This window comes from Rhipicephalus microplus, chromosome 1, assembly GCF_043290135.1.
Source record: "Rhipicephalus microplus isolate Deutch F79 chromosome 1, USDA_Rmic, whole genome shotgun sequence".
Taxonomy (NCBI): Eukaryota; Metazoa; Arthropoda; class Arachnida; order Ixodida; family Ixodidae; genus Rhipicephalus; species Rhipicephalus microplus.
In genome coordinates, this window is record NC_134700.1 from 82,253,361 (window position 1) to 82,830,076 (window position 576,716).

Consider the following 576,716-nt stretch of genomic DNA (forward strand, 5'->3'; position numbering starts at 1 on the left):
CAATCCCTCGATTGCCAGCGGGTGAGTTTACGGTAGGGTGGCGCCATCATCTGCTGGGCCAGTCTTTGGCTCTCAAGGATATGTCGCGGTAGCGTAGGTGTGAAGTAATCCGTCCCGGTCGGTATGTCCGTGGCTCGCAAAGTTAATGCTCAAGCCATGGCATTCGTGATGCGATCCGGTCCAGGCACAGTGTTCTTTTTGAAAGGTTGCGTTGCAATGTCCACTTCTGCGAGTGATATTGATTCATCAAGGGCAGGGTTTGACAGACGAATATAGGGTGTTATAGTTGTCCGTGTGGATTTTTCGCCCATGTACGTGTCTTGGAGTTCGCGAACAAGGTCGGCGTCTGTGCCTACGTAGTCATTAGGTATACGCTTCAGGGCTAGCGTGCTTTATCTTTGTGTGGTACCAGGAGTAAGCATATTACGAAGCATTTCCCAAGTTCTTTTCGTGCTTGAATTTCCCCAAAAAGAGTCGCACAGGCTCCTCCAGTTAGAAGTACACAGTTCTTGTGAGTACGCATTGGCTGCCTCCGTGATTTGTGCTATGAGCTTTCTGAGCTTTCGGTTGTGCCGCTGCCTCTTTCATCTTTTTATGAGGCTGCGTCTTGCCTCTCATAGGTGGAGGAGATGGCTGTCAATGGCCTGGTTTTGCGGTATTGTTCTGAATCGTTTAGTTGCTTGATCTGCTGCCTCCTGTATATAAGTCACTCAGTCTTTTATTGTGTTGAGGGCCTGAGTACCAGTTCGGCACTCCCTAAATTTCCTCTAATCTGTGAGACATGCAGTACCAGTCGGTTGTCTTATGTTTGCCGTTTGTGCGGAGATGCTGAGGATGTAATCATTGCTTCCCCGTGTTTCGTGTAGGTTTGTCCAAATTACTCCTCGTTCATTGCTTACAAAACTTAGTTTAGGGGCGGTGTCTCTGGCTACGCTGTTTCCCAGTCTTGTGGGAGAGTCTCGTTGCATGACGAGCACTAAATCAGGAGCCTGCGTTCCCTTCATCGAGTTGATTTCTTTGATTACATCCCTTTTGTAGCCCCACTTTGTATGCCAGACATTGAAATTCCCAAGAAATAGGACTCTGTCATCTCGTTTCGCGCTGTTTATAGCATGGCAGATAATTGGTGTGAAGTCCGCCATCCGATCTCGAGGTGAACTATAGCCATTCGTGACAATGTTTTTCGGGTGACCTCTTTTCATAGGCCATACTGTTGATACTTGATGTGCTATGTCAACCCCTGGTACAGTTTCAACGCTAACAACGAGATCCTTCAAAACCAAAATAGCCGTCCCCCTGTTGTTTGGGTTTGTGTTAAGTGTGTATCTCAATACTGAGCGTTTTAGTGTCCCTGCTTCTTGCAAGCATATAAAATCAGGTGCAATTGCGGCGGATTGCACAAACTGTGTTAGCGAAGATTCTTTGCTGCGCAAGGAGCGGCAGTTCCACTGCCATAACTCGACATTTTCTTGGTCGCGTGTGATTGGTCTAGCCATCATAAAGGCTCTCAGTTGTATCCGTGTCAGTCGTTGCAGACACTTTAGGACAGCGGCCTCCAGGGCTTGAGCTTCCCCGTTTCCTTGGTTTTTTTTTCACTCCTTTGATGGATTCGTCGACATAATTGTTAAGATTGCCCAGCTCTACAAATAGAACTGGCAGTTGGGTTTCTATGTCTTGCAGCTGTCCCTATACACTGTGCGGCTGCAAAGTAGCTGGTTGTGTTGCGCTGGGTTCCATTTGCGTCTGTTGATTTTGTGTGCTCTGGTCAATTGTTCTAATAGCCAAAAGTTGTTTGCGTGCTGCTTCCTTTGTCTGTAGTGCCACAAAGTTAGATTGAAGTAGCTTAATTTCTGCGATTATTCTTTTATATTCCTTGTGTTATGTGATTGGTGTGGTCGTGTGAGATGCGGCATCAGCCCAGCTTACCGGCGTAGTGGCAGGTGGAGTTTGCTGCTGCTGCCCCAGAGGTCTAGCGCTGGCATGACTGGGAGTCTGTGATTCGCTGCTTTCTGCCTCATGTGGTTTGTTGCTCATTTCTGCGACCTTGACCTGGATGTTGGTTTGCATGGAGGTGGAGACTTGGAGGCGGTGCGCTGCGTTTCCCTCGTGGCGTGTCCGATGCTGTATCGGCTCGTCGACCGTGGTTTTCTGTCGTCTCGATGCTCCGACATCTCTTCTTCTGATGAAAACCAGCGTAACCACTTACGCTTAGCACTGGGTGCATGCTGTTACGAAGCCGAGACGCCAACACGGTCCCGAAGGCGCCACTCCTCCAAACTCCACCACCAAGTTCACCAGCCGTTTGGTAGCGTAGGTTTCTAAGCTCGCGACTGCTTCTGCGCAGAGCTGATAGACGAGTGGACGAGATGACGGTGAGTTAAGACAAGGTTTATGTACAGCATAGAAATAGAGGCGTTACTAATTCGGCACTGGGGCTGACAGCTTAGGGACTCGAAGAGCCGAGATGTCTTCTCTGACACATACGTCTACTCCTGGCGACGCGCCCCAGGGATGTTTTCAAGACACTGGGGGGATTCTTCAAGACACTGGGGGGATGCAGCGGTCGCACTACAGAAAAGTTAAAGGTGGTCACGTAGGCCTGTAGTCCTCAAGAAGCACAAGACAGCTTTGACTGCTTTTTGTGCCGACAAAAGGTGAGGATGGTCTTCCAGTAGCATCTGCATGGAGAGTGGACCATCGTCCGATTGTCGCGATGCGTCCGAAAGCTTCTGTCTTTCAGAGGCAAATCGAGGGCAATGGCATATCAGATGCTCAATGTCTTCTTTGGTGCTGCAGACGTCGCATTCCAAATTATCGGTCAATTTGATGAGGGTTGTATATGTTTTTGTGAAGGCAACCCCCAATCAAAGGCGCCAAAAAAGCGAAGCTTCACGTCGAGGAAGTCCGGATGTAGGTCGAAGTTCCAGTCGAGGGTTTATTTGGTAGAGTCTCGCATGTTTTTGTTTGGGGTGTTCCACTCCAGCAGACACAGACTACGTGCCGGGTGACGAAGTTACTTTGCAGCGTCCGTCCTTGACAAAGGAATCGGAACGGTGTGCTCTTTTTGTGAGATGTGCGAGCCACGTTGTCTGCGGAATCATTGCCACTGATCCCACAATAGCCAGGTAGCCACTGAAACCTGACCTCGTGGCCTGTTTCTGTGACATGGTGAAGAAGCTTGGCAACCTCGTAAGTTGACTGGTCATGGCAACCTCGTCGAAGGACTGACTACATGCTCTGTAGGGCTGGTTTCGAGTCAGAAAACACAGCCCATTTACTCGGTCTCTGGGATATCATGTACTCTAAGGCGCCACACAACGCCTCGAGTTCTGCCGCCGTAGACGTAGTGACGTATGACAGCTTGATTTGCAGAGTGATTCCTTTAGCTGGAATCACCACAGCACCGCCAGAACCAGACGCTATGGTTGAAACATCGGTGTATATGTGCACGTGATTATTGCACATTTCATGCATAAGGTGCAAGCTCAATTTTTTTAGGGCTGATGAAGGCAAATTTGATTTTTTTCTGTATTCCTAGAACTGTAACGCGGACTTGCAGAAGTGTCAGGCACCACGGAGGATACACCAGTTTCTCAGCAGGCATAAAACCTGACGTCAACGACCCTAGATGTGCACAGACAATTGCACTAAATTTCGTGCAGGGCCTCTCAGTAGCGAGGGCTGCCGAGTAATGGGAAGGATTCCCATAGCATGCTGCCTGAGCTACGTACGCACCGTATCAATGGTGATGTGCGTCATGATCGAGTGGTCCAGTGCAATGGCAATAGCTTCAGCTGTCGATGCGCAGCGGGGTAAACCAGGGCACATCCTAAGCGCCTGGGCTTGGATATTTTGAATTGTGCACAGGTTCATTTTGCACGTGTTAGATATAACAGGTAGGCTGTACCGCGGGAATCCAATAAATAATACCTTGTACAGCTGTAACATAGACTCGACAGACATTCTCCAACTTTTCCCGGCAAGAAACCTGAACAAGGGACAGATGGCGGTCAGCCGCTTTTTCACGTAGTTTACGTGTAAGGTCCAAAGCAGGTTTCGGTCGATTACGACTCCCAAGAACCCGTGAATCGGGCTGAATGACATCAACTGCCTGTTAATTGATATGCCATAAGCGGACACTGGTTTTCTGGTGAAATCCACGACTGCACACTTTCTATTTGCAATTTCGTCTCCTTGTTTGCGTAGGATGTGCGATGTCAGTGATGCGGCCATCGAAGTCGAGCGCGAAGTTGAAGTCGAGTCACACCTGATGTCCACACACAGATGTCATCAGCATAAATGAAAAGTCGTACTCTGCTTGGTTGCTTGCCAACTAGTCCAATGAGTGTTAAGTTGAACAGCGTCGGGCTTAGCACTCCGCCTTGCGGGACTCCTCGGCTACAGTAATACTCGGGTGTCGGGCTATTCTCTGTCTGCACGTGAAATTATCTTTTATGTGGGTAGCTCTTAACCCACGTATACATCTTGCCTCCGAGTCCCACTCCTTCTAATACGCTGAGAATGGCTTCGTGGGTGACATTGTCGTATTCCCCTTTAACGTCAAGAAACAGAGCAGCAGATAACCGTTTGCAGGCCTTCTGGTGATCTACATAAGTCGCCAAGTGAACACATTGTCATTTGATGAGCGGCCAGATCTGAACCCGGACATGGCTTCCGGATATATTTCGGTGAACTCTAAGTACCATTCCAGACGCGTTAAAATCATCCTTTAAATAACTTTTCCCACACAGCTCGCGAGAGCGATTGGGCGGTAAGAGGAAATGTCCAAAGGTGACAAGCCGGTTTTGAGAAGTAAAATCAGGCGACTTCACTTCCATTCCTGTGGAACCATGCCAGTTTGCCAGGAGTCGTTGTACAGCAGTGAGAGCGCCTTCCGAGCTTTATCTCCTAGGTGACACAGACGCGCTAAGTGATGCCGTCGGGTCCTGGCGCTGAAGAACGCCTACACAAAGCAAGCGCAGCCTTTAGTTCCTCCACTGAAAACGAAGTTTCCATTCAGAGATCACGTGAGGGTACAGAAAAATCGGGCGTCTTCGTCCCAGTTGAATTCGCCTCGCAGGCAATCCTTCGACAGAAAGAATCTGCGACATCAATCTCTTCGTAGCGTAGTGAAGTGCCAGAGATTTTAATGGGTAGCGCTGAGCAATGGTTATACGAAGACCCCGGGCAGTTCTCCAGATTAGTGACAGAGGCTTTCTGGGATCCAGATACTCGCAAAAAGATACCCAGCGCTGCTTGTCCAACTTCTCTATGTGACGCTGTATTTTTTTGTGTGCGTCTGGCCACTCTTAGATCATCAAGTGACTTCGTGCATCTATAACGTGGTTCTGCACGACGGCGAATCACTCGGAGTTTCTCGAGATCAATGTCCATATCAGCGCAAGATGAGCTCACCAGAAGCGAGCGCGTGGTGGACTGTAGGGCACTCTTCATTGCGTCCTCTAGGTTGAAGGGTGAGCCACCAACATAGTCTTCCATGATTAACTTGTATTTTCGCCAATCGGTGCACTGAACGGCTCTGGAGAACTTGAGATTTGGAAAGCCGTCAATCTTCAGGTATGTTGGGATGTGGTCACTACTCCTTGTTTCCAAATCCGAAAACTTGTACACTGTGCTGGTGAACGATCGTGAGACGAAAGTGAGGTCCAGACAACTGCTATAGGCCGATCCGCGCTGATAAGTAGGGCTGCCGTCTATCACGAGGATAAGTTCACAATCAGAAGCAAAATACACTTACTATCTACCTCTAGTGTTCACCATGGAGCTTCCCCATAAGTAGTGGTGGGCATTGAAGTCGCGAATTATCATCCATGGCTGGAGAGTTGAATTCAAAATCCCGCGCAAGCACTCACGGTCTAGACGACATGATGGAGGTAAGTAGGCTCCGATGATTGTGAATGTGGTCTTCTTGTTTTTTAGTGTTGGGCAAACGTATTCGTTTTCTTCGTCAGGAGGTACAGAGTGCTGAACATTAGTTAAGCCTCGCCGTATGAACACAACGACCTTGCGGCGCTCTCCGTGGGTAGAAGACATAAAGCACTCATATTAAGACATTCTGATGTGAGCTGACAGGTTCGGTTCACAAATCACAATTATAGAGAACTGGTTCGTGAATACATATTTCGGGAACTCGGGCATACGTGCCCTAAATCCTCTGGCATTCCACTGAAGGACGGATGCGTTCTTGACCTACTCTTGAAAGGATAACATGTCGTGAGCCATAGATTTACCTTATAGCTGTAAGCACAGGACTCTAAGTGTCCAGCACCCGGGTGCGCTCTGGACTGACGGGGTGTTCATGTTGCTTAGGAGCATGCGAATTGCGCTCATAACGGTCGGCAACATGGTAATGACCTGGCAATCCTCAGTTGTCTTTTCATGAGTGGTTCGTGATGGCATTGAGGTCGGTGGGATTTAGATGCACCTAAGCAGGCTGTGAAACAGGCTGTGTTTGTGGAAGTGATGGCCACTCTTCACGAGGTGGGAGTCTTGACCCTGATTTTGTTTTCGGGGTATCCGTCTTCGCAGAGCTTGATGATGGGGGGCCACTTGTTCTTGCTTGAGATGACGTGTCTCTATCGGCAGGTGTCACGTTTCGTGATGATCTTCTGTGGTGACGCCGACGCCAGCTGACAGTAGCAGCGGCTTCTCTGTGCATTGAATTGTCACGCACCTTGCGTCTCAGCCCCTCGCGTTCATTTCGTACTCACGGGCAATCTTTAGACGACGCTTTATGAGCGCCGTTGCAGTTGGAGCATTTGAACGCAGTTGCGTGGCAGGTGCCTTCTGAATGAGGTTCGGCACACCGCGGGCAGACGACATTGCTAGTACATACTCATTTTACATGTCCCATCTTGAAACATCTGTAGCATTCTAGGGGCGTCGGTATGTATGGACGGACCTGGTGGCGAACGTGGCCAACTTTGACGTGTGGGGGAAGACTGTGTCCCTCAAAAACAATCTTCAGGCAACGTGACTGACCAAGCTTTGCGATATGCTTGATGAGGATGTCGTCTGTAGTTGGCTTTATCAAGATTGGAAAATTGACAGCGGGAATGAAATGTCCACGTCATAAATGACGCCAACACTTCCCTTAGAGTCAGTGGGGATCACTGATTTAACTGTGACTCTGTCGATTTCCGAGATGTTCTGTAGGCTTTGCAGCGCACTACGGTGTAGAACATCAACTGCCAGAATATTCTTCCGTGAGTTCGTCCTGACGTCTTTAATCTATTTTGGAGCGAGTCCTTCGAGGTATGCAGAGAGGACTTGCCTGTTAAGCCGCTGTAGGTTGGCTGAAGGGTCCACAGCCATGAAGAGTATAGTGTGTGGCCAACGCTACGCGGTAGCCTGCACGGTGGATAAACTCGCCGTCGACGATGTTCATAGCAGTCTCTTTTTTGCCTTGCGGCTCATGACGACTGTGTAGTCGTCATCCGATGACTCGAAGCCGTCGGAGTAGAGCTCCGTTGCCTGGCTGTCTGTGCCACTTGAGGTGGTCCCACCTTTCCTAGGCGCTGCCAGGACAGACTTAGCGGTTGTATATATATATATATATATATATATATATATATGGCTTACTGGATAAACCTTGGGCATATAAAATGGTCGCTAACCTCTAAGTGCTCAATTCTTGACCACTACGATGCCAGAAAGCGCATGAAAACAGAAAAATTTGAATATTAAGAGCTTTCTGGCTGACATAAAACTTAATTTGCTGAACAGGAAGCGACCTAAACAAAGAAGAATGCAAAATCCGACAATTTGTTTACGTAGTTCACACACCCATTTTATTATCTAACTAATTTCATGCACCTACAGGGCAGTGTCGAATATTATAAATGTTTTTAGTGTCGAAATTAAAAGAACGAAATCACTGCGTGGTAGCTGGTAACATGCAAAAATGACCCGATTGTACATTAGTTTTGTAGGCCGTCTTGTTTTTTTCCGCTAAAGTGGTGCTGTGCCGCTTCATTTGGACATGCCATTTTGACTGGTGTCGAATGTACAAAAGGGATGTCTCTTTGGCAAAGAGCAGCACAGCACACATGCCAGGAAAGCTGCACAAATCTTCAGTAATATATCAGTGCATATGCACCTCACATATTTCTTGATGCATATTGTGCTGACCATGTAAGCTATTTACGCTTTAAGGAGTTGCCGAGTGCATAAACATGCATATGCTCATGTATTGTCGGAATTGCCCAGCCTAACTCGGTTGATTCTAACAAGTGGAGTATAGATTACTTGACATACTTCATTATTGCTTCCGTTGGTTTCACACATTATGAACCAGTTCATTCATTTCATAGGGGCCATGAAGCGCACACATGTACAGACCAGTCTGCCTGTCTTATGAATAGTGTTTCAGTGTGCACTTTCAAAAATTCTTTTCAATAAACTACAAAAAACTACAGAGTATGTGAAGGGCACACTAATTATCTGGTCAGCATAAGTTCACTATTGGACCTTTAATTTGTTAAGAGTGGAGGTTACTTAATTAGTGGCCATGTAAAAGGCAACAAATCGTCCATGGTGACCAATTCAAAATATATGCACTTTTGTGAAAGAATGAATCAATGATCTTTATTGCACTCATATCTTATACAAAATAAGCACAAACTCTATGGTCCCATAGCCAAAGGCTAGTGCGGGTCCCATTGAAAGTATACATAGGTGAAACTGTAATAGTTCTACCTAAAAATAAACAGAAGTAAACAATTCAAACTTGGTATACAAGAAGTAATGTTTATCTGCTAACAACAGTCGCATGAGTTCGATTTGAACATAGAAAAAAGGGAAAGTACATAACTTGTAGTAAACACAAATATTTGGTGATTAGTGGCGTCAGAACTAAAGAATGATACTTGTACTTGCAAGTATCAATAGTAGTTCTATTATATGGCTTAATATAGAGAACAAGGGTATTGAAAGATCTTTCAAAGAAAACACTAAGCACATAAAGGGCAATATATATACATAATGAAAAATTACAACCTAAAGTATCAGTCAACTCAAGCAGAGAAAATTGCTTCAAAGTAGTATTTTTTCAATGTTCTGGAAAAGTTCTAAGTATTCTTTATATAACGCGGTATGCCATTCCAAATTTTCACTCCGGTATATTGTCGTAGACGTTTGCTATAGGCGTTTTTTATGGGGGAGGGGGGTATATTGAAGTTGTTAAAAGTTTGGTTCCTCGTTTGGCGTCGGGGAATACACAGTAATGAAATTGGGAATGGTTCAATGTTCCTAACGACACTGTTAATACATGTAGTTAATTTTAGTTCCCGCACAAAATCAAATGCAAGAAGCTTGCTAGGAAGCTATGCTTATTCGCAGCACGTAATGAAGAAGCTAGTTACATACCACAGCAACAAGTTTTCAGCTTACTAGAGGGAATAGCGCGTTTATTTCGAATTCACTATCGCAGTTATTGCAACATGTGAACACAAGACGTTGCGTTTCGTAAAGACTTCTGGTGCCCCTAATTCGTAAATTTTGAGTTTTGAAGAAAAGTACTTTTTTTCTTTTTTTTAGAAATTCTTTAGGGTTTTTGGTGATGCCCTGGTTTAGCTATTGCATGCACGTACACACCTCTCTTTTGAGTACATGAGAGCATGAAACTTCTGAAACAATGTAACTTCGCCAAGCGGAACTTCGGAGGGGCACTGGTCCCTGCGCAGCACATGTGCTCGGAATGTTTAGTAGTTGGATTTTTGCAGCCAGCCTCACACCACATTGTTGTTTTGTGGTGAAAAAATTATTACATTGAAGGTCACATGTGCATTCACTAGCTAGAAGGAGCGGTACTTCACAAAGTTTAACAATGTGCGTAGCAGAATTATGCGGCTGTGCTGCTGCCTGTTACATGCATGTGGCCCCAACTGGGTGCAAACGAAGGTTCACCTTGGCAGCGCCGGCCCTCTAAGAACTCAAAAAGAGCGAAGTGATCAGAGGTCTTACACTGATATTGGCGGAGGCGAAACAAAAAATAGCTTGTTTATTGTGAGTGATGTTACCACGCCTGGTTAGCTGCACTGAAAAGTTTAAAACTAAACAAGAGCGAACACTGCGCTACGTGCATCTGTGCGATACAGTACGATGAACACGTCTGCAAGCATTATCTTTATCTCGAGGGAGCCTACATGCTGATGAAAAAGTCTCTTCAGTTGTGCGTGCCTCGAACGGCTTCAAAAGAGCAGCATCGAAAGAGGTCTTGCATCGGCAAAGACAGCATGAAATAAGAGATCATTTGTTCATTATAAGTAACATGCGAGTGATGTTATCACCCAGGCCTGCTACACTGAAACTTACGTAACTAGTCAACAAAATGGTCATCGGGCACCACTGAGAACCTACACTACTGTATGTGTTGGGCTTTGCTATCTAACGGTTCCATACAAAGCAGACAACTAAGGGGACGGCTTCAGTCCACAGTGTGTTTACTGAAGGCGCCCGGCATCCTCTTCGTGACACAGTATCTGCTTCACTCACTAGTTAAAAGTGAGTAAGAGCATTGAATGATGGTTATACTCGAAATTTCAAGCGTACTTGCAAATGAAAGGGGAAGCGACTGAGCTGGGAAACGGCCACCAATGGACACTTACGCACATTAATCTTGTATTACCCCTTTAATAGGACAGTTTGTTTTTTATGTTCCCCTCCCCTGTTGCAAGGTGCCCTCGCATGGTATGCAGTAGCAAAGAGCATCTAAGAAAGCAAAAATCTCATACCTGTACAAAAAGGCATTTACCTTTATGCTTGCGTAGGTAACACTCTTTATTGATTATTAAAAACAAAATGACACGTGTTAGAACACATATAGTACGGGGCATATTTGGCAACTAATTGGCAATGAATTGCATTGTACTTTTGGAAGATGACCTGCCACACTCCACGCACAGAGATTACTGACTTTACTTTTGCTAATCATCATCATACTGAATCTGCATGGCAAAGACCTCTCTCAAGATCCGCCAATAAACCCAGTCATGTGCTTTGTGCTGCCTTTTTATACCTCCGGACAGTTTAGTATCATCGGCGCTTCTAACTACCTGTCTCCCCTTCGTGCATTTCCCTTCTCTAGGAATCCAGTCAGTTACCTTTAATCACCATTGGTTACCCTGCCTACGTGCTCATAGTATTGCAAAAATGCTTTTCCAACTTTTGTTGGAGTTGTGATAGCTTGGCATAATACATGTACTCAGAGTTGAATGATCGGTTGTCTTAGTACATATTACGTGTACTCCGGCAATTCTCAGAGTTGAATGATCAATCCAGTGATCAAAGATATCTTACTTCCAGGATGTATAATGCATGGCCATTTTCATATAAAACAGAGGGAGAGACTGAGATGCTGACTCATTTATCTCTTTATTGCTATGGTTTTTTTCAACAGTGAAAACTGCTATGAGCTCAAAACAACAGCTGATTGTGACGCTGTTGACTGCCACAGCTTCCATTGCACATCACAGCTAGCGCACAAAACAAGAAAAAAAGTCACGGCTTGAGCTGGAATCCAGGCACTCTGCATGGCAGTAGAGTACTTTACCATAGAGGCACCATAGCTGGATAATTTGACAAAATACCCTTGCATGGCAGAAGAGCAGAATCACACCCACCATTACACAATGTGAATTGAGAAATAATTGGTGGTTTAAAGGTTCCTATCCATAGAATATCTCAGCCATACTTTTTTATCCTCATACTCAACAGCCACATTTTCTTATAGATAAGTCTTGTTAACTTTTCACTGCATAAAATTATGATATAAGGGGGTTTATTGAATAAAACCAACTGCCTGGTTCAAGAGCCGTCAGTCACTGTCACGAGCTCAGCTCCTCGTCGTAGTCTTCTTTCAGGTGCTCCAACTAGATACTGTCTCTCTCCCTCTTTCCCACTACATTTGCCCCGGTGGTGAAGAGGATCCATCGTGGTGACTCAACGCGAAGCAAGCACAAGGGGATCATAGTAAGGTTTTAAGCGGCTGATGTAGTCTGTCTCATGACCACGGCATCGTCTGTCCTCGGCAGGTGTGACTGGTTCGACGACGTAGTTGACCGGTGACGTGCATTGAATGATGCGGTACGGACCATTGTACTTAGGTGCAAACTTTCGGGAAAGGCCGGAGTACTGGAATGGAACCGAAAGCCATACAAATAAGCATACGGGGAAGCTGTGAGCAAGCTTGTCTTGGTCGAGTCGTTCTTTTTGGAGACCTTGTGCGACGGACGTAAATGAACGCGCTAATTAACGGCACTCTTCGGCACACTGAACAAGTTCGGAGGCTGGGCGGTATTCTGAAGCATCTGGGCGGTAAGTAAGTATCGTGTCAAGCATAGAAGAGGGCTCACGTTCGCACAGTAGAAAAAAGGTGAAAACCCAGTAGTTGCTTGCGTGGCCGTATTATACGCATACGTCACGAAAGGGAGCACCAAGTCCTAATTATAATGGTCGGAGGATGTGTACATAGAGAGCAAATCACCGAGCGTGCGGTTAAAGCGCTCGGTCAAACCGTTTGTCTGTGGGTGATAGCTTGTAGTGGTGCGATGAATAATTTTGCACTCACTGAGAAGCTCCTGGACGACTTGCGATAGAAACGCACGCCCACGGTCGCTAAACAGCTGACATGGCACGCCATGGCGAAGGACAAAGCTACGCAAGATGAACTGAACAAGGCGACATCGCGAGCAGCAGCGGCTGGCAAAGCGGCGGTTTCAGCGTAACGGGTTAGGTGGTCAATGGCCACAATAATCCAGCAATTTCCCGCAGGAGTACAAGGTAGTGGGCCGTAGACGTCGATGCCAATTCTATCAAACGGCTGAGCTGGACACGGCAATGGTTGCGATTCGCCAGAGGCATGACAAGTTGTTTTCCATCGCTGACACTCAGTGCAGGAGCGTACGAACTTGCGAACGTACGAGTACATTCCACGCCAGAAAAATCGCTGACGAAGCCGGTCGTATGTTTTCAAAACGCCAGCGTGCGCGTTTTGACGGTCTGCGTGGAAGTACGCGCACAAGTTGAGCGCGAATGACGAGGTATAACAAGAAGCCATTTCCTACCATCCGGCTGATAGTTGCGACGGTACAACATGGAATCCCATATTGCATAATGGGGAATTTGCCGACGTAGTGCACGAGGTAGACGCTGGCGTGGTGTCACCGAAGACGAGGAGAGAACGTCGATGAGCGAGGCTATCCAAGGGTCCTTGCGTCGTTCCGAAGGCATGTCAGCGGTATCGATGTTGCCGATGGTAGCTTCGGCGAAGGAAACAGGTGCAACGGCTAAAGGAAGGGGCGAACGAGAAAGAGCATCTGCGTCGGTGTGCTTGCGAACCGAGCGGTAAATGACGTGAATATCAAATTCCTGTAAACGTAGCACCCAACGTCCAAGCCGGCCCGACGGATCCTTCAATGAAGCGAGCCAACAGAGAGAATGGTGATCTGTAACTACATCGAATCGGCGTCCATATAAGTAAGGACGAAATTTTTGTAATGCCCAAACGATGGCCAAACATTCCTTTTTGAAAACCGAGTATTTTTGCTGTGCCTTGGTTAGGGTGCGACTGGCATACGCAACTACATAGTCCGAGAAGCCAGGTTTGCGTTCAGCAAGGACAGCGCCAAGCCCTATGCCACTGGCATCCGTGTGCACCTCGGTTGGAGCAGTAAGGTCGAAGTGGCGTAAAATAGCTTGGGAAGTAAGGAGGTGGCGTAATGTTACAAAAGCATCATCGCATGCTGGCGACCAATCAGAGAGGTGTCCATCGCCAGAGATCAGCTGTGTCAGTGGTGTGATTATCGAAGCAAAGTTCTTCACAAAGCGGCAAAAGTACGAGCATAGTCCGACAAAGCTGCGATGTGCTTTCACAGTCGTAGGCTTCGGGAACTCTGTGAAAGCACGAAGCTTCTATGGGTCTGGGAGGACGCCCTGTTTTGAGACAACGTGACCAAGTATTGTGAGCTTCCACGCTCCAAAGTGGCACTTTTTGATGTTTAGTTAAAGGCCTGCGCTCGTGAAACAGCTCAAGACTTCGCTGAGATGTTGGAGATGGCTGTCGAAATCAGGGCAGAAAACAACGACATCATCCAAGTAGCATAGGCATGTCTTCCATTTTAGCCCACGCAAGACGCTATGCATCATCCTTTCGAATGTTTCTGGTGCATTACAAAGGCCGAAGGGCATTACATTAAATTTGTATAGCCCATCGGGCGTCACAAAAACAGTTTTTGGACAATCTGATGGTGCCATGGGGACCCGCCAATAACCGGACCGTAGGTCTAGTGATGAGAAGAATTCAGCGCCTTGCAAGCAGTCCAGGGCATCATCTATGCGCGGCAAAGGGTATACGTCTTTAATCGTGACTTTGTTTAAACAGCGGTAATCAATGCAAACGTGAATCGAGCCGTCTTTTTTCCTCACAAGTACCACAGGTGAAGACCAGGGACTGCTGGACGGCCGAATGACGCCACGTTGAAGCATTTCGGCCACTTTCTCGGTGAATACACGACGCTCAACAGGAGATGCACGGTAGGGACGCTGTCGCAGAGGCGCTTGGGAGCCGGTGTTAATGTGATGGACAACGGTGTGCGTTTGGCCTAAGGACGTCTGCTGGCAATCAAACGAGCCACGAAACTGTTGAAGAAGTTCTAGAAGTTTTTCGCGGGGTGGTTCTTCAAGTTCGCCATCAATTGAGGAGCCAAACAAATTTTTGTTTTCGTGGACAATTAAATGGGCAGATGGCGTCAATGCATTAAGCTGCAAATCACTTTCACCATCAAGGTCGAAGATTGAGGAAACGTCTAAGTCTTGGAATGTTCCAATACATTCTCCGCGATGCAAGGTTGTGGGAGACGGCAAGGAATTTGTGACAAATAAATTGGTAGCGCCCGCCGTAATATGTAGAACTGCAAACGGCAACGCGAGGCTCTTGCGACTTTAGAATGTTTGGGAAGGCGTAAACAACACTACAGGCTTAGACACATCGGCACAAGATACGGGAACAAAGGATGCACTAGTCGGTGGTATGTCGATGTTGTCAGCGACAAACAGCTTGTTCAATGGAAATTCCGGAGACGAGACACACAACGCAGAGAAGGCCACTTCAGCACGAGCACAGTCGATAACCACATGATTACGAGACAGAAAATCCCAGCCGAGGATTACATCTTGAGAACACGCCTGTAGCAAAAGAAATTCAACGGTATACAAAACATCTTGGATGAGAACGCGGGCGGTAAAGGTAGCTGATGGTAGAATATAGTGAGCACTGGCAGTACGGAGAAACAACCCCTTTGGCGTCGTGGTAACCTTCCGAAGCAGGCGGCAAAGTTTTAAATCAATTACTGAAACGGCAGCACAAGTGTCCACAAGGGCAAAGCTACGGTAACCATCCACAAAAACGTCCATGAGGTTTGTCGGAGAAATGCGAGGACCTGATTCTTTCGACGACGACGCAGTTTGTGCCTCCGGGACTGCGGCATTTAGTTTTACGCGTCTCAAGGGCAGGGTCGACGGCGCATAGGTGACAGGGAGCGACGTCGGGGAGATGGAAATCGGTGACTGACTGAGGGAGGGCGGTCGGGTGAAGAGGATCTTTGTTGACGTGCCGTGTTGTTAAAGCGCCGAGAGTCGTGCGACGATCTTTGCATGTTGTCGCTCTGAGCGAGAGGGCGGCGGCGGCACAAACGAGCCACATGTCCTGCGTAACCGCAAGAATAGCAAATCGGGCGGTTGTCTGCGGTGCGCTATGGATGAGGAAACGCTGCAATCGGCCGTCTGAACGGAACAGGGATCGGTGAGGTAGCGTAAGTGGGCTGTCGAGGTGCTCTGGCTGCAACGACTTGCGCATACGTCAAGGGTGCGGCCTCCAGAGGTAATGAACGAGCGAAAGGCAAAGCTTCCGCTACCTCATCTTGTATGACGTGCCTTATGTCCGGGGCCAAAGGATGCGTTTGTGCTGGCTCGGGCACGTTCGATGAAATGGAGAGCTGCCGAGCGACCTCCTCACACACGAACTGCTTTATGCGAGCCAACATGTCGTTCTGGTTTCCGAGAGTCAAGGCCGCGATCGAATCACGTTGTTCCAGAGAGCGCCGTGTTTGGGCGCGTTGCTTGCGCAATTCGTCAAAACTCTGGCACAAGCTGACGAGTTCGGCATTGGTTTGTGGGTCCTTGGCTAACAACATTTGAAATGCGTCATCACATATGCCCTTGAGGATTTGTTCGATTTTGTCGGCTTCGAGCATCGCTGGGTTTACCCGCTTGCGCAAGTCAACAACGTCTTCAATGTAGCTGGTAAAGGTGTCTCCTGGCTGCTGAGCGCGCTCACGAAGTCATTGTTCTGTGCAGAGTTTTCGCACAGCAGCGCGGTTGAAGACTTGCGAAAAGGAGGTCTTGAATGAATCCCAGCTGGCAATGTTGGCTTCGTGATTGCGCAACCAGAGGCTAGCGACGCCGGACAAGTAAAAGCTTACATAGGTCAGCTTAGCCGCATCGTCACTACAATGATTCCCCACTACAATGATTATTGATGTAATGGACCCCTAGAAACTCTACTTAATTGCAGTTGGCACCCCAAATGAACTTACAATATGCTGTATGAAGGCCACTACTACAGCTCACGCTGTGACTGCTGTGTTTTCTAAACAAGGCTGGTGTTTTTCCTCTTGTACTCCTTTTCTCAGCACTGCAGGGGGCGCATATAACTGTCTGAAGTCATTTTTTACGTAGTGCACTCTTTTCAGTATAGCTGTTGCTGTCCTCCAAAACTAGTTTGTATTGAAAGACATATTGCTTCTCATTTAATTACACTGTTTTGTCTCCGATACTTGCGAAAGTTCCTCTTATGCAGCTCTTTTTGTAAATCCATGCAAGCATTAGTAAACAGGTGCTTTAATATCCTTCTTGTATCATTTAGAAGGGAATTGAAGGCCCAGAATTGTCTGACAACACATTCCGAAGGACCGAATGCAGACTGCAGGAAACAAAGAAGAAAGGATGTGTGGCAACCATGCACCTTAAAATGTTTGAAGATTTTCCTGATTTCAAAGCAAGTAAATATGCTTTTCTGTATTATTAGCAACCACTATTTCATCAGTACTTGATCCCCAAAAATAAATGTCACATTCCTACTCACTAGGAATTCAATTTGGAAACACCTAATTATCAATGTAAAAGAAATACAAATGCTCCTGAGGCCCGAATCTACTGAATGATACCAACAAGTAATCTTGTAAACATACTTAGTAAATACATTATTTGCTCAGAAAACACGTGCACTGTTGAAGAAAAATTCATCCAGGTTGGGTGTGAAAAGCTAGTTTCAACACTGTCAGTCTATCAGCACAGCTAGCTAAAAGACAGGCAAATTACAAGGGCAGATTGATAATTCAATGCACAGTTAAACTCAACATGGCATGAATGCAGTTATATATGTACGTAAGCAGCGAGTGGGTGCAACGTCTCATTGTGGTACACTATGAATATATATTCATTTGTAATGTGTTTTGGCTTACGTGATGCCATACATCTATTTCACAGTTCATTACCACTGAGACAACTTCTAAGCGGAAGCTGAATCAATTGAAGGCAGCTCAGCTGACGAGACTCTCCAAAGCCCTTTCTTCGAAACTACCTGTGCAGTTGGAGAAAATATTATTTTTCACCATGACCAGAATGCCCTTTCACTCGGAACATGATTTTTCAGGCATTATTAGCTTTGGCCAGACTGTTGATCTAAATGTTAGCCAAAGAATGAAGAATCTAGTGCATGAAGGCATTACATCAGTGCAAGAGGTTGAAAAATACAAGATATAATGTTCATCATGTGCTTTTTACTGGGAGAAAGCCTCCTCCCACAAGTTGTCGTGAATTTTACCCTACAAATAGAGACCTGGAGAACCACATTCAGCTCGCACATAAAGAAGAGAGGTGCAGTGATCTCGACCAAGAAAATGTCGTTCAGTTCACTGAGGAGCTTCAGAAACAGAGCCCGCGTGATCACTTCTTTGTGCATCCATACAAAGAAGGCTATAGTTCACCTTGCCGCGCCAATGAAGATGCTGAGAAATGAGTGTCTGTGCAATGTGGAAGCACCTTTATTTTCTGCAACCAGTCGTGCTTCATGAGTGAGCTTTTAGATAAATGGCTGCAGTGTAGTCCATACAAAGAAGGCTATAGTTCACCTTGCAGCGCCAATGAAGATGTTGAGAAATGAGTGTCTGTGCAATGTGGAATCACCTTTATTTTCTGCAACCAGTCGTGCTTCATGAGTGAGCTTTTAGATAAGTATGGCTGCAGTGTAGTCTGTTTAGATGCTACAAATGAAACTACCAGTTATGCCCTACCACTTTTTTTCTTGTAGTGATGACGCTAATGTCTTTCATGATAGTTGGTGCATTTTTGGTGAAATTTGAAACCACTGACTGAAAAAGTGAAGCTCGTCAAGTAATCAAGTCATGGAGCAAGAACCTGACCCCCGAATATTTCATAGTGGACTACTTTCAAGCAGAGATAGGTGCTATTAGGTGAATTTTTTTTCACGACGAAATTCAATTCTGCAACTTTCACCGTGAGCAAGCATGAGAGCGCTGGGTTCGTTACAAAGAAAATGGAGTAAAAAGTAGGAATCAGGTGCAGTCTCCTACACGGCATTTGGCCCATGCCACATGTGCTGAAGAATTCGAAGCTTCGTACAAGTCTCAGACAGTCAACAAAACCATTGATTTCCGGAATACATGATCACGCATTGGATGTTTGTATCAGATATGTAGGTGAAATTCCACCGGTAGCAATTGGCAGTTGTGCTTACCAAAAATAATGGCACAGAATCACAGAACAAGCTCCTGATGAAGTTTTACTTACATGGTGGACACGGCAGGAGGAGTTTGAATGGACTCATTACTGTTTTACTTACAGTTTTTCCCTCACCAACAGCAGAAGCTTGCCAGGATATTATTTTGTGGTGTGCATCATACAGGCGGTATCATGAACGTATCCCACAATATCTTCACAACAGGCCGCCAGCTGCGGTCAAGCACCTAAATAGCAGGCTTGAAACAGCACTCAGTTATTGCAAGGAATATGTATCCAGAACAGATAAACACAGTGCATTCAAAGTGAAGTACAGCGTCCCTGGTGTACGGCACACTGATGACTTTAACCATTCATATTGTGCGTGTCAAGACTTCGCACAGAGCAAGCTGCCGGGCAAGCATTTTTGTGCAATATTTAATCACAATGAGGACTTCAGATTTAATTCTTTCTCAAAAAGTTACAAATTGGGGCTACTTTTAACCACACATTCTAGTCAGGTGTCTACTGAAGCCGATTCTAGCAGCCAAATGCAAAGCTCAGAAATGCAAACAGACTACAGTCCTTGTGGGACCTTCCCCAAAAGAAGGTCACGTAACTTAGCCAAGCTGAAGCACTCCATTCGAGAGGCTGCAGAAAAAGTAAAAGGGCTGGTAGTATATTGCACAAATTAGAAAAAATTTGACAAGGCTCAATGGCACCTTCTTTTGTCCCAAAAGCTGCTACCAGAGTGTGCTAATACATCTGGTGGCATTGTATGGCGGGGCTTACCAACTAAAGTCTGCTCAGGAGAAAAGAGAGCTTCCGAGGTCATCATTTCGCCTTTCTGCTATTAAGAAAGCTAAACGCACTGTATTGGAACACTGGAAATCACGCGGCAGAGTGGGTGGTAAAGCAGACGGAAGTCGAAACAGCCTAAATGTTGCTCCTTCATTATAAAATGGCTTTCGTGTGCACCTTCAGCTGTTTCATATTTTGTCAGAAAATACACCCACAGTGAGCAAGTAGAGGCAGATGCTGATTTCAATATTAAACTGCTGGACAAAATAACATGCTAATGGCCAAGTACTCATTACTGCGGGCTTGCAGCTCTATTCAAAGAATAATAGATGTAGGTGCAAAGGTTGGTCTTATTACACGCACCCTGTGTAGAATACATGAGCATGCATTGTATTGCAAACAATTGTACAGCCTAGCGTCTAATACTGAACTCTAAAAAAATGGAAGGAAAAGGTTAAATTTAGAAGGAGCCATAAAAAACACATTCATCCCAATCCTTAGACAACTGAAAGCATAGACATCTGAATAGCCTGAGAGTGAAGTACAGGAGGCACAGTCAGATATGATGCAGTGTAGTACTTCCATTTCACTTTAGTGGTATTTCCTTAAGACCTTGATGCCTCTGTCAGTCGATTTGCGTCACTACTACCCAGGATACATTTTTTTCTTTTTGCTTCTCTGTACATAAGTCAAAACCTTTGCTGTGTCAGTAACTTCAAGCCAGTGTCGCATTTTATTTTACATGATTGTTTGAGAAGTCCTTAAATAGTTGTGCACAAGCATATCCTTAAATAAATTACAGAAGCCAACAAGCATTTTTATGCAGAAAATGATGCGCTAGATAGAAAAAGACATCACAAAAAAGGAACAGTAAACAGATTTGTGCTCGATTTGCTTAAAGGGGCCCTGTGACACATTTGGGAGCACGTCATTTAGCACTGTAACGCGTGTAGCGTTGGTTACTGAGATGAATGCAACAAGAATTATCAATATTGGTGCACGGAAAGTAAAGTTATGAGTCCTCAAAGTTCAAAACTCGAGCAGACGACGACGAGAAGCGTTCTCTTTCGCCTTTTACTCATCTGTTCACGTGAAAGACCGCTTCCAATCACAGCGTCCGTCTCATAAAGACATACCGGAATCATCACTTCATGGGGGCCTTCACACAATACTTTGCTACTGCTCTTCTTGACGGTGTTTAGACGATGGCGTTCCAGACACTGCGATCAGACTCAACTCCGTCTTTAAGGTATAAGGCAAAATTACTTCTTTATTTAACTGCGTTCGGAAGCGCTCTGCTGTCACTTGAGCGTCCCCGCGTCCCTCGCTCGCGCTCTTCTTCTTTCTCGTTTCCTTGTCCCAGCCCAGAACGTGAAAATTATTCAACATTCCCGGCCGCGCAAAGTTAAACACATAGTTCCAGTGCGTACAGTCTCTGTATCGGCCTGATCACAAGGTGACCGCCTTGCAACTTGATCTTGCAAGAACGACTGAGACTGTCTGCACTTCGGTACACTTCCGTGACCCTAGCAAGCTTCCATAGCTGGCGTGGAGTGTTGTCCGCATGCACGAGAACGTGGCCCCTTGCTTCAATGCTGTATTTGATTTCGTGTCGGCAAAGTGTGCAGATCGTAATTGCAACAGGTATTCTTTTTGCCAACGCTTCCAAAAACTTCCAACCAGCAGCTTCCTGTAGTTGTGTCTGCGTATGGCGTCTGATCGTTTGGAATTACTGTTGACTTCGTCAGCGGTCGCATACGGTATAGAAGTCAATATTCGTCCAAGGAGAAGTTCGGCTGGCGTCAAAGTGCAAGGTTCTCCTGCATCTGCCTCGATGAAAGTCAGAGGCCTAGAGTTTACAACTGCTTCGACCTGACCTCCGCCAGCACTGTCGATATTTCTTCGTAGTTCTGACGAGCTTTGCCGATAATTTTTGGCAGCGGAAGCTTCACTGATCGTACAAGGCGCTCCCACCATCCACCCCACCAAGGAGCATTTGATGCTATAAACTTCCAGAAAATGCTGTTGGTGCTGAGTTTACCAGCGACGTCCTCTTCAGAGAACATTCGGTTTAGCCGCTTTATGTCTGCCGATGTCTTGTAAAAGCTTCGTGCGTTGTCAGAATAGATCACCCTAGGTAATCCTCTCCGAGCTGCAAATCGTCGTAGGCACAGCAGGAAAGCCTCGGATGTCATTTCCGAGACAAGCTCGAGATGCACGGCTCTAGATACGGCGCACGTAAAAAATGCAACGTAGCACTTCGTGTCCCCTTTCTCCGTGTGTGCATACAGAGGGCCCGTGAAGTCAACTCCTACAACTTCGAACGGGTTCGTTGGTGTCACTCGATGACTTGTTAACGGAGCAGTCTCAGCAGTTCCTGGGCCCGCACTGAAACGCTTGCATATATTGCAGCCATGCAGCACTCTTTTTACCAAAGAGCGAGCTCGACAAATCCAGTAGCGTTCCCGAAGCTGCGTAAGTGTATCTCTAACTCCTCCATGTAAGACTTGAAGATGGGCTCTGTTTGCCAAAAGTGTCGAAAAGTGGTGACTAGACGGCATTATGATTGGGTGCTTGACATCTTGTGTGGAATGCATGAGGGATAAACGGCCTCCAACCTGAAGAATTCCGTCTTTGTCTGTGTAAGGGCGTAGTTCAGCGATTCAAGATGTAGACTCGACTGGTTGGCTGTTGGTCAAAGTGGTGAGTTCTTCAAGAAAGCTTTGCTCTTGTGTACATCTTATCCAATACTGTTCAGCGTTCAGGATTTCTGTTGCCCCGAGATGTCCTGTATGATTACTTCTTTTTCTGCATCGGTTAGTAAATCTGAAAATCCACGCAGTGACTCTGAGTAGCTGTTGAAGCCTGCTGTACCGTTGAATATCAATTATCGGAACTGGGAAGCGTGTCATTAGTGCGACGTGGACTGTTGTAACTTCACCTTGGGTGGCTTCCGCTACGTCTAGTTCACAGAACTGTAGGGGCCATTCAGACATCGGTTTAGTTAGCCACTCGGGACCATGCCACCATTTCGAGCTGCACATCAGTCTTTCAAGCGTCGCGCCACGTGTGAGTAGGTCAGCCGGGTTGTCCGTTCCAGGACAGTATCTCCACTTTGATGGATCTGTAGTGCACCTAATTTCATTGACTCTGTTGGCTATGAACTGTTTCCACTTTTTGACGTCACCTTTTATCCATGACAACACAATGGCGGAATCTGTCCACATCGTGTAATCAACTTGAACATTCCTCAAAGCCCTTTTCACGTATGCCAACATTCTTGAGCTGATCAAGGCAGCCAGCAGCTTCAATCGCGGCAGCGTCGTCTCCTTAATGGGTGCTACACGGGACTTCGCAATCAACAGTATCGGCTTCTCAGGTCTTGATACGACGTATATCGCTGTTCCGTATGCCGCTGGACTGGCATCGCAGAAAACATGTACTTGAAGCACATTGGTCTTCCTTGCTCCGCCGCACAGATAGCGAGGAACGACGACGTCTTGCAGTTGCGGCAGCTGGATGACCCAATCATTTCATTCTTTTTGCAGGTCATTGGATAGGACTTCATCCCAGCCAATTCCTCGTATCCACAGTCTCTGAAACAATATTCGTATGGCAATAGTATATGGTCCTACAAATCCCAACGGGTCAAATATTCTTGATGCTGACTGCAAGACAAATTGTTTTGTACCCGTCTGTGCTGTCAAAAACCGGAGTAGGCTTTCAACCGTAAAGTTGAATTCATCCTTTGCAGGATTCCAAACCAAACGCAGGACCTTGACCGACGTCTCGTGAAGAAGGACCATCTCATTACTAGTAGATTCCACTGAATTTTCAAGCGTGCGCATCAAATTTGCTAAATTTGTTGTCCATTTTCGCAATGTCATGCCGGCAGATTTCATTATTGTGCGCGCTTTTCGGCATAGTTTAGCGGCTTCCTCTTCTATGTCGGCACCAGTGACTAAGTAATCCACGTAAAACTACTCGGCAAGAGTTTGCGCTGTTTGTGCCATGACAGCCGGTGTTCTTTTCACGTGGTATAGAGTAGTAGCTGTGAGCAAAAATGGGCTACATGTAGCTCCAAAAGGCACTCGTGTCATCCTCCACTCTTGCAGCTTGCTTTTGGATAAATCTCCTTCTGCAAACCAGAGAAAGTGGAAAGCATCTCTGTCGTCCTCCCGAAACGCAATTTGAAGGAATGCCTTTTCTATGTCCGCGATAACTGCCACCGGGTGCGTTCTGAAGCGTAGCAGAATTTGCACGAGGTCTTGGTATAAGTTGTCACCCTATTGAAGGCAGTCATTAAGGGACTTGCATCCTTTGGCATGTGACGAAGCGTCAAACACCACTCTCATTTTCGTCGTCAGTGCTTGTTCACGCATGACTTCCTTGTGCGGCATGTAATATAATTTCGTCATCTCTGCAGGTACGTCACTGACTACTTCGGCGTGTCCTGCCCTCAAGTACTCCTTTATGGTACGGTCATACGTTTCGAGCAGTCCTTTTCTGGAGTTGAGACGGTTGACAAGCTTGTCCAGTCGAGTAACGGCTACTTGCATGTTGCTTGCAAGCTCGAAATTATCCTTCCAAGGAAGGGTCACTTCATATCTTCCGTTTTTGAAGCTAATCGTTTGCCAAAATGCCTCATGGTGTCGCTCATTTCAGGTGGCTTGTTTATCCCGTCCGTAATTCCTATGTTTTCAAGTTCCCAAAAGGAGTGCATTATCTCGTCGGAATTGGTAGCTTGGGCTTTTAGCACGCACACCATCATTTGTGAAGTAGTTGGTCGGGACACCAAGTGCGATGTGCTTCCCTGGAAGGTCCATCCAAGCTTGGCATTCAGTGCCATCAATGATTCGCTGCCTTCGCACCGTGAAACTTCGCCGATCAACACTTTCCACATCTGATCGAACCCGATAAGTACGCTGATGCCACTCTTAGTTGTGATAGATGGATGTTGGAGCTCATCGGTAACATCGTTTCCCAGCTTCTTGAAAGACGCAACGAAGGTTACGTCCATTGCAGTCTCTGCGATGTCTTGGGCAGATGCTTGGGATCTCTATTGCAGTTAAGACTATTTCCGCGTCGGAAAACTGGCTTCGCAGTCGTAGTTCCACAAAGCGACGCCTCTTGGCCTCTTGGTTCGATGTATTTGCGAAAGTATTGAAGGCTATTCGAGTTGCTCCCACGCTTTTCAGCTTGAAGTGCTTGGACAGATCTTCAGTTACGAAAGTCCTCTGACTGCCACCATCAAAAACGCCTCGTATGTAGTGGCAGGTGTCATCATTCATGGTCCATGCTCTGAAAGTCTGAAGAAAAACGGAAGTGGTACAGTCTTCCTTGACGGTTCTTCTTCCAAGTGATGAACAGACTGTCGTAGTTTTTTCGTAGTTCTTCTTAGCATAGCCTGACTTTCGCGAACACCTATCGGGATCGCACATGCTTGTAGCGTGTCGAGCTTGGCATCTGGAGCAGGAAATCTTCTTTTTGCAGTCCCGTGCCCGATGTCCTTTGGTGGTGCAGCGGAAACACCTTTTGTAGTTGGAGAACAGTTCCTTCTTCTGTGTCAGTGACAAGTCAGCTGTGCATGCTTCCGATTCGTGATGGCTGGACGAGCAGAATACGCAGTAGTCCTTTTTTTCTCGTACCGAGTTGCTGCGAAGCACAGATGACGTCGGTTTCCCACGCCGAGAGTACGTCGGCTGACTGGCCACGGGGAGTGTTCCATGTTCTCGTCCTTTGGCATCCTTAAAATCACTCTTCTCCAGGCTTTCCGGCTCGATACACAGGAAGTTGAGCACACGGTCCAGTCCCATGGGTGTAGCTTCAGCTCTCGAGTCATATGCCAACTGGACGGCACATGATCGATGATACTGCACGACTATATCCCGTGGAAGAGCACGCAATAGGATGTCGCGGAGCATTGACGAAAATGACGACTTGTGCACACCCAAAGTCTGTAAGCCTCGGATATTCACGAGAACTTGGTCGTACAAGCTGCGTAGCGCTTTGGTGTCAGTCGATGAACGGACAAGGCTTAACATCCGTAGCTTGGCAAAATATTCTTGCTCCAGGCGCGTCTTGTGCCCAAATCGCTTCTGTAGCATTTTGATGGCGTCACTGTAGCAACTTTCCGTCGTCGGAAGGCCCGCAATTACTGATGCAGCGTCTCCTTTAAGATACAGTCGCAGGTAATGAAACTTCTCTGTGGCAGTGATGCGATTGTTACTATGAACAATTTAATAAAATTGTTCCCAAAATTCAGTCCACTTGCATAGGTCTCCAAACAAAGGAGCTATTGTCAGTTTAGGCAATTTAACTTCAGTTCTGTCTGATGGTGCTACGACTGTCTGGGCAACTGTTTCTTGAGTTCCGGTCGATGTCCTTAGCATGCGATCTTTCTTGCTGAGAACCTCAGCGAGAATGCGCGTAGCAACGTCCTCGTATTGTAAGACAGCGTTATACTCGACCTCGAACTCCTCGTCAGGTATATGCTGCTCAATCTCGTTGTTCAAGTTTTTAAGCTCTTCGTTATTAGCCTTCAGCCTCTCATATATGGAGTTGAGCTGGTCATAGGAGGCAGAGTAGTTAGCGAGGAGCTCACTTGCCTCGTTTATAATCCTCGTGTTCTGTGCTCGCCGCGACGTCCGCTTCTACTTCAGTCGCTCCATGCCGCTGCTGTTGACTGGTAGCCGTCCGTAGGGTCCTGGTTTTCAATCCCGGTTCTTCGGCACCAATGTTTAGACGACGGCGTTCCAGACACTGCGATCAGACTCAACTCCGTCTTTAAGGTATAAGGCAAAATTACTTGTTTATTTATCTGCGTTCGGAAGCGCTCTGCTGTCACTTGAGCGTCCCCGCGTCCCTCGCTCGCGCTCTTCTTCTTTCTCGTTTCCTTGTCCCAGCCCAGAACGTGAAAATTAATCAACAACGGCATTGTTAGCATGGTTACTACGAACCACGTGGATCGGGTAGCAGACTCTTCCGCAGTCCAACTGTGTAAGATTCACACATACGCTCTGGGCGGGGTCACTTCTCGGCTTGCTTCCAAAAGGCGTTCTACGACAATTCCAGCGTCCACCGCCTGTCAGATTTTTGGATTGCTGAAAGTGCGGCATGTGTTTCCATCATTAGTTGCTGCTGTACCATAGCCTGGTTCGCAGGCTAAATGTTGTGTTTTTTTGTTCGGAAAATACATCATTTAGAAAAAGAACAATTGCTTTCTGAGAAATTGTAAAAAAAGTTCTTTTTTCTGTTTTAACATTGAATCGTATGACCTAGCCACCAGCATATGAATATTGCACGCTATTTGCCGCGTCAAGCCTATAAAAAGCGAACGTGGTCTTTGTCGTCACGTCACATGACATGATGTCGCTTCCCATAGCGAAAATAGCCAATGTGTGTCACCTCAGTCGGAAATCAAAGTAGTTTGTCCCGTGAGGTAAATTTATAACTGCGTAGGTTTCGGCATTGCCATTTGAGGAACGATATTGGTGTGTTCCACAGCACCAGAAGAACCGATGAAAAATGCATGCTCCAATAGTGTTGCAGGGCCCCTTTAGGTGTTCCTTCTTTGTGGTGTCCTTTTCTAATTCAGCGCAATTTTTCCTGCATAGAATGAACCAACTAGCTCCACAGGACGTTTTGATCAGTGCCAAAATAAATATGTGCCACATCATGTTGTAACATGCAACAGTATGTTTTATAGTGCTACCAGCAGTCCAGTGAGTACACCTAAACATCGGTGTAGAACTAACCTTTCGGACATCACTATATTTGAAAAGGTTGAAGATATGATCCTTCTATTTGGATCCTTCTATTTGGCCTAGTATATGTAATTTTTGTATTGAACTGACAGGTCATTGTTGAGGGTGTGAAATCTTTGGTCTTTTGTGTATTATTTGGGTGTGCCCTGTATAGATGTTTTTATTGGTAGCATAGACTATAATGCCCCAACTGAAATACAAATTAACAATTGCAATTATTGAAATTTTATAAATTGCACCTTATAGACGACTTATCATTTCCTGCAAAAAATTTGCATAGACAAACTTTTCCTTCCTCCATGAAAATAAATTGAAGTACACAACGGCTGCGTCTTTCGTTACGACAGTTCAACATGTGGCAACAATGCCACAATGCGGTCTACCTAACTGCTCGATTTGAACACCCTTTCTTGAGATGTCTTTGTCGGAAACTTATAAGTGTGATAAGTTTTTTTAGAGTGACACGAAAAAAGTAAAACTTTTCAGTGTCCTTGAACCACATGGTCTCCCCTTCTTGCATTTCACCTTGCAACAAATCTGGTGATCAGTGCTAATGCCAGGCAACTTTCGAGAGGAGCTGCCGAGATCAATCAGTACAGTGAGCACTAGGATATCAAATAGGTGTCAGCATTCATTCATCTGAAGCCATTACTTCATCGCCAAAGATACTACAACAATTGTTATTGCTTATGGTCTAAATTACCTTAATTTCTCCAAATACTTCTGAGTGTTTATTGATTATAAGTGCATTGGAAAACATTTAGGTGGCCGGTATAGGTAGCGTCGTTGTAGTGAAAGATTCAAGTATAATGTTGACAAATAGCTACAGCCCGATCAGGCACAAGTGACAGCTGCATTCTCGGTGAGATCAGGAGAAAAAGCACTGCTAAAACGCCTGTAGCATTTAGCAGTCATGATGCAAGGTGACTACCTGAATTTACGGTGCTTATTATTACATCTTGCTGCAGCAGAAATGCTATAGCACAGTTAACCATTGCAGGGACCCTTTATGTGCATCTCTTCGCAACCAACTAAGAAAACGTAATTGGTGCACTCCACTTCATTAATAGCCGAAAACGCGACACAATTATGCTATCACAAAGCAGTCACTCCATGAGCTTAGTGTACATTTGTTTGGAGGTCTTATATATAGTAACTGGCGATGCCTTATACAAACGAAGTATATATTAGCACACAAATTATGTGTGAATAGTGTTACATAAAACCATTTTACTGTTTGTGTCCACTGTGAAACTGCTTTGGTAGGTGGCCGTCCGTTGTAGATGCTGCGCAGAATGTAGTTGTACACATGTGTCAGTTTGCCCCTTCTTATTTGGTGAACATCTGAAAACACATGCTTGTAATAAAATAAAGTGTTCATGAACCACCATGTGCTTTTGTGTGAAATAAGTCTTACTGCTTTCGGCAGGGCTGTGTTCTAGTCAGGCATAGGTTTCAGCATAATTGCTGTACTAGCCTTACCGTTGGGCCTAAGCGTGCTCACTGCACGGGAACTTAGTCTCCTATGCCCATCGTTATCTCGTTAGAGGTTGTGGCAACATCAAAAACATTGCTGTATTATAGAACATCATGAATTGCAAATGAGTACCAAGATTTTTTGTTGCTGTTGTCATAGAAATATTCGTGTTTAGCTAACGCCATTAAAGAGGCTTTATAAATGCTGTTCATATAGTCGAACTCTTATATAAGATACACTCAAATAAGAGACAAAGTGGCATAAGAGAAACCAGTGTGCCTAGTTTGAAATAAGGGTGATAAGAAAATTCGCATGATTCTTCAATCGCTTCCCAGTGCATGTCTCTTATACAGGTGCTCAACGAGTCCCATGGCCCGAATTAAGGGTGCCCTAGGGGCCTGCCCCACCCTTCTTGAAATTTGAATGGAGGGGTGTGTTCTTCCGAACATGAAAAATGAAAATACTGGTTTTAAAGGCCCTCAGCAGGCGGGCCACCCATTAAAATTTCTGGCAACGGGCCTGCATTCAATTGTACAAGCTCTTGCGTACATCATTATGAAATCTGCAGGTTGCCCCGTAATGCATGAAAGTGTCTCGACAAGCTTTTCACAGGAATGGAACTACCTCTTTACATCCGTATAGTATAAAAACACACAGGTGGGGAAAATGAACATGCGCTGCATGATGAACCATTTGTGTTCCGGCAAAAATACGTGAACTGTCGGGAACTTCTCTACAGCGAACTAGCTCGGGCTGACCTCTCTGCCTTCTAATAAATTCTCACTACTACTCTGAGGTGAAATGTTTCAGAGAACTGAGGGGTGTGGTGTTTGCGAAAGACGTAAGAAGCACCGGCAGCACCACCGTACGAAAAAGACCTTTATTGTACGCAACACATCGAATATATACATAAAAGACAGACGCGCCCCCTGGGGGTGAAAGAACACAAAGTAAAAACCGAAACTGAATATAACATACTCCCTCCCTTATATGTAGTGATTAGTTGTTAGTAAGTGTTAACAAGAACCACCTATGCATGCACTGTACATTTTACACGCTGTATACACATACATATTTACACTACATACACACTGTGCTATACACACAGGCAACTAGTGGGTCTGATAGTCCTTGAGCCAGACCGGTGGCCGGCGCTCTCGGGACGGCCGATGGGGATGCTGCACGGCCGGAGATGGTAATGAGCTTGTAGAGCTCTGTAGTACGCCAGGAGACCGCGATTGCGGCCCAGGAGAAGGCGGCTGCAGCATGGCAGGCTCCGGTACAGGCAGCTGCGGATCAGGAGCAGGCGACTGCGGTACGGCAGACTGCAGTACGCCAGGAGGCGGCGGCTGCGACCCGGGAGAAGGTGGCGGCGGCAGGGCAGGCTGCGGCCCTTGAACCGGAAGCTCTGACTTAGGTAGCTCCGAACGTTGGTATGGTGGACTCGTGCCCCTCTCAGGAACCCGGGAAAGCTTGGAGGCGTTTCATGTGCGGCCGTCTGCAAGTCGGAAAGAGGCAGGTCTCCTCTTCCCCAACACCTCAGTTGGCGAGGAAAAAGAGCGTTCCCCCTTGAAGCGAACGGACGACTTCTTGATACGAACGAAATCATCCACAGCTATCTTTGGCTCCTTAGCAGCTCTTTTGCGGTCTGTGTACTCCTTACTGCTTTGCTGTTGAAGCCGGACCCTTTGGCGCAGTCGCGCCAGTTCCTTTGCTGGGTCTTTTGCAAACGCTGGTGCCGAAAACCCTACAACATCCAATATGGTTGAGGGCATTCGCCCATGCAGCAGAACTGCTGGGGCAACTCCAGTGGTAGCCTGTGGAGTACAGCGGTAAATAGAGAGGTAGTCCGTAACTGCTTGTCGGATAGGTCTCCTTTCGAGGAGTGAAACCTGGATGAAGTTCTTCAGAGTTCGATTGAACCTCTCGACTTGCCCATTCGCCTGGGGGTAATATACAGACAAATGAGACAGCTTGATGGCTCGGTTTTGAAAAAAGGTTACAAATTCACGTGAAGTGAACTGCGGCCCATTGTCGCAAACAATCTCTTCCGGGTATCCTTCACGGGCAAAAACACTGGTTAAGAAGTCTTTCACGGTGCTTATGGCCACTTCGCTGCAGAAATATATCTCTGGCCATTCGGAATGGTAATCGACCAGTGTTATAGCAAATTGGCTATTGTGAGGTGCATGTTCCAATGGGCCAACAATGTCTAGGCCCAGTTTCTGCCATTGCCTTTCAGGCCAGTCAATAGGCTGCAATGGCGCTGCCAATGTTTTGGCAGACTAATCTGCCTCCAGGCAGATGTGACAGTTTTTCACGGCAGATTCAGCTTGCTTATCTATTCGTGGCCACCAGAATAGCTCACGAAGTCGCGCCTGTGTGCGCGTGATGCCCGGATGTGCCTCGTGGGCAACGGCGATGAACTGAGCCGTGAGTGAGGACGGAACAACGAGGCGTTCTGCGCGCAGTAGAAGGTCATCAACAACAGAAAGTTCTTAGCGCACAGAGTAGAAAGGTTTTGCTTCCTCTGGTATGGACTTTTGTGGTGGCCAAGAACCAAGCACGAAAGACTTGACCGTTTGCAGACAACCATCGTTGAGGACGGCTTGCTTGAATTCTTCCTTCGTCACGCAAGCCGACTAGACCAACGACACAATTTTTTCATCCTTGGCCAGCTGTGCCTGCGCGGCAGGAGCTGGCAGCCGAGAAAGAGAATCTGCCACCGTGTTTGTGGATCCCTTGCAATACTCGACAGTGAAATTGTAGCATAGGAGTCGCGCATTCCAGCGTGCGATTCGAAGTGGCCTTCTGCCACGTCCTTGCGAAGACAGCAACGATACCAACGCCTGATGGTCCGTTCGAATCTTGAAATGGCGACCCCAAAGGTAAGTGTGCCATCGTTCGCACGCCCAAATGCATGCCAACACTTCGCGTTCGCCGACCGAGTACTTTCTTTCCGCTGGTGACAAGGTACGAGACACGAAAGCCACTGTGCGGAGCTCATGGCCATTTTGCTGCTGCAGAACGGCTCCCAGCCCACAGTCAGAAGCGTCGGTCGACAGGATGACTGGAAGTGATGGATCGAACATGTGGAGAACTGTACTTTAAGAAAGCATTTCCTTGACCCTCCGGAAACTGCTGTCTGCTTCGGCTGACCAGATGAATGGCTCATTCTTGCGAAGCAGAACGCGCATAGGCTCGACCACCTGGGCCAAGCGGGGAACAAACTTGGAATAGTATTCTACAAGACCCAGGAATGAACGGAGGGCAGCAACATCTGTTGGCACTGGAGTGTTAACTACCGAGTCTACTTTCTTTGGAAGCGGCGAGATACCTTGTGCAGTGACCTTATGCCTTAGGAAAGAAAGTTCTGGAACGTCGAAGACCCATTTGTCGTTCAATTCCAGGCCTGCGAACTTGATTTTCTGCAAGACCTTTGTTAGGTTCAAAAGATGTTCTTCTGCACTTTTCCCAAAGACTATCACGTCATCAATGTAGAACAACACACCAGGGCAGCCATCCAGAATTGTGGCCATCATCTTCTGAAATGCCGCTGGGGCAGAAGCTAACCCAAAGCAAACTCTCTTGAACCGAAAAAGTCCTTCATGCGTGATGAAGGCTGTCAGGTCTCTGCTGTCAGGGTGCAAAAGAACCTGATGGTAGGCAGAAGCCAAGTCAAGTTTTGAGAAGTGTGTCGCGCCTACCAAGGCATGAAGGAGTTCCTCTGTATGAGGCAACGGGAAGCTGTCTGGTACAATAGCCTTGTTAGGCTCCCGAAGGTCAACACAAATTCTGATGGTGCCATCTTTCTTGTCAACGACAACAGTTGGCGAAACCAATTCAGAAGCATCGATGCGTTCGATGATGTCAAGACTCAGCAACCTGTGAAGTTCATTTGACACTGGTTCCCGAAGTGAATATGGAAGACGGCGCAGCTTCAAAGATACCGGCTGAACGCCTTGCCGAATCTTGACACGATGCGTGAACCGCTTAGCAAGACCCAACTCGGGACTGAAAACTGAACCGAAGTCGTGTTCCAAGGCTGGCGGAAGGTTTGCTTGCCTGGGTTGCTCTATTGACTGCATCGGAATGTGACAAGGTGTCGGGTCATTAACACGCGGTGGCGGGGCAACGGACGTGTGCAGGCACTCAAGGGTGGAGCCCTGTATTCGAAGATTTAGGGCCTTAATGCCGTCAAGGCCTATCACACAAGTTCCTTGGCGAACGATGTAGAAAAGAAGTGGTGCAGAGCGCCCTTTAAACTGACCGTCTGCCTGGAAACAGCCTAGCACGGAAATTGGGCGCTTCGAATAGTCAAACAAAGTGACATGCGGAGCTGGGAGGAGCAAACCGCTTTGAAAATGTTGGTGAAATTCTTGCTCTGATAGAATTGAAACAGACGACCCTGAGTCAACAAGGAATGACAACTTGACATCCGCTACGCGTACTTGTATGTAAATTGCGCTGCGAGCGGGATGCTGCACAGTCAAAACTTTCTCAGAACTTCCCCCTGACAAAGCATCGTCATCGATGCCAACTTCACGAATCCTGCCTTGCATTTGACGCTTGCGGTTGCATACTTTCTGAAAGTTGCCTTTGATACCGCAAAACAAACACTTCTTTCCCTGCGCAGGGAACTGTGACGCTGATGCGCGGTGATTCCGCGAGCCGCATCGGAAACAGTGTGGTGAAATGGACCGGCTATCGCCGTCTCGCCGAGGGTGGCGGGGCCCCTGCGGCGCACGCGAACCGCTAGCGCTTGGAGAGTTTTGCTGAAAATGCGCTTTTGGCTGGAAATTGAATTTTCGCGAAGAATGCAAATACTGGGAACGACGCCATACAGAAACAGGCTCGACCGAAGCAGAAAATTCCTTCAGCTCTTCAGCTGCTTGCTCAAACTGAAGAGCGATCCGTACTGCGCTCTCGAACGAAAGGGAGGAACCCTCGAGCAGCAACCGTTCACGTACGCGATTGGAAACAACGCCGGCTACAAATCGGTCCCGCAGAGCATCATCTTGTGAAACAAATGAACAATGCGAAACGAGCTCCCGTAAAGCAGCAACAAAGTCATGAACGGACTCGCCTGCGTGTTGGCTGCGGCGGTGGAAACGATGATGCTCGACGACGACGTTACACGACGTGGAAAACTGCTGCCGTAAGGCGCTGAGTGCAGCCTCGTACTCGTCAGTAGCGCCCGCGGGAGGCTTCTCTTGTACTTCCGGTGCTGCGGCGCTTCCTGGTGCTGCGGCATTTGACCCTGCAGGTAAAGTCCGGTAAACACGCTGCCCTTCCGCCCCCAAACAATGCAGAAGAATGGGCTTGCGTCGCGCTGGTGGGAACTCAGCTGCTCCGGACGCTAGAAGGTAGACTGTTAAGGTCTGCTCCCACTCGTCCCATGGAAGTGACGGCCGGCCGGGCGTCGGGAGGAATGGCTGCGGCGGAGCAAGGCCGGAGAAACTCATGGCGGGGCGGACACGGACGACACTCGATGCTGAAGGTAGCTTGACGTGTTTATCCCATCCTCGTCGCCAATGTGGTGTTTGCGAAAGACGTAAGAAGCACCGGCAGCACCACCGTACAAAAAAGACCTTTATTGTACGCAACACATCGAATATATACATAAAAGACCGACGCGCCCCCTGGGGGTGAAAGAACACAAAGTAAAAACCGAAACTGAATATAACAAGGGGCTTAACTTCCTTGGTTGCAAACATGAAAGGGCACACACAACCCCACAGAATACCTGTCTCAAGTGGTGGTTTCAGTATGTGAACTAGTTTGTGACTACATGCTCATACCATTTTTAAAGATCACTGAATGCATGTAATACCTGCTGAAACTCGCTGAATGAGGGCAAGTATGTGACGTCAACTTCAGCAGCTGGCTTTTCTTTCTCAGCAGGGAATTATCCGTCCATTTGGACAGATGTTTCAGCAGCTGGCTTTTTTTAGCGGGAAAGATTCATTCATTAGAACAGGTGTTGAGCCACCGAGAGGCCTGAAACCTCTGGGAGCTGTGGCACTGAAGCAACAACGATTGAAGCTGCTACTGCAGCTCATGTGATGAAGCACCACACTGTGTCTGCGCTGCAGATTCTGTGGTGAAGGCAGCTGCTGTTTGTAAATTGGCAGAAACGAGCACCTTCAGGGTCATGTTCATCTGTGTAGCTGAGATGGTTATGAAACACTCAAATAAACAAAACTTCTTCCATTGGTGTCATGCCCAATCTTTCACCATCATGCATTGCCTCCTGCTAGTTTTCTTTGTTTAGGAGGAGCTGAGGTGTGAATCCTGTAACTGAACAGCTACTGTACAATTTACGCCTCATGCGTGCATTTTTAAATATTTAGGTCACCTTACCAACGGACCGGCATTCCACTGTCTTCCGAGTTGCCACTGTACTCGGGGTTACCTTGCGCACATTCTTTTGTGTGGTTGTCAAGATATGAGATGGTGAAAATAAACATATTATGTTACACCTGCACTTTTGATAAACTATATTTTATACATCGCACTGTCCTTGTGGTCATGTAGTATTAAAATCACTTCATATAATATAGCTTGTGTATGTTTTGTACAACAACAATACGCTTAGGAATATTATAATTCTGCTGGTTTTTATGATAACTTCCCTGGTGCCAAGTTATGTTTTAAAGAACACCAAATCTTTTCTCATCTGGGAGCTGAGAGCTCTGGAAATCAAGTTGCCTTATCCAGCATCAGCTAGTTGCACAGTGTGTGGCAGCATAAAAAGGTGTTACTGAGTTATCTTCCATAATATGCGCCAATGCTATTAAACAACTATAAATTCCACTTGAACGTTTGTGGAGTGCCAATGTACACAAACAGAGCAAGACTAACTGGCTAGCAGCAGAAGGTACGAAGATTGTGCCACACTCTCCGACATTTTTCTGGGGCAGTGTTTGATGCTGAAAAGAGCAGCAATTTCTTTTACCACAGTCGGAATGGATGACAATGGTATTAAGGGTTGTCTTTGCATTTCCATTAACACATTTTAAGTGCAACAATTGCATATAGGTAGCATGAATTATTTTATGTGTGTGTACTAAAACATGTTGTCGAAAAATCTTGTGTAATACTCAAAGAGGCTGGACAGTTTATTGTATTGGTATAAAAACTACTTTGGCATTTTTTCACATCTCGGATTGAATAAGCACATTACTCTGCATGCAGTTCAACTAATTAGCAGTTCCTTTTTTGATGAGCTGCCAAGTTCTTGTTAGATGTGAAGCCAACATTTCATTGCACTGCTGTGATTTGGTATCATGCATTATGACGTAAACAGATGGAGTAGTGCAGTTATACAATTCTTTTGTTAATAGACACTGTGGTGCAAAAATTTCTCGGCTTCTTTGTTTTCCCGCATGATAAGCCACAACGTAAAGCTGCATGCTTATAATCGGCCCCGCAAGCAGCCATAAGCTTCTTGGATGAATTTTCCCAAGCACAGTCGAAGAATTAAACCACCCGTCAATCAGTACGCTTTCTATTGCAAGGCTGCTTTTACAAATACATAAAAGTGCACTCACACCAGCAAATAAATGAACAAATAAAACATATGAGCCACAGTTGAAGCCTAAGCATCAACGCACTTTAGACGCCGGCACTGCAAGACGGTTTGTTAGCGCGCCCTGCTATTGCTATTCGGCATGAATAAAACACGAGTAATCGGACCGTGGCCTATCAACGCCGTCAAACACGTGTTACACTATTGCGGGGCTTTCTTTGAGCTGATCATGTATAACATGAATGCCGCACATTTGAACCTGCATTTTACAGCTGGCCCTACGAAGTATCATCATCATCATCATCATCATCATCATCATCAGCCTGATTAAGTTCACTGCAGGACAAATGTCTCTCCCATGTTCCGCAAGTTAAGCCGGTCATGTGCTAGCTGCTGACAATTTATACCTGCAAACTTCTTCATCTCATCTGCCCACCTAACCTTCTGTCTCCCCCTAACCCGCTTCCCTTCTCTGGGAATCCAGTTAGTTACCCTTAATGACCAGCGGTTATCCTGTCTACGCGCTACATGCCCGGCCCATGTCCATTTCGTCTTCTTTATTTCAACTATGATATCCTTAACCCCCGTTTGTCCCCTAATCCCGTCTGCTCTCTTCTTATCTCTTAAGGTTACACCTACCATTTTTCTTTCCATTGCTCGCTGCGTCATCCTCAATTTAAGCTAAACCCTCTTTGTAAGTCTCCAGGTTTCTGCTCCGTAGCTAAGTACCGGCAAGATACAGATGTTATATACCTTCCTCTTGACGGATAGTGGCAATCTACCTGTCATAATTTGAGAGTGCTTGCCGAATGTGCTCCACCCCATTCTTATTCTTCTAGTTACTTCAATCTCGTGGTTAGGCTCTGCGGTTATTACCTGCCCTAAGTAGACATAGTCTTTTACAACTTCAAGTGCACTATTACCTATCTCGAAGCGCTGCTCCTTTCCGAGGTTGTTGTACATTACTTTCATTTTCTGCAGATTAATTTTAAGGCCCGCCTTTCTGCTCTCCTTGTCTAACTCCGTAATCATGAGTTGCAATTCGTCCCCTGAGTTACTCAGCAATGCAATGTCATCGGCGAAGCGCAATTTACTAAGGTATTCTCTATTAACTCTTATCCCTAACTGTTCCTATTCTAGGCTTCTAAAAACCTCCTGTAAGCACGCGGTAAATAGCATTGGGGAGATTGTGTCCCCCTGCCTTACACCCTTCTTGATTGGTATTCGGTTGCTTTCTTTATGAAGCACTATGGTAGCAGTTGATCCCCTGTAGATTTCTTCCAGAATGTTTATATATACTTCATCTACGCCCTCATTCCGCAGTGTCTGCATGATGGCTGATATTTCTACTGAATCAAACGCCTTCTCGTAATCTATGAAGGCTATGTATAGTGGTTGGTTATACTCTGAGCATTTCTCTATTACCTGATTGATAGTATGAATGTGGTCAATTGTTTAGTAGCCTGTTCGAAATCCTGCTTCTTCCTTTGGTTGATTGAATTCTAATGTTTTCTTTACTCTGTTAGCAATTACTATGAAGTATACCCTTGTACAAAAAGGCAGCCTTGCATTTTATAATCAGTTTTGGAAATCGCGAACCGGCAAAAGTCTTTCAGCGTGTATATAATTATTGTGAAGTGGGCCACATTACATTGAAGAGACACAGTCATTATAGTTAAAATTAACGTGGTTACAAAGTATTTTCTGAACGCACCCGTGCGAACCGCGCTTTCAGTGCGTGTCGCACGATCCGGATCGACCGTGAACTTACCTTTTTACCAGGAAGGAACAAAAACGGCAGTGCGTCAGATTTGAGGGGATGCCTCTTCACATCGCCGCACAAGCAAGGAATTGCGTTCGTAGTCTTTTAGCTTTAAGTGGCGACCTCATACGCGTAAATCCCGCCGCCGATCTTATAAGGGCAATCCAATGCACAGCAGCCACTCGGTGCGCCTGTTGTTCTTTCCCTGGCGCACAGTGTCGCCCCTTCACTTGTCACCAACCAACGAATTTGCAGTCCACATCGTGTCAAAGGTGATTCATGGTGTCGCCAGTGTATAGGTGTTCTGTGGTGCCACAACAACCGCGTGATGCCCACTCGTTGCGCCGCTCACATGGAGCGTGTTGGCACAAGGTGTGGGATCCAAGCAGACAACGTTCGCCCTGTGCCGGAAGTTCCGAAGCTTAGTTGTAAACTGCGATCGTCTTCTCTTTCTTTGTAAAAAAAATTAAGAAAATAAATCGTAATATGTTGTACAAATTACGAACAACGTTTGTTTCCTGTTTATTATAAAAAAATGCCTGTGCTGAATGTTCCACAGCCATTCTGATCGCCTGAAAACGATGACGTAAATAGGGCAGATCGTGTCGCTTCTTGTGTGGGTGGTTGAAAACGCGTTTGGCTGAGTCGCAGCGATCTGCAGCGATCTCTAGCGATTCGCCGCTTTAAATCTTTGCAATAAATTACACAGTTTATGCAGAGAGCTCAAATCGGTCTCTCAATTACCGTTGGGACTTGGTCTACCAGCCGAATGTGCTAGTAAAACCGCCAAAACTGTTTCAGGGTCTCTTGAACACACAACCCAATGATGCTCCCTCAAAAGCTGTTATGTCGCACCGAAATCTGCTGCCTTCAAAATATGCACCACATGTGATTTCCGACATACCACTCGGGACGATCCCTAAGCTGATCGTGCTACTTTAGATCCCAGCGTTAACAAAAAAGTTCAAAATACTCCCTGGTGGACTTAAACATTTCACTTTGTTGTATATTGACTATATGTACATACATACAGTGCACATTTTGCAGATGGCTCAGTCACGCAGAGCACCTCAGCAGAAGCTTTCACTGTGCCTCACATGGGAATCACTTAATACTTCAAAATAGCAAACCAAACATCCGATACTGTTGCTGAGCTGACCGGCGTCGGACAGGCTGCGTGCTACATTTTACTGCAGAGTCCAGCAAAATGGGCATTATTTTGCGACTCCAAGCCGGCACTTCAGCTAATTAGAAACTACATGAAGCAGGACACTGCACACAGTTCTCCGGTGTATGGCATAATGAATAAGTTGAATAAGACATATCAATCCAGACATACCATTGCATTGCAATGGATTCCCAGTCATTGTGGCATAACTGGCAATGAACAAGCTGATGTAAAAGCGAAAATGTAACACACTAACGACGAAGTCATAATTCACTTTTCCTGATATGACATCAACGCCTTGCTGTCTAAAAGTATGAAGACATCTATGCAACGACTGAGAAATGATGTGGATTATCGCCACGAGCACACTTATAGGCTTGACTCTTGTTGTTGTTTTTTTCGCCTTCCGTTACGAGTAAGGGGAAGCCAGGACACGCTGCTACGTATGCTGGGGCTGGGTGTTGCATACACGTGACGACGCTTATGCAAGACTGGGCAGGAGGAAAATCCTAAATTCAATTCTTGTCACATGCCAAATGTCACATGCCAATTCTTGCCACATGCCAATCACCTCCTGTGCGCTTAAGATATTGTCTTTCGACTGCGCAAGGAAGGCGCAGTTGAAAGACAATCTCTTAAGCGCCTCACATATTACCTAGGGTGCCAACCTTTTCCAAAAAAGAAGCCTTTGGGTGCCTGGGAACGTGTGGATCATGCCCTACGCAGCTTAAAACAGCCTGCTCACATTTCTAAGAAAGGCAGGTTTGGATTGCTATCTTTAAAACATCTACTAGAGTAGAGACCTGTGTACATTTCCTATACTCCGAACGAGATATTGAGCGTGGTGACTCGTCGTGCTATCTCATTATCACCCCTCATCATGGCCTCCTTTTTCTCTTTCTTTTCCTTACCCCCGTGAAGGGTAGCAGGCTAGAAACCCACTTTTCAAGCCAACCTTTTCTCCTTCTGCTGACTAAACACCTTCGTCTGCTTCTTCATTGTCACAAGACAATAAAAAATTGCACAAAATTCCTGGTTAGTGTGTAGCGAATGCCAGCTTATCCAAAGAATGACGAAGGATAGCGTAGTCAATGTTGAGCTACAACACAAAAATTATGATTATTTATGACGTAGTTTCATTTCTGACTGATTATGCTGTATAATAACTAAAGCCACACGAGCCCTTCTACAATGTTTAAGGGCAACATCACTGTAAACCACCTGTGAAACCTGCACTGTGTGAGCGGTGTGTGTGCTATGTGCAATGTGTATCTCCTCTTCCACACTTTCTCTCTCTTTTTATCTCTAATTTCCCTCTCCCCCGTATAGGGCAGCTAACTGAACTTAGTCTAAGTTACCTCCCCACCTTTCTGATATTCTTTTTCTCTCTTGAGAAATGTTATTTGTTTCACATTTCTGCGAACATAACGTCAGATCTTGGAATCGATTCTGCGTCATGAATGAGAAAATTGTTAATGCGACGGAACTCAACGTTTGCTCAATATGACTTGTCTGGCTTTTTGACCAAAACAAGGAAAGAATCGTAAGGCGACTTCATCTGTTCGATTTTGCCCACCCTTAGCATATCGGCCACTTCTTTCTCGACGAATTTTTGAGGTAAAGGGATTTTGTTAAAGGGTATTGCGACGTAATCAAATCTTCAGTTGTCGTTAGTTTAAGACGACACTGTAACGAATTCGTATTTCCTGGGACATCTGAGAAAATATTCTGGTAGTTTTCAAAGAGATATTGCACTTCAACAAGTTGGTTTGAACTGAGAGCAACAGATTTCCGAATGCTCGCAATCCCGGAAGTCTCCACCGTGATACTTGGAAGGGCATTATCGGTCACGTCTTCTACCACAACGAACGATGGCACCTCTGCAGGTAAGTTCGGTAGGCGCTCCTGTTATTTTTTAGCATGTTTATATGAAGGAGTTTTTTTTTGCGCGTACGATGTCAATCTAGCAGTCAAAGTCGTTCCTCTGTGCTGTGACTTCAAAAGGTTCCTTCCAGTACATAGGAAGTTTGTTGTGGTTTGTTGGAAGAAGATCCAAGGCTCCATCACCCACCATGAGATGGCAGTGACGATTCTTTCTGTCGTAATACCTTTTTATGAAGACGCTGAACCTTTTCAAGTACTCTGAGCGCCACCTGTGAGGTTCGAGACAGGCGTTCTTTGAGTTCGAGGACGTAACCATACACAGTTAGGTATCCTCATCGATCTCGTCTTTAGTCCAGAGTTCTTTAGGTAATGTCAATGGACCCCGTACTTGCTGGCCGTATATTAGCTCGAAAGACAAAAAACCAAGACTTGGTTGTGGAACCTCTGTGTATGAAAACAGCAGAGGAGCTATGTATCAATCTCATGGCTTTGGTTTTTCCTGGCAAAGCTTACGGAGCATCTTTTTGATAGTTACGTTAAACTGTTACACCAATTCCTTGCACATGGGAAGGTACAGAGTCGAACTCAGTAGTTTGATCCGAAGTGTAGGCTGTTTACCTCTCTCGTTAACACCGAGGTAGAGCATGCCGCCTGATCACAGAAAATTTTTTTCGGAAATCCTACACGTGAGAGCATTTTTTCTCGCTCTTGGGCGACACTCGCTGAATCAACAGCCGGCAACGGTATCACGCTAAGACACCGAGTGGCAAAAGCCCCCAGAGTGACGATATACTTGTTACTTTTTTGGAAGGTTTAATAAATATAATAAAACGGCAAAATAAAAAAGAATGCGTAATTCTAGGGCTTATTTTAACGCCATAGAGAGCTAACAGTTTTTTTCTGGGTAAGCCACTCCAAAACATTACCGATAAAGTGGCGTCGAATGCAAGTTCTCGCGTTTCTTAGCTGCAGATCATCTGTAATGGTTTTCGTAAGCAGAAAAGAAAACTTAGCCTATCTTTATTGTGCCTTAATGCCCTCGCAAAGAAATTTGACAGCTCATCAGTACATCGGTTTTTTCTTTGCACAATGACAAACAGCGCTCACCAGCGAAAACACAGCAACAACTGCGGCACAGCGGCTTTTGCCTACCACGTGAAACCATACACTCGATGACAGCGCCACTGCATTTTCATGAAGTACGTCTGGAGGTATTCGTCTATGCGCTACCTTTGGGGCTTCGAAGAGAGCAAAATCGGTGAAACTCTCCAGAAACTGGCTCTTTTCGCCACCCAAGCAGCCAGGAAACCACGCTGGCCGGCGCGCAAAAATCAGTTCGAAACCGATTTTTCTGCCACGCGGAAGCGGATACGGATTCACTGCGCTAGATAAAACCACGTGATATACCTAGACGGCCACAGATTCAACATGGCGGAAAAGGCGTCGGCAGTGGCCCACATCGACTCAAGTTGCAAACTACCCATGCAGCACGACGATGCTCGACGTCTTCAACAAGGACGCCTTCATGGAGAGCTTGGTTTGGATTACTATCACTGAGAACTCTAGAATTTATAATGGAGAACTCCACTGGTAGATCCGGAGTGGCTGCCGAAATCCCGAAGTGAGCACTCATTTTGCGCCTTGCCAGATTTGCGAGTGGAATGTGAATGCCTCGCGTGATGTCACTCCGGAAGCTGTTTACGTAGAGGGTCTAACTTGCCTTAATAAAGCTAAGCTACCGCGCCTTCAAAAGAAAAAGAAAAAACACAGGGACATATTCACCCGCAAAGTATGTAAAAATGAGTAGTGATGCCTTCATCTGTTAACTACTCAGCCGCAGCCAGTAGCCGAGTGGCCACGCCGCAAGTCAAAATCAACAAGATCTGCAACACCTTCAGGCGCGAAACATTCGTTTACTTGTCGAAAAGCGTACCTACAAACTCATAACTATAAGTTACACGGAGTGCAAATGTTCCTACCCTAATTGAATGCGCTTCAACCGGGCATCTGACTGATATGTACTCCTTTTTTCTCATGAGTTCAATATAGTGTAAACAAGAGATATGCTCCTTTTTGCTGATAAGCTCAGCTTAGAGTAAACAACATTTTTTTTCATTAGGCTCCGTAGCTCAAAACTTTCCCACTAACTGACGCAGAGTGTCTGACATCTGTTTAGTAGATATAAATTGAAGGTTGACATATAGATCAAGCCTCTTGTGTACGACGGTCATATAGCTGATTATCACGTTTGTTTTCGAGTGATCTGTCGTAACGTGAACCGATTCGTATACATGGTGGTGCACCGGCCGTTATCGACTAACTTACTTCGGTTAGTTCTGTTTTTCTAGTGGCAAATTCTTACGCGCCTCATCAAACAGAGGAATTAACCACCAGCGACCCACGCCATCAACTACGAATGCTGCAAAACATTATTACGTGAAGACATCTCAGATCGATAAAATTTGTGACGGCATCGTGTCGTCATTCAGCGTGTGTCACATAATGGTGTCATTCCCTGACAGTCACTTTGCGTTACCTCCATGGACTAATCACAATGTTCGTGTAAAACCTGGTGACATGCACAAACCTTGCAGTGCCTTCGGTCATTGGGGCTGTGCAAAACCACATTAGGTACAGAAAGCTTTCGGAAGGGAGAAGAGGAGGGTCAAGGTATCGGATGAAGACAAATATGAACATGGCTTTGGACGTCCAGTCGTTTCAGGCGGATAGGATACCCTGTGTGTGTGTGTGTTTTTTTCGTGTGTTTTACTTTCACGGTCATTTCTCCAAAATTTAGAGGAGTCATAAATCTTGAGAGTGGTGCTACTGATTATCAGGTTATCAAGCTCTGGTGGAGAATAATCATCAGACCACGCATCGTCAGAATTATTTCTGGCCGAACAAAGTGAACTCGTGCTCCAAACACCATATTGTCAGTACTAGTCTTCATGCCAGTCTTAAGCATGTCAATTTAGGAATGTCAATCTTACCAAGTGAACGAGACTCGAGAGTTATGCGAGTTAATTTTTACCTTTGGTACCACGACGTTCCGCTTTGCACAAAAATGCTTCAAACAGCAGACCACAGAACACTGTAATTTTAGCAAACCAATTGCATGAAGTAAAAGGAGTCACAGCTTTACCACAAAGGCGAAGCAATGAACGCAAACGCAGCACATTGGAAGGCCACGCGCAACATGGCCAGCAGATAGAAACGTGCCCCGCGTTTCTGACGCACAAATAACCTACGAAGCGTACTCTCACATGTTTGATGTCTTCAATGTAACGTCGTTGGAGACATCAAACATGTCATCTGTGAGTGTACGAAATACGCATCAGAGAGACAGCCTCTGAAGGTGGGCTTAAAATGCAATAGGACACAAATTTAGAGTTAAAAAACATTCTAAGCCCATGGCAGAACACCTCCAGTGCGTTAGACTCTACAAAAGCGCTACTGACATTCTTACGGGCCACAGGCTTGAACGGAACGTTGTAAATTGGGCAGTGCATGTGAGAGACTTTATGGGTTATGTGACTTTTATGCGTGTACGTAACTGTATGTGTTTTGTGTTTATCGCTGTCATCACATAGCAACTGGAGTAGCCTGTAAGGTGAAAAAACCAAGCAAACCTCTCCAGCTTCCCATAAATAATTCTCTCTCTCTCTCTCTCTCTCTCTCAGGTACAGTTGAACGCGATTAGCATCTCGGTTCTTACTTCGCTGTGTTTAAAAACGCGTTCTTTTTAGAAATGGAGTCTGTGCAATGATTTCAGTGACCTTTGTGGGCCTGGTAACTACAACATAATTGTTCCAGCGAAAGCCGAAGGCCAGCAAAGACATACGATCCTCCTCACCACGAGATAAGGGTATAGACGGTTTCGATGTTTGTAAACAAACTGGCTCACGCCAAGCGGCCTACGCCAGCAGACTTCCGGTGCAGCACTTCCGGCAATGCTTTTTCAGTAGTTCTGGCGGTGTTTTCGTGGTGTGTTTCAGTTTGCTGCTCTGTTATTTCTGGTGCATTCCTTAGAATGTGCTTGCAGCAACGTCTTGCGGCTACATGAAGGGGCTCGACGTATTCATGGCAGGTGCAGGCTACTATACTGTAGGTAACACTGCTCGCGTGGCTGATGGGTGCCGCGCAAAATATCCGTCGTGGCGTACCGATCAGCGCAGCTCCCTGCTCCGTGTTACCTCTGATTGTGGTCACGCCTACAAAAATAGTTAATGCATACACTGCAGGAGAACTTTGTCAGCGAACTTAATTTGGCTAGTTGGTTCTGTATGGGAATGATATGGATGCGCTTTGAAGATGCGGACCGGATATTGACAGCGCACACCTCCTTTTTTCCTGTCCGTGTCTTCAAAGCGCACCCACATTGTCGACATGCAGAAGAGTTGTTCGATTCATTGTGAAGTTGTTCAATTCAGCTTTTAGACTAGAACTGGAAACCTTCTTCCTGTTGAACCCCGAACATATTTGTGTTTCCATCTAAGCATACAACCTAAAAACAAAATGAACGCTTATTTCTGCGCTTGTGTCACATTAGGCACTTTTTAAAAAGATCAGCAGCGATCGGAATCGCTCGCGATCCGAAGTGTTCATGTGACTGAGAAATTATAAAATGTATTGATGTGATGACGTCAATGGCCGCTGCAGGTTCACACTAACTATTATCGTTTACTCACGAGTGAGCTATTCATTAACCAAACTTTCATGTTAAACCTACCTAAATTTACAGTCCATGTTCACATCCAAAATATACATTAGTTAGAATGCAGCGATGTTCATTAGTGACAAAAAGACAGGCGATGAGTCATTTTCTCGCACATATGAGAGACCACTCGCCAGCGTCGCTTTCAAAAAAGATCAAATGCTACGTCAATGAAACGTGAACACCGTGGCGTACGCTGTGTGGCAATTCTTGTTAAGCGCAAGTGCTTTGTGTTTTGTGTTGTTCCGAACAATGCACATAATTTATATCGCTCAATCTATAAAATAACACCTTTGCGATGCATTTTCTGCGTTAGCTTTCACGTTTTGCGGCCCATTTCATGCGTCAGTACAGTTATGCGCCACGGGTGTATAAGACAACAATGACTGCATGATGTGTTTCCAGTAACCGGGTGCCTTCGACTAGTCCAACGTCTGAGTATCGCCTCTGTGCCATCAGTCTGCGCTGATCTTTACATTGCCTTTGGTGAAGTGCAGAACAAACCTTTGCGCTCTTAGAGGGAATCCCGTTTTCTCGCGTGATCGCTACAATGCAGGCACTCTTTCTCTTGTCATCGGTCAGAAAACAGAACGTTTTGACTAGCATATAAAATAATTTAGGCACGTACACTTTATCTTCGCTTGACACAGCTGTGCTCAAGTTGCCAGCGCTTCAAGGAATAATTTCATTCGTATAAAAATTCGGAACACAACCAGCTGCGGCCTTCAACAAACACTAAAACCACGCAAACACAAGCAAAACCTGGAAGCTTCCAAGGGTGGTTTTCCGGTGAACGCACAATGTTGCTAGAGATCGGCAGGTTCCGGTGAAACCATCTATAGTGCCGTGAATATAGGCACTATAATAAGGGTGTGCGAGTGAGCGTCGACACCCTGCTCACCATGGGGCAAAGTGCGCGAGGGATATGAGAGCGCGCGCCGCCGCTTGGTGACGATGTGGCTACGCGCGCTCATTGCGCCATCTTGGTGGTAATGCTGAAAACACGATAGTCGTCCCCTCGCCCTACCGGATTGCCCGTCACCAGCAGTATGTAGTCGCTTGAACGTTGAAGAACGTGCTGCTTGGTGGCTCAGTGGTTAAAGCCTCGCACTGGTGAGACAGTCCGCTCTGGTGAGAGGGCTCGCGCAGGTGAGACAGTTTGGAACGCGTTCAGAACGGGCCGAACGGCTATCGAACATCGTACCGCATCATACGTTTTCCTGGTTATCTTTGCCATCTGCAGCTTATTCTATTTTACAGCGCGTTTACATTCGTCATTCAAAATGAAACCAAATTGGGTGCATTTGCTCATGATGGGTGCGCGCAGAATGCGTTCTTCGAATGGGCGCGTGAGTGTGCATGATTTCCATGACAAAACAGGTAAAAAATATGCAAAATTCCTGCTCCAGAGCTACCGAATGCGTTGCCTGGGTTGTGAGCCGCTACAGTATAGTGTTGAAACGATGCAATAATAAATCCTGTCCATATTACCGCAACGTTGGCTAATAGCGGCCAAAATATCGGGCGCGTAGCAGACGCCCGGCACTTCGGGGGTGTGGTTCTTTGGAAGAGACATGGCACAGTACTTTGTAGGGGTGGTGTAGGGAGCGATTATTATGCGAAGCACGAATGAGGAAAGTTGATATGTGGCTTTAAAATGAGCAAAATAATATGATCTGGACGTAAATTATGCGGCACATAACTTCCATGCCGTGATTATCATGTTTCGAAGTGTCATCTACCTTCATCGCCTACCAAATGTTTTTTATGAGAAGCTAGTGAAGTGGCCGTGAGCGCACAATCAGTGTAGCATGTAGTCATATTTACATGACACGCATACTGTTGCGAAGCGTGCCTCCGACGACGTTACAAAGGGCGCCACGAATCTCGCCGCTACAATCACTGTTTCGAAAGACGGCGACGCCAACACGGTCCCGAAGGCGCCACTGCTTCGAACTCCACCGGGAAGGTCACCAGCCGTTTGGTAGCGAAGGTTTCTCAGCTCGCGACTGCTTCTGCGCAGAGCTGATAGACGAGCGGACGAGACGACGGTGAGTTAAACAAGGTTTATGTACAGCCCATATACAGAGGCGTTACAAACTCGGCACTGGAGCCGACAGCTTAGAGACCCCAAGAGCCGAGCTCTCCTCTCTAACACATAGGTCTGCTCTCAAATAGGTCTGCTAACACATAGCTCAACTCTCTATCACATAGCTCTCTTCTCTGATACACAGCTCAACTCTCTATCACATAGCTCTCTTCTCTGACACACATGTCTGCTCTCCAACAAGTCTGCTGCTCGCGACGCACCGCAGGGCTTCTTTTATATGCACTGGTTGGATTCTTTGAATAACCAAATGTCGAACCAGAAGTGCCACTGGTCGTGAGGTCAGACTCCTCCAATGGGGTCGCCGCTGGGCCGCGTCATTCTTTTTCATCGAATCTGGAGAGGCTGCGCTGCAGGTGGCTGCACCCAAGGACGAGTGACGTCGCCAGGCATTGCGTCAGACCCGCCAGACAGGAAGGCGCCGGTTGCTTGCTCGACGGGCTCACTGGCTTAGGTGACTCACTGCACGTGCGCAGCAGAAAGGCGCCGTCACGTGATGACGCCGTTAAGTTGTTCATCGCGTCAGGCGGGCTCGCGTGCTGGCCTTGACACAGATTTCTTTTTTCCGAGGCATGGACGTTCGCTGCGGACTCGCAGGCATAACAGCACCCCCGCCGCCAGACAATGCGCCGAAAAGACGAGCTGCTTCCACGTGGCTCAGATGTCAGGCGCGCTCGTTCGCCAGGTCCCTCCAGGTTTGCCTCCAGGGCCATGGGGAGAATGCAGCTCCAGACTCCATTCCGGGAACACATTCCATTCTTGAGGACGGATCCCAGCTCCACTGGCTTGTCGCCACAACTTGTCGACCAGCTTCGCTCGTCTCATCTGACGATCTTTGGTTTCAGCACTTGTCGATGGTTCTGCAACTTGTCAAGAACGGCGGTCCGACAGCAGACAACACAGGACACAAGCTAGTGCCCTCGGTCACCCGACAGAACACCAAAGAAAGTATAGTACAACATATACCTAGCTACGTGTCTATCGGAATATCGTTCCCTCTACATCAAGAGGCACATGTGGGACACAAGACTCTTAAAATGAGAACTCAAGTTTTTTACACGTACAACAACGAAACGAAATAGAATAGAGCATAAAATTGGCTCCTTGAGCTCATTCTGGACGAGAGCGCTCAGCTAAGGCCGTGATGAGGACAAAATTTTGCCCCGAATCACCAGCGAGAAACGAAAAGGTGGAGAAAGTACTAACCAAAACGCACCGCTCAATGCGTCTGCATTAGGGTTTAGCTTTTTTTTGTTAGCGAACGTCAAAATTGTGCTGTTGGAGCATCATGCTCCATCTCAGTAACCAGCCACTTTTAGGCGACGATACCTATGTGGTACTAAGGGCTGCTCGTACTTGCGACGTTGCACATCTGTGTAACTACAATAGGGGAGTCCAGATTTCTCATAAAAAGGAACATTCCTTCTCAGCTCCTTCTTCCGGACTTTACTTAACCTAGGCTCTAGGTTCAATTGCTCCCAGATTACCTCCGATCCCCTTTCGATTACATCACTAGAACTCCAAATTTCTGCTCCCTCTTCCTCTGATGCATTCAACAGCAGATTTACGGCCGCTTGACGTTGAACGTATGGTTTCCTCAAGTTACTTTGGTAAATTTTCTTCGGCCGCCTTCCTAATTTCACTTCATAATTCGTATCGGAAAGCTTCGATATTACTTTGGCGGGCCCTTCCCAATGAACCTCAAGCTTGTTCTTTTTGGACGGCTGCAGCAGCATTACCTGACTTCCTACTTCAAAAGCACGCTTCTTCGCCGATTTGTCGTAGTACTCCTTCGACAACACTTGTGCAGCTTTCATGTGGCTTTCCACTAGCGCTTTATTCGAGAGGTCCTCACGCTGCTCTCGAATGAGCGTTTCTCGATCAACCCTCGAAAGCTTACTCCTACTTTCCGCTACAGGCGAGAACGTTGCAGCCCTCTCGCTCTGATTCAATGGCGCCATGTCGTCTCCCACGGCTACGGAAACCGCGCCGGTCGCTTCGGCGACGGGCCGCTCGAGTGACTGCTCACATGACTCACGCGGAAAATTTCCTCTCTGAGGTTCCGTCGACCCGCCGACAAGGTCACTTGAGAGTTCACCGCATTGAACAAGATCAAGCTCCTGCGAAAGCTTCCGCACTTGCGATCGCGAGAGGGCCATGTACGCTAAGTTGGGGAAAAACAATTTACCTTGTTCTTTGAGAAGCTGCTCTGAGTTGTTAGAGAAAAGATAATAAAAATGATCGGGAAGCGCGGCTGACACAGCCGCTTCGTTGCGAAGCTTACCGTACGGGCCTTCACTGACAACCGTAGCGATTGGTAAGCAAGCACTCTGCTCCTCGGCGACTTGCATAATCCACGCGCATTCTCCTGTAAAGTCATCCGGAGACACCAATGAAGGATGGACAACGTCCATGGTTGCCACTGAGTCTCTAAGTGCTCGACACGTTTTCCCAATCACCCTAATTTCTTGGAGATACGGCTCTAACAACCACATGTTCTTTTCCGATTCTCAAATTGTTGCAAAAGCGAACTATTGCTTACAGTTTATCGCGATGTGCCCTTTCTTTTTGCAGTTGTAGCAGATTAGTGGCTTCCATGATTCAAACGCCCGTGTAGTATCAGTGCGTTGTTTAGGAACCTCATTCGATTTCTCCGCTTTCGTTTGCCCTTCCCCTACAGTGTCCTTCGTAAGAGACGGGTCCTTCTTGAAATTACGGTGCGGAGCGGGTTTCCGTTGATCAGGTTTCTTTGAAAAGCCGTCTTTCCTTTCATCTTTTTCAACGCACACTGCCCTGCTATGCAACTTTCGGCGAGTATGATACTCCTCAGCTAACTCTGCTGCCTTGTTTAGCTGTACTTCACCAAGTTTGTCCTGCAGCCAAAGTTTGACACCCTCCTCGATGCAGCCGTAGAATTGCTCCAATGCAACGCATTCCACCACTTTATCGCGGTCGTCATAAACACCTTCGCCCTTGAGCCATTCAATTAAATCGGCTTTAAGACGAAACTCGAACTCAACGTGTGACTCATTCCCCTTTTTAGCATACCGGAACCTTTGCCTGAAAGCCTCGGGTGACAACTTATAACATCTCAAGAGCACTTCCTTAACCACGTCATAGCTCTCAAACGCTTCCCTAGACAAGCAAGTTATCGCGTCGGACACTTCGCCGGGAAGAAGAGCTAACAGGTTCTGCGCCCAAAGAGACTGCTCCAAAGCATTTCGCTCACAGACGTGTTCAAACTTGACGAGATACTTCGCCATGTCCTCTCCTACTACGAACGGTGGCAATTAGTCCCGAATTCTATAACCGCTGACCTGAATAGTCGGAGAAGCTACGGGCGGCTGTGAACACTGTAAGATTGCCAATTCTATTCGTTTCAACTCGAGGTGCTCCTGTCTCTCGGCCTCCTCGCGCTCGCGACGTTCGCGCCTTTCAGCTTCTTCACGTTCGCGAACTTCTCACCTTTCAGCTTCTTCACGTTCGCGAGCTTCTCGCCTTTCAGCCTCCTCGTGGCGTGCTGTGATATCCTCCCAAGCCTCATCGACTTCCTTAACTGAAACTCCTTCATTCCTCATGATCTCAAGGATCACTTGCTTTCGTTTCGCACGGCCCAAAGTAATGCCGAGTTCCTCACAAATTTCGATGAGTTCCTTCACTTCAAGGTTCTCAATCGTTCACACTAGCCTCTTGCTGTTTGTGCTGTTTGCCCCTGTTAAGAATTTACTTACCGTACCCACTATAACTCAACTAGCAAGACGCGCAAGCAATTTTTAACACTCCCGTGTTTACACCCTCCGCATTACCTTTGGTTTCGAAGCGCTTCGACTTTGCTTGAAACGGTGAAAGCTCACTCTAATGCTTCACACAGCCCTTCTCTAAACTACAATAACCTGTGCTAGAGTACTCTGGTTAACTGAGGGGAAAACATCAGGCACTCACCGCATTGATGTCGGTGACGTCGGCCGATCCCGCAGCTGCCAACCACTCTTGCGAAGCGCGCCTCCGACGACGTTACGAAGGGCGCCACGAATCTCACCGCTACAACCACTGTTTCAAAAGACGGCGACGCCAACCTGGTCCCGAAGGCGCCACTGCTTCGAACTCTGACGGGAAGGTCACCAGCCGTTTGGTAGCGAAGGTTTCTCAGCTCGCGACTGCTTCTGCGCAGAGCTGATAGACGAGCGGACGAGACGACGGTGAGTTAAACAAGGCTTATGTACAGCATATATACAGACGCGTTACGAATTCGGCACTGGGACCGACAGCTTAGAGACCCGAAGAGCCGAGCTCTCCTCTCTAACACATAGGTCTGCTCTCAAATGGGTCTGCTAACACATAGCTCAACTCTCTATCACACAGCTCTCTTCTCTGACACACAGCTCAACTCTCTATCACATAGCTCTCTTCTCTGACATACATGTCTGCTCTCCAACAGATCTGCTGCTCGCGACGCGCCGCAGGGCTTCTTTTATATGCACCGGGTGGATTCTTTGAATAACCAAATGTCCAACCAGAAGCGCCGCTGGTCGTGAGGTCAGACTCCTCCAATGTGGTCACCGCGGGACCGCGTCATTCTTTCTCATCAAATCTGGAGAGGCTGCGCTGCAGGTGGCTGCACCCAAGGACGAGTGACGTCGCCAGGCATTGCAACAGACCCGCCAGACAGGAAGGCACCGGTTGCTTGCTCGACGGGCTCACTGGCTTAGGTGACTCACTGCACGTGCGCAGCAAAAAGGCGCCGTCACGGGATGACGCCGTTAAGTTGTTCATCGCGTCATGCGGGCTCGCGTGCTGGCCTTGACAGAGATTTCCTTTTTCCGAGGCACGGACGTTCGCTGCGGACTCGCAGGCATAACAATACCATGAATGTCATATTTTAACGTGTCATTTACCTTCATCGTTTATTCAAGTCACCTGGTGCCAAATTTAGTACATGTGGAGCTAGCAAAACAGCCGCGAGCACGCTATGAGCATAGCATGTAATCATGTATCACATGACACGCATATCATGATTATCATGCGTGGACGTGTCGTTTACTTTTGTCGTCCATTCACGTCAACTGATACCAAACTTGGTATATATGAAGCTAGCGAAACGACCGCGAGCGCACCATGAGCGAGGCTTGTAGCCACGACTAGTCATAACAAGAAAACCATGACATGCAAGTCATGATCTCTGTGACCTATGTTCGTTATACAGTCAAGTCATATCATAGCAGTTTTACAAAATGTCACATGAACGAAACCACCTCAAGAGTAGCAAGACCAGGAAATGTAAATCATGACGTTCAGGACACACATGTCGTGATTTTGATGCTATTACTAGCCAATTATTCTCGTCATACAGTCATGTTGTGCCATACCAGATTTGGTAATATTGCTACGTAGCTGACGTATCAGCGGGGAGAAGACGACAACGAGGAAGTGGTCTGTCGGTTGTGCGTGCTGCTTCCATCCTAATCGACGCCATACGCATCATTTTGAATACAGATTTTAAATAGACACACCTCGCGTCATTTTTACGTAACATCTTTGTGGTGGACGTGCTGGGTACTTCCCCGTCTTCATCACGAAGCTCCGCAACGGCCGCATCATCATAGGTCCAACCATGTCACAGGTTGAACAACCATCGTCTTCGCCACCTGCCCCTACCGTGACTTCTACATACGTCGTTCTACCTCCTGCTCGTGGTCCCGGTGTATTTTCCGGTCAGGATGACGTTGACGTCGACAAATGGATAAATTGGTACGAACGGGTGAGCGCAAGCTATAGGTGGGACCCGACTCTTATGGTTGCCAATGTGCTTTTTTACCTCGATGGCCCACCGCGAGTGTGGTTCGAGACGCACGAAGCGGAGATTACGAGCTGGCACTCCTTTAAAGAAAAAATCCGCGACCTTTTTGGCGACACCGTTGGGTGGCAGATCGCAGCGCGGAATCAACTGGCGGCCCGTGCACAGACGTCGACGGAGTCGTACGTCGCGTACATTCACGACGTCATCGCCCTATGCCGCCAGATTGACGAGCACATGAGTGAGTCGGAGAAAGTGGCCCATGTGCTGAAAGGCATAGCAGACGACGCATTTAATCTACTAGTTTACAACAACGTTGCCACCGTCGACGCCATCATTAAAGAGTGCCGGCGGTTCGAAGAAGCCAAGAGCCGCCGTATTACTCAGCGATTCACCCGGCTGCCCAACACGGCTGCGACCTCATCGTGTGAAGCCGCCCGCCAGTCCCCCACGTATGAAAACGTCACACACATTGTTCGTCGGGAAATCGAAGCCGCCTGTCCGGCTCCTCTTCGGCCACCCGTTTTCGCAACGCCCGCCTCTGACCAACAACAGCCGTCAGTGGCGTTAATACAAGCTGTGGTGAGGCAGGAGTTTGCGAACCTCGGACTTCCATCAGCATGTCCCCTGACTCGCCCTGAAGTCCCATCCTACTCCCGAGGACACGCTCGCCGTTCACCTCCAACAATGCCCTTCCGTAACCCTTCGGAATGGCGAACACCCGACGACCGGCCTATTTGTTTTTTCTGCCACCAGCCTGGGCACGTTTCTTGCTATTGCCGCCGACGTTGGTCAAACCAACCACGTCAGACTTTCTCTACCTCGGCGCTCATGCATCCGACGACCCCTCGACGTTCAGTCACCACACCCTTCAATTTCTATTCGTCGTCATCTTACGAGCCTTCCAATGACGCCCCTTTGCCCGGTCGCCGCTACCCTGACGCCCCTTCGTTCGGTCGCCGCAGCTGACGCTCCCCGTCGCCGCTACGTCGCCAATCCCGCTCGCCGCCACCTCGGCGCTTTTCCTCGGCAAGCTTCTCTGGACGACCGCAGCAAGAAAACTAGATATTGCAGCTTATAGAGGTAAAGCTGCAATACCAATGACGGCCGCAAATCCTCTACTGACGCTTCCCACGCACCATAGCCTGCTTGAAGTACAAGTCGACCATGTTCCTGTGACCACCCTCATTGACACAGGTGCGCACTTGTCTATTATGAGCGCTTCTCTACGCTGCCGCTTACAAAAGATTATGAAGCCATCTACGACGCAGGCAATACGTGTTGCCGATGGCGGTACTGTACCAGTAATCGGAATGTGCACTGCTCGTGTCAGCATTGCCGGTCGTCACGCCGTGGTCCTTTTTGCCGTGCTAGCCTGCTGCCCTCATGACCTCATACTTGGCCTTGATTTCCTTTCGGCACACTCGGCCTTAATTGACTGTTCGTCTGGCACCCTCAGCCTTGATCTACCAATCTTTGCCGACTACTCTGCAAAGCCCACCAGCTGCTTGAGGCCAACCACTTTCGTTCGCCTGCCAACTTGAGCCGTCACGTACGTTTCTTTGTCATCAACCCCTCCCGTTCCTGACGGTGATATCGTTACGCCAATTACTGACGTTCAGCTGACGCGCAGTGTTACTGTGCCCTATACCATCGCGACCATAGCGGGTAGCTGTGTGTTACTTCCACTCCTTAACTTTGGTTTCACCCCTCAAGTGTTGCTCTGCCAGATGTCTCTAGCCCAGCTAACTGCCATAACAGAGGACGATGTCAGTGTTGTCGCTGTATCTGCTCTTGATCGAAGCGCAGTCTCACGGTCACCCAGCTCAGACGATGGTATTTTTCGAAACATGATTGGATCGGAGCTGTCGCCTCACCAGGCCGACGCTCTCTGCCAAGTTTTGGCCTCATACAGTGACATTTGCGACACCGACGATCGTCCCTTGGCCATACTAAAATTGTCACTCACCGAATCAACACTGGTGACTCTGCGCCCATTCACCGTCGGCCGTACCGCGTGTCAGCGTCCGAGCGAGAAGTGATTCAGAAAGAAGTGGCCAAAATGCTGACGAAAAACGTAATCGAACCATCAACGAGCCCTTGGGCATCTCCCGTGGTATTAGTAAAAAAGAAAGACGGCTCATGGGGTTTCTGAGTTGATTATCGCCACCTCAACAAAATTACAAAAAAGACGTGTACCCCTACCACGCATTGACAATGCCCTCGATTGCCTCTATGGCGCCACCTTCTTTTCATCTCTCGACCTCCGATCTGGCTACTGGCAAATTGCTGTAGATGACATGGACCGAGAAAAGACCGCCTTCGTTACCCCTGACGGTCTTTACCAATTCAAGGTCATGCCATTCGGGCTCTGCAACGCTCCAGCGACCTTCGAGAGAATGATGGACACGCTCCTACAAGGATTTATATGCTCGACATGTTTGTGTTACCTGGACGACGTGATCATTTTCTCACCTACCTTTGCAACCCACCTTGAACGCCTTTCGACCATACTATCCATATTTCGACGGGCCGGCCTGCAGCCCAATTCCTCCAAGTGCCACTTTGGTCTTCGTCAGATTACCGAATTGGGTCACGGCCGGCGTACGGCCAGACCCGCCGAAAGTACGCGCTGTAACAAACTTCCCAGTCCCACGCTATGTCGAAGATGTTCGCAGTTTTGTGGGCCTCTGCTCCTACTTTCGCCGGTTCGTGAAAAACTTCGCAGCACTCGCACGGCCACTCACCGACCTTCTCAAACAAGACGTCCCATTTTGTTGGGGCCCTCCTCAAGCTGACGCCTTCTCTCAGCTGACCACCGCTCTAACGACACCTCTTATTCTTGCACATTTCGACCCCGATGCTCCTACAGAAGTGCGAACAGACGCGAGTGGTCACGGAATTGGTGCAGTTTTGACGCAAATTCAGTGGGGCAACGACCGTGTAATCGCGTACGCAAGCCGTCTGCTTTCTAAGTCTGAACGCAATTATTCTATAACAGAACGGGAATGTCTCGCTCTTGTTTGGGCGGTTTCGAAATTCCGTACTTACTTGTATGGCCACCCTTTCCGTGTCATCACAGATCATCACGCGCTGTGTTGGCTTTCTTCTCTGAAGGACCCCACTGGACGGCTTGGTCGTTGGGCATTACGCCTACAGAAGTATTCCTACTCGGTTGCTTATAAGTCTGGACGTCTCCATCTGGACGCCGATTGCCTATCTCGCTACCCTGTTGATCAGCCCGACGAACCAGACATCGAGCCAAGCCTCAGCGTCATGTCAATGTCCCAGTTTCTTCGGCTTGGTGATGAACAACGTCGTGATGCTTCTCTGCGACAACTTATTGACCGTCTCGAATCTGCTCCGAACGACACGTCACTTCGCATGTACGTCCTCCTGAATGGCATGCTGCACCGTCGTAGCCTCCAGCCAGATGGCCCTGAGCTCCTTCTTGTCGTGCCGAAAACTTTGCATTCAACCGTGCTGCACGAGTTTCGCCATGAACCAACTGCTGGTCATCTGGGTGTATCTCGGACGTACGACCGCGTGCGTCGCCGCTTCATTTGGCGCGGTCTCGCCCGGTCCGCTTGCCGTTAGGTGTCCTCCTGCGATAAACGTAGGAAGCGACCTACTGCGCCCCCGGCTGGACTTCTTAAACCGATCTCCATCCCAACCTAACCTTTCTTCCGTGTTGGTATAGATATTCTCGGTCCTTTTCCCGAGTCGAAATCGGGCAACAAGTGGGTCGCCGTTGCTATAGACTACGCGACTAGGTATGCCATCACTCGAGTGCTCCCCACCAGCACCGCTACTGACGTTACGGACTTTTTGCTCCACGACGTCATCCTACACCATGGCGCTCCTCGCCAATTACTCACCGATCGCGGCCGCGCATTTTTGTCCCGTGTAATCGACAATCTTCTGCGCTCTTCCTCAACGCACCACAAGCTGACCACTTCCTACCATCCCTAAACAAATGGCCTTACCAAATGGCTAAATCGGACCCTCACGGACATGCTCGCGATGTATGTGTCCTCCAACCACTATGACTGGGACCTGGCGCTGCCTCACGTGACCTTTGCGTACAATTCTTCGCGCCACGACACTACTAATTATTCACCCTTTTATTTGCTTTATGGCCGTGATCCGACGTTACCACTCGACACCCTACTTCCAACCACTACAACGCCGTCAACCGAATATGCACGCGACGCTATTGCTCGTGCCAACCACGCACGTCAGATCGCCCGCTCTAGACTTTCGGCTTCGCAAGCCACCCAGAAAGCCATCTACGACAGCCGGCATGCTGACGTTCACTTCTCACCTGGTTCTCTTGTTCTCCTGTGGTGCCCAGTTCGTCGAGTTGGCTTATCAGAGGAGTTATTGTCTCGCTACACGGGTCCTTACCGTATCATCCGCCAGGTAACCGACGTCACCTATGAGATCATTCCTGTATCTGAGACCATAAGCCTGCCTGCAACCACACCCAGTGATGTTGTGCACGTCAGCAGGCTGAAACCTTACCACCTGCCTACTGAAGACCGTAGTTAATGTGCACCGAGACGGCGCTTTTACCGCCGGGGGGGGGGGGGGTAATGTTACGTAGCTGACGTATCAGCGGGGAGAAGACGACAACGAGGAAGTGGTCTGTCGGTTGTGCGTGCTGCTTTCATCTTAATCGACGCCATACGCATCATTTTGAATATAGATTTTAAGTAGACGCATCTCGTGTCATTTTTACGTAACAATATTATTATTATTGAGAGGGGCAGGAGAGCTAAAAGTCGTCGGCGGATATATAGATAGGATAGATGAATCATACACATACATACACACATACATACATACATACATACATACATACATACATACATACATACATACATACATACATACATACATACATACATACATACATACATACATACATACATACATACATACATACATGCATACATACATACATACATACATACATACATACATACATACATACATACATACATACATACATACATACATACATACATACATACATACATACATACATACATACATACATACATACATACATACATACATACATGCATACATACGCTCTAAATCGCCGAAGTTCGCTAGGAAATGTTTCGCATTTAAAAGAAGGAGATAGGAAAGTTGGGAGCCGGTCGAGAAAGTCCACTGGTCCCGAACTTCAGCACTTCCGCGCAGGAGTTCACTGCGAAAGGCCCTCACTCCTCCCATGTATCCGCGAATAACGCGGCATTTTGGGCACTCCCCTATTCTAGGTCACTCTACCAAAACTCTACTGACACCTCTCCTTCAGATTAGAGGTGTGCGCCGAGACGTCGGTTCACCGCCGCCATTAATGTGTTTTCTCGGCATGCCATTTATGTACGATTAAATTTTTCTAGTAAAGCTGCCTTTCTTCGGCAGTCTATTCTGTCACCAGTAAATCGGTGGTCCTTCCTTAACATTGCCCTCTAGCAAATGCATGGCAATAGGTTCGCCTGCTGGTTACAGTGAAATAAATGGACCAGAAAAACTTGTTCAGTGCTCCTACGACCCGCCGCGGTGGTCTAGTGGCTAAGGTACTCGGCTTCTGACCCGCAGGTCGCGGGATCGAATCCCGGCTCCGGCGGCTGCATTTCTGATGAAGGCGGAAATGTGGTAGGCCCGTGTGCTCAGATTCGGGTTCATGTTAAAGAACTCCAGGTGGTCGAAATTATCGGAGCCCTCCACTACAGCGTCTCTCATAATCATATGGTGGTTTTGGGACGTTAAATCCCACATATCAATCAATCAGTGCCCCTACACTGCAAAAAAATTACTCCGAGGTCGGAGTAAAACACTTGTCCTTTAGCGCCACCCCTCCCCCATTCGAAGGAATTTTCGCTAAAGACATCCAAAGAAAAATGTTTGCTGCGGCTCGCCGGAGGAATTGCGTGCTGAACCCGAAGTACTTTTAACATATATTTCACTGCGGCTTACCACAGCTATTGCATAGTTCCACCGGTCGGTTATTACTCGCGTTTTCCTCCGACTAGCCGGAGTAGATACGTGGCACCTCTGGAGAATTTTTCGTGGGTTTTTCACTTCGACTATCAGGAGCTTTTGTGGAGTATTTTACGAATGTTCTTACTTCGTCCGGACAGAATTTCAGTGAGGTGGATGAGTACTTCTTAAAGTGTATGCTCCGCTGTTTATTGTATGCCGATCGTTTGAGGCTTTGGTTAGAACAAGGAAGTCCCAATTCCCATGCAAGCACGGCAGAGTTACTGTCTATTCTTCTCCACAGAGCTCTAGCAGAGAAGATTCAAGAAAACACTTGAGTTCTTATTCTTTGATTTATTCAAAACCAGCTGCCATTTCTGGATTACCCAGCATTTGGGAAAAAGGGTCAAGAAAAAACAAGCATGCTAAAAGCGACCAAAACCAAAACCCAATAAAACATATCCCATGAAATCAACAGTGCTCAAGTTCGAAGCGCAGCGCTTCAAAATGAAGCTCGTAATGCTGCAAAACGATGCACAACAAACGAAGAGAGCGCGGCCACCGAGAACAACTCTTCAACTCTTCAACAGGCTTGCGCTACATGCTTCCTGCGTAATTTAGCAAAAAAAGTCATTATACAATTAGAACAGCAAATCATGTGAGAGGAACGAAAACTGAGAACACTGAAGTCATGGACGTTCAATAAATCTTACACAGTCTGTGAGTCTATGAGAAGAAACAACATTTAAAACTGACACACAATAAATATATATATATATATATATATATATATATATATATATATATATATATATATATATATATATATATATATATATATATATATATATATATATATATATATATATATATTATAAGGGCGTTTATTGAATAAAACCAACTGCCTGGTTCAAGAGGCCTCAGTTACTATCACGAGCTCAGCTCTTCGTCGTAGTCGTCTTTCAGGTGCTCTAACTAGATACTGTCTCTCTCCCTCTTTCCCACTACATTTGCCCCGGTGGTGAAGAGGAGCCATCCTGGCGACTCAAGGCGAAGCAAGCACAAGGGGATCATAGTAAGGTTTTAAGCGGCTGATGTAGTCTGTCTCATGACCACGGCATCGTCTGTCCTCGGCAGGTATCACTGGTTCGACGACGTAGTTGACCGATGACGTGCATTGAATGATGCGGTACGAACCATTGTACTTGGGTGCAAACTTTCGGGAGAGGCCGGGGTACTGGAATTGAACCTAAAGCAAAACAAATAAGCCTACGGGGAAGCTGTGAGCAAGCTTGTCTTGGTCGAGTCGTTCTTTTTGGAGACCTTGTGCGACGGACGTAAATGAACGCGCTAATTGGCGGCACTCTTCGGCACACTGAACAAGTTCGGAGGCTGGGCGGTATTCTGAAGCATCTGGGTGGTAAGTAAGTATCGTGTCAAGCGTAGAAGAGGGCTCACGTTCGTACAGTAGAAAAAAGGTGAAAACCCAGTAGTTGCTTGCGTAGCCGTATTATACGCATACGTCACGAAAGGGAGCACCAAGTCCCAATTAGAATGGTCGGAGGATATGTACATAGAAAGCATATCACCGAGCGTGCAGTTAAAGCGTTCTGTCAAACCGTTTGTCTGTGGGTGATAGCTTGCAGTGGTGCGATGAATATTATTGCACTCACTGAGAAGCTCCTGGACGACTTGCGATAGAAACGCACGCCCACGGTCGCTAAGCAGCTCACGTGGCGCGCCATGGCGAAGGACAAAGCTACGCAAGATGAACAAGGCAACATCACGAGCAGCAGCGGCTGGCAAAGCAGCGGTTTCAGCGTAACGGGTTAGGTGGTCAACGGCCACAATAATCCAGAGATTTCCCGCACGGGTACAAGGTAGTGGGCCGAAAAGGTCGATGCCGATTCTATCAAACAGCCGAGCTGCAGACGGCAATGGTTGTAATTCGCCAGAGGCATCACAAGTTGTTTTCCGTCGCTGACACTCAGTGCAGGAGCGTATGTACTTGCGAACGTACGAGTACATTCCACGCCAGAAAAATTGCTGACGAAGCCGGTCGTATGTTTTCAAAACGCCAGCGTGCGCGTTTTGAGGCTCTGCGTGGAAGTACGCGCAAATGTTGGAGCGCAAATGGCGAGGTATAAAAAAAGCCATTTCCTCCCATACAGCTGATAGTTGCGACGGTACAACATGGCATCCCGTATTGCATAATGGGGAATTGGCCGACGTTGTGCACGAGGTAGACGCTGGCGTGGTGTCACCGAAGACGAGGAGAGAACGTCGACGAGCGAGGCTATCCAAAGGTCCTAGCGTTGTTCCGAAGGCATGTCGGCGGTATCGATGCTGCCGATGGTAGCTTCAGCGAAGGAAACAGGTGAAACGGCTGAAGAAAGGGGCGAACGAGAAAGAGCATCTGCGTCGGTGTGCTTGCGGCCTGAGCGGTAAATGACGTGAATATCAAATTCCTGTAAACGTAGTGCTCAACGTCCAAGCCGGCCCGAAGGATCCTTCAATGAAGCGAGCCAACAGAGTGAATGCTGATCTGTAACTACATCGAATGGGCGTCAAAGTAAGTAAGGACGAAATTTTTTTTAATGCCAAACAATGGCCAAATATTCCTTTCCAGAAACCGTGTATTTGTGCTCTGCCTTGGTTATGGTGCGACTGGCATACGCAACTACATACTCCGAGAAGCCAGGTTTGCGTTAAGCAAGGACACCGCCAAGCCCTATGCCACTGGCATCCGTGTGCACCTCGGTTGGAGCAGTAAGGTCGAAGTGGCGTAAAATGGGTGGTGAAGTAAGGAGATGGCGTAATGTTGCAAAAGCATCATCGCATGCTGGCGACCAATCATAGAGGTGTCCATCGCCAGAGATCAGCTGTGTCAGTGGTGCGATTATCGAAGCAAAGTTCTTCACAAAGCGGCGAAAGTAAGAGCATAGTCTGACAAAGCTGCGAAGTGCTTTCACAGTCGTAGGCTTCGGCAACTTAGAGGCAGCACGAAGCTTCTCTGGGTCTGGGAGGACGCCCTGTTTTGAGACAACGTGACCAAGTATTGTGAGCATCCACGCTCCAAAGTGGCACTTTTTGATGTTTAGTTGAAGGCCTGCGCTCGTGAAACAGCTCAAGACTTCGCTGAGATGTTGGAGATGGCTGTCGAAATCAGGGCAGAAAACAACGACATCATCCAAGTAGCATAGGCATGTCTTCCATTTTAGCCCACGCAAGACGCTATGCATCATCCTTTCGAATGTGTCTGGTGCATTACAAAGGCCGAAGGGCATTACATTAAATTTGTATAGCCCATCGGGCGTCACAAAAACAGTTTTTGGACAATCTGATGGTGCCATGGGGACCTGCCAATAACCGGACCGTAGGTCTAGTAATGAGAAGAATTCAGCGCCTTGAAAGCAGTCCAGGGCATCATCGATGCGCGGCAAAGGGTATACGTCTATAATCGTGACTTTGTTTAAACGGCGGTAATCGACGCAAAAGCGAATCAAGCCATCTTTTTTCCTCACGTGTACCACAGGTGAAGACCAGGGACTACTGGACGGCCGAATGACGCCACGTTGAAGCATTTCGGCCACTTGCTCGGTGATTACACGCCGCTCCACAGGAGATGCACGGTAGGGACGCTGTCGCAGAGGTGCTTGGGAGCCGGTGTTAATTTGATGCACAACGGTGTGCGTTCGGCTTAAGGACATCTGCTGGCAATTGAACGAGCCGCGAAACTGGTGGAGAAGTTCTAGAAGCTTTTCGCGGTGTGGTTTTTCAAGTTCGCCATCAATTGAGGGGCCGAACAATTCATTATTTTCGTGGACAATTAAATGGGCAGATGGCGTCAATGCATTAAGCTGCAAATCACTTTCACCATCAAGGGCGAAGATGGAGGAAACGTCTAAGTCTTGGAATGTTCCAATACATTCTCCGCGACGCAAGGTTGCGGGAGACGCCAAGGGATTTGTGACAAACAAAGTGGTAGCGCCCGCTGAATTATCTAGAACTGCAAACGGCGACACGAGGCTCTTGCGACTTTGAAATGTTTGGGAAGGCGTCAACAACACTGCAGGCTTAGACACATCGGCACAAGATACAGGAATAAAGGCTGCGCTAGTCGGTGGTATGTCGATGTCGTCAGCGACAAACAGCTTGTTCAACGGAAATTCCGGAGACGAGGCACACAACGCAGAGAAGGCCACTTCAGCACGAGCACAGTCGATAATCGCATGATTACGAGACAAAAAAATCCTAGCCGAGGATGACATTATGAGAACACGCCTGTAGCACAAGAAATTCAATGGTATACAAAACATTTTGGATGAGAACGCGTGCGGTACAAGCTGATGGTCGAATATGGTGAGCATTGGCAGTATGGAGGGACAACCCCTTTGGCGTCGTGGTAACCTTCCGAAGCAGGCGGCAAAGTTTTAAATCAATTACTGAAACGGCAGCACAAGTGTCCACAAGGGCAAAGCTACGGTAACCATCCACAAAAACGTCCATGAGGTTTGTCGGAGAAATGCGAGGACCTGATTCTTTCGACAACGACGCAGTTTGTGCCTCCGGGACTGCGGCATTTAGTTTTACGCGTCTCAAGGGCAGGGTCGACGGCGCATAGGTGACAGGGAGCGACGTCGGGGAGATGGAAATCGGTGACTGACTGAGGGAGGGCGGTCGGGTGAAGAGGATCTTTGTTGACGTGCCGTGTTGTTAAAGCGCCGAGAGTCGTGCGACGATCTTTGCATGTTGTCGCTCTGAGCGAGAGGGCGGCGGCGGCACAAACGAGCCACATGTCCTGCGTAACCGCAAGAATAGCAAATCGGGCGGTTGTCTGCGGTGCGCTATGGATGAGGAAACGCTGCAATCGGCCGTCTGAACGGAACAGGGATCGGTGAGGTAGCGTAAGTGGGCTGTCGAGGTGCTCTGGCTGCAACGACTTGCGCATACGTCAAGGGTGCGGCCTCCAGAGGTAATGAACGAGCGAAAGGCAAAGCTTCCGCTACCTCATCTTGTATGATGTGCCTTATGGCCGGGGCCAGATTATCTGGGGCCAAAGGATGCGTTTGTGCTGGCTCGGGCACGTTCGATGAAATGGAGAGCTGCCGAGCGACCTCCTCACACACTAACTGCTTTATGCGAGCCAACATGTCGTTCTGGTCTCCGAGAGTCAAGGCCGCGATGGAATCACGTTGTTCCAGAGAGCGCCGTGTTTGGGCGCGTTGCTTGCGCAATTCGTCAAAACTTTGGCACAAGCTGTAGAGTTCGGCAATGGTTTGTGGGTCCTTGGCTAACAACATTTGAAATGCGTCATCGCATATGTCCTTGAGGATTTGTTTGATTTCGTCGGCTTCGAGCATCGCTTGGTTTACCCGCTTGCACAAGTTAACAACGTCTTCAATGTAGCTGGTAAAGGTCTCTCCTAGCTGTTGAGCGCACTCACGAAGTCGTTGTTCTGCGCGGAGTTTTCGCACAGCAGGGCGGTCGAAGACTTGCGAAAAGGAGGCCTTGAATGAATTCCAGCTGGCAATGTCGGCTTCGTGATTGCGCAACCAGAGACTAGCGACGCCGGATAAGTGAAAGCTTACAAAGGTCAGCTTAGCCTCATCGTCCCACTCGTTCGCTGCGCTCGCCTTGTGGTAAGTAGCAAGCCACTCCTCACCGTCTTGGCCGTCAGTGCCGCTGAAGATCGGTGGGTCTCGCAGTGGCCACACGCCGGGACATGTAGATGCGGGAACTTGCGAGGTACCTTGGGTGGAAGGTTCTTCCGGCATTGCTGGCACTGCAGGTAAGGTGCGACTTCGTAGTTCCAGCTTCGAAGACTAGCCAGCACATCCACCAGATTATAAGGGGGTTTATTGAACAAAACCAACTGCCTGGTTCAAGAGGCGTCAGTCACTGTCACGAGCTCAGAACTTCGTCGTAGTCGTCTTTCAGGTGCTCCAACTAGATAATGTCTCTCTCCCTCTTCCCCACTACAATATATATATATATATATATATATATATATATATATATATATATATATATATATATATATATATATATATATATATATATATATATATATATATATATATGCTATAATGCCAAGGAAAGTATAGGGAAAGTTATTAGGCCAATTGTAATGTAAATGAGAAGAAAGAAAAGTGGGTGAAAAGATAACTTGCCATGGGCAGGATCCGAACCTGCAACCTTTGAATAACGAGTTCGATGCTCTACCACTAAGCTACCACGACAGCCATCCCCACAGCCACTTTATTGGGTATCGATGTCAATTTAAACGTGGGAGTGTCAATCAGCGCCACTAGTAGCCATGGCGGCGAGTGTGGTACACTCTTTATGAGCCTGTTTGGCGTCACGTAGCACATGAACTTATTACTCATTGGCAGCTTTTAAATTGACATAGATATCCAATAAAGTGGCTGGGGGATGGCTATCGTGGTAGCTCAGTGGTAGAGCATCAAACGCGTTTTTCGAAAGTCGCAGGTTTGAATCCTGCCCACGGAAAGTTATCTTTTCACCCACTTTTCTTTCTTCTCATTTACATTACAATTGGCCTAATAACTTGCCCTATACGTTCCTTGGCATTATTGTCTGTTAGATCTCATTATTATTGTGTGAAACACGAAAAACGAGCCCTTATGATACACTTGTTTACTTGTTTTCCTTAAATATATATATATATATTGTCACGGGGTCGTGACGCGGCCGAAGACAGGAAACTTCGTGTTGGTATTTAACTGTTTATTTGGGCGAACCTGTTCCCGGTAAAGGGAAAGTTTAATTACAGCAGCAGTCTTGCGCAGATAGCAGTCTCGGACTGATAGCGGCGAGCGCAGCGTCGGCCTTCGATCAACAACTGACAAGCGGCGAAGCGCGTCGGCATTTATACTCTTGCCGTCGAATGTTCTAGCGTTATCGCTGGCGGTGGCGTAGCTTCCAGAACAATCTGTACCGTTCGCACAGTGGGCGTGATCTTATCGAAATCATCTACTACAGTCCGGAACCTTCTAGAAAACTGCAGGCGCGGTTTGCGCTGAGAATCGTGTGGTGTTTTAGGACGATAACAAAAACTTGGGAAATGGAACGTGGCATTGCCCCCCTTTGAAAAAAAGGCATCGTCCCGATGCTTTAACTAAAGATGAAAGTACAATAATAATGCAAGAAAGTACAATGAATAAATTCCGATACAACAATAATACAAAAAAACACTGGTTCAGTTTGTTAACGCGCATGAAACGGCTTGAGGCGCGCGACATGTACGACTTCAGGTCGCGATCGGCGTCGTTGAGAGTTCGTGATGCCGTCGGGGACAACCTCGTAATCAAGTGGGCCGAGACGTCGAACCACCCTGTAAGGTCCGAAGTACCGTCGCAGAAGCTTTCACTTAGACCACGTCGGCGTATCGGCGTCCACACCCAAACACGTTCACCGGGCTGGTATTCCACGAAGCGTCGTCGAAGGTTGTAACGGTGGCTGTCGGTCGTCTGTTGATTTTTGATACGGAGACGCGCAAGTTGTCGGGCTTCTTCGGCGCGTTGAAGGTACTCGCTCACATCGAGGTTTTCTTCGTCGGTGACGTTGGGTAACATGGCATCGAGCGTCGTTGCCGGGCTCCTTCCGTAGACCAATTTGTATGGAGATATCTGCGTCGTCTCCTGCACCGCCGTGTTGTATGCGAAGGTCACATACGGAAGAATGGCGTCCCACGTCTTGTGTTCGACATCGACGTACATTGACAGCATGTCGGCGATCGTCTTGTTAAGCCGCTCGGTGAGGCCGTTGGTCTGTGGGTGGTACGCTGTCGTCCGGCGGTGGTTTGTTTGGCTGTATGCCAAGATCGCTTGAGTTAAGTCGGCAGTGAATGCCGTTCCTCTGTCGGTGATAAGGACTTCCGGGGCGCCGTGACGTAGGACGATATTTTCGACGAAGAACTTAGCTACCTCAGATGCACTGCTTTTTGGCAGGGCTTTTGTCTCGGCGTAGCGGGTGAGGTAGTCGGTAGCTACCACGATCCACTTGTTTCCGAAAGCCGACGTCGGGAACGGCCCCAGTAGGTCCATACCAATCTGCTGGAAAGGTCGGCAAGCTGGATCAATTGGCTGCAGAAGTCCCGCTGTCCTTCTCGGCGGTGTCTTGCGTCGCTGACAGTCCCGGCATGTTCTCACATAACGAGTGACGTCGGTGGTAAGACGTGGCCAGTAGTACCTTTCTTGTATCCTCGCGAGCGTGCGAGAAACACCGAGGTGCCCTGCCGTCGGATCGTCGTGCAGGGCCTGCAGGAGTTCTGGTCGCAGAGCTGAAGGCACCACAAGGAGGTACTTAGCTCGAAGGGGTGAAAAGTTTTTCTTTTGTAGAAGACCGTTTCGTAGAAAGAACGACGCAAGTGCGCGCTTGAATACCTTCGGGACTTCGGCGGTCCGGCCTTCGAGGTATTCTATTAGGGCCTTAAGTTCCGGGTCGGCCCTCTGTCGCTCAGCGAAGTCGTCGGTAGTTATCGTTCCTAAGAAGTAGTCGTCATCCGGGTCGTCGGGTAGCGGTTGGTCTACAGGCGCAAGAGAGAGACAGTCGGCGTCGGAGTGTTTTTTGCCGGACTTGTAAATGACAGTAATGTCATATTCTTGAAGTCTCAGGCTCCATCGTGCGAGGCGACCTGAAGGGTCCTTCAAGGTGGCTAGCCAACACAATGCGTGGTGATCGCTCACAACTTTGAAGGGCCTGCCGTAGAGGTAGGGGCGAAATTTTGACGTAGCCCAGATGATGGCGAGGCACTCCTTTTCTGTTGTGGAATAATTTGCTTCTGCTTTGGATAGCGATCGGCTGGCGTAACTAATAACCCTTTCAAGTCCGCCAGCCTTCTGCACAAGAACGGCGCCAAGACCTACGCTGCTTGCGTCAGTATGTATTTCTGTCTCGGCGAATTCGTCGAAATGGGCAAGTAACGGAGGCGTCTGGAGGCGATGTTTAAGCTCCTGGAAAGCGTGTTCCTGCGGCGTTTCCCACTTAAACTCCACGTCGGCCTTGGTAAGGTTAGTGAGAGGATCGGCGATGCGGGCGAAGTTTTTCACGAACCGCCTATAATAGGCACACAGGCCCAGAAATCGGCGCACGGCTTTCTTGTCAGTGGGCGGCGGGAAGTCGGCGATGGCGGCTGTTTTCCGTGGATCGGGATGAACTCCAGACTTGCTGATAACGTGCCCCAGAAACAAGAGCTCCTCATACGCGAATCTGCACTTTTCTGGCTTTGGTGTGAGTCCGGAAGTCTTGATGGCTTGAAGTACAGCTTCAAGGCGCCGAAGATGCTCGTCGAAACTCGAGGAAAACACGACGACGTCGTCCAAGTACACAAGGCAAGTCTGCCACTTCAATCCTGCCAGTACTGTATCCATAGCGCGTTGAAAGGTTGCAGGCGCTGAGCAAAGGCCGAAGGGCATCACCTTAAACTCGAAAAGGCCGTCCGGTGTTATAAACGCCGTCTTCTCTCGGTCTCTTTCGTCGACTTCAATTTGCCAATAGCCAGTCTTGAGGTCCATTGACGAAAAGTACTTGGCGTTATGGAGCCGATCAAGTGCGTCATCTATTCGTGGGAGAGGATACACGTCCTTTATTGTGATTTTGTTCAGGCGGCGATAATCGACGCAGAAACGTAGGGTCCCATCCTTTTTCTTCACTAACACCACGGGGGATGCCCATGGACTCTTGGACGGCTGGATAATGTCATCCCGCAGCATTTCATCAACTTGTCTCTTCATGGCCTCACGTTCTCGCGTCGAAACCCTGTACGGACTCTGACGGAGTGGTCTGGCATTTTCTTCGGTTAAGATGCGATGTTTCGTGATTGGGGTCTGCCGAATTTTCGATGACGACGAAAAGCAATCTTCGTATTGCAGGAGCAGGGCCTTGAGCTGTTCTTGCTTATCGTTCGGAAGTCTGGGATTGACGTCGAAAGCTATGGGAGGAGCTTGGTTCCTCTGAGCAAGTTCCGCAGAATCGGCGAGGGCGAAAGCACTAGTGGCTTCGACAATTTCCTCGATGTATGCGACCGTTGTTCCTTTGTTCACATGTTTGTACTCATTGCTGAAATTCGTGAGCATAACCGTTGCTTTGCCTCCCCGCAGCTCTGCAATTCCTCTTGCGACGCAAATATTTCGGGTGACCAACAGATGCTGACTGCCTTCAACGACGCCTTCCAAGTCAGGTGATTTAGGAGCGTCGACTGAAATAATGACGTTTGAGCGAGGTGGAATGGTGACTTGTTCTTCCAGCACATTCAAGACATGGCGTCCTGACGGCGTGCGCGGCGGTAGTGCTTCTTCTGTGGATAACGTTATCGACTTTGTTTTTAGGTTGATGACAGCACCATGGAGGCATAAGAAGTCCATGCCAAGGATGACATCTCTCGAGCAACGCTGTAGGACTACGAAGTCTGTAGGATAAATACGGCCGTTAATGGTGACTCTCGCTGTGCAAATTCCTGCAGGCGTTACGAGATGACCTCCGGCTGTGCGGATTTCAGGGCCTTTCCAAGCTGTCCTAACTTTCTTTAACTTCGCGGTGAACGACCCACTGATGACAGAATAGTCGGCTCCAGTATCGACGAGAGCGGTCACACTGTGGCCGTCGATAAGAACGTCGAGGTCGCTAGTTCGCCGTCTCGCATTACAGTTAGGGCGTGGCGTCGGGTCACGGCTGCGTCGGCTTGTTCCGCTGCTTCCCTGTTGCGTCGTCAGGCCACCTTCGGTAAGTGAGCTTTCGCCGTCAGGGGTTCGCCTGTTTGGCGTTGTGTTCGGAAAGCTCCGTCGCGGCGTCGTCGTCGTCGGAGGATCTTCGGTAGTTCGTCGCACGGCAACCGCACCTCCATCGGTTGCTGCCCTTAGTTTCCCGGATACGGGCTAGGAGACCGGCCCCGCGTTGGGCCAGAGTACTGCCGGAGGTGCGGTGACATGCGGCGGCTGGGCGACGGCGAACGGGAAGGACTTCGTGGTGTCCATTGAGTTCCTGCCAGGTAGTCGGCGATGTCACGTGGCCGATCTCCTGGCTGCGGACGCGGTGCATTGACGGCGAAGCCACGCAGTCCCATCTGTCGGTACTGGCAACGGCGGTATGTGTGCCCGGCCTCGCCGCAGTGGTAGCAGAGCGGGCGGTTGTCAGGTGCACGCCAAACGTCCGTTTTCCTCGGTGCACTGCGCTGGCCTGCTGGGGAACCGTAGGACGTCGGTGGTGGTGGTGGCGGCGGTGGCGTCTGGCGACGGAAGTGCGACGGGGCGGCGTTTTGGCGTGGACGGGGAGGAGCGTTGTGGCGCACTGCAGCGGCGTAGCTCATAGTTGCTGGCTCGGGCGGCGGTGTTTCGGGAATTCGAAGCGATTGCCGGACTTCTTCTCGCACGATGTCGGCGATCGAATCCACTTGAGGCTGCGCCGAAGGCAACAGTTTGCGCAGCTCTTTCCGCACGATCGCTCGGATCGTTTCCCGCAGGTCGTCGGAGTCACTGGCTTGAGCCGCAGCGCATTCTGGAGTCAGGCGACGATTATACTGTCTGGTGCGCATTTCCAGCGTTTTTTCGATGGTGGTCGCCTCGGATACAAATTCTTGGACGGTGTTCGGTGGATTCCTCATTAGTCCCGCGAAGAGCTCCTGTTTGACCCCTCGCATGAGGAAACGAACTTTCTTTTCCTCAGGCATTTCTGGGTCAGCGTGACGGAATAGGCGGGTCATCTCCTCTGTGAAAATTCCAACCTTTTCATTTGGTAGCTGAACCCGGGTCTCGAGTAGAGCAGCGGCCCTCTCTTTGCGAGCGACGCTCGCGAACGTTTGCAGAAATGCGCCGCAGAAGACATCCCACGTTCGGAGCGTGGACTCCCGATTCTCTAGCCAGGTCCTTGCGGTGTCTTCCAGGTAAAAGTACACACGTCGGAGCTTTTCTTCGTTGTCCCAGTGGTTGAGGGCGGCCACACGGTCGTATGTTTCTAGCCAGGTTTCCGGGTCTTCAAACGGTGAGCCATGGAACGTTGGCGGTTCCCTGGGTTGATAAATGACGATCGCGGGCTGGGACGCTCCGGTTGTCATTGTCGCTGCCGTCGAGGTCATGGTCTTGGTCTTCCGCACCTTGTCTGGTAGAAGGCCGTACTCCGGTGGGAGACCTTGCTGTCGGCGGCTCGTTCGCTGCTCTTGGTTGGCGTCGGTATCTTCTTCCCGACGGGGGCTGGGTTCACGGCTTGACGGGGGCGTCCGGTACATGAACGAAGCAGCACCTCCACCAGATGTCACGGGGTCGTGACGCGGCCGAAGACAGGAAACTTCGTGTTGGTATTTAACTGTTTATTTGGGCGAACCTGTTCCCGGTAAAGGGAAAGTCTAATTACAGCAGCAGTCTTGCGCAGATAGCAGTCTCGGACTGATAGCGGCGAGCGCAGTGTCGGCCTTCGATCAACAACTGACAAGCGGCGAAGCGCGTCGGCATTTATACTCTTGCCGTCGAATGTTCTAGCGTTATCGCTGGCGGTGGCGTAGCTTCCAGAACAATCTGTACCGTTCGCACAGTGGGCGTGATCTTATCGAAATGATCTACTACAGTCCGGAACCTTCTAGAAAACTGCAGGCGCGGTTTGCGCTGAGAATCGTGTGGTGTTTTGGGACGATAACAAAAACTTGGGAAATGGAACGTGGCAATATATATATGTATATATATATTTATATGGGATATGGCACAACGGGAGCGTTGTCATCAAGGATAAATATATTTATTTCCCAACAGTTTCGGGAGGGGACCTCCCTTCATCAGGGGAACTCATCCCCTGATGAAGGGAGGTCCCCTCCCGAAACTGTTGGGAAATTAATATATTTATCCTTGTTGACAACGCTCCCGTTGTGCCATATTCCATACCTTCACGAAGACTAACTGGCCCATTGAATTATTACTCCCACTATATATATATATATATATATATATATATATATATATATATATATATATATATATATATATATATATATATATATATATATATATTTATATTTATATATATATATATATATATATATATATATATATATATATATATATATGTATATATATATATATATATTATGGTTGCATGACGATCGAATCTATCTATATACTCCGTTTCAAATGGTATGCTTGAATAAATGGTGTGAAAAGTCGGTATTGAAAAAAAATGGGAGATCCCACATATCGTGGGAACCGATAATATGCGAAGCACGAATGAGAAATGTTGATATGTCACTTTAAAATCGGCAGAACGTTACCAGGTGGAGGCAAACTATGCTATACATGACTTCCGTGTCATCATTATCGTGTTTGCATGTGTCGTTTACCTTTGTCATCTATTCACGTCACGTGATACCAAACTTAGTATATGTGGAGCTAGCGAAACGGTCGCGAGCACGCTATGAGCGTGGTATGTTATCATGTTCTTACATGAGACGCGTGTCCATATTATCATGTTTGCATCAGTCATATATTTTGTCATGCATTGACGTCACGTAACACCAAATTTGGTATATGTGGAGCTAGCAAAACGGCCGCGAGCGCATCATGAATGACCCAATATCCTCCAATGTAGCGTTGACGCGCGCGCACGCTGGGCACAGCGACGCTTCGTAAGCAAAACGCGAGCACTCTATAGTCTGACGCCAGGCGTGACCAGCATCCGTCGGCACGGCCCGATGGCAACCAGCGTGAAATGTGACATGCAGCATTTCGCGCCGATGCGTCACCAAGACAACACTGCGTCTCCCTCTTTTCGTGACGAAACGACGCCGGACGCGCTGAAACGCGCCTGCGTCAAAGCAACGCAGCGCGGCGCGCGCATGCCAGTATAGCGGCGCCTGGCATGGCAACGCTGGTGTGACGCGACGAAATGAACGCCGGTGAGCACGCGCACCGCGTCACGTCAAAATATATTGGTGGCTTGACTGTGGCATGTAGTCATGTTCTCACATGACACGCATCTCACGATTATGATGTTGATACCAGTCACATACCTTCATCATTAATTGACGTCTCGTAATACACAATTTGGCATATGTGAACCTAGCAAAACGGCTGTGAGCGCATCATTAGTGTGGCCTGTAGTCATGTTGTTACATGAGACGCATGTCATGATTTTCATTTCGCTTGTGTTCGCCATGCAATATTTTCATACCATGCCAGTTTTGCAACGTGATATGTGAGCGAAACTTCCGCAAGAGGTGCAGGACCATGAAATGTAAATCATGGCATTCTTGGTATACATGTCATGACTTTCATGTTATCACTAGTCAAATATGTTTGACTAGTGATATGGTATGGCATACAGTCATGTTATGCCATACCAAGTTTGGTATTGATACCATTATTGAAACGGCTAGGAGAGCTAAATGACGTAGGCGGCTAGATAGATAGATAGATAGATAGATAGATAGATAGATAGATAGATAGATAGATAGATAGATAGATAGATAGATAGATAGATAGATAGATAGATAGATAGATAGATAGATAGATAGATAGATAGATAGATAGATAGATAGATAGATAGATAGATAGATAGATAGATAGATAGATAGATAGATAGATAGATACGCGCAAAGTAGCTGAAGTTCGCCAAGAAATGCTACGCATTCAAATATCGCCAGGCCTGCGCGAACGGCGCAGCACAGTCACAGGGAAAGCTAGAAGAGTGGTATTTAAGAGCTTTTCAAAACACTCATTGGGTAACTACTGCAAGCACACTTGCTTGATACCCACTAGGGATTATTTATAAAATTTTCGGTTAGTAAGCCGGCATTCGCTATGCTATTTTTCGTCATTCTTCTCAGAAGTGTGGTATCCGCTACACACTTACGAAGTATTTCGTGCCAATTGTTCATGCAGTGGCTGATGACAATGAGGAATTATGCCAAAAGTGGGTATGTGCCACTGGTAATATGTGATCAAAAACAAGCTTTTGTAATGATTTGGAGCATTGGATGACCCACTTGTTATGTTATTCGCATTGTGTGATGACTGGTCGTTTTTTCGCCGTTTTAAAATGCTTTATAATTATGTCGTATTACCACGATTGCTTTCCTGACATCGTCTGCCTTGGGCAAGTTTGCCAACAAGTCACAAGCATCGGCGTAGCTCATTGCACTTCTGGCGCTCGACTAGACCAGACGAGGGGTGGCTCGCTCCTTGCTTGGTGAACAAACGGCCGACGCTAACCGGGATGTAAGTGTTTCGTTTCCTCCACGGGACTACCGCTTTTTACTGGTGACTTTATCGACTGGAAAAGGCATGAATTTTTCTATTTTATCCACGGATACCCTTCGAAGAGGCTTTATCGCATCGGAGATTTTCGGAAACCTCTTCAAGAAGACGGCATGCTCAAGGCTGTCACAGAGAAAAAAGCGGGAGATCAACAGAAATGCGGTGGCCACCGTGGCTGTGACCTGCCGGAGGATAGCGCAGCGCCGACAAAGCATCCAAGGACGGAAGCTACCTTGTCAAACGAGAGGGCATCGACTGCAAGCACCAACGCCACGAGCGTCCGTTGCCCAATGCCGGTAGTCACAAAGGCAATGTCTCTGCAATGCAATCTGCAATGTCTCGATTGGCGTCCTCGTCGCCTGCGCGCGGCGAACGGCGCAGAAAGTGAGCGTTCTGGCCCTGAGCCTGGATGCTCACTGATGGTGTTAAGCTAATCGTGTAAGTCTGTTCACACTTGTTGAAAACGATGTGTCTAACTAAACTGATTCGCGTAGGCATGCTTAAGGTGGTGGTTCCCCTCCCTTCTTCTCGCAATAGTTCGAAAGATGACACCAAACGCACCATACAAGACACGCGCCAGGTAACGCACTTTTCTCACTTTTTGCTAGCGTGGATGAGTGCTCAACGTTGCCTAGCGCGTGTCTTGTATATCGCGCGAGGCGGCGGAAATCGGCCGATGAAAACCAAGCAGCACAAACGCAGACGGCACTTTCACCTACAATCCACCAACTGTGGCCGTCGTTTCAACGACACGACGAAAGGTGCCCCAGTGACAGCTGGCGTCGTTCACGAACCGGTGTCTATCACGAAAGTGTAAACAAACACACACGTACGCACGTACATACGCAAACGCACACTCTCTCTGTCTCTCTGACTCACTCATGTCCATGTAATAACGATTGAACATGACATCAACCAAACGTTTTGAAGCGTTTGAGTGCACTGGCATCACCGCTAACCTTCTTTTAAATTCGAAGCATTTCTTAGCGAACGTCAGCGACTTTGAGCGAATCTATCTATCTATCTATCTATCTATCTATGTATATATCTATCTATCTAACCAGCCGCCGACGACATTTAGCTCTCCGGACCGTTTCGATAATGGTATCGATACGAAACTTGGCAAGGCATAACATAACTGTACGAAGAAAATATTTCACTAGTCATAAACATGAAAATTAGGATATGTATGTCGTGAATGTCATGATTTACATTTCATGGTTCTGCAGCTCTTGCGGTGGTTTTGTTCACATGACTTGTTGCAAAACTGGTATGGTATGACATGATTGCATGGCGAACACAAGTGACAGACCGTAACGTGAAAATTATGACATGAATATCAAGTAAGTCATGACTACATGCCACGCTCATGATGTGCTCGCGGCCGTTTCACTAGCTTGGTATATACCGAATATGGTATTACGTGACGTTATTAGATGACGAAGGTATGTGACTCCTGAAAACATGATAATCATGAAATGCGTGTCATGTAACGACATGACTACATGTCACGCTCTAGACGCGCTTGCGGCCGTTTCGCTAGCGTCACATATACCAATTTCGGTACTACGGTAGGTGAATGAATGGAGAAGGTATGTGACTGGTGCAAACATGACAAATATGAGATGCGTGTCATGTAACAACATGATTACATGTCACGCTCATGATGCGCTGGCAGCCGTATTGCTAGCTTCCCTTATACCAAATTTGGTATTACGGAATGTGAATGGATAACGAAGGTATTAGACGTGGGCAAACACGATAAACATGAGATGCGTGTCATGTAACAATGGGACTACATGCTGCGCTCATGATGCGCTCGCGGCCATTTCACTAGCTTCACATGTACCAAATTCGGTATAACGTGACGAGAATGGCCAACATGGGTAAATGATATCCAAACATGATAATCACGACATGTGTGTCATGTAACAACATGACTACATGCCACACTCATTGATGCGCTCACGGCCGTTTCGCTATCTTCACATATGCCAAATTTGGTAATACGTGAAGTCAATGGATGACGAAGATATGTGACTGGTGCAAACATGATAATCATGAGATGCGTGTCATGTGAGAACATGTCTGGTGACATTGCCAGATGTTGACAGCGGAGGCACGGCTGTATCAGCGGTACGCTCGGAGGAGGCTGGGCTTACCGACAGGGCATCAGCTGTCGTTGGTGTCGAGTGCTGGGCGGGACGCTGCGTCGCGGAGGTGCAGGCGCGGCACCGCGCCGCTTTGTACTTTTGAAGGGGCCTGGAGGGCCAACCAGGGGTCAGACCGGGGCCCGGATGGCGTTGGCGTGTCCCGGAAGTCTTCTAGAAGGAATAGTGAGCTTGTCCAGACATGGGTATGGCCCGGTCACGGGCCAAGAACACGTGAAAGCGGAGCACTGTATGCAGCGAGCCAAACGAAATGGCGCCACTTGGTGGTCCCTCTTGTGTATGTACACACTCAGCATGGTACACTCGCTCTAGTGCATATTGCTTGCTCAAGTGCCCAGCTGTGCAAACAAATATTTCCTTCTAGTTGACTTTCCAAGCATATCGTAAGCTTTGCTGTTGAGATCAACACAATTAAGATTTCGGAAACACTTACTCAAAGAGCCGCCAAGTCACCTGTATGCAGTTGCGTCTTGATGAATCGACATCTTGTTGGTAGAAGCGCAAACCACGGGTCACTTGTTGACCCAACACTTGGTAGGCGTAGGGGACGCGCATCTTCTCCAAGTTGTTGGGATTGAGGTGTGCCTGGCGTATGCCATCTATCACGCGAAGTGTCACAATATTTCCATCCATCGCGTAAACGTCTTTGACAGCGTCCAAGGAGACCCGAAACATAAATCATAGGTAATTGAAACTCCTTCTATTGAAGTGACGGGGACGCTCCAATCATTTGGTAAAACCCAGAACCTTTTAAACATTATGAGGAAGTAATTTTATGGCTCTTCAATTTAATGAGGCGACAAATAAATACTATCAGGTCATCGTTATTGACAACAATCTAATCCTGCGTATGTGAAAATTTGCTAAGGGCTCTGACATGAAGCCTCCTCTAATGTCGCCCGGACATAAATAACCGTGTCCGCGCGAGGTAGCAATGACGGCGTAATTCACTATGCAAGCACGCGGTAACGAATGAAGTAACTGTGTGAGCAGGGACTGATCCAGCCACTCATAATACGGGAAGGGGGGGTCACATAAAGCAACACAAGAAAGGGGGGCATGGACATGAGTGTTTTTGTAATTGCTAGCAGAAAAACCTCTTCATTGCACAAATTCTGCCAATGTGTGCTCACAGTGCTTTCACTCATATGTCCTAATTGATGACATGAGGTGGGCTATTAGCACTAAATTGAGAGGGGGGAGGGCCGACAGAGATTTTTTTTTGGGGGGGGGGGGGGGCAATTGCTTCTACTTTCCCCAGCTCTGGATCCGCCTCTGAAGCAGATGCACAAGGTTGGAAGGAGATGGTTATTGCCATGACATCATGAAACCGACCATCGCCGCACGCTTCATACGGTACGTAAAAGCTCCAATACCGAGTCTAATACTCAATGCCTGTAGGTGGCGCACGGCTTCGTAAAATGAAAGCTAACGTGGTAAGAAGTGTAGACTTTTTCACTGATGGTTGCCTGGGCATTTTCATAGTCCCCTTTGTGGGCTGTTGTAACCTGTTGACTCCCCCCCCCCCCCAAAAAAGAAAAAAAGTGACTGCTGAGCTTGAGACGTCGGATTTCGTGCTCCCATGCAACAGCCCAGAAAAGACGGGATCCTCCTCTCCGTTAAAAATAAAAAAGTATGTATACGTTACACTGTCGTAGCGTTAGCACGCATGCTCAAACAACTGACTGCCTCTACAAAAAAATCCTCTGGTAAATTAAATTCGTTAGTTGATTCTGGAACTTAAGAAGCGTTGAAAATCTTGTTTTGTGTATGTTCCGATCACGTTTCCCCGTTTATTTTCCCTAGCAGTAGTGTATGGGTTCTATCTTAAATTGACATTTACTCAATCAACCAACCGAACACGAGGTATACATTTCACGAAGAATTGTATCCCCATAACATCAACGCAAAAATGGTAGGAAAGCATTCGTGCCAATTCTATAACAAATACACAACAATAAAACAACAGACAAAAAAGAATAAAGGGGAGCTGCAATACCTACCAGATCGTCAGGAGTGTTGAAGTCGTGGAGGAACAAGTTGTTGCGAAGACACTTTATGAAATGCAGAAAGTCGGAAAGGAAGTGTACGTAGCGACAGCTGTCTTTAGGATGCCTTATTCTACACTGAATGTTTTGAGACCTTGCTTCAATTCCCAGTACCTTTCACATCTTCTGGTTCCTTGTTGTACCATCGCAAGTGACAAAGTCCACAAAAAGACCTGCATCTTCTGCAAGCAATACAGCCTCCACCAGAATTTTCGCAAGAAGCTCTCTTTTAACGTTTCCGTGTGTTGCGAACACTGCTAGGACTTGGGTCCACTTGCCTGTGAAAGGTGTAAACATAATCACAATGCCATGGTCCCATGGCTCACATCTATCTTTTAGTTTTAAATTGGTCTAGATCAAAGAAACCTTCAATAGTGGTGGCGGATTTGGCTGACAAAAGTTCGAATAGTTTCAATTCGTCAATTAGCAGCCCCCTGTGTCACTTAAAGACGGCTATCAACCTCATCTTTTTTTAGAGCACTCAGAACCCTTGTGCAGAAACCAGACCTGGTCTTGTACGAGTTCAGATATTTTCTCAACGTGTCTTCACTTAGTAGGACCACGGCCGGGCTAGAGAGGGAGCGGCGCACGCTTTCATACGGCCTCCGCTGCGGCGGCGAAAACAAAGGGCAGGAGTCTCGACGCACAGTTCCACCACTCTCCGCACGGGGGCTACGCGAACCAACCCTTGCCTGGCACTTGCGCGCTTGCATTTGCAGGCTGCTTTCGATGCGCGTGCGGGCTGTTTTCGCAGCGTTTGTGATTCTGTAATTTAACAGCAATCACATTGTCTTACTTTTTTTCGGTCTGAGGGAGGCTGTAGGCGTGAGTTTTCAGAAATGCATCGCAGTGCGCTGCATCTTGTTCAACATAGTAAAGTGAATTCAGTGTATATGCCTTGACCGGTACCGTGATGGTGTTCTGTTGTGTCCCGTACTGCAAATCACGTGCCGGGAAAACGCTGAAGGTTTCGTTCCACCAGTTCCCTGTGGATCAAGAACTGTGGCCAAAGTAGCAGCGGAACATTTCAAGGCAGAACCTCGTAATAAACGACAAGTCGCCATCGACTGTCGTATGCAGCAGGCACTTCCGTCAGGTCGATTACGCTCCTGACTGCAGGATAAGAAAGCTGCTTCCCGGAGCCGTGCCAACTGTCTTTGAAGATTATCCCGCATACTTTGCGCCAAGTGCGAAGAAGTCCCGGAAAGAACCAGCGAACGACAATCTTTGCCCCCTCGCAAACCAACTAAGCGGAAACGGGATGATCACATTATTCGACAAAATAGCAAACACCTGTTACGCACGCATGTTCTCGAAGTTCTACAGCTGCTCGTAGAACCGCGTCCGGACGTACCTCTGCTGAATTGCCCCGAAAGTGTTGACAATAGTTACCGAAGAGGGTCAGCAAGTTTGATTGCTGACAAATTATTCAGGATACTTTTAGTGAATCACTCCACTCGTGTCACCGACGACAATGAAAAGCGCATGAACTATACACAAAAGCCGTCGAAGAAGCACTTCTGACTGTGAAGCTTCTCCAGCTCGAACAACGTTTCTTTTGTGCAAGACTGTTTTGTCACGCTGAAGATGATTTTTTTCTGGGGCTCGAACTGGGAAACACCATTATTTATGTGTTCAAATGGTGCAATTCTTCTTTTTCCTGTTTACTTCAATGTATTGCAAACTATTTAGGGGTCCCCGCCGCGGTGGTCTAGTGGCTAAGGTACTCGGCTGCTGACCCGCAGGTCGCGGGTTCGATTCCCGGCTGTGGCGGCTGCATTTCCGATGGAGGCGGAGATATTGTAGGCCCGTGGGCTAAAATTTGGTTGCACGTTAAAGAAACCCAGGCGGTCGAAATTTCCGGAGCCCTCCACTACGGCGTCTCTCATAATCATACGGTGGTTTCGGGACGTTAAACCCCACATATCAATCAATCAACTCTTTAGGGGTAATTACCGAATGTTTACTTGCTAGCTTCTGACAAGCTCCTGTGCTGTTGTTCATATTACTGTAATATCTCTCTCCAAATAAACTCGTTTCCAGTTTGCGTGGTGCCTTTGATGACATTTGATAGGTTGATGACAACCTATGACAATTAGAGTACGCCGCTAAGTACTTCAACCTGCATATGAAACCGAAACATTGGAACTATCCAAGGCGAATCAATCGCGCTGCGCTGAGAGCAAAATTTTGCAGCAATTCTGTTTGTTGCACCCGATGGCGGGCACCCACGACAGCGGTGTACTTATTATTTCAGTTAAGAAAAGAGGGAAGGGGCAGGGAGGGCAGCATTAAAGACCAAAAAGTAGACAAAAATGTAACCACACAATAAAAAACGCCAAGGCTTGTAATTTATTCGCGATACACTAATAATTTAGGACGATTCCACGTTCTGTCAACTTTCGTAATTATTTCATAAATTTTTTAGAGAAATTGCAAAATGGCTCATGGTCACTTTGGGACTATATATCAAAGTCGCGTTTGGCTGGTGCGTGTAGTGATCGACACAAATAATCAGCCGAAGATCAGAAACCATTATTCGGTGATGGGCATGGAGTCTTCGTTTGGCTCTTCCTAGCTGGCCCCTTTTAACTTCCTTCTGCGTGCACCAGTAGTGGTGATTGTAGTGAAAAATAAAGAAAAGGAGAGCAGAACCCGCGCGTGGAGTGAAAGACTAGCGCGTTCGCATGGTTGGCCCGCAGCGTCAGCTCCTAGCAGCGGCCGCAGGCAGGAACTAGGCCTCTTGCGAAGGCCGTATGACAGCAGGCGCAGCTCTCTCTCTAGCCTGGCCGTGGTAGTACTAAGCTTCTCGTGTATTTGTAAAGCTTTAGACTTTTCATCTTCATGAGTAGACCCTCTATTATCCAATTCTGAGTGAATTTTCATCCCCTGGTACTCGCTCGCTTGGGAGCACAGAGGAAATGTAGTGCTGCTTCTCTTTGCTTTGGAGGCATGTAACCAATACTTTCTTCAAAAGTGCCTTTTTTTACAGCCTTTTTCTGCTTCACCACATCTCTTAGTTTTGATTTCAAGTTTGACATCTGTACAAGCAGTCGACAATTTTGCTGTCTCCTGTTTTTTGTTTGGCGACAACTGGCTCACTTCGCAGAAGTGGCACCAGTAGCAGGAGTGGCACCAGTAGCAGCAGTTGTACGCATCACCTTGCATTTTTTTCTAATCAAGGACAGGCTTGCCTTGGCGCATGGTCGGCATTTTACACCTGCACAGTTAAAAAAAAGGTCTGACTGCATGTTAACGCACCACAGACAGACACATGCACATGCGTGCACACACAGATGCCTACCCACAAACACTTGCATTAACGCACGCGCACATATGCACACACACACTCTCATTCATCAAGCTTTCTCGATTTGAGAGGACTAATAGGAAGAACATTAACACACAGTAATGTTAACTTGTGATACATTTTCGTGATATCAATTATATACATGAAATGTAAACTTCTGCGATCTTTTTTTATACTTCTCTAAGGGAAACATCCCTGCCCGTTAGCAATTAAAACATGCAAATGAAAATAAGATGTACATAATAATGCAGTTTCGCTACTTATATTTTGGCAGCTCGTTCAAAATTATCATACATTTCATCAAACCACCCTTCTCCTATACGCTTTAGTTTAAGCTCAGTCCGTATCGGTGAAGTATATAGACCTTACTTACCTACGTCAGGTACCACACCTTCACAGCATCTGCTGTAAAATGCTTCTCTATCGCATCTGAAGTTCCGTCCACAGGCAAATGTCTTTAGTGGGCCATCATTAGGTTCATTTTTCCTTATGGCACCAGGGCATATAGAAGCTACGTTGATTTTGTTCATGTGTGCCTCTGCTTGAGATAGACCCCGCTTTTCGTCGTAAGGACTGCTGTTTAGATTTGTTCGGCAGAAGGGGCCGTCTCCTTCTTGTTTCAGACATATAACTTCGTCATGGGATATTTCTGAAGTCGGTATTAGTGTGGAGGTGACATAGAAGACACCATCAAAATACGAGAACATAAGGGCTGTCCATCTGGAGGTTGATGGCATCGTCAGAGTAAGAAGGGCTCATCTTCCTTCATTTGTGTTACCGCCTTGTGTCTCCGAATTGCAGTTCATCACGGCATGCGCTGCCGACTTCACTCACTTTTCATGCCTCTCTGTGAAGGCTCGCAGCGCTGGTGGACCTTTTTTCTCTTCGCACTTGGCCGTTGATGGCCTGGGGGCATCTCGTTTGGCCTGTTGAGGATTTGTCGTATCATGCGTCTCCTGGTCACCCCCGTCGGGACGATGTTGTCCGCTGAGTATAGCAGGCACTGCTCCAACTCAAGCTTTGACCGGTCACGGGGCAACCTGACTTCTCTGCCGCCTATAATGTGCACGAACTCTCGAAGCACATGTCGCGGCTCAAAATGTGCCTCGCAGACCACACTTGAACTTTTTATGTGCCTTCTTGGCAAGCGTAAGTTGTATTCCCATTTCTCTTTCTGGATCAGACATGTTGGAACGGCAAATAGTGAACACTTCGTGCCTTCAGTCAATCCTCTGTAGGGAACCCCGCAGCCGGGCCCACAGCAGTTGCCCTGCCGCGTTGGTTTCATTTGCCAAAAGGTGTAACAGGACGTGAGACCCTCAATTGTACAGAGAGGTCCACATTTCAAGTGGAACACGCGTGTCGTCTGCTCGGCTCCACCGCTGGCCCACTGCAGCAGCTAGGAAGTTTCGAGCACGAGCACTGTGGACGGCGCTTTTTTATCATCTGCCACAAAAATTAAAACACGTTCACCTGACTATTTCCGCACAAATCGTGATCGCCTTAATTAATGTTACACGCCAATAGCTTTCGTTTTCAGTGTCAGGAGGAACACGGAAAGCTCAGTCAGAACATCGCTGCTTTACCAGTATTCAAACCTCCCGATTTCCTGCTGGCCGAAGATCGTTTACTGCCAGTTTTGTTTTTTAATTCGAGCCAGCGGGCGGCGATCGCAGGCGAGTGAAAGCACGCAGTCTCTCTCTTATTCACTAAAATCTCGGAAGCCATTCTAAGTTTTTGTTGAATTTCGTGTGGCGGCGCTGCAAATAAATGCACTCTGTCAAGTTTTTTTCTTGTTTACTTTATGTTTCGCGTAATTTTTGTAGCAATGTGTACCAACTGAAGCCAGAATTTTAAAAAAGCCAATGAATACACCTGTGCAAGTAAAATTAAGAAAAAAATCCAACGTCGACAGTTGCGAATCGAACCTGCATCCTTTGAGAAGGAAGCAAGCATTCTATCCCTCGACTACTTCGGTGGAGCTGCACGCGCTTCTTAAAAAGATGAAATGTTGCAGAATACCGATCGTAGCGCCACACGTGGATTGACTCTATTTGAGCTTCACTTTTAAAGGGACACTAAAGCCAACCATTAAGTCGACGTTGATTGTTTAAATGCGGTTCAGAAACCTTGTAGTGTTACTTCCGTGCCAAAGAGGGGCCTATTTTGAAATAAAATCACGTTTCAATGATCCGCATTGACTTAACGCGCTTCAAATTACCCGCCTCAAGAAGTGGAGCGACCGGACCATCTCACGTCCCTGTTGCCGTGCACAATGTTGCCCGGCTTTACTGCGCTAGTAGCAGCAGACCGAAAGCAGTGGGAGCCACAGCAGCAACAATGGCAATTGATCAATTTCCCGCCATTGACTTCGAGATGGCAGACGCTTTTGTTTCAACTGCGTCCCGCTAGATGGTACTACCTGTCCCGTGTAACCACGCGAAAATGGCATTTTGGAGCTACTCGCACCATTTCCCATAGTAACGTCCGGCGGTTCTTTTTTCCATGAATCAAATAGAAACGAACGAGCAGCATTTTATTCCGTCTATAGATGCACGAAAGGTTCTTTATTTAGTGCAGCTAAATCAATTACTAGTGAATAAATGTAGGTGGTTCGTCTCATGTCACCGGGATCATTCTGAAATGTCCTACTGTGGCGCTTGTTTTGTTGTGCATTTACTTTAATTTCTTGATAAGTAGGGCATTGTTGTTTATTATAATGCCGTTTTAGATGTTGTCATACATTAATTGAGCTTTCCCTCTGACATAAATTGTTATTTGACTTTAGTGTCCTTTTAATGCATTGGTGTTGTGGCCGTTCCAGGCACTCCCCTTGTTCTAGTACACTCTACCCAACTTTTACCCACAGAGGAGGGGTACAGGCAAAAAACAAAAGAAAGACAAAATTATTGCGAACAAGGTTCAGTAAGCAGCTGAAAAGGAAGCGTAATACATCAGGGCTGTATTAATGGGTCTTTTTAAAATATATTGAGGCTTCTCGGAATTTCATTTACCAGATAATGGAGCAGAACATATTATTAGAAAATCGGGTGGTAGTTTTCTAAACATTGCTTTCTTGGATATCCAGGAGCTTCTCAAACGAGTGCGTGAACAGGCGAATACCCCCCCCCCCCCCCCCCAATAAAGAAAGTCTGCACACACGCTACACTCTTACTGGCCAATGTGTTATGCTTGTGTGCGAGTAAAACTTTTATTTACGCAGCATGTCCTCACTGGTTACTTCTGCTGTGGGGCAACTGTGTAAATATAATAAGAATTGATATTCCTGAGTAACTTTTTTTTTAGAGCGAAAGGTATTATCAGATCAGGACACAAACACACGCGACGCCATAGTTGCTCGCCACCGCCGCCACCCGTAACCAGTATCGAACGAAACAAAAAACCCTCGGTAAAAAAACATTATTGACATAATAAGATTTTAACCCGGTTCCACTACGTGCCAGACCAGTATCATACCATTGAGCCACACCACTGTTTTTTTTTCTCTCGTGGTGTCTAATATAGTACTTCCGTAATAAATACAAAATCAAGGAAACAAAAGTACAACCAAGTGGCGACAATGAGCGCTCAAGTGTTGCTTATAAACACTCAATGGCTAACACAGTGTGAGTTTTCACATCAAAAGTTTTTGCGGTCCTGCATTCGTGTCTTCCACAAGCTATGCATACCCATCAGAAAAAACATAATATATGGCACTTTATCAGGCACTGCTGGTAAAAGATAGCGTATTGTGTGAAAAATTAATGAATGAACGTTTTCTGAGTGCTTGCTGAACGACATCCTAAAACAGTATCTTTGCAGCTGACAAAGCGATGTTCAATTGTTTCTGGCACATCACATAGACGGCGGTTAACAGACGTTTTCTTTTTAACCATGTGTTTACCGCCAATGTATCAGAGTGGAGTTTATATAGAAGAACGTTCTTGAATTCGGTGAAATATACAATTTGCGCACTCGCATCAACACATCGTGGCCTAGAAGATAGGAGTACAATGAGTGGTATGACGGAGGTATGACGGTATGAGTGGTATGACGGAGGTGCGAAGATCATACTTAGTCAATCCTCCCTCTCTAAGTGATTATGTAAAGGGAAGGAAAAGTGCCGCTCGTAACTGTACGTCTATCACTGGGATGACACCTTAACAGGTCGGCACAAGGGGAGTGGGGTGGGAATACAAGTGGATTGGAAGGGAAAAAAAGTAGAGTTTAAAAAAAGTTCGCATTTGATTCGTTTTCACCAGCGCGCGTCCGATTGATCACAACACACAACCATCCAGGAAGGCCACCACGAAGACCGGGAGCAGTAGATCCGCCGAGTTGGGAAAGGTGTGACGAGCCATGAGATGGGCTGCGGTCGCCAATGGGAGCAGACACGTCTCACATCGGCTCCGTCTTTTACGTTGTTCCACTGGGCATTTTCTCATGGTGCGACCATTTCCATCACACCATTCGATTCGTGATGTTGCCGAAAATTGACTTATAAGAAGTGACAAGGTGGGCGACGTTTTTTGACGTTATTGCCGGACCTCCCCGTTTACGTGCGGAGCGATCCATACCGAGGAGTAGGGCCCGTTAAGCGTAGCCGGCCCACGTTCCCCTCGGACATGACGGACTCCCGTATGGACGATGAGGCTTCCGAGGTATCCGAGAACGACGAGGAGGATTTCGGCGGGCAAGTTGCTGCCGTCCGACGATCCCGTGCTAAGAAGAGCAGCACAGCGGCCAACGCGATGCCATGCAACTCACAAGCGTCCAGTGGAGACGCCGCCACCAGCGGTGGCAGGAGAGCCGCAAACGCCACCGGCGCGTTCAAGAATCGTGTTGTCAAAGCCTCGAGGATGCCCCAGCTGCCCGAGGAGCATCCCAAGATTATAATCCGACCACGGGGAGGACTGAATTTGAGCAAAGTGAGCACCACGGTGATCGGAACTGCAGTGATTGAAACTTCCGGCCTGACAGCACAGCAAGCAAATGAAGACTTAGTGTGCCCCAACTTCACGCAAAATATCATCGTGGTTAGTACGTCTGAACCAGATAATGCAGCAAGGTATGTCAGAATCAAGTCCTTCAAGATCGTGGAAGCGGAATATGAAGTCAATGCGTACGAAACGGCTCCACACGCCACTTGCAAAGGTGTGATTAGACGAGTCGACATCAGGGACTCCCAGTCCGCCATAACGACAAATATCGTGCATGAGCGCAATACGCTAGCTTTGGCTGCAAAGCGTATCAAGACCGGGCTCAGTCACCGTCCTCTTCAGCGGACGGCGTGTGCCAAAGTTTGTGCATCACGGACCGACCTTGCTAAGATGCTACCTCTACAGGAAACAATTTGATGTGTGTTTCACTTGTGGTAGGGTAGGACACCACTCAGATGTGTGCCCAACGCTGGACTCTGTTCAGTGTCGAGCGTGTGGAGCCCTCAACCCGCCAGAGAACCACATCTGCACACCCACGTGCAAGGTTTGCGCCACCCCACCGGAGACAAAGCGGTTTCAAGTACCCTATGTGGTACGGGCCGCCGAAAGGAACGTGACCTAGTCGCGATCGGCCATGAAGGCGCCCATGGAGACGCCAAGCCTACACAAGAGCCCCAGAAACAGCTCACGCTCTCGGAGTTGCTCGTTATCCCGACGCCGCTCGCTACCCAGGAAGAACAGCCGCTCCAAGTCGAGAGGAGTGCTGGAGAGCTTAGAATTCGGAGTGCCTGGTGCCACGCCGGCTGCTGGGACCACTTGGGCCGATAAAGCAAAAAGTACCGTGACAGTCGCTGTTAGCATTGCTGCGCCAGCGGTGACTGACAGCAATGATGCCAGAATAGATCAATTAATTAGGGAGGTAAACTCTTTACGAAAGGCTAATGGAGAATCGACCTCAAAAATAAGACGCAGCCAGGCCCTGCAAGCATAGTTATAGTCAGGCCAGTAAGTAAAAATATTGAATCATGTGAGGGGAACTGCTCTCCTGCTCCTAAACAGAAAGCAGTTAGCCCCGAAAGTCATTCAGTTTTCTCAGTACTTACTGAACTGAAAGAGGTAATTAAAGAAATCAAAGAGACGACAGAAAGGACTAACTTTAGAGTGGACAAACTATGAAAATGGAGGTTGACGGCAGCAAAGAGATTCAAGAAACTTGAAATAAAAAATGACGACGACAAATTGTTGCCGTCAGACTCGGAAAGTCTAAATTCACTCTCTGTACCGTCAGGGAGTACTCCAAAAAGAACGATGGCGGTTAACAGCAAACTAAACTCATCGAATAATTATGGCTAGCACGCACAGCTTTCGTGTGTGGCAGTGGAATCGTCACGGATTTCTCAACAAAAAGGCATTGCTGCGCCAATTATTCAGGTGAATAGGGGACAAACCAAAAGTAATAATGATGCAGGAAACTTTATCGGACGAGGTCAAACTAACCGGCTACAAATCGGTATGTAGAAAAAACATTGCAGCAGAGGATTAGCAACGCTCGTTGACAGAAAGCTACCTTTTATCGAAAACGATACACCGCTAGGATCGACAAAAATTGAGTATACCTTAGTAGAAGTCGTACTTAAAGGCAGGGGGCAAGGGGCGCAGCCTCTTCTGCTTAAACATTTACAGCAGTTGCAGCGCCAGAACACAGAACTTCAGTACACTTTTCACCAAGGCACTCGCCATCGCCAAGAGCTCCTTGCTTATATTAGAAGGTGACTTGAATGCCCACTACCAGGCGTGGGGATATACTTAAAATTCAAAGAAAGGAATAGGGCTATGGGACCTCACCACAGATCTCGGACTGAGCCTGATCACCAATCCGGCTTTTCCCACCCGTTGTGGTACGTCCACGTGCGAGACTCTACACCAGACATCACTTTTGTGAAGAACTTAAACCAAGCTAGCTGGGAAAATTCAGGCACAGATCTAGGTAGCTACCACTATATCATACACATTAGTATAGGAATGCCGAAACAACAGACTAGAACCTTTCGGTGCACCGACTGGAACCTTTTTAGGAAAGCTAGAACAAAACAACTAGAGTTGGAACCCATAGAAACTGGCAGACAGTCCTTCCAGACCTGGATCAACCAGCTCGCAGAGGACCTGCAGGAGGCCACTAGAAATATTACGACGGAAGACAGCATTGAGACCATAAATAGTAAGCTCGCACATCTGATCGAGGCCAAGCAATCGATCCTGCAAAAATAGAAAACACAATGACTTAACCGAAAGCTCAGAAAAAAAGATAGCGTTGCTGAATAGACATATTGAGAGGCACTCAAAAACCCTCACAAAACAACAGTGGGATGAAGCTTGCAACTTGGCAGACGGTAGAGTCAAACGTGGGGGCAGTTGGAACCTCCTCAAATACCTATTGAACGAGAACGGAGCTAAGTCCAACGAGCGAACGGCCATTGCGAAACTACTACATCAGGCGAGCCAGTCCAGGACTCAAGAAGTAATCATGCAGGAGCTTGCGGAAAAATATCTCCCGCTGAAACAACCGGGGGATAGCGATGAACACATAGAGAACTCTGGGCCATCGTGCAAAGAAATGGGCCATGATTTCACTGAGGGTGAAGTGTTAGTTGCCCTCCATAGTTTTTTTAGCATATCGGCAGCCAGGCCCGACAGCATTACTCACAAACTGTTAATAAATCTGGACGATAACTCTATCATTTACTTGACGGATCACTTCACCGACTTATGGGAAAAAGGAGAATATCCGGAGGAATGGAAGCAAGCCAATACTATTCTCATACCCAAACCAGGTAAACCACTCAGCCTAGATAACATCTGTCCTATCTCACTTACGTCATGCCTAGGTAAAGCTATGGAACACATCATTCTCAACAGTCTCACGCGCTACGTCGAACAACATGACATACTCCCGTATAACATGATCGGTTTCCATCCCGGGCTGTCGACTCAGGACATCATGCCCCTGATCAAGCACCAGTTCATACAGGTTAGCGCAGTGCATACAAGAGCGCTCTTAGGTCTCGACGTCGAAAAAGCTTTTGACCGCATAGAGCATAAGGCCATCTTCGAGGTCCTATCCACGCTGGGTCTGGGCGAGAGGCTTTTCCGCATAGTCAAGTCGTTTCTTAGTGGTAGACAAGCAAGCCTCACACTAGGAGAACTAAAATCTAAGTTGGGGGCACTGGGCAACAGAGGCACCCCACGAGGAGCTGTGCTCTCACCCATGTTAAATAACTTAGCAATGACCAGAGTAGCGAGGGATTTGGAGCGGATAGAAGGTATACACTTCGCAATATATGCCGACGATATAACCATATGGAACCCAACAGAAACATAAGCCAAACGAAGACTAGACTTCAGGAGATTGTAGACATCGTGGAAAGCACTCTCGGCGAATCGGGGCTAAATTGTTCGGCGGCGAAGTCAGAACTTTTGGTTATAAAAAATCGAGGTAGGGGTCGAAGACCCAAGGGCTATCTATGTCCCAGGTGAGGAACCCAACATTATCTTGCGCTGTCAGGATGGAGTCGCGATCAAGCAGATCGAAAAAATTAAAGTTCTAGGTTTCTACATTAAAGCGGGAGGTAGCAACTTCACTGCCATTCAGCATATTTCCAAAAAAAACTGGCCAAGTACTCAGGCTTCTAAAGAGAATCACCAACCGACACAGGGGCCTTGGTGAGGACAGCACTCTATGGCTACTACACGCCTTCGCTCTCTGTCACTTCACCTACGTGGCAGCTCTCCTCCAATGGTCGCAGGCCGAGCTGAACAAGCTCAACACCATTCTCAGAAAGCTTGTCAAGGCTGCCTTAGGTATACCCAACAGTGCGTCGAACGAGAAACTCATAAGCTTAGGCGTGCACAATACTATGCAAAAAATGACTGAAGCGCAACAGATGGCACAGAAGAAAAGACTAACGAGGACACGTGTGGGTAGGCTGATACTCAGGGCAATCGGGTCAGTCCCCAATATATCGAAAAACCCGAAGGAGGTCGAGGTCAAACTGAATGCGAAGCTTAGAGACCTGATTACAACCACTCCCCTGCTGAGAAACATTCATCCGGAACACAATGTCAGCAGGCGAAGAGTGAGAGTGAAAGCTTTATTGAAAGAAATCGAACAGGTAGGACAAAAGGCGGCCGTCATGGACACAGCCTGGGTGAAAGGCCAAGAGGCCTACACGGCTGTGGTGTTCGTCAGCCAGGAAGAGGTATGGGATGCCCTGACTATACTCACTAATGATTCCAGGGTTGCAGAACAAGCCGCGATTGCTTTAGCTATCAAGAACAGAAAATGGTCACACGTCTATAGCGACTCCAAAGCAGCAATTACGAGCTTCGACAAGGGCTATGTCACTGGAACGGTGGTTAAACTTTCGAACAAAGTCGATTCTATCGATACGAAAATTCGATGGTTTTCTGCGCATATGGGACAAGTGGACGAAACTTGGGTCAACCTCAATGAGGTGACGAACGATCTGGCTCGAGGACTCGCTTGCCGAGCCGGCCAGACCCGATCCGACGCCCACTACCATTCCGGGGGCTATAACGATAATTTATTCACTTACAACAACACCACAAAAATTTTTTACTTGGGGCGTAGATAATTCCCACTGCCACACGCAACATTGAACAGGGCTCAGGCAGTCTTTCTACGTTTACTGCAAACCGGAACTTACCCACTCCGTATTTTCTACATAAAATTCTCCCTGACAGTGAAATTCAAGACAAGTGTGACGTGTGCGATGGCATCATTGGGATCAGACACATGCTAGCGGGCTGTCCCGTGACTCTCGCCAACCCCGAAGAACAATGGCTTTACTGGCAGACGATGGTGCAAAGTGCGTCTTATCAAAACCAACTACGGGCAGTTCAGATGGTCCACGATCACGCCACAAGGCTTAGCCTGACGGTACCGGCATGGACGCGGCCCACCTCGGTCTGAAAGGACCGGGCTTCAGGACACAAATAAAGTTTTGTGAATAAATGAATGACGAGCCGTGTAGGCGCGTTTGGTGACGGGAGAGTGCGAAGCGCTCACCATGGCTGGTAGCCGCTTCTCAGTAGAAATCAAGGCCCGTTGAACTAAAGGGGTCGATTTCGCTGGACCACGGTGCAATGAAAAAAAAACATAGACACACACGTCCGCGAAGTCAGAGGAGCTGGACGATCGCCGTGTCCACAAAGGAAGAAAAAAAAGGATGAAGACACAAACGTCCACGATGTCACAGGGCGTTCCACGAAGAACGCGATGAGCGCTCCAAGCTCGCGTTTGTAAACACTGGCATTCGTCCTTGGGAACAACAGTTCCTACTCGGTGAAAGTGGCAAGCCCCTGACGACGATACGCAGCGATGAGATGGCGGCGCTTATCGGTATAGGCACCGCACCGCAGAAGAACGTGCTCTAATGTCTCTGGCTGCGGGCAGCGGGAGCAGGACGGGCTTTTCTTACCCGATGGCCGATGCATTTTTTCCGCTGTCCTCGGCTGACCGATGCAGGAGCGGAGGAAGAAAGCATGCTCTCTCCTTCTCAATCTGATCGTCATACAGTACATTGCGCGATACTGTATACAGGTATTCTACACAAAAGCGAGCTTTAAGGAACTGAACTGCGAGGTAAACTTCCTGCTCGAATCCCCACAAACATGAGCATTCGGAGAAGTTTGATGAAACAGTTAGGTCTGGTAAGCAATCAACAAGTGTAACCTGTAAAAAGGAACAGAGAACAGGATAGGAATATGCCCGAAAAAATAAGAATCGTGACACTAATTGCCATAGATAAATGTGTTTTAATTTGAAACCACCCTCACTAAATGGCTTGAATATGCTGTCAAGATGCATGGGCTCAAAAGTCGAAGACCATATATGAAAGTAGCGAATATCCGATGAAAGCTTTGTAAATGAAGTCTTGCGCAATGGATAAGTTGCAATACATTGTAAAGCTTTGTTGTTAAGAAAATATTGCAAGCTTCAGCTCTCCCAAAGATTGAAAAAATACTTTAAAAGTATTTGCTCTTAAAATGTTTGTGCACTTAAAAATATTTGCAACATGTAGAACAATAGTATTGACCATGTACAAAGCTTTTCACATAGTTTGGTGCTTCGTCTGTACTTGTTTTCTTGAATATTTGTAATCTGTTTACATTTCTGTACGTTGTATCAAGCATTTACGTCACCTTAAATCCCAATGAAATCTCTTGTGTAGTTTTGTTCCTTTTCTTGAAAAATGTTTTTTGGATTTTGTGATTGCTTTATACAAATTGTATTCTGCTTGTATACTTTCTCCCGTTAGACCCCCTACTAGCCTGTGGCTATGGGTCTAATCAGTGTTGTGCATTTCATCAAATGTAATGAAAACAACCTCAATAAACTCTAAAAAAAAGCTGAGGGGGAACAAATGTCTGGGAGCAAATGCCCGAGCCTGTCGTTCAAGCTTAGGGACGCACTCCTTCCAATAATGCGCACTGAATCTACATGCATGCAATGGTACACCAAGGTATGTTGGAGGAGTTCTGTCCGATTAATCCCTGCAAAGTGTCGAAAATGTAGTGTCTACCATTGAAAAGTTTGGTAGTATCAGGAGCTCGTTTAAACGACTCTAAGAGTTTAGGACTGTGGTTTGGCTTGTAGAGTTGTCACACCAGTGCTTGGAACTCGTTTCTAAACTGGCCTTAGGCAGGCTTGATGTCGGGAGGGGAGGGAGGTATATTAAATAAACATAAGAGAAAAGTGAGCCCCGTAACTTTCTCTTAGGGGGAGGACACCTCAACAGTAGGTCAGGAGGAGTGAAGCAAAGGAAGGATTAAAAGAATAGCATTAAAAAGTAAAGAGATAGAGAGAGAGGAAGGAGAGAGCGAGGTGCAGGGATGGCGAACGACGGAAGTAAGAAGACAGGAAAGATTGACACGGTTGCAGGAGTCCAAGGACGAGACACCACTGGCGAGAGCTCTTGTCGGCGTCAGGATATTGCGTAGGGCAAGTCGAGTAGGTCAGAGCTACGCTGTCATCGGCGATCGGCGCCAGGAGATGACGTAGGGTCAGCCCAGTCCGCCAGAGCTACGCTGACGTCGGAGATCGCGAGGGCACAACCAGTCGGCATGAAATCCAATGAGCGAGTCCCTGATGTCGGGAAAGTAATCACGTTAATATCAGTAATAAAGTGTTTTATAACAAAGGAACAGCGAGGCGTCACACAATGTGAATTTTGTAACGACTGAGTCGTCCAATCCTCCAAGCCATCAGAAAACTTGGTCTCGATTACCTATTAACTGTGGCGCATACCCACTTCACGCATATTTCTTCATCCTCGTCAGCCACTGCATTAAACAATTGCACAAAATTTCCAACGAGTGTGTCGCAAATACCGCGTACGCTTCTTCAAAGAATGATGAAGGATAGCATAGTGAATGCTTGACTACTACACGAAATTTGTGATTAATTATGGCGCAATGAATACCGAGCAGCGCGCTTGTAGAATTCTAAAGTGTGTTTAGAGAAGATGCTGAAAGGCCGCTCTTGTAGTTTTCGCTGCGACTGTGCTGCGCGTTCCGTGCAGGCCTTGCGTTTTTTAACACGTTTAAAGCGCTAAGTGTCAAAGAAAAAATTAAAGCAGACGCCCAATAAAGTCGCTCCCACGTTCCCTCGCCTCCTAAGAATAATAAACACTTGCTTTAGTAGTTTTAACAAAACACACGGTCGCAAGTGCTCAGAGCATCATGACGCTACAAGGCAGGCACCGCCTCCTTCTGCCCTGAGCAATATGGCAGCCATGGCTTCGCTTATATGCAACGCGCCAACAGAAATAAAAAGTCAATAACAGGGCCGAACGACCATCCTGCCACCTGAATCAACAAGTTCACTTCAACACAGCATACTCTCTTTACGCACAGCAGCATCTCTTCTTAATGTGCAGACAGAAATATTACCGTGAAACACCCGAGGCTTCGAAACCTCCATGACCTACACGAACTCCTCCATGAATACAATCCAAGAGTGCTGTGTGTACACATTTAAAATGAACACACACAAACTTTCTACGTAACTATGTAGTCTTCCGAAAAGATAGCGATGATGTCATGCTATAACCCGGTGGTGTAGCTGTTATAGTTAGTCAATAGCATGGACGTAATTATCCCTTTAAACTTCACTCGAGGTGGAGGCTGTCCGAGCAGTTCTTCTAAACAAACTCGTCACCATCTGCTCTATGGACAATTGTTACGCCTGCGAGTCCACACCGTGTGTCAATGCCACTGCAAAGGCAATCTGTGTGAAGGCCAGCGGTCGAACCCGCCCTGACTTGATCAACTCAACGACGTCATCAAGCGGCGGTGCCGATCTGTCACGCAACGCGCAGTGAGCTCTCTCAGCCCATGAGCCCGTCGAAGCAGTCGGCGCCTTCCAGTCTGGTGAGTCTTACGCAATGCGTTGCGGCGTCACTCGTCCTTGGGTGCAACCACGCGCAGCGGCTCCGGATTTGATGAGCATGACGCGGCCCAGCGGCGGGCCCCATTGGAGGATTCTGACATCATGGCCAGCGGCGCTTCTGGTTGGACGTTGGTGACTCAAAGGATCCACCCGGTGCCCTGCGGCGCGTCGCCGGCAGTATACCTATGTGCCAGAAAAGCCTCCCGGTTGCTTCGAGCCTTTTTCGCTGCCGGCGTGGCCAGTGTTCGTGGCAACGGCGAGTTTCGTGGCGCCCTTCGTTACCTCATCGTCGGCGCGCTTCGTAACAGAGAGAGAAGCCGACGGATGCCTGCGGCAGAAGACATCTCGGCTCTTCGAGTCCCTAAGCTGTCGGCCCCAGTGCCGAATTTGTAACGCCTCTATTTCTATGCTGTAGAGAAACATTGCCTTAACTCGCCGTCGTATCGTCCGCTCGTCTATCAGCTCTGCGCAGAAACAGTCGCAAGCTGAGTAACACACGCTACCAAACAGTTGGTGACCTTGGTGGCGGAGTTCGGAGCAGTGGCGCCTTTGGGACCATGTTGGCGTCTCGCCTTCGTAACAGTGGTGGCAGCGGTGGAATCGGCCGGCGTCATTGACATCGATGCGGTGAGTGCCTGATGTTTTCCCCTCAGTTCACCAGACTACTCTAGCACAGGTAATAGTAGTTTAGAGAAGGGCTGTGTGAAGCACTGGTGAATGAGCTTTGATTGTTTCAAGCCAATTGAGAGCGCTTTGAAAGCAAAGTTAATGCGGAGGGTGTAAACACGGCAGTGTAAAAAATTGTTTGCGCGTCTTGCTAGCGGACTTATAGTGGGTACGGCAAGCAGACTCTTAACAGGGGCAAACAGCAAGAGGCTAGTGTGAACGATGGGTAACCTTAAACTGAAGGAACTCATCGAAATTTGTGAGGAACTCGGCATTACTAGGGCCGTGCGAAACGAAAGCAAGCGATCTTTGAGATCATGAAGCATGAAGGAGTGTCCGCTGAGGAAGTCGATGAGGCCTGGGTGGATATCAAAGCACACCGTGAGGAGGCTAAAAGGCGAGAAGTTCGCGAACACGAGCAAGCTGAAAGGCGAGAATGTCGCGAGCGTGAGGAGGCCCAGAGACAGGAGCACCTCGTGTTGAAACGAATAGAATTGGCAATACTACAGTGTTTGCAGGTGCCTAGCGTAGCTTCTGCGACAGTTCAGGTCAGCGGTTATAGAATTAGGGACCAACTGCCACCGTTCGTAGTAGGCGACGGCATGTCGAAGTATCTCGTCAAGTTTGAACACGTCTGTGAGCGAAATGCTTTGGAGCGGTCTCTTTGGGCGCAGAACCTGTTAGCTCTTCTTCCCGGTGAAGTTTCCGACGTGATAACGTGCTTGTCGAAGAAAGCGTTTGAGAGCTATGACGATGTTAAGGAAGTGCTTTCGAGACATTATAAGTTATCACCCGAGGCTTTCAGGCAAAGGTTCTAGTATGCTAATAAGGAAAATAAGTCACACATTGACTTCAAGTTTCGTCTTAAAGCCGATTTAATTGAATGGCTCAAGAGAGAAGGTGTTTATGACGATCGCTATTAAGTGGTAGAATGCATTGCATTGAATGCATTCTACCGCTGCATCGAGGAGGATGTCAAGCTTTGGCTGCAGGACAAGCTTGGCGAAGTACAGCTAAACAAGACAGCAGAGTTTGCTGAGACTATTACACTCACCGAAAGTTACATAGCAGGGCAGTGCGCGCTGAAAAGGATGAAAGAAAAAATTGACGGCAGATCCATGAGGTGAATGATGATGAGATTAGGCGAAGCTCCTGGAAGTAATCATCGGTTAAACCGTGACATTTCTTCCATTAATTCGCCCGAAATGAAAGGATTGATAAAATGTTTTATCAAACTTTCATTGTTGGTTTCCGTTGTCCTTTCATTATGACCACTTTGTGGTCGGTGAAATGTAAGCTAAGCGGTTCTTGCACCGGTTGCAGATGAAAGTTGGCAAACACGATGTCGATGCAGGTGCCTCTGATAGTGGTTAGGTTGGGGTTTTCGATGTCTTCAATGTTTGATGTCTTTAGTTTGATGTCTTCAATGGAAAGATTTGATTTTCGATGTCTTCAATGTTTGATGTCTCCAGTTTGATGTCTTCAATGGAAAGATTTGTTCAATGTTTCAAGGCGGGCGCGCAGAGATCTGCCCTGCGCGCCCGCCTTTCGGCCCTTATCCATACGAGCACACACCGAAGGCAACGAGCACCGTCAACTGCAAACCTGTATCGCGATATGGTTTTGATTATAAAACAATTGCTTTAGAAAACACCTGGCGTCTTTCGTTAAGCAGCTGGCGTCTTTTCGTTTTGCTTTAGAGACATCTGGCGTCTTTTCGTTTTGCTTTTAGAAAACGTCTGGCGTCTTTCGTTGGTTTTTTTCATCAATCAACGGCGTTTTCAACATTGATCACGGAGGTAAACAATGGTCCAACAACGCACAGAAGAAATTTCCCACCGGCACCACCTTGCAGGTCAAAGCGTAAGACTGGTTACATACGACGACGGGACGCGGGATGAACGGGTGCCGCTATAAGGAGCTTCGCCCCTAAAAGAGGGCTTTTCAAAGAAACCTGATCAACGGAAATCCACTGCGCACCGTAATTTCAGGAAGGAACCGTCTCTTACGAAGGACACTGTAGGGGAAGGGCCAACGGAAGTGGAGAAATCGAGTGAGGTTCCTAAACAACACACTGATACCACATGGGCGTTTGAATCACGGAAGCCGCTAATCTTCTACAACTGCAAAAAGGAAGGGGACATCGCGATAAACTGTAAGCAAAAGTTTGCTTTTGCAAGTATCTGAGAATAGGAAAAGAACATGCGGTTGTTAGAGCCGTATCTTCAAGAAATTAGTGCGAATGGGAAAACGTGTCGAGCACTTCGAAACTCAGCGGCAACTATAGACGTTGTCCATCCTTTGTTGGTGTCTCCGGATCACTTTACAGGAGAATGCGTGTGGATCAGACAAGTCGCCGAGCAGCGAGTGCTTGCTTACCAATCGATACGGTTGCAATTGAAGGCCCGTTCGGTAAGCTTCGCACCGAAGCGGATGTGTCTGCCACGCTTCCCGATCGTTTTCCTTACCTTTTTTCTAATAACTCAGAGCAGCTTCTCAAAGAGCAGGGTAAATCGTTCTTTTCCAACTTAGCGTACATGGCCCTCACGCGATCGCAAGTTCGGAAGCTTTCGCAGGAACTTGATCTTGTTCAATGTGGTAAAGCACCAAGTGCAAAAGCTGCTGATCTGTGTGACCTTGGCTGCGAGTCGACGGAACCTTAGACAGAAAATTCTCCGTGTGAGTCATTTGAGCAGTCACTCGAGCGGCCCATTGCCGAAGCTACTGGCGCCGTCTGTGTCAGTGGAGGAGACGATATGGCGCCATTGCGCCAGAGCGAGAGGGGTGCAAAGCTCTCGCCTGCAGCGGTAAGTTGGAGTGAGCTGTTGAGGGTTGATCGAGAAACACTCATTCGAGAGCAGTGTGAGGACCTCTCGATTAAACCGCTAATGGAAAGCGTAAACTTAGGAAAAAAGAAAAAGAATGTTTCCTTTTTTGAGAAGGCATGGCTCCTGTATCGGAACTGATAGGCTATCAGTTTATTGACAGCTATACCAGTCTATAGGTGTACCAGTCTATAGGTGTACCAGTCTATATGCGTACCCATGTATAGGTTTACCAGTGTGTAGGTGCACCAGTCTATAGGGGTACCAGTCAATAGGTGTACCAGCCTATAGGTGCACCAGTCTATTGGTGCACCACTATATAGGTGCCCCAATCTATTTAGCAGAAGCTCATAAGTGCATTGGTGCATGCTTAACCGACTGGTGGGTTGGCCACTGCATTAGAGCGAGCAGGACGGACAATAAAAGTGAACACAACAATCAGACAAATTTCTTTTATTTTATGCTTTATGAACTAATTCTTGGATTTCATGAGGTCGGTAATTTTGTTCGCAAGCGCCTTGTTCAAAATCTTCATGTTTCCGTTCACTTCTCCTATAGGCACCGAGTTCTTCAAATAATGGCTGAAGAAACCTGCATGATCAAAAACGAAGCATAGTATGGACACTTGTTTGGTGACAATTTCGTCGAACCAGAAGAGTAAATATGACAAAAAAATAAATACAAGTGCTATCACTGTCTTTCTTTCAAGTTTAATCATTTTGTTGATTCTTGCATAAAACTGCCCAACTCCAATAGGCAAAAATACGAGGCTTGAAGCCTTAGTAGTTACAACACAAGTTGGCAGTGAAACCTCGACTGAATTTACCGATATGCACAAGCATGTAGCCAATCAAATTCATAAATTTTGGGCAAACTGGAAAATTTTAGCTACCAGAAAGCACAGTGTAGTTTTCCTTGTCCAAGGGAGGTTTTGCTTCTCCTTTAGTGCGGTTGGAGGTTACACTAGTGACGGAGTACCCGACTAGGCCTGCCGTTGAAAAAATGGCCACAGCCGCCTCACGCACAAACCGAGTTTCACTTTTTGTGCTCATGCGATGGCTATAATCGCCCTCGGATACGGCGATTCTTCTGCCCCGTTGCACCTATAAAACAAATTGAAGATGATGTGTACGCTACATATTGTCAATACACATTCCCTCATTTCTGCAGACACACTTACACGCAGAGTTTTACAATACCTCTCCATTAGTGAGCACATAATTGACAATTTGCCCTGACATCTGTTCATTGTTCTCCCTCAAACTTGTGGAGACCACTCGTTGATCAAGAACTTCATTGCTGCCCCTGGTCATAGTGGCGGTGCGTGGCGGCTGCACGGTGGGAGTATGTGGCGGCCGCACGGCCACAGTTTATGGTGGCCGGACGGCGGCAGTACATAGTGGTTGCACGGTAGCAGTGCACGGTAGTGCCAAAGGCGCAGCTTCTTTTAAAGATGCCGGCCTGTGGCTGGAGCACTCGGAAAGCACCAGCTTTTTTTCTGTAATAAAAAAGCAGAGCATGCAGAAAAAAGAACGGTATCGCACCATCATTACAGTTGCATCCTAGGTCTGACTAAAAAGACTAGAGGGCGCAACCTAGTAAGGCCAAATAACATGACAAATATTGCCTGCAGAAGAGATACCATGTGAAAATACAATAATAGGCTGGGTGTTACGTTTCTAAGTCATGATGTGATTATCAGGACACCATAATTGAGGGCTTCGGAAACTTTGACCATGTGTTCTTTAACGTACACCATGCTGCAGCAGTATGGAAAAGCATACTTGCAAGTGATTAGAATGATGTGTACATCACTGGGAAGTTTGAGATATAAGCTTAGGTTCCAATCTGCTTTACAGCAAGACTACATGATTGATATAAGAAAACTGCAACGTAGTGATGTATACAACTGTAGCAACAGTGCATGACAATAATTTATAAGGAAATAACCAAACCTGTTTCGAAAACTTTGTTGCAAAGAGCCTTTTCAAGTATCCTAATGCGCTTCAATAGCTTGCCATTTTCAGCCCCGAGCAAACTGACATCTTCTTTGAGACGTTCTGCCTCCGTCTTTTCTTTGCCAGCATCACCAAACAGGAGGTCTCGATTCTTTTTTTTTTTTTAAGTGTTTGTCAGCAGCCTTCTTTTCCGTTGAACAGTAGCTTGATGTCGTGTTTCCTGCAAATGCATAGCCAACCCAAAATGCAGTAAAACATCGTTATTTGGAAGTCACTGGGACTGCGAAAAATCTTCGAATTAAGTGGGTTTTGGATTAACAGAACATACAATCAATGGGGTGCAAGGAACTTGCAATGCTTCAAAGCAATCAGGGCTGATCCTTTACTGAGCCGGCTAGCTTGCGGCTCCAAAGATTATTATTTTCCTGCAATGCCTGGTCCTAAACACGAAGGAATGGTGGGCTTTGTTGCTGCCACCAAAAAGAAGAAAAAAACGCCGGCGTGGTATAGAAAACTGCGTGCCTGCAGAAAACAATATGTGCTTCACTGCAATATAGAAATGGCAAGCGGGCAACAAGTCACCTAGTCCTCGCTGCGTCAGCAAGTCATAGATCCGACTATTCACCAATACTTCCTGGTAAAATAAATAATTGAGTGATGGCCAGTGTGTCGAAATTGGCGATATGTTTTGGCTGAAAAGCATGACCATTGAAGCTTTTGCGCTAGTTTTCGAAATAGGCATTGCAAGCGAAAACTCTGCCAGCAGTTGAAGTGGACAAATTGCTGGAGCAACCGGAATTTGTAGGCTCGTATACATCGCGAATTCCACTAAACTGCCCTTCATTAAATTTTTTTACATTCCCAGAAAGAATGGCTAACTGATAATGCGCTGAGGTTGCGAGAAACGTGCGACATGCTGCCCACGCGTCACTGCCACTGCTTTATTCCAGTGAAACACGTTTTTTTTTTCCCGCAGGTGCACGTTTTGGTTGACCACGAGACTGTTTTTTTTTTTTTCGCTGGAAGTAGCGATCGAGGCTGGAGTGCTGAATTCAGCTGTCACTCATTAGTATCGCTACGTGGCATTGCTTTTTGGCTCTTGAGAGCAGTTGTTTTCACCTGTTTGCGGCGAAATCAGGAATGGGCACGTACATGGCACCCAAAGTTATCCCAAAAACCGGAATAGGGCTGACTGCCCCTTCTAGTTATCCGTTCAGACTTACATTGTAAAATACAGGATCGCGGAAATATTTCAATTAAACGGGATTTCAAAATAACTTAGTTCAAATTAATTTTCACAGTTTATGGCTTGTTTTTATGTAAAAAAAAGGCGCACGCATTGTCGTGCATACCATCCTCACTAGCCAATGTTGTCTAAACCAGTCAATTGTTTGAAAAAAGTGGCAAAGCGGCACTCATACTTCGCTATAAGAATAACATAAGTAGCTTTTCGACATATTGCAAGTTTATCACCACCTGCAAGAGTAAATATGGCTGCATTGGTGCACGTGCGTATACATTAGAGCATCACTGCTTCGTGTGCGACACGGCAGGTCCGTATCAAAGCTGGCTCTCGGTAATAATCATGCTCCTAGGTATCCCATCGGCTGCACGTGAACGATTGAACCTACTTCTTCAAACGACAGATCCTCAACTTCATCTGAACTGCAGCTTTCAGACGAGTCACTGTCTGGTCTCTGAGGAATAGATGTTCGTTTTTCTGTAGTTTTTCGAGCATCGTCCTCGGTTTCTAAAAAAGAAAGATAAGTGGATAACTTCAGACTGACTGCTTCCTCCTCCTCTTTTTGAATGTAGAAAAGAAGAGGCACACTCACCGTAAAGCCTGATCACTTGAGCATGATAGTGGCCACAGTGCGTGTCATCTTCCCAGAAAACTTAGTACTACTTACGAGAATTGAAATCGCTTGTATCTTTAGGTTCTAGGTGCTTAAAAGAAGCGATTGGAACTATCCGCTCTTGATTATCGTCTCAGAAACGAACGAATGCAAACATGTCGTCGGCGTACACATGCGCTACAAAACAACACAAAACACAAACACACACACAAAACGTGCACTGCGATCACAATGACGATGGTGGTGTCCTCAGTGAGCCTTTTTAACTTCATTTAAACAAACTCTATGATCAAAACAAAGTTATCTTGAGTTAAAATAACTCAATTTACCTTTTAAAATTTAACACACGCCAGGAAATTGATTATTAATAATATACCTTATATTTTTATAATCACAGTAAATACTAATGTAAAACAAACAAGTAGTGTCGCCAGGTGTCGCTCGCATTGGCCCACGCCGCTAATGCGTTGTTTCATCGACATCACGGCCTTATGGCAGTCTCACCACAGAACACCTGGTCTCGCTGCATGTTTTATACGAGTTGACGGCACCGCGCGCACCGTCTTCAAGCCAAGGTAAGCAAGGTGTGAATGTGGAGCTTCTTTTAACGGTGTACCCTACCTCTGTCAATGCATCTTAGGCCCACCTAGATTGTTCATCGTGGCCTCAGTTTGCGTGGACACTATGATGCGCATTATTTGAAGTTCGCGTACAGCTTGACGAAAGATGGATTCAAGTCAACCCCAGCCTCGATCAAAAAAGAGGAAGCGCTATTTGGAGCCTGGATCACATTATGCCAGAAACCCCACAGTATGCATTTGTCGCCTCGCTCTAAAGCATCACTGTGTAAAAATGCTTACACCATAGTCTCACAATGCTTTTTCTTTTTCTCTTTTTCTCCTTTTTTTTTCTTCCCTTTCCTACGGTTTTATTATGCGAGCCTGTTTTCTTTATATTATTGTGCCACTAATCGCTCTTGTGTTGCACTTTTTTATAATTAGTTGGTGTTTCCATTGTATCACAATTTGTGTTATGTTGTATTCAACTATTGTATATGCCCTCCTGCTATGATCCCTTTGGGATTGGCAGCATTTACAAATAAAATAAATAAATAAATATAGTACCGCGGACAACGAGCCCATATCAAAAAGCGGCCGAGGCGCTATCTGCCAGCGAGCCATGCTCTAGCAATAATGCTCCTCAAACTTCAGCTGGTAACTGGGGCTCTGGTGTAGCGACGCCCGACACACGAAGTCTCATTGATGCACATGGTGACAGCAATTAAAATACTGATCCCGACGACACCTACGGCTTCGAGGAAAGCTCGCTCTCATGTGATTCCGACAAAACCACAAATTCGGCTTGTGACGATGCAGGCATGAGCGACCGCCATGTCGATAGCGATCGTGAGCAGGATTAAGATGAGTTTTGCCGCTTTTTTTTTTTTGATGATCGCTTGCCGAACTCGGACGTAAACGTCAGAGAAGCAATGATTATCCTAATGGTGAACGCTACATTTGCGGGACTGAACAGGACCAATATGGAAAAACTAGTGGGGGTGATAAACCTTTTTTTTTTTGGGGAAATCAAATTCTGCCAACGTCCAAGCACCTGCTCAGAAAAACATGGAAATTGTGGCTGGCTGGTACAGTCAAACGCCATTACTACTGTAAAGAATGTGGATCGATCGTACCCAATCCTAGTGAGAGGGACTTCGTGTGTCCACAGTACACAGCCTTTAATCCCTCAGAAAATCACTTTGCCAAGATTGATGCGAAAAAACAAATAGAGGTGCTCCTTTCTAGCAGCAGTGTTGCAAAAGGGCTGTTAGCTGCTCTACAAAAAAACAGTCACGTGATCATGAAACAGACCTCACCAACATAACTGATGACAAGTTGTACAAAAACCAGATGAAGGAAGCGTCATGGTCCGATTTGACAGTGACTTTCAACGTTGATGAAGCAAGGGCATTCAAGTGCAGCAAATCATCGTTAAGGCCCTTCCAGTGTGTTGTAAATGAACTCTCAGTAACACTGCGCTGGAGCAACATGCTACTTTGTGGCCTCTACTTTGGGAAGGTGCATCGGAAAATGGCACAATTTTTGGAGCTATTCATTGAAAACATCAGCAAAGTTGTGGCTATAAAGTGGGACTGCAATGGTCTCAAGTTATCATCCAAAGTCAGTGTTGTTTGCTGCTGCGTCAATGCGCCTGCATGGGCTGAAGTACTCAACATGAAGCAATTCAATGGGTATTACGACTGCAGCTTTTGTCACCACAAGGGTGTTTATATATCTGGTGAGTAACACATCTGTTCAAGCAAAAGTCCAGTTTAGTGTGCCCAAGCAAAAGTTTTCTAAGTTTCTCACATGCATATATTTCAATGCGTACAGTGAGTTCTCGCCTTTTGCTAATGATGAGCAACAGTGGTAAACTTTATGAAATCTACTAACAATCATTTTAGCACAGTAAGCATTCGAAACAAAGCATACTTTAACTACGCTTGTAATCTTATGTAAATATATAATCGTTTGATGAGCAATTGGACTAAAACATAAATGTAAATATACAGTCAAGCCCACATATATCGGCCCCACTTAAAACGAACTTTCGCTTAAAACTAACAATATCTGCGTGACCGTCAAAGTATACATTGGTTCAATGGCACACAATCGCACTTACAACGAACGCCTCCGAGCACCGCTGATCGGTTACAGCGAACAGAGTCGACGGTCTGCCGACTTCCCGGAAAACGAATTTCGACCACCCATCAGGCATCGGCGAGGTGCCCATACATTCTTTTTGTTAAACGCCGATTCTGCCTCCGCGCCCCTCTAGTTGCTGTTCTCCCCGACCACTTTTTGCTACGCACCCCTCTGTCCTTTGTCCCCCCGCTACTTTGAGCACCCCGCATCGCCAGACGAGGCCCGTGTTTTCACACTGCCACCAATCTTTCGAAGACAGGTCGGCCACATACCCTGTTTTTGAACGCTGGTACTGTAGTTGGAGTCACCGGCCTGGGGTGACCAGACCATTTGCCAACATCGTCGGCCACCGACTGTATCTGATAGTCTGTGTCTAGTGCACGCGCGTACGCTACCCCACCGACTCTGATAATATGCGATTCGTTGCGTATTTAGGACTTGTTCTCGCTCACTTCGCACTCGGCTCAGCATGCCTTCCGCGCGCGTGCGGTAGCGCGAAAACGGCTGTTAATTTGTGCGGAATGAATCGTGAAATATCGAAGTTCGTGAGGCCACGCAAACCCGCCGGCGCAACAAAACGATTTTTGACCACGGCCACCGATTCTTCGAACGCCGCTGCGCGCACCGAACGAGGCGGCCATGCTTTGGCTTCTGCGCGCGCTGGAACTCTTTTTCAAGTTTTTATACGCGCGAGTTTCGCGGATCTTTCAAGCAAGCTACCCAACCTGCCTCCTTCCCGTGTGCTTTGGTTTTCAAGGTCGCCCTCCCGCCACATCCTCCCCTCTCTTTATCGCATGGAGGAAGGAATCTTTCATTCCTCCGTGCTTTATCGCAACTCCTTGCCCTTCTCTCGCAAGTCTGCTCTCCGCTCTTGATCACAACCCCTTCGCCCGTCTTTACCGCTCCGCGACGCCCGCCTCGCTGGCTCGAATTAGTTTCGTTTTCCGCCTGCAAACGCGCCCAGAGCTGTTCCACGCATGTGCGCCTCTTGCTCGCTCTTGGTGTGCGTGTGTGGTCATCGTGGCCGACGGGAGGACTAGCACGCTTTTGGGGCCCCCCCACCAAAACGTCCAAAGTGTCACCGATTCGCTTGAGCGTAATCCGCGTGTTAGGTTCCGCGTTGGGGAGCGCTTGCTCATAGCTGTTGACCACCTGGCAGCCAACTTGCCGCTTCGGGTGTCCCGGTATTCAGCTGTGGAGAGGGTGATTATTTCGTGGGCGGCGGTGACGGCTACATGTGCGTGAAACTATTTTTGTGAGGCCGACTTCGTCGATCGTCGGGCCTGATGCCGAGGCTGAAGCTTCCAAACAAGACCACTGCGGTGGCGATTTGTGGCAGCGTGTCGTCGACTCCGACCTGGGAGAGCCGGTGGGACATCTGTTGCGATGATTTAATTACGGCCGATGATGATGCCGACACTGCGGAACCATGCACGGATTGGGGCATTTTGAATGAAGTACGTGGCGAGAGTGATTTGGAGGAATCAGATTGCGAGAACGACGAAGCTTTGCAGCCAACGCCTCATGCTGATTATGCCACGGGCCTCGGTTAACGAGCAGCCTGCCGTTTTAAATGAACTCGAGACCGCCCTTATCATTTCTGCTCTGAGTATCGTGGACTGTGTGTATCGCGATACAAACACGTGTATCGCGGACTTTTCGGGGCAAAAAAGTTTGTGTTTTCACTCGCAGCTTTTTTTAAACGCTGTGTTTCTTTACTACGAACTTCGGGATACACCGAACGGATGCCGCGTCACGCTCAGGTTCGTTCTAAGCGGCCTCGACTGTATATATTTTGTATGCTCACTATTGGGCAGCGCTTCTGACTTCTTGTACACTTTTGGCAAACAGTGTCATGTTACTACTTTCTTGAAAGGCGCATTTTATGTTTTCTTTATTTACAGGGTCACTGAAATATCCACTTTTGAAAGATGGCCACGAGCCAGAACCATGGACGGATGCTACCTTTCAAAGGGACATGGAGGTATCCCTGGAGTCGGGTGAACCATCGCATGGCATGAAAGGGTTTTCACCACTTGCCCGGCTGCCAGGGTTTGATTTGGTGTGGTCTGTGTGCCCCGATTCTATGCACAATGTGCTATAAGGCGTGGCCAAGCAACTTGCTGACATATGTTTTGGCTCGCCGGGCTCTTCATCCTATATCGGGCAGCCAGAAAATATACGCAAGTTGGACCACAGGCTCACTAATGTAAAGCCATCGCGGTGGTTCACGAGACTACCACGAAGCATTAAAGAAAGAGGCTTGCGGAAGGTAAGGAAATGGAGGTGGTGGGCTCTTTTCAATGCTGCCCCATGCCTGCATTGCATCTTGCCACGCCCATATCACAGTCACATGTTCCTGCTAGCATCATCGCTCAACCTTCTTCTGAAGGATAAAATCAGCAGAGATGAAGTCGGGGCAGCGATAGACAGACTGTCCGATTTCGCTCTGAATATGGAGCCTTTTTATGGCGCAGGTGCCATGTCGTTTATGGTGCATTCAGACGACAGACCGAATCTGGATTTGTCATGGACGTGGACGGCTAATCCGCCGAGAATCCGCCTGCAGGCGCATCCACACGGCGGACGGTGTCCTAGGAGAAAACAGCCAGATTACCCTCGGCAGCAGATTCGGCGCTCACTTGCGCCCACTGGCAGCAGACCGGTTTGAGAGTATTGAACATGGATGCCCGCAAGAAGCGACGCTTGGCTGCGATGTCTGTCGCGTTGTGACAAATGAACGAGGAGTGTTATCCTTTCAGGAGAAAAGGTAGTTGCTGGCAGAATGTTCTTTCAACACCATTGTTCCCTACTTGTAGAACTTCTGAACGCGTCTCCCATCCGTTCTTAGAAGCGGCACATCGCCGGTTGCAGGAGTTAGAATATTTGCCCACCATGACGGCTAAGAATCTCGCATGTCAAAACAATGGCGGCGACATTTCCCGAACCACCAAAGATCTGCGTATCTAATCACCTGAGAACAAAGTCCCCGGAAACTAAGTAAACCATGCTTAAGCGTAGATGATGCCGACCAGTCATGCAGCTAGCTGTCCGCGAGCCATGGAGGACATGCCGCGAGCAGACGAAAAGAGTACTGGTTGCCACCAATTTCGAGCTATTCCGCTGAAGTACCCACTTTCTTCCGCCAAAATCCCGATGTAAGAAATAGGTTGGGGTCATCCATCCGCGAGCCGCGCGGACGAGTCACGGACGAGGGGAATCGCTGCTGTGAGGTCACGTGACGCGCCGTCCGTCCCGCCACATCCGGATTCAGTCCGTCGTCTGAATGCACCATTAACGTGCACCAGCTACTCCACCTTTCGAAAAGTGTAGCAGAGCTGGGCCCACTGTGGTCCCACTCTGCATTTGTCTTTGAATCTGGCAATGACACCCTTCTGAAGCTAATTAGCAATGCTAATCATGTGCCATCACAAATTTTTGAACTCTTTGTGATGAAACTTCAGCTGAAGAAACTTGTAAACACCCTTCATCTTTCCACAGGGGTCAGAACAACCTGCCATCGCTTGATGACCACATCACCTTCAAGAATTGTGGACAAACGCCCCATGGGAAAGTGTGTTGTGTGTAACAAGGTGAAGGAGAGTGAAAGGAGTGCCTTTTTAGAAATATTATGCTATGTCCCGACACAACTGGTGAGGTTCCAGCGCATCATGGTGCATTGGGAACATCTAGAAACAAGTGACTATAGGTGCACAAAAAAACGAGAAATTGTTTTTTTTTTCAAATGCAAAAATGGCATGTATTGCACACTGCTGCATGTCTATGAACTGCGAGACTCTATGTGTGTACTCATGTGTGTGTGACTTGCATCTGAACAATACAAAAACACTTCTCACATCAGTCTTTACACACAAACTGAAGAAAAGTTCTTCTTTCACCAGAATATCTGGTCAGAGTGTGCGTACAGATGAAAGTTGGTCGTGCTTGCTATGTTGGTGATGTACGAAACTTGTTCGAAAGAGATTGATTACCGTGGGTCAGTGACAAATGTAGTCAAACTTCAGTTCATTATGGTAGTGCAATGAAGAGCTGACTTTTCATAACCTTTGCCAATACAGTCGTACCCTGCTACAACGAACGTCACTTCAACAAAATTTCCGCTACAACGAAAAATTTATGGTTCCCCATCAGCAGTCCATAGGAGTCAATGCATAAGTGTTGTCTCCAAAATGAACACTTTTCTTCCGTCCCGCTTCAACAAAATTTCACGACCCAGGTTCAGATATTTATTTCTATACAGGAAACCCAATCTTTAACATGTTGATGCATTTTAATAACCTGAAAATAGGTCGACGAAGTCTAAAACGCGTGTTTGCACCACAAAAACCGCCACTGTTAAGCAAGCATGAGCGTTGCCATTGCTCAATAGTGATGGCAATGCGACTGCCCTGCCATGTCCTGCTTTTGCCACTGGCTTGCTTTAGAGCTGCAGACAATCAGAAGCTGAAGCTCAGTCGCTCAGTTCATGGTTTCTTTCACGCACCTACTGGGTGCAAACGCGGAGTGCTGCCTTTTCCGATTCCAATGCTTATCGTATTTTTCGCACTTTGCCAGTGTGGTACCTAGTCAGAGGGGCTGTTCATTCGTATTATCAACCAAATCAGCTAGCCACGAGTGATGTATGACAAGAATGGCATAGAATAAGGCAAAAGTCACCGCTCCATGATACCCTACCTCCATCTCAGTGTTGTCGGATACACTTCGACGGCGGACAGTTGCCGGTGTTAACGTGTTAATGCAACTGTTTGGTACGTTCACGAAAGCGGTTGTAAGCGTTGTTTCAGCATGGTTTTCACCATGGCCCCGCTATGCATTACTGTGAATCGCGTGATTGTGACACTGCTGGGATCGAATAGGAAACAGCGGACACTTTTTTTTTAATTTTAGGAATAAATGTTCCTTTGTTTTGCTAGCTCAGATCAGCTACATTTTTTTCCGTTTCAATAAAACTGAATCCTCACTTCAATGAAATATTTTCTGCACCCTATGAGTTGAGTTGCAGCAGGGTTCAACTGTAATATTCTCTTAATAACAACTTCTTTGTGTGGTTTGCAGCCAAATGTTATAACATTTATTAGTACATGCTTTTTTATGTTCATAACTTTTTGTATGGTTATATCCAAGTATTAAACAGGTCAAAAACACTCCTTAGGCATAGTGAAAAGACATCCTGTGGATAACAGATGCTCCTATAAACCCCTCGGTCAAACCTTGCAGCAGTGTGCAGCAAGGAGAGTTTAGAAGTTATGTACAAAGTTGTGAATTACTCAAGTGCCCTCTTTTCATAGAGATGCCTCTGCTCACTTTCTATGAACTTTCAGACCCCTGCTGTGTGTTGTAAAACAACAGATAACATAAATCAAAAGGGGTGTTTCGATCAGACGTGCTTCTTGCCATAGGGTGCTGCCATATGCTGACACCACTCTCCTTAATGTGCTAACATTGTGTAGTGAGTCGCACTCATGCATACGGGAACTGCAACAGGTAAAAGTGATCACATGCGCTCTAGGTCATGATGTGTACTTACTTAGCTATTTCTTATGTGCCATCCCTCCCTATTTAACTGCCAAGGCACATTGGAATGAGAGAAGAGACCACTTAAAATGCGCAGCAATCCCATGCAACTCGGGTCGCTTTGAAATTTTTGTGGCAGTTGATTAGTGAGGCGATGAACTTTGATATTAGGGTCATTTGATGATTACTTGGAAAAGTGGTTCATTTCCCTTTAAAGGATTTGATCCAGTATGGCTTAATGGCACTGGCATAGTGACTTGTCATTAAAGGCAAAGCACCATGTGGGGCAGTGAGGGATGGCTTGAGTTGTGAAAGTAAAAAAACTGCAGCTCCCAGACACTGGGGCTTTAACCTTCATACAGTTTTAAATAATTGTTGTGTCAGCATGCTCATTTCACACTAGCAAGCAATTGTGCCCTAATCATGAAGTTCGGTGTCTTGGCATGTTTACTGAACTTATAAGCTACAAATAAGAAAGTCATGTTTGTGTATTGTTGTGTAATAAGTTTTGTTTGTATTGCTGTGTGAGTTATGTTTTACAGAGTATATTTGTATGGCTGTGTGATAAGTTATGGTTTAATGTTCCTAAGACGCGTTCATTCATTGACTGACAGTATAAACTGTTGGTATCTGGCACTTGTCACGTACCCCTATTGTTTATTTGTACATGTAGAACAAGAAATGATCATCCAGCCTGAAACCTGCTTTGCATGACTAGGCCTCCTTGTGCTCATCTAGAGGAGGAGGAAACAAAAAAAAGGAGGAGGCAGGGAGGTTAACCATAAACACTTATGGCTGGCTACCCTATATGAGGAGTCAGGGGGAAATAGAACAACCAGAAATAGAATAGGAAAGAGAAAAAATCAAGAAAAGAGAAGAGATGCAATGAAATGATATGCTGTTTAACACCGCCATGGAGTATTAAACATCATTGTATGCATCCTAAACCTACCAGTGGCACTCTGGATGATGCATCATACAAGGGTCGCCAAGTTTTCAAAACAGCAAAAAAAACTAATAAGCAGCATGCGCAAAATGACCAATTGATTATATATATATATATATATATATATATATATATATATATATATATATATATATATATATATATATATATATATATATATATATATATATATATATATATATATAGTGGCAGTAATAAATCAATGGGCCAGTTAGTGTTCGTGAAGGTATGGGATATGGCACAACGGGAGCGTTGTCAACAAGGATAAATATATTTATTTCCCAACAGTTTCGGGAGGGGTCCTCCCTTCATCAGGGGATGAGTTATACTGGTTTCTCAAACAGACGCGAGCGCGAACAGCGTGAGGCATATTTTATTTTCAACTTTAGAACATTAGTAGCCGGCATCAACGAGGACCCCGGAAAACTCAACTGCCTCCGAGAAGTAAGCCAGGAGGAAATTGGTGACGAAGATTGATAGCTGGAGACCATGCTTTTCTCTGACTGACTCGTACGTGTACACTGTCCTTTCTTGTTTTTTGTTTTCCTTTTTTTCTTTGTTTTTTTTCTTCCTTTTTTCCTTTTTCCACATGCACATACAAAGTGTTTACGTTCGCCTACCACTTGATGACCATTGAAGGGAAACGGACGAAGATTAAAGTTAAAGAGCCGACCGACCCAATGAGGGGAAACCCTTCCTTTACGCACGCCGCACGCCGACAGACCCATTACGGGGAACGCACGCCGTCACGACCCATTCTTTACGCACGCCGTCACGGACCCTCCCGGCCCCGCTGCGACAATCTTGGGTGGCCCGACACACGTCCAGAACTGAACAGCACGTGATAAGAACCGTATGGAGACGTACACGGACAGTTGGTTTCGTTTTCGGTGTTGACAGTGGTTCTTCCTCTTTTTTACTTTCTTTCTTTTCCTTCTTTTTCTTTTTCGTCTTTTTTCTCCCCCCTTTTTTGTTTTTTGTGTTTTTTATTTTTTTGTTTTTTTAGTTCCCTCTCACTCTCGCAAACATCTTTCAAGGTGAGAGGGACGCGGCAGCAACGACGTTTGGAAGTTCATGTCAGTATAACTCATCCCCTGATGAAGGGAGGACCCCTCCCGAAACTGTTGGGAAATAAATATATTTATCCTTGTTGACAATGCTCCCGTTGTGCCATATCCCATATATATATATATATATATATATATATATATATATATATATATATATTGTAGGCATCTATTATGCGCTTCATCCTCATCTGAACAGCAGTCAATCATCATCATATGTTCTGGCTGACAATCGTCACCTTCTTGGCACGAGTGCTTCTTTGTCGGGTCCGTTGCGCTTGTTCGTTCCCGAGTTCACGACGAATAAACCTCGTTACAACCGAGTCGTCATACGTGGTGGAGGTGGATTGACGTTCCCAGTACCTCTCCTTACAACGCCTTTTCGCTGGAGCTCCGTTCAGACCACCGCTTGGACCCTCAGTCCGCCAACATGTCTCAGAGTGAGTGGGTGGATGCCCTTTCTGCTCCCGTCTCTGCGCCGCAAGCCCCTCTCTTTACATCGTAAACCACCAGCGTGACCCTCCGATCTTCGCTGGTCTCCGCGGCGAAGATGTGGAGGACTGGCTCGAAAACTACGAGCGAGTAAGCGCAACTAATCACTGGGACGACTCTAACAAGCTCCGCCGAGTATCGCTTTATCTCATGGGCGTTGCCAAGACATGGCTCTTGAACCATGAGATCGACCTCACCGACTGGCCTGCCTTCAAGCAGCAGCTTCGCCAAGTATTCGGCACGCCAGCCGTTCGATCCGCTCTAGCGAGGAGGGCCCTAGATACTCGCCAACAACATCCCGGCAAGTCATACACATCTTATATCGAGGATGTCCTTGCGCTTTGCCGGTGCGTCAATTCTTCGATGTCCGAGTCGGACAAACTGCGCCACATCCTGAAGGGCATCGGAAGCATTGCCTACAATGCCCTTGTTGCCCAGAATCCTTCTACTGTCACTGGCGTCGTCTCTACGTGTCAGCGTCTCGATGAACTTGATTCTGTTCGCCTTCAGTCGGGCAATAGTGAACACCGTACAACAGACCGGGACCTGCGTGACATGATACGGGAGATCATACGAGAAGAACTTCAATCAATGGGCATCTCACAACCTTCTCCATCTGTCACACTGCCTTCAAGCATGGCCCTCCGTGACATCGTAAGGGAGGAACTAACATCATTCACCGGTCCTGCCTACATCCAGCCACCTCCGTCTAGCCCCCCATCGTACGCGCAAGTTGCGGCCGTGCCTCTACGCAACGTAAACTCTACTTCACCGCTGCCATCATTCACGCTGGTTGCTGCTGCACCACCGGTCCACCTCCGGCCAATCACACCCGACCCTCCGTCAGTCCACTTGAGTGCGCTATCTCCCGGTGCGCCGAACGCCCTCTACTACCCGCCTTGGCGCCCGTCTCGCCCAACATGCTTTTACTGTGGATATTGTGGCCATATATCGCGCTTCTGCCGCAAGCGCCAGCAGGACGAGCGCCGCGGGTACGACATGCGCGAACGGGACTTTTCCAGAGGGGATTCTTACGCTCGGCGTTATTCATCTAGACAGCAGCGGTCTCCATCTCCGCCCGCGTCGACTGAGACGCTGAACACTTACCGTTCAAGCCGACGCCGATCACCTTCGCCCTTCCGTCGCTCCTCCTCTCCTCTTCGGCCAGCCTCGTTTACTACTGACAACCGGTCGGAAAACTAAACGATGCAGTTTTCGGAGGAGAAACTGCATGTAACAGTAGGACTCATATTCCTCCAGCACGCCCGTTCAACATGGTTTCTGTTACGGTGGAAGGAGTTCTCGTGGACGCTTCGGTGGACACCGGTGCTACAGTTTCTGTGATTAGGTATGATTTGTGCAAACGCCTGAAAAAAGTAATGACACCTTATAATGGACCCAATCTAGTCGAAGCCCAGGGGAACGCTATCCGCCCTTTTGCTCTTTGTACTGCTCGTGTGTTTATTGATGACATTTTGCATTACATCGAGTTCACTGTGCTTACCCGGTGCTCTCACCAGCTAATTCTAGGGTGGGACTTCCTATCTTCTTCTTCAGCCGCTATATGTTGTGGTGAACGGATTCTGCACCTAACTAATACGGACTCCATGTTCGACGAAGGCGTCTACAAGCCTCCACGCCTGTTCGCTCGCGAAGATCTCGAACTACCGCCACATCAAGAACGAATTGTGACCCCGATCTCTAAGGACATCGACCACGGTGACGTCTTGGTGTCCCCTTCGTCGACTTGCGTCGCAAAAGGCATAGCCCTTGCATCAGGTGTCGTACGCTTTCACCATGGCTGCGCGCTCGTCATTGCCACGAATGAAACGCCAGAGAAATTTCTCCTGCCAGAGGGCACTGCAGTAGCCAGTGTTGTGGATGCTGAGCCTGTCAGCGTCACGCCACTTAACCCTGCCTCTACCAACGACCGTTCTATGAGTAAGCCTGCCTCATCCTCTCCCTTCACAGCTCTTATCAGTGATGACTTAACAGCTATGCAGGCGCACAAGTTGCTTGCGTTATTAACGAAACACGCCGATTCTTTCGACACCTGCTCCTCAACGTTGGGCCGAACTACCACTGCAGCGCATCGCATTCAGACGGAGGGAACATCTATTGTACATCGCCACTCGTACCGCGTGTCTCTCGCTGAGCGAAAAATCATCGAGGAAAACGTCGCTGACATGCTCCAACGAGAAATCAACTTCCATCAACTAGCCCTTGGTCATCCCCAGTTGTTTTGGTACGAAAAAAAGATGGCTCCGTGCGCTTTTGCGTTGATTACCGGGCACTTAACAACATCACACACAAGAACGTATACCCCATGCCACGCATCGACGACGCCCTTGATTCACTGCAAGGCGCCGAATACTTTTCAAGCCTTGATTTGCGTTCGGGATATTGGCAAATTCCCATGCACGATGACGACAAAAAAACGGCATTTGCAACCCCTGATGGCCTATACGAATTTGACGTGATGCCTTTCGGGCTCTGCAATGCGCCCGCGACGTTTGAACGCATGATCGACAGCGTCCTGCGTGGTCTGAAATGGAAGACATGTCTCTGCTACCTTGATGACATTATCATCTTTTCATCAACGTTTTCTCAGCACCTGAGCCGCTTGGATGACGTCCTAACATGCCTCGCCGGTGCGGGTCTGCAGCTCAACACTAAGAAGTGCCGTTTCGCCACCAAATCCATCAAGGTTCTGGGTCATGTCGTCAGCAAAGACGGTATTTGCCCTGACCCCGAAAAGATTGCTGCCGTCCTTCGATTTCCGTGCCCCACAAGACTTAAGGATTTGCAAAGTTTTCTTGGCCTCGCATCATATTTTCGTCGCTTCATACGAAATTTCTCTTCAATAGCTGCGCCACTTCACAAACTACTTGCATCTAATGCACCCTTTGTGTGGTCCGAGGAATGTCAGTCGGCGTTTCACCTATTGAAGAAAGCTTTGACGTCAGAGCCTGTACTCTGCCATTTTGATGACACCGCCCCAACACTCCTGCATACCGACGCCAGCGGCTGTGGTATAGGTGCTGTTCTCATCCAACGCGACAACTCTGGACAGGAAAGGGTCATCGCATATGCTAGCCTAGTGCTAACTTCTACCGAAAAAAACTATACCATCACTGAGCAGGAGTGCCTCGCTGTGGTTTGGTACAAACAAGAGTTCCGTCCTTATCTGTCGGCCGTCAATTCACCATCGTAACGGACCACCACGCCTTATGCTGGCTTTCTACAATGAAGAACTTCTTCAGGACGCTGAGTGAATTCTTCGGCGTCTACATGGATGTCGTCACACTCATGCAGCAACATGGCGTCCACTGTTGTCGTGACTTTGCGACCATAGATCAGACTGAACGGTGTCATTCCAGTGATTTTTTGTCGAGCGGTGTTATAAGCAAAGGTCGCGTACGGCAATATCTGATCCCAGTTTTTATGTTCCGTGTCAACTAGCATGCTGTTCATGTCCGTGAGGGTCCTATTGAGGTGCTGCGTAAGTCCGTTTGTCTGCGGATGGTATGCAGTTGTTCTCCGGTGAGCTGTCCCGCTGAGTCTGAGAACCGACTCCAAAAGCTCTGCGGTGAAGGCAGGTCCTCTGTCTGTGATCACTGTTGTCGGAGCGCCATGCCGAAGGATGATATTTTTGATGAAGAATTAAGCGGCTTCTGGTGCTGTGCTGCGCTGCTTAGCTTTAGTCTCCGCATAACGGGACAGGTAATCAGTGACCACAATAATCCATCTTTTCCCCGTTGTGGAAGTTGAAAAGGGACCCAGGAAATCGATTCCAATCTGGGTGAACGGCTTTTCTGGTCCTTCGAATGAATGTAAAAGACCGGCTGGCTTGCTGGGAGGCGCTTTGCGTCTTTGGCAGTCAGTGCAAATTTGCACGTGAAGGTTAACAGCAGCAGGTAACTTTGGCCAGTAGTACTTGCGTCGTAGTCGGCACAATGTTCGGGTGTAGCCTAGATGACCAGAAGTTGCTTCATCATGGCACGCTTCCATAATTTCTTTTCGAAGAGAGGCAGGCACGATGAGCAAGCGCGGGTTACCGGTTGGTGAGAAGTTTTTCTTATAGAGAACATCGTTTTGCAAGCAAAAAGATGGCAGTCCTCTAGCAAATAACCGTGGCAGATCTTCAAAGTTTCAAAGTTTATTTGCAGGAAAATACAAAAAACTTCCCTGCGGGAGGCAAAGACTAAAGGCTAAATAGCCTGACGAGGTCTTGACCTCCTGATACAGTCTGCATCAGTGCCATATTACACATATTCACACATCAGTAACATACATATACAAATAAGTGACATTATACATATCTTATTTAGTTACATAGCTTATTTCTACATGATATACATTCAGAATATGTTTTACATAAACAGTAAACAATTTTGGTATCAAACGATTCTGTTTAAGTATCATTGTTCATAGTAAGAAAAAAAATCAACTCAGTATACAAGTATTCCTAAATATAAAAGCCTATGGATCTACTATGTCTTTAGTCAAAAGAAGAAAGGATTTATGATGACATTTAAATTGTTTAGTTTTCAGAGTAAAGTCTATATTCGATTCGTGAAGGTTTAGCAATTGTATGATCTTATAATCAACTGCCTGCTTGCCATAGTTCGTGCGTGTTTTCTTAGTTTTGCGGGTAGAATTTCTGAAGCCATATGTTGTTGATACAGTGCGTGGAAAGGAATCCTGTAGTTTATGTTTGTGGATGTGTTGCATCAGTTTAAGATTATATACTTTCCTAGCAGATAGAATTCCATGTTTAAGAAAAAGCGGCTGAGTGTCTAAGTCCTTGGGGTGACCTTTATATTTTTCTATTACACGGAGCGCGCGCTTTTGCAAGATTAATATTCGATCGTAATTGGTCTTAGTTGTTGTTCCCCATACAAGCATTCCGTATAGAAGCTTGGAGTAAAACATGCTATAATATAATGATTTACATAACCATGAAGGGAGGAGGAAAGCAATTTTACTCAAGCACCCTACAGAACGAGCTAGATCTACCAAGAGACTATTTACGTGCGGTGTCCATGTTAAGTGCTCATGAAACCAGACTCCAAGGAATTTTTGTGTGCTGACTTGTTCGAGTCGCTGATTGTCAAACAAGACTACTATATTATCACTGATGTGCTTGTTAATGGGCCTGAACATAATAAATTTTGTTTTTTGTGTGTTTAATTTTAGTTTGTTTTTTGTTAGCCAGCCTGAAAGTTTCGAGAGATATACATTTGTCGAAGCTTCTACTTCCTGAATGGTGGAGCCTGTGAAGAATATACTTGTGTCGTCAGCGAACATTTTAATTTCGGGTGTATACTGAACCTCTGTAATATCATTTATATATAAAAGGAAAAGCACGGGGCCTAAAATGGACCCCTGCGGAACTCCTTTCTTTACGCTTAAATAGTCTGACTTTTTACTGTCTATGCTAACAAATTGTTGTCTGGATGATAAATAGCTTTTAAATAAATCAGAGACTATTCCACGAATTCCATAGCGGCTTAATTTCAACAGTAAGATATTATGGTCAACAGAATCGAACGCTTTACGCAAGTCAAGGAAGACACCTAACGTGAACATTTTATTTTCAATATTTTCTATTATGCGGCTCACGTCGTCCTTCTAAATATTCAATGAGTAGTAATAGCTCAGGGTCACTGCGCTGCTCTCGTGCAATAGTGGCCGTGTTGACAACTCCAAAGACTGCCGCATCGATGTTTTCGTCATCAGGAGTGACAGTTTCCACTGGCGACCGTGAGAGACAGTCGGCGTCGGTGTGCCTCTTCCCAGATTTATAGACGACAGTCATGTCAAACTCTTGAAGCCTTAGGCTCCAGCGTACCAAACGACCATATGGATCTTTAAGGTTGGTGAGCCAGCACAAAGAGTGATGGTCGCTAACAACCTTGAAGGAGCGGCCGTACAAATACGGACGAAATTTGATGACTGCCCACACCACGGCGAGACACTCCTTGTCGGTGGTCGAGTAGTTCTTCTCCGTGTTAGAGAGAGTTCTGCTGGCGTAGGCTATCACTCTTTCACAGCTGTCTTGCCACTGCACCAGAATGGCACCTAGACCTACATTGCTGGCGTCAGTGTGAAGTACTGTAGGGGCGTCCTGGTCGAAGTGCGCCAGGACTGGTGGTGTTCGCAGGCGTTGTCGTAGTTCATTGAATGCCATTTGCTCCTGTTCACCTCAAAAAAGGGGACGTCCTCACGTGTGAGTCGTGTCAATGGCGCCGCAATAGACGAAAAGTCTTCGATAAATCGCCGGTAATAGGCGCACAACCCTAAGAAGCGTCTCACTGCCTTTTCCTCACGGGGGACAGGAAATTGCGCTACGGCGTCTATTTTGGCCGGGTCAGGTCGAACACCCTCGTGACTGACGACGTGGCCTAGGAAGCTGAGTTCGTTGAAACCAAAATGACATTTTTCTGGTTTTAAAGTAAGGCCAGCCGAGCGTATTGGAATAAGGTGAATAGACGGTTGAGACGTTCCTCGAATGATGCTGAGAATACAGCATCATCGTCCAGATAGACCAAGCATGTTTGCCACTTCAGGCCCAATAGTACTATGTCCGTGAGACGCTGAAAAGTGGCTGGCACCGAGCACAACCCAAAAGGAAGCACCTTAAGTTCGTAAAGGCCATCACGCGTCACAAAGACCGTTTTTTCACGATCTCTCTCGTCGAATTCTATCTGCCAGTAGCCGCTGCGGAGGTCCATTGAAAAGAAGTAGCGCGCATGACGCAGCCGATCGAGTGAATTGCCTATGCGGGGCAGTGTATAGACGTCTTTCTTCATGACTTCATTCAACTTGCGATAATCAATACAGAAACGCAAGCTGCCGTTTTTCTTCTTGACCAAAACCATGAGGGACGCCCAAGGACTTTTCGAAGGTTGTATGACGTCATCCACGAACATCTTCTGTACTTGCTTCTGAATCTCCTCGCATTCTTTCGGAGCCACACGGTAGGGGTTCTGCCAAATCGGTCGCGTGTTGTCTTCCAAAATGATGCGGTGCTTGGTCAATGGTGTCCGCTGGACCTTTGACGTACGTGAAAAGCAGTCTTCGAATTGGTGTATAAGTCGAACCAGGCGCTTCCTATCTGAGGGTGGTAGCGTGGAGCACATGTCCACCGTCAACGTTCCCCGGCTTGGTCTATATCGTCGAAATAGGCAATTGCGGTACCCTTCTGGATTTGACGGCGCTCGTTGCTGAAGTTTGTGAGGAGCACTTCTGCCTGTCCACCAGTAAGCATTAGGATACCTCTCGCGATGGAAATGCCTTGCGTGACCAAAAGAGCGACTATGTGCTTCACTATCACATCTTTCGAGGAAGGGCACCCACTGGACACAGACACAAAGCAGCAGGATCTCAGTGGGAGCGTCACATCGTCGGCTATCCGCAAACGGCCACGTAGTTCGTCGCTGCTGTCGTCGACATACGGAGGTGCGCAAAACGTCACCATACGTTGAGGTATGTTGATAACAGCGCCATGATCTTGAAGAAAATCCATGCCCAAAATTAGCTCTCTACAGCAATCTGGCAACAGGACGAAAGTGGCCACGAAGCTAAAATCCCCACTGCGAAGTCGAGTGGTGCATTTACCCGTGGGAGTCATCAGCTGACCACCAGCACTCCGTATGTGCGGCCCTGTCCACGGTGTCTTGACCTTTCTAAGGCGGTCGGCGAGTTCTTGTCGCATGATTGAGAAGTCGGCGCCAGTGTCGACCAGTGCTGTAACGTGATGTCCGTCAATGAAAACGCCAAGATCAGCATGTAAACTTCACCGGCATTAGTATTCGTCGTCGTATTCGTCGTGGTTGTCGTCATATCTTTTTGCGATGATAGGGGGAACTTGTCGGTGTCTCGACGATTGGCAACCTTGCCCCCGGACGTCGCAGCAGTTTGTTTCCCCGGCGCGGGCTTGGCGAACGGCCTCTGGTGACGTGCGCGTAGCTCTGAGGGAAGTCATGGTGACGCGCAGGAGATGGAGATCGCCAGCGACGCGGTGTAGTTACTTGGCCAGTCGACAGTTGATCGGCATCGTGGGCACGACGGTCTTCAGAGCGGAAAGAAGCGGGACGAGAAAAGTTCCCGAACCCGGAATCGCTATGACGGCAATGGCGGGCAATGTGACCTGGTTTTCCGCAGCGTAAGCAAATAGGTCGACGGTCGGCCATGCGCCACAAGTCAGTTCGGCGAGCTGGTGGTCGTCTCATGGAATCCCGTCGCCACCAAGGTACGGCAGCGGGTCGTGGCTGGAAAGGTGTCGCCACAAATGACGGTGGAGGACGACGGACCGCATCAGCGTAGGTCGCTGGATGTGGCTCAGGATTTGGCGCGGGTGGTGTAACGGCTTGCCTCAACTCCTGGCGGATGATTTCGGCAACAGATGCGACGGGCGGTTGGGTAGGAGGAATGAAGAGGGCCCGAAGTTCCACACGCAGTATTTCCCTAGTCATTTGTCGCAGGGAACTTTCACATACGGCAGTGTTCTCAGCTGCAGCGCTTTCTACCGTGTGGTTCGGCAGGCGGTCAAAGTGTCGGTATCGTTGTCGCAGTGCGCGCTCGATGACAGTCGCCTCTCTTATAAATTCATCTACTGTTGTAGGTGTATTTTGTACGAGGCCCTCAAATACTGCTTCTTTGACACCCTGGATTAGGTGACGCACCTTCTTCGCCTCAGGCATGTCAGGGTCAGCTCGTCGAAACAGACGGATCATACCCTCTGCATACATGGCGGCTGTTTCGTTGGGATTTTGTACGCGAGCCTCAATGAGTTGCTGTGCGCTATCCCGTCGGTCCATGTTCGAAAATGTGGCGAGGAGCTTTCGACGGAAATCTTCAAAAGATTGGAAAGTAGCCTCGTGGTTCTCGTACCACGTGCGAGCGCTATTTTCCAGGGCGAAATATACACGGCCAAGTTTGTGCTGTTCGTTCCAGTGGTTAGATACAGCGACCCGTTTGAACTGTTCGAGCCAGTCCTCGACATCCTCGTACTCTTGTCCATGGAAAACTTCAGGAACGCGAGGATGTTCAAGAGTCACCTGGGAGGGAATAGTGGTCTGCGATGGAAGGGTAGCCATGGATGTGGTAGGAGCTGCCATGCTGGTTAGAGGTGGAACAGGTGCGGACTCCGAACTTAGGCCTAGTAGGCGCCAACTGAATCGGTGCACCGGAGTCGTGACGAGGGGCTCGGTCTCTGGACTAGGTGAACGGGTCCGAGCAAGACTGTCCTGCATCCGGTTGTAGACTCCAGCACCTCCACCAGTGTCATGACGTCAAAACAGAGGTCATGCCAGAGAGATTGTCACACCAGAAGCAGGTCGATCTTTTTCATTTGAACGCGCAAGCGAGTTCTTTTTCGTCCGTTTCGTAGTCCTTCGTGGCACATGCGCAACTATATATATATATATATATATATATATATATATATATATATATATATATATATATATATATATATATATATATATATATATATATATATATATATATATATATATATATATATATATATACATATATATATATATATAAATATAAATATATATATATATATATATATATATATATATATATATATATATATATATATATATATATATATATATATATATATATATATATATATATATATATATATATATATTTATATATAATCAGCCTGATACAAGACTGGTGATACTGGTAAGCAACTGTACCAGACTGATACGAGTGCGTACCAGAACTGGTAAGACTTTATATCAGTCTGATACAACACTGGTACAACTGATAGGAAATTGTATCAGACTGATACAGACCTCTGTCAGGATCTAGCAGCTCTTGGTGCTACAAAAGTATCATCGCCAACTATTGGAAATGGCGCATGAAAACGCGTGGGCAGGGCATCTCGGCATAAAAAAGACCAAGGCTAGAGTTTCCCTTGAGGATTCTGACATCACGGCCAGCGGTGCTTCTGGTTGGACGTTGGTGACTCAAAGAATCCACCTGGTGCCTATGAAAAAGGCCCTGCGGCGCGTCCTCGGCAGTAGACCTGTGTGTCAGAGAAGCCTCTCGGATGTTTCCAGCCCCTTTCGCTGTCGGCCCGACCGGTGTCCTTGGCAGCGCCGAGTTTCGTGGCGCCCTTCGTAACCTCGTTGTCGGCGCGCTTCGTAGAGAAGCCGACGGATGCGTGCGAGAGAAGACATCTCGGCTCTTCGAGTCCCTAAGCTGTCTGCCGCAGTGCCGAATTCGGAACGCCTCTATTTCTATGCCGCACATAAACCTCACCCTAACTCACCGTCGTCTTGATCATCCTCTCGTCTATCAGCTCTGCGCAGAAGCAGTCGCAAGCTCAGTAACACATGCTACCAAACGGCTGGTGACCTTGGCGGTGGAGTTTGGAGCATTGGCGCCTTCGGCACCGTGTTGGCGTCTCGTCTTCGTAACAATACCTCAACGCCACCGACTTGCAAAACATGAATTTCATTCTGTAATAGACAAACTACTTGAACCTTATCTGGTCCTTTGAGACCTGTACACACTTAGCTGTCTGTGGGGAGATTCTCGCTTTAATGCACGGTTTCCTCTTACTGAATAGTTTCTCTTCTCTACCGGTGCCTGTCTCTTAAATAGGAAGGAACCAACGTACTATAACTTCACCAACAAAACATATCTCTTTCGCTTTTACCCCTACTGAAATAGAAAGTCATAAATAATCCATATGGAAGTTTTAGTTTAGTTTTAGCACACCAGCATTATATGAATGTCCTCCACATGTTCCCAAATGGCTGATAAGCAAAGCCTACTAGATAATTCATATGGGAGTGACCAGAGCTGGGGGAGCCTCTGCTCGTCACTAGATGACCCTCAAAACCACGCCCAAGCTTCTCGCATCTTCGCTTCCGTTCTTCGAACCAGAGAGCCTCACTCTCAGCTTCTCTGTGTCTGTTGCAATGAAGATCACCACACAGGAGTTGGCTGAGCTGCTGGCTGACAAGTTTGCCCCTCTTGCTTGCCCACAGTCACCACAGGGACTACCATCTGTGCTGGCACTCAATATGCCTGAGGTGTTCGCTCCCGAGTGGTACTTCACCGCCGTGGCATTATGATGGAGATCCGCGCATTGTGCACGGAGGAATTTAATCGCAGAGAAGTGACCCGCAGCAGTGCTGAACAACCACACAAAGCTCTCTGCCCCAGGAGTGGACGGCGTCACCTACCAGGTGCTGCGCGGTATTGACCCCTCCATGACTGCCCTTTTTCCGGATGCCTACAACAAAGTGTGGCGCACAAGTCAGGTGCCTCCTGGCTGGAAAGCGGTGCTCGTGGTTCCCATCCTGAAGCCACGGAAGCCGGCCACGGAGATATCATCTTACCGGTCAGTATCACTTACCTCGGCCGCATGAAAAGTCTGGAAGCCATGGCATTGCGACGCCTTCGCTGGATTGCCACCACAACCAACGCATTCCCTCCAGAACATAGCGGATTTTGCCCAAGGTGCTGCACGTTGGACTCACTGGCTGACGAGGTCACCACCTCCGAGGAGGCCAAGTACCGCGGCCATTACTGCATCCTCGTGCTGCTCGACGTGAGAAGTGTGTTTGACTGTTTGCCCCACGCATCGATTTTGGACGCACTTCGTGACCTTGGTGTGTGCGGGCTCATGTTTGACTACCTAGAGAGCATCTTGAGTGGCCGCACTCTTTGTGTTCGCTCCACAATGAGTGGTCCCGACCCCGTCACCGCGGGCGTACCCCAGGACAGAATATTGTGCCCTTTTCTGTTCAATCTGGCTCTGGCAAAGCTGCCCGACTACATCATGGCGTGTGAAGTGCATGTGGCTATTTACGTTGATAACTTCACGCTTTTTGCCTGCGGCCCCGGTCACCACCGGGCAGCCCTTCTGGAGTTCTCCAGGGGGTCATCGACGCGGTTGACGCATTCCTGAACGGGATTGGACTGGCGCTTGCCGCCTATAAGACGGAGGCACTGCTCGTTCACCCACGAGCGTCGACACGACGCTCCACACCTCGGCTCTCACTCTGGGGCCTCCCCATCGAGTGGAGCACGAAGGTGCGCTACTTGGGGGTGACCATGGACCACTGGCTCAGCTGGCGGCCGGCCGTCAACGATCTGCTGATGAGCAACCGCAAGGTACTCGGCGCCGCACGCAATCTCCTCGCACGAGGTCGCGGCTGCGCCCCTGCCCTTGCCCTGCGAGTCTACAACGCAGTCGCATCGGCAGGTGCGATCTACACGGCAGCAGTAGCTTTGTTAAGTGCTTGTCAGCTAGCTGCCTTGGACACGGAGCATCGCAATGTCGTTCGGGAGTACGTATACGGACTTCCCCACTCCTCCCTGTGAGGGAAGGGAGGAGTGGGCAAGCGTGGGAGTTTCCCCGCGCTCACTGAAGCTGGGGAAACTCCCTTCTCCCTGTGGGTGACCGAGTGGACACTGAATCGTGTACTGCTGCTGAAAACCACAAGGCAACTGCAGCTCCTTGTGAACACGCTATATGCTCCTCGCTCATCCATAAGGCAGCGGGTGAGTGAGCTCTGGTTGTGCCAGACATGCAGTAGCCCAGCTGGCCGGCTATCCCACCGTACCGCCACATCCCTCTCATGATCACCAAGACTATTGGCGGCATCAAAGCGAAGGCGTGCACCCCACTGGCAGTGATGCGGCAGGAGTGCTCCGCCATCCTTCACGAACAGCTGCACGGCCGGCTGCTTGTTTACGTCGATGGTTTAGTGCTTCGCGACGGCTCCGCGGCCGCCGCCCGCGTTGTGCCATCAGTCGGTGCGGTTCTCAAGTGCCGCCTCCCCTCCCTCACCTCCTCCACTGTGGCGGAACTCGCTGCTACAAATTCGGCAGCCAATTTCCTGAGTGATCAGGCACCCATGAGTGCTGCAGCCATCATCTGCGACACTCAGGTGGCCTTGGCCGCGATCTTGCGCGAGGAAGACGGCAGCCTCCTTGCGCAGAAAGTTGCCCGGAAGCTACACCCTGTGCAGCAAACGGGCTGCGACCTTTCGCTGCGCTGGGCGCCTTCACACACCAGAATACCCGGCAACGAGGCAGCCGACTGTGCCGCGAGCAACGCGCATGACCCCGACACTGGTGTCACCAACTTTATTTGCTGCGCGGATGCCGGCCGTCTCTCCACTTCAAGCTACGTGCGCGAGCGTCAACCCGACCTTCGTGTAGCAGTTGGAAAGCCGGAAAGCAGCTGGAACATTGAATGTCAAAATGCGCAAAAGGAGCACAACAGGGCATGGAGGTTGCCGTGAAACTCGCCCACAGTGGAAAACCTTGGCGGCTTTAAGAAAATAAAATCTCAAGGCAGGAGCACGTAGAGGCAGTTCAGAAGAGAAGGTTGGCACAAGTTTTTAACAGGGATCAGCTCCTATACACAGAAGGCTGAAGTCTGTAACATGACTAGTAGGGTAGCAAGAAGACAAGTACACTCACTTCAACTCGTGAAAACACGTGGTGACAGCTTGGAAGATTCGACGAACTTCCTTGGCGCACACTTCAAACGGGTTTCCAGCTCGTCAAACTATACTGACGCTTTACAAATACCAAACAAGAATTGAAAAGCAGAAACTAGAACAGAAATGTACAAAACACGAAGCATACAACCAAGCTTTCAGCTTAGCTGAGTTTCAAAGATCCCTAAACTTCTGCAGTGATTTCGCCCAGGTTCTGATCGAGTGGTGTAAGATATGTTCAAAAACCTACCAATCGAAACGCAAAAAAAATGTCTTTGCTTGTACAATGCTATCTGGTTTTTTGGCGCTATCCCTCCTTTTTGGAAAGAGGCTATTAGTCTCATATTGAAAGAGGGCAAAGAGCCTTCTTCAGTTTCAAGTTATAGACCTATTGCACTTGCAAGCTGCTTGTGCAAACTTTTTGAAAAAATGATAAACTTCCAACTTGTACTTGTGCTTGAAACAAACAATTTGCTCGATCCATTTCAGTGTGGGTTTCGAGAAGGTAGATCCACCACCGACCACCTTGTTCGTATCGAGGCTCAGATCAGAGACGCTTTCGTACACAACATTTAATTTCTCTCTGTGTTCCTCGATACCAAAAAGGCTTGCGATACAACGCGGTGCTTTGGAATATTAAGAGACTTATCCCACCTTGGCGTGCGTGGCAGAATGTTTACCATAATTGAAAGTTACTTGTCAAATCGGACATTCCATGTTCGAGTGGGCAGCGTTCTTTCCCAAACATCTGTCCAAGAAACAGGAGTGTTGCCAGGTGGTGTACTTAGCTGCACACTTTTTATTACCAAAATGAATTCTTTGCGCTTGTTCATCCCTTGAAATATGTTTTACTGCACATGTGTAGACGATGTCTAGCTTGGTTTTAGGTCTTGTAATCTGGCCATGTGTAAGCGGCAGGTTCAACTTGGTTTGAAAAAGTCTCCAATTGTGCAGAAGAAAACGGGTTCCGACTGAATGCACAGTAAAGCAAGTGTGTTTTGTACTCCAGGAAGAGAGGCATTCATTCTGGACCCAATATTCAACTGCATTGGCAAGATCTTTCTGTTAATACTGACCACAAATTCCTAGGCCTGATCTAGGGCACCAAGCTAACCTTCATACCACTTATCAGGTATCTAAAAAACAAGTGCATAAAAACCATGAATGTTCTAAAAGTGTTGTCACGCACTACGCGGGGAAGTGACAAGAAGTGTCTGATCGATTTGTATACAAGACACATACATACTCACCTATAATATGGGGCAATAGCACAGAAGTCTGCGACACCTATTGCTCTTAAAATGCTTGACCCTGTTCATCATCTAGGCATCCGCCTCTCTACAGGTGCTTTTCGCACAAGCCCCATGTAAAGCCTGTACGTGGGATCGAACGAATGATCGCTCCACCAAGAGAGGTGTTACATGTCCTAAATACTATCTTAAAGTGAACGCAGACAATGAACATCCTTCACATTCTACAATTAATGATATGTTACACCTTGCTGTGTTTCAGAAACGGCATTCTATGAGGCAGCCCTACTCGCTGCTTGTGAGGGGCATAGCGAAGGAACCCAGTGTGCCACTTGAACACAGTTTGATTACTTCTGCAGTAGGCCTGCCACCGTGGCAGTGGCAAATGAATGAATGCGACGTGTCTTTTTTGGAGATTACGAAGCACGTGCTAATTGCACATATACAGACAGACTTCCTAGAACTACAACAGAAATACACATGTCCTGAGTTCTTTACGGATGTCTCGAAATTCAACACTTCTTTCTGTATTGTAGGCAGCCTTCGACCCTACCTTTTCGGAAGCCGTTGTTCTGGATTCTGATACAAGCATTTTCACCGGCGAAGCTTATGCGATACTTGCGGCCGTTCAACACACCAAACAAATAAAACTACAGAATGCATTATTATACACAGATTCCCCAAGCGTAGTAAAAGCTCTGAAAACTCTTAAAAAGCACAAAAACCTTGTCCTTGTCATGCTTTATTTGCTTTTATGCACACTATACGCATCCAAACAGCATGTTGTAGCAACACCACCTAAATGAGTTCAGGCCTCTTCACTCCGGCGCGCCTTCGTGTGACGTCATTCAACTTTGCCCGAGCCTCTCACGCCAACACCACCTAGCTCACGCCGTACCAGCAGCGTTTCGGCGTGTCCGGGCATGTTGACAGGCAAGGAGGAGGGCGACCTCTCTCGAGAGAGCGAGCACCGTGGTAGCCCGTAGCTTTGCGGCAGAGCCGTAAGTTGTCCGAGTCTCCGACAGGTGGCGGCAGCCGTGACAATTATTTCACTCTGTCGTTGAACGAGACCACGCGGCCACGCCGTGCGCGCTGTTCCGTGTTGCAGTTACCGCTTCCGCCGAATTTATTTTGTTGACGAATGTATCCTGAGACATGGGGCAGTGTTGTGTACCCAACTGTCGAGGGAACTATGACAATGGTCCGAAAGTCCGCTTGTTTTTTTTTTCCGAGAGACGCTAAGCGAAGAGCGGAATGGCAGCGGGCGGTGCGATGGAGCGACGTCGACGTGAGGCTGTTGAAGGACCCCAAGGTAAGCTGCATCGAGCGTACCCCTTCAGAATTAACGAGATTTCTCGTAATTATCCCAGGAGATTCTAATTGGTGTTTTTTTTTTTTGTTCCGGTCACGCGCAGGTTTGCGAGCGTCACTTCAAGTCGGAACACCTGCGCACAACGTCAACGGATACGGACTGCGATGGACGAACCATTGAAGCTCCTATGAAGTTGACACGGCTGACTCCAGACGCCTTCCCAGCCATTTTTCCAGACTGCCCTTCGTATATCTCGGATTCGCGCACGTCGCGAGAAGAGCCTGAACTGAAAAGGAAGCGGACTGAAAATGAGCTACTCCAGAAAGCCATACACGAGTCCCAAGCAGCGTTTGAAAAAGAAGAAAAACAGTACAAATTTGTAATCTGGGTGAACTGATTTCTCGGGTTAACGAGCGTCCAAATAAGAAGTTTTGGTGTACAACAGCCTGCGAGACGTGCCTCATTGTCGCCCACATCGAACCGGCGTTGCAAGCTCCGGAGATGCTTGTATCTGTGGTGGTTACAGAGGATCTGTCCGTTTCCGTGTATTTTAAGTGCGCTCCGTTGGTGTCGGATGATGTGTGCATTCCTGACGAAGTCCGTGATGTCCATGTGCTGGACAACCTTCTAGACAGCGTGGAGCGATATTGTGAAAAGAAGGCCCGTCAACAGGAGGAAAAGGTGGGAGGAGTGCTTAGGCTTGTTTTATCCTTGCTGGATGACATTTGTGATGATAAGCTGCATGATGATGAGAGGGCTGACGCACTAATCTTCCTGAAGGAGCAGTGCAAGCTGCTGACAAAGAAGAGTAATGGCGTGCGGTATTCTGCAGAGCTTTTAGTTTTTAGCAATATATTGCACACAACTTCTCCACATGCTTACAAGTTTTTTCGCCACAGCAACAAGCTTGTCTTGCCGCATGACACTACCATCAAGCGAGTTTGTGCTGCACATGATGTGAGCCCATCGAAAGAGCAGTGCGAAGAAGGTTTTCTGAGGTACATTAAGCGCAGAGCAACCATTCTGAAGCCTCATGAAAAAAATGTGACTGTCATGCTTGATGAAATACACCTGCAACAGTTTTTTTAATATAAAGGTGGCTGCCTAACAGGGTTTGCTGCGCATTGTGCGGAACCAGCAAAGACAGCGCACGTGTTCAGGGTACAGTCTTTGCTTTTATCTTATAAAGATGTTGCTCATATCCTTCCGGTAACTCGTATCACAGCAACGGAGCTGCATGATGTTCTAAAGACACTAATCGTGAGGCTTGAAAGTGCTGGTCTGCTTGTTGTTGCGGTCGTAACAGACAACAATGCCATAAACAGGAAAATGATGTCTCTGTTTAGCGAGCAAAATGAGCCAGGGATTGTTTTTCCTCATCCTGCCAACCCGCAGCAGCCATTGTTTCATGTTGTGGACACTGTTCACTTGCTCAAGTGTATACGCAACAATTGGCTCAAAGAAGGATGATGACAAGTCGTTTTTGTATCCTCCTTTTGAAAGCTGTGGAAGTGGTGAGGACCAAAAAGCTTCGTTTACTTTTTTGAGGAAGCTGTACCAGAGTGAACAAAGCGAGCTTGCAAAGGTTGGCTATGGTCTGAGCTATAAAGCACTTTATCCAAGCCACCTAGAGCGTCAAAATGTGAAATTGGTGTTGAAAGTTTTTAACAGCTTTGTGTCATCAGCTTTGTCACTTGAAGCGCAGAAATTGCATTTGGCTTCACTGCAGGAAACGGCCACCTTTATTGATTTAATTGTCAGGTGGTGGAGCATTGTAAATGTTAAGACTCCAGAAAAGGGGCACAGACTACGTGATGTTTATCAGCAGCCTGTGAAGGATATGTCTTGTTTGTAAGTTCAGTATCTTGATCAGTTCATTACCTGGCTTGACAGGTGGAGCCGGAGGGGAACCACGGCTGGAGGTTTGACAAAGGAGACCCACTTTGCTCTCCGGCTAAGCACGTATTCATTGATTGAGCTGTCACGGTATTGCCTTGATGAGCTGGGCTTTAGGTACGTCCTTTTGGGGAAGTTTCAAACAGATTGCCTTGAGGCCAGGTTCGGGAAGTACCACCAAATGTGTGGATCTCACTACAATGTGTCAATCACAGGAGTATTCGAAGCGGAGACAAAGATTCGCTTGCAGGACACTTTAAAGCTGGATGACATGCCGCTGTCATTGGCACCTAAGGAACAGGAGCTTGATGCCGAGATGCTAATAGCAAAGTATGCCATCAAACTCACCCAAAGTGACCTGAAGGCATCACAAACTGACGTGCCTGCGTTGGCATACATTGCAGGCTATTGTGCGCATGCTGCAATTAAACGTCAGCCATGTGAGGATTGTCAGTCACAGCTCATGATCACTGACCGAGAACTGCAGCAAAGTGAGCACGTACGCATTGACAGCATGAGCAGAGGCGGCTTGAAGTTTCCGCAGCCTTTTGTTGTTAATGTTGTTCTTGGCACTAAGATAGTATTAGAGCACCTTGTCAGTAAGGAACAGGAGCAGCGGTTTCATGCAGAAGCCAACCAAAGGATGGTCCTCTTGAGCATCATGCAGTTCCTACTAAGCGACGGCGAGGAGTTGGACATGTGTGCAAGTGGCCACCATCCAGATACCGTACTCAAGAACATTCTAAAACCAGCTGTCAACACGCTTCTAAAAAACTATGTCGCTTGCAGGAATGACAGTGTCATGAAAGAAAAAGCCTGTACAAAGCAAAGAAAGTTGCTAACGCTACAGTGAACTTTGCTAGTGGCCCCTTCGCTAAAATATGAAGCAAGCTTTACTAATGGCTAGTTTTTTTTTAAGCTGGCCGGTTCGTATTTTCTTTTTGTCCCACAATGTGAATATGGCTTTGAATATGACTGTTCCAATTGCTAAATGTTTGTTCCTTGTGATACACTTTATACATTGTAATAAATACTACAGTAGCTAGTTTCTTTCGTTCTAAGAGCAGTTGTGTTTTTCTGTTTGCCCCATAATGTGATTATGGCTGTGAATATGACTGTACCAGATGCTAAAAGTTTTTCACTGTGATAAATTTTGAAACATTATAACGAATAATCTAGCGCCTTGTTTTTTTTTTTTTGCTTAATCTTGTCAGTTTCGGTTTTTGTGTTGCACAATGTAGTCATAGATGTCAATATGACTGCTAAAAGCTGGAAGTTCGTATGTTCCTTGTGATACATGGTACTTACATTGTAATAAATATTTTGCCAGGTGCCCGGGACATGCGTACGTTTCTTTTAAGTGCAATCTGAAGCAGTTACGTCCGCCAAGATGGAGCGGAACAACACTATTTTATCTTGATGTGAAATAACGTTCGTTCAGAAATTTTATATTCTATGCCTATATCGCGGCAATGCAGAAATTAATGTTTTACTCATCTGTAGTGGCCGCCGTACGGGAAGCGTCCGCGCCGCAGCGGCTCGCGCGCGCGCGCGTCGACGGGCCTGGTGCGTGACGTCACGGCGGCAGTGAAGAGGCCTGCCTGAACTTATCTGGGTGGTGTTGGTTGTAGTCTGCTGGATGCAGGGCACGCCGAAATACTAGGCAACAAACGTTCTGGGGGACCAGCTAGCTGAATCCGCGTACAAAAGCACTACCAATACATCGATACAAATTCCTACCTTCGTCTTGAAACCTTTTCTAAAACGAACGCTCAGGGGTTATTGGCAGAGCACATGGACACACAGGGGTAATAAATTGCATGTCATAAAGGCGCAGCTTAGTCATTGGGCGCCAGTATGGAAATCACGCCACACAGAAGTAATACTTACAAGGTTAAGAACATGACATACAAACACTACACATTCATTTCTTTTGTCTGGTGGGGATCCACCTTTGTGTGATAAATATAGAGGAGCACTCACCGTACTTCACATTTTATTTCAGTGTGAACAATTAGACACGCTGAGAAGACAACACTTTCCATTACCCTACCGACAACAGATACCACTTCATCCTGCAATGTTTGTCGGTAGGGGACCACTTTGCACACATAAATTGTTGTTAGCTTTTTTGAGAGAAGTTCATACATTTCATATTGTCACGGGTATAAAAAGGTACCTCAGGAACGGGTGCAGAAATGACGCAGAATAAATGAAGACGACGATGTTGTTGTGGGGCCGTGTCTAAACTGCCCTCTTGTCCTGCATCCTTGCATACTGTGTGCAGTGTTAGCCCACCCGGCGTTCACTTATTAAATACTCCTCGTTTCATATTTTCGATGGAAGTGCTGGGTATCATTCCGACTCAGGATCTCCGTAGCAGACGTCAGCTTCGTCCAGCCACGATGCTTGTAGGCAGTGCGCCGTCCGTTCAGCCTACGCCTGCTCCGTCATATGTGATCCCTTCCCATCTTCTCGATCCAAGTAATTTTGCGCCATGGACCGACACAACTGATGTTGACGAGTGGTTCGCCTTATACGAGCGCGTCGGCAAGCAATACAGGTGGGATGAGACGCTTATGCTGGCCAACATCATCTTCTACCTGTGAGGTACTGCACGCGCCTGGTACGATACGCACGAAGAAGACCTCACGAGTTGGGACTGTGCAAGCAGAAGCTCTGTGACTTGTTCGGCCGGTCAGTTGCTCGACAAATGGCAGCCAGGTAGGAACTCACATCACAAGTTCAATCTTCCACCGAGTCGTACGTCACCTATATTCAAGACGTGCTCGCCTTGTGTCGGAAGGCCGACAAAGACATGACCGAACTAGACAAGGTCAGCAACGTGTTCAAAGGCATAGCTGACGATGCCTTCAACATATTGATATGCAAGAACTGTACCACCATTGACTCAATTGTCAGTGAATTTCGGCAGTTCGAACAAGTTAAAAGCAGGAGAATCACTCAACGTTTTTCCCGACTCGCGAAAACTGCTGCGACTTCTAACTGTGAGGATCCTGTGACGTCACGTCCATTCGTGAATCCTCCAAACATCACAAGAATTGTCGACCGGGAGCTGGAAGCTATGGCTCCTTCCGCTTAACATTCCCCTGTGCCTGACAACTCAGCCCCCATATCTCTTATTCAGGCTGTTGTGTGACAAGAGTTCGCCAACATGGGCGTCTTAGTTCCCCAAAACTCCAGCCACACGCCGCAGCCCATAAATCCTAAACCTCACCACCGCGCCACCCCACTTGTTGCTGATTCCGCGTCGGTCCTGCGGTTCTCATCGCGCTACCGAAATTCATCTTAGTGGCGCACACAAGATGATCAACCGATATGCTTCTCTTGCCATCGCGTTGGCCACATTTCGCGCTGCTGCCGCAACAGATGGCTTTTCCGACAACGTTTTCTAGACGACCACCGACAGGATCGTGGGCAGTAATCGCCACCTCGTTTTGCCGATGAGCACCGTCAGGACCTGCCACCTAGCCGTTTTACGCTACGCTCCGAACCATCCTAAGCCGATGTCGTCGTCCAGGGAACCCGGTCCAGCCACTCGCTGTCGCCTCAGGGTCGCCAGCCCCGCTCATATCAACGCCGTCGCTCCCCGTCACCGGCGTATTCTGGCCAGTTCTCGGGAAACTAACAGATGCAGCTCCTGGGGGTGGCGCTGCATTGACAACTTGGACCGAAAAACCTCTACCAACCACTAATTCCAGGCGAAATTTACTTGGTGTTATTATTGATGGCCTGACCGTTACAGCTCTAATACACACTGGTGCCCACATATCCGTTACGAGTTCACGTCTTCGATGCCGCCTGAAAAAAGTTCTTACCCCTGCCATGTCTTCGACTGTGCGAGTAGCCGACAGCAGCCGAACATCAGTTCTTGGTATGTGCACTGCCCGCATCACTGTTGCCGGCCTTCACACTTCAGTCCTCTTCGCTGTTCTAGACGCTTGCCCACACGACGTGATTCTCGGCATTGACTTTTTGACCACGCATTCAGCCCTCATCGATTGTTCAACCGGCACTTTACAGCTAGAGTTGCTCTTGCACTCTGATGTCCCTCCTGCAGCTCGCACACGGGAACAGTCCGTGGAGTGTCTACGATTACCGCCTTAGGCCGCTGTGTACCTTTCTATGTCACCGTTCCCACCTGTTCCTGATGGCGACTACTTGGCAGCTCCACTCATTGACCTGAACTTTTCCCGGAACATCATACTTCCTCATACTCACGACCTACTGTATTTTACTGACCTGCTCAGCGAGCAAAGCGCCAGCACGCCCTTTTTGGTACTGGCGCCTGCCGCTATGCGCTGTGTGGCGCTACAACTTACTCCGTCCGCACCGGGTGCTGACGGCCAAAACATAGGCCGCCGCGGCTTTTTTTTTTTGTGGTCTGCTTGCGCGACACTGGGAGAAAAGCAGCAATGTTTACGCTTGCATACATTCCGGACGATTGAAAAAAAAATGAATAAAAGCCTCTTTTTGAATAAACTTAAAAGTATAATGACGGTCTTTTGCTACCGTCTCCTCGTGCCGGGCTGCGATAGAAGCGTGCAGGTAGGTGCAGTTTGTAGACCAGCAAAGCGAGGTTTCTTGGTGCAAATAAACCATAGCGATGGTGGTGTGCTGCGTGCCTTTCTGCGAATCAAGGCAAGGGAAGACTTCCGATGTCACTTTTCATGAGTTTCCAGTGACTGAAGTTGGTGAAAAATGGATCAAGCTAATTTCTAATAGGGTAAGTCTGCTCGATTAGGCGTTGTGTGGCATGCTGAAAATGTAATTGGTTGTAAATGCCTACGTGTCTTTAAAAGAGTGAGTTGGTAGGCTGGTTGGTGGTGCATGACAGACTGAGACGCAGAGTAGTGAAAAAAATAAATAAACCAACAACCTCAAGAAAGTAAATGACGACGTGCTATACTCACAACCTTTTATTAGCAAGAAAAGATGAAGAGTGCACATATGGAAGCCATGTCACTACATGTGGTTATGCAACTGGGTTTTCAAACACACCCCTGTGGGAAGAAGCAGCTTCTTCGAGATTGCTCTGGTAGTTTAATTACGTTACCAAAAAGAGCAGAGATCGTTTCACAAGTGAATATTTATTCTCTATCGCTTAATTAGTTCGACATCGAACTTGAATTTATGTGCTACCGCGTCTGATATAAACGTGTTAGTTTACCCGTGTACGTGCATGCATGACAAATGAACATGTATATACGTGAAAACTTTTCTCTTAATGAAAAGTTGTGAGTAGCGTTTGTCCTTGTTTTCTTCCTAGTTGTCAAACGTTTTATTTAGTGCTAATGTATCTCAGACAGTTACGCGTGTCACATGGTTAACGAGGTGAAGTCATACGCTCACTTCATAACTGTGTTTTATTCACTTCGCCACCATGGTATAAAATTCTAGTTGCATAATATATTCCTTAGAAAAGAACAAGAACTTTTGTATTTTATTCACAATATTTCACTGAATGTTCATCTTCTTCCTTTCAAGGTGCTGGCAATGAAGTTTGGCTCCCAAATGACAGGTCGAAGGTGTGCAGTCTGCACTTTGCTCCAACCGACTATAAGCCGGGACTAAAGATAAAAAGACTGAAAGCGGATGCTGTGCCGTCAGTGTTTTCCCACTACCCAAAGTACATGGTGCCGCCCGTGGCAAAAGTCCGCCGCACCTTGAAACGTTGAAATGTTCAGGAACATGGACCCTGCCCAAAGAAAAAAGTGACTAACAATGTTTAATGCTTGACGTCTCCCCACGGCTCTTGCATACGAATTAGACCAATGAAAACGAACTTCAATGAAAGGCGTATAACAGAACGATATTTTTAATGCAGGAAGAAAACAGGTTCAGCTCCGGCACAGCAGAGCTTGACATCGAGCGACATCTCATCAGTACCATTCATAAACACAACTGCGGGACCATCCTCGGACTTTATGCACACTTTCACCGAATTTGAACGCACAAAACCACCTGAAACTGCACCTGGCCACAAGGTAAAAAAAAAATAACGACGCTCCTTGACCACGTAAACAACTATAACCAGACAGAAGATGCGCCATGTGATGTCTTCCACAAAATCATCGCGCCGGAAATGCCAAACTATGGCAAGGAATAATACTGAATTAAAAGCGCAAATATCCAAGCCGAACCGTGAAGTTACAGCGATTATTTCTTGGATGTTGTGATGTGCCCGCGGCTCGTTGCGCTGCCGCGTTTAGCAATGCTGATCATGTCGGCACTCTGAACATGATGCGCACGTTTACTCGAAATTGTCAAAAATTTATCGCAGGTAGCTTGGGGTTCTTTAGGCGCCAGATGACCACCCACTGCTGTCGCGCAGCATCGACGACGGGTGAAGACTATACTTTGCCGGAGCTTTCGTTGAACCTTTCCTTCTGAAGCGGAGTACTCCTTTTTCACCCTGAAGAGCTGAGCTTCCGAGCGCGGCAGCTACTGTTGTTAAATCTCGTTCTAAGGTGACACCGGCACCCTGAAAACGAGGCAGGTACGCGTGGCGGAGATGACAGGGCAGCTTTTTGTTGTTTGCATGAGAGCAAGACTACAGCGTTTACTCTCCAAAAGAGCAAACGCTGCAGTCTTGCAGGTAAAGTTGTTTGCTCTTGTTGTTTGTTGTTGGTGCTGTTTCGTTTCAAAACTGTTGCAGAGTGTTTTTATTGATTATTTACGTATCTGCGATCTACATTTGCTGTTTGAGACGAAGGTATTTACGCGCGAAATTGTCTGTATTGAATTGTTTACTATGCGCGCTAGATGCCGCGGCCACTGTCAAATGTCATAGTCTTTGCCCTTTTTTGTTCAGACAGTAAATTCAATCCAGCTTATTGTGCGACAAGTCTACCATTGTATACACGTATAGCCGGTATCATGAGCTAAGTAAACATTTGGTGGGCCAGCACTTTTTACAAACTGTCTCTGTCATCATTCTTTCTTGTTTTGCACGCTGATACATGTGTTTGTATCTGATTTTCGGTTCTATTCCAAAAATAATGCACTGAAATGTCAACTAAAATACAAAAAAGATTCTCAAAGTCACATGAAATAAAATGATTCAAGATACCCGCCATATTTACTCAATAAGTGATGAAACTCTTCTCGAGCCAGCGGTAAGCATTTCCATGCATCCACCAGCGCTCAGCTGGGTAACTCGAGTGTCCCCTAGGCGGTGAAGTTCGGCATCCGAGCCGGCGCAGGCAGCTCCGTAGACCGCCGCCAGCTGGGCAGGTCAGGGAAGCAGTAGGTCCTGCTCATATTATAGTGAGGATTAGCGACAGCAAGACGCTTCTCCATGTCTTCAACTTCTCCGTGTCGACCCAGATCATTCCTCAAGGTACTGTCTTAGCAGAACTCTCCACTCTGGAGGAATGTACAATTTCATCTCTCACTCCTGACATCAAGACCGTAGCCGAACCTGTCGCAGACGCACAGAATATAGTTTTCCTAGACAAAATGATATCAAAAGACCTGTCACCGTCCCAAGTTGAAGCGCTCCGTGGTCTTCTCTTTTCTTACCTCGACATTTTTTATATCGACGACCATTCCTTGGGCCGCACGAGCGTCGTAGGCCACCGTATCGACTCTGGCGACGAGAGTCCCCTTCATAAGCGTCCTTACCGTCTGTCTCATTCAGAGCGCCAAATAATCCAGAAGGAGGTGGAGAAAATGCTCGACAAAGACGCCATAGAGCTTTCAACCAGTCCCTGGGCATCACGTGTTGTGCTTGTTAAAAATAAGGACAACCCCTGGTGGTTCTACGTCGACTATCGCCATCTCAATCAAATAACCAAGAAGGATGTCTATCCTCTACCTCGAATTGATGATGCGCTTGACTGCCTTTATGGCGCCAAGTGTTTCTCTTCCCTGGACCTACGATCTGGATATTGGCAAATTTCAGTCGATGACTGCGACTGCGAGAACACGGCAATAATAACACCCGACGGGCTTTATCAATTTAAAATCATGACTTTTGGGTTGTGCCATGCTCCAGCAATTTTTGAACGCCTGATGGACTCCCTCCTTCGCGGTTTTAAATGGTCGACGTGCCTGTGCTATCTAGACGATGTCATCGTTTTCTCGCCAGCCTTCGAAAGCCTTCTTCCACGTCTGTCGGCCATTCTTGACATTTTTCGCTGTGCTGGCCTCCAGCTTAATGCGTCTAGGTGCACCTTTGGGCACTGTCAGATAAAGCTACTTGGCCACCTTGTTGACGCTGCTGGTGTATGACCCGACCCTGATAAAGTCTGCGTGGTGTGCGAGTTTTCGGTCCCACGTTCCACACAAGAAGTCCGCAGCTTTTTTGGGACTCTGTTCATATTTCCGCGGTTTTGTCAGCAACTTGTCAGCAAATTGCTCGGCCCCTCATGGATCTCCTCAAAAATCACGTGACTTTTTTCTGGCGTGAAGACCAAGAACATTCCTTTGCATCGTTGATTTCTGCGCCAACCTGTGTTAGCTCATTTTCACCCAGCCGCTCGAACGGAGCTATGCACTGACGCAAGCGGCCATGGCATATGGGCAATACTCGCACAAATGCAGAACGGCACTAACCGTGTCATAGCGTACGCTAGCCGCCTACTTTCTGAGTCGGAAAGGAAGTATTCAATCACTGAGCGAGAGTGCCTGGCTCTAATCTGGGCTATCGGAAAATTTCGTCCGTTCGCACGTTCGCAGTCATCACAGACCACCATGCGCTCTGCTGGCTGTCAACCCTCAAAGGTCCTACAGGAAGACTCAGCCGATGGGCATTGCGATTACAGGAGTACACGTTTTCTGTAGTGTACAAGTCTGGCAAGCTTCACAACGATGCCGACTGCTTATCTCGACACCCTGTTGATCCACCTGACTACTCTGAGTTGGAGCTGATGCCAACATTCTAGCCATAACAGATTTTCTGCAAACAGTCGATGAACAACACCGAGATCCATCGCTGCTATCAATGATTGACCGTCTTCAAGCCAGCCATAAAGACCCTTCACCGAGCCTATTTTTTCTTCAAGACAACGTTTTTACCGCCGCAACTTACAGCCTGATGGCGCGGAACTCCTGCTCGTCATCCCACGTCATCTGCTCAAGGACATCTTGCAAGAACTTCACAACGCCCCAACTGCCGGACATTTAGGTGTCTACAGAACCTATGACCACGTCCGCCGACGGGTATTCTGGAAGAGTCTTTATCGTTCCGTTCACCTCTACGTTGCAGCATGTGACCTGTGCCAGCGTCGGAAGAAGCCTACGTCTTTCCCTGCTAGTCACCTTCAACCAATTGAAGTCCCACCGAGCCGTTTCATCGTGTGTGTTTGGATTTGTTACGTGCCTTCCCAACATCGGCAACGGGAAACAAATGAATAGCAGTAGCTACGGATTATGCCACTCGGTATGCAATTACTCGAGCACTACCGACCAGCTGCGCAACGAACGTCGCAGATTCTCTACTCTATGACATCATCCTTTAGCATGGCGCTCCTTCTCATCTACTCACGAACCGTGGCCGCTGCTTCCTGTCTCGTGTGGTTGACGACCTCCTTAGATCCTATGCTACGCGGCACAACTTTACAGCTCCTTACCATCGTCAGACTAACGGACTTACTGAACGCCTCAACCGCTCACTGACGGACATGCTTGTTATGTATGTTTGTGACAACACCAATTGGGACACTGCCCTTCCGTTCGTAACCTTCGCCTACTACTCGTCCCGTCATGAAACTGCCGGCTACTCCACATTTTATCTTCTCTTTGGCCATGATTCCTTACTACCTTTCGATACCCTGCTTGCGCATGACCTTCCGTCCACCACTTCGTACGCGGGAGATGCCATCTCCCGTGCTCCGATCGCACGTACAGTAGCCCGCGCCAGGTTCTCCTCGTCCCAGAGAGCACAAATGTCGCTCTATAACGGCCGACATAGGGATGTCAATTTTCCTTCGGCCATCTCGTGCTACTGTGGCTGCCATCCCGTCGTGTCGGCCTGAGCGAGAAACTTTTATCGCAATATGTTGGGCCTTACCGAGTTCTACACCAAGTCACACCTGTCACGTCTGAAATTTCTCCTACTGCGAACCCCACTGTTACATCCGGAAGTGACATTGTACATGTGTCTCGCCTGAAGCCCTATCACTGTGACCCTTCCGTCTAACAGCAGCAGGCACCAGGACCGTGCTTTGCCGCCCGGGGTAATGTCATGGGTATAGAAAGGTACCTCAGGCACGGGTGCAGAAATGACGCAGACGGGATGAAGACGATGATGTTGAATGTTGTTGTGGGGCCGTGTCTGATCTGCCCTCTTGTCCTGCATCCTTGCATAGTGTGTGCAGTGTCAGTCCACCCGGCGTTCACTTATTAAATACTTCCCGTTACAATATCATATACCCGGGCATTCCGTAGCACGTCCTCTCCAGAGAGGTGTCCGCTGCGGAGGATACACTCAACAAAGCACTTGCGTCACGGTTTTGGACGTAAGGGTGTGAACGATCGAGGCACTTAAGCTAATGCCATATATGTCCACCATCGTTTTCTTTATCACAAACTTTCGTCATCCATTAGTACCACACACGTTTCATGGCATGGTCATGATTTTAGCACTTCTATGTTTTTACCCATTTTAGGGCGAGGAATTTTAAGACCCTTATACAGCCGCCAATCGCAATACAGTCGACTCCTCTTGAACGGAACTCGAAAGGGATCTATAAAAATGTTCTATTTATCAGAAGTTTCATTTAAGCAAAGTACATTTCTTTAGTGAACCAAGACCTTTATTCAAATTGCACAAACCTCACCGTACTCATGAGGATGAGTAGGGAAAAAAGGAGAGAAGAGTGGTTTGTTTGGCAAGCTTGAGTTCTTTTTTCACAAGGTACGCACCCATGCCTGACAACCTAGCTAAACATTCTGGACAAGCCTCATGCTCAAAATAGCGCTGCAAAAGTTCAACAGCATCTTAAGCCGATCAGTCTGGTGGCACCACTGCACTGGCAGTGTTGTCATCACATTCATCACTGAAAGGTTGATCCTCATCTTGCACATCGGCAATCATTTCCTCGACAGTCTCTTCAGGACAGGTACGGACATTTTCATCAATTGATTCGTAGTCCTGCAGCACGAAAGGGGCAGAGGGTCCGAACTGACTGAATACTGTCTCAATGCCGGCATCAGCAGGGCTTTCTACTTCATCAGGTACTGCTTTCTTGCGCTTGAAAGCCAGCATTGTGACAGCATCAGTGTATTGTCGTTGCCTTCACTTGATCCCAGGCACAAGCCAAAATGGGGACGGCTGCCAATAAACCTATGCTGTAGCATTTCCCGCTGCCTGCTCTACGCAGAATTTGGTGAAGCGATTGTCTGCGGTAATGAGCTTTAATGTTCTGATTAACCCCTTCATCGATTGCCTAGATCACTACCGTTGCATTGGCTGGCAAGAACTTCATAGTGATTGCTTGGAGTACTTGAACCTAACCGTAGGCTGGGCAGTTATTCACGATGAAGACAACCTTCCTGCCTTGCCTTGTAAATCTTACATCTTCTTCCTGAAGCCAGTTTTCAAAAATGACCGTGGCCATCTTCGCTTTTCCTTTCCCATGGTACGCAACGGGAAGGTGTCGAACGTCTTTGAAACAACGTGAGTGCCTTGTTTTTCCTATTACCAACAGCTTCAATTTCTCATCTCCTGCCATGTTTGCACCCACTAGCACAGTCATGCGATCTTTACTGCGTTTTCCTCCACTTCAGGCTTTGCCTTTGAAGGTGAGAGTCTTTGATGGAAGCGCCTTATAAATAAGTCCAATCTCGTCGACGGTGAAGACGTCTCATGACCGAAAGCTCGTCGAAATTTCCTTAAACCGCCCCTGTTGCCAGTCGGTGCAAATGTCCCTGTTAACTGCACTACTCTCATCTGAGATTGCTTTGAATACTAGGCCATGGCGTGTTTTGAAGCGGCTGAGCCATCTGTCGCTTAGGACAAAGTTCTTATCCCAATTTGCATGGCGATCTTTCGATCTTTATGATCGAGAATCGGTCCGCTTATGGGCAAATTGGAACTTTGTGCATGCTTAAACTACAGAAAAAGAACTTTTCTAGTTGTTCATAAGGCGCCGTCCGCATCCGCATCTGTTTATATGTAAAGGTACCGTCCTTAACAGTGCCTTTAATCTTATTTCTGTCTTTCTAGATCCGTGACAGCGTCGATTTCCGGATGTATTTTTTCGCCACCTCCATCTTTGGCATCTTCGATCAAGCTCCTGAAGAATTTGCTGCTTTTTTTCAAGCGAGAGTATATGGTGCGGCCGCTTCCTTTCCATTAGGCTGAAATAACAACGCGATCCAACGCATTTCGCCGCACAAATAGGCCTAACGCACAATAGGCTCTCACAGTCACCAGCGAGAATGGCTACTGGATTGGCTTGTCTTGATCTTAAGGTGTTGCCATGGTTAGAGACTACATTTGGCATCAGCTAGTCTATGCTGTGTTTAGAGTTTGTGCCGTTTAACCGTACGTGACCAATCAACACTGTTTTGATTAACCGATGAATTTTACTGCGCAACACAGAGAAATCCAGCCATATGAGCCCGTTTAGTTAATGAGGAATTTTCGCTTAAGCGAGTTTCGTTTTTTGAGAGTCTACTGTAATGGTCCACATTTCTTGCCCCATGAACAGGCGCTCTTTGGCCATCAAATGGCCCTTGCACCACAAAGCACCAAACATCATCATCATACTTTGGTTTGACCATTAGCATCAACACAAGCTGCAAAAGTGTGAGCAATAGCACTAATTTGTGTTGTAGTAAAAAATCCTTTGGAAGCCCATGTTGATGATTTGTTAAAAGTGAGTGTTCTTCATATAATTCATTTTTATGACGAACTATTATTTGTTCGACAAGTTTAGAGCATGAGGATGTTAGGGAGATTGGTCAGTAATTTTATAGTACTAGACGGTTACCTTTCTGAAATATAGGAACAACTCGTGCCGACTGCCACTCCTCTGGGAATTCCGCTGGCAACAAAGATACATGAAAAATTACGACAAAGCATTTTTCAAGAGACTCTGCAAAGCGACGCAAAATTTTGGGGGATATTGTCCGGTGTGAAAGAAGTTTTAGTCTTCAAGTTTTAGTCTTACAGATCAAAGTAATGACACCAGGATGAGAAATAAAGTTCACATTTGCAGCATGGTACGTTGGGAAGCACTAGGAGTAGCAAATACACTACGAAAACAATCATTGAAGTGTTGAGCAATGACAGCCGATCGGATACTATTGACAACAACCTGTGATATGGATTTCTTTTTTTTTTTTTGCCAATATAGTTCCACCCTTTTTTTGTCAGTTGTTATGAAATTTGCGAGTAACCGAATAAGTTAGTATTTGGTTGAGGCGTGCTTGGCGCGTGCAAGTTTATCTATAGCGTCAGCTATGAATTCAGATTCAGCATGCCTTTTTCTTTTATCTTTTGACTTAACGCTTGAGACGAATGGCGCTTCTGGTAATCCAGGAAGTATGTTTATGCACTTTTTTATGCTTAGACATTATAAAACTTTCAATAAAGTAGAAGCACATGTGTTTATATTGCTCCCTCGATCTGCGAAACCCGCAGGGGCGCCTGCACAAGTAGGCGTTTGGTGTGTAGCGACAACACGAACCCGAGCTAACGGGGGAGTTTTGGCTCCCTCCCATGCCTAGCCGTGCGTGACTTTGACGTGTCCGGGGAAAAGGGGATCCTGGGGGTTGAGCCGACCCTGGGTGATTGGACCTTTAAGGCCCCCCGGCAGAGGCAACACACCCCTTTGGCCCCGGCTTCCCGTAGACGTCACCCTTGGGCTAAACCACCCAGGGTAAATCGGCAGTCGCCTTTTCCTATTTTTCTCTCCCTACATCTTCGTCTTTATCGGTCACCTCTTACCTGTCCTGTCGTCTTCTCTTTTCCGTTTACTTCCAAATTTCTTGGTGGCTAGGGTTAACCCTGGGGGACTGACCTCCCTTGGTCAGGACCACAGGGTTATAGTAGCAATGTATCGCTAACGTGTGTATACGTTCCTCTTGTTGGACTCCATGGTGGGTGGCCAGCATAGCTACCGAAGGAACATGCTTTTCTATGAAAAAAAGTACCGCCTTTTCCACAATGATCGGTCCCGTAAAAGGGGTCGCACCGAAGCAAATAGAAACTTTCTGACTAAAGAGAGCGATTACACGAAATTCTTTGTTGTAACGTTATTGACTGAAACTAAAGTTCAGGACATATCACCATTCCCGATTGCAAAAGCAATCAAAGAATGCATTGATTGTAAGAAATCACAGTGTAAAAAAATGAATTCAGGAGATATTCTCATAGAAGTGAAAAACAAAGAACAGTCCGTGTAACAGCTCACCGATCTCTCTATTACACGCGAGGTGTAATATCGGACATTGAACTGCTCAAGTGCACTGAGGCAGAAATTGAGGATGCTTTAGCGGATCAAGGTGTACTTGCCGCACGAGCAATCATCATTCGTTGAGATAAGAAGGAAACCCGCACAAGGAATTCAACACTAACATTCGCAAGCACGCCGCTTCCTGCTGCAGTTAAGGTAGCGTACATTTACCTACGTGTGAGGCCCTACATACCTAATCCTTGCAGGTGCTTCTGGTGCCAGAGGTTTGGGCACGGGTCTCATTCATGTCGTGGTAGTCCAACCTGCATGAAATGCGGCCAGAATGAACATGATGATGGCGAGTGCACCAACCTTTTAAACTGTGCGAACTGCAAGGGGCCCCATGCAGCATACTCACGCTCCTGCCCAGAATGGCAAAAAGAAAAACACATACTTACACTGACAACCAAAGAAAACATCCGTATCCAGAAGCGCGTAAGCGAGTGGTTCTTGCCCAAAAGGGCACATACGCTGAAGTGGTGCGAAGGGGGAAGGCACCACCAACGCTCTCTGTAGGCACACAGGTCTAACTCTAGAACATAGTGGCCACAGTCCGTCCCCCAGACAAGAGCGAAAAAAAGGCACCAAGTGCTTTTTTTCAGGGAGGCTCCAAAGCCTCAACCACTATTGGTGTCAGCCAACCTAATGTCGAGGCAAAAGAGGTCTCAACAACGGTGCCGAGTATCCAGCCTTCCTTGAGGAGGCCAGCATCCTCGCCGGGCACCAACACTGTTGAGCACCCTGGTGGTGCTGAGTCCATGGACGTGAGTCCATCGGACACTGAAAGCCTGACAGACGCTGCTCCAACTAGCAGGGTGATCAGGCAGCCCATCATTCCTCCCTGCCAAGGAGGGAAAAAGAGCCGATACACATTTTCGTCCCCACAAAAAAAGAAGTGACGGAGCACACAAATAGTGTCGTTTTTTAGCTTATGCACAACTAACTCAAAATACTAAATTTTATGCACATCATTTCACGTAATGGCGTACATTATTCATTGGAACTGCAGAGGCATGACACGAAATCTAAGCGACATTAAGGACATATTTACAAACTTCTCTCCTGTAGCGTTATGCTTGCAGGAAACGAATCTGGGACCAAAAAACACCAAAATACTAAAAGGTTACACTGTTATACGTCGCGACCGCTCGCAAAGCAACCGGCTGTCGGGCGGCGTCGTCATTGTTGTCCAAAGTGGTATTGCGGTAAGAGAAGTTATAGTTAACAGTTTCATTGAAACGGCTGCAGTCACCATTTTATCACATAAAACTATCACTATTTGTTCCATATACATTCCACCTCATACACATTTTACTGTAAAAGATCTAGAATTGATTGCAGAACAGCTACCTAAACCTTTTTTTAATGGCAGGAGATTTCAATGCGCGCAACATACTATGGGGTAGTGTAAAGACAGACAGTAGAGGGCAGGTAATTGAAGTATTTATACTTACTAACAATGTGTGTCTTTTAAACACTGGATCACCAACATACTGCTCTCCAGGCACAGGAACCATGAGTTGCTTGGGTTTGGCACTGTGCTCTAGCTCACTGTTTGCTGATTTTACATGGGAAACAATAAACAATCCTTACGGTAGTGACCATCTACCGTCGATTGTAAAATTAACATTACCACTTCCGACCATACGCTCTCGACCACAGCGTTGGAAGCTTCACAAAGCTAACTGGCCTTTGTTTACACAGAGAGCTAATCTACAGGATGAGTTCTCTGAACACCTAACAGTAGAATAAATAAATGACAAGTTCACCAATTGCATACTGTTTGCGGCAGAGCAAGCTATTCCCCAGTCATCAGGACTAGTGGGAAGAAAGCTGAAACCATGGTGGACCAGTGAGTGTGCAAAAGCCAAAAAACTACGAAATAAAGCGTGGTGCAACTTCCGTAGGTACCCCACATGTGACAACCTCATCGTGTTCAAACAAGCTAAAGCAAAAGCACGATATATTCGTAGAGATGCAGAAAAATCGTCCTGGCAGAAGTACATATATAAAATCAATAGCACAACCACATCTAAGAAAATGTGGAACCAGGTTAGAAGATTCAGCGGCGACTACTCCTCATACGCAATACCAATACTTACAGACCCAGGCACTCAGACACCTCTAGAGGAGCAGGCTAACATTTTAGGCGAATACTTTTACACTATATTCAGTTCCGCTAATTACACGCCATCCTTCCTGGCATACAAACAGACAACCGAAAAACAAAAACTATCACTAACAGGTGGCCTAGATGAGCCGTACAATGCTCCCTTGACACTCCAAGAGTTAAGCACTCTGCTTTCTGCGGGAACAAAGACAGCAGTCGGGCCAAACAGAATTCATTACACAATGCTCGCGCACCTGTCTCAAGCAGCCGTGCAAGCATTATTAAAGTTCTTTAACGTGATTTGGAAAACTGGCAAAATGCCCAAAAAAATGGAAAATGGCAACCATAGTGCCATTTTTAAAGACTGGAAAACCACCCACTTCGCCGGGTAGCTATAGGCCTATAGCACTTACAAACTGTATGGCAAAATCATACGAAAGCATAATGAACATAAGACTAACGTACACCCTTGAAATAGACAACCTACTAGATGATCATCAGTGTGGGTATAAGAAAGGCCATTCAACGATCGATCATCTTGTTCGTCTCGAACACACAGTACGTAAGGCCTTCTTACATAGGCAACACTGCCTAGCAGTGGTTTTTGACCTGGAGAAGGCCTACTACACTACGTGGAGGTACGGTATACTGATAGACCTGGCGAATCTCGTAATACGCGGAAGAATGCTTAATTGCCTCTCTGACTTTCTATCAAACCGAAACTTTCAGGTACGGTTGGGCTCCATACTATCGCGTGTTTTTGTCCAAGAGAATGGTGTGCCGCAGGGTTGCGTGTTAAGCACTACAATCTTCGTAGTCAAAATGAATTCAGGTATTGAAGTAATACCACCCTCCATCATGCACTCATTATACATTGACGATCTTCAGATAGCATGCCGAGCCTCAAGCATATCCACATGTGAAAGGCAGCTGCAGCTAACCATCAACAAACTGACCAAATGGGCAGATCAGAATGGCTTTCGCTTTTCTACCCAGAAAACCATTACCCTACTTTTCTCACAAAAGCGCGGCTGCTATCAGCACCCCGTTCTTAAAATCAACAACAGTGTACTGCCACTCAAGTCAGAACACCAGTTCCTAAGCTTATTCTTTGACAGGAAACTAAACTTCATTTCCCAAATGAATACACAAAAAAGAAAGCAAACAAAGCGCTCAACATTCTGAAAATACTATCGTGGAAACACTGGGGTGCCGATCGAGTCTGCCTTTTACGCATATACCGCTCGATCGTGCACAGCATACTTAACTACGGCAGCGCTATTTACGGTTCAGCCAGAAAATCTTACCTCAAACGTCTTGACCCAATACATCATCATGGATTGCGCTTGGCGACTGGAGCGTATAGAACCTCACCTGTCCAGAGCTTATATGCTGAGAGCAACGAGTCGTGCCTAGAACAAAGAAGAGCGCTACTTACTGTATCCTATGTTTTAAGAGCCAGATCGAAACCAAGCCACATATGTCACACTATTGTCTCTCACATCAGTACCAGAATACAATACAACAGACCGCGCACGGTTAGACCACTTCTCCTGCACTTTGAAAAAATATGTCTAGACTACAAAGTACCGAATCATGCAGGCAATAAGCGTTGCTCAAATGCCTGAAAGACTGGCTCCTTGATTGGACTTTTCGCACTACACTGACTTTGCCTTTACTAATCTAAGGAAGAAAGAAACTCCACGGAAACAAATTATCCAGGATTTCCTAGCCGTACAAGAAAAATATGACACACACACTCTGAATACTATACTGATGGTTCAAAAACGCAAGAATATACCGGAAGTGCTGTCATATCAAAACACTCAGAAACATGTATACGACTGCCACCATTCGTATCTATCTTCACAGCAGAAGTATATCCTCTTTTGATTGCTCTCGAAGAAATTGTATCAAGAAATCACAAAAAAAGCTGTCATATAAACTGACTCACTTAGCGCATTAAAGCCCTACATTTAAGGTCGGAAAACAAACCGTTTCTCGGGGTCATTTTACAGAAGCTAATAAGAGCTAAGAAAAAATGGCGAGACAATCCGGCTTGCATGGGTGCCGAGCCATGTTGGTATCCCAGGAAACGAAAAGGCAGACAGGGTAGCAACAAGGACAGGTCATCAAAGCGTAGCAGAAATAAGGGCGCCATTCAGAGACTGTTTCAACAGTTGTCGGACAGCCTTTAGGGCAAAATGGCAAGAAGAGTGGTAGGCTGAAGTGCATAACAAGCTTCAAATTGTCAAGCCTAATCTACAAGAATGGAAGTCTTGCAATCACCAAAAGCGCTTCATCGAAGTAACACTACGCCGCCTGCGGATAGGTCATACTCACCTCACCCACAACTTTTTATTGCGCGGAGAAGATCAACAAGAATGCGAACAATTTCAATTTCAATTTCAATTTTCAAAATTTGTTTTATTGTTTTCTTGTACAAGACACAAGAAACAAAAGGATGTTGGGGCTAAAGGCATATAGCCTGACAGAGGACCCAACACCCTTGTACACAGTTCGTACATCAAACAAATAAAAATAAAAACAGCTTTCGTGGCATCCAGACCATCATGAACAAAAGAAGCAACTGAGGAAAGAATAGCTGACAAAAATATAATGTTACATTGAATCTGACTGATTATACAAATCTTGTAACATACTTACTACATAACATGCTTAAATAACAATCACTCAGGAAGGAATCAGACTAGAACATTAGAGACATGTGATACATACCATTATATTTTATAGTTAATAAAATACATGCAGTACAAGATTTCCATCGCCCGACTACTACCATTGCTAACATCAGTATTGCAACAATGCAAGGAACCTTGCAAGGAACCTCTGACTATCAGCCATATTTTAATAACATGTCCAGTCTTTGAAAAAAGTAGACATGTTTATTAAGTGTGAATACACTTTATAAGCGACCCCAAACCATCCACCGCCATCGGCGGCGTCCGCAGTCTTCTCTCTATCTTTGAAAGAAAGAGCACTTGGCGGGCCGCAGCGCGACGCTCTACCGAATAAGCCACGGACGCGACGCTGATGTCGGTGTCAGTAACGCGCCTTATACCCCCTCCCCCTTCGCTCGCTCCTCCACTCTCCTCGCTCGCTGCAGCTGCGCGCGCACCCCTCTCTCTCGCGCTCCCGCCTTCTCTCTCAGTCTCCCGTTGAGAGCGGGTCGTGAGGGGGAGTAAAGTTAAAATTTGTTGGCATTCGCCAGTGAGTTGACGTAAACTCCCTCATGTGATCAAATTGCGATTCCCAGGAACCATTACACCATAAAGGCACCATAGTGTGAATAATAAATATAACAGTGCGAATTAATAAATACCCCTCATAGCATCACCCCGTGTATTCGCACTTAACCATGTTCACCCTCGGGGAAATGCTTGGGAGTTTTTTGAAACAATTTTACAGAACACAAATACCTCTACACCCAACGTTAATACTATCAGAAAATGCACTCACCCCATACAGGATGTTTTGAAGTTTATAGAGGCCGCAGGTCTTCTAAACAAACTGTAAACAAAAATCTGTTTTTCACCTCACGTTTTAACCACATTTTCAAAATCACCCAGTGTCTGGCGCATCATAGCCATTGTTGCTTTTGCGCCTTAAAACCCAACGTAACTAACTAACTAACGATCTGCGAACATCAGTGCCAACAAAGTCTACCACACACGTTTTTGGGTGGTCGATATTGAGAGCGTTCTTTGCACGTGTATAGCCTTTCATTCAATGAAAAGACGAGCTTGCAGTTTTTGAAAGTGCTACCAGAAGGATAGAATATGAAACGAGGTAGAAATAAGACAACACTTGATCAATTACTCTGGTGTGTATACTGTAATCACGAGGAGTAATTACCAAATCTAAAATAGGTTTAGCAGTGTCCTGGTAATGTTTTGATTCATGAACCAATTGTATCAAACTATGTGTGAGCATGATGTCGAACACTAAATTTGCATTACTGACATTGGCTACAATGATTTCAGAACGTTCCCAATCTACTACGGGCAGATTGAAATCACCAATCAAAATAAATTTGCTGTCCTGGAATTCATACATGAGTGCGTTTATTTTAATGGTTATTCAGGAGATGAGTCTGGGGTTATATATAGTGCACATGAGATGGATGAGTGGCCCCACAAATTTACTTCAACACAAATACATTTACGTTTTGGTAGATCCTCCAACAAGGCAGCATTAAGTTTGTGTTAGTAGGACGACCACACAATCTCCCCTTCATTGCCTGTCCTTAAAAAATGCCCCATGGGAAGGTGGGAAAACGTCGCTGTCATAAAAGCACGTTTCAGTTATTACGGTGATGTAAGTATGGGTGAAAGGCTTGAGAATTTGTCAACAGGTCCTATTGACGTCATTCATTCAGATTAAACTCTATTAGTTTTCTCATATTTATCAACCTGCAGCTAATCGCCCTCTCACATGTATAAGGCTGGCGTGCAAGTTTCTACTTATCCTTTGAAGATCCTTTCAAGCAGTGTACTGGCACATTTATTTATTTATTTATTTATTTATTTATTAGAATACCCTCAGGGCCCGTAGGGCATTACAGAGGGGGTGGGTACAACATATATAACACACAAGAAAAAGACAAAATAAAGAAACAAGTATCAGATGCGCAAATCAGGAAGGCAACATAAGTCAACTAAAAATGTATAAGAATTGCAGGAGCTTTTGCTTAATTTTTAATTTTGAACCGCCCGCGACTTGTTTGATACAGACAGAAATCGGACTCTTGAACAACACGTACAAAAGAGGAAAAAACAAACAAACAAAAGAAATTGACATGAACTTGGCAGGACGCCAAGCTCTGCTATACCTTCTTGCTTGGCACCACTAGTGCAGGTGCCTTTTTGTTTCATTCAGGCATGTTCCTCCCATAGCATGTCATGCAGAAGACTAGGACAGAAAAGAGGCTTTGCATGCGCTCTTGTGTGTAAAGCCTCTTCAGTGTCCTCGTCTTCTGTGCGTTTGCCCTGTGTTACGTCACACCGACAAACCCAGACTGTTGCCTCAGTGAACTGCCATAGCAGAATAGTGCGACTGAAACTTATTTACCAGAGATCATGAAGATGTTTCCATTTTATTTGCAGTACAATCGAGACTGACGAGTTCACGGCTTACTTTTTTCAACATGTACGAAAAGGGAGGCTGGGTTTGCACAGGAAAGGTAGTACCTTCGCTCTTTCCGTTTTGGTGCTTACCACATGAATACTAACTTGTAGCTGGTCCCAGTGACTATTTGTGCATGCTTGGTATGGTATCACACTTTGAAGATTTTTGTTTTTATTTTTCTGCTCGGTATCTACGACAATGAGGAACCCGTTGTGCTGGCTGACAGGTCGAAAGGTTTTGTTGCTAAGCTGGGGGATGCATCCTCTATTGCCAGACATGGCTACTACATTTGAATAGGAGCGAAATTCAAGAACACTCATTTTGAAATAAGCAGCTGCGTTTGACACTCACGAAAAGTATACAATCCTAAATACCTGACGATTGGACTCTAGCTAGCTTGAAAATGGTCATTCTAGCACTGTCACTCTTATACCTTTCACATTTGTCCTCCTGCGAAGCTTGCAGTGAAACTGCAGAGACCTTCTTCATGCAAAAAGTGCAAGAGTGCAGTTTGAACACCCGAAATACATCTTTCTTGTTTCGTTAGGGCGGATTTCTAAAAATAGGCATTCAGCCGAATTTCTTTCAACCTCCAAGACTAGTAATACTGGTTCAATGTTATGGACATGTGTCTTCGAGAGTTCCTCTATCATTCTTTGTAGATTGATGTTGGGCAGAATTTCCCACGGTTGAGGTGCCCTGGAAAGTGTTTACATTGTAATTTTGACTTCATAAAGATTATTTATATTGCGGATTGCAGAAAATTTGCATTCAGAACAAACAATATTTAGAGCACTTATCCATGCCTTGTTGATTGCAAGATGGACGTTTTGTCTCTGAGGAAAGTGGATGATCTACTGAAAGTTGGTAAGGATATGCAATCTTTCCCTCTATTTACTTTCAATCTAATTTCCAACCAGAAAAATGTCTTTCGATTATTTACGTTGAAAGAATGTCCATGTACCTAGTAGGCTCAGGTGCACGTTCAAGAACCACAGTTATGAAAATTGATATAGAGCCCCCTTTTGCTGCATCTCTCAATGTGACAGTGCAGCTGTAGTAAACGAAAATACTTTAAATAGAACAACTGCCTCAAGTACGATTGGCTTCGTGCTTCAATTGCGCACCGCTGCTGCTGTCTCGCTTGACAAAACTCCTCCTAAATAGAACTCAATTTCCTGGTCCCTTCAGGTTCCATTTAATGAGAGTCTTCTATATTGTTCACGTTTATACTATGTACATTTTCATTGTGTTTTTTATTCTCCAAAACGTGCTGGAAGTTTGGAGCTGCTTACTGTTCTTTACGTGATATTCCAATTTATTGCTGTCACTCATTGCTTTGCCCGTGCCTCGAAAAACTTTTTTTGCAGTTTTTATGCCTGTGTCTCCATGTATATTTTTTTTCTTTTCTTTCTCTGTATGGCTATTTTTTTTCTATCACTTTCTTTCTCTTTCTGTAGTCGTTCTCTCACTCCTCCGCAGCCATAACAATCCTCAAGCTGATGCTCCTACATTGCAAACTATACGTTATTCTTAATACTATCAATGACTTGAAAAAAATGTTTCGCGCGTGCGCAAGATGAACGAAAGCAATCAATAATGACAGCCTATAAAAAGCAAAATGAAGAAAGCTATCTAGATCAAAGTCACATGTATATATCTTAAGATTCATGCAGCGTCACCGAAATGTCACTGACATGCGAACCTGAGCATTTTCTTACGTAGCGCGCACCACTTATTGACCCACCATTCCTGGGTCTGTACCAATGTTTAAGGAGGTCGTCATACTGAAGAGACATCAGAACCAGTTATTTTTCCCGTAAGCACGACAAGATCATGAGTGACGCCATAAGAAAGAGCACCAGAAATTCCAACCATCTGGTGTCCTTTAACGAGCACTCACATCGCACAGTACCTCAAGGAATTCGTCTCCATTAAAAAAAACATGCAGCCGCCACAGCTGGCATGCAATCTCGCGACCTTCGGGTCACCTTAGCCAATAGACCACCGCGGCGGGAGCCCCGCCGCGGTGGTCTAGTGGCTAAGGTACTCGGCTGCTGACCCGCAGAGAGCGGGTTCGTATCCCGGCTGCGGTGGCTGCATTTTCGATGGAGGCGGAAATGTTGTAGGCCCGTGTGCTCAGATTTGGCTGCACGTTAAAGAACCCCAGGTGGTCTAAATTTCCGGAGCCCTTCACTACGGCGTCTCTCATAATCATATAGTGGTTTTGGGACGTTAAACCCCACATATCAATCAATCAATCACCGCGGCGGCGCAAGCAACGGCGTGGCTCATGTAGAATTCTCAAATTCCGGGCAGATTGCGTTGATTCAAAACTCAATTGCATTCTGTTATTTTTTCTCGTGCACGAATGCTGTGAAGGACATCATGAGGCGTAATAAGAGACCGACATTTATACACCACCCAAAGTCGACTGTTCTTGCACCTTCACAACTGTTACCGTAATAAACATTCAGTGTTCAATCAGCGCGGTGCATTCCTGGTTTTTTCTTCGTTCTCTGTGTGTTGCCGTGTGATTGTGAAGTACAACCAAATCTGAAGTTCCAGTTTTTTCAGAGCTTGTACTGTTTTTTACTTTTCTCTTTATTTTTGTTTATTAATCTTTATTCTTGGTTCCGAAGCATTGTACTCATCTGTGTGTTTTGTTATTTTTGTTCGCAACGCTTTAGGATCCTGTCAAAGCTTCCAGTATTAAAAAAAATTAGGTCAATGAAAGAGAAACAATTTCTCCCAGCGTGGAGGTTGTGTGGAGTATTGTGCTTCATTGCGCTAGGGAGCCTTCATGTACGAGGCGCACACGTGAAGGCTCCCTACACTAGGCTGAAAGGAGTGATACCGACTACGATTTATATGCGAGCGTGCCAACAGATGTCGGTGTCATAGGTTGTCGGGAGCCGCTGGATTCTAGAGGGCGGCGCTGCGCTAATGTAATATCTATGTCACATGGCATCAATCAATTAAACTTCGCTAAACCCCATCAGTGTGAAACTCTATTAGGAAGTTCGACAGAGATGAAGTTGTACACCGTATCGCTTGTCACCTTTACGAGCTTTGGATAGACGCCGCCAGGGGTCCATTAGGCATTGCTGCACCTACGTCACCATGCAAGATCTCTGGTCCAATCACGCTGAAAACATAAGCATGCTGGCAGCTAGGTTATTTAACTGAAATTCTGGCTATTACACAGCCTCTTTGACTAGCAGAATGTGTTACTTTTTTGAACAAGTGACTCAGCTCTTGATATATTAACCCAAGTCTTTTGAGGCCCTGTTAATCATATCGTTCATTTGACTAGTTCAAAATATCTTTTTCAGAAAACGTTCATCTTCGTCCTTAACATCTCTCCTAATATCTCGATTTTATAAAACGCACTGATATAACAAGCTCAATGAACCCTTCTCAAAAGCCGACGTAAACTCTCTTGTTAATGATAAAAAAAGCAGGATGTGTTCGAGTATCTGTTATGAACTGCGTGGTCATAATTGCCAGATGCAAGGAGATTACAACTGAAGTGACCAAAATTATTAATTTGAAAATTAAAAGCGCGCGCCAGAAAGAAGGCATCAGTATGAAAGGAAATTTATTGTTCACGAGACCACAGTTGTCAGCAAGTAAATTTTTACTAACACAACCTTTTCACTCTGAAGCACTGAGAAGGATTGCGCGTTACTTCAGCAGTCACGTCACTGGTCTCTGCAAAGGTCTCTGCTGTGTATGGGAACACCAACGCCACATATATCGACATAGTAGTTAATGCAGCTCTGAGGCACTGAGTTCTCCAGCTCTTTCTTGACCCAAAGGACGCACTCTGGAATAAAGAAGCCATAGGAAGGCGTTAGTAGGCTGTGATGTGGCTTGGGATCATGAAGTTTAATGTCCTCAGTCGACTCAGGTTATTAGCCACACCATATACTGGAAGGAGTTTCGAAGTTGCGACCACCTGAGGTTCTTTTAATGCTGACGGTAATCACACAACACACGGGCCCACAGCGTTCTGCTTCCATCGAAGTGACATAAGCGTGAGCAGGGACAAACCTGTGTCTTTCGGGCCAGAAGCCGAGCGCCGTATAGCCATTAGACCACGGTGAAGTGGCATAAAAAGGCTGTTGTGTGAAGCATTGTGACACAGTGTTAATGATGGTGAAGTTACGTCAAGAAAAACGATTGGACAGTAATTTATGCAAAAAGTGACATAGAACGATGAAGCGTATCCGCCCTTACGGTAATCGCGCTTTTTATAGCACAGAGATGCACTAAACACATGCACCAGCAACACAGGGTGTAGACTAAGCAATATTTTATTATTGTTATTTCAGGGCGTTTTTTTTCTTCGATGTTTACTCAAAAGAAGCCATCGCAAAAAAAGGCCCCAGTCAAGATAAAAATGTTCACATGGGCATGCGCATAACAAAAGTTAAGTTGTTTTTTAAGTGAATTTCTTTTGAAGAAACAACGTAGGGTGCGCTGCCACATTCGTCGGCATGTGCCTGTGTTATCATATAGGATTCTGTTACAACTCTTTTCGTTTGATCGCGAGTTTGCAACAAGATTATATTTTTTTTCGTGGCGTACATTTACACTGCGATGCATTTGTTGCTAGATCGGCCCGATGTCTGATTAGTTGACAAATATTTCGATGCTTTCTTAATCTTGGGTTTAAATGTTTTTCCACCTGTCCGATGTCTCTCCTACCGCATGCTAAGGGAATGTTGTAAACTGCTTTCTTTTTAGCCACTGACTTTTCACTTTTAAACTTTTCAGCCACTGACGTAATCACAATATCAGGGAATTCGCGGTTCATCAGCATTTTTACGTCTATGTTGATGCTCTGCGTCATTTTATGCTAACAGAATGTTCGAACACAGTGGTTCAGGCACAAAAACGCAACTTCTATATTTATTAGCTTTGAATCCACAAACTCGTATACCATCATGACCTTTGTATCTTTTGCTGATTGCTTCCAACATGTATGATCAAAATTTAGGTCAATCTGGGCGTCTAGAACTTTAACAAAAACTCAGTTGGCGATTGTACGTGAATTCTTGCCCAGAAGAAACTTCTGTGAACTTATGCAAGATTTTTTTATATTCCCAAACTTCGCTCTGTTGTACGGTACACAAAGCAGGAAATCAACATATTCAAAGCTGTTACATGCAGTTCGTTCAAAAAGGACAATAATATTTGCCTTAAAAGCTGTTCTTATTTAATACGTTATCCGAGCCGATTCTGTGGAAAGAAACAGCAGCACAAACAGCAATCAGTTAAAGAGTTTCTGTTCGACAAATCACCTGTGATTTCCTTGTTGTATTCGCATTACATTTATTTCTGCTCTGTACATCTTGCGGAGGAAAACGGTTTGACCACTTCACCCTCTGAAGCTGTCTTTTGTTCTTTGGCATAAAGGAACAATGGTTGATCAGAATTCCAGAGATTACATGGAAATAACAGACCTCCATTCACTCTTGCTGTCTTGCGTTCATTGTTTCAGCAGTCATTTTTTTCAACGTAAGGATGTAAACCATACAGTTCTCAACAGTAAGATGGGAGCATCCGCATCTAATGAATGTAGCTTTTATATAATAACGTTGATATACTGCGTTCACTTGCATACTCATAATAACTTCAGTGACAATAACTTTGTTAACAATACAAGAACTCGGCCAGATATTGAAGAATGTATAGGCATACATTTTCGTACTGCGCTCCTTTTAGTAATTGGTTCAAACTCCGTGCTCTCGTATGCCAAAGCAACCTTTTCTCATCCAATCTACCTCATTATAAAAATATCACTCAGCATTTTTCGAATACTTCATTATAGACTGTCTTTCAGACAAAAAACGTCGCTTGACAACGGCATGCGAAACACTATGATTTAGCAAACAAAATGATATTGTGCGCAAGTACGCATGTCTACGCTCGCATGCAATACTGTGTGCGAATATTGCGATTGGTCTCTTTTGTTTCATCGTCCTAGACAATACGCATGTCGCCATGGCTCAGTTGACTTCGAGAAATACATAGAATCAGTACCTCAGAACCCCATAGTTCTGTTCAACTTACGATGCTTGTGGTACTCAAGGTCCTCGACGACACAGTTTTCGTCATCGGTGTAGTAGAACATGCCTTCTTTCGGAGTCGGATCTGGAAAGTGCGTGATCAATTGCGTTCATTTTACAAGCATTATCAGTTAATAGTAGTTCTCAAATATCAGTATTTTATGCATGTTGTCGTAAAACACTTTTCTAAAGCTTTTACAAAATTATATACGCGTGTGCAATACTTTGAAGTGTATCGCAACACAAACATAAATTTACTACCAATATTGCATGACATTCTATCTGAGCTAACAGAAACAGGACCCTGTGATGAAAACAATCTGTAACACGGGTTGTGTCAAGCCGAAGTTTTGACAAGTCAACTTGTCGAAACGTCGTCTGAACACAACCCGTGTTTACGGGTTTTTTTATGGCAAGCTTTCATGTTCCCCTTCCTACCGTTTTTTTTTTATTACTACAGCACCCTGTGTAAGAGCCGTTGCAAACTTGATTTTGGTCATTGCTTCATGAGATTGCGGGTGGTATGGTAGAAAGTGAATCCGTTCAGTTTGAGACAAGTTGGAATCTGTTCCGAAATATAAGCCAATGCGAATTGTACTTCTTCTGACTGCATGGTTCTTTCTCACAGTTGCACAGTCGGAAGAACAGTTTCGATTAAAATGATATTTTAGTATTGCCATATGACTGGAGCATACATCCTTAGCCAGTAAATGGTCCTCATAATTACTGTGATAGCAGTTATATGGACATTCTTGGCTGAGTTTTGCCGCCAACGTCGGCGAGTGCCGTCATTCTCCGTATATGTACACGTATCTATATATGTGGAAACGCCACAAAAAATAATTCAGAAAAAGGCTCCGGCGCGCAGAATCGAACGCCCCAACCTCTTGCTTTTGAATGCGACGTGTTAGGCACTGAGAAACGATGGGGCACCTCCTCTAACGTTCAAACGGCAATCCATTTATATCCACCACTTACTGCTGGGGATGCCGATCTCGGGGGACTATTGCGTTTTAAGCATTACCAGCGAGATCGTGGAATGAGCACGCCGAAAGGAACCGCAAGATCGTCACGACGCCGTGACACGCGCTCATGCGTTCACATCTCACGTGTACTTTGCCCCACAAAGGTGGGGAGGGGGCGCTCACGCGTACACACGCCTATCTCGCAGAGGGGAGGATTCTGCGCTTTGGGCTTTAACCGGAAGGATTCTGTTGTAGTTACCGGCGCACAAAGGTCACTTCACTCGCTTCACAGTCTCCGTTTGCGGAAAGGGCACGCTTTTCAGACACACCGAAGTAACAACTGAGACACTTATTCTCATTCATCAGTACCAGGGAGTACGTTACGTGCGTCGTTCGTGCGTGAGCAACGCGGGGCACATTTTGGTCTGCTTGCCATTCTTCGTGTGGCATTCCAATTTCTTGCTATCACATTAATTGCTTCGCCTTTGGGTCAGAGCTCTCACCTTTATTGTGGTAGCAATATTATGAACAGTTTCGGCTGGTTTTTGTCGTCGTCGTCACCTTCGAAGCCTCCGCATTCCCCTATATGTATATGAACGTCTGTATAAAAACAGGGAAGGATGCGCTAGCCACTTTATGCAGAGCAAACATCGCCGTTTTGGCCGCGGTAGTCCACGCGCGCTTATCTCGTGAGTGAACAAGGAGGGGGGGGGGTGCTTATGGTTACTAGGATATTGGGGGAATGATCAGCGTTTGCCTTTTACCCCCCCCCCCCCAGCAGGCGGGAGCATCTGCGGGCTGCACTTTCAATATGAAAAAAAACGGTGCCAAAAGTGTACCTGCAGCAGCCGTGTTCTTTTACACTAGGGTTTGTAGAGTTACGTGAAATCAGATCTAAATGATTTGACTGCCAGCTTCACTCCGTATATCATTGCAATTTTCGCTATCACATTCATTGCTTTACTTCTTTGGTGAAAATGATTTTGTGCAATCATCCCTGCTACAGTAACACACTGCATTTGACAACACATGCGCACAAGCATACATAGCCACCCAAAAAGTTTCTTGAGACACACTACGTATCTAGCATCTATGCACGTTTTGCAGGTTCCGTACCGCTTGTTATAAGCTTTTGTTTAAACAGCGCTTTATTATCGAGTGGTAAACGTTGTTTGTTCGCTGTAGTCCTGTCTGTGTTGTTTTTGTGCATCATTTGTGCGTCAGCAGTGCACTGCACGTTTCGATCTGCTTGCCATTCTCGGCGTTAGACTCCAAGGTGTTTCTATCGCATTCGTTACTTCCCTTTGCGGCGAAACTGTGACTTTTTTCTAAAAGTGATGGTTTCTGTCGCTTTCAATGATTAGGGAAAGCCCAGGGGTAAGTAATGAGAAACTGCAGAACACGAATTGTGGGGTTCTTATGCCTGATGATAGCGATAAGCAACATTTGTAATTGTTTCTGCATATATAGTACCTAATAATGTGGCTATGATCTGCAATGTTGTTCGCTAGCATATTGTGCACTTGGTCTGCCCAAGATGAATAAAATTCTGAACAAGCATCAATTCCTTTTGAAAGCTTGCATACAAGATGCGTGTGTCTTAGATTGTACTGTATTGTGTCTTAGACACTCTGGAATTCAACTCACCATCGTCAAGGGTGAAGGTGAACTTCGGGGAGTTCTCTTCGGCTTTCACATAGAACGGTACGACTCGTCTGCACGAAAATTGGGAAAGAAAGACTGACAACGGTCTGTTGATTTAGCAAGCAGTGATAAAAAAACCACTAGGCCTGCGCGGAACGTGCAGCACCGCCAAAGTGAAAGGTGTAAGAGTGGCCTTTGAGAGCCTTTTCTAAACGTTGTTGTTGTTGTTGTTCACCGATTGGTAGTGGCGCATACCCACTATGAGGGATTGGCCAAGAATCGAGTGGTTTTAATAATTACTATTCGAATTTGGAAAAATGGAGGTATAACAGAACTATTACTGATAGCCTAGGAAAGTGTAGTGCTTAATGTAATTCTTTGGGTAAATGCTACAAGAAATCTTTCTTGATGCCCACTACGGCATTAATAATGATACCTTTAGGGTAGTAGGCTAGCATTCGCTATGCTATTTTTCGTCATTCTTCAGAGAAGTGTGGTATTTGCTACACACTCGCAAAGAATTTTGTTTAAATTTTTTATGCAGTGGCTAACGACGATGAAAAATTACGCCTGCAGTGGGTATGTGCCACAGTTATAAGGTTATTAAGAACAGGCTCCTGTAATGGGTTGGAGCATTTGACGACCCACTCATTACGCAATTTGCATTGTGTGATGTTTGTTTGTTCCTTTGCTGCTCTAAAACTCTTCATTACTCATACTAATACAATTGCTTTGTCGACATCAAGCATGCCTAATGCCCCTGTCACACGAGAAAGTTTAATGCCGTTTCAGTCGAATTACATTAGGAGACGTGTGCTGCTACATGGTAAGATATAATGTCATTTGTAAATGATGGCAATCGCGATGTCGCTAAGACGGTACTGAACATAAAACAGTCGCAGCGTGTGTAGGAAATTAATTATGTATGCTAAAGGTTATAAAAACATGTTTCCACATGGATTAAATTGAGAATGAAAAGGTAATACGCAGTTTTTTTTTTAATATCCAAAGGAAGACTCGCAGCTCAAATGAAGTCGAGGCGAGAATGGAGCCACTATCGCTCTTGGGGTCATAGTCTCATGGAGGAAGAAAAATGCTTGGGGTCACGTGTTAAACGTTCAATATAACTGACATGGCGGAGTGCGAGGAAGCCGCTGCAACTTTTCGCGCCGATCGGATAAGAAGCGTAAACCTTCGCGTTGCGTTTGGCGCGTCCCAGCTTTCCTAAGTAGTCCTCCCATAATCTATCTTATCGGAGTGAAAGTTTGAGCTTCTGTCGAACGGACCCTTTCTTTCGACGCAGGCTGCGTGCCGCTATCTACTTACGTTGACTGCATGGGAGACATGGGTTCTGTGAGTCAGCTGTAGGCTACCTGAGAGCTCCGAGGCTAGCGTGAACACCGAGCACATGGCTGACATGGCTAACTTGGCCGGCGACGGTTTTGAGATTGTCGCTGTGAACGAAAATATTCATTTTTTTCCTAACGCCTAAGTTGAATTTTATGCAAATAAATCAAACAATACTTAGAAATAAAACCGTATAAATACTTGTTATGATTTATTAACCCTTTCATGTATAATCTGTTCATGGCCCTCTTCCGGCGAGAGTACATCTTCGCGACAAAAACTCATTCGAATGAGTTCGGCTAGCTCATTCGTTTTCTGAAGACATTTTTTTTAATGACATTAGACGTCCTCGTGTGAAAGCCGACTAATGTCAATAAATGTAAATGCCATTGGGTGCAAATTACCTTTTTTCGATATGACAGGGGTATAAGGCAGGTTCGCAACCAAGTTTCAAGCGCCAGTGTGGCTGTGCGGTAGAATACTTGACTGTCACAAAGAGGACCCGGGTTCGAATCCCACTGTACCCTTGCTGTAACTGACATATGTCACATACGCGGAAAACTGGCGAGTTAGCATTGGGCGTATGTTGTGCGTAATTAGCTGCTCCCAACATTGACAAAAACTGTGGCGTTACAATTGCTTGAAAAAATTTAGCCCCGCCGCAACGCGTCAAAATTTGCCACGTTGGTAATTTCTGCCAATGACAGAAGCTGCAGCCACAGAGAAAATAAAACGGTGAAGTTGGCAATACAGCAGAAATCTAAGCCTTGGGCTTCTGTTAACTCCTATATGCCCATACAGACACAACAGCTGCTCTTGAATGCTATTGGTCTCAAGATCCTGAAGTGGCACCCTCTCGCATGAAACGTCAGAGTCACGACTCCGCCTTCGACCGCGCTGCAGCAGCTCCTACTGCTGTACGCGGATCGTCAGCTTCAAGCGGGAACTTTGCCGACCAAACAGCCCCCGGAGCGTCAGCTAACACGTGCAACGAATGCTTTCGAATGCGAGAGAGAGAGAGAGAGAGAGAGAGAGACAGGTTTGTTTATTGAAAGGCAGGGAGGCTGGCCTGAGCGATAGCATGCGCTAGCCTGCAACTCTACACCGGGGAGAGAAAAGGAGAAAAAAGAGTAATGGATGATGATGGTAAGATAGAGAGGTGAGTATATACAATTTTTTCCAGCTGAGAAAATTGTTATAGCCGCGCATGTAGTCCAATTGCTTTTAAAGCGGTTATAAAAACTTTTATAATCAGTTTCACCGTTGGTGTCAGGCCAACGGCCCAACTAGGTCTCATTAGTTGATGACCTACTGCGAAATTGTTCAGTAGGAAAAATCAATTTTTTTTCGTTCACGTGCGTATGCTGGGCTATCGCAAAATACGTGCTCAAGTGTTTCTGGCACATCACAGTGTTCACAATTGGGACCATTTTCACTGCAGCCGATTATATGTGCGTAACGCCTTGTGTACGCCACACCAAGACGAATGCGGTGGATCATAGGGGGCATGGATGTAGGGGGCATGCGGAACCTCATTTCCGGTTCCCATTTGTGAAGTCGCCGGTGTCAACTTTTTGGTTTGGTCCAGTGTTTAAATGTGTAGCTGTGTATCATGCAGCAAAGTAGCTAGGCCCTTCGTGTCGGCTCGTGAAAATACAATGAGTATACTTCAGGGACACTGTTTAGGGCATTTTTAGCTTCAGCGTCTGCTTTTTCGTTTTCCATCACGCCGCAGTGCGCGGGAATCATCTGGAAAGTGATAAACCAGCCATTTGCTGAAGCAACCTGAAGAATTTCTGCATTTTCTGTAGCCAAGATGTGATACAGACCTTGCCTCATGATGCAACTAATGGTTTGCAGAGCACGTTTGACATCAGAAAAAATCGTCCTATAATCTATCTTATTGCCTCTCGAATAGCGACAAGCTCTGCGGCAGATGATGTGGTTTTATGTTCTACCGTGAATTGTCGAGCGATATCCATGTCTGGGATGAGAAAAGCTGCGGCGGAGGTGTGTAGTGTGATGTACCCGTCGGTGTGCACGTGCAGAGAGTCACCGCACGTTGTGTAAATGTGATGTATAGTCATTTGTCTGAGACAAACAGGAGAAACGAAGGACTACTTCGTAATCCCAGGAACTGAATCACAGGTGGTTTAGACAGGACCCTTGGAGGCTCTTATGAAGCACTCGGCGGGCAAAACCTTGATGGTAGAATATTCCCATGTTGCGATATCGCTCTTGAGAAACTGCAGTCTGGGTGGGTGACGGGGAGTGCCCACAGTGAGTGCTGCCTGTGTGGGCTCAACAATCGAAGGTGTACTCTTAGTGGCTCGCACAGCATGCATACATTGATTGGACATCCCGAGCTTCCGCGATGGTTTTCGAATGCATTTATGAACTTGTTCTAGTTGTGACTCGATTGACAGAGCCAAAAAATCTCCCGGGTGGCCAAAGAGCTCGCCGATACCGCCGACTGCTTTGCTGGTAAGGAGCTGAAGCAATGTGTGAGTGTTCTCACTCGTCATCTACAGTTTCCATCATACAATACTAAATAGTTCACGCGTTTCATATATTTCAGTAAGTGTGACTTTCTCCAGCATCTACAAGTATGTGGATAAATATTGCGAAACGTCGTGGTGTCTCGTCGAGGACGAGGTGGTGTACGACGCAGGTCACATTGTTAAATACGTGGGCGAGGACTTCAACACAGATCGCATCACAGTCACAGCACTGGTCCTGCAAACAAGTGGACTTGCGATACCACCACTCAACGTTTCCGTGACGATCGAGTTCGTGACGAGTAATGATCATTTAGTTTATTTAGACGCTATGAGTTCCAAGAGAATAATTTTTTTCTTCGCCGCGAGTGCGGCGCAATGGGAAAGTACTGCTCTGCCTCAGTGCACTTCGTTCACCCTTGAAAAGGGCCTTAGCTTCCAAAACTATCCTAAGTGCCCGCCTGCTCTTCTCCTTAGATTTTTTTTCTGCAGTGACACAAGTGACAGTGAGCATGAGGAAGTGTGGGATAATCATTACCATTCTGGCATTCGCAAACAACACATGAGATAATTACTACACGGCAGCTGTTTAAGTTATTGCTTCGACCGTATATCAATCGTTCCTAACATTTACTACAAATAAAAAGCAGCATCAAACAATCAGGCTATATATGTTTGTGCTCTGATTGTAGTCATGCGCGTCAGCAGGATTTTTGCCTTTAATTGAGGGTGCAAGCCCATGTTGTAAAGCGATAAGCGGGGGTTTGAGAAGCAGCTACTTGTGTGGCCGGGGAGGGGGAGAGTGCTGCGTCGTTGCTCACCCTTATCGGTGTGAATGACTGCAGTTAGTCCCAGTAATGTTGGTTCAGTGCGTACGATATCACAAAGTAGTTGGTATAAATAGAGCAATGGGTCGTCGTTTGGGTATCAGAATATAACAAATAGTTATCGCTATTGATATACCGCGCACAGGGCCACAAAGATTAACGTGGAGATTGACTTTGCAGAGGCAATGACGTTCGGTGTGGACTCACAGGTGTAACAGTACGTACGTGCGTATACAAACCAAACAAAAACGTAGCATTGGATATCTTGGGCCACTGGGCTGCGCTCACGAGGCGCGCTATACTAGCGAGGTGATTCGGAGGCCACGTCATCGGCTTCCCGTTTAGAAGCCTTCGCGCCAGATTTTGGTACCACACCATGTTTGGTGTAGGTCCCCTATGCTTATAACCTGCCTGCAAATATTGACTGAAGTACTGGTCAGGCACTCAAACACGGTGGAAAGCTTATAGAAGAGTGGCGCGTACGGCGGGTATAGCAGAAGTCAGTGTAAGTGAAGAGCTTGCTACGCAAGGTCGATGAAGGCGTGAGGCGCTTTTTTTTTTTTTGAGCTCGACTATCCTCCTTTTCTTCAGCTTCGGGTCCTTAGGATAGTTGTGAAAGCGAACTCCTTTTACATGGGCGGACGAAATACACTGAGGCACAGTACAGTACTTCACCATATTGCGCAGCTCTCACTGCGCGTACAAGCTGCCACAGTTCAAAAAAAAACAAAGGGCTGTGCTTCTGAAATGAAAGTGAAAAGCAGAGACCCACCGTTTTTTTGAGCAGCGTCGATAACCACCATATACACAATATAACCTACTGAACTGCTTCTTTATTGAGTTTTACCACGACGGTGAGTGGTTTTTATATATACACGGCGCCGGGCCTACCAGACGAAAGTGCAGTGATGTTCCATGCAGAATTTTTTTTGCCTTTTTCAGGGAATTTTCACTTGTCAGTTTGAGACAAAGGGAAAAAGGGAATACTCATGATATTGCAGAGAAGTTCAGGAATACCTAAATTTTCACATGACGGCCGACAGTTAGCGGTCACAGTGCGCCTTCATCTGCTGTAATTGGTTCTGGCGCATGCATTCCGCGAGCATATCTTTTGAGATTTGTGTCTTATATTTACGCGGAGCCATTCCTAGTTCAGCAGTGGTGTTATACTTGAAGCTCTCAATGATTCGTATGTGGGCTTTAACTTGCCCAAACCACCATATTATTATGAAAGACGCCGTAGTGGAGGGCTGCGGAAATTTTGACCACCTGGGGTTCTTTAACGAGCACCCTGATCTGAGCGCACGGGCCTACAGCATTTTCACCTCCATCGAAAATGCAGCCGCCGCAGCCGGGATTCGATTCCCCGACCGGCGGGTCAGCAGCCGAGTACCACCGCGGCGGGGCACTGAAGCCCACAATGAGCAGTGTACTAACAGATTATAAATTAATAAAGCCATGCTTTTGTTGCGCGGCAATGGATGGGGCTAGTCATGATTTAAAAAGCCGCCAGTACGTGAGACATGAGTTGTTATCAAGAGAAAGAGAGCGAGAAGTGTGCGTGGGTGGGGGAGGAAATTAGTACTGTTGCGCAGAGAAATATGCTAGGAATTTCATCAACGTTTGCAGAGAGAAATCCCCGAAATAGGAAATTTCTATGTCTCTGAATCGGAATTCTTCGGCGTAGTACGGAACATCACTGGCGCACGAATCCACGCTGTGACGTCATACAGGTGGGGTCCGCAATGCCGCCATCGGTCGCACATCTGACCAATAATAAGGCTCTTGCTAGTCCCGCATTGACACAGGGGCTAAACTAGGACCATGTGCAGATAGTCGTTTTGAAAAATCAGTGTGGTACTTTCCGATGAATTGATGGGCCGGTGCTGGGTATAGCAGGAACTGCTTTATATATTCAGTGGTAAATATTTCAATTCGTTTTGCTTCTTTACTTCGAATGTCAACGCGGCGAGAATAAAAAAACGTGGCCCTATATTTGGCCATGTCCGAAATAAGACAACCTCAAGGCCTACGCAAACGAATAAGTGTTGTTTAGTTTTTACGATATCTTTATTTCTCGCTGTAAATGCAGTAACGGGACACCAAATCTTCGGGGCAGTTTGCTTGAAACACTTTAAACGAAGCCAGCGATTGTGATATTTATGCTTCTGTTCAGTTAGTAATGTATCTTTATCTATTATTGTTAAAACCAGTTTATGTGTTGCTTGTTTTCGGTCTAGCCTCTCATGTCCGGGAGCCATGCTTGTGGGCGTCACAAACTGGTACGCGCCACAGGCATTGTTAAATGCCACAACCGACAGCTGCTCCACAGAAAATGAAGGCAACAGTGGGTCCAAAAAACGGATACGTGGCAGAGAAATCTGCTCGGCCTATCACTGTCACCATTATGAGTGCCACAGAAACTGCCTGAATCTCACTATACTCCACTTACACTTAACAAATACAAAGGCAGTTAACCCAATAAATGATGTGCGCGTTACCATAGTCCCACAGCGGAATAACATTGTACACTTTGGTTGAAAACTTCACTATACTACCTCCGCAGATGATCAAAGAGTGCTTGATAAGGAGCAGTAATGCGATCTGTCGGAACATCTTGAGCGGATGCTTCTTTGTAAACCTGTGTATAATAGTGGTACAGCTAAGATTCAATAAAACTACCACCTGAAAGCTTAACGAAGGGCGTTTATGAAAGAGCAGTGATATAACGTATCTGAGACTTGCAAACATATAAACGCGTTAGCCTGAGGTAGAGAACCCCCCTCTCCGCTGTTTCATCGCTGTCTGAAAACCAGAGTTCATGAAATTTTTTTCTGATATTTTCAGTTTCGCCCACGTAAATCTTCAGTATCCTAGCGGAGATCGTAAACTCATGTCTAAAGAACCCCATCTTACTTTGACATATAAACCATCAACTCCCGAAGTATATTGCAATAAAGTAACACGAGGAGATGTTTATGAACTCTTCAGCCAAAAAAATATTCAGCGAAAACATACATGAAATAAAATAACTTCGTATTCGTTATATGAGTAAGTTTATTCCGCTCTAATACTTTTCGAAGAAAGAGCCTACCAAGTTCCCAAATCTTTGCAAATCTTTCGCTCACATTTATTTGATTTTGTGTACCCTGTTAAATACAAGTGGAATTTACATCTTAAGAACTTGCAGGGGACTAAGGTAAAGCACCTAACAAGTACGCCATGATTTTCGCGAGATCATTAGCGAAGTTCTTTTTTTTTTCTGTAAATATCTGACCTGGCATATAGAAGCTGACCCGTAGTTGTACCTTGGCTTTAAAATGCGGTGCTGTGCTGTCAACCCCAATGACGCGCGTTTGACACCTCGCCATGGCGGCCACAATTCGATAAGGGTAAAAGGACTCATTTACATAGATTTAGGCTCGTGTGTAAAAACTCCACGTGATTAAAACGAATTCGGGGTATCGTACAACGCGCCCCATAGCCATATTGTACTTCCGGCACGTAAAGCTCCAGAAATTATCATATAAGAACCACGACTATTGACCTCAGCTGTCTGTTCCTATTAAAGACCGCACCACAAGTGACCACTTGGAGATTCAGGTTATATTACAGATTATAGTCTTGAATGGAACACCCCCCTCTCCCGCATTATATGGCTTGTGCTATCCTTCCTACAATAATCACCGTTGCATTCCGATTCCGTTATAAGAAAGTCGAAAACGATATCATAACTGAATAATTCTGCTTGATAACACGTGTGTCCGAAACTGTAAGAAAATACTTTGGGCACACTCCTGTGAATAGGTGAAATTGACATATAGGTCGTTTTAGGGTGCCACGTTGTCATGGGCAATGAAAGACGATTGTTCTCTTGAAAAAGAGGGAACAATATCAGCATAAAAAGCTATTCTATATCAGATCGATAGGCTGTGCCTGTTCTTCACCCATGGAAGTTTTCTGAAGTGAGAGAGAGATGTCTTAGAAGGGACGAACATGCAGTTCTCAAGTTCACTTCGAATATCGCGAGTTTGTGCATGTAGTATCTCGTTCTCAATATACCACGTAGTGCTGCATTATATTTGCATATAGGGCAACAAATATGCATTCTCCTGAAAGTGAACCTTAGTAGGTGGGTCCTTACATTTACACCGCTAAACCATCAACCATTACATTACATATTTACACCGCTAAACCATCAACCGCATGCACCAAACGAGTTTAGCGAAAACGCTCCTTCAGCATCTGCATCATGACATTCGGTAAAAAGAGTTGAGTTGGAAAGCGACCGCTGTAACAGAGTGCTTGCGTTTTGGGGGAGAAATATTACAGCAAGAGTCATGCTTTTTAAGTACGTATGAATGCATGCATTGATGGTTTTTCAGAGCAAAAGTACAGGTGCATTGAATTCTGGCCACGTTAAGCGTCTGATAACGTTGAGACAATGTAGCGACTCAACATACCCAGCCGACGGAAAATGTCCCTCGTATGTGGCCGTTCTTGCGACATCGTCGATCGCCTTACGCTCCACTGTCCAGCAGTTGAAGTATGTGTCGTTGTCAGAGTCGACGACCGCCACGGCATAGGGGAAGCTCTGCATTACCTTGGGAAAGATGGACGCAATAATATTAGCGCATTTATTCTAACTAGAGATGCTGTATAAATAGTAAAATTTCAGTGCATTGCAAATGGTTCAATATTATGAGAGATAATTAATGGTGTGCATCCTTGAGCTCTACTATCAATTAATTGCCGAAACCTGTACTGAGCAAGTCCGAAATTTAAAAGAATGTTCACAAGCGACCACAACTATCATTCTGTCGAAGTCCACGAAAATGTGGATGAAAAGTGTGAGTATTCAATATTTGTTATAGTATTTGTGGTCAACACTTACGAACACACTATGTCGCAACGAGGTTATTAGGAAATGTACAGAGTCATGGAAAAGCTCATACGAGAACATGTGTAGATACTTTGCTTTCATTTTGTTATGTTTCATTATGCGCTGCCAATGAATGGTTTACTTTTTAGCATAAACTTGAGTGTTGGTGCCCTCGCTATGTAACTATTTCTTTGTAGTGAACCTACAAAGAAATAGTTACATAGCGAGGATATCTGAACCAGACATGGACATAGCTTTCACTGAATTTTATTGATGCAGCTACACACATATAAGTACTCAGGAAGCTAGTTAAATACTCGCAGTAATGACGGTAAACAACGTCTTCAAGGCTATAACGTTCATTATATGCCACGAACAGTAGTGATGCCTGCTCAAAACAGTGTAAGGGTGGTTTTGTGCAGAACCATCTTGTAGACTTGTGCTCTTGCCCTTCCTATGGCATGAATTGTTGGGTATGTCAGACGAACACACACACACAAAAATGATGTAAACAGAAAGAGCTTTTTCCATCTTTGTGTTCGTTCTACCGTAGCCGAATTATTCCGACCATAGACATCCACAATATCACCCAACAAGAACTTCTGAAATACATGCACGTTTATGAATCTCAATTTATGCTTACTATTTCGCCCCGCCGTGGTGGTCTAGTGGCTAAGGTACTCGGCTGCTGACCCGCAGGTCGCGGGTTCGAATTCCGGCTGCGGCGGCTGCATTTCCGATGGAGGCGGAAATGTTGTAGGCCCGTGTGCTCAGATTTGGGTGCACGTTAAAGAACCCCAGGTGGTCAAAATTTCCGGAGCCCTCCACTACGGCGTCTCTCATAATCATATGGTGGTTTTGAGACGTTAAACCCCACATATCCACATATCCATATGCTTATTATTTCAATGAAAGCTTAACGTTTCTCTTTCACTGATGAAGTTTTATTCAATGATGTCTATTATTCGCATAACACAAACAAATATCTAAGAAAGTCAAAGTTTATTTCACCAGAAAATTCTCGATGGTCTTCAGGATTACAAGCTGCTCTAAGTAGCTTGTCTGGTCCCTAAAAACCATTCCATCGACAGCATGCAACGTTTTCAGCACAAAAGAGCATGTGAAATTGTATTGAAACATACGTGAGTTCTAATGTAAGAGTTGCAGTTAGGATTACATCAAGTAATAAGAATAGCATACAGAGAGTCACAAGAAGATTTACAAAACACACATAACCCCGCGTGGTGAGCTGCGATCATTACTCTGTCGGTGTAAGAGAGCACTCAATCGGTATAAAAGCTTATCAAAAAAATTAAAACAATGAGGATTCGAAAACAATTGTAATTACGCGTAAATGCGATAGCATTAGAGTATATTTGGAAGGATTAGGACATTCTGGCCAATTTTATTTTTAGTTTTGTTGAAATTAAACGCAAATCGATGTTTGATTGATTATAATACAGGCGTAAACAAGATAGACACCTTCTGAGACGCAGTTGTCCGACGGTTGAAAGTGCAGCTGTAAAAAAATAGTTTGCGATGGCTCAAGTCTGTGTCACTTCACACGCCTATGTTGGTGTAGTGGGGCATCACTCAGGAGGAGTAGGATGCATCTAACACAATGAGTCATGTGTCTGGAGGGACATTTATAAGTTATAGTTCAACATCAAGCATTAAACGGGGTTGCTCAAACTTGGCTACACCGATGGTATTTGACGCTGCTAGCTTCATCGCAGTGTCGGTAATTGCTAAAGTCGGCGTATTTTCCTTAAGAGAAAAACAGAACTGAGAGCTCTTTTCTGTGTTGTGTGTTCCTATTACTGCTCTCGGCCCAAGGCATCTAATGAACATCATTTTATTTTCTCAATAGTGACAAGAAAAACAGTCTATTTGTCACTTGGATATCTGTACAAAATTGATTAGGCCAACTGGTTTCACAAATATCATGTTGATCATTACCAAAATCTGACATGTCGTTGTGAGCCTCATTGAGAGTCACCGGCAAATGTGTCCACTTCCCTTCAAGAACAGCAATTCTTCAAGTGAAGTCTTCAAGTCTTGGCTGTGCTGCGTTCTTCTTTTAAAACCGTCAAGTTAACATCTGTGAATTCTTGTTCAATCGTATGCCTATCCAATGAACATGTTCGGACTTTTGTCTGAAATTTTTAAAGGGCGAAGCACGTAAAGAATTTCTGTCCGGCTTCAATTCGTGCTTCGCAGTGCGCAGTCGTAGTGCAACGCCCATATGTACGTATCGGAGAAAACAAAGAATATGGACCATCTCCCCTGATGGAATGCGAAACAGTTGCGGTGCGCACGGCGTTGACCCGGTTGAAATGGCCGTTGACGCGGGTGCTGCAAGAATGAATCGAAGCGAAACTCGGTCTGCCGTTTACACGAAGAACGTTTGTTTGAAACGCAGACATGGGAGGTGGGTTTTGTTTCTTGTAAATTTCATCACAAAAACAGTGTTCCGTCTATGTGCGCTCGAACGTCGCGAGCGGTGAGAGAGTGAAGCAATAGGAAAGCGACAGACTAGGGGAGAGGGACGTCAACGCACGCGCACGCGAGGAAAGGCGTGATCTACTTGGCACTGCCCCAACATCTGCGGCCAGCGGAGCATGGTGCGGACGGAGAGACAGCGTTACACAGGCTAGTCGAAGAGCTGCTTCGCATTTAATAGACCGTTCTCTGGCGGGCATCACGCGAGAAATAACGGCATCGGTCAACTATTACAGCGTAATGCCGGCGGGGGCCGATGATATAGGCAGGCGCTCTATACGCATTCCATTCAGTCGTGCCACTGCCCTAGAATAAAGCGAACGTAAGGAGCTCCATGCAGTGCCTGAGTGGCAATGCCGCCTGTACGGCCCTGACCTGAGAGCTCGAGAAGTTGCAGCGATACGGCAATGTCGACTGTAAGACCCAGAGCTGAGAGCGCGTGAATATTTATCAAACATTTTCATTTCGCGTATGATTCACAGTATGCTGCATGTGGCTTCTCTCATCGTCAGCATTTATTTCGCAACTGCGGGAATTTCTTAAAATTCGAAGCAGTTCTTTACGTGATGCCAGCTATTTCAGTGCGTCTATATGGTCATCTATATACATATCCATCTAGCCGCCTCTATGTGAGTGCCCTCGTGATATCCCTTCAACTTGGCGCAAACTTAAGTTAGTGTGTGACGGTAAGATGGTTTGACGAATATGACTCACTGGTTGTCACGTGAATAATGCGAGACTCCCGTTAAGTACATCGTCAAACGCTCTAGGTGACATGTGCGGCACATACCTGTATACCATGGATGGGTGGGTGTTACAGGTAAGGGGGTATGTGCCACAGCTTATTGACATTTTATATCTAACCAGGAACGTGAAGCGTTAACTTGATTAATAGAAAGAATATATGTTATGCTCCCAGAAGGAATCAAACGAAAGCATTCTGCCTGGTAGTCAAGTATTCTACCACAGAGCCACGCAAGGTCTCAGAACTGCTTTTTGAATAGACCCCAATGTTTGTGAAACGTCAACTGTAGCTGCAGTGCTGTCTATCCAACTTTAAAACGTTACAAGTGTAATAGAGCTGTCACGTCAGATTAACTTCTACTGTGGTTATGCGCCACCCACTGAAGCTGGTTTATGTAGCAGTGTCCAGAACTACAATCCTCGTAAGCCCAAGTGCAACATATCAGCTTAGCACTTCTGCTGTTGGTAATAGCAGTGTCACTTTGGCATCGCTGCGCAGCAGTAAACAACTGGTTATATAAAACATTCGTGACAGTAAGCATATGTCTGTGTGTACAACATTTTCCATATATATCTTCAGCGTCATTAAGGGACGTTTCACTCAATAAAAAATTACGACACATCCACCTGCCCTCGGTATACTTCACATAACAACGATTCCCAAGCTACGCGAGATATCTGCCAAGTTATTTTTTGTTTCTTGTGTAAAACATTGTGGCGGCAGCGTAAAGAGGAAAAAGACAGTGTTCCGTTCTTCTTCAACTCCACTGTCCCATTCCTCACTAACTACATTCGCGAAAGTAAACAACGCTTAGCTGCTAAAGATCAGTCGTAATGCTAACTTAACTAATGCCTAAAAATTTTCAGCGCCGTTGTGCGTTTTCGCAGAAAACTTGATATTAGCGTCCACACATTGGTTGAAATTTCAGAGCGTTCCAATTGTCATAGTAGAACCTTTTGACCCGTGAAAATGGTGACTTTTGGCTGCAGAAAGCTCGATCTGCCAAGGACACCCATTCATGGAATCGGTGTGTTAGCGCGGCAACATTTATGAAGCATTGTCATTTCGCAGATGACTCACAGTAGGCTACCTAAAGCTCCTTTCATCGTCAGCGTTCGTTTATTGGACCAGCATGCATTTTTTATGCGAAGAGTTTTTTTGCGTAATGCAGGCCATTTTACCGTGTCTGTCTATAATTCGTAGGCAAACATCTCTGAAGTGACTGCAGGAGATATAGACGTAGTTTCCTATTCTTCCATCTTTCCCAAACCTCCCGACTCTCTTTTGCTTGTCACTGAGTGTGTCGGTAAGTTAAATTTTTGAGTTTTGACATTCGCACGCGCTTATTTCCAGAGTCGTGAGGGCTTTGTCTTATCATAAATCATTCAATTCTGTCATGCACGCTCTCCATCCTTTTGTACCCTCATTAACTTTCCATGTTCGTGTAGACATTCGAAGTTCTCTTTTCACTAACCTTCCTGCGCTTCCTTTTTCTCGCTATCCTCGATTCCGAGCTTTGTAAACTGGTCACGTCGCCGTCCTTTCGCATCGCCCAGAACGCTGCACCAAGACAGTTTGCTGGGCAAGCTCCGCAGGGCTCTGTTTGCCCGTCGCGTTGTCTGGCACGTAAGCCGCCAACTGGTCTAATCACCAACCTTATTGCTGGATATCAGGCTTTCAATTGTTCGGTTATCCAAATTTCAATTTTAGAAAGAGGATGTGCATGACCCTGGAGATAACCTAACTAGTGTGCTAGTGCTTTCTTGTCGCATCAGAGCCGTGTAAGGAGCCACATAATGCTGGTACATTAAAAAGGGATCTACATACTTTACAGCTTCTGCGAACAGGAACTTATGCACATTATTCTTTAATTCGTACTTTAAAAAAAGTGGAATGATTTATATTCTGAAGATATCCTGAAGGTACAGTCGTCGCTAACCTAAATTAAAATCTTCTTTCATTAAAGGCACGCATACACGCAAACAACTTTATCTGAGTTGAGTTTGCTTTATCTGAGTCTTGCCAGTTTTAAGGGCTGTGCGAAAAATGCCGCCTACATGACTGCCAAAATTTAGGAAAAAACATTAAAGATCACCTCCCTCCCCCGTGACTTCAAGGGAATACATAACGCGTAGGCTCTTAAAAATGTGATTGAATGTTTGTCATCCTCAGTTTCTGTTTTAAGTGCTCGCGCGAGAAATGCACCTTTCTTTAGCTCAAGCAAGCCGCGCAGCCCAGGGTATGCACTGCTCCAGCAATCTCACCATTCACTAGGCTACACAGTGACTGAGAGCATCCTCAATTTGTTGCCCTTGTTACGTTTGGTCGAATTGGCCTCCAAGCCGGGAAAGGAAAACACCGCAAGAAGGAACAACGTACGTTTTAGAGCGGCATGCTTGCCGAAAAAAGGTGTACAAAAGAATGGTCCCACGGCTTTTATTGATTGATATGTGGGGTGTAACGTCCCAAACCCATCATATCGTCATGAAAGACGCCGTAGTTATGGGCTCCGCAAATTTTGATTTTCTGGGGTTCATTAATGTGCACTAAAAACTAAGCACATGGGCCTACATCATTTTCGCCTCCATCGAAAATCAAGCCACCGCAGCCGCGACTCAAACCCGCGACCTGCGAGTTAGCAGCCGAGTACCTTCACCACTAGAACACTGCGGTGAGAGCCCTATGGCATTGTACGCATTAGTTTATAAAGGAACGCCGCGAAAAAAAGGAGGGAGGGAAAAAGTATCAATGCGCAGGTGCGACAATAGATTATCGTCCGGAGCAGATGAGCCAGGCTTCGGCGCTGGCTAATAAGTGGTGAGGGGAGCACATACGCAATACCCCTCGTAAACACAAAGTCCTCATTATGATCGGTGTCATAACCAGCCTCCTTTACCGCTTCTCCAGCGCAGAGAAGCAGGCCGGATAAGTATACATCTGCAGCCGGCGCCGCTGTCTGTCTGCAAACCTGTTACATTCGACATAGCTGAAGAGTGGCTTATCAGGTTAATGAACTATCGCAAAAAATGTCTTCAAATCATGACTAAAAGTCATGATTTGAAGACATTTACTGCTATATCACTACCGCCAATCGTATATATATAAGTTCAAACCCGAACGTAGAATCGAGGACGCCTACAATGCTACATCAAAAAATGTTGCATTTACAAGAGTGATTCACCAGTTGCTGAGTTAAAACAGGACGAGTTCTTATTAGTCGCTCTCTATATAAATCGAAGCGTATGTAGCGAGAAGGTTTTATGCACCTTGAAGCTGTCCACCACATCGTGGTGCAGTCTTCTTGGTCCCGCGGGAGGAGCCAAGTGGCTGAAGACTACTGCACAGTTGCACAGGACAAATAGCACGGCCCCTGCGAAGAGATAATAACCAATTTCAGTTCGTTGAACCAAGAGGCGAAGTAAACTGCTCGTTTATTTCGATCTTAGAATTGGAAAAATTATGGACATGAGATAAACCATGTCATTCATTCAGTGTGTGAAAACTATGAAGTATATTTCACAGCGTCACGGGGTCATGACGTCGATGAATATGAAATTGTTTATTCAGCCGAACCTGTGGCCGGTCAATGAAAAGTCAAGGTACAGCTGTACACACAGCACTGATAGCGACGAACAAAGCGTCAGCTGTCGATCAACTGACAAGCGGTGAAGCGCGTTTGCATTTATACGTGTGCCGTCGAATATTCTAACGTTGTCGATAGCAGCCACGTAGGTTCCAGAGTAATCTGCAATGATCGCGAAGTGGGCGTAATCTTAACAAAATGATCTGCTACGGTATAACAGGGCGATAAAGGAACTTAAGAATTATTGATTGATTTGTGGGGTTTTACGTCCCAAAACCACCGTATGATTATGAGAGACGCCGTAGTGGAGAGCTCCAGAGATTTCGACCACATGGGGTTATTTAACGTGCACCCAAATCTGAGCACACAGGCCTTCAAGGTTTCCGCCTCTATCGGAAATGCAGCCGCTGCAGCCGGGACTCAAACCCACGGCCTTCGGGTCAGCAGCCGAGTACCTTAGCCACTACACTACCGCGGCGGGGCGGCTTCGTTTATGGGCGTGTTTTGGTTTAGTTTCGAAGAGAATAATGAACCTTTTAAAACTTCGTGATCAGATTTGAAATCGTAAATCTAAACGAATAAGGTGGTGAAGCGCAACTGCTGAACATTTGCTTATTTTTGTTTCATGAGAAAACGGCTCTAAGCCACACGAACACACAAGGAGCCAGAAGTACGAAGATTATACAAATTCGTGTACTACTCATCATTCCCATTCTCGCTGAAGCACCGAGTGCTGTAGTTCCCATAGGCACTAACGCCAGAGTTCCCTCTAGTGTATATTTGATAAACTCTATATGCTTAACGTCCCAAAACCATCATATGAATATGAGACGACGTAGTGGAGGGCTCCGGAAATTACGACCACCTGGTTAAACTTTATTTAACGTGCACCCAAATGCACGTTAACTTGCACACGGGCATACAGCATTTTCGCCACCGTCTAAAATGCAGCCGCCGCAGCCGGGAATCGATCCCACGATCTACGGGTCAACAGCCGACTACCTTGGTCACTAGACCACCGCGTCGGGGCCTCCAGCAGCCTAGCCTGATGGCGAGGGAACATGTAGAAAGCAGGTAAGTTTTAGTGCAAAATGATTATACGTTGTATTGTAGAAATGGTGCATTTTGGAGTCCAATCAAACACGAATCGGATAGTGATGACACTTAATGAAATACTAATAGTAAATGAATTTTTTTCATAGAAAACAGACCCTTTTTGAAAACAGCCTTTGAACACCTCAGCATTTTATTTCAAACAAATGTTCACACGCTTTCACCAATGACTTCAGGCGAGAAAGAGAGATAGAAAACTTTATTAAAAAGTCAGTCAATTATTCAGGCATGGCCCGTCGCCCCTAGCTGTCGGCCGGAATCCCTTGGGTCGCGGCAGCAGCAAGGGCTTGACTGATGACGTCGCGCTGGACGTTGGGATCTGGGCTGCAGAGCAGGGCCTCCCAGGATTCTACAGTGTGAGAACCATCGTTTTGACTTGGACATGTCCACACCATGTGCATCAAATTCGCTACCTCATCACAAAATTTACACTGGAACTGGAAAACTGCGGGGTGCCACTTGCTGTAAAGTGCGGGGTTTGGAAAAACCCCGGTCTGTAGCTTTCGCCACAAAACCTCATTTTTCTTAGTGAGTTGTCCGCCTCTCGGGTATACTTGCCGATTCAGCCTGTAGTGTGCGACAATTTCATGGTATGTGCGCATATACTCGCTTCTTTGTTCGGTAACTTGGGAGGTTCTAGGGGTAGACCAGTAGGTGAGACCTCGGGCGACCGAATGAGCCTCCTCGTTCCCTCTAAGTCCTTGGTGAGCTGGAGACCAGACAAGCAGAACCTGCTCTTTGGGTACTCCTACCATGTTTAATATACGGACGGCAGTCTCCGTCACCCTTCCTGATTCATAATTTCTCACAGCGTTTTTGGAGTCGCTGATGACCACCCTGACCCCCTTTTCACTGATGGCCAAAGCTATGGCCACTTTCTCGACCTCTACAGTCTCGACACCAAGGACTGTGCAGCACAAAATCAGGCCACCATCTTCCTTGACCGCCACTGCCGTGTGTGCCGCTTTGCTTTCATATTCCGCAGCGTCTGTATAGGCGACGTCCTGTCGACCGGTGTACCTGGATTGTAATGCCTCTGACCTGGCTTTACGCCTGCCTTCGTGAAAGGTAGGGTTCATATTTCTGGGTAGCGGAGGTGTCTTTATCCTGTCCCTGATCTGTATCGGTATATCTTTTGAACGCGCTTGCTCATGCGTGGGCTCATAGCCCAATCTCTTTAATATTGCTCTCCCCGTTTTAGATCCGAGTAGTCTTTGATGTTCTGCAGTCACAGTAGCCTCGATTAGCTCATCGAGTGTGTTAGATAACCCCAACTTCATAAGTCTGTCAGTTGACGTGTTTGGGGGAAGTCCAAGCGCGACTTTCACACTTTTCCTGATAATGGTGTCGAGTTTGCCCCGTTCCGCTTGGTTTAATTTTAAATAAGGTGCCACGTACACTATCCTACTTATTATGAAGGTCTGCACTAATCTAAGAAGGTTCGCCTCCTTCATTCCAGCATGCCTGTTTGCTATTTGTCTGATGAGACGTCATGTCTGATTAGAACTGGCTTCCAACCTAGCATGAGTTTCATAATTCTTACGGTTCGTCTGAATCCTTAGCTCAAAGACACGGATACTGTCGACCGCGGGGATCTCTGCGCCGTTAACATACAAGTCGATGTCCACTTCAGGCCTGTTGTGGAGCCGCCGTTTTCCGGCGGGCATGAGGAAGAGTGCTTCCGACTTTTAGGCCTAGCATTTAAGTCCTTTGGGCTCCAGGTACTCCACGATTTTATCAATTGCGATTTGCAGAGAGCCTTCAATTCGGCCATCGCTGCCCTTGTTCATCCATAATGTTATGTCATCCGCGTAAATGGTGTGATTTAAATTCTCAATATCCTTTAACTGTTCAGGCAGTTTCAACATCACAATGTTGAAAAGGGTGGGTGATAACACCGAGCCCTGAGGTGTCCTCCTGTTGCCTAATTTAATGTCCTCGATGGATTATTCCCCGATTTTTAAAGTGGCTGTCCTGTTCGAAAAGAAGTCCTTGACGTATATATAAACTCGATTTCCGACGTTCAGTGAGCTCAGATTCTCCAAGATCGATACGTGCCTCACGTTGTCAAATGCTTTTGCCACATCTAACCCCACGATAACTTTTGTGTCTCGCGTTGGCTTGTCTGTAATTTGGTCCTTGAGCTGTAGCATCACGTCGCACGCTGATAGTCGGGGTCGAAAACCGATCATGGTGTCCGGATACATACCATTGTCTTCCATGTACCTACTGAGCCGCGTCTTAACGACATGCTCCATGAGCTTACCTACGCAAGACGTTAATGATATCGGCCTAAGATTCTCAAAACCGACTTTTTTACCCGGTTTAGGAATGAAAATTACAGTTGCGAGCTTCCACTCCTGCGGTATCGTCCCTTTTTCCCAACACTCCTGCATGTACGTTGCTAGGTTAGCCATGGACCTATCGTCTAAATTACTTTTATTCAACGCCTAATCTCATAATTACGAAAACTAGGATAACCTCGTATACAGCAGGAACTGCAGCTTTTTTTTTCCTTTTCCGCAGCCATGCCCTAATTTATACATGTCCGAAATAAAAACTCAATTGAATTCATAGTATTTTGTAACTCTTGGCCCAAATGCAGCACTCACTCACGTTTTCAATGTAAGATTTGTCACCTGATTTTATGTAAAAAAAGGAGCACAACAACTAAACACTTTTCAACCACACACAGCGGATATAACTAAAGATGTGATGACGCAGATAAACTTGTCATCACAACATGGCTTGCGCACCGATAGCACGTAACAATCAGCGTTAATATCAACATATTCAAGAATAATTTACTCAAACGTAAAAAAAATCGCATCTGTCGCTCGTCATGAGGCTCCAAGCAGTTATTACAAGATGAAGACAGGAACTGATTAATACAATACAGCTTAATCATAGCAAAAAGTGAGCAAGAGTGGAGTTTCTGGACGTTTCCACGGCGATTAATTGAGTGTTGATAGTCTAAAGAACATGGCGCCGACAATGATTTTTGGCTGACGGTGCAGGTCACTTTAGTAATTAAAAGGAAAATGACCTTTGGCTGTTCCAAAACATTGTTGTTTTCGGGTTCTCTCGTCGGTGCTCATTTTTTCAAAGCTATTTCAAAAATATTCGGAATTTCGAATATTTTCAAATATTTACTTTTTTATTCAAGCACCTAAGTGAATGCAGCTAACTTAGATTCATTATTCGAAACTTGGGAATATTCTCACACCTCTAATTATAGGCCCTATGCAGGAAACGGTCCGGCATCCGTCGGGTGAGCATAGGAATGATTGTCTAATGGCGAAAAACGCACGTTACCTAATGTTGAGGCCTCGTTGGTCTTGGCGGCGAATTTGAAAAATCAGTTTTCATACTGTCAAAACTTACCTGAACTTCTCTCAGTACTCTCACTTGGCTTACTTTCGAAATTTAATCATCCAAACGAGAAAATCAGGTTGAGCCACACTCAAACCGAATTCACCTTCTAGAAATTTGCTTCGCCCGCCTTTAATACTTATGTAGCCCGATTGAAGCAATTGTCAAATTTTCTCGTCATGTGACACAATCACGTTACCAGGTAATACCTCAAGTTGCAAGGTCACATGGCTAAGGGATGTCATCGTGACAATATTACTTGACATATGAACGAGGATTATGTCAAGAAACGTAACGTAAATATACCAACCACGCTCCTTGTATTTAACAATGCCTTAAAAGTGTAAAAAATATCTTACTTCAGGCCACAATCAAACGTCCGTTCGACTTCACAAGCATTCCTGTCGCGTTTTACTGCATCATAAAGGTGACGTAAGGTAACCTTTATGATGCAGTAAGGTTACCTTGTCTCTTAAGGTAACCTTAAGAGACAAGAAGAGAGCAGAGTGGATTAGGGAACAAACGGGGGTTAAGGATATCATAGCTGAAATCAAGATGAAGAAATGGACATGGGCAGGGCATGTAGCGCGTAGACAGGATAACCGCTGGTCATTAAGGGTAACTGACTGGATTCCCAGAGAAGGGAAGCGGGTTAGGGGGAGACAGAAGGTTAGGTGGGCAGATGAGATTAAGAAGTTTGCGGGTATAAATTGGCAGCAGCAAGCACAGGACCGGGTTAACTGGCGGAACATGGGAGAGGCCTTTGTCCTGCAGTGGACGTAGTCAGGCTGATGATGATGATGATGATGATGAAAGGTGACGTATAGAATTTATCTTTCCAAAGTTCGCTAGGTATGCTAATTGTGACTACCGATGATTTGAGAATCAGCATATTTCAGTGATTTAAGCCGGGCAGGACCGTAAAATGCAGCTGAATTGACACCTCAACGACCGATGCTAACATTCCTGTGTCAATGGGCGCGTGCTCTAAAATTACGCCATCAGCTGGAAAGCCAGTAATATACCAACCGGGAACGTAGCGAAGAATGTAAGGAGAATTATTTCTGTAACCAAAAAGGCAAATGGCTTCCGCGACATGGGCATTGTGGTACTCGATAGACTGTTATAGGCCAATAAATCAAGCTGTCACTGAAGAGAAGCTACGTCCTTCAACAAAATTGAGAAGTCCAAGCTCTGTACGTGCTCTAGAAATACATTGGGAAGGCAACAAACTTTCGAAGCCATTGCATCAATAATTTGCCAAGGTGTTTCGATGTCCAGAAAAGACGACCTTAAAACACATTCTGTTAATGCAGTGAATATTTTATTGATATCGTGTTGTAACGTAACAATCGTATCGAATCCCTTATTGATTTTAAAAAAACGAGATCATTCATTCAATGACTCCCAAGGAAGGAAAGAAGGCAAATAGAGAGAAAAGAAAGGCAGGGAGGCTAACCAGCCTATAGGCAGCTGGTTTGCTACCCTGCGCATGGGAGAGGGATGGAAGAGATGAAAGAGAGCAGAGAGGGAAGAGAGAAACAGCACATTCGGCAGCACGTGCGCGCACACTCAGTCATAGTTCGGTTATGATGACTCCCAAAGGAGTCATCATAACCCATGAGATGGTTCTGTGAGGTACACTTAGAAGTACTTGTTATAAGAATGATACTATTTTAATAAATAAGTTTGAATTGAGGAACTAATTCAATATTTATCAAATGGGGATGCACGAAGCATTACTAGATGTCCGTAAGACCCACTGTCGAGAAAAAAACGAAGTATAGTTGTCCATCTGTTATTGGAATCACTATAACACGAAAGTAAAACGTGCCCTTCCAGAGGTAATTGAATATTCACTCTACAATAGTCAGCAAGCTTGATATATGGGGTTTAACGTCCCAAAACCATCTCATGATTATGAGAGAGGCTGTAGTGGACGGCTCCGGAAATTTCGACCACCTGGGGTTCTTTAACGTGCACCCAAATCTGAGCACACGTGCCTACAATATTTCCGCCTCCATGGGAAATGCAGCCGCCGCAGCTGGGATTCGAACCCGCGACCTGCGGCACTAGACGACCGCGGCGGGGCAGTCAGCAAGCTTAACAGGGACGCTATGCGGCGTGTCCTGAGACAGCTTGATTGACGCTAGCACCGCGTAGCATTCGGGTCTGTTGCTGCGATGTCACCTATGCATGCCGACACACTATCCAAACATACCGATGTATTATCTCTCGAACAACGCCCTTGGCGTCGTCACTGTATTATTTCCATGTAGTATCACGAAAGGGTATCAGCTACCACACAAAATGACTCAATATAGTAATGAAGAGACGTTCTGGGCGTTACTATTGGATGTACAGCCGGGTCACTAGGAGAAATGCAAACCCGTTCGGCATTGATGTCATGAGCGGTCTCAATATTCGCTGTACTGGGAGTTACATAGTTCTCAGTGTCGTACCCAAGAACGTTCGCGGTTGGCTGCATTTGTGAGTCACGTCATTCATCCCGTCGCAGCCTTGGCACTGTTGCGTAGCGTATGTTTATCAGCTCGCGACTGCTTCTGCGCAGAGCCGATAAGACGAGCGGACGAGACGACGGTGAGTTAAACAAGGTTTATGTACAGCATATATACAGAGGCGTTACAATTTCGGCACTGGGGCCGACAGAGACTCGAAGAGCCGAGCTCTCCTCTCTAACACATAGGTCAGCCTTTCGCCTAAGACCGCCGACTCGCATACATGTCGGCCCTCCGACATGGGGTCTCCTCGCTCATAGGAACGCCGATCGCGACGCGCCGCAGGGCTTCTTTTATTTACACCGGGTCCAACCAAAATGTCCAATCAGAAGCGCCGCTGGTCGTCAGGGCAGATTCCGCCAATGGGGTCGCCGCGCCATGCGTCAGACCACCAGACACGCGGACGCCGGCTCGCTGTCACGCGCGCAGCTGACTCACTGCACGTGGGCCAGAGGGGCGCCGCGCGTGTTCACGCCGTCGAGGTGATCGCGCCAGGCCGACTGCGGGCTGGCCTTGACCCAGATTGCCTTTTTCAGAGGCACGGTCGTTTGACGAGGACTCGCTGGCATAACAGCACCGAGCACGCGCGGTGCCATGGCTCTAGAAGAGCCGCCACAACTCTATCAGAGCGCCGACAGTAGATACGTGAGAGATCTCGCATTTACCGGGCCACTTGTGTAGCCCGGGCACAACAACAACAAAAAGGCAGATCCCACGTACAGTGGGAATCCATGATATATATGCGAATCACGAATGAGAAAAGTTGATATGTCACTTTAAAATCAGCACAACGATACGAGGGGTGGGGGGGTAAATGATGTCGTACATGACTTCCGTGTCAAGATTATCATGTTTGGATGTGTCGTTTACCTTCATCATCTATTCACGTCACGTTATACCAAATTTAGTATATGTGGAGAAAGCAAAACGGTCGCGAGCACGCTATGAGCCCGGTATGTTGTCTAGCTTTTACATGATACGCGTGTCAGGATTATCATGTTTTCACCAGTCACATATTTCGTCATCCATTGACGTCACGTAACACCAAATTTGGTATATGTGGAGCCAGCGAAACGCCCGCGAGCGTATCATGAAAAGCCCAATACACTCCAATGTAGCGTTGACGCACGCGCGCGCTAAGCAGAGCGACGCTATATTAGCAAAACGCGAGCACTATGCAGTCTGACGCCAGGCGCGACCGGTGCGAAAAGCGTCCGTCGGCGCGGCCCGACGGCAACTGGTGCGAAATGCGACATGCTGCATTTTGCGCCGATGCGTTACCCAGACAACACTGCGTCTCCCTCTTTTTGTGTTGAAGGGATGCCGGACGTGCTGAAACGTGCATGAGTAAAAGTGATGCAGCGCGGCGCGCCTGCGAGTATATGGCAGGACCGGCCCCTGGCATGGCAACGCCGGCGTGACGCGACAAAATGAACGCCGGCGAGCACCCACACTACGTCACGTCAAAACATATTGGCGCCTTGACTGTGGCATGTGGTCATGTTCTTATATGACACGCATGTCATGATTATCATGTTTGCACCATTCACATACCTTCGTCATCCATTGACGTCACGTAATACGAAACTTGGCATATGTGGAGCAAGCGAAACGGCTGGGAGCGCATGAAAGCGTAGCATGCAGCCATGTTTTTTCATGCCACACATCTCATGTTTATCATGTTTGCACCAGTATCATACCTTCGTCATCCATTCATGTCCCGTAATACCAAATTTGGTATAAGTGAGGCTAGCGGAACGGCCACCAGCGCATCATGTGCGTGGTATTAATCATGTTGTTAGATGACATGCATGTCATAATTTTTATGTTAGAGTCTGTCGCTTGTGTTCGCTATGCAATCTTGTCATATAGTACCAGTTTTGCAACATGCCATGTGAACGAAGCCATTGCAAGAGCTGCAGGACCATGAAGTGTAAATCATGGCATTCAGGACATGTCATAATTTTTATGTTATGACTAGTCAGATATGTTCTCCATGGAGTCATGTTATGCCATACCAAGCTTGGTATCGATACCATTATCGGAATGGCAAGGAGAGCTAAATGTAGTAGGTGGCAAGATAGATAGATAGATAGATAGATAGATAGATAGATAGATAGATAGATAGATAGATAGATAGATAGATAGATAGACAGACAGACAGACAGACAGACAGACAGACAGACAGACAGACAGACAGACAGACAGACAGACAGAGAGATAGATAGATAGACAGATAGATAGATAGATAGATAGATAGATAGATAGATAGATAGATAGATAGATAGATAGATAGATAGATAGATAGACAGACAGACAGACAGACAGACAGACAGACAGACAGACAGACAGACAGACAGACAGATAGATAGACAGATAGATAGATAGATAGATAGATAGATAGATAGATAGATAGATAGATAGATAGATAGATAGATAGATAGATAGATAGATAGATAGATAGATAGATAGATAGATAGATAGATAGATACGCTCAAAGTTGCCGAAGTTCTCCAAGAAATTCTGCACATTAAAAGCAGGCTTGGGAGGCTGGGGAAAGGCAGCAACGGCGCACCGATGATCCGACAGCCTTCCAAGCCATGCTAAATCGCAAATGGGAATGCAAGCACTGGTGGTGGGCAGATCCTGCAAATCACGCCGCCGAGTTGCCTCGCGATATGCCAAACGCTTGCAACAACGCCGCGTCGCACAAGCGCCGTTGTGGGCACGACAGCGTCAACGTGACGACTGCGGGAGCGCGTTCGCTAGGGCGAACGGCCGATTTAGACGGTAGTTTCTCCGGTGGCACTTTGGCCGCAGCTGTGATGTCTGTGACTGCCTATTGTTCGAAAACGACCACTATGATTAACGCATTGCGAAGCGTTTAACTGCTCATTACGCTCCTTCATGACCATGATCATGCGAGACACATATGTGAGGAATGTGAACTGTGGTAAATCCAAGCTGAATGCCAGTCTAACTTCATTAAGGAGCACGAACATGTAACCAATAATTGTGGAAGGTTTCAGTGCCACGTCGGGTTGAACCCACTGCTAAACACCATGTCCGCATGTTTCAGCTCTCGCTGTTGTAACCATTAGTACAGAGTGCGTGGCGGTGATCATTTTTGTCGTAGTTGTGTTGTACTTGCGTCACCTTAATTAGTTTAATTTGTTTGCGCGGTTTTCTCTTTCTCCAATCATATAGAAATGATGTGTATCTCACCTGCGATAGTGCCTTCGGGGGCTCTTGCTAAACAAATAACGAAACGTTAAGACAGCTTCGGTGCAAGCTTGAAGGAGTTGCGGAGCCTTTGTCTCTCTTCAGTTTTCTCTTTCTTTTCATCTAATTCTTTCCTATCCTCTTTTCATGTTTTTCATGTTTTTTCCCGCCTTTACTTCTTTCCATATTCTATTTTTTTTACCTTTTCTTTCTTTCTCTCTCTCTTGTTTTCACTTACGTCCTCTTTTCTATTTTTACTCGTTGTATTGCCTCCGTTCCGCTAAATGGCGATAACATGAGAATACATGCGAGAAGCATTGTATTTAAACTTTCGTTATATTGTACACTGTGGCCAATCTCCCTTATAGGTATGAGCCAAGATCTTTTAGGCGACAAACATACAAACAGTGCCACATCTGGCTGCGCTATACCTGGTTTCGACCGCATAAGACAGTGTACCACAGCCCGGGCCCCTAAAAAGCTCCGCACCTAATGATATCCCCAACAACAGTATGACAATCATAGCGCGAACCTGTATGAGCACACTGTTTCATTATCCTGGTTTCGACCGCATAAGACAGTGACCCACAGCCCGGGCCTCTAAGAAGATCCGCACTTAATGATATCCCCTACAACATTATGACAATCATAGCGTCAACCTGTATGAGCACAGTGTTGCATTCATTGCATAAAGCAGCAGTACTTTATTTTTTTATTGCTTGCTCACGCGCTTGCTCATACGCCGCAACTGCTAGAATGTTGCAGCATGGTTGTGGTTTACTCTTACCTTGCGAGAGTTTTCGCGGCGCCTCTCGTTTGCAAAAATGGCGCACTCAACGTATACAAGAAAGCAAATCTAACAAATTACTGCCGTAAAAAAAAAAGCCGTGCATAGATAGTCTTTTAGGGTGATCAAATACGCACGCATATGCCTGCGCAATCAACGTTGATCGGTGAGTTTAAATGTGAACTATAAGAACCGACACATCTTAAGTACTTCGCATAGATGACGCTGTCACACACTACTGCACACTAAACCATTTCAGAACTTTAAATAGGAACCTCACTACGAAAAAAAAAATAAACGTGATTGTAAGAAGGAAGGGTAACGCTTATTATTATTCATGGCTGGATAGGCTTCTAGACACATGACTACAATATAATTGAAAGGAGAGGCGCTTATTGGAAGGAAAATGAAGGTTGTTTTGAACCAGGTTTGTTGGGGCCCCTAGTCCAGGACTACACTGGCCTCCACAAACCGCTGCCCCTTGTCCAGGAACACCACCCGGGCCTCCTTTTCCTCGCTGGCGTGCAAGGTGTCCTAGCGCTCCATTATGAATTTGCCCTTTATAAGGGTATAGCGCACCACGACAAGGACACAAAAAGAGAGACGCACACACACACACAGCGCTGTGTGTGTGTGTGCGTCTCTCTTTTTGTGTCTTTGTCGTGGTGCGCTATACCCTTATAAATGATGAACCCCAACCAACTAGCCAGGCAACGTGTCTTAGTGAATTGCCCGTATTAATATGAGGCGTGTTAACTTTGGGTGCCTTAATTCACATTCCCATGTAATATGAGCAAATTTTGGCTGTCCTCCACATCACGGGCAAGAACCAGCGAAATCTAATGTATCGTACTCAGGCTCATACAATGCAAGAGTGCAGTGCCGTGGTTAAATTACAACTTGCAGGACCCCTTGTGTACGATACGGCACTGCGACGTGCTTGAAGATTTTCTAGTTACTCAATGACGCAATAAAGTATTCATTTTGCGCTCATAAAGGAGAGCCACCACCGGGATACTGATTGCAAGTGATGAGAAACGTGGTCGAGAGTGAGAGAAAAAAAAATTGAAGACTTTGATGGCATAAAATGGAATTTACTCGCGCAGGAAACGGTGAGTAGAAACTATTTTGAGATAAACATAAGTTAGGCTTGTGATAATAATAATTACAGAGAGAGCGGAGAGCATTTAGAACGTTGGACACTTTCATTTGAAGAAGTAGATCGGCATGCCCTACACGCCCAACTTATATCTCTGGAAAAACTATTCCAAACAAATATTTTTATAATTTATCAAAAATAACCGTGTCCCTAAATCTAACGCAGCTAAGTAGATCATAAACAAATAACGCTGCTCGGAAGGCGCAGCACAGTCACAGCGAAAGCTAGAAGAGCGGCCTTTCAGAGCCTTTTCGAAACACTCATTGGGTAACTACTGCAAGCACACTTGCTTGATACGCACTAGGTCATTATTACTAAAATTATTTGGGTAGCAGGCCAACATTCGCTAAGCTATTCTTTGTCATTCGTCTGAGAAGCGTGGTATCCGCTTAACACTTGCAACAAATTTTGTGCCAATTGTTCATGCAGTGGCTGACAACGATGACGAATTATGGCTGAAGTGGGTATGTGCCACAGTTAATCTGGGAACAAGGACAAGCTTTTGTAATGGGTTGGAGCATTGGACGTCCCACTCGCTACGCAATACATATTGTGCGATGACTGGTTGTTCTTTCGCTATTTTAAAACATTTTAAAGGTCGTATTAACGCGATTGCTTTCCCGAAATCAAGCCTGCCTAAGGCAAGTTTCACTACAAATTACAACCACCGGCGTTGCACAGTGGTAGAATACTGGGCTGGCACCGGGTTCAAGCCCCACTGTGTCATTGGTGCTAGGTCAAGCCTGCCTAAGGCAAGTTTAACAAGTTACAAGCACCGGCCTTACTCAGTAGTTGAATACTGGGCTGGCACCCGGGTTCGAGCCCCACTGTGTCATTGGTGCTACGTCAAGCCTGCCTAAGGCAAGTTTGACTACAAGTTACAAGAACCGGCGTTGCTCAGAGGTAGAATACTCGGCTGGTACCAGGGTTCGAGCCCCACTGTGTCATTGGTGCTAGGTCAAGCCTGCCTAAGGCAAGTTTGACTACAAGTTACAAGAACCGGCGTTGCTCAGTGGTAGAATACTGGGCTGGTACCAGGTTTCAAGCCCCACTGTGTCATTGGTGCTAGGTCAAGCCTGCCTGAGGCAAGTTTGACTACAAGTTACAAGCACCGTTGTTACTCAGTGGTAAAATACTGGGCTGGCACCCGTGTTCGAGCCCCACTGTGTCATTGGTGCTACGTCAAGCCTGCCTAAGGCAAGTTTGACTACAAGTTACAAGCACCGGCGTTGCTCAGTGGTAGAATAATGTGTTGGAACCCGGGTTCGAGCCGTACTGTGGCATTGGTGCTAAGTAACGGACACCGGTGGTGGCGGTGGCGGCGGCGGACAACTGCGCGTGACACGAGTTGTGATCTTATAACAGCTTTCGCTGTAAAACGTGTGTTCTTAGAGGCCCCCTAATTCGTTCAACCGAATCACTCTTCATTCACTTATAGATTTAAATAGTGAATTTAGGAGGTTCACGTATTTATGGGCCTACTAGCTGCTTTATTGAGCTGAGCAAACAAAAAAAAATCAGACATAGCCCTCAGTAAGACACCAAATGTGGAAGTACAACAAATTCTAACACTATACCTGAGTCGCGAAGATTGTACATGATACCAGCGCACTGAAAATAACTTCACAAAGATTACGACACATTTTCGGGCAATAAAAGTAAGTTCACATCAACGTGGTTCGTTTTAAATGTGTTTTGGTTCAATCTGGATTAATACGGACGCGGGCGGACTCCAGTGTAGGTCACTAATTCTAAGTCCCGTGATTCGCTGTTGGTGAGGTAGCTTATAGTCTAAATATTTGGACCACCGATTGCTGGCCAACTTACTTGGAACACCAGTATAATGATTGTCTTGCTAATTCCTTAAGGAAGGTGTTCTTTTTGAGGAGGATGTCTAAACTAGGAACGCCTGAACTAAGTACTTATGCATGCGTAGAGTGAAAAAGTAGCTTGTATGTTAGAATATGCATAATATTTTATATGGCACATGACACCATGTAGTTACTCTACTGTACTGTATAGCTCACGTGTTGTAAAATACCTTATGCTTAAAGTGCAAGTACTTTATGCCGCGGCTGCATTTCCCTTAGCTCCCGAAGAGAGTGTGAACCTTCGTCAGTTGTAATAAGCAAATTTTAGAGCAATGTTCTTCCGACTGCCGATAACACTGTGAAATGAAATAAATGTCTTTGTATTTTAAGCTTTCCAGCTTACGACGCACTACATTCAAAACAACATTCAGAACTGAGAAATAAAAAGAAAGCTCTAGGATGAGTTTAAAATTTGTATGACCTCAGTTTTATGAGCGCGAAAGTTCACCTTAAAATGAGCACTTTCGTACTAGTTACATGCATAAAACAAGTGCTATAAGCTCAAATAAAATATATAGGCTTAAGTACAATATTTTGACTTCCCTCTACAAGCGGTGCTCCATAAATAAGGTACTCGAAAGGAAAATTCTTCAAGGCGTATAAGAATTGTAGGGTTTACACAAATTGGGCAGATTCTACTACTCAACAAGCTGGTCCGATAAAAAAAATTAAGAGGTATAGCAAACACTGATTATAAGCCACGTGTTACAGCTTCTGTTGTAAACCATGAACATGTTGGTGGGTGGTGATTGAGAGCGTTTTCTTTCTATGCCACACGACAAACCTCGGTCTCACGAGGTCTGTGGTGAAAAGAAAGAAATAAAGAATAAATGTAGAACGTTTTCAAAGCTAAGAAAAACAGTAACAGCCAGGACTACCTGGATGCCCATTAATTCCACTGTGTTTTTAGTACTGTATATTTAGTTGAAACTTCGCTAATGTTTTTCTTTACTCAAGAAACAGCATAATATAGAAAGCACGTTTTACCTGTGCGCAACCGAAAGAAAAGTAATCAAGCAAAACAAGCTAAGAAATAAACACAAAAGAATGTCTGCATCAAGGTCTCGTATATATATCTTAAACTGCAGAATCATGCATTGTCACCTACGGTTCATTGGCATGCGAACATAATAATATTAATAATGATATTTATAATAATAATAATAAAAAATAATAATAATCATAATCATAATAATATGTTGGGTTTAACGTATTCAAGACACACGATATGGTCATGAGGCACGCCGCAATGGAGAACTCCGGGAATATTGAGCGTGTGATGTCTAATGGCCACTGAGATCGCATAGCAGACAAGCATACAGCATTTCACTTCAATGCAAATGCAACCACCAGAACCTGGATCTGCCGGCGACATTGGGGTCAGCAGGCAAGCGCCATAACCGCTATCTCATCACGGCGGATAACGCAAATAATCAGAAGTTGTAAATAGTATCTTTATGCGGGTAATATGTTGTTGAATTGTGTAGCCTTACCAATGATATTTTGTCTCACCGTTGGTTCGCATCAGTTCATAACAATCATATCTAAGAAATATCAAAGTTGTTATTCGTTTTATATTATTCCTACTATCAGTGGCGTAGCCGAAAATCGTGCAGCAAACCCAATCTTTCAACCCCCCCCCCCCAATTTTTTTTGGACATAAAATACATGCTGCAAAATGACCATTTGCCTGCCCGGCTCCCACTTCAGAGCAACGAGATGCCCCCATTTTAAAAGAAGTTTGCCAACTCCCCCGCCTGGATTGACCTTATTTTTGAGAACAGGCTATCTGTAAATAAGGTAGTCTAGAAGAACGATCAACTTACAGTAGATGCGATTCGCTTCCATTTTCTGTAGCTGTGGTTGCTGACACGCGATCCAAGAGATCCTGCGGTGAACAGAACTGCCAGTTTTATCCAACAAGGTCTGAATGCGCCCGCTGCTCGTTCTTTGTTTATAAGGCGGGAAGCGCCAGCTTGTTTTTTTCTTTTTTTTCTGGAGGACCAGCCAGTGTCATCTCATTTTATCATTTCCGAGCCGCCAAACCGACAGCGAGAATCTCGGAGTTTGCGAAACGGAGACATGTCATATGCCTGTCTGCAGGTGATTAGCGCTTCCGCTTTGGTTAAGGTGCGTTCGAAAGGAAATCTCATGCCTTTTTCCTCGCCGGTCGTCGAATGGGTGACCTTGGTAGCTGCGTGAGTGACTGAACTGTTAAACGTCAAAGCCGCGAGGCTTAGGAATGTCTTAGATGTATTTTCTGAATTATTTTCCTTGTCTGGCGAAGGCTGTCTCGAAGCTACACGCAGTCAAAACAAATTATGCAATCCGTGGAAAAGTTAACTGGCTCTTGTGCACGAATAAATACCTTATCGGTTAGTTTGTTTCCTTAAGACTGCTGTCCATCGGGTTCCTTTAAGCTGCTAATTCATTGTATGGCCTATCTTCGATAGCCATCGCATGTTTAAGGAAAGAGTTTGCCTCCTTTCTTCGTTTGTTCTTTTGTCATGTTGCAGTTCGCAGCGTCTTGACTGTATTGATGCTGTGCATTCGTAGTGAAAACCAAACTTAGTCTTGCACTGAAGCCTATTTTTAAGGCTCAGAGCATCTTTCCGCGCTGCTTAAAAAACTGTCTTTTTGGCGTTGGCCAGCATTGCTACGGTCTGCAGGTGGCGGTTCACACCCAAGGTGGTATTGCTATGCTGGTAATTCTTAGAAATCTGCTGCGTACTCAACAGTGGGCTACCCAAAATGCCAATTTAGCATACACCAGAAGATTTTGGGAATGGTTAATTTCCTTTAGTAGGAATTTATGAGTGTGCTGTGCTATCGTTTCCCCTGGTCTCTAAATGTAAAACTGCTTACACTAATAAAGTGTTTTCCACGCTACATCGCCGTCGGAAATATGATATTTGGCAGATCCCACATGCCATGGGAATCTATATCACGCGAAGGACACGGAGAGAACAAGCACTGAAATTTGGGATAGTTTGTTGTTGAACGTAGTGGTATTGAGAGCCCGTAAACAGGCAATAAATGAAAAACAGAATTATACAGACGAGCATTTATGCACATATAACGCCATGTTTTATCCTACACCAAATACGAAAACGCATGCGTGAAACTACAATCTAAAAAATCACAGCATATCCATAGAGTGAATGATGATTGGTGGGGCGCAGCGTTCGTCAGTCTGTCTGTCCATTCGTTCTTGCATCCGCCTATCTGTGTGATCCTTGGTGCATCCGTCCGTTTGTTCATTCGTCTGTCTGTCCGTCCATCTCTTTTTGCGACCATCCCTCTGTCTGTCCATCCGTCCGTGGGCCCCTCTGTCTGTCCGTCCATGCGTGTGTCAGTCCGTTCGTCCGTCCATATGTCTAGAGAAAACTCCAAGCACAGCCATCTCACATCTTTTCATCATGTATTCATCATATACAAGTGCCCCCATCCAGCAGACATTGTAAGGACTGCTATTTCGGGTATGTGCCACTGGTGGTTACGTTCTACGAGGGACGCACAAGCCACGCCATAAGGAGCTTCACCCCTAAAAAAAACAGGAGAACAGCTATCACCTTAGAGTTAAAAATGCAAAAAAACGCAAAAAAGAAATCCCGTACTTCCTTCCCATGAAGACATCATACAGAAACATCACACAACTGAGGTCAAAGATCACACATGTGCTGGCAAGCGAGCAAATGGCTATCGCTGGCCTGCTCTCTCAGCGTCGAAAACTTATCTAGGTAAGTCATTTCACTGGTTAGTAGGCTAGCTGACGCACGTGGAAGAATTTTTGTGGATATGGAAGGCTCCCATTACTTCTCATGTTGTTCTGTTTTTCTCCCGGAAAAGAACGGTAGTATCGCTGAACTCTAGAATGCACCCACATTTTTCACGGAGTCCCGCAAGGTGTGAATATAGGGTTTAGGCAGCTATTGAGGCAGCGGCTAATCTGACCTATGTAGTGTTGGCCGCATATGAAAGAAATACTGCCCATGGGAACACAGGTGTGATGATTTATTTATTTATTTATTTATTTATTTATTTATTTATTTATTTATTTATTTATTTTACTCTCAGGGCCAAATGGCATTACAGAGAATGGTGGGTTTTTAACAAAAAAGTTCTAAATGAACAAAAAACAGTGAATACCGCTAGATTGTACAAATAATCTTTTAAAAGTACAATGTCTGCTAATACACTACTTAATAATACATGTTAGCTAACACAATACAGAACCTAATTATACAATGTTAGCTATTGCAACAAAAACAACTTACTAGACAATGTTAGCTAATGAATCACGGAACAAGCTGTTATCGCTAATAGCAACAATGTCACCGGGAGGTCTGTTCCACTCCTTTGATGTGGAAGGCAAAAATGAATTGAAGAAAGTTTTTGTGTTGCAGGAAGGGATGCCTACTTTGTGGTGGAAGTCAATGGGTTGGGATATGTGCTGTGGGCTAAGTAGTAGTTTGTCATGCAAGATAGGATGATCGTATATTTTGTGAAATTGTTAAACGGTCGACTTTTCTGCGAGATGCTAAGGAAGGGAGTGCAAGGAAAGTTTTCAATGGGAATATTCTCGCGGTTCTGTTATAACTGAACAATATAAAACGAACGGAGTTATTCTGAGCAACTTCAAGAAAAGTTACCAGATTATCATAGGTGGGGTCCCACACGGCTCTAGCATATTCAAGTTTAAAGCATATTAGTGTTTTATAAAGCTGCAGTCTTAAGCCATGTGGAGCGTTTAGTTACGTATTCAATAGCGAAGCATGTGGTTAGCATTGTTAATGAAGTATTCAGTATAAGGTGACCTGTTGAGGTTAGTTGTTATGTGAACTCTAAGATACTTATAACAGTTAACAAAATGCCAAAGAATGTTAATAAGATAGTAAACATGTGATGTAATGCAAGTTCTTGATACCCACATGATTTGACACTTTTTAATGTTTAGGTCCATTAGCCATTTTTCACACCAGTTAGATATAGCGTTAAGTTCAGACTGCAATATAATAATGTCATTATCGCTAGCGATTTCTCAATAAATAACACAGTCATCAGCAAATAGATGAATGTTAGATGATACAATTGCTGACATGTCAATATTATAAATGAGGAACAACAGCTGGGGGCCTAAGACAGACCCTTGCGGAACGCCAGAATGAACTTCTCGAAAAAAAGAATTATGACCGTTTGCACTAACTAATTGTGCTCTGTTAGTGAAAAAGCATTCAATCCACATTGGAAGGTTACCGTCAAGATTTAGTTGGTGTAGTTTGTAAAGAGGCAGTCTATGGCAAACCTTGTCAAAAGCTTGTGAGAAATCTAAAGAAATACAGTCGGCATGGGATGAGTTATCAAGAATCCAATGTAAGTGATGAGTGAATTATATTATCTGTGTTCCACATAAATAATAGGTTTTACGAAAGCCATGTTGTGGTGACGTGAAAAATGAATTCGATTCTAAGAAATTGACTATGTTTCTAAACATTATATGGTCGAACATCTTACAACAAATACTATTATAGAGATTGGACGATAATTGTTTGAAGACTGTTTATTACCCTATTTATGAAGTGGAACGACTTTCCCAATAAAACATTGACTAGGAATAGTAGAAGCATCTAATGACTGTTGGAAAATTTTAGTAACTGTAATGGAACTGTAAGCGCTAGTACTTTTTGAAAATTTTGTGATAGTGTCATTATAACCAGGAGATAATTTATTCCTAAGCCTTTGAGTTAGGCATACAACTCCAAGAGTTTCAATGATTTTGGATGACATGGGTGAATAATTGGGTAAAGTCGCGCTAGGTAAATCATTACGGCTATCTAAGCAGAAGTATATGGTAAAAGAATTGTTAAGAACAGCACCGCAATAGGCTGAGCTTTTTTCGTTACCGGATCATTCAATCAAGAAAATATGGACGTTCGGCACGTGGGTTGCGACTGACGAATAAGAAAGTATTTGCATGAACTCCATAGAGGTATATAGAAACAAAACTTTATGAAGCACGCTAGTGAAGAGTAGATAAGAAAACGATAAACCAAGAACTATATGTACAAGGTAATGACAAGCAAGCGCAGCAGGCCGTCGTAAGCTGTTCAGAGCTCGGCTTCGTTACTGCGCAACCCTGTCGAGCGCGCAGAGTTCCTGCCTGGTAAGGGAAAATAAGAAAAACACCACATGATAGTTCGGAGCACTGTCCTCCCGTCGTGATGTGCCAATCATCGTGCGACAGGGCAGAAGTGGCACGGAGGGTGCACGGTCACACGGTGTGACATGGCCGGAACGCACAGAACTGTTGCCATGAGCAGCACTGTTGCAGATTACTCGGGGGCCACCTCAGCATAATTGGCCGCGACTCCCAAGCTCTATGATCAGCCAACGGTCCACAAAGGCAGCACCAGGCAGGCCTCATCTATGAACCCACTTCCGGCAGCTGCACCCAGGCAGGAGCCGCGCGGCAGGACACGTCCTTGAACCTCGAAGTAGGCCACCAGAGCTGGACTTTGAATAGACTCGGCCTGGTCCCGCTTCCGCCTCAGGAACGCTGACCGACGCTCGTCTGTAGGTGTAGATCCTAAATGCTTGGCTCTCAACCATTGCGAGGATGGATCAGGATATATATATATATATATATATATATATATATATATATATATATATATATATATATATATATATATATATATATATATATATATATATATATATAAATAAGAAAGTAGATGCGCTTTCACATAACAACTGTTTATTGTGCCGACGTTTCGACAGGAACCCTGTCTTTTTCAAGGCATAATACTATTTACATATGTTCCGTGCCTTTTTATATCCTGTCGAGACAGGAGGGGAGGGGTCAATTGAGAGAGAGAGAGAGAGAAAAAAAAGGAAAAAGAAGAAACAGCGAAACCGGAGGACAAACAATAAATAAAATATAGAAAATCTAGGAGAAGAAGCAAGACCGACACGGCGTAATTAGAAAAGGGCAGCATTTCAACAGAGTAGGGCAGAGGTAGATGAGGAATGTCATCATTGTCAACAATACCTCCCCCGCACCCACACTTCCCCAAGTGGGCAGGGAGCCGCCGTTTTTGTATTTCACCGTTCCGTGTAGTCCGCTGGCGGCTTGTTCCTCTTTGAACTGTATGACAAGTTAATGGGGAGGGCTTAAGCGCTTTAAGTGCATGCTGGTGGCGTCGGGAGAAGCGAAAAAGCCGGTGAATGAGGCACTGCCATCAATATTCATTATATGCATTGACTCCTTGTCAGTGAAGGAACAGAATGTGCGTTAAAAATTGAAGAAGAAGAAGAAAAAAAAACCATTGGGGGGGGGGGGGGAGACTGTACGACATCCGAGACAGTCACCACACAGTTGCGGCTCACTTGGGAAGACATGCGCGCATTCACGAAAAAGTTAACGAAACCACCTAGTTGTCAGCTCCTTGTCAGTGAAGGAACAGAATGTCCGTTTCAACTTAAAGAAGAGAAAGAAAAAGAAAAAGAAAAAAAAGGGGGGGGGGACAATACGACATCCGGGACCACTTATCTGTGTGTTCCGGCTGTGCTTGATGAGGCAAATCCTTTCTATGTTGTCAGATGCATAGGCCAAAAGCTTTGTTAGCGGGTAATATTATTGTCGTAATGAAACCGGACCGATTAGAGAGAAGCGTTTGCGTCTTTTAGTTGTTGTAACGCAGACAGAGTGCCTGGGTGTTCATTTATTCCGTATTTTATCGTGTTAAATTTGTAGATAAAATAAGATTCCCGTTGTTCCCGTTCTCTGATTGTTCGAAATTTGTTTTCTAGTAGTGTAACCCTGATGTCATCAAAGCTGTGGTCTTTTAATGTGCAGTGTTTTGAAAGTGGAAGGCCTGGCAGAGATCGTACATGTGCCCGATGGTTGTTGAATCTAATTCTAAACGGAGTGTCTGTCTGGCCCACGTATTGCTTGTTACATACCCCACATTCCAGGAGGTATATGACGTTGTCTGAGTCACAGTCTAGTGCACCTCTTATCCTGTGCTTAAAATCCGAGTGGGTGCTTTTCGCCACTGTCGTTGTCTGCATGTGTTTGCATACCCTGCATCTGCTTTTTCCGCAAGGGTGACACCCAATTTGAGATTTCACACCTATCTTTGAATTTATTAAATGATCCTTTATATTTTTCGGCCTTCTGTATACAACACAAGGAGGAGAAGTGAAAATTTTGGATAGTCGCACGCTCTGTTCCAATATGTTAAAGTGTTTTCTTAGGACCTTGTTTATGTTCGGTGGGTTGCTCGTGAAAGTTAATAGCAAGTTTTTGTTGCGGTGTTGGTCGGCGTTTCTCTGGTGGTTGAGAAGAATCTGGCGGTCCAGATTTTCAGCTTTTTTGATGGCGTCATCGATGATAGCTGGCGGGTATTCTTGATTAAGGAGTACTTCGCGCATATGTGTGCTGTTTTTGTGGAAGTCCTCGGTGCGGGAGCAGATTCGTCGAAATCTGTGTGCTTGGGAATAGGGAATGCTGGTCTTGCAATGTCGCGGGTGGCAGCTTTTGAAGTGCAGGTATTGTTGCCTGTCTGTAGGTTTTCTGTATACGTTAGTTACCAACGCACCATCGTCAACTCGAATGAGTACATCAAGAAAGTTTATTTCAGTGTTAGAGTAGGTGTGTGTAAAATGAATGCTGGGGTGTACCTGGTTGAAAGCCTGTATGAATTTGAGGAGCTCGTTTTCTGAATGTGTCCAAATTATGAATATATCATCTAGGTACCGTTTATAGAGTAATGGTTTGATATTACAAGATGAAAGAAAATTGGACTCTATGTGGTGCATGAATATGTTAGCGTAGTTTGGGGCCATTCTTGTACCCATTGCCGTACCGCTGATTTGAAGATAGTACTGGTTGTTAAATTCAAAGCTGTTCAAATCGAGTACAAGTCTTGTGAAGATTTCAATTACTTTTTTGCTTGGATAAGCGACAGGGTTGTGTGTGCCATACGATTCAACAAGTGCCCTTACACCATCGTCATGTGGGATATTTGTGTAGAGTGAGCTAACATCCAATGTTACGAGAAATGCACCGTCTGGAATTTTAACGTCTGCTATTTCCCGAAGAAAGTGGTTTGTGTCACGCAAGAAGGACTCATGTGTGGGTGGTATGTCTTTGATTAAAGAATCAATATAACTGGAAATGGGTTCCGTTAACGTTCCCGTGCCTGATATAATGGGTCTGCCAGGGTTATTTTCTTTATGAATCTTCGGCAGCATGTAAAAACGACCAGGCGCCGAATGTACCGTAATAAGTGCCTTTTTAAGCTTTGAATTAATGGCGCCTTCACGTGTGAGATTCTCTAGGGTTGTTACAATGATTTTTTTGTGTTCCATGGTAGGGTCAAAGTCGAGGTGTTTGTAGAATTGTTTGTTATTTAGTTGTCGCTTGCCTTCCTCAATGTAGTCCGATCTATTCAGAACAACAATCGCGCCTCCTTTGTCTGCTGGTTTGATGACGAGATCTTCGCAGTTGCTCAACGTGAGTAGTGCCTCTTTTTCTCTTTTTGATATGTTATTCATGCTTGGTTTGTGCACTTTGTACGCATGTATAACATCTTTTTGGACCGCGTTTATATAGAGATCCAGATGTCGATCTCTGTTGGCGTCTGGGGTCCATTGCCGTCCGATTACCCCACGAAAAAGTGTGTTATCTTTTTCGGGTTTATCAAAGAAATATTCCTCCAATCGTAAATTTCGTGCGAAGTTGTCTAGGTCTTTTAGGAGCGTGAATTCATCATACCTTCCGTTGCCAGGGCAGAATGTAAGTCCGCGTGATAGTATACTCAATTCTTCTTTGCTGAGTTCTTTGTCGGAAAGGTTAATAACGTTTGGCTCTTTGGAGTGTGGTGGCAAATTTTTTTGAACGTGAGATGATTTGGTATTTTTTCTGTAAGCAGCAGTGGGTATAGCTTGTGACACATTGTCCCGCGCAAATTTCTTCCTCTTAAGTTTTTCAATTTCCTCCGTTTTTTTTGTGCTCAAATACGTCTAGTTCTTTAGTTTCCCACTCCGAAAGAGAAAAGTTATTTCTTAAATACCGCTCCTCGTCTGTCAGTGCGTTTAGAGTCTTTCTACAGTGTTCGATGGTGACCTTCATTAGCTCCTGTGTGGCGTGATCGAGAATTTCGTTCCACCGTTTCATTTCCCCTTCGGCAAAATTATGCATCGATGGTGTTAGCGACAAGCGCAGCCCCTTGGGAGCCGTACCCGCCGGTACATATTGCTCGAGGCTTTGCACGTGAAGTTCGTGCCGTATTCTTTTGTCAACCACTTTTCTAAGTTTAAGAAAATTTAGACCCGTTCTATGGCCTAGTTCATCTGAAACGGACGGAGTTTGCCCACTCGCACAGCCAGTATGTCACTTTGCACAGACGCGGCGAATAGGGCCGCAAGGTGCCCGGAGGTCGTACCTGGTTTGGGTTGGAGCTCCATCCCGTTGTGCCTCCCGTGACGAGCTGGCCTGTAGACGCCTGCTGTTGGCTGCTGGTGGTTGCTGCTTGTTCGTTGATGAGGTTGGCTGCTGATTTTTCTTTGCGGGTGGTTTACTCTGGCCGCTCGTTGCTGTTGATTTTGGTACAGCTGGCCGTTGTTGTTGGCCCGGATTACCTTTCGTCACCGTTTCCGGGGTGTGTGTTGTAGGCGTCGACGACAGCCGTGGCAAGCGTGACGGCAGTTGTGCACTCGGTGAGGGGGGTCTCGACGGGGTATGCTGGCCTGGAGAACGGGCAGCAACTGTTTCTGGGGCTGCTGGGTTCATATTCTTCTCTTTGCCGCCTCGACAGGTGGCATCGGAAGAGTCACGCCGCAGTGCTTGGGAGTAGGATGGCGTCTCCCGAAGCTCGTACGCCCCCGCCTCTGGTTGTGGCGCGTGTTCCAGCCAGTTGTTGATGTAAGGCCGCCGTAGGTCGAGGAGCAGGTTGTAGATGTTCCAGGCCAGGAGAGACACTCCAGCGAAGCTCGGGTGCAGACCATCGGCCGCGAGTACCGTCCACGGCGGGAGCGCGTCGATGCGATGGTCTGCACCCGAGCTTCGCTGGAGTGTCTCTCCTGGCCTGGAACATCTACAACCTGCTCCTCGACCTACGGCGGCCTTACATCAACAACTGGCTGGAACACGCGCCACAACCAGAGGCGGGGGCGTACGAGCTTCGGGAGACGCCATCCTACTCCCAAGCACTGCGGCGTGACTCTTCCGATGCCACCTGTCGAGGCGGCAAAGAGAAGAATATGAACCCAGCAGCCCCAGAAACAGTTGCTGCCCGTTCTCCAGGCCAGCATACCCCGTCGAGACCCCCCTCACCGAGTGCACAACTGCCGTCACGCTTGCCACGGCTGTCGTCGACGCCTACAACACACACCCCGGAAACGGTGACGAAAGGTAATCCGGGCCAACAACAACGGCCAGCTGTACCAAAATCAACAGCAACGAGCGGCCAGAGTAAACCACCCGCAAAGAAAAATCAGCAGCCAACCTCATCAACGAACAAGCAGCAACCACCAGCAGCCAACAGCAGGCGTCTACAGGCCAGCTCGTCACGGGAGGCACAACGGGATGGAGCTCCAACCCAAACCAGGTACGACCTCCGGGCACCTTGCGGCCCTATTCGCCGCGTCTGTGCAAAGTGACATACTGGCTGTGCGAGTGGGCAAACTCCGTCCGTTTCAGATGAACTAGGCCATAGAACGGGTCTAAATTTTCCTAAACTTAGAAAAGTGGTTGACAAAAGAATACGGCACGAACTTCACGTGCAAAGCCTCGAGCAATATGTACTGGCGGGTACGGCTCCCAAGGGGCTGCGCTTGTCGCTAACACCATCGATGCATAATTTTGCCGAAGGGGAAATGAAACGGTGGAACGAAATTCTCGATCACGCCACACAGGAGCTAATGAAGGTCACCATCGAACACTGTAGAAAGACTCTAAACGCACTGACAGACGAGGAGCGGTATTTAAGAAATAACTTTTCTCTTTCGGAGTGGGAAACTAAAGAACTAGACGTATTTGAGCACAAAAAAACGGAGGAAATTGAAAAACTTAAGAGGAAGAAATTTGCGCGGGACAATGTGTCACAAGCTATACCCACTGCTGCTTACAGAAAAAATACCAAATCATCTCACGTTCAAAAAAATTTGCCACCACACTCCAAAGAGCCAAACGTTATTAACCTTTCCGACAAAGAACTCAGCAAAGAAGAATTGAGTATACTATCACGCGGACTTACATTCTGCCCTGGCAACGGAAGGTATGATGAATTCACGCTCCTAAAAGACCTAGACAACTTCGCACGAAATTTACGATTGGAGGAATATTTCTTTGATAAACCCGAAAAAGATAACACACTTTTTCGTGGGGTAATCGGACGGCAATGGACCCCAGACGCCAACAGAGATCGACATCTGGATCTCTATATAAACGCGGTCCAAAAAGATGTTATACATGCGTACAAAGTGCACAAACCAAGCATGAATAACATATCAAAAAGAGAAAAAGAGGCACTACTCACGTTGAGCAACTGCGAAGATCTCGTCATCAAACCAGCAGACAAAGGAGGCGCGATTGTTGTTCTGAATAGATCGGACTACATTGAGGAAGGCAAGCGACAACTAAATAACAAACAATTCTACAAACACCTCGACTTTGACCCTACCATGGAACACAAAAAAATCATTGTAACAACCCTAGAGAATCTCACACGTGAAGGCGCCATTAATTCAAAGCTTAAAAAGGCACTTATTACGGTACATTCGGCGCCTGGTCGTTTTTACATGCTGCCGAAGATTCATAAAGAAAATAACCCTGGCAGACCCATTATATCAGGCACGGGAACGTTAACGGAACCCATTTCCAGTTATATTGATTCTTTAATCAAAGACATACCACCCACACATGAGTCCTTCTTGCGTGACACAAACCACTTTCTTCGGGAAATAGCAGACGTTAAAATTCCAGACGGTGCATTTCTCGTAACATTGGATGTTGGCTCACTCTACACAAATATCCCACATGACGATGGTGTAAGGGCACTTGTTGAATCGTATGGCACACACAACCCTGTCGCTTATCCAAGCAAAAAAGTAATTGAAATCTTCACAAGACTTGTACTCGATTTGAACAGCTTTGAATTTAACAACCAGTACCATTTTCAAATCAGCGGTACGGCAATGGGTACAAGAATGGCCCCAAACTACGCTAACATATTCATGCACCACATAAAGTCCAATTTCCTTTCATCTTGTAATATCAAACCATTACTCTATAAACGGTACCTAGATGATATATTCATAATTTGGACACATTCGGAAAACGAGCTCCTCAAATTCATACAGGCATTCAACCAGGTACACCCCAGCATTTATTTTACACACACCTACTCTAACACTGAAATAAACTTTCTTGATGTACTCATTCGAGTTGACGATGGTGCGTTGGTAACTAACGTATACAGAAAACCTACAGACAGGCAACAATACCTGCACTTCAAAAGCTGCCACCCGCGACATTGCAAGACCAGCATTCCCTATTCCCAAGCACACAGATTTCGACGAATCTGCTCCCGCACCGAGGACTTCCACAAAAACAGCACACATATGCGCGAAGTACTCCTTAATCAAGAATACCCGCCAGCTATCATCGATGACGCCATCAAAAAAGCTGAAAATCTGGACCGCCAGATTCTTCTCAACCACCAGAGAAACGCCGACCAACACCGCAACAAAAACTTGCTATTAACTTTCACGAGCAACCCACCGAACATAAACAAGTTCCTAAGAAAACACTTTAACATATTGGAACAGAGCGTGCGACTATCCAAAATTTTCACTTCTCCTCCTTGTGTTGTATACAGAAGGCCGAAAAATATAAAGGATCATTTAATAAATTCAAAGATAGGTGTGAAACCTCAAATTGGGTGTCACCCTTGCGGAAAAAGCAGATGCAGGGTATGCAAACACATGCAGACAACGACAGTGGCGAAAAGCACCCACTCGGATTTTAAGCACAGGATAAGAGGTGCACTAGACTGTGACTCAGACAACGTCATATACCTCCTGGAATGTGGGGTATGTAACAATCAATACGTGGGCCAGACAGACACTCCGTTTAGAATTAGATTCAACAACCATCGGGCACATGTACGATCTCTGCCAGCCCTTCCACTTTCAAAACACTGCACATTAAAAGACCACAGCTTTGATGACATCAGGGTTACACTACTAGAAAACAACTTTCGAACAATCAGAGAACGGGAACAACGGGAATCTTATTTTATCTACAAATTTAACACGATAAAATACAGAATAAATGAACACCCAGGCACTCTGTCTGCGTTACGACAACTAAAAGACGCAAACGCTTCTCTAATCAGTCCGGTTTCATTACGACAATAATATTACCCGCTAACAAAGCTTTTGGCCTATGCATCTGACAACATAGAAATGATTTGCCTCATCAAGCACAGCCGGAACGCACAGATAAGTGGTCCCGGATGTCGTATTGTCCCCCCCCCTTCTTCTTTTTTTCTTTTTCTTTCTCTTCTTTAAGTTGAAACGCACATTCTGTTCCTTCACTGACAAGGAGCTGACAACTAGGTGGTTTCGTTAACTTTTTCGTGCATGCGCGCATGTCTTTCCAGTGAGCCGCAACTGTGTGGTGACTGTCTCGGATGTCCTACAGTCTCCCCCTTCCCCCCCCCCCATGTTTTTTTCCTTTAATTTTTAACGCACATTCTGTTCCTTCACTGACAAGGAGCCAATGCATATAATGAATATCGATGGCGGTGCCTCATTCACCGGCTTTTTCGCTCCTCCCGACGCCACCAGCATCCACTTAAAGCGCTTAAGCCCTCCCCATTAACTTGTCATACACTTCAAAGAGGAACGAGCCGCCAGCGGACTACACAGAAAGGTGAAATACAAAAACGGCGGCTCCCTGCCCGCTTGGGGAAGTGTGGGTGCGGGGGAGGTATTGTTGACAATGATGACATTCCTCATCTACCTCTGCCCTACTCTGTTGAAATGCTGCCCCTTTCTAATTATGCCGTGTCGGTCTTGCTTCTTCTCCTTGATCTTCTATATTTTATTTAATGTTTGTCATCCGGTTTCGCTGTTTCTTTTTTTCTTTTTTTTCTCTCTCTCTCTCTCTCAATTAACCCCTCCCCTCCTTTCTCGACAGGATATAAAAAGGCACGGAACATGTGTAAATAGTATTATGCCTTGAAAAAGACAGGGTTCCTGTCGAAACGTCGGCACAATAAACAGTTGTTATGTGAAAGCGCATCTACTTTCATATTTATAACCTTGCGGCAACCGAAGTTATTCTACTGTATATATATATATATATATTGTTAGCGTCCTCTATCCCGCTTTTGGTAAAATTTAGGGTGTCGCCGGTATGGACGTAAAAAAGGTGAAAATTGATAGAAGACACAACACACAACTCACGCACTGTTAAGAAAATGTAAACAAAAGAAGGCTGTATTCAATTAAAAAAACTAGGTTACAATTATTACTCGCGCAACCGTTCAATTCCGCACATCGCACAACGCACAACCGCTCAAGTCGCTCGCAATTCGCAGACTCTTGTTCGTTCGCCGTTCTCGCTGCGTCTCTGGCTCTTCCCGCGCTTTCTCGCTCTCCTCTCTCGACCACAGATCCGAGCACACATACGCGCACGCTGACACAAACGCGCACGCACCACACACACACACACACACACACACAAGCACGTGCACAAATTGTTCCACGAAGCCAGGGGGGGAAGTCCGTCGCTTCGCCATTCGGGGAAACAGAGTCGAACGTCCCACAGGCCACGGATGCACAAAGCGGCATGTTTCCATCTTCTTGCACTCGAACTGGCAAGGTGCATTAAAGCGGGCCGCCGCCTTTGTGCTGACCCGGCGCCCGCAGGTCTGGGAGGCTCGCCGATCGCTGTTGCCCGTAAACAAGCAGGACGGCCCCCCTCGAGTGACCAACGGACACTCGCACGGCACAACAGACGCAAAAAGAAAGAAATAAAACAAAACTTGGAAGATTTGAGGCAGTCGCGTACACTCGGTCGTCCTGACAGTCATTAACGTCCTCGTTAATGGAAAAAAATCATAAACAAACCCACACGCCAATACACAAACAGAATTGTTTCCTTCGTCGAAGAAGACAAGAAAAAAAAAACTGTTTAAGTACGCACAGTTCACTCGGTAAATCCCGGCACACACTGAAGTTCTCACAGACGCCAACGCAACTATAGCGCACTCGCATAGGGATGGGTCTTGGCGCAGCTACGGGCCGAACGTCTCAGTCGCTGCACCTCACATTCGGGGGCGTCCGACTCCTCCGCAGACTCTCCGTCGTCATCAAGGTGTGAATGCGTATTGGTCGTTGTCCAGCACTTCAACTGCGACAAGTGCGCAGTGGTCGCGAAGCGGCTCGCCCTTGTTTCGTCAAGGTCGGCAACTCGATACGTGTCAGCTGGCAACACTGCCGTGATCACAAGGGGGCCCCTATATTTTGGCTGGGCTTTGGCAGGCCTTCCCGTCTGTTCTGGAGCCCTCGTCATGAAGACCACGTCACCGACACCGTACATTTTAGCCGGGAAGTGGCGTTTGTCGTAAGCGACCTTCATCTTCTTCTGCTCGCTCACGAGGCGCTGCCGCACACGTTCGCGCAGCCCGCCGGGCTCCTCCCACTCTGAAGCTTTAGATTCAACCAAGCGCTTCAGTGCCACGCTGTGAAATTCTGGTCGATAACCATGTAACATCTCGAAGGGAGTCTTCCCAGTCGTCTTGTTTACAGCGTTGTTCAAGCTGAACTCTGCCTCACTGAGCTTTTCGCCCCAATCTCGCTGCTCTGTATCGACCATCGATGTAGTAGTGACTGGGCTCGCATACTCGGAATGTGTCTCAGTTCCGATTCCCTCTCTTTTCCGCTCTCCGACGATGTCATGTATAGCCTCTCGCTTTGCTGCATTCGTGCCGTAGGGCCGAACAGCCACGGGTGCGCTACCAGGTATCTCCTGTATGTCCATCGAAAGGGCAGATGTGCAGCCAAGTTCGCTGAGATTGGCGGCGAAACAATCCCGGTACTCATTTAGGAGGCACGTGAGCTCACGACGCTGCTCCTCTGTTACGGAGGGGCACATTTTAATTCCCTCGCACCCAATCGGCCGTCGCGCCTCCGTAACCAGAATCTGCTCTGGATTCGCCGCGCTGCACTCCTCTCTGCACTCATTTATTTCCTTCATCTCGCAACCCGGGATGTCCACCTCTGTCGCGTGGCCAAGTCTTCGTCCTTTACGTCGAACCACGTCATCATTTCCGCTCGTAAACACCGGCACAGTAACCTCTCCGTCCTCCATGTCAACAAGAATTTCGCACCCACAGTTGTTGAATAGCACTGCACCAGTGACGTTAGACTGCGATGACAGTCTCACCCAATTTATAACATTGGCCTTCAGTGGGGTCTCTTCAGCAGTTTTCAAACGCAATTTCGGACATGAAGCGAAGGGTTCGAGATGTGAGAATGGGCACTCGTCTCTATGCCAAAATTGCAAGCTGTCGCCCAGCTTAGCGTAGGTCACATATGGCAGCTCGGTAAACGTGCGACCGACGAGCAAATCGACCGACTGGACCTCGTCGGGTACAACAAGTATCTGTATGTTCTTGCCAACGACGCCATCTATCAGCAAGTCGGCCCGGCACCTGCCAATCGCACGAGCAGCTGGAACTCTCTGGCTGCCGAAACCATACAGAGCTGTCGCATCTTCCAGCACTACCGCTCCGCACCGCACCGCCGCTGATTCGCGCAGTAAGCAACCGGAACTGCCTGTGTCTATCATGCCAATCAAAGCCTCATTGCCATTCCATTTAACGTGCTTCAAAAGCACGCCAGGGTCAATTTTCTCTCTAGAGACAGCGTTGGTCTCATTTATGGGGCCTTTTGCTTGGCAGTGTTTTTGGGTATGCCCAGTCTTCCCACATTTAAGACATTTTTCTATTCGTCTTTCCTCTGGGCAATCCCGCGAGATGTGTCCGAATTCAAAACAATTATAACATTTTCGCTCACCGTACTGATTTGTGATAGGTGGTCGCTGGTCCCGCCTGTCGTACCCGGACGCTCCCTGCAGCGGTGCCTTGGGTGCAGGTTGCATACGAGCTGCATCGCTTGTCGCTCTTCGCTCAGCCGCTGTCCCGAAGCGTTCCCGTCGCTCACGGTCGATCCTCTCAAATTCCTGAATGTCGTGCAACAGGTCATCCGCGTCTTCGTGCGACCTTCCAAGAAGCATCGTGCATAACTCCCGCGATCGAAGACCGATCAGCACCTGCTCCCTCGTATCACAGAAATCTAAATGCGCCTCTCTTCAAAGGCGCACCTTCTCGTGGAAGTACGCAGCCGTGTTCTCATTTCGCTGCTGCATTCGCTCTTGCATACGCCTCCATCGCTCCGCCGCCCGTGTCTGGCTGTAGAAAGTCCGCCCGAACATCCGCTCGAAATCGTCCCACGATGAAATTTCGGCAGCTCTCGAACGGTACCAATCTTTTGCGGCGCCGACCAGGTGACACTTGGCAGTTTCGAGCAGGAATGGCGTTGGCCACCGGTGAAGCGTAGCCGTCTGGCGCAAACTTTCCATCCATTCCCGGGCTGCTGACGCGCAACCATCACCGGAAAAGTCTGGAATATTTCTGCTCAAATCGGGCATCACCTGAAACGTGTTGATGACCGCCTGGTGTGGAGCCCCCGACGACTCCGGCTGAGGCAGCCTCCGCAGCAGGTCCGCCAACAAGCGGTCTTTCTCGCGCAAAGCGTCAAAAAGTTCCCGCTTGGTGAGCCCAGCACAGTCGTCGTCATCACGCTGACCACTCTCCCCCGGCGATGATCCGTCCAGCATGGCTGATGTTAGCTCTCTGGAAGTCCACGCTCACTAGAAGTCCACCATTGCTTTGTTCTCGCACTGATGCAATCGCACTCCTCGCTAAGATTTTTCAAACTCGTTCCGAACGTTTTCTAAAATCGGTCAAATCCCACTTCTGATGAATGTTAGCGTCCTCTATCCCGCTTTTGGTAAAATTTAGGGTGTCGCCGGTATGGCCGTAAAAAAGGTGAAAATTGATAGAAGACACAACACACAACTCACGCACTGTTAAGAAAATGTAAACAAAAGAAGGCTGTATTCAATTAAAAAAACTAGGTTACAATTATTACTCGCGCAACCGTTCAATTCCGCACATCGCACAACGCACAACCGCTCAAGTCGCTCGCAATTCGCAGACTCTTGTTCGTTCGCCGTTCTCGCTGCGTCTCTGGCTCTTCCCGCGCTTTCTCGCTCTCCTCTCTCGACCACAGATCCGAGCACACATACGCGCACGCTGACACAAACGCGCACGCACCACACACACACACACACACACACACAAGCACGTGCACAAATTGTTCCACGAAGCCAGGGGGGGAAGTCCGTCGCTTCGCCATTCGGGGAAACAGAGTCGAACGTCCCACAGGCCACGGATGCACAAAGCGGCATGTTTCCATCTTCTTGCACTCGAACTGGCAAGGTGCATTAAAGCGGGCCGCCGCCTTTGTGCTGACCCGGCGCCCGCAGGTCTGGGAGGCTCGCCGATCGCTGTTGCCCGTAAACAAGCAGGACGGCCCCCCTCGAGTGACCAACGGACACTCGCACGGCACAACAGACGCAAAAAGAAAGAAATAAAACAAAACTTGGAAGATTTGAGGCAGTCGCGTACAATATATATATATATATATATATATATATATATATATATATATATATATATATATATATATATATATATATATATATATATATATATATACCTCCTTGGCCATGGCACCATGGTAAATGTAACAACTATAAGAACCAGATGCACTTGCGGGTAACATATAGTTAACTGCCAGGTAACACCCTGCAGTAAAAATAAAGGACACATCCCAGAAGTATCGAGAAGGAATCCTTCCACAGGAAGAGGAAGGCGTTCGTAAACATAAAGTAGTGTCCTGCAGGCAACGTATGGGATGAGGAACCATAAAGGTCCTGTAGGACATTAGTAGGAAACAGACAGTACATTGCCAGGACATCACCATTTTCGTAGAGGATATATGAACGCCACATGCGGTACTCAATACATTTTTTTTTTATTTTGCCGGTGCCACCCCTGTGCTTTTCGATAGTTTAAGGGCCTATACGTGTCATTCGCTACTCATATATTGTAGACGCTATCGGCTCAAGCCACTGTGCTGTTTTGCATTTTACTTCTTATTGTCACTCATATGGGGGGATGTTGAGACTAACCCCAGTCCCGATGATACGATTCTTAAACAGCTAGTTGAAGGCCAAAAATAAAATAAGAAAAAACTGGGTACTATTGAGAAACATCAAGCCGAAAGCAAGTCTGCCGTTTCTAGCCTGAACGAACGTATGAGTAGGTAACGGAAGTCAAACAGTCGTGTGAAGAGCAACAGGCTTAGATAAGGTCACTAGTTGACAAGGTTTATGAACTTGAAAACCATAGTAGGAGGTGAAACCTAATATTTTATGGTGTGCCAGATGACCAAGAGCACGAAACATATGAAAAAGTTGAGAAGTACATAACTGAAATTTATGAAACAAAACTACACTGTGATAAAGTTTTTATAGACAGAGCACATTGTCTTGGAAGGTAGAGTCCGAACAAAAAGAGGCCAATAATTGTGAAGTTTCTCTCGTGCAAAGACAAGCAGTTAGTACTTTCTAATGCTAGGAAATTAAAAGGCACATCTATTAGCATATCAGAAGACTTTTCGGAGAACGTACGCAGAACGCGTAAACGCCTATGGGATTACGCGAAGAAGAATCAAGACGAAACTGACAAATAAAACTTAAGTTCACGACTATTTATATTATTAAAGTATATCTACAATGCTGCCCTGCACCAGGTCGTGCGGGCGGATTAACAGGGTTCAAAAGCAAATGGGTCGGTTATTTCCTTTCTAATTGTGAATTGCAGAACTTGTCACAATAAAAGTAATGAATTTTTGAACTGTGTTGAAATGACTAGTCCGACTATCATTCTTGGATCAGAATCCTGGCTTCATGCAGATATTGCTGATGAAGAAGTATTTCTAAGTGGTTATGTTTGCTATCGCAGGGATCAAAATTGCTTTGGCGGCGGAGTGTTTGTTTTAGTAGATGCGACAATTTGTTCCCAGATAACATATATTGAGTGCATTGGAAGCGAAATGTCATGGGTAAAGACTAGATTGAAAAATGGCCGCTTAGCATTGGTATGTTCGTTCTATCGTCCACTAGGGAGTAAGAATAACGTTTTTGAGGAACTTAGCAACGCAATTGAAAACGTGGACAGTGATTAATTATTTACTGGTGGAGATTTCAATCTTCTAGACATCGATTCGTAACAGGCAGATTTCATTTCTAGTGTTTGCAGTCAGTCAACGAAAGAACTGCTAAGGTCGTGTGGCCTCTTTGGGTTAACACAGCTTGTTCTGAAGCCCACAAAAGGTTTTAGATTTGCTTTTTACCGATGCGCCTGAGTCGGCGCGATCAACATTAGCGCTGCCGGGCATAAGTGATCATGACGCTGTTCTGTGCGATATGAATTTGGATTACGCCGAAATTCCGAACGGTAACGCCCGTCGAATTTTCAGCTATGAGAAAGCATGTATCTCTGATATAGCCCTCGCTTTAACGCAGGTGGAATTTATGAATGTTGAGGAGTTGTGGCAAATATTTAAAGGGAAAATGCTGGAACTGCGCGAAAAGCATGCGCCTTTATGGTTTCTAACTGCCAGGCGCAGCAAAAGCAAACCATGGTATTCACGTGACGTTAAACGCAGGGCCAAGCAACGTGCGCGTGTTTACTCTCCTTATAAGAAAAACCCTTCGTTAAATATGAGAGAGAAACTTAGAGAAAAAACAGTTGATATGAAAGGAGCCCTGAAAACAGCTAAAGATAAAATCTCTCATACGTTTCACCTGCGCATAAGGAAGTGCCCTAAGGAACTGTGAAAATTCTTTAAGTCAACCAGCAAAGACGTCTTATCGATTCCAGCTATTGATGACAACAACACCACTATCAATAATGATGTAGATAAAGCTGAGTGCCTTATCTCATTTTTTTAAGTTCTTTGTATACTTTGTATACTCCTCGGGTTAATATCACTGACACTTTCGCACAGTCCTCTGAGGTGGTGGCGGAAACAATGAGCGATATTGTGATTGGGCAGCATGAAACAGAGGCTTTTATTAAATCTATGAATGCCTCTAAAGCCACAGGGCCGGAGATTTGTCACCTGCATTGCTTTCTTTGTGCCCACGCGAAGTGTCTAAATATCTGTGTGTCATTTTCACTAAGTCTTTAGAAGAATCTTTATTACCTGATGACTGGAAACTTGCCAACGTAGTGCCCGTTCACAAGAGTGGACCGTGAAATAATAATAATAATAATAATAATAATAATAATAATAATAATAATAATAATAATAATAATAATAATAATAATAATAATAATAATAATAATAATAATAATAATATTAATAATAATAATAATAATAATAATAGTAATAATAATAATAATAATAATAATAATAATAATAATAATAATAATAATAATAATAATAATAATAATAATAATAATAATGTTTATTTCTCATCAATAGTTTGATGAAGGACAGCTGCAGGTAAAAGGTGCTCTCCAAAAGAGGCAGCTTGAGAAAGGCCCACAGCTACCTTTTAGGACGACAGTAGTGGCAAACAATCAGCAATGTGAAGTCAACAACAATAACAACACCAAAGAGATAAATAAATAAAAAATAAAAATATAAAAATCAACTTCGCATTTCAAAAATAAAAATAGCAAACGTGATAATACAGCAACTGCAGAGAAATCTTAAGAAATAAATTTGTGTATATCGCGCAATTGAATATGTGTACAGTGTGAACAATCTATGCCAGCTTTCACATATTTATTAAGTAACGTAGGAACTATGTAGGATAACTTATCAGTGGAGTAGTTTGTTCTAGAAGTTCTTATTTTCCATGTTTCTTTATTTCGTGTTTCAAACAATGTAATATTTCGCTGCAGTTATGAGAGGTCAGACAAAAAATGTCGACTTTTTTTCAATTCACGCCTGATTGCCAATGCTAACTTAAAATTGTAGAGACGATGTACCGGTAGTATTCCAGCCTGTTGAAACAATTTGCTTGTATGAGCATCATATGGCAAGTTAAAAATGATTCTAATATACTTCATTTGCATCAGGTACAGTTTTTGGAAGCTCGTGTAAGGTGTAGTCCCCGATACGAAGAAACAATAGATAAGATGTGGATAGCAAAGTGATTTATAAAGTAAGGGTTTTACCTTGTATGGTAGCACAGTTTTGCCACTGTACACCATACCCACTCGCGAGATAACGGACCCAGCCCACTGTCAATGTGTTCGCTCCAAAGCATATTGCTCCAAAATGTAACTTCAAGAATTTTTATACTATTTACTAGTTCAATATAAGTATCACCGTACTTGAGATGTATGTTTTCATTAAAGGGCTTATTTTGAGGTCGGAACAGTACCGCCTTTGTTTTACTAGTGTTTATGTTTAAATTATTACAGCATGACCAGGGCTTTAGTTTCACAAGAAACTGTTTCAGTTTTTCCTCAAGCGTGATATTATTTTCAGCTGAAAGAACATGCTGACATCATCGGCATATAAAATGTATTTAGAATCTTGATAAATACGAGTCAAATCATTTATATAGGCTATAAAAAGAAGGGGCCCAAGGGTGCTTCCCTGAGGTATACCCTTAGTAATAGGCTTCAGCTCTGAGAATTTTCTCTCTATTTCAAGCGACATTTAAGGTAACTTTTTATTAGGTCTAGTGCATGACCACGAATTCCATAGCACTGTAACTTTTCAAACAACGTGGAATGCTGAATGTTGTCGAAGGCTTTACTAAAATCAACAAACATACCGAGAACAGCACCTTTGTTTTCAAATTCAGATAATATGTACTCTTTTTGTTCTAATAATGCCATTTCCGTGGATCGATGTTTCCTGAAACCAAACTCAGTTGGGGAAATCACGTTGTGTTTTTCTGAGAATTGGTACAGTTGACGGAGCATAAGCTTTTCTAACCCTTTCGAAAACACCGGAAGAATAGATATGGGTCTGTAGTTTTGAATATCATGTTTGTCGCCTTTTTAAACAAAACACTGAATTTTGCTATCTGCATTCTTTCGGGAAACGTTGCACTTGAAAATCAGAGATTCAATACGTGAGTGATATAAGGAACAAGAATATCTAGCGCATATTTAATGGGTCTAATCGCATACCATCAAAATCACGAAATGAAATATTTCCCAGCTTTGCAAATACGGAATAAACATCTTCGTCCACTACAGGCTCAAAAATATATGGATGATGAATTTGGACGTGATGGAAATTGAATAGAATCACTAGACATTTCATTATGCATAATATTGACTAAGTGGTCATTGAATATATTTGCAAGTTCAGCTCCTGATACGCTACGCCAATTTATAACCAGATTCTCCGCACTTGCCCGTGTTGTACCACGGTTCAAAAATAAGTTCAGCTTCGTCCATAAGGCGTGAGTCTTATCTGCACTGGTTTCTATTTCGGTATATATGTAGCGCAATCTGCGCTTACTGATTTCCTTATTTAGTCTATTTCTGTATGTTTTATATTCTTTTAAAATGTCAGTATTTTTATTCAAAAGAAATTTGTGATAAAGTTCACTTTCATGTTTAATTTTGCTGAGCAAGTCCGGGGTCGTTCATGGCTTACGGGTTCTCTTCTTCAAACGAACTTGTTTTTTAGTGATTTAAATTAGAGGCCACTAGTGTTTTAAATTATAGGCCAATTTCACTCACAAGTGCTGAATGTGTAGAGAGGAAGAAGATTATGTGCCGCAGTGGGTCATGCCTTTAGCGAGAGGAGCCGAGCGCGAGCTATTCTCCCGAGCGTTGATTGCTGCGTCGGTTGCTGCCGCCCGCTTTCCGCATCAATAGACCTGCAGTGCAAGTACTACTTACGCCAATAAACCCCGTTTCACAGTGGTGGAGGTGCCGGGGTAATTCAACCTGAAACTCCGCAACCTGAAACTACCTGCCATCCCAGACATGGCTGAAGAAAACACCCAGCAAGGTACGACCCAGCCTCCGATGGTCATCGTGCCCACTGCGCTACGCGTGCGCGATCCACCTTTTTTCGACGGTACTGATGAGCAAGACGTAGAAGATTGGCTGTCGACAATTGAAAAGGTAGGCGCAAGCAACAAGTGGGACGAGCCTTCGATGCTGCACTATGTACCCTTCTACCTGAATGAGGTAGCGAGTCTCTGGTTTAACAACCACCACTCGGAATTCGCCACTTGGGGTGCTTTTAAGCTACGCATTACCGATGTGTTTGGTCGCCCCAAGGTACGCAAGCTTCGTGCCGAGCAGCGCCTACGGAGACGCGCACAGCTTCTGGGGGAAAGCTTCACAAGCTACATCGAGGATGTGCTCGACTTGTGCAAGTGCCTTGACCCTTCAGTGATCGAGGCAGACAAGATCAAACACATTTTGAAGCGGATAGAGGACGACGCCTTCCAGATGCTGCTGGCCAAGGGCCCACGTACCGTGTCCGAACTCGCCACTCTTTGCCAGAGCTTCGAGGAGTTGTGCGAACAACGGGTCATGACTCGGCGGCCAGCGGCTACCGATGAAACTCTCGCGGCATTGACCCTGGGTGGAGACCACAGCATAATCATGTCGGAAATCAAACCATATGTGCGCGAGGAGATGGCCCGACAACTTTCGTGCCTGTCGTATCTACTGGCAACGGAACTCTCTTCTGAGCGTCTCGCGCCCGCCATCAGGCAGGTAATACAGGCGCAGGTCTCTGAGGCACTGCCATCCGCCTCTCAGACAGCACCCGTCACCGCGCCATGGAGTTACGCTGCTGTTGCTCCTACTCCACCACGACCTCCGCTTGGGCCGACTCCCCAGCCTGTACGAGTATCAACGACGCCCTTTCGAGCAACACAACAGCGCTATAACGGAAACCCTTGGCGCACAGTTGACAATCGCCCGATCTGTTACGCATGCGGATATCCAGGTCACGTGGTGCGCTTTTGTCGCCGGCGCTTCGCAACGGGCCCGACTGCAGCTCCGAGGTACCCTGACTACTCTTTACCGGCCCCGTACAACGCGCAACGAGAACTGCCACGTCAATGCGACCGACAATCAGTGGAACGCGACCCGTCACCAACCGAACCAGACCACCACCCTGCTGCCGACTACCGACCATTTGGTCCCCGTCGCTCATCCTCACCACGTCGCTACCGTTCTCCGTCCCCTCTGCGTCGCCGACCGAACCCCGTAGAGACGGAAAACTGACTGCCGCAGCTCCGGAGGCACAAGCTGCGAAATCGTCGAATTGTACAAGTCCTCGCCAGTCCCCACAAACGTTCTGGAAGTGTTTGTTGAAGGCCTACGAACTCTTGCGCTTGTTGATACTGGTGTCGCCTTATCTGTGATGAGTCAGAAACTCTGCCGTTCGATACCAAAAGTAACGACGCCGCCTTCCGACGTTTTGCTAAATACCGCGAGTGCGCAACCAATTCGACCAGTCGGAGCATGTACGGCGAAAGGAAACATTCAGGACGTCCTGTACCACATCGAGTTTCTCGTGTTGACCACTTGTTCCCATGACGTGTTACTTGGATGGGATTTTTTGTCGCGCCACCACGCCGTAATTGACTGCGCTCACACTCAGATGGAATTTTCTGTGTTTTCAGATGCGCCATCTACCGACAATGAGCGCACTCACCTTGGCAAGCTTCGTGTTGCTTCCGACGTTGATGTTCCTCATCTTAGTGCCATCGTTGTCCCCGTCAATCGCAGTGAATTGTCCGGCTCTACTGTTGTGTTCTCCCCATCTGACGTTTTCAGTCGCTGCCACGGTACGCCTCTGCCGTACGCCGTTCTGCCACCTCACCAAGGTACTTCCGGAATTGTCGTTTACAATCCTAGCTCATGCCCTCTCACCTTAAGAGCTCACGAAACTCTGGGCTATGTTTATCCTGTTGATGACAACGTTATTGCGCCTGTTGAGTCCCACGACCCTGGCCACCAACTTCAACTGAACGCTGTTACTCCTCTTTTTACGCGGGATGACTACTCCTCGGATATCTTCAATCGTTCCATCGACAGCAAGATTCCTCCGGATCACGGGATCAGCTAATAACCCTTCTGCATTAATTCCGAGATTCATTTGACCTTACTCAAAAGGCACTGAGTCAAACTAACACCGTCGCTCACACAATCTACACTTGAACGCACCCTCCTTTGCGGCAACGCCCCTACCGCGTATCACCCAAGGAACGAAGTGTAATTGCAGAGCAGGTGGATTATATGCTTCAGCGCGGTGTCATCAAACCATCTTCTAGCCCCTGGTCTTCACCTGTTGTGCTAGTGAAGAAAAAAGACGGTTCGATTAGATTTTGTGTCGACTACCGGCGACTGAACAAAATTACACGGAAAGATGTATGCCCTCTTCCCCGCATCGACGACGCTATCGATTGCCTACAAGGTGCCGAATTCTTTTCTTCGCTGGACTTACGTTCAGGTTACTGGCAGGTTCCGATGGCAGAGTGTGACCGTCCCAAAACAGCGTTCGTTACGCCGGATCGCCTATACGAATTCATTGTTATGCCATTCGGTCTGTGCAATGCACCTGCAACGTTTGAACGAATGATGAACAACATTTTACGCGGCCTTAAATGGAAGATTTGCTTGTGTTACCTTGATGATGTTGTCGTATTCTCTCCTGATTTCCCTACCCACGTCGACCGTCTGCGCATAATTCTTCAGGGCAAACCTCCAGCTTAACCTAAAGAAGTGCCACGTCGGGGCTCGCCAACTTACTATACTTGGTCACGTTTTGTCAAAGAATGAAATTTGCCCCGACCCAGACAAACTTTACTCAAATAACTTAGGAGCTTCATCAGCTTGTGCTCGTATTTTCGCCGTTTAGTCCACAACTTTGCATCAATAATAGCCCCACTTACACAACTACTGAACGGTCCAGCTAATCTTTCTAACTGGACACCGGCATGTGACGAAGCTTTCCTTACACTGCGCTGCCTGCTTACGTTCCCGCCAATTCTACGCCATTACGACCCAAGTGCCCCTACTGAAGTGCACACAGATGCCAGTGGCGTTGGCCTGGGAGCAGTACTCGCGCAATGAAAGCCCGGTATTCTAGAATACGTCGTCGCATACGCAAGCCGCGCACTCACGAAAGCGGAGATGAACTACTCAGTAACTGAAAAAGAATGCCTCGCAATCGTTTGGGCGTTAAGCAAGCTTCGTCCTTACTTGTACGGCCAGAGTTTCGACGTTGTGACCGATCACCACGCACTTTGTTGGTTGGCGTCGCTAAAAGATCCTTCAGGTCACCTTGGACGTTAAGCTCTTCGCCTACAAGAATTCGACATTCGTGTCGTCTACCGCTCAGGACGAAAACACTCTGATGCGGACGCCCTCTCACGATCACCAGTGAGATCCAGCGCAGACCGGCAATCGGACGCCAACTCCTCCATTGCTCCCATTTCCGTCTCAAGCATGTCGTCTGAACAGCGGAAAGACCCATGATAACATCTCTCCTTAACATTCTTTCCGACTCTTCAACGTCTGCGCACCCATGGCCACGCGCTCTTCGCCGCCAAGCCACACAATCCGTGATACGGGACGTGCAACTATACCGCAGAAACTGGCACGCGGATGGTCCTAAATGGCTCTTGGTTACACCCCGCCACATGCGATCTGGTGTCTGTGCGTATTTTCATGCCCACCCACAACATGCTCACGCTGGTGTGTTAAACACATATCAGCGGATCCACCAGCGTTACTACTGGGGTGGTATGTACACATTTGTACAAAAATACATTCGATCCTGTTCATTATGCCAACGACGAAAGACAGCGGCCCATTCACCCGGATTATTACAGCCTCTACCGTGTCCGGCGCGCCCTTTCGACCACGTTGGTATCGATCCACTATCTATGGCTGGTCACGTGACGTAGCCAATTTCGTTTTGCGACGCTTCATACTGCGTGACGGGGCACCACGTGGACTACTAAGTGATCGAGGGCGCGTCTTTTTATCCGAGTTGTCCAACAACTCCTTAAGGCATGTCGCACGGTGCACCGCACCTCTACAGGCTACCACCCGCAGACCAATGGTCTAACTGAGCGCTTCAACCGAACGCTAGGAGACATGCTCACCATGTATGTCAATTCCGACCAATCAAACTGGTATGTCACTCTCCCTTTTGTGACCTCCCAAGTTACCGAACAAAGAAGCGAGTATATGCGCACATACCATGAAATCGTCGCACACTACAGGCTGAATCGGCAAGTATACCCGAGAGCGGACAACTCACTAAGTAAGAAAAACGAGGTTTTGTGGCGAAAGTTACAGACCGGGGTTTTTCGAAACTCCGCACTTTACAGCAAGTGGCACCCCGCAGTTTTCCAGTCCCAGTGTAAATTTTGTGATGAGGTAGCAAATTTGGTCCACATGGTGTGGACATGTCGAAGTCAAAACGATGGTTCTCACACTGTAGAATTCTGGGAGGCCCTGCTCTGCAGCCCAGATCCCAACGTCCAGCGCGACATCATCAGTCAAGCCCTTGCTGCTGCCGCGTCCCAAGGGATTCCGGCCGACAGCTAGGGGCGACGGGCCATGCCTGAACGATTGACTGGCTTTTTAATAAAGTTTTTCTCTCTCTCTCTCTCTCTCTCTCTTTAGTGACCTATGCCTACAACACCGCGACGCAGTCAGCCACAGGCTTCTCGCCTTTCTTTCTTCTATATGGGCGTGAGCCATGCTCCATTCATGATACCATTTTGCCGTATCGTCCCGACATTTCTGAGTTCAACCCTCTTTCTGAAATTGTGCAGCACGCTGAAGAGTGTCGTCAGTTGGCCCGATCACTCACATCGGACAAGCAAGCCCTCGAAAAAGACCACTACGACCGCGACCAGCAAGTCGAGACTTTCGCCGTGGGCTCGCTCGTCTGGTCCCGACTGCCCTTCCACTCCCCAGGTCTGTCCTCTAAGTTTGCCCCCAAGTTTCATGGTCCTTATCGCGTCGTCAAACGTCGATCTCCTGTCACATACGTGATCGAGCCGGTCACGCCATCTACAGACAGGCGATACCTTGGTCGTGAGACGGTCCACGTGAGTCGTCTCAAGCCCTATCACGACCCACTCCTAATCTCGTCACCTTGACTCTCCAGGATGGCTCATCTTCGTCACCGGGGTATTGTAGAGAGGAAGAAGAGATTATGTGCCACAGTGGGTCACTCCTTTAGCGAGAGAAGCCGAGCGCGAGCTGTTCTCCCGAGCGTTGTGATTCCTGCGTTGGTTGCTGCCACTCGTTTTCCCGCATCAATAGACCTGCTGTGCAAGTACTACTTACGCCAACAAACCCCGTTTCACATATAAAATACATAAACATGTTCTGTCTACCAAGATAATGACTCATATGAACACGTATTCTTTACGTATTCCTCAGCAGCACGGCTTTCGTAGTCGTTCTTTCTGCACAACACAGTTACTTGAAATTACACATGACTTATCCTCTGCTTTAGATAAGGGTTTCTCTGTGGATTGCTTTTTTCTAGATAAAAAAAGCATTCGACGTCGTACCCCACTATTCAATGATTGAAAAACTAAAAATGTATAAAGTGAACGATATGGTTGTGAACTGGATAAGCAAGTATTTAAATGTAGGAAGGCAAAATGTTATCAATAGTAAGGCATCCCGGAAAGTTAATGTGTGCTCTAGAGTGCCTCAAGGGTCAGTCTTGGGTCCGCTATTGTTCTTCATCTACACAAATGACCTTTGTTCCGGTATTTCATCGCATATCAAACTATTTGCCGACGACTGTGTTTTGTACAGGCTTATATATACCTCCAATGATTGCACTATATTCAAAATGATCTTGATGCAGTTTCTGAATGATGTGGAAGTGGCGTATGTTCATTATTGCAAAAAAAAAAACTGCATACGTGTTTCACTAGAAAAAAGGCACAACATGACTTTTTTTACACTGTAAATTCAACCAGGCTGCTAACAGTTCGTGAACATAAGCATCTCAGTGTATATTTTAAACCGGGTCTTTCCTGGAGTCGTCACATCAAACACGTCAAAAGTAAAGCAGGACGTTTGTTAGGTTTCCTGCGCAGAAACGCAAGTAAGTTACCATTTGAGGCCAAAATTCAACTATATATGACGAACATTCGATCTGTCTTAGATTACGCTCGTGCTGTGTGGGATCCGTGGAAGGCATGTGATGTGTCCAATTTAAAAAGAATTCAAATCATGGCTGTTTGGTTGTCTGATCTGATTTTACCAGAAATTTCAGTGTTTCAAAAGCAAAAGAAAAGCTTGTTTGGGAACTTCTAGACAAGCGAAGGGAATATTTGAGGTGGAAACTTTTTCACAACATATGTGATAGCCGTACAGGTCTGGAACCCTCACGAAATTTTTGAAAACCGGACAACGTTTCACAGCGACTAGATCATGTCAATAAGATAAGGGAAACAAGCTGCCACACTGCCGCATTTAAAATGTCATTCTTCCCAGGACGATAGCACGGTGGAATAGGTTGCCTTCTGAAGTGGCAGAGGTTACTTCACATGAAGTATTTTCAAGATTATTTCAGGGTCTATAGTAGCGTACTCGCGAGGATATGTAGGGACGAAACTATACTGTGAATCTGCTTTGTATTGTCTACTCCCACGTGCCGCTGCGTATAGTTGACTATGAACTGCGTTATTATTGTGTTGCATAAATGTAAGTGTCTGTATTCAGTGTTGAAATTTTGTATTCTCTCTCTACCCCCCCCCCCCCCCCACTGTAATGCCCTTGGGCGCTGTGGGTACTATGATAAATAAATGAATAAGTATGCGATGTGCTCTTCCACCGAGACTTTACATGTGAGAACATCAAACATATGAATGAAGCTCAGTTGTATTCATTCAGTTGTCACACATGTACATGAGCCATTATTTAAATTCAGTATAAAAAGTATGTGCATCTTAACGATTCATGTTTGCAAGGGTGAAGCTATACTTATCACGTTACACTTGCGGCTTGTAATCAAGAGAACAACCGCACAGTACTGACATTCTTTCAGCTACGGAAAGTAGAATCTTTGCTTTTTTCCTACAGTACTGCCTTTCGTGAAAACACATTATACACATTGTTACAGTTTGAAATGAGGCAGTGCAGCTCGCGTTGAATTATTTCAGATTACTTTATCAATGACTGTATGAAGTAAAGAACGCCACTTGAAAGAACAACGTCTCGTATGACCACAACGTTGTACATGCCACTTCTCAACATGCGTCTAAAATAGCACCATACATTTGCCGATATATCGTACACTATTTCTAGTAGTCAGGACAATCTACTCGATTGAAACCCTTCGCAAGAGGTATGAAGTGACAATCTTCACAAATGCTGAGTAAGCAGTCACGTCACGACGTCTGCAGTCACGTGTAGGTCAAGACCATTTACACGCGATGACCACACTTCGAAGGTGCAGTGCAGAACGTCAAAGAGAAGGAAAGGTGCAAGTGAAGGCGGCTTTGTGGTGAGGCTTGCGACGGGTGCGTCCCTATTTGTCGACGGTGGCGCAGGAGTATGAAGCGCCCACGGGAACGCAGTCCCAGTCTTCGCCCACTGCCGCCATGAACTCGACATTCTTGGGCGGTGGAGCTGTGCAGATACACGTTGGTTCTCGGTACACGAACCAGCAGTACCTGCGCAGTAACATTCCAATAAGAATTAGTGTTTCGATGGTTCATGTGGTTCCTTGTTTTCGGAGTTTATTTTTCTAGAAATTTGGAAGGTGTTTCTTGGAGTTCATTTTTTGAGAAAAAAATTACGTTTATCGGTGTTTTTTTTTTTCAGATTCATTCTTCGAAATTCAGCGTTTAATGTTGCACCGTAACTTGGTGAAATGTGGTCTTTAAATAAGAACTACTTCTAGTGAAATTGACAAAAAAAATCTTGCTTTTACATCTAATTCTTTCTCACTTGCTAATTGTCTGCCCTTTTACTAAGGCTGTTCATGTGCACCTATCTATTATCGCCGTAGTGTACACCTGGGGTTTCGGAGGTAGTCAAGATTCTCCCAGCCTATCTTATCGTCTTGATAAAAGATAAAGGACATGTTATTTTTTTCTTATTCTCAATGCTCAGAAATCTTAGATGAAATTATATGTTACGGCCCCGCCGTGGTGATCTAGTGGATAAGGTACTCGGCTGCTGACCCGCAGGTCTTGGTATTGAATACCAGCTGCGGCAACTGCATTTTTGATGGAGGCGAATATGATATTGGCCCGTTTGCTCAGATTTGGGTGCACGTTGAAGAACCTCGGGAGGTCAAAATTTCCGGAGCCCTCTACTACGGCGTCTGTGATAATCATATGTTGGTTTTGGGACGTTAAACTTCACATATCAATCATCAATACATGACCGGTAAAATGGGCAATCGCAGGGAACTGTGGGATACGAGGGCTTCCGGTTCGATGCACCACACGGGTTAGCAGCGGCACGCGTGCATTTTTGTACAGATATGTTGAAAAAAATCACCTCTCCGTGCAATGTCAATGCTGTAGAAGTTAGTTTTTGTTTTTGCTAACCTTGACTGTGACGATAACAAGCTACGAAAGCCATGAACGGCAAGGAAACTTTTTTATCGTAATAAAATGATCTGCAATGCTTTTATGCTGTGCGGGGGTATACTGTCAGTTTGGCTAGCAGATCAGTCGGTAGAGAAAACAGTTTTTATTGTATCATACGTTACTGCTGATAAAAAAATCACTATTTTAAAGATCTCTGGGGATGGGGATGACTGTGGCAGTGTGCTAAGAGTTCATTTCAGGATCGCTGCTTCGGCCGACATCGTCGGTCGATCGGCATGAAGCGCAGCACTTATTGAGTGCGTTGAAAAATCTTTTTTTTCTAGCCTTCGGCGCCTTATAAGATGTATTTCTTATTCGAAGCCAGATGCTTATTTAAACGCTGATCTTGATGGAACTGCGCGGCACGGTGGCACATAAACGATAGAGTCAGACATAGACGGCACCGAATAATTGAAACCTTCCACTTTTTTAACGCACTTCTTCCTTTGGGTGCCGTCGTGCGCACAGTTTGACCAAAATAACGCAAATAGACTCGTCCAGCGCTTCGTGTAAGCATACTCTTGAGTGAAGCTTTTGTGTTTTTTGTCATATATATAAGTGCAATGGCTGGCGCTCATCTTGTCTGGCAAGTCGATTTCATTCGTGCGTTCCCATACTATATTTGCTAGGCGCTTACGCGACAATTTATTTCTCAATTTTTTTTCAACTATTACACACGTACCTGTGATAAAATGGTTTTCGCACACTATGGCTTCAACGTTACGTACTCAAAGGCTACCTGTCACTCTGGCTCTCTTCAGAGCCGCGGCCCACCTCATTTTTCTTTCTACGTTCCAGGGGAATCGATACATGCCGTTTGCCTTTCATGCTCGAGTTGGAGCAGCCAACGGCTGAACAACCGACCATGATTTATCAGGACGAAGATAAACGGGCGACCACGCGTGAATCTCGAATAATCATAGGCTTGCGGCCAAGCGGTTCGCCGTCGTCTACTCTTCTCGAACCGGAAGCCGGTAGTAGACGGTGCATCCTACAATCCCTCGCTCTTTTACTGGTCACCGATTGAAATTATATCTCACTACAATATTGTCCCGTGGTCGTGACGTGGACAAACAAAGCAGCATGCGTGTTCAGGTTAAACTGTTTATTCAGCCGAACTTGTGGCCACAAAAAACGAAAGTCAGATTACAGCAACACAGTGGCACTGCTAGCGACTAGCAGAAGGTCGGCCGCCGACGAACTGACAAACAGCAAAGTGTGTCGGCATTTATACACTCCCCATCGAACATTCAGCGTTATCGTTAGCGGCGACTTAGCTTCCTTAATAAGTGCTGCTGACTGGGCGAGTTGGGGCATGATAATGAAGACTTGCGCGAGCACTCTTGCAATGTAAAAAACAAGCTTTCTTCTGGTGGTTTTCTGCCTATGCATTGAAAGACATGTGGATGCACTTCATGCTTTGATCAGTGTGTCATCTTGGGCCGCAATCGTAACCAGTTGACGAAAGAAATTATTGAACCGAACACTATCGCAAAATGTGCAAAGCTGTGTGTGAGTACGCCGTCTGTGGCTTTATCTCAAAAAGAGCTCAATTTTCTGGAGCGCGTGCAGTGAAGCATTAGTATAAAATTGATAATTTGTAATCAGATCACTACTACGTTTCTTTGATAATGTGCTGTGCCACACGTGTGTGGTTTTGTCATGTGTGTGGCGTCACGGGCACAATAGGCTATGTAATGTGTTGTAAGGGTACGCAATAAACAAGAATTGGAAGTCAGCGCTCACACTGTCGTCTGTTTTTTACCCTTCTTGATTGTACAGTATCTTTCCTTCACGCTCAAACTGAGCTGCGCTAAAAGCCACATCATTTTTTCCAGATTAAACTGTAATGCGCACGAAGTGGGCGTAATCTCAACATGATCTGCAATGACCGTGAACCTTTTAGAACAATGAGGTGCAGTTTGCGCCGAGCCTTCAGACAGTCTTTGTGGGCAAAAATCTAATGTAACATTAGTGTATAGAAAAAATGCACGTGGCATTGCCCCCCTCCCCTCTGAAAAAGCATCGTCCTGATGCTTAAAACTGAAAACTGGGGGGTAGGGGGAATCATTATGATCAGCAGCATGACTACGACCACTGAAGGACAAAGGCCTCTCCCATGTTCCGCCAGTCAACTGGGTCATGTGCTTGCTGCTGCCGCTTTATATCTGCAAACTTCTTAATCTCATCTGCCCACCTAACTTTCTGTCTCCCCCTAATTGATTGATTGATTTGTGGGGTTTAACGTCCCAAAACCAGCATATGATTATGAGAGACGCCATAGTGCAGGGCTCCGGAAATTTAGACCACCTGGGGTTCTTTTTTAACGTGCACCCAAATCTGAGTACACGGGCCTACAACATTTCCGCCTCCATCGGAAACGCAGTCGCCACCGCCGCGATTCGATCCCGCGACCTGTTCTGTCTCCCCCTAATCCGCTGGCCATTTTCAGGTTTTCTTCATCACTGGAGTTTGGCAGAATGGCGTCGAGTGTCGTTGTGGGGCTCCTGATTGATGTGAGGGGTTTAACGCCCGAAAACCACCATATTGCCACATGGTTTGCTTGGGTGAGATCGAATAGTGAAAGAAGACAAAGACGATCTCTTTGAGCCCCTGCTTGGGTAGTCGACTAAACGAGCCCATTTTTATCAAGTTTGTCGAGAGAAACGCGACAAGACTGGTGGAGTTGCTGGGTACAACGTCTCACGATCCACTCGATGCCCTACCCCGTCCAGCAGCTGGAACACAAGCCCTGCACCCGTGGACACTCCTGTTCATAGAGTAAGCCCCCGCCAACGAGGCCTACCGCCTGAGACACCAACCACTGACGCAGCGACTATGACTTCGACACAAGATCCCATGCAAGCTCCGACACCTTCCACGCCGATCTACTGCACCGTCCATAACCCGCTCATGCCTAGCCCCTTTCACAGAGAGCAGCATGAAGATGTTGATGACTGGCTGAGTGAGTTCGAACGTGTCGCAGCGATCAATTACTGGGATGATGCCGTGAAGCTCCGGAACGTGTACACTTGCCTAAAAGACGGTGCCAAGACGTAGTTTTTGATCAGGGATGATGTTCTGACATCTCCGCGCGAGTTCCAGCGTCGCCTCCTGGAGTCCCAACTGCCGCGAACGGGCGGAGCGTGCACTACAAGCACGCATCCAGATGCCCAACGAGACCGTCTCGATGTACGTCAAGGACATGACACGGCTGTTCAAGCGAGCGGATCCTGCTATGGCAGAAGAAAAAAAGTTGCGCCACCTCATGCGTGGTGTGAAGGAACAACTTTTTGCTGGTTTGGTGCGTAGTCTCCCCAAAACTGTTGCTGAGTTCCTTACTGAAGCGGCAACAATGGAGCGAGTACTGCACCAACGGTCTGCTCTGTTTGAGCGTCAAGTGAATGCTGCCTCAACTTCCGAAATTTTCGCCACCCCTAGGAGCAAGAGCCCCGAATGGATTCGCAAGATCATTCGATCTGTCGTCCGGGAAGAAATGGAAAAGATGTACGGGACAAGGCAAATCGATGTTGGTTCTATCACCAGTGTCATCCGCGACGAGGTCCAGCAGGTGCTGCACGCCCATCGTTTTCCGCCCACGTCGGTTGATCCGGAAACGGCTCCTGTGTCTACTGACAGTCGCCGTCGTACGTACGCCGAAGCCTTGCGATCTGCCATGCCTCTTTCTGGTCAAGGAGTCCCGACCCAGACAATGCCACACGTCCCGATCCAGCCAGTGTCGCACGTCCCGATCCAGACGGTGCCACACGTCCCGATCCAGACAGTGCCGTACGTCCCGATACAAACAATGATGCCGTCAGTCGCGATTCAGTCAGCGCACGCTGATTTGGACATCTATAGTCGCCGTGCGCCGACGTGCTTTCTCGAGCACTTGTGCGGAACGCTGTCAGGGGCTCCGAAGATGAAGATGCCTTTCTCGGAGCAGTTAGCGACTCCGAATTTATGTCAAAGCAGCGGGCAGACGACGAATTACGCCCAGTCATTGATTCCCTGGAAGGCCGCAGCTCTCAGGTCCCTCAACACATTGCTCGCGAACTGTCCTCTTTTTGTCTAAGAAGAGGCCTTCTTTACAAGAAAAACGCCTGTGGTAGCGACAAAGCCTTCCTACTCGTTGTTCCTACCGACATGCGTGATGAGATCCTCCTTGCGTGTCACGACGAGCCCACGTCAGGACATTTGGGCTATTCGCGAACTCTCGCCCGAGTACGCCAACAGTATTACTGGCCGCGACTATCAGCTAGTGTACATCGATATGTGAAAGGCTGCCGTGAGTGCCAGCGCCGCAAGACTCCACCTGTGAAACCCGCCGGCCTGCTCTAGCCAATCACACCACCACGGACATCGTTTGACCTCGTGGTAATGGACCTTCTCGGACCCTTCCCTTTGTCGTCCTCTGGGAACAAATGGATTATAGTTGCGACAGATTATCTTACGCGTTATGCTGAAACAAAAACGTTACCCCGTGGCACGGCCTCTGAAGTCGCGCAGTTCTTCGTGCACCAAATCGTCCTACGGCATGGTGCCCCGTCATGCGTGATTACGGACAGAGCGACGTCGTTTACAGCACGAATGATGGAGGACATTTTTAAACTGAGCTGCACAAGTCATCGAAAAACAACGGCTTATCATCCGCAATCCAATGGACTGACAGAGAGGCTTAACAAGACCATAGCGGACATGCTGTCAATGTACGTGGACATACAACATAGAACCTGGGACGAGATTCTTCCATACATCACGTTTGCTTACAATACGGCAACGCAAGAAACAACGCGATTTCCGCCTTTCCGACTTGTTTACGGACGCAACGTGCGAACCATGCTCGATGCTATGCTTCCGTGCGACCAAAGCAATGAACTTGCTCAAGATGCTGAGCAATACACTCAATACGCCGAAGAAGCTCGTCAGCTAGCTCGCATAAACACCAGTCACCAACAAGATGCAGACGCACGACGTTACAACCTCCGCCATAGAAATGTCACCTACCACCCTGGGGACCAAGTGTGGGTGTGGATCCCTGTACGGCGACCAGGCTTATCCGAAAAAACTCCTAAGCCGTTATTTTGGACCGTACAAGGTTCTTAGACGAGTCACAGATGTTACCTACGAGGTATTTCCGGACGGTGCAGCGTCTTCTCGTCGACAGCTTCGGTTCGAAACCGTGCATGTCGTTCGGCTGAAGCCTTACTTCACACAGTCGCCCTTGTGGTTTCACGTGCTACGACATGGCGTGGCTTTGCGTTGCTGCTGCTGTTTGTGTTCTCCTGTGTTTTTATGCCTTTTCTTTTTGCACTTGGCGCAAGCGTTCACGAAACTTCCTCATTTGCGCTGCGAGTACTGGCACTCTCCCTCTTTTGGTTCTCTATATCTGCGTGTGTATACCTTGATTTTTTTTATTTACGAGCATCGAGTCGATGCTTTCAAAGAGGGGGACTGTTGCCACATGGTTTGCTGTGAGATTGAATAGTGAAAGAAGACAAAGACGATCTCTCTGAGCCGCTGCTTGGGTAGTCGACTAAACGAGCCCATTTTTATCAAGTTTGTCGAGAGAAACGCGACAATATCATTATGAGAGATGCTGTAGTGGAGGGCTCCGGAAATTTATAGCACCTGAAGTTCTTTAACGTGCACCCAAATCTGAGCACACGGGCCTGCAACATTTCCGCCTCTATCGGAAATGCAGCCGCCGCAGCTGGTATTCGATACCGTTACCTGTGGGTCAGCAGCCGAGTATCTTAGCCACTAGACCACCGCGGCGGGGCGTTGTAGGGTTTTTTCTGTAGACCAATTGGTATGGCGACTTCTGCGTCGTCTCTTGCCCTGCCGTGTAGTATGCGAAGGTCACGTACGGAAGGATGGAATCTCACGTTTTGTGTTGACGACGACGTACAAGGCCAGCATGTCGGCGATGATCTTGTTTAGTCGCTTGGTGAGGCCATTGTTCTGTGGATGGTAGGTGGTGGTCTGGTGATGATTTGTCTGAATGTACCTCAGGATCGCCCGAGTCAAGTCCGCCGTAAAGGCCGCATCTGTGTCAGCGATGAGGATCTCCGGCCCACCGTGACGTAGAATGATGTTTTCAACGAATAATTTGGGTACCTCGAATGCATTGCCTTTAGGCAGGGCCTTTTTCTCCGCATATCGTGTGAGGTAGTCGGTAGAGATGATGTTCTATTTGTTTTTTGACGTCGAGGTTGGAAATGGCTAAGTAGGTCCATGCCGACTTGCTGAAACATTCGGTGGGGTGGCTCGATTGGCTGTAGAAATTCAACTGGCCTATTCAGTAGTGTCTGCCGTCACTGATAATCACAGCAAGTCTTCCCCCAACTAGTAACGTCAGCTGCAAGATGAGGCCAGTATTAATGTTCCTGTATTCAGGTGAGCGTGCGGGAAACATCCAAGTGTCCCGCCGTGGGGTCATTGGACAGGGCTTGCAGTAATTCTGGTCGCAATGCAAACGGCATGACGAAAAGGTGATTGGTTCGACGTGCCGAGAAGTTCTTCATTCGGAGAGTGCAGTTTTGCAGGATAAAAGGCGCCAGTGTTTCTTTGAATACCTTCGGGACAATGGCAGCACTGCCTTTGAGGTATTTCATAAGAACCGTGAGCTCCGGATCGGCTCGTAGTTCAGCGAAGTCGTCGGCGCTTACGGCTGCCAAGAAGCAGTCATCATCTTGGTTATCCTGCGGTGGCGCGTCGACGGGGGCACGAGACAGGCAGTCTGCGTCAGAGCGCTTTCTTTCGGACTTGTAAACAGTGGATATGCCAAATTCTTGCATTCTCAGGCTTTACCTTACGAGGCACTCGATGAATCTTTCAAGTTTGCAAGGCACTCGATGAATCTTTCAAGTTTGCAAGCAAACACAAAGCGTGGTGGTCGTTTACAGCTTTGAAGGGCCTACCGTAAATGTTGGGGCGAAAATTTAATGTAGCTCAGATGATGGCAAGGCAATCCATTTTTGTTGTAGAATGGTTGGCCTATCCCCTTGATAGCGACCAGCTGGCAGAACTGATGACCCTTTTTTGTTCGTCAGTCTTCTGCACAAGAACGGTGCCGAGTTCTACACTGTTTGCGTAGGTACGTATTTCTGTTTCGGTGAATTCGTTGAAAGGCGCAAGTAACGGAGGCGTCTGCAGGCGTTATTTTAGTTCTTGAAATGCATCCTCCTGTGGCGTTTCCCACTTAAATTTCATGTAGGACCTGGTAAAGTTAGTGAGTGGCTCGGCGATTTATGAGAGGGTTCTGAAGAACCGCCTGTACTAGGTGCAGAGGCTGAGACATCGATGGGAGGCCTTGTCGGTGGGTGGAGGCAATGGAGCGATGGCGGTTGTCTTCTGCGTGTCGGGGTGTAAACCTGACTTGCTTATCACATGGCCAAGGAACACGAGTTCGTCGTTCGTGAAGTGGCACTTCTCTGGCTTGAGTGTGAGTCCGAAGGTCTTGATTGCTTGAAGTACAGCTTCAAGGCGCCGAAGATGCTCATCAAAGCTTGAGTAAACCACGACAACATCGTCCAAGTACATGAGGCAAGTCTGCACTTCAATTCAGCCAGTACAGTATCTATAACGCATTGGAAAGTTGCAGGGACCAAGCAAAGATCAAAAGGCATCACCTTCAATTCAAAGAGGCCGTCTGGTGTTATAAAGGAAGTCTTCTCTCGGTCTTTCTCGTCAACCTTTACTTATTATGAGCCGGTCTTAAGTTCCATTGACAAAAAATGCATTGAATTGTGGAGTCGATTGAAAGTGTCGTCTATCCGCGAGAGAGGATGCAGATCCTTCTTCATGGTATTGTTCAGGTGACGATAATCGACTCAGAAGTGTATAGTGCTGTTCTTCTTCTTCACTAGCACCACAGGTAGCACCCACGGGCTCTTGTAAGATTGTAGGACCCCGTTGCATAACATTTCGTCGACTTACTTTCTCATTGCTTCCCGCTCGCATGAATAAACTATGCATGGGCTCTGACAAATCGGTCTGGTACTCTCCTCTGATATGATGCGATGCTTTTCTACTGGTGTCTGCTGGATTTTCAACAATGAAGAAAAGCAGTCTTCGCAATGCCGGACCAGGCTTTTCAGCCGTTGTTGCTTATGCTTCGGAAGTCTCGGATTAACGTCAAAATTCTCGTGGAGACCTCGATTAATCGAAGCAGGTTGAGTAGACTCGGTGAGGGCGATAGCTTTGCTGGCTTCACAATTTCTTCAAGATAGGCAATCGTCATGCCTTTGCTCATGTGTTTGTACTCGTTGCTGCAGTTCGTGAGCATCACTGTTGCTTCCCCCTTTCAGCTCGGCTATTCTTGCGATGCAAATCTAGAGGTCGATCAACAGCTGCTGGTCTCTTTCAACGGCGCCTTGCAGGTGTGTTGATTTCTGAGAGCTGACGGAAATGTCGATACTGGAGCAAGGGGGAATGGTGATTTAATCTTCCAGTACATTCAAGGCCTGCTTCCCGGGTGGCGTGGGTGGCGGTAGGGCTTGTTCTGTTGATAGCGTTATCGACTTGGATCTCAGGTTGAGGACTGTACCATGAACGCTTAAGAAGTCCATAAAGTCCATACAAAGGATCACATCTCTTCAGCTCCGCTGTAGTACTACGAAGCTTGTGGGGTAAATCCAGTTGTTAACGCAGACTCTCGCTGTACAGATTCCCTCCGGCGTTATTAGGCTGCATTCAGCAGTTTTTAATTTGAGGCCTTCCCAGGCATGGTTTAGTTTCTTCAACTTCGTGGCAAATGCTCCACTGATAACAGAATAGCCGGTTACAGCGTCGACAAGAGCTGTCACACTGTGGCGATCGATAAGAACGTTAAGGTCGCTAATTTATCGGCTTGCGTTGCAGTTGGGTCGGGGCATCGGATCACAGCTGCGGTGGTTTGTACCGCTGCTTCGACGTTGCGTCATCAAGTCGTATTGTGGCCGCAAATTTGCGATGTCAGAACTACGTTGAGGTCGCGGTGGGTTTTAGGGGTTTCGCCGTGTCGTCATCGTCGGCAGCGGAAAATCTTCAGCAGTTGGTCGTACAGAAACTGCATTTCCATCGGCTGCAGTCGTTAGTTTTCCGAGTACGGGCTAGGCAACCGTCTCCGGGTACGGCCAGTGTACGATTCATGAAAAGGTCCTCAGAAAGGTCCTCGGGGTGTCCACTGTGCTGCTGCGAGGTAGTCAGCGATGTCGCGTGGTCTTTCACCCCGCTGTGGATGCGGTGTGTCTATGGCGAAACCGCGCAGTCCTATCTGGCGCTACTAGCAGTGGCGGTAGGTGTCGCCAGCTTCTCAGCAGTGGTAACAGAGGTCGGTGGTCGTGCGCACGCCACACGCCTGTTTTTCTCTGAGCGTTGCGCTGGACACCGGGTGGATGGTATAGCACCAGATGGCGGCAGCGGCTGGCGGTGGAACTGCACCGGTGCGGCCTCTTGACGTGGGCTTGAAGGCGCAGCGTAGCTTATTGCTTGCGGCTGAGGCTGCGGTGCTCCAGAAACTCTAAGCGATTGTCGAAATTCTTCACAGACAATGTCGGTGACTGAGTCCTTGTGGCTGCGTTGAAGAAAACAGCTTGTGCAGCTTCCACAAGATCACTCGAATAGTCTCGCGCTGGTCATCACAGCAGAGTGGTGGCATTTCTGCATATTCGGGAGCCGAGCGGCGATTGAATAGTTGGATGCGCACCTGCAGCGTTTTTTTCAATCGTCGTCATTTCAAAGATGAATGCCACAACAGTGCGCGGTGGGTTTCGCATGACTCTCGCGAACAGCTCCTGCTATACTCCTCGCATGAGGAAGCAAACTTTGTTTTCTTCAGGCATCCTGTGGTCTGGGTGGTGGAGGAGTTTGGCCATATCTTCCACGAAGAGCGTCACTTTTTTGTTTGGAAGCGGCGAACAGGTTTTAATCAGTGGTTCAGCTTTTCCTCGTGAATGACACTCGTGACTGTTGCGAGGAACTTTGTGCGGAATGTGTCACATGTTGTCAGGATTCCCTCCTGGTTTTCGAACCATGTACGGGCGGCATCTTGTAAGACGAAGTACGCATGATTAAGCATATCTTCATTGGTCCAGGCATTGATAATTTCGCCTTGGTCGTATTTAAATTTTTCGGGTCTTCAAGGGCTGAATCATGGAAGGTCAGAGAGTTGCCGGAGCAGGATCAGTGTAGGCGGCACAGGATCTGTCATCGTTTTTGCAGCCGTGGTCAGGATCTTGGTCTGCCGGGTCTTCTCAGGTAGACAGAAGACCCGGCAACTCTGTCGGTGGATCTACTTGCCTGCGGCTTGTTCGCTCCTCGGGATAGTCGCCGATGTATTGACGACTGGCGCTAGATTCACGACTTGGCAGGGGCGTCCGCTACACGGAAGGTGCAGCACTTCCACCAGATGTCATGGAGTCGAGGCGCGGACGAAGGGAGCAGACTGGGTGTTCAAGTCAAACTGTTTATTCAGCCAAACTTGTGGTCACGAAAAAGGAAAGTCAAATTACAGCAACACACTAGCACTGATAACGGCAAGCAGAGTGTCGACCGTCGATCAACAGACAAGCGGCGAAGCGTGTTGGCATTTATACTCTTTCCATCGAATATTCTAGCGTTATCACTAGCTACGATGTAGGTTTCAGAATAATCTGCAATGCTGACAACGTGGGGGTAATTTTAACAAATGTTCTACAGTATCCCTGAAGATTTTAGAACAATGAGGCATAGTTTGCGCTGAGCATTCTAGACAGGCTTTGTGGGCGAAAACCGAATAAAACGGAAGTGTAGAAAAGGAACGCACTTGGCAGTATTATGATGATGAGTGATTTTTTAATGGCGCAAGTGACAATATTATGGAAATCCATAATTGTGTTTTTCATTTCTAGAAAGTCTGACCGTAGAAGCACGTATGTATGCACACAAATGCAAATAGTTCAACACGAAACACCTAAGTTGGTCTCTCATAACAACATTAAAGTATCTTGTAATAGATGGGAGCAGCACATGTTTACGAGACTACAACCGCTGATGGAGGTGCGCTACTCTCTATTGATCGATTTTGAGAACGCCATTCGAACCCTCTCAAATTGGAGTTCATTGAATAAATCCTGATTGCCAAAAGATTTACCGGCGAGTGTTTATTGAAATTTTTAACATCCTAAAACACGTCCCTCCACATATAACGTCTCAAATCATTTCTGGTCAAAAATTGCATTCCAAATATTGTACGTAAGCGTTTTCCATATTTGAGCGAGCAATAAACGTCTTATTAGAAAAATCCTTCCCATAGTATCAAGTATCACCTACGGCCTCAATAGAAATAGTTTGAAGACAAGTCAATGCTTTAAAAAGTGTTAACACTAAGTAAGGATTTGCATTCTGTGTATTGCTAACACGATAGCTTCATCTCGCCCTTGAAGTAAAACTTGCAAACATAACTTTTAAGTTAAAAGCAACACACCTAAAGCAACCGGAGTAGTTATGTCGACAATAAACAGTTTAGTTTTACGTGCACTCATTCAAGTGTTATATTAAAGCTGGAAGGTGCACATAGTCCCACAGTATTTTTGAGGCGAAAACAGCGCTTATTGATGAGACAGTCTGTCCGTTCTCGATTGATTGATATGTGGGGTTCAAAGTCCCGAAATCACCATGTGATTATGAGAGACACAGTAGTGGAGGGCTCCGGAAATTTTGACCACCTGAAGTTCTTTAACGTGAACCCAAATCTGAGCACATGGGCCTCAGCATTTTCGCCTCAATCTAAAATGCAGCGGCCGCAGCCGGCATTCGATCCCGCGACCCGCGACTAAGCCGCCGAGTACCTTAGCAACTAGGCCACCGCGGCGGGGCCTGTCCGTTCTCGTCAATACACGCCGTTTTCGCCTCAATATGACTAGCTCGTAAAGGGTTCTTCCAGCTACTATTGGCACTAAATATTGTAAGCATAATATTCACAGCGTTTGACCTTCATCTCATTTATCTGTGTATAATCATTATCACAAAAAACGTCGTCTTCATTCAAAGCGTTGGTGAGGTGATTCGGCCTAATAAATGCCGTCTAGATGCCAACGCTGCTACTGTCTTACAGATTGGTGGAGGCTGCTTCAATCCCCAAGTCCTCTCCGACGTCACGTACCCCTGGAGCTTCGTTCGGGTCACCGCTTGCTTCCGCCGTCCGCTGTCATGGCTCAAGAACCACTTCCCGTAACATCCAGCATCCCTGTCCAACAAACAATTCTGGCGTGGATCGTCAACGCCCGGCAGCGTGACTGTCACAGAACGAGCGCTAAACAAGAGCGCGCCGCCAAATCCTTGCGACAACGGGCGGCAGAAACGCCGCGAGGTAAAAAGAAAAAAAAAGAAAGCAAACATCCAGGGCTCCCGGGCGCGCGCTCTCCCCGCAGAAGCACGGCTTCGCAGACGATCCTCCTCACCCCACATCGGCGGCCCAGCAAGACCGCGATTTTTCTAGAACGAAGGAGGCGGGGTCAGACCGAGTGAATCATCCTCGGGAGAGGGCAGTCGAACCGTCTCGTGCCTCTCCCCAGCCTTCGCTGCGTATCGCGCCGACGAAATGACGAGAAACATCTGGAAAGTCGCGCGCAAGGTATTTAACCGAGCAGCCGAGACGAGAAACCAGGAGGAGACAGAAGTTAACGCCAGAGCGCGTAGGGATTCCGCCGTGGAGTCGGCGAAGGTTCTGCCCGTAGTGACAGGACAGGAGAAGACGGAAAGTTAGCGCCGGAGCGCGTAGGAATTCCGCCGTGTAGTCGGCGAAGGTTCTGCCCGTAGCGACAGAACAGGAGGAGACGGAAGTGAGCGCCAAAGAGCGTAGAGATTCCGCCGTGTAGTCGGCGAAGTTTTTGGTCCGTAGGGACGGCTCGAGCTACAGGCAAGAGCGTGGGTTTACCGCTATCGAGCGAAGACGCGGGCAACAGCTGCGTGTGTGATGCCGACGGTTTTCCGGCGAAGAAGTTGAAGTTTGAAGAGTGGCCAATTGAAGACGGGAGTTTTCCTGGAAGAGAAACTCCGGCGAGGTGTCCTGGAAGAGAACTTCGAGAGCTGCGGAACGACAACAACACTGGACTTTGAGTGAGTGATTCTCGGAAGAGTATCATTCAGACTTTTGTTCCAAGGACTTTGGACTGAATAGGTTTTCTATCTCTTTAGTCCTTAAGTGTCTTGGTTGTTCAATGCATGCGACTGCATTGTAGTGCGTATTGTTGTCTGTGTCCGTTGTTTTGAGTGTGGCTGATTGTATTGTGTAGTACGTTGATTGATTGGTTCGATTGGTTACATATTGTATGTAACTAGTGTGGAGTGTGCATTTTTGCGTATTGTCTTCGATCTGCCATTATTGAGAATATAATTTGTTTGTTTATCAACTCTCGGCTCTGACTTGTTCTTTGGGCCACAGCCGGCGTCCGCTGGCGCGCCAAAAAGGACCACTTCTAAATTGTCCACGCTTTCGTGGTGCGGTTCGGGGGGCCGATAGTTCGGCTCTTGGAATTAGCCCGGCGATCGCCTCCCTAATAAACGGGACAGGTGTGACAATTAATCTGGCGTCCGCGAAACAGGACCTTTTGGTGCACAGTGTGTCCAAAGTAGTGAGAAAGAGCCTCGAGTTGTTGATAGTGCTATCGGAACGATTTTGTGTGTTGTTTAGTGTTCTCGTTAACGAGTGTAGGAGAGTGTTCCGATAGACTGATTTAGGCAGATACTTTTTGCACGCGGCAAGGTTTTAGTTGCGAGTTGCGAGACACAATGGATCTCGAAAAGTTAGTTGCTCTTGGTGAAAAGATGGGTCTTTCTGGCGCCGAACTACGGAAGTGGGTCACCCAGAAGGAAAAAGAAGAAAAAGAGAGAGCCAAAGAAGAAAAAGCAGCCGAGCTGGAAAGAGAGAGGTTGGCGGCAGAGAGGGCGAAGGAAGAAAGAGAGCAACAATTGAAGTTGGAGTTAGAGAGAGAAAAGCTTGCAGCTGAAAGGGCGAAAGAAGAAAGAGAGCAGCAATTGAAGTTGGAGCTGGAGAGAGAAAAGTTGGCAGCCGAAAGGGCGAGAGAAGAAAGAGAAGCGGAGATGGCTGAAAGAGAACGGCAGCGGCAGCACGAGATGGAACTCGAGCGGCTCCGTTTGCAACAGCGAAGCGAAACTCCCGTCCAAGCTAGAGTTGAAAGCAGCGAACGGGAAGATCACGGCTTCCGCTTGAACCCAAGCAAGCTGCTCGTAGCGTTTGATGAAAGGAAGGACGACCTTGACGCGTACCTTCACCGATTTGAGACGATTGCGAAGAGCCAGAATTGGCCGGAACATCAATGGGCAACTGCTTTGAGTACTTGCTTGAGTGGTGAAGCGCTCAGTGTGTACGGTAGGCTGACGCCGACCGATGCAGCCAACTACGCAAAGGTGAAAGCGGCTTTGTTGAAGCGATTTAGATTCACTGTGGAAGGATTCCGGGATAGATTTCGGACAGGAAAGCCAGCTGATGGTGAGACGGCTACGCAGTATGCCGCCCGACTTTGCCATTATTTCGACAGATGGATTGAACTTTCAGGGACAGCACAGGAGTACGATGAGCTTAGAGAGCTGCGAATTAAAGAACAATTTCTTACTAGTTGCCACCCAAGCCTGTCGCTGTATTTGAAAGAGAGGAAGGCGGAGTCATTTGAAGGAATGCTTGAATTGGCTGATCAATTCTTAGAAGCGCAAGGAGGAACTAATTTGGCCAAGGTCAAGAAGGATTGTCCCGATGATTCGAAGAAATTGGCTCCCGAAGAAAAGAAGCGTGCACCAGAGAGCATTCCACGATGTTTTCTGTGCAACCGAGTGGGTCATCGCGCGAAAAACTGTCGAACGATCTTTACGAGCCCTCCGGCAGTAAAATGTTTTAAGTGTGGTCAGACTGGGCACAAAGCAGACGCTTGTCGGAACGGAGTGAGTCAAACTCACCAGGTATCTTGTGTGCAAGCGGCACCGAAATCTGATAATAATGCCGTCACCGATGGATTCGTAGAGTTGAAGAATGGGGAGAAAATTCCTATTGTGGGTGCTGTAATGTCAAAACAGCCAACTGGGGTTACGAAAGGAATGCCAACGCTGCCTGGAAAAGTTGCGGGCAAAAAGATTACGGTGTTAAGAGATACCGGCAGTTCCACTGTTATCGTGCGGAGAAATTTGGTACGGGAAAGTGAGTTGACAGGCAGAACGAAGCCGGTTTGCCTAATTGACCGTACGGTTCGGCTGCTTCCCGAAGCAGAAATTGAGGTTGAAACCCCGTACTTCAGCGGGAAGGTTACGGCTTTATGCATGACGACCCCCCTGTATGACCTTGTCATCGGAAACATCGACGGGGCGCGAGGGCCAAGTGATCCAGAATGTTTGGGAGAAGACCCGAAGATAGAGCCCTCGCCAACACAGCGGCCGCGAGATACAGTGGAGGAGTATCCCGTGACGGATCTCACTAGAGCCCAAGGTGAAGCTGCGGCGCAAGAGACAGCGAAGGAGAAGACGATCGTGTCGAATAAGTTCACGGGCCGAGCAACCGGACTTACGTCGGCACGACCTCAACCGACCGACAGTGTAAAGGAGACGGAGTTGGCCAGCCGGGCAAAATGTAGAGGTATGATCAAGCGGGTAAATAAACAGACAGGACCCGTCGAATGTAATGACGCGTTAACGGTGTCGGAAGAGACAACTATGGCTGAGACGACGCCTCAGATATCGTCGTTGGAAAAGGCTCGCCGAAAAGGTACAAGGAAAAACAAGAAGAGATCGAGCGAGCACCGCAAGAAAGGGCGCAAGCGCTGCTCAAAGTACACAGGATAAGTGCTGAGGTCAAAGCAGAATGTGGTTGGCAGTGTTGAGTGGCATATGTTGTGTTAATGTTCTGGTTATCCTGTGTCACAAGTGTCGAAGTGTTGTGCTGTGATGTGATGTATTGTACAATTGTTGCAATGAATGAACTTAGTACATTTGTATAGTTGGGAATTTGTGGTGGAGTGTTGTACTCATGTGCCTGTGGTTATATTTCATGTGTTGTGGAATTGAACTACAATGTAAGATTGTATTGCGTGATATATTGTGACTGTGAAGTGTCATGAGCGACGGATTGTGTTACAGTCTGTGAGAATGTGTGGTGACTGTTCGCGCTCGTTTGTGTGGTTTTGAATATTATGAGATAATATTCTTGAAGTGGGGGGCAGTGTCACAGAACGAGCGCTAAACAAGAGCGCGCCGCCAAATCCTTGCGACAACGGGCGGCAGAAACGCCGCGAGGTAAAAAGAAAAAAAAGAAAGCAAACATCCAGGGCTCCCGGGCGCGCGCTCTCCCCGCAGAAGCACGGCTTCGCAGACGATCCTCCTCACCCCACATCGGCGGCCCAGCAAGACCGCGATTTTTCTAGAACGAAGGAGGCGGGGTCAGACCGAGTGAATCATCCTCGGGAGAGGGCAGTCGAACCGTCTCGTGCCTCTCCCCAGCCTTCGCTGCGTATCGCGCCGACGAAATGACGAGAAACATCTGGAAAGTCGCGCGCAAGGTATTTAACCGAGCAGCCGAGACGAGAAACCAGGAGGAGACAGAAGTTAACGCCAGAGCGCGTAGGGATTCCGCCGTGGAGTCGGCGAAGGTTCTGCCCGTAGTGACAGGACAGGAGAAGACGGAAAGTTAGCGCCGGAGCGCGTAGGAATTCCGCCGTGTAGTCGGCGAAGGTTCTGCCCGTAGCGACAGAACAGGAGGAGACGGAAGTGAGCGCCAAAGAGCGTAGAGATTCCGCCGTGTAGTCGGCGAAGTTTTTGGTCCGTAGGGACGGCTCGAGCTACAGGCAAGAGCGTGGGTTTACCGCTATCGAGCGAAGACGCGGGCAACAGCTGCGTGTGTGATGCCGACGGTTTTCCGGCGAAGAAGTTGAAGTTTGAAGAGTGGCCAATTGAAGACGGGAGTTTTCCTGGAAGAGAAACTCCGGCGAGGTGTCCTGGAAGAGAACTTCGAGAGCTGCGGAACGACAACAACACTGGACTTTGAGTGAGTGATTCTCGGAAGAGTATCATTCAGACTTTTGTTCCAAGGACTTTGGACTGAATAGGTTTTCTATCTCTTTAGTCCTTAAGTGTCTTGGTTGTTCAATGCATGCGACTGCATTGTAGTGCGTATTGTTGTCTGTGTCCGTTGTTTTGAGTGTGGCTGATTGTATTGTGTAGTACGTTGATTGATTGGTTCGATTGGTTACATATTGTATGTAACTAGTGTGGAGTGTGCATTTTTGCGTATTGTCTTCGATCTGCCATTATTGAGAATATAATTTGTTTGTTTATCAACTCTCGGCTCTGACTTGTTCTTTGGGCCACAGCCGGCGTCCGCTGGCGCGCCAAAAAGGACCACTTCTAAATTGTCCACGCTTTCGTGGTGCGGTTCGGGGGGCCGATAGTTCGGCTCTTGGAATTAGCCCGGCGATCGCCTCCCTAATAAACGGGACAGGTGTGACAGTGACCCACCCTTCTTCTCTGGTCTTCCACGTGACGACGTCGAGGTATGGCTGAAAGAATACGACACGACCAGTGTTTATAACCAATGGGATGAGCCTCAAAAACTTCGTCACGTCGCCTTCTATTTGCCCGATGACGTGAAAACGTGGTTATTTAACCACGAGAGCAGCTTCCCGGATTGGCCTACTTTTGCTTAAATTCCGTAGCATTTTCAGGAAACCGAACATCTATTCCGAAGTGTCGAAACGAAAGCTCGATGGGCTTGCCCGACATCCCGGGGAGACGTACACTTCGTACATTGAAGACTTCTTGCCATTTGCCACCGCGTGAACTCGGCGATGACTGAAGCTGATCGTGTTTGCCACATCATCAAAGGGATAGGCCATGTGGCGTTTAACGCTCTGGCTGTTAAAAACCCCAGCACCGTTCAGAACGTCATCACCACTTGTCAATATCTTGATGAACTCCAAGTCATTCGACTGCACCCAGACTACCCAGACACCAGTGACAGCCGGCCTTCCTCGGATGCGGATTTGCGGACGCTGATTCGCACTTTGATTCGCGAGAAACTACAAGCGCAAGGGTTTTCATGTGCACCCACCCCTCGGCCTAACTTTTCATCTGCTAGTATGCGTGACATCATCAAAAAAGAGCTTTCATCCATGGCGGGCGCTCTCCCATCGAACACTCCGGGGCCACCATCGCCACCCATGACGTATGCGCAAGCCGCTGCCATGCCACCTGCCTTGGTTCAGCACGCGCACCCTGTTCCTGCGAAGTCCAAGGTAGCAGCATTTGCACCACACTCGCTTGTCCCAGCGCCAGTACCAGCGTCTGTGACACTTTACGCCCCCTGGCGCTCGCGTCGTCCAATATGTAATTATTGTGGCATTCGAGGCCATATTTCACGATTTTTCCGCAAACGCCAGCAGGACGAACGCCGTGGCTATGACGTTTACGAAATGAACATGGAGCCTGTCGCATGTCTCGTGCCCCTGGAGGTCACTTGCGAACTTCCACAATGGGGTTCTATTCAGTTTTCGAACCTCAGGTCACTTATGTCGGGAAATCACACGTGCTGGTGGTATGAGCCGTGAGCAAATAAGCCTCTTCTTTCGTTCGCTTCGACGCATTCAAAACAAATTCGGAGGGGCATTGCAAACTTGTGTTTTAAAAATGCCATGACTAAATCGTGTGACCACAAGATGGCGTCCAGTTTCGAGATCCAAAGCAAGCGTCTAACTGAAGCAGGCTACCCAATTCTGTTACAGGTTTCTGTAGCCGAACGCATTCTCCAAAAGTCTCGAAAAGAAAACATGCGTGATGTTTCGGAGTACTCGAGCTGCAGATCAGGTGCAATCCTTTTTTTACATGCACGCAATTTCTCACAAACTAAAGAAAAATTGGCCCAGAGGGCTAATGTACGTGTCGTTTTTTCAGCACCCAAGAAACTAGGGGAGCTTTGCAAGCTCACTTGTCCAAGAAATGTTGCTCCCCTAGCTTGTGGTAAGCAACACCACGTTAGATTCGTTGTTTGTGTATCCTGTGTCATCTAAAAGTTTCCATGATCCTGCGGAATATACTATATTGGGCAAACAAAACGGTGTCTGAATGACAGATTACGCGAGCATTGCTATAACGCGAGAAATGAGCTTACGGCGGGAGGATTCCGGGCGGCACACTGCAAAGGCTATGGGGGCTCCCCTGATCTGTATAGTTGCATAGTTATCGGTCCTTCTAGAAATCAGCTCACACGGGAAAAAAAAGAAGCCGAGGCTATAGAAGAATTAGGCCATTTGTGTGTAAGCTGGTCATCGATTTCCTTGTCAGAAAAAAAATGACGTTCCTTGGTTTAAGAACACGTGCAAGATGAGTTGTGCTTTGTCGCGGATGTAAAAAATGGGTGTGATTGGCATGAAATAAACAGTCGGAAGTTTAGCGCCTACCTGTCTCTACATGTGTGTCGTGTTCCTTTCTTTTCTTTTATGTACTGCGCTAATACACGCTACGTTCATGAATGACCAACTCACCCAATCAGCAACCCTTCTAACCTTCAAGGCTCCTCTTGTCCTCCCGACGCCTGCGCCAATCGGCAGCTGCGGAACTTCAAGACTGAAAACTCACTCCTTTACCCCTTTGTCTTTCACCCCGAAGGACAGCGCTGGGTTTCTGTTGCTCCTCGTTCCCTAAGGGCGCAGATTTCGGAGGCGTTTCACGATGACCCCAGGCCTGGTCATCTAGGTTTTCAAAAAAAAAAAAAAACCCATGAACGCATCCGCAGTGGTTTTGCCTGGCCAGGGCTTTCCACCTGTGAAGCACGATATGTTGCGTCATGCTCGCTCTGCCAACGCCGCAAGCGACCCACTTCCTCCCCGGCCGGTCTTCTACAACCTCTACCGTGTCCTGATGCTCCCTTCGATGTCACTGGCATTGACCTCTACGGACCACTACCAATATCAGCTAGCGGCAAGCGCTGGATTGTCACAGCAGTTGACCACTTAACAAGGTACGCCGAAACAGCTGCACTCCCTTCAGGATCAGCAGAGGACATTGCCACGTTTTTTCTGGAGGCAATCTTTCGAAGACATGGTACACCACGCATCCTATTGAACGACCGCGGCAAGGCGCTTCTCTCGAAACTACTCTAACAAGTCCTCCACGCATGTGATACGATTCATAAGACGACTTCCAGCTACCATCCCCAGACTAAAGGCCTCACAGAGCGCTTCCATCGAACTTTGACCGGCAAGATATCTATGTATATGAACGCCGTCCACACGAACTGGGATACCATCCTGCCATTCATGACTTTTGCGAACAATACCGCTACGCAGCGCACCACGGGCTATTCCCAATTCATTCTTGTCTATGGCCGTCAACCGACATCTCCGCTCGACATCTCTTTTTTTTTGATGTCGCTGTGAACTCGTCGTCGTCATCGAGTGAAAACTTAATCTCTCACCTGGCTGATTGTCGCCGATGCGCCCGCCTCAATACAGAGGCAAGCCAACAAGAGCGGAAGACTCGCTACGATGGCGTCCACCACGTAGTTCACTTCAATACTTGAGACAAAGTACTGTTGTGGACCCTAACGCAGGTTCCCGGCCTGTGTGATAAGTTTCACTCACGTTTCAACGGCCCCTACGCTATAGTCGAGATGACGTCCCCTGTTAACTACCGAGTAACCCCTGTTGTCATGCCTTCCGACGGCCGTTTTCGAGGTACAGAGGTTGTTCACATGTCACGCTTAAAACCATTCGTGCGACATACACCACCGTCATATACAGCGGCCACATTGGCCGCTTCCGCGCGAGGGGGAAATTAGTGTAAGCACAATATTCAAAGCATTTGACCTTCATCTTCTTCATCTGTATATAATCATCATCACAAAAAAAGTCGTCTTCGTTTGAAGCGTTGATGAGGCAATTCGGCCTAATAAACGCCGTTGAGACCCCAACGCTGCTACTGTCTTACAATATTTGTGATATGTCCAGGAAGTAGTAGGACAGATTTATTTTTTCCTGAAAACGTCGCGAAAAAAGACATGGTAATGCGCTGGTTCGTTGGGAGGGGTGGGGGTGGCCTCAGCTACCAGTGCACCAATCGCCAGTCATCTCCTAGCGTTCACGGAGTGTACATAAACTTCAAAGAGAACTGCTTTCATGGTGCCTTGGCACGTCGACTACGTATCACTTACTAGAACAGTGTTGCGTGGTGAAGCTTACTTCAAACAGGTAATATGGTGAGACCCATGGCATGATTAAGACTGCTTATCGTAGTAATGCCTGGAGCCGGGGAAAGGTTTCTGAGAGCAAAGAATTGTTTTCTGATGGAAGAGAGCAACTTGAAGACCAGCAACTGTCAGAAAGGCTTTCAATGAAAAAAATACCCCCCTCCCTTCCCAACGAAGAGCCTGATGATGAGCGGGGAAAAGCTGCTATGTTTATCGGTAAAGCTGTGAAACATTCTCCCACACATCATATAAAAGCTTCACATGTAGTTATAGGTGTGATTCTATATTCTTTTATATATACGATGCTTACTGTTTACATATTTATGTGATTATATGCACCTATATATGCACAAGATGCAATTATTTACACTTGAATAAAATTGTATACAAGTATTCTAATGCTGATTCCCAGGTTAGGGAACACGTTTATCTTTTAGGATTCAAGTTGTGTAGTCCGTGAAGTAAGTGACGAGAAGACTTTGGGTGAGAGGTTACGCTTGAAAGTTGGAGAGGGCGATGTCGATACAGTTTCCTGTGATGGTGGTTGGACGCTTGCAGTCGTACATACTGCCCGAGAGACCGCAACGAGACATCATGCACGAGACTAGCCAGCAGTCGTCAACAGCCAATATGCCCACGTGGAGCTAAAAGGCGTTCTTCGGCTCGAGTAAGCATGAGTTGGTGATATGGCCTGACAGGGCAGTGATGTCCCTGCGCTTTTTTTTTGTCATAAAGTGTGAAACCACTTAGAGTAGGCGTTACAGTGTGGCCCTCAAATCTTCATCATGCTATCTCTCATTCTTTCCACACACAAGGATGTCATCACTTACAGTGAACACGTCGGGAATGTTGGCTACAACCTGCCGTAAGGTGTCCCGAAACGCTCTGGCTGTAGAAATGACTACGAAGTTGAGTCTCTTGTATCGGGATGGTACAGCAAGTGTGGGGAAAGTGGTGATCACACGTGACGTCGCATCGAGATCGAGCTGGTGGTATCTGTTTTTCATATCAAGCTTGGAGAATAAGATAGAGCCGTTTAAAGCAACAAGGATGTCATCGACAGTTGGTGTGACGTGTCTCTCACCTTGGATGACTCCATTGGCACAGCGCATGTCCAGACTCACCTGAATGTGCTCAGGGCCACGTTCTTTCATCACTGTCACAATCGGATATCTCCAAGGGGTTGGTTCTTCAGCTTTCTCGATAAAGCAGAGGAGCTGAAGCTTTTGAAGGTCTTCTTCTAGTGGCGTTCGTGTAGAAAAGAGATGTGTCAGTGAGGTTGTGCCACTGTTTGAACAAAGTAGGCCACACGAAGATGCACTCAGAAGTCCGCAAGACAGCCAACCTCATTGAACAGATGTGCGTAGGCCACTCTTGGATGCAATCTGTTTGCATTCTCTTCAAGACTGTACATGATCTGTGCCAGTCCTAGACGAGATGCAGCAGAGAAACTTAGCAACAGTGTGCAGTTCCCAAACACAACATAGAGGGCTTCATGGCTAGTGTGCTCCCTGTAAGTCATGAGACTGACTCATGACAACGTTCAGCTTCCCAAGTAGTGGCAGTGGTGAGGTCGCCCCATAAAGAAGCACCTTCATCGATGTGTTTGTCACTGCTTCCTTGCCCGAGAGATTTTTCAAGCTATTTGAATAGACAACAGACACCGTAGCAGCAGTATTAGTTATAAAACGGACTAACTCACCCTCAACTTTGACGTCCACCTGTGGAAATGTAGTGCCTGCCTGACAATGCGAAGAAGTTGTAAAAACATGTTCATTAGTGTCAGCGCTGCTGTTGTCTTGCACGACTGTATGCATGGTTTTGTGTGCTGAACGACGCAGGAGAGCAAAGTCTCCCAACTTGTGAGAAGCACTGCATCTTTTTGCCACGGTCGAGGAAACTAGAACATCCTTCACTCTGAGCCCATAATATTCCGCATTAGTAGCGCGTCGCGTCTGTTCGTTGATGTCCCGGAGGCTCACAAGACTGTGACGGGGCTTTCCCGTGGTGCTTGGACTAATGAGGTCGTGAATTGCGCTTGAGAATCACTGCAACTCTAGACACTGTGTTTTCTTTACTCTGCTGTCGCTATTTTTCCCGCACGGAGATGGTGCGTTCAACCTCTTCGACTAACCTTACTTCTTTGAGAGTTATTTGCAAGTGGAGGTCGTGCTGCGTGGCACACTGGCGTAGACGTGTGGACATCGTAGAAATAATATTTGGTTTTTGATTTCAGTTTCAGCATCAATGTAAGCATAGCGCTTCACAAACTGGCGTAGTCTGGCGTAAAATGCATCGAGTAGCTCGTTTTGTAGTTGCTTGGCTTCACAAAAGCGGTAAACCTTGAACGTAGTGTTTACTCGTGGTGCAAAGTAGTCATTGAGTTTACTGCGTGCTGGGGTGTAGAGGGGAGTTGCGTCACCGGTGATTGAAATGGCGGATGTGGCTGTGGGAGCAGGAAGACCAGGTAGCACAGAGTAAGTGTCATGAACGTATTACACCACGTAGTGCAGTAGTAGAGAGTAGAGCAGTTTTTTGGCATTGTCTGTGATGCCATAGGCTAACATGAAGTTTTGTAATCAGTTGATACACTTCAACCACTCGGTGCTGACGGTATTGACATCAGTGACACGCGCATTGAAGGAAGGCATGGCGGGAAGTATGTTGTGCTCAACACTGCAAGGTTCTGTGGTTACGGTGAGGTAGCTTTGTTTTGTTCTGAATCCTGGCCTGGTAGTCTTCACGTAGTTCCGACACATCTTCGCTGTCATCGTAACTTACTGTAACTTCAAGAGAACGACAGATTAAGGCCGAGTGAGTCGGGAATGCAGACAGCTTTATTTTGACATTACTTCACAGCCATGTTCTTCCCTTGCCGCCTGTCCAGGGTTGCATTACAGCATTTATACATATGCTTCGTATGAACACTACAGTGAGTAATGTACAAGGTACGCACAAATGTAAAGAAACTATGAAAAAACAACAAAGAAAAAATATTCAGAGGGTTTATGTACCTAAAGCAAAGACACTATAGCACTTCTTCATAATATTGCCACGTTCCATTTCCCAAGCTTTTGTTATCGTCCCAAAACACCACACGATTCTCAGCGCAAACCGCGCCTGCAGTTTTCGAGAGGGTTCCGGATTGTAGTAGATCATTTCGATAAGATCACGCCCACTGTGCGAATGGTACAGATTGTTCTGGAACGTACGCCGCCGCCAGCGGTAGCGCTAGAACATTCGACGGCGGGAGTATAAATGCCGACGCGCTTCGCCGCTTGTCAGTAGTTGATCGAAGGCCGACGCTCCGTTCGCCGCTATCAGTCTGAGACTGCTATCTGTGCGAGACTGCTGCTGTAATTGGACTTTCTGTTTACCGGGCACAGGTTCGCCCAAATAAACAGTTAAATCCCAACAAGAAGTCTCCTGTCTTCGGCCACGTCACGACCCCGTGACATCTGGTGGAGGTGCTGCTTCGTTCATGTACCGGACGCCCCCGTCAAGCCGTGAACCCAGCCCACGTCGCGGAGAAGACACCGACGCCAACCAGGAGCAGCGAACAAGCCGCCGACAGCAAGGGCTACCACCGGAGTACGGGCTTCTACACGACAAGGCGCGGAAGACCAAGGCCATGACAGCGACTGCAGCGACAATGACAACCGCAGCGTCCCAGCCCACGATGGTCATGCATCAACCCAGGGAACCACCAATTTTCCATGGGTCATCGTTCGAAGACCCAGAGTCCTGGCTAGAAACATACGACCGTGTGGCCGCCCTCAACCACTGGGACCATGACGAAAAGCTGCGTCGTGTGTTCTTCTATTTGGAAGACACCGCAAGGACCTGGCTCGAAAATCGAGAGTCCACGCTCCGAACGTGGGATGTTTTCTGTAGGGCATTCCTGCAAACGTTCGCGAGCGTCGCTCGAAAAGAGAGGGCCGCTGCTTTATTAGAGACCCGGGTTCAGCTACCAAATGAAAATGTCGCCATTTTCACAGAAGAAATGACCCGACTATTCCGTCACGCTGACCCAGACATGCCTGAGGAGAAAAAAGTTCGTTTCCTCATGCGAGGGGTCAAACAGGAGCTCTTCGCGGAGCTGATCAGAAACCCACCGAAAACCATCCAAGAATTTGTAGCCGAAGCGAACACTATCGAAAAGACTTTGGACATGCGCACCAGACAGTATAATCGTCGCCTGACTGCAGACTGCGCTGCTGCTCAAGCCAGTAACTCCGGAGATCTGCGTGAAACGATCCGAGCAATCGTGCGGGAAGAGCTGCGCAAGCTGTTGCCTTCGGCGCAGCCTCAAGTGGATTCAATCGCCGACATTGTGCGAGAAGAACTTCGGCAATCGCTTCAAATTCCCCACGCACCGCTGCCCGAGCCGGAAGCTATGAGCTACGCCGCTGCACTGCGCCACAACGCTCCTTCCCGTCCACGCCAAAACGCCGCCCCATCGCACTTCCGTCGACAGACGACACCGCCGCCACCGCCCCCACCGACGTCATACCGTTCGCCAGCGGCCCAGCGCAGTGCACCGAGGAAAACCGACGTTTGGCGCACCCCTGACCACCGCCCACTGTGCTACCACTGCGGCGAGGCCGGGCACACTTACCGCCGTTGCCAGTACCGACAGATGGGACTGCGTGGCTTCGCCGTCGATGCACCACGTCCGCAGCCAGGAGAACGACCACGTGACATCGCCGACTACCTGACAGGAACTCGGTGGACACCACGAAGCCCTTCGCGTTCGCCGTCGCCCAGCCGCCGCACGTCACCGCACCACCGACAGTACTCTGGCCCAACACGGGGCCGGTCTTCTAGCCCGTATCCGGGAAACTAAGGGCAGCAACCGGTGGAGGTGCGGTTGCTGTGCGACGAACTACCGAAGATCCTCCGACGACGACGACGCCGCGACGGAGCTTTCCGAACACAACGCCAACCAGGCAAAGCCCTGACGGCGAAAGCTCACTTACCGAAGGTGGCCTGACGACGCAACATGGAAGCAGCGGAACAAGCCGACGCAGCCGTGACCCGACGCCACGCCCTAACTGTAATGCGAGACGGCGAACTAGCGACCTCGACGTTCTTATCGACGGCCACAGTGTGACCGCTCTCGTCGATACTGGAGCCGACTATTCCGTCATCAGTGGGTCGTTCGCCGCGAAGTTAAAGAAAGTTAGGACAGCTTGGAAAGGCCCTGAAATCCGCACAGCCGGAGGTCATCTCGTAACGCCTGCAGGAATCTGCACAGCGAGAGTCACCATTAACGGCCGTATTTATCCTACAGACTTCATAGTCCTACAGCGTTGCTCGAGAGATGTCATCCTTGGCATGGACTTCTTATGCCTCCATGGTGCTGTCATCAACCTAAAAACAAAGTCGATAACGTTATCCACAGAAGAAGCACTACCGCCACGCACGCCGTCTGGACACCATGCCTTGAATGTGCTAAAAGAACAAGTCACCATTCCGCCTCGCTCAAGCATCATTATTTCAGTCGGCGCTCCTGAATCACCTGACTTCAAAGGCGTCGTTGAAGGCAGTCAGCATCTGTTGGTCACCCAAAATATTTGCGTCGCAAGAGGAATTGCAGAGCTGCGGGGAGGCAAAGCAACGGTTATGCTCACGAATTTCAGCAATGAGTACAAACATGTGAACAAAGGAACAACGGTCGCATACATCGAAGAAATTGTCGAAGCCACCAGTGCTTTCGCCCTCGCCGATTCTGCGGAACCTGCTCAGAGGAACCAAGCCCCTCCCATAGCTTTCGACGTCAATCCCAGACTTCCGAACGATAAGCAAGAACAGCTCAAGGCCCTGCTCCTGCAATACGAAGATTGCTTTTCGTCGTCATCGAAAATTCGGCAGACCCCCATCACGAAACATCGCATCATAACCGAAGAAAATGTCAGACCACTCCGTCAGAGTCCGTACAGGGTTTCGACGCGAGAACGTGAGGCCATGAAGAGACAAGTTGATGAAATGCTGCGGGATGACATTATCCAGCCGTCCAAGAGCCCATGGGCATCCCGCGTGGTGTTAGTGAAGAAAAAGGATGGGACCCTACGTTTCTGCGTCGATTATAGCCGCCTGAACAAAATCACAAGAAAGGACGTGTATCCTCTTCCACGAATAGACGACGCACTTAATCGGCTCCATAACGCCAAGTACTTTTCGTCAATGGACCTCAAGACTGGCTATTGGCAAATCGAAGTCGACGAAAGAGACCGAGAGAAGACGGCATTTATAACACCGGACGGCCTCTTCGAGTTTAAGGTGATGCCCTTCGGCCTTTGCTCAGCGCCTGAAACTTTTCAACGCGTTATGGATACAGTACTGTCAGGATTGAAGTGGCAGACTTGCCTTGTGTACTTGGACGACGTCGTCGTGTTTTCCTCGAGTTTTGACGAGCATCTTCGGCGCCTTGAAGCTGTACTTCAAGCCATCAAGACTTCCGGACTCACACAGAAGCCAGAAAAGTGCAGATTTGCGTATGAAGAGCTCTTGTTTCTGGGGCACGTTATCAACAAGTCTGGAGTTCGTCCTGATCCACGGAAAACAGCCGCCATCGCCGACTTCCCGCCGCCCACTGACAAGAAAGCCGTGCGCCGATTTCTGGGCCTGTGCGCCTATTATAGGCGGTTCGTGAAAAACTTTGCCCGCATCGCCGATCCTCTCACTAACCTTACCAAGGCCGACGTGGAGTTCAAGTGGGAAACGCCACAGGAACACGCTTTCCAGGAGCTTAAACATCGCCTCCAGACGCCTCCGTTACTTGCCCATTTCGACAAATTCGCCGAGACAGAAATACATACTGACGCAAGCAGCGTAGGTCTTGGCGCCGTTCTTGTGCAGAGGGCTGACGGACTTGAAAGGGTTATTAGTTACGCCAGCCGATCGCTATCCAAAGCAGAAGCAAATTATTCCACAACAGAAAAGGAGTGCCTCGCCATCATCTGGGCTACGTCGAAATTTCGCCCATACCTCTACGGCAGGCCCTTTAAAGTTGTGAGCGACCACCACGCCTTGTGTTGGCTAGCCACTTTGAAGGACCCTTCAGGTCGCCTCGCACGATGGAGCCTGAGACTTCAAGAATATGACATTACTGTCATTTATAAGTCCGGCAAAAAACACTCCGACGCTGACTGTCTCTCTCGTGCGCCTGTCGACCAACCGCTACCCAACGACCCGGATGACGACTACTTCTTGGGAACGATCACTACCGACGACTTCGCTGAACGACAGCGGGCCGACCCGGAACTTAAGGCCCTAATAGAATACCTCGAAGGCAGGACCGCCGAAGTCCCGAAGGTATTCAAGCGCGCACTTGCGTCGTTTTTTTCTACGAAACGGTCTTCTACAAAAGAAAAACTTTTCACCGCTTCGGGCTAAGTACCTCCTTGTGGTGCCTTCAGCTCTGCGACCAGAACTCCTGCAGGCCCTGCACGACGATCCGACGGCAGGGCACCTCGGTGTTTCTCGCACGCTCGCGAGGATACAAGAAAGGTACTATTGGCCGCGTCTTACCACCGACGTCACTCGTTATGTGAGGACATGCCGGGACTGTCAGTGACGCAAGACACCGCCGACAAGGCCAGCGGGACTTCTGCGGCCAATTGATCCACCTTGCCGACCTTTCCAGCAGATTGGTATGGACCTACTGGGGCCGTTCCCGACGTCGGCTTTCGGAAACAAGTGGATCGTGGTAGCTACCGACTACCTCACCCGCTACGCCGAGACAAAAGCCCTGCCAAAAGGCAGTGCATCCGAGGTAGCTAAGTTCTTCGTCGAAAATATCGTCCTACGTCACGGCGCCCCGGAGGTCCTTATCACCGACAGAGGAACGGCATTCACTGCCGAATTAACTTAAGCGATCTTGGCATACAGCCAAACAAACCACCGCCGGACGACAGCGTACCACCCACAGACCAACGGCCTCACCGAGCGGCTTAACAAGACGATCGCCGACATGCTGTCAATGTACGTCGATGTCGAACACAAGACGTGGGACGCCATTCTTCCGTATGTGACCTTCGCATAGAACACGGCGGTGCAGGAGACGACGCAGATATCTCCATACAAATTGGTCTACGGAAGGAGCCCGGCAACGACGCTCGATGCCATGTTACCCAACGTCACCGACGAAGAAAACCTCGATGTGAGCGAGTACCTTCATCGCGCCGAAGAAGCCCGACAACTTGCGCGGCTCCGTATCAAGAATCAACAGACGACCGACAGCCTCCGTTACAACCTTCGACGACGCTTCGTGGAATACCAGCCCGGTGAACGTGTTTGGGTGTGGACGCCGATACGCCGACGTGGACTAAGTGAAAAGCTTCTGCGACGGTACTTCGGACCGTACAGGGTGGTTCGACGTCTCGGCCCACTTGATTACGAGGTTGTCCTCGACGGCATCACGAACTCTCAACGACGCCGATCGCGACCTGAAGTCGTCCATGTCGCACACCTAAAGCCGTTTCATGCGCGTTAACAAACTGAAACAGTGTTTTTTTGTATTATTGTTGTATTGTAATTTATTCATTGTACTTTCTTGCATTATTATTGTACCTTCATCTTTAGTTAAAGCATTGAGACGATGCCTTTTTCAGAGGGGGGCAATGCCACGTTCCATTTCCCAAGCTTTTGTTATCGTCCCAAAACACCACACGATTCTCAGCGCAAACCGCGCCTGCAGTTTTCGAGAGCGTTCCGGATTGTAGTAGATCATTTCGATAAGATCACGCCCACTGTGCGAATGGTACAGATTGTTCTGGAACGTACGCCGCCGCCAGCGGTAGCGCTAGAACATTCGACGGCGGGAGTATAAATGCCGACGCGCTTCGCCGCTTGTCAGTAGTTGATCGAAGGCCGACGCTCCGTTCGCCGCTATCAGTGTGAGACTGCTATCTGTGCGAGACTGCTGCTGTAATTGGACTTTCTGTTTACCGGGCACAGGTTCGCCCAAATAAACAGTTAAATCCCAACAAGAAGTCTCCTGTCTTCGGCCACGTCACGACCCCGTGACAATATATATATATATATATATATATATATATATATATATATATATAAGGGAAAGAAGTGTATACCTAAGGGCTCGTTTTTCCGTGTTTTGACACAATATTAATGAGATCTAACAGACAGTAATGCCAAGGCATTCGATGCTCGAACGCCTTGGCATTACTGCGTTCGATGCTCGAACGAGCATCGAACGCGTTATTCGAACGTCTTCTTGGTGCTGAGCGTACCCTGGAGCTTATCGCAGAAGTCACGCCAGTTGTGTCTCGCTAGGTATTCGGCATACTGTTGCGCCTCTTCTGTCAATAACGAAATTATTTTCCTGAGTTTCTTGTTCAATTTTTGCCTCTTTCATCTCTTCAGTAAGGCTCGTCTGGCCTCCCAGAGGTGGAGTAAGTGGGAATCTACTGCCGGATTGTCTTCGTTAAGCTGCATTACTTTGGTGCACCGTTTGGCAGTATCCAGAATCTTGGTGAGCCAGGCGTCTATGCCCGCTATTGCGTTGTCATTATCGAGCTCGTTTCTGAAGGCGTTCCAATCCGTCAGTCTTGCGGTGCCTGTTTTTGTAGGTCGTTGGTCATATTCGATTTCGAGTTGAATTATGTGGTGATTGCTGCCAAACGTCTCGGGGAGACAGGTACATCCCACCTTCTTGACATCTCGTGTAAAGGTGAGGTCGGGCGTGGTATCTCTCAAGACGCTGTTTCACACTCTCGTGGGCTGGAGCGGATCATTCAACAATTTGAGGCCGTTCTGCTGAGCGGAGTCGTGGACTATCGCGCCTTTCTTGGTGGTGATGGCAGAGCCCCAAGCTGTGTGGGGCGCATTGAAGTCCCCTACGACCACTAACCGGTGACCTTTTGTGCGTTTTCTGAGTTCGCGGACGAAGTAATCGTAGTCCCTGAGCTGATCTCGCGGTGGGCTGTACACGTTAGTGACGTAAAGGCTTTGTTGTGTTTTCGTTCCGGCATGACTTCAACGATGAAGTGTTTAACTGTAGTGTCTTCTATCTTGTGTACTTGGGCCGCAACAGCTTTCTTAACTAGAATGGTGGTTCATGGGGTCAGAGCAACGGCATAGTATCCTCCGAGCCGCACTTTTTCAGTATTGTTCTCTTGTAGAGCGATGAGGTCGAGTTGATATACTTTTATAAATTCTTGTAGATTAGCCAGCCGGCGTCTGTATGATCAACAGTTCCACTGCCAAATGCGAAGAGTTGGTTGCGGAGTATAAATCCTCTTCTTAGAGCCTGTCATCTTCGTCAATATCTGGTACGTTTACCTGCTCACCATCGGGAGGGAAGGATTGAGAAACTTTTTCTCTCTTTGGGCGTGGTTTTTTTTTCTGCCATGGGAGTCTTCAAGTTCCGCGTGACTAATGCAGTTGTTCTTGACATGAACCACGAAGTTGGTTAACTGCGACTTGAGATCGTTGATTTGGGCTGTGTGAGTGTCCATCCTACGACTGAGCGTCACGAACGTGTCACCAATTAGGACGGAGATGGGCTCCAACTTCGCCAGGACGAGTGCTTCGAGCGTCTACTCGACTGCTGATGTGCGTTGTGGCTGTATTGTCGCCGTGAGCTGCGAGTAGACAGGGGCCCTGACTTTTGTTTCTATAATGGAGAGTACTTTGGCCTCCACGATAGTTTCAATATTTGGTGTGGTTAGTTTCGTGGCTTGTTGGTTAGCTTGGCGCTGTTCTTCGAATAGTAAAAGGAGCCTCTCAATGCTTGCATTCTGTTTCTCTATGATCTTTTTTGCTCATGGCATAGTTTTATGAGCTTATCGACAACTGCACCTTGTTTTCGGAGCTGGTCACGCTGGTTTTGCAGAGCTTTTTTGCTGATTCGAAACCATTTTTCAAAATTCTTGAATGCAGTGGATTCCCTAGATGAGCAATCTGGAGTGTTCTTGTTGTTCTGTGAAGTCGAATCTACGCGAGTTACATCAGCATAGCTGAGGCGTTGGGCGGAGAGTGAGCGGGATTTTATGCGAGACCGGGAGCGCGATAGCAGAATAGACCTAGACTTGCTTCGGCCACGCTAATCGTGCAAGTTGCCGCTGGGGCTAGGAGATGGTTTGTCAAGCTCGGTGAAGTCTTCACTGCGGGAACTACACCCACTCTCTCGGGCTTTCGCCTTCTCGAGTGTTTGTTGTCTAACTTGGTAAGGTGGTGGGTTTGGTCATAGCTTCTTCTTGCATTCCTTGCCGACAGTTTTATGGGGCTGTTCGCATATTTTACAGTTGGGAATACATTCGTGATCTGTGGTGACTGCGTCTTGTCCGCACTTGTAACAGAAGCCTTCTCGAGGTCTGGGACAGATGTCTTGTCGGTGCCCAATGGCACCGCATTTTTGACAGAACTGCACAGACTTTCGATAGGGTTTGCAGCAGTAGTACCACTTTGGTAGGTGATGTGGTACGGGGCGTGTGGGCCATCGAAACTGGTGACGGCGGTGGAAGACTGACCAAGCAAGCAAGTGCCAAGGACTGTGTATCGTGAGTCGACTCGGAGGCCAGCTACAATTTCGGCACTTCGAGTTCCTGGGAGCAAGCTGTGGATGACACCTCTACATACATCATCGGGATGTCTCACGTGGGGGTTGGCATTGAAGAAAGTGCGGCCTAACTGAATGGCAGCAATGCTTCTCAGGTTGGTTGCGCGTTCTGTATCGGCGGCACTAGCAATGATAATGTTTTCAACGCTCTGCACTCGAACTCGAACGTTGTCGTAGAAATACTGTTGTGTGAGGCCGCTTGTCCGATAGCGTGCGTTGTTGATGTTAGACTCCATTTCGATAAGTCGACTCCAACTTGTGGCCTGTAGACGATTTTAAAGTCGTCTGTAGGAAAAAGGGGGCATCTTCAAGTTGCGTTGCTTCGAAGCTTTTTGCGTGGGAACGGGCTCTTTCTCGGGCTTCTCGTTGGATGCTTGAATCTGGTTCGGCGCTCGTTTTTCTTTGCGTCCGAATTACAGCTATTCCACATGCTCCTTTCCTGTTGTTTTTCGACACCATACGTCTATGCCGATTTCTCCGCGGGCGTCTCGGCGTTCGCTTCGGTTTGCATTGATGTTGGTTCTTCTTGTGGTCCTGTAGTAGCCATCAACACGCTTTGAAAGCCTACGTGGCTGCTAGCAAGAGGCGTCACCCTCTAATCAGGTTTTCTGGTCGAGAAACAAACGCGAAGCTACTTCTCAGGCCCGCGCGTTCGGCGGGTGTACACGCAACGCGAGCCATAGGTGCGAGACGCGCTCGCCCGTCGGTCGCGGCGTAAGAGTTAGCGGGGAGGGTCTTGGCGTCGAGATCTTAAAAGTTCGGTGTAGATAATCACTCACCACTTATTGGGAGGTGTAAGTGGTGGCCCATTTTTTTTAACGTAAGGTGGTTTGGTATTTTTTCTGTAAGCAGCAGAAACCTGCTGCTTACAGAAAAAATACCAAACTACCTCACGTTCAAAACAATTTGCCACCAAACCCCGAAGAGCCAAACGTTATTAACCTTTCCGATAAAGAACTTAGCAAAGAAGAATTGAGTGTACTATCACGCGGACTTACATTCTGCCCTGGCAACGGAAGGTACGATGAATTCACGCTCCTAAAAAACCTGGACGACTTCGCACAAAATTTACGATTGGAGGAATATTTCTTCGATAAACCACAAAAAGATAACGCACTTTTTCGTGGGGTAATCAGACGGCAATGGACCCCAGACGCCAACAGAGATCGACATCTGGATCTCTATATCGACGTGGTTCAGAACGATGTTATACATGCGTACAAGATGCACAAACCAAGCATCAATAACATATCAAAAAGAGAAAGCGAGGCACTACTCACGTTGAGCAACTGCGAAGATCTCGTTATTAAACCAGCAGACAAAGCAGGCGCGATGGTTGTTTTGAATAGATCGGACTACGTTGAGGAAAGCAAGCGACAAGTAAATGACGAACAAATCTAATAACGCCTCGACTCTGACCCTACCACCGAGCACAAAAAGATCACAACCCTAGAGCACAACCCTAAAGGATCTCACACGTGAAGGTGCCATTGATTCAAAGCTTAAAAGGCACTTATTATGGTACATTCAGCGCCTGGTTATTTTTACATGCTGCCGAAGATTCATAAAGAGAGAAACCCTGAAGACCCATTATATCAGGCACGGGAACGTTAACGGAACCTATTTCCAATTATATTGATTCTTCAATCAAAGACATACCACCCACACATGAGTCCTTCTTGCGTGACACAAACCACTTCCTTCGGGAAATAGCACATGTAAAAATTCCAGACGGTGCATTTCTCGTAACACTGTATGTTAGCTCACTCTACACAAAGATCCCACATGACGATGGTGTAAGGGCGCTTGTTGAATCGTATGGCACCCACAACCATGTCGCATATCCAAGCAAAAATGTAATTGAAATCTTCACAAGACTTGTACTCGAATTGAACAGCTTTGAATTTAACAACCAGTACGACCTTCAAATCAGCGGCACGGCAATGGGTACAAGAATGGCCCCAAACTACGCTAACATATTCATGCACCATATAGGGTCCAATTTCCTTTCATCTTGTGATATCAAACCTTTATTCTATAAACGGTACCTAGATAATATATTCATAATTTGGACACATTCGGAAAACGAGCTCCTGAAATTCATACATGCATTCAACCATGAACACCCCAGCATTTATTTTACACACTTCTACTCTAACACTGAAATAAACTTTCTTGATGTACTCATTCGAGTTGACGACGGTGCGTTGGTAACTAGCGTATACAGAAAACCTACGGACAGGCAATTATACCTGCACTTCAAAAGCTACCATCCGCGACATTGCAAGACCAGCATTCCCTATTCCAAAGCACACAGATTCCGACGAATCTGCTCCCGCACCGAGGACTTCCACAAAAACAGCACACATATGCGCGAAGTACTCCTTAATCAAGAATACCCGCCAGCTATCATCAATGACGCCATCAAAAAAGCTGAAAATCTGGACCGCGAGATTCTTCTCAACCACAAGAAAAACGCCGACCAACACCGCAACAAAAACTTGCTATTAACTTTCACGAGCAACCCAGCAAACATAAACAAGGTCGTAAGAAAACACGTTAACAGATTGGAACAGAGCGTGTGACTATCCAAAATTTTCACTTCTCCTTTTTGTGTGGTATACAGACGGCCGAAAAATATAAAGGATAATTTAATAAATTCAAAGATAGGTGTGAAATCTCAAATTGGGTGTAACCCTTGCGGAAAAAGCAGATGCAAGGTATGCAAACACATGCAGACAATGACAGTGGCGAAAAGCACCCACTCGGATTTTAAGCACAGGATAAAAGGTGCACTAGACTGTAACTCAGGCAACGCCATATACCTCCTGGAATGTGGGGTATGTAACAAGCAATACGTGGGCCAGACAGAGACTCCGTTTAGGATTAGATTCAACAACTATCGGGCACATCTACGATCCCTGCCAGACCTTCCACTTTCAAAACACAGCACATTAAAAGACCACAGCTTTGATGTCATCAGGGTTACACTATTAGAAAACAACTTTCGAACAATCAGAGAACGATAAAAACGGGAATGTTATTTTATCTACAAATTTAACACGATAAAATATTGAATAAATGAACACCCAGGCACTCTGTCAGCGTTACGACCGCTAAATGACGCAAACGCTTCTCTCTAATCAGTCCGTTCTCATTACGACAATACTATTACCCGATAACAAAGCTTTTAGCCTATGCATCTGACAACATAGAAATGGTTTGCCTCATCAAACACAGCCGGAACGCACAGATAAGTGGTCCCGGATGTCGTAGAGTCCCCCTCTCTTTTCTTTCCTTTTTTTCTTCTTTAGTTTTTAACGCACATTTCCTGTTCCTTCACTGACAAGGAGCCATTGCATATAATGAATATCGATGGCGGCGTCTCAATTACCAGATTTTTCATTCCTCCCGACGCCACCAGCACGCTTTCGAAGCGCTTAAGCTCTCCCCATTAACTCGTCTTAAACTTCAAAGAGGAACGAGCCGCCAGCGGATTACACTGGAATGTGAAATACAAGAACGGCGGCACACTGCCCACTTGGGGAAAAGTGGGTGCGGGGGAGGTATTGTTGACAATGATGGCATTGCTCGTCTACCTCTGCCCTACTCTGCTGAGATGCTGCCCCTTTCTAATTTCGCCGTGTCGGTCTCGCTTCTTTTTTTAGATTTTCTATATTTATTTAACGTTTCTCCTCCCGTTTCGCTGTTTCTTTTTCTTTTTACTTTTCTTTTGACCCCTTCACTCCTGTCTCGACAGGCTATAAGGAGACACCGAACATGTGTAAATATTATTATGCCCTGAAAAAGACGGAGCTCCCGTCAAAACGTTGGCAGAATAAACATTTGTTATGTCAAAGCGCATTTACTTATATATATATATATATATATATATATATATATATATATATATATATATATATATATATATATATATATATATATATATATATATATATATATATATACATATATATATATATATATCTACGGAAAAATGAGCCCTTATGTATACACTTCTTGTCCTAAATCAATAACGAGGGTCTCGTACTGGTATACTTGGTGCCGTTAGATTGTATACGAGGGATTATTGGTCTACTGCCCCGCTCGTAATAAGTTCACGTGCTACGTGACGCCACACAGGCTCATAAAAGGGTGTTCCACACTCACTGCCATGGCTACAGATGGCGCTGACTAACATTCCCACGTTTGATTTCACATATAAACCCAATAAAGTGGCTTGGGGGATAGCCGCCGTGATAGCTCAGTGGCTAGAGCATCGAACGCGTTATTCGAAGGTCGTAGGTTCGGTTCCTGCTCACGGCAAGCTATTTTTTCAACCACTTTTCTTTTTATTATTTACATTAAATTGGTTCTAATAACTTCCCCTATACATTTCTTGGCATAATTGTGTGTTAGATCTCATATATATATATATATATATATATATATATATATATATATATATATATATATATATATATTGTTAAGGCGTTTATTAGCCGGCCCACAGCGAGCAAGCACAATGGCGACAGTAACGGCCAAGCACGGGCTCTCAGCGCGAGCGGCGTCCTTGTTGGGTAGCCCCAGTAGAAGGTACTCAAGAGTTCGACCCATTTCATAGTTCGGAGGCTTCGCTACAATTACCCCGGGGTCGAAGAGGGAGCCGCCTGGCGACCTAACAGCTTGTTATTATGAGCGGGTCATAATAAGCCTTCAGGCGCTCCACGTTGACGATGTCTCGCCCATGGCGGCGCATGTCCGAAGATTGTTCAACGGGTTCGGTCAGATAGTTGACGGGTGAGGTGCGCTCGATGACATGGTAGGGACCTTCGTATTTGGGACGTAGTTTGGAAGAGAGGCCAGCGGCAGAGGTCGGGATCGAGAGCCATACAAGCGCACCAGGAAGGAACGTGGGCTCAGAAGTAGTGGAGGCATCACGGATACTCTTCTGCCACTCTTGCTCTTGCGTCGTAAAAGTCTTGGCAAGCTCGCGACACTCTTCAGCAAGCCTGGCTTTCTCGGAAATAGGTGTACACTCAGATGGATCCGGCGTGTACGGGAGCATTGTGTCCATGGTGTGCGACGGGTGCCTTCCGTACAGCAAGTAGAAAGGTGAAAAACCAGTCGTGCTCTGAGGGGCGGTGTTGTAGGCGTAGGTGACGAAGGGCAGTATATTATCCCAATTAGTGTGGTTGGCAGCGACGTACATAGAAAGCATGTCGCCGAGGGTGCGGTTAAAGCGTTCGGTGAGGCCATTCGTCTGTGGGTGGTAAGCAGTAGTTTTGCGGTGGACAGAATGGCACTCCGTCAGAATGGCTTCGACGACTTCCGACAAGAAGACACGGCCTCGATCGCTGAGAAGCTTTTGGGGTGGTCCGTGGCGCAGTATAAATCGATGCAGCAGGAAGGACGCAACATCGCGCGCAGCAGCCGCAGGGAGAGCGGTGGTTTCGGCGTATCGCGTTAAATGGTCAACGGCAACGATGGCCCAGCGGTTACCAGCCGACGTCAGAGGAAGTGGCCCATACAAATCGATACCTACGCGCCCAAAGGGACGGTCAGGGCAAGGTAGCGGTTGTAGACTGGCGTGCGACATGTGAGCTGACGGTTTACGGCGTTGGCAAGTGAGGCAAGAGCGAACGAACTGCTGCACATAGCGGTACATCCCGCGCCAGAAGTAGCGTTGTCGAATGCGATGGTAGGTTTGGAATACCCCAGAGTGCGCGCATTGCGGATCAGAATGGAAGGATTCACATATCTCTGACCGCAGACTGCGGGGCATCACGAGTAACCACTGCCGGCCGTCGGCGTCGTAATTGCGTCGGTGTAAAAGGCCGTCACGAATGGCGAAATGGTGAGCTTGACGACGCAATGCACGCGTGGATGGCGTTGCGGACGGATCAGAGAGCAAGTCGATGAGCGGGCCGATCCAATTATCCTTTTGATGTTCGGTAGCGATTATGTAAACGTCAATGGCAGAAACAGCAGCCGAGGATACTGAGCAGAGCACATCACCTTCAGGCAGAGGGGAGCGCGAGAGGGCGTCGGCGTCAGCATGCTGGCGTCCGTTGCGGTACAGCACGCGGATGTCGTAGTCTTGTAAACGAAGAGCCCAACGGGCGAGACGGCCTGAGGGATCCTTCAATGACGAAAGCCAGCATAGTGCATGATGGTCGGTGACGACATCGAATGGGCGACCATACAAATACGGTCGAAACTTTGTAAGAGCCCAGACGATCGCCAGGCACTCTTTCTCCGTGACGGTGTAGTTTGTCTCAGCTCTCGTGCGCGTACGACTTGCATATGCTACGACATATTCAGGGAATCCGGGTTTGCGCTGCGCCAGGACAGCGCCGAGGCCTACACCGCTGGCATCTGTGTGCACCTCCATCGGGGCCGTAGGGTCGTAGTGGCGTAGAATGGGAGGAGACGTCAACACATGGCGGAGCTTCGCCAACGCGTCATCGCACTCAGACGACCACGAATTGAGGGACCCGTTACTTCCAAGGAGCTTCGTCAGCGGTGATATGATCGTGGCAAAGTTTCGTATGAAGCGTCGGAAGTACGAGCACAGGCCCACGAAACTACGCAGTTCTTTGACGGACGCAGGTTTGGGGAATTCGGCCACGGCCCGAAGCTTGGCTGGGTCAGGAAGAATGCCATCCTTGGACACGACGTACCCAAGGATGGTGAGTTGCCGTGCTGCAAAGCGGCACTTCTTCAGATTTAGTTGCAAGCCGGCATTGCTGACACGTGCAAAAACTTCTTTCAGACGTTGGAGGTGCGTAGAGAAATCTGGAGCGAACACAACAACGTCATCGAGGTAACACAAGCACGTGTGCCATTTCAAGTTGCGCAGAACGGTGTCCATCATGCGCTCAAAGGTCGCAGGTGCATTACATAGACCAAAAGGCATGACGTTGAATTCGTACAAGCCGTCGGGTGTGATGAACGCAGTCTTCGGTCGAGCGTCATCAGCCATGGGTACTTGCCAGTACCCCGAGCGCAGATCGAGAGAAGAAAAAAATTCGGCTCCGTGAAGGCTGTCAATTGCGTCATCTATGCGCGGCAGTGGGTAAACATCCTTGCGAGTGATCTTATTGAGCCGTCTGTAGTCTACACAGAACTGCGCAGAACCAACTTTTTTCGCAACAAGAACAACAGGAGACGCCCATGGACTGTCCGAGGGCCGAATAACGTCACGTCTGAGCATATCATCAACCTGCTCGTTAATTTCCCGACGTTCAGCAGGCGACACGCGGTAGGGACGTTGCCGTAATGGTGGATGGGCACCAATGTCGATACGATGCGTAACAGCGGACGCACGACCGAGAGAACTTCGCCCGACATCGAAAGAAGAACGATATTCTCGCAACAGGTTCAGAAGCTGGGAACGCTGTACCGACGTGAGGTTGTCATCAATGTAAGGGCCAAATACATCAGGAGATGATTAATCAGATGTGGAAACAGCACTGATGGTACGCAAATTGGGACAACGCGAGTCATCAGGTACGTCCAGGACTTGTGCGTTATCCACTGGCTCCACTCTGCCGAGACATTCCCCTCGAACCAAGGTAACAGTGTACGGGGATGGGTTGGTCACGAAAATAGAGGCGTTGCCCTGGGTGATTTGCACGGTCGCGAAAGGTACTGGCAACCCTTTCCTTCGGCAAGCACGGTCGGATGGCGAAACGAGTGCAATTGTGTCGGAGAGTCCAGCGCAGTAGACAGATACACCCATGGTGGAGCTTGGAGGCACTATGGTATCGTCTTTCACGAGAATCTTGCTCACTTTCGAAGAACTGTCTTCCGGCGTCAAATGCGAGAAGGGGGAGAGTTCAATTTCGGCGGCGGCACAATGGATGACGGCGTCGTTGCGGGAGAGAAAATCCCACCCCAGGATGACGTCATGAGAGCATGCGGGAATGATGATGAATTGGGCGACATACAGAACGTCCTGAACGACAACGCGAGCTGTGCACCCTGCTGTAGGATGGATACGATGCAAACCGGCGGTACGAAGGGACAATCCAGAAATTGGCGTCGTCACTTTACGAAGCAAGCGGCAAAATTTTTCGTCCATAACGGATACTGCAGCTCCTGTGTCAATAAGAGCAGATGCGTGGACACCGTCCACAAGCACGTCAATGACATTAGATGGGCGGCTCTGAGGGCTTTCACAATGCGATAGAATCGCAGTCCTTGCCTCGGGGACTGCGACGACTAGTTTTTCCGCTCGTGAGCAGCTGAACTTGGCCGCATGGGGGACGGGGAACGACGTCGTGGAGACGGTGACCTACGAGAAGATGAAGCTAGGCGAGTTGGCGGTGGCATAGACGACGTTTCCTCGTGAAAGGTACGCCTGATCTGGCCAGCAACAGGCGACGAGATATGGGGCGTCTGTACGCGAGTGCAATAACGTGCTACGTGGCCGGCGTAACCACAGGCAAAGCAAATGGGCCGGTGGTCGGATGTGCGCTATCGGTTCGCCGGGGTAGGTCTTGTCCATGATGCAAGAGCCGATGGACGGAACGGTGGCTGGAAAGGCTGCAGGGGGTGCTGGAGCTGAGTCTGAGAGGTCACGTCAACATACGTAGCCGGCATACCCGCTGCAAAGGATGGAGGTCGTGCGGCAGCTTCGGCGTAAGTCAGTGGGGCGGGCGCTTGAACGACTGGAGGCGGCCTGGCAACCACTTGGGCGTAACTTGGGGGTACAGGAGCCGGAAGCTGTTGTGGGTGGTACGCAGGCATGACCTCCGCTATTTCCTGCTCAATCGCTCGGCGGATGGGGGGGAAAATGGTAGTGGCCGATTGTTGAGCAGCCGGTGGGTGGGCAAAGGGCAGGAGAGAGAACTGCCGTGCGATTTCCTCACGTATGAAGGACTTGAGGTCTGCCAGCAGTGCCACCTGGTCGCAGCTCGCCTTCAAGCCTGCAAGCCCTGCATCTCGTGGTGTGGAGCGACGGGTCATCGAACGCTGCCGGCGGAGCTCCTTGTAGCTCTGGCACAGCGTGATGACCTCAGCTACTGTGCCTGGGTTTTTGGCAAGCAGCATCGTGAAGGCATCATCGTCAATGCCCTTCATGACGTTCCGGATCTTGTCTGATTCGGACATGCTGTCGTTGGATTTCTTGCATAGGTCCAGGACGTCTTCAATGTAGCTGGTGAATGATTCACCGGCCTGCTGAGCGCGTTCGCGTAAGCGCTGCTCGGCTTGCAGCTTACGAACGGCAGGGCGGCCAAAAACGTTGGTGATAGCGGTCTTAAAATCGGACCAGGTTGCGAAATCAGACGCGTGGTTGTTATACCACATGCCGGCCGCACCCGCGAGGTAGAAAACCAGGTTGCCGAGTTTACCTGCCTCGTCCCACTGATTGGGGACGCTGACGCGTTCGTACATGGCGAGCAAGTCCTCGACGTCGGTGCCATCCGCGCCGGTGAAGACAGGTGGGTCGCGGATGCGGGGGACACCGGAACATGGCGTCGGCGCAGGAGGAAGCGTTTGCTGAGCGGCGTCTTGTTGCATAGTTGAAGGCACGGTACGGGATCTAAGCTCCAAGGGCATCGAATGTGAACCGAAGATGTTTGAAGGGCACAGCACTCTCCACCAAAATGTTAAGGCGTTTATTAGCCGGCCCACAGCGAGCAAGCACAACGGCGACAGTAACGGCCAAGCACGGGCTCTCAGCGCGAGCGGCGTCCTTGTTGGGTAGCCCCACTAGAAGGTACTCAAGAGTTCGACCCATTTCATAGTTCAGAGGCTTCGCTACAATATATATATATATATATATATATATATATATATATATATATATATATATATATATATATATATATATATATATATATATATTTATATTTATATATATAGACAGGCATGGTGGTTGAGTGGCCGTAGCGTTGCATATAGTCCTGATGAAGGCGAGACTCTAGGCCGAAACGTCGAAATAAACTACGTTGTGACCGCTCACGGAGGATCTACTGGACTATATATATATATATATATATATATATATATATATATATATATATATATATATATATATATATATATGTGTGTGTGTGTGTGTGTGTGTGTGTGTGTGTGTTTGTGTGTGTGTGTGTGTGTGTGTGTGTGCAGCGATGGTGTAGTGGTTAGAGCATCCGCCTCGCACTCGCATGCAATAGGTCCGTGGTTCAAATCCCGGTGCCGCGTAGTTCCCAACCGGATAAAAAAATCCATGTGTTTATGGAACTGCATTAAGAGGCCTGGGGTGTGGCATCACCGGTAACCACCGCCGGGAACGCACTCCCTCACCAGAGAAGGATTGGCCGCCCTGGTGCAGTATCTGGCCAATACCTCCCACATGCATACGCCAAATGACTTACGGCCCTCAGTCCCCAGCAGCTGCGTAACAACTGACCACGGCGGTGGTCAGATCTGCAACGCAGCGGAGGGTGCTAAAAATCTCTGGGTCCGGACAGGCCGCCATAGGAACCTGAACTTGGCAACGTTTAATGCTAGAACCTTATGTAGTGAGGGAAGTCTAGCTGTACTATTCGAGGAGCTAGAGGGTGTTAAATGGGATATAAGAGGGCTCAGTGAGGTTAGGAGGACAGATGAAGCCTATACAGTGCTACAGAATTGGCACGACCTTTGCTATCGGGGCTTGGCTGACAGAAGAGAACTGGGAGTGGGGTTCCTAATTCACAGAAACATAGCTGGCAACATAAAAGAATACTATAGCATTATTAAAAGCTGGTAGGTATTGTAATTAAACTGAATAAAAAATACAAGATGAAGGTGGTACAGGCTTACGCACCTACATCCTGCCATGAAGACGCTTCAGTTGAAAGCTTCTATGAAGACGTGGAATTGGCAATGAGTAAGGTAAAAACACAGTATACTATACTGATGGGAGACTTTAATTCAAAGGTAGGGAAGAAGCAGGCTGGAGATCAGGCAGTAGGAGATTATGGCATCGGTACTAGAAACGCCAGATGAGAGCTACTAGTAGAATTCGCAGAACGCAATAATTTACGGATTTTGAATACCTTCTACCGCAAACGAGGAAACCGCAAGGGGACATGGAAAAGCCTAATGGCGAAAGTAAGAACGAAATAGACTTTATAATGAGTGCACACCCAGGCATCGTGCAGGATTTGGAAGTGGTTTGTAAGGTACGATGCAGTGACCATAGAATGGTACGGTTTCGAATTCACCTAGACTTGAAGAAATGACAGAAACTGATACGCAAGAACTCAATCAATGAGTTAACACTGAGAGGGAAAGTACAGGAATTCAGAGTCTTGCTTCAGAACAGGTACGCGGTACTTATTGAGGAAACCAACCTTAGTGTAGATAAATGAATGATAATCTGACAAGTATCATTACGGAGTGTGCAGTGGAAGTTGGAGGTAGGGTAGTTAGACAGGACACTGGCAAGCTTTCCCTGGAAATGAAGAATCTCATTAAGAAGCGTCAAATCATGAAAGTCTCAAGTAAAATAGGCAAAATAGAACTGGCAGAGCTTTCAAAGTTGATTAATAGGCGTAAGGTATGCGATGTAAGAAGGTATAACATGGAGAGAATTGAACACGCTCTGGAAAACGGAGGAAGCGTTAAAGCAGTGAAGAGGAAACTTGGCATAGGCGAAAAGCGGATGTATGCACTAAGGGACAAAGAAGGCAAGATAACTACCAATATGAATAGGATAGTTAAAATAGCGGAGGAGTTTGACAGAGATGTGTACAGTAGCCGGAACAATTACGACTTTAACACTATAAGAGCTAGCAGTAACCCAGGTGACACCCCACCAGTAATGATAGAAGAAGTCAGAAAAGCTTTCGAGAAAATGCAAAGAGGCACAGCTGCTGGTGAGGATTAGGTAACATCAGATCTGCTGAAAGATGGAGGAATGATTGTGCTAGAAAAACTAGCCAACCTGTTTACGAGGTGTCTCCTGACGCGAACAGTACCCGAGTCTTGGAAGAACGCTAACATCATCTTAATGCATAAGAAAGGAGATGACAAAGACTTGAAGAATTAAAGGCCGATCAGCTTGCTCTCTGTAGTATACAAGCTATTTACAAAGGTAATTGCTAACAGAGCAAAGAAAACATTAGAATTCAATCATCCAAAGGAACAAGCAGGATTTCGAACAAGCTACTCAACAATTGACCACATTCATACTATCAATCAGGTAATAGAAAAATGTGCAGAATATAACCAACCACTATACATAGCCTTCATAGATTACGAGAAGGCGTTTGATTCAGTAGAAATATCAGCCGTCATGCAGGCACTGCGGAATCAGGGCGTAAATGAAGTATATATAAACATTCTGGAAGAAATCTACAGGGGATCAACTGCTACCATAGTGCTTCATAAAGAAAGCAACAGAATACCAATCAAGAAGGGTGTAAGGCAGGGGGACACAATCTCCCCAATGCTATTTACCGCGTGCTTACAGGAGGTTTTCAGAAGCCTAGAATGGGAACAGTTAGGGATAAGAGTTAATGGAGAATACCTTAGTAACCTGCGCTTCGCCGATGACATTGTATTGGTTAGTAACTCAGGGGACGAATTGCAACTCATGGTTACGGAGTTAGACAAGGAGAGCAGAAAGGTGAGTCTTAAAATTAATCTGCAGAAAAATCTTAAAATTAATCTGCAGAAGTTTGCGGGTAGAAATTGGCAGCAGCAAGCACAGGACCGGGTAAACTGGCGGAACATGAAAGAGGCCTTTGTCCTCCAGTGGACGTAGTCAGGCTGATGATATATATATATATATATATATATATATATATATATATATATATATATATATATATATATATATTATTTCAATGGGCCAGTTAGTCTTCGTGAAGGTATGGGATATGGCAACAAAGATTTATCCTTGTTGACAACGCTCTCTTTGTGCCATATGTATATATATATATATATATATATATATATATATATATATATATTGTTAGTAACCAGTTTATTCAGCCAGGCTTGAGCTAAATGGCAGTGGTGAAGATGTAAAGGTGATGATGATATCCAAAGAGAGTGAAGAGCCATTCGCTTCTCGCGCTCACACTAATTCTCCCGTGTGGTGAAAGCGGCCGCCCGGTCGCTTGAGAGCATTATGAAATTTGTCGCGCATAAGGCTTTACGCAGGATACATGCGCTATCTCTTTCGCTTGACAACGATGATCAGGATTAGTGCTAAAAGGAGAAACGCGGTGATTGACAGGAGATGTCTGTTCGACCACCATGTACGGCCCAATGAAGTGACTGATGAATTTGTCGCATAAGCCGGGGACGTGCCGTGGAGTCCATAGAAGAACTTCGTCGCCAGGGGAAAAACTCGCAACATGGTGATACGAGTCGAAGCGAGATTTTCAAGTGTCTTGAGAGAGGCCGGTGTTAACGCGGGCCAGGTGACGGCAGTGTACGAGACGAGATAAAAAATCTTCAGAGAAAGGAGCCGTCGAGGGTGCAGGTGCCGAAAGGAAGGAGACGTCCAGAGCGAAACTCGGCGAGCGACCATGGACCAGAATAACATAGAAAAAAGCCAGTAATGGGTTGAGTAGCCGTATTATAAGCGAATGTCATGAAGGGTAGAATTGCATCCCAGTTCATGTGATTGGGGTGAATGTACATGGCGATCATGTCCGATATGGTCCGATGAAAGCGTTCAATCAATCCATTGGTCAAAGGGTGGAAGCTAGAAGTGGTCTTGTGAACAGTGTTTGAGGCACGCAAAACTTGCTCGACAATAGAAGAGAAAAAGACTTTGCCACGATCGCTCAAGAGAGAGAGAGAGAGAGAGAGAGAGATTTGAGATTTATTTTTCTGTACGTGCAACAGAAAAAACGAAGCAAAAGCAAAAGGCCACATAGCCTGACGGAGGCTTTTACTCCGAAATACAGTCTGGCAAAATAAAATAAAATAAACAACTAAAAATAACATGTCATACACAACTTAGCCGCAATTAGAGAACATCATTATATACAGATACAATTTGCAAATTCTGATCACACATGTAAGCATCACAAATATAAAGAAAGAACAGGACAGTAAATAGTAATGAAATACCTAAAAACATCGCAATATATACAATAGGTGAGGTAATAAAAGCATCTGGAGACACATACATTCCTAAGCACCTTGAACAAACAATAAGCAAAAAAAACAACAACAAAAGGACACAAATAGTGTCCAAAATAGTGTCCGGACACAAAAGAGAAGGCGTGGGGCTCCATGGCACAAAAAGATGTGGCAAAGAAAGAAATCGGTGACCTCAGTGGCAGTCTCAGATGATAGAGAAGCTGTTTCTGCATAGCGGGTAAGGTAGTCGACGGCCGTGACAATGCAGCGATTACCATTGGATGATATAGAAAGAGGGCTATACAAGTTGATTCCAACGACTTCAAAAGGCGAGGCGGGCCAAGGAAGAGGTTGCATTAAGCCAGCCGGAGCAGTTGTCAGTCGCTTTAGTCGTTGGCAATGGACACAGGAGGCAACGTTCTTAGCCACGGCTGAAGAGAGGCCAGGCCAAAAACAACGACTTCGTATTTTGTCGTAAGTCTTGTGATAGCCTGAATGAGCGGCGGTTGGATCATCATGAAAGGCGTTCAGAACTTCACGTTGCAGAGAACGTGGGAAGACGAGTACCCACTTGTTGCCGCCGAGGTGGTAAATGTAGTGGTATAAAGCACCACCGACAAGCTTAAATCGTTTAAGTTGTTGACGGAATCTGGCGTTTGGAGGAGTAGTAGAGCCAGTCAAGTGGTCATCAATGGCGCGGCAGTATGGGTTGACACGTTGTTGTGAAACAAGGACGGATAGGGTGCCAGGTGATGAACTTAGCGCTGCGATTGGAGAGGTGCTGTCGTTTTAGAGTATTGATGGTGAGTGGCATCCGCTGGGCAAAAGACAGCGTGATAGAGCATCAGCGTCTTGATGCTTCTTCCCTGATCTCTAGGCGACATCGAAATCGTACTCCTGCAAGCGAAGCACCCAGCGACCGAAGCGACCCGATAAGTTTTTCAGCGATGAAAGCCAGCATAGGGCGTTATGGTTGGTAACGATGGTAAAATGACGGCCATGAAGATATGGTCAGTATTGTTGCACTTCCCAAACAACAGCGAAGCACTCCTGCTCGGTGATAGTGTAGTTCTTCTCTGCAGCGGTAAAAACACGACTTGCGTAAGCAGTGACGCGATCGCATGAGTTTTTGTCACGCTGCAAGAGTACCGCCCCTAGACCACGACTACTTGCGTCGGTGTGAAGGAAGGTGAGTGCGGTTGAATCGAAGTGGCACAGTACCAGATACGACGTGAGGGCTTGATTCCATGCCGTGAAGGCGCTTTCGCAGTCTTCGGACCAAACGAAGGTGACGTTCCTTGCGAGGAGTTGATGGAGCGGAGACGCAAGTTCCGCGAAGCCACGTATGAAGCACCGGAAGTAAAAAGATAACCCAAGAAAGCTACGCAGGTTCTTTTGACGTAGTGAACGAGGAAAATCGAGGACGGCGGAAAGCTTCTTGGGGTCCGGCCAAATTCCTTCTTTGCTGATGAGGTGGCCGAGAACCTTGATTGTCTTGCTAGCAAAGGTACATTTCTTGGTGTTAAGCTGTAGACCGCCTTTTGCAAGGCATGTGAGGACTTCGTTAAGACGTTGTAGATGCTGCGAGGACGTAGATGAAAACTCTACTATGTCATCGAGATAGCACAGACACGTTTTCTATTTCAAACCACGCAATACGCCGTCTATCATGCGTTCGAAGGTGGCGGACGCATTACAGAGTCCAAAAGTCATCACATTAAACTCGTACAACCCATCTGGCGTTGAAAAGGCGGTCTTCTCTTTATCAGACTTCGACATTGGTATCTGCCAGTAGCCTGACCTAGATCGAGGCCAGAAAAATACTCGACGCACTGTAATGAATCCAGTGCGTCGTTGATACGAGGGAGATGATAAACATCCTTGTGCGTTATTTTGTTTACCGCATGGTAATCGACGCAGTAACGCACTGCCCCATCTTTCTTTTGAACGAAAACAACTGGGGATGACCAAGGACTTGACGAAGAACGTATGATGTTGCGTCGTAGCATGTCGGAGACGTTTTTCTTGATGATCTTGTGTTCTGCCTATGACACGCGATATGTACGCCGATGTACAATACGAGAGCCGTCCGTCTGGATGCTGTGAGAAGCGGTGGTAGTCATGCTGAGGACGGGCAAGTTAACGTCAAATAGAGAGTGGTGTTTATTCAACAGGGCGACCAAATCTTCAGTTTGAGCAGGTGTTAAGTCAGTGCTTATGGTTGCTGACACATGTGTGGAAGAGGCACTGAAAGGCAGTGAATGTTACTTTGAAATACCGTTGTGGTTGTTGTTCGGAAGAGTAACAATCGCAACAGGCTCACTGTCGACCGCGCAAGATACTGTTGAGCCACAGGGGAGCAGTACACACTCGGGCGTTTGATGTAAGGTGGTTAGGTAGGTACACCCATCGAAGAAGCGAATAAGCCCTGGTGTGATCACAACGCCCCGGCGCAGGGTATGGCCATAAGGGAGAACTAGTACGTCACCACCCACAATATCGGTGCCATTAACACTTATAATTTCTTCGATGTATGGCCGAAGTCATAATCTGACGTGGTGACAAGGCGGATACGTCGATCGTGTTCAAGCGGCAAAGAGTCAGTGGCACCATGTTCAAGCGGCGAAGAGTCAGTGGCATTTAGATGCAGGATGCGCTGATGACCAGATATGAAAGCGGACGCAGAAGACAAGAAATCCCACCCCAGAATGAGAGCGTGGGTGCACTCACAAAATACCGCGAAAACGATTTGATGACGAATGCATTCTATGCAGACTCGAATGGTACACTGTGCAAGTGGACAAATTTGAGCGTTGGTCGCTGCATGGAGAGCTGGGCCGCCATAAGGCGTTGTGACTTTTAGAAGGCGGGAACAAAAATCCGCATGAATAATCGAAACGGCAGTGCCAGTGTCTACAAGAGCGTCAACGCGTACGTTCTCAGTAAACACTACTATCAAACTTGATGTCCGCTCTGTAGGAATTGTTAGCTGTGCGGTGAGTGCAGTTGTCCCTCCTAAAACTGCATCGGGGAGTTTTCCGCGTGGGCGTTCGTTGAATGGGATGGATGGATGGATGGATATGGCTGTACCCTTTAGATCGGGCGGTGGCTAGCGCCACCAAGCCGTAATACTTAATGAACCAAGGAATATATTCATTTTTTTTCCTTTTAAAAAGTGAGGTGGAGGATTCGTACTTTGCAGTGAAGGGTTTAATTTTCACTCGTGCCTTGACTTTAGCCACCAGTCAGATAACCTACTTCTAGATAATTCTACCTGCTTAATGTCTATTTTGCCCTCCCTGTCCCTAAACCCAACTGCTTTGAAAAACTCTGTGCCATCATCCTGAACTATAGGGCGAAGCCCTCTACAGAACATTATCAAGTGTTCGGCAGTTTCTTCTTCCTCTCCACACGCACTGCATACCATGTCTACCCCTTCGTATTTGGCCCGATAAGTCTTGGTTCGCAATACTCCCGTTCTGGCCTCAAACAGTAGAGAACTACCTCGAGTATTATCATAGAGTCTTTCCTTGGCGATTTTCTGCTTAAAAGTTCGATATATCTGTAGTGCGAATCACTTAATCACGCCAATTCTCCCCATATCGGTCTCAACTTCCATCACCTTCTTTTTAACCGATAATTCTTTTTGGTTTGGCCCCCTGCTATTTTCTAAGTATTTACCAGTCAATTTTCTGGTTCGCTTTCTCCAATTTGTATCGACATTCTTCATGTAAAAGTAGCTGAATACCTTCCTAGCCCAACGCTCCTCCCCCATTTCTCTCAATCGCTTCTCAAATTTCATCTTGCTGCTAGCTTCCCTGCCCTCAAATGATATCCATCCCATATCACCTTGTACTTCCTGATTTGGTGTGTTCCCTTGAGCTCCTAAGGCAAGCCTACCTATTCCACGTTGCTTAATTTCTAATCTTGCTTGAACTTCTGATCTCATGCACAAGACCGCATTGCCGAACGTCAGACCAGGAACTATGACGCCTTTTTATATTCCTCTGACAACATCATACCTATTGTAATTACACAGTGCCCTTTTTTCATTACCGCTGTATTCCTGTTACCTTTAGTCGTCACGTATATTTTGGGTTCCCTTAGGTACTCGGCCCCATTGCTTATCCATACGCCCAGATATTTGTATTTATCGGTTATGTCTAGCGTGACCTCCTGTATTCTAAGCTCACTACCTTCATTGTCATTAAAAATCATGACTGCTGATTTTTTCGTACTGAATCTGAAATCTAACCTATCTCCCTCATTACCGCAGATGTCCACCAATCTCTGCAAATCTTCCTTGTTGTGGGCCATTAGCACTATATCATCTGTGTACACCAATGCTGGTAGTGCCTGTTCAATGAGTTTTCCTTGTTTGACAAAAGAAAGGTTGAAGCCCAGTACACTTCCCTCTAATTTGGCCTCTAATCCTTGTAAGTACTTCATGAATAATAAGGGTGATGGGGGACACCCCTGCCTAAGTTCCCGTTTTACCTGTGCAGGCTTGGATACCTGTTTTTCCCACTTTATAACTACCTTGTAACGTTTATAGATATCCTTTAAAAGATTAGTGACTACACGTTCCACGCCTAGTGTGTCCAGTATTCCCAACAAGTCCTCTTGAACCACGCTACCATACGCTCCCTTGATATCCAAAAATGCTAGCCACAGGGGCCTGTGTTCCTTTTCTGCTATTTCGATGTACTTCGTCAGTAATAACAGATTGTCTTCCAACTTCCTGTGTATCCGAAACCCATTCTGCAGTTTCCCCAGCACCCCCTCATCCTCTATCCATACCTGCAGTCTTTCCTTTACAATCTGCATCGCCAGCCTGTACACCACTGATGTCACTGTTATAGAACGGTAGTTGTTTATGTCAGCTATGTCCCCCTTTCCTTTATAGATTATGCTCATGCTGCTAAGTTTCCATCCATCGGGAACTTCACCATCAATTATTAGTTTGCTCTATCTTCTCTCAAAGCCTGCTTAGACTTCGAACTGAATGTCTTTATCAGCATAATTGGAATGCCATCTGGGCCTGTTGATGTACTACTAGGAACTCTTTTCTCAGCCCTTTCCCACTCTCGTTGTGAAAATGGAGCCATTGCAACACTTGATACGTCCTTGTCTATTGTGGTGCATAAAGCACTTCTTTGTTGAACATTTTCTGTCACCATTGTTCTTATATATTCAATAGCTTCGTCCCCTTCTAGCCTAGCGCCTTGGGCTGTATTTATAAACCTCTGCTCTAGGCTCGTCTCATTTCTTAGGAAGTTTAAATGGTTCCAAAATTTCGCAGCTGCCTTTCTATCTTTTTTATGTACTTCTGCCAGCCACTGAGCTCCCTTTCTTCTAATCTTTTCATTGATCAGAAGAGATACATTCCTTCTACAGCTTAGAAAGATTTCCCATTTTCTTTCAACATCATTTCCCAGTTCACCCCGCTGCTTAGCATGTCTGTGTTCTCTAGAGGCTTCCTGAAGTTTTGCTATGGCTCTCTTAACTTCCTCATCCCACCAACTTTTGGTTTTGTGTCTTCTTTTCCGGGGTGACTTGTCACGCGTCTTAGCATGCTCTAGCTCAAACAGTCTAATTAGATTCGTGTATGTCCACACTGTTTTATTATCCTCCGTGATTACTTTCTCAATTTGTTTAGTGAATATTTCCATTTGACTCTCTGGATAAAAACTTTCCTATAGTTGCTCATCTTGTCTCCTTCCCCCTTTCACTGCTGTTCCAAAACTTAGCTTGATACGTTTGTGATCTCTACCCAGACTTCTGGAGCCACCTTCATCTATGTGCATTCCCCTGAGCTTATCATACATCACATGCGACATTAGTGCATAATTTATTGTCGACTGCAGCCTTCCTACCTCCCATATTATTTGCACTTCACACTTTTCGGTACTGTTGCAAATGATCAAATCAAGCCTTTCACACATATTTATGATCATTTTGCCTGTCGGGTAGGTATACCCATCGATATCTTCTATTTGCGCATTCATGTCTCCTAGTATAATTATCTCGCACTCTCTTCCTATCCCCTTAATGTCCTTTGATATACAATTTACCATTGCCTGGTTTTCCTCTCTGGCCTTTGCTCCCGTCCACAAGTACACGAAACCAAGGAGTGTCATTTGACCTGCCACTTTCCCTTTTAGCCATAAATGTTCCTTGCACTCCTGCATGACCCTTTGCCAGTCTGTACTTTTATGAATGAATGCCCAAATACCAGCCCCCCCCCCTTTCTGCTGCCTTCTGTTCTACTACAATATTCCCACACGTAGTCCTGATTGTTCGGAGGTTGTTCCATGTCCCTGAAATGTGTTTCTACAAAACCGTATACCATAGGCCTCTCTTCCCTTAGCTGTTCTTCTATCTCTTTTCACTTCAGCCTGTTCCGACCACCCTACATGTTAATATACCCTATGTCTGAATTGGCTCGGCACTCGAGGCTTCGTCTATTTATGCCCCGGACTCTACCTATCTTAGATACTGGTGCCACTTTGGAATTGTATCTGTCTAGACAACCTGTCAAAGAGCCTCCCTGGTTGTTTTCCTCGTTACTAGCTATCCTGCAACACTGCTGCAAGTCGCCAACCCACCTCATGACCTAGCGCCCATCGAAGTGAATTCTGTCTCGTTGAAAACCACCCCACCTATGCACCTCTCTGTTTATTTCCACCACCTCAAAGTCTTTCTCTCAACTCACCCGCCATATCTCTTGATTTGCGTTTACAACCGCTCTTTGCAGGTTGCTATCACGCACCGGTACCTCCGGTATCGTGCATATCGCTACCTGTACCTTAGGAGAAGTGGCGCGCATGTCATCGACGCCTTTCGCCAGTGTGGTTGCTAGTCCTGCTGTATCTTCATTTAAGACATCGTTTAAACCGCCTGAAATTATCACGAGGTTTTTTTCTATCAGCTCTAGTTTTGAGTTTAGCGCTCGCTTGCCTCATGACTGCTTCCAGCTTGCGTCCTGGGAACGCCCCTACTGCAACCCTCTTGTCACCTCTTACCCTTTCTTTGATGGCTTCTGTGCATCGATTTAAATTCGACTCCCCGGCGATCATCACATGCTGTGACTTTTCAGCTGGAACGTCATGCACCTGGGGGCTACTTGCACCTGTGACGCTGGCTGTCTCCTCCTAGCCCCACCACTACCTCGCTGAAGCTGGGCCTTGCGACAATCGAACTTGCTGAACCTGTTTTTTCTGAACTTGCTTGTTCTTTCTTCTGCACCGTTCTGGTTGCCGGTTCCCTACTGTTCTCTCCGTAGGCCGCTCCTTTGTTCAGCTTCGCTAGTGCTTCCTCGGTGGACTTCAGCCTTTCTCCCATTGCCCTCGTTTTCTCTCGCTCTGTCGCCAACGCAGTCTCGAGCTCGGCGATTCTCATCAGCAGTTCACCCTGGGCAACCATCATTTTCTCCATTTTTTCCTCGACCTCACATTGCCCACACTTCGCGTTAGCCTCTTCTCCATCCGCTTCTACACTTGGGTCCACTTCCAAACCCACTCCACATCCTGAACACTTGACAGTCTTTTTAACCATGTCTCTCTGACACCAATTGTCCCTTTACTCAATAATTACTAAACTCGAGCCCTGCACTACAAAAAAAGAAAGTCTAAGCTCTACTACAAAAATTTGCGTGTTCAATGTACGCACACCTCCCCCACGGCGTGGCAAAAGAACAAAAAACAAAAAAAAATTCCAACACACACGCACACACACACACTAATAATACCTGGTGACTGGACCCTGAAAAAGCCGTGTCATAAAATAGGTGCTACGAAGATTTCAACTGCTGCCTTATAGTTATAAAGACAAGCTAAAGACATGCAAAAACACTTATCAGCGCAGTGAAACGGGAGCGCTCAAAAATACGTTCATCCACCGTGACAGTTCGAACCGAAGTCCTGGCTGCAGAGGCGACACTGAATGGCGACCTGGCGAAAGCGACCTGCGGCGAGACGTACGGGAATTCCCAGGCATGTCAGTATGGTAAGTAGCATACGGTGAGCGGTAATAGGACGAGCGGGAGGGTGGTCATAGGTAGTTCATGGTCGGACAGAAGCTTCGATGTTCTTCAGGAGCGCAGCCGCGTTGCTCATCTTGTTGGCGCCTTCGACAAAACCGAGTGATATGTCCTCGATAGCCGCAGTAGTAACAGATTGGCCGAGGAGGGTGCTGAGGTGCGTAGTAAGGCGGTGCACGCACTGGTGGGGACAACGAAGCCACAGGCGTATGGTCTTCTGGTGTAGGCACAGAAATGGTGGCTGCGCAGACAGCGTGGCAACTTCGGCGTACATGGGCGTCTGGCGCACGCAGGGACCGTTGGAACACGTCGGACGTGATCTCTTGTTTAATCAGGTGTCGCAGGCTATCTTTTGTAGAAGGGAGAGTACCTTCCGCAGCGCAGGAAGAGCAGCGCCTGTGAAGCTCTTAACGAATGATGTCGCGAATAAGCGCACGCAAGTCAAGGGGTGCAGGCAAACGGATGTCGGTGGCATCGTAGCAGAGGCGATGAGACTGAAACTCGTCAGGTCGCTGACAGATGGTTATCACGTCCTGGGTGGCGGCAGTATTTTGCATGGCGAGGGCGTCAAAGGCGACGGTGTTCGTATTTGGTCGTTCTGAGACATGGTGGAGTAAACACACTTGCACAGTGCTAGGACATCCTCAATATACGAGGTGTAAGATTCACCTGGCAGCTGCGTACGTTCAGCGAGCTTCTTTTTCGCTGCCTCAACGAGAACTGTTGGGGCACCGAAAATTTGACGAAGTTGCTGCTCGAAAGTGTCCCAGTCGAGAAAATCCGGGTGGTGGTTCCAGAATCAATTTCGGCAACATCCGACAAGTAAAAATGGGACGCTGCGCAACTTCTATGAATTATCCCACCTGTTCCAATCGCTGACGAGGTCGTAGTTCTTGATCCAGTCTTCTGCATCATCGCCTCAGAGACAGGAAAACACATAACGCAGGCGAATGTTGTTGGGCGGAGGGTGTGTCGTTGGCTGCAGTAGGACGGCGAGGTTGGATGGGCCAGGTTTTTCTTGGGTTGCAATGGCAGGCGGTTGTATGCGACGACCCGAGCGGAGCTCCAGCGAGAACGGGCGAGAGAACTTGGGGAACGAAAAGCACCTCCACCACTTGTGAGGAACCGGTTTATTCAGCCAGGCTCGAGCTAAATCACACTGGTGATGATATTTACAGATGATGAAGATGTACAGGTGATGATGATATCTAAAGAGAATGAAAAGCCATTCGCTTGTCATGCTCATTATATATATATATATATATATATATATATATATATATATATATATATATATATATATATATATATATATATATATATATACAATGATGGGCGACTTTGCATTAATGTCGCCCATCACTATAGTAAAAACACAGTATACTATAGTGATGGGCGACTTTATTGCAAAGGTAGGGAAGAAGCAGGCTGGAGACCAGGCAGTAGGAGATCATGGCATCGGCACTAGAAACGCCAGAGTAGAGCTATTAGTAGAATTCGCAGAACGCAATAATTTACGGATTTTGAATACCTTCTACCGAAAACGAGAAAACCGCAAGTGGACACGGAGGAACCCTAATGGCGAAAATAAGAACGAAATAGATTTTATAATGAGTGCACACCCAGGAATCGTGCAGGATGTGGAACGGGTTGGCAAGGTACGATGCAGTGACCATAGAATGGTACGGTCCCGAATTCACCTAGTCTTGAAGAAGGAACGACAGAAACTGATACGCAAGAAGCCAGTCAATGAGCTAGCACTCAGAGGGAAAGTACAGGAATTCAGAGTGTCGCTGCAGAACAGGTACTCGGCTCTTAGTGAGGAAACCAACCTTAGCGTAGATACAATGAATGATAATCTGACGATTATCATTACGGAGTGTGCAGTGGAAGTTGGAGGCAGAGTAGTTGGACAGGACACTGGCAAGCTTTCCCAGGAAACGAAGAACCTAATCAAGAAGCGTCAAATCATCAAAGTGTCAAGTACAACAGACAAAATAGAACTGGCAGAGGTTTCGAAGTTGATTAATAGACGTAAGGTATGCGATGTAAGAAGGTATAACATGCAGAGAATTGAACACGCTATGAAAAACGGAGGAAGCGTCAAAGCAGTGAAGAGGAAACTTGGGATAGACAAAAGTCGGATGTATGCACTAAGGGACAAAGAAGGCAAAATAACTACCAATATGGATAGGATAGTTAAAATAGCGGAGAAGTTTTACAGAGATCTGTACAGTAGCCGAGACAACCATGACCTTAATACTATAAGAACTAGCAGTTACCCAGATGACACCCCACCAGTAATGATAGAAGAAGTCAGAAAAGCTTTGAAGAGCATGCAAAGAGGCAAAGCTGTCGGTGAGGATCAGGTAACATCAGATCTGCTGAAAGATGGAGGACAGATTGTGCTAGAAAAACTAGCCACCCTGTTTACGAGGTGTCTCCTGACGGGAAGAGTACCAGAGTCTTGGAAGAACGCTAACATCATCTTAATACATAAGAAAGGCGATGACAAGGACTTGAAGAATTAAAGGCCGATCAGCTTGGTCTCTGTAGTATACAAGCTATTTACAAAGGTAATTGCTAACAGAGTAAAGAAAACATTAGAATGCAATCAACCAAAGGAACAAGCAGGATTTCGAACAGGCTACTCAACAATTGACTACATTCATACTATCAATCAGGTAATAGAGAAATGCTCAGAGTATAACCAACCGCTATACATAGCCTTCAAAGATTATGAGAAGGCATTTGATTCAGTAGAAATATCAGCCGTCATGCAGACACTGCGGAATCAGGGCGTAAATGAAGTATATATAAACATTCTGGAAGAAATCTACAGGGGATCAACTGCTACCATAGTGCTTCATAAAGAAAGCAACAGAATACCAATCAAGAAGGGTGTAAGGCAGGGGGACACAATCTCCCCAATGCTATTTACCGCGTGCTTACAGGAGGTTTTCAGAAGCCTAGAATGGGAACAGTTAGGGATAAGAGTTAATGGAGAATACCTTAGTAACCTGCGCTTCGCCGATGACATTGTATTGGTTAGTAACTCAGGGGACGAATTGCAACTCATGGTTACGGAGTTAGACAAGGAGAGCAGAAAGGTGGGTCTTGAAATTGATCTACAGAAAACGAAAGTAATGTACAACAACCTCGGAAAAGAGCAGCGCTTCGAGATAGGTAACAGTGCACTTGAAGTTGTAAAAGACTATGTCTACTTAGGGCAGGTAATGACCGCGCAGCCGAATCACGAGATTGAAGTAACTAGAAGAATAAGAATGGGATGGAGCACATTCAGCAAGGACTCTCAAATTAAGACAGGTAGATTGCCACTATCCCCCAAGAGGAAGGGATATAACAGCTTTATCTTGCCGGTACTTAGCTACGGAGCAGAAACCTGGAGACTTACAAAGAGGGTTCAGCTTAAATTGAGGACGACGCAGCGAGCAATGGAAAGAAAAATGGTAGGTGTAACCTTAAGAGACAAGAAGAGAGCAGAGTGGATTAGGGGACGAACGGGAGTTAAGGCTATCATAGTTGAAATAAAGAAGAGGAAATGGACATGGTCTGGACATGTAGCGCGTAGACAGGATAACCGCTGGTCATTAAGAATAACTAACTGGATTCCCAGAGAAGGGAAGCGGGTTAGGGGGAGACAGAAGGTTAGGCGGGCATATGAGATTAAGAAGTTTGCGGGTATAAATTGGCAGCAGCAAGCACAGAACCGGGTTACCTGGCGGAACATGGGAGAGGCCTTTGTCCTGCAGTGGACGTAGTCAGGCTGATAATGATATATATATATATATATATATATATATATATATATATATAGGTATGGGATATGGCACAACGGGAGCATTGTCAACAAGGATAAATATATTAATTTATTTATTTCCCAACAGTTTCGGGAGGAGTCGTCCCTTCATCAGGGGATGAGTTATACTGACACACACACACACACACACACACACACACACACACACACATATATATATATATATATATATATATATATATATATATATATATATATACATATATTTATATATATATATATATATATATATAGGGGCACTCGATGAACTACGAAAAACACCGGAATTACTATCAAACCGGCTGATAAAGGGGGCTGCATAGAAATTCTAAACATGTCGGACTACTTAAAGGAAGGGGAACGACAACTATCAGACACAAAATTCTACAAAGAATTTCCAACGGACCCGACTCCCGAATTCGAAGGGGAGATAAAAGTAACCCTAAACAATCTCTGCCGGGACGAGAAAATTACCGGCAAAATGTTAAAAGCAATGTTACCAGCCCACTCTGTTTCTGGTCGATTCTATTTGCTCCCCAAAATACACAAGGCAGGCAATCCGGGACGTCCGATAGTATCCAGTAACAGCACATCAACAGAATATATATCAGAATTCATCAATCGCTAATAAAAACATCCCCCCAAGTTTTCCCTAATACCTAAAGGACACAAACCACTTCATCTGCGAAACTTCAAGTCTCGACATCCCAGGCGGCAGTTTTCTGGTGACCATGGACGTCTGCTCACTGTACACCAACATACTTCACCATGACGGAATAGCGGCTGTGGTTTCTCAATATGTAAAATCTGACTCATCAACCAGTGTAAGTGGCAAGGTACTGTTTAAACTTATTCAACTTGTACTAAATTATAACCATTTTGAGTTCAATGGCAAGCATTTCTTTCAGGTCAGTGGCACTGCAATCGGCACGAAAATGGCCCCAAACTTCGCGAGCACCTTTATGGCTTCGCTTGAAATCCCGTTCATAGAGGGACGTACCTTGAAACCTTTCTACTACAGAAGATACTTAGACGATATTTTTATGATATGGAACCATGATGAGTAAAGTCTTTTCCGCTTCATAGAGGATTTTAACAAGTGGCACCCATCAATCAAATTCACGCACAAAATTTTCAAAACTAGCATTAACTTTTTGGACGTCACTGTCATGATCAAAAATGACCGCTTGTCAACAAACCTTTACAAAAAGCCTACAGACCGTCAAGTGTACCTACATTTCAACAGAAGCCACCCAAAGCATCGCAAAATGGGTATTCCATATTCTCAGGCCTACCGGTACCGAAGAATATGCACCGATATTCGGGAATTTGACAGACACGTGGGACACCTAAAGCATTCCTTATTGAAACAAAATTATCCGGAAGACATTATTGACGATGCCATACTACGTGCTCGCAATGTGAACAGGAATGATATAATTAAGGGACCAAACAGAGTATCTAAAACGACTTCGCAAACGAACCTTGTACTAACATACTCCTCATCAGCGCCACGAATTCAGAACATACTTTCCCGCCATTTCAACATAATCAGGCAAAGCAAACGACAAACTTCTATTTTCGCGAAGCCACCTCATGTGGTGTACCGCAGGGATAAAAATCTGAAGAACATTCTTGTCAGAGCAAAGACAAACACCTCCAACTTTCAATCAGGGTGCCATCCCTGCGGAAAAGCTCGATGCAAGGTATGCCCACAGATGGTCACAACACGTGAATCCAAAGCGAACTTCTCGGATTTCAAATTCTGCATAACTGAAAGCCTTAATTGTGACTCCAGTAACGTAATATACATGCTACATTGCAACATCTGCGGACAAGAATATATCGGCCAAACAGACACGCCATTTCGGCTGCGGTTCAATAATCACCGGTACCACGCCACTTCACTGCCGAAGCTACCTTTATCTAGACACCTGCGCCTGCCAAACCACAGTTTTGAAAATATCAGCGTAACTCTTTTGCAGTCCGGTTTCTCAAACAGACGCGAGCGCGAACAGCGTGAGGCATATTTTATTTTCAAACTTCGAACATTAGTAGCCGGCATCAACGAGGACCCCGGAAAACTCAACTGCCTCCGAGAAGTAAGCCAGGAGGAAATTGGTGACAAATATTGATAGCTGGAGACCATGCTTTTTTCTGACTGACTCGTACGTGTACACTGTCCTTTCTTGTTTTTCTTTCTTTTTTCTTCCTTTTTTTCTTTTTCCACATGCACATACAAAGTGTTTACGTTCGCCTACCACTTGATGACCATTGAAGAGAAACGGACTAAGATTAAAGGAAAAGAGCCGACCGACCCATTAAAGGGAAAACCTTTCTTTACGCACGCCGCACGCCGACCGACCCATTAAGGGGAAACCCTTTCCTTACGCACGCCGTCACGGACCCTGCCGCCACGGCGGCGACAATCTTGGGTGGCCCGACACACGTCGAGAACGGAACAGCACGTGATAAGAACCGTATGTGGACGTACACGGACAGTTGGTTCTTACTCTTCTTTACTTTCTTCCTTTTTCGTCTTTTTTCTTCCCCCTTTTTGTTTTTTTCTTTCCTTTTTTTAGTTCCCCCTCACTCTCGCAAACATCTATCAAGGCGAGAGGGACGCGGCAGCAACGAAGTTTGGAAGTTCATGTCAGTATAACTCATCCCCTGATGAAGGGAGGACCCCTCCCGAAACTGTTAAGAAATAAATATATTTACCCTTGTTGACAACGCTCCCGTTGTGCCATATCCCATACCTTCACGAAGACTAACTGGCCCATTGAGTTATTACTCCCACTATATATATATATATATATATATATATATATATATATATATATATATATATATATATATATATATATATATATATATATATATATATTATATATATATATAACTCAAGAAACAACACCGCGCCGACAGCAACCCTCGCCATGACGAGCAAGCCTTCCGTAGCAGAGAGCGCCACCTCGAAAGCATCGCGCACCCACATGAACAAGTCGCAATCTACACAGCCTACGTCTTGCCTACCGCCGCCTGCGGTCGTTCGCCGTCTCAACCACGCTACGGACTCCGGAACAGAGGCACCACCACGAGAGGAACGAACTGACTAACACAACGCCAGCTGGGTGAGAGTACTTTATCTGTTAGCTCAATGAACTTTTTAAGGACCAGGAAGGTTATAGAAAAACGGACTCGTTGTGAATCGCACATTTCTATGCTTAGATTGTATGTCGCGGCAACAAGTGCTCCTAAAGGTTTGCAACTAAAACTGCAGCCGGCCACATCAGAGATGTCAAAGAAAAACCTGTCAAGGTGTAACAACATCTTAAGTCGGGCGTCTGTTGAACTAACCAGCATACTTATTAGCCATTATGAATCATCAGAAAAAGGTCTGCGGAATCAGGAAAAGCAGCTTGTGCAATCCTCTCAGTTTACGACTGAAGAATTAAAAACTACAACATTCAATGCGCACCAGAACCTTTCCCGTTATGCAGATAGCCTCATAAACACCATTCCGTCCAGCTTTTCTTCTTACATTAAAGATACCAATCACTTTCTATCAGATAACGTTGACCTACAGGTTCCTCAAAATTCGTTTCTCGTTACGTTAGATGTCACGTCACTATACACTAATATCCCTCACTCAGATGGCATCGAGGCAGTTATCTGCGCGTTCGCGTTTTGTCGTTCGGCGGCCCAGTTGCACTCGTAGCATTTTTTCTCAGAGATTTACACCTAGAAGCAGGCCCACGGCCAGGCGGGAGTGGTTAGGAGGCCCCCTTCTCCCCCCCCCCCCCCCGCCCCACAAGATCCGGATGGAGGGGGCTGTTTCACTGAGAATAAATAGTGAAAATAGGGGTTTGTCAAGGACTTCAACAGGTGCCTCACCACCCGAAAATTATTTTTTGGCTACGGGCCTGCCTAGAAAAAATTTTTGTTAGCAACAGGTGTAAATGTTACAGACCCCAAAAAGTTTTTGATATTTACACCTATATTTACAATTGTAGCAGAACCTTGTGATGAGCTCATCGTGCAATGGAGAAGTTCACACCTAGCAGCAGAGCAGTGGTAACGGGAAACATAAATAGGTGTATTGGCTGTAATACGACACGTGAGAAAGTGTGCCTCAGTGAGTTATAATTATACTGAAGTAAGGCGCGTTATTGGACTCTTTGGTTTATGTAAAGTTTTTGAAGGCATTGGAGGGTCTATTTTGCATTTCAGTAAATGGACCAGAAGATTTGTGTCAAAAGAAGACTGCATGTTTTATTATATAAAATGCTTTTGAAAACAAACCAGCAATGAAATTAAACCATTGAACGAGGATTCATGCGAAGTTTTTCAAATACAATAGTTTCATAAAAAGTAAAATAAAGCAAACATGACATTACCTGTAAAATCATTTCCACACTTAGTTGACTTATTTTCAGTGGATGTAATTGAACACACACAAAATGGGTTAGATATGCTATATTTAAATCTTCAAATGATTCTTCCACATAACAGCTCAAGTGCCAAAAGAAAGGCAATGTGTGAAGCAAAAGAAAAAATGTGACAATACTTGAAAAAATTGTGGAGATAAAGCTTTTAACATTTTTTAAAATGATATTGTAGAAGGTGTTGAAACTGGGAGCTCAAACAATTTGGCTATATAAACACAAAGGACACATCATCAGTCATGTGCGAGAGATTACGCCTGGAGTGTCTTCAGTTTCTGTTTAGCTGGTTTGGCTTCAGACAGCTTGTTGTTTTCTCGTTTGCAAAGGTTGTTTAACAAAGTGTTGGCTGCTGCACTATGTACCCCATCACTACATGTGGCGTATGGCCATTGTCACAAACACCAAAGTCTTCATTCCACTCAAGAAAGAGTGTTGTCATTAAAACAAGCAGTTCTTTCTGCTTTTCACAGGCATAAAATTTGGCTGCGTGTTTTTCACTTGTGAGTTTCGCGAGAACAATATTCATCACCAGTACGGCGTTCACAACGAGGGCTTGGGGAAACTTAAGTCCACCTCTTGTGATACTCGTTGTGAGCTCGTCTGCCTCAATTGTAAGAGTCCTACTCTCAACAACTAGATTCTCTTTACAGAATGCACATTTAAGCTTCTTGAGTGCAGCATGTGCGGAATAACCAGCGACATAAGTTGTAGCTGGAAGTGTGTGCTGCTTTGCAGCAATGTCCTCTTCTCCAACTACAATCTGGAATTGCTTTAAAGCAACACGAAATTCATCAGTGGGGGCACATAGAGGAATCTCGTCATACTTTGGCAGCTCGAGGACCTTCTGCAGCCTCAATTTGTGCTCCGCTTCATACATCTGCCGTATGGAGATATGGTACTGTGCGCCACTAACTGTCGGTACCTGCCAAACCTGTCTTCAAGGCAGTCCGACTGAAATTTCCCCAGTAGGACGTACCTGAATCCAAGCTTTTCAAGGCAGTAGCTTGTCACCTGAACAAGAGCAAGAGACGTGTGGCGCAATGCATTGTGCGTCTCTGACTGAAACGACCAGTGTCATGCTTGGGGCTTTTCCAGTAGTCGAGCCAACTGACTATTTTGTTCAAAAACTCAACTTGGGGGCAACAAACTGCCTTTATGGGCTCTTGTAAGTCATCTCGAAGGTGCCTCCCTTTATCCGGCGTCTTAACATTCACTATGCGCCACCACATTACGACAGTGCTGATAAAATTGGCCATGCTTTTGGCATGCTGCAGTTCTGCTGCTTGTGCACTGTTGAAAGCTGCGATTGTGAAACTGTTGAACACCTTGAGAACAAGTTTCACGTTTTGTCGTTCTAAGTTCGAAGGTTTCAGTGCCTTCAAAGACAATGTTGGAGCAAGTCGTACAAGCTCATTTCTTTCTCTCTCATGGAGCTCTAGCAGCGTGTTCAATGAAGCTGTTAGCACGCACACCTTGTCCGGTAGTCCATTGATGTCTAGAAAAAACTTACATTTACCACAGTTACGCTGGTTAAGCCAATTTTAAAACATGAACAGAATCTAAGATAAAAAACAGTGGTCTTGATTGGTCTGATGGATGCTTGTAGACCGTATTGCCACGTTCCATTTCCCAAGTTTTTGTTATCGTCCCAAAACATCACACGATTCTTTGCGCGAACCGTGCCTGCAGTTTTCGAGAAGGTTCCGAACTGTAGTAGATCATTTCGATATGATCACGCTCACTGTGCGAACGGTACAGATTGTTCTGGAACCTACGTCACCGCCAGCGATAACGCTAGAACATTCGACGGCAAGAGTATAAATGCCGACGCGCTTCGCCGCTTGTGAGTTGTTTATCGAAGGCCGACGCTCCGTTCGCCGCTATCAGTCCGAGACTGCAATCTGTGTGAGACTGCTGCTGTAATTGGACTTTCCTTTTACCGGGCACAGGTTCGCCCAAATAAACAGTTAAATCCCAACACGAAGTCTCCTGTCTTCGGCCACGTCACGACCCCGTGACATCTGGTGGAGGTGCTGCTTCGTTCATGTACCGGACGCCCCCGTCAAGCCGTGAACCCAGCCCACGTCGCGAGAAGACACCGACGCCGACCAGGAGCAGCGAACAAGCCGCCGACAGCAAGGGCTACCACCGGAGTACGGGCTTCTACAAGACAAGGCGCGGAAGACCAAAACCATGACCGTGACTGCAGCGACAATGACAACCGCTGCGTCCCAGCCCACGATGGTCATGCATCAACCTAGGGAACCACCAATTTTCCATGGGTCATCGTTCGAAGACCCGGAGTCCTGGCTAGAAACATACGACCGTGTGGCCGCCCTCAACCACTGGGACCATGACGAAAAGCTGCGTCGTGTGTTCTTCTATTTGGAAGACACCGCAAGGACCTGGCTCGAAAATTGGGAGTCCACGCTCCGAACGTGGGATGTTTTCGGCGGCGCATTCCTGCAAACGTTCGCGAGCGTCGCTCGCAAAGAGAGAGCCGCTGCTTTATTAGAGACCCGGGTCCAGCTACCAAATGAAAATGTCGCCATTTTCACAGAAGAAATGACCCGACTATTACGTCACGCTGACCCAGACATGCCTGAGGAAAAAAAAGTTCGTTTCCTCATGCGAGGGGTCAAACAGGAGCTCTTCGCGGGACTGATGAGAAACCCACCGAAAACCGTCCAAGAATTTGTAGCCGAAGCGACCACTATCGAAAAGACCCTGGACATGCGCACCAGACAGTATAATCGTCACCTGGCTGCAGACCGCGCTGTTGCTCAAGCCAGTAACCCCGGAGACCTGCGTGAAACGATCCGAGCGATCGTGCGGAAAGAGCTGCGCAAGCTGTTGCCTTCGGCGCAGCCTCAAGTGGATTCAATCGCCGACATTGTGAGAGAAGAAGTTCGGCAATCGCTTCAAATTCCCCACGCACCGCTGCCCGAGCCGGATGCTATGAGCTACGCCACTGCACTGCGCCACAACGCTCCTCCCCGTCCACGCCAAAACACCGCCCCATCGCACTTTCATCGACAGACGCCACCACCGCCACCCCCCCCCCCCACCAACGTCATACCGTTCGCCAGCGGCCCAGCGCAGTGCACCGAGAAAGACTGACGTCTGGCGCACCCCTGACCATCGCCCGCTCTGCTACCACTGCGGCGAGGCCGGACACACATACCGCCGTTGCCAGTACCGACAGATGGGACTGTGTGGCTTCGCCGTCAATGCACCGCGTCCACAGCCAGGAGAACGACCACGTGACATCGCCGACTACCTGACAGGAACTCGGCGGACACCACGAAGTCCTTCGCGTTCGCCGTCTCCCAGCCGCCGCACGTCACCGCACCACCGGCAGTACTCTGGCCCAACGTGGGGCCGTTCTCCTAGCCCGTATCCGGGAAACTAAGGGCAGCAACCGGTGGAGGTGCGGTTGCTGTGCGACAAACTACCGAAGATCCTCGGACCATGACGCCGCGACGGAGCTTTCCGAATACAACGCCAAACAGGCAAAGCCCTGACGGCGAAAGCTCACTTACCGAAGGTGGCCTGACGACGCAACATTGAAGCAGCTGAACAAGCCGACGCAGCCGTGACCCGACGCCACGCCCTAACTGTAATGCGAGACGGCGAACTAGCGACCTCGACGTTCTCATCGATGGCCACAGTGTGACCGCTCTCGTAGATACCGGAGCCGAATATTCTGTCATCAGTGGGTCGTTCGCCGCGAAATTAAAGAAAGTTAGGACAGCTTGGAAAGGCCCTGAGATCCGCACAGCCGGAGGTCATCTCGTAACGCCTGCATGAATCTGCACAGCGAGAGTCACCATTAACGGCCGTATTTATCCTACAGACTTCGTAGTCCTGCAGCGTTGCTCGAGAGATGTCATCCTTGGCATGGACTTCTTATGCCTCCATGGTGCTGTCATCAACCTAAAAACAAAGTCGATAACGTTATCCACAGAAAAAGCACTACCGCCGCGCACGCCGTCAGGACACCATGCCTTGAATGTTCTGGAAAAACAAGTCACCATTCCGCCTCGCTGAAGCGTCATTATTTCGGTCGGCGCTCCTAAATCACCTGACTTGGAAGGCGTCGTTGAAGGCAGTCAGCATCTGTTGGTCACCCGAAATATTTTCGTCGCAAGAGGAATCGCAGAGCTGCGGGGAGGCAAAGCAACGGTTATGCTCACGAATTTCAGCAATGAGTACAAATTTGTAAACAAAGGAACAATGGTCGCAGACATCGAAGAAATTGTCGAAGCCACCAGTGCTTTCGCCCTCGCCGATTCTGCGGAACCTGCTCAGAGGAACCAAGCCCCTCCCATAGCTTTCGACGTCAATCCCAGACTTCCAAACGATAAGCAAGAACAGCTCAAGGCTCTGCTCCTGGAATACGAAGATTGCTTTTCGTCGTCATCGAAAATTCGGCAGACCCCAATCACGAAACATCGCATCATAACCGAAGAAAATGCCAGACCACTCCGTCAGAGTCCGTACAGGGTTTCAACGCGAGAACGTGAGGCCATGAAGAGACAAGTTGATGAAATGCTGCGGGATGACATTATCCAGCCGTCCAAGAGTCCATGGGCATCCCCCGTGGTGTTAGTGAAGAAAAAGAATGGGACCCCACGTTTCTGCGTCGATTATCGCCGCCTGAACAAAATCACAAGAAAGGACGTGTATCCTCTCCCACGAATAGACGACGCATTTGATCGGCTCCATAACGCCAAGTACTTTTCGTCAATGGACCTCAAGACTGGCTATTGGCAAATCGAAGTCGACGAAAGAGACCGAGAGAAGATGGCGTTTATAACACCGGACGGCCTCTTCGAGTTTAAGGTGATGCCCTTCGGCCTTTGCTCAGCGCCTGAAACTTTTCAACGCGTTATGGATACAGTACTGGCAGGATTGAAGTGGCAGACTTGCCTTGTGTACTTAGACGACGTCGTCATGTTTTCCTCGAGTTTCGACGAGCATCTTCGGCGCCTTGAAGCTGTACTTCAAGCCATCAAGACTTCAGGACTCACACTGAAGCCAGAGAAGTGCAGATTTGCGCATGAGGAGCTCTTGTTTCTGGGGCACATTATCAGCAAGTCTGGAGTTCGTCCCGATCCACGGAAAACAGCCACCATCGCCGACTTCCCGCCGCCCACTAACAAGAAAGCCGGGCGCCGATTTGTGGGCCTGTGCGCCTATTATAGGCGATTCGTGAAAAACTTCGACCGCATCGCCGATCCTCTCACTAACCTTACCAAGGCCGACGTGGAATTCAAGTGGGAAACGCCACAGGAACACGCTTTCCAGGAGCTTAAACATCGCCTCGAGACGCCTCCGTTACTTGCCCATTTCGACGAATTCGCCGAGACAGAAATACATACTGACGCAAGCAGCGTAGGTCTTGGCGCCGTTCTTGTGCAGAGGGCTGACGGACTTGAAAGGGTTATTAGTTACGCCAGCCGATCGCTATCCAAAGCAGAAGCAAATTATTCCACAACAGAAAAGGAGTGCCTCGCCATCATCTGGGCTACGTCGAAATTTCGCCCCTACCTCTACGGCAGGCCCTTCAAAGTTGTGAGTGACCACCACGCCTTTTGTTGGCTAGCCACCTTGAAGGACCCTGCAGGTCGCCTCGCACGATGGAGCCTGAGACTTCAAGAGTATGACATTGCTGTCATTTACAAGTCCGGCAAAAAACACTCCGACGCCGACTGTCTCTCTCGTGCGCCTGTCGACCAACCGCTACCCGACGACCCGGATGACGACTACTTCTTGGGAGCGATAACTACAGACGACTTCGCTGAATGACAGCGGGCAGACCCGGAACTTAGGGCCCTAATAGAATACATCGAAGGCAGGACCGCCGAAGTCCCGAAGGTATTCAAGCGCGCACTTGCACCGTTCTACAAAAGAAAAACTTTTCACCGCTTCGAGCTAAGTACCTCCTTGTGGTGCCTTCAGCTCTGCGACACGAACTCCTGCAGGCCCTGCACGACGATCCGACGGCAGGGCACCTCGGTGTTTCTCGCACGCTCACGAGGATACATGAAAGGTACTACTGGCCACGTCTTACCACCGACGTCACTCGTTATGTGAGAACATGCCGGGTCTGTCAGCGACGCAAGACACCGCCGACAAGGCCAACGGGACTTCTTCAGCCAATTTATCCACCTTGCCGACCTTTCCAGCAGATTGGTATGGACCTACTGGGGCCGTTCCCGACGTCGGCTTTCGTAAACAAGTGGATCGTGATAGCTACCGACTACCTCACCCGCTACGCCGAGACAAAAGCCCTGCCAAAAGGCAGTGCATCCGAGGTAGCTAAGTTCTTCGTTGAACATATCGTCCTACGTCACGGCGCCCCGGAGGTCCTTATCACCGACAGAGGAACGGCATTCACTGCCGACTTAACTCAAGCGATCTTGGCATACAGCCAAACAAACCACCGCCGGACGACAGCGTACCACCCACAGACCAACGGCCTCACCAAGTGGCTTAACAAGACGATCGCCGACATGCTGTCAATGTACGTCGATGTCGAACACAAGACGTGGGACGCCATTCTTCCGCATGTGACCTTTTCATACAACACGGCGGTGCAGGAGACGACGCAGATATCTCCATACAAATTGGTCTACGGAAGGAGCCCGGCAACGACGCTCGATGCCATGTTACCCAACGTCACCGACGAAGAAAACCTCGATGTGAGCGAGTACCTTCATCGCGCCGAAGAAGCCCGACAACTTGCGCGTCTCCTTATCAAGAATCAACAGACGACCGACAGCCACCGTTACAACCTTCGACGACGCTTCGTGGAATACCAGCCCGGTGAACGTGTTTGGGTGTGGACGCCGATACGCCGACTTGGACTAAGTGAAAAGCTTCTGCGACGGTACTTCGAACCATACAATGGTTCGACGTCTCGGCCCACTTGATTACGAGGTTGTCCCCGACGGCATCACGAACTCTCAATGACGCCGATCGCGACCTGAAGTCGTTCATGTCGCGCGCCTCAAGCCGTTTCATGCGCGTTAATAAACTGAAACAGTGTTTTTTTTGTATCGTAATTTATTCATTGTACTTTCTTGCATTATTATTGTACCTTCATCTTTACTTAAAGCATCGGGACGATGCCTTTTTTCGGAGGGGGCAACGCCACGTTCCATTTCCCAAGTTTTTGTTATCGTCCCAAAACACCACACGATTGTCAGCGCAAACGGTGCCTGCAGTTTTCGAAAAGGTTCGGGACTGTAGTAGATCATTTCGATATGATCACGCTCACTGTGCGAACGGTACAGATTGTTCTGGAACCTACGTCACCGCCAGCGATAACGCTAGAACATTCGACGGCAAGAGTATAAATGCCGACGCGCTTCACCGCTTGTCAGTTGTTTATTTATTTATTTATTTAAATGCCCTAAAGGCCTCGAGAGACAATACATAGGGGGGGATACTGTTAAAAACAAGGTATACATCAATTCATATAAAAGGAACACACACAGCGATCAGACATAACTAGGTAAAAGGTACATTTTACGACAAGGATGTAACGCATGGCTCATTTCACATCTCCAGTACATTTCAATTCCAGGAATCTGCATGGCACTAGTTCTTCATCGTTTCAATAATACACGAGATATAACAACAGGGTAAGATATAGCAGCAGTAGACATATTACATATCAAGAAATGTACGCAGCACTGATTGGAATGCAGACGGATCATTTATCATCGCAATCTCGCTGGGAAGCTCGTTCCACTCGGTTACAGATAACACATAAGGGGAATTTTGGTACTTTTGGTCCTTGCAAATATGGACGACACTTTACGAGCATGGTCAGTGCGATTGGACACATAATGGGCAGGCCGACGCTCCGTTGATCGAAGGCCGACGCTCCGTTCGCCGCTATCAGTCCGAGACTGCTATCTGTGCGAGATTGCTGCTGTAATTGGACTTTCCTTTTACCGGGCACAGATTTGCCCAAATAAACAGTTAAATCCCAACACGAAGTCTCCTGTCTTCGGCCACGTCACGACCCCGTGACAGTATCAACCTTCCGTGGCTCTGAAAAAAATGACATTGCCTTCCCATTGATGGAGTTGTTGTCTGAAACGACCGCGATTACTCGAAAGCCTGTTGCCTCCAGCCCATTAATGAGCTCACGAAGAAATTGATGCAGCTGTATTGCATCTATTTATGCCACTGGAAGGACGTGCACTACGTCTTTGCTTGACGACAGGAGGCTTTGAATCATAAACACATATGCAGTTTTTGCTGCGTTTTGACTGTTTGTATCCATTCCTACTAGACCACCACCTTTGTAGTCAATGTAGGGGTGGAGATGAATTTCGTCGATGACAAGCGTCACAGTTTTTTTGTGGTCATCCATTCCTACGGCCAGCCTCTTTGCATACGACAGAAATAAAGCATCTTGTTGTTCAGAGCATGGGTTCACACGATATGACCTACAAACACGTCTAATTGTGTCGGAATGTGGAAGTTTCAACTTTTATGTGGACCTAATAAATCTGTACGCATGTCGAGATATTGTGAACACAAGGCTAGCAAATACCAGCAAATCCACAGGGTATCTCGAAGTTTTGCTCAGTAAAATGCCGACTTGCTGTTTTACGAACTTGACAACTTCCACTTGCCACTCATGTGGGAAACTTTTTGACGCTAGTTCATCCAGTGTTTTCACTGTCTTCTTCATGACAATCTGCAAGCGTTCTTCGCTGTCGGAGAAGTTTCCTGCCAAACTTTGCACAGCAATAAGGACCTTGTCGATTTCCCGCAGATCACACAAATAAACAGGAAGCACGAAGGTCCCAAGCTTGTTAAGCTGCACGTCACTAACGAACCCTTTCACAATCAAATTAGCTGACACTATCACAGAAAAACGCACAGTTGGAGCTTCTTGAGAATCGAAGTTTAGGAAGAGGACTTTGTCGTGAGTAACAAGTTTTGTCCAGAAGGTGTTTGTCTGGAAACTTGTCAGAGCGGTGAGCAAGTCTTCAAAAGTACTGATGTTATTCTTTTTCTTCTCTTCTTCGCGAGCTTCAGCGTACTGCCTTATTGCCTTCTGTAGCGATTCTTTTTCTAGACCGCTTCTCTTCAGGGCCTTCCCGGACAACAGTTGTGGGACGAGAAAGATACGAACGGCAGTTTGGAAATCGGCTCGGGATAGCACCAGACTTGAGTCGTCTCAGCTGGAGAGGAACTTCAAGTACTCGTCCGGTTTTGTCATCTTGATAGGCCAACGTGGTAACAAAATCACTTGTATGAAAGTGCTTCTCACACACCTGGAAAAAGAAAAGAAAAATGAAACAGAGCTTATAGCACAAAAATCAAGCAAGAAAAAGTTAGTGGACATTCGTCAACTACATAACAGAAAATGTGGCTGTATTATTAGGCATTATCATAGTAGCAATGCCTTGTTAGGCGGCCCAACAGGCGAGCGCTGTTTATTAAGTCTTAACTCTCATAGGATTTTATCAGGCGCTGCAGTCCGTTTAGAGCGACTCAGGCCATCAGCTAGACGTGAGATTGCGAGGAAAGTACCTGTTTGTCAAGACTTGTCGCGCGAAAACAAAAATTAGGCAAACAGCAGGATTACTAATACTGCGTGTCTCACGTCCTTTGTAAAATATGCTGCAAGTGCCCCGAAGGCATAGCTCACAAATAATGAAAATTGAAAGGTTTTTAGTTGCGTAGCTGAGTGAGTTTACACATGCGTAGGCACCTGCGACAAGTGAAAGAACGCACTTACCACAGTGTACTTTGTCGGCGCAAAATCCTTGCGAGGGATCGCTCTCGTCCATGCGGTTCTTTGGTCGGCGTCTATCGGAAACCGATAGACGCGCGCTTTTGGTCCATGAGCATAGTTAAAGTTGCACCCCGGTGCACAGCAGCATCCAGGCATAATGCGTAGTTTACCCAACCATGCTCACACAGCACAAGAGAAAGAAAAAACAGCGTGAGCGGTAAGAAAATGCAACTAGCCTACAACCACAACAGCCAGCAGAGCGAGCGAGCACGTAAGATCAATGTGGCCAGACGCACTGTCATGCGCTGCCAACTTCGCTCGGCTGTGCACTAAAATGTTTAAAACGTGAATAAATTAAGTAAATAAGTACATCATTTGAAAGATAGAATAGTGCTAAGCTTTTTTGTTAGACAGTAGGTAATAATTTTCTACAGTTTGTCTACTGAAAACTTGTTTCGAAGCAAAAAAGATTGTCTATTTGGCGAACAGAATTCGCAAGCCATTCCGACCTCAGCCAGTCGAGCGTTGCTTTCTCACAGATCTCACAGCAGTGACGTCAAGCTGATGAGACGGAGGCTTGCCGAGGCCTTGAAAAAAAATCTAGGTGGTGTTGCCTGTAGTCAGGGGTACGCCATATGTCGGTTTTGCGGAGTGGGGGTCGCATCGGCGTCGACGTTTCCCTGTAGTACCAAGGCACTGTCGGCGGCTGTTGCTGGTGGTACTGCTGAGGTGGCGGATCGTTAGATCTAGGCTGTCGACGGAGAATATCTGCATATGTTGGCCTAACTATTTCAGTGTTCGGCTCGGGAAGTGAAAGCGCTTGCCTTATTTGTTGGCGAACAACTTCTATGACCGACGCAATCACGCAGTTATTCGGTGTGGCGGCGAGCTTTTTCACCTCTTCTTGCACAATTTCGCGTATCAGGTCACGCAAAGAACGCTCGTCAGGTGTCACAGTGGTCACGGTGGTTGCGCTGATTTGTCCGCTGTTGTTTGAACAGTCGTACTGGCGGTACCGTAGCTGTAGTGCGCGTTCGATGGCGGTCGCCTCCTTCGAAAATTCGCCGACGCTTGAAGGTGGGTTCCGTACGAGACTAGAAAACAGCTGCTCTTTAACACCACGCATGAGGTGGCTGATCTTTCTGTTCTCGGACATGTCGGGATCGGCTCGATGAAAGAGACGAGCCATGTCCTCAACAAACATAGCAACAGACTCGTTGGGCTTTTGAATTCGTGATTCGAGGAGTCGTTGTGCATGCTCCCGCCTTTCGGTGTTTGCGAAGGTGTCCAGGAACTTCCGCCGGAACTCGTCCCACGTTGACCACACGCGATTCGTGAACCACGTGCGAGCCCCGTCTTGAAGAGGGAAATACACGCACCCCAACTTCTGTGCGGCGTTCCACCCGTTAACATTGGCTGTGCGCTCGAACTCCTCCAAGCCAGTCATCTGCGTCCTCATATGTGTTGCCATGGAAGTTTACAGGAGTTTTAGGGGTGAAAACAGTCACCCGTGTCGTGCTTGGGCTCGTCATGGTGGGGCAACTGCTTCCCGGCGCGGTCATGTTTTCCGCCCAAGGACCGAACTCTGGGCTCTGGCATAACAGGCGGCGGCTGGCGCAGTGAACGGGTGTTTCGACGAGCGGAAGTCTTTGTGGACTAGATGCCGGGCTGTCTGAAGGTGTCCTGGACATGTACCCAGCGCCTGCACCAGTGTCACGACGCAGACACAGCAGGAGTCCGATATAGAAGAGCTCACATTAATTAAAAATGAAAGGCGCTCGTAAAGAGGACCAGGCAAGAGCTTCGTCTTCCTCTCTGGCTGTGCAAGCTCTCCTCTGCAGGTTGAACGCAGCAATATATATATATATATATATATATATATATATATATATATATATATATGCAGACATGGTAGTTCAGTGGCCGTAGCGTCGCAAGTAGTCAAGTAGATCCTCCGAGAGCAGTCACAACATGATTACATGATTTATTTCGACATTTCAGTTAAACCCTGCCTGAAACGTTGAAGTAAACCACGTTGTGGCTGCTCACGGAGGATCGACTTGAATATATATATATATATATATATATATATATATATATATATATATATATATATATATATATATATATATATTATGCATTCCATCATTCGGCTTCATCTTTTTCATGTATATAAATAACCATCATCAGTCTTCGTGACGCTCGTTTTCGTCGTCGGTGCCATCCTGCTGTTGCTGGAATAAAGCATTGGCTGAACCATAGTATTTCAAGCGGTGGAAGGTGCTTCGCCATTCCCTCGACGTTTACCTATCCAAAGGGTTCTCCTGGATCTTTGTTCGGGATGCCGCTTGCACCAGCAGACCATGTCGTGCAAGAGCAAGTGACAGTGTCCCTTCATTCGGCCAAACCACCCCCCGCCAACCTCAGCGTGGCCAACAACCCCCCTCGGAAGCCTCCAATCTTCACCGGTCGTTGTGGCAAAAATGTCAGAGACGGGCTGGACAACTATGACCGTGTGTCTACAACTGGAACGAAACTTCGAAGCTCGCACACGTCCAGTTTTACGTCTCTCAAGTTGCCAAGACATGCTTCCTATATCCTGAGAGTGACTTACCTGATTGGTGTTCCATATTTTCAGTGGACTGCTGAGTTCACTGGACTCGTGAAGGCGTCGTTCACTGACGCCATGCCGTGATTGCTGAGGGAGTTTAAAATAAACAGGCCACAGCCTCCTATACAGCCACTTATGCGAGCCCAAACGCGCAAGCGCATTCTAGTGCATTCTCACTAGGATACAACGCGTTTGTTCGCAGCGCGTCTGTGGAATCTCGTTCTCCGAAGCCATCACATGGTTAATGAAAAAGTGTAAGGAGGGAGTCTTCCCACCCCTTTACACAGGCCGTAACGCGTTACCACGTGAGCAAGCCCTCGCAGTGTCTGCGCCAGCTGTTGCGCATGCAGAGTAAGGGTGGTCACGCAGACCACATTGACCTTGACCATAAGCTGCTTCGCATCTAAAAGACCCCGTAATGGCCGCTCATCATGGCAACGTGAGCTGTGGATGCAGTGTTCAGTACCGACGTTGATAACTATGCGAAAACGTTACACTCGTGAGTCCGCACGTTTATAATTTCACACTCTTGTTCTACTCGGGTTTCGCCTACGAAGTCTGTCAGGAATGCTCGGTGCAAACTTGGCCTCAGTGTTTTAAAAGGTTCACGATTAGTAGATCGTCTGGTTAAGATCGCTGGAAAGACGCAAACAGTCGAGATTATTGCAGAGCTTGCACGACGACCAGTGATAAGGCTGGAATATTTGACCCCACATGTTTGAAGGCCGACGCGCTGCGTCGCTTGTCAGTTGATCAATGGCCGACACTCTGTTTCACCGCTATCGGTGCCAGTGTGTATTGCTGTAACTTTACTTTTAGTTGACCGGCCACAAATTCAGCCCAAATCAAGTTTATGTTTGAACCTGCAGTCTGCTCCCTTCATTCACGTCACGAGCCCATGACATCTGCTGTAGACGCTGCTTCTTTCATGTACCGGACGCCCTCATCAAGCTGTGAACCCAGCCCACGTCATGGAGAAGACACCGACTCCAGCCACGACAAGCCAGTTAATGATGCCTCCCACAGGAGTACTGGTGTCTACCCGAAAAGACTCGCAATAACAAGATATTGACGTCGACCACGGCAAGATTGACAGCACCTGTGCCACCAGCGCCAATCCTGCTCCGACAATACAGGAAGTCACCAACTTTGCGTGGTTCGCCACTTGGAGACCTGGAAAGCCGGCTTAAAAAAATTGGCAGCATATCCACGGCGTGAATGATGGAGAGTGGGGCGGAGCATTCGTCTGTCCATTCGTTCTTGCTTCCGTCCGTCTGTGTGACCGTTCATGCGTGCATCCGCCTGTCATTGCGTGCGTCTGTTCGTGCGTCTGTCCCTGCGTTTGTCCATGCATCCGCCCCTGCGTCTGTTCATGCGTCCATCCATGCATCTGTCTGTGTGTCCGTTCGTCCATCTATTCAACACTCCAAGTACCACCATCTCGCATCTTTTCATCATATATTCCCCATATAGAAACACCACCATCCAGCGGACATTCCAAGGACTGAACGAGAGGTGGAACACGCACACTTTCTTCCGGCTTGCGCTTTGGGTCTACTTCCCACCTTTAACCACCTCGAGTTCATTGTATATACTAGTTCACTGTATTCATGGCACTGCAGCGCAACGCTCGCTAGAACTTTCTAAAACTAAGAAGGTTACATCCAGCGAGTATAACGTAGCAACCCTTTCTTGTCAGATAGTGCTCAATGTACATTCCAATGGCTGCTAATGGGGATCGCAGCATGTGCGTTAACTAAAAGCCGAATGCTCCTGTATCTCATTCCCCATTAGCAGCCATTGGCATGTACATTTAGCACTATTTTTCATTGTTCAACAACGCACAGAAGAAATCTTTCACCGGCACCACCTTGGAGATTGAAATGTTATACTTTTTACATACTACAACGGCTACGAGGGACGAACAGGTGCCGTTATAGGGAGCTTCGCCCCTAAAAGTTCGACCGAGTCACCCTCTTCAACGACTGGACCTACCGTGACAAGATTCGGCATGTCTATTTGACTTTAGAAGACGCTGCGCAGACCTGTTTCTAGAATCAAGAGCGAAACCTCACAACGTGGGACGTTTTTCGTGCAGGGTTCCCCACTGCTTTCGCAAGTGGGCCCCGCAAGGAGAAGGCTCAAGCTCTCCTCGAAACCCGTGGGCAGATGCCAAATGGAAACGTGGCACTATTCACGCAGTACATGACTTAACTCTTCCACCACTCTGACCCCTGAATCCCCGAGGAAAAGAACGTCTGTTTGCTTATGCGAGAAGTCAAACAAGAACTCTTCGTCGGGCTGACCAGGAACCCACCAAACACGGTCGCAAAATTTGCTTCGCAAGGATCTACAATTCAGAAGACATAAATCGCGGAAACTTGGGAAAGTCGGTAGGACATAGCTGAAAGTATGAATGGCGCAACGTAGAAGTAGTTACAGCGTAACTACGGAAGTGAAAAAACAAGGATAGAAAAGAACGTCAACTTTCAACAATGATTTAATAGTGGAGTGGTGTAATAGGCGAAAAAAGAAGATAATAGACATGCGTTGAAGGGTGCAGTTAGCAACCACTGCGAAACAATGTCAGCAATACTCTCGTCTGTCGTTGATTGAGCGGGAAACAAAAACGCAGCTTAAAAATGATCGATTGCGCTTTTTGCATCAGCGCAATCGGTTGGGAGCTTACACGTGTACCGTCAAGCTTACTTATGTAACAGGCTTCAAATATCTAACGCGTGGCTTGAGAGTGGTGCTTGCCTACTACCTCGCACCGCTCAACGAGGGGCACGCAGCTGCAGTCTCTGGAGTGGGCTCCGAGATGTCCTTGAACCACATTGTGTACATGTGCTCTTAAACAGTCATTCAAGCACCTTCCGGTTAGCCCTTTATATGTATACCTTACCGCAGGATAGGTGAACAAGATATACGACAGCAATAGCACAAGGTATAAGACGCGTTCTGTGTTTCACAGAGCATCTTATTCATTTGCAGCTGGATGATTCAGCAACTTACAAATCTTTGATAGGTTTTCCGGGGCAGAAAATACAACGGTGGCACCAGCACTTTTCCCGATTTTTTGCAGCCTATGCAAAACGTTGTGCAGACAATGGACTGCAACACTGTTATTTTCAGACTGAGATCACCCTTGCATTTTTATTTGTTTCAAAAGCTTTCCGGCAACAGCAGAAATCAGGGTGTCCGAGTAATCAGCACTTTAGAGGTGCTTTATCTGTGCTTGGAAACTGTGTTGAACCGAGTGCGGGTATCACCTCCTAAGAGCGTTAAAAAATCAAACATTATTATTACCCCTTTTCACCAGTTTTGAATGAGCTGAGTGGAAAGGTAAAAGAGGTTCACCACTTCTCGGGGAGAACAGCCAGCACAAATGATTGCTCCGAAGGCAGAGTGTTAGGTCTAAGAGCCTAATCGAATTACCAGACGATATCACATGAGTAAGTTCTATGAGTAAGTTCTAGTAGGTTTCAAGTGCTTCCTAAACGAACCTAGAAGACTAGGGATATCTTCAAAAACGGCATTTGAACAATCAACAAATACAATGACATCACCCACAAATCTACAGACATTCACAAGAAACGCTTCAAGACCTTTTTGAATGTGATCTTTATGAACGAGAAAGATGTCGCTCAAGACTGGTCTGGTGCGATATCCAAACGTCGTGCGTCGATAAACTGAGAAATGATGATGCGCATCAGCAAATGAACATGTCCCGTCCAATATTCCAGTGATATCGCAAGCGGCGACGTAAGTTCCAGAAGAATTTGTGATCTCGCCATTGTGCATAGTCGCATCGGAAGGCTCTATGATTATCTCGATTGTTTTGTAGTTCATGGGCGTGGTTGTGCAAGGCAGCACATACACATGTAATGCGGTGATAAGGAAACTTCAGAAAGTAGCGTGACATTGCCCCTCTCTGAAAAAAGGCATCCGTCTCAATGCTTGAACAGAAGATAAAATTACAATAATAATGCAAGAAAGTGTCAGCAATACAGTTTTTGCGCGCATTATTTGTGCACTTTTTTCGCTATTTCTGGGGGAGGGAGCAGCGCAAGTTTCTCTGGAATTTCTTGAGCGCATATCTAAAAGAATATGTCATAGTCCTAACGCGAACAGTATACACATTTAAAGAACGCAGGAAAAAATTCGGCAAATTCCAAGTACCTGGAAATCGACGTTATGCGAACCATGTGGAGGGAAGGTGACCGTGTTGAAAGTTTTTTGAGTGACACGTCATGAAATGACGGTAAATATACCTACAAATGTTGCACGCACAGGCATATGTTGAAGAGTTGTAGATGTTTATTTAGGCAGTTGTTTGCACTTGCGCAACGATGCCAACTGTAACATGCGTATTAGGAACACCAGAAGCTGACATGAAGCGCTGATGCTCGCGATGATGCTGGCCCTGGAAACTTCTGCATAAATCAACTTCAGGCCATGACAACTAACCACGATTGACGTGAATTTGACGGGACGGCTGTATCAAAGAAGTACATATTTAATGTTTGCAAAATTGGGTAGGCAGCATTGCAACCACTATTGACGTTTCACAAAGATTAGCGTCTAGTTCCGAGAACTGGCGTAGCTCTGTGGTAAAATGATTTATTGCTTGTCAGAATGTTTGGGTTCGATGGCAGCCGGGACCCTCACATTTATTTTTTGCATTTCTCGGGTCGACGCTGCCGACATCGGGTATTTCTCAACGCTCGCGAGTGAAGATTGCCCGTGTGTGTCCTCGTCGTTCCTGGGTAGATACTAAGTGTTAATCATCTTTGGCATATACCCGCCTACCAGCAGCACATACCCGACCATGGATTATGTCACTGTCTTGTGGGAAGTGTTTGACGACGTACGCGACGGGGTTAGGACGTTATTCATGTCTTGATCAGAACGTCATATTCGTCAAACCATCTTACCCTGCCATGCTAATTTTGGTTCACGCCAAGTTAAGGGGTTGACCACGAGAGCACCCACACGTAAGTGACTAGATAGATAGATAGATAGACAGACAGATATATAGATAGATGAATAGATATAGATAGATAGATAGATAGATAGATAGATAGATAGATAGATAGATAGATAGATAGACAGACAGACAGACAGACAGACAGATAGATAGATAGATAGATAGATAGATAGATAGATAGACAGATAGATAGATAGATAGATACGCTCAATGTCACCACAGTTTGCTAAGAAATGCTTCGCATTTCTTAAATTGGAGCACCGACGAAGTGTGCTTGTTAGTTTCGAAAGAATGAGCCCGCAAATTAACCAATCAAATGCGGTAACGCGTAGTCTAGCGAGAATTGCTGATCACGAAGACCGATTGGGAATCGTCGTCGTGGCCACTGCCACCGGCCTCCCGAAGTGCATTGTCCTCGGTTCCATTGAGCGCGTTCGACAGCCCCATTTTCTTGAATCTCTTTCGACAATGATGAGAGAAACTTGATCCCATGACACGCCGATGCCAGAAGAGCTAAGCATCTGCACATAATTGAAAAAGGACTACTTCAATGGAAGCGAAACTTGCATTAGAAAGTGTGCTTCTGCTTTCTCGCGTACCGATCGTTCCGGTCGTCACGTTGATGTACGTCTCCTTGAAGTGCTTCGCGGTGGTGCGCTTCCTGTTTTCTTCGGTGAAAGTTACAACAGCAAGCTACTAGGGAATGTCCTAGTATCTTCTGCACACAAAATGGTCCAGGGTCTAGTTGATTCAAAATCATCCGGAGCTGGCATCGCTGTGTGTCGTAGCAAGCGCAGCTGCACAGGACGTGTTCGATGGTCTCTTTAGCTCCACAGTAGTCGCATGTAGGAGTGTCTGCCATACCAATGCGAAAGGAGTACACCTTTGTAAATGTACACCCAACCAAAGGCGGCATAACAGTGTCGCATCGAAGCGGGAAAGTTGTGATGGTAGCTTTATCTTGAGCGACGGATCCAGTTCATAAAATTGACACCTTTGGAGGCTGGTAGACGACCAGAACGTGCGTGTGAGATCTCTAGCCAGCAGGTAAAGTTGTCTTGCTGCATCATTCCTTGATAGAGGAATCGGGACTGCACGGGTTCCTTCGTGGGCTGAGCGGGCTGCAGCATCGGCTAATGGATTTCCGGTAATACCAATATGTCCAGGCAGCCATTGATATATAATATCATGCCCTCGTGCTAGAGCTTCATGGTGGCAATGTCTTATTTCTTGTACCAATTGTTCATGACTCCTCCTACGCATGGTGGACTGCAAACTCTGAAGCGCTGCCTTCGAATCACAGAATATTACCCATTTTCCGGGACGTTCTTGAACGAGATATTGTAAAGCAGCCCTTATAGCAGCAAGCTCTGATGCCGTAGATGTAGTCATATGCGACAACTTAAACTTGATTGTCATTTCTGCAGCCGGAATTACAGCGGCACCTGATGAGCTGCTGGATGAGACGGACACATCAGTGTACATCTGCGTTCGGTCTAAGTACAACTCATGTAATAATAGCAGTATTGCTTGCTTCAATGCTACTCTGGAGTGACTGCTTTTCTTTTTGATTCCCGGAATTTTTGGACGTACTTGCGGCTGGTCGAGGCACCACAAAGGACATGCCCTTCTCGCAGCTGGCGTATATCCTGATGGAATGTTGTTTAGGTGCTTGGCTATGACGTCTGAAAACGTAGCACGTGGTTTTCCGGAGGGTAGACGGGCCAAGTGGTGGTCGGGGACATGGCTAGCATGTCGAATGTGCACTCTGAGGCAATCCACAACTCTATATGTCCTGACCGGATGGTCTCTGGCAAGCATGATTGTGGCATAAGTAGAAGCGCATCGGGGCAGTCCGAGGCAGATACGCAGTGCCTGACCCTGCAAACTCTCCAATGAATGAATTGTAGCGAAGCCTCAGAACTATGAAATGGGTCGAACTCTTGAGTACCTTCTAGTGGGGCTACCCAACAAGGACGCCGCTCGCGCTGAGAGCCCGTGCTTGGCTGTGACTGTCGCCATTATATATTCTCGCTCGTTGCCGGCTAATAAACGCCTTAACAATTTGGTGGAGGTGCTGGGTACGTGATCGTAGCTCCAAAGGCATAGACAGGGACCGCAGCACTCTCCACCATTGGATTTGCAAGTGTTAGTGAGTACCGGCAAGCTGTAGCGCAAAAGACCCAGAAATAGAGCCTTGTACAGCTGTAGCAAGGAGGCCGCAGAAGTTCCCCATGCTTTCCCGCACATGAATTTCATTATATGCATAATAGATAGCAGTCTCTTCTTCAAGTACGCACAATGCGGGCTCCACGAAAGACTTCTGTCGATTATTATGCCCAGGAAACGATGCGTTCGTGCATATTTGACTCTCTGCCCATTGATGTAAACAGGGTATGGCGTCATTGGTTTGCGTGTAAACGCCATCAACGCGCACTTCACAGTTGATATAGTTAGGCCTTGTTTCTGAAGGTAGGCTGTTGTGAGGGTTGTTGCCCGCTGTATTCGTGCACGCACCTGAGGGCGAGTAACTGCAGCACTCCAGAGGCAAATATCATCGGCGTATATGGATACGCACACTGACTTTGGCAGAACCTTCACCAGACCAATGAGGGCAGTGAGGGTCCTAAAAACACAATATGATTATGAGGTACGCCGTAGTGGAGGGTTCTGTAAATTTCTACCACCTGGGGTTTTTACGTGGACCCATATCAGAGCCCACGTGCCTACAATATTTCCGCCTCCATCGGAAATGCAGCCGCCACAGCCGGGATCAGATCTCGCGACCTGTGGGTCAGCAGCCGAGTACCTCAACCACTAGATCACCGTGGCGGGGTGGAAGGAGTCTCCTTAACGCATTTTTTGTCGACAGGTGTCAAGACGAAAACGAGCACATTCGGCGATTTGTAAGCGCATTTGGGAGGCCATCAAACTACGTCAAAAAAGGCCGGGATAGTGCAGCCGTCACCGCTAAAAACACACAGGAATTTTCAAGCAGCACCAAAAATTGACAACTATGTCGATCTAGAGGAAAACATATCATGCCTTTCCAAAGGCATTGATCAAGGAAACGGCAAACGCTGGATGATGTGCTGCCATCTGTCAGACATTGTGAGAGTCTTTATGCCCCTTCCACGGCCGCCTCGATCGGGACGTGCCCGATACAGGCTGCCGTGTCTCTTCGAAAGCGCCCACTAGGAGCTGGACTTCGCTATCGCGTTCAACTCCTAGAGGCGAAGCGTAAAGGGTCCCCCAATTTTATGACAGCTTTTCATCTGGTGGAATCTCCAACATTCGGAGTCGGAAAATAAAGATCAAGTTAAAGTTCAAAACTCAAGAGGTAGTCCGGTGATATAAACGCAGTTTTCTCTGGAACCCTCCCGTCGACATTCAATAGCCAGTCTATAGGTCCTTCGACGAATAATACTTCGTGTTGTGTAGCCGATCCAGGGCATTGTCCATCCGTGGGAAAGAATAATTGTCTTTTTTGTGATATTGTTCAGGCGGCAATAATCGACACAGAAACGTATGTTTCTAGCCTTTTTCTTCACTAACACCACGGGTGGCACCTACGGGCTCTTACAAGGCAAGATGATGTCGTCATGTAGCATTTGGTCGACTTGTTTTTTACGACCTCGCGTTCTCGCGCAAAAAATCTGTATAGGTTATGGTGTAGTGATCTGACATTTTTCTCTCTTATGATGCACTGTTTGGTGACTAGGGTCAGCGGAATGTTCGTCGACGAAGAAAACAGTCGTATCGCAGGATCAGGGCCTAGAGATGTTCTTGCTTATGCTTCTGGAGGCTTGAATTGACTTCAAAAACTGCATGAGGATCTTGGTTCCATGGAGTAGGTTCTGCAGAATCGGCGAGGGGGAAAAATTTGGTGGCTCGCATAATTTCGCCGATGTAGGGGACCGTCGTACCTTTGTTCTGGTGCCTGTATTCATGACTGCAGCTTGCCATCGTTACCTTTGCTTTCTCGTGACTTAGCTCGGCGATGCCTCCCGCATCACAAATCTGGCGGCTAAGAACAAGTGCTAGTTGCCCTCGATGACGCTTTCAAAATCTGTGGGCATTTCGGTGCCGGCGGAAACAAGGACGCTAGAACAAAGCGGATTGGTGACTTCGTCTTCCAAAATATTCAATGCATGATTATTTGGTGCTGTGGCGGTTAGAAGTGTGTTTTCTGGTGTTAGTGTGATTGAATCTCGGGTACATAATAGTGCCATGTTTGCTTTACCCAGCACCTCTACCAAATGGTTTTTGCTCTCATCTCGCATCTCTCCTACAGTCAAACGTCTTTTTTACAGATCACCGGCATAGATTTCGCAAGTCATTTTCATGTGAAACACAACTTTTGACTCACACATGACCTAGATTCCATTCTTGACAGGGGTTCCATCGTCAACTGCATATTTCTAGACTTCTCAAAAGCGTTCGACAAGGTTTCTTATCAACTGCTTCTTTTAAAACTCAGCAAATTTAACATTGATCCGAACGTTCTTCAATGGCTTCACTCTTTTCTCACTGATCGTTCCCAATTTGTCACTGTTAATAACACCTCATCCATCACTTCTGCAGTTGAATAGGGCGTGCCTCAAGGCTCTGTGCTGGGACCTTTGCTTTTTCTCATCTACATAAACGACTTACCTGATAATTTATGTTCATCAATAAACCTGTTCGCTGACGACTGTGTTATATACCGTGTTATTAACAGCGACTGTGACGTCTATCTTCTTCAATCAGATATAAACCGTGTTCGTGACTGGACTAACACGTGGAACATGGAGTTAAACACTAACAAATGCAAACACATGCACGTTTCGCGTCGCGATACAACATTGCCCTCTTATCATCTTAATAATACTAACCTAGAACCTGTGTCATGTTACAAATATCTAGGCGTACTCATCACTTCGGACCTTTCCTGGAAGATGCATGTAACACATGTAACCAATAATGCTAATCGCACGCTGGGCTTTATACGCCGTATTTTTCATCTTTCTTCCTTTTCAGTAAAATTACTTCTGTATAAATCATTAGTACGTTCCAAAATGGAATATGCTGCATCTGTGTGGGACCCCAGCCAAGAAATACTCATTCATCAGCTTGAATACATCCAGAGTCGGGCTGCTCGTTTCATTCTTTCCAACTATCATCGCACCTCCAGCGTCTCTTCCATGAAAACAACTTTATCATTACCTCTGCTCTCACAACGTAGAGAAATATCTCGCCTCTGCCTGTTTCGCAAGATATATTACCACAATTCAGTCCTTAAGAATAAATTGATAACCCCTTCTTACGTATCTGCTCGCACAGATCATCGTCATAAGGTGGGCATTCCCACATGCCACACCAACCATTGTTACAACTCATTCATCCCTCGTACGTCAGCAAGTTGGAATTACCTTCCCCGATATGTAGTCGAGATGTCTAATACCTCTATGTTTAAGGCTGATATTCATCCTCCCTAAGGCCCTTTCTTCATGTCCTCGAACTCATCGCTCGTAAACTTGACACTGTCTGTTCAAGACTTCATTTCAGCATGAAGTTCCCGAATTTCGAATCCACTTATCTTTCATTCGTAGGCTTCGTGATGTCGCCATAGTTTTTAGGAATATAGTATTTGCATTTTTTAGTAGACCTGTTAAGCTTTGTAGATCTTTGATACGTGTTTTTGTTCTCATCATGTGCATTATTTCTTGTTGGTTTCCTTCAATGATCCAAGTAACCACCAATTTTCCGATTTTTTATTATGTTGTGTAACCCACTCCCCTCTGTAATGCCCTCGGGCTCTGAGGGTACTGAAATAAATAAATAAATAAATAAATAAATAAATAAATAAAATGTGACGGGTTCGTGACGCGGACAAAGGAAGTAGACTGGGAGTTCAGGTTAAACTGTTTATTGGGCCGAACTTGTGGCCACGTAAAAGGAAAGCCAAATTACTGCAAGACGCTGGCACTCATAGTGAGGAACAGAGCATTTGCCTTTGATCAACTGACAAGCAATGACGCGCGTCAGCATTTATACATGTGCCATCGAATATTCCAGCGATATTGCTAGCGGCAACGTGCGTTCCAAAAGAATCTGTAATGTTCCCGTTGTGGTCATGATCACATTGGAAGCTTCTACAATTATTTCAATGCTTCTTCAGTCAATGAACGCTGTTGCGCAAGACAGCACATACACGTGTAATGCGGCAATACGGACACTTAAGAACAGAGCGTGGGAATATGGTTAACCCAAGGTATATGTAAACTGGTTGCGTAAATTACAAAAAGCCAAGTACCAGTCTCTGTTGTCTTGATGGCACCCTCGACGTATGTAGGGGATCACTAACAAATATAAATAAAAAAATTAAAATATGACGTCGCAACCAGCAGCAGTAGCGACGCGTTGTGCGTCGGCCCTACATGTCGCGAAACTGAATTTTTGCCCAATTTCTTACTTTTTACGAACCATTATAAATACGCTATTTTATTGCGCCCTATGTGCTGACTCATCGCATGCGCGGTATAAGTGAATGATCTTGGCAGCAGTGACAGCACATCGGCGCCACGCTAAAAACTGTTCCCTGTACTGCACATATCCCAAATTTTGCTGGTCGCCGTGAGCCTTGCTCTGCTTGCATCATTTCCCTGACTGGGCTTCCGCCGAAGACGACATCAGGACAAGCCCTGCAAAAGCTGCTTGCCTGGCGCTGGACCCACACTCGGCAGCAGTGACGGCACATCGGCGCCACGCTAAAAAACTGTTCCCTGTACTGCAGGTTGGTGTACGAGTTATGAAGAGTTCGTAACTGAATATTTTATGCTGTTGCTGCGGCCTTTCTGTGTTGCTATTCACCTGCTGTTCACTTGTTTTAGCGTTATACATTGTTTCAAGTGCTACTATTCTTCATTTCGAAAGACATGACGAAGCCTACGAATGAAAGATAAGTGGATTCGAAATTCGGGAACTTCGTGCTGAAATGAAGTCTTTAACAGACAGTGTCAAGTTTACGAGCGATGAGTTCGAGGACATGAAGAAAGGGCCTTGGGGAGGCTACAGAGGAAAGGGAAGCCTTGAGGAGAGCTAATGACGAGCTACGTGCTAAGTGCAAAGAGAATTATAACATCATTCAGCAACTTCAGAAGAGAGTTGTTCAATCTGCGCAATACTCGCGCAGGTCAAACGTAGAAATTAAAGGGATTATACAACAGAAAAACGAATGTGGTGCAGGACTCGTTGGAAAAATTGGTGATGTACTTGGTGACCCTATCACACCTTCTGATATTGAAGTTTGTCACCGTGTGCCCACCCTTAATTAATTAATTATGTTAGACTTTCCAGCTTCTCAGCTGGAAAGTCTAACATAATTGTTCAGTTCAAGAGCGTACAAAAGACGGACACTGTCCTAACCAGGTTGGAATTCCTGATGATGCCAGAGTATTTGTTAATGAGCATCTCTGCCCGGCGTTGAAGCGTCTTTTTTCACTTGCCTTGGCAAGAAGGCGTGAATATCAACAGCGCTTTTTCAGGACACGAAACAGAAAGGAACTTGCGCGCGAAACTGAGGCTAGCAGTGTCATTCATATTGCTTCGGAGGCTGACCTTCACAAGAACGCGTACAATACGGTATACGAAATCTTAAAGTTTTCATATTCCTTTTGACTGCACAATGTATCGAGAATTTAGCCTACCATCTGAAATATCCGTGCTTTCACACGTGAGCAATTTTTATGCCCTTCATTTGAACTCACGTTGACTCACTCGTATGCAAGTTATTCTAGCAATGTTTTTGCTAAGTTTACTTTTTCATTTGACGTTATTATGTTCTCTGAAACATGGTATCAAGAACACAGTGAAATGCTTATCATAGATGGGTATAGGCGTTTCTTTGTTAATCGCGCAGGAAAACGTGGTGGTGGCGCCGCACTGCATGTTAAGGGCGGAATACATTGCGATGTGCTTGAGGACTTCACCTGCACCACGCCCCATTATGAAGTGCTCATCGTTAAATCGAACAACGTTCTGTTTGTCGTGATTTACCGACCACCTACTGGCAAAATGTCTAATTTCTTGGAATTCACTGAAAAACTTTGAGAGCAGGCTTCTTTTCACAAGTACAAAGTTCTTGGTGGCGGCTTTAACATTAACATGCTCAATGATGGCACTCGACCCGTGCAACTGTTAACCTTATGAATTCACTCCGTTTTTGTAGCGTTATCACAATGCCTACTCGTGTGACGGCATCTTGTCAATCGGCTCTCGATAATTTCATACTTAACGCTGGTACACAGATTTTTACAGCCGGGACCATCAGCTATGATATCAGTGACTACTGCCCAATATACGTAGTATGCTAATTTTATTTTAATGAAAAACGCTTGCCTGATACCACGTTCAGTTATATATGTCTATCTTAGGAAAATAGGCAACATTTTCGCGCACTTGCACTGCACACAGACTGGTCCTCTTTATACAACAAAAAAGATGCTAGTGAGGCATACGGTGAACTCCTGTCAATTTTCACTCATATTTACAGTTTATCTTTTCCACTCAAAAAACGCAAAGTGAAGAAACATCAGTGATTGGGCATATCAGGCTTTATACGGAATCCCCATATATGGGCCTTATATAACCTGATATGCCCAATAGCTGATGTAGCCATATATAGGCCTTATACAAACTGATATACTAATCCCTTATATACCTATATATAGGTGTTGCTATATATGGCCTTATATGGCCATATATGGCCATCATTTATATATCGCTATATATTGAAACGAAGATGCGCGAGCCTACGAGGCGCGGAAGAAGAAGAGTAGTGGAGTGGTGCCTGGACTGTGTGGTTGGGTGGAAGCGTTCTAGGCCTGTATCAGAAGTACGCTGTTATTTCACAACGCCATTTCACCTTATCTGTAAATAAACACAGTCACTCGTAACAGATTGGTAGAGATGCCGGGTACATCGATCTGAACGACCCAGCTTTACCGATTTCGCGATGGAGCAGACGCTTGACAGGCTTGCCACCACAGCTTCCAGACATGGAGGATGCGGGAGCAGGCCATAACAAGCTCGTTGCTGATGAGAAACACGCTCACCCACCAAGACAAGCTCGCTGCAGCATGCCGGAACGTCAGCCGAGGACCTTTTCGGGGCAGCCGGATGACGATTTTGACGACTGGCTCAAGCACTAACAAAGAGTGAGTCGCAGCAACCGCTGGAGCACTGCTAAGCAGCTCGAGAACGTGGTGTTTTTTCTCATTGGCACCGCGTCTCTTTGGTTCGACACCCATGAGAGTGCATTGACCACATGGGACATTTTCGTGGACGAGCTGAAGAGGTGTTTCGGCGACTCAACAGCTAAGGTCAAGCAGGCGGAGCAAACGCTTTCACGCAGAGCTCAGTTACTTGGCGAAACATGCACCACCTACATCGAGGCCGTCTTGAAGCTTTGCGGAATCGTGAGTGCGACAATGTGTGACAAAGAGAATGTAGGTCATCTACTCAAGAGAATCGTGGAAGACGTGTACAATTGTCTTATCACTAAGAAAGACTTACACACACCTTCCAACCTATGGAGACACTGCCGAGCATTTGAAGAGCTAAAGGGGAGGAGAGTTCTACCGAAATTTGGACGTCTTGAGAATGTGCCCACGATTGCAAGTGTCAACCTTTCATCGCAGGACGACATCTCTTCTCTTATAAGACGAGTGGTTAAGGAAGAACTTGCTCAACTACAAGCTGTGGACACCGCTGGTGTCTGCCATCAGTGTGCATTTGACCAACGGCCCCGTGAACCACTGGTACCTCGGATGCGGCAGAGCTACTTTGAGCCTCGCCCTAATTACACCGATCAGCTCGAACGAAGGAGTGAATGACCACTCAAAAACCAGGAACGCAGGCAAGCTGCATCACAGCGATTTACTCCTCGGCCACCATCGCCCGGCTTTTATCAACCGACGAGGTCTACTTCGCCGGGGACGACTAGACGTGACACCCGTACTTGCTCAACTGCTGGCTACCTGGACACATCGCTAGGTACTGCTACCGTCGCCAGCAGCGAGCCCCACGATTCAACGTGTACACGCCCTATGTACCTGCTGGCGAGTCTCGACCATTTCAGGGCTCTTTCCAACAGCAACACGCAGCGCGTGCTGACTCGCCTTGCTCCGACCGCAGTGTTACCCCACCACCCGCTCGCCAACAGCAATCCCCGTCTCCAAGTCGCCGCTCGGGGACGCCACCACCACTGGGAAACTAACTGGTGCGACCAATGGGGGCGAGGCCGCAAAGTCATCTTCCGTAAGACCCCCTTGTGTTGTAATGGTTGAGAACAAAATGAGTGTTTTCGTAGACAATGTGAGTACTGTTGCACTAGTTGATACCGGTGCTGCTGTTTCCATAATGAGCATGTCTTTTAAAATCGCCATGGGACGAAAATAATGTTTGCTTGGAATCGGAGTGCTACGTTCCGCGGCGTAGGAGGAAAAACGTTGAGCCCGGTTGGAGTTTGTTCTGTTTTACTTTCTGTAGGAAATCAAACGTTTCGAGCTGAACTAACTGTGCTTGCACGAGCGACCCACGACGTCGTTGTAGGTACAGATGTTTTGCGGCAATGTGGTGCAACTCTAGATTGTGGTAGTGGTGGGATTATTTTTCGTCCCGTGTTGCCGTCTCCATATACGAAAGATACCGTTGATGACTGCTTGGAAGTGTTTTCCGTGTCTGAAGACGTCTGCTTGGCCCCACATACCGCAACGTTTGTGCGTGTAAACTCTTCGCGTTCTTGTGCGGGTTCTTACTACAGTTTAGCCGAGCTGAACTTCAGTAACGCACTTAAGAAAAACGTTATTGTGCCTAGTTGCCTCGTGCTCACCGTCGATGGCTGTGCCGATTTGTGGACTGTGAACGTTTCCGCGCAGCTCATATATCCGCCTGCAGGACTTAAATTGGCAAGCTTTCAAGAGCAAAGTACTCTTACCATACGATCACTCCAACTCTCGGTGGATGTAAAGAAACCCCACGCCAACTCGTACCCCGACTATTCTGCCAGCATTGACCGTACGATTAACAAGTCACTTCCATCAACTGAACGGTCGCTGCTGCAGGAGGTGATCGCACGCTGCGCCTCAGTCTTTGACTTTGCCCTAGACAAGACGTCTACCGTTACGCCACCGTCTTCACGTACGCAACACCGCATCTATACAGGCCAAGCACCACCAATACGCCAGAAGCCCTATTGTGTATCGCCTTCCGAAAGGAAAGTCATCGCTGAGCAAGTTGAAGACATGCTGAAGAAGGGTGTCATACAAGAATCGTGTAGTCCATGCGCAGCTCCTGTCATTCTAGTCAGGAAAAAGAATAATTCATGGAGATTCTGCGTAGACTATCGTCACCTAAATGCCATCACAAAAAAAGACGTCTACCCTTTCCCACGTATAGATGACGCCGTGGACTGCCTGCATTCTGCCTCCTATTTTTCTTCTGTTGACTTGCGTTCTGGGTATTAGCGAATTTCTACACATCTCTCAGATAAACAGAAGACGGCCTTCGTAACACCACATGGTATCTTTGAGTTTAACGTTATGCCCTTTGGTTTGTGCAATGCTCCAGCGACATTCGAGAGATTTATGAATACAGTACTCTGAGGACTAAAATGGGAAATTTGCATGTGCTATTTAGATGACGTGTTTATCTACGGCAAGACTTCTCAAGAGCATAACCACCACTTGTCGCTTGTGTTTGAATGTTTACGCGAAGCTGGCGTTGTTTTAAACTCAAAGAAGTGTCTATTTGGAGAATTTCAAGCTCTCGTATTAGGCTTTCTCGTGGATAAAGAAGGCATGCGACCAGACCCACAGAAGGCTGCAGTGGTTCGCAACTGTAAACCACCACGAACAGTGAAGGACCTGCGTAGTTTTCTGGGTCTGTGCTCATATTTCCGCCGATTTATTAAGAACTCCGCACATCTTGCCTCCCCACTGACGTCCCTTTTTTATAAAGACACACCGTACTTGTGCGATGATAAATGTGAGGCTGCATTTTAACTGCTGAAGTTTTTTATTGACTTCAGGACCCATCCTAAAACATTTTGATCCTGATGCTTTGACTGAACTTTATACTGATGCTAGTGGGCCAGGTGTTGGTGCTGTGCTGGTGCAACTCTGCAACAGCCGTCAGGACGTCGTAGCATATGCCAGTTTTATTTATTTATTGTACCCTCAGGGCCAGAGGCATTGAAGAGGGGAGTGGGTTTACAAAAAATGGATTCAGAAGGTGAGTAAAGGAGAGTACAGGATTCAACGTTTGCTGAATAATCAATTTTAGCTGATAACAAAGTTAGGACACAAAAGTAGAAAAAAAGAGATCTGGTGTACATATTTTAAATAATCCTAGTATACAATTCTAGCTACAAAACACATCAGAACACGCAAGAACATAAAAAAACGAAAAAGGCACGCGTAATAAGTAACCTCAGTTTACAATGTTTGTTAGTGCAGCGCGAAACAGCTGATAATCAGTAATCGCAGCAGTCGCTCCAAGAAGCTGGTTCCAGTCTTTGCTGGTGCGTGGGACAAAAGATTCTGAACACGTAATTGTTTGGCATATAGGTATACCAACTTTGTGCGCATGATCAATGCGAGAGGACACGTAGGACGGTGAAAGAAAAAGATTAGCACGAAGGTGGGGGCTATTATGGAAGATTTTATGAAAAAGGCACAGGCGAAAAAACTTACGACGAGAAGAAAGGGAAGTCAGCTGCAACGATTTTTTCATAGCTGTAACGCTTGCTGTTCGATCGTAATCGTGTAGGATAAACCTGGCAGAGTTATTTTGGACCAGTTCGAGGCCTTTGATCAGATAAACCATGCTGAGATCCCAAACTGAAGCAGCGTATTCTAATTTACTTCTAACCAAGTTCTTATACATCAGTAGTTTTTGAGAGAGGCAGGTGAAGAAGAAAAATTGCGACGAAGATAGCCTAACATACGGTTTGCATTGTTAATAATGTTGCTTATGTGAACGGACCAGGTCAGGCAAGAAGTAATGTGCACACCTAAGTACCGGTAGGATGAAACACAATCGAGTAGAACATTATTAAGATGGTACGAGGCGGGAGTGGTTGAAGTTCGACATACTCGTAAAACTTTACACTTTTTAATATTAAGGTTCATTAGCCAAAGACTGCACCAGTTTAAAATAGCGTTAAGGTCGTTTTGTATAATACTAACATCGCTTGTGTCGTTAATTTCACGAAATATCACACAATCGTCAGCGAACAGGTGTATGTTTGATGAAACGCAATCAGTGAGGTCATTGATGTAAATTAAAAATAAGAGGGGGCCCAGAACTGAGCCTTGGGGTACGCCCGAATTAACAGAACATTCTGGGGAATTATATGAGTTGGCTGCAACAAACTGTGTACGGCCACACAAAAAGTGTTCAAGCCATTTGAACACATCACGATCAAGGTTAAGTTTGCTAAGTTTCAGGAGCGGGAGATTATGGGACACTTTCTCAAAGGCTTTTGCAAAATCTAAAAAAATACAGTCCGCTTTGGAGCGACGGTCAAGAATGCGGTGAAGCTGGTGTGTAAAAGACAGTAATTGGGTTTCACATGAAAATCCCTTTCGAAAACCATGTTGTGCATCCGTGAAAAATGAATTGGATTCGAGAAACGTTACGATGCTTGTGTACAAGACATGCTCCAAGACTTTACAAGGAATGCTCGTAAGGGATATAGGGCGGTAATTTAAAGGAGATTCTTTGCTACCTGATTCGTGAACGGCGACCACCTTACCGATTTTCCACTGGATGGGTAGGGACCCACTGTCAATGGATTGTTGAAAAAGTTTGGTAAGAAGAATTGAAGAATACGAGGCCGTACCTTGAAGAAATTTAGAAGTTATAAGATCGACACCTGGGCTTGAAGAGGGCTTAAGTGACTGTATTTTTTTCGAAATTCCCCGAGTGTCAATAATAATTGAATTCATGAGTGGATAATCGTGCAGCTTTGGGGAAGGAATAGATGTACTGGAAGAAACCACAAAATTACTACAAAAAAACCTGTTCAGGACAACCGGACACTCATTGTCGGGAATGGATTCGTCATTATGGTCCAGCAGTTTAATTGATTCAGTCGTGCTTGGATTAATTACACGCCAAAAGCTTTGAGGATTGTTTAGAAGCAGGCTAGGTAAGGTACTCTGGAAAAAGTTGGATTTTGCATTTTTGACAGCGGATACATAGGAATTGTTGGCTACTTTGTATGCAACCCACCGAGCGTTCGTGGGCAGCAGTTTCGCTTTACGGTAAAGGCGCTTCTTGCGGTTTGACAGACGTTTTAAGTAGGCATTGTACCATGGAGCTCTGGCATGCGAAGAGATTTTGCGAAGCGGGATGTATTTGTTGGTTAGCTCGTCGACTTTTCGCAGGAATAAGTTCCAGTTAGCTTCAACTGTAACTTATTACAGTTAGCTTCAACAGTTGGACACTGACCCGAGCAGAGAAGAACTACATAAAAGAGACTATTCAGCCGATGGCCTCCCGTTGCTTCTAGTGGTGCCGGAAAGCCTGCGACAGGTCGTCCTTCATTCTGTGCACGATGACATAACATCCGGTCATCTCGGTTTCACACGTACGCTACATCGACTACGTGAGAGGTTCTACTGGCCGAAAATGTGAAAGACCACAAAACAGTACGTCGCCAGCTGCGCTATATGTCAGCGCCACAAGCGATCCACCACTGCCCCGGCAGGTTATTTGCAGCGCATCCCTCCACCGACATCCCCTTTTGAAAAAGTCGGCATCGACTTGCTCGGACCCCATCCTAAGACCCCATCGGGCCACCGATATGTTATAGTGTGCGTGGATTATTTAACGCGGTATATGGAAACGGACGCTATGACATCGGCCATAGCAGCCGCTGTTTCTTCTTTTCTGTTACAACGGGTCATACTGCGTCACGGTGCTCCACGGGTTGTCATCAGTGACCGTAGACGACAATTTATCGCCGATGTGGTTGAAAAAATTTTGCGCCTCTGTGACTCCTCTTATCGCCACTCCACCCCTTACCATCCGCAAACTAACGGTCTCACTGAGAGAACAAATCGAACTCTCACGAATATGCTATCGAAGTACGTTGATGCTGACAGGAACTGGGACGCCGTCTTACCGTTTGTTACTTACGCGTATAACACCGCCAAGCATGAAGTTACTGGACATTCGCCCTTCTTTCTGCTTTACGCACGAAATACACAGAGTTTTCTGGACACTCTATTACTTTTCTCGCATCAAGAAGATCTGTACATCGCTCAGACGTTGTGTCGCGCTGAAGAAGCACGGCAACTAGCGCGCCTTTGAACACTGTCTTCGCAAGAACACAGCAAGAGTCGCTACGATGCCAAGCATATCCCCGTAGAGTTTTCTCCTGGTGACTACGTGTGGCTGTGGACTCCTGTTCGTAAAAAAGGACTGTACCGGAAGTTTCTAGCAAACTATTCCGGCCCATTCGTGATAGTCACTCGTCTCAGTGACTTGAATGACGTTGTCGCCCTAGTCACAGCCAATAACCGGCGTTCGCGCACTACGCAAATTGTTCACGTAGCCCGCCTCAAACAGTACCATCATAGGCCTATTAAACTCGCTGGACGAGCTTCGTCTGCCGCCGGGGGAAATGAAACGAAGATGCGCGAGCCTACGGGGCGTGGAAGAAGAAGAAGAGTAGTGGAGCGGCGCTTGGACTGTGTGGTTGGGTGAAGCGTTCTAGGCCTGTCTCAGAAGTACGCTGCTCTTTCACAACGCCATTTCACCTCATCTTTAAATAAACACAGTCACTCGTAACAATATATATATATATATATATATATATATATATATATATATATATATATATATATATATATATATATATATATATATATATATATATATATATATATATATATATTTATTTATTTATTTATATATAAACATCCATATAAGAATAAACATGACCTTATATGGATACATTTATATATAGCTATTCAGATGACTCATCTATAATAGTTAAGCTTGTGTCACTGGCAAAAATTATAGCCATACAAATCATTCTTCAGCTAGAAATATAGCTGTTTGTTGAAAGGTCCGCATGCAGTCACCATCTCTAAAACAAAGGAAGTACATATCTCTTAACATTCTTTTTCAAGTTATCCTCATTATATTTTGAGTTATTCTCAAGAAATAATTGCAAAAGATGTAACTTGGCAACATATTTAAAGTTTGTGGTGAGCACATGTCACTGTTAGTCCACTTTACCTGAACAGGTATATTCTTTGTGCTAAAATTTAATGTTTATTTATCGACACCTTATTTATCTATTCAATTCTTTACCCAGAGCACCAATTGGCATTACAGTGGTGCAGCGTTTACAAAAAGTTGAATAAAAAAACAAACATAGTCAGCCCAACAAATAATCAAAGTCGCCTCAATCACAATATGCAACATAAATATTTATATAAATAAAAAATGTAACGCACCCAAAAAATGCAACACACTAATTCTGACATAAAATAAAACAAATAATTTGAGATAGTAGTGGCAATGCTAGAGGGCAGTTGGTTCTACCCTCTGAATCTTTCGGTAAAAGCTCATTTTAAGTACGCCAGTCTTGCATGCGATATTTCTCATCTCGAACCTATGGTCATCAAGGTCTGAGACATAGTACGGTGCAAGTAAATATTGTGCTTTATCTATTCCGACTCGACAATAATAAATAGCATAAAAGAACCCAATTTGAGTTTCATAAAAATATTTCTCACAGTGTGTATTTAAAACTTTTCTGGCGTTCAAATGCAGCGTCCATAGTGAGTCACAACGAAATATTGACTTGCTGTTGACCGTATGAAGTGCGTGTGCATTGAATAACCTAAATGAGTGGATAATCAACCTCTAAGGAGTTCGGTCAAAAGCGACTAGTATGCAAGCTTATCATGTACAAGTATTGGGACTAGGAATGGCCTATAGCGTGACTACTAAAACTGGTTTCTATAAGTCTGTGCGCGTGGGAACGGAGGCTTTTAGTGATATATCTTGCCAACGGGACACTAAAAATGTCTTTTATAAGCGTAACCCACTTTCCGTTCTGCCAATAATGCATCAATAACGTAACAGCGATAAAGAGCTCGTTCCGCAGAAATTCCGGCTTAGGCATCGGTGGCTCTCAGTGAAAAATCTTGTCCATGAGCGAAAATTGAAGTAATGCAAATAAATCAGATATAAATTTTCGGGTTTCAGTGATGATCAAAATCATGCAGGCCATTTGCATGGTAAGCAAGTGCTCTACCATAGAGCTAAGTATCTGCTTCGAAATAAAGCATGAATAACTTCCTCTGGTTGAGAATGCAAGGAAAATAACTGTCATGCTTAACAAATACACGCATCCTGTATACAGGTTTCACAGCAGAACGTTAAATATCGCAGCAATATTGCATGATACAAGCGTGCATTGTCATCGGGCATCACAACACGTCCTTACCTACGTGACTTCGCGGTTTAAAGATAGCCAACCATTACAAAAAGCACACACACCGTGGCGCATATTCCCTTATGACTGGCTAATGGGTGCATAAAGTTCTAAAACATTTTACACACATAGTATTGAGAATCACGGTATGCTAGGCGACTTGGTCATTCATCTTTACTGAGTTGCGCAAAAGAAATTGAAGTGCAAAAGGAAGGCACCTGGACACAACGCACACTAACAACTGAATCTTGATTGGAGAAAACAGACATTTGTATGTGGTTACGAGAGCACGTGAGGTGAAAAAAAAAGATTAGATGAGCAGACATCTAATCATTTTCTTTCCTTGTGTGGACATAGTGTGGTTTACGGCACTGCGCTGTAGTGCGGGAAGTAATATTTAGGATTCAACAACATATTTGTGGATCACAAAGCTTCTCTAAAAGGACAACCATTCTCTAACCAATCATCATATTGTAGAGAGTGCGGCTGCGCGCCCTTGTTTGATGATACGGTAGTTAAAGCTAGATTCAGGGACACGGAAGCGCGGGAAGTCGAAGAGGCGTATTTCATAAACAAAGCTGGTGATTCATGTGTCACGTAACTCTCGGTTATGTTGCTTGCTACTGAGGCAGCTTTTCTGGAAACGCATCATTATCTAATCATTTAATCATTTTCTTTCACCACACGTGTTCTCATGACCACATATATAAGTCTGTTTTCTTCAACAAAGTTTAAGTTGACAGTGTGCGCTGTGTCTAGGCATCTTCCTTTTGTATTAAAATTTTTTCGCGCAACTCAGTAACAACATAATATTTCTCCAGCTCTAAACTCTGCGACCCCCCTTTTTTTACCCAAAATGCTGCCATGTGCAAAACCTTCAATGACACACTTTAAACTTTTTCAATTACACAGTATTATTCCACAATTGAAATTGTTCAAGTAGCATAATGCAATAAAAAGTACACACTGAGTGATTGAATTACGCACAAGAAACAGAATATTGCTATTGCGTTCAACTCTGAAAAACGGAGCTTAATGGTCCCCTAGTTTTTTTCACACAGTAGCAAGCACTAATCTATCAGACCAGTTTATTTGTCGGCTTGCGTAATATTATCTACAGTGCTCATAGAATAAAACGTGACATCACAATAGTTTGTGTAACTATGTATGCGGGTATGCGCAGTTACTCAAGATAATCACGCGATGTTCGACATCAGTAACGATAATGTTGCCTGTGATGTACGCATTCCAGTCAAACTTACACTTATATCACCCTGATTGTAGATGATGGAAACAAAATTACGGGCTATTCTTAAGCTTTTCCGTTCGGATCCGCGACATTTCACCTTGCTTTGAAGAATCAAACTAGCAGCAAAATTTTAACTGCGTGTCCTTATCAAAGCACACGTAAATATAAAAACAAGGGGAACGTAGACGAAGAAAGATAAATTCAAGCGCAAGACAAATTCAGACGCGGGCTCATAAATCTCATGACACCCTTGGAGTTGGAGATATGCAACTGTTTTTATTTGTAATTGCCCAAGTTCTAATTTATCCTCGGTAATTCCTCAAGTGTTAAAATGAGAAAAATACAAGACAAGTATATTTATATCGATATATTTATGAAAAGTACAATAGCCCAAAATTCATATTTTCCTGGTGTAGAGTTTTCGATTAAATAGAAAACTGTCTGGAAGAAATAAAAAAAAGAAGGTGTCGTATTGCCTAAACGAAACAGCCTAATGACGTAACCACGATTAGTATGAAGTTATTTACTCAAGAAGCATACAATGTTCTATATTTTCTGAGTTATCATAATATTTATTAACAACCTGCGAAGGTAATGAAAATGATGAGCTTACCTTAACATTTAACCGAGACTTGTGTTTCAAGGAGCCTCTTAATCCTGATAACCTATTCACACTTTAAAGCCACCACACCACGTCCATTCGTACTGCTTTTCAATCGATATGTGGGGTTCAATGTCTCAAAACCACCATATGATTATGAGAGACGCCGTAGTGGAAGGCTCCGGAAATTTTGACCACCTGGGGTTCTTTAACATGCTCCCAAATCTGAGCACACAGGCTTACAACATTTCCGCCTCCATCATAAATGCAGCCGCCACAGCCGGGATTTGATCCCACGACCTGCGGGTCAGCAGCCGAGTACCTTAGCCACTGGACCACTGCGGCGGGGCATTCGTACTGCTATTGAAAGAAGTTTTGAAGGAACGCTTGCCCCCAAGCATGGGTGTCCAATTTTTTTCGCACGAAAAGTTGACGATCGCGAATCCAGCGGCGTACACATGCACACACACACAAAAACACTTCCACGTCCGTCTACAATTTTTCCACCTACAGTGAAGTAGATTCCTGAGATCTGCGTCATTATCTTGTGTAAATTGGAGCAGAAGTTGAACACGAAATAAGAGCAAGCGGAATGAAAAGTGACAAACTCGATCAGCACTGCACCGATGACTCCGGCGAGAGAAAAAGCAACAATGACGCGGATGGATACAGTGCATGCTTGACAATGAAATGTACATTACTCCTTGAGATGAATGATTTACGCAGTTTTCACTTGAACCAAATTTTCGCGAGTGTATTGGCGCACGACGTTTTACTTTTTAACAATTATTGACACAATATTGTAACGAATGTAGCAGCCTCACAACAACGATGTTCTATTTACACGGTTTATTAAGGGCAAACTTGTGCCTAAAGTGAACGACGCACAGCAATCAAGAAGATCTAAGGGCGGTAGTCTTCGTGAGCCTCGGCCTCGAGCACCTTCGTTCTCTTCTTCTTCACGCGCGTTGGCTGTTCGGTGGAGTACCGAGCGCATGCAGGGCCGGCTCGTGCATTGCGGCTGGCTTCGTCACTCGTAGTCATGCCGTTAGCGTTTCTCTGGTTCCCAATGTCCGCGTTGCACAGAGCAATGGTTATTTCCTGTGGCATTATGCCCCCTTTCAAGAGGCATCGCCCCGATGCTTTTGATGATATTGTATGCAGCGTTTCCGTCTCGGAAGGTTTGTAAGAGTGAAATGGTTGTACAGCAAGCAAGTGGGGTGGCTAGACTTCGTACCGGTCGTAGTATGGTTTCATGCGCACAATGTGTACACGCTCGGTGAGGTTGCGTCGTTTAGAATGCCCATGTCCTGTAGGCTTGACATCATAAACGAGGTCGCTGAGTCGGTGTACTACCTTGTAAGGACCGAAATATCGACAAATGAGTTTTTCAGACAGGCCTCGTCGTCGTACTGGGGTCCGTATCCACACTTTGTCACAAAATTCATACTGTGTTTCACGTCTTCTTCGGTTGTAGTGATCGGCATCAATTTGTTGTTGGTGACATATTCGGTACCTTGCTACTTGGCGGGCCTCCTCCGCTCTCTCATATAGTCATCAAGGTCAGAAGGGTAGTCATCTTGATCTATAGGTAACATAGCGTCCAGTGTTGTGATAACTACACGACCGTAAACTAGTTGAAACGGGGTAATCTTGGTAGTCTCTTGTACAGCGGTGTTATAGGCGAAGGTGACGTATGGTAAAATTTCGTCCCACCTTTTGTGTTCGACGTCCACATACATAGATATCATGTCAGCTAGAGTTCTGTTATGGCGTTCAGTCAGGCCGTTGCGTTGAGGGTGATATGCGGTAGTTTTCCTGTGAACAGTGTGGGTCATGTTGTGTGGGTCATGTGGTGAAAGTCGGTCCGCGACCAGTGATTACAACAGTTGGAGCGCCATGCCGTAGCACTATGCTCTTTACAAAAAATTTGGCGACCTCAGCTGCCGTTCCTCGATGCAAGGAGTCTGTTTCCGCGTATCTCGTTAAATAATCAGTCGCTACAACGATCCACTTCTTGCCAAGTAAAGATGTCGGGAATGGTCCAAGGAGGCCCATTCCAACTTGTTGGAAGGTTGCTTTCGGTGGGTCTATCGGGTGAAGAAGGCCCACTGGCTTAGCACGAGGCGCTTTCCGTCTTTGGCACTCGCGGCATGTTCTGACATAGCGCTGTACTGAAGACATTAGCTTGGGCCAATAATAGTGCTGACTGATTCATGCAAGCGTTCGAGTGACCCCCAAATGTCCAGACGCAGGCTCATTGTGGCACGCTTGTAATATTTCTTGCCGCATAGCTGCGGGAACGACAAACAGAAACTTTTCACGATTGGGCTTAAAGTTTCTCTTGTAGAAGACATTTCCTCGGAGGCAGAACGATGCGAGGCTTCGAGAAAATATATGAGGTACTTGTACGTCAGCACCTTTCAGGTGTTTGATGAGCGGGAGCAATTCTTCATCCGCATGTTGAATTTCAGCTATCTGAGAAGTCTCGACAACAGCCACGAATGGAAAGTCCTCTTCATCTGATAGTGCTGTGTCTGCAGGTGCCCTTGACAAACAGTCTGCGTCGGTGTGCTTCCTGCCAGATCAGTATACTACAGTTATGTCAAATTCTTGCAGTCTGAGGATCCACCTTCCTAGTCGTCCGGACGGGTCTTTGAGGTTGGCGAGCCAGCAAAGGGCATGATTATCGCTGACGGCCTTGAATGGTCTACCATACAAGTAAGGCCGAAACTTACTGATGACCCAGATGACGGCAAAGCATTCTTTCTCTGTGGCCGAATAATTGGTCTCCGCCTTTGTTAGAGTCCGGCTGGCGTATGCTATCACCTTTTCTTCGCCATTCTGCCACTGTATTAGGATGCATCCTAGGCCGATGTTGCTGGCATCTGTGTGTATTTCCGTGTCAGCTGTTTCGTCGAAATGAGAAAGGATTGGGGCTCTTGCAACCGTTTTCTTAATTCGTTGAAGGCGCTTTGCTGCTCTGTTTCCCACTGGAAAGGCACATCTTCTCTCGTAAGTTTCGCCAAGGGTTCTGCAATCTGCGAGAAATTTCTGACAAATCGTCGGTAGTAAGCACAGAGAACTAGGAATCGCCGTACTGACTTTTTGTCTGCTGGCACCGGGAACCTTGCAATGGCAGCTGTCTTTTCGGGATCAGGGCGCACACCGTGGTCGCTGACAACGTGCCCAAGGAATCAAAGCTCTTCGAAACCGAATTGGCACTTCTCTGGCTTGATGGTTAAATCTGCCGAACAGATTGCTTCTAACACTGTTCGCAGACGCTTGATATGCTCCTCGAATGTAGCGGCGAAGATGACCACGTCGTCAAGGTACACTAAGCAACACTGCCACTTCAATCCGGAAAGTACAGTGTCCATCATGCGTTGGAACGTTGCCGGCCCACAACAGAGACCAAAAAGGAGAGGCTTGAATTCATAGAGTCCGTCCGGGGTAACAAAAGCAGTCTTCTCGCGATCACGTTCATCAACTTCGATCTGCCAGTAACCACTTTTCAGATCTAGTGATGAAAAGAACTTGGCACACCGAAGTCTGTCCAATGTGTCGTCAATACGCGGGAGGGGATATACATCCCGTTTAGTCACAGCATTTAATTTCCGGTTGTCGACGCAAAAACTTAGCGTGTTATCCTTCTTCTTGACGAGTACTACAGTAGATGCCCACGGACTGCTAGAAGGCTGAATAACATCATCTTCAAGCATCTCTACTTGATTCTTGATGACTTCCCTTTCTTTTGGTGAAACGCGGTACGGGTGCTGGCGTACCGGCCTGGTTGTCTCGTCTGTTACGATCCTGTGTTTTGCAATGGTTGTGCGTCGTACCTTTGAACTATTGGAGAAACAGCTGCCAAATTCCCGTACAAGGTCGTATAGCTGTTGACGTTGGATCACTGAAAGATTGGGATTTACGGATATTACGTCGCAGACATTAGATGTTGGTTTCATATCCGTTAACGTTGTTTCAAGGCTGCATATTTCTGTGGCTTCACAAACCTCATGAAGAAAGGCTATGGCTGTCCCCTTTGCGATGTGCTGGAATTCGTTCCCAAAGTTTGTCAGGAGGACGTCTGCGTACCCGTTTCGTAGCTGGATAATCCCTCGTGCCACACAGACGCCTCTTTTCAGGAAAACATCCATGTTGCTGTCTGCCACATCTTCGTAGTCACCAAACGTATCATTTCTGACTAGAACCATTACACTGCTCTGCGGCGGTACAGTCACATCATCATCGACGATGCGCAGTGGAGTGGTGTATTGCTCGTCTGCTCGAGCTACCTTTAGAGCTTGTTCCGTCGAAAATGATACGCTGGACCTCTGCAAATTAATAATGGCACCATTTGCTTGCAGAAAATGTATTCCCAGTATAACTTCTCTCGAACATACGGGCAGGACAACAAAGTCACCAACGTAAGTGAAACCTCGTATCTCAACTCTTGCGGCGCATCTGCCTAGAGGCGTAATAATGTGACCGCCTGCCGTATGTACTTGAGGTCCACTCCATTCGGTCAGAACTTTCTTGAGGCACTTCGTTAAATCGTAGCGTATCACAGAGTAATCCACACCGGTATCGATTAGAGCCATGAGCTCCAGCCCGTCAATTACCAACGGCCAGTCTGAAGTTATCTTCTCATTACTGCACTTCTTTACCTGGAGACAGTCGTCGTCGTCGTCACGCTGGTGTCGCAGTGGAGGATCTTCGTATTTTGAATCACCAGCGGCCTCGCCTCCACAGGTCGACCACTTCAGTTTCCCGGGTTTGGACTAGGCGAACGATGCCTAGGTGCGTTTGGAAAGGAACATGGGTTTGGCGAGCGCTGACGTAGAGGGGATGGTGACCGCGGTTGATGACGACGATGCAGGTCGAAGCTCCGACTTGAGCACAGGTATTCCTCGATGTCGGAAGGCCTTTCGCCGTTTCGCGGACACGGTGCGTTGACCGCAAATCCTTGAAGACCAGCTTGACGATATCGACAAAACCGGTAAAGATGGCCAGCATCTCCACAGTGGAAGCACAGGGGCCTACGTTCCGCATCTCGCCATACATCGCTTTTCCGAGGTCTTGTCTCTGTCGGAAGAGGTGCGCTGCGAGTTGCCTCTACGATATGGCGCGGGCTACGTGTTGTCGGTGCGTAAGTACCAGGTGTCTCGATAGGCGCACAGTAGACAGCAGGCCGCCTGAGCACCTCAGAATAAGTTACCGCACGTCGTGTCGGTGGTGCATCCCTTTGAGGCTCCCGTATGGCCTGCCGAATTTCTTCTCGGACAACATCCGCAATAGACAGTTCCGGTGAAGCGGGTGGCTGCAGCTTGCGTAGTTCCTCTCTGACAACTGACCGGATGAGCTCCCGCAGAGTGTCAAGATTATTGACAACGTCTGCCGAGAAGACCCCTGCTGATGTACAGGCTACGTCATGGTTGTATTGCCGGGCTCTCTGCTGCAGCGTCGTTTCTATTGTTCTTGCTTCCGTCCGAAACTCCGCAACAGTGCGCAGCAGATTGCGAACGAGTCCCGCGAACAGCTCTTGTTTTACCCCATGCATGAGATGACGCACTTTCTTGTCTTCAGTCATGTTGGGATGAGCTCGCTTGAACAGGCGGGACATATCTTCTATGTACATAGCGACAGTCTCATTTGTGCGTTGATTCCGTGCACGAAGAGCTGCTTCTGCCGTTTCCCGGCGATTATTATATTGTTGCCAAACGTACACAGTAGCTGCCGCCGGAACTCTTCCCAAGACGTCAAAGATGCGTCGTGGTTTTCGTACCACACTCGCGCTGCGTCTTCCAAAGAGACGTATACGTTGCGCAACTTGCTTGCTTCGTTCCACTGGTTTATGTTCGCAACCCTCTCGAAATGGTCCAGCCAGTCTTCGGCGTCCTCGAACGGGTCACCATGGAACACCTTCAGTATGACGGGCTGGCTGACAATGAGCTGTGATGGTGCAACTTGGCTAGTCATGGTGGTGGCGTTTCTTGTTTCCGTCGCTGATACCCTTGGCACAGGGGGAAGTGGTCCAAATTCTGGTGAATCCCTCCGAATACGGCGACTGATCTGTTGGTGCACCGGCGTAAGCTCCACGGCTTGCGGATGGTCAGGGCTTCGACTTTGCTCTCTCGTGGGGGTTGGAATCATCTACCCAGCACCTCCACCAGAAAATGTAACGAATGTAGCAGCCTCACAACAACGATGTTCTATTTACACGGTTTATTAAGGGCGAACTTGTGCCCAAAGTGAACGACGCACAGCAATCAAGAAGATCCAACGGCGGTAGTGCTCGTGAGCCTCTGCCTCGAGCACCCTCGTTCTCTTCTTCACGCGCGTTGGCTGTTCGGCGGAGTACCGGGCGCATGCAGGGCCGGCTCGTGCATTGCGGCTGGCTTCGTCGCTCGTAGTCGTGCTGTTAGCGTTTCTCTGGTTCCCAACGTCCGCGTTGCGCGGAGCAATGGTTATTTCTTGTGGCAACATTATTACCATAGGACTGAACGTTTGTGCAAACTATTTTCTTCGTCGTAACTTGAAATGGGCCGCAGTACTTTTTTTTCTGCTGTGTCGACAGACTTCTGCAGGCCACGGCTGGGCTGCACAGCATCTACGCGCGCTTCTTCGAACAACGTTCTCCAAATTTTCCACCCCTCCGACTGGCGTCCATTTTTATATTTTTTACTGTGCGCACTCCTTGCAAACTTTTCAGCAGCTGCAGTGCAGTCAGGCGAGTTTTTTGGGACAATGGACTTCAACTTCCTCCCGCGGGTTCAGAAAGCTGCCTGTGCAGGACTTTTGAGACAGGCATTCCGTGGAACTGAATTCACTGCTTCTTGTACGCTGGCTACCTAGACGCGTTCCAGCGATATTTTCATCTTATTTCTCAAACATTTATAATAATAACGTTATTCACTCAACAAATAGTCAATAAATAATTCTTTAACGTATTCAAGAACAACCATAGGGTTGTTCGTGCTGGCGCGCGCAGAAATAAAACAAAAGTAAGAAACAATACATTACAGACTGTCCACAAAAAAGCGAATTAAGAAAAAGAGCAGAAACGAGCAGTAAAAAAGAAATCAACACACAATGGGAACAACAAATGAAAGAGTAGATATTAATGGAATGGGACTGAAAACTAATGTGCAATATAAACAACCGTGCGAAGGCTTCCTGAAAGACGGAAAAGGGAAGAATCTCTGCATGTGCAAATCTACGTTAGGACAGGGCAGCGCTCACTGACAACAAAATTGACTGTAGACTATGAAAAACTTAACGAATCAAGAAAATTGATGTTAGAGACTCGGTATTTTGTAAAAGATAGAGTGTTGAAAGAAGCTGGCAGATACATGCAGTGGTCGATTCTCTGGATAACTTACGCGGAGTTTGAAAATTATTACTACCGAGAAGGGCAGAATATCTCACCCTGAACTAGCTTGTAAAGAAATAATAGCTCAGCGTGATTTTGCCGGCCGTTAAGTGATGGCAAAGATAATATTGTAGCAGTGTTGAATAGATTATAGTGAAACGATGGGGGAAAATGCTTATGAACTTTTTCTTGACTCACTCAGTGGCTTTGCTGTAGGATTTAGCAAGGCCATTCCAGATGAGATATGCATATGTACTCAAGTTGAGCATGATATATCGCGGTGTACAATTCGTAGAAGACTGTAGGAGAACCGGATTCTCGAGAGATATTCTGCCAACAGGGAGAGAACGAAGGTCTCGCATGGCAGCACATTAATGCAAGTAGAAAAAATTCAGCATGCTATCAAAATTCAGCATGCTTATCCCCCTTCCTGTACTTTGATTGTTGTTCAAATGGGTGTTGATCTGTGCACTCACCGGGCACGCATTGGTCTGTTCTCTGTGCGCCATAAGCCCCGGTACAGCAGTGTCGTTCCCTTCAGTGACAGTTCGCACTTCATCCTCGTTCTTTGCCCTAGACCTTCGCTAGGATTACTATCAGTATGCTTCGCCTTGCTACTGCTCCAAGCGGGAGACGTTGAAACCAATCCAGGTCCCAAGATTGACGACGTCCTAGTCTTCCTTAGGGAGTTTCGTGAAGAAGTCGCGACAGACATAAACGATGTGAAAGAACAAGTTGCTAATCTAAACACCCGGATCACCGCTATTGAAAGCAAAATTAGTAGTGTACAAGAAATACAGGATCACTTTGACGCAGTCAGGACATCCGTTCATGAAGTTAAGGCTAACATAAGAAAAACTAATGATGAGCTCATTGATGTCGTAGACGATATCAGTAACAGAATGAGGCGTAACAACCTAATAATTAAAGGCATACCTGAAAATGGTCAGGAGGGATATGCCGAATCCGAAGCCATCGTGAAAGATTTCTGTTCTACCCACTTGAAGCTTAACGTTGGCGACATCGAACGCGCTCATCGTATTGGTCAGCGCCGTCCTGGCTTTCATAGGCCTATCATCATTAAGTTCCTCAATTTCAAAACCAAAACAGAAGTTTTACGGAACGCCCCCAAACTGAAAAACCTCGATTTCCCGAAGGTATGGATAGAAGAAGATTTTTCTCCCAAAGTTCAGTTGGCTCGCAGAAAATTGCGTGAATATGCCAGGAGTAATCGTGAAGGAACAGAACCATTTTCTATACGTTATAACTCTCTGCACTTGAAAGGCTCCATCTACCGATATGACCCTGTCAAAGATAACATCGTAGAAGTTCCTACACGCAACCAGTCATCGCGTACTTGACAAAAACTTGCAGAAAAATCCAAAGCTGTATCTTCAAATACTGTCTCGTTACTTTTGGCCAACTTCCGCAGCCTGTATCACAAACTAGACAGTTTAAAGGCACTGATGCATACTTGCTCTGCTGATGTTATAATTGGTACTGAAACCTGGTTATCCAGCGACGTCGCGGACAGTGAACTAGCTCTGCACCCGTCTTTTAAGATATTTCGCAAAGACAGGGAAAATTCTCGAGGAGGCGGAGTTATCATTGCTATCAGAGGAGATTATAATCCATCACTTTTGATTGTCGATACTCCCCTAGAACTAGTTGCGATTACCGCGCGTATTGGTCATGCGCAGTGTGTGATTGTTGCATGCTATCGCCCGCCTGACAATCGGTCAGACTTTGTACACTTATTTAATACCGCCATTGAACATATTTTTTCTCAATATCCGAAATGCATTTTGATAGTAGGGGGAGACTTTAACTACCCTTATATCGACTGGTCAAACTCTTCTCTGAAAGAAAACAGCAATAGATCCGAATGTGTTAATTTCTTGCATACTCTGCATTTTCATCATTTATCTCAAGTTGTACAAAAACCAACACGAGGCAATCATATCTTAGACTTAATCTTGACAAATCATCCTGAATTCAGTGAAGTCCGAGTGCTTGATCCAATAAGTGACCATAATGTCGTACACTGCTCGTTTGCACTGAAATCCACCGTACAAAAGAAAATGAAGAAGTGTATTCTCAGTTACGCTCGCGCTAATACTGAAAAAATGATGGCCATTTTAGCACCATTTGCCGCAGACTTTTCAAATGAATTCCAAAATAGATCTGCAAATGACAATTGGTGTTTGTTTCGAGACAGACTGAAGGAAGTTGAAGCTAACTGTATACCTAAGATAACCATCACCTCAAGGCCGAACGACCCCTGGTTTAACCACGATGTAAAAAAATGCATAAACAAGAAAAAAAGAGCTTTCAGAAAGTTTTCTCGGACAAAGACTCAAGCAGACTGGGAAAACTACAAGAACATATCACGTCTTACAGAAACAGCTATTGCTAACGCCAAAAACGAATTCTTCAACTCTATCCTTCCAAATATGCTGAAAACTGACCCAAAAAAGTTTTGGCAAGTTGTAAACCCCAAACATAATCATGCAGCTCCCTTACTTACTGAAAATGGCGTGACTTTGAGCATTATAGATAGCGCAAACAAGTTTCGTAAATGTTTTTCCGACGTTTTTACTAGGGAACACGCACTTCATGATGCTCATATATCTCATCAACCGCTCATCCAGTACCCTTTCTTGCCCATCGTAATATCACAAAATGGCATATCTCGTGCCATTGACAGGCTCCCTAATAAAACCAGCCCCGGTCCGGATGGTATAAGCGCCAAACTTCTAAAATTTACGTCCCATTACTCGTCTTTATTGCTATCTTTAATATTTCAACAATCGCTGGATACAGGATGCGTACCAGAAGATTGGAAATCTGCCTTAGTGATTCCAGTTTTTAAATCAGGTGACTCCACAGATCCCACCAACTACAGACCAATTTCTCTAACATGCATCTCCTGCAAACTGCTTGAGCATGTTTTGTATACCCACATTATAACTTACCTCAACCAAAACAACTTGCTTCTTGACAACCAACATGGATTCCGTCAACATCGCTCATGTCAAACTCAACTGTTCGAACTCGTCACAGATATTCACACTTCAATACACAATCAACTTTACATAGACGCCATCTTCATTGACTTTTCTAAAGCATTTGATCGCGTGCCTCACAATCGCCTCAAACTTAAAATCAGAAATTTACAACTTGATTACAACTGTACGCGATGGATTGAAGAATTCCTTAGTAATAGATTTCAGGTAATCAGTTTGCAAGATTGCTTTTCTACCCGTGCTGACGTCATCTCGGGAGTTCCCCAAGGCTCCGTCCTTGGCCCATTATTATTTTTGATATACATAAATGACATAGCCGTTAATCTCGCATCTCAAATACGCCTTTTCGCAGACGATTGCGTCATTTACAAACCCATAACCAGCAACAGTGACGTCATTTCTCTACAATTAGACCTAAATAGGCTAACAGAATGGTGCAACATATGGCAAATGGAAATCAATATTTCAAAGACTAAACACGTGCAATTCGCTTCAACTATTCGCCAGAACGCTAATCAATATAAAATACGTGGTGCTAACATTGGCTCAGTATCCTCGATTAAATACCTTGGTGTACTTTTTACGTCAAACTTAAACTGGAATGCGCACATTGAACACGTCACCTCCAAAGCATGCAAAAAACTAGGATACCTTAAACGACGCCTACATGTCGCAAACACTGATACGAGGCTTCGTGCGTATATCTCACTCATAAGGCCTTCTTTGGAATATGCCTCTATAATTTGGCACCCTCATCACGCTTACTTGTCCAATCTACTCGAATCAGTTCAAAATAAAGCAGCCCGATTTATCATGTCTTCATATTCTCACTACGTAAGTGTATCTGCCTTGAAGAAAAGGCTAAATCTTGTCAGTCTTGGCTCACGCAGAAAATTTGCACGTCTGGTGTTTTTTCATAATCTTCATCATGGAAACTCCACATTTGCTCGAGCTAACCTTCTGCCTGCTCCCAATGTATCTACTCGGCGAGACCATGTTCATAAAATAAAACCAATATTTGCACGAACGAACTTGTATCAAAATTCGCCGCTAGTGTTATCAATTACAGAATGGAATTCCTTGCCCTCATCTCTAGTGTCGCTTACAGAATCAACTCTATTTCAAGCTGCCCTAACAGTGTTTTTCGATGGAAACCCTCCTTAGCCCAATATATTCGCATATCTTGTGAACTTGTCACTACTGTTGTATTTGCCTTGTGTATTTTTGTCCCAAACTTTCTCGTTACCGCTTCGCATTGTGCTCTATTTTTATAATGTCACCTAAAGTATTTCATGGTTTTTGTGTGCATTTTTTACCATTATATGTACACACCTCGTTTTTGTAAACTCACTTGCATCCCCCCCTATGTAATGCCCTCTTTGGGCCCTTAGGGTATTTGTATAAATAAATAAATAAATAAAAAAGAACTCCAAGATCACTGATCTCATGAACCTTACATGACGACACAGTATTCACAGCGTATGCAATTGAAACGTTGGACGTTTTGCGAGATATAACAACGATAATAATAATAATAATAATAATAATAATAATAATAATAATAATAATAATAATAATAATAATAATAATAATATTGCAATCATATCATTCTGACATGGCCCAAAATATCTGGCCACATTGAAGGAAATGCTAGTGTCCGGTTGCCCATGAATCTCTATACACGAGTGTCTAATTGCGCACATTGGTCGGTATGTACCGGCATACATATTTCATAGATAAATGCACCACAGTGTTGGTGTTGAAATGATATGTTTGCAAGCAGTTTTAATTATTACGTACCTGCACTGGAAGGGGCTGTTTACGTAATGTAGACTTTGGCTTAGACATCACACCAGCCCACAAAAAATGTGTCAAACTTATTGTATTCGCAAGAAAATGTTCAAGCTAATCCTGATGATGACACGTGTGCATTAGTGACCTCGAGCAAGTAATGACACACCTACACAAAATAGGGGTTTTGTGAATTCTGCAGCCTACGTTAAATGTTGCTATAACGCTTCAGGGTTCATTAAATGTGTATCACGTGTGGGTCAGTTGCACCTTTCTTAACGTATTTGTGTATGACGTGAGATTTATTTGACGCTTGCAAACATTACACCAAATAATTGTTTACTAGTGCAGTCATAAAAGTTTTGATAAATTTACTATGTGCACAGCCATGAACATTATATGTAGCCAAAGGAAATGCAAGGTGTACTTTTGCAATGAATTAGCACAACTTCCATTTTGAATTTAATCATAATAGTGCCTGCAAGCTGCATTCACGTAAGTTCTTTTTTGCTTTTGAAGATACTCCCTTAACGATTGCACTGCGCATGCAGTTATGGTAAATGGCCACTGAAAGCAATCGCAGATGGGGGGGGGATCAACAGGGTTAACTAAAATCTTGTTATAGGAAGGGAGCATATAGCCATCAACACCTTGAAATAATCAGCAATTTGGTCCACGGATGTGGAAGGTAAAATGCGTTGAAAATACCATTTCTTACTGCCACTCCAAGCAATGCAATAATGTGAACATTATAGGTTGCATGCATTTCGTTTTTTTGTAATACTATATAGGATTGCTTTATAACAATAGCAAGGTTCGGGAGCTTCAATACGTTTTGTGATCTGACACGATTCCCTCCTTGTAAAACATGTCTGCTCTCGTATACACAATTAATGGCGTATTAATTGTAACTTATTGTTTCAAATCTAAATGTTGTGGAAAACTTACAAGTTAGATTACACGAATGCATGCATAGTTGCAACTATCACGTACACAAAGCTGACCTGAAATTTTGTTTCTTTTGCATGGTAGAAACAACATATATAGTACTCTTGTTGTTGTAGAAAATAAGCAGGTCACCTTTGTGTACAAATTGTTTATTATTACATTCTGCATAAAAGTGTGTGAACATGGTGCTAAATATATACGTGGTTCACCCCATACAAGGGAGCACTTCTACATATAAGGATCCACTTGATATGTTATATATGGTGCGGCCGTGCCTTATAGGCTGGATTTGACTCTTAAATGGGCCAAACGCGTCATATATAGCTGTATATAACCCCATACATGAACCGACTTCGCCAGATATACATCCATATATGCGAAATAGAAGCCACTCATGCTGACACATATGCTTATATGTGGCCACATATGATGACATATATGTTTAAATGTGGCCACATATAACCTATATAAGTGCCATATATGGCGTTTTCGTAAGGATGGCTATTCACACATTCTGGGGGCTAGTTTAGCTCCGAAATGTCACGCTGATGAACAGCATACAAGAAAAGAGATTTACTGCGGAAGGGGCTCACAAAACTACCGCGTGAAATGGAGCGATGCCTCGTGGACCCAGCAATGCACCAAACTTAACAAGCTCTGAGAGCAAGTAGCCTAGATTCTCCCTCTCCCCTCCCCTACCCTCTGGCACTCGGCCAAACAATGAGGCAATCAACCATTTAGCCATGTGCCCGATGAACCATTCAGCAAATATATAGTTATGACATATAAAAAATTACGATTGTTTGAAAAGATATTATATTGAGCGTTAAGTTTTGATTATTTGTCTCCTCACCTAGTGGCGCTTCAAATGTCAGCGGGTGTTAATGCCTGAGAACTCAAGTTTTCGACACTTCTCGTTTCAGGTTCTGTGACCCATGTAATTTGCCCATGGTCAACCATTGTTCAACTTAGAGGAATACGGCGAAAACTATTTGTAGGGTTAAGGGTTATGCACATAATCCTACCATTGCGGGCAGTTCGTTTCGAAGAAATGGACATATCTGGTCCAAAGGGTGTGCCAATGTCACTCGACCCATGTAATTTGCCAATAATCAACCATTGTTCAACTTAGAGGAATACGGCGAAAACTATTTGTAGGGTTATGCACATAATCGTACCATTGCGGGCAGTTCGTTTCGAAGAAATGGACATATCTGGTCCAAAGGGTGTGCCAATGTCACTCGACCCATGTAATTTGCCAATAATCAACCATTGTTCAACTTAGAGGAATACGGCGAAAACTATTTGTAGGGTTATGCACATAATCGTACCATTGCGGGCAGTTCGTTTCGAAGAAATGGACATATCTGGTCCAAAGGGTGTGCCAATGTCACTCGACCCATGTAATTTGCCAATAATCAACCATTGTTCAACTTAGAGGAATACGGCGAAAACTATTTGTAGGGTTATGCACATAATCGTACCATTGCGGGCAGTTCGTTTTGAAGAAATGGACATATCTGGTCCAAAGTGGGTGCCAATGTTACTCGAACCCCAAGGCTGACAGTAGAGTTTACGTGCCTGATAAACTCACGACCCGTTTTGTGGCCATGGGGAGTAGGGGGAGGGGAGGGGGTTCTACAAAACTTCCTATTCTTCAAGTAGGTTCGGTATTATCCACGCTACAGTTGACTTTTAAATATACCACACCAGTTTGCCTATTGTCGTATACTCCGAGTACTTTCATCAAAATAAGGTGCATGCTTTCCTCAAAAAGAATAAGGCCTTTATCAGGGTAGTTCCAGCACCTCTCGAAGCCACTCCCATCGTGAAGGGGGTTCCTGTAATAATTACCTACGATATTAGCTGGCGGCGCGCCTTCGCTGTGGCCGTATTGACGGCCGTTCCATTTAGCGCGTAATCCAGCGGAGAAGTGCAATTTTGTCGTCTCCTAAAGGCGGGAGGTGGCGATTTTTCCCCATGAGTCGAGCGGCCCTCGTCTGCCTAGCGCAGCGTGAGATTTCAGTCACAAGATACACCGTGCTGGAATGTGGTTACCTATTTGAGACCCTTCATAATCACGCAGCAACTTGCAACTACTCCTTGCTGCAGCTACAAAGATGTTCTAGTACATTATTAAAAAGTTACTTTTTGCAACTGGTGGTCGTTGAAAAGACAGTTGGGGAAACAGACGCTGCTAGCGCCGCATATTACGTCTAGTTTGCATGCAATCTCACGGAACGGCGTTTGCCAAATTGTCGCGCCTGTGCTTTATTTAATGATTTTCACGCAACTACAAAACAGTATATCTCTTCAGCTCAAACACCAGAATTACTAGCAAGTGCTACCGCGCTTGAAGACATAGCTTTGTCTTTCGCACTTCAAGTGAAATTCTCACGGCGGAGATGCTCCGCTATATAAGCTAACTCTTCCCAAGTATGCGTGCATGACACAGACTGCTTTTTATTGCTTGTCCTTTTTTTCTGGTTGGCCAGAGTTTCGTGTGCATATATTTAGGTGCACGTGGAAGAACCCCACCTCATATCGCCCCTCTTTCTTTCTTTTTGCTTCTAGGTTTCTTTCGTTTGTGTGGCGTCATTTACATATAGGTGAGAGCTAAAGCATCATAGAAATACGTTTTCGCACAAATGAAAGAACTCCGGGTTGTAATAAATTGAAGAGCCCTCGGTTGTATTATTTTATTTTGTGTGTCATCGCAATTTGATGCACGCCTCATGCTTTAGGTTTTTTGTTTTTGCGGCAGGTGAATATGGTGTAAATCAAGGCTCTAGCTCTCTTGTATTTCTAGATGAAGTGTCACGTGTCCTCAAAAAACTTGTCGGCCCCCTCTGGCTCTTCCCAGCAGTGTGTTTGGTGCATAAAAGCTCTTGCCATCGTGTGCAGCACCTCAACTAAAGAGGTTACAATGTTCACCTCAATTCCATACATAATGTCAAGAAGCTTATACATTGCAGGCTGTGTAGCACAGCTGTACCTATAGAACACTGTAATAAGGTCGCCTCATGCTTTCCTTTGTCCAATAAATAATGGCAAAGTAAAGGCCAGAGGCCAATGATACACAAGGGAATTGATGGACCTACTTGATATCAATAAGAAACGTAATTTCATGTATAAAGCATGCATACAATAGAAGAATGAAAATAGGCCACTGCGCGAATGCAACGAAAATTTCCTTCCTCTTCTTTCAACAATGCACGACAACACAGATTATGAAATTATGAATTGTAGTGAAATGGGTGGCAGGGATGGTTTGTCAAGCAAAAAAAAACCAGACAGAATAGACACGACTTCTGTAAGGTTTGTAGCAAAAGAAAATTGGCAGATACCGCATACAGTGGGAGTCGATGATATGGGAAGCACGAAGGAGGAAGGGGAATAAGTCACTTTAAAATCAGCACAACGTTACAAGGCGGACATAAATTATGCCGTACATGACTTCCACCTCATGATTATCAAGTTTGGACGTATCAGTTACCTTCGTCGTCTATTTATGTCAGGTGGTAGCAAATTTGGTATATTTGAAGCTAGCCTAACGGCCGTGAGCAGGCTATGAGCGCCATATGTAGTCATGTTTGACATGACACGCATATCACGATTATCATGTTTGGACGTGTCATTAACCTTCGTCGTCCATTCACGTCGCGTAACACCTAGTGTGGTATATGTGGTGCTCGCGAAACGACCGCGAGCGCACCATGAGCGTGGCGTGTAGTCCTGACTTACATGACATATCCTTGTCATGATTTCCACGTTAGGGTATGTCACTTGTGTTCGCCGTGCAGTCTTGTCATACCATACCAGTATCCACAACAGCAGCAAGACCATGAAATGTAAATCATGACATTCAACGCATATATGTCATTATTTCCATGTTATGACTCGTCACTTACGCCAGACATACAGACATGTTATGTCATACCAGTTTTGGTATCGATACCATTATCGCAACGTCCAGGAGAGCTAAGTCGTAGGCGGAGAGATAGATAGACAGACAGACAGACAGATAGATAGATAGATAGACAGATAGATAGATAGATAGATAGATAGACAGATAGATAGATAGATAGATAGAGAGATAGATAGATAGATAGATAGATAGATAGATAGATAGATAGATAGATAGATAGATAGATAGATAGATAGATAGATAGATAGATAGATGGATAGCCTCAAAGTTGCCGATGTTTGCTGAAAATGCTTCGCATTCAAAAGGAAGAAAAAAAAGGAAGAAAGAAAGAAAAAAGAAAGAAGGAACACTTACAGGAACATGCTCGGCGACCTATCAGTGTTCATATACATTTCGTGCGTGCTTTTTTCTACAAACCATCTCCCAGAGAAAATCACCAGCGCGTAGCAAAACGTAACGCATGGTATCAGCAAATAGTCTTGTGGTTGTGCCTCTCCCCGCAGTCCTTAGTATTCAGGATAATCGACGAGGCAATAGCACAATCGCACCATTAAGCAGAATTTCGCCTTCAGACAGCCCATGCGTGCTGCAATTTCGTTACGTGTCGCTCAGGGGCTGCGATTACCAAGCTTTCGCCCTCCATGCGTGTCCGCGTCGAGAAAGCGAGTCAAGGGGGGCGCGTGCCGCAGTGTGGCGGCGGGAGTAGTTAGCTGGCTTTCTTCATGGTCTCCGACATAGCAGGCGCACGGCGTGTTTCTCTCCGGCCTCCCTGCCAAAACCAACGAGTATCGCCTTGCGCGCCCCGCTACCGCGAGAGGGCGCATTGAGTGAGGGTTCCGTAAAACTTCTAAAACTTCGCAAAGTATCTGCGTACGTGGTTATTCACGCGCCTCCTATCTTTTCCCTTCCTCGACATTTTCGAGGCCGGCGCCACCTCGGTATTGGACAGATGTCATCATGTGGGACCACTCGCAGGGTTCCTTTGTTTACAATCACTCGCGACTTGCCCCGCCGCGGTGGTCTAGTGGCTAAGGTACTCGGCTGCTGACCCGCAGGGCGCGGGTTCAAATCCCGGCTGCGGCGGCTGCATTTCCGATGGAGGCGGAAACGTTGTAGGCCCGTGTGCTCAGATTTGGGTGCACGTTAAAGAACCCCAGGTGGTCTAAATTTCCGGAGCCCTCCACTACGGCGTCTCTCATAATCATATAGTGGTTTTGGGACGTTAAACCCCACATATCAATCAATCAATCACTCGCGACTGCCATCTTTGTCCTGGAAGTGCTGACTTATTGGAGCGTGACGCATCTGCCTGGACAATTCGAACTTGTCCTTCCGTGCACTCTGTGCTGTTAAATACTTTTCTTATAAGAATAACGTTGCTGTTGCCGTGAAAAGTTTTAGCGCCTTCTGCTGCCAGAACAAGTCTAGTGGTGGCCGAAAGGTCTTAATGATACCACCCGTTAAGCGCAATGAGTTGTGACGAGAGACATGGTTACGTAGAATCGAAGATAAAAACTTGAGGCCCACATTTTCAAATACACTTCACGAAGTAAGTTGCGTGTCTCTTCTTATGAGTAGGGTTTGATGTTTGCTCAATTCAATGCATGCTCTAACGCCGCATAAGAGTCACAGGTGAAGTGATTGATGTCACGATCTCTCACTCAGGTTTCATTAACGCGTCTGCGGGAGCTGTTTTATTTTGTCAACAATAGATGCTTATGAGTTCTGCTTTCCGTTATGCGCCGACTGGTTCGCGGTTTGCGGTACTGATTCGTGCACTTATAATGTACGCATAAACACGCTCAAAATTGTGACTGTGCAACTTCAGAGATTTCGCGTTGCTCTTTTGAAAAAACAAAACTGGAGTACAGAAACTCTCATCAGGATTGGTACTCTCCTTTGGTTTTTGTTGCGTGCTCGTATATTTTAGAGCAAATTTCTCTCTGTCGCTCTTTTATGCCCACCGATCAGCTGGAGGACTCGCGATGCAAAGGCATGCAGCTATGCAAAGCGTGCATGCCTTCGAGTCATTGGGTGCGTGCATTGTATAGTAACCTAACACATAAGTGCCATTTTGCGTGATAGTTTATTTGCTATTTCGTGTGAAGGTTTATATCCGATAGTGGAGCTCTTACGAAGTAATCGTGTATGGTCGCATGCTAGTTCATTCATACGCTAGCTCATTCTTTCAGCGATATAGTTCGTGTGTGAGGTACGTACGCAGGACCGATTTCCGAAATATTATTGGTGCGTCTAGCCACTACACCAAACAATCACAGGTGTTCGAGTGTATAAGTTGTTCACCCTCCGACACATTATAAAGGCTTTAAACGCCTCACGAAACGGTGAAGTTAACCGTCGACGACATCGCCGTCCAGCGTCGACAGCGTAAATGCGAGTTGTAGCTTTCACTGCATGACAGTCACATTGAACGCTCTACGCCCATATTGTGTACCCTATATACGGCGAAGCTTGCACCACTCATGCGCTAAGTAAGAAAAGACATCACAGCCACTGTGAATACTCTATGCACATATTGTGCATCCTATATACGGCGAAGCTTGCACCGCCCACGCGCTGAGTAACGAAAGACCGTCGCACCGTCCCATCAGGCACTATCGCGCAAGCTAACAGAAAGGTAAGCCATAGAAGCCGCACTTAAACGACTGAGCGACAAAATTTACAGTGTAAAACTTACTCGCAGACGCCCTAAATGGTGAGACAAAAAAAAATGTGGCTCTCACCAACGAATACATTTTTACGGTTAAATTCATACATACTGAATGGTGGTGCACACAAAGTTAACATCCGGTCACTGCGACGCCGAGTGACTTGATCGAGGCCTGATCACAGCCCCACCACGCTGGTCTAGTGGCTGAGGTACTCGGCTGCTGACGCGCAGGTCGCGGGTTCAAATCCCGGCTGCAGCGGCTGCATTTCCGATTGAGATGGAAATGCTGTATGCCCACGTGCGCAACTTTGGGCGCAGGTTAAAAAAAAACCTTAGGAGGTCGAAATTTCCGGAGCCCTCCACTCTGGCGCCTCTCATAACAGGGTGGTTTTGGGATGTTAAACCCCACATATCATATCAGGCTTGATCCCAAGTACGCATTGCGCATGGCACTAAACATAGCTGATACGGCCTAACACGACACTTGTTAAGATAATTTTAGGATGAGTAAGACGGCGGGCATGAATGTTCTCAGTGCGCTGCCTGCCGAGCAAACGCTCTTTTCTCGAAAGAGCGTCTGCTACGCAAGAGCAATGCAGGTGGTGCCACGTTCGAAAGGCTAGTGCGTAGGAGAGGAGATAAAGGAGAAACGTAAGCGGAGGAGGCAAGTGTCGCTACTTTGCGAAGTTCTAGGATTTTAGCACAGAAGAAGGAAAGGTAGGAGAGGGCATGTCCAGCCGGCGCGCTACGTGAAAAGTGTGGAGGAAATGACATCATGGCGGCCATATTCACCGGGCACAATGGTGGTGTTGCTATGGTTACGTGTTGCGCAGTGGAGCTGGTCTAGCAGGGAGCGGCCGTGGCTGGCGGTGGCATGTGTGCCTCCCAAGGTCTCTTGCTGAGCCGTGGAGTACAATATCCGTGCTCTGCGCCGTGTTATGGTTACGCAGTGTTCTCCTAGCAGTTACTGTACTCTTAGCAACGTTTACAAATCATTTTGTCCATCACGGTGTTCCAAGAGAGCGTAAAACGAGCCCCACCTTGCTGGTATAGTGGCTAAGGTACTCGGCTGCTGACCCGCAGGTCGCGGGATCGAATCCCGGCTGCGGCGGCTGCATTTCCGATGGAGGCGGAAATATTGTAGGCACGTGGGCTCTGATATGGGTCCACGTAAAAAACCCTAGGTGGTAGAAATTTACAGAACCCTCCACTACGGCGTACCTCATAATAATATTGTGTTTTTAGGACCCTCACTGTCCTCATTGGTCTGGTGAAGGTTCTGCCAAAGTCAGTGTGCGTATCCATATACGCCGATGATATTTGCCTCTGGAGTGCTGCAGTTATTCGCCCTCAGGTGCGTGCACGAATACAGCGGGCAACAACCCTCACAACAGCCTACCTTCAGAAACAAGGCCTAACTATATCAACTGTGAAGTGCGCGTTGATGGCGTTTACACGCAAACCAATGACGCCATACCCTGTTTACATCAATGGGCAGAGAGTCAAATATGCACGAACGCATCGTTTCCTGGGCATAATAATCGACAGAAGTCTTTCGTGGAGCCCGCATTGTGCTTACTTGAAGAAGAGACTGCTATCTATTATGCATATAATGAAATTCATGTGTGGGAAAGCATGGGGAACTTCTGCGGCCTCCTTGCTACAGCTGTACAAGGCCCTATTTCTGGGTCTTTTGCGCTACAGCTTGCCGGTACTGACTAACACTTGCAAATCCAATACTTATTCATTAGAGAGTTTGCAGGGTCAGGCACTGCGTATATGCCTCGGACTGCCCCGATGCGCTTCTACTTATGCCACAATCATGCTTGCCAAGACCATCCGGTCAGGACATATAGAGTTGTGGATTGCCTCAGAGTGTTGTAGGCCCGTGTGCTCAGATCTCGGTGCCCGTTAAAGAACCCCAGGTGGTCGGAGTTTCCGGAGCCCTCCACTACGGCGTCTCTCATATTCATATGGTGATTTTGGGACGTTTAACTCCACGTATCAATCTGTGCGTAGAACTAGTGCATATCCATGTGTCATGCGGCAGATGAAGCGTATGAAGCAATTAGTGTTCAGTGAAATGGCGTTGGTTACTATGACGAAGCGCAACGATGACGAAAGCCTTGCAGGTCAGTGATGGTTGGGCAGTGTTCCTGCTTGTGACAACGGACGACGCTGTTGAGCCCAGCAAGACGCAACGAGGACCATGTGCACATACGTATTTTGTGTTGTGTGTGTAGAATAACAACTTGCGTGTGCGTATTAAAACAGCTTTTCTGTTGTGCTGCGTATACTCTCCCCCAGCATTGCATGTAATCTCAACGTAACAGCAACCGCGTTCAAATGTCACTTGCACCGTGCTCAAAGTCACCATGGTCGCAGAATGCTGACGCCAGTGAGTTTCACGCGGAACACGGACACAGTGACCGGACGCCGCGTCGGCCGCGTGGCGGAATGCAACCGTAGAAGAAGGCGCACGACTGATCGTGCTGTCTGTACAGTTGCTGAATTAATGACGTGAGAACAATTGCCGTTGTCAGTGCATCTAGCGCGCGTTCTCTTGTACTTGATTCGTTGTCGGTGAGATATTACTCGCTGTTAATACTCGGACGAATTGATTTCATCGAAGGTGTCGCGCTTGCCCAGAGTGTTGAGCCCCGTTCCATTCGTTTCGGATCAACACGACACGTGCGCTGCGCAGCCCACGTGCTTTCCGAGCCGGAGAGAGAGTCGTTCCTTCTGCTTTACACTCGGATGTAATCAAGAGAGGAGAATTTGCCCAGTCAATATGGTCGACTTCCGCCTTCATCGCGGCTTGACAACGAGTGACGTCAGGGCCTCTCCTACCTTTCCTTCCTCCATGGGTTTTAGGGTTCCGTAGGATTCCTCGATGCACGCGTTCCACTCCACCGCTTTGGAGGGTGGAGACAACCATGTCGTCTGCTACGGAACCAGTCATTACGATGCCTTCTCCGCAAGCCGCCTATAGCACAATGGCCAGCCAACGAGTGCTGCGTGGCTGCATACAGATTTTTTTTGCGTCAATAAGTGTGGTACTCATGCAGCATGAGAGAACTACGGTTTTCGCATCGGGAATGTAAAGTTCCTAGAGTTATAATATCTAGTCTTCATTTTTAAAGCGACATTACAGTATCTAGAGTTGCTCGCAGCAGAAAAATACTGTAGATGCCAGCCACGTTCACACCTTTATATAGCGTCTTTTTGGACCAGCCGGAAACTATGTATATAGGTTGAATATATGAAACGCACGCATTTACGTCACATGACGTTTCGATGCGTCTGTTTGTTGTGTGCTTTCCACAAAAGTTTTAAACGTACTTTGCCGTTTGCGAGCTGCCTGAAAAAAAAAGAATAAAAAATAGGTATTGTCGTGAGAAAAGAGAGAAATCACAGCATATCCACGGAGTGAATGATGATGGGTGGGCGAAGCGTTCATCCGTGCTTCCGTCCATGCGTCCGTCTATCCAGCGTATCCGCGGAGCACAGCATAGCACGCACGGACGAACACTTCAACCCACTCACCATCATAGATGATGAAGAGTGGGGTGAAGCGTACGTCCGTTCATGCTTCCGTCCGTCCGTTCGCTCTTGCTTCCGTCCGTCCGTGAATCTGTCTGTCTCTCTGTCCGTCCGTCTGTCACTTACACTAGCAACACATGCTGAGTGAGTGATACAGTTAGGTAGTCACGAACCGGTCACAAACATGAATGGACTAACCGACGGTTTTAGAAGCTTCGCCTGTAAAAATTCGATTGCATACCATATTTTCATATATTGTTTTTGAATTATTCATTAGCTACCTTATTCACAGACCACAGCTTGCAACGCACAGCATATTGTATTTTGTTTTCATCTCTTTTACCTTTCTGCAAAGAGTAGATTTGCAAAACGTTGTAGAAAACATATCATACTACTTTTCATTTACACGTGGCTTTTATGGCATAAAATCATAGCTCGCACGCAGAAATGGATTGTCAAACCAGGTTTAGTGTTTTTATAGAAATGTATTGTAAAATAGCAATTTTTATAAAGCGCTCATTGATATCGTTAAAATGAAGCAACCACGCGGCTTTGCCACAATGAGCAAGCAAAGTGCATATATTATACGGTAATTTCGAATGTCACAGCTTCATTTGGACGATAGATTTATTATAGTTCAAAAAAAGCGCTATAACTCACTGCGAGTTAACCGCAGCACATGTCTTGCTTTCACTTTCACTGGTTCTCGTTGTTTCGAGCTGGCGCAAGTGAATGCGCAGCTTTACTCGTGCATGTTGAACTCGTGGATGTTGAACTGCTTAAACTAATAGAAAATAGTCCTTAGAAGTTTTGGGAAGGAATTAACCCTCACAGTGCTCACACAATAAGTCTTACGGACGATCTCGATGCAGTTTTGTCCGATGCTGAATGTTTTCGTTAATTTATTTGCAATTTTTCATCTGTTTATACCGTAAAAACAGATACGCCTTTTCCTTATTTAGTCCCCTCTGGCCTCAGTGAATCAAAAATGCCACTTCTTGTTCTTTCTGTCCACGGCATAGCTTCTCGAATTGAAAACATCAAACTCTCCTCGTGTGCAGGCATTGATGAAATCACGTCAAAGTTCCTTGAAAACACTCAATGTATCTCTGCTGCCTCTCTATGTTTGTTATTTTCGCAGTCTCTTGCCACTGCCACCTTACACGAGGATTAAAAAGGGCGAAAGGTCCTTTCAATCTACAAAGCTGGTAACAAAAACTCTGCACCTAACTACCGACTCATTTCATTAACCAGTGTACCTTGCAGGATCATGGAACACGTCATATACTCTCACATCATCAACTGTCTAGACTCGTTCCGGTTCTTTAACCCTTCACAGAATGGTTTCCGCAGAGGTCTATCATGCGGAACCCAACTAGCCATCTTCCTTCATGATTTACACACTAACCTTGACCTCAACGTCTAGACTGACGCCATCTTTTTAGATTATGCCAAAGCTTTTTACAAAATAGATTAATACTAAACTTGGTCAATTAAACATAGATCCCAATATTCACGAATGGATAAAGGTTTTTCTAACAAAGCGCTCTCAAACCGTTCTTAATAGCACGACATCTTGCCCGCTCCCAGTAACTTCAGGGGACCACAAGGATCCGTCCTTGCACCCCTTCTGTTCTTAATTGACATTAATGATTTGCCTTCAACAGTTTCAGCTAATGTCAGAATGTTCGCAGACGACTGCGTCAACTATTGAACTCTAAATAACCTTCTCGGCCAACATGCTTTATAGACTGATCTTAACCACGTAATAGACTGGTGCCAGCAATGGTTAATGACTCTGAATCCTAGTAAATGGAAATCTGTACCTTTCTCTCGATATTCTGCTCCGCCTTATTTCCCGTATTCAATTTCTGGTGTTCTCATCGGTCCGTTAACTCGTTTAAATATTTGAAGGTGACCTTATGCAATGATCTATCTTGGCGCACTCATATTACAAATATAGCAGCATCTGCCAATAAAACACTAGGATTCCCGAAAAGCAACCGTCATCATGCCCCCATGCACGTAAAACTACCAGCCTTCAAATCATTCATTAGACGGAAACTGGAGTACGCATCCGCTATCTGGAGCCCACACCAGTCGTACCTCGCATCTGCCCTCGAAGCAGTCCGAAACCGTGCTGCTAGATTTATTCATTCCACTCATGATTACGGAGCTAGCGTATCATCGAAAGTGGAATCCGGTTTGTCTAATCTCTGTCTTCTTCGTCGTATTGTCACGCTATCATTATTCAACAAATTTTATTACAGTGAGCTCTGTCATCCACTTTACATCGTTCACCTTACGCGCATACCTCATCGCCACGGCCACGAACTGCAAGTGTCACGCCCACATGCACGCACCCTAACATCTTCCTGTTCATTTTTCCTCCGAGCAGCAACAGATTGGAATGGCTTTTCCCACACCATTGCGACCATTACTAATTCACCAAACGTCTTGGACAATGTAACAAATGCTTTTACCGAGTGAATTCGCCTGGATACACTGTATATCCACCCATTTTGTAATACCCCATTGAGGGATCTTTAAGAAAATAAGGTGATGTGATGTGATAACTTGATATCAACTTTTTTTTCAGAGAACGTATGTGTTGCTGGCATGCCTGCACACCGCCCTTTGTCCTTTTGAATAAATATTCAGTTACAGCTACAAGAAGGGACTTCAGAGTGAACAGGTTGCCTATGCAGGATGTGGTTACATTAAAGTTCTTTTCACAAGATATGAACATGGTCACAACCTCATCGCTCGGATAACACAAGTTCTCATCATCCTTCACATATTCCCTCAGTGTAGTTGAATATGCGTGTCATTGACTCACTAAGCCATTAATTCCAGGCCTGCACTGCCCACAGTCCCTTTTTTTTCAAGATTCTTTACAAAAGAAATCCACCTATGTGGGGCTAAATGCTGCACTCTAATGAAGTCAACGCTTCAATGAAAAGAGCTTCCCCATCACAAATGTCCTCCTCAGCATCTCCACGACACACTATTTTCTTTTGGGAAATCATGTCGACCAGGAACTGTCAGTCATCATTTTGATAACTAGAGTTCTCCGGCTTGTGCGAAAACTGGCTGCAGCATACAAACTTTAAAGCGTATATCATGTCGTAGGCGTTAGGAAAGGGCGCACAGGCGCACGGACAAACGGACAGACGCACAAACGAACGCAGAGACGGATGTATGGACAGACACAAAGAAGCACGAATGGACGCAAGGACGGATGGACAGACAAACGGACGGACGCAAGAACAAACGCACAGACGCACGGACGGACAGATGGAAGGGCTGACGGATGCTTCACCCCACACATCATCATTCACTCCGTAGATATGCTGTGACACCGTTTTTATTGTTATGCAATGCAATGCAACTGGCTACTACGATTACGACGACACGGGACGTACGACCCATGGCGTAAGGGGCGTCGCCCCTAAAAGAAATAGTTAGAGGCGGTGGCAGCAACAAGCGCACAACGTAGGCGCAACGTAGGCGCACATCTTCGCGCCATTACAGCCTGTGTACAAAAAGCGATTAAGAACAACGCATTTTGTGTTATTCGAAATGACGGAGTTAAATACGCATGTACACAGCATGCAAATGAACGTTTATTGCACCAGGTGCACTGGAGGTCGCAATTAAGCCCAATTGGAATGAAATTTCGGAAGAGTAATTGGTGCCCTTCTGCCGCTGGCGTAAGATTGTCAATCACAACAGACTTTATTGTGATAGAAAGAGCCCGTATGAGAACGCTTGATAGTATTACTCTCGAAATGCTGGAATGGCAAAACTTACGCTGCACAAACACGGACGGTCCGTAGGTCGCCACTTCCCGGGCTTGATCTTTACAAGCCACAAGAGTCGCCTTTTCGGATTTTTCGAAAATCTGAACATCCCGTAGCCATTTTGCGAGTGGTTTATGCACTGTGGCATGCAAAACCCAGGCATTTTTCCCGAGAAAGCGCCGCGCACGTGTCTCACTCAACCAGCTGCGACGAGACGGGGGAGATGAATGGCGGTCGCCAATCGAGGGCGGCACTCACGCCTTCAAAGAATGGCTCCACCTCAAGGGCGCATGAATCGTGGAACCCTAGGGTTCTGGTGGTGGCTGAGACCATGACACACAGCAGAGCGCAAGAGTTTCCAGCGTGCACATAGTTTTTTTTTCGCACACGAGCAAGAATTGCCGTCATGATCATCAGGCTGAACTGAAGGAAAGTATTTTGTTTGTTACTGCAATTATTGTGGCCCAATTTGCAAGGAAAAGCATGAGAACTGCTGCATTTGTCTTATAGGTAATTGTTAGGAGGTTGCAATGCACCTATGGCAGTATTACTTTTTTGGAGGAAAACTGGACTAATTATTGTCATTGAATCGTACTGCTCTCCTATCCTGACTCATAATTTTCCTGCTATATTGCGAACAGTTATTTGTGAGGTAGTCAAGCGAGGCACAGTTACGCCCTAGATTACTCAGTGTCCTGGTCATGCCACTGAAATAAGGTTTGTGCGAAGTAATTTTGCCGGTATACTGTATAAGGCTTCAATTAGCCGGCGTACTTTCACTCCCCATGTCTTTCACAGTGACAGTGCCATCGTCTCCTTTTTCATCATATGAATTTTGATTATGCTTTGGTAGCAAAAGGTAATAACAGTGTCGTGCTCACCTAATATACTCTCGACTGCATGCACAGCAAAGGGTCTAACATGCAGCACAATGTCTTTCTATTGAAACCTAAGTATTCGCCGAGTATAGTGCAAATGGTCACTGCGTGATACCGCAGTGTTTCATACCAGGCGAATCAAACTTTGAACATGTGTTGCGTACTTGTGTTGCGAACATGTGTTGCGTACTTGAACATCAAATATTTTGATGTTCGTTCTTACATTTCCAAACGTATTCACTCAACACTGTAAAATGCACAGTGCGCATGGGCGATCATAAGTGACCAAAACGTGCTTGTAACCAACCCGTTGTCGTCGCTGAACCAGGGCCGTTGAGTCTACACTCTAAGTCAGAGACCGGATAACAAACGGCACTTAGGCGGCGCGCTCCTGCGCGCTGACTAAAATCCTGTCTATAGGGAGCCCAGCAATAAAAAAATACCCGTAACATCCGCGTGGCATGGACGTCACGCAAACAGCCGGTAAGAACAGCCACAAGCATGAGCACGGAAAAAAAAGACAAGAAAACGAACGCCCCCCACCCCTGCCGTCGCCACGCCAGCTGGGCGCCCGGCGCCCGCGTCACGTTCCCCGTCGACTGCAAGCCGTGGCATTTGTGCGTCGCCCTTTCGTCCCACGGTCTTGTGATGGTCGTTTTTCTACAAGGTGGCCTGAGATGGAAACATTTTCCAGTGCTATATGGCACATTTTATCCAATATATCATACATCTCTCTGCATTTGGGCATACACTGCGATATGCAGTCCCATTGTTACTCGTTTTACTTCAATAAAACATTACAAACACCTTTCCGTTCATCAGTTGTCGAGGTATGACACGGTGCCATGCACTAAATAAAAGAGTACTAGTGCATGCGTGACAGCTTTCTAAACACTGGCCTATGTATGTTGATGCTCTTGTTCTACCAAACAAGTTGAACTGATGATTTTAGGAAAGCATGGCAAAAACAGAAACAAACCGAAGGCCGCGAGGCAGAAAATGATTAAAATTGAAAATCTATTCGTCAACCTTTGATTAGTGGGTGCGTAATTTGATGATGAACATAAAGTACAGATGTCAGAAGTCAGGTGCAGAAGTCAGCAGGAGAGCCCCGCCACGGTGGTCTAGTGGCTAAGGTACTCGGCTGCTGACCCGCAAGTCACGGGCTCGAATCCCCGCTGCGACGGCTGCATTTCCGATGAAGGCGGAAATGTTGTAGGCCCGCGTGCTCAGATTTGGGTACACGTTAAAGAACCACAGGGGGTCGAAATTTCAGGAGCCCTTCATTACGGTGCCTCTAACAACCATATTGCCACGTTCCATTTCACAAGTTTTTGTTATCGTTCCGAAACACCACACGATTCTCGGCGCAAACCGCGCCTGCAGGTTTCGAGAAGGTTCCGGACTGTAGTAGATCATTTCGATAAGATCACGCCCACTGTGCGAACGGTACAGATTGTTCTGGAACCTACGCCACCGCCAGCGATAACGCTAGAACATTCGACGGCAAGGGTATAAATGCCGACGTGCTTCGCCGCTTGTCAGTTGTTGATCGAAGGCCGACGCTGCGTTCGCCGCTATCAGTCCGAGACTGCTATCTGTGCAAGACTGCTGCTGTAATTAGACTTTCCCTTTACCGGGCACAGGTTCGCCCAAATAAACAGTTAAATCCCAACACGAAGTTTTCTGTCTTTGGCCACGTCACGACACCGTGACATCTGGTGGAGGTGCTGCTTCGTTCATGTACCGGACGCCCCCGTCAAGCCGTGAACCCAGCCCCCTTCGCGGAGAAGACACCGACGCCAACCAAGAGCAGCGAACAAGCCGCCGACAGCAAGGTCTCCCACCGGAGTACGGCCTGCTACAAGACAAGGCGCGGAAGACCAAGACCATGACCTCGACTGCAGCGACAATGACAACCGGAGCGTCCCAGCCCGCGATCGTCATTCATCAACCCAGGGAACCACCAACGTTCCATGGCTCATCGTTTGAAGACCCGGAAACCTGGCTAGAAACATACGACCGTGTGGCCGCCCTCAACCACTGGGACAACGAAGAAAAGCTCCGTCGTGTATACTTCTACCTGGAAGACACCGCAAGGACCTGGCTAGAGAATCAAGAGTCCACGCTCCGAACGTGGGATGTCTTCTGCGGCGCATTTCTTCAAACGTTCGCAAGCGTCGCTCGCAAAGAGAGGGCCGCTGCTCTACTCGAGACCCGGGTTCAGCTACCAAATGAAAAGGTTGGAATTTTCACAGAGGAGATGACCCGCCTATTCCGTCACGCTGACCCTGACATGCCCGAGGAAAAGAAAGTTCGTTTCCTCATGCGAGGGGTCAAACAGGAGCTCTTCGCGGGACTAATGAGAAATCCACCGAACACCGTCCAAGAATTTGTATCCGAGGCGACCACCATCGAAAAAACGCTGGACATGCGCACCAGACAGTATAAACATCGCCTCCAGACGCCTCCGTTACTTGAACATTTCGACGAATTCGCTGAGACAGAAATACATACTGACGCAAGCAGCGTAGGTCTTGGCGCCGTTCTTGTGCAGAGGGCTGACGGACTTGAAAGGGTTATTAGTTACGCCAGCCGATCGCTATCCAAAGCAGAAGCAAATTATTCCACAACAGAAAAGGAGTGCCTCGCCATCATCTGGGCTACGTCGAAATTTCGCCCCTACCTCTCAACAGGCCCTTCAAAGTTGTGAGCGACCACCACGCCTTGTGTTGGCTAGCCACCTTGAAGGACCCTTCAGGTCGCCTCGCACGATGGAGCCTGAGACTTCAAGAATATGACATTACTGTCATTTACAAGTCCGGCAAAAAAACACTCCGACGCTGACTGTCTCTCTCGTGCGCCTGTCGACCAACCGCTACCCGACGACTCGGATGACGACTACTTCTTGGGAACAATAACTACCGACGACTTCGCTGAACGACAGCGGGCCGACCCGGAACTTAAAGCCCTAATAGAATACCTCGAAGGCAGGACCGCCGAAGTCCCGAAGGTATTCAAGCGCGCACTTGCGTCGTTCTTTCTACGAAACGGTCTTCTACAAAAGAAAAACTTTTCACCGCTTCGAGCTAAGTACCTCCTTGTGGTGCCTTCAGCTCTGCGACCAGAACTCCTGCAGGCCCTGCACGACGATCCGACGGCAGGGCACCTCGGTGTTTCCCGCACGCTCGCGAGGATACAAGAAAGGTACTACTGGCCACGTCTTACCACCGACGTCAGTCGTTATGTGAGGACATGCCGGGACTGTCAGCGACGCAAGACACCGCCGACAAGGCCAGCGGGACTTCTGCAGCCAATTGATCCACCTTGCCGACCTTTCCAGCAGATTGGTATGGACCTACTGGGGCCGTTCCCGACGTCGGCTTTCGGAAACAAGTGGATCGTGGTAGCTACCGACTACCTCACCCGCTACGCCGAGACAAAAGCCCTGCCGAAAGGCAGTGCATCCGAGGTAGCTAAGTTTTTCGTCGAAAATATCGTCCTACGTCACGGCGCCCCGGAGGTCCTTATCACCGACAGAGGAACGGCATTCACTGCCGACTTAACTCAAGTGATCTTGGCATACAGCCAAACAAACCACCGCCGGACGACAGCGTACCACCCACAGACCAACGGCCTCACCGAGCGGCTTAACAAGACGATCGCCGACATGCTGTCAATGTACGTCGATGTCGAACACAAGACGTGGGACACCCTTCTTCCATATGTGACCTTCGCATACAACACGGCGGTGCAGGAGACGACGCAGATATCTCCATACAAATTGGTCTACGGAAGGAGCCCGGCAACGACGCTCGATGCCATGTTACCCAACGTCACCGACGAAGAAAACATCGATGTGAGCGAGTACCTTCAACGCGCCGAAGAAGCCCGACAACTTGCGCGTCTTCGTATCAAGAATCAACAGACGACCGACAGCCACCGTTACAACCTTCGACGACGCTTCGTGGAATACCAGCCCGGTGAACGTGTTTGGGTGTGGACGCCGATACGCCGACGTGGACTAAGTGAAAAGCTTCTGCGACGGTACTTCGAACCATACAGGGTGGTTCGACGTCTCGGCCCACTTGATTACGAGGTTGTCCCTGACGGCATCACGAACTCTCAACGACGCCGATCGCGACCTGAAGTCGTCCATGTCGCGCGCCTCAAGCCGTTTCATGCACGTTAACAAACTGAAACAGTGTTTTTTTGTATTATTGTTGTATTGTAATTTATTCATTGTATTTTCTTGCATTATTATTGTACCTTCATCTTTAGTTAAAGCATCGGGACGATGCCTTTTTTCAGAGGGGGGCAATGCCACGTTCCATTTCACAAGTTTTTGTTATCGTCCCGAAACACCACACGATTCTCGGCGCAAACCGCGCCTGCAGGTTTCGAGAAAGTTCCGGACTGTAGTAGATCATTTCGATAAGATCACGCCCACTGTGCGAACGGTACAGATTGTTCTGGAACCTACGCCACCGCCAGCGATAACGCTAGAACGTTCGACGGCAAGGGTATAAATGCCGACGTGCTTCGCCGCTTGTCAGTTGTTGATCGAAGGCCGACGTTGCGTTCGCCGCTATCAGTACGAGACTGCTATCTGTGCAAGACTGCTGCTGTAATTAGACTTTCGCTTTACCGGGCACAAGTTCGCCCAAATAAGCAGTTAAATCCCAACACGAAGTTTTCTGTCTTTGGCCCCGTCACGACCCCGTGACAATATGGTGGTTTGTGGACGTTAAACCCCACATATAAATTAATCAATCCAAGTCAACCGGAGAGCGTATGTCACCGACATTTGCTCACTCTTTTGAATATTAGGTACAGTTCTCATATTCCAGCATGGATTTGTAACAGTAAAGCACGACCAAGACAACCAGTGTACCACGTGGAGATAATGTATTAGCTATAAAAATCCCCATTTTCTCAAAAGCAGCTGCTAGCAGTAAGAATAAATATTTTGAGGTTCGTTCTACACAATTTCTTGACCGCAGCTGCACGCCGACGTTCGCGAAAGAGATGTGCAGAGGCATTATTTACTTGGAGGGAGACCGACCTGTCCGTCGCTAATTTGTGTACATCATACTTGACTTTGGCATGCGTTTCAGCATTCACTCGAACAGCGATGTGATACTGAATAAAGGTAAGAGAAGACACAATCCATAAATAAGATCAGTTAAAGACTGAAAATGAGTAAAAAGCACTCTCTAGTGCGAAATAATGTGCATAAATTCTTCTTGCAAAAATAAGTAATCGTCGAAATGCTAAAAAGGCGCTGATGCCCCAGCGTGCCGCTCACGGCAGTTCATGCGTACGAAATGCAAATGTTAGAGTGCACACACTAAAATACCCATGCAAAGTTTACGTGCGAAAGCGCATTGTCTTCAAACAGCTGAGAATAGGCTGCTGTCCCTGAAACGCGGGTACCTCCCAACACAAATCAGCCCGATTTCTCACAGCTCGCGCACGTGCGAGAAACATAAGCAGGTTTCGAACGACGAACACAGCCTCGTCCGCAAATTTCGGTGAGCGTAACACCCACAGTTGACGGGAAAGCACTAAAACGACGCACAAACACACATTAATCGTTCTTGCGGAACAGCGCACCATGAAACGAAGTCGGAGCCGTAAGCGCTCACCGTGGTTGTCTTGAATTCATGAAGCCCTACAAACTACTCGCTGATCAAATACATACACATGAAACAAAAACAGTTCAAGCTTCCGAAGACGGTTTGCGAAAACCTCCGCAAAAAGACTCGCCGTCATGCGGCGGTGCTGTGGTACAATGGGTAAGTCAATAATAGATTACGCACTGATGTCACATAGAATGTGTGATAAGCTCAGGGGAATGCACATAGATGAAGGTCGCTCCAGAGGTCTGGGTAGTGATCACAAACGTATCAAGCTAAGTTTAGGAAGATCAGTGAAAGTTGGAAGGAGACAAGATGAGCAACAACAGCAAAATTTTCATTCAAAAAGGCAAATAGAAATTGCTACTAAACAAATTGAGAAGTGATCACTGAGGATAATAAAACAGTGTGGGCATACACAAATCTAATTAGACTGTGTGGGCTAGAGCTTGCTAAGGCACGTGACAAGTCACCCCGGAAAAGAATACACTGGCACCACAAAGAAGACAGCTGGCACCACAACAGCTGCTGCGCCAGCTGTTGCGGTGCCAGTGCCACAACCTACTAGTGTGCAACCAACCTCATCTGGCCCTGTGCAGTCTCAGCCTGTGGCGGTGCAGACTGCTGCCACGCAAGCAACAGGGCGGCCGCAGCGAGAACGACGACCTTCTGCATGGGTGAATGACTATGTGTTGAAGTAGTGTGGCTGTACATGGTGTGTATAAGTGTCCTCTATGTGTTCTAACCCCTACTAACAACATTAACCTCTTTAAATAAGAAAGGGATTATGTTGTAATGTGATTTTAGTTTCAGTTTCGTTCTGCTCTTTGTACCCGAGAGGGGGCGTTGTGTATGCGTCTCTGTCCTGTATATATGTAGGTGTCCTAAGTAATGAAGCATCTTCGAGTCTTTGTTTCGGACTGTTCATGGTCGCTCTGCAGACACTACAGACACAAACCCAAGAGTTGGTGGGATGAGGAAGTTAGGAGAGCCATAGCAAAACGTTAGGAAGCTTCCAGGGAACACGGACATGCTAAGCAGCGGGGTGAACCGACAAATGGTGTTGAAAGAAAATGGGACATCCTTCTAAGCTCTAGAAGGGAAGCATCCCTCCTGATCAATGAAAAGATTAGAAGAAAGGGCGCTCAGTGGCTGGCAGAAGTACATAAAAAGGACAGAAAGGCAGCTGCGAAATTTTAGAACCATCTAAACTCCACTGAGACGAGCCTAGGGCAGGGGTTTATAACTGCAGCTCAAGGGGCTAGGCTAGAAGGGGACGAAGCTATTGAATGTATAAGAACAAGGGTGACAGAAACATTTCAACAAAGAAGGGCCTTATGCACCACAATAGACAAGGATGGATAGAGTGGCGCAATGGCTTCATTTTCACAACGAGAGTGGGAAAGGGCTGAGAAGAGGGTTCCAAGTAGTACTTCAATGGGCCCACATGGCATTCCAATTATGCTGATAAAGACATTGGGTCCGAAGTCTAAACAGACTTTGAGAGAGGCAGTGAGCAGAACTATAATCGATGGTGAAATCCCCGATGGATGGAAACTTAGCCGGATGAGCCTGATCTCTAAAGGAAAGGGGGACAAAGCTGACATAAACAACTACCGTCCTATAACAGTGACATCAGTGGTCTACAGGCTGGCGATGCAGATTATAAAGAAAAGACTGCAGGCAAGGATAGAGGATGAGGGGGCTCTGGGGGAACTGCAGAATGGGTTTCGGAAACACAGGAGGTTGGAAGACAATCTGTTCTCACTGACGCAGTGCATCGAAATAGCAGAAAAGGAACTCAGGCTTCTGTGGCTAGCATTTTTAGATATCACGAAGCGCACGATAGCGTGGTTGAAGAGGACTTGTGGGGAATACTGGACACACTAGGTGTACAAGATGGAGTCACTAATCTTTGAAAGGAAATCTATAAAAGTAACAAGGTAGTTAGTAAGTTGCAAAAACAGGTATCCAAGCCCACATAGGTGAAACAAGGGCTTAGGCAGGGGTGTCCGCTGTCACCCTTGTTATTCATGATGTACCTACAAGGATTAGAAACCAAATTAGAGGGAAGTAGATTTGGCTTCAACCTCTCTTTCGTCAAACAAGGAAAACTCATTGATCAGGCACCACCAACATTAATGTACGCAGATGATATTGTAGCGATGCTGAGGCAGATAGGCCAAAAAAACAAGCAACTTTATTAGGGCGAACTTGTGTCCACAAGTCTAATCACTATGGTCGTCGAGTCCAAGTAGCCGAGAGGCACAGAGTCCACTAACTTCCTCTTTCTCGTTGTTGGAGCGCACGAACGCGTGACGCATGCCAGCCGGGTCTTGCTGGTGCTCTTGCCATGATGATTGCGGCGGCTACTTGAACGTGGCCAACCTGTCGCGGCATTATCCCCCCCCCCTCAGACGCATCGTCCCGATGCTTGAGAGAGTAAAATGATACATGCGCCTTCTCAGTCGTTTTCCGACGATCTGTCATGATAGGGCTTCATGCGGACTACGTGTACCACTTCCGTGGTATTGCGGCGTCTTGAGCTCACATGTCCCGCGGATCTGACTTCATAAGTGACGTCGCTGATACGGTTGAGTACTTCATAAGGGCCGAAGTATCGACAAAGAAGCTTTTCAGAGAGTCCGCGGCGGCGCACTGGGATCCATATCCACACTTTGTCACCGGGATGATAAAGTGCCTCACTGCGTCGCTTGTTGTACCGACTAGAGTCGACGCGCTGTTGACGGCGTATTCGGTATCTTGCCATTTGTCGTGCTTCTTCGGCTCGTTGCAAGAAGTCATCTAAGTCAGGTGGATAGCTGTTTTCGTCCTGTAGCGGTAACATGGCATCCAGTGGGGTGGTCACTCTTCGGCCGAATACTAGTTCGAAAGGGGCAACTTGGGTTGTTTCTTGAACGGCTGTATTGTATGCGAATGTTACGTAGGGTAATATTTCATCCCACTGTTTATGTTCAACATCGACATACATTGATAGCATGTCGGTCAGAGTTCTGTTGAGGCGTTCGGTTAAGCCATTTGACTGAGGGTGATACGCCGTTGTTCTTCTGTGATCGGTATTTGTCATGCGCATCAGACATTGCATAAGGTCTGCAGTAAATGCTGTGCCGCGATCCGTAATAACGACGATGGGCGCACCATGTCTGAGCACTATGTTGTTCACAAAGAACTTGGCGACTTCGGCAGCTGTCGCACTCTACAGAGAGTCAGTCTCAGCATAACGGGTCAGATAGTCTGTAGCTACGACAATCCATTTCTTGCCTGCACATGATGTCGGGAAAGGTCCTAGGAAGTCCATGCCGACTTGTTGGAATGGGGCATCCGGAGGGTCTATTGGATGGAGAAGGCCGGCTGGTTTTACGGCTGGAGTTTTGCGCCGTTGACATTGACGACACGTTTTCACGTAGCGCTGCACTGATGCGAGCAACTTAGGCCAATAGTACTTCAGGCGAATCCTGGCGAATGTTCGGCTCACACCCATGTGGCCGGACGTTGGCTCATCGTGGCATGCATGCAGAATTTCCTGTCGCATGGCTGTGGGCACGACTAGTAAAAACGTTTCGCCATTAGGTTCAAAGTTCCTCCTGATGATGATGAGTAGATTTTAGTGGCGCAAGGGCCAATTGATGGCCAAAGAGCGCCATTTCAATTAACTACAGATATGAACAATGATATGGTGCGTGGCTGTAAAGGGGCCTTAAAATTCCTCGCTCTAACGCGGGTTAAAACATGAAAGTAATAAAATCATGACAGTGGCGTGACATATGTGTGGTGATAGCTGATGGCAAAATGTCATGATAATAAAACCATGATGAAGATATAGTCACCGCAGCCACGACCACTCTATAGAGGTCGTGCTACGGATGACCTCGAAATATTGGGTGAAAGTTTTGCACTTCTTTTAAAAATGTAAAAAGTGTTTGCAGTTTAAAAAGCGGATCCCTACCGATGAGCATCCCAGGGTGTAGAGGGAGCTGCTGTCGGTGGGGCAGTAAAAAGAGCTTTTTTCTTAGAGCATCTAGCTCATTGCACTGGACGAGAATGTGGAGAACCGTAGGGGCTCTCCACATCTCTCACAATATGGTGGATCACCGGTAGACAGAAGAAATGAATGTGTAGAATGTGTGTGTCCAGTCCTAAGCCTTGTTAGTATTACTTCCGTGTGTCGTGATTTTGATAGTGGCAGCCAATAACCTAGTTGTGGCTTAATAGCATGGAGTTTATTATCTGTTTGTTTATCCCACATGCTCTGCCAATAACCCCTGAGCTTTCGTTTTATAAAAGGTTTTAAGTCAAGTGCAGGGACTGGTGTTGGTGCATTGGCAGTAGTGACATTGGCGCAAGCAGCCAGATTGTCTGCCAAAACGTTCCCTTGTATTTCACGGTGCCCTGGGACCCAGCAGACAACGACATGCTGTTTTGATGTGTAAAGTGTGCACAGAAGTGAGTAAAGTGACACCAGCACTGGGTTCTTGTGTTTTTTAGGAGTTTTCAGGGCTTTGACCACACTTAGAGAATCTGTGTATATTACCGCCTTTTGTAATTTTACCTGTTTAATGTGTTTTACGACCGCCAGTATTGCGTAAGCTTCTCCTGTGAAAATGCTTGCATTAGGATGAAGAACGCCGGCCTCAGAAAAGGATTGGCCTATTGCTGCATATGACACAGAAGTGTTTGACTTTGACGCATCAGTAAAGAACTCAGGGCATGTGTATTTATGTTGTAGCTCTAAAAAGTATGTATGTATGTGTGCAAGTGGTGCGTGCTTTGTGACATCAACAAAAGAAACATCACAGTCTATAAGCTGCCACTGCCACGGTGGCAGATATGTTGCTGGAGCCATCAAACTGGGTTCAAAAAGAGGCACACCTGTTCCTTCGGCCAGGCTCCTTACACGCAGCGCGTAGGGCTGCCTAAACGAAGGTCGGTTCTCGAACAAGCCAGAACAAGACAAATCATTAATTGTGAAATGGGAAGGATGTTTCTTGTCTGCCTTCACCTTCAAAAAGTACAAAAAGGACAGGGAACATCTTTGTAGGTGGAGCGACCATTCATTCGAATCCACGTACAGGCTCTCCACAGGGCTGGTGCGGAAAGCACCCGTAGAGAGGCGAATACCTAGATGGTGGACAGGGTCAAGAATTTTCAAGGCCGATGGTGTTGCCGACTGATAGATTATAGCACCGTAATCTAGGCGTGTGCGTACGAGGCTTTTATATAAGTTAATTAAACATTTTTTGTCACTACCCCATGTAGTGTGTGACAACACTTTCAAAATGTTCATTGTTTTTAAGCACCTGTCCCTTAAATACTTGATGTGTGGGATGAAACTTAGCTTAGTGTCTAATATGAGACCGAGAAACTTGTGCTCGGTCTTCACTGACAGAGGTTGACCATGCAGGTCAATGTCGGGGTCAGGATGGAGGCCCCTCTTTCGGCTGAACAAGACACAAGTACTTTTTTGCGCGTTGAGTATAAAACCATTCTCGTTTGCCCATTGAGATACCTTGTTCAACCCTAGTTGAACTTGACGTTGGCACATTGAGATGTTGCAAGATTTGTAACCAATCTGCACATCATCGACATATATGCAGTAAAAAATATTTCGTGGGAGAGACAGGTGCAAGGAATTCATTTTAACTATGAAAAGTGTACAGCTCAATACACCTCCTTGTGGCACTCCTGTTTCTTGGACAAATACTCGAGATAAGACGGTGCCAACTTGGACACGGAATGTACGGTTGGACAGGTAGCTTTCGATAACTGTCAGCATTCTACCCCGCACACCTAAATGTGACAGGTTTCGCAATATGCCGAAGCGCCATGCAGTGTCATATGCCTTTTCCATATCGAGAAACACAGAAAGAAAAAAATGCTTATGAACAAAAGCGTCGCGAATTTGTGCCTCGATACGGACAAGGTGGTCAGTGGTGGACCGAGCCTCTCGAAACCCACACTGGTATGGGTCAAGTAGGCCACTAATTTCAAGGAAGTACATCAGGCGCCTGTTAATCATTTTTTCAAAGACTTTGCAAATACAGCTGGTTAATGCTATTGGCCTGTAGCTGGAAACTGAGGCCGGGTCCTTGCCTTGTTTTAGAATTGGGATAATAATAGCTTCCTTCCAGGCTGAGGGTAGCTCGCCAGAAGACCATATCGCATTATAGAGAGAGAGGAGAGCTTTCTGGGTTTTAGTGGGCAGGTGTTTCAACATTTCATATGCCACACGGTCCGGGCCTGGGGCAGATTTATTGCAACAGGCAAGTGAGGCCTGCAGTTCAGCAAAACAGAAAGGTTCGTTGTATGCCTCATGTGTTCTGGGCTTGCGCTCTAATCTCTGTTTTTCTATTCCGGTTTTGTATCGTCGGAACGCTTCGCTATAGTGTGTTGAGCTGGAGACCTGTTCAAAGTGCGCTCCGAGAGTGTTTGCCTGGTCTTCCAAACTCTCCCCTTGTGTGTTCACTAGAGGAAGCGAATGTGCTTCTCGTCCTGCCACCTTACTAACCATGCTCCAGACTCTCGACTCATCTGTGTATGAGTTAATGCCCGATACGAATTTGTGCCAACTTTCTCTTCTCGCCCGTCGGCGCGTCCTCCTTGCTTGCGACTTGACGTTCTTAAAGTTTACAAGATTCTCGGCTGTGGGCGAGTCTCTAAGCAACCTCCATGCCTTATTTTGTTTTTTTCGAGCTTCACGGCACTCATTATTCCACCATGGGACTCGTCGTTTGCTTGACGGTCCACATGTTTGGGGAATACATTTTGCTGCTGCATCAACCAAGAAAGCTGTAAAGTAGCATACAGCATCCTCTATACTCAATGCCGCCATGTCACTCCAAGATAATAAAGTCATTTTTTGAAACTTTCCCCAATCAGCTTTATCGGTGAGCCATTTGGGAACTTGTGCAGGACATGTATTTGTTATTGATGAGCTGATAACGATAGGAAAATGATCACTACCATATGGATCATTGATAACTTCCCATTTAAGTAGAGGCAGGAGTGATGAGGATATTATGCTGAGGTCTATTGCTGAGTACGTATTGTTAGCGATGTTGTAGTATGTTGGCTCTTTCCGATTCAGCAGGCACGCACCGGAAGAAAAAAGTAGCTGTTCAATCAGGCGACCTCGAGCATCGCAGCGAGAGTCACCCCATAGATTGCTATGTGCATTGAAATCTCCAAGGAGGATATAAGGTTCTGGAAGTTCCTCTATGAGGGACTCGAATTCATGCTTTTCAAGACGGTGTTGTGGAGGTATGTAGAGAGAGCAGATGGTGACGAGCTTATTCAAAAGAACTGCTCGAACAGCCACCGCCTCAAGGGATGTTTGTAGTGGTAGGTGTGTGCATGCAATCCCTTGATTGACTATAATGGCAACACCACCGGATGGCAAAATGGCATGATTCCGGTCTTTCCGAAAGATAACGTAATGACGTAAAAAGTTGGTGTGTTTAGGTTTCAGGTGTGTCTCTTGTACGCACAGCACCTTAGGTGTATGTTTGTGTAAAAGTTCATGGATATCGTCGAGGTTTCTCAACAGTCCTCTGACGTTCCACTGTAGTATTTGTGTCATTTTAATGTAGTGTGGTGCTGTGTGTACAGAGGTGTTGCGTTAGTTTACAGGGCCTTTTGAGGGCCCCGTGATTCGACGTTTTTCTTTTTTGGCGCGCTCTAAGGAGTTGCGCCTATCCTTCGGCGTCTGAGGCGCCGGAGGAGTGGGACTTGTATCCATCACCTCTTGTGAGGTGGTGGATGGTGCCTGCTGGGCAGGCACATTCACTGAACTTTTGGACCTAACTGCGCCTGCAGTGGTCCCAGGTTCGGCAGACACCGGGGTCTGCCGGCCCTGTTTGTCAGGTGGCGGAGCAGTACAGGCTGCTCCAGCCGGGGGCGCTGGCGGTACGACCGCGGCCACACACTGTGTGACATTCGCGGGTGCCGAGGCATGTGGCGCGGCGCCCCGGCGCGTCACATCTGCAAAGGAGGGATAAGACGGGTTGTGTATTGCGAAACGTTGGCGTGCTTCTTGGAATGTGAGATTGAATTTAACCTTGAGTTCTACTATTTGTTTTTCTTTTTTCCATGCGGGGCATGATCGTGAGTAGGCAGCGTGATCTCCTTCACAGTTCGAACAATGAGATGTTTCTGAGGTGCAGTTGTCTGATATGTGTTGAATGGATGCGCACTTTGCGCAAGTGGCACGCCCTCTGCAACTCTGCGATCCATGACCGAAACGTTGGCACTTGAAACATCGACGAGGGTTGGGAATGTATGGTCTTACACGAAGCTTACAATAGCCGGTTTATTACGTGTTTTGTAGGGGTAAGTTTGTTGTTGCGCCTTATTGTTATTCGTTGGACTTTGACCACGTTCTGGTCCTGCCAACCTTCGAGCAGCTCACTTTCAGAAAGCTCAGTAAGGTCATCATCAGAAATTACGCCACGGACAGTGTTCATAGACCTGTGTGGGCCCACCGAAACAGGGGTTTCCCCAAAGGCTACAAGCTTAGACAGCTTTTCATACTGAGCTTTGTCACGAACCTCCAAAAGAAGATCGCCACTTCCCATCTTTGTCACTTTATAACCTGGGCCTATTGCTTCTGTGAGAGTTTTGGAAACGAGGAAAGGTGAAATGGCTCGGACTGTCTTGTTTTCGTTTTGACTGTGGATTACATGGTACTTTGGGAATGTCGGCTTTGGTGTGTTAAGCAGGAAAGTATCATCGGTGCGCCACCTTTTTAGGGAGCGATCAGGAAGGAGGGGAAAAGCTTTTGCCATAAAAATGCTATAAAGTTCGGCGGCGATGGTGGCCACCCACCACCGAGCCCAACAAGGGGACGCTACAAGGTTGACTAGTAAACACTTGGAGACGCCAGCCATGCATCGCCGCTATAACCGAATATAACTACCCAAGGTTGGGTAACTACACAGGGTTAACCCTCGCCGCCAGGAAATTCGGAAGTAAACGGAAAAGAGAAGATGACAGGACAGATAAAAAGAGAGAGATAAAGACGAAGATGTAGGAAGAGAGTGATAGGAAAAGGCGACTGCCGATTTCCCCTGGGTGGGTCAGCCCAGGGGTGCCGTCTACGTGAAGCCAGGGCCAAAGGGGTGTGTTGCCTCTTCCGGGGGGCCTTAAAGGTCCAATCACCCAGCGTCGGCTCAACCCCCAGGATCCCCTTTTCCCCGGACACGGCAAAGCCACGCACGGCTAGGCGTGGGAGGGAGTAGAAACTCCCCCGTTAGCTCGGGTCCGTTTAGTCGCTACACACCAAACGCCTACTTGCGCAGGCGCCCCTGCGGGGTCAAAGTTCCTCCTGTAAAGGACACTTCCTCGAAGGCAGAACGTGGAGAGCCCTCTGGAGAATATGCGAGGTACTTGAACGTCGAGACCCTGCAGGTGTTGTATAAGCGCCAGCAAATCCGGGTCATCTCGTTGTTGTTGAGCGATTTCGGATGTGTCGACAACGCCTAGAAACGGAAAGTCTTCCTCATCAGGTACACTTGGATCGACGGGAGAGCGTGACAAGCAGTCAGCATCACTGTGTTTCCTTCCAGATTTGTATACGACCGTAATGTCATACTTCTGCAGCCTAAGGCTCCATCTGGCTAGTCGTCCTGACGGATCCTTGAGATTTGCTAGCCAGCATAGAGCATGGTGGTCACTGACAGCTCTGAATGGTCTACCATAAAGGTAGGGTCGAAACTTATTTATTGCCCAGATGACTGCGAGGCACTCTTTTTCAGTAGCAGAGTAGTTTGCCTCAGATTTTGAGAGTTTGCGGCTGGCATAGGTTAACACTTTCTCTTGACCATTTTGCCACTGGACCAGGATGGCGCCGAGGCCGACATTGCTGGCATCGGTGTGGACTTCAGTGTCGGCTGTCTCATCAAAATGGGCAAGTATTGGTGAACCCTGTAGCCGTTTTCTTAATTCATCAAAAGCTTTCTGTTGTTCATTTTTCCATGTGAAGGGCACGTCGTCTTTCGTTAGTTTTGTAAGAGGTTCCGCAATCGTTGAAAAGTTTTCCACAAATCGCCTATAGTAGGCACATAAACCCAAAAATCGGCGCACTGACTTTTTGTCTTTGGGTGCAGGGAACCTCTGAACAGCGGCTGTCTTTTCTGGATCTGGGCGAACACCGTCAGAACTAATGACATGTCCAAGGAATCTCAGCTCTTCGAAGCAGAAGGGGCATTTTTCGGGTTTGATTGTCAACTTTGCTGACCGGATGGCTTGTAATACAAGGCGCAGTCGCTCTAGATGTTTGTCGAACGTTGCAGAGAATACCACCACGTCATCCAAATACACCAGGCATGACTGCCATTTCAATCCGGCGAGGACAGTGTCCATCATTCGCTGGAACGTCGCTGGCGCGGAACAGAGGCCGAATGGAAGCGCTTTGAATTCGTAGAGGCCATCTGGTGTTACGAATGCCGTTTTTTCACGGTCCCGCTCGTCTACCTCTATTTGCCAATATCCGCTTTTCAGATCGAAGGAGGAAAAAAACTTTGCGGATCGCAGCCGATCTAGTGTATCGTCAATACGTGGCAAGGGGTATACATCTCGTTTAGTTACACTGTTGAGTTTTCGGTAGTTGACACAGAATCTAAGCGTGTTGTCTTTCTTCTTAACGAGCACTACGGGGGACGCCCATGGACTATTTGAAGGCTGGATGACATCATCCGAAAGCATTTCCTCCACTTGCTTCTTAATGATTTCCCGTTCTTTCTGTGACACTCGATATGGATGCTGGCATATAGGCCTCGTGTCGTCTTGCGTTATAATTCTGTGTTTCGTAATTGACGTGCGCTGGACCTTCGAGGCAATTGAAAAGCAATCAGAGAATTCTTTTACTAAGGCGTCAATCTGTTTCTTTTGACTGTCCGGAAGGCTCTGGTTGACGGTCACGGATGTGTCGATGTTGCAGGCCACTGGTCGAGTGGTTGACGTGGTTAAGCTGCATAGTTCTGTCGCCATAGAGAAGTCGTGTAAATAGGCAATAGCCGTGCCTTGAGCGATGTGTTGAAGTTCATTGGAAAAATTCGTAAGTAGGACATCTGCACGGCCATTCGTCAAGTGAACAAGACCCCGAGCTACGCAGACACCTTTTTTCGAAAACAGCCCTACATTTGTATCCGCTATGCCTTCGCGGTTGTAAGATGCGTCATTCTCTACGAGCACCATTATGCTGCAGCGTGGTGGCACAGTTACGTCATCATGAACAACGCGTAGAGCAGTTAGGCGTACCTCAGATTCCTCTACAGGTATAGCTCGTTCAGTCGAAAACGACACGCTGGACCTACGCAGGTTAATTACGGCGCCATTAGCTCGCAAAAAATCCATTCCTATAATGAGGTCTCTTGAACATTCTGGTAGCACAATGAAATCGGCAACGTAAATAAAGCCCCGTATTTCAAGTCTTGCGGTGCATCTGCCAAGGGGCGTAATAGTGTGACCACCTGCCGTGCGTATCTGCGATCCACTCCACTGTGTCACAACTTTGTTTAGCTTCTTCACCATCTTGTGACTTATCACTGAATAATCGGCACCGGTGTCGACTAAAGCATTCAGCTCCCATCCTTCTATTCTCAACCGCAAATCTGAAGTAACACTTTCGTGGTTGCACCCATTTACCGGAAATACACCGTCGTCGCCCTCAAGCCATATTGGAGGATCTTCGTAATTGATGTTATCAGCGGCCTCACCTCCACAGGTCGCTTGCTTCAGTTTTCCGGGAGTGGACTTGGAGAGCGATGACCAGGCTGCCTTGAAGGTGCACGTGGGCTGGATGACCGGTAGCGCATAGGCGATGGTGACCGTGACCGACGTTGGCGTAGAGGTGGCGAGTTCTGGCGCGTAGACAAGTACTCCTCGATTTCCGCTGGTCGTTCGCCGTTTCGGGGGCACGGTGCATACGACGGGAAGCCTCTTAATCCAGCCTGTCGGTAAGGGCAGAATCTGTACAAATGACCCGCTTCGCCACAATGGAAACAAAGAGGCCTGCGCTCGTGATCACGCCAGACGTCACTTTTTCTGGGCCTAGGCTCCGCATAGCGATGCGTGCTACGTGCTCCTGGGGGCAGATAGGTTGCCGTTGGTTCCCGTGGACGAGGTTCGCTGCGTGCTGTAGATGGGAGAGGAGTCGTCGCCATCGCAACTGCTGCATTGCTGTGTACCGTTGGTTGTCGGAGAACTTCAGAGTACGTTCGGATAGGTCGAACTGGCTGCAGCTCCCGCTCTGGTTCTCGTATGACCTGCCTCAGTTCGTCACGAACAACGTCTGTAACAGATAGTGCAGTTGATGTCTGGGGCATTTGCAGTCTGCTCAGTTCTTCCCGAATAACTGATCTAATGAGCTCTCGCAGGGCTTCAACGTCGTTTCGCACGCCTCCAGAGAATAGCTGTGCAGATGCGCAGTTAACATTCCGGTTGTACTGCCGAGCGCGCTGTTCTAGTGTTTTTTCGATGGCCGTCGCTTCCGAATAAAACTCAGCAACAGTGCTTGGAGGGTTGTGGACGAGAACGGCGAACAGCTCTTGCTTCACTCCGCGCATTAGATGGCGCACCTTCTTATCTTCAGCCATGTTGTGATCCGCACGCTTGAACAGACGGACCATGTCCTCGATGTACATGGCAGCAGTCTCGTTTGTGAGCTGGTTCCTGGATTGAAGAGCAGCTTCCGCTTTTTCCTTTCGGTCTACGTTCGTGAACGTAGCCACTGCTTGTCGTCGAAATACCTCCCAGGTAGACAACGAGGTTTCATGGTTCTCAAACCATGTCTTTGCGAAGTCGTCCAGGGCGAAGTATACGCGACGGAGCTTCTCTCTTTCGTCCCAACCATTCAAGCGCGCCACTCTCTCGAACAGGTCCAGCCAATCTTCAACATCCTCGTACAAGTCGCCGTGGAATACTGACGGCTGGTGCGGTTGGCTTATGAACACTTGTGCCGGTGTTACCTGGGTAGTCATAGTGGTGGCATCCATAGTTTGAATTCCCCTTGGTGTGGAGTGAAGAGGACCGAACTCAGGTGAGTCACCTCGAAGACGGCGACTTGCCCTCTGGTGTGCAGGAGTCACTTCCACGGGGTTGATACGCTGGTCGTCGGGGCTACGCTGTCTTGAGCTCGCGGGGCTTCGATTCATAACCCAGCAACTCCACCAGAAATGTAGCGATGCTGAGGCAGATAGGCCAAAAAAACAAGCAACTTTATTAGGGCGAACTTGTGCCCACAAGTCTAATCACTATGGTCGTCGAGTCCAAGTAGCCGAGAGGCACAGAGTCCACTAACTTCCTCTTTCTCGTTGTTGGAGCGCACGAACGCGTGACGCATGCCAGCCGGGTCTTGCTGGTGCTCTTGCCATGATGATTGCGGCGGCTACTTGAACGTGGCCAACCTGTCGCGGCAATATAGTGCTAATGGCCGACAACAAGGAAAATTTGCAGAGATTGATGGACATCTGCGGTAATGAGAAAGATAGCTTAGATTTCAGATTCAGTAAGGAAAAATCAGTAGTCATGATTTCCAATAATAATGAAGGTAGTGCGCTTAGGATACAGGAGGTCATGCTAGAGATAACAGATAAATACAAATATCTGCACTTGTCTGTCTCTTCTCTTGTGTTCCGTTGCTTCGCGCTTCCAATTATTCCATTATGAATTTGTACATACTAGCCCGTCTGTCAACCCTACTACTAAATATATGGGCGTATGGATAAGCAATGGGACCGAGTACCTAAAGGAACACGAAATATACGTAACTACTAAAGGTAACAGGAATGCAGCAGTGATGAAAAATAGGGCACTGTGGAATTACAATTGGTATGATGTTGTGAGAGGAATATGGAAAGGGGTCATGGTTCCTGGGCTGACGTTCGGCGCTTGTGCATGAGATAAGAAGTTCAAGCAAGATTAGAAATTAAGCAACGTGGAATAGGTAGGCTTGCTTTAGGAGCTCACGGGAATACACCAAATCAGGGAGTACAAGGTGATATGAGATGGACATCATTTGAGGGCACGGAAGCTAGCAGCAAGATAAAATTTGAGAAGCGATTGAGGAAAATGGGGAAGGAGCGTTGGGCTAGGAAGGTTTTCAGCTACTTGTACATAAAGAATGTCGATACAAAATGGGGAAAGCGAACCAGGAAATTGACTGGTAAATACTTAGAAAACGGCAGGTGTTCAAATCAAAAAGAACTATCGGTTAAGAAGAAAGTGAAGGAAACGAAGACTGGCATGTGGAGAATTGGCATTATTGAGAAGTCCGCACTAGAAATCTATCAAACTTTAAAGCAGGAAATTGCCAAGGAAAGGATCTATGATAATACTCGGGGTAATTCTCTACTGTTTGAGGCCAGGGCGGGAGTATTGTGAACCAAGACATATCGGGTCAAATACGAAGGGTAGACACGGTATGCAGTGCATGTGGAGCAGAGGAGGTAACTGCCGAACACTTGATAATGTTCTGCAAAGGGCTTCACCGTATAGTTCAGGATGATGGAGCAGAGTTTTTCAAAGCACTGGCGTTTAGGGACAGGTAGGGCAAATAGACATTAGGCGGGTAAAATAACTAGAAGAAGGTGATCTGATTGGTGGCTAATGTCAAGGCACGAGTGAAAATCAACCCTTCACTGCAAAGTACCAGTCCACATCTTGACTATTTAAAGAAAAAAGATAAACCTAGTGGTTAGTTCACTAAGTATTACGGCTAGCTGGCGTTAGCCGCCACCTGATCTAAAAAGTACAGCCACGTCCGTCCGTCCGTCCGTTCATCCATCCGTCCACCCGTCCATGCGTCCATCCATCCATCCATCCATCCATCCATCCATCCATCCATCCATCCATCCATCCATCCATCCATCCATCCATCCATCCATCCATCCATCCATCTGCTTCACGTGCATGAGGTCCAGAGTTCGATTCCAGGGCTGTGTTTTGCACGTTAATCCCGCATATATAGGTGAAGATGATACTAATGGTTTTCTAATTACCTGTAGTCGTAATATCCGCCGCATTTTCCACAAGGAACTGCTCTGAAAAGCGTAAAACAATACTTGTTTTCCGCCACCGCATTAGGGCTGGGCTGCCTATGGAAAGTCACGCCTAACCAAAGAGAAAAAAATCTTGCAAGAAAAAGTTTGACCTAAAATCCCGGCTAATTTTTGTCCCAGCTATTCTGAAGGCCACTTCAACTCGGGCCGGTTTCTCTGAAACGCGGCTACGGAGCCGCCTAGAAGCGGCGATAATTTGACTAGATTTCCTGCCTTCGTACGTGTAGTCTAGCGAGGATTTGACTAAGAGTGTAGGCATATTCAAGCTTCATGGCGACCACCTGAATACTCCTCCCAGCATCCTGACTGTGCGGCTCGACAGCAGGATTCTTAAAACGAGGTTACAATGAAAAGCAGCACTAGTTTCATGAAAGGAAAGCAAAAGTAACCCTTTTAGTTTAGCGTAACCCGTGGGCGTAGAACGTGGCACTCAGACTTCGCATGTTAAGCAGACTGTCATTTGTATTGCGATAGGAAATATATGGACGCTGTCGGCTCGATTTCGCCGCCGGCATCGATGTCATGCACCGTATATGCGTACGTATGTACATATATGAAAACGCGAAAAAGAAAAAAAAAATCCAGAAAAATGACTCCGGCCATAGCCTCCTTTATTTTCTGTGCCCGCGCAGTCAGTCCGCCGGGCCCGTTGGGCCGCCTCCCGCACCCTCCTCTCTTTTTGCGTCTGCTGTCCGCCAGGGGCGCTCGCATCCCAGAATCGAGTCGGCGCATTCAGCCGCGGCGACGCATCTCCAGGAAACCTTTGTTCGTGTCGCATACGTTTGCAACACCAATTATTTACGACCAAAACGGTACGTAGTACTTTCAGCAAGTATAATTGTAACTGTTGCTTCATTGTGTTGTGTGAGCAGATGACACGCGGCATTAACTGAGTGCGTTTAAACAAACAACGTCGTTTGTACCCCGCGTTTGCACGGCCGTTGTCAAGCGCGGCTATCATTTTTCGCGCTTCTTTCTGGCAATACTTTTCCGCGCACCTATCTTCGCAGCGTACTACTTTCAGCAAGTATGATATTTAACTGTTGCTTCATTGTGTTGCGTGAACAGATGACACGCGGCAATAAGTGAGTGCGTGTAAACAAACAACGTCGTTTGCACCTCGTGTTTGCAGGGCCGGTTTCATGCTTTGCTATCATTTTTCGCGCTTCTTTCTCGTGAGGCTTTTCCGCGCACCTATCAGCGAATTTCGCTAAGTAATCAGGAATGTTAGTTTACGGTTTGTCTCGTTTCTGTCTCGTGCAGCGGCCTACGCACACAAGTCTCCGTGGTTCATTCGGCTGTGATGACCCGCGTCTGGTGCGATGGCGTACTGTTGCGTGCCCGGTTGCAAGTCTTCAAGCAAAAAGAAGGAAGTAGGAATTTCATTCCACGAAATTCCAAGCGACGAGGAGTTGCGGCAAAAGTGGATAAAAGTCATTTCACGAGACAATTGGACGCCGAACACCACTTCCTGCTACTCAACCGTGTGCAGTCGTCATTTCGCTGCTTCTGATTTTAAGCAAGGATGTAAAACACGAAGGCTTATGAAAGGTGTGGTGCCTAGCGTATTCGAAGAATAGCCGCGCTACTTGCAGCCTTCGACAAAAGCCCCGAGAAGTGACGCGGCGATCAGAAAAAAAATTGTGACTGCTGAATTTGTGATTGCTGCTTGTGAACAGTGTCAACGAGGGTACTAAAGCTCGTCAAACTGTGTGCGTGTGAGGAACGTTTCGATCGACGCCCTCTTGTTCGTTTCCGCAGGTTGCGAATGAATTATTACGCAATAAACAAGTTCCTCTACCGTTTCCTTGAAGGTATGGTGTTCTGTTCAATGTGCTATCTTGCGTACTTATTCTTTCTCTCTTGCATATGCTCTCTCCTAAATATTTAAGTGGCACACGGGTGTGGTATCACACTTTTGTTTTTTAAGCTTGCCGCGCTTACAAACGCGCAACGAAGGACCCACCCGTCAGTGCCGGCGGTAGCACCGGAGTCAGTGAACAGGCTCTGCCGGATGGATGGATGGATGGATATAGCTGTACCCTTTAGATCGGGCGGTGGCTAGCGCCACCAAGCCGTAACACCTAATGAACCAAAAACTATATTTATTTTTTTCCCTTAAAAAGTGAGTTTAAGGATTCGTACTTTGCAGTGAAGAGTTTAATTTTCACTCGTGTCTTGACTTTAGCCACCAATCAGATAACCTCCTTCTGGTTAAGTCTACCCGCTTAAAGTTTATTTTGCCCTCCCGGTCCCTAAACCCCAGTACTTTGAAAAACTCTGCGCCATCATCCTGAACTATAGGGTGAAGCCCTCTACAGAACATTATCAAGTGTTCGGCAGTTTCTTTTTCCTCTCCACACGCACTGCATACTGTGTCTACCCCTTCGTATTTGGCCCGATATGTCTTGGTTCGCAGTACTCCCGCCCTGGCCTCAAACAGTAGAAAACTACCCCGAATATTATCATAGATCCTTTCCTTGGCAATTTCCTGCTTAAAAGTTCGATAGATCTCAAGTGCAGACTTCTTAATCATGCCCATTCTCCACATGTCAGTCTCCGTTTCCTTCACTTTCTTCTTAACCGATAGTTCTTTTCGGTTTGGCCACCTACTGTTTTCTAAGTATTTACCAGTCAACTTCCTGGTTCGCTTCCTCCATTTTGTATCGACATTCTTCATGTACAAGTAGCTGAAAACCTTCCTAGCCCAACGGTCTTCCCCCATTTCTCTCAATCGTTTCTCAAATTTTATCTTGCTGCTAGCTTCCCTGCCCTCAAATGATGTCCATCCATATCACCTTGTACTCCCTGATTTGGTGTATTCCCGTGAGCTCCTAAAGCAAGCCTACCTATTCCACGTTGCTTAATTTCTAATTTTGCTTGAACTTCCGATCTCATGCACAAGACCGCATTGCCGAACGTCAGCCCAGGAACCATGACCCCTTTCCATATTCCTCTCACAACATCATACCTATTGTAATTCCACAGTGCCCTATTTTTCATGACTGCTGCATTCCTGTTACCTTTAGTCGTCACGTATATTTCGTGTTCCCTCAGATACTCGGTCCCATTGCTTATCCATACGCCCAGATATTTGTATTTATCTGTTATCTCTAGCGTGACCTCCTGTATTCTAAGCTCACTACCTTCGTTGTCATTGAAAATCATGACTGCTGATTTTTCCTTACTGAATCTAAAATCTAACCTATCTCCCTCATTACCGCAGATGTCCATCAATCTCTGCAAATCTTCCTTGTTGTTGGCCATTAGCACTATATCATCTGCGTACATTAATGCTGGTAGTGCCTGATCAATAAGTTTTCCTTGTTTGACTAAAGAGAGGTTGAAGCCCAGTCCACTTCCCTCTAATTTTGCCTCTAATCCTTGTAGGTACATCATGAATAATAAGGGTGACAGGGGGCACCCCTGCCTAAGCCCCCGTTTTACCTCTGCAGGCTTGGATACCTGTTTTTCCCACTTTATAACTACCTTGTTACCTTTATAGATACCCTTTAAAATATTAGTGACTACATGTTCCATGCCTAGTGTGTCCAGTATTCCCCACAATTCTTCTTGAACCACACTATCGTACGCTTCCTTGATATCCAAAAATGCTAGCCATAGGGGCCTGTGTTCCTTTTCTGCTATTTCGATGCACTGCGTCAGGGAGAACAGATTGTATTCCAACCTCCTGTGTTTCCGAAACCCATTCTGCAGTTCCCCCAGCACCCCCTCGTCCTCTATCCACGCCTGCAGTCTTTCCTTTATAATTTTCATCGCCAGCCTGTAGACCACTGATCTCACTGTTATAGGACGGTAGTTGTTTATGTCAGCTTTTTCCCCCTTGCCTTTATAGATCATGCTCATCCTGCTAAGTTTCCATCTATTGGGAACTTCACCATCGATTATTATTTTGCTCACTGCCTCTCTCAAAGCCTGCTTAGACTTCGGACCTAATGTCTTTATCAGCTTAATTGGAATGCCATCTGGGCCTGTTGATGTACTACCAGGAACCCTTTTCTCAGCCCTTTCCCACTCTTGTTGTGAAAATGGAGCCATTGCACCATTTGATTCGTCCTTGTCTATTGTGGTGGATAAAGTACTTCTTTGTTGAAATTTTTCTGTCACCCTTGTTCTTATATATTCAATAGCTTCGTCCCCTTCTAGCCTAGCACCTTGGGCTGTGGTTATAAAACTCTGCTCTAGGCTCGTCTCATTTCTTAGGGAGTTTAGATGGTTCCAAAGTTTCGCAGCTGCCTTTCTATCTTTTTTATGTACTTCTGCCAGCCACTGAGCTCCCTTCCTTCTAATCTTTTCATTGATCAGAAGGGATGCATCCCTTCTACAGCTTAGAAAGGTTGCCCATTTTCTTTCAACATCATCTGTCGGTTCACCCCACTGCTTAGCATGTCGCTGCTTAGCATGTCTTAGCCGGTTCTGGGAAGGCAGCGCCGCCTGGTGGTGATTGCGGGAACTCATCCTGACGGTCGGCTCCCTTTGATCCCGGCGGCAAAGCGCAGGCACAGAAAATAAAGGAGGCTATGCTCCGGCGGAACATGCACATGTGACCTCCGCGCCTTGAATGCGAGGCGTAAACCACTGAGCCACCGAGGGGTGCCTCTTCGAAAGTTCAAAAGGCGAGCTATTTATATCTACCACTTACCGCTGTTGGCGAGCATCTAGGGAGGGGGGGGGGGGGCATCGTGTTTGCAGCATTTTCAGCAAAATGGCGCAACAAGCACGCGGCGGCTCTCATCTCTCAACATACTTTGGCCCCCAGAGAGGAGGGGCGCAAACGAGCTCTCGCGCGCTCTTATCTCCCGCTGGGGAGAATCATAAGTCCTGGCTGGCGTGGGGCTTGCACTGGAACAATTATGTTGTAGTTACGGGGCGCACAAAGGTCACTGCAATCGTTGCACAGCTTCACTTTGCGAAAAGGGCGCGCTTTTCAGACTCAGCAAAGTAACAACTGAGACGCTTATCCGAGTTTATCTGTACCTCTGAGTGCGTTTAGTGCCTCGTTTGTGCGAGAGGAACGCGGGGCACGTTTAGATCTGCTTGCCATTATGCGCGTGACCTGCAAATTATGTGCTATCGCGTTCATTGCTTCGCCTTTGCGCAAAAGGTGTGACTTTTTTTAGGGGCAAAGCTCCTTAAAGCGGCACCCGTTTGTCCCTCGTAGTCGTAGTCGTAGTATGTAACAAGTGTTACATTTTGACCTGCAAAATGGTGCCGGTGGGAGATTTCTCCTGTGCTTTGTTGAATAATAAAAAGTTCGTGGCGTGCGCGTTAACTAAAAGCCGAATGCTCCCGTCTTTTCCCCATTAGCAGCCATTGGCATTTACATTGAGCACTATCTGGCAAGAAAGGGTTGCTACGTTATACTCGCTGGGCGTAACCTCCTTGGTTTCAGAAAGGTTTAGCGAGCGTTGGGCCGCAGTGCCATGAGTACAGTGAACTAGTATATACAATGAACTCGAGGTGGTTAAAGGTGGGAAGTAGACCCGAAGCGCAAGCCGTAAGAAAGTGTGCATGTGCCACCTCTCGTTTAGTCCTCGGAATGTTCGCTAGATAGCGGTGCTTCTATATGGGGAATATATGATGAAAAGATGCGAGATGGTGGAACTTGGAGTGTTGAATACATGGATGAACGGACACACAGACAGATGCATGGATGCACGCATGAACGGACGCAGGGGCGGATGCATGGATGGACGCAGGGACGGACGCACGAATAGACGCACGCACGGACGGGCGTATGGACGCATGGACAGACGGAAGCAAGAGCGAATGGACAGATGAATGCTTCGCCCCACTCTCCATCATTCACTCTGTGGATATGCTGCCAATTTTTTCTTCAGCAGTGCATTCCATACTATACAGCCTGCAAACCTCGATGTGCAGCAAGTTTCCAGCATATGCTGATCTCTCGCAGAGACATCGCAAATGTAAGTGCTCTAAAATGGACGGTGCAGATATACAGCAGAAAAGCCCATTTGAGATTATGTACGCCCAAGCATTCACTTTACCTCTCACGCACCTTGACCCCATACTCCCAAATGAGTGCGAAGTTATATAACAAAAGCTCAAATTTTTGTTTGCCACATGAAAACTTTGCCAACAGGGCGGCAGCCTTTTCAACCATATGAAGCAGCGCCGCAGTGGGGAGAAAATAACGGGCCACGCCCACCTCTGGAAACACGCTCTCCATATGCGATTCGGATATCCGGAGAAAAACCTGCCTTGCGCCCGCCATCTCGGAGGCCACGCTTTCTCCGATTGCGTGCTCGGCTTGCGAATGAGACGACCGGAGCAACGGCACGCCGCTGGCTAATGTCGAAGGCCACAGTGCGACGAGCACAACAATGTTGCTTCAACCTGTAATACAATTCTATGGCCTACTCAGTAATGTCAGCTGGCAATGTTTGAAGCGCCTTTAACCATCATTAGAAATGAATTCCATGCCAAATATGCTTAAGTGTCACATCGTTCTATCGGTGGTAGGGGGGAGGGAGTGATTTTAAATGAAAAGAAGAGAAAAGCGGGCTCCGTAACTGTCTCTCAGTGGGGACACCTCAACAGTAGCTCGCGAGTGGTGGGGGTAAAAGAGGGATTAAAAGGATACTTGATGATTGATATGTGGGGTTTAACATCCCAAAACCGCCATTTCATTATGAGAGGCGCCGTAGAGGAGGGCTCCGGAGATTTCGACCACCTGGGGTTCTTTAACGTGCACCCAGAGGGATTAAAAGGATAGGATTAAGAGGTAAAGAGGTTGATAGAGGGGAAGGAGAAAGCAAGGCACAGGAACAGCGAACGACAGAAGTAAGGAGAAGATAGAAAAGATGGACACAGTCACAGGAGTGCGAGGACGGGGCACCACCGGTGAGAACTTTTGTAGGCGTCAGAAGATGGCGTAGGGTGAGCCCAGTCGGCCAGAGCTGCGCTGTCGTTGGAGATCGCCGTCAGGAGATGGCGTAGGGTGAGCCCAGTCGGCCAAAGCTACGCTGTTGTCGGAGATCGCAGTGGCACAACCGGTCGGCACGAAATTCAGCGAGCGAGTGTATCGGTGGTAGACCGTTTCGCCTGCTCACGCCCTGCTACCATTCATAGCTACCAATGTGTCTTTCTGTGGTGGGCGGCGGAACCCCGTAATTATTATAAAGAGTGGCCACTCGAGTGGCCACTCTATAAAAAGTGGCCACTCGAGCCTCTTCGCGGTCCAGAAAGATAGGCTGTGACCAACCGCTAGATGGCGCGCCCATGTTCGCTTGCGAGCTGCGAAAGGTGCTGGCTCGAAGGAAGTGCTCTGCAACGTGCTCGTGATGCGATGTGCTGTCAAGGCGTATATCGCCCAACCATATCACCTAACCGGGCTGGGAGGTGTCTCACCGAGTGCCAGGAACCATAGGGACAGCATATATGTGCGGTGACAGCGTAATTTCGCGCTGTAAGAGCCCATGTGAGGACGAGGCCTAACAGGCCTGTCTCGTTCTAGTGGCCTCGCGACAGCACCCACGCCGGCAGGTGAGGATACCGACTGTGCACGAGAGGTGGCGCCTGTTTTCTCCCGCATTCACGTGTGAGGAGCTTTGCGACGGTGGCGCTGTAATGTGGTGCGTGCTGTAATGTGGTGCGTGCTGTAATGAGCCGTTAAAGCGTATCTCAGCAATCTTGCACATCGGCGGGAGACCATCGAGACATCTCTGTGCGGTGACAGTGTAACGACGCGCTACACAAGCCTATGTGGGGGACGAGGCCTAACAGGCCGGTCTCGCTTTAGTGGCCACCGAGGCAGCGCCAAAGCCGACACGTGGTGGTACCGACTGCGGTCGAGAGGTGGCGCCAGTTTGACCATAGTGCGGTGTTGTGTGGACTCGACCGAAATGAAGCCCACCAAGAGGGCGAAGGCGTCAAACGGAAAGGCGTTAGATGGAGAATAGCTGGTCGATTGGGTGCAGTGTCCGAGCTGCGAGCGATGGCTCGAGCGATCTGACACACCATTTGAGACAACGCAAGAGGCGGAGGCTGATTCGTCCTTCCTTTGTCGCATATGCGAAAGAATGAGGGTCATGAGGGAACAGTCTCAGTTACAATACAAACAGGAGTCGGAGAGGTGGCAGTTGGCCTTAGATAGCCTGGCGGCACGGTTGGAAGCACATATTGTGAACAGCAAAAACGAGCGAGAGGTGCTGCTGGACAAACTTGCAGAGGAGAGAAGGCTGAGAGGAGCATTACTTGAACAAGTTGGAGCACTACAGAGAGCTTTGGACATAATAGACGCAGACAAAACGAGCAGCCACGAGAACACCAGTGCGACGAGGAGGGTAGAAGTGACCAAGTCTGCAGAAGATGTAAGCGATGTGAGGAATGCGGTCGAAGCCGCGGCAGTCGATGCTGGCAGAGAGATAGTCCAATCCCAGAACAAGCCCAACAGTGATCAAGAGCTACTGGGTGGCGATGACAGGAATGCGGTCAAAGCCGCGGCCGTCGATGCTGGCAAAGTGATAGACCAATCCCAGAACAAGCCCAACAGCGATCAAGAGCTAGTGGGTGGCTCTCCCGCGGAGGCCGTAGGGTGGCAGGTCAAACGCAGCAAGCGGGCTCAGAAGCGACTGCGCAAGGAGAGGGCAGAGGATAGCCAGGCCTCCATACCATCTTCGCGCAAGAAAACAGCCAACGGCCCCCAGAACGGCCAGCAGGACTCCCGGGTGCATTCGTCTATGGGGATGGCAATGCACGTAGACTCAAACAGGCAGTCCTCCAAGCCAGTGCATGGCACAGAGGTGTACACTGCCGTACGAAAAAAGATGCCAGGCTTGTGGAAACAATGGAAGCCATTGAGACTGCGTCGGACGTGTAGGATTCAACAGAGGCCATCGTAGTTCTGCACGCCGGTCTCAGCGACATCCTAGACAACACATCTCCACATGATTCAACTGAGAAGATCAAGTCCCAAATAACTTCGTGGAAGGCAAGAGCGAAAGGCCCCTTTTTCGTGGTGTACGGCGTCCCAGAAGTAGGACCCAAAGACGATACCATGCAGATAAAGTGCGAGTTGTGGAATCAAAACCTACGTAAAATTTGCTCAGACATTGGAACGCGCGTGGAGTTCGTCAGTGTCACAAAGACTCTCCAAGATAAGATGAATGGAACTTCCTACAGTGAATACGTCCTCGAGCAACTAGGACAACGATTGGGACGCAGACTATGTGCTTTTTTAGGGCTTCGCCCGTCGGGCAACTACAAGCACAAGGCATGGAGGGTGAAACCAACAATCTCCATGATGACTGCCCTGGGACAGGCAATTCTACAAATGGCCAATCCACAGAGGAGGCAGAAGCGCTCCTGGCACAGGACGTAAGGAAAAAGTCGACCCGCCGTCGCCACAGCCGCAAGAAGAACGAGGACATACATGTAGGCTTCCTTAACCTACATGGTGCTCGAACGGCGAGCAAATGGGAAGAACTATATCAGATGATGGGTGACGAAGATATAGAGATATATGCCGTGGCTGAAATACACCTTCGAGTCATGGAAGAGCCACCAGTACATAAAAGTTGGCAGTGGGCTGGCTTGAACCGTTTAGGTGAATCGAGGAAAGGGGGAGGAATAGGTTTCCTGTGGAAAACTAGGTCAGCTTGGAAGAAACTGGACAGCCCGTGTGTTGAGCATATGTGGGTCGAGGGCTACCTGCAAGGGCTGGCAGTCCTGGTAGGGGTGGCCTACTTTGCCGTATCTGCTGGAGCTGATGCCGGAAACTCACAAATGGCGCAGTGCATCAGGGAAGACGTGGCAAGATGGGCAAACCAGCGAGAGGTTCTCATTATGGGCGATTTCAATTGGCACCTCCAAGCTCTGGATGGCTTCCAAGATACCAATGATACCAACTACTACTGGCACTGGCACGTACACTCGCCTTAGATGTGCTAAATCTTCGTCCAGAATGTGAAGGACAGTACACCTGGAGTGTCAGGAACAGTCGCAGCTGTATTGATTACGTGCTTGTGACACCTGCTTTAGCACGACGTCTCACCCACACGAACATCGATGAAAAGGGTGAATTCAGCATAGGAAGTGACCACAACCGAATCAAGTTGAGCTTTTCTCGATCCTCCTGGCGAACCATTGCGAAGGAACATCGCAACCCAGCTGAAAGGCACCTCCCGCAGTCGGAGTATGCGGCAGTCGCGGAAGCATTCGAGCAGAACTTTCAACCGACGAAACCTCCAACAAATGATCAATTTGTGCTCGAACTGAGACGCATCATGAAGAAGCACGAAATTCGCGTAAATTCCCGCGGCGGCCTAAGGCGCAAAGGCTGGTGGGACGAAGAAGTACAACGGGCCCTTATTGCAAGACGAACGGCGAATCGCCTACATAGAGCGGCTGTTAGGACATCACTCGGAGAGGAGTGCATGAGTACCTGGGAGGAATACCTCCGCCTCAAAAGAGAGATGCGGATCCTCGTACAAAGCAAAATAGCTCAGTACAATAGCAAACAATTGCGAGCTATCACAGAGGCAGGGCGTGACGGTGCAAACAAATTTTGGGAATATGTGTCTTCGTTAGATCGCCAAACTCGGGCTCCTGAAATTCGACACCACTCTAGCAACCTACCGGTCACCGACCTCGCAGCGCACCTCACGACCCACATGCAAGAGCTCTTCAATCCCACACATGACAAATCGACCTCAGCAGTAAACGGCGACCCGGATGAGCCTCACCAGTCAAGTGAAGAGGACCATTGGCAGATAACGAGGATCGCTCTTGAGCGTGCACTCCCGCGTATCAGTGCAAGCACTGCTACCGGACTGGACGGCATACCGGCGGGCCTTGTGAAATGCTTGGGGAAGTCTGCTCGAGAACACCTCACGGGAATTTTCAATACCATCCTCAAGAACGGCCCAATCCCACCGGACTGGCAATGCGGCAGAGTAAGCCTCGTGTGCAAGAGAGGAGGCGACGCTGGACTGCTGGGCGACTATAGACCAATCACGGTGACGAGCGTCCTATATAGACTCTTCGCTCAAGTCTTGAAGGTGTGGATGAGCGGCTGGGCGGAGAAGAGGGGCATACTGTCAGAACTCCAGAATGGCTTCCGATGGAACCTACGCTTGGAAGACAATCTTTTCGTGCTCGCCCAGACCATCGAGGTGGCACGGAGAGAAACCAGAGGTCTGCTTGGATGCCTTCTGGATGTCGCCAAGGTTTATGATAGTGTGCCACACGAGGAGTTTTTCCACCAGTTAGAGCAACGACAAATTCCGAGCGTGTGGACAGACTTTCTCCGGCGGTTCTATGCAGATAGCTCGGTGGTAGCATGCTTCAGAGCCACCAGAACACGGCCTGTGAGAGTGACAAGAAGACTCAGGCAGGGCTGCCCTTTGTCTCCGCTGCTATACATGCTATATGTGGCGGGACTCGAGCAGGCACTCGTGGAATCGGGAGTTGGCTTCGCGTTCCGCCTCATGATTGGTGGGGTGGCGCAGACATGGACGCTGCCCGGCTTGGTGTTCGCGGATGATCTAGTATTACTGGCTGAGCGCAGCAGTGACCTTCAGAGGTTGGTAACACTGGCGGCAGACCACCTGAAGAGTCTGGGCCTTCACTTCAATGCCAAGAAATCGACCATATTGCAGTTTTCCGGCGTGGAGACCATTGATGTGCAGCTTCCCGATGGAGGAATCATTCAGGTATCAAACCAGTACCGGTATCTCGGTGTCAACCTTTGCACCTCCGCAGATATCTATGACAAGCAAGAGGAGCACGTTCGACAGGCTTCTGTGAGGGCCGACAACGTGCTGCGACGGCGGAGTCTGTGGGGGTGCAACTGGTTTGTACTGGTGCGCGAACTGTGGAAGGCAGTACATGTGCCAGTGCTGACATTCGCCAACGCCGTCATCTGCCTGTCTGCAGCAACACGCCAGTGGTTGGAAAGAGGTCAACGTGAGGTCGACCGACTGGCGCTGGCGTGTTATGGACGTGTGGCTGTCGAAGCTATACAGGGCGACGTCGGATGGTCAAGTTACGAGGCACGCGAGGCAAGGAGCAAGGCGGCCTACGAAGGACGTCTTCGCCTCATGAACGACCAGCGGTGGGCCCGTCGTGTATTTAGATACACAGCTATCAAGGGCATGAACACACCATGGCGCAGGCGTCTCCACAATCTGTGCCGCAAGTACTCCCTTTTTACTGACCCTGTCCAGGAGGACAGTGAGAGGAAATGGGCAGTAGGAGTACGGAATAGAGTGCAGGAAGTTAAGACGTCGATGTGGCAGGCGGCTATGGAGAAGAAACCCAGCCTGGCCTTATACAGAGCTCACAAGACCACCATCTCCGCCGAACGATCATACGACAATAATGTCGGCAGTGCACTTCTGTTTGAGGCCCGTGCTAGAGCGCTCCGTACTCAGGTGTATCGCCGTCACTTCGACCCGTCGTTAGCCGACGGCACTGTGCAGTGCAGGACATGCGGGAAAGACGAGGAGAACATTGAACACCTGGTGCTTCACTGCGAATGCCTGTGTCCCCGTCAGGCAGATGGCGCCACACTACCGGAGGCACTCGGCTTTGTGAAAGACTGCGGCGCACCGGGAGGTGACAGCCGCGATACCAACGTGCACCCCTCGCAGCGACAGCAATGACCAAAGCAAGGCTTCTACAGTGGTGGTCAAGGAGACAGTGAACAATTGTGATGTTCATGGACATGGTGTGATTTTCCTTTCCTTTTTTTTTCTCGTTCCGGTCAGGACACGAAAAGGTGCCTTCCCGGTATAAAGGGGAAGACCACAGAGATCATCATCATCATCACTCTTCTGTCACGGCATATAATAACCGCTTCAGGAGGTCAATGGAAACATAGGTTTGGCATCAAATTTTTGCAAAAAAGAAGCTTTATTATTGTGCATCTTTGACATCCGCTTTACAACGTGTCCCACTGAGAAAATTTAAAGTATTACCACGAAAATCAGTAATGTTTGACTAGAAATTGTTGTTTTTCTGCATTTATTTTGCACAAAGGGTACAAATTCATGTGGTTTAGATGTGCTATAGATGTATTACTTTTTGCACGGTTGGCTGTGTAGCCTAGTGGTGAAGACACTCATTTTCGGAGCATGAGGGTGCGGGTACAAATCCCAGAATCGGATACAATAGCTTTGTTTTTTTTTGCTTGTACAAAAGACACCATCTGTCTGATCAGCCCCTCGTGGCGCTGAAAGCAGTGCAGTAGCTGGGCCACAGTTCACTATGGGAGTGTCCGCTCTTCATGTAAGTATGTTTCTCTATGGTTGATCGTCCAGTCGATATTGCGCAGGCACTGCACTGATAAAATTCGCACTCCGCATCCTTCCTGTGTGCGTTATCGCGCCACGCGATGATGAACATGTGGCAATAAACGTCGCTCGCTTTCCGGAAACTGGATGGCTCTTTTTTGCACGAACCCAAGCTGACAGAACTATAGAAAAACATACTTACATAAAGAGCGGGTACTCCCATAGGGTCATGCGGCTGAGCTAGTGCACTGCTTTCAACGCCACGACTGGCCGGTCAAACCTGATAATGTACTCAGCATAAATAAAATAAAATATCGCTATGCTGGGATTTGAACTTGTACCCTCATGCTCCAAAAGCGAGTGTCTTTACCACTATCTTGATCCTATTTACAGCGCAACACACAAAAAAACACAGGGCAGGGAAGGAGCAATAGAGGAACAAAAGACGGCGCTGACTCACAACTGTTGTTTATTCGAAAAAAAAAATACGGGGTGATATGTATATATAGGTACTGGCAGGCTACATCACGACATGCGCAGAACAAGAGGTGTACCGAGGTAGCTTTGTCACACTGATGGCAATAATCAAGATTGGCCTAAATAACTTAATTCTTTTTCGTGCAGTGTGACGGATGGTTCACTAATGCACTTGCTACACCAAATTTTTATATAATATGCCTCAGCGGTTTCTCTTACTAGTTGGTTAGGATGCTTGAAGATGATGGTGGTTCTCTAAAAATGGGACGACAACCGTATGACCTGCAATGTTCCGGTAGATGCAGTCGCGCGACCCTTTGAAGAGATAACTCATGCTCTCTTAAACGAACATTCACACATCGTTTCGTTTGTCCCACGTACTCCCGACCACACGATAATGGAGTTCAATACACAGCTTTTTTTACGCATGCGACGTACTTGTTCTAATGATTCACAGTGCATCTCCCTTTGGCTTGTTTGTTTCTCAGCGCATTATCAACCATCGGGCAAATGCGACCTACCTTATGTTTGGCGGAAAAAAGAACGTCGACGCCATACCTTGAACCTACGTTTTTGAGCCCATGCGCCTATTTGTGTACATAAGAAAGAACTGCTCTTTTTTTTCATCACATTTTGCTTGAGCTCCTCTGTGTTTCACGAGCTTAGCGCTCCGAACCATCGACTCACACACAGACGAAATAACCTTGTCAGGATACCCAGCATCTACTACGCGTTTCACCTGATTATGAAAAGCAGTATTCGACACGTGCACACACGATTCCCTGGGCGACACATTTAAAATTGTCTTTGCAATCGCTCTTTTCACAATCTTAGAACGGCCAGACTTGTAGTTAAAGATAGGCTTCACTGATCTTGGGTCATATTTCCAACACAAATTATTTTTAACAAAGGTTAGCTTTAGGTCCAGAAACTGTAGCTCGTACTTCTTACATACTTTGTGAGTGAAGGTGAGACCTATTCCATGCTTACTGAACCACTTGAGAATGTGATCTATGTCCTTACAGTGAATGTCATTGTGGGAAAAATTAAAAAATCGTCGACATAACGAAAAACGGCACTGCAGCACTTAATAAGGTGGTTATCCAGCTGCCTGTCAATGTCAGCGAGACACGATGTAAAGCGGATATAAAAATGCAGAAATCAATAAAATTTCTTTGCAAAATTTTCATGCCAAAATTGGGTTTTCATTGCCTTTCTGAAACGGCTATTTCATGCCTTGGGCGAAGGAGTAGAAGTGAGCATGGGTATGCAATCTAGCAGTTAGCCAGATCCTTCCTTGCGAAAAGGCTCGAGTGGTCACTCGTTATATAGTGTATTTCCCTATGGCATAACTTCGAAGCACCCCCTACCATGTACGCATCACGAAGTGTAACGTTCTGTCGCTAGCTGCCAAATTAGATCAAACAAAATTTATTACCTCGCAGTCATGAAAATAGCTACGTTCTTCCTTGCCGGCACGTTGCTTGTGTACAACTCGTAGCCTGAGCCTTACAGCAGTTGATTTGAGACTGAAGGACGGTGGCTAAACATAACACATACAGTGAGTGGGTCTAAAAACGAAGAGAAACACATAATTAGTGACAACAGACAAAAATAGGGATGCCACGTAGGCTTCCCCTACTTGAACGATATTATCATATATAAATTGTTTTCTGAACAAGATATTCGCTCTGTTTTTTGCATAATTACTCAAACCAGGTACCGCTGGTCTGCGTAAATGATTCATAGATGTACTTACACGACTGACGCGAGTGGGTATATCTCGAAGAGCACGTAAACGAAGTAGGGCAGGCCAGGGTAGAAGCTGATGCAAGCATTGTACACCTGGGAGCCGAACACGGAAGCCACGATGGGTGTCAGCGCCTCGACAGCGATCCACACCGAGAACACCTGGGCTGTTCAAAGAACGGGCTGTCTTAGCGCTGGGCACACGCTTAATCAACTTCTTAAACACGCGCGCGTGAAACCTACAATAAAAATTTATATGCGATGCGAAAGCGCAACTTCTTGTTATAATGTGCTGTTAATTAAGGTTGTTCAAAAGCAGAAAGCCAAGCTGAGGGCGACTAGCCAAGCAGTTTACGACAAAAAACCAAGTACGCCAGAAAGATGCGTGCGAGGATTACCATTTTTTTGTACAAAACTTCGCGCCCGGAATACATGTATGGCTGCGTATACCACCCGGCGCTCCTGCTTTGTCTCCCAATCTACTCTCAAGTCGACCGTGCTTCACCAGTGAACTACGCCATTCAAACCAGTACGCCGTCGAGCAACCGTGATCGGCGTGGAACGAATAATGTTAACGGAGACCGCTTCAATCCGCATTTGGACCCACTCACAGTTAGATCACCAGAATGGTATCATCTTTCTTGACGGGGGTAAATATAATGAACAATGGAAGACGACGACGGGGAACAACGATCATCGTCACAAGAGGAAGGCCAAGCCAAGCCAAGGTCATTCGAACCTTTGGTGCTTCTGATCAGCTCCCAGGCTCGCACTCAGTCTCCTTTGGACGGTGGTCTGGCTGTGTCTTGGGGTGAATTTGACCTGTTTTGACTAACTGGCGTTGTAAAGTACTTGTTTAGGCAATCGAATAAAGGGTAATGTGTAATACATCTCCTGGCCAAGCGCACAGCTCTTGGCCAGCCTCCTTGCCTAATGATGATTTGCCATTGGAATCTTTTTTCCGCAGTGTGTTGGCATCATCCCTGTCGCACTGGTGCCCTCGAGTGGCGAATTTATTATTCTCAAGATACCAAAGGTGATCCAGACGGAGCTGCAGGCAACGACGCCGCACTTCGAACTGATAAGTGATGTTCATCAGTTCAGAATAGGTAGTTTAGCATGCATATCATCAGATCGGTCACGCGTTTCAGACATGCTAAAGTGCATGACAGTTGTTTCGGTCTCGATGAGTGCGTTTATTCTGGCTCAATTACCATGCACAAAGAGAGGAGTCGACTCTACGCTAACACCCATTCAGACTCTGAAAAAGCTTATTCAGGGGTCATAGCAGTGTACCAGTACAACCGCTTAGTAAACGGTGAAAGAGTCCCCACTGAGTCGGTTATTGCTACCTTTTCCGGCACTTCTTCATCAGAGTTGGAAATATGAACACTCATTTTTAGAGTCGATCGCCTCGCTTCTCTTCGTCTCCAGGGCCGAAACCGTTGGTGTTTCGGCCACAGTGTAGAAGGCTGTAAGTCAAATTCACGTTGCTGGGTCTGTGGCAATGACCATTTATTGAATGAGTTCACTGCCTAGAACGAAAGTGCTGCCTCTGCACAAGAAATTATGCTGTCGATTACTCCAACTGCACGCAAGGGCCAATGACCTAAACTGATGGACAGACGACGTTGCTCGCGGTGATAAGCGATAAGAGTAGTGAAGGATAGCGTCTTTGGATATGCCAGGGTTACATCGAGGTACCAGCCACTAAGTAAAACAGAGCTTTTGAATTTTATTGAATCAGCTGTGCAGAAGGCAGTGTCGAAAGCGTTGGAACACATAGGTACGAGCGTAAGCGAGTGAATACCAATTCTCAAGTGTTTTGCTCAGAAATTACACAGCTGATTTCAGTAACAGTACCGATAGCCAAGTCCACGCCTTGTGCAATAGAAGATATGTTGAAATGAGCCCCATAGCGGAAACCCCAAAACTAGGAAACTCAAAATTTGTCTGAACGTTCTACCCCAACTCACGCAGGGGATCAAAATAAAATGAATGTATGACAATATTTCAAGCGTCAGAAGCGCACTGGGTCTCCAGTAAAAATTCCTTGACTTTCATTGCCAGTTCACTTATCAAGGAGAGTAATTTAGCAGCGGCAGTCGCTGAAGTGATTCGTTCGTCAACATATGTACCTTGAAAGTACTACAATAAGATTGTCGGTCTTTGATTTCTGCTTCACCTGACATACTATGCTTAACTTTTCAGTTATATCTCGATATCATATTATTAAAAGAAACATGGTGCAACGCTGCTAAGAGATAATGTGAATGATTTTAGAGCATTTCGGGTAGACCACCATGACTAGGAGGTAGTTTTATTATGCCAGTGTCGAATAAATTTTGCCACACAGCGAGCATAGCTTTTCAATTTTTGTTCTCAGACTGTGAAATTTTGACCACAGTATGCCTGGCCACTGACCTTTTTCACTTATAAACGCATATTTTCCTGCGGGTGTGTATAATGCTCAACACTTAGCTACAGCCTTAGCCAGTTGCAAGAATGAATTCCTTCTTACTGGTTATTTACACTCACATTACGTTCTTCTGTGTGTATTGGATGATTCATAAAAATCTTACCTGCAAAAATGGGAGGCATTCTGCATTTATTCGCGGTCGCACACGATCAGTGTTAGATCTTACGTTTTGCAGCACAAGTGTTTCAGTAAAATCTTGGAAAACAATTGATTACTCTTTAAATAGGGACCATCTTCTCGTGTACTTTGAAATCGCATATTTTTAAAACTTTTTGAAAAGATAAAGAAAACGTTGGTCTAATACAAAACATTTAAAGTCTGCTTGCGTTCTAATATTAAGGCAGCGTCTAGTGGTCAAAATGAAGACCTCGGCAGAAATGCCTGTTCTGCTTTAGAAATTTCCAAGAATACTTAAGATTTTGTAATTGGTTCGGTGTTAATTAAAAGTGCCCCACCTAGCCGATGGTTGAATACTGAGTGCACACAAGACTATAGAAGAAGGAAAGCTGCATGAAAAAGACTTATATGTAATCAGAGTTCAGAAAATCGGAAGTGTTATCTGTTCATTGCAGCAACATTAAACCGCCCTGTATCGCGAGCGAAAGAGAATTATGATTAAGAACATTTCGAGTACCTGTCTAAATTGAATAACCAACGTGCAATATTGAACTTCTTTTGAGGTAGCAAGAGGATTTCTATAACAGGAAATGTCGACTCAGTAGTTCACACCTCCCAAGAACTTCAAGAATCATAAAATCAATCAAGGCTGAAGGACTAGAAAACAGGTTCTCAACGCATCTTCTCAATTCTGTTTACACAGCAGCCATCTCTGACTACACATAAATCTGCACCTCCAAGTTAAATCAGGCTGTGGAAAGATCACCAAATGCAGCACCAGGCCCTGATGATATAACAAGTAAGATAACCAGGAATATTGAAATGATTTTTCAGGTCTCGTAAATCATTCCCTTAGAATAACATTGATTCCTTATGAATGAAAGATTGACAAAATGATGTCATGCTTAAGAAGCAAGGGGCAGGCTGTAATCTAGACAAAATAAGACCGATAGTCTTAACATTTGTTGTAGTAGAATAATATTGAAAGGGTACTTTATGATCATATAGTTAGGTTTATTATCGAGAAACAACTGTTGAGTACCTTCCAAATTGGTTGTAGATCTGGATATTCCATATGACATGCACATATAGGTCTGGAAAGTCATATTCACTTTGCCCACCACAAAAAGCAGTATGCGACTTCAGTAACGTTAGACATTAGTAAAAGATACGATAGTGTAGAGTATCCTATCTTGAATAATCAGTTATGGACTCATGGGTTCCCACCTTATGTTGTAGCATGGGTGACAGAGTTTTTAAATGGAATAGAATTTAATTTTTTTCAAGCTGCTTTTTCTTCGTGTAAGCACAAGCAAACCCGAAGTCTACCTCAGGAGTCGGTACTTTCCCCCGCACATTCTTCCGTTCAGCCAGATGTGAAAACCTAGGTTTATGCCTTCGACACTGGTTTATTTGCAATGGCAAATGACGTACAGTGTCTTTACAATATCTTGCAAACATACCCAAATGAACTTGAGCTTGGCTGGGTGGTATGATGTTGAACCTGAATACCAATAAATGTCCTGTTCTTGTTTTTCCTGTTTAAGATCACGCATATATTATTTAAAGCTCCAAAATATTCCACAACTACAATATTTAAAATACATCGGAGTTGCGTATAATGAACATATCAACTGTAGCCCTCAGACTGAATACATCGCGACAAAAAGAGTATGCGCATTGGGCGCATCGCGGAGGTTGAACAACTGTAGATTTGGGATGATGTGGAGGACACTTTCGATAATATATAAAAAGTATGTCCGACCTGTTTCAAAGTTTCGCTGCATGAGTTGTTTTTTCTGGTGCACCAGCCTATAAGCTTCGGCTCGTTCTATAAAAAGGGAAACTTTACGGTTCTGCTTAGGATTTCCAAAGTATACTGCGAATGCAGTTTTATACCTCAAAGCACGGCTGCCACCTCTTTTATGTCGCTTTAACATTCTTACTGTGCAGATTGTTTTTTACGATTATATGAAGCAACCTTTAACACTGATAACGTTATTTTTATTTCCAATCCTGATTTAGTTTTCTCTGCGCATTGTCCCAGATTGCGCAAACCACAAATAGTATTTGTTCAATAGTTACTCGAGCCTCAAAATGTACAAGCTCATAATCCTTCAGGTGTGCAACGAAATACTCGAGAAATTGTGTACCATGATATTTTCTCAACTCACCCTAAGCAATTACCTACCGGAATTTCAAATGGTTTACTGCAAGAACATCTCAGTATTCTGCCAACGAATGTCATTATTGCAACGGATGTGTCACAATCAGACAAAAAATTCGACATCGGAATATAATGCCCTGTGTTTTTTTGGTCATTTTCACTGCGCTTACCAGATTTTCTTCCTGTCTTTCTTGCTGAATTTATGACAATATTGTTAGCTTTGCACAAGGTAAATACCTCGATTCCAGTCGTAGTAATCATAACTTACTCGTTTTATGTGGGCTCTTCCCTGTCCACATCCGATTGCTCATTCATACTGAAACTTTTTACATCAATGGTTCCTTGTCATCTTCGAAGCATCCATTTATTCTGGGCATCGGGGCACAAAGGTTTGGTGTTAAATGAAATGGTTGATTGTCTTACGCAGGCGTCGCTTTCAGAACCGATCATTTTCATGTTCCCACCTAAAGTACAAATTATGGTGGCGCGGTTGCGCATGCTTGAAATCAGGCAAAATTTATCAGACCCTGCACTGATGGCCTCTCCGGAGTACAACCACTTGTTATTTCTTTGGCGCAGAGAATTATCCAATTCAAGAATGCTGAATGTTGCGTGAGGTAATTTGTTGCCGCGTTACCTCGCTCAATTGAAGTTGCATAGATAAGATTTAATAAGTTCCCCTTTGTGAATTTGCTGTACGCAAGAGAAAAAGATTAGTCACTTCTTACTATCTTGTCGCCGTTTCCGTTTATTCAGAGAAAGCACTCGCACCACGTCTTCAAAACGGGGCTTGCAATTATTAGAACCTGTTCTTTTTTCTTATGAAGCCTTTGCACTGGCGTACAGCCACAGGGATGTTTTATTCGCCATTGAGGAGTACATCGCTGCGACTAAGCAATCTCTTGCTGAACTGTGGGCTCACTGCATATTTTCAAATTCAACATTGGCCCTTCAAACCATGTTAGCTAACTAGCGTTTCTAGAAGTGAAGCAATGCAGAAAGCACCGAGAAAGTTCACCTTATAATTGGCCGATCCACTCCATTGGGTACGAACCATGTGCAGAGGAAAACAACAACAACAAGAGGAAGGCACCACTAGATGAAGACCACCATCTTATTCTGACTGTGTCATTTCCGACCTATTGCCTGTTGGTTAGGCTCTGTAAAAAAATCTCCGCCTAAGCACTGCATACAAAAAGTTCGCCCCGTATCAACATGTTACACCGCAAATGTCGTCGAAAGACGATAGTCTTGCGTCTGGAGAAAGTGAAAAAAGCAGTTCTTTTTTTACGCTCTGCGCAAGACAATCAAGGAATGGTATATTGGAGGCGCTGCGTTAAAGTTCCTCGAGCGTGCAGCGGAGGCGAATGAGCGCATCAAGTCACGTCACACGGAAGACATGAGCACTACGTGCTAGTTATTCGGGAAAATGGGGCGCGTGCCGTGCGCGTCCGTCTCTGAGGTGATAAGGTGTAGAACGCAAGACGACGGGTAGGTGCCACCACCGTGTCGTCTTAGCAAAGCGCTGGAAACACTTGCCGTTTCGTGGAAGCGTTGCATGTCCAGCGCCGCGCTATAAAAGCTACCATCCTTAAAATTACTTATGTATGCCCTTTATAGTAAAAAATACACGTACATAGTATTCACGTGTTGTCATGGTGCTTCAGATAGGCGCAATAATTGCTTTTTACTTAACAATCGCACAAGTATGAACGATAAACCTTAAGAGATATTGGTGGGCACTTCGGTTGGGGTCGACTGTTTGGAGTCGAGTTTGGTCACTTTGGTGCCATTTAGGGTGCTGCTAAGGGTGGACAAACGGACAGACAGACAGACAGAATAAAATTTTTGCGCCAAAGGTCCCCAAGAAAGATTGTCGCCTTTAATAGTTAACCAGCGAAGGCTGAAACATGCGGCTCCTGTATGAAGCAGTGGGTCTAACCCAGTGCTGCCAAATCTAGGAGAATTTCCTTATATATAAGGGAGTTTCGTAGTACTTAGGGAAAAAGGGAAACTTGTCAACATCTACAGAAATTTTTGGCTTCCACGTAAAGCAAGCATTCGACGGCGTAACCTTCAGACCATAAGTTTTTTTGTTCCTTATCCAACCTTTTCTCTTTTACAATCCCTCTACACTCACTCAAAGGTGCTGTGCCATCCCCAGTAGTGGTTCCGAGGGGTGGAAGGGGCCGACAGGGGTGGTCTCCACTCTCAACGCTGTGTCAGCGCTGTCCTCTCCCCAATTTCGTTGCGGTTCATTCTGTATCGTTTATGTTCGATGTCGACTGCCTGAATCCGGTTCCAACCAAAGAAAAAAAAGTGCTCTCTCCTGAGCCCGCTAAGTATATGGAAAAGGGAAATTTGTCAACATCTACAGAAATTTTTCGCTTCCACGTAAAGCAAGAATTCTATGGAGTAACCTTCAGACCATAACTTTTTTTTGTTCCTTATCCAACCTTTTCTCTTTTACAATCCCTCTACACTCACTCAAAGGCGCTGTGCCATCCCCAGTAGCGGTTCCGAGGGATGGAAGGGGCCGACAGGGGTGGTCTCCACTCTAAACGCTGTGTCAGCGCTGTCCTCTCCCCAATTTCGTTGCGGTTCATTCTGTGTCGTTTATGTTCGATGTCGACTGCCTGAGTCCGGTTCCAACCAAAGAAAAAAAAGTGCTCTCTCCCGAGCCCGCTAAGTATATGGAAAAGGAAAATTTGTCAACATTTACAGAAATTTTTCGCTTCCATGTAAAGCAAGCATTCTATGGAGTAACCTTCAGACCATAAGTTTTTTTTGTTCCTTATCCAACCTTTTCTCTTTTACAATCCCTCTACACTCACTCAAAGGCGCTGTGCCATCCCCAGTAGCGGTTCCGAGGGGTGGAAGGGGCCGACAGGGGTGGTCTCCACTCTAAACGCTGTGTCAGCGCTGTCCTCTCCCCAATTTCGTTGCGGTTCATTCTGTGTCGTTTATGTCCGATGTCGACTGCCTGAATCCGGTTCCAACCAAAGAAAAAAAAAGTGCTCTCTCCCGAGCCCGCTAAGTATATGGAAAAGGAAAATTTGTCAACATTTACAGAAATTTTTCGCTTCCATGTAAAGCAAGCATTCTATGGAGTAACCTTCAGACCATAAGTTTTTTTTGTTCCTTATCCAACCTTTTCTCTTTTACAATCCCTCTACACTCACTCAAAGGCGCTGTGCCATCCCCAGTAGCGGTTCCGAGGGGTGGAAGGGGCCGACAGGGGTGGTCTCCACTCTAAACGCTGTGTCAGCGCTGTCCTCTCCCCAATTTCGTTGCGGTTCATTCTGTGTCGTTTATGTCCGATGTCGACTGCCTGAATCCGGTTCCAACCAAAGAAAAAAAAAGTGCTCTCTCCCGAGCCCGCTAAGTATATGGAAAAGGAAAATTTGTCAACATCTACAGAAATTTTTCGCTTCCACGTAAAGCAAGCATTCTATGGAGTAACTTTCAGACCATAACTTTTTTTTGTTCCTTATCCAACCTTTTCTCTTTTACAATCCCTCTACACTCACTCAAAGGCGCTGTGCCATCCCCAGTAGCGGTTCCGAGGGGTGGAAGGGGCCGACAGGGGTGGTCTCCACTCTCAACGCTGTGTCAGCGCTGTCCTCTCCCCAATTTCGTTGCGGTTCATTCTGTGTCGTTTATGTCCGATGTCGACTGCCTGAATCCGGTTCCAACCAAAGAAAAAAAAAGTGCTCTCTCCTGAGCCCGCTAAGTATATGGAAAAGGGAAATTTGTCAACATCTACAGAAATTTTTCGCTTCCACGTAAAGCAAGCATTCTATGGAGTAACCTTCAGACCATAACTTTTTTTTTTGTTCCTTATCCAACCTTTTCTCTTTTACAATCCCTCTACACTCACTCAAAGGCGCTGTGCCATCCCCAGTAGCGGTTCCGAGGGGTGGAAGGGGCCGACAGGGGTGGTCTCCACTCTAAACGCTGTGTCAGCGCTGTCCTCTCCCCAATTTCGTTGCGGTTCATTCTGTGTCGTTTATGTCCGCTGTGGACTGCCTGAATCCGGTTCCAACCAAAGAAAAAAAAAGTGCTCTCTCCCGAGCCCGCTAAGTATATGGAAAAGGGAAATTTGTCAACATCTACAGAAATTTTTCGCTTCCACGTAAAGCAAGCATTCTATGGAGTAACCTTCAGACCATAACTTTTTTTTGTTCCTTATCCAACCTTTTCTCTTTTACAATCCCTCTACACTCACTCAAAGGCGCTGTGCCATCCCCAGTAGTGGTTCCGAGGGGTGGAGGGGGCCGACAGGGGTGGTCTCCACTCTAAACGCTGTGTCAGCGCTGTCCTCTCCCCAATTTCGTTGCGGTTCATTCTGTGTCGTTTATGTCCGATGTCGACTGCCTGAATCCGGTTCCAACCAAAGAAAAAAAAAGTGCTCTCTCCCGAGCCCGCTAAGTATATGGAAAAGGGAAATTTGTCAACATCTACAGAAATTTTTGGCTTCCACGTAAAGCAAGCATTCGACGGCGTAACCTTCAGACCATAAGTTTTTTTTGTTCCTTATCCAACCTTTTCTCTTTTACAATCCCTCTACACTCACTCAAAGGTGCTGTGCCATCCCCAGTAGTGGTTCCGAGGGGTGGAAGGGGCCGACAGGGGTGGTCTCCACTCTCAACGCTGTGTCAGCGCTGTCCTCTCCCCAATTTCGTTGCGGTTCATTCTGTGTCGTTTATGTCCGATGTCGACTGCCTGAATCCGGTTCCAACCAAAGAAAAAAAAGTGCTCTCTCCTGAGCCCGCTAAGTATATGGAAAAGGGAAATTTGTCAACATCTACAGAAATTTTTCGCTTCCACGTAAAGCAAGCATTCTATGGAGTAACCTTCAGACCATAACTTTTTTTTTGTTCCTTATCCAACCTTTTCTCTTTTACAATCCCTCTACACTCACTCAAAGGCGCTGTGCCATCCCCAGTAGCGGTTCCGAGGGGTGGAAGGGGCCGACAGGGGTGGTCTCCACTCTCAACGCTGTGTCAGCGCTGTCCTCTCCCCAATTTCGTTGCGGTTCATTCTGTGTCGTTTATGTCCGATGTCGACTGCCTGAATCCGGTTCCAACCAAAGAAAAAAAAAGTGCTCTCTCCTGAGCCCGCTAAGTATATGGAAAAGGGAAATTTGTCAACATCTACAGAAATTTTTCGCTTCCACGTAAAGCAAGCATTCTATGGAGTAACCTTCAGACCATAACTTTTTTTTTGTTCCTTATCCAACCTTTTCTCTTTTACAATCCCTCTACACTCACTCAAAGGCGCTGTGCCATCCCCAGTAGCGGTTCCGAGGGGTGGAAGGGGCCGACAGGGGTGGTCTCCACTCTAAACGCTGTGTCAGCGCTGTCCTCTCCCCAATTTCGTTGCGGTTCATTCTGTGTCGTTTATGTCCGCTGTGGACTGCCTGAATCCGGTTCCAACCAAAGAAAAAAAAAGTGCTCTCTCCCGAGCCCGCTAAGTATATGGAAAAGGGAAATTTGTCAACATCTACAGAAATTTTTCGCTTCCACGTAAAGCAAGCATTCTATGGAGTAACCTTCAGACCATAACTTTTTTTTGTTCCTTATCCAACCTTTTCTCTTTTACAATCCCTCTACACTCACTCAAAGGCGCTGTGCCATCCCCAGTAGTGGTTCCGAGGGGTGGAGGGGGCCGACAGGGGTGGTCTCCACTCTAAACGCTGTGTCAGCGCTGTCCTCTCCCCAATTTCGTTGCGGTTCATTCTGTGTCGTTTATGTCCGATGTCGACTGCCTGAATCCGGTTCCAACCAAAGAAAAAAAAAGTGCTCTCTCCCGAGCCCGCTAAGTATATGGAAAAGGGAAATTTGTCAACATCTACAGAAATTTTTGGCTTCCACGTAAAGCAAGCATTCGACGGCGTAACCTTCAGACCATAAGTTTTTTTTGTTCCTTATCCAACCTTTTCTCTTTTACAATCCCTCTACACTCACTCAAAGGTGCTGTGCCATCCCCAGTAGTGGTTCCGAGGGGTGGAAGGGGCCGACAGGGGTGGTCTCCACTCTCAACGCTGTGTCAGCGCTGTCCTCTCCCCAATTTCGTTGCGGTTCATTCTGTGTCGTTTATGTCCGATGTCGACTGCCTGAATCCGGTTCCAACCAAAGAAAAAAAAGTGCTCTCTCCTGAGCCCGCTAAGTATATGGAAAAGGGAAATTTGTCAACATCTACAGAAATTTTTCGCTTCCACGTAAAGCAAGCATTCTATGGAGTAACCTTCAGACCATAACTTTTTTTTTGTTCCTTATCCAACCTTTTCTCTTTTACAATCCCTCTACACTCACTCAAAGGCGCTGTGCCATCCCCAGTAGCGGTTCCGAGGGGTGGAAGGGGCCGACAGGGGTGGTCTCCACTCTAAACGCTGTGTCAGCGCTGTCCTCTCGCCAATTTCGTTGCGGTTCATTCTGTGTCGTTTATGTTCGATGTCGACTGCCTGAATCCGGTTCCAACCAAAGAAAAAAAAAGTGCTCTCTCCCGAGCCCGCTAAGTATATGGAAAAGGAAAATTTGTCAACATCTACAGAAATTTTTCGCTTCCATGTAAAGCAAGCATTCTATGGAGTAACCTTCAGACCATAAGTTTTTTTTGTTCCTTATCCAACCTTTTCTCTTTTACAATCCCTCTACACTCACTCAAAGGCGCTGTGCCATCCCCAGTAGCGGTTCCGAGGGGTGGAAGGGGCTGACAGGGGTGGTCTCCACTCTAAACGCTGTGTCAGCGCTGTCCTCTCCCCAATTTCGTTGCGGTTCATTCTGTGTCGTTTATGTCCGATGTCGACTGCCTGAATCCGGTTCCAACCAATGAAAAAAAAAGTGCTCTCTCCCGAGCCCGCTAAGTATATGGAAAAGGAAAATTTGTCAACATCTACAGAAATTTTTCGCTTCCATGTAAAGCAAGCATTCTATGGAGTAACCTTCAGACCATAAGTTTTTTTTGTTCCTTATCCAACCTTTTCTCTTTTACAATCCCTCTACACTCACTCAAAGGCGCTGTGCCAACCCCAGTAGCGGTTCCGAGGGGTGGAAGGGGCCGACAGGGGTGGTCTCCCCTCTCAACGCTGTGTCAGCGCTGTCCTCTCCCCAATTTTGTTGCGGTTTATTCTGCGTCGTTTATGTTCGATGTCGACTGTCTGAATCCGGTTCCAACCAAAGAAAAAAAAAGTGCTCTCTCCCGAGCCCGCTAAGTATATGTTTTCCTTTACACCAACCTCCCATTTTCTCGCCTTTCATCCACGGTGTTCTTTCTTTGGTTTCTTGTTTTTTTATTGGTTTCCCTTCTTTGCACACGTTGTCACGTTGCTAGTGAGCTGCCCTGTGAAGAAATGTGGCTCAGCCAAAGTCCCCGAGGTTTCTGTGAAAAGTGTGGCCAGAGCAGTTCCGCCGCAACCTCCATGCCTTCTTCTGCTCCTTTCGTGCATTTTGACATTCAATGTTTTACCATGGCACGCGTCCCTTGTCTGGCAGTCCATATGTTTGTAGGATACACTTGGCTGCTGCGTCAATAAGAAAAGCTTTGAAGTACTGCGCAGCTTTATCTATGCCTAACCCACATCTTTCAGTCCAACTTAAATGAGTAATGTTATAAAACTGTTGCCAGTCGGCTTTGTTTATCAGCCATTTAGGAACATGTGGAGGACATTCATATATTGTTGGTGTACTGAAAACTAAAGAAAAAATAGTCACTTCCAAATGGAATATTTATGACTTTCCATTTCAGTAGTGGTAGAAGTGAAGCAGATACGATACTTAGGTCTATATATGAACATGTCTTGTTGGCGATGTTATAGTGTGTTGGTTTCTTTCTATTTAACAGACAGGCACCGTAAGAGAAGAGAAACTGGTCACTGAAACGACCTCGTGCATCACAGCGAGAATCACCCCATAAACCGCTATGTGCGTTCAGGTCCCCAAGGACCATATAAAGTTCAGGTAGTTCATTCATTTAAAGACTGGAGTTCACGTTTTTCCAGACGGTGGTGTGCAAGTATGTACAAAGAGCCGACGGTGACGAGTTTGTTCAGAAGAACTGCTCCGACAGCCACCGCCTTGAGGGAAGTTTGAAGGGGTAATTGTACATGCTATCTCTTGACTAACTATAACATCTACACCACCGGATGGTGGCATGACATCCCCTTTATCCTTTCGGAAGATAACGTAGTTACGTAGAAAGTTTGTGTGTGTTTTTAATTTAAATTCGTCTCTTGTACACACAGCAGTCTTGGATTGTGTTTATGAAGGAGTTCTTGTGAGTCATCGAGGTTTCGAAGAAGGCCTCCGATGTTCCACTGTAATATTTCTGTCTGCATATAAAGAAGAGATTCTGCTGTGGGTACAGAGAAAATCCTGCGTTGGAGTGAACTTGATGATTCAGGTGGCAGAACGATCATCCGGCCCTGTTATTGGCTTTTTATCTTTCTTGGCACATTCCAAGGAGCCACGCCGCTCTTTCGGCACCAAGGGTACCGATTGTTTTCACTGCCTCCTCGGAGGCACTGGATGCCCGCACGTTCGAGCAGGTCGTTCGGATTTTGGGCCTTGCCTGGTGAGGTGAGGCCTTGAGACCAGAGGACCCTGGAGTCTCCGGTCTCGATTCGCTAGGAGGTGGAGTAGATTGAACTACCGCCGCCTTGGGGGCAGGCGCCACTGCCGAAGGCTTGCTCTTCACTGATAAAAGGAGTGGCGAGGGCAGGTGCGGCGGTGCCCCTTGGCGCGCCGCATCAGCATATGTGGGGCCATCAAATGGTGACACTCTTCTTCTTGCTTCTTTGAGTGTGATGTTTTCTTTTATATTCAACGTGATAATCTCTGTTTCTTTTTTTACAAAATGAACAGGACCGTGAGTATGCGGCATGATTTCCGCCACAGTTCACACAGTATGACGGTTCTTTGCAGTTGTCGGAATTGTGGCCTGACACTCTCATTGTGCACAAGTTTGATGACCACGACAGCTTTGCGAGCCATGGCCATACCTCTGACATTTCAAACAACGATGTGGGTTAGGTATATATGGCCTCATCGAAGTCTTCGTGTACCCAGTTTGAATAGTTTCTGGCAGATTACTGAAAGCGAACGTGAGTATTATGTGTTTTGTTGATGTTCATTATTATTTCTTCTGATGGCGATCCTTTGTACATTGGTCACCTTCTCACTCTTCCATGCCTCTAGAATTTCCGCTTCGGTCAGGCCAAGCAAATCAGCGTCAAATACCAATCCACGAGTTGTGTTCATTGATCTGTTTGGTGTTACAGTGATTTGAGTGTCACCAAAAGTTGAAAGATTGTGTAGCTTTTCAAACTGTTCTTTTTTTCGAACACTGAGGAAGAGGTCTCCGCTGACCATTTTGGTAGCTCTGCACCCACGAGTTTCTCCAAGACACATGGCTAATACGAAAGGGGATACAGTTCTGGCTTGCTTGCCAGTTTTATTACTATGGATGACATAAAAATAGGAGAAGTTTTCATTAGAATGTTTGAAAAAATCAGTCTTTGTTGCGTACGAGCTTTAAGCCGGTACGATCATTAACAGAGGAAAAGCTCTATGCATGCCTCTTTAATTTAATTCAGAAGCGTTGGCGGCCACCCACCACGGAGCAGAACGAAGGGACGCTGCAAGTTTGCGTATGCTGAAACTTGCAGATGCCATCTGTACGACGCTACTATAACCCGATGCTCCTAGACCAAGGTAGGCTATTTGCACAGGGCTAACCCTAGCCGCCAAGAAGTTTGGAAGTAAATGGAAGAGAGTAGAAGACAGGACAGATGAAAAGTGAGAGATAAAGACGAAGATGTAGGGACAGAGAGATAGGAAAAGGCGACTGCCAATTTCCCCTGGGTGGGTCAAGCCCATGGGTGCCGCCTACATGAAGCGGAGGCCAAGGTGGCGTGTTGCCTCTGCCGGGGGGCCTTGAAGGTCCAATCACTCGGCGTCGGCTCAACCCCCAGGATCCTCTTTTCCCCGTACACGGCCCAGCCACGCACGTCTATGCGTGGGAGGGAGTCGAAACCCCCCGTAAGCTCGGGTTCGTGGTGTTGCTACAGACCAAACGCCTGCTTTCACAAACGCCCCTGAGGAGGCTTTTCCGATAGGTCAAAGGACATATGTCGCAAAAGCGCACATACCTTTTCATGTGATCCTGAACGCCAGGCCGGTAGAATGCGCCTAAAACTTGGTCAATGGTCTTTTTTTCACTCTTTGATGTCCCGCCATCAAAGTTTCGTGAGCGAAAGCCAGCACTTGACGAGATCGGGTTCACGACCAGAGAAGCAGCCCGAGTGTTTGCTACGATGATATTGAAGCAAAACCCGTACTGCCGCGAAGAATATGTGCCCTTGCTAACCGAGTATTTTGTGTGAAGTGTTGACCATCCAGTTTTTAATGTAGCACACCCGTTGGATCATTTCGTCTGAGGAACCATGGTAGCAATGGTATAAAATACCATTTTATACCATGAACGAGTGAGTGGGAAGCTTTCTAAAGGACTTGAACCACTTTCATTCTAGAAGAATCTAAAGTCCTGTCTTCTTTTTCAGCCTTACTCACATTTTATCTGGTCATATTCAATGTGTTTATGTCGACCTTACATGTTGTAGACTGTTCTCAGCCCTTGACGCCGACCACCACAGAACCTGGTGAATCTTTTTCATTCTTTCCTCTTCCACTTGCTGAATTTTCCTATCTCGACTTACTTCTAGAATTTTCTATTTCCCCTTTTCTTCGGTGTCTTGAACTTCCCTTGCTCCTGAAACATTGCCAACAATGACATTGTACAAAAGTTTTATAACGCATTTGACCACTGAATTTCAACCTTTGCCTTCATCACACTGATAGTACAGCCACCAGCGAGGTACAATGTGGCAATAGTACCTGTTAGAGCTTCATCTGGCACCAGAAATTGACGGAATACTAGCATACTACTACGCGCGTCTCACAGCACTGAAACTATCTGGCCAAACGATTGTCCCTGCAACACCGGCATCTGGCGAGTCACAGCTTTTAGGTGAGTTCTCAATGCGCTAGCAACATGTTCCTCTGGTTCTTTGTATGATCGATTGGTACTTTCAGTGGGGTTCTCTTCGGGAGACAGCAAACAAGACGTTTTCTTCATATAACCATCTCCTTGTGCAGACCTTAGTATCGTACCTTGTTTTTGGCAATTTTCACAGTAAGATTTTTTAAGCTTGGTTCGGCGATCTGGGGCCCTGTGACCAAATTTGCCACACGCGAAACACTCCATGGCCGTTCTCTCAAATAAGCCTCCGCTCTTCTCCATGATGATACTATTCTTCGTTCTCTCACAAAACAGGAGCAAGTTCTGCTATGTCTTCAAGCTTGCTGCGTTTCTTTTCACCAAGAAACAGCGCTATTTGTTGATGACAGTTATTAAAAAATGATCTCGACACTATTAAATTATGGAGTGCAAAATACTTTTTGTTCATCTTTGACATTTCCACCCGCCGATCAAAGAAACTCAAAAGCATCTCCGCGTATTGTTTTCCGGTCTCACCATCTTGGTGCTTGCTCAGGCGAAACTTCTCCTGGCAACCTTCCGCAGTAAAAAAAACAAAAAAAAACAACGACGCAAAGCTAACTTCGCCTTATTATAGTGGAAGGATTATTCAGGACACGACCGTCTAAAGACTTGCAAGGCCTCCTAACTCAAACATAAGCTTAAAGCTGTGGTCCATTTTCCTTTCTGTCATTCTTGTGCGATAGTGACGTTCTTCAACCTCTTTAGGTATGCATCCAATTCGTCCAGGTTTCAATCAAATCCTGCAATCAGGCTGTCAGGATTCACGTTCCCGAAAGCATTCCTTCCCGATCCTCTGTCAACCGTTCTCGACTCACTACGAGTGCCTTCCGATTCACTAACTTTAAGCTGCGACTGCAATTTTCTTTTTTTTCTACCAGTTCTAGCAGCTCCTTTCTTTTCTCACGTACTGCAGCTCGTTCACTTCGTGCCCACGCCTCTTGCTCATCCAACCACGCCTCTAGCTCTTCGCTCTCGAGCCCCATGCGCTCGGCCAAAGCCACTTGATCTCGTGGGCTAGCCATATTCCTAATAAGAATACACCTACCGCTACTACCACTATATTACTAACGGCTTCCTTCTGTCATAGCAGACGCCGATTTGTGATGCAGGTTTACGGTTGACTAAATTGTTGCTCGGAGAGAAAGCCTCAGAGGTAAGAAATGACGAAGCCGTTTAGTTTAAAACCATGAAAAGTAGAACGTTTAAGCATAGTGAAGGGAAAAAGAAATGAAGTTGTAATATTCACAGTGAGCCTAAGCTGATGAACTAAAACGTATTATTTAATAATGTTTTATTTACGGATACTGTTGGCCCTTACATAGGGCTGTTACAGGAGTGGGAAAAAATACACGAAAACATAGCGATATTTCTAAGAACAAAACAAATATAGTCACAAATAACAAATTAGGGGACAAGAATGAAGTAATAAAAAAGCGCAACCAAAAACAGAACCCAGAACTTACCCCTTTCGGCCATGGAGGTATCGATTGACACCACCGCAAAATATTTCTTCTAGTGTTTTGGAAACGTAACTAATACTGCTCGTTCTTGGGGTCATAGCTCTTCATTGATCCCCACAGCACTTAAGGTGGTAGGCCACTCAAAAACAAAAAAGTTTTTGAAGGGCAGGCAGCATTGAAATAACTTTTTCCTCAAAACCAGCATGTCTTATTTAATTTACACAGCTATTTACAGTGCAAATATTGAATACTTATATATTGGGAGGTAATCTTTGTCAAAAATTGCATTAAATGTGCTAGCCTCACCAGCTGTGATAAGTGACTAATGGGTGGCTTTATTCAGTAAAGCTTTGACATTTGTGTAACTAATGGTTGGAGCTATGCAGTGAACTAGAATAAATATTATGCAGTGAATATCAAGGAAATAATGCTAAAAAGCCAAAAAACAGGGAAAAAGAGCCAATTTAGACTGAACCTGTCGGAGAATCCAGCTGTGAACGAAAAAATATTCGATGGATTTCTTTCATTCTAGTTCACTGCACAGATATATATGTTGCAAATAACTTTGCAAAATATCAGTTCAAAGTATACGCTGAGAAATACGTTATGGTAGTTTGCGTCGCAACATTTGGGGCAAACTGTTATTTTCAGAAAAACGTAAACAAAGATTTCCGAGCTTGTAAAAAGCGTCACAATCTTCGCATGCAGGCCTAAAATGCACAAGATTCATAGCTGGGCCCCTCTGCAGAAGCATTATTGTCTCCTTTTGTTCCGGTGGCTGCTCGTCTTTTCTTCCTGGTCTTTTTTGTCTCATCCGCTGACTTGCGTTTAGCATTCTGCATGCGCAGGTGATCCCTGGCGATGCAAGCTTACGTCGTGTGGTACCCTGGTTCTATGCCAGCTTGACTCAGGATATCTAGGGTGCTTACACAGCTATTATTAAAGATTTGCCACAGCATCATGAAAGGCAAACATTACTGTAGGCAAGCTTACGTAGATCTCTTTGGGTGCCCGCTGCCATATTAGACCATTGAAACACTCATTAGCACTTTGAGTCGTTCCATGAAGGCACTTCATTAGAAGTTCATCTTAGCACAGATCCCTGTATACAGTTTTAACTTTGTTGGGCACATCATTTGGAAGTCCTCCTTTGTGTACATATTTCGCTTGGCCGAGTGCTTCAACCCTTTGGTATCCGCACCAGCTTTTTGGTCCAAGTGGACACAGGCCATGTCTCGGCTGCTTGTCGGTAGAGCTGCAATGAAAAAGACTGGCAAGGGTAGCCTTTTTCATTGCAGAAAGATTGCCCACATTAGCCCTTATGGCGATGCCATAGTAATTTTGCAGGCAGTCAATGAGGGCATCAGTGAGCTTTCCCTTACCACCGAGTCCACGCACTCTCTTCTTCAGTTTCCTGAGGCGGCAGCCAACATGCTTCTGGACATGCCCAATACATTCCAGTTTCTGCACACTGTCCTTTCCATACATGTCTATGACCTTGGCATAGCTCTTGAAATCACCATCGCTGTAGTACTGCAGGTACTTCAAATCTCTTTTGCCTTTCGACCTTTCAAATATTCGGTATAGACCAACCGTCTCCATACTGCCAACACTTCCTTCATGGTTTGCTTGGTAGGAAGTGTGGTTTGCCTTCTATTCCTGGTAAGAAGCACTATCTTGCCTCAACTTGCTTTTGGTTTTACAAGACTTACACGAACTAGAAAGGGCCTCAACATCAATAACCTTTTCCGTGTCAACAGAAATCACAGACACACAATCGTTCAAAGATGAATGGCCACGCTTCTGCCACGTGCCATCACCTGAAACACCACACTCGGCACTCCCCACAACACGATGAAATTTCACAGCAGCATCAGTCATCAACTTCGACTCCACTTCTCCTGCCGCTGCAGAAAGCCGCGATGACAATTTGTGGCAGGTGGAGTGACGGGGAGAAGCAGGCATGTTCATGACTTTGGAAAAAATTTTCGCACCAGCGTGCCTTTTTCCTAGCTGGCGCATCGTGTAAACCAGACGTAAATTGTTCTCATTGGCACGGCCCACATTTCTCGATGTATGAAATGGGCGCTTGAACCCACAGTCAGTACACACGACCGCACAAGCCGAGCATATCCCTTGGTGAGAGCGTTTCTCGAGCTGTGTTGTGTTCATGCATTTGGAACATGCCAGCGATGAAAACACTGAAGAAAGAATACCAATGTCCTTTATCCTGTTCCCTTGGAGCACAGAACTCCCTAGTGGAGCCTGGTACGCCTTGTTTATGTCCCCAAGCTTCTTCGCAGTCGCCGAAATACCGGCGTCTGTGCCATTAGGCAGCCTCGTCATCGTGTAGCGATTTCCAGCAAACTTGCGCTTCCTCGTCTTCTGTGTTCAGCACTTCCACGTGCTGGTCGTAATATGGTCCAGGTGGCCTAAGGATACAGCCCTAGTAGCGTTTACACGTGGAACAAGTGCAGAACGAAGACTGACTTAGCCTGACTAAGGCCAGCAACAAAAATTCCGACAAGCATCGAGCGTCCCCCTTGTAGCTGTTGTTAAAGACTAACGAAGACATCTAAACACAAAGTTGTATTTAATGACCTCATCTTATATAACAGTCACAATAAAATGCATAAAGTATTTTGAATAGCATTATTATAGACGAAACAACACTTGCCTTTGAAAGCGGTTTTTCGAAACCAAAATCACAGTTGGAAATGTGGTTTCGGTTTTGCTTATAGGAGCACAGGGTATGGAAAACTTGCTGTAACTCGCAAAGTAATGACGCCAGGAGGATTTTGATGCAACATATATGCGAATGTTTGGGCGTGCAAGAAAAACAAAACCCTAAAACTTTATTTTCGCGAAAAAAAGACTTTTGAAGGTGGCCTACCACCTTAACGTCACTATTGCGGCATGCTTGTGGAGGTAGCAGCCACAAAGAAGAAGCGCGGCTAAGGTCTTCGGCGAAGCCGAGGCGTGTAAGGTGACGTGGATAAGCGCCATTTTTGGAACGACATACCGAAGCTGTTTCAGTGAGTATTAGGCTGTTAATTAAGACGTTGGTTCCTATTTTCTGTACACTGTTGACTGGCAGGAAAAAGAGCAGCCATTTTTTTCAGCTTTCAATCACTGGGTCCTAATTACCTAATTTGATACCTCGTTAATTATTCCAAAAATGCTTGCTCCAGTGGCTGAGTTCTTTGTTTGTGTTCTTCTGAGGTTCTAACTACTAGAAAAAAACACCCAAAAAGTGCATCCGACTAAAATGAAAAGTGCAGGGCTGAAAAGGTTAATCATTGAATGTACTATAGCATGCAGACACAAATAAAATAATATTAATTACAAACTAGGATATGTGCTAGGTGTTTTAAAAACATATCTATGGATGAGCTTGAAACGAATTTATCGCTCAACGAATTCCATTCATTGATAGCTCTTGGAAAAAATCTATACTTAAAACAATGCGTTAAGTATACTTTTCTTAGAGCGAAACAGTTACAGAATCCAGTTTTGTTTATGCTTCTGCTATGTCGGCAGGAATACACCCATCTGCTTTGGAAAATTGTGGATTTTCTTTATATCGACCTACAGGCACCGTCAACAAGTTTGCCATTTAGGTTGCCGCCACACTTTTTTAAAAAACAAATCGGCCTATCCTACGTACCTTATTATTCGATGTTATGCGAGTGATGCGTATGGAAGGCGACCATGGTGCAATTTCTATATCGTGACACTTCATGAAATGACGCCATATATATGTATAAATCTTGCACGCGCAGACACACGTTGCAGATGTTTGTATAACAAGTTTTTTTGCACTTGCGTGATGATATCACATAAAAACATTAGTATTAGCAACACCAGAAGCGATAAGCTGATATGAAGCGCTGGTGCTCGCGAGGATGGTAACCCTGAACGCTCTTACATAAATAGACTTCAGCGCATGACACCTAAGTACAATTGACGTTAACCCGACGTCACGACTGCATCGTAGAAGTAGATATGTAATATTAATATAGTTGGATAGCCAGCAAGGCAACCACAATTAACGTTTCACGAACGTTAGAGTCTATTTGAAAAGTAGTTCTTAGACCTGGCGTGGCTTTGTAGTAGATTGCTTGATTGCCATGTATAATGCTTGAGTTCGATTTCTGCTGAGACCTTCACACTAATTCTTTGTATTCTTTGGATCAGCGTTGCTGATGTCAAGTTTTTCCTAACACTTACGTCTTAAAACTCTCGTCGTTGCTGCGCCGATTCAAAGTGTCGATAACCGGTGGCACATACCGGCCCGCAAGTTTGATTGATTGATATGTGGGGTTTAACGTCCCAAAACCACTATATGATTATGAGAGACGCCGTAGTGGAGGGCTCCGGAAATTTAGACCACCTGGGGTTCTTTAACGTGCACCCAAATCTGAGCACACGGGCCTACAACATTTCCGCCTCCATCGGAAATGCAGCCGCCGCAGCCGGGATTCGAACCCGCGCCCTGCGGGTCAGCAGCCGAGTACCTTAGCCACTAGACCACCGCGGCGGGGCGAACCGCAGGTTTGTGCCACTCTCTAGTGGAAGGTGTTTGACGGCGTACGCGTCCGGATTATGAAAGTATTCATGTCTGGACTATCGCGTCATATTCATGAAATTATCTTATCCTCCTATAATAAATTTGGTCCACGCGATCATAAGAGCACCCAGACGTAAGCGGATAGATAGATAGATAGATAGATAGATAGATAGATAGATAGATAGATAGATAGATAGATAGATAGATAGATAGATAGATAGATAGATAGATAGATAGATAGATAGATAGATAGATAGATAGATAGATAGATAGATAGATAGATAGATACGCTCGAAGTTACCGATGTTCGCTAAGAAATGCTTCGCATTTAAAAAAACATCGTGTTCCCTTTGAGGCGGCACTATATACATATCACTCGCACGGCATGTCAGCGTCCTTCCTTTCAGAAGTTCGAACCTCACAAGCATTAAAAAGCTCATAGGAACGCACAATACACGAGCAGCTGAACCACGAAGAGATGCACATTACTAAAGACGTGGTGGGGAACGCTGGTTCTGCGAACGCGTCACGGACGCGCAATTTCCCGGCGTACCGAACACCATTTGCCACTTGATGACACCGCCCTCCCCCCCCCCCCCCCTGCTGACGTGGTGCGAGTAGAAAGGATTCATTACTCAGCCCTCCTTTTTTTGCGGTTGGTGTTTGTCACGCACGGTGACTAGACCTACCTTGTGAAGCAAACTATGAAGTCTGAAAATATAATCTATACCTGTTTTACCCCTTTCATTATGTCTAATTGCGCCATGTTCGGCGAACGCTTTAGCTCACATAAAACAATTTGATTTTTCATTGAATTGATGGAGCTACCACCAAACAACGCATGTGAAATTTATGATTCAGTGAAAATATTTAGTTTGAAGCACTGAGTGGTCAAGTTAGTGAGCACAAATGGATACAAGACATAATATGCATCTACTAATGCGCAATACTCGTTGGTAGTTAGCGCGTAAAAGAAAAAAAAGCGAGTTTTTACGAAATTGGCCAGCAGAAAAATTAGCTATATTCATTGCTGTCTTGTAGGTTGGTCAAAAAAGATAAAATATTTTTCTGTTCTTTATAAGTTCACAAAACAGAGCCTGCTGCTTCATTATATAGAAGTTCAGAGTATCAGCTTGTATAGTTTCGTCGCTTCATCGGTAATTCGTGATCAAGTACAGCCATAAACTGCCCCATTGACACAGTAATAATTCATCAAGATTTTGTCAGAGCACTAAGCGACTTCGCATGAAAAATAAGTTTACTGTAGTCTACATACATTATGGTTTTGCTATGTAAAGAAAAAAAAAGATAATTCTACACAAACCTTCATTTAGTTGTCCATTTTCACTGCAACGTAAATAAATTACTAATTAGTTTATATCCAATGTTTTTCATATGAACTTCAATGGCGTTTGGTTTGAAGGAAACAGTAAATTACGCTTTGTTACGTTGAATAGTTTCGCCGAACTCGCAGTACAACGAAAGCTTGTGGAACGAAAATGCTTTTGCTGCTCACACTATTTTTATTGCTACCAGGTAACGCTTCCAACCAGGCAATAAAATCATATGTAATTCAAAAGAGGGGATAATAAGCTTTCTGAAGTAGCCAAATTCAGTTTGCTGTGTGAAGCGCAGCACGCCCAGTGCATCCGCAAACAATGCGTAAAAGGCGGAGTGGTTGCGGCTGGAGTGGGACCACCACCTTAATCACCGGTTGCTATTGCACTCTTACGATAGTTGAGCTCTCATTGCATCGTCTCGCATTCCTTCGCATGTGATCCTGCCTGCGTCTCAGAGGACGAAATTTGGTTTGCCGCTCTGTATTAAACTTTTAGGGCGCCGGGAAAACAAGGAAAACGGAAGGCAACGTAAGCTTACTAGTTTCGTCTCTGTTCAGGAGTTTAGAAGCGTGCGACTTGATGCCGATGGGGGCCGATGCCTCCAGTGTTCCCAAGACATAACCTGTAGAAAAAGACAAATTACGAAAACTGTGCAAGTAATAGAATCAAAAGTCAACGTCATGCCAAAATCATGACTACACTGAACGGGACGAGTGCTCAAAACTGTTTATTCGTTTAGGAAGGCTTTCTAATTCAGGTAATTTTCGCCAACGCATGCACAACTTTCTTGAGCCTTCGTCACTGAATAATGAAACCAGACTCATTTCAAGTACTTCTTAAATAATTGTATGAGAGCGCCCGTTCTATAAGTATTCCCTCTTATTTTCAGTGCGGCCGTCATTTTGACGCCAAGTTCACTGTAGGTTCCATACATGCACCTACTAACCAATACAGCATGTGGGGTCTTACGCATCAAAACCAGGAAATGACTTCTAGGCAAGCCATAGCCCTTCATAACTTCTGCCACGTGGACTTCTTTATTCTTAACTGACCCAGAATAGCAGATGCACCACAAGTGTTTGGCCCCCATCGAAATGGAATCGCCAATGCCGGCATTAAACCTACGAATTTTGCGTCAGCACCACAGAAGTGCACAGAGTTCCATAGGCGTGCACGGGGTTCCTCTTTAGAGATAGCGAAGGTTTCCCCTCCTTAATAGGTCAAAGTATGGTGCAAGCATTGACCCCCCCCCCCCCCTTTCAGAGGAGTAGGAAGGTACCAATCTCTCCGGCCCCCTCGCTCTGTATCCATGCCTAGAGCCAGACCCTAGAGTTTCAGATAGGAAAGCTCGGGGCTCACACCAGGGTCGTCACTGACTTGCAAGTCGATGTCTCCAAACTACGAGAAAAAAGTTGTCAAAAGTCACTATATTTTTTGAAATCTAGCAAAAATGTCACCTATCTAAGTATATGTGGCATGCCCAGTAGTAAAAAATTAAAGTATGTATAGCTTCATGTAATACTTTCGTAATGCCTAAATTACACTGATGTTTATCGATGACGATGGCCTCGATAACTACAGTATGGGAGAGCTTGAGGTGTCTTGTTCTGTGACTAGCCTTGACATGGGCTTGCTGACGCAAGGATTGCCATCAGTTATGAATTAAACGCTCGTAATATCCTTTCGTTACAGTCAACTGGTTTTGAAAGTGACTCTGTGGTAAACCCAGCGAGAAAAGCGTGGCGTTGTTTGTGAAGAGCTTTGTGGCCCCATACAATAATTAAAAGCTTTGTTATAACTTATGCGTTCGAGAGCCAAAGGAACTAATCACTATTGATTCTCCCACATGTTGAGTACGTATGACACCAAGCGCCACTGCCAACTTTTTATAGTCAATTAAGTGAACAGAGAGAGGATTTATAGTGTTATATGGCACTCATTTATGCTGCACGCGATTATGAAGATCAGTGAAAAAAGAATGCCCGAATAAATACCTTTTATTGCACACTCACCTCCCATCTGCTTCTCAGCCGTAAATAACCCTATGTACTTGACGCCGACGCAGTTCCAGGATATCACGTAACAGTATTGGTAAACGCTGGAACCCTTGAAATAATTTACCGTCGTGTCGCGAAGAACTTCCTCCGAAACAAAATATTTTCTCGACGCATTTCAGTCTTGTTGCGATGGGGGCACTAAGCCCGGACCAGAGTCGACCAAGTGTCAGTGTCGACTAAGTGTCTAAGGAGAAGAAAATCAGAGGAGCTAGAGTTGATATCAGGAAAGTTTATTCACAGTAATTTTTATGATGAAGTTAGCGTGAATGATGGTAGCATCTGTGAGCGTGTTGGCGCTCGCGTTTTTAAGCATGGGTGCCTCAAGATTCCCGGAGGGAGAAAAAAATTAGTTCAATGAAGAAGGAGGGTTCAACTCCACCCCAAAACGGGAAGCTCAAACACTTCTCCCCAACCCAGGAAAGAAGGAAGAGTTACACCTAGTTTATCCCACGGCGAGGAAGAAACTCAATACTAGACACAATGCATTTAGATGGCACAACATGGCACATTGCAATGACGTGGCGTCTCACGTGCAGTCTTGACTCAGAGGTGTGGCTGCGGCGCCAGGCCGGCCGCAGACAGTGGGAAACGTCCCAGAGGGCAAATTCAAAACGCCTGGTTCATTTTACTATGCCCCTTGATGATGAAATCAGCGCAGAGGTAACTACCTTTTCTAAGCAGCTCCAACTGCAATAACCCTTCCTAAGTCATCAGAAGGTCAGGCGAGTCAAAAAAGGTTTTCACTAGTGGAACCAACAGCCCTCAAATATTACCAGTACAGCTTTCAGGTTGTCGCCGCTTCTGGATACCTCGGGCAGCGTAGAAAGTCGGAAGAAATCAGGGCAGGTATCACAAACGAGCGCCCAAAAAAGCGTGCCCCCCCCCCCCCCCCCCACCGATATCTAACAGCTGTGACCATACCAGGTGCTGTTCGAACGCCACTGAACTTGGCCCAATAACAAGTAAAAAAATTTATCCCGTATCTGCGTGTTACACTGCAAATGTCGTCGAAAGACGATAGACTTGCGTCTGGAGACAGTGAACAAAACGTTTTTTTTATGTTCAGTGCAAGAAAGTTGGTGAATGGTATTCTGGAGGCTCTGCGTTAGAGTGCCTCGAGCGTGTAGCGGAGGTAAACAAGCGCATCAAGTCACGTCACACGTGAGACAGGAGCGCTATCTGGCAGTTATCTTAGAAAACGAAGCGCGCTGCGTGAGCGCCCGTTTCGGAGGGGATAAAGTGCAGAGCGCAAGGCGACGGTAAGGTGCCACCACCATGTCATGTTAACAAAGGGTTGGAAACACTCGCCTTTCCGTGCAAGCGTTACACTGTCAGCGCATCGCCATAAGTGTTACGGTCCTTAGAATTACTTATGTATGCCTTTTATAGTATAAAGACACACATACAGAATATTGATGTGTTGTTACGATGCCTTATATATGCGTAATAATTGCTTTTTTTGGCAATTGCACAAGTATGAACGCTGAATCTTGAGCAATATTGGTGGGCGCTGTGGATGGGGCTGGCCGTTTGGGGTATCGTTTGATGCTGTTTGATGTATCGTTAAAGGTGGACAAACAGACAAATGTACAAACAGACACACAGACCAAAATTTTTGCGTCGAAGGTCCCCAAGAAACACCGTTGTCTTTAAAACATCAGAAGACTCTGTGCGCACGCCTTCTCTCATCCTTGAAAGCGCCGCCGACACGCAACTAACCTACACGGTTAATCTTACACGCCACTAATCTAACACCCAGCAAACTCCAGAAATATCTCAAAGGAAAGGGGCGTGATGCTGCGGGGTTGCGCCACGTTACGTAGAAGGTGCCGCCCCTTCCCTAGCTTTGGCTGTGTGGTGCCCAGATGAAACTTCGGGTACCTAGGGCGAACGCACATAAACGAGCACCAATCAGAAGATGTGTGTTTTTCTCTAGCGCGTGAAGGCTTGTCTTACGAGGAGGAGATGAAGAGAGTCTCGCCAATAGACGAAGGCTTTTCTAACTAACAGGCGAAGAAGTGTGTTTTTCATCTGCGAGTAATGGCTTGTCATACAAAGAGAAGAAGAGCGTGTTTACTGCCTGTAGGCGAAGACGTACTCTGAGGTCGCACCGCGTGAGTGGCCAACGTGTTACCGGCGAAAAAGTTTTGTATTTGAAGCACGGAACTTTGACGACGCGAAATTTTTCCGCGAAAGAAACCTCGAGCGCAGCAGGACGACAACCGGCGCTGGAGTTTCAGTGAAATTTTTCTTGACGAGAAGCATTCAAGCTTTGTTCCAAGAACTTTACACTGAATACGTTTGACGAACTTGTTAGTCTATAGGTGTATTAATGAGTTAATGCATGAGATTGCACTGTAGCGTGTGTACTTCTTTGTTCCCGTAGTCGCGGGATCGAATCCCGGCCGTGGCGGCTGCATTTGCGATGGAGGCGGAAATTTTGTAGGCCCGTGTACTCAGAATTGGGTGCACGTTAAAGAACACCAGGTGGTCGAAATTTCCGGAGCCCTCCACTACGGCGTCTCTCATAATCATATGGTAGTTTTGGGACGTTAAACCCCACAAATCAATCACTCAATGTGCCCGTTGTATTGAGTGTATGTCGTTGTGTTGTGTAGCCCTTTGTTCTGAGTATCCTGTGTTTGGTGACGTATTGTATTAGATTATTTCCGATTGTACATGTTTGTTCGTTGTTTAACCCGCCGTATTTGCGAATATATTTTTGTTCCCTTGTTAAATCTTGGCTCTGCCTCGTTCTTTGAGCCACAGAAGGCGTTTTCTGCGCCCCAAAGAGACAAATACTATATTTTACGCACTTTAGTGATGCGATTTTGGAGGCCGATACGTTAGCCCTTCGAATTAGTCCGGCGACTGCCTCTCAAATTAACGGGAGCAGTGACAGTAGATTTGACTGAAACCATCCCAAGCGCCTAAGAGGTGCCAAGACATGGAGGCTGATCACAACACTGTCTACGAAGGCCAAATTTGATGCCTAACATGGGCTCGAGAGGTTTAGCTTCATCCTATATCGAGTTCTATACAAGTAAAAGTTACGCGAAAAAACTCCACAGAGGCATTTGAGATAGGAAGTGTCCGGATCTTGGAGGCCACGGTGACAAGCACTGAGAAATAATCTATGCCAGCAACGTCCCTGAATGCTATTGCCTCATACCAAGAGCTTCTGGCAGGATTGGTTTCCGTTGAAGCGAACACTGAGCGAAAGAGTCCCTATAGCAAGAGACAGCTGGCGTGTGCAACCTTTAGTCACCAAGAATTTCATTGTAGTGGAATCATACCTATAATTATCGAACTACTTCATTACAAAATAGCGAAAGGAACTGCTTTGTAAGCATTGTTTGGCCTTCGCAATGCCCGTACTACGCTTTCAGTGTGGTCAAGCTACAGTACACAATCGCCTCAATGCACTTCGCAGAGAAGACAACCTATTGGTCTGACTGAAAAGTATGTTAATAACAAAAACAAATGCTAATACCGAAATATGGGGCACTGTAGCAGCGAAGAAGCATACAAGCTATTCAGAACAGTGTTGGTGAACAATTGGCATTTTAGCAGCTGGTCGGAACACTCGGCCGGCCCGTCATTTAGCCCCTTCAGAAGCGATACTTTACACAATATTAAAGCACCTAATGAACTTAGCATGACACCGCTGCCTCGTGGAACGCCAATAACTCCACTGGCTTACATTCTGCAGGAAGTTTGGAGGAGAAGGGAGCAGTACCCCCCGCATTTAGAATTATTTAGGGACACTAGCAAGGAACACGATGGAAGAAATCGTGTTTCAATTGTGCCTTTTACTGCTGAGTAGAAAAACAAAAAGAAGCTGTCGATCTTTCATTGGGAAGACAATGCACATAAAATCACTACGTATTCTACCTTTATGTAGCAGAGTAGGGCATTTGTTTTCCGACGGCACTAGCAACCATGCATTGTAGAGAAGCTGGTACACAGGCCACACCTCCGAAACGGTTGCCGTCCACCCCGAATATATGAAGTGCCCGTTGTGCGCTCTGTAGCTCGTTAGATACGTACTCGTGTTTTTTTTTTAGTTTTCTGATGTTCATGCCCTTGAACTTCTAACACGAAGTAGTTGCGCGGGTTGGGCACCATTTTCGAAAAATATACTGAAAAATGATCATTTTTGCAGTCTTAGTGGGGCACTCCGTGAATCTCAGAGGACCTATATATTGTGTTTGTTAGTTATCGCTTTCCTTTTGTAGCTGGTGCCAGTTAACCATGCGGCAGTGGCGGTGCGTGCTGTTCAGCACTACGATACGCTTTAGCGCTTGGCGTTTCCGGAGAGACTAAAAAATGCTTTTGGACTCCTGTAATAGAGTTCGAAAAGCCGCCGTTTCTTTTTTTTTTTTTTAGCCGGTCGTTCACACGCCTGGCACGTCGACTGGCGATCGGACACAGGCTCTGTCGATCAACGAAATGTTTAAGCAAGTCACCTGCAAAAACAAAGGGTGGTTTCGCCACGTAATTTGTGGTTGCTCTACCAGGCAAGATGGCGGACCTATGCACTACTCCTTTAAAGAGCATATTGCCACGTTCTTTCCTCAAGCTTTGATATCGCCCCACTAAACTGTCCACGATTCCCAGCAAAAACTATGCCTGCAGTGCCCGAGCAGCTTCGGGACGGAAGAAGATCATTTCCTTGAGATTACGCCCACTACGCGAACATTACGGAGTAGTTGGGAACCCATGCCGCCCGTTGAAGAACCCCAGGTGGTCGAAATTTCCGAAGCCCTCCACTACGGCGTCTCTCATAATCATAAGGTGGTTTTGGGACGTCAAACCTCACAAATCAATCACCAAATCGTCAGCCCATGCTGCCATTGTGATAACGCTAGATAATTTGATAACTCGTGTAATAATGTCGACACGCTTCACCACTTTTCAGCTGATCGACGGCCGACACTGATATTAGTGCCAGTGTCTTGCTGCAATCTCACTTTTCTTTTACGTGGCCATGCCCCGCCATGGTGGTCTAGTGGCTAAGGTACTCGGCTGCTGACCCGCAGGTTGCGGGATCAAATCCCGGCTGTGGCGGCTGCATTTCCGATGGAGGCGGAAATGTTGTAGGCTCGTGTGCTCAGACTTGGGTGCACGTTAAAGAACCCCAGGTGGTCAAAATTTCCGGAGCCCTCCACTACGGCCTCTCTCATAATCATATGGTGGTTTTGGGACGTTAAACCCCATAAATCAATCAATCAATTTTACGTGGCCACAAGTTCGGCTGAATAAACAGTTTAATTTTTGACCGGCTGTCTGCCCCCATCGTCAACGTCCCGACCCCGTGACAATATAAAGTTACTAGTCTCGCTAGAGGTATTTGCAACTCCACAAAATGCTTCGTGTGCTGGCAAGACTGGTTAAAAAAAACAAAACTGACTACGCTTAGCAGGGTGAAAGCGGCACTTATTTCGCTTGGCGCTGTGCTGGAATTTCTCGAATGTGGGATTGGATCACGTTGCTTTGTCGGAGGCGAAAAGGTACTGGATATGCACCGCCGTATTCTCATCGGCATAAAAGATTTCATTGGTGAAACAGAGGAAATAGTTGCGCTGTGCCCTAACACATCGAGCTTCTACGGTGACCCGCACCTTTACTTCATGCTAAAGAATTTGTCTAGCGAACGCGAGCCTTAAGAAGGGCCCCGCCGTGGTTGTTTAGTGGCTAAGGTACTCGGCTGCTGACCCGCAGGTCGCGGTCTCAAATCCCAGCTGCGGCGGCTGCATTTCCGATGGAGGCGGAAATGTTGTAGGCCCGTGTGCTCAGAAATGGGTGCACGTTAAAGAACCCCGGGTGGTCGAAATTTCCGGAGCACTCCACTACTGCGTCTCTCATAATCATATGGTGGTTTTGAGACGTTAAACCCCACAAATCAATCAGCCTTAAGAAGGCCACCGCTCATGTGTACCGAGCCCGTCCGAATGGTGCTAGCACTTTTGCGCAGCGTCGCTGTACTGCTACAGGTAAAAATCAGTTATCGAGGTATCTACGCTGCAATTCATGCTGCTGATTGCATCTATCTCATTGAGTTCTGTTGCACCGTCAAAAATTTAATACATATGCCGTTCACTAGATTACAGAACAGAGCTATGCCTCGGTAAGTGTATCTTGAGGTAAGGTAAATCATAATTGAGATTGCGGTACGAGTCTGCCATTCTTTACATTCGCCGATCTATCTTGTTAGGTTTCTCATAAATTAGGCCACGTGCTTTCGAATACTCACTTTTTTGGGTTGGTAGTATTTGAAACTTAAAGCAGATATAAGCACTGACACTACGCATGCTATGATTGCACGGAAATTATATATACGCACAAACAAACATACACGCACGCTACGCACGCGCGACCTTCCCGCGCACATTTGTGTACGTGTATATGCACACATGCAAAATAAAATATATATATATATATATATATATATATATATATATATATATTCAGTAGTAAGGATTACAGCAGGTTAATTTGAGATTAGTTAGAAATCGTACTTTCACACACAAACAATCATATGCAAAAAAAGGAAAACAGAACCACCCGTAACGCAGTGAATTTCCTAAAGCGCTTGCTTAAAAACGAAGCTGTGCTCCGTGCTTAGAAAAACTCGAATATTGAGAAGAATGCACTCAGGCTAAATTATGATGCACCCACTGAGTCGAATTAAGTTATAGCCAGCAAATTGATTAGAACTAACTATCGTAGTGTCTTCTTGCCCACGCGTAAGTTTCTGATAAGGGCTGTTCTCCATCGCGTGTCGTCTGCATCCATCGGGAAGTGGTAGAATCATACGTTGGCGTCTTTTCACCGCAATGTCGTGCATTTTGGCACTGTGAATTGGTCTCTGCTCATCGCTTCCTTCGTTTTTGGGTTCCCGCGTGTGGCAGGGCAACAATAAAGCAACTATGCGGCCACTTATCAACGCGCGGTACGTAGTAGCATGTCTCTTTTCAAAGGTGACCCTGTTAATGCCATTGCCTTGTGCTAGGTGGCGAGCCCTCAGTTGTATTGATTGATATGTAGGGTTTAACGTCGCAAAAGTACCATATGATTATGAGAGACGCCATAGTGGAGGGCTCCGAAAACTTCGACCACCTGGGGTTCTCCAAAGTTCACTCAAATCTGAGCACACGGGCCTACAACGTTTCCACCTCCATCGGAAATGCAGCTGCCGCAGCCGGGATTCGATATACGACCTGCGGGTCAGCAGCCGAATACATTAGCCACTAGACAACTGCAGCGGGACAAGAGCGCTCAATTGGAGTCACGAATAGTGGCACCTACAGAAACAATATTGGTTAGAGCAAAGATTGACTTCTTTGCACAGTTTGCTGAAAAACCATGAGCAGCATGCCAGTGTGGAACAACCATTTAGCTCAATATTGCGTGCATTTAGCGCCTTCAGCGTTGAGAAGGAAACTAATTATTTTACTACCTTAGCAAGACGCCCCACTAAAAAGCCATGGAGTGCTTGCTGCATCATTTTGCAAAGTGACGGCGAAAACAAAAGGACAGCTTCGCGCGCTACGACGATAGGCCTCAAATGAAGCTACTGGTGCATTGTGAATGGCCATGGACGTAATATAGTGAATCAAAATGTTGGATTTTACCAATTTCATTAGCTGTCGTGCGAAGGAAAAAGGCGAGAGCGCAAGAATACGTCTCGTTGCGAACGTGTTAGGTAAGATATGTGCTCACGTTCTCCACACCTGGACGCACGAAATAGTGTGACATTGTAGCTCTGCTGTTATTCTTTTGCGTACCTATGACGAAGAACCGTGGCAACCTTGAATACGAAACTCAGCAGAGCCGCGGTGTATGTCTTGTAACAAGCAGGGAACAGCAATAAGCACAGTGCGCTTCTACCTCTTCATGAACAGGTACGCCTCTAGCGACAGAGCGTGCATCCGTAGGGTGTTAGAATGCTTCGAGCGCTGCGGCAAGTGGCAGAAATCGTGGCTGTGCCTTTGTGCTTTCCCGGAGCTTTGCGAAAAGGTTCTTTTCTTTTTTTTTTGAGGGGGGGGGGTTATCTTTGTCATGACTCAGCGTTCTAGCAGCAAGATGTCTTATGTTGTGGCCCGCAACAATACCTACATAAGTTTAACTGGAGCACAGTTTTATCGATTCCCGAAGGCTGACTGGGAGAAGGAGAGAAGCCAACGCCGGATACAAGTTGGTCACCGAGAAAAGTAAATTTTTGTCATTATATTCAGCGCACGTTTACTCCATGGGGAAGAATCGATGCAATAAAAAAATATTGCTTCAGGCCTGCCTTGATCGGGATGCACCTAAGTGGGATGGTCTCCAAGTGGTAGTGTATAGTTTCCGCTGTTATTTTGCCGGAGGTGTCAAAACTCATGAGCTAAGTTTTAGTAATATTTGCGCTCATTTGCCATTGTAAACACCATTTTTATATCGTATAGAAGTCTTCTTTCTATAGTATAGAATCTTTACATTTTATTGGATGGTACGAAACGCAGTAATCTGCATATAGCCAGATTTGGCAAATGTATACCTTGATGAATATCATTTGTATGAATGAGAAATGGAGTCGGTTCTAACACGGAACCCGGGGGCACATCGTAAGTAACAGGCTGAAATGGTGAATGAAGATTGTTAATCACAACGACTTGCCATCGGTTGCTTATTTTTTGACCCAGTTGAGTACTTTTTCATCAATGATAATGAGCCTCATTGTGTATAGTAGGCTGTTATGGGGCACGCGGTCAAATGCTTTTTGTGAAATCAATAAAAACGGCATTGGTTTGTATACGTTTGTGAAGATAAAGATTTATGTCTGTAGTTAACTTAAAAGCTGCGATTCGCATGATCGGCCACGTTAAATACCATGCTGGTTGGGAAAAAGAATAGAATTATTGTAATGTACTGCATGATTTCAGAAGATAAGACATGTTCAAGTAGTTTGCACACAACAGACGGTAATGGTATGGGCCTGCATTTGGTGAGTTTGTTCTTGGCAGCACTTGTGTGTATTTGTATGGCATGGACTAACTTTCAGTAGTCTGGAATCGTGCTAGTGTTAAGAGACTGTTGAAACAGTTGTGTAAGGGTAAGCAGAATTTTGTTTGGACATTTTTGGTAGCTTTGCACAAATACCATCAAGAGGAAGATTTTGAACGCTGAATTACTTTAACAATACCGTCACAGGTTACAGTAATAGACTGCTAAAAAGTCATTAAAGCTATCAGCAATATCACTTACATCAGTTTCAGCACCAGACGCGGCGTCGAAAAATGGTAATTTTTTAGAAGGTGCTGGATAAATGGCGTTCCAAGAATTTTATGGATCTGTTTTTAAGAATCGAGATAGATCCTCATTGAAAAATTACAGTTTGCCGCCTCAACCTGGTGTGTACATTAATTGGGGAGCAATAAGTTTCTAATCTAGCTTGAAGGTAGTTAGCGCGCGTTGCTTTTTGAAAGAAGTGCTTCTTTCTATTCAAACTTCACTGCATCTCTCAGGTAAACCATGGCTTGTCTCTTGTATCATAAATCCATCTTTTTGGAACGTATCTCTCACGCAGCCTTAACAGTTCATCACGAAAATGGATCCAGTTATCTTTCACAGAACAAGATTCATAGGTTTCCAAGAATAACAAAGATGCTGTTGGGGACGCCGAGCATTCGTATCATCACTGCGAGCCTTGGGCTTTCGCCTGCGCATCTGGCCACCTCGGCTCAAACGCGCCCCACTACATGCAAGAAGGGTGTTTACTGATTCATACCTTTCGTCATGACTAACAAAGACGCTTCCGTTCTCTCCAGTATGGTCTCTGCTCTTCCTGGTTACACCCCGCCGTCAGTGGTCTTCCCGTTCCCGCCTTCGCTTCCGCCAGTATTTGGAGCCCGCCTCCTTTTAGGGGCGAAGCTCCTTAAGTCGTGGCTTTGATGGTGAGTAGTGTTTTTTAGCGAAAGGGCCATTTGATGGTCAAAGAGCGCCAGGTCATAAGATGAGATGTGAACAATGAATGTGTTGGATGGCTGTATAAGGTCCTTGAAATTCCTCGCGCTAAGGCGGGTAAAACTTAGAAGTAATGAAATCATGACAGTGACGTGAAATGTATAGTGAGAAAGGTTCTGACAATAAAGCACGGTGTAGATATTTAACACTAGCACAGGTGTCTCATTTGCGCCCTCGGGTCCAAAGGGTGCGAGACATGTGCTTTTTAATGAAGCCACCGCGGCACCAACCTCTTTTGGGAGGTCGCGCTACGCGATGCCCTGGTATATTACATTAAAAGTGCGGACATCTCTTAAAAAAGCTAACACAGATTTATGAGTGAAAAAAACCTTCCCTACCGACAAACATAGCCGGGTGAAGTGGTAGCTGTTGTCGGTACGGTAATGAAAAGTGTTGTTTTTTTAGATTGTAGAAGTGTTCACACTGGATTGAAATGTGAAGCACTGTTCTTGCTTCACCACATCTGTCACACAATGGTGAATCCCACTGGTTGAAATGTACGATTGTGTCTTGTATGTGTGCTTTATCCTCAACCTTGTTAGTGTTACCTCTGTATGACGTGATTTCGATACTGGCTGCCAATTACCAAGGTGTGGCTTAGTATCATGTAGTTTGTTTCGTGCGTTCCAATCCCACTTTCTGTGCCAGTAATCTCTGAAATTTTGTTTGAGAGACGGTTTAAGGTCAAGGACCGGGATTGATATGGGTGTAGTGGCAGTGCTTTCGTGGATGGATGCAGCAAGCTGATCCGCCATCACGTTGCCTTGGATCTCACGATGCCCTGGCACCCAGCACACTACAACATGTTGTTTGAGTGTGTAGAGTGTGCATACAATGAAGTAAAGCGAGACAAGGACAAGTTTTTTTGTTTTTTAAGAGTGTGCAGAGCCGTTACCACACTGAGGGAGTCCGTTTAAATTACTGATTTTTGTATTTGTAATTGTTTGATGTGTTTAGCTGCACAAGTATCGCGTAAGCTTCCACTGTAATTATGTTTGTATCTGGATGTAGAGGGCCAGCATCCGAAAAGGATGGACTGACAGCAGCGTTGGACACAGCAGAGTTAGACTTAGAGGCATCTGTAAAAACTCAGGACACGTGTATTTGTGTTGAAGTTCCACGAAGTATGTGTGGATGAGGGCAATCGGTGCGTGTGTCGGCCATCGGTGATTCGGCCATCGGTGATTCGGCCGTCGGCGATTCTCTAAGCGATCTCCACGTTATGTTTTGTTTTTACGCGCTTTTTGACACTCGTCGTTCCACCAAGGGACACGTCGTTTGCCAGATAGTCCACTTGTATGAGGAATACATTTGGGGCCAGCGTTAATTAAAAGGGTCGTGAAGTAGTCCACAGCAGCCTTTATGCCTAACGCACACAAGTCATTCCACGTTAAGACAGTATCTTTCCGAAACTGTTCCCAATCAGCTTTTCGGTGAGCCATTTGGGTACTTGTGAAGGACATTCATATAGCGTTGGTGTACTCAAAGCTACCAGGAAATGGTTACTTCTATAAGGATTATTTAAGGTTTTTACATTGCTGTAGGGATAGAAGCGATGGAGATGCAATGCTTAGGTCTATGGAGGAGTAGGTATTGCTAGCAAAGCTGTAATATGTAGGCTCTTTGCGATTCAGGAGACAGGCTCCGGAAGAAAAAAGGAACTGTTCAATTAGGCGACTTCACGCGTCGCAACGAGAGTCACCTCATAGACTACTATGTGCGTTAAAGTCCTCTAGGACAAGATAAGGTTTGGGAAGTTCATTTATCAAGGACTGGAATTCACGTTTGTGCAGTTGAAAATGCGGAGGTATGTGTATAGAGCAAAGGGTGACGAGTTTACTAAAATGTACCACTGAACAGCCAGTGCTTCAAGGAACAATCGAAGCAGTAAGTTCGTGCATGCAATCTCTTAATTAACTATAATGGCTACCCCTCCAGATGATGCTATTGCATCATCACGGTCCTTTTGGAGAATAATGTAGCTACGAAGAAAGTGTGTTTGGATTTTAAGTGTGTTTCTTGTACACACAGCACTTTTGGCGAATGTTTGTATAGGAGTTCTTCGTGATCGTCATGTTTCCGGAGAGGGCCCCTGACGTTCCACTGTATCATTTGTGCATTCATCATGAAAGTAATGTAGTGCTGTGTGTACGAGAAATAGAGTTCTGTTGTTTAGAGGGCGATCTCAGTTTAGGTATCCAAGCCGTCATCAGGCCCTCTTATCGGCGTTCTTGTCTTCCTGACGTGCTCTAAGGAGCCACGCCGATCTTTCGGTACCAGGGGTACCGTGGTGTCTATTGTATCCTGGGAGGCACTAGATGTCCGCACGTGTGGGCTGGTGGTTCGGGTTTTGGACCTAGCCTGGTGAGACAAGGCCTTGGTACCTGACGACCTTGGGGTCGCTGATACCTGTTCGCGAGCTGGTGGACCAGACTGGGCTGCTACCGCAAAGGGGCAAATGTCACAGCCGATGGCTCACTTTGCGCTGACCGAAGAAGCGGCGGGAGCTGGCGCGACGTTGCCCCCCGGCGCGCCGCATCAGCGTAAGGTGTTTTGTAGGATGGTGCGCATCTGTTACGGGCTTCCTTAAATGTGATGTTTTTTTTTTCTTTAAGCGTGATAACTCTTTTTCTTTCTTCCAGTTTGGGCATGAACAGGAGTATGCTGCATGACCACCGCCACAATTGACGCAGTGAAGTGTGTTAATACACTTATCAGAAATGTGTCTTTGGTCTCCACATTTAGAGCAGTTGTTTTGACCTCGGCAGCTCTGTGAGCCATGGCCAAATATTTGACATGTGTAGCAACGTCAAGAGTTCGGAATATATGGGCGGACGGATAGTTTGATGTAACCTGTCTCAATGTCTGTAAGCAATACACTAGATGCAAATGTTGAAATGAGGTACTTGGTAGGTGTTTCCTTGCTATCGCGTTTGATGATGATTCGTTTAACTTTAGTTACAATCTGCTCGTTCCAACCTTTCAGGAGAACCTGTTCGGACAGCTCGGGGACGTCTGCTTCTGAGACGACTCCGGGTGAGATATTCATCTAGCAGTGAAGCGAAATGAATATTGGGATGCTGCCGAATGCACTTAGATTGCAAAATTTCTCAAAATGTTGTCGCTCAGTTAGTTCGGTCACCACTTGGTATCTTAGTTACCTCGTAACCTGCTCCAAAGTCCTCGGTCAGCAACCTTGAGACGAAAAATGCAGAAATTCATCTTGCTTGTTTGTTCTAAGTTTCACAGTGAATTGCGCGGAATTTTGGGAAGGATAGGCCGGGGCCGTTGAAATATACTAGTCCTTTGGTGCGCACCCTTTTTTGAAGGAGAAGATCAAGTAGCCGGGGAAATGAAGGTGTTCCCATAATAGTTTGGTTGTTTCGGCAGAAATGGTGGCCATCCACCATAGAGCCCAAATAAGGGACACTGAAGTGCTTGCATAGGACGGCAGACACCAGTCATACATTGCCACTATAACCAAATATAACTGCCTAAGGTGGAGCAGCTACACAAGGTGAAACCTCGCCACCAGGAAATGTGGAAGTAAACAGAAGAAAGAAGAAGTCGGTTTGTCCCTCCTAGCTCGTCGGGGTCCGTGACCACGTAGTTAGATGACTCCCTCAGCAGGTGCGGATGGACAGACAGACAGACAGATAGAGAAAAAGACAAACGGACTGACAGATGGACGGACGGTTGGACAGAGAGATGGACGGATGGAAGCAAGAATGAGCGTACGGATGGACGGACGAACGGAAGCAAGAACGAATGGACGAACGAAAGCATGACGATGATGAGTAGTTTTGAATGGCGCAAGGGCCAATTGATGGCCAAAGAGCACCATTTCAATTGACTACAGATGTGAACAATGATATAATGCGTGGCTCTAAAGGGGCCTTAAAATTCCTCGCGCTAACGCGGGTTAAAACATGGAAGTAATAAAATCATGACAGTGCCGTGAGATATGTGTAGTGATAGCGGATGGCAAAATGTCATGATAATAAAACCATGATGAAGATGTAGTCACCGCAGCCACGACCACGGTACAGAGGTCGTGCTACGGATCACCTCGAAATATCGGGTGAAAGCTATGCACATCTTTTAAAAAAGAGAAAAAGTGTTTGCAGTTTAAAAAGCGGATCCCCACCGATGAGCATCCCAGGGTGTAGAGGGAGCTGCTGTCGGTAGGGCAGTAAAAATGCTTTTTTCTTGCAGCATCTAGCTCATTGCACTGAATGAGAATGTGGAGAACCGTAAGGGGTTCTCCACATCTCTCACAATATGGTGGATTGCCAGTAGATAGAAGAAATGAATGTGTAGAATGTGTATGTCCTGTTCTAAGCCTTGTTAGTATTACTTTTGTGTGTCGTGATTTCGATAGTGGTGGCCAATAACCTAGCTGCGGCTTGTTAGCATGAAGTTTATTATCTGCGTGTTTATCCCACGTGCTCTGCCAATACCCCCTGAGCTTTCGTTTTAGAAAAGTTTTCAAGTCAAGTGCAGGGATTGGTATTGATGAATTGGAAGTAGTGTCGTTGGCGGAAGCAGCCAGATTGTCGGCCAAAACGTTTCCTTGTATCTCACGGTGCCCTGGAACCCAGCAGACAACAACGTGCTGTTTTGATGTGTACAGTGTGCACAGAAGCGAGTAAAGTGACACCAGCACGGGGTTCTTGTGTTTTTAGGTGTTTTCAGGGCTTTGACCACGCTTAGGGAATATGTGTATATAACCGCCTTTTGTAATTTTATCTGTTTGATGTGTTTTACGGCCGCCAGTATTGCGTAAGCTTCTCCTGTGAAAATGCTTGCATCAGAATGAAGAACGCCGGCCTCGGAAAAGGATTGGCTTACCGCTGCATATGACACAGATGTGTTTGACTTTGACGCATCGGTAAAGAACTCAGGGCATGTATATTTATGTTGTTGTTCTAGGAAATATGTGTGTATGCGTGCAAGCGGTGCGTGCTTTGTGATTTCAACAAAAGAGACATCACAGTCTATAAGCTGCCACTGCCACGGTGGCAGATATGTTGCAGGAGCCATCAAACTGTGTTCAAGAAGAGGCACACCTGTTTCTTCGACAGGCCCCTTACACGACGCGCGTAGGGCTGCCTAAACGAAGGACGGTTCTCGAACAAGTCAGAACAAGAAATTCATTAATTATGAAATGGGAAGGGTGTTTCTTGTCTGCCTTCGCCTTCAAAAAGTACAAAAAAGACAGGGAACATTTTTGTAGGTGGAGCAACCATTCATTCGAATCCACATACAGGCTCTCCACAGGGCTACTTCGAAAATCACCAGTGGAGAGGCGAATGACTAGATGGTGGACAGGGTCGAGAATTTTCAAGGGTGATGGTGTTGCCGACTGATAGATTATAGCACCGTAATCTAGGTGTGTGCGTACGAGGCTTTTATATATATATTCATCAGGCATTTTGTGTCACTACCCCATGTAGTGCGTGACAACACTTTCAGTATGTTCATTGTTTTAAGCACCTGTCCTTTAAATACTTGATGTGTGGGATTAAGGTAAGTTTAGTGTCTAATATGAGACCAAGAAACTTGTGCTCGGTCTTCACTGACAGAGGTTGACCATGCAGGTCAATGTCGGGGTCGGAATGAAGGCCCCTCTTTCAGCTGAACAAGACACAAGTGCTCTTTTGCGCGTTGAGTATAAAACCATTCTCGTGTGCCCATTGAGATACCTTGTTCAACCCTAGTTCAACTTGACGTTGGCACATTGGGACGTTGCACGATTTGTAACCAATCTGTATATCATCGACATATATGTAGTAAAAATATTTCGTGGGAGAGACAGGTGCAAGAAATTAATTTTAACTATGAAAGTGTGCAGCAGCTCAATACACCTCCATGTGACACTCCTGTTTTTTGAACAAATACTCGAGATATGACAGTGCCAACTCGGACACGGAATGTACGGTTGGACAGGCAGCTTTCGATAATTGTAAGAATCCTATCCCGCACACCTAAATGTGACAGGTCTCGCAATATGCCAAAGCACCATGTAGTGTTATATGCCTTTTCCATATCGACGAGCACACAAAGAAAAATTGCTTATGAACAAAAGCGTCGTGAATTTGTGCCTTGATACGGACAAGGTGGTCAGTGGTGAACCGAGCCTCTGAAAACCCACAGTGGTATGGGTCAAGTAGGCCAATAATTTCAAGAAAGTGCGTCAGGTGCCTGTTAATCATTTTTTTTTTCAAAGACCTTGCAAAGACAGGTGGGTAATGCTATTGGCCTGTAGCTGAAAACTGAGGCCGGGTCCATGTTTTGTTTTAGGATTGGAATAACGATAGCTTCCTTCCAGGTGGAAGGTAGGCTCACCGGAAGGCCATATCGCGTTATACAGAGAGAGGAGAGCTTTCTGGGTTTCAGTGGGCAGGTGTTTTAACATTTCATATGCCACACGGTCCGGGCCTGGGGTAGATTTATTGTAGCAGGTAAGTGAGGCTTGTAGTTCAGCCAAACAGAAAGGTCCATTGTATGCCTCATGTGTTGTGGGCTTGCGCTCTAATTTCTGTTTTTCTACTGTGGTTTTGAATTGTCGGAACGCTTCACTATAGTGTGTTGAACTGGAGACCTGTTCGAAGTGCGCTCCGAGAGTGTTTGCCTGGTCTTCCAAATTTTCCGCGTGCCCCGCCGCGGTGGTCTAGTGGCTAAGGTACTCGGCTGCTGACCCGCAGGTCGCGGGTTCAAATCCCGGCTGCGGCGGCTGCAGTTCCGATGGAGGCGGAAATGTTGTATGCCCGTGTGCTCAGATTTGGGTGCACGTTAAAGAACCCCAGGTGGTCTAAATTTCCGGAGCCCTCCACTACGGCGTCTCTCATAATCATATGGTGGTTTTGGGACGTTAAACCCCACAAATCAATCAAATCAAATTTTCCGCTTGTATGTTCACTAGAGGAAGTGAATGTGCTTTTCGTACTGCCGCCTTACCAACCATGCTCCAGACTCTCGACTCATCTGTGTATGAGTTAATGCCTGATAAAAATTTGTGCCAACTTTTCCTTCTCGCCTGTCGGCGCGTCCTCCTTGCTTGCGACTTGACGTTCTTAAAGTTTGCAAGATTCTCGGCTGTGGGCGAGTCTCTAAGCAACTTCCATACCTTATTTTGTTTTTTTAGAGCATCACGGCACTGATTATTCCACCACATGGGATTCGTCGTTTGCTTGACGGTCCACATGTTTGGGGAATACATTTTGTTGCTGCATCAACCAAGAAAGCTGTAAGGTAGCATACAGCATCATCTATGCTCAGCGCCGCCATGTCATTCCAAGATAATAGTCATTTTTTGAAAATTTTCCCAATCGGCTTCGTCGTTGAGCCAGTTGGGAACTTGTGCAGGACATGTATTTCTTATTGATGTGCTGATAACGAAAGGAAAATGGTCACTACCATATTAATAATGACTTTCCATTTAGGTAGAGGCAGTAGTGATGGGGATCTTATGCTGAAGTCTATTGTTGAGTACGTATTGTTAGCGGTGTTGTAATATGTTGGCTCTTTCTTATTGAGCAGGCACGCACAAGAAGAAAAAAAGGAACTGTTAAATCAGGCAAACTCGAGCATCGCAGCGAGAGTCACCCCATGGATGGCTATGTGAATTGAAATCTCCAAGCAGACTATAAAAAGTTCGTCTATGAGGGACTCAATTCATGTTTTTCAAGATGGGGTTGTGGAGGTATGTAGAGAGAGCAGATGGTGACGAGCTTATTCAAAAGAACTGCTCGAACAGCCACCGCCTCAAGGGATGTTTGTAGTGGTAGGTCTGTGCATGCAATCCCTTGATAGACTATAATAACAACACCACCGGATGGCACAATTGCATCATTCCGGTCCTTCCAAAAGATAACGTAATGACGTAAAAAGTTTGTGTGTTTAGGCTTCAGGTGTGTCTCTTATACGCGTAGCACCTTAGGTGTATGTTTGTGTAAAAGATCCTGAATATCGTCGAGGTTTCTCAACAGCCCTCTGATGTTCCACTGTAGTATTTGTGTCATTTTAATGTAGTGTGGTGCTGTGTGTACAAAGTGTTGCGTTAGGTTACAGGGCCTTTTGGGGGGGGGGGCCCTGTGATTCCAGGTTTTTCTTTTTTGGTGCGCTCGTAGGATTTGAGCCTATCCTTCGGCGTCTGAGGCGCCGGAGAAGTGGGACTTGTATCCATCACCTCTTGTGAAGTGATGGATGGTGCCTGCTGGGCAGGCACATTCACAGAACTTTCGGACCTAACTGCATTTGCAGTGGTCCGAGGTTCAGCAGACATGGGGGTCTGCCGGCCCTGTTTGTCAGGTGGCGGAGCAGTACAGGCTGCTCCAGCCGGGGGCGCTGATGGCACGGCCACGGCCACACTCTGTGTGACAATCGCGGGTGCAGAAAGATGTGGCGCGGCGCCCCGACGCGTCACATCTGCGTAGGAGGGATGAGAGTGGTTGTGAAGTGCAAAACACTTACGTGCCTCTTGGAATGACAGATTGAATTTGACCTTGAGTTGTACTATTTGTTTTTATTTTTTCATGTGGGGCATGATCGCGAATAGGAAGGGTGATCTCCTTCACAGTTCGAACAATGAGTTGCTTCTGAGATGCAGTCGTTGCATGGATACATACTTGGCGCAAGTGGCGCGCCCTCTGTAGCTCTGCGATCCATGCCCGAAACGTTGACACTTGAAAAATCGACGAGGATTGGGGATGTAGGGTCTTACACGCAACTTGCAATAGCCGGTTTCTATTGATTCTGGTAGGTCACTTGTTCCAAAGGTGATTATTATGTGTTTTTTAGGAGTCTGTTTGTTGTCACGCCTGATCATTATTCTCTGTACCTTCACTACGCTTCCATTTTGTCATCCTTCTAACAGTTCGTTTTCGCTCAGACCAATAAGGTCATCATCAGAAATTACTCCACGGACAGTGTTCATAGACCTGTGTGGGCCCACTGAAACAGGAGTGTCCTCAAATGATACAATTCTGAATAGTTTGTCGTACTGTGTTTTTTCTCAAACCTCCAATAGAAGGTCGCCACTTCCCATCTTTGTGATTTTGTACCCTGGGCCAATTTGTTCCGTAAGAGTTTTGGACACTAGGAACGGTGAAATCGCTCGGACTTTCTTGTTTTCGTTTTGACTATGGATGACATGATACTTTGGGAAGCTCTGCTTTGGTTTGGTTAGGGTGATTGCTTCGTCGGTGCGACACCTTTTGAGGTAGCGATCAGGAAAGGGGAAAAGCATTTGCCATACGGAAAGTACTTATTTCGGTGGTGATGGTGACCACCCACCACAGAGCCCAACAAGGGGACGCTGCAAGGTTAATTCACAAACACCTGGAGACGCCAGCCTTGCATCGCTGCTATCACCTAATGTATTTACCCATGGTTGGAAACCTACGCAAGGTTAACCCTCGCCGCCAGCAAAGTTGGAAGTAAATGGAAGAAAGAAGATGACAGGACAGATAAAAAGTGAGAGATAAAGGCGAAGATGTAGGGAGGGAGAGATAGGAAAAGGCGACTGCCGACTTCCCCTGGGTGGGTCAGCCCAGGGGTGCCGTCTACGTGAAACCGGGGCCAAAGGGGTGTGTTGCCTCTGCCAGGGGGCCTTAAAGGTCCAATCACCCGGCGTCGGCTCAACCCCCAGAATTACCTTTTCCCCGGACATGGCAGAGCCACACACGGCTAGACGTGGGAAGGAGTCGGAACTCCTCCGTTAGCTCGAGTCCGTGGTGTCGCTACACCCTAAATGCCTGCTTTCACAGACGCCCCTGCAGGCGGACGAACGAAAGCAAGAACGAACGGACAGACGAAAGCACGGACGCACAGATGGACGCTTCGCCCCACTTATCATTCCCGCCTTGGAGATGTTGTGACTTTTTTTTTCTTTGGACGATGCAGGTGAGTGGCTTCCTTGGCTACAGTAGTCCGAGGACTACGCTTTCGCTACCGGCATGCACGCAGCCCCAGACCAGACGTGGGTTAAGACGCTTCTTTACTGCATGTGTTCCCGGGAATGCGTACAGGTCGTACGTGGAAGTCACCTTTCGACTCACAATTATTTCGTGCACCCAGTAAACAAAGTGTACGAAACTTCTCGCTTCCACAAGCTGACGCAACAGCTGAGCCAGACAGTCGACAGTTTCTGCACGGGTCTGCGAAACATGGTAAACAGGGGCAAATATTCATCGCCTGCTGTCGAAGATCGCCTAGTTCGCGACCATTTGTACATGAGTTCGCTAGACTCTCGGCTCTCGAACAAACTGATCCGATCCCCGGTGAATGGTGAACACTTAATTCTTGATTTACAGAAAATTTCTGCTTAGAAGGTCCGAGTAGTCGGAGATACTTCGCTTCGGGTGGGGGGGGGGGGGGGGGATTAGTTTAGAGCTTTGCTTGCAGCAGCCGCTCTGCGGGCCCGGTAGATCAGACTCAACGGATCTTCCAGGTACTCGCTGGCCAGCAGCTCTTTTCATCGCTATGCTGTTATATTTTGTATTGGTTTTAAGGCTGTAATGACCTGACACTCCCACGTGATGTGGTTCAGGGTGGCTTTAGCTGAACCCCATGGGCAGACACAGAGTATGCCTACGGATGCATTTTACTCAAGGTGTGCGAATTTGGAAACGTGCTGGTTTGAATTTCCCTCGAGCTGACCGATTCCTCTTTATTTAGTGTTCGGTTTAATAGGAAATAAGCTTTTTTAAGGCCTCTGTATTGGTTTAGAATGGTCGGATAGTCGTAAGGGACGGGGAAGAGTTCCTCAGGGACGGAGTTGGAAGGCGCTCAGCTCGCGTATACCCTCAAGTTACCCTATCCGCTGCCTGATGTGACCCGGAGTCCATGCAATCTGATGCCGAATCCTGAGTGGGTGTGTATTGAAATGATCACCAGTGTCTGTAGCGCTCAGGATGACGTTGAGAGCGGGTTAGCTGATGCGCCCTTGCAGGTAGTCATTGCAAGCTGCTTGAGAATGAGTGAGAACTGTCAGCTACCATCGTTGTCTGTTGCCGAGAGCGAGCGCGATGGCAGTTTATTTAGTCTCGGTGATGTGGCACTGCATGGAAGCGCAGGTATAGTCCGTGAGTGTGTGGACGACTGAGGCTACGGCCTCATTGTTTGCATGGTCATAGTAGGTGGCGTCAACATAGTACGTAGTGTTCTTGTGCGCATGAGTTCGCCCGAGGGCTTTCACTCTGGCTTTCCGCCAGCCCTGTTGTAGTCGGGGATCCATATTGCGGGGGATGGGAGCGACCTTACAAGTGGCACGAAGTTGGTCCGGAATGGGCTTGCGACGAGCTGCGCATTAAACTCGCTGATGTAGCCAAGGCGTCGGAGCAGGTCACGGCCTGTAGGTGTTTGGGTGAGGCGCTGCCATTGTGTGGCGAGTTGGGCTTCAGAAAGTTTTGCATAGGTGTTGTGTAGACCCAAAGCGAGGAGCTTGCTAGAGAAATTGTCCGGTGGTAGCTTGAGTGCCGCTTTGTAGGCCTTGCGGAGCATTGGGTCTACTTGGTCCTGTTTCCTTTTTGTGAAACGTTGGTAGGGCAAACTGTATGTCACCCTACTGACCACGAGGCTACGTATGAGTTTCAGGGTGTCCGCCTCACGCATGCCATGGAAACGAATGGCTGCCCTAGATATCATTCGGGACAATTGCTGTGTAGTGGTGCGGTGGAGGGAAAGTGTATGATTCACATAGGAGTTCGACTGTGCCCACATTCATATTATTCGAATGGTGGATTCCTCTGAGATTTGTTGGCCCGCAAAGACGACCTGGAGGTGGCAGCCTTGGTCGTTCTGTGCCGATGGTGGGAGCTTGCGTCAATAAATTCATGGAAGCTCAGATTTTTCCGTGGCAGAGGCCAAGCCTTGTGCCTGCGCGTATTGTTCGACGCACGTGGCTGCCAGCTGCAGGTTATATTCTTTATAAGGGTGTTTATTGACTAAAACCAACTGCCTGGTTCAAGGGGCGTCAGTCAGTGTCACAAGCTTGGCTCTTCGTCGTAGTCGTCTTCCAGGTGTTCCGACTAGATACTGACTCTCTTTCTCTTCCCCACTACATTTGCCCCGGTGGGAAAGAGGAGCCATTCTGGCGACTCAGAGCAAAACAAGCACACGGAAATTATAGTAAGGTCTTAAGCGGATGATGTTGACTGTCTCACGACCACGGCATTGTCTGTCATCGGCAGGTGTCACTGGTTCGATGACGGAGTTCGGTTCGGACTGTCCCGGTGGATGGGCGTGTTCTTTGAGCGCTCTCGATCGACTGCGCAGATAAGTTGTTTTGCATGTTTTGAGCTTGTCTTTATAATGATAGGGCAGCAGTTAAAGTCCCTGTAGCACTTATTTTATTGTACGGCTCTTTCGGCGGTCAGTCACCAGGTATTTATTAGTTTGTGTGTGTGTGTGTGTTTGATTTTTTTTGTTGTTTCTCTTTTTATTTTGCCACCCTGTGGAGAAGGTAGACGTACATTGAACACGCAATTTTTGGTAGTAGAGCTTAGACTTTCTCTTTTTCGTAGGGCAGGGCTCGAGTTTTGTCATTATTGAGAGAGACAAGTCATAGAACAATTGGTGTCGGAAAGACATGGTTAAAAAGACTATGAAGTGTTCAGGATGTGGGGTTCGTTTGAAAGTGGACCCAAGTGTTGAAGCGGAAGGAGAAGAGGCTGACGCGAAGTGTAGGCAATGTGAGGTCGAGGAAAAAAATGGAGAAAATGATGGTTACCCAGAGTGACATGCTGATGAGAATCACTGAGCTCGAGACTGCGTTGGCGACAAAGCAAGAGAAAACGAGGGCTATGGGAGAAAAGCTGAAGTCCACCGAGGAAGCACTAGCCAAGGTAAACAGAGGAGCGGCCCACGGAGAGAACAATAGGTAACCGGCAACCAGAACGGCGCAGAAGAAAGAGAAAGCAAGTTTAGAAAAAACAGGTTCAGCCAGTTCGATTGTCGCAAGGCCCAGCTTCAGCGAGGTAGTGGTGGGCTGGGAGAAGACAAAGCAGCCGGCGTCACAGGTGCAAGTAGCCCCCAGGTGCATGACGTTCCAGCTGAAAAGTCACAGCATATGATGATCGCCGGGGACTCGAATTTAAATCGATGCACATAAACCATTGTAGCGGCGAGAGAAATGTAGCGGCGAGAGAAGAGGAGACGTGAGATGACGTCGAAGGCGGCCGATGGGGCCGTGCCGATCTCGCCACTTTATTGCAGGCCTGAAGCGGAGCCACGTCGGCTACCAGCGTCCGCCACGCCAGGCGTGTCAGCTCGTTCTAATTCTCGCGCAGCTCGAGCTCGCGCCAGCTTCGCGAGAGACGCGGCGCGGTGATGGAAAAAAATGACGATGGTGATGATGGCACTACAGGGCTCCCCCCCTAACGCTTTGCGCGATTTGAACGCATATGAAAAAAAGAAAGAGGGCGACAAATGCTATGTACATGAACGGCAGTCCATAAAGTGTTCCTTTGGCAAGTCCAGTTTGTCAACGTGTAGTGACCATCGGGAACCAGTGGGTCTCTGGTGGGCGACACTGAGAGTTGCGCAGTGGACGAAGAAGTAAGCGCTCGATGGAAAGAAATCCGTAATGGCGGATGGCTCGGTCCCAGAGGTCTTCAATCGTGGCAAGCACCTCTGGAATTTCGAGGTCTCGCGCCACTTGTGATGCGTTTCTGTAGGCGAAAGAGAGGCCGTACTCAGTGACGCTGTGAAGCGACGCGTGACTGAGAACGTGCTCAACTGGTGCACTAAAGTGCGGGCTGTAAAGCGTGTCAAACGGGCCCGTGTCGTAGAGGCCGTCGTAGAAGGTGTAGTCACACACGCCGTCCGCAGGCAGCGGCTGCGACTCGTTCGTCGCCGTGCCGAATACGCGGACCACGGGAAATGGCGTCACGGGAGGCTGTGCAGGAAAGACGGCTTCAGTTGTCGCCTCAGTCACTGTCGAGGTATTCGACGCTGGTGGACTGGTGGCAGTGCTTGTTCCCATGCTTTCAGTTGGCTCCACTGTGGTTGTAGTTAGGTCGGTTGACTTGACAGACGTCATAGACAGTTCAGTTGGCTGGTCAGACGTCGTAGGAAGCTCAGTTGGCTCAACAGATGTCGTAGGCCGTTGAGTTGGCTCCACAGATGTCGTAGGCACTTCAGTTGGCTCGACAGGGGTCGGAGACAGTTCAGTTGGCTCAACAGATGTCGTAGATAGTTCAGTTGGCTCGACAGATGGTGTAGGCAGTTCGTACGCGGGACACGCGTCGCTAGTGGCCAGACGAGAGGAAGTCGGGAGGTCAATAACGGGTGAAAGATCACCTGTGCCAGGCTCCGAGGCGGGCGGCAAGGTGGCCGTCATGGAGTCTGGTGGGGCCACGGTTGGTAGCACACGTTGCGACGCAGTGACAACCCCAAAGTCGCGGGCCCCTGGAAGCGGTTGGTACGTGAGGCCATTGCGGGCGAGCATTGAGGGCAGGCTCTGGCTCCGCGAAGGCACGGCGCTGGGGCCCGTCGTAGACCACGAAACAGAGACAGGGACCGGGGCGGGGAGCGGGGACGCCGAGTGTGGTTGGCTGCTGGCCGGCTAGGTGCGAGTGGAATGTGGCGAGGCACCCGGCAGGCCATTGCTGGCACCAGTGGCAGGTGGCGGAGCGGCAGGGGGCACCGTCAAGGAGCTGACCAGCAGCTGCGGCGAGGAGGAGGCCGAGACGTCTGAGCTGGTGGTCGCGGAAACGGCGAGGGCCACGTTGTCGCGTGCCGTCGCTTTCTTGGAAAACGTGCAGGTAGCAGCTACGTGTGATTAAGCTCTGCACGGGGGCTCTGAGGGAATGTACCTCTCGGAGGGAAGGTCAGTCGCAGTGGGGGAGTCTTCTACCTCGCGGTCGTGATCAGGTGCAGGAGTGGATGTTTCTGCGACCGGATCAGGTGTAGAAGTAGTCGAAGCCGGGGTACCGAGGTAGCGGTCAATGGAGGGCTGCGGACCGGTTCGTACCTTGCTCTGCGACGCCGGGGAAACCTGCCTGGTGCGGGTAAACGGAAGCGGACGGTATGTGTTGCCGCTGCGGGCGAGCACCTCAGTGCAGAGGGCATCGTAAGGCTGCGGGTTGGTGCTTGAAGTGGCAGCGAGATGGCGCAACTCTACCGGTAGGGCGTCGAGAAGAATGGCGTGCATCAGCAGCTGGTCCGTGACGCCATTCACCGCAAGAACGGCGTCGAGTTGCATAAACTATACCTTTGGGTAGGTCGATTGGAACGGCAGCACTGGCGGGCAGAGTTGCGGGAACATGGCAGCGGGCCGTTCGGCGAAGGGCGTGTTCTCCGGGTCACCAATGTAGCGGCGAGAGAAGAGGAGACGTGAGATGACGTCGAAGGCGGCCGATGGGGCCGTGCCGATCTCGCCACTTTATTGCAGGCCTGAAGCGGAGCCACGTCGGCTACCAGCGTCCGCCACGCCAGGCGTGTCAGCTCGTTCTAATTCTCGCGCAGCTCGAGCTCGCGCCAGCTGCGCGAGAGACGCGGCGCGGTGATGGAAAAAAATGACGATGGTGATGATGGTGGTGGTGGTGGTGATGGTGGTCATGCGCCAGCATCTGCGGCTGGGTGAACGTCGGTATCTGCACCCGGGATTGGTGCTGGTCTGTCTGGAACGCACCGAGTGTGGGCTGGGGCAGCATGGTCTGCGTGGGCAGCATGGCCTGTAGCTGTTGCAGCGTCAGTGGCTGTCCCGGGACTATGGTAAACGAGGGGGGCGACATCATGCGTGGCGGTGCCAGAAAGATGTTGGGCCTTGGCCCCAGGTTCTGTGGGATAACAAGCGTCGGGGTGCCAGGTGGTCTTGGATGTCCCCCATGGGACCTGGGCCCCGTCTGAGGTCCCAGGGTCAGGCCCGTGGCATGGGGTGGCCGCAGGGCCAGCTGGACCCCCTGTATCTGTCCCAGAGAGCTCTGGGTCTGCCCCAGTGTGCCTTGTATCAGAATCGGGCTGTGGCCCAGGCCTGGAATGTACTGGTTCAGCAGGAAAGTGCCGTGCGCAGGTCCAGCCGGAAACATGCCCGGCTGCGCTGCCGCGGGGTTCCCGATGAGCAGCGGACTCCCCGTGTTGAGCCCCATCGCGGCTCCGCGCTGCACCGTGGTCGCAGGCTGCGGTGCCGGTACAGGCGCGGGCCGCGGTGTGGCCTTGTGCTGGGCCGCCCGGGGAGACTGGGACCGGGTGGTAGCCGCTGCCGAAGGCGTCGTCATGTTCGCGCTGCCACTCGACAGCTTGGGCAGGATCTGTGGCTGTTTCGGCTGGATGAGCCGGGGGGCACCAGAGGTGCGAGGACTGGGGCTGGCCGAAACCACCTGTGCGACGCCGGGTCTCGACGCAGGTGCCTGCTGCGGCGCCACGGGCAGAGGGGCGACGGTGGCAGTTGCTTTGGTGGTTGCCGGTGTCGACGCCGACGATGAGGGCAGGCTCTGGCTCCGCGAAGACACGGCGCTGGGGCCCGTCATAGACCACGAAACAGAGACAGGCACAGGGGCGGGGAGCGGGGACGCCGAGGGTGGTCGGCTGCTGGCCGGGGAGGTGCGAGTGGAATGTGGCGAGGCACCCGGCAGGCCATTGCTGGCACCAGTGGCAGGTGGCGGACCGGCAGGGGGCACCGTCGAGGAGCTGACCAGCAGCTGCGGCGAGGAGGAGGCCGAGACGTCTGAGCTGGTGGTTGCGGAAACGGCGAGGGCCACGGTGTCACGTGCCGTCGCTTGCTCTGCGTGCGCTTGCGTGCGTACCTTGCTCTGCGACGCCGGGGAAACCTGCCTGGTGCGGGTAAACGGAAGCGGATGGTATGTGTTGCCGCTGCGGGCGAGCACCGCAGTGCAGAGGGCATTGTAAGGCTGCGGGCTGGTGCTTTAAGTGGCAGCGAGATGGCGCAACTCTACCGGTAGGGCGTCGAGAAGACTGGCGTGCATCAGCAGCTGGTCCGTGACGCCATTCACCGCAAGAACGGCGTCGAGTTGCATAAACCATACCTTTGGGTAGGTCGATTGGAACGGCGGCACTGGCGGGCAGAGTTGCGGGAACATGGCAGCGGGCCGTTCAGCGAAGGGCGTGTTCTCCGGGTTACCAATGTAGCGGCGAGAGAAGAGGAGACGTGAGAAGACGTCGAAGGCGGCCGATGGGGCCGTGCCGATCTCGCCACTTTATTGCAGGCCTGAAGCGGAGCCACGTCGGCTACCATCGTCCGCCACGCCAGGCGTATCAGCTCGTTCTAATTCTCGCGCAGCTCGAGCTCGCGCCAGCTGCGCGAGAGACGCGGCGCGGTGATGAAAAAAAATGACGATGGTGATGATGGTGGTGGTGGTGGTGATGGTGGTCATGCGCCAGTATCTGCGGCTGGGTGAACGTCGGTATCTGCACCCGGGATTGGTGCTGGTCTGTCTGGAACGCACCAAGTGTGGGCTGGGGCAGCATGGTCTGCGTGGGCAGCATGGCCTGTAGCTGTTGCAGCGTCAGTGGCTGTCCCGGGACTATGGTAAATGAGGGGGGCGACATCATGCGTGGCAGTGCCAGAAAGATGTTGGGCCTTGGCCCCAGGTTCTGTGGGATAACAAGCGTCGGGGTGCCAGGTGGTCTTGGTTGTCCCCCATGGGACCTGGGCCCCGTCTGAGGTCCCAGGGTCAGGCCCGTGGCATGGGGTGGCCGCAGGGCCAGCTGGACCCCCTGTATCTGTCCCAGAGAGCTCTGGGTCTGCCCCAGTGTGCCTTGTATCAGAATCGGGCTGTGGCCCAGGCCTGGAATGTACTGGTTCAGCAGGAAAGTGCCGTGCGCAGGTCCAGCCGGAAACATGCCCGGCTGCGCTGCCGCGGGGTTCCCGATGAGCAGCGGACTCCCCGTGTTGAGCCCCATCGCGGCTCCGCGCTGCACCGTGGTCGCAGGCTGCGGCGCCGGTACAGGCGCGGGCCGCGGTGTGGCCTTGTGCTGGGCCGCCCGGGGAGACTGGGACCGGGTGGTAGCCGCTGCCGAAGGCGTCGTCACGTTCGCGCTGCCACTCGACAGCTTGGGCAGGATCTGTGGCTGTTTCGGCTGGATGAGCCGGGGGGCACCAGAGGTGCGAGGACTGGGGCTGGCCGAAACCACCTGTGCGACGCCGGGTCTCGACGCAGGTGCCTGCTGCGGCGCCACGGGCAGAGGGGCGACGGTGGCAGTTGCTTTGGTGGTTGCCGGTGTCGACGCCGACGATGAGGGCAGGCTCTGGCTCCGCGAAGACACGGCGCTGGGGCCCGTCATAGACCACGAAACAGAGACAGGCACAGGGGCGGGGAGCGGGGACGCCGAGGGTGGTCGGCTGCTGGCCGGGGAGGTGCGAGTGGAATGTGGCGAGGCACCCGGCAGGCCATTGCTGGCACCAGTGGCAGGTGGTGGACCGGCAGGGGGCACCGTCGAGGAGCTGACCAGCAGCTGCGGCGAGGAGGAGGCCGAGACGTCTGAGCTGGTGGTCGCGGAAACGGCGAGGGCCACGGTGTCACGTGCCGTCGCTTGCTCTGCGTGCGCTTGCGTGCGTACCTTGCTCTGCGACGCCGGGAAAACCTGCCTGGTGCGGGTAAACGGAAGCGGATGGTATGTGTTGCCGCTGCGGGCGAGCACCGCAGTGCAGAGGGCATCGTAAGGCTGCGGGCTGGTGCTTGAAGTGGCAGCGAGATGGCGCAACTCTACCGGTAGGGCGTCGAGAAGAATGGCGTGCATCAGCAGCTGGTCCGTGACGCCATTCACCGCAAGAACGGCGTCGAGTTGCATAAACCATACCTTTGGGTAGGTCGATTGGAACGGCGGCACTGGCGGGCAGAGTTGCGGGAACATGGCAGCGGGCCGTTCGGCGAAGGGCGTGTTCTCCGGGTCACCAATGTAGCGGCGAGAGAAGAGGAGACGTGAGAAGACGTCGAAGGCAGCCGATGGGGCCGTGCCGATCTCGCCACTTTATTGCAGGCCTGAAGCGGAGCCACGTCGGCTACCAGCATCCGCCACGCCAGGCGTGTCAGCTCGTTCTCATTCTCGCGCAGCTCGAGCTCGCGCCAGCTGCGCGAGACACGCGGCGCGGTGATGGAAAAAATGACGATGGTGCTGATGGCGCTACACCATCAAAGAGAGGGTAACAGCTGACAAGAAGGTTGCAGTAGGGGCGTTCCCAGGACGCAAGCTGGAAGCAGTCATGAGGCAAGCGAGCGCGAAACTCAAAACTACAGCTGATAGACGAAACCTCGTGATAATTTCAAGGTGGTTTAAACTATGTCTTAAATGAAGATACAGCATGACTAGCAACTACACTGGCGAAAGGCGTCGATGACATGCGCGTCACTTCTCCTGAGGTACAGGTAGCGATGTGCACGATACCGTAGGTACCGGTGCGTGATAGCAACCTGCAAAGAGCGGTTGTCAACGCAAACCAAGAGATATGGCTGATGAGTCGAGAGAAAGGCTTTGAGGTGGTGGAAATAAAGAGAGAGGTGCATAGGTGGGGTGGTTTTCAACGAGACAGAATTCACTTCGATGGGCGGCTAGGTCATGAGGCGGGTTGGTGACTTCCAGGACGCGCAGTAGCTTTTTTTAGGGGGGGGGGGGGGCAAGCGGGCCATTCAGAGGTTCAAGATAGCTAGTAACGAGGAAAACAACCAGGGAGACTCTTTGACAGGTGGTATGGACAGATACGATTCCAAAGTGGCACCAGTATCTAAGATAGGTAGAGTCCGGGGCAGAAATAGACGTAGCCACGAGCACCGACCCAATTCAGACATAGGGTATATTAACATGCAGGGTGGTAGGAACAGGCTGAAGTGGGAAGAGATAGAAGAACAGCTAAGAGAGGTGAGGCCGACGGTATACGGTTTTACAGAAACACATCTCTGGAACATGGAAAAACCTCTTAACAATGCAGACTACGCGTGGGAATATTGTAATAAAACAGAAGGCAGCAGAAAGGGGGGTGGTATTGCGGCATTGATTCATAAAAGTACAGACTGGCAAAGGGTCAAGCAGGAGTGCAAGGAACATTTATGAATAAAAGGGAAAGTGGCAGGGCAAATGACACTCCTTGGTTTCGTGTACTTGTGGATGGGAGCAAAGGCCAGAGAGGAAAACCAGGCAATCGTAGAGTGTATATCAAAGGACATTCAGGAGTTAGGAGGAGAGTGCGAGATAATTATACTAGGAGATATGAATGCACACATAGAAGATATAGATGGGTATAACGACCCAACAGGTAAAATGATCATGGATATGTGTGAAAGGCTGGATTTGATCATTTGTACAGTACCGAGAAGTGTGAAGGGCAAAAATATGGGAGGCAGGAAGGCTGCAGTCGACGATAGATTACGCACTGATGTCACATAGGATGTATGATAAGCTCAGGGGAATGCACATAGATGAAGGTGGCTCCAGAAGTCTGGGTAGTGATCACAAACGTATCAAGCTAAGTTTTGGATGAGCAGTGAAATAGAAAGGAGACAAGATGAGCAACTACAGAAAAATTTTTATTCAGAAAGGCGAATTGAAATAGCCACTAAACAAATTGAGAAAATAATCACTGAGGATAATAAAACAGTGTGGACATACACGAATATAATTAGACTGTTTGAGCTAGAGCATGCTAAGGCACGTGACAAGTCACCCCGGAAAAAAAGACACCAACCCAAAAGTTGGTGGGATAAGGAAGTTAAGAAAGCCATAGCAAAACGTCAAGAAGCCTCTAGGGTACACAGACATGCTAAGCAGCGGGGTGAACCGACAGATGATGTTGAAAAAAATGGGAAATCTTTCTAAGCTGTAGAAGGAATGTATCCCTTCTGATCAATGAAAAGATTAGAAGATAGGGAGCTCAGTGGCTGGCAGAAGTACATAAAAAAGATAGAAAGGCAGCTGCGAAATATTGGAACCATCTAAACTCCCTAAGAAATAAGACGAGCCTAGAGCAGAAGTTTATAACTACAGCTCAAGGTGCTAGGCTAGAAGGGGATGAAGATATTGAATATATAGGAACAAGGGTGACAGAAAAAATTTCAACAAAGAAGTGCTTTATGCACCACAATAGACAAGGATGATTCAAGTGGCGCAATGGCTCCATTTTTAAAACGAGAGTGGGAAAGGGCTGAGAAGAGGGTTCCAAGTAGTACATCAACAGGCCCAGATGGCATTACAATTATGCTGATAAAGACATTAGGTCCGAAGTCTAAACAGACTTTGAGAGAGGCAGTGAGCAGAACAATAATCGATGGTGAAGTCCCTGATGGATGGAAACTTAGCAGAATGAGCATGATCTATAAAGGAAAGGGGGACAAAGCTAACATAAACAACTACCGTTCTATAACAGTGACATCAGTGGTCTACAGGCTGGCGATGCAGATTATAAAGGAAAGACTTCAGGCATGGATAGAGGATGAGGGGGTGCTGGGGGAACTGCAGAATGGTTTTCGGAAACACAGGAGGTTGGAAGACAATCTGTTCTCACTTACGCTGTGCATCGAAATAGCAGAAAAGGAACACAGGCCCCTGTGGCTGGCATTTTTGGATATCAAGGGAGCGTACGATAGCGTGGTTCAAGAGGAATTGTGTTGAATACTGGACGCACTAGGCGGGGAAGATGTAGTTACTAATTTTTAAAGGAGATCTATAAAAGGAACAAGGCAGTTATAAAGTGCGGAAAACAGGTATCTAAGCCCACAGAGGTGAAACGGGGGCTTAGGCACGGGTGTCCTCTGTCACCCTTCTTATTCATGATGTACATACAAGGATTAGAGGCCAAATCAGAGGGAAGTGGACTGGGCTTCAACCTTTCTTTTGTCAAACAAAGAAAACTCATTGAACAGGCACTACCAACATTAATGTACGCAGATGATATAGTGCTAATGGCCGACAACAAGGGAGATTTGCGGAGATTGGTGGACATCTGCGGTAATGAGGGAGATAAGTTAGATTTCAGATTCAGTAAGGAAAAATCAGCAGTCATGATTTTTAATGACAATGAAGGTAGTGAGCTTAGAATACAGGAGGTCACGCTGAAATAACAGATAAATACAAATATCTGGCCGTATCGATAAGCAATGGGGCCGAGTACCTAAGGGAACACAAAATATACGAGTCGTCTAAAGGTAACAGGAATTCAGCGGTAATGAAAAACAGGGCACTGTGGAATTACAATAGGTACGACGTTCTGAGAGGAATATGGAAAGGGGTCATGGTTCCTGGTCTGACGTTCTGCAATGCGGTCTTTTGCATGAGATCCGAAGTTCAAGCAAGATTAGAAATTAAGCAACGTGGAATAGGTAGGCTTGCCTTAGGAGCTCACGGGAATACACCAAATCAGGGAGTACAAGGTGATATGGAATGGACATCATTTGAGGGCAGGGAAGCTAGCAGCAAGATAAAATTTGAGAAGCGATTGAGAAAAATTGGGGAGGAGCGTTGGGCTAGGAATGTATTCAGCTACTCGTACATAAAGAATTTCGATACAAAATGGCGGAAGCGTATCAAAACATTGACTGGTAAATACTTGGAAAACAGCAGGGGGCCAAACCAAAAAGAATTATCGGTTAAGAAGAAGGTGAAGGAAGCTGAGACCGATATTTGGAGAATTGGCATGAATAAGAAGTCCGCACTAGAGATCTATCAAACTTTTAAGCAGGAAATAGCCAAGGAAAGGGTGTATGATAATACTCGGGGTAGTTCTCTACTGTTTGAGACCAGGACAGGAGTATTGCGAGCAAAGACATATCGGACCAAATACGAAGGGGCAGACATAGTATGCAGTGCGTGTGGAGAGGAAGAAGAAACTGCCAAACACTTGATAATGTTCTGTATAGGGCTTCACTCTGTAGTTCAGGTTGATGGCGCAGAGTTTTTCAAAAGACTAGAGTTTAGGGACAGTGAGGGCAAAATACACATTAAGCGGGTAGAATTAACTAGAAGGAGGTTATCTGATTGGTGGCTAAAGTCAAGGCACGAGTGAAAATTGAACCCTTCGCTGCAAAGTAAGAATCCTCAACCTCACTATTTAAGGAAAAAAATAAATCTAGTCTTTGGTTCGTTAGGTATTACGGCTTGGTGGCGCTAGCCACCGCCCGATCTAAAGAGTACAGCCATATTCATCCATCCATCCATCCATCCATCCAGTTGACCGGTGACGTGCATTAAACGACACAGTATGGACCACTGTACTTGGGTGGAAACTTTTGGGAGAGGCCGTCGGACTGGAATGGAACCGAAAGCCATACAAATGAGCCTACGGAGAAGCTGTGAGCAGGCTTGTCTTGGTCAAGTCGTTCTTTTTGGAGACCCTGTCCGACGGACGTAAATGAACGCGCTAATTGGCGGCACTCTTCGGCACACTGAACAAGTTCGGAGGCTGGGCGGTAGGGTCAAGAGGAGCCTTGTCGACGTGCTGTGTTGTTAAAGCGCCGAGAGTCGTGTGACGATCTTTGCATGGTGTCGCTGTGAACGAGAGGGTGGTGGCGGCACAAGCGAGCCACATGTCCTACGTAACCGCAAGAATAGCAAATCGGGCCGTTGTCTGCGGTGCGCCACGGATTCAGAAACGCCGCAACCGGCCGGCTGAACGGAACTAGTGACGACCGAGCAGGGACCGGTGAGGTAGCGTAAGTGGGTTGTCGAGGTGCTCTGACTGCTACGACTTGCGCATATGTCAAGGGTGCAGCCTCCAGACGTTGTGAACGAGCGAAATGCAAAGCGTCAGCTACCTCATCTTGTATGACGTGCCTTATGGCCGGGGCCAGATGATCTGGGGCCAGAGGATGCATTTGGGCTGGCTCGGGCGAGCTCGATAAAATGGAGAGCTGCCGAGCGACCTCCTCACAAACTAACTGCTTCATGCGAGCCAACATGTCGTTCTGGTCTCCGACAGTCAAGGCCGCAATCGAGTCGCGTTGTTCCAGAGAGCGCCGTGTTTGGGCGCGTTGCTTGCGCAATTCGTCAAAACTCTGGCACAAGTTGATGAGATCGGCTATGGTTTGTGGGTCCTTGGCTAACAACATTTGAAGTGCGTCATCGCATATGCCCTTGAGGATTTGTTTGATTTTATCGGCTATGAGCATCGCTGGGTTTACCCGTTTGCACAAGTCAACAACGTCTTCAATGTAGCTGGTAAAGGTCTCTCCTGGCTGTTGAGCGCGCTCACGAAGTCGTTGTTCTGCGTGGAGTTTTCGCACAGCAGGGCGGTCGAAGACTTGCGAAAAGGAGGTCTTGAATGAATCCCAGCTGGCAATGTCGGCTTCGTGGTTGCGCAACCAGAGACTAGCGACGCCTGACAAGTAAAAGCTTACATAGGTGAGTTTAGCCGCATCGTCCCACTTGTTCGCTGAGCTAACCTTGTGGTAAGTAGCCAGCCACTCCTCAAAGTCTTGGCCGTCAGTGCCGTTGAAGATCGGTGGGTGACGCACTGGCCACACGCCGGGAGATGTAGAGGCGGGAACTTGCGAGGTACCTTGGGTGGAGGGTTCTTCGAGCATCGCTAGCACTGTAGGTAAAGTGCGACTTTGTAGTTCCAGCTTCGAAGACTGCCCAGCACTTCCACCAAATTATAAAGGGGTTTATTGACTAAATCCAACTGCCTGGTTGAAGGGGCGTCAGTCAGTGTGACGTGCTCGGCTCTTCATCGTAGTCGTCTTCCAGGTGCTCCGGCTAGATACTGCCTCTCTCCCTCTTTACCACTACATCTTTTTCTTCAAGGGACCCCTGCGTGGCCCAGGCGGTGATATCGTCCGCATACATTGTGTTATGGATGCCATCGATGCTCTGGAGCTCATGTGCCAGGGCAACCGTAGCTACATTAAAGAGTAGCGGTGAAATCACTGAGCCCTGGGGGGTGCCCTTGTTTGGAACACTGATAACATGTGATCACATAGAGCTGAGACTGACTGTGGCAGTGTGGTCTGACGGAAGGGCCTGAACATAACTGCTGACGTGCTGCCCACAATGAAGGGCCTTGACGCCCTCAAGTATGGCCTGGTGGCTAACATTATCAAATCCACCTTTAATGTCTAGAGTCAAGACAATGTTTTCTCCTTGCTGGGGGGCGTGATCAATTAATTATTTTAAGTGTAGCTGTACATCCTCTGTTGAAATATGTACCCGGAACCCGCACATTGAGTGCGGGGAAAAGTCATTGTCCACGAGATAATCTTGCAGGCGGTTATTGATGACGCGCTGCAAAAGTTTACCCAGGAAAGAAGTGAGGGATATTGGTCGGAGGCTTTCGATCTGAGGTTTTTTGCCCAGCTTCAGTACCATTATGAACTCCGCGTGCTTCTATTCAAGGGCGAACGTGCCACGTTGCCATTGATCATTCAAAAACGCCGTGATTTTTTTGTATGGCGCTGTCGTTGAGGTTCCTGATAAAGGGTTAGGTGATTTCATCTGCCCCAGCAGCTGTGTTGTGGTTGCTGCTGCGAATAGCTGCATAAACTTCGTCCATCGTTATTGGTCGGCTGCAAGTGTGTTTGGCACGTGTACAATACGCAGCCTGTGATGGGGTTGGGTGGAAATCGCCAAAGCATTTGCGTCGGACTTGATCCAGCAGCTTATCGTCTGTACCCTCAAAGTCGTGTTTGAAGCACATCACTAACTTAATCGTCTCATTTTTCGTCCGAGTGGGGTCCATCAAAGCACGAAAAATATACCACGTGTGGGCTGTGCCCATTGAGCCTCGCAGAGAGTCGTTGAGCTGGGCCCAAATGAGTCGCACTGATTCTGCAGCGTACTGGTTTGCTGAGTGATGAGTGCTGCGATCCTTAGCTTGAGGCGTCAATCATGTGTTTGCGTCTTCCGTCTGTGGATGAGGCTCTTTCGGGCTTCCCACAGTTGTAGTAGATGACCATCCACTTGCGGCAGTGCAGGTGTTCTGTTAATGATAGTGGTCTGACGCTTTTGAATTTTTTTTAGGTTGGGTGCACCAGTCATGGCTGTCGAGTGAATGTTGACTCTCACGACGAAAGGCGATCCAGTTTGTGATGCGTGCTTGTCCAATGTACCGACGCACTGCACTCTCTGTAACTTTTGTGCAGAGTATTAAGTGGTCGCTACACAAGGATTCCTGTAGGTTTTCTGAGCTACAGATTGCACTGACACGTGTGAAAGTGAGATCGGGGCAAGTGTTCCTGCACACACTGTTGCGAATCCGGGTAGGAAACATGGGATCCGTAAGCAGTTCAAGCTGAAAAGTTTCAGTGGCAGCCGCAGCTTGTTTACCTTTAACATCGGAACGGTTGTAACCCCATCGGTTGTCGAGACCATTGAAGTGCCCGAGCAGGAAGAGTTCCTTTCCCTGGCATAATATTCAGGCACCTAGAACGGGGGCATGCAAACAATTGGCTTTTTGCTTTGGGGTGCTATATACATTAACAACGATGACACTGTGCTTTTCTCCTTTCGTTTTTTGCCTGGGAATTAGCTCCACAAACACATGGTCTATGTTGGTGTCTGCGATGTTGTCTAGGCCAACTGCAGTCTGCGGTTTGTTAATCAGGATGCCCGCTCTACGTTCAATCTTACTAGTAGAGGACTCATAACTTGAAAATATGGGTGACGTTCTACGCTCCTGAAGCACTATGACATCTGGCCGAGCAAGGTGTGTGTCATTGTACTGTTGGAGGAGGCTCCGTTTTCTGCGGAATCCGTGGCAGTTCTACAGCCAAACTTTTAAATGTTCGCCAATAGGTGGGGCTCTGCTGCCCGTGGTTATTTCGATGTGTAGAAAGGCGTGGGCATCGGAATCTAGGCTTGCGATGCTGATCTTGGAGTGACAGTGAGGTCGCCGGGTTTCGATGCAATGGTGGCGAGGATTTCAAATGCATGCGATTCCACTTCTAGTCTATGGTAACCTTTACCTGTCATGGCGTGCGAGCTACGATTGGCCCTCTTCCTGCGAACATTTTCGCCTGTTTAAGCAATTTCGGCCTCGAGGCGTGTCTCGTACAGCCTAGGCGTTAACCAAACTGTGTTAAGACTGCACTGAATTGTTGCAACAACTGCTGCGCGAGCGTTGAGGGCATTTTGCGTATCTCTTCACGTATGACTGGGGTACCCTAAGCAGCAGGAATTGATAGCGCCATTTTAGGGGTTTTCTGTCTCTCGAAGGTGGTTAGGGCGGGTTTTTCGGGAGAGTCGGGTGGTGATCCAAGACGTGCCATTAGGGCACGGAATTTAGAACTGTCCCTCACTTGACGCGCCCTGATCGCTGCCAGCTTTTGTTTGAGCTTTATGTCTTCTGCGAGAAGTTATTCGTATGTGGTGGACAAGGTATTGAGAGGAGCGAAGGGAGGAGGATCTACATTTGCTGACCAGCTCACCTTATTGTCGGCGCTGGCTGATTGAGTGGGATCGGGCTTCTCAGCAGGTTTTCTGAGCGTGTGCTGGGACTGTTGATGTGGGGGGGGGGGGTGTTGTTGTTTGCTTTGCTTTTTTGCTGCTGCTGCTGCTGCCGCCACCGACACCGCTGCTGCAGCTGCTGCTGCTGCTGCTGGGCCAGGTTCAACAGAAGGGAGGGGTGTGAAGGACGGCGACCTCCAGCGAGAGTGGGAGTGGCTGCATGAGGTCACGTTTTCCTTGCTGAACCACCAGCGTTTGGGAGTTGGTGGGCTACGATGGGGGTCACGGCCCCTGGCTGGTGCTACTAGTTGAGGAGGTGGCCCTGGGCGCGGGGCCTCCAGTCTCTGAGAGCATTCTTTGGCGCCCGTTAAGCGGGCATCCCCACACGTGTGACATATGGGAGCACAGGGGTTACCGTCAACGGGGTCGACCATACCACGCTGTCAACACACGCGAGCGCTCGCCATGGGGCATACGTCTGAGCGGTGCCCCGGTTGTAGGCAGACTTGACAGGCTTGCTGTGGCGGCTTGTGCGGGTGGCAGGCCACCTCCCCCGCTAATGCATTAAATATTGGAACAGAAGGCGGCCCTCAAAAGTGATCACGGCAGCTTTGGTAGCATCAAGCATTCGTGCACTTTGCACTGTCACTCGCTGAGTGCACACGCGGAGGTTGACGGTGAGTTCTTCCGCATTTGTGCCGGGGTCTATCTCATGAGTATATCACCGCAAGGTGCCCTCGGGGGCCGCCACATACGTATTGAATTCGTAGGTCTTCTCAAGCGTGAGGGTTGTGATCCGACAGAGAATTTCAGCCGTCTCAACATGTGGCGTCTGGCAATATGATGTTCGAGCCGAACCGAGTACGTGTATTGAAGTGGTCGCCTGTACAATGTTGTTGAGAATTGCCCGCCCCCGCTACGGCCCGGGAGATTCAATGCATATTGAAGTTCCGAATGGCCAGGCCCTTTTTCGGGCGCATGATGATCTTTAAGTCCGTGAGTGGAAGTGGCGACGGTGTCCGTTGTAGCTGGTGCGGCTTTGTTACGGGTGGTGTTCGCGCTGGTGCGACGCCGGCCCTGCGTCTACCTGCGCAGTAAGCACGCTCGCAGCCGCGGCAGCCATGGCGTTGACGTGGCTTGGCGGAGTGCTTGCAGGAACACCTGGCTGCATCCAGGTCGCGGGTTCGAATCCCGGCTGCGACGGCTGCATTTCCGATGGAGGCGGAAATGTAGGTCCGTGTGCTCAGATTTGGGTGCACGTTAAAGAACCCCAGGTGGCCGAAATTTCCGGAGCCTTCCACTACGGCGTCTCTCATAATCATATGGTGGTTTTGGGACGTTAAATCCCACATATGAATCAATCAATCAATCACCTGGCTGCATCAATTCCTTTCGAGCTTTGTCAAAATTTTTCTGGTGTTAATGCTGACGACGGAAAATTGCCAGTTTCCAGTTTTCGTCAATGTCGCTCGCTAGTCCCGGGCGATGCAGACGATATATCTCCGCTTGCTGAGGTGAGCTCGTCAAGGTCGAGAGCGTCCGTGTTAACCTGCGTGTCGTTGGGGCTGAATGCAGGTTGCACGCATATGGTAGTGGTCACGTCGGCAGTTGGCGTAGTGTTAGCGTCCATATTGTTGTGGAAGGGGTCGCGCCGTCAGGCCAAGTCACCCGCAAGCGCACAGTCACCCGTAAGTCACCCGTAAGGGCACAGGCGTGCTGGGTCGCCGCTTAGGCCTAGCGGTGCAGCACTCACATGGGTTCTTCTGAAGGCGACAGAGAAGGATGGAGATGCCCTACAGATTTGGGAAGGGTTTGCGGCTCCCAGGACAGTTAAAACTTGATGATCCGACAGAGCGCTGGCGACGATATTGCGGTAATCTGCTCAAGAGAGTACACGTTCGGCGAGAGTAGACCTCCTTTAAGCCGGCACAGCGTCCACCAAGTGGACGATATTGCAAAGAAGACTCTGGCAAGAAAAGCCACAGTGGTAGGTGTCGGAAGTTTTAAAAACCAGCCACAGCGGGCAGTTCTGGATTTCGCGGTCATGAGTTTCACCGATGGTCGGACTGCTGAGCTGCCAAAGCGATTTGTAGTCACTGCAAGAAGCGCGGCCACTTTGCGGTGGTGTGCCGCTCAAAGAAGCGGCACCAACTTAGCATGGCTCGAGCACACCAGGCTGCACATTGAGAGTGTGTTCAACTCAAGAAACACGGCGAGCAAGGATTGTATCGGAAAGAACTCATCGCTCTGAGATCGCTATCAACGACGACTTTCTTTGCGGCAGAAGCCTACTGGTGCATACTTCTCTGCGCATGCTCGTCACTGATTCACGATGGGAACCTCCGAGTGAACCACTGTCGCGCTATTGTCAAGGGGGCTTTTTGGTGGTGGATCATGGGAAAACATATCGTCACGGGGTGTGACGTCGATGAAGGCAGGGTCTATAGGTCAAAGATGACACCATTTATTTGGGCCGAGCTTGTGATCAGGGCCGAGCTTGTGAACATTAGAATTCAATCAACCAAAGGAACAAGCAGGATTTCGAACAGGCTACTCAACAATTGACCACATTCATACTATCAATCAGGTAATAGAGAAATGCTCAGAGTATAACCAACCACTATACATAGCCTTCATTGATTACGAGAAGGCGTTTGATTCAGTAGAAATATCAGCCGTCATGCAAACACTGCGGAATCAGGGCGTAGATGAAGTATATATAAACATTCTGGAAGAAATCTACAGGGGATCAACTGCTACCATAGTGCTTCATAAAGAAAGCAACAGAATACCAATCAAGAAGGGTGTAAGGCAGGGGGACACAATTTCCCCAACGCTATTTACCGCGTGCTTACAGGAGGTTTTCAGAAGCCTAGAATGGGAACAGTTAGGGATAAGAGTCAATGGAGAATACCTTAGTAACCTGCGCTTCGCCGATGACATTGTATTGCTGAGTAACTCGGGGGACGAATTGCAACTCATGATTACGGAGTTAGACAAGGAGAGCAGAAAGGTGGGTCTTAAAATTAATCTGCAGAAAACGAAAGTAATGTACAACAACCTCGGCAAGGAGCAGCGCTTCGAGATAGGTAATAGTGCACTTGAAGTTGTAAAAGACTATGTCTACTTAGGGCAGGTAATAACCGCAGAGCCGAACCACGAGATTGAAGTAACTAGAAGAATAAGAATGGGGTGGAGCACATTCGGCAAGCACTCTCAAATTACGACAGGTAGATTGCCACTATCCCTCAAGAGGAAGGTATATAACAGCTGTATCTTGCCGGTACTTAGCTACGGAGCAGAAACCTGGAGACTTACAAAGAGGGTTCAGCTTAAATTAAGGACGACGCAGCGAGCAATGGAAAGAAAAATGGTAGGTGTAACCTTAAGAGACAAGAAGAAAGCAGAGTGGATTAGGGAACAAACGGGGGTTAAGGATATCATAGCTGAAATCAAGATGAAGAAATGGACATGGGCAGGGCGTGTAGCGCGTAGACAGGATAACCGCTGGTCATTAAGGGTAACTGACTGGATTCCCAGAGAAGGGAAGCGGGTTAGGGGGAGACAGAAGGTTAGGTGGGCAGATGAGATTAAGAAGTTTGCGGGTATAAATTGGCAGCAGCAAGCACAGGACCGGGTTAACTGGCGGAACATGGGAGAGGCCTTTGTCTTGCAGTGGACGTAGTCAGGCTGATGATGATGATGATGATGTGATCAGGGAGCGAAAAGTCAATATAGAGTGATACACACTGGTACCCATAGCGGTGAACAGAGCGTCAGCTGTCGATATACTGACAAGTGGGGAAGCGCTTCGGTATTAATACAAGTGCTATCAAATATTCTATCAGTAATGCTAGCAGCCACGTAAGTTCTACGGTAATCTGTTATGTTCTCGAAGGGGGCGTAATCTTAACAAAATAATCTTCTGCAGTACCGAAGCTTCTAGAGCACTGCAGGCGCAGTTTCCGCTGAAAAAACTGACAGTGAAACAGGCGGTAACAAAACTTGAGGAGCGAAAGTGGCATACAGTGTAGCAAATTTAGCTATTTTGTAGCTAGATCTAGCTACTTTAAGAAATTGCTAGCTGCCAAAAATTTAGTTTAACTACGAGTAGCTAATTTTGTTTTTTATCGAAAATTACCTCCAAGTCTATCTATTTTATCTAACTTCAGCAGTAGCGTTATCACATTTGGAAGAATTACTTCTACAGGAAATTTGTTCAAGGAAGTCATGGGGGACAAAAAAGTCACCCTTTCTACCAAATGAACTGTCGATTTTTGTCTGTTTTATTTCCTTTCGATTTGCAATGATATGTGGGACCAAAAAACAGAAGAGACACGAGCTTGTTCAGTGATTGGCTGCAGAAATAGGCAGAACAGCATCATAATAAGCGGGGAAATATTATGCTATACAAATGAGAGATATTGTCGAACAGTTACATACACCCAAGAATATTGACCTTTATCAGAACAGCTTCATACTGGTGCTGCCCTTTTACAAACTTCGCGGGCAACTCTTTCCTGCGTTTCTTTAACCTTATGCTATTGCACATTCTAATTCTTTTTCCTGTGCTGTATATGCTTACGCTCAATTTTTCACACTCGGAACCAGCTAGCATAATAATATTTCATGAATGAAGGAGATGAATCTCATGAATATGATGGGAGATTGAAGATACATTCCCTTCTGTGACACAGAAGTATCAAGCAAAAAAAAATGTTTGACGCAGTTATGAGCAGAGTTTTGATATTTCCCTAAAAGCTTGACCTGATCATGGTTCACTTGCACGCACTTTCACTCGCAGGTATCTTCGTGATAAACTAACTAAAACAACAAAAGTTGTTATTACAGCTCGAACGCGTTGTCCTATTCGGTTTTTTCCTCAGTAGTGGTCATTCATAAGTAATTCGAAAAAAATATATTCAGTCTTCAATTATGAATTATCGATTCCCATTTTCGTATATTTGCACGCCCCTACTGTTCACAATATTCTGTGCATATGCAGCTTCTCTTTGATGAGGGCGGAAATATGGACCCTTCTCTAAAAGCCACACCTGCCCTAAATTATTAAAGCACACTGATAAAAATTTTATTTCCTTCATGTTTTTGCGTAATTGTGTGCAAGAAAATGTCGATTGCTACTTATATTTGAACTGCAAGATAACACAACTGTTAGTAAATTCATAGCGTTTCTAGAATATGGCTAAAAGTGTTCGAAAAGTTAATTTAGCGACTTTTTTGGCCGCTTGGTAAATTTTTAGGCCACTTCTAGCAACTTTTACGCTGCCACCTAGCTATTTTTATTCTCCAACATTTGGCAACACTGGAAGAAGTAGTTTTTGGGCCTCTCATTTTTCGCAGTGTAGGCGCCAGCCACTGTTTCAAAAGGCAATGTGCCCCGCCGCGGTGGTCTAGTGGCTAAGGTACTCGGCTACTGACCCGCAGGCCGCGGGATTGAATCCGGCTGCGGCGGCTGCATTTCCAATGGAGGCGGCAATGTTGTGGGCCCGTGTGCTCAGATTTAGGTGCACGTTAAAGAACACCAGGTGGTTGGAATTTCCGGAGCCCTCCACTGCGGCGTCTCTCATATACATATGGTGGTTTTGGGACGTTAAACCCCACATACCAATCAATCAATCAATCAATCAATCAATCAATCAATCAATCAATCAATCAAAAGCCAATGTTTCTCATGTCATATCCCAACGAAGGCACTAAAATCATAAATGAGGCGACAACAATCGCTTGACGTAGCTGCATCAGTAGATCATTCTTAGGAGCAAAAAGAATTGGTGTATTTGAAATGTCCCGCACGTGGTGCTCCAAATGATCACTTGGTTTCTTGTAGCCTCTCAGTTTTCTTTCGCTTCTGTTTTTGGATGAGCATGTGTTCTTATCTTTTCTTCTGTAATAGATATAAATGTGCGCTTTAGCAATAATAAATCAGTTGAACGTCTGCGCTGGTTTCCGTTTTTTTTTCTGTGTGCGTAGTCTAAATGGTTGCGCTTAGCAGTTTAATAGTAGCTGAGTAAACTGATCGTGTACTATCGGCTTCAAATGAAACCCGAAAAGTGGAGCGCGTGTTTCAAGCATTAGAAACAGTATAGTGCGTGCCGTGCAGTCATTACCGATGACAGACGTGCACATCCGGTGTAGCCGCACTACGCGATCCACCTAAAGTGCGTTATCTCCGTTTCTGCTCTAGTTTTCATATGGTGAAAATGACAGAAATCGTGGGCGTGCCGAGCACTTTTGATTGTATCACATGCGATTCCTTGCTTTTACTGCAGCGTCGCAGTGCAATGAGGGTCTTGGAACGATACAACAAAAAGAGAAATATAATCGGTTTGCGGTTGATTTTTCAAACAATTGTCGTATCTCGTTCGCCAGCGCTGCTTCACCTACACCCTTCTTTCACAGAACGACCCGAAAAGGCTTCATTTTAACTGGAAACGCCGAGTGTTTCTTCGGAAGAGAGCGTGCAAATTGTTTCGCTTTGCCGGCATGAAGTGAAACAGCGTGAAATTGCCAGCATAATGAACCAACCTTTTTCTACTATAAATAGAATTTGCCAGGCATTCCGGGATGATTGACTCTGTGATGACAAACCGTGCTACAATACTCGCCCTCAGTTGCAGTAGTTTAACCTCGGATTTAGAAAAAAATTTGTTCCTTTCAAATAGCAAACCTGGAACGCAAGCAGAAATATTGCACTATATAGGGATCGTGCAGTGCTGCCACACTGGATGCGCGGGCCTGTCTGTGTCAATGACTCGTGGACGGAGCACACTGTGCCATTGATAAGGCTTGTGCCACGCGCTCCGCTCTTCGCGTTTCATTTGATGCCGGTAGTACGTACTTCGTCGGTTTGACAATATATGTCCCAATATTGTAAGCATTTAGACAGCAGAACAGACGTCCAAAGGCTCGCCAGAACACGATGTCGCGATATGCTCACTTGTTCTTGCTTGCGAGTGGGAACGGTTCAAAAAAACTGAAAATTTTTTTCTACTCGCAGTTTGTATGACGCGTTTTCTATTTTTATGAAGCCTGGTGTGGTAGAAGAAACTTTCTGGGCATAATACGGGCGTGAATAAGGGCTGAGCGTTACCTATGCTGAAGCTCGCGAGGCTCAGCCCGGCACGGGCCCTAAATGATAATCCTTTTCCCGATCCCAGCATGACCTGTGGGCCAGTTCCGCACTTTCGGGACAGCCGTAGACCGTGCGGTTCCCTAACAAGAATAATACACACGATACCTACTGTTTGGCTTGTACAACGCATATGCTACACTGCTTCGAGCATAAAGTCCTTTTCAAGTCCTTTCAACTTTCTCAAATGCACACTGCCCTATCCCCCCCCCCCCCCCCTGAATATTCTAGCGGCAACTGCAGTATTGCAAGTATTGCTTTCTCTAGATGATTAGTAGCTACGCGTTCCGGTGATTAAAATTTCGCTAGCCACTTCATCTGATGGGCATGGTGATAGTATGCTAGTACACGTGGTATTCAAAGTTAATTTACTTACTCACATAGAACAGAACTTCGTTGGTGGCCACCCCTGTGCTGATGCCCTGAAGGATGCCGCAGCAGATGCCTATGCAGGCGATGGTGCAGTCCGAGAGACGCAGAAGTAGGTTGGCCATCACCACGAAGACGGACACGCTCACCATTCGGAAGAGCAGGAAGCCGGAATTTATGTCCGAGTACTTGCTCACGTCCCAATCGTACATCTTTTTGGCGTAGAAAAAGTTTATGCCTCGGGTGCCTTCCGACACGAACAGAATGGTACACATAGAGCTCATCAGCAGCAAGATCTGTGCACGGCCACGGTTGGGCCTGCTGCGTACGCATACGAGAAGGCCGTCGACGAAGTTCCGCAGTTGCATGAGGTCACGAAGCATCGCTTGCCATGGGTTCCGTTCTGCTTCTGCAGGGTTCTTGAGCATGACGACGACCCACGCCAGTGACACCAGTAGCAGGCCAGCCGAGACTATGAACACCGGCAGGTAGCCCCCAGCGCGAAAAATCTGGCCAGCCATGAACTGACCGAAGGCAAGCCCGACCATGGCTGACATGAGAATAATGAGGAACTGGAGAGTTCGCATGCTGCCAGAAGTGTTGAGTGATGCGTTACTGCACACAGCGGTGAGCACGCATACGAGGCCCCCGCTAAAGCCATTGGGCAGGCTACACAGCACGTTTACGTACATGGGGGCGTGCATATTCACCACGGTGTAGATGGTGCCCAAGTCTTGCAGGATGCCACCCACTGTGGCCAAGAAAATTGGCAGCTTGTGGCCGTACCTTCACCAGACGAGAAAATTTGATGTGTTACAACTAGTGGCTTCAAGAAAATATATCTAGCCAAAAATTTAAAGAACACAGGATACGGAGAAGACAAGAAAGTGGCTAGACTACCAACCATTTAAACCAACTAGCCCAACAACGAGTGTTATTACAACTAGTGGAGTTCAACAACACGTCATACGTGGCTAAAATAGACCAACCATGCCCATGGTAAATTCTTTCCTAATGGGAACAAACACTCCAGTGGTCCCAGTTCTGTCTCCTGAAAGTGTGCACAATCGCTTAGGACCTCTATCGGGCTGCACTGCCGAGACTTCTTAACTATTACTTCAATATCAAACAACTCGTTTAAAGAACTTAATTTTTATGGATCTTCTAATAAATCAAAAAGTCACAGCTTTGCGAGAAAGGCGAAGCAATGAGCGCGATAGCAACAAATTCGAAGGTCACGCGCACAATGGCGAGCCCATGAAAACGTGCTGCGCGTTCCTCACGCACAAATGCCGCGCAAAATTCACTACATGTACAGATGAACACGAACAAGCGACTCACTTGTTGTATCATAATATGGAGCTCAAAATGTCATTTTAAATTTTACCCGTAATACTACCACTAGCTCCACGTCACTGGGCGTATGTATAACAAGCCTAAATAGTAGCGATCACACTGCAGGCGCAATATGCACAGACCTAAGTAATCACCTACCTAATTATATTTCTACAGAAAGCCTGTTGCGTAAAAATAAACACCCAAATGTCTCTGGGTTTAGGTGTATCAATGACGATTCTCTGCTTAAATTTGCTGATTTGATTGAACAGACAGACTGGTCACCTGTGTATGTGCAATGCAGTCCAGATAGCACATATGATATTTTCATAGCTATCTTCCTAGATACTGCTTTTCCAATACAACAAATCAGGACACGAAAGGCTAAGAATAGAAAACCATGGATCAACGATGACCTCTTAAAGCGCATCAAACACAAAAATGAGCTTTTTTACAGATTTATTGCTACTAGAGATGTTGAAATATTGCGCAAATTCAAGCAATTCCGTAACAAGCTAAATAGTGACACTAGAAAGGCTAAACTTGACTATTATGGAGCCATCTTCTCGCGCATAAAATCAGAACCAGCAAAAATATGGAAGCAAGTAAATTCTTTAACTGGAAGAACAATAGCATCAAGTACACCTAAGCAAGTAAAAGCTGGTGATATCATTCTAGAGGGCACAGGATTGACGAATGCATTCAACCAATACTTTGTAAATGTGGCTGTGAGTGATGAAAAGGCAACGCAATATAACAACAAGGCAAGCGTTTCCCTGAATTCTCTCGTACTACACGAAGTATTACCGGATGAAGTCTACCGGTATATAAAAGAACTAAAAACGAACGTTACAAGTGGTTATGATGACGTAAAGGCAGCTGCAGTTAAGGTCGTCGCATCTGTACTTAGCCCTGTATTGGCATATATTATAAATTATTCCTTTTTGACTGGAAGCTTCCCGAAAAAACTTAAGGTGGCCAAGGTTACACCCATCCACAAAGGTGGCAACACCCGTGACTTAACTATCGTCTTATATCTGTGTTGCCTGTATTCTAAAAAAATTATGAGAAATGTATAAATACGCGCCTCGTGAAATATCTTGAGAAATATAATGATTGATTTGTGGGGTTTGACGTCCCAAAACCACCATATGTATATGAGAGACGCCGTAGTGGAGGGCTCCGGAAATCTCGACCACCTAGGGTTCTTTAACATGCACCCAAATCTCAGCACACGGGCCTACAACATTTCCGCCTCCATCGGAAACTGAGAAATATAATATCTTATCACCGCATCAATATAGATTTCGCAAAAATAGGACCACAGAAGAGGCACTAATTAGCGTAAAAAGTCGCATAATCAAAAACATTGAAGGTAAAATGTACACGCTAGGAGTCTTTCTTGATTTGCGCAAAACATTCGATTCAGTTTATCATGAAATTATACTGCTGAAATGAAACCGCTATGAAATTCGCGGAGTAGTCTCCGACTTGTTTAAAAGCTATTTATCATCGAGATATCAATTTGTTAGCATAGGCAGTGAACGGTCGAATATTTGAACATAAAAAAGGAGTTCCTCAGGGCTCCATTTTAGGCCCCATGCTTTTTCTTCTATATAAAAATGATATTACAGAGGTTCAGTATACACCCGAAATAAAAATGTTCGCTGACGACACAAGTATATTTTTTACAGGCTCCCATTCAGGAAGTAGAAGGTTCAACAAATCTATACCTCTCAAAACTCTCAAGCTGGCTAACAAAACACAAATTAAAATTTAAAACACGGAAAGCCAAATTTATTATATTCAGACCTATAAACAAGCGTATAAACGATAATATAATCATTTCGTTCAGCGATCAGCGACTAGAACAAGTCAGTACACAAAAATTTCTCGGAGTCCGGTTTCACAAGCACCTGTCATGGACGCCTCACGTTAATTGTCTCTTAACAGATCTAGCTCGTTCGGTGGGGTGTTTGAGTGAAATCGCTTTCCTCCTTCCATCAAGGTTATTTAAATCGCTGTTCTACTCCAAACTTTTATATAGATTGTTAGTATAGGGAACAACAACTAAGAGTAATTATGATAGATTAACAGTATTACAGAAGCGCGTGCTTCGTATCATAGAAAAATATAAAGATCCTCCTAGGGACCTAGACACTGAAACACTTTTTCTCAAACACAAAATTCTGCCTGTTAGAAAAGTTTGTAATTTTAAGCTGATGCAACATGTTCATAAACAGAAACTACAGGATTCCTACCCGCGAACTATATCAACTAAATATGGCTTCAGAAAAATTCCCCAGAAAACTAAGAAAACACGCACGAATTACGGAAAGCAGGACATTAACTACAAAGTTATTCAGTTGCTAAACCTTCACGAATCGAATATAGATTTTACACTGATATCTAAACCATTTAAATTTGAACTTAAATCACTTCTTTTTTCATCTGACGTCATTGTAGACCCATAGTCATTTACACGTAGGAGTAATGGTACGCTCTCTTTCTATGTATTTTTATGATTGTTCCCTGTGATTGAAAATGGGATTGGCTCCAACAATGTATGGAACGAAGCGTATCTTGAAATGTGTGCTTTTGTTTGCATATGCCAAAAATGCATCTTCTGAATGTTTGATTATTTTGATTATATAAATAAAATATATTATGCCATGCCAGTATCTTCTACCGATTAAATATGTAACCGGTGTATACAGTTGTATGCTGCTGATGTGTAAATGTATATGTCACTGATGCAGACTGTTTTTTGGTTAATAGGCGGTGAGAGCTCGTCAGGCTTTTAGCCTTTAGTCTTTGCCTCCCGCAGGAAAAAACTTTGGTATTTTTTTCTCCTGCAAATAAACAATCTTGAATGTTGAACCTCGCTGTTTCTTAAAAGCGCGCCCTTCTCGCAAACGGAGACGGCGCAACGATTGTAGTGACATTTGTGCGCCCGGTAACTACAACAGAATCTGTCCGGGGAAAGCTCGAGGCCAGCCAAGACGTATGATTGCCCCCACCTCGAGATAAGCGCGGGTGTTAGCGCCCACCCTGCTTGGTCTCCGCTGGGCAAAGTACGCGTGGGGGATGAGAGTGCGCACCGCCACGTCGTGATGTTGTGGCGACGTGCGCTCATTGCACCATTTTGCTGATAATGCTGAAATTATCATAGTTCCCCCAAGATACCCGTCACCAGTGGTAAGTAGTAGACATAAATGGCAGGCTGTTTGAACGTTGAAGGAAGTGCTATTGCATTGCTCAGGGGTTAACGCCTCGCACTCACACTTCAGAAGTCCCATGGTCGATTCCGCGTGCCGGTGTCTTTTTCTCATATATTTTTCTTTTTCGCGTTTTTATATACGCAGATACGTATACATATACAGTGAGTGACGGCGACGCAGGCGGCAAAATTCAGCAGAAAGTGTTCATATAATTGCTACTACAACAAAATAAATGTTAAAAGGACAAAGTGCATGCTTTTATATCCTAAGAATAACAATATAGATTACATTATGAAACTGCATTATGGTGATTCTCAGGAAGATCTAGTAGATAATCATTCAATTTTAGGCGTTACTTTTCAATCAAATTTATCTTGGTCCCGACAAGTTAACACTGAATTTACTGATAAATGTTCCGAAGGCATTCGGAATGTAGAACCGTTTACCTAACTTACAACCAAGCTAAAGAGGAAATTATATTTTTGAATATTCCATTCTCATTTTAGTTATCGTTTGTATATATGGGAACAGAAATTAAGACCGATAATAAGAAACATTTCTCATTACGAAGGAAGACAGTTAGACTAGTTCACTCGGGATATAATATAGACTCACCGAAGCTAGCTCATGTTGAAGTATAAGATTTCGCATTTCTACTTCCTTGACAAGATGAAATTGTCGAAGTACATATATTGTGAAGTATCGGTAGACTGGGCCTCGATCACCCATCCCTATCTAAACAGCAACACTGGTCATGGTGTACTTAAAACATGCATATTCCTTGAAAGAACTCGTACGAACTATCGGATGCAGGCAACTCATTCTGACGTCAAGAGATTACGTATTGAGCACCCTAAAATAAGTGAAATGACGTGATCAGGCACCAACTCTAAAGAAGTTTAAATTGAAAAAGCGTTCATTGATTACATCTAGGATAACTTGATAATTAAGAGGGCTCACCAGCTCCAAGGCAACTCAGATTTCAACTTTTTGTGTTCATAGATGGCAGGAGTTACCATAAAAAAGGTGAGAAGTTCGAGCACGCTCTAGGTGTCTAAATCTCACCAGGACACCGAAATTTCACTCCGCATGTAAGAGAGGCGCTGCTGAGAACTTGCCCGGGACTACTTGATAACGCATTGACCACTTTGCCTGAGAACATTCCAATTTTTTCTGCCTGAACCGTAGCAAAGGATAACGCGGGGTCAAAACTATTTACGGCCTAGCGATCCTCCAACTTCTCGCTCTTGTCACACCGCACCTGTAGCTCAACAATGCTAATTATGTTCCTTGACAGCTGTCTGAAGCTTATTGTGAGAGGCTGTCGCACATTTTCAGCAGATTTTTAAACAAGATGCAAGAAGGTTATATTTGCTTCCTCGGGCTATGGGGACCAGGATCAGCGCCTTCAGTATTGGTATGCAGAATGCATGGTGGACGAGGTCACTGCTCAGAACACCCTTAGCTCTGCGAATTGACCCTGACAGGGGGCTGGTACTTGTTATTTACCTGCCATAGCAGTATTGTAAGCACGAAGCGATTGATTCCACCGGTAAAATTTTATTTGCACTCGAATAGGCGGCAGACGACCGGAACGGCTTTCTGAAGTAAGCTGAGCTAGCAGCTCGTCGGCCGAGGTCAGTGTGCAGCGAAAATGGGTATCTTTAAAAGGCACTGAAAATAACCAGAGTTCATTCCTGTTTACAACTGCACTGATCAATCAAGTTACAGGGTGATATACAATCGAGAAATTACTACAGTGCATTCGACTTCCATTTTCGTTCACTACAAATAAGCTATATAGTGTGTGGCGCGGAGCAAACTTACACATTTCAAATTGTTGATGGAATCGTTAATGGCGATAGTAAATAAAACAATTGGTCCTATTATTAGGCACCAAACTTTTCCCTGCTTTTATATATAATATATGCCTACTTAAAATGTTACTTCATTGAACACAAACAGGTGAAGCTAAGAAATGTAGAATGGGCTTGAATTCTACAGCTTTCCATGTATTGTAGTCATCGCGATCAGAATGTGAAAGCAGATAACTGGATGTCGGAATAAGCTAATAAACTCATTTTAAAATTAATAAAATAAACTTATTTTAAAAAGGATGTTCTCATCAAAGTCGAATGCCCATACTCGGTGGGGAACCTTACTCCATCAGAAGTGGCCCGGGCAAAAAAAAGTGCTGCACAGAAATTGAGGACGGCAAAGTGCAGCTAAGGTCAAATAGTAATGAGTGATGCCAAGTACAAGGCCAGGCAAGTATCACTCGCCGTGAAAAGGCCTCGTTCGGGGTGTGGACAAAAAAAGTGCCGCCATATCCACGAAGTGAATGATGATGAGTGGGCGAAGCTCCGGAGGTAAACCTGGTAAACCATGAATCCTCTGTACATTTTGCCCACTCGATTTCATTACATCGCTCCCCCTAGCGTACTAAATCGCGCACTAAATCGAACGATTGCCTTCAACCAATGACACGCGCCATATGTGACATCATTCCTATTTTATAAGATCTCGCGTCTTTCATCAACTACAAGTACCGCTTTCTAGTTTATAACATCTTGCATCTTTTCATCATCAGCTACAAGTACCACCATCTAGTAAACACTACAAGAACTAAACGAGAGGTGGCTACATACAGGAGACGGTACCGCCATCTAGTGAACACTGCAAGAACTAAACTAGAGGTGGCTACATACAGGGGACGGTACCGCCATCTAGAGAACACTGCAAGAACTAAACTAGAGGTGGCTACATACAGGGGACGCACAGCCCACGCCCTAAGGAGCTTCGCCCCTAAAAAAGCATTAGTACTGAGGAAATCTTTAGGAATGAAGCTTTTTAGAAAAACGAGATGTTGCCCCGGCTTAGACGATTTTACTTGCACTGCATGTAACCAGAGCTTGTGGATTCAAGACGGAGCCGTGGCCTTCCGATTTGTGAGCTTGATTCCATCGCAGACGCGCAAAGAAACCGTGTACTCAAGCAGGCTTTGAAAAAGACTCCTAAAGATACGGCCGGCCAATAAATCACTGAACAGTCCTATTTCACTGCATGTGGAAGTTACTCGCGCCAACCAATCTCAGCAACCCACATCTGGAGACCCACAAAAAAAAAACGCACCGCCATGGCCGACCCGGAAGAACTTGCCGCTTTCTGCAAGCTTGCGCACCACATCGACAACATCGAAAGACAGCTCAGCTTCATCGAAAAACACCTGCATAAACGCAGGTGCTCACGCCTCCACTCTCTAAGCCGGGACCACAACACCGCCTCGTCACAGCAGCTTGGTGAGCACGGCCGGTGTTACTACCACCGATGCTTCGAGGACAGAGCTCGACAATGTCGACCACCCTGTTCCGATCGGCATGATTGAAGCGCTAAAGGCAGCTCCTAAGCACGGCTGCGAGCTGCCAACTTGGAGGCCGTCGCATCTTCGTCACCGACCCAATCACAAAGCAGCTATACCTTGTCGATAGCCGTTCCGAAATCTGCTGCTACCCACGAGACTATTTTCAAAGTTCTCGCCCGTCGACATCTTTTGGGCTCAGTGCGGCGAACCAGTTCACAATCAAAATGTACGGCTGCTTGGTTGCGACCTAGGCAATTTGTAGGCAAAATGTACGGCTGCTAGGTCGCGACCTAGCTCAAGACGCTAGGTCGCGACCTTCATTGCAATGTTGTCATCACTGGCTTCGCTTAAGCAATAATCGGCTCGCAATTTTTGGCACAATACAACCTCCTCCCGGACTGCCACCACGACCATCTCCTTGATGCCACAGGGGGCCATTCCTAATCAGGCCAGACAAAAACCGCCCAACAGCCAAGCATCAAAATATCCTCAGTGTTGACAATCATTCACCTACCACGCCATTTTTTCCAGCCACGCTACAACGGGCTCCAACTAGTCGTCCATCGCGACAACAAGAACTTCACTCCGCGCATGAACTGGAACGACGTCAGCATCTCGATTGAATGGCTCAAGCCCGCATATTTTGCTGCGAACGAACCGGGCAGTGCCACTCCTTCCTCAGGCATCTATCCACAGCCGCCGATGTCAAAGCCAGCTCCTTTCTTCGACACACTCTGGACGTCTGGTACACCTTTCAGATTTCTACAGACACCGCTAGCTCTGCACTCCACGAGGGTGATGAGGTGATCGCTGCGCCCAAACTTGCGCTGCCTCCGTCTCGTCCCTATCTAGCCCAGCGTGACGCAACCAGTTTCTGCAACGCGCCTCCGATAAGGGACAGCGCCACCGCAGCGTCCCTGGAGGCTTACGCCACCACTGGTGGCTATAAATCCAAGCTGCTAAGCTCGGAAGTTATCATTGCTACTCTAACTGTTCGAGCACAGCGTCGGAATTCTAGCAACGCCACAGCTACTACGCTAATAAATAGTTATGTTTTATGTTGGAATCCATCCTTCCATTGATACAGCATCCCACAATCGTATTTACAACTTACTAGATTTATTATTTGTACACGGAATCATCTCATCACAATTAACAACTGAATATGCCGTAAAAAGCAGCTTTTCTAAAAAACGGTAACGTGCGTTTCGGCCACGGCCTCTATTGCTTTATCTCTGAAACCCTGTGATCGGCTTCGTCGCCAGATAGACAACTTAGTCACATATATGGGAATGGCTACATTGGGAAAATAACTTTCAAAGAAAATTCGTTGATAAAAAAGATGCATGCGTTGCTCTTTGTGCAAGAAAAACCTAACGTTATTCGATGGCACTGAAAAAAAAACGGATTCATAGTAAAACTTCATATTTATAGACTGTCCCGCAACTTGAGGCAAGACTTTGAAAATGAAAGGCACTTCTGAGGTGAATTGAGCCGAAGGTATAATATTCGCACTAACCTGTAGATATTCGAACTGTTTTTTTTTTTATTTTCCCCTAAGCTATGTATTCATTATCAAAAATATACATATTAGCTTAAACCGCAAAATATGACCTCTAAGCTTTAGAGCCCTTTCAGAAACCACCGACTCAATTGTTTCCTGCAAGATACGTTACGCGGTTATTTTTTCCACGTAGTGGTCCGACAAAGCGCACGCTCACGGCCCGTCACGCGGTTTTCCAGCTTTCTCGAGCCTTTTTTACAAGTGAGTGAGTAAAAACTTTAGTGAGAATGTGCGGCGGTATTTAGCGGGGTGGGGCTACAAGCACCCCAGCCTACGTGACAGCCTCGAGTCCTTCGACACGGGTGGCTGCTGGCCTTGTCAGCGGTGTCTTTCGTTGCTGACAGTCTCGGCATGCCCTGGCGTAACGAGTGACGTCGGTGGTAAGGCGCGGCCAAGAGTATCTTTCTTGTACCCTTGCGAGCGTGCGGGAAACACCAAGTTGTCTGCCATTGGACCATCATGCAGGGTCTGAAGGAGTTCTGGTCGCAGAAGTGAAGGCACCATGACAAAGTACTTGGCTCGAAGGGGTAAAAAGTTCTTTAGGAGAAAAAGCCGTTTCGCAGTGATAACGACGTAAGTGCCCATTTGAGTACTTTCAGAACAACGGAGGTCCTGCCCTAGAGAAATTCAATCAGGGTCCAATGTTCCGGGTCAACCCGCTGGTGTTCAGCAAAGTCGTCGGCAGTTATTGTTCTCAAGGAGGAGTCGTCATTCAGGTCTTCGGGCGGTGGTGGCTCGATGGGGGTTCGCGACAGGCAGTCGGCGTCAGAATATTTTCTGTTGGACTTGAATATGGCGTATTCTTGAAGTCTCAGGCCCCATCGGGAGAGCCGACCGGAAGGGCCCTTCTAGTTAGCTAGCCAACAGAAGGCGTGGTGGTCGCTCACAACATTGAAGGGCCTATCATAGAGTTAACGAGGAAACTTTGACGTCGCCCAGATGATGGCAATACACTCCCTTTCTGTTGTGGAATGATTGCTTTCTGCCTCAGATAGTGAACAGCTAGCGTAACTAATCACCCTTCCCAGTCCGTCAGTTTTCTGCACAAGGACGGTGCCGAGTACTACGCTGCTTGCGTCAGTGTGCACTTCTGTTTTGGTGTTTTCGTCCATGATGATGATATATGGTGTTTTTTGGCGCAAGGGGATTTGTTGGTCAAAGAGCGCCATTTCATCTTACTAAAAATATGGACAATGATTGTGATAAGCGGCTGTATAAGGGCCGTAAAATTCCTCGCGATAAGGCGGGTAAGAAAATACAAGTAATAAAATGATGACCATGCCGTGAAAGATGTGTGTGGTGTGAATGATGACAAAAGTTGGTGATAATAAAGACGATGGTGGATATGTATGGCATAAGCACAAGTGCCTCACTCGTTCATACCCTTGCGTCCAAGGGCCGTGAGGCAAGTGCTTTCTTGTGTAACCTCCGCAGCAAAAACCTCTCTAGAGAGGTCGTGCTACGGAATGCCCGGGTATATGATATGAAAATTATGAATTTCTTTAAAAACGCTAACAATGATTTATGACTAAAAAGCGGTTCCCTACCGACGAACATTGCAGGGTGTAAAGGTATATGCTATCGGTAGGGTAATGGAAAATGTCGTTTTCTTAGAGTTTCTAAGTGTTTGCACTGGATTAACATGTGAAGGACTGTCAATGCTTCACCACATCTGTCACACAATGGTGGATCGCCACCACACAAAAGATATGTGTGTGTCGTGTATGTGTGTCCTATCCTGAGTCTCGTTAGTATTACCTCTGTATGACGCGATTTCGATACGGGCAGCCAATGACCAAGGTGTGGCTTAATAACGTGTAGTTTGTTTTGTGTGTGTGTATCCCACTTGCTCTGCCAGTATACCCTGAGGTTTCGTTTGAGAGACGGCTTAAGATCAAGGGCCGGGATTGATATGGATGTAGGGGCAGTGCTTTTCTGGACGGATGCAGCGAGCTGATCCGCCCTCACGTTGCCTTGAATCTCACGGTGCCCTGGCACCCAGCACACTACAACATGTTGGTTGAGTGTGTAGAGTGTGCATAAAATGGAGTAAAGTGAAACGAGGACAGGGTTTTTTTTAGGGGCGAAGCTCCTTAGGGCGTGGGCTGTGCGTCCCCTGTAGCCTGTATGTAGCCACCTCTAGTTTAGTCCTTGCAGTGTTCACTAGATGGCGGTACCGTCCCCTGTATGTAGCCACCTCTAGTTTAGTTCTTGCAGTGTTCACTAGATGGCGGTACCGTCTCCTGTATGTAGCCACCTCTCGTTTAGTTCTTGTAGTGTTTACTAGATGGTGGTACTTGCAGCTGATGATGAAAAGATGCAAGATGTTATAAACTAGAAAGCGGTACTTGTAGTTGATGAAAGACGCGAGATCTTATAAAATAGGAATGATGTCACATATGGCGCGTGTCATTGATTGAAGGCAATAGTTCGATTTAGTGCGGCGACGTACGCTAGGGGGAGCGATGTAATAAAATCGAGTGGGCAAAATGTACAGAGGATTCATGGTTTACCAGGTTTACCTCCGGAGCTTCGCCCACTCATCATCATTCACTTCGTGGATATGGCGGAATTTTTTGTTTTTTAAGACTGTGCAGAGCCGTTACCACACTGAGGGAGTCTGTAAAAATTACTGCTTTTTGTATATGTAATTTTTTGATGTGTTTAGCTGCCACAAGTATCGCGTAAGCTTCCGCTGTGAAGATACTTGTGCCTGGATGTAGAGGGCCAGCATCCGAAAAGGAAGGGCCAACAGCAGCGTAGGACACAGAGGAGTTATACTTAGAGGCATCTGTAAAGAACTCAGGACGTGTGTATTTGTGTTGAAGTTCCAGGAAGTATGTTCCAATATGGGCAATAGGCGCATGTTTAGTAATTTTTAGGAAAGACACATCGCAATCTATAGTCTGCCACTGCCACGGTGGAAGGTATGCTACAGGAGCCAATAAATTGTGTTCGAGTGACACTCCAGTATCCTCAGCTAGACCCTTCAGGCGAACTGAGAAGGGCTGCCTCATTGAAGGCCTGTTTTGAAACAGAATGGAGCTCGACAAATCATTAATAGTAGAGAATGAGGGGTGCCTCTTGTCTGCTTTCACCTTAAGAAAATATACAAAGGACATGTAAGTTCTTTGCAGATGAAGCGACCACTCATTTGACTCAACGTAAAGGCTTTCTACGGGGCTGGTGCGAAAAGCACCCGTAGAAAGGCGGATGCCTAAATGGTGCACGGGACCCAGCATCTTCCAAGCGCTTTGAGTCGCAGACTGATAGACAATGGCCCCATAATCTAAGCGGGTGCGAATGAGGCTTCTATACAGATTCATGAGGCATTTCCTGTCACTACCCCACGTAGTACGTGACAACACTTTTATAACATTCATGGCTTTTAAACATTTTGTTTTTAAATACTTTATGTGTGGTACGAAGGTCAACTTGTTGTCCAAGATTAAGCCTAGGAATTTATGCTCCGCATTCACAGACAGACGTTGGCCGTTCACTTTAATGTCCGGTTCTGAGTGCATGCCTCTCTTTCGGGAGAACAAGACACACGTGCTTTTTCCTGGGTTCAGCCGGAATCCGTTTTCCTCTGCCCATTTGGAGACCTTGTTTAAACCTAACTGAACCTGCCGCTCACACATTGCTAGGTTGCATGACTTAAAGCCAAGCTGGACGTCATCGACTTATGTGGAATAGAACATGTTGCGGGGGATGGACAGGTGCAAGGAATTCATTTTAATAATAAAAAGTGTACAACTAAGTACACCACCTTGCGGTACTCCCGTTTTTTGCACAAATGTTTGCGAGAGAATACTGCCCACACGGACACGGAATTTCCGATAGGACAAGTAACTCTCGATTATGGAAAGAATTCTACCGCGCACACCCAGGTGAGACAAGTCTCTTAATATGCCAAAACGCCATGTTGTGTCGTAGGCCTTCTCGATATCGAGAAACACTGAGAGGAAGAATTGTTTGTGGACGAAAGCGTCTCGGATCTGTGCCTCGATACGCACCAGATGGTCGGTAGTGGATCTATCCTCCCGAAACCCACACTGAAATTGGTCGAGCAGATTGTGTGTTTCAAGGAAATGTAAAAGTCGGCAGTTTATCATTTTTTCAAAAAGTTTACAAAGGCAGCTGGTTAGTGCAACGGGCCTATAACTTGAAACTAAGGAAAGGTCCTTGCCCTGTTTCAAAATTGGGATAACAATAGCCTCTTTCCAGGAAGCAGGGATGATGCCTGAAAGACAGATAGCATTGTATCGAGAGTTTTTCGCGTTTCGAGCGGCAGATTTTTCAACATTTCATATGTGACACGGTCGTAGCCTGGAGCGGAATTATTGCAAGAGTTTAGTGATGTTTGTAGCTCAGCTAAGTTGAAAGGTTGGTTGTATTCCTCGTAATTTGTGCACTTGGATTCTAGTTTCTGCTTTTCTATCTTTGCTTTGTGTCTATGGAAAGCTTCAGTGTAGTGTGATGAGCTAGACACCTGCTCGTAGTGTGCACCGAGGAAGTTCGCTTGATCTTCCAGGCTATCACCCTGTGTGTTTACGAGTGGGAGTGAGTGTACTTGTCTTCCTGCTACCCTACGAACCATGTTCCAGACTTTAGCCTCTTGTGTATATGAATTTATCCCCGATAAAAACTTGTGCCAGCTTTCTTTCCTTGCCTGCCGACGCGTTCTCCTGCCTCGAGATTTTATTTTCTTAAAGCTCTCAAGGTTTTCCGCTGTCGACGAGTTCCGCAGCAACCTCCATGCCCTGTTCTGTTCCTTTCGCGCATTCTGACACTCAGTGTTCCACCACGGAACGTGTCGTTTGCCGGGCAGTCCAGATGTTTGTGGAATGCACTTGGTTGCTGCGTCAGTAAGAAAAGCCGTGAAGTACTGCACAGCTTCATCTATGCCTAACCCGCATATGTCAGTCCAATTTAGGTGAGTAAGCTTTTGAAATTGTTCCCAGTTGGTTTTGTTTACCAGCTATTTGGGAACAAGTGCAGGACATTCATTTATTATTGGTGTACTCAAAACTAAAGGGAAATGGTCACTTCCGTATCGATTATTTATGACTTTCCACCGAAGTAATGGTACAAGTGAAGGAGATGCGATACTGAGGTCTATGGAAGAGTAAGTTTTGTTGGCAAGGTTATAGTATGTTGCCTCTTTCCTATTCAACAGACAAGCACCCGATGAAATGAGGAATTGTTCAATGAGACGATCTCGGGCATCACAGCGAGAGTCACCCCACAGACAATTATGTGCGTTCAGGTCCCCAAGGACCAGATAAGGTTCAGGTAGTTCGTCTATTAAAGACTGGAACTGAAGTTTTTCGAGACAGTGGTGCGGAGGTATGTACAAAGAGCAGACAGTGACAAGTTTGTTTAGAATAACTGCTCGGACAGCCACCGCCTCGAGGGAAGATTGAAGGGGTAATTTTGTGCATGCTATACCTTGACTTACTATAACCGCTACACCACCGGATGGTAGCATGGCATCATCTTTATCCTTTCGGAAGATTATGTAGTTACGTAAAAAGTTTGTGTTAGTTCGTTTTAAGTGTGTCTCTTGTACACACAGCACTCTTGGATTGTGTTCATGGAGGAGTTCTTGTAAGTCATCCAGGTTTCGAAGAAGGCCTCGGATGTTCCACTGTAATGTTTCTGTCTGCATATTTGAACAAGAGAGATGCTGCTGTGTGTACAAAGAGCATCCTGTGTTGGAGTGAGCTGGTTAATTCAGGTGGCAGGACGGTCGTCCGGCCCCGTTATTGGTTTTTTAGTTTTCTTGGCGCGCTCCAAGGAGGTGCGCCGCTCTTTTGGTACCAAGGGTACCGTTGTATCCATTGCCTCCTCAGAGGCACTGTGTGCCCGCACATGCGAGCTGGTGGTTCGGATCTTAGGCCTCGCCTGGTGAGGGGAGGCCTTGAGACCAGAGGACCCTGGAGTCTCCGGCCTCAATTCGCTAAGAGGCGGAGTAGACTGAACTACTGCCGCCTTGGGGGCAGGTGCCACAGCCGTCGGCTCGCTCTGCGCTGGCCGAAGGAGTGACGAGGGCTGGTGCGGCGTTGCCCCCTGACGCACCGCATCAGCATATGTAGCACCATAAAATGGCAACACTCTTCGTCTCGCTTCCTTGAATGTGACATTTTCTTTAATTTTCTATGTGATGATTTCCTTTTCTTTTTTCCAAAATGAGCAAGACCGTGAGTATGCGGCATGATTTCCAACGCAGTTCACACTGTGCGATGGTTCTTCGCAATTGTCAGAATTGTGGCCTGACACTCCACATTGTGCACAAGTTTGGTGACCACGACAGCTTTGTGAGCCGTGGCCATACTTCTGGCATTTAAAACAACGACGTGGGTTAGGTATGTATGGTCTGATCGACGTCTTAGTATACCCTGTTTGAATACTTTCTGGCATATTACTGGAAGCGAACGTGAGTATTAGGTGTTTTGTTGGTTTTACCTTGTTGTTTCTTCTAATGGTGATCCTTTGTACATTGGTCACATTCTGACTCTTTCACCCCTCCAGAAGTTCCTCTTCAGTCAAGCCGAGCAAGTCAGCATCAGATACTACTCCACGGGTTGTGTTCATGAATCTGTGTGGCGTTACAGTGATGGGAGTGTCACCAAAAGTTGAAAGATTCTGTAGCTTTTCAAACTGTTCTTTTTCTCGAACTTCAAGGAGGAGGTCTCCGCTGGCCATTTTGGTAACTTTGTACCCGGCTCCTAGAGTTTCTGTGAGACATCTGGCTACTACAAAGGGGGATACAGTTCTGGCTTGCTTGCTGCTTATCTCACTATGTATAACATGAAAATGGAGGAAGTTTTCAGTTGATCAGTTGAAAAATCCTAAGTCTTCGGTGCGTACGCGCTTTAAGGCGGCACGATCACTTAATAATGGAAATGCTCTATGCATGCCAGTTTAATTTTCTTCAGAAGTGTTGGCGGTCACCCACCACGGAGCCCAACGAGGGGACGCTACAAGTTTGCGGGTGCTAAAACCTGCAGACGCAGGCCGTACAACGCTACTATAAACCAATGCGCCTAGACCAAGGTAGGCTATTTGCACAGGGTTAACCCTAGCCGCCAGGAAGTTTGGAAGTAAACAGAAGAGAGGAGAAGACAGGACAGATAAAAAGTGAAAGATAAAGACGAAGATGTAGGGAGGGAGAGATAGGAAAAGGCGACTGCCGATTTCCCTTGGGTGGGTCAGCCCAGGGGTGCCCTCTACGTGAAGCCGGGGCCAAAGGGGTGTGTTGCCTTTGCCGGGGGGGCCTTAAAGGTCCAATCACCCAGCGTCGGCTCAACCCCCAGGATCCCCTTTTCCCCGGACACGGCAAAGCCACGCACGGCTAGGCGTGGGAGGGAGTAGAAACTCCCCCGTTAGCTCGGGTCCGTGGTGTCGCTACACACCAAACGCTTACTTGCGCAGGCGCCCCTGTGGGGTATGTGGCCCGGAAGAAGGTGAAAGAACGAAGTACAACGAATGTAGCAGGTTGCTGCTTCACTAATAATTCCCGCTTGCTTCCGGCAGATTCATGCTTTTTGTACCCGTCCGAGTCCTTAACAGACCTGGTGAAAGCTATGAAATATGCACTCACCTATTGCTTTAGTTTCAACTAGTTGAAGAGTGACAGCATAACAGACCTTATCCCTTGCCTGTCTGTGAAGAGTTGAAATATGGTCGGCTGTGAACACCACAAAATGGAAGTGACAAGTCAGATAATTAGGTACTTTACACTGACCAGAATGCATTTTCCCTTGCTGGAGAAGATGCGTCCAATAAAAAAAGAGAGAAAAAATGAAGTTCTTGAAGTTGAGACGTCTGACTTACCTGTCACAGTATTAAATCAGCGAACAAGGTTTTATTTCATGTTATTGTGCATTACTTACACTCTCTATTTTCTTGGGATTTCACTGTCTTGTTCACATTGTTATAAATCACCTATTAACAACTGTGATATCACTGTCTGGCTGTGTTCACAGATGCAGAAATACTTTTTTTGTGAACTGGTTTGTGACTGTATCGGTGTTTGCCAATGAAATCTCAATGTCATGTGTGTATGTAGGCCCACTGTATCATCGTTCTCTTTAGCAGCCTTATTCACTTGCTTTAGCTTAGTTTCATATAACTTGCAGTTTTCTTCACCCTAATGCATATGTTGTGTTAATCTTCATGTTGTTTTTCGTTTTCAAGAAAATAAATGTCTTGCTGGTAAAATTAGACATTGATTGCGCGAGTCGTAAAAATAATGGTTGCCGATACTTATACGCGCATTAAGACTTCACGGAGAACACTGCGGCATCGAATTTGAAAACTGCACGGACATTATTTTGGTGTGAAGCTCACGGCAAGTCATTTCATTCTCTATGTTCTAATCTTCATAGCTGATATACTACGAAGCGAATTGAAAACACCAGTTTTCAGTGCCAATACACGTTTTGAAGCGCGCCGCCAGAATTGTGACAGGTAGACTTTGTTACAATCCGCAGGGTAGCGTGAAATATTTGCAACGAAAAACGACTGATAAGTGCGAGGATGGGCATCTCAAAAATCACCGCAGCGCCACCGCATCCGGATGAATTCTCGCGTGCTCTGCGGCGCGCCGATGCTACAGTGGCTGGAATAGGAAAGTGTGATGAGCAGCAAGCGGCGCCTACGGAGCGCCTACGGAGCGCCTACGGAGCGCTCTGAAGCTTTCGAGGAGGAGGCGTGTGGGGGCACGCGCAATCGTTTACACGTCGTTTGCACGTTTCCGACAGTTTCAACAGGCGCGTTCGTCCTCGTTTTTTTAAATTGCGGTGGGACTCTGACACCAATGATTTTGTATGTACTCTCATGGCGCGAAAACAAAGTCACCCGGTTCACTACAGGCTACACGTCAGCTAAAAAGAAGCATGCGTTGTTAGTCGTTCTGAAGGACGAAGCCCTGTTAGTGCAGTGGCGGAGAGCGATTCCGCGCGCTGACAAGCTGCTTCAAGAAAACTCGGCTCTGTGCGAGCTGTACTTCGGCGAGGGGTACATCTCCCGGCACTTCGAGCACACTGTGATTGGCGAAATTGCCCGCATTGACAGGGGTAGGCACCCGCGTAGGCATCCTGTTTTCCAGAAGCTAATTAACATATTTTTCGGTCGCCATTTGAGGCCGCGCACGAGCAAAAAAATATATTTTAAATGTTTCACATTGCCCGCGCCCGTGGTTGATTGCCGCCTCTGCGCAGCGCATCGCCGCCTTGGGTGACATGGATAAATGGATGGATGGATGGATGGATGGATGGATGGATGGATGGATGGATGGATGGATGGATGGATGGATGGATGGATGGATGGATGGATGGATGGATGAATGGATGGATGGATGGATGGATGGATGGATGGATGGATGGATGGATGGATGGATGGATGGATGGATGGATGGATGGATGAATGGATGGATGGATGGATGGATGGATGGATGGATGGATGGATGGATGGATGGATGGATGGATGGATGGATGGATGGATGGATGGATGGATGGATGGATGGATGGATGTGTCGGAGCTAACACGGAAAAGATCCAGCCCTGACAGCGTTCAGTTTTCGAACTGATTTTTTATTATCGCGGTGCACCCGCCGCGCGGCCCAAATGTCAACTTATTCTTCCTTGACGAGCGGCGCATTGAGACGCTACAGGGCTCCCCCCCCCCCCCGTAAAGCGAGAGCCGTAGGAATCACCAGAGGAGTCGCCAAGTGGACATGCTTGGATGTTGGCATTTGGACTTTAGATTGAAACCCCGTGGCCGCGAGAACGGCGATATAGCAGGTTTCAGTCCATCAGCAGCCACGACGTCTTCACGGCCATTTATGTCCAGCGTAACTTCTTAGGTGTACGATGGAGTACGCGGAATGAGCCATCATAGGCTGGTGTTAGTGGTGGCCGTATTTGGTCACGCAGAACGAAGACGTGACTGCAGTCATGCAGATCCTGACTGACGAAGACAGACTGGGGGTGTCAGTCGGCAGGAATCACAGGAGCAAGGTCCCGAAACGTGGTGCGCAGCTCTCGAATGTACGTGGAGGCATCGTGAGTGGAAGGTGGCGATGATGGCTCGAAAAATTCTCCTGGAAGACACACGGAAACGCCATAGACTAGTTCGGCTGATGAGCAGCCGAGATCCACTTTAAATGCTGATCGGATGCCCAGAAGTACGAAGGGGAGGTGGTCGAGCCAACGTTCCCTTGTCTGGTGAGCAGTGAGGGCAGCTTTCAGTTGTCGATGAAGCCGTTCGACCATGCCATTGGTGGAAGGATGGTAGGCAGTTGTGTGGATGTGTCGAATTCCCAGGATATTGGCAAGTGCGGTGAAAAGAGCCGATTGAAACTGACGACCGCGATCAGTGGTGACGACAGAAGGGCATCCAAAGCGAGACACCCAGCCGTTTGTGAAAGCCTTGGCAACTGTTGGTGCTGTAATGTCGGAAATGGGAAACGCTTCCAGCCATCGGGTGAAGCAATCCACACATGTCAGCAGGTAACAGGCTCCTTGCGATGACGGAAGACGACTGACGATGTCGAGATGGACGTGAGAAAACCTTGCGTCTGGAGGCCGAAACCGGGATGTTGCCGTGACAGTGTGACGGTGAACTTTAGCGTGCTGGCACTCAAGGCAGGTTCGCGCCCAGCGTCGGACATCAGCATTGATGCTTGGCCAAAGGAAACGAGATGTGATTAGCTTCTGGGTCGCACGAATACCAGGATGGCTCATGTTGTGCAATTGATCACAAATTGCACGACGAAAAGCTGAAGGCGCGAAGGGCCGAGGGATACCATAGACGTTTCGCACGTTATAAATGAGGTAGAAAATGGAAGCGGGCACTCCGTGAACGATAGAGACGTGGATGAAAAGCGAAGACGATGCAGCTCAGGATCGTTGCTTTGGGCAGCTGCTAGCTCTTCCATGTCTAGTGGTGGCTGGGTCGACAAGGCATCGAGGCGGGATAGTGCATCAGCAGCAGCATTTTCTGGCCCATGTACGTGTCTGAGATCCACAGTGAACTCGGAAATAAAGCATAGTTGACGGAGCTCTCGCGCAGTGTAAATGCTGTGATTGCGATGGAAGGCAAACGTCAGGGGCTTGTGGTCTGTAACGACGTAAAAGTCCCGGCCCTCCAATAAATGACGAAAATGTTAGATGGCGACGTATACCGCGAGGAGTTCTCGGGCAAATGTACTGTATTTTGTCTCTGGTGGCTTCAGTTTTCGCGAGAAAACCCAAGGGGCTGCCAACCGGATACGTGCTGCTCGAGAACAGCGCCAACTGCCACGCTTGATGCATCGGTGATGAGACGAATTGGGGCATCAGGGACGGGATGTATGAGCATGGTAGCGTCTGCCAGAGCCTTCTTGGCAGTGTCGAAGGCAGATGCAGCGTCCTTGAGCCACTCCAGTGGCGCAGCCGGGACTTTCTTTTTAGCCAATAGGTCGGTCAAGGGCTTTAGGAATGTGGCGCGCTTTGTTAGAAAGCGGCGATGGAAGTTTAGTAGGCCTAGAAATTCTCAGAGTCTCTTCAGTGAAGTCGGAGGTGGAAAGTCTTGAATAGCCTTCACTTTGCTGGCGAGTGGTTGGATACCCTTTGGAGTTACAAGGTGGCCTAGGAACTCTATTGTAGCGACGCCGAAGAGGCACTTATTGGGATTAATTACGAAGCCGTAATCATCCAGGCGGTGGAACAGGGTGCGCAGGTGGGCTTCATGCTCAGGGCCGGATGAGCTTGCTACAAGGAGGTCATCAAGGTAGGCAAATACGAAATCGAGACCTCGCGTGACCTCGTTGATAGTGCGCTGGAAGGACTGTGCAGGGTTGCGCAATCCAAAAGGCATCCTCACATATTCAAACAGACCGAATGGGGTGGTGATGGCCGTCTTCGGAATGTCGGCGGGTTCTACAGAAATCTGATGGTAAGCCTTCATTAAGTCAATCTTAGAGAAGATTGTGCACCCAGCCAAATTTGATGTGAAATCCTGTATGTGAGGAAGTGGATAGCGGTCTGGTAAGGTGTGGGCATTGAGAGCGCGGTAATCCCCACATGGTCTCCAGTCCACAGGATTTTTCTTCAGCACCATGTGGAGTGGCGACGCCCAGTTGCTGGAGGAAGGCCGCACAATGCCGAGTTCAAGCATGTGCTCCAACTCACGGCGGGCGATGGCGAGGCGTTCTCCAGATAGTCGACAGGGTCGTGTAAAAACGGGAGGTCCAGTGGTCACAATGTGGTGAGTGATGGAATGCTTCACCGGTGACTCTCTGGTGTGCGGCTTCGTGATGCTGGGAGAGTCGTCGAGTATTTTTGCATACGGCGAAGCAGGTGTGAGAGCTCGCAGTCCCGTTGGCGAGGAAGTAAAGAGTACACCGTTGATGGAGAGGCGGGTGTTGAGATCAAGGAGGCGATGAGCATGCATGTCCACAGCAAGGTTGAAAAAACTGAGGAAGTCAGCTGCAAGAACAGCTTGCGAGACGTCAGCGAGGATGAAAATCCAGCGGAACGTACGGCGTAGTCCAAGGTCAAGTGTAAGAGAGCGTTGGCCGTATGTGCGAATGGCGGAATTGTTGATCGCTTTGAGTGGGCAGGTCTGTTCGTTGCGACGGCGATCTACACACGAGGCCGGGATGACGCTAACCTGGGCTCCTGTGTCGACTAGGAAGCAAGCGCCAGTGATCTTATCAGAAACATAGAAAAGGCGGCATGACTTTCGACCAGTACCATTTGCCGCCGTCGGTGGCCGGTCGTCGCATTTCCCGACCAGGAGCACGGGCGAGTGCACTTGCGAGCAGAGGCACCAAATCGGCGGTGGTACCAGCACATGGTTGAGGATGAAACGTCCCGCGGCGCGTCAGGTGGCCCAAGTTCCGGAGAACGTGGGGGCGTGGAGGAGCGACTGTGTATCTGGAACCTGGATGACGGTCGACGATGCGCAGGTACAAAGCCATCGAGGCGCCTGACAAGGGCGTCCAAATGGTTCTCGATGCTCGCGAGCGCCGGGTCTGCAGCAGTGGCCGGTGGCGGTGTGGTAACGGCGTTGAGACTATGTGCCCGCGAGTAGTCCGCCACTCGGTCAACCATTTCAGCGAGTGTGTCTAGTGGGACATCTCCTGCAGCTACGAGGACCGGGACCATGCTCTGCGGTAAGCGCTGGAGGAACAACTCACGTAACAGCTTCTCCTCTTGAGGGGCGTAGGGGCCGCCAAGGAGCTGGCGCATGCGCCGCAGGAGCTGTGATGGGCGACGGTCACCGAGCTCTGTAGCCGTGATGAGCTGTTGGAGTCTGCTGTGTTCGGACTCAGACTTGCGGGAAATGATAGCTGCCTTCAGCGTGTCCTAGGGATGGCTCGGGTGTGGCGACGCTAAAATATCAGCTAAGTCGTCGGCTAGGTCCGGAGGTAAGCAGGATACCAGATGCCAGTGCCTGGTCTGTTGGCTGGTGATTTGCCGTAGACGGAAGTTTGCTTCAACCTGCAGAAACCATGTGCTGGGGCTGTTGGGCCAAAATGGTGGCAGGTTGACATGTTGAATCGCAGCGACTGCAGCACCGCTAGGTTTGGCGTCTTCTTGGGCGTCAGGACTGGTAGGATTGGTGGCAGAGCCGGCGGGATCCATGCGGGATGATCGGGGCTGTGTGTTCTCTCCCCCCCCCTCTCCACTGCGGCATCTCTCGTAATCATAATGTGGTTGTGCGAAGTCAAACCCCAACAACTATAATTGCTATACCTCTAAAATGAGTTCAATGATAACGTAAACGTGGTGCCCTAATCGACACTTGGCACAATGTGCGCATTTCAACGCTTTTGAAGCCACACGTGGCAGATTGCTGAAGTTGTTTTAAAAGCTCAGCATTTTTTTCTTTAGTGCAAACCTCAGCCTGCAAAGAAAAAAAAATGGGCTGCAGCTCTCTGTGCCACATTGTGGCATGATGGAAATTTTTTGAAAGTTTCAAACTTTTCCTCAGCAGCCTTCCCTAAGCTCTCCATTGAGCAGCTTGAATCGAGAAGCCGAGATTCATTCACTCGAAAAAGTTGCTCACACTCATGCAGCAATTTTACAAGCAAGTCAGAGCCACCTTTTCAGTGGATTTCGTCCTTCCTTTATGTAGCATTTGAAGGCCACAAGCTCAGGAATGGCCTTGTTGCTGTCAACCATGCTCCCCTTGCATATACAGCAAAGTTTGTACTTGTGAATAACGGCATATGCAATGTATCCAGATGAAAGCTATCTTCTTCCTCCTCACACAGCTCTGAAATGCTCTCAAAGCTAGTATCCACCTGTTCCCTTAATTTCTTCTCGTTTCCACCTTTATCTTTAAGAAAAGCTAAAAGATCTTGCGCGTCATCGACTGCATAGGAGCCATGGAAGCTTGGTTGCGAGAATCGTGCCAGCAATATTTCCCTGAAAGTTGCCTTAAATTCTCTTGCACGTGGAATTGGCGTTTTCAAACGAATTGTGCTGAATAAATTCTCTAAGACATCTTGGCTCAGCCTGCTCAACATCAAAAACCTGAATTGCCTTTATGCAATATACAGCTGGCGCAACTACACAGCACAAAGTGTCGAGTTGCGTCCGGGTCACGTCCGGGTCACCATTAACTGTCGGAGCTAACACGGGAAAGATCCAACCCTGACAGCGTTCAGTTTTCGAACTGATTTTTTAATTATCGCGTTACACCCGCCGCGCGGCCCAAATGTCAACTTCTTCTTCCTTGACGAGTGGCGCATTGAGACGCTACAGATGGATGGATGGATGGATGGATGGATGGATAGATGATGGATGGATGGATGGATGGATGGATGGATGGATGGATGGATGGATGGATGGATGGATGGATGGATGGATGGATGGATGGACGGATGGATGGATGGATGGATGGATGGATGGATGGATGGATGGATGGATGGATGGATGGATGGATGGATGGATGGATGGATGGATGGATGGGTGGGTGGGTGGGTGGATGGATGGATGGACGGACGGATGGACGGACGGACGGATGGATGGATGATTGGATGGATGGATGGATGGATGGATGGATGAGTGAATGGATGGATGGATGGATGGATGGATGGATGGATGGATGGATGGATGGATGGATGGATGGATGGATGGATGGATGGATGAATATGGCTGTACCCTTTAGATCGGGCGTTGGCTAGCGCCACCAAACCGTAATACTTAATGAACCGAAACTATATTTGTTTTCTTCCCTTTAAATAGTGAGGTTGAAGATTCGTACTTTGCAGTGAACAATTTAATTTTCACTCGTGCCTTGACTTTAGCCACCAATCAGATAATCTCCTTCTAGTTAATTCCACCCGCTTAAAGTCTATTTTGCCCTCCCTGTCCCTAAGCCCCAGTGCTTTGAAAAACTCTGCGCCATCATCCTGAACTCTAGGGTGAAGTTCTTTACAGAACATTATCAAGTGTTCGGCAGTTTGTTCTTTCTCTCCACACGCACTGCATACCGTGTCTACCCTTTCGTATTTGGCCCGATACGTCTATGTTAGCAATACTCCCGTCCTGGCCTCAAACAGTAGATAACTTCCCCGAGTATTATCATAGATCCTTTCCTTTGCTATTTCCTGCTTAAAAGTTTGATAGATCTCTAGTGCGGACTTCTTATTCATGCCAATTCTCCACATATCGGTCTCAGCTTCCTTTACCTCCTTCTTAACCAATAATTCTTTTTTATTTGGCCCCCTGCTGCTTTCTAAGTATTTACCAGTCAATTTTCTGGTTCAATTCCTCCATTTTGTATCGACATTCTTCATGTACAAGTAGCTGAATACCTTCCTAGCCCAACGATCCTCCCCTATTTCTCTCAATCGCTTCTCAAATTTTATCTTGCTGCTAGATGCCTTACCCTCAAATGATGTCCATCCCATATCACCTTGTACTCCCTGATTTGGTGTATTCCCGTGAGCTCCTAAGACAAGCCTACCTATTCCACGTTGCTTAATTTCTAATCTTGCTTAAACTTCTGATCTCATGCACAAGACCGCATAGCCGAACGTGAGACCAGGAACCATGACTCCTTTCCATATTTCTCTCACAACATCAAACCTATTGTAATTACACAGTGCAATGTTTTTCATTACCACTGCATTCCTGTGACCTTTAGTCGTCACGTATATTTCGTGTTCCCTTAGGTACTCGGCCCCATTTCTTATTCATATGCCAAGGTATTTGTATTTATCTGTTATCTCTAGCGTGACCTCCTGTATTCTAAGCTCACTACCTTCATTGTCATTAAAAATCATGACCACTGATTTTTCCTTACTAAATCTGAAATCTAACCTATCTCCCTCATTACCGCCGATGTCCACCAATCTCTGCAAATCTTCCTTGTTATCGGCCATTAGCACTGTATCATCTGCGTACATCAATGCTGGTAGTGCCTGTTCAATGAGCTTTCCTTGTTTGACAGAAGATAGGTTGAAGCCCAGTCCACTTCCCTCTGATTTGGCCTCTAATCCTTGTAGGTACATCATGAATAATAAGGGTGACAGAGGACACCCCTGCCTAACCCCCCATTTTACCTCTGCTGGCTTCGATACCTATTTTCCCCACTTTACAATTACCTTGTTACCTTTATAGATATCCTTTAAAAAATTAGTGACTACATCTTTCACGCCTAGTGTGTCCAGTATTCCCCACAATTCCTCTTGAACCACGCTATCGCACGCTCCCTTGATATCCAAAAATGCTAGCCACAGGGGCCTGTGCTCCTTTTCTGCTATTTCGATGCACTGTTTCAGTAAGAACAGATTGTCTTCCAACCTCCTTTGTTTCCGAAACCCATTCTGCAGTTCCCCTAGCACCCCCTCATCCCCTATCCCTGCCTGCAGTGTTTCCTTTATAGTCTGCATCACCAGCCTGTACTACTAAGTGGTTCTTAAGAGAGAAAAGAAAAGTGAGCCCCTTAACTGTCTGCTTCAGCAAGCGACACCTCAACAGTAGCTCACAAGGGAGGGGGGTGAGGAGAAACTTAAAGGCTAGGAATAAAGGTGTAGATAAGCCAGAGAGAGCGATGACAAATCGAGGGAATGGGAGAGATAGGAAAGATTTAAACACGGTCAAAGGAGTACGAGGACTGGGCATCACTTGCGAGAGCTCATGTCAGCGTCAGTAGATGGCGTAGAGCAAGTCCAGTCGGTCAAAGCTACACTGTCGTTGAAGTTTGTCGGCGTCAGGAGATGACGTAGGGCGAGCCCAGTCGGCCAGAGCTACGCTGACGTCGGAGATCGCAAGGGCACAACCGGTCGGCACGGAATCAAGCAAGCGAGTCCCGCCAGCCTGTAGACCACTGATGTCACTGTTATAGGACGGTAGTTGTTTGTCAGCTTTGTCCCCCTTTCCCTTTTAGATCCTGCTGATCCTGCTAAGTTTTCATCCATTGAGAACTTCTCCATCGATTATTATTTTGCTCGCTGCTTCTCTTAAAATCTGCTTAGACTTCGGACCTAATGTCTTTATCAACATAATTGGAATCCCATCTGGGCCTGTTGATGTACTACTAGGAACCCTTTTCTCAGCCATTTCCCCCTCTCGTTGTGAAATTGGTGCCATTGCGCCACTTGATTCATCCTTGTCTATTGTGGTGCATAAAGCACGTCTTTGTTGATACTTTGCTGTCACCCTTGTTTTTATATATTCAATAGCTTCGTCCCCTTCTAGCCTAGCACCTTGAGCTGTAGTTATAAATTTCTGTTCTAGGCTTGTCTCATTTCTTAGGGAGTTTAGGTGGTTCCAAAATTTCTCAGCTGCCTTTCTATCTTCTTTATGTACTTCTGCCAGCCACTGAGCTCCCTTTCTTTTAATCTTTTCATTGATCAGAAGAGATGCATTTCTATATACAGTTTAGAAAATTTACCATTTTCTTTTAACATCATCTGTCGGTTCACCTCGTTGCTTACCATGTCTGTTTTCCCTAGAGGCTTCCTGACGTTTTGCTGTGGCTCTCTTTACTTCCTCATTCCACCAACTTTTGGGTTTGTGTCTTCTTTTCCGGGGTGACTTGTCAAGTGCCTTAGGAAGCTCTAGCTTAAACAGTCAATTAGATGCATGTATGTCCACACTGCTTTATTATCCTCAGTGATTACTTTCTCAATTTGTTTAGTGGATATTTCAATTTGCCTTTCTGAATAAACATTTTGGTGTAGTTGCTCATCTTGTCTGATTCCCACTTTCACTGCTCTTCGAAAACTTAGCTTGGTACATTTGTGATCACTACCCAGACTTCTGGAGCCACCTTCATATATGTGCATTCCCCTGAGCTTATCATACATTCTATGTGACATCACTGCGTAATCTATCGTCGACTGCAGCCTTCCTACCTCCCATGTTATTTGCCATTCTTACTTCTCGGTACCGTTGCAAATCATCATATCAAGCCTTTGACACATATCCATTATCAGTTTGCCTGTCGGGTCGGTATACCCATCTATATCTTCTATGCGCGCATTCATATCTCCTAGTATAATGATCTCTCACACTCCTCCTGACTCCTGAATGTCATTTGATATACATTCTACCATTGCCTGGTTTTCCTTTCTGGCCTTCGCTCCCGTCCACAAGTACACGAAACTAAGGAGCGCCATTTGCCCTGCCACTTTCCCTTTTAGCCATGAATATTCCTTGCACTCCTGCTTGACTTTTTGCCAGTATGTACTTTTATGAATGAATGCCCCAATACCACCCCCGTTTCTGCTGCCTCCTGTTCTATTACGATATTCCCACGCGTAGCCCGCATTGTTAGGAGGTTGTTCCATGTCCCGAGATGTGTTTCTACAAAACCGTATACCATCGTCTTCTCCTCCCTTAGCTGTTCTTCTATATCTTCCCACTTCAGCCTGTTCCTACCACCCTGCATGTTATTATGCCCTATGTCTGAATTGGGTCGGCGCTCGCGGCTACATCTATTTCGGCCCCTGACTCCACCTATCTTAGATACTGGTGCTAGTTAGGAATCTTATCTGTCCATACCACCTTCCAAAGAGTCTCCCTGGTTGTTTATCACGTTACTAGCTATCCTGCACCCCGAAGGGCCCGCTTGACCCTTCCTCCCCCCCAAAGCTACTGCGCGTCCTGCCAGTCGCCAACCCACCTCATGACCTAGCCGCCCATCGTGGCACACGTGCAAACGTGTGCCAGCGCATCTGGCGGTTTCCTCCAAAAGCGTTACGTGCTAGCTGACGCGTTCATTACACTTCCCCATTCTAGCGACTGTACCGATGCCGACACCTCTCCTTCTAGCCACCATAGTGCGGACACGAGAGCAGCGCACTCCAAGGCGCGCTGGCCCATGCCCTAGTGCGGGAGATCGAGGAGTTGTTCCGCCAGGCGTCGTCCCTCGGGCGTGAGGTAGATGCTATGAATGGGGTGCAACGCACTGCCTCTCGCCCGAAGTGAGAGGGACGTCTCGCCAGCCTCCGCCAGGGTGGGGCCGATTGGCGACGAGCGCGGCAGGCGGTACAGGCGGCGAACGACGCCACGGTGAAGGGTGTCCAGCACGTCCCATTGCGCGGGTTGTAGCGCGACGAGCGTGACTGCGTAAAAGAACCCGGCCGAGGCTACCGTGTTGAACAACCGGAGCGCGATATCCGGGGAGCAGCCCCTACCACTGGCGTGGATGCAGGAGGCCATGCCGCCAATCCTACGTGAGTCGCTGCGAATGGACGCCAGCGCGGGCCTCCAGCTGAGCCTGTGGTCGATGGTGAGACCAAGATAGCATACTATTGTGACTGGCCGCAGAGCTGACGAGGGAGTGGCGCTCTTTGGATCCTCAAACAAGTAGCGGATCAGCCGGCTGCCTATGACTGCCAGGCATTGTCCCTCCTAGCCCGAGGGTGAGACGTTGTGTCGCCAGGATGCCATAAGCAGTGCGAGAGAGGACAACAAATACAGCGTCTTCCTTGGAAGAGACCACGGTGGCCACCGCAAATAGCCCCGCTAAATAAGCGAGCAGTTCGGCCGACCCTTTGATGTATGTTGTCATGAGCTTGGGACCCCTCGACCAGCGGCACACACACGATGAGGAAGAGCCCCGCTGGCGCCACCTCGGATTGCAGAGTCACGCCTCAATATTGGACGTTCACGCGGGCCGTACATGCTTGTCCCTCTCGCCAGTTGTGTGTGATCTGTGATTGGACAGCACCATCTGCACGTGTTCCCTGATCTAGTAATCTGGGGAGCACATACCCTTTATAATGAGCCACCCGGCTCATTCGAAGGATCGCCATGTAAAGGAACGCCAGATTCGAGAGCTCGCCCGGTAAGAAAGACGTCATCATGTACGAAAGCTCACCTTGCACCTAATGTAAATAAACCCTCTTTAAGTCTCTCTTCCTCCTGCCTCGACAACTTCATCCCGGACCTCCGGTGCTGCAAACCCCGGTCGCATCAGCACTCTGTGCTTCTACGGCAGCCGGTGGCCGCGTGTGCGACGTTGTCGTGAGCGTTGTGTTATGTGTGGTTTCGTGTGGATCCATGGTGACTGTGCGTGTTATTATTTGCCGTCCAATTGATCTTGCGCCTCGTCGTCAGATAACGGCCTAAAGCAAGGTTTCGCAGTATTCCGCACGGGGCGACTCACTCCACCTGGAAGACGTATTTCGATATCGTCCGTGCACGCTTCCAGCATCATGACCATCTGTGTGAGCTGAGATATCGCAACGCTCAACTGTTTGGTTTGCGTGGTTAGTTGAGCTATTGCGCTGTTAAGTTGTGTGATTTGCAGCACTTGTTGAGCCATTATCACGTCTACCTTGTCGTCGAGTTTGGCGACTCGCTCGCGGAGTCGCTCCTCACGTTTCTGTCATTTTACCTCAGCCTGCTCCGGCTGTAGCGCTCTACGTTTAGAGGGTGCGGGGTGCGCGTCCTGCGCGTCTATGGCTTCTTGCATGGTATGGCCGGCATTAGCAGCTGCGTTGGCGGTGGCAGGTTTAGCAAAAGAAGAAGGTAAAGAAACTGTCGACGCCTCCCCCTTTAACGTTGCGATTTCGTTTCTTAACTCGGCATTCTCCAGCGGTAGTGTTTTTATGTAACATTCAAACTCATCTAGTCGTTTCTGTATTGAGCTTTTCGGTTCGCTGTTGGTATTGGCAGGAGAATTGTCGCATCTGTCTACATCGGGGTTTTTCCTTAATGGCCGTGTCGACTCGCGTTTGCGGTGCGCAAGACTCGCGACCGGAGGCGACGTCCACCCACCTGACGTTATGGGGGTCGAATGCTGTTCCACGTTTGGCTGCAGCGACGTAAGTGGCTTGGGTTGTCGATTTGCTGCCAGTCCTCGCTGAACGGGCTCGAGCGCGGCTCCTCGCACAGCTCTCCCTCGAGGCCGATCACCTGGAGCCACTAAGTCGTCTTGTTCCGTGGCGTCGGCGGTAGCCCTTCCCTCCATCGTTGACGGTGCTGCTGCCGCTATAGGTCGCCTCAGCCTCCTCACGCATTCTGCGTTCCCACTGTCGTCGCTTGATGAGGTAGGGTGTCTTGTACTTGGCTTTGCGCATGTGGTCTCCGGTGATGTGATACTTTTCGCACAGCAGGAACAAGGGCTCACACCGATGATCGTCGGGCGAGTTGCTGCATCCGCATCTACGACACTTCTTGTCGTTCGGGTTGGGGCACTCGTCGGCCCTATGTCCTAGACGACCACAATGGAAGCGCAGGTCAAAATCTATTTTTGTAGAGAGTGCACCTTAGCACCATTCCTCCGTAGTTCACGTACGGGGCACGTAGTAACCGTCGAACAGGATGATCGTGTTGGTCGTGTTGCCCATGCACTTACCATGCAGGACGTTCGGGTTACGGTGGTTCGCGTGACTTCTCACCACGTCCGCTGGCTTTTCATCTAGTGATATGCCCGTGATGAGGCCCTTGGATGTGTTCTCCGGCGCTGCTCTGTAGGCACTCGCTTAAAACTAGCGGTCACCGATGCGCAGCTTGCAAATGCCGCCGTACGGCCTTGCACAATCATGTGATAGCGTAATATCAAGTTTTCGCACTCATTGAGACAAACGCTGTCCTCCTCGGCTGCCTCGCGTCCAACCCCTGCCGCATTGCGTATGCAGCAATGGACGCGGTCCTTCTGGTAGTGCGATACGTTGAAGCAGTTCCGGGGCCATTCATTGATCTTGTAATCATCCGTCGGTAGGGTGGGCACTCGGCTCGCCTGGGTAATTTTCCGCACATGCTGCGTTGCTTTCTGCATAAACGCCTCCTTTAAACACGCTGGCGTTGCTTGCTGGTTCGTCCCTGGATCGGCGTCTCCAGCTACTTTCTTGGTATTACGTTTTATCTCATACCATCCTTGTTCTTTACCGAACTCCGTCGGCGACATCTCCTCTCCGTCGACTTGCACGACGTTCTTTGCAAATGCCAGCACAGCGAATGGGTAGCACCTGTTTGCGACGCGGACGCTTATGGCCTACCGCACCCGTCAACTGGCATGTCGGGCCAGCGTGGCTGTACGGAAAATCTTCTGAGTAGCCAAAATTTGGGCTGTATCTCTCTCTCTCTCTCTCTCTCTCTATATATATATATATATATATATATATATATATATATATATATATATATATATATATATATATATATATATATATATATATATATATATTGTAAGATGGCGTCGAGAACACTCGAGACTCTCCTTTTATTGACTCGAGTATGTGCCCCACAACCTAAACTTGACTGGTGATGATGAGTATTTAAGGATGAAAAGATGGGACGCATAAATAATGCTCACACTTATTTTCCCCGCGCACTTGAGCGGCCGGCCCGGCCGAGACTTAGGCGGGAAAGGTACGGCGCAGAAAGGGTTTAAGACGTGAAACGTGGACAATCTCGGAGGCACGGTAACGACGGTCCGAGGAACCCTCGACGGGAGTGACAAGGTAATTGACCGGAGATGTTCTTTCACAAACAACGTAAGGTCCTAGAAAGCGAGACTGAAACTTTTCACACAATCCGGGTGTGCGAACAGGCGTCCAAAGTAGTACTTCATCTCCAGGACGGAAGGTGACGTCTCGACGAAAGCTGTCATAGCGTTGCTTGCGGTCTTCTTGACTGGCCTCCGTGTTGAGTTGAGCACGTTGCCGTGCCTCAGCAAGCCTTGAGACGAAATGTTCTGTCGTAGTCGTCGACGTTTTTGTCATTGCATTGAAGAAAGAGGCGTCAATGGTGAATGTCGGCGCACGACCATAGACGAGGAAGAAAGGTGAATACCCGGTGGTTCGTTGAACAGCGGTGTTGTGTGCGAATGTGACGAACGGCAAGATTTTGTCCCAATTATCGTGGTTCGGTCCGATGTACATGGATATCATGTCGATTAGAGTCCGGTGGAATCGCTCTGTCAGCCCATTTGTCTGCGGGTGGTAAGCGGATGTGGTCTTATGAAGTGTGCCACAAGTTTTTAGAATTTCGTCAAGAATTGTCGACATGAAGGCCTTGCCCCGGTCACTCAACAACGTGCGAGGTGCGCCATGACGCAACACAATGGCTTCTAAAAAGAAGGCGGCAACGTCTGAGGCGGAGCTAGTGCGTAGAGGAGCGGTCTCCGCGTATCGTGTGAGGTGGTCGACGGCTGTGACGATCCAGCGGTGGCCCGCTGGCGTTACGGGAAGTGGCCCGACGAGGTCTATTCCGACAACGGCAAAAGGTGTGTCGGGACATGGAATAGGTTGTAATAAGCCAGCAGGAGCTGAAGTTGGTCGTTTCCGGCGTTGACAAAGTGCGCAAGAAGCGACATAATTAGCCACAAAAGTAGAAAGACCAGGCCAGAAGAAACGGCTCCTAACGCGGTTGTAGGTCTTTTGAAATCCCAAGTGTCCAGCTGATGGGTCGTCGTGCAATGCTTCGAGAACTTGTTTTCGCAGCGAACGGGGAAGTACTGGCACCCACCGATGCCCATCCGCATTGTAAGTATAATGTTGCAGGACATTGTTCTCTAGCTTGAACAGCCGTAGCTGACGACGTAGTCTGGCATTAGGGGGAGAAGGCGAGCCATTCAAGTATCCGATGATGCGGTTACAGTAGGGGTCGTCACGTTGGTACGCGGCAAACTGGGCGCTGTTGTTTAAAGGTAGCAACCCAGCAACTGCCAGGGGTGATAACGTGAGTGAACAGGAAGCCATTTGATCACCTGAGGGGCATTCGGGATGCGTGGTTGGAGATGAAAGTGGCAGAGGGCAGCGAGAGAGAGCGTCAGCATCCTGATGCTGTTTGCCGGACCTGTACACAACGTCAAAAGTGTACTCTTGCAAACGCAGTATCCAGCGACCGAGGCGCCCAGACAAATTCTTCAGCGAGGACAACCAGCATAGGGCATGGTGGTCGGTAACCACAGTAAAGTGGCGTCCATACAGATAAGGTCGAAATTTCTGGATGGCCCAAACGACAGCGAGACATTCCTGCTCTGTTATCGAGTAGTTTTGCTCTGCAGGTGTTAGTGCGCGGCTGGCATACGCAACTACTCTCTCACGTGAAGTGTCGTCGCGCTGGAGGAGGACAGCACCGATTCCGTGGCCGCTGGCATCTGTGTGCAGGAAAGTGGGTGCACTCTCATCGAAGTGACGGAGGACGGGGTCTGATGTAAAAGCACGCTTAAGGGCTTGGAAAGCACACTCGCACTCGTCAGTCCACGTGAAATCCGTCCCTGACGTCAGAAGCTTGTGTAACGGCCCCGCAATGGCAGCAAAGTGACGGATGAAGCGGTGGAAGTAAGACGCCAGGCCTACGAAACTTCGCAATTGTCTTTGATTGCGCGGACGTGGAAAACTAATTACGGCAGCAACCTTGTCGGGGTCGGGTCGAACGCCGTCTTTGCTGACAAGGTGACCCAATACTTTGATGCTTGTGCTGGCGAAGTGGCACTTTTTTGTATTCAGCTGTAGGCCAGCGTTCGAAATGCACGTTAGAACTTCGTCCAAACGCTTAAGGTGCTGAGAAAAAGTAGAAGAATAAATGACGATGTCGTCTAAATAACATAAACAGGTTTTCCATTTGAGACCACGTAAGACAGTATCTATCATGCGCTCAAATGTTGCTGGAGCGTTGCATAAGCCAAAGGGCATGACGTTAAATTCGTAAAGCCCGTCAGGCGTCGCAAACGCTGTTTTCTCCTTGTCTGCTTCGCGCATAGGTATTTGCCAATACCCGCATCGGAGGTCGAGGCTGGAGAAATATTCTGCGCCTTGTAGGGAGTCCAGGGCGTCATCTATGCGTGGCAACGGATATACGTCTTTTTTCGTGATCTTATTGAGCGCTCTGTAATCAACACAAAAGCGGACAGAGCCATCCTTTTTCCGGACCAACACCACAGGAGACGACCAGGAGCTGGATGAAGGTCGAATAATATTCCGTTTGAGCATGTCGGCGACGTTTGTCTCGATGATTTGACGTTCAGCCGAAGAGAGACGGTATGGGCGGCGGCGTACAATGGAGCTGCCTTCGGTTTCGATGCTGTGCTCTGCAACGGAGGTGCGGCCCAGAACTTTGCAATGTACATCAAACGAAAGGCTGTGCTTTTGGAGAAGGTCTAAGAGGTCTCTCTTTTGCTCGGCAGTGAGGTGAGGACTTATGGTGTCATTTAAGGTAACAGTGGTAGCCTTGATATCAGTAGTAGCAGACAAAGGCGGTGATTCTGCGTGAAGGGGAATCAGTGAAAAGGACTCACTGTCAGCGAAGCAGCTCACAGCAGTGCCCTGGGGCAGCATCACTGGCGAAGAAGTTGGATTCAAGGCGGTGACCAATGCTTTACCGTCGTTAAACCGCACAAGGCCGGGTGCTATGGTAAGCCCCGCAGGTTTCGAGCGAACTGATGGAGCTATGAACACGTCACCATTAACTATAGTATCCGAAGCGATCGTTAGAAGTTGTTCATCTCCAGGCGAAATGAAACACTCAGTAGCAGCAATGAAACGGAAGCTGTATGGATCGACATCCGATGAACTCTCAGTGGCTGACATTCGAATGACTCGCTGACGACACGATATGAAAGCTGATGCCGAAGAAAAGAAGTCCCATCCTAAAATTACTGTGGGAGTGCACAAAGGAAGTACAAGAAACTGAATGTGGTGAATGATGCCATCTATGAAAACACGGACTGTGCAAACACTTGAAGGCTGAATAGGGACTCCATCTGCGCAACGAAGGGGAGGACCATCGTAGGGCGTCCTAACTTTTTTCAATCGGGCACAAAAGTCTGCACGAATTACGGAATGTGATGCGCCTGTGTCCACCAGTGCCTCTGTCTGTATACCTTCAACATACACCAATAAAACATTCGATGGGCGGTCCGGAGGAGTTTGACGCAGTTCGAAAGATGCAGCTTTCCCTCCCGAAGCTGCACTGTTCAGTTTTCCAGTTGGCGGTCGGGAATTGAAGTAGAAGGTCGGAGAGGAGAAGAAGAACGCCGCATCGGTGAAGGTGAGCGACGACGTGAGAACCGGGAACTGCCAACTGGGTGAAAGTTCTGCGGAGACGGCGACCGACGTGTGCTGTTCGGATACAGCCGACGATAGGGGGGTCCAGTCGCGTAGAAGTCGTCCCGTTCAAGGTTATCGTAGCCTCGTCGTTCGTCTTGCTGACGGCGTCGGCAAAACCTTGAAATATGACCACGGATGCCGCAATAGAAGCAAGTCGGCCGCGAACTGCGCCGGGCGTTGTAAGGCTGGGAAGATGGTCGCAGTGCGAGTGAGTTGAGCGAACCATGTACTTCGGGCGCTGGTAGCTGCATTGGGCTTTGCTGGGGTGCAGGCGTCCTAGCAGCAACCTGAGCATACGTTGGCATGGCCACAGGATATGAGCTCGGGACAGGTGTGACAGTCATCGAGGCCAGGCTCTGGTGGGGCGTAGGTGTCGTTGCAGCAACGTGAGCATAACTGGGCATAGAATGTGAACTCGGAGCTGATGTACTAGTCATCAAGGCCAGTTCCTCCCTCACGACATCGCGCAAACTAGTGGCGGGTGGCGTCGTTCGGATATCGAGGTGGCGAGGTGAAGCCTGTGCGTGAAGTTCCTCGCGGATGATAGAGCGGATCAGTGCACGCAGCTCTGTTGTATCTTGACTGGAGCTCAGATCAGACATATCAGGTTGTACCCGAGTGGTCTGAAGCTCCTCAAGGCGCTGACAGGTAGCGACAACATCGGCTACGGTTTGCGGATTTTGCACCACAAGCGCATTAAAAGCGACAGTCGCAATTCCTTTTAGTAGGTGGCGCACACGGTCGTTTTCCGCCATATTGTTGTCGATGCGGCGGCAAAGGGCGAGAACATCTTCGATGTAAGAAGTGTAAGACTCGCCAGGGCGTTGAACACGTGCGCCAAGCCTCTTTTTGGCGATATCCGAGCGCACTGACGGGTTGGCGAAAATCTGGCGGAGCTGACGTGTAAAGGCGGGCCATGTCGGAAAATCTGTGGCGTGGTTGAAAAACCACGTTTTTGCGACGCCGATCAGGTAGAATGCAACGTGGGTGAGTTTTGCAGGCTCATCCCAGTTGTTGATAACACTCACGCGGTCATACTCCTCCAGCCAGTCTTCAACGTCTTCACCCGGAAGCCCTGCGAACAGCGGAGGATCCTTTTGAGGGCTGGTGACCAGGTGAGAAGGGTTTCTTGCCGGTGGGAGTGGTGGCGAAGCTGGCACGCTGGACTGGGCGGCTTGCGACATTACCGGACCCAGGTCGTTTAAGCGGCGGCCTGAACGGAGCTCCAGGGATGTGTTCTAGAAGACGCTGGGGTGTCCGAAAACGCGAGAGGACGCAGGAACCGGGCAGCACTCTCCACCACTTGTAAGATGGCGTCGAGAACACTCGAGACTCTCCTTTTATTGACTCGAGTATGTGCCCCACAACCTAAACTTGACTGGTGTTGATGAGTATTTACAGATGAAAAGATGGGACGCATAAATAATGCTCACAATATATATATATATATATTGCGCTATTGCATCTGAAAATCTCATCTGCCTTTCCTTATGATGTTTCTAAACAGTCATGGTGTCGCGTTTGTCATTGAATCTGCGTCATCGCGATCGACCGAAAGGGGCAAACGCGGCAGACAGTCTCTCTGCTGCAGAAGCCACGGCTGTTATTTTTGTCACCACAGCAAGCCTCTGCGCCACTGAATACTACGATTAGGCACGGTCAGGGAATAACTATTTTGATAACAATCATCTCTGAACACCGTGCATTTCTGGACAACTTGCTAGTGTGACCCTGCTTTGAGAAATTAGGTGTTAATTCAAACGCTGCTTTGTGCTTGGGGGGCATACACAACATTCCTCCTCATTGTCGCGGGGCGCACGCTCGACAGATAGCATGAAAGTACAAAAACTAGGAGAAATAAACCATTACGACCCTCCCCCACCTCTCCCGTCCCCACCCACACACACAAAAAAAGCTCTTTCAAGTGCAGTCATCCCATTTCTTCACGACGCATGATTACATTCACATGAGTGGTTGGTGGTGGGATGTAGTATCGCTGAGCATAGGTGGCACTAGATAAAGCCACGTCGCGCCTGTTGAATTTGGCGCGATTTTTAAATACACACAAAAAACACACAAAGCACTTTTTGAGGCTGTAAGATGCGAACCACTGGACTTATCTGCATCAAAATTATACCATAACAATTAGGACAAAAAGGAAAGAATTGTTGTGGAAATAATTTTAATAATTGAGTAATCGTCTGCAGGAGACAACAAAAACGGCCGAGCCTACAAAAGTAAACTTTTTTTCTGGATTTTTGACTCTAGTATGTAAAAAAAATAAAAGCCTGAATAGAAAATTTGTCCACAACATTTTCTCCATACACTAAAAAGAAATATAGTGCCGAAAACCCCGTGTAAATCTGACCTAATTTGGACGAGCTAGAACTTCAGAAAGTACACAAGTATCAAGTATTCTCTATGCGCGCTCGCACTGGTGAGCCCTCCTAAAGCATGATTGACGGTTGATAGAGCTTCATTCTCTCATACGACGAATATATATATATATATATATATATATATATATATATATATATATATATATATATATATATATATATATATATATTCTAACAGACTAGTAAAAGGTAGAGAAGAGAAGGAGAGGAAGATGAAGAGTCTTGGCACGATCGCAGTGTGCTGCCGAAAACGACCATCGTTCACCTCCTGTAAATAAAACCATCTTATCACAGCTCGCTGTTACAGTTGTGGTGGAGATGCTGGGTAATCGACACCCGAAGACGGAGGATGAACCGCAAGTTCTTCGACGGAGCCGTCGCATTGCTGGACTTCAACCGAATACATCTGGGCTGGACATGTCCCACAACGCAAATGAACACCGACCCCTCTCGACTTCTGCGCCGCCCAGTTCGGCTCCACAACTGAGAGATGCTCGTCCCTTTGCCGGCAGGTCAGATGAAGACGTCGAGGCTTGGCTTATCCATTACAAACGGGTGAACGCCGCTAACAAATAGGATGCCGCTTCTCAGCTTTTGTGCGTCCCGTTCTTTCTGACGGATACTGCATTAATGTGGTATGAGAATCGGGAGGAAACGCTAATGACGTGGGACAGATTTGTTTCTGAAATCAAAGAGCGTTTCGGTGACCCAACAACGATAAAGAAAAGAGCAGAACAGGTGCTAATGCAACGCGCTCAAATGCCAAGTGAAACTTGCACGACCTACATTGAGGAAGTTATAAAGCTATGTAGGACCATTGACTCCGGATTGTCTGAGGAAGACAAAGTCGGGCACATTCTAAAAAGAATCGCCGAGGATGTTTACAGTTTCCTCATCGCGAAAGACACCTTGAGATCTGTCATTCGCCATTGCCGCACTTTTGAGCATCTAAAGACGAGGCGCATCACGCCGAAGTTCGGCAGGCTACCCAATGTGACGACCATCGCGAGTATAGACAGTAACCAGGCGCTTGATCTTGCATTAACAATCCGGCAAATAGTACGTGAAGAGCTCGGCCTGTACGCGCAAGTGGCAAACCGCCTAAGTATTCATCCCCCCTACCAGCCACCAGCGTTCGAGCGAAACGTTGCTTCATTCTCCTCGCACCGAGTGGCGGAGGGCTTTGAGGATTCTGATGCCACACCTCAGTATCATTCACGTCTATAAGATAGAGGCCCTGCCTATGACGCACGATCACGACGAGCACAGCCGCATTCTTATACTCAGGACTTTCAGCTGGACTACGTCCCGCTACGGCAAGGACAGTACCAACCCTACTACCAAGTTGTAACTTACGACGAATACAATGGATTCCAGAGAGTGCCAGAAACCCATTCTTCGCGTTATAATGAACTTCCTCGTCGACAGCAGCGGCCCAGGATTCGTTCCAATGAATATAGTATAAACCGTGGCCCTCCCGTGTGCTACAACTGTGGTTTTGCTGGGAATATCGCTCGGTATTGCCGCTAACAACGCCGCCAATCACGAAGGACACCAGCCATGTCTTCGCCACCAAGACCCGGTGCTTCATATGACCTGCGGACAACCGACTTGTTTCCAAGGAACCGTTTTTCGCGCGAGACCAGACGCAGTGATTCGCCAGCATCCGAGCGGAGTTTGACACCACCATCCAACCGTTCTCGTCGCTCGACGTCTCCTGCGTCGTTCTTCTCCACCGCCGGGAAACTAGCATCCGTGGCAAATGGAGGTGAGGTCTCCGGACGATCTTTTTAAGATCGTACCGGCTGTGCGTATTGTTATGGTCAAAAACAAAGTGAATGTGTTGATTGATGGAATACCGACGATGGGGTTTGTTGACACTGGGGCGACTGTGTCCGTGATGAGCCTCACCTTCAGAAACCGCTTAGGTCGTAAAGTTATGTTTTCATGGGACAATACAATCACCTTTTGTGGTGTAGGCGGCGAGTGGCTTAGTCCTCTTGGTGTATGTGTTATCAGTGTTTCATTGGCTGGAAAAGTATTTGTATCGGAATTTCTGGTTCTATCTCGTTGTTCGTACGATGTCATTCTTGGTATCGATTTCCTGGAGCAATGCGGTGCTTCCGTTGACTGTGGTAGTGGGGAAATATCACTAAACAATTTGTTTCTACCGTCGCTTTCCGAAGAAGACTACCGTGGCGAAGACAGGAACACACTTAGTGTGATTGATGAAGTGATAGCACCATCTTGGTGCCTGACACCCGTTCGAATCTCTTCCACAATGGTTGATGATGCTTGTGTTGTCTCGTAGTGGGGCCTCTACGCAAGAACTATTTTAAGGACATACTTGTGCCTTGTTCTGTTGTGTGCATGACAAAAGGAGTAGCAACATTGTGGGCGCTGAACTGTTCTGCCACGCCGGTTGTGCTTCCTCGCGGGATGAAGATAGCTCTCTTTGATGAAGCCTCATGCAACTCCATAGCAGCAATAGCTACGGACCTCCCCACCTCTTCCTCTCCTTGTGATATTCGCCATAATGGCCCCGCCGCGGTGGTCTAGTGGCTAAGGTACTCGGCTGCTGACCCGCAGGGCGTGGGTTCGAATCCCGGCTGCGGCGGCTGCATTTCCGATGGAGGCGGAAATGTTGTAGGCCCGTGTGCTCAGATTTCGGTGCACGTTAAAGAACCCCAGGTGGTCTAAATTTCCGGAGCCCTCCACTACGGCGTCTCTCATAATCATATAGTGGTTTTGGGACGTTAAACCCCACATATCAATCAATATTCGCCATAATGAAGATTGAATGCTTGCTATGATCAGCAAGACTCTCAGTACGACGGAACGGCAAGCGCTGGTGCAGGTCTTTTTCGGGCATGTTGCTGCTTTCAACTTCAAACATAGAGATCCACCCCTTCAGTTACCCTCGTCCCGCGCTCGTCACAGAATAGAAACCGGCTCTGCACACCCCATCCACCAAAATCCCTACCGAGTGTCATCCTCTGAGCGCAAAGTTATCACCGAACAAGTAAAGGACATGCCGAACAAAGGTGTCTTGCAAGAGTCGTCCAGCCCGTGGGCAGCCCCGGTAATTTTTGTCAGGAAAAAGGATGGTTCCTGGAGATTCTGCGCAGATTACATGCGTCCAAACACTGTGACGAAGAAAGATGTATATCCCTTACCGCGGATTGATGACGTCATAGATTGCTTGCATGCCGCTTCCTATTTTTCAACACTTGATTTGCGGTCAGGTTATTAGCAAATACCTGTGGAACCCAACGACAGAGAAAAAACTTCTTTCATAACTCCGGATGGCTTATTCGAATTAATTGTCATGCCTTTTGGCCTTTGTAATGCTCCAGCCACCTTTGAAAGATTTATGGGCACAGTATTACGTGGTATAAAATGGGAGATATCCATGTGCTACCTTGACGATTTTGTGACCTTTGACCGTACGTTTGAGAAACATAACAATCGTCTCAGTCTTGTTCTCGACTGCATCGAAAAAGCTGGGCTGGTTCTGAATTCTAAAAAATGTCGCTTTGGCGAACGTAAAACTCTCGTGCTGGGGCACTTGGTCGACAAGGATGGCGTCAGACCCGATCCTCGCAAGATAGAAGCAGTGAGCTCTTTTAAATCACCGCAGTCCGCACGAGAACTTCGCTCATTTGTCGGCCTATGCTCATATTTTCGTCGTTTTGTTCCACGATTTGCGGAGATTGTGTACCCGCTGGCAAACATCTTGTGACAGGATGCAACCTTCAACTGGACACCAGAGTGTGACGCCGCATTCTCACAACTTAAGTTTGTACTAACGTCAGCACCACTGTTGCGTCACTTCGATCCATCTTGCTCGACTGAGGTCCACACGAACGCTAGTGGTATCGGTGTAGGCGCGGTGCTTGTACAACGTCACAATGGTGCAGAGCATGTCGTGACATATGCCAGCCGTTGCCTGGGCAAATCTGAACGCAAATACACAGTTACGGAACAGGAATGTCTGGCAGCTGTTTTCGCCGTACAGAAGTTTCGTTGTTATCTTTACGGAAGGCCATTTAAGATAATTACCAATCACCATTCGTTATGCTGGCTTGTCGGTTTGCGTGACCCCTCTGGCAGCCTCGCACGTTGGGCGCTGCGGCTTCAGGAATACGACTTTACAGTGTCGTACAAGAATGGCTGTCGTCACGCCGACGCAGACTGCCTCTCCCGGATTCCTCTTGCGACTACCGACTGCGATGCTGAGAATTTTGACGACTGCCTTGCTGCTGTTACAAGCACGTTCCCCAACGTGGCTGATTTCCAGAGAGAACAGCGCAACGATCTCAACTTGGATCCTCTTTTTGCCGCCGCACGTGCCTCCCAACACAGCGGTCGCTTTATGGTCCGAGACAAGTTGCTCTATAAAACTAACTACTCCAGGCCAGGAGCACGTTTTCTTCTAGTTGTCCCCGAGAGCCTTCGCTCCGATGTTCTACGTGCCATGCATAACGATGCGACGTCCGTTCACTTCGGCTTCATACGAACGCTGAACCGCACGCAGGAACGCTTTTACTGGCCCAAGATGTACGAAACGACGAAGCGTTACGTTGCTAGCTGCGAGACGTGCCAACGTCACAAGCGCCTGGCCACCGCTACACTAGGTCCCCTTCAGCCGTTAACACCACCCAGCACACCTTTTGAACAAGTAGAAATTGACATTATGGGTCCATTTCCGTTACCTAACAATAAGAAGCGTTGGACAATCGTCTGCGTAGATCATCTTACGCGGTATGTCGAAACCGCAGCTATTCCCTCTTCTACCACTGCATCCGTGGCGGACTTCTTGCTTCACTCCGTGGTCCTTCACCATGGCCCACCGCGTGTTATTATCAGCGACCATGGCCGCCAGTTCACTGCTGATGTCGTTGAAGAATTACTACACATGTGCACGACACAGTTCCGTCATTCCACACCGTATCACCCGCAGACGAATGGGCTCGTTGAACGGACAAACAGAAGGCTGACCAACATGCTAGCCATGTACGTTTCTTCCAATCACAAATACTGGTATGAAGTGCTGCCTTTTATCACGTACGCGTACAGCACGGCAAAACATGAAACAACGAACTTCAGCCCATTTTATCTGTTGTACGCCAGGTTGCCACTAAGCCCTCTAGACACTTTTTTACTCTTCATTCTACACAATGACGACTCTGTATCAAACACCCTGTGCCTCGCGGAAGAAGCCCGTCGAATCGCTCGTCTTCGTACTCTGGCCTCCCAACGTCGTTCGAAGGAACGATACGACGACCGTCACGAACCGGTTTTATTCGAAAAAAGGTGACTTGGTGTTACTTTGGACACCGCAACGCAAGCGTGGATTGTGTCAAAAGCTTCTGTCACGATATTCAGGCCCATTTATAGTTTTGCAGCGTCTAAGCCAGCTCACTTACGTAATAGCTCGTCTTTTGTCCAATGGTCGACGATTGAGCAGAACGCAGCTCACTTACGTTGCTCGCATGAAACCTTGCTACCCTCATTGTGCATCCTAACTCACCCTTCGGGCTTCGTCTGCTTGTGGGGGAATGTAACAGACTAGTAAAAGGTAGAGAAGAAAAGGAGAGCAAGACGAAGAGTTTTGGCACGATCGCAGTGTGCTGCCGAAAAGGACCATCGTTCACCTCCTGTAAATAAAACCATCTTATCACAGCTCGCTGTTACAATATATATATATTGCCACGTTCCATTTCCCAAGTTTTTGTTATCGTCCCAAAACACCACACGATTCTCAGCGCAAACCGCGCCTGCCGTTTTCTAGAGGGTTCCGGACTGTAGTAGATCATTTCGATAAGATCACGCCCACTGTGCGAATGGTACAGATTGTTCTGGAACGCACGCCGCCGCCAGCGATAGCGCTAGAACATTCGACGGCGGGAGTATAAATGCCGACGCGCTTCGCCGCTTGTCAGTTGTTGATCGAAGGCCGACGCTCCGTTCGCCGCTATCAGTCTGAGACTGCTATCTGTGCGAGACTGCTGCTGTAATTGGACTTTCTGTTTACCGGGCACAGGTTCGCCCAAATAAACAGTTAAATTCCAACAAGAAGTCTCCTGTCTTCGGCCACGTCACGACCCCGTGACATTTGGTGGAGGTGCTGCTTCGTTCATGTACCGGACGCCCCCGTCAAGCCGTGAACCCAGCCCACGTCGCGGAGAAGACACCGACGCCAACCAGGAGCAGCGAACAAGCCGCCGACAGCAAGGGCTACCACCGGAGTACGGGCTTCTACACGACAAGCCGCGGAAGACCAAGGCCATGACCGCGACTGCAGCGACAATGACAACCGCAGCGTCCCAGCCCACGATGGTCATGCATCAACCCAGGGAACCACCAATTTTCCATGGGTCATCGTTCGAAGACCCGGAGTCCTGGCTAGAGACATACGACCGTGTGGCCGCCCTCAACCACTGGGACCATGACGAAAAGCTGCGTCGTGTGTTCTTCTATTTAGAAGACACCGCAAGGACCTGGCTCGAAAATCGGGAGTCCACGCTCCGAACGTGGGATGTTTTCTGCGGCGCATTCCTGCAAACGTTCGCGAGCGTCGCTCGAAAAGAGAGGGCCGCTGCTTTATTAGAGACCCGGGTTCAGCTACCAAATGAAAATGTCGCAATTTTCACAGAATAAATGACCCGACTATTCCGTCACGCTGACCCAGACATGCCTGAGGAAAAAAAAGTTCATTTCCTCATGCGAGGGGTCAAACAGGAGCTCTTTGCGGGGCTGATGAGAAACCCACCGAAAACCGTCCAAGAATTTGTAGCCGAAGCGACCACTATTGAAAAGACCCTGGACATGCGCACCAGACAGTATAATCGTCGCCTGACTGCAGACTGCGCTGCTGCTCAAGCCAGTAACTCCGGAGACCTGCGTGAAACGATCCGAGCGATCGTGCGGGAAGAGCTGCGCAAGCTGTTGCCTTCGGCGCAGCCTCAAGTGGATTCGATCGCCGACATTGTGCGAGAAGAAGTTCGGCAATCGCTTCAAATTTCCCACGCACCGCTGTCCGAGCCGGAAGCTATGAGCTACGCCGCTGCACTGCGCCACAACGCTCCTCCCCGTCCACGCCAAAACGCCGCCCCATCGCACTTCCGTCGACAGACGCCCCCGCTGCCACCACCCCCACCGACGTCATACCGTTCGTCAGCGGCCCAGCGCAGTGCACCGAGGAAGACTGACGTCTGGCGCACCCCTGACCATCGCCCGCTCTGCTACCACTGCGGCGAGGCCGGACACACATACCGCCGTTGCCAGTACCGACAGATGGGATTGCGTGGCTTCGCCGTCAATGCACCGCGCCCACAGCCAGGAGAACGACCACGTGACATCGCCGACTACCTGACAGGAACTCGGTGGACACCACGAAGCCCTTCGCGTTCGCCGTCGCCCAGCCGCCGCACGTCACCGCACCACCGACAGTACTCTGGCTCAACGCGGGGCCGGTCTCCTAGCCCGTATCCGGGAAACTAAGGGCAGCAACCGGTGGAGGTGCGGTTGCTGTGCGACGAACTACCGAAGATCCTCCGACGACGACGACGCCACGACGGATCTTTCCGAACACAACGCCAACCAGGCAAAGCCCTGACGGCGAAAACTCACTTACCGAAGGTGGCCTGACGACGCAACATGGAAGCAGCGGAACAAGCCGACGCAGCCGTGACCCGACGCCACGCCCTAACTGTAATGCGAGACGGCGAATTAGCGACCTCGACGTTCTTATCGACGGCCACAGTGTGACCGCTCTCGTCGATACTGGAGCCGAATATTCTGTCATCAGTGGGTCGTTCGCCGCGAAGTTAAAGAAAGTTAGGACAGCTTGGAAAGGCCCTGAAATCCGCACAGCCGGAGGTCATCTCGTAACGCCTGCAGGAATCTGCACAGCGACAGTCACCATTAACGGCCGTATTTATTCTACAGACTTCGTAGTCCTACAACGTTGCTCGAGAGATGTCATCCTTGGCATGGACTTCTTATGCCTCCATGGTGCTGTCATCAACCTAAAAACAAAGTCGATAACGTTATCCACAGAAGAAGCACTACCGCCGCGCACGCCGTCTGGACACCATGCCTTGAATGTGCTGGAAGAACAAGTCACCATTCCGCCTCGCTCAAGCGTCATTATTTCAGTCGGCCCTCCTGAATCACCTGACCTCGAAGGCGTCGTTGAAGGCAGTCAGCATCTGTTGGTCACCCGAAATATTTGCGTCGCAAGAGGAATTGCAGAGTTGCGGGGAGGCAAAGCAACGGTTATGCTCACAAATTTCAGCAATGAGTACAAACATGTGAAAAAAGGAACAACGGTCGCATACATCGAAGAAATTGTCGAAGCCACCAGTGCTTTCGCCCTCGCCGATTCTGCGGAACCTGCTCAGAGGAACCAAGCCCCTCCCATAGCTTTCGACGTCAATCCCAGACTTCCGAACGATAAGCAAGAACAGCTCAAGGCTCTGCTCCTGCAATACGAAGATTGCTTTTCGTCGTCATCGAAAATTCGGCAGACCCCAATCACGAAACATCGCATCAGAACCGAAGAAAATGCCAGACCACTCCGTCAGAGTCCGTACAGGGTTTCGACGCGAGAACGTGAGGCCATCAAGAGACAAGTTGATGAAATGCTGCGGGATGATATTATCCAGCCGTCCAAGAGCCCATGGGCATCCCCCGTGGTGTTAGTGAAGAAAAAGGATGGGACCCTACGTTTCTGCGTCGATTATCGCCGCCTGAACAAAATAACAAGAAAGGACGTGTATCCTCTCCCACGAATAGACGACGCACTTGATCGGCTCCATAACGCCAAGCACTTTTCGTCAATGGACCTCAAGACTGGCTATTGGCAAATCGATGTCGACGAAAGAGACCGAGAGAAGACGGCGTTTATAACACCGGACGGCCTCTTCGAGTTTAAGGTGATGCCCTTCGGCCTTCGCTCAGCGCCTGCAACTTTTCAACGCGTTATGGATACAGTACTGGCAGGATTGAAGTGGCAGACTTGCCTTGTGTACTTGGACGACATCGTCGTGTTTTCCTCGAGTTTCGACGAGCATCTTCGGCGCCTTGAAGCTGTACTTAGCCATCAAAACTTCCGGACTCACACTGAAGCCAGAAAAGTGCAGATTTGCGTATGAAGAGCTCTTGTTTCTGGGGCACGTTATCAGCAAGTCTGGAGTTCGTCCTAATCCACGGAAAACAGCCGCCATCGCCGAATTCCCGCCGTCCACTGACAAGAAAGCCGTGCGCCGATTTCTGGGCCTGTGCGCCTATTATAGGCGGTTCGTGAAAAACTTCGCCCGCATCGCCGATCCTCTCACTAACCTTACCAAGGCCGACGTGGAGTTCAAGTGGGAAACGCCACAGGAACACGCTTTCCAGGAGCTTAAACATCGCCTCCAGACGCCTCCGTTACTTGCCCATTTCGACGAATTTGCCGAGACAGAAATACATACTGACGCAAGCAGCGTAGGTCTTGGCGCTGTTCTTGTGCAGAGGGCTGACGGACTTGAAAGGGTTATTAGTTACGCCAGCCGATCGCTATCCAAAGCAGAAGCAAATTATTCCATAACAGAAAAGGAGTGCCTCGCCATCATCTGGGCTACGTCGAAATTTCGCCCATACCTCTACGGCAGGCCCTTCAAAGTTGTGAGCGACCACCACGCCTTGTGTTGGCTAGCCACTTTGAAGGACCCTTCAGGTCGCCTCGCACGATGGAGCCTGAGACTTCAAGAATATGACATTACTGTCATTTACAAGTCCGGCAAAAACACTCCGACGCAGACTGTCTCTCTCGTGCGCCTGTCGACCAACCGCTACCCGACGACCCGGATGACGACTACTTCTTGGGAACGATAACTACCGACGACTTCGCTGAACGACAGCGGGCCGACCCGGAACTTAAGGCCCTAATAGAATACCTCGAAGGCAGGACCGCCGAAGTCCCGAAGGTATTCAAGCGCGCACTTGCGTCGTTTTTTCTACGAAACGGTCTTCTACAAAAGAAAAACTTTTCACCGCTTCGGGCTAAGTATCTCCTTGTGGTGCCTTCATCTCTGCGACCAGAACTCCCGCAGGCCCTGCACGATGACCCGACGGCAGGGCACCTCGGTGTTTCCCGCACGCTCGCGAGGATACAAGAACGGTACTACCGGCCACGTCTTACCACCAACGTCACTTGTTATGTGAGGACATGCCGGGACTGTCAGCGACGCAAGACACCGCCGACAAGGCCAGCGGGACTTCTGCAGCCAATTTATCCACCTTGCCGACCTTTCCGGCAGATTGGTATGGACCTATTGGGGCCGTTCCCGACGTCAGCTTTCGGAAACAAGTGGATCGTGGTAGCCACCGACTACCTCACCCGCTACGCCGAGACAAAAGCCCTGGCAAAAGGCAGTGCATCCGAGGTAGCTAAGTTCTTCGTCGAAAATATCGTCCTACGTCACGGCGCCTCGGAGGTCCTTATCACCGACAGAGGAACGGCATTCACTGCCGACTTAACCCAAGCGATCTTGGCATACAGCCAAACAAACCACCGCCGGACGACAGCGTACCACCCACAGACCAACGGCCTCACCGAGCGGCTTAACAAGACGATCGCCGACATGCTGTCAATGTACGTCGATGTCGAACACAAGACGTGGGATGCCATTCTTCCGTATGTGACCTTCGCATACAACACGACGGTGCAGGAGACGACGCAGATATCTCCATACAAATTGGTCTACGGAAGGAGCCCGGCAACGACGCTCGATGCCATGTTACCCAACGTCACCGACGAAGAAAACCTCGATGTGAGCGAGTACCTTCATCGCGCCGAAGAAGCCCGACAACTTGCGCGGCTCCGTATCAAGAATCAACAGACGACCGACAGCCACCGTTACAACCTTCGACGACGCTTCGTGGAATACCAGCCCGGTGAACGTGTTTGGGTGTGGACGCCGATACGCCGACGTGGACTAAGTGAAAAGCTTCTGCGGCGGTACTTCGGACCGTACAGGGTGGTTCGACGTCTCGGCCCACTTGATTACGAGGTTGTCCCCGACGGCATCACGAACTCTCAACGACGCCGATCGCGACCTGACGTTGTCCATGTCGCACGCCTCAAGCCGTTTCATGCGCGTTAAACTGAAACAGTGTTTTTTTTGTATTATTGTTGTATCGTAATTTATTCATTGTACTTTCTTGCATTATTATTGTACCATCTTTAGTTAAAGCATCGAGACGGTGCCTTTTTCAGAGGGGGGCAATGCCACATTCCATTTCCCAAGTTTTTGTTATCTTCCCAAAACACCACACGATTCTCAGCGCAAACCGCGCCTGCAGTTTTCTAGAGGGTTCCGGACTCATCATAGTAGATCATTTCGATAAGATCACGCCCACTGTGCGAATGGTACAGATTGTTCTGGAACGCACGCCGCCGCCAGCGATAACGTTAGAACATTCGACGGCGGGAGTATAAATGCCGACGCGCTTCGCCGCTTGTCAGTTGTTGATCGAAGGCCGACGCTCCGTTCGCCGCTATCAGTCTGAGACTGCTATCTGTGCGAGACTGCTGCTGTAATTGGACTTTCTGTTTACCGGGTACAGGTTCGCCCAAATAAACAGTTAAATTCCAACAAGAAGTCTCCTGTCTTCGGCCACGTCACTACCCCGTGACAATATATATATATATATATATATATATATATATATATATATATATTTATATATATATATATATATATATATTTATATATATATATATATATATATATATATATAATAAGGGAAAGAAGTGTATACCTAAGGGCCCGTTTTTTCTTGTTTTACCACAATACTATTGAGATCTAACAGACAGTATTGCCAAGGAATGTACAGGGGAAGTTATTAGAATCAATGGAATGTAAATAAGAAGAAAGAAAAGTGGATGCAAAAATAACCAGCCGTGAGCAGGAATCGAACCTACGGCCTTCGAATAACGCGTTCGATGCTCTAACCACTGAGCTACCACAGCTACTCAAATTAACCAAACCTATATATATATATATATATATATATATATATATATATATATATATATATATATATATATATATATATATATTTATTTATTTATTTATTTATTTATTGCAATGTAGTTCTTTACACGCCTTTATTAGGCCTGGAAGGCGTGGCCAAAACAAAACAGACTCTAGGGCTATGTCCACTAACCATAACGATAAGGAACACTATGTAATGCTGGTTATGTACAGGTAATGAAGAATCGTCAGGAAAATGCCCAAACTAATTTCCCGCGCATCAGAGCGGCCATCCTCGCCACAATTTAAAGATGCGGAGAACGCCTTAAGAAAGGCTTCATACACGAGACATGCACTATCTCGGTATCGCGACAGCGCCGGTCACATAGAGCAATCACAGGTTCAATGCGATAATTGATGGGCGAAGCCTGCTCTAAGAGTTTGCATGGGCCTAGGAACCGAAACTGAAATTGGTCGCACAAGCCACTAGTGCGAACTGGTGTCCCGAGTAGCACCACGTCACTGATGCTACTCGGGATCACAGTGGTGCGGGTTGCGTCATGCAGATTTTTACGAACTTGTCTCTCCTCAGTGTTATGTCTGGCGAACTGGCGACAGTGATGGAGGCGGGGCACATTGCTCACAGGAGGATGCAGATGGTGTAACAGGGGCTGTCAAGAACGAGACGTCAAGAAAGAAAGATGGTGATTAGCCACTGATAAGCTAGAACGGCGAGTAGCCAGTAGTGAGTTTTACGGCGGTATTATATGCCAACGTTACGAACGGTGAAATTGCATCCCAATTGGTGTGGTATGCCTAAATGTACATGAATATCACGTCGGGCAGAGTGCTATGAAAGCGCTCAGTGATCCTGTTGGTTTGGGGGTGATAAATGAAGGTTGTCTTGTGGCTGGTGCCGGAGGCTTTGAGCAATTACTCCACAATTTGCGAAATGAAAGGTTTTCCTCGGTCACTCAATATGACACGAGGAGCACCGTCACGCAAGAACAAGGCTTCAAGCATAGATGTGGCCACGCAGAAGTGGAGGCCGTAATCACGTGGGACGTTTCAGCGTAGCGTGTCAAGTGGTCGACAGCTGTCACTAGTCATCGACGGCCAGTGGGAGTCGTGAGTAAGGGACCATATTGTCATGGGGTCGTGACGTGGCTGAAGACAGGAGACTAGATGGTCCGATAATGAACTGTTTATTCGGGCCTATTTTGTGGCCACGTAAAAGGAAAGTCAGGAAACGAAGGAAAGGCACTGGCACTAATAGCGGCGAGAAAAGCATGGGTCGTCGATCAACTGACAAGCGGCGAAGCATGTCGGTATTTATATACTTTCCACCGAATATTCTAGCGTTATCGCTAGGGGCGACGGTCTTTCGAGAATCATCTGAAAGGTTCAAGAAATGGGCGTTGTCTTAACAAAGCGATCTACTACAGCCTCAAAAGTTCTCAGACAGCGTAGGCGCGGTTTGCGCAGAGCATATTGTAACGGGGCGATAACAAAATTTGAGGAAAGGAACGTGGCATTGCCCTCCTCTGAAAAAGGCGTCATCCCCATGCTTTAACAAAAGATGAAATTGCAGAAATAATGCAAGAAAGTACAAGTAATAAACTACAATACAGCAATAAAACAACAAAAGATACACTGTTTTACCTCGTTAACACGCATTAAACGTCTTGAGGCGCGCGACTTGGACGACTTCAGGTCGTCATCGGCGCCATTGAGAGTTTGCAATGCCGTCGGAGAGAACCTCGTAATCGAGTGGGCCGAGGCGTCAAATTATCCTGTATGTTCCGAAGTAACGACGCAGAAGTTTTTCACTGAGTCCACATCGGCGTCCATACCAATACACTTTCACCGGGCCGGTATTGCATGAAGTGTCGTCGAAGATTCTAACAGCGGCAATCCGTCGTCTGCTGATTTGAGATTCTCAGCCGGGCGAGTTGACGAGCTTAATTCTTCAGCGCGCTGAAGTTAGAGAGTGACGGCGAGGTTTTTTTGTCATCGACGTTGGACAGCATTGCGTCGAGCGTCGTTGCAGGGTTACTTCCGTAGACAAACTTGTATGGTTGAATCTGCGTCGTGTCTTGTACAGCCATGTTGTATTCTGTTACGAAGCGCGCCGCCTACGAGGATACGAAGGGTTTCACGAAACTCGCCGTTTACAAGAACGCCGGCTGCACCGACAGCGAAAGGGCTCGAAGCAACGAGATGTCTTCTCTCGCACGCATACATCGGCTTCTCTTTGACGCATACGACAAGTTTTGGCGACTTGCCGCTTGGCTTTTTTATGGGCACCGGGAGGACCTTTTTTCATCAGCAACATCCAACCAAAAGCACCGCTGGCCATGATGTCAGAATCCTCCAATGGGGCCCGCCACTGGGCTGCGTCATGATAATCAAATCCGGAGCCGCTGCGCGCGGCTACACCCAAGGACGAGTGACGTTGCCACGCATTGCGTAAGACTCACCAGACTGGAAGGCGCCAATTGCTTCATTGGACTCGTGGGCTGAAGAGCTCGCTTTGCGTTGCGTAAGACAGACCGGAGCCGCCGCTTGATGACGTCGTTGAGTTGATTGCGTCAGGCGGGCTCGATCGCTGGCCTTGACACAGATCGCCTTTGCAGAGGCATTGACAGTTGGTGTGGATTCCCAGGTGTAACAACGTGCACGTCACGTATGGAGGGTTGGTGTCCCATGTCTCGTGTTTGGCGTCGACGCACACGGCCAGCATGTCATCGATTGTCTTGTTTAGCTTCTCGGCGAGACCATTTGTCTGTGGGTGGTAGGCGGTGGTGGCTTGTCTGGCTATGTCTCAAGATCACTTGAGTCAATTCAGCAATAAAGGCCGTACCTCTATAAGTAATGACAACTTCTGGGGCGCTATGGCGAAGGACGATGTTCTCCACGAAGAACTTGGCTACCTTTCCGGTGCTACCTTTGCGTAGATCCTTTTTATAGGCGTAGCTGGTGAGGTAGTCAGTAGCTACGACGATTCATTTGTTTCCCGAATTCAACGTTGAAAGCGGACCCAGTAGGTACATCCCGATTTGTTGGAACGGTCGGCGAGGTGGTTCGATCGGCGGAAGAAAGTCTGCTGGCCTTGTCAGCGGTGTCTTTCGTTGCTGACAGTCTCGGCATGCCCTGGCGTAACGAGTGACGTCGGTGGTAAGGCGCGGCCAAGAGTATCTTTCTTGTACCCTTGCGAGCGTGCGGGAGACACCAGTTGTCTGCCATTGGACCATCATGCAGGGTCTGAAGGAGTTCTGGTCGCAGAGGTGAAGGCACCATGATAAAGTACTTGGCTCGAAGGGGTAAAAAGTTCTTTTGGATAAAAAGCTGTTTCGCAGTGATAACGATGTAAGTGCCCATTTGAGTACTTTCAGAACAACCAAGGTCCTGCCCTAGAGGTATTCAATCAGGGTCCAATGTTCCGGGTCAACCCGCTGGTGTTCAGCAAAGTCGTCGGCAGTTATTGTTCTCAAGGAGGAGTCGTCATTCAGGTCTTCGGGCGGTGGTGGCTCGATGGGGGTTCGCGACAGGCAGTCGGCGTCAGAATGTTTTCTGTTGAACTTGAATATGGCGTATTCTTGAAGTCTCAGGCCCCATCAGGAGAGGCGATCGGAAGGGTCCTTCTAGTTAGCTAGCCAACAGAAGGCGTGGTTGTCGCTCACAACATTGAAGGGCCTATCATAGAGTTAACGAGGAAACTTTGACGTCGCCCAGATGATGGCAATACACTCCCTTTCTGTTGTGGAATGATTGCTTTCGGCCTCAGATAGTGAACAGCTACCGTAACTAATAACCCTTCCCAGTCCGTCAGTTTTCTGCACAAGGACGGTGCCGAGTCCTACGCTGCTTGCGTCAGTGTGCACTTCTGTTTTGGTGTTTTCGTCGATGATGATGATATATGGTGTTTTTGGCGCAAGGGCCATTTGATGGCCAAAGAGCGTCAGTTCATGGGATAAGGAATGTGGACAATGATTGTGATTAGCGGCTGTATAAGGGTCATAAAATTCCTCGTGGTAAGGCGGGTAATAACATACAAATAACAAAATCATGACCATGCCATGAAAGGTGTGTGTGGTGCGAATAGATGACAAAAGTTGGTGATAATAAAAACGATGGCGGACATGTATGGCATTAGCACAAGTGCCTCTCTCGTTCGTACCCTTGCATCCAAGGGCCGTGAGGCAAGTGCTTTGTTGTGTAGCCACCGCAGCAAAACCTCTCTGGAGAGGTCGTGCTACGGAATGCCCGGGTATATGATGTGAAAATTATGAATTTCCTTTAAAAACGCTAACAATGATTTATAACTAAAAAGCGGTTCCCTACCAACGAACATTGCAGGGTGTAAAGGTATATGTTGTCGGTAGGGTAACGGAAAATGCTGTTTTCTTAGAGATTCTAAGTGTTTGCACTGAATTAACATGTGAAGGACTGTGAATTCTTCCCCACATCTGTCACACAATGGTGGATCGCCACCGGACAAAAGATATGTGTGTGTCGTGTATGTGCGTCCTATCCTGAGTCTCGTTAGTATTACCTCTGTATGACGCGATTTTGATACTGGCAGCCAATGACCAAAGTGTGGCTTAATAATGTGTAGTTTGTTTTGTGTGTGTGTATCCCACTTGCTCTGCCAGTATACCCTGAGGTTTCGTTTGAGAGACGGCTTAAGATCAATGGCCGGGATTGATATGGGTGTAGGGGCAGTGCTTTTGTGGACGGATGCAGCGAGCTGATCCGCCCTGGTGTTTTCGTCGAAATGAGCGAGTAACGAAGGCACCCGTAAGCGTCGTTTTAGTTCCCCAAGTGCTTCCTCCAGTGGGGTTTCCTACTTGAACTCGACGTTAGTCCTCGTAAAGTGAATGGCTCTGTGATGCGGGCAAAGTTTTTCACAAAGCCCCTGTAATGTCCGCACAGGCCGAAAAAATGACGCATGGCCTTCTTGTCGGCGGGCGGTGGATTACCTTTCAGATTATTCAGGAACCTACGTCGCCGCTAGCGATAACGCTAGAATGTTCGATGGCAAGTGTATAAATACCGACACGCTTTGGCGCAGGTCAGTTGATCGACAGCCGACGCTCTGCTCGCCGCTATCAGTGCCAATGTCTTGCTGTAATGTGACTTTCCTTTTACGTGGCCACGAATTAGGCCCGAATAAAGTTTATTATCGGACCATCCAGTCTCCTGACTTCAGTCACGTGGCGACTCCGTGAAATCTGGTGGAGGTGATGAGTAATGTCATCGCGGAGCATTTCGTCGAAATGGCCTCGTGTTTTCGTGTCGAAACTCGGTACCCACTCTGACGGAGGCATTTTTTTCTATTATGATTCGATGTTTCGCGACTGGTGTCTGTCGAATTCTCGATGACGACGAAAAGCAGTTCTTGCATTTCAGGAGCAGGTTCTCGAGCTGCTCTTGTTTATGCGTCGGAATGCTTGGATTAACGTGAAAAGCTGGTTGAAGTTTTTCAGTCGTCGGAGTAGATTCGGCGGAATCGTTGAGGGCGAAAGCGTTGCTGGCTTCTACTATCTCTTCGATGTAGGCAACCGTCGTGCCTTTGCTCACGTGCTTGTACTCGTTGCTGCAGTTCTCAAGCATCACTCTTGCGTTCCCTCCTCGCAGCTCGGCTATTCCTCTAGCGACGCGAATTTCGCGGTTGATTAACAGGTGTTGGTCGTTTTCAACGACGCCTTGCATGTCTGTTGATTCTTGAGTGGCGACGGAAAATGCTGACGCTGGAGCCAGGAGGAATGGTGCCTTGGTGTTCCAACCCATCCAGGGTGTGCCTTCCTGACGACGTGTGCGGCGGCAGTGCTTTTTCTGTGGATAGTGTTATGGACTTTATTCTCATGTCGATGAGCGCACCGTGGAGGCTCAAGAAGTCCATTCCATGAATGACATCTCTCAAGCAATGCTGCAATACGACGAAGCTTGCGAGATAAATGTGACTGTTAATGGTCGCTCTAGCTGCGCAGATTTCCACAGGTGTCACTAGGTGACCTCCGGCTGCACGGATTTCAGGACCTTCCCAAGCGGTCCTAACTTTCTTGAACTTCGCGGCGAAAGCCCCACGAGTGACGGAATAGTCGGCACCAGTGTCGACGAGAGCTGTGACGCTGTGGCCGTCGATGAGAATGTCGAGGTTGCTAGTTCGTCGCCTGGCGCGGCGATTGGGTCGCGGCATCGGATCGCGGCTACGACCGTTTGCACCACTGGTTTGACGTTGCGTAATCAGGACTACCTCTGGTCGCGATGTTTCGACGTCGGGCCTACGTTGAGACACGGCGGGTTCTCGAAGTTTGGTCGTGGCGGTGTCCTCAGTGGCGGAGGATTTTCGGCAGTTCGTCGTGCAGCAACCTCACCTCCATCGGTTGCTGCCCTTAGTTTTCTGATACGGGCTAGGTGACTGGCTCTGACTTGGGTCAGTGTACTGACGATGGTGCGGTGACAGCGGCCGGTTGAAGGTAAAGGATACGATCCTCGGGGTGTCCTCAGCATTGCGGCGAGATAGTCAGCGATGTCACGTGGTCTCTCACCACACTGTGAATGCGGCGCGTCGATGGCGAAACTACGCAGTCTCACCTGACGGTACTGGCAGCGGCGGTAGGTCTGGCCAGCTTCGCCGCAGTGGTAGCAGAGAGGCCGGTGGTCGGGGGTGCGCCACACGACGGTTTTTCTCGGAGCATTGCGCCGGCCGGCGGGTGCACGGTGAGGCATCGGTGGTGGCTGCGTTGGCGTCTGGTGACGAAAATGCGGTGGTGGGGCCTCTTGACGTGGACGTGCAGTATAGCGTCAGGCAGCATCAGAGTAGCTCATGGCTTGAGGTTGCGGTTGCAATGTGTCAGGGATACTCATTGATTGCTGAATTTCAACGCTATACTGCCAGTGCTTTCAACTCAGGCTGTTGTACACCGTCGTCCCTACCGAGTCTCCTTGGCCGAGCGCGAAATAATAGAGGAGAACGTCACCGATATGCTAAAAAGGAACATCATACGACCCTCTACCAGCTATTGGTCATCAGCCGTTGTGTTGGTACAAAAGAAAGATGAATCGGTACGATTTATGTTGATTACCGCGCGCTCAACAAGATTACCCGAAAGGATGTATATCCGATGCCGCGTATAGATGATCCACTAGACTCTTTGCAACGCACCCAATACTTCGCTACCTTTGATCTTCGGTCCGGATATCGGCAAAATCCAATAGACGAAGTAGGCAAAAAAAGACCGCCTTTTCTATTCCAGGCGGCCTTTAAGGTTAATAATAATAATAATAATAATAATAATAATAATAATAATAATAATAATAATAATAATAATAATAATATAATATATTACTAATAATGTTTCATTTTTATCAATAGTTTGATGAAGGCCAGCTGCAGGTAAAAGCGGCTCTCCGAAAGATGCAGCTTGACAAAGGCTTAGAGCCACCTTTTAGCACGACCGCAGTGGCAAACAGTCAGCAATGTGAACTGAACGACGACAACAATAACAACAACAACAACAAATAAATAACTAGAAAAGAATTGAAAATAAATAGAGAAATAAAAATCAAGTACAAATTCCAAAAATAAACATGCAAACCATGATAACAATAATACAGCAATTGCAAAGAAATCCTAAAAACTAAACATGTGTATACCCCGCAATTCAGTATGTGTACAGTGCGGGAAATGTATGCCAACTTTCAAATATCTATTAAGTAACGTAGGAACTATGTAGGATAACTTATATGTGAAGTAGTTTGTACGGAAAGTATTAATTTTTTATGGTTCTTTAGTTTGTGTTTCAACATTATATTATTTGGCTGCAGTTTTGAGAGGTTGTACAAAAAATGTCGACTTTCAATTCATGCCTGATGGGCAATGCTAAATTATAAATGTAGAGACAATGTACGTGTAGTATTCCAGCCTGTTTAAAGAATTCGCTTGTGTGAGCATCATACGGCAAGTTAATCTGATTATAGTATACCTCTTTTGCATTAGGTACAGTTTTTGCAAGTTCGTGTAAGGTGTAGTCCCCGATACCCAGAAACAATAGATAAAATGTGAATATAAAAGTGATTTATAAAGTAAGGGTTTTACCTTGTATGGTAGAACTGTTTTGCCACTGTACACCATACACACTACGCGAGATACCTGACCAAGCACACTGTCAATGTGTTTGTTCCAAAGCATATTGCTTGAAAATGTAACTCCAAGAATTTTTATACTATTTACTAGCTCAATATAAGTATCATCATACTCGAGATGTATTTTGGAATAGTACCACCTTCGTTTTACTAGTGTTTATTTTTCAATTCTTGCAGCATGACCAGAGCTTTAGTTTTACAAGAAACTGGTTCATTTTTTCCTCAAGCGCGATTCTATTTTCAGCTGAAACAAACATGCTGACATCATCGGCATATAAGACGTATTTAGCATCTGGGTAAATGCGAGTTAAATCATTTATGTAGGATGCAAGAAGACGTCTAAGCATTCTTCCCTGAGGTACACCCTTAGTAACAGGCTTCAGCTCTGAGAATTTGCCATTCAGCTCTGACGCATTGCCATTCGGCCTATGTAATGCCCCCGCCACATTTCAAAGGATGATCGACACTGTTATTCGCGACCTCAAGTGGAAAACATTTCTATGCTACCTTGAAGATATCCTCGTGTTTTCTTACAATTTTGCTGAACATCTGCAACGCCTAGATGAAATGGTCACATGCCTCTTCAATGCTGGACTTCCACTAAACACAAAGAAGTGCCATGTCTGTAACACAGCTACAAAAGTTCTCGGACATCTCGTTAGAAAAGATGGCATCCAGTCTTATTCGCACAATATTTCCGCAGCACTCAATTTTCCGCACCCTTTTCGTTCCAAAGAACTACGCAGCTTCTTTGGACTTGCATCGTACTTTCGCGGCTTCATTCGCAACTTTGTCACCATTGCTGCTCCTCTCTACAAGTTCCTTGCTAGTACCGGTTCCTTCGATTGGAATGATCAGGGCAAAGCATCACTTCAAGAACTCAAGCACGCACTGACATCCCCACCGGTACTTTGTTAGTTCGATGGCAAGGCACCTACGTTATTACACACTGACGCTAGCGGACAAGGAATCGGTGCTGTGCTCTTTTTTAGCGCAACTATGCCTTTTACGAGAGAGTTGTGGCGTATGCGAGCCGCACTCTGACCTCTGCAGAGAAGGGGTACCCGATAACTGAACAAGAGTGCTTGGCTGTTGTCTGGTCCATCCAAAAATTTCGTCCATATATCAACATTTCACTGTTGATACACACCACCATGCTCTATGCTGGTTGTCGACAATCAAACACTTGTCGGGGCGCCAAAGCTTGGCACTTGAGTTCCCCGATTACAGGCATATGACTTTGGCATCTACAAGACCGAAAGACAGCACCAAGATGCCGACGCTTTGTCACGATGTCCTTTGCCGCCATCTTCGGCGCACGTCACATCGCCTTGTCAAATCGGCTATGCAGAGGACGCCTCGTCGATATCGTCCACTTCTTCCCTGCGTTCATCCACCCGTAATTTAGTACTTTTCACTATCAGCAAGCCAATTTTTATTGCATTGACATCATCAGTCGGCTTACCGGTGCTTCGTCTGCTCCAATTGCTAGGCTCCGAAGCAACTCCAGCTATTCAAGTTCGAGGACGATGCGCTCTATTGGTACATTTTCTACCCGGAAAGCCATCAATGGGTTCTCGTTGTACCACGCGCTCTTTGCGCTAAAATTATGCGTGCTTCACACGACAACCAGATGTCAGGCCAATGGTTACTGCAAAACCTCCAAGCACATTCGCAGTCAATTTTTCTGGCCAAGTCTTTCCACGATGGTAGCTAAGTATATTGCCTCGAGCGCACTTTGCCAACACCGCACGCGGTCTACTACTGCTACAATCGGGATCCTACAACCACTTACTTGCCCAGAAGAGCCGTTCTCTGTCGTCGAAATTTACCTCTTCGAGCCCCTCTCAACAACGTCAAACGGCAAGCGATGGATCACCGCGGTTGATCAGCGTCCGACATAGACTTGCCGTCGTAGGTGGTTAAATGAAAAAAACGAGACGTACAGGGAGCGTGTACTGAAGTAAAGCAGTGGTTGTGGCGTCCAGCCAGCCAGAAGCCTATCGAAATTGTTGGCGCCTCGCGCCACTAGCCACCAGCACTCATCATCTTTTTCTCTAGCCGGCTGGCCGCCACTAGCGCAACGCTACAAAGGCTCCCCGCCTAGTGAGTTACGTGGTAAAGAAAGGAATGTAAAAAATGTGAGAAGAGCATATAAACACTATATACACGTGCGGCAGTTCCTAAAGTGTCCACAGTGAAGTCAGAATGTCCCCAAGGTGGAAGGCGTATGATAGTCCGACAGTTCCTGTGGGCGTCACTGTGAACCACGCAACGGGCGAGGTTGGCGACGCATGCACACTGTTTGAAGGAGCGGGTGAAACTGATAACGTAGAAATCGGTTGGCACTCGAGCAATTTCACAGCGCAGCACGTCGATGCCAGAACATACAGTGGGTGCCGTGGTTTCGGTGGTTGCGCCGGCGCAGTACAGCCAGGCCTGAAGCTCTTGACGGGCTGGTGGACACAAACCTCGCCGGGCCGTGAGAGCGACGCCGGTGTCCTTTCGACGTGGACGGTAACGATGGAAGTGGTCATACTGTGGCGGCTGCTGCGTCGTCTGCCATGCAGACGTGGGATGAACTGCTCGTCTTGCGCCGCACATCATTTGGTGCGTTCGCGTGGGCAGGGCAGGCGAGCCGATCACGTGTGCCATGAGATCCGGTGGGTGTGTGGTGTCGCAGTTGTCGGGGACTATCGGTGACATCGGAAAAGTGGAGCACGTTCTGACTGTTCTGCTCCAGTCATTCTTTCTGGGTGCCAGCTGCTTGGGGGGTGTTAGGGACCATATGAGGCGCACTGGACACTGCAGAAAACTTGTCACCCTTCAAGGACTCAGGAGCATAGCAGGGGAGCGCAGAAAGCATGGGCTCTGCCGTAGAGTTCTATGGCGTGCCCGTGCTCGTCAGTACAGTCGCGTGGATGCCCACCAGTGTGGTTGGTACCCACGTGGTCTTCGGTCATTGTAGCAGCATCCCGGAAGTTCGTCCATAGCATGTCACGGGCAGGAAATTCAGCTGCGAGAAACGTCGAGGTAGGCGGAAGTGGCTCTTCAGAAAGGTAGAATGAAATCCTCGCAGGCACGTCTGTAAAATTATGGCTACCATCTTAAACGTTAGAGAAGTCGTATTTGGGCAGGCAGTCCACGAGGGTTTGAGCCCCAGGCACCGGTGTGCTCGGGAAACTGATACCGTGCAGCGTCACAGTGGACTCTGGGTCCATAGCGTGAGTGGTGACGCGAGCCTCCACATGTGCCGGGACAGGCGTGAAGTCTGCAGGCAGGTCAGGCAGCCTTGCTGAGGTCGTCGAATCGCCCGGTGCAGACAGTGCAGCTAATCAGGTCTGTGCAGTTGATCCGACGGCGCACGGGGCGGTGGCGGGTGTCAAATCTGCAACGGAGAGAATTGGAAATGCCTTTGTTGGCATAACCGGCACATTGGAGGCAGGATCCGCGAGCTCCGCGGTTGTGGGTCCCTCGGTCCACAGCTTGATCGAAGCGGGAGGGTAGTCGCCATCACGCGCGTTGCGAGTATCTGACAGGACAATTGTCTCGAGTGGCCATGGTGGGGGAGACGTCTTGGAAGATGATGAGCTAGGTGCCACTGTGTCGCCCTTAGGAAAAAGATCAAGTTTGATGCTGTAAAAGCTGAGCACGTTGCAGATCGTCGTACGGGCGAGGGCTCCAGAAGAAGTACCCGAGGCGGCGTTTGAGTTCATGTGGAAGATGATATTTCAATTCCTCGTACATCAACTCTTGGATCTAAATGCCGTTGCGATTCAAGGCCGCCCCAAATTCCTCGAACCATTACTCTAGGCGAGAGGTCCAAAATGGTGGCAGTGGCGGGTCGAATTATGGCTGCCAGGCTTGCGCTGGCTGGAACATGGCCACAGAGCTAAGGGCAGTTGTGCAGCGCCAGTCGCTTTTCCGTGTGTCCGTGGTCACCAACTGTTGCGAGGAGACGGCGTTCCTCGTAGACGTGCCGTTGTCGCAAGTTAAATGAGCAGACGAGACGTACAGGAAGAAGTGAGTTGCCGAAGTTGAGCAGCAGCCATGGCGTACAGCCACCTAGAAGCACTCACATTCCAGGCGCCTCGTGCTACGAGCTATCAGCGCTGATCCTCTTTTTGTCTAGCCGGCTGGCCGCCAATAGCACTACGCTACAATTACTTGACCCGGTACGCTGAGACAGCATCGATCCCTTCAGGAACTGCTTTCGAATGAGCAACTTTCTTCTTGAATGCTATTTACCTGCGTCATGGGGCCCCTCGTTTTCTTTTGAGTGACTGGTGCAAGGCATTTTTTTCAAGCATGTTAACTGATGTTCTTGAAGTATAAAAACGGTTCATAAAACAACGTCTAGCTCTTATCCGCAAACCAATGCTTTAACGGAGACACTTCGTCGCACGCTGTGCGACATGTTCTCCATATATATCCGACCAGACCATCGTAACTGGAATGCAGTGTTTCTTTTGTCACGTATGCATAGGAAACGCCAGTTCAACAGACTATGGGTTATTCTTGCTTTCTTTTTTCTAGAATACGGACACCAACTGACATCAACACTGGACGTTTCTTCCTCCTCTGGCTCCGTCCACTCTTCACCATTCGTTTGCGACCAGTTTCTCTTCCGCGTTGCCCAATGCCGCCATATTGCCCGTGTGAACACCGAAGCTATCCAAGAAGTGTGGCAGCTTGGGCTGGTTCGTATCCTTCTTGTCCTTCTTGTCTCTTTGTCGTCATTTTGTTCTCGCGCTCCAACTATCCAAGAAGATCGCAAACATCGTTATGATGTCACCACGTCGTTCTCTACTGACCTGGTGACGATTTACTTCAATGGACGCCTACAGGAACGCCTGGCTTATGCGAGAAGCTTGAATCTCGCTATCTTGGCCTCTACAAAGTTGTCCAGCATACCTCACCAGTTAACTGTGTCACACCTGTTCATGCCCCCCGTGACCAACGCTGTCGCGGGACAGAAATTGCGCACGTTGCAAGTTTCAAGTGTTATCGTATTTGTTGCACATCGTAATACGCGCTGACCATCATCAGTCTTCGTGTGGTCCCTCTTCGTCATATATATATATATATATATATATATATATATATATATATATATATATATATAGTGGGAGTAATAATTTAATGGGCCAGTTAGTCTTCGTGAAGGTATGGGATATGGCACAACGAGAGCGTTGTCAACAAGTATAAATATATTTATTTCCCAACAGTTTCGGGAGGGGTCCTCCCTTCATCAGGGGATGAGTTATACTGACATGAATTTCCAAACTTCGTTGCTGCCGCGTCCCTCTCGCCTTGAAACATAATTGCGAGAGTGAGAGGGAACTAAAAAAAGGAAAGAAAACAAAAAAAACAAAAAGGGGGGAGAAAAAAAGAAAAATAACGAAAAGAAAGTAAATAAACAAGAGGAAGAACCACGGTCAACACTGAGAACGAAACGAACTGTCCGTGTACGTCCACATACGTTTTTTTTCACGTGCTGTTCAGTTCTCGACGTGTGTCGGGCCACCCAAGATTGTCGCCGCGGTGCCGGGAGGGTCCGTGACGGCGCGCGTAAAGAAAGGGTTTCCCCGTATTGGGTCGGTCGGCGTGCGGCGTGCGTAAAGGAAAGGGTTCCCGTTAATGGGTCGGTCGGCTCTTTTTACCTTTAATCTTCGTCCGTTTCCCTTCAATGGTCATAAGTGGTAGGCGAACGAAAACACTTTGTATGTGCATGTGGAAAAAAAGAAAAAAAGGAAAAAAAGAAAAAAAGAAGAAAAAAACGAAAAACAAAAAACAAGAAAGGACAGTGTACACGTACGAGTCAGTGAGAATTGACTGACTCGTACGAGGCGGCCGAGGAATATAAGGAATCATTTGATAAATTTAAAAGTAAAATAGACGTGAAACCTCAAACAGCGTGTCGCCCTTGCGGAAAAAGCAGATGCAAAGTGTACAAGCACATCCAGAAAACGACAGTGGCGGAAAGCACCCACTCGGATTTTAAGCACAGGATAAAGGGTGCACTGGACTGTGACTCAGGTAACGTCATATACCTTCTGGAACGTTGGGTATGTAACATGCAATACGTGGGTCAGACAGACACTCCGTTTAGAATTAGATTCAACAATCATCGGACACAGGTACGTTCCCTGCCAGGCCTTCCACTTTCAAAACACCGTACAATAAAAGACCGCAGCTTTGATGATATCAGAGTCCCGCTATTGGAAAGCATTTTTCGAACAGTCAGAGAACGAGAACAACGGGAATCTTAATTTTTCTACAAATTCAACACGATAAAAAACGGAATAAATGAACACCCAGGCGCTCTGTCAGTGTTACGACCACTAAAATAAGCAACCGCCCCTCTCTAATCAGTACTGTGCCTCTAGCCTCCCATTACAGCATTAATATTGTCGCAAAGATACAGGTACGCAGGCACAAAATAGAGCGTTTACTTTCGTAACCCAAGGGCCAAAAACACGAACACCAGAGCACGCGCACACTGAACTACTTCGTTGTCCTCCTCAGAGGCTGGCTACTATAGTCGCCAGCCTACCTTGCGTCGATTCCCCCCTTTCAAGAGCGACCGTCCCGGTCGATTGACTGAGATGCTAGAGGTGGTCATGAAAAAAAAATGATCACGTCAATGAAAAAAAAGCCCACGCTGATGTGGATAATAAGGAAAAGTTCGAAGTGTTCATAAATCGCGGGCGTGATACGGTTTCATCCGTACTACATGGACTACCTCTGGACGTGGACGTCTTCGGTTTAAACTGGTGTCGGAGCTTTGGGGAACTACTTCGTAATTCACGTCACTGAGGCAGCGCACAACTTCGTAAGAGCCAATGTAGCGTCGCAATAGCTTCTCCGAAAGCCCACGATGTCGAACTGGTGTCCACACCCGTACATAGTCACCTGGTTTATAGTGGACGTTCCTTCGGCCTTGGTTGTAACGGTGAGCGTCGATATCTTGCTGCGCGCGAATGCGGTTCCGTGCAAGCTGGCGGGCTCCCTCGGCTTTCTCGACGAAGTCGTCAACGCTGTCATTTCCGCTGGTGTCCTGGTCTACGGGGAGAATAGCATCTAGCGGTGTTGTGACGCCACGGCCATAAACAAGCTCGAATGGTGTTAGGTCTGTGGTCTCTTGCACAGCGGTGTTATAAGCAAACGTGACGTACGGCAAAATTTCATCCCACGTTTTGTGCTCTACATCAACATACATAGATAGCATGTCGGCCAGTGTTTTGTTTAACCTCTCCGTCAAGCCGTTCGTTTGGGGATGATAAGCTGTTGTTTTCCGGTGGTTGGTGTGCGTCAGCTTGGTGACTTGTTGCAATAACTGTGCCGTAAATGCTGCTCCGCGATCGGTTATAAGAACAGCAGGTGCACCATGGCGCAAAACAATGTCGTGGACAATGAATCTGGCGACTTAAACTGCAGTTCCCTTAGGCACAGCTTTGGTTTCTTCATAGCAAATCAGATAGTTGGTTGCGACGATTATCCACTTATTTTCTGAGGATGAAGTAGGGAAGGGACCAAGAAGATCCATTCCCACTTGTTGAAATGGTGCTCGAGGTGGATCTAAAGGTTGGAGGAAACCGGCGGGCTTTGCGGGTGGAACTTTACGCCTCTGACAGTCACGGCAGGTGCGGACATAGCACTGGACGGACGAATACAGCTGTGGCCAGTAGTACTTCTCTCGAATGCGCGCTAATGTCCCAGCAAAGCCTAAGTGACCAGCCGAAGGATCGTCGTGGCACGCCTGCAAAACTTCCTCACGCAGTGCCGTTGGAACGGCGAGGAGGAAAGTTTCCTGGCTGCTCTCAAGATTTCTCTTGTAGAGAGCATTGTTTCGCAGGCAATACGTTGTTAAACCATGCGAGAGCCGGCGTGGGACGATAACGTCTTCTCCTTGAGGATGCTGGATGACAGGAAGTAGCTCAGTGTCCTAACGTTGAAGCTCACCCATCCGCACCACATCGACGATGCCAAGAAACGGTAAATCTTGTTCAGTGTCAGATGACGTCGGGGAAATAGGAGCACGAGACAGGCAGTCAGTATCTGTATGCTTATGTCCTGATCGGTAGACCACCGTTATGTCGTACTCTTGAAGGCGGAGGTTCCAGCGGGCGAGGCGGCCTGATGGATCCGGTAGATTGGCAAGCCAACAGAGCGAATGGTGCTCACTGACCGCTCGAAATGACCGGCTGTATAGGTAGGGTCGAAACTTGCTATTGACCCAAACGGCTGCTAGGCACTCTTTTTCGGTGGCAAGTAATTAGCCTCTGCTTTTGTGAGACTGCGGCTCACGTAAGCGATCGCACGCTCTGCGCCGTTCTGCCAATGAACTAGAATGGCTCCGATTCCTACGTTGCCGGCGTCTGTGTGGATCTCGGTGTCGGCAGTGTCGTCGAAATGTGCCAGCACTGGAGCTGTCTGCAGTCGATTGCGTAGCTCTACGAAGGCTTGTTGTTGTTCTTCCGTCCATACGAAAGGCGCATCTGGCCGTGTCAGTCTTGTAAGAGGTTCCGCAATTTTCAAAAATCCTTCGACAAAACGGCGGTAGTACGCACAGAGTCCGAAGAATCACTGAACAGCCTTTTTGTCACCAGAGAAATCGGCAATGTGAGCCAACTTCTACGGATCTGGTCGAACACCTCGCGGGCTCACCACGTGGCCGAGAAACTTGAGTTTCTGATAGCCGAAGTAGCACTTTTCGGGCTTGATGGTAAGGTTCGCTCTCCTTATTGCAGTGAGGACACTTTTTAGCCTTGAAAGATGCTCGCCAAACGTGCTTGAAAACACAACGACATCATCCAAGTATACAAGACACATCTGCCACTTTATTCCAGCTAGTACAGTGTCCATCATGCGTTGAAACGTGGTGGGAGCAGAACAGAGACCGAAAGGCAGCAAGCACTTTAAATTCGTAGAGCCCGTCAGGCGTCACAAACGCGGTTTTCTCACAGTCGCCCTCGTCAACTTCAATTTGCCAGTATTCTGACTTGAGATCTAATGATGTAAAGAACTGGGCGTGGCGTAGACGGTCTAAGGCGTCATCAATCCGTGGCAGGGGGTAAACGTCGCGTTTTGTGACTTTGTTAAGCCATCGATAGTCGACGCAGAAACGTAGTGTGTTGTCTTTTTTTTACTAAGACAACAGGTGACGCCCACGGACTTGTCGAGGGTTGAATGACGTCATCATTCAGAATTTCTTGAACTTGACGCTTAATCACCTCTCTTTCCTTCGGGGACACACGGTATGGATGTTGGCGAAAAGGCCGCGCCGACTCCTCGGTAACAATGCGATGTTTTGTAACGGTGGTACGCTGAACTTTCGATTCTGTGGAGAAGCAGTCCGAGGATTCTCTCACAAGGATTAGCAGCTGTTCTTTTCGCCAATCTTGCAAGTCTGAATTAACGTGAATGCGGCTTCCCAGGTCAGCACAAGCTTTTACATGCGGTGAAGTCGTATCCAATGTGCCGATATTGGAAAAGTCGGCGATTTCACTGAGGAAAGCGACAGCAGTGCCTCTAGGGACGTGTTGAAACTCATTGCTAAAGTTGGTCAGCAGAACTCGAGAGCGTTTATTCTCTAACCGAAGAAGGCATCGGGCTATGCAAATGTTTCGTTTGAGCAGCAGCGGGATATTTGCCTCTGCAATACCTTCATAGTCGTTGAATTCATCAAAAACATCACAGGCTACCAAGGTCAACACGATACTCTTCGGCGGTAACGTGACGTCATCGTCAACAATTCTCAAAGCATTGACGTAACTGCCGTGAGGGTTGCGCGCTAAAGCGTGTGCCGTAGAAAACGTTACCTGCGACTCTTGCAAATCAATCACGGCTTCATTATCACGCAGAAAGTCCAGTCCGAGAATTAGGTCCCTCGAGCAACTCGGCAGTATTACAAAATCTCCGAGATACGTAAATCCGTGAATACTGACTCGCGCTGTGCACGGTCCCACCGGAGTGAGAAGATGGCCTCCTGCCGTACGTATCTGTGACCAAGCCCACTGGGTGGAAACCTTCTTCAGCCTACAGGCAAGACCCATGCTCATAACGGAAGTGTCTGCTCCAGTGTCAATTAGCGCCATTACTTCTTCGTCGTCCACAGTTACCGCAATGTTTGATGTCACCACTCTTCGTACCACGTTTGACTGCGTCTGTACATATTTTTGCTGCCATCGGTGTCATCGTATTGGAGGATTTTTCGTAGAGTCAGCTTCAGTGGCCTCACCTCCGGAGGTCACTGAACTCAGTTTTCCCGGCTTGCAGGACTGGGTCAACGGCGCCTCGGAGCGCCGCGTGAATAGGCTAGGCTCGGTGACCTGTAGCGAGCAGGCGACGACGAGCGAGACTCTTGCGACCGATGTTCGATAATGCGACGATTCGAGATGAAACTCTCTATTTCCAGTGGTCGCTCGCCAGGTCGTGGACGAGGGGCATTAGGCGAAAATCAACGGAGACCAACACGACGGTATGGACATGTTCGGTAGACGTGTCCGGCTTCCCCACAGTGGAAACAAAGGGACCTGTGGTTAGGTGTACGCCAGATGTCACTCTTTCTCGGTCTTGCTTCGGCGATCAACGGTGAGCTGCGAGGACGGAAGCCTACCTCTATTTGCTGAGCGTGTCGCTCATTGGGGTAAAATACGCTGGTTGAACTGCACGATGGAGGACGTCGCACTGCTTCCACGTAGCTCATCTCGACGCAGTGCCTCTGTTGTGGCGCCTCGGACGGTTGGGGAGCGTGAACGGCTTGCCGCAGCTCGGTGCGTACCATCTCCGCAATGGAGAGCTGCTCTACAGGTGAAGCAGTCATCTGCATCTTTTGTAGCTCTTCCTTAATGAGAGCTCTGATAAGCTCTCGCAACGCGCTGATGTCATTGCCGAGAGTGACAGAAGTGACCTCACTTGGGTGTACACCACAGTTATACTGCCTGGCACGCTGTTGAAGGGTCCTCTTCATGGCAGTGGCTTCCTCATGGAACTCCGTAAGTGTCGCAGGCATGTTTCGAATCAGGCCGGCAAAAATTTCTTCTTTAACACCACGAATTAGGTGGCGAACTTTCTTGGATTCGGACATAGAGGGCTCCGCACGCCTGAAAAGCCGATCCATGTCCTGTATGTCAGTCGTCACCCTTTCGTTAGGGCTTGAACCCTTGCCTCTATAGCACGCTCCGCTGTCTCTTTCCTGTCCTCTCGGGCAAATGCCTTGAGTAACTGCCGGCGAAACTCATCCCATGACGTAAGCGCTGATTCATGGTTCTGAAACCACGTTTTCGCGGAGTCCTCCAGGAAGTAGCACACAGAGCGTAGCTTACGCTGTGGGGTCCAATCTTTGATGACGGCGACCCGGTCGAAATGCTCGAGCCAGTCGTCGGCATCTTCAAAAGCAGATCCATGAAATGTCTTCGGCGTCTTGGGCTGGTTGACAACCAGGTGCGCTGGTGCTGGCGCGGTGACGTTAGGCGGTGTTTGGTTCATAGTCCTCTGACGTTTAGGCAGCAAACCGTGCTGTGGCTCGAGCTCCTGGAGACGACGGCTGGAACGTACGTGCACAGGGGTAAGCTTGGCTAAGCTACTCGATGAACTTGCGTGAGGGGTGCTCTCAGAGGACCGTATCATCTACTGTACCCCGCACCTCCACCAGAAAATGTCGCAAAGACACAGGTACGCAGGTACAGAATAGGGCGTTTACTTTCGTAACCCAAGGGCCAGAAACGCGAACACCAGAGCACGCGCACACAGAACTACTTCGTTGTCCTCCTCAGAGGCTGGCTACTATAGGTGCCAGCCTACCTTACGTCAATATTACCCCTTAAAAAAGCTTTTAGCGGATACATCTGCAAATAGAGAAATGATTTGCCACTTCAAAGACAGCCGGAACGCAGACATAAATGGTCCCGGATGTCGTACAGTTCCCCCCTTTTTTTCTTTTCTTTTTTTGTCTTTTTCTTTATTTTGATAGTACACCTTTAGTGGTGAGCAGAAGAGACGTTTACTTTGTGGAAAACGTAGCGGTAGAACCGACCAGCTGTCAAGCGGAGCGAGCGCGAGCAGCAACAACACTCTTCCTTCTCTTCTTCAGCTGGCGTTCCGGCCTGTGCCAAATATCAATGCTACAAATCACTCCCCCCTCAGAAAAGGAGCCATCCTGGCGACCTATGGAACGGGTACGACGGGTGGGTCGTAGTGCGGCTTCAATCGATCTACGTGAACAGTCTCGCGGCCTCGATGCCGTCGGTCTGTTGATGGTTGAACCGGCTCAACAATATAGTTAACCGGTGAGGCCTGACGTAGGACTCGGTAGGGGCCTTCGTACTTTGGCAGTAGCTTGGTGGAAAGACCAGGAACAGATGAGGGAACCCGAAGCCATACCAAGGCGCCAGGCGAATATGACTGCGAAGACAGGTTTTCGTCGTGACGGTTCTTCTGGTACGCTTGATCTTGGGCGGTTAAGGAACGCGCGAGTTGCCTGCATTCTTCTGCATAGGTGGCGACTTCAGATAGAGTTGTGGATTCCGAAGCGTCTGGATGATACAAGAGAATGGTGTCCATGAATGAGGAAGGTTCGCGCCCGTAAAGGAGGAAGAACGGAGAGAATCCTGTCGTAGACTGAGTGGCGCTGTTGTAAGCGTAAGTTACAAAGGGTAGTATGCGGTCCCAGTTGGTGTGATCAGCGGACACGTACATGGATAGCATGTCGCCCAGTGAGCGGTTAAACCGTTCGGTCATTCCATTCGTTTGCGGATGGTATGCGCTGGTTGTCCGATGCACAACGTTGCATTCGCGAAGAAGGGCTTGTACCGCTTCGGAGAGGAACGTACGGCCGCGGTCACTGAGTAGCTCACGAGGCGCGCCATGGCGTAGAATGAGATTGTGAAGGATAAATAAGCCAACTTCACGTGATGTGGCCTCTGGCAGCGCAGCAGTTTCAGCATAGCGTGTCAAGTGATCAATGGCGACAATCACCCAGCGGTTCCCGTTAGGCGTATAGGGAAGGGGACCGTACAAGTCAATTCCGATGCGGTCGAAAGGGCGGGAGGGGCAAGGCAACGGCTGCAGTTGTCCATTGGCTATGTGTGGTGGGCTTTTTCGGCGTTGACATTTGGAGCACGAACGCACGTACTGTCGGACAAAGCGGTACATTCCGCGCCAATAGTACCGCAGCCGGAGACGTGCATACGTTTTTATCACACCGGCGTGGCCGCATTGAGGATCCGCGTGAAAAGAGTCGCAAATGTCGGCACGTAGGTGGCGAGGAATCACAAGCAACCACTTGCGGCCGTCAGAAAGGTAGTTGCGACGGTACAGGAGTCCATCGCGGATGGTAAAGTGTCGAGCTGTGCGCTGCAGTGAACGATTGGGCGTAACTTTGGACGGCCGAGACAGTAACTCTATCATAGAGGCTATCCAAGCGTCTTGGCGCTGTTCATAGGGCATGTCCGCGTACGAAAGTGCCACAGCATCGAGGCTGGATACAGAAGTACTTCCGTGTTCATGGGGAAGTGGAGAGCGGGAGAGAGCGTCGGCATCTGAATGTTTGCGGCCTGACCTGTAGACGACACGGATATCATAGTCTTGGAGGCGTAACGCCCAACGAGCGAGACGGCCAGATGGGTCTTTTAGTGACGATAACCAGCAGAGGGCGTGGTGATCAGTCACGACGTCAAATGGACGGCCATAGACGTAGGGTCGAAATTTTGTGATTGCCCAGACGATGGCTAGACATTCTTTTTCTGTGACTGAATAATTCTGTTCAGCCCTAGTAAGAGTGCGACTGGCATAAGAAACGACGTACTCGTCGTATCCAGACTTGCGTTGAGCAAGAATAGCGCCAAGTCCGACTCCACTTGCGTCGGTGTGTATTTCTGTAGGGGCATCAGGATCAAAGTGACGGAGAATCGGTGGAGATGTCAGCAATTGACGTAGTTTCGCGAATGCCTTATCGCAATTGGAAGACCACGCCGAAATGCCCTCGGTGTCAGAAAGTAGCCGTGTTAAAGGGGCCATGACAGATGCAAAATTACGGACAAATCGGCGAAAGTATGAACATAAGCCGATAAAGCTCCGGAGTTCCTTAAGTGTCGATGGCTTCGGAAACTGGGCGACAGCACAGAGTTTTCCAGGATCAGGTAGAACGCCGTCCTTGCTGACAACATGCCCTAAGATGGTGAGCTTCCGGGCGGCAAAATGGCACTTTTTCAAATTTAGTTGGAGCCCAGCATGTGTAAGGCAATGCAGGACACTTGCGAGGCGCAGAAGATGGGTATCGAAGTCTTTTGAAAAAACGACGACGTCGTCCAAATAGCAAAGACACGTCTGCCATTTAAGGCCTCGAAGTATGTTGTCCATCAGACGCTCGAAGGTGGCTGGGGCGTTACAAAGGCCGAACGGCATCACGTTAAACTCGTACAAGCCGTCCGGAGTTACAAACGCAGTCTTGGCGCGGTCAGCTTCATCCATGGGTACCTGCCAGTATCCCGATCGAAGATCCAGCGAAGAAAAGAATTCTGCACCTTGCAAACAGTCGAGAGCGTCGTCAATTCTGGGGAGCGGATAAACATCTTTGCGCGTGATCTTGTTAAGGCGCCTGTAATCCACACAGAATCGGATGCCCCCGTCCTTCTTTTTGACCAGTACCACCGGGGAGGCCCACGGACTGTTAGACGGCTGTATAACGCCACGATTGAGCATATCAGACACTTGATCGTCTATAACTTGGCGTTCGGCGTGGGAGACCCGGTATGGACGCTGACGCAATGGTGCGTGGGTGCCAGTGTCAATACGATGGACAATTGCAGATGTTCGGCCCAGACTGGTTTGTTTGAAGTCGAACGATGAGCGGAAGTGGTCGAGAAGTGTCAAGAGTTGAGTTCGTTGGTCAACAGGAAGGTCAGGATCAATCGATGGAAGGAAGACGTCGAGGGAAGAGGTGGCGGATGTGAGAGCGGAAGTAACACTGGCGATCTCAAGGCTTTTTGCTTGATAGGGCAGTTGACTGGTGCCAACACAATCGATGTCCTCAAGGCGGCCGATGCATTCGCCACGGAATAGGGTGACTGGTACAGAAAGGAGATTCGTGGCATAAATGTTTGCGCAAGTGGCTTCGACCGTCAGAAGAGCAAAAGGCAGAAGAACGTTTTTTCGAGAAGTGAAGTCTTCTGACGGCGTGAACATGACGTCCGAAAAAGCGGCATGGTCGCACGAGATCGGCACAATAACAGAAGACATGGGTGGAATATCAGTCTCCGCGGCGACGACAACACGAGAAATAGAAGGCTTATTATAATCGTCGTCGGAGAGCGATGACAATTCTAGTTCGGCCCGGGCACAATCAACAACGGCATGATGTGTGGAAAGGAAGTCCCAGCCTAATATGACGTCGTGTGAGCAGTGCGGAAACACGATAAATTCAACCACGTACAGAACGCCCTGGATGATTAACCGAGCCGTGCACGTCATAGAAGGGTTCACGTGATGCGCTGTTGCCGTACGAAGGGAGAGACCAGAAAGCGGAATCGTAACTTTTCTTAACTTGCGACACAATGCTTCACTCAATACAGACACGGCAGCTCCGGTATCTATTAATGCTTGAACGGGGATACCTTCAATCAAGACAGTTATTTCATTATTCGGTAGAGAACGAGGCCTTGTGGAGTTCGACGGTGGCGCAGTTCTTGCCTCCGGAACTGCGATGGTCAGTTTTCCGTTTGGGCAGGTGGTGCACGCCGAAGCATTGGTGAAGGCGAACGTCGGCGCGGGGAAGGCGATCGGCGTGGGTTGAAGGCGCGGCGGCTCGGCGGAGAAGTGTCCGAAGCTGCATGGAACGGCAGCGTCTGTGGTGGTTCTGTGGTGGCGTAGCCGTAGGTGCCATCAATAATGCCTGAGTGAGGGACGCGCCGGCGACAGAACCGCTCAACATGGCCAGGCTGACGACAGTAATAACAGATAGGTCTGTTATCCGATGTACGCCAAGGGTTGTTGGGAAGCGTTGAAGGACGGCGGTAAATGGGAACATGCGAGCCTGCCGGTACGTGTGTTGCGTAGAAGGCGTTCGCTTGGTGGGCAGGGTCGACGACGTTTGACGGCGCATGTACCTGCCTTCGCGCGACGTCAGCGTAAGTCAGGGGAGCGGACACAGGTGGTGGCTGGTACGTGGGGGGAAGTGCCTCGCAGACTTGCTCTTCGATGGTTTGGCGCAGTGACGAGGTCAGCCCATGCGTATTGCTGGGAAGCAAGGGGGCAAGGGACAACTGGCGTGCCACTTCCTCTCGGATAAATTGCTGGATTTGCGGGGTCAATACAGTCTGTTCTGGAGATATTGCACCAACGGTCAATGCTGGCGTGCTGGTCATGTCGAAAGTAGGCCGTCGCGTTGAAATGCGCTGTTTTCGCAACTCATCGAAACTTTGGCAGTGTTGGATGACTTCCGAAACTGTTTGCGGGTCTTTAGCCACCAGCATGTGGAAGGCATCGTCCTCGATGCCCTTCATAATGTGTTTTACCTTGGCGGTTTCCGACATGTCAGGATCAAAGCGACGGCAGAGGCCTACGACGTCCTCAATGTAGGACGTGAAACCCTCTCCCGACAGTTGGGCGCGATCCCGCAAGCGCTGTTCTGCACGGAGCTTGCGCACTGTCGGTCGGCCAAACACGTCCGCGAAGGTGGTCTTGAAAGTGGCCCAGTCGGTAAGCTCGGCTTCGTGGTTGTTGAGCCAGAGCTCTGCTACTCCTCTGAGGTAAAAGTGGACGCGGCCCAGTTTGTCGTTTTCGTCCCACCTGTTGTTGACGCTTACTCGTTCGAACGAAGAGAGCCAGTCCTCGACGTCCTGCTCATCGGTGCCGTTGAAGATGTCTGGATCTCGCTCTCTCGGGACGCCGGGACAGTGGACAGGTGGAGATGTAGGAGCCGTCTGCTGTGCAGCGTCGATGGACATTGTTGATGGCGAAGGTAGAGTTCGGTTGCGGAGTTCCAGGATGGAAAAAGGTACCCAGCACCTCCACCACTTGATAGTACACCTTTAGTGGTGAGCAGAAGAGACGTTTACTTTGTGGAAAACGTAGCGGTAGAACCGACCAGCTGTCAAGCGGAGCGAGCGCGAGCAGCAACAACACTCTTCCTTCTCTTCTTCAGCTGGCGTTCCGGCCTGTGCCAAATATCAATGCTACAATTTTTATTTTCTTTCCGTGAAAGAAGCCAATGTATATAATAAGTATTGATAGTGGCGCCACAATCACCGGCTCTTTCGTTTAAAGCGCTTAAGCTCTCCTTACCAATTTGTCGTAAACTTCAAAGGAGGGCAACCCGCCAGCGGCTTGCACCGAAAGGTGACATACAGAAACGGTGGTCAAAAGTCCACTTGGGGGAAGGGTGCGTGCTTGGGAGGTATTGTTGACAAAAAATGTCATAGCTCATTTACGTTCGCCTTACTCTGTTGAGTTCATGTTCCTTCCTAATCCCGCCATGTCCCTCTTGCTTCTTTCTAACGTTTCTTCCTCCTTTTTTTCTTTTTTATTGTTGTTTATATTTGTTCTTCTGTGCCCTTCCCTCCTGTCTCGAGAAGCTATAAGAAGACACGAAAATGTGTAAATATTATGCCTTGAAAAAGACAGGGCTCCCGTTGAAACGTCGGCTGAATAAACAAGTTGTTATGTTAAAGTGTGTCTACTTATGTATATATATATATATATATATATATATATATATATATATATATATATATATATATATATATATATATATATATATATATATATATATATATAGTATGAGAGCACGTCTGGTACGGCAGTAACCAGGTTATCTTTTTAATCCAGACGCACGAGCGAGAGAGCCAGCCCGCGTGACATACGATGATGATCACTACAATGGTTTTGTCATACAGATGAAGTACATAGTCAGCACTCACACTATTTTCCCCCTTGCGAAAGAGGACAGCAAGTTAGAAAGGGTTGGGACGCCGAATATATCGTTTCAGTCGAAAGACGTGGGCGATCTTGGTGTGGCGGGGACGGCGATCAGGATCCGTGTTGACAGGAGCAACGCGATAGTTGACTTCAGATGTTCGTTCCAGGACGGTGTATGGACCGAGATATAGGTGAAGAAATTTTCCGCAGAACCCAGGTGCACGAACAGGTGTCCAGAAAAGGACTTAGTCGCCTGGGCGGAACAGAACAACTCGACGCTTTGCACCAATGACGAGTTTTCTCTTTTCCTGAATAGTAGCAGTGTTGGCGCGGGCGATTTCACGGCAGTGGGCGACGCGAGCGGCGAACTCTTCCGGGAGAGATGAAGATGGATTGGAAGATGTGGACAAAACAGTGGTTTCCAGAACAAAAGTCGGTACACGGCCATACAGGAGACAAAAAGGGCTGAAATTCGTCGTGCGCTGTATGGCAGTATTATATGCGAACACGACGAAAGGAAGTATAGTGTCCCAGTTTTTGTGATCCGGTTGCACGTACATAGAGATCATGTCGGACAAATTTCGGTGAAAACGCTCAGTCAGACCATTAGTTTCTGGGTGATACGCTGATGTGGTCTTGTAGATGGTGTTAGAGGCCTGGAGGACTTCAGCAAGGACATGTGAAGAAATGTCTTGCCACGGTCAAAAAGAAGCACACGCGGTGCGCCATGTCGTAAAAAATGGCGCGAAGAAAATAATCGGCTACATCAGAGGTAGCACCAGACGAAAGAGCTGCCGTCTCCGCGTAGCGAGTAAGGTGGTACACGGCAGTAACAATCCAACGATGACCGGCTGGCGTAAGCGGAAGAGGTCCGTATAAGTCTATGTCCACAAATTCAAAGGGAGTGGACGGGCACGGCAGTGGTTGCAATGGTCCCGCAGGAAGGGACAAGGCACGTTTTCGGTGCTAGCATGACGCGCAGGAAGCGACGTACTTGGCGACAGAGGTGGAGAGGCCAGGCCAAAAGCAGCGAGTCTTGAGTCGGTCGTAAGTCTTGTGGAACCCTAAGTGGCCAGCTGTCACATCGTCATGAAACGCTTGTAAAACTTCCAGATGAGGTGAGCGAGGAATGACGGGAACCCATTGGTTACCGAGAGAATGGTATGTTTGCCGACATAATGTTCCATCTTGAAGCTTAAAATGAGCAAGTTGTCGTCTTAGGCGGCTGTTTGAAGCACGTGATAAGCCAGTGAGCCGATCGATGATTGTGCGGCAGTAGGTAGCGGCATGTTGGAGCGAGGCGAGATCTGTGGACGAAAGAAGGTCCACTGAGGCAACTAACTGTTTCATCATCGTTATCATCATTTATTTGACCCTTAAGATCCCCTGGGGGCATTACATAAGGGGGGGGGGACATTTTTCTAAATACAAAAACAAAGAAAATATAGAAAGTTGTACAAACACACGAGCAATACTTTTGCAGGTGCCGAGAACAGACGCACAGAAAATGTGTTTATACAAGTATAAAAACATGTGCGCACAAAATTTACACATAAAACAGCGCAAAATACAGTGACAGTGGTGGAGTTTTAATGGGCTTCCAAGTTTAAGTGAGCTGTTAGTAGTTGTTTGAATGCGCACGAGTCACGCTCTGAGACGATGGCTTCCGGTAAGTTATTCCATTCCTCGATGGCGACAGGAAGAAATGACTTATTGAATGCAACGGTCGTACCGAAAAGACGTTGGAGGCTTCTGGAAATAAATAGCCGGCGAGAATAGCGGGCGGGAGAAAGCAAGAGAGAACCATGCAAGTGAGGAAAATAATAGTATAATTTATGAACTAAACAAAGTCGAGAAAGTATACGTCTGTCAGCTAGATTCTGCTAGTCTAAAAACTCCTTTATAAAAGTGATGCTTAATGAGTGATCGTAATTGGACATAATGAACCGGGCAGCCCTATTCTGTACGGATTCCAACAGATTAATCAGATAGGTTTGATGAGAGCTCCAAATGGACGACGCGTATTCGAGCTTCGTACGAACGAAGGTTACGTACGCAATTTTACGGACTGTAGGAGGTGATAGGCATAACGTCCTTTGGATGTAACCAAGCTTCTTTGATTCGTCAGTAACTAAGTGTGTGATGTGATCCGACCACGTTAGAGTGTTAGAAATAAGCACGCCAAGGTATCAGTAACTATCAACATACGCCAAGGTCGTTCAGTTTAAATTGTAGACGTGTTCCAAGTTAGACTGTTGGCGAGATACGCGCATGACTTTGCATTTGGAAACATTGGTCTGCATCATCCAGAGTGAACACCAGTTTTCAATTAAGGATAGGTCATTTTGTAGAATTTCGTGGTCGTCAGGGGTGGTTATTCGGTGATAAAGGACGCAATCGTCCGCAAATAATCGAATGGATGATGAAATTGCTGATGGTAGATCGTTCACATATATGAGGAAAAGTAAGGGGCCGAGTACTGACCCCTGAGGGACACCGGATTTAACGGGAGCAGCAGTGGAGTGAAGACCGGCAATGTCAGTGAACTGGGATCGGTGTGATAGGAAGCATCGGATCCATGACAGGGCTAAAGGGTCCAAGTTCAGACAGCATATTTTGTTCATTATCGTTGATGAGCGACACGATAGAAGGCTTTAGAGAAGTCTATGTATATGACGTCAGTTTGAAATAGAGAATCTAAATTTAGGTGGAGGTCGGCAGTGAATTCAAAGAGCTGAGTTTCGCAGGACAAACCAGGTCGGAAGCCGTGCTGATTTTTGAATAAAAACCCGTTGTTATCAAGGTGGTGGGCAACGTGCGAATAAATTATGTGCTCGAGGCATTTGCAGGCAATGCATGTCAGTGAAATAGGACGATAATTAGATGGGTTAGAACGGTCACCTGATTTAAATACTGGGGTTACCTTGGCTACCCTCCAGTCCGTAGGTATGATACCTTCGGAGAGGGACTGAGAGAATATGATTTGTAGAATGTGGCTAGAAATAGCTCCAATGGATTTTAGTAGCTTTGCCGGTATGTTATCAGGACCAGGGGCACTCGATGTTTTTAGTTGGTTTATAATTTTTAGGATACCTTCAGCATTTATGGTGATGGATGGCATCTGCGGAAAGTTATACCTAGAGGCAAAGGGGATATTGCCTGACGGCTCATTAGTAAAGACTGAGGAAAAGTAAGAATTCATCAAGTCAGAGCGCTGCTGAGCTAGAACCCGTGAGCCATCAGGATTGCACAGTGAAATGTTATGCGCTAAAATGTTGGGGTTAATAATGTTTCAAAATTTTTTAGGTTTGTCGCGGATGATTTTTAGGAGATGTTCATAGTAATACTTCTTTTTGGCTTTTTTCAGCGCGCTAGTATATTCCCGAAGGCAAGGGAAATATTTGTCCCATTTCGATGGAGAAATGCTACGTTTTGCCTCGCGGAAAAGGCGTTTCTTCTTTTTTGAGAGTTTTTTCATAGACGTTGTATACCAAGGACTGTCATCGTCACAGCGAACAGACACTAGTGGAACGTATTCTTCGATTAGCGTCAAGACCTTTTGTTTATACAGTAGCCAGTTCTGTTCTACGCTTCTGGAGATGGCCGTTTGAGAGAAGAAACTATAAAAGCTTTCCAATTCGGTAATGATTGCGTGGTTGTTGGCTTTGTTGTAGTCTCGTATAAGCTTCTTCCGTGAATTATGCCTAGGTACTGGAATAGAGAGGTTGAATAGTATGGTACAGTGATCACTCAGGCCTTCTGTACACGTAGGTGAGTGAATAAGGTCAGGGTGGGAAGCGAAGACATGACCGAGTATGTTGTCACCACGAGTCGGAGTATTAATTGTCTGCGTGAGGTTGAATAGGAGGTACAGTTGAATGAAGTCATTTGATAGCCGGGAAGGGGCCTTAAGGTTGGCCCAGTCTATATCGGGAAGATTAAAGTCCCCGCACATAAAAAATTTTGCACGAGGAAATCGGGAGTTCAAATCAACTAACACCGAGTGCAGGCCTTTAATAAAACATAGTCACAGTCTGGAGGTCGATAGCAGGTGACCAGTATGTGATTACCCGAGGCAACAGGCAGATTAATGCAGAGGATTTCATAGCTGCTGTTTATATCTACCTTATAGGCGTGCAAGTGGGATTTGACTAGAACCAGAATTCCCCCTCCCCTTCTCTCAACCCTATCTCGTCTGTACATTGTGAAGGACCCAAAATCACGTAGAATTTCGTTGCTCTGTATGTTTTCATTTAGCCACGATTCAGTAAAAATTGCTACTTCGGTGTTGTTGTCAAGTAGGAGTGCCTCCACAGCTTCTTTTTTTGGCAGGTAACTGCGCACATTCGCAAGTAGGACCGATAAAGTATGACGTGAACGGGGCGGAGAAGGCACAGGAGCAGCTTAATTAGATACTGGATTCGTGGAAGCATGTAGCAATTGCTACTTTACTTCGACAACAGATTCTGTATCAGCATTGTACGTGAACTGTTTATTTTCCATGAAAAGCTTATCCAACCTAAGTTTAAATGGGCGTTTCTTTTCTTGAGCAAACAAGTAAAGATTCTTACGGGCTAGACGAACACGAGAAGAATAGTCTTCACGAATTTGGAAATTAGAGCCTTTAAGTTTGGATCCAGCCGCAAGTATTCTAGTTTTATCTTTGAAATGTCCAAGTTTAACGATTATCGGACGGTTCTTAGTGCCTTGAAAATGGCCCAGCCGGTGGGCCCTTTCGATTGCGTCTCTGTCAAGCGTTACGCTGAGACTTTCCGAGCAAAAATCCATTACTCGCGATTCGGACTCAGCCCATGTTTCACCTTCCGCGTCTGGCATCGCAAAGAAAATTAGATTACAGCGACGCTGGCGATTTTCCAAGTCGTCACACTTTGCAGCTAGTTCCCTTACTCCAGAAGCAAGTTTAGTGATTGTGGAGCTAGTGTTAGAGTCCGATACAGGCTCACTGGTCTGAGCCACTCTTTCCAGTGCATCAACTCGAGCGGCGAGGTTGCTAACCATACTTTTTATGTTTGAGTTATCAGCACGAATAAGGGTTAGCTCCGCCAGTACAGCATTTTGACCTTGTTCAAGGCGGGAAATAGCACTGGCTATAGTTTCAAGGGACGTGGAGGAGTTTTTAATAGTAGGACCAGGGTTGAGTTCGACGTCTCCTGGCATCAGAAGCAGAAGACTAGCAAGGTGAAAATCGATACATAACAAGTACAACGACTGGCATAACGATCCACATAGGTAACCACACAGGCCGATTGAAGGGCACGGCACCGCAAGAACATAACGGTCATCAAAATGAACGCTCATGGCGTACGGTAAATAACTAACCTGCGCGAACAGGGGAAGTCTCATGACCGTGATCGTTGCGGTGGCGTGCCCCAGCTGATTCCAGAGTGACAGAGGCTTTTGTAGGAGGGGCGTATCACCGGCACGCCTGGTAGCGCGATGTTGCCCACCGAAATCGCAATCAGTCACCAAACGTGGAGGGTAGCTTTTGGTTCCAGTATTCAGCTGTGATCCGAGGGTCGCTGCGTCGAAGGTTTCAGGCATTGGAGTCATCGCAGGATACCCAAGATCGGGCCAGGGTAGATTCCGTGCAGAAGTAGAAACCGTGGTGACGACAAGTGGGCCAGCCATGATCGCAAGGGCAAAAACCTGCGCAAACAGGGGAAGTCTCATGACTGTGATCGTTGCGGTGGCGTGCCCCCACCAGCCGAAGCAGCGCCGTCGAAGCACCAGCCGTCTGTTTGGTCACTTTGGTGGGCGGTGACGAACAGATGGAAGGTGACACTTCGGCGCTTTGCGAGAGCGGGCAACGTGACAAAGCGTCGGCATCTTGGTGCTCTCGACCCGACCTATATGTGACGCTGTAGTCATACTCTTGCAATCGTAGTACCCAACGGCCAAGGCGTCCCGACAAATTTTTGAGAGACGTTAACCAACACAGAGCACGATGGTCAGTCACTATTGTGAAATGCCGGCCGTATAAATAAGAGCGAAACTTTTGTACGGACCACATGATGGCGAGACATTCTTGCTCAGTGATGCTGTAATTTCGATCAGCAGTTCACAGATTGCGGCTCGCGTAGGCCACGACTTGTTCTTCGGAAGCGTGGTTCCGCTGAAGAAGGACAGCACCGATGCCAACTCCACTTGCGTCAGTGTGTAGCACAGTAGGTGCTGCAGGGTCGAAATGGCGAAGCACTGGCCGTGATGTGAGGCATCGCTTGAGCATGTGAAAAGCGGCTTCGCAGTCATCCGACCAGTCAAAGGGTGCACTCGTGGTCAGAAGTTTGTTCAGAGGAGCCGCAATAGTAGCGGCGAAATCACGTACAAAGCGGCGGAAATACGACGCCAAGCCAAGGAAGCTGTGGAGTTCTTTGGGTGTGGTTAATGTAGGAAAGTGCAGTACCGCGGCAACCTTGTCGGGATTGGGCTCAGCGCCATGTTTACTGACGACGTGACCTAATTCCTTGATGCTGTGACTGGCAAACCAACACTTCTTAGTGTTGAGCTGGAGACGGGCCTTAGCTAAACATGTGAGGACTTCGTCTAGCCGTTCCAGGTACTGTGAGAAGCTGGAATAAAAGATGACAATGTCGTCCAGGTAGCAAAGGCAGGTCTTCCATTTTAATACCCGCAGTACCGTGTCCATCATTCGTTCGAATGTGGCTGTGGCATTGCACAGGCCAAAAGGCATCACATTGAATTCAAAGAGCCCATCTGGCGTAGCAAACGCAGTCTTCTCTTTATCAGACTCGTGCATTGGAATCTGCCAATAACCAGAGTGCAAGTCGAGACTTGAAAAGTACTCGGCACCTTGTAACGTATCAAAAGCGTCGTCAATGCGAGGCATTGAGTAGACGTCCTTACGAGTAATGTTGTTGAGTGATCTGTAATAAATGCAAAACCGTGCCGAGTCATACTTTTTTTGACTAGTACGACAGGAAAAGACCATGCGCTTGTCGAAGGCTTGATGACGTGGCGCGCGAGCATGTCGTTGACTTGTTCTTAAGTTTGCGTTCAGAAGCTGACACAGGGTAAGGGCGGCGGTTAATGATACGGGATCCGTCGGTGTCGATACGATGGGCGGCCACTGTTGTTTGACCCAGACCTTCGGAACGAACGTCAAAGCAGGTTTTGTGCTTCATTAATAATGCTAGCAAGGCATCGGTTTGCGTTGGGTTGAGATGTTCATACAAAATGGCCTTGAGAGCAGGAGATGAATCTTCCGCTGGCATACACTTTGAGAATGACGAAGCAGATGAACCAGTGACGACACAAACCGGTGCTTCTTCACTAATGTTGACAACAGTGGTCCCCTCTGGCAGAAGAAGTGGTTCTGGCGTCGTGTTGCAGGCTGTGGTGCTTGCATAACTACGGGAGAACCGCACTAAACAAGATGCGATGGTGATCCCTCGGAAAATGCAGTGCTGGCAAGGCATAACCACAGTGTCACTATCTAGAATGTATCGTGACTTGATCGTAAGGACGCGTCCTTGTCCGGGAGGCAGGAGGAAATCCGCAGCTGTCACAAGGTTTGGCGACGAAAGGTCGGCAGCCGAAGAAAGCTCAGTGTCCGCAATGCGAATGAGGGACCGACCACATGAAATTACAGCAGTCGCCGCTGACAAGAAGTCCCAGCCTAAGATTATCTGATGAGCGCACGAAGACAGCACAGCCAATTGTATGTGATGACGGATTCCATCAATGAGAACACGTGCAGTGCACAACCCGGTTGGGCAAATTGGACTGTCATCAGCGCCACATAACATGGGACCGGCATAAGGAGTTTGCACTTCACGCAGGCAAAAACAGCATTCACGATCAATTACCGAAATTGCGTCCCCAGTGTCTATAAGGGCATCAACAAAAACACCTTCCACACAAACAGGCAGTAAATTAGCTGGACGAGACGGGGGAGCTGTAACATTCCGACAACAAGCAGTTTCCCCTCCAAAAACTGCACCTTCTAAATTTCCGAGTCCAGAGAGATCGGCGCGGGACGCAGCGGTGATGACGTATGCCGAAACGGCGATGGAGACCGGCAGCGAGATGAACGAGAAGAATGAGGCTCATCTTGAGACCGTGGAGGGGAGGTCGACCGATGGGAGGTGGACGGATACGGCGCGGGATCGTATTCATCGGGTCTCGGGGCAAAGTTTCTTTTGTAAGCTGGATAACCACGTCGTTCATCCTGGTGACGGCGGCGGCAGAAGCGGGATATATAACCCCTTATGCCACAGTAGAAGCAGATGGGGCGCGGAGGACGCCATGGGGAATAGTGGCGTGGCCTTGACAATTGCGTTGTCATTGCAACCACATGGTCGCATCCGACGTCCGCAGGCATGATTAGAACTGGTGCAGGGGCCCGTGATGCAACTTCTGCGTACGAAGGCACTGGGAAGCGCACAGGAGACGGGGCATGTGCAGCGCTGCTCATTGATGCCAGTTCATCCTCGATTATCTCACATAGGGTTAGGAGGAAGTGTGCGGACAGACGCAACGGTTGGGTTGCCTGGAATAAGGCCGTAGAGTTCGTTTCTTACGATTGTGCGAATAAGGGCCCGCAATTCATGCTCTCCGGTAAAGCGAGCGTCGCAGGAGGCATGTGGAGTGATGAATTAGCTAGGCACAGACGGACCATATCTTGGTGCGAAGCGCAGGTAGTGTGCACGAGCTGGAGCTGCTCGCTCAGCTGTTCGAGTATTTCTATTTGTACCAGCTGACTGCCTACTATCAAACGTCGATAATAAACTTCCTTGCAAAGCGATGGAAGTGTGCTGAGTAGGTAAATCTAGAACTTGAGCTGGAAGCCGCCGGATGCGTCAACCATGCCTGATCAGACCAACTAGCAAAGCGCCGTCCAGAAAAACACGGCCAAATCGCCACTGGTCATCGTGCCTACATCCTGCGCCAACAGGATCCCCCTTTCTTCAGCTGAACTGAGGCCCAAGATATGGAAGACTGGCTGCTGCACTGCGCACCAAGCTCTCCTGTCCGTTTCGTTCATGGGATCTATACCAATATAGGTATGGCATAATATGACTGTATGAAGAACATATTCGACTAGTCATAACATGAAAATTATGACATGTATGTTATGAATGTCGTCATTTACATTTGATGGTCCTCCAGCTCTTCCGCTGGTTTCGTTCATATGGCATGTGTCAAAACTGGTATGGTACGGCATGATTGCATTGCGAACACAAGCGACAGACCCTAACATTAAAATCATGACATGCGTGTCACATAACAACGTGACTACATGTCAAGCTCAAGATGCGCTCACGGCCGTTTCGCTAGCGTCCCATATACCAAATTTGCTGTTACAATACGTTAATGGAAGACGAAGGTATGTGACTGATGAAAACATGATAATTATGAGATGCGTGTCATGTAACAACATGACTCCATGCCACGCTCTTGATGCGCTGACGGCCGTTTCACTAGCTTCACTTATACCAAATTTGATATTACGGGACGTGAATATATGACGAAAGTATGATACTGGTGGAAACATGATAAACACCAGATGCCTGTCATGTAACAACATGACTACTTGCCATAGTGAAGGCGCCAATACATTTCGACGTGACGTGGTGCGCGTGCTCGCCAGCGTTCATTTCGTCGCGCCAAGCCGGCGTTGCCACGCCAGGTGCCGGTTCTGCCATGTACTCGCCGGCGCGCGCCGCACTGCGTTGCTTTGCATGACGCATGCGAGTTTCAGCGCGTCTAGGCATCCCTGCGTCACGAATAGAGCGAGACGCAGTGTTGTCTTGGTAACGCATCGACGCGAAATACGCAATGTCGCATTCGGTACCGCTTGCCGTCGGGCCGTGCCGAGGGACGCTGTTCGTGCCTGGCGTCAGACTATAAAGTGCTCGCGTTTCGCTAACGTAGCGTCGATGTGCCGTGCGTGCGCGCGCCTCAACGCTACATTGGAGTATAGTGGTACCTTCCTGATGGGCTCGTGGCTGTTTTGATAGCTCCGGATATACCAGATTTGGTGCTAGGTGACGTCAATGAATGACAAATATATGGCTCGTGCAAATATGATAATCCTGACACGCGTGTCATGTATGAACATGACAACATACCACGCTCATAGCGTGCTCGCGGCCGTATCGCTAGCTCCACATTTTACTAAGTTTGGTATTACGTGACGAGAATGAATGAAAAAGGTGAACGACACATCCAAACATGATAATTATGACTCGGAAGTCATGTACGGCCTCATGTACGCCGGACGCGCGTTTCAGCGCGTCCGGCGTCCCTCCGTCACGAAAAGAGGGACACGTGGTGTCATCTTGGTACGCATCAGTGTGAAAGGCAGCATGTCGCATTTCACGCCGGTTGCCATCGGGCCGTACCGACGGACGCTAGTTGCGTCTGGCGTCAGACTATAGAGCGCTCGTGTTTTGCTAGCGTAGCGTCGCTGTGCCCAGCGTACGCGCGTCAACGCCGCATTTCGAGTATATTGGGCGCTTCCATGATGCTCTCGCGGCCATTTTTATAGCTCCACAAATACCGAATTTGATGTTGCGTGACGTCAATGGATGACAAAATATATGATTAGTGCAAACATGATAATCCTGACACACGTGTCATGTAAGAACATGACAACATACCACGCTCATGGTGGGCTCGCGGCCATTTCGCTAGCTCCACATGTACCAAATTTGGTATCACGTGACGTGGATGAATGACGAAGGTAAAGGAGACATTCAAACATGATAATCATGACACGAAAGCAATGTACCGCATCATTTAGCTCCACCTCGTAGCGTTGTGCTGATTTTAAAGTGACATATCAGCATTTTTCATTCGTGCTTCGCATATTGATTCCCACTGTACGTGGGATCTGCCAATTTTTTTCACTTTTTTTTTACTTGAAGCGCCTTTCAGCAATGCGAGTTTGTATTGCTCAGTTGCGTTCTTTTTCTAATGCATGAAAAGCTAACAATTGTTCAGTTTTTCGAGACGCATCGAAACGATGGGTGAAGTAACGTGCTTGCGCATGTCTGCCTTCAAACCAGATTCTGAGCAAGTTCTTGTGACAGCATCTGTTCCCATCCCTTCAGTGGCATATTTTCGTAGCCAACTATATGGGCTTGTGACATCACGCTGAATGATTTTATGATGATGATGATTATGATGATGATGTTTGATGTTTTGTGGCGCAAGGGCCATTTCACGGCCAAAGAGCGCCAGTTCATCTTACTAAAGATATGGACAATGATTGTGATTAGCGGCTGTATAAAGGCCATAAAATTCCTCGCGGTAAGGCGGGTAAGAACATACAAGTAATAAAATCATGGCCATGCCGTGGAAGGTGTGTGTGGTGTGAACAGATGACAAAAGTTGGTCATAATAAAAGACGATGGTGGATATGTATGGCTTTAGCACAAGTGCCTCACTCGTTCATACCCTTGCGTCCAAGGGCCGTGAGGCAAGTGCTTTCTTGTGTAGCCACCGCAGCGAAAACCTCTCTAGAGAGGTCATGCTACGGAATGACCGGGTATATAATATGAAAACTACGAATTTCTTTTAAAAACGCTAACAATGATTTATGACTAAAACGTGGTTCCCGACCGACGAACATTGCAGGGTGTAAAGGTATATTTATTTATTTATTTGTTTATTTATTTATTTATTTATTTATTTATTTATTTACAATACTGCCAGTCTCTTACGAGACCAAAGCAGGAGGGCATGAGTTACAGAATACAATGAAAGCTAAGTACTTTCGTACATGCGGCATACAGAACTGTAGTTTTTTTTAAAATTGGATATAATAATCCTAGTTACATAGAAACATTATACATAGGTATTTATGCACTCCAAATATTCACACTTCGGAAGCAGCGAACTGAATCTTTCCTGCATAAAATAATCAATACAGTTTTATACAGAGAAGGCATTGTGTGCACTTTTACATCCAAATAAATACTACTGGAAAACAATAATGGAGGTCAAGGTTGAAGAAAGCCTTTGATTGATATGTGGGGTTTAACTTCCCAGAAGAAAGCCTTTGTCTCAAAGTATAGTCTGAATTTTTGAAGTGAATTCTGCCAGTGATGGTGCGTTAGTAATGGAGGGGTCTAACCTATTCCATTCGCTGATTGACAGGGAGAAAAAGGATTGCTTGAAACAGTCGTTGTTGGAAGCGTATTCTTGGAAGCGTATTCTTGTTGTCGGTAGGGTAATGGAAAGTGTTGTTTTCTTAGTTTCCAACTGTTTGCACTGGATTAAAATGCGAAGAACTGTTAGTGCTTCACCACATCTGTCACATAATGTTAGATCGCCACCGGACAAAAGATATGTGTGTGTCGTATATGTGTGTCCTATCCTGAGCCTCATTAGTATTATCTCTGTATGACGGGATTTCGATACTGGCAGCCAATGGCCAAGGTGTGGCTTAATAATGTGTAGTTTGTTTTGTGTGTGCCTATCTCACTTGCTCTGCCAGTAGTCCCTGAGCTTTCGTTTGAGAGACGGCTTAAGATCAAGCGCTGAGATCGATATGGGTGTAGCGGCAGTGTTTTCGTGGACGGATGCAGCAAGCTGATCCGCCATCACGTTGCCTTGGGTCTCACGGTGCCCTGGCACTACGCACACTACAACATGTTGTTTGAGTTTGTAGAGTGTGCATAAAAGAGAGTAAAGTGAGACGAGGACAGTGTTTTTTTGTTTTTTAAGAGTGTGCAGAGCCGTTACCACACTGAGAGAGTCCGTATAAATTACCGCCTTTTGTATTTGAAATATCCTGATGTGTTTAGCCGCCCCAAGTGTCGCGTAAGCTTCCGCTGTGAAGATACTTGTGCCTGGATGTAGAGGGACAGCTTCCGAAAAGGATGGGCCGATAGCAGCGTAGGACACCGAGGAGTTAGACTTGGAGGCATCTGTAAAGAACTCAGGACGTGCGCATTTGTGTTGTTGTTCCAGGAAGTATGTTTGAATATGGGCAATAGGCGCATGTTTTGTAACTTCTAGGAAAGACACATCGCAGTCTATAGTATGCCTCTGCCATGGTGGCGGGTATGCTACAGGAGCCATTAAACTGTGTTCAAGTGACACTCCAGTTTCCTCAGCTAGACCCTTCAGGTGAACTGAGAAGGGCTGCCTCATCAAAGGCCTGTTTTGAAACAGAATGAAGCCCGACAAATCATTATTAGTAGAGTATCAGGGGTGCTTCTTGTCTGCTTTCACCATAAGGAAATATACAAAGGACATGTAAGTTCTCTGCAGATGACAAAATCACTCATTTGACTCAACGTAAAGGCTTTCCTACCGGGCTGGTGGGAAAAGCACCCGTAGAAAGGTGGATGCCCAAATGGTGCACGGGGTGCAGCACCTTCAAAGCACTTTGAGTTGCAGACTGATAAACAACGGCCCCATAATCTGAGCGGGTGCGAATGAGGCTTCTATACAGATTCATGAGGCATTGCCTGTCACTACCCCACGTATTACGTGACAACACTTTTAAAACATTCATGGCTTTTAAACATTTTGTTTTTAAATACTTGATGTGCGGTACAAAGGTCAACTTGTTGTGCAAGATTAAGCCTAAGAATTTATGCTCCGCAATAACAGACAGACGTTGACCGTTCAGTTCAATGTCGGGTTCTGAGTGCATGCCTCTCTTTCGGGAGAACAAGACACACGTGCTTTTTTGTGGGTTCAGTCGGAATCCGTTTTCCTCTGACCATTTGGAGACCTTGTTTAAACCTAACTGAACCTGCCACTCACACATTGCCAAATTGCAAGAACTAAAGCCAAGCTAGACGTCTTCGGCATATGTACAATAAAACATATTGCGAGGGATGAACAAGCGCAAGGAATTCATTTTGATGAGAAAAAGTGTGCAGCTAAGTACACCACCCTGCGGCACGCCTGTTTTCTGGACAAATGTTTGGGCAAGAAACGCTGCCCACTCGGACACGGAATGTCCGGTTTGACAGGTAACTTGCGATTATGTGAAACATTATTCCGCGCACGCCAAGGTAGTACAGGTCTCTTAGAATTCCAAAGCGCCATGTTGTATCATAAGCCTTTTGGATATCGAGGAACACAGAGAGAAAATATTGTTTATGAACGAAAGCGTCTCTTATCTGTGCCTTGATACAAACAAGGTGATCTGTGGTCGATGTACTCCATCGAAACCCGCACTGAATTGGGTAGAGCAAATTGTTTGTTTCAAGGAAATGTACAGATCGGCAGTTCATCATTTTTTCGAAGTCTTTGCACAAGCAGCTTGTAAGTGCAATAGGCCTATAACTCGAAGCTGAAGAAGGATCCTTGCCCTCTTTCAAAATGGGAATAATAATAGCATCTTTCTAGGAGGTAGGGATAGTGCAAGAAAACCAGATAGCACTGTACAAAGTAAGGTTTTTTGTGTTTCCATTGGTAGGTTTTTAACATTTCATACACCACACGGTCAGAACCTGGGGCAGAAGTACTGCAGGAGTTTAGAGATGCTTGGAGCTCAGCTAAGCTGAAAGATTGGTTCTATGCTTCGTGTTTTGTGCATTTGTGTTTTAGTTTCTGCTTCTCAATTCTTGTTTTGTGTTTTTGGAAAGCGTCAGTATAGTGTGACAAGCTGGACACCCGTTCCAAGTGTGCACCGAGGAAGTTTGCCTTATCTTTCAAGGTATCACCCTGATTGTTTACGAGTGGAAGTGTGTGTACTTGTTTTCCTGCTTTCCTACTGACCATGTTCCAGACTTTAGCCTCCTGTGTGTATGAATCGATCCCTGACAAAACTTCTGCCAGCTTTCTCTTCTGGCCTGCCGATGCGTTCTTCTGCCTTGAGACTTAATTTCCTTGAAGGTGTCAAGATTTTCGGCTGTCGGTGAGTTCCAAAGCAACCTTCATGTTCTCTTTTGCTGTTTGCGCGCGTTTCGGCATTCAGAGTTCCACCATGGTACACGGCGTTTTCCAGGGTGTCCATTCGTTTGTGGGATGCATTTTGTTGCAGCATCAAACAAAAACGCTGTGAAGTAGTTGACAGCAACATCAATGCTTAAAGTATACATGTCGCTCCAATCTAGACGTGTGATGGTATAATACTGTTCTCAGTCGGCTCTGTTTATGAGCCATTTGGGAACACGTGGTGGACACTCAGTTGCTGTAGTTGTGCTCAAAACCACGGGGAAGTGGTCACTTCCGTACAGATTACTGACGACTTTCCACTGAAGTAGAGGCACAAGAGACGGAGATACTACGCTTAGGTCTATGGAGGAGTAGGTGTTGTTAGCGAGAGTATAATAGGTTGGTTCTTTTCGATTTAGGAGACACGCGCTCGACGAGAGAAGGAACTGTTCAATCAGTTGACCCCGCGCGTCGCAACTAGAGTCACCCCATAGCCTGCTTTGCGCATTAAAATCTCCAAGGAGAACATAAGACTCCGGAAGTTAATTAATTAAAGAGTGTAAATCATGCTTTTGCAGCTGATAGATAGGAGAAATGTAAATAGTGCAGATTGTGATCAGTTTATCAAAAAGAACCGCTCGAACAGCCACTGCCTCAAGGGATGTTTGGAGTTGTAAGTGTGTGCATGCAATTAATTCCTCGATTCACTATGATGGAAACACCTCCGGATGATGTCAAGACATCATCACGGTCCTGCCGGAAAATAACGTATTTACGAGAAAAAATTGTGAGTTTTGAATTAGGGTGTGCTTCTTGTACACACAGCCCTTTTGGGGAGTGTTCGTGTAAAAGTTCTTGGATGTCGTCAAGGTTTCTGAGAAGGCCCCTGACGTTCCATTGTATAATTTGAGTGTTCATGGTGAATGTAAAATAGTGCTGTGTGTACGAAAAACGAGTGGCTGCTTAGACAAGGAGTTTGAGTTCACGTAACAGGGCCATCACCAGGCCCTGTTATCTGCTTTTTTGTTTTCTTGGCGCGCTCCAAGGAGCCACGCCACTCTTTCGGCACCAAGGGTACCGACGTATCCGTTGCCTCCTCGGAGGCACTGGATGCCCGCACATGCGCGCTGTTAGTTTGAATTCTGGGCCTCGCCTGGGGAGATGAGGCCTTGAGACCTGAGGACTCTGGAGTCCCCGGTCTCTGTTTGGGAGTAGGCGGTGTAGCCTGGACAACAGCCGCCTTGGGGGCAACAACCGCCAGCTCGTCATGCGCGGGCCGAAGGATGGCGAAGGCTGGTGCGGCGGTGCCCCCTGACGCGCAGCATCAGCGTATGTATGTCCATAGAATGGTGCGACTCTTCGTCGTGCTTCCTTAAATGAAATGTTCTTCTCCCTTTCAATGTAATTATTTCTTTTTCTTTTTTCCAGGATGTGCAGGAGCGTGAGTATGCGGCATGGTTTCCTTTGCAGTTTACACAGTGTGGCGGTTGTTTGCAGTTCTCAGACACGTGGCCTAGGACTCCACATTGTGCACAAGTCTGGCGACCACGACAGGTTTTAGAGCCATGGTCATACCTCTGGCATTGGAAGCAGCGACGAGGGTATGGTATGTACGGCCTGATAGATGTCTTCGTGTACCCTGTTTGAATAGATTCTGGTAGTTTACTTGATGCAAACGTGAGTATTAAGTGTTTCGTTGGTGTTTCCTTATTATCCCTTCTGCTGATAATTCTCTGTATATTAGTGACCTTTTGGCTCTTCCACCCCTCCAAAAGTTCAGTTTCGGTCAGGTCAAGTAAGTCTGCGTCAAATACCACTCCACGAGTGATGTTCATAGACCTGTGTGGTGTTACGGTGATCGGTACGTCACCAAACGTTGAGAGGCTGTCTAGCTTTACAAAATGTGCTTTTTCCCAAATTTGGAGGAGAAGGTCTCCACTAGCCATTTTGGTTACTTTGTATCCAGCCCAGAGAGTTTCAGTAAGACACCTGGCAACTACGAAAAAAGATACGGTCCTGGCTTGCTTTTCGGTTTTTTCACAGTGAAGGACATGAAAGTGGGGAAATGTTTCTATTGGCTGGTTGAAGAAATTCATATCATCGGTGCGTACCCGCTTTAGGCCGGTACGATCAGACAGTAGGGGGAGTGCTCCATGCATGCCGGTCTTAATTTTCTTCAGCAGCGTTGGCGGCCACCCACCACGGAGCCCAACAAGGGGACGCTGCAAGTTTGCAGGAGCTGAAAGCTTGCAGACGTCAGCCGTACAACACTGCCATAACCCAATGCACCTAGGTCAAGGTAGGCTATTTGCACAGGGTTAACCCTTGCGTCTAGGAAAATTGGAAGTAAAGAGAAGAGATAAGTAGACAGGACAGACTAAAAGTGAGAGATAAAGACGAAGTCGTAGGGAAGAGAGATAGGAAAAGGCGACTGCCGATTTCCCCTGGGGTGGGTCAGCCCAGGGGTGCCGTCTACGTGAAGCCGGGGTCAAAGGGGTGTGTTGCCTCTGCCGGGGGGCCTTAAAGGTCCAATCACCCGGCGTCGGCTCAACCCCCAGGATTTCCTTTTCCCCGGACACGGCAAAGCCACGCACGGCTAGGCGTGGGAGGGAGTCGAAACTCTCCGATTCGCTCGGGTCCGTGGTGTCGCTACGCACCAAACGCCTACTTACGCAGACGCTGAATAATTTTATAAGCCACTATTTCTGCAGTATATGCAGTCTATAACAGGTACAACAAATAGTGGTCCTAAGTTAAAAGAAAGACGCCGATTCAAAACTACTTTCAAAATAACAGATGTTCCGGCTGCTGTACGGAGACCTTGTTCAATAAGGTCGCCTTTCGGGAGCCGAAGCATTCGTTTTTTAAAGGGCTTTTTCGTGGGTGTCTTTTATTTATATTTTTTCTAGGATTATACCTCATCTCCCCCCCCCCCCCGGAATATTTTTGTCGAACTCTTGGTTACAACCAATGTCGCCTTTGATATTTCTTTATGTGACATGTCGCCTTAGAAGACGACATTAACGAAGTGCGCGCGGGGCACTGGCGCTGTGGCACGAGCGCGAGCCTGGCGTCGAACGCTGGCCAGGAGTGACTCCAACGCCTGGGCTACGCTTTTGAACTTGTTCACGTTTCCTGTCCTTTAATAAATCGTCTACAGTCACAAGCGGCTGTACAGACGTAACAGTTGGCGACGAGGAAGACTGGATCGACGCATCGGCACTCCACCGACGTCAAGGAAATAACATGGCGACGCCCGACTTCGGTCGGCTACCCGAATTCAGCGGCAGCCCCAGCTCCTGGAGATCCTGGTATGGGAGGCTACAGTTCTTCTTCGAGGCTAACGAGATTACGGACGCATCGAAGAAACGTGCTCATCTGCTAACGCTGTGCGGGGAACAGACTTATGACATCGTCTGCGCCCTCGTTCAACCCAAGCAGCCCAACCAAGTGAGCTACGAGGACATAGTCAAGATGCTCAAGGCTCACTTCGATCCACAACCGTCTGAGGTCTTCTGCAGGGCACGATTCCAGCGACGTGACCAAAAGCACGACGAAACGGTCAGTGATTACGTCACGGCGCTCAAGAAGCTAGCAGCAGATTGCAATTTCGGGACAAGCGCAGACACTGCAGCGAATCCGACAATGCTGCCTATGGACGTCATGCTGCGTGATCGTTTCGTTTGCGGTCTTCGGAACGAGCAGGTCCAGCAACGGCTCTTCGCAGAAAAGGACTTGACGTTCAAGAAAGCTTTCGACCTTGCACTGCGAGCTGAAAACGCCATCGAAGACCAGAAACGCGTGAAAACCGAATTTAAAGAGTTTCACGAATCCTGCATAAGCACATGCAAGATAGACAACCAAGGTCACTCTAGTGCCTCTGCCCAAAAGAAGAAACAACGCTGTTGGCGTTGTAACGCGCTACATAATCCGGACACTTGCAAGTTCCAGACAGTCTCCTGCAACTACTGCAAGAAACGCGGACACATTGAAAAAGCCTGTCTGAAAAAGCGGAAAGAAGCAAAAACGAGCAACAGCATCGAATATCCCCAACAAGGAACTTCGACAGCTGCCTCAGCACCAGTGTCGACTCAGCAGGACTCATCAGACGTGGCCCTTTACGAGCTCAACACCGTAACCAACGCGTTCAGCACACAGAAGGTCATGACTCGGCTACGCGTACATGGCAAGTTCTTGGATTTTGAAGTCGACTCGGGTGCAGCCTGCACACTCATCAGTGAGGTCACGTTCAAAGCTACGTGGACAGATGATCGACCACGGCTTCAGACCGACAACATGCTCCTACGCACATGGTCAGGACAGTCTCTTCGAGTTCTCGGATGTGCAACGGTGATTGTTACGCACGGAAACAAAACCATGACACTACCACTTGTTGTCATCAAGGGAGCAGGTTGTAACCTCCTTGGACGAAACTGGTTTCCTCACCTGGGTATACAGATCACGGGCATCAATGATGTATCCGGCGATGAACTTGTTTCGAAGCTTCTCGACAAGTACCAATCTGTATTCGACGAGGACATATCAGGACACATCGGTCCAGCGGTACAACTAGACCTCGTGGAAGGAGCGAAACCAAAGTTCCTAAAAGCACGGCCGGTTCCTTTCGCGCTCCGGTCAGCTGTAGAAGCAGAATTGGATCGACTGCAAAGTCAAGGCATAATCGAGCCAGCACAGCATTCGGATTGGGCAACGCCTCTCGTACTGGTTCGAAAGAAGAATGGCTCGTTGCGAATATGCGGCGACTACCGTTGCACAGTGAACCAGGTATCAAAGAAGGCAGACTACCCACTTCCCTCAACTGATGAAGTGCTCAGCCACTTGAGGGGAGGCAAGGTCTTCAGCACCCTGGATTTAGCACAAGCGTACCAGCAACTTCACGTGACGCCAGAGACAGCAGAGATATTGACCCTGAACACGCTGAAGGGACTATACAGGGTCAAGAGATTGCCTTTCGGAATTTCTGCAGCCCCAGCCATTTTTCAACGTTTTATGGAGACAATGCTGTCAGGCATCACAGGCGTGTGCGCATACCTAGATGACGTGATCATCAGTGGGAAAGACGCCACGGAACACGCCGAGAGACTGGAAGAAGTGCTGAAGAGGCTACGAAACTACAATCTGCGCCTCGGAAAAAACAAGTGCTGCTTTGCGGTGCGACAAGTTTTCTTTCTGGGACACCGAATCGACGAGACAGGCGTCCACACAAACGAAGAGAAAGTTCGAGCCATAACGGACGCTCCAGCACCAAACTGCAAACAAGCGCTTCAATCATTTCTCGGAATGCTGGCTTTCTACGACAGATTCTTGAAGAACAGGGCAACAGTTGCCAGCTGCCTATACCAGCTTCTTCAGAAGGACGCCACGTGGAGATGGGAGACAAAGCATCAAGAAGCCTTTGACAAGCTTAAGGCATTGCTGCTCAGTCAGACCGTACTAGCACACTACGACGAACAGAAGGAGCTTCTTGTCTCTTGTGATGCTTCACCATATGGCATAGGAGCTGTTCTGTCTCAACGTGATGACCAGAATAGAGAGGCGCCAATCGCTTTTGCATCTCGGACGCTAGGGCCGGCAGAACGCAAATATGCTCAATTGGACAGAGAAGGCCTTGCTGTGGTGTTTGCAGCCCACAAGTTCCACAAGTATATTGCGGGAAGAAAGGTGACTTTCGTCACTGACCACCAACCACTGCTCGGCATACTGGGTCCACAAAAGCCAACGGCTCAAGTCCTTTCTCCACGGATGACCAGATGGTGCATCAAGTTATCGGCGTATGACTACAGCATAATCTACAGGCGTGGCAAGAACCATCAAAACGCGGATGCGTTGAGCCGTTTGCCATTACAAGAACGTCTCGATGAACCCTGGCCTCCAGGTGACGTACTATTGTTCGAAGCGTTATCGAGACCTCCGTTGACTGCTGCCGAGATAGCACGCCTGACACAACAAGACAGCATCATGCAGAGGTTGTACAAGGCAGTGCAGGATGGTACAGTGGAGAAACTCACTGGAGATGAGTTTGCTCCTTACCGACGACGAGCGACCGCACTAGCACTACAGCGCGAGTGCATCACACTTGGATCCCGAGTGATCATACCGAGCTCAGCACGATCCCGTGTTCTGGCACTTCTGCATGCGGGTCACAGAGGCATGGTAGCCATGAAGAAGTGCGCAAGGAGCTACGTATGGTGGCCCGGAATGGACAAGGTGATCGAGGAAACGGTGCGACAGTGCCGTGAATGCCAAGCAACGCAAAAGAGCCCACCCAAAGCTCCTATTCCTACGTGGGACCGTCCCCAGACAGCATGGAACACGGTGCACGTTGACTTCGCGGGGCCACTACTCGGACGCACCTACTTAGTTGTTGTGGACGCATACACAAAGTGGGTGGAAGTCCGGCACGTGACACAAGCAACATCCGCGGCTGTAATCGACGTGCTCCGAAGCCTCTTTGCAACGTTCGGCATTCCCCGAAAGGTCATCTCCGACAACGGAAAAGCATTCATCTCCAACGAGATCAAGCAGTTCTATGCGTCGAACGGCATACAGGCTGCAACCTCACCAGCATATCATCCGGCAACAAACGGCCAGGCAGAACGCTATGTGGCGGAGCTGAAAAGAGCGCTGTTGAAAGATGCAGACAAGTCCATACAGTGCCGACTTGCAAGATTTCTGTATCGGCAGCACACGACAATACACACTACCACAGGTATGACACCGGCGAGAGCGATGTTCGGACGAGAATTGCTCTGCCCTCTCGATCTTCTTAAGCGGGAGACGGATAAGCGAAGTCCTGAGAGCCAGGAGGCATTGCAAAAATCACGCCGCTTCGCTATAGGGGATAGAGTGCTTATCCGGCAGTTTTTGAAAAAGCCAGATTGGATTGAAGGCGAAATACTGCGCCGCGTCGGACCACGATCCTGGCTTGTAAAAAGCGACCAAGGAAAGGTTCGGCGTCACCTCAATCACATGAGGAAAACGAGTCAGACCAGACAAACAACCCAATCGCGGACAGATTGGAGCGCAGCTGACGATCTCTTGGACGCAACGCCAGAAGAGACGCCATCGAGCTCAGCTGCTCAACCGCCTGAATCGCCCGAGATGCAAGATCACACTCCCTCGCAACCGTCGACGTCACAGGCAGTGGCCACTCGGCAACTGCGACCACCAGAGGTTAGGCGACCTCCAGACCGCTATGGAGACTTCGTCTAAGGGAGGAAGAGTGACATGTCGCCTTAGAAGACGACATTAACGAAGTGCGCGCGGGGCACTGGCGCTGTGGCACGAGCGCGAGCCTGGCGTCGAACGCTGGCCAGGAGTGACTCCAACGCCTGGGCTACGCTTTTGAACTTGTTCACGTTTCCTGTCCTTTAATAAATCGTCTACAGTCACAAGCGGCTGTACAGACGTAACATTATGCTACGGCTATCACCATGAGTATATTGCTCCTCTGGCGAAATGCTCGTTTTCTGTTCTGCAGGATCCATTTGTATGCTGCTACAGTGGAAAAAATGCCCGCGCGAATAAATGAACGGTGGCAAACCGATGAAGACCACGGCGCAAGCGTCGACTGCCAACTTAGGAATAAACTTTCGTCCATTAAAAACTCGGTAATTACAATCCCCATATTCCCCACCAAAGTATTCTAGCAGCTAAGGTACTAGGCTGCTGACCCGCAGGTCATGGGATCAAATCCCGGCTGCGGCGGCTGCATTTTCGAATGAGGCGAAAATGTGGTTGGCCCGTGTGCTCAGATTCGGGTGCACATCAAAGAACCCCAAGTGGTCAAAACTTCCGGAGCCTTCCTCTCTACGGCGTCTTTCATAATCATATGGTGGTTTTGGGACGTTAAATCCCCTATATCATCATTACAACCACAACATTTTCGAACCTACTCTTTCTATGCTCTGATCTTTTTTTCTGTACTTATGAAACGACTAGCTCTCGTGAAATCGTTACGTATGCGACTAGTTTAGGATTGCTCCCCATGCACTCACTTGTCACACCACGGCCCGAGGAAGATGGAGAGAAGCGCGGCAGGTGTGAGCTGCACGAGCAGTATGAAGAGCGAGAAGTTGTTGGCCACCCGCTCAATCGCGTTCTTCGTGTCGGAGAAGTTGCTGAAGTTTTCGCACAGTGAAGGATCCAAGCCCAGATGGTAAAGGCACGTCTTGGTCAGCAGCAAGTCCTGTAAATGCCGCAATTTAGCAGGAACCTAAAATCAATTGCAACGAATGGCTCATTTCCGGCATCACATACATTCAGAAGGAATGTCGATGTATGCTGGCTGGTATTAACTCCAACACGGAGAAAATACGCAGTCGAAAAGAAGTGACAGTTTCCCTGAAACGGCGAAGCAATGACTACGATAGAAATATATTCGAATGCTTTACGAAGCAGGTCTAGCATTTTAAGAGCAATAATAATCATAGTAAATATGTGCTTGCAAAGTAACCAAGTTTCTTGCGGCGCGGGCGTAGTCGATAGCCCCAACAACGGTCGTGCGAATGACGGCTTTAATATACAAAGTGAGGCTGGCAATCAACTCATTTATATTGGATCTCACGTTACCCTACAACACGCTGGTGTAAAAGAACACGACCGCTTCAGGTACACTCTTGGCACAATTTTTTCGTGTTGAGAGCGCAGCCCATTGAATCTCTGGCCTGCTGGGCAGGCACAAGCCACGCGCTGATCGTTGCCGCAATAACGCGTCAACCATAAGTGCGCGGCTTGTGCCTCCACAGCAGGCGGGAGCTTCAACGGGCTGCATAGCGCGGTAACCATAAGCGCCCTCTCCTTTGTTCGCTCACTAGATAGCGCGCGCGCAGACGACCCCGGCCGGAAAGGCGATGCGCACTCCGCAGAAAGAGCAGGCTAGCGCATATCCTTCTCCGTATATATATATATATATATGGCACAGGCACGGAATGGCACAGGCACGGAACGAGATTGCTATTTGTGCCAAAGAAAAAGACTGGTTGTTTTGCTCGTGGTCTAATGTTCGGTTAGGCTTGACTTCCAGTGCTGCTGCTCCTCTGAACAGACGCTGTGGTTTATCTCTAATCACGTGACATTTCTTGGTGGAGGTGCTGGGTAGTGTTGTATGCACTACAATCAGCAGCAAGATCCCGACACTAGTCGAAATTTGAAGAACCAGCTGACTTATGGCGTAGCCGGTGACAACAAGGCCTACCACCTGAATTTGGACCGCTTCCACAACTCGACAGAACTATGGCTAGTGCGGGAACGTGAACTCGAGAGACATCGACGCTGCCTCCTCCATGGTTCTTCAACGCCCCGCGAACCGCGAAGCCGTTCTACGGTGAGCCTGACGAGGACTTCGATGACTGGCTTGACGATTAAAACCGTTGCGCCAGTGTCAACGAGTGGAACGAGCACCGAAAGGTTCGGTATGTCTACTTTCAACTCGAGGACTCTGCGCACACTTGGTTCGAAAACCATGAAGCCGCTGACAATTGGCCAGAGTTTTGCAACCAGTTGCGGAATTCCTTCCGAAACTTTGACCGAAAGGAGCAAGCGGAATGGATTCCTCATTGCCGAAATCAGCGTCCGAACGAGAGTGTTGCCGTGTTTGTTGAGGACATGTCGCGGCTGTTTAGGTGAGCTTATTCCTCAATGACCAAAGAGAAGAAGGTGCGCCTCGTGATGCGGAGAGTGAAAGAGCAGTTGTTCGCTGGACTAGTGCGCAACCCTCCCAGCACTGTTTCGAATTTCCTCCGCGAAGCCACGATTATAAAGAGAATGCTGAAACAGCGTCCGTATCAGTATGAGCGTCCTGGCAGTCTTTCATCAGTGTCGTCGGCTCTGTCAACACCTGACGTCACGAGTGTAAGAGGCCTGATGGAGCTCGTGCACAGTATTGTGCGCGAGGAGCTGAAAAAGCTGCACGCGGTGTCTTCTAAGCCCCATGTTGCTGGTCTAGCGGATGCCGTCCGCGATTGTCGTCCATGGTCGGTCTTTATGCGCAGTGGACAGCCCCCATGTGGCTGTGATGTCCAGAATTGGTGTCGCCGCTGGCCACCGTGAGTAGCGGTCGACACATGCGAGCAGGTATCTAACCTCAGGAAGGGGGCAGGGCTTGTACCAAGTCCAAATGAACGTGGTCGAAATGACACTGTGCTGGCTGAAATGCTTGGAGTGCTGTGCGTGTGTGACGAGTCACTGACTGCTTGTCATTTTTGGCACGTCTTCGCCCAGCGTCGAATTTATGAAGGGTAGAAACATTGGCAAGTTGGTAGGACATTACTGAAAATACGAACAGTGCAACTTATAAGTAGGGCTCTTTTTCGTTCTTATTTCTTTGCTTCCGTAGTTACACTGTAACTACTTTCAAGTTGCGCTGTTCGTATATTCAGCGTGGAATGTCAGCGATATTGCCTGGCCACATAAATCGGTCTGTGACGAGCTGCTGCGTGTGGCTGAGGTCGTAAAGGCTTTCAAACTCTGCCCGCCGAAACTGGCAAGGGACGAAGGGTGTTGGAGACTTCTGCGTCTCGCGGCAGGACGCGGACACGGTAGTTGGACCAGCTTCCATTACCGGATCCATCGGTCGCATCGAGTCCGTAGAGCGTAAAACCGAGCAATTAGAGGCGAGCGTGGCAGCCCTCCCCACTCAAATCATGTCGGCAGTCTGCGAGTCCTTTCAGGACATGTTCACCGCAGCTTTAACGCAAGCACTTCCCGAAATTGTGGCGCAGGTCTCTAAGTCAGTCCTTAAAGCCGTGCAGCCCTGGGTTATCGCCCAAATTAAAAACACCACTCAGAGCGACTCCACGCAGGTTGAACGCAAGCCGGCTTCCCGTCCGGCAGCAGAAGAAGGCTTTTTGGGGCCGGCTCCAGTTGCGGACCGGTCCTCTTCACCGTAAATAAATACTAAAAGATGGCTAGCCGATCCAATAAACAAGCTAAATATCTACAAATTTGAGATTATACAATGAAACTGCAGGGGTTTTAGAGCCTGGAAAAAACGGTCGCACCTCCAGCTCTACTTGCAGTCTCTCGGAAACATGCCCGCCTTGCTTGCTTTGCAGGAGCCCGGTTTGGACGTTAAATTCTCTGGCTATAGCACTTTCCAGGGGGGGGGGGGGGGGGGGGGCTCGTCATCCATCCTGGTGAACAAGGCATATACCGTGATTCAGGTCGATTTAAACTTAAGTACTGAACAAAAATACACAACGGTCAGAGTACTGCCTCTCAGACGTCGCGACCAGTCAATACACATCCTAAATATATACAGCCCCCCGCATAATCCACGCGTAACTTTTAGAAAAATCTTCCTCTGGGTGATCAAGTTCGCAGACAAGGACCCCTTAGTGATCCTGAGAGACTTCAATGCTCCCAGCCTTCACTGGGGCTATCACTACGAGAAGGCCAGAGGACGTAAGCTGGGGGAGCTTATGTCCACCCTTCGCCTCACGCTGCTCACAGATCCGGCATACCCCACTCGAGTGGGGAACTCGGTAACCCGTGACACGTGTCCGGACCTCTCTCTCGTAAAAAAACGCTAAGGATGCTACCTGCCAGAACTTGGGCGATTCTCTAGGCAGTGATCACTGCCTTCTCCGGGTCACACTCCTGGAAAAGTCAGCTCATAAAAAATGCGGTCAAGCCAAGTTGACCGATTGGACCCAATTTCGCAATCAGACTATCCCTCCCAAACTACTTTCTGGAGGCTATGCAGAATGGACTCAACACGTAAGCAACATTCAGAAAAGATTTGTTACTACCCTCCAAACCAACGAAGAAATCCCCGCAGTTGACACTCACCTCCTACACTTGTGGGAGGCGCGCCGAAGCTTAACAAAACGTTGGAAAAAGCAGAAGACTAATCACAAATTACGTATACGCATATCCCAACTCACGGAGCAGGCTGCAGCGTATGCTGCCCAACTCTCAGATTTAAATTGGATAGCCCGCTGCGACGCCGCAGCTCGTCAGATGAGCTCGAAGGGGACATGGCGTCTATTTCGCAGTCTCATAGACCCCTCTCAAACGAGAGGGGAGGCGCAGAAGCAGCTCCGGCGAGCTCTGCAAGGGTACCAAGGCACTCCGGCATAGCTTGCGGATGCCGTGCGCTCCCTTCCGAATGAAAAACGTTACTTGTGACTTTTATCCCCAAAGCAGGCAAGGCCGTGAATACGGAAAATCTGAGGCCCATATCACTGACTTCGTGCGCGGGCAAGCTTATGGAGACGATGGTACGGGATCGCTTCTCCCCATACCTTGAGGGCAAAGGCTTCTTTGCAGACACCATGTTTGGGTTTCGCCCACACATGTCTGCACAGGACGTCTTTCTCCAGCTCCATAGGGCCGTAATACAGCCCATAACTATGCAACACAATGATAAAGCCATCCTCGCCCTTGATGTGAAGGGGGCTTTCGACTATGTTAAACACAGCAGCATCCTGGCTAACGTGAGTTCCACCGAATGCGGGGCTAAGGCCTTTGCATATGTCAGAGATTTTCTCCATAAACGCCAGGCACTTCTTCGGATCGAGGACGAGGAATATGGCCCGTACATTATGGGAACACGGGGTATCCCACAGGGAGCAGTGTTATCACCACTCCTTTTCAACATTGCTGTGATGGGCCTTCCAAGCAAATTGGCCAGGGTGGAAGGCACACAACACGCAGTATATGCCTATGATATTACAGTCTGGACCACTGAAGGGAGCCTTGGTGAAATGCAGGAACGCCTTCAGCAGGCCGCATCCATAGTCAAGGCGTATGCCAACGATTGTGGATTCCAATGTACTCCAAACAAATCAGAGCTTCTGCACGTTAGAGCGAAGCCAAGAGATAAGTCAGCCATACACATCTCCCTGTCTGGGGTTCCAATCAGAGAGGTGGAGGAGCTCCGGATTATGGGCCTGTTCATTCACCACAGACTCAGACCGGACTCCACTATAGCGAAACTCAAGAGAATAGGCGAACAGGTAGGGCGCATGATCCACCGCGTTTCCAACAAGCGGGGTGGTCTGCGGGGCAGGGACGCGCTTCGGCTCACCCATGCCTTCGTGACTAGCCGGATCCTCTACGCCGCCTCATACATTCGCACCAACAAGCAAGAAGATGAAAGATTACATGCCATCATTCGTAAGGCTACTAAACGAGCTCTGGATCTCCTGGTGGCCCCTTCCAACGCCAAACTGAGGGCGTTAGGAGTGCTCAACTCCTACCAGGAGTTGCGGGAGGCCCACCTCATGAATCAATATACGCGGCTCGTGCAGACGGCTCCCAGGCGCCGCCTGCTGAACCGCTTACATATACAGCACACTTGCACTGCAGAGGAGGCGGAGCGTATTCCGGAACTGTGGCGGCATATACTCTCGGTCTCTCCACTCCCCAGTAACATGGATAAGCACACGCATGAAAGCAGAAGACAGGCGCGGGCTCGGACACTTGAGAGGCAACACGGCTCCCGACCTGGTGTATTCTACGTAGATAGAGCAGGGCCTTCGCCCACGGGATTTTACATGGCCTGTGTAGTTCACCAGGAAAAGCATGTCAATGGGCTCTCGTTCTGAGCACAAAATCCAGAGCGCGCTGAGGAATTCGCGATAGCGCTTGCCGCTGCGGACCCCAACTCGAAAGTTATCATCACGGACTCCCGGAAAGCATGTGCTCATTACTTGGTAGGAGAGATATCCCCCCTAGCCACCCAAATTCTAAAACGGGCTCTCGCTGATCCAGCCCCGAAACGCATCGTATGGGCTCCTGGCCATCAGGGCTTACGATGTAATGAGGCCGCTGACGCGGCCGCCCGAGCGCTTACCCACTGGGCACCTCACCTTGGCTCTTATGACTCGGAGGCCAATACAACGCTGTTGCGGTTCAAAGAAATTCTGACCTATTATCGCGACACTCACCGCCCTTACCCGGCTCTTGCAAAGGGGCTGATAAGGCGGAAGAGCGAACTCTAAGGCGCCTGCAGACAGGTACTCTACTCTGTCCTGCAATCCTAAAACATTTCGATGCGAACACAGATGGGCGGTGCCCACACTGTGGGGAGACGTGTGATATCTTCCACATGGTATGGGCATGTCCAAAAAATCCCCACCAACCCCCTTCCCCTACCCCTTCCCGAGAAGCATGGGAGACTGCCCTCCTCAACTGCTCATCACTAGAGTCTCAACGGGTTCTGGTGAGACGGGTGCGAGTAGGGGCCTCGTCATTCGGTGTCCCGGACTAAGGACGCCGACCTTGTAGCGGGGTCATGGTTTGGCCCCGTACCTCTCTCTTTTAAAATAAATGTTTTTCATCATTATCATCGCGCCGACGTTTGCCAGGTGCCAGAAGATGTGATTTGCAGAAGTTTCAGTGAGGCGTCGTCGTCCAAGGATCACGTGTGCACCCCCGAGTGTGCCCTCTGTGGAGGGCCTCACCCTACAGCGGACAGGGTATGCAGACAACTCTTTCAAGTACCATATGTAGTTTGCCGAAGAAGACATGAACGTCAACGCACCAAGTCCCCAGCGCCGACCAGCACCGAGCACCTGCAGAGCCACAGCAGATCGCCATCGAGAGGGCGCACTGAACAACCAGCGCCACGGTCATCATCCAAGAGCCGTTGCTCCAGATCCCGGGGACGCTCGCGATTCAAAAACCCCTCTGCTGTTCGACTACATACGCCGGCCGCCAGGGATACTCGCTGGGCCGACTTTGCTAAGGAAACGCCATTCATGGTACCGAGGAAAGCGCATTCACTGTCAGAGCATGGCGTGGATAGGATTGCGAAAGCGCTTTGCTAAGGAGCGCTTTTGAGCGTCTTTAAGCACAGGTAGCTGAACTAAAGTTGGTGACCGCGCCGTCACCCTCACAGTCGCCACCTCATCGGGAACAGCAGACGTGCCCATTGAGAAGCCGTCTGAGGCACCTGCAGACGAACGTCCCACAAAGAAGAGAGCTCTGTCCCAGCCTTTACGAAATTAGGGGTTGGACAATCTGAAATCTGCCTTTAACGAGTTTAAAAACGACATGAAAGAATTTCAAGCCAAATTGAGGAACACGCTCAAGTCCCTGAGAAAAGCGTTCTCAACTTTGAGCATGAAGGTTGCAACACTCAAATCCAAGAATAATAGTGGGCCATCAGGTTCGACAGGGGCAAGTCCTTCGTTTTCATCCAGTATCCCCAAACCTAGGGACACTCTAAAGGGGGAAAAGCAGGCCCCTATACGTATTGTGCTGCAAGGCAAATCAAACTAAAGTTGCAATCTTGGCGGGTCCGACTAGTAATAGTAACATCGTAGTTTGGCAGCGGAACTGTTGTGGATCTCTGCGTAAAAACGTGGTCCTTAAGCAATTCATTCGGTCTCTTACTAACAAGCTGGAGAACGTCCTACTCTAAGAAACATTGATGAACTCATTTACCTTATCGAGCTATCGGTCCCACTGCTTGTTCGGGCAAGATACAAGAGGTATCTGCACCCTTCTCTCGACGAAGTTTACCACCGTAGTTCACGATCTTTCCATGAGCCTTAGGAAGACTGAGCACTTGTTTTCCGAGGTTATACCAAGCGGGTAGCTTCGGAACCGCCTCTTCATTGTGAACATTTAGAGTACTCCTAGGGACATGAGACAGCGCTTCACTTCGCTAATATCCAGGGCAATAGCAAAGGCAGCTGGGGCCCCACTTATTATTGCCGGGGACTTCAATGCCCAACATCAGGAGTGGGGATATCGCCACACTAACGCTAAGCGTAGAGATCTCTGACAGGCTGCTTCAGACTACAACCTAACTCTATTCACGGATCCTTCGTTCCCTACTAGAATTGGAAATTCATGCTCCAGGGACACTACCCCGGACCTAACCTTCGTGGCAAACTCGGGGTCGGTAACCTGGCACAATCTCAACGAAAGACTCAGCAGTGATCATCACATTCTCGTCACTTCGATGGAAATACAGAGCAGACCTCCAAGAGAATTTCAGTTCACTAATGGGATCGTTTCCACGAAATCAGGGCGCAGAAAAAAGAGAATCGGGGGTCTCCAGATTCTTTCGATCCCTGGGTGGCACAGCTCAAGGTGGACATACCTGCCGCTACCAACAAAGTCCATAGTTACTGATCTTAGGGTTGACAGAATGGACAGCTGTCTAGCGCATTTACTCGACGTTAAAAACCCCCTTCTTCATAGATGGAAGGGACAGAAACTGAAGCGTAGGCTGAGGAAAAAATTGCTGAGCTGAATCTCCAGATTAACTAACACTGCCAGACGCTCTCTAGACAATAACGAGATGAAGTTTGCAATTCGGCCGATGGCCAGATGCACAGAGGAGGCAGGTGAAACTTGGTGAAGCACCTGTTGAAAGAATCGAACTCGAAACCAACGAGAGGTGGGCAATAGACAAAGTCCTCCATATAGCCAGACAAGAAGACTCAGATGAAAAAGTTTTCGAACGGCCCACGAAAACTTATCTGCCAGTTGATCTCTCGTGTGATGCCGACTATCCCCTTTACGAGGGTCAGCGCGTGGGGTCTTTAGACGAACCTTTCAGCACGGCTGATGTGAGGGAGGTTCTTATGAAACCTAATAGTCGATCAGCCCCAGGCCCGGACGGTATCTCAAATGAAATTCTGCGCAGTCTCGGCGATGCTTTCATACAAATACTCACCGATCAGCTTAACAAAGTATGGGAACAGGGCACTGTCCCGGAATCGTGGAAGCTGGCGTCAATCATCTTTGTTCGGACACCAGAACGTCCACTGAATATTTGTAATCTAAGGTCCATATCGCTTACATCCTGCATAGGAAAGGTAGCCGAACACGTCTATATTAGCCACATTACTCAACATATTGAAGACCACACCTTATTTCCGTGCAACATGATTGGCTTCCGACCAGCATTATCGTCCCAAGATGCCATGAAGTTCACTGAACACCAGATTATCGACGTTAAAACAACAGATGTCAGGGCAATCTTGTAACTAGATTTAGAGAAAGCTTATGACAATCTATCCCATACTCATATTCTTAACTTCATCCCTACTTTTGGCTTGGGGCATAGATTTCACGCATTCATCAGCTCTTTCCTCAAAAGCAGAAAGGCCATCATTTGATAGGAGATCTGAAATCAGAACCCTTCGTTCTTGGCTCCAAAGGTACACCGCAGGGTTCGGTGGTCTCACCACTTCTGTTCAATATCGCTATGTGTGAGCTTTCCAAGAGGCTTTCGTCGATACAAGGCATATGTCACACCCTTTACGCCGATGACATCACTGTCTAGTGCACGGGTGGCAGTGAAGGCAGAGTAGAAGAGGCACTCCAACGGGATATAGAATACACTGAAGCTTTTCTTAGTGGTACTGTACTACGACTCTCTCCAACCAAGTCGGAACCTATGCTTTACAGACCTAATAGAAGGGGTGTAAAGCCTCGAGGCTGGGTTCCCCTTCCAGATATCAATTTAATGCTTCGCACCAGCTCTAGTCATATCATTCCTAGAGTAGAGGTAATCAGAGTACTTTGAACGCTTATAGAGGTCAATGACACAAATGAACAGACCATAAACAAGCTCACAACTAAAACGACAAGCATGAATCGTCCTATCCTTAGGGTCTCCAACTCTTGATGTAGCTTGAGAGAAAACAATTTACAAAGGCTATTCCACGCTTTCTTAATAAGCCACATTACTTATGTTGCGGCCATGCACTGTTTGCTAAGTCATGAAAAGGCCAAGATTAATCATCTGATCCGTAAGAGCATCAAAAGAGTGCTGGAGCCCCTTCGGGAACCAGTACGGAACGCCTCATGGAGTTGGGTATACACAACCCGTTGGAAGAGATCATCGAAGCACAGCATACGGCTCAAATGGCCAGGCTGTCCTTCTCGGCTGCAGGAAGGAGCATCCTGACAATCCTAGGGTATAGATCGGTAGAAGAGGAACGTAGTCAGTCTCTCACTAAGAAGCAAAAGACCAACATTATGGTCGCTTTGTTTCTCCGCAACGTACATCCGCAGCACAACGTGAACAGGCGGATAGTCTGGGGTGAAGCACTCCTCAAGAGTGTTCATGCAAACCCGGATTCTGCATGCTTCGTAGGCGCGGCGCAATACGGTCGAACAGCCAACTTCTCGGTCGTTGCAGTTGACCACGCAGGGTGTGTTATTTACTCCGCGTCTATCAGGAACACCACTCCCGCTAAAGCTGAACAAGCAGCCATAGCTGTCGCTCTCCTTGACGACTACCGGCAACACATCTATACAAACTCCCGAGCAGCAGTGCGAGCCTTTACATCTGGATCGGTATCGGCTGAAGTAGCTCGCATCTTAGGTAATATGCATATTTCAGAACACACCATAATTTGGTTTCCGGCTCACCTCGATCACATTTAGCCTCCATGCAAACCTAAACGAGATCGCCCACGCCCGAGCACGCGCACTTACTTACCGTCCTGGGCAGCCTGCGGGACCTTCAGACTCCAACCTAATAGTCTTTAGGGATGTTCTCCTCACTTTCAACTAGGTGACTAAGCATTATCAGCTCGGCAGAAGGATTTTCCCCCTTCCTCATATGCAATTTTGCAGGGCCAGACATCTACCCTCCGTGTGCTTCAAACCAGGTCGTACCCCAGTCATCGTTCCCACAACCAGTTTTTTGCAAGCATTAATCCAACATGCCCAGATTGTGGCGCCATATAAACGTTTGAACACATGCTCTGGCAGTGCTCCTCATCACGCGATTCTCGGCACATGACTGAGGAAGAATGGAGCTCTGCGCTCAGGAGCTCAGAACTTGCACATCAACTCTATGCTGTCCAGAGGGCCCACGACGCGGCGGTGAGGCTCGGCCTACCCGTTCCGACGGGGGAGCGGCCCACTGCTCTACCTCCTTGAAATAGTGTTCCTCAGGACCTCAATAATGTTCTTTGTCTGTCTATCTGACTTATTACATATTATAATAAAAAGCTTTATGATTGGTACAATTGAGGGAGCATCAAAATTCGGTCCAAAAATGTGTAACTTTTTCACTGTATGTTTCATTACATTCAAATTGAATAATATTCTACAAGACCACTTAATTCTTGGCCAATTCGCTACAGTGGGTATGAGCAATAGAGAAGGTGAACGAGAACAAGAACATATTATTTTTGTGCCACAGATCCAAATATTCTCTTCTCATTCTTCTTGTATTGTCCTTCTCTCAATTGGAAAGTGAGGGATATAGTTTTCAACCACCAATTATCTAAACTACTGTGACCGAAGTTATTTCTACGGAAACTTTTGGACCCATTGAATGTTCACCTTTTAGAAGTACGTCCACTTAACACGAAAGAAGCAACCAGGAGTGAACGTGATTAGTATATATATATATATATATGTGTGTGTGTATATGTGTGTGTGACGCTATGATGAATGGGTGACGTGGCCTGGCTCATACGCCATGTTTATTCTATTCTCACTTCTTCCTCATCAACGCTTTGCAAGATTGAATGTTTCGTAGGCATCGCATTTTTTGTCGTGGGTCAAACAAACGCCGTGCATGCAGTTTGCGCGCCCGTTGATCGTGGCTGATTAGGCGCTGCTTGCGTTCCTGCAGAGCACAAGCGGTTGTTTTGTGGCTTTTGGGGACCTTTCTATGGTGATGACGCAGATGTTCAGACTGAATTCACAATTTTGAACGCTGGTTCCTTGGCTTTTCTTTCTGCGAAGATAGCTCAGATGCGGAATCAGTCTTTCCTTTACTGTAAGTTGATTACGACACTCTTTAAGCTGCAAGTATCTTTGCGATGTAATTTTAGTTGAACGTTGCCGATGTTGGTGTGGGCGTTTTAGCTGTTGGGGTTCCTCTTGTTGCTTTTGTTGGCATTGCTGATGTTGCACTGTCTGACGAGGTGGACTTCCTTTGTAACCATGAGCCCCTTTTTTGTAAATTGACGTTACCAGCAAATAGTTGATACTTGTTAAGGTGTCACGATTTGTGTCAGGCAATGAAGATAGCGCGCCAGAATTTGCAGAAAAATCTGCTGAGGCTCTTGCAACGCCATTCTTGATGGATGTTTCGGGCACAGTGCAGTGCTTGAGAGTTGATCCTTCCGAGCCTCCTGTGTGCGTTGGGCTCTCAGGTGGCTGGGAATTCAACGGCGACACTGCGAAAGAATCGGTTTGGTTAGATTTTAATTCGGAATGACTGTCTTTTTGTGCAACGAACGATGCGAGCTCTTCTGGTCCATGAAACTGAACTGTAGGTGACGGGCTTGACTGAGTAGGCTCGGAGCTTCTCCGCTCTATTCCGACCATAGTTAGCGCGTGAAACGCGAGGTGGGTGTTGTGACCAACCGAAAATCCATGCGACGGAAAAGCAGGAGAATGGTCAATGCGTGAAGGCTGCTTTTGACTGTGACGACCGAGTGCGGTTGTCTGTGGATGGTAAGATACAAACAAGTCTTCATCGTAGTCGTCATTGTATTCTTTAAACCAAACGATCATTTCTTGTTTTATCTTTTCCCATGACTCCTCGTTTTGAAATATGTGGGTGAGGTAGAATTTGAAGCCCTCACCAATGTTGGCGACCATCTCCCGTTCCAACCATGACGCAGCAATTGCGTGGAGCTCGACCAGGTTGAACCAGTCCTGTACAGGTGCATCGTCCACTGCTCCGGTGTACTTGGGGATGGGAAGGTCAGTCGATGGTTCTGTCATGGTGCTGGTTGCTGTGTGCGGCCAGGAGATGATTCCGTAACGATGTATGGTCAGGGCGTCTTGTGGAGAACTGTGTCGATGATGAAACCCTGACGAAGTGGCTGGGAGGTCTTCATCCTGTAGTCTCGTGTGACGCCATGATGAACGGGCGACGTGGCCTGGCTCATACGCCATGTTTATTCTATTCTTACTTCTTCCTCATCAGTCATTACCTTCAGACACTACCTACTTACGTTGCACACACACACACACACACACACACACATATATATATATATATATATATATATATATGACGTAAGAAGGCAGGGATGGTTAGGAGAAGTAGATGAGGAAGAAGTGCTTATGGAATAAACATGGGGTATGAGCCAGGCCACGTCGCCCATTCATCGTAGCGTCACACGAGTCGACAGGATGAAGACCTCGTAACGACTTCATCGCCCGGCCGTCATCATCGAAGACCTCAGTGAGACGCAGTGACCGAACGTGGACCACGAAAGTACATCCCAACACTACACCAAGACCAGCATTATGACAGCACCACCAGACGACCTTCCCATCCCCAAGTACACCGGAGCAGCGGACGATGGACCTGTACAGGACTGGTTAGACCTGTTCGAGCACCACGCAACCGCTGCATCATGGTCGGAACGGAAAATGATCACCAACTTCACTGACTACATCTCCGGTGATGCATTCAAGTTTTACCTGACGCACATATTCGAAAACGACGAATCATGTCAAAAGATCAGGGAAGAGATTATTGTCCGTTTTAATGACTACGACAAGGACTTCCTCATTACCGACCATCTGCATACAACCACACTCAACCGTCACAGTCCACGCTTATTTCTCAAGAAACGTGGCGTTCCACCAGGTTTCTCCTCACGAAAGTCTGCATTTCCAAAGTCGTGGCACCAACATACGACACGAGACGTCGCTCACCCTACTGATGCCTTTCATGCTTCGTCTCGCATACATGGTCCACTACCTGGTTTTCTACGACACAGCTCTTCAAAGGCTCCTAACGGTCACTATTCGTGTCATAAGGACGCCTTGTTCATGGTAGACCAGCTGACACATGGGGAAAACACCAAACAACGCCAAGATGACTCAAAAAGTGAAAATCAGTCTTCACACATTGGAGCAGCTTACTCCCCATCTCGCAGACTTGGCCCGCCTCCTGGTTTTCCATCGCTTGGCTCTTTCATGACTCACAATGTCCATCTCACATCTAGCCCGCTCACAATGGTCGAGATAGAGCTGCGGAGCTCGGACGATGCAACACCAAGCCCTAGACTTACCACCCAGATTCACGCGCCAGAACAGCTCGCATCGTTAGTTGCACAGAAAGAGGGCCATTCACAACTCAAAACTTGCCGAACTACCCCTGTTGCGGTGTTGCCATTCAATGCGCAGCCACCAGAAACTCCAAACATAGAAGACTCAGACGCATCGAACGTCGCATGCTACCAGGCGCAAGAACCACTCATAGTGAGCCGCGAAGAAGAAGCCCCTGATGAACCATCTCTCAACTCTGAATGTTTTTTGTCGCAAGAGTTCATTTCCACGGCACCGCAGACTTGCCAACATTTGAATTTTCAACCTGGTGATGCGACGTCACATGTGGTACCCTCATGCAGTGGTCACCAATCCAAGAATCGAACCAATTCAGAAGCACATCATACATCAAACCTCGTACACAGCAGGCAAAGCAAGCGAAGCGAAGTTCATAAACTCATGCTACAACGAGAAAGACTGCAACGAGGGCATCGACGAACGCAAAATTCAACGAAAGTGCACTCACCAATAAAAGAACATCGGAAAATAAGATCTCTAAACCAAAGACCAATTCAAGATGTCAGGCACTTTCGAGCAAAGAAAAGTCACCAGAAACACTCTCTGCACCTGCTATCACACCGACTGCACCACCACAGAAAACGCCGAGAAAGACGCAAAAGCACTGCTTGCACACCGCAAACACTCAGGCACTTCGTCACAGTCTGTCAAAAAGCACGAAAGCAAGAAGGACCGGGATTGCACCATCCACGACAAAAAATACAACCCCGACGACATCAGAGCTGCCGATGCAACAATGCGTTCCAACCTTGCTCAGTCCCCCGAACAGTTCAAGCAGTATTGTCAATGTTCATGTGTAGCCCACTCTGTCCGGAACGCAACAGTCAAGCTCGTCCACCAGAGTCGTCATAAAGATCGCCGGAAAGTTCCCTCGGCCTTGAAGATTTTGTGAGATTGTGAAACTCTGTCGGGACGTGAAACTGTGAATTTTTCCATTATTTTCTTTATTCTCTGCAAATTGTTGTAGCTTGTAACCGGTGCCATCTTTCGGAGGGAGGGGGAATCCTGTGACGTAAGAAAGCAGGGATGGTTAAAAGAAGTAGATGAGGAAGAAGTGCTTATGGAATAAACATGGGGTATGAGCCAGGCCACGTCACCCATTCATCATAAGCGTCACACACACACACACACACACACATATATATATATATATATATATATATATATATATATATATATATATATATATATATATATATATATATATACAATGAAAATGATGGTAGATTTTAGTGGTGCAAGGGCAACTCAGGCCAAAGAGCGCCAAACACACGGTTTTTGGTTTGGTCAATATACCTCTCCTTGTTTGTAAACAGTGTGACCCACCACCCCACCGCCCATAACCTCTCTCGGAGCAGCTTGTGGTTTGCAAGAAAGTTCCTCCGGCAGCATCTTTCTGCATATCAGAGGTGCGTGTCTGCATTCATTCAGAAGAAATTCTACATGGCTATGTTCTAAAGCCACATCCTATGAAAGAAGGGGGTTGCGGAAGGATCACTGCTCATAGTGTGGAAATTTGCTCGTCGTAGTTGGATGGATGAAGAAACTTCGTTTAGAGTACTGAGAGGCACGACTAGCTTGCAGTGGGATTCACCCACGTAGATGGCAGTCATAAGAGAAATTCTTATCTTTTTCGACAGCGAACGTTTGAATGAACATGGTTACTTGCACTTTGAGAAATATTTGCATGACATGGATGTAAATTTATTCAATTTCCATCGCGGCAGTGCAATGTAGCTTTAAACGAGGTACAGCATTGGAGGCAGCATAGTTTTTAGCTGCTGTGCAGGACGTCACGGATAAGATTCTCACTCATTGCCCAAAAGTCTGATCGGCAATCAATAAAAAAAGAAACATTTCTTGCCGTGAGTTAGGCTGAGGTTAAGATATGCTTGCGAAAATCAAAGTGATATGCTGCCGCTGCGTTTCGCAAAACCCAGTGATAATTTATTTGATGTAATACCAGACATTTGAATAATTTATAATATTATCTGGCACAGTTACCTTGCTGCATTTGACACCTATAACGTGTTTTTGAACCTGTATTGCTCCTTCAGGCCTGATACACACTTCTAATGCAACTTGTCACTTTATAAAAATCGAGCCGTATAAGTACAAAGTAGATAAGAAACGAAAATCTCCGCTGTTTACAATAACACGTATCAGGTTTTCGATAATACCAGTTGTAGCCGTGGTGAAGCATATATGAAGATTCGGGAACGCTACAGCATGCTTATAGCTCATGCGTAGTCGTATATATCATCCGGAGATCATGCACTTTTATTTTTCTGCACGCCACGCATACGCTGAGATGGACCTATTAGCAGATGACCGCAACGTATGTATTTTTACATTGATTACAATGTCATATCGTAAAGTTTCATCGACAATCGGTTACTGAAACTGGCCCACAACGAATACCAGTGTTTTCGTAAACAGGACACATCACGTTATTTACACTGCACACACCA

At 47.3% G+C, this 576,716-nt stretch overlaps 4 protein-coding genes and 2 pseudogenes across 4 annotated transcripts; 1 reads left to right on the forward strand and 5 right to left on the reverse strand.

Moving 5' to 3' along the window:
* Window positions 1-29,972: 29,972 nt before the first annotated feature.
* Window positions 29,973-83,516, reverse strand: LOC142765461 (uncharacterized). Its single transcript, XM_075866504.1, has 4 exons — window positions 83,435-83,516; window positions 33,444-34,384; window positions 32,020-33,026; window positions 29,973-30,312 (listed from the first exon to the last, which is right to left on the reverse strand). The coding sequence occupies exons 1-4, from the start codon at window positions 83,514-83,516 to the stop codon at window positions 29,973-29,975; spliced, it is 2,370 nt and encodes a 789-aa protein (XP_075722619.1).
* A 41,987-nt stretch (window positions 83,517-125,503) lies between these two features.
* LOC142765463 (uncharacterized) lies at window positions 125,504-126,031 on the forward strand. Its single transcript, XM_075866507.1, has one exon. The coding sequence runs from the start codon at window positions 125,504-125,506 to the stop codon at window positions 126,029-126,031; it is 528 nt and encodes a 175-aa protein (XP_075722622.1).
* Window positions 126,032-157,303: 31,272 nt separating this feature from the next.
* LOC119178624 (uncharacterized) lies at window positions 157,304-194,745 on the reverse strand. The gene is made up of 6 exons (XM_037429845.2): window positions 194,659-194,745; window positions 178,473-178,576; window positions 171,541-171,680; window positions 162,409-162,476; window positions 159,801-159,881; window positions 157,304-157,548 (listed from the first exon to the last, which is right to left on the reverse strand). Exons 1-6 carry the CDS (start codon window positions 194,678-194,680, stop codon window positions 157,424-157,426), a joined length of 540 nt encoding a protein of 179 aa, XP_037285742.2. The 5' UTR covers window positions 194,681-194,745; the 3' UTR covers window positions 157,304-157,423.
* A 15,694-nt stretch (window positions 194,746-210,439) lies between these two features.
* On the reverse strand, window positions 210,440-211,948 carry LOC142765471 (uncharacterized; annotated as a pseudogene).
* Window positions 211,949-224,901: 12,953 nt separating this feature from the next.
* Window positions 224,902-461,516, reverse strand: LOC142765475 (putative peptidoglycan muropeptide transporter SLC46). Its single transcript, XM_075866516.1, has 4 exons — window positions 460,832-461,516; window positions 414,449-414,532; window positions 390,727-390,883; window positions 224,902-225,713 (listed from the first exon to the last, which is right to left on the reverse strand). Exons 1-4 carry the CDS (start codon window positions 461,514-461,516, stop codon window positions 225,569-225,571), a joined length of 1,071 nt encoding a protein of 356 aa, XP_075722631.1. The 3' UTR covers window positions 224,902-225,568.
* LOC142768413 (uncharacterized) lies at window positions 290,072-299,745 on the reverse strand (annotated as a pseudogene).
* Window positions 461,517-576,716: the final 115,200 nt, after the last annotated feature.

Coding starts and splice junctions, on each gene's coding strand:
- LOC142765463 (XM_075866507.1), top strand. CDS start 125,504: ATGGCATTGCGACGCCTTCGCTGGATTGCCACCACAACCAACGCATTC.
- LOC119178624 (XM_037429845.2), bottom strand. CDS start 194,680: ATGGAAGCGAATCGCATCTACT. Junction 162,477..171,540: donor GGACATTTTCCGTCGGCTGG/GTATGTTGAGTC, acceptor ATTTTCGTGCAG/ACGAGTCGTACCGTTCTATG. Junction 157,549..159,800: donor CCTTGAGTACCACAAGCATC/GTAAGTTGAACA, acceptor TCTTTATTCCAG/AGTGCGTCCTTTGGGTCAAG.
- LOC142765475 (XM_075866516.1), bottom strand. CDS start 461,516: ATGTACGTAAACGTGCTGTGTAGCCTGCCCAATGGCTTTAGCGGGGGC. Junction 414,533..460,831: donor CGAAGTTCTGTTCTATGTGA/GTAAGTAAATTA, acceptor CTTTTTCTACAG/GTTATGTCTTGGGAACACTG. Junction 225,714..390,726: donor TACCCACTCGCGTCAGTCGT/GTAAGTACATCT, acceptor GTTACTGCGCAG/GTACTGCTGGTTCGTGTACC.
- LOC142765461 (XM_075866504.1), bottom strand. CDS start 83,516: ATGCCCCCAGGCCATCAACGGCCAAGTGCGAAGAGAAAAAAGGTCCAC. Junction 34,385..83,434: donor TTCACAGAGAGGCATGAAAA/GTGAGTGAAGTC, acceptor ATTGGCGACGAG/GATGGGATAAACACGTCAAG. Junction 33,027..33,443: donor TCAAAGGCAACTTTCAGAAA/GTATGCAACCGC, acceptor CTTCGAATACAG/GGCTCCACCCTTGAGTGCCT.